This window comes from Cetorhinus maximus, chromosome 9 (genome assembly GCF_964194155.1).
Source record: "Cetorhinus maximus chromosome 9, sCetMax3.hap1.1, whole genome shotgun sequence".
Taxonomy (NCBI): domain Eukaryota; kingdom Metazoa; phylum Chordata; class Chondrichthyes; order Lamniformes; family Cetorhinidae; genus Cetorhinus; species Cetorhinus maximus.
The window spans coordinates 114,034,365-114,611,080 of NC_135887.1; the positions used below are offsets into that span (position 1 = coordinate 114,034,365).

General features: G+C 44.3%; 1 protein-coding gene and 2 pseudogenes across 1 annotated transcript; 1 reads left to right on the forward strand and 2 right to left on the reverse strand.

Annotated features, from left to right (window-relative positions):
- Window positions 1-68,130: 68,130 nt before the first annotated feature.
- On the reverse strand, window positions 68,131-449,503 carry spon1b (spondin 1b). The gene is made up of 16 exons (XM_078549401.1): window positions 449,124-449,503; window positions 448,720-448,826; window positions 444,936-445,069; window positions 440,766-440,839; window positions 434,872-434,994; window positions 424,421-424,569; window positions 198,113-198,177; window positions 158,010-158,211; window positions 128,651-128,791; window positions 126,597-126,678; window positions 124,977-125,159; window positions 95,894-96,064; window positions 85,799-85,966; window positions 83,803-83,967; window positions 76,530-76,793; window positions 68,131-69,063 (listed from the first exon to the last, which is right to left on the reverse strand). Exons 1-16 carry the CDS (start codon window positions 449,323-449,325, stop codon window positions 68,900-68,902), a joined length of 2,394 nt encoding a protein of 797 aa, XP_078405527.1. The 5' UTR covers window positions 449,326-449,503; the 3' UTR covers window positions 68,131-68,899.
- On the forward strand, window positions 77,796-77,914 carry LOC144685136 (5S ribosomal RNA; annotated as a pseudogene).
- LOC144684277 (histone chaperone ASF1 pseudogene) lies at window positions 298,942-299,585 on the reverse strand (annotated as a pseudogene).
- Window positions 449,504-576,716: the final 127,213 nt, after the last annotated feature.

A 576,716-nucleotide genomic window follows, 5' to 3' on the forward strand; every position in this document is an offset into this window, starting at 1 on the left:
ATAACATTGCACTAGGGCAGGCAAAGGCACCTGCAAGGTAGACAATAAAGGAATGCACAAGGGGAACTAATTCAGATTTGGTTGTATTACTGGCTCTGTTGTTAGATAAACATGTTATAGAAAAGTTTTTGTTGGTTTCTTTTATTGGAATATTTTGGCTAAGAGGATATTGCGTTGAGATCTCGCAGTTGGATGGGAAGGTGGGGAATTGTGGAGCTGTGGTGGTGAGGGAATGATGTCTTGAGGGAGCCAGAGACTGAATAGGTACGCACAGACAGCCTGCCCAGGGCTAATGGGTCCTGGATGCCTTGTCCCTGCCTCCTCCTCTTCCTCTTCCTCCTCCTCATCCTGAGATGATCTCCGAAGGCCTGGTGGCAAGAGCTATGCTTTCAGAGTAGCAAGGTTCTGGAAGATGTAGGAGACCATTATGAACTTGGAGGCATACTCCAATGAGTATTGTAGGGAAACTCCCGGGCAGTCCAGGAAGCAGAACTGTTGCTTGAGAATGCTGATGGTCTGCCTCATGATGTTCTTGAGGGGCTGTTGGCTCTCATTGTAGAGCTGTTGACTTTGTGTGGTTGGGTGTTGGAGGGGAGTTGTCAGCCATGCGTAGAGGGGGTATCCCTTGTTTTGAAGCAGCCTGACTTTGATTCTTAGTGGTAGCCAAAAGACAGCAGGAATGGCTGCCTGCCTCAGGATGAAGTAGTAGTAGCTGCTGGATGGTTATCAGACATTCACTAACATGATGGTCTGAGTATGGTCACTCAACAACTGCACGTTAATAGAGTGGAACGCTTTGTAGTTTCTGAACCTCTGCCCATTAAGGTGTGGGACTCCCAGAGCTATGTGTATGCAGTCAATGGCTCCCTCACATTACATATCCTGCTATCCTGATAAAGTCACTTGTTCACTCATCCTGCTTCTCTCGGAGAGAAGATGATGAACACCTCTACTCGGATATAGGTCCTCCGAGACTCCTTGGATGCAGGGACAGATGGTGTCTTGGGATATACTTGTAATCTTGCTTCCTCTGACCTGGAAGGTGCCGGCCCTGTAGGAATTTAGAGTGATGGAACCTTTGATGGCTACTGGCAGCACTGGCTGTGCCCTGCAGTGAGAGGCTGTGGGTCCCATTGAAGGAGATTGACAGTTTGGTGACCACCTCCTTGGTGAATCATAGATGCCTTAGATATTGCTTGTGGATGAGATGGAGAAGTGTTCCCTGTAAAACCCTTGGTGGCTGGGGCTTTGTGTGGAGAGCCCTCCTCCTCCCCTATTCCTCCCTCGGTGTGCACTCTTTGCAGCCTCTGCTTCATCTCCCTGTAATGCTGAAGTCCCAAACGCACTGCAGCTACAGTCCCCATAACTGCTGCAGACTTTGTGCAGACAGGTCAAAAAAAAAAGTACTCCGCCCTCCATGTACGTATGTGGCAACGTTCTGTGCCAAATCCAGCAACTCATCACCGCTCCTCCAAGAACATACCAATGCACTGCCTGAGAGTGTGGTGGAGGCAGATTCAATCAATGCCTTCAAACGGGAATTGGATAATTATCTGAAGAGAAATTAAATTGCAGGGTATGGGGAAATGGCAGGGGAGTGGAACTAACTGACTTGCAGAGAGCCAGCAGAGACGAGACAGGCCAAATGGCCTCCTTCCATGCTGTAACCATTCTATGATTCAGTACTTCCACAAACTTTGTCAGAGCAGAAGTAAGTCAAAAACATCTCACCTGAAAGTTGGATGACTGACTCTTTCAATAGCACTAGTGGGGAGGGAACATCCCTTGTACAGCTGAATGCTTGTTCAGATAAGAATAGTTGGCACAACCGTTTACTGGAACTTGGCATTCTGAGTTTCATCATCATCAACTGAATTATGAAAACAGACAGGTTTCAGATCCAGCAACTTTTGTTCAACATTTTAAAATGTATAAGCCGGCAACTCAGAGATTTCCAGTCCCCAACCTGAGGCAAGCATCGCAGCAGTCTGCATCCAACACATGTAAATGCCCCAAAGCTCAAAAAATAGATTGGAGTCAGGGGTGGCAGAAAATAAAGATTTGCACTTTGATGACCACCGGCCATCTCAAAGAACAATGAAGTACTTTTGAAGTGTTGTCACTGTTGTAATATAGGCTATGTAGCAGCCAATTTGTGCAGAGCAAGCTCCCACAAACAGCAATGTGATAATGAACAGATAACCTGTTATTGTGAATTCGGTTGAGGGATAAATATTGAACAGGGCGCCGGGGAGAACTCCCCTGCTCTTCTTCAAAATAACAGCAATGGGATCTTTTGCGTCCACATCAGAGGGCAGGAGGAGCATTGTTTACTATCTCATCCAAAAAATAGCACCTCCAACGGTGCAGCACTCTTTCAATGCTATGCTGGAGTGTCAGCCTTAATTATTAAACCTGAGTCCAGGAGTGGGACTTGAAGCCTCAAAAGAGGCAAGAGCTAAGACAATTTAAGGCAAAGGCCTGGCTAGAAGAGGCGCTTTGTGAGGATATTCAAGGAGTCAAGTACAGCACTGTGCCCTTTCTAGCAGACTGCAAGAACACACGCATGCACCATAACCAATGCTCCGAATTGGCAGCTGCTGCAAGGCTATGGCCATTACGAGATACGGAACTCAATCAATGGCCTCATAGTAGTTTTCGCTTCTCTGAGTCAGGTGAAAGCTTCAAGCCGCAAACCAGAAAGACCCATTCTGCTGAGACTTTTAGCTCTGATGACTGGGCTGAGACCTAGCGATGGGCACATTATAAAGGGTAGGTGCGACTATTTAGCCTCAGTTGAAACCCACTTAGGCGAAGTTATTCCAAAAGACAAAAGATGTGATTAAGACAATGGGAAACTACCTCAGCTGTTCTTCACTAGTAAGTGGTTCAAGAATCTCATGTGTGAGATTGGAATTGGGACCTAACCTACAGGCAGAACACAATGTCTGGATGCACCAGAAACATACAATGTAAGACTCTCTTAAGCTGCTCTTAAACAAGCACTTATGTAGACTCATAAATAAGATGTTCCAGGATTCTGCTGACAGGATAAGGAAGTGGACATGCAAGAAATCAACGCAAAGATGTTGCTTACCCATATTTCACCCCTCTCCTATTTTTACTCAGTTCTGTTGAAGGGTCATGAGGACTCGAAACGTCAACTCTTTTCTTCTCCGTCGATGCTGCCAGACCTGCTGAGTTTTTCCAGGTAATTCTGTTTTTGTTTTGGATTTCCAGCATCCGCAGTAGTTTTTTGTTTTTATCCAAACAAATCCTGTTCACCCATCACCCAGTTTGCTAGCTGAGCTACATTGCCTCCCATAGAAACATAGAAAATAGGAGCAAGAGCAGGTCATTTGGCCCTTTGAGCCTGCTCCGCTATTCAATGTGATCATGGCTGATCCTCCAACTCAACCCTATACTCCCACTCACTCCCCATACCCCTTGATGCCTTTAGACTCTAGAAATCTATCAATTTCCTTCTTAAATATATTGAGTGACTTGGCCTCCACAGCCTTCTGTGGTAGAGACTTCCACAGGCTCACCACCCTCTGAGTGAAGAAGTTTCTCCTCATCTCAGTCTTAAGTGGCCTACTCCATACCCTGAGACTGTGACCACTTGTTCTAGACTGCCCCAGCCAGAGAAAACATCATTCCTGCATCCAGTCTTTCCAGCCTTGTCAGAGTTTTATACGTTTCAATGAGATCCCCTCTCATTCATCTAAGCTCCAGCAAATACAGGCCTAGTTGATCCAATGTCTTCTCATATGACAATCCTGCCATCCCAGGAATCAGTGTGGTCAACCTCTATGGCAAGTATATCTTTTCTTAGGTAAGGAGACCAAAACTGCACACAATATTCTTACCAAGGCCCTGTACGGCTGCAGTAAGACATCCTTGCTCCTGTACTCAAGTCCTCTCGCAATGAAGGCCAGTGTACCATTTGCCCTCTTAACTGCTTGCTGCACCTGCATGCTTGCTCTCAGTGATTGGTGTACAAGGACACTCAGATCCCTTTGTACATCAACATTTTCCAATCTATCGCAATTTAAATAACACTCTGCCATTCTGTCTTTCCTACCGAAGTGGATAACTTCACACCTATCCACATTTTACTGCATCTGCCACGTATTTGCACACTCACTCAACCTGTCTAAATCATCTTGAAGCCTCTTAACATCCTCTTCACCACTTACACTCCCACCAAGTTCCATGTCATTAGCAAACTTGGAAATATTACATTTGGTCCCCTCGTCCAAATCAATGATATATATTGTGAATAGCTGAGGCCCAAGCACTGATCCTTAGTGGGTATCCCACTGGTCACCACCTGCCACTCCAAAAAAGACCCATTTATTCCTACTCTGTTTCCTCTATAATTCTCAATCCATGCCAATATATTACACCCAATTTAATGTGCTTTAATTTTTCACACTAACCTCTTATGTGGGACTTTGTAAAAAGCTTTCTGAAAATCCAAATACACCACGTCCACTGGTTCTCCCTTATATTCTGCTTGTTATGTCCTCAAAAAACTCCAGTAGGTTTGTCAAACATGATTTCCAAGTTCAGCAATGCCTAGAATTTAAAATTCAATTAAATGCAATCCATGGCCACATACCTCCCTCTCTCTGTAACCTGCTGCACCATATAATCCTCCAATTTTTGAGCAGCACCAATTTTCATTGCTCCACCATTGGCAGTCATGCGTTCAGATGTGTGCCTGGGCTCCATGTGTTCAGTTCCCTCCCTAAGCCTCTCTGCCTCTCTGCCTCTCTGTCCCTCTCTCCTCATTGAAACCTAAATCTTTGACCAAGCTTGATGAATGTCCTACATTTCAATATCACCCGGGACTTCAGCTGCATGTGAATAAAAGTAACAAGTTGAAAAAGTTGCCGTGATTTTGTGAAGAGCCAGCCTGTGTTTAACACACGAAACCCACCAAACTGAACCCACAAGGAACTGGCATGTCAACACTCTCAGCGCAATTAAATGTTAATTTTCTGCAATCAACAGCAGTTAATAAAGTGTACAAGAGAGTGGGTGATAACTGAAGTACAGTCACTAGTGCCATTTAAATTTATTCAGCATTTATGTCAGCCTGGTTTGTAATTTTCTGATCAAAATTTTACAGGACAAATGAACCACCATCTGAAGTTGCAATGTTGAGGTGTAAATTAAACACAATATTCTGGTGGGGTTTTTTTTGGTGTAATCTCCCACTGGTGAGAATAATTGCATGAGATTTCTCTGGTACCCACTTGCTCACTGAAGGATTGCTACATCAGGTGAGAGTAAGCAACCGCCTCCACAATGTTACACGACTCGCATGCTACAATGCAAAACCAGCGCAGAGCCCTAACCAGATCCTAAAAGGGTTAAATTATGACATAAGGTTACATTGGGTGATCTAATTGAGGTGTTTTGAATGATTAAAGGATTTGACAGGGCAGATGAAGAGAAACCATTTCCTCAGGCGGGTGAATCCAGGGGATATAACCTTAAAAGTAGAACTAGGCCTTTCGGCGAGATGTCAGGAAGCACTCCTTCACTCAAAGGGTAATGGAAGTCTGGAACTCTCTACCCAAAGAGCTCTGAGCTACAGGGTCAATTAAAATCTCAAAACTGTGCTTGATAGATTTTTGTTGGGTAAGGATATGAAGGGTTACGGAATCAGGATGCATAGATGCAGTTAAGATACAGATCTGCCATGATCTAATTGAACAGTCTCAGGGGCTGAATGATTTCCTGTTTCTATGTTCCAATGACAGGCAGAATCTCCATTTGAGCAGTTAAGCAGTGATGATCCACGTTGAGGTAACAGACAATGTTAAGCTGAAAGAAAAAGCCCATGGATACAAGGATATTGGAAATTCGATAAAAAAGCAATAGAGATTACAAAGAAAGATTACCAACTGAATATTTTAAACATCCATGGTTTTATGATATCAAAGGCAGCTTTCACAGAAGGAAAAAATTGCTGGCCATGGAGAAAGGGCAGGCGAGTAGGATTAATTGGATGGCTCTTTCTAAGAGCCAGCATAGACACAATAGGCTGAATGGCCTCATTCTGTGCTGTAAGATTCCATGAACCATGACCAAGCAAAACCTAACAGGTCAGGAGAGGAGGAATGAAACTGATCAGACTATAGAAAAATAGACTAAATCAAATAGCATTAAATGTCATTTTCCATGCTTTGATATCACTGCATCACCAGAAGCAACCATAGCAACAAAAATGCCTCCTATGCATTTGGGTCTTGCTGGTCACGTATTTGTGTCTTGTGTCAACCGTCACAGACTTTTAATTAAAGTCACCTTGGGTTATGTAATACTCCTGAGTTTGCTTGCATTGGACAGGGAAACAACAGCATGAGACTCACTGGGATAATGACAAAACATTGTGAAAGAAAAAGAAAGATACAAAGAGAGAGAGAGAGAGAGAGAGAGAGGCAAAAAAGGAAGAGAAACAAGACAGAGTAAAGAAACAAATAGAAGGCAAGGGAATGAAGGGAATGACAAGGGAGGGAAGAGAACAAAGGGAGGCAGAATAGGAGAGAGGAAAAGGAAAGGTACAGAGGAAGGGAAGGAAGGATGGAAGGGGAGAGGGAGGGAAGAAAGAGGAGGGAGAGTAGGAAGAAGGGAAAGGAAAGGAAAAGGAAAGGTACAGAGGAAGGGAAGGAAGGATGGAAGGGGAGAGGGAGGGAAGAAAGAGGAGGGAGAGTAGGAAGAAGGGAAAGGAAGAGGAGGGAGGGAGGGAAAGGATAGGCAAAGAAGAAAGGGGAGAAGGGTAGGTGAAAAGGAATAGAAAAGGACAGATGGAGAGAAGGAAGGGAGCAGGGAGGGAAGGATTGAAGGGAAAGAATGAAGGGATGAATCTGCCAGGGTGCATTAGTCCACACAATCCATTTAATTCTTCCCCAATGTATGGGGGACACATATTTCTCAATTTACATTTATTAACTCAGGAATGCAAGGGAACTCAAGACCACAAAGCATTCTGCAGGCCATCTGACCGGTCACAAAAAATTAGTACCTAATCACTGACTGGCTATCCAATCTCACCCTCATTGCTTAGTTTTTTATTTATTCTTTCGTGGGACGTGGGCCTCGTTGGCTAGGCCAGCATTTGTTGCTCATCCCTAATTGCACTTGAGGAAGTGGCGGTGAGCTGCCTTCTTGAAGCACTGCATTCCATGTGGCGTAGGTACACCCACAGTGCTGTTAGGGAGGGAGTTCCAGGATTTTGAATGAGCTGCAGTGAAGGAATGGTGATATAGTTCCAAGTGAGGATGGTGTGTGGCTTGGAGGGGAACTTGCAGATGGTGGTGTTCCCATGCATCTGCTTCCCTTGCCCTTCTAGGTGTAGAGGTGACAGGTTTGGAAGGTGCTATTGAGGGAGCGTTGGTGAGTTTACTGTTTATTAGTATATGTTGTATAAAGTTGAATAGATGAAATTTTTGCGACAACACAACGTTCCTGAGAGCCAAAGAAAATGCCTGGATGGTCGGTTAGCCATGTAAATCCACAAGGTGAGAATGTGGTGAAACATAGTCAATCTGGCGGCTGTAGGTTTTATCTCTGGTCTGTGAGCAAATCACAACTATTTAGGATTTAACCCGCTTCAGAGAAAGCAAAGGCAGACAGCCACGATCAAAAGCACCAACTTGCATTTATATGGTGCCACGCCTTGTAAATTATCCCAAGTTGCTTTACCAGAGTAATTGTCAAACAAAGGCTGACTTGAGCCATTTAAGGAGGTATTAGGGCAGGTGATCAAAGGCCTGGTCAAACAGGTAGGTGTTAAGGAGCATCTTAAAGGAGGAAAGGGGGTGGAAGTGCTGAGAGGATTAGGAAGGGAAATTCAGAGCTTAGGACCCAGGGAGCTGAATGTAAGTGGATGCCAATGGTGGATTGATAAAGTTAGTGCCAAAAAGATATAATAATTCTCATAACGTTATTGGAATTTATTGTAAAATATAGTAATAGTGGGATATGTCAATATTTCTATGTGCGTCTGTGTGTGTGAGAGAGATTTAATTGAATTAGAGGCAGCTAGTCTGGGTGCTTTGATCTAAGAAGAGAGGCTAGGTTTGAAATGTTACTTAGATAAACATGGGGAAGTTTAGAAACATAGGTGTCAAGGGAACATTTGTATTTTGAAATAAACCAGGCTAGATTGTTTTCAAAGGAGGGGTGAAATGTGTCACCTAGCCAGGTGAAGTTTAGAAACATGTGTTTATTTTTCCCGAAGATTACTGGTAAAACTTAGTGCTACAAGAGGATTTTATTATCAGGCAGATAAAGTCCAAAGACATAGTGAAACAATGCGTATTTGCATTCAAGGAGGAAGATATGTATAAAGAAGGAGCAAGGGCTGTGTGTAAGGGAAGGCATTTTTAAGATCTTACAAATGTGTGAAAAAGCCTTCAGCATTTATGCCTCAAGCTGCTGTTTTCAAAGGACTGAAGTTAAGAAAATTTATTTGGAAGTCCACTTGTTCAGGGTATCATGTTCCTTTGCCTGGATCTTATAAAATCTGTGTCCTACTGTTGCCTTAACAAAAGTGTACCCGACAGTTAAATTGAGTAGGAGATTTAGAAATTATATTAGTAATTTGTAGATCCATGTATGTATTTAAAAATCATTTCTCTAATTAATAAATGTTTAATTTAGTTTTGTAAAAACCTATAAGCCTTGGTGGTCTTATTACTACTGAATTCAAGGCACGCATCTTGGAATTTATACAAACTGCAAAACAAGTTGTGACAGTTGTTTCAAGTTTCCCTCTGGAATTTGAATAGCTCGGCATTTACCATCTGCTGTGTCATAACAGTTAGGTTTGTGCAAGAGGCCAGAATTGGAGGAGTGCAGAGATCTCGGAGGGTTGTTAATCCACATTAACAAGATGCATGCAGGTTGATTTTGCTGGACCTCCAAAGTGCCCACGGATTAAGGCCTCATCTTCATATGGGAATCAGGCCCTATGAAGTTATGTTAATCAGGAGCTCCCAAAAATGATCTTGCCCATCACCGCGTCAGTGCTTCTGCACCCTCATCATTGCGACTTACCTCCCTGATCTCCAGCCAGACCCAGTTTCCAGTGCTGTAAGTGGCCCACACTGTCGAGATGGTAGATGGTCTACCTAACATCCTGTAACTCACCTGATGAATGTAAGTGGATGGCTTGAGAGCACCTTGGAACTTTTTATTACATAAACGGCACTATATAAATACAAGTTGTTGTTATTGTTTTAAGACAACTGACCCCATCTTTATCGCCCTTACTGCTCCACTAGCACCAGCTGAAGGGAGGGACAATTGGATCTGGGTATTCTCTAAGATATGGATATCTTTTTTGACCTTGTAAGGTCAGACCAAATGTGACAGTCTTGCTGCAGGAAATCGAAGCTTCCATTTAGATAGTGTCTTTCATGTCCTTGGAACATCCAAAGTCATTTTATAGCCAATTAATTACATCTGAACTGTAGTCACTGCTGTTAGGTAGATAAACATAGCACAAATGTGCTGACAAGTAACTCCCACTAATTGCGAATGAATGATCAAACATTTATACCCAACAAGGTATAACAGTGCTACCCATTGACTTGTGCACAGCAAGGTACCACAGAGGCACTCATGAATCAATATCCAGTATGTATATTAATGAGACACCCATTGACATATATGCAGCAAAGTAATAGAGGGTATGAGAGTGAAACTATTTAGCAGCCGGATGTTTATTAGGGAGCCCTCTGCTCATTCTTAAAGTCTCAGCAATATTAACAAGCCACAGATGCTGCCAGCAAAAGACAGGTCTCTTGAGCAGAAACCTTTTGAAATTGCCTTGTCGGCGTTGTAAACCTGACCGCAGTTACAAGATTTAAAATGGCATTAACGATGAGAAGCAGAAATATCAACAATGACATAGTGAATGAAGGTAAGCTGGGAAAGCATTTAAACAAACCTGTTAGTGAATAATTTAATAATTCCTTAGCACTGCTGATAATCTGCGTTGCTGGTGTCTAGCTAAAGTGTGTGTCACGTGTAGTAATGGGAAACAGTGGAGAAGATATTGAGGGCAACAAAGTGCGTCAAGGTAGCTTTGCCATAGCGACTCAAATTTCATTTCATTACTCTTCCAGTCATTCATTCCTCTCACGTTGATGGAGGTTAAACGCTACATGTGAGAAACTGTCTGGGAGTCAAGCTGTTCTCAGGGAAATCAAGATTCTAATGCTTTCTGTAAAGAAGATTCGTTCCTATCATTCCCTATTGAGATCACATTTTAAAATGACTGTGAATTAAGTCTAACATTGCAGCATGCTGTTCTTGACTTTCAGCAATTTACTGAGTGACAAGATCTTCCTTGCTTCCCAATAGTTTGCTGGATATTTAATACAGCTATAGAATTTATTTTATCATTCTCAGTATTTGGGCATCACTTGTAAGTCTGGCATTTATGACCTATCCCTAGTTGCCTCTTGAGAAGATGGTGCAGTGCCTTCTTAAACCACTGCAGTCTGTGTGGCGAAGGTGCTCCCACAGTGCTGTTTAATGCCTCATCCAGGATTTTGACCCAACAACAATGAAGGAATGGCCAAAGTCAGGATGGTGTGTAAGTTGAAACGGAACTTGGTGGCAATGGTGTTTCCATGCACTTGCTGCCCTTGTCTTTTGGGTGGCAGAGGTTATGGGTTTGAAAGGAGCTTTTGAAGTGCATCCTGTAGATGGTACATACTGCAGCCAAGATGCTCCGGTGGTGGAGGGGATGAATAGTTTGAGACAGGTTATTGAGCTATTTTTAACATGTAAGGGGAGAATTAATAGATGTGGTCAAAATCATGAAATGTTTTGATAAAGCAAATAGGGACAAATTGTTTCAACTGGCAGGAAGTTCAGTGCCCTGCGATTACAGATTTAAGTAATTGGCAAAAGAACCAGAGGGGAGATGAGGAGAAATTGTTTTACGCATTGTTTTAAGCTGTTAGGATGTGGAATGCATGGCTTGAAAGGCTGGTGGAAGCAGATTTAATTGTAACTTAAAAAAGGAAATACTTGAAAGTGATAAATTTGCAGGACTATGGGGAAAGAGCAAGCGCGTGGGACTAATTGAGTAGCCCTTTCAAAGAGCCGGTACAGCATGATGGAGGTTCTGTGAAATTATTTCACTCACTGAGGGGAGTTAGCCACTCTACTCATATTATTGGTTAAAAAAAAACCCTCAAGAGAGTTTGAGAATCTTTCTCAATATCAGACTATTTCCTGCACAGGCTTCTACAAATTTTGATGATTTAATTACCTCAAATCCTTGAAGGTTTCAGCTCTGCAGCGAGAACAGTGGCAACCAATTTCTTGTTGTAATCGAATGACTTATTAAAACAATGAATCACAAACATTAAACCATCATTCAAGGAACTGGTACAAAAAAATGGTGAAAAGCCATTCTGTTCCAAGTTTAATGTCACACTAGTCAACCAGAAGCCCATTGAAAGAACCAGCTTCTGAACTGAAAAACTGTGAAAGCCAATATAAAATTTCAGTGCTTGTTTTGTTACAATAATGATAGTAACAGCATCCCAGTGATAGAAAAATGGCGTCAATTCTTCATTTGTCTGGTAGCAAGCTTTATCAGGAAGGCCTGTGCTGAGTTAGCTCAAAATATATGGAGGTACTTAGAAATTACAACACAGAGACAGGTCTTTTGGCCCAATTAGCCCGCACTGACATTTATTCCCCACACAAGCAAATAGCTTGGATCACATTTGTCCTCTGTTCGAAGTCCGTTATACCTAATCTTGAATATACAGCCCCATATTCTTGACTGAGCAACTATTAGAAACTGCTTCTAACTGTAGTAAGAGGGGTTAATTCTAACATTATAATATGCTAACGAGACACAGTATACATCATCACAGGAAGTGATGTAACATTTCATGATCTTGCTTTCTGTTGTAGGATTAGGCCACTGAGAGATGTTTCTCAATAAAGTGAAAGTTTGCTTACCTCAACAGACTCTGTAAATATTCTGTGTTAGCACAACAAGACCAAGAATATTATATGGTGGCAGCGAGTAAGAGAACAAATATGGAAAAGTCTCTGCCATTATTGGAAAGCTTTGACCAGGTCGCAGGCCCCAATCAAGCAGAAACAAGGCTGAATTGGTATGGAAGACCTGCCAGATATCACACTCATTGAGCTTTGCTTTGAAGCAGAGCAGTGAGCAGGTCTATTATACTATTATATTATACAAAATGGGTGGTTATGCAGATGATACACTAATCAGGCAAGGGATCGACGAAGAAAAAGCTATGTATGGTGAAGTAATAAAAGCACTTTTTGCCTCCTTCATCCTGAGAAAGAATACCATTGTCAAGTGGGCTAAATTTAACAAGTGTACCCAACAACAAAGGGAAAACTTTGATGCTTTATTAACAATCTGTATAGCCTTGTGGAGAACTGTGAATATAGTAGCTTAAAAGATGAACTAATCAGGGGAAGAATTGTTGTTGTAGTCTTGGATGAAGCATTATCTGACCACTTGCAATTGAGAGATGATTTAACCTTAACAAAGGCAATTCAACTGAGCAGACAAGCTGAGGTCGGGAAGCAAAATGATTTGAGGTGATTCGGGGCGACAGGGAGAGCCACATCCCAAAAACGACTGACTCAGTGGATATGTTCAATTTAAAAGCAGAGAGGTGGCCATACAAAAGCAGGGGAAACAGGAAGAGCATCCATCAACCACCCCAGCTTACTGTAATTGATGTAATAAGGAAAAACACAGGCACGAGAATTGTCCCACCGAATACCATTTTTACAGAGAGAAATATCACTTCCAGGCTGTATGCTGCAGCAAGAAGCCTGTATAGAATAAGCAAAAAGAAAAGCCTTCGAAAGGTGGCAAGATCCATGAAGTAGAAGGTATCAATGATATGGCAATGTCTTTTCTTGGAGAGACCCAGAACCAAGCAGAAGCTACTGGGGTGCTGATACCCTAGTAGAAGGAAACGAGACAGCTTTAAGTTAGACACAGATACAGAAGCTTTGTTTCTTTCTGAACAAACTTCCTGAAAGGGTGGTGGAGGCAGGTTCGATTGAGGTATTCAAAAGTGAATTGGATTGCTACCTGAAAAGAGAGAATATGCAAGGTTACGGGTATAAGGCAGGGGAGTGGGACTAGGTGGAATGCTCTTTCAGAGAGCCGGCGTAGACTCGATGGGCTGAATGGCCCCCTTCTGCACTGTGAAGATATTGTGATACTGAACCGTGGTTAGAAAAAAGTTCTCTTCAGCTTTCATGCAAAAAACTGCATGGGTCAGAAGGTATAGAACTCAAGGTTAGAGGACAACTGAATGCAGCTCTTCAATATAGAGAGAAAAATCACTGAAATCTTACATGTGAAACCTTATACCCTGAACCACTCTAAAGCAGGAAAGTTTGCATCAACTTATATCTGATTTGGTGTAGAAGAACTGGAAAGCCAAGAAGATCAGCTTAAAAACTTCAGAGCTGAATTTCCACAGCTATTCACAGAACTAGGAAAGCCAAAGACAGTGTAACACATCACTCCACATCCTGAAATGAAGCCAGTGTGTCTATTTCCACACAGAAAAGTTCCTCACCCACTCTTGCCAAAGGTAAAAAAGGAAATTGACTTGATGTTGAAACAAGGGGTTATTTCAAGTGTGACAGAACCAACAAGCTGGTGCTTGAGGCTGGCCCCAGTGCCAAGACCCAACAGATCTATCAAAATTTGTGTACATCTTACATAGCTGAACAAAGCAGTTGAACACAAAGTTCATCCTATGATGTCCATGGAACAGAGCTTAGCAAAATTGGGAAAGAGTTCAACCTTCATGGTGCTAGATGCAAATAATGTTTTTTGGCAGCTGGAGACACTTCCCATACACGTGCTGGCCCCGGGCACTGGAAATGTTCCCGGCTTCCCACATAGAGCAGGAGGAGCACACCGCTGCTTGAGCTCTCCAGCCATGACTTACCACTTTAAATTGAATTAAACCTTTTGGAAGATACTTAATATCAAATAATATCAATTACTCTAGGGCCCTTCTTCCCTGCTCCTCATTGTTACAGAATATAGCCCTTACAAATGATGAACCACAAAATAAGACCTTAAAAACTATAAGCGATAAAAGTAGTAATTACTTACCCGACCGCACTCATGGTACTCAAAGTATCACCTTGTTCCCTCCTCACAGACTCCCTCAGTCACCAAACCCCAACTAAGCACTCTACTGCAGCCCAAAGCAGCGCTCCAGTGCAGACAAAGTCAGCACTGTAAGATGGATTGTTTTTATACTCTCTGAATCTAGCCTCTGAAAACCTGTTTAAGCCAGTTATATAATTAACTAGTTGTAGCTACAAGCTGCGCCTGTATAAATCCTGTTTTAAAGCTGGCCTAAAACTCACCTTCTTCCACCCCAAACAGCAACTTTTAGTTAATTATTAATTTAAAGAAAGACTAGACTTTAGATAGAAATTAGCCCTTAAATTCCCTCAGTGACCAAACTCCAACATAAGCACTCTACTGCAGCCCAAAGCAGCACTCCACTCCTAGGGGTTACCATTGAACAGAAACTGCATTGGACCAGCCATATAAATACTGTGGCTACCAGGGCAGGTCAGAGTTTGTGAATTCTATGGTGAGTACCTCACCTCTTGACTCCCCAAAGCTTGTCACCATCTACAAGGCACAAGTCAGGAGTATGATGGAATACTCTCCACTTCTCTGGATGAGTGTAGCTCCAACAACACTCAAGAAGCTTGACACCATCCAGGACAAAGCAGCCCACATGGTTGGCACCCCATCCACCACCTTAAACGTTCGCTCCCTCCATCACTGTTGCACAGTGGCAGCAGTGTGTACTATCCACAAGATCCACTGCAGCAACTCATCAAGGCTCCTTTGACAGCACCTTTCAAACTCGTGACATCTAGCACCAACAAGGACAAGGCTGGTCACCAACAACCTGCAAGTTCCCCTCCAAATCGCACACCATTCTGACTTGGAAATATATCACCATTCCTTCACTGTTGCGGGGTCAAAATCCTAGAACTCCCTTCCTAACAGCACTGTGGATGTATCTACACCATTTAGACTGCAAGAAGGCAGCGCACCACCACCTCCTCAAGGACATTTAGGGATGGGAAATATAAGCTGTCCTAGCCAGTTACACCCACATCACATAAGCGAATAAAAATAATGTGAATTCTCACCGCCGACTGTTAAGTTCCTTGGGCATATTGTGGATGCATTCGATTTCAGAGTTGATCCATGGAAGACAAAAGCAACCAAGGAGTTTCCACCTCCTCAGAACGTGTCTGAGCTCCAGAGGTTCATGAGTATGGTAAACCAAGTCGGAAAGTTCCTGCTGAACCTAGCTGTTGTCAATGAGCCACTACGCCAGCTGTTACGACAAGACAATTCATGGTGCTGGGTGGAAGCAGAGCAGAGGTCTTTTGAGACAATCAAAGATGTTGATATCGCCTAATATTTTAGCTCACTAAAACTCAGAACTACCCACTATCATTGCTGCAGATGCATCTTCTACAGGATTGAGAACTGTACTCTTTCAGATACAGATAGATGGAAGGTGTAGACCAGTTTACTATGCATCCCGTTCACTGACAGAGATTGAACAGCGATATACGTTTCATAAAAGCAAAAAACTGCGGATGCTGGAAATCCAAAAAAAACCAAAAATACCTGCTTATATTTCACCTCTTTTCTATTTTTCTTTAGTTCTGATGAAGAGTCATACGGACTTGAAACGTTAACTGTATTCCTCTCCACAGATGCTGTCAGACCTGCTGAGTTTTTCCAGATATATGTTTCATCTTGGGTTCGGGTCTTGGATGGGGTTTCTTTAGGGTTTGTTTGTTACCCTAGGAATACTACCATGGGCTGTTATTTGTATAAGCCATTCTTGTTTATTTACTGTTCTGTGTACATCTCAGTGCTCTACGCTAGGTTGTACTGCTGTTTCCCACCAGATTTCAGTTACTTAATCATGAGTCATTACATCATAGTTACATCAGTGGTTAAATCAGTACATGGTGTTTCTGGTGTTAACTTTTTACTTTACAATGTGCAGTGATAGAGAAAGAAGCATCAGCTACTACATGGGCTTGTGAAAACTTTGAAGTTTATATTCTTGGTCCAAGGAGCTGGTGGTGTTCCCATCCATGTACTGCCTTGTGTTTGTGGGTGTTAGACGTCACGAGTTTGAAAGCTGCTGTCAAAGAAGCCTTGATGAGTTGCTGCAGTGGATCTTGTGGATAGCACACACTGCTGCCACTGTGCAACAGTGATGGAGGGAGTGAATGCTTAAGGTGGTGGATGAGATGCCAACCAAGTGGGCTGTTTTGTCCTGGATGGTGTCAAGCTTCTTGAATTTTGTTGAAGCTGTAGCCATCCAGGCAAGTGGGGAGTACTCCATCACACTCCTGATTTGTGCCTTATAGATGGTGGACAGGCTTTGGGGAGTCAAGAGGTGAGGTATTCTCCACAGAATTCACAAACTCTGACCTGCTCTGGTAGCCACAGTATCTTAAGATAGAGACAGATCCCATCCCTCTTAAACCCTGAGTAGCTAGTGCAAATGCCTCCAGAGTACAACGATTAAGACTGAGAATGATGAGGTTTGTTGCAAGGACTGAGCATGTTCCAAGAAAACAGCAGTATACAGCAGATGCTTTATCCTGTATCCCAGTGGCAAGGCCCGAGCAAGGTGACGTAACCCTTGTCAAAGAGGCAGAAACCATTGCATCAACAGCAACCAAAACTCTACCAGCAACAACTCAGTGACTAAATGTAATCAGAGATGCGCAGAAATCTGAAGAAGAATGTGCCCAGGTCAAAGATCAAAGGATAGTCAGCATACAACCCCATCCTCAGGCAGTACTGTGAACTTCAGGACACCCCAGCACAGTTGATAATTTACTCATCTATCACAAGAGAGTGGTCTTTCTGAGAGTCCTGAGAATTGGCATTCTGCAATGATTGCACTAAGGACATTTGGGCATCGCAAAATGTCAAACCAGAGCATGATTTTCTGTTTGATGGCTAGATCTCTCAAAGCCATTGGAAGGGATGATATCAAACTGTATTACTTGTGCTATTCATCATCAGGAGAAAAGAGAACTGTTGATCTCATCCTCCTTCCCATCACAACCACGAGAACATCTTGGGATGGACCTCTTTGAACACGGAGGTAAAATGTTCTTGATCATTGTAGACTACTACTCCAGATGGATAGAAGTCAAGCAATTTTAGGATCATGCTTCTCAAGCAGTGCTGATATAATTGAAGGAGAAATTTGCAACACATGGAATCCTAGACCTTGTCAGACAGTAGATTGCAGTTTGCCAATGAATACTTTAAAGAGTTCATGGTATTGTGTTGATTTATCCATACTACCAGCTCACAAAGTACCTTCAAGCCAATGATGAAGTGGAAAAAAGAACGCGTACAGTGAAAGCATTGCTGAGGAAGAACGATGACATCCAATTTGCGCTTCTGATCTAGCATTCAATTCCACTCCCAAATGGTGTAACACCATGTGAACGCCTCATGGGAAGAAGACTGAGAACTCAACTTCCTACTTTCCCACACACACTCATGCCACATATACAAGCTGATGACTTGGACAAGGTGAGGGAGAAAGAGGATGAGTATTGTTCCAGCCAGATGTGGAACTATGAAGAATGTCACAAAGCACGCAACCTGCCAGACCTCCAAGCAGAAGAGCCAGTTTGGATCCAAGACCAAGCTCATAATGGACAAGTGGTCGAACAGACATCACATCCATGGTCCTACCTCATCCAAGCAAATAATGGTATGGTGAGACTGAATGGATGTGTACTAATTGCCATACAGAAACAACTTTCCACACTGTCAAAGCAGTCATCTATCAAACTGGGAAGACCAGAGATACTACATTCATCTACCAATCCAGATGACTACAAGACCAGTCAGCCTGATTCATCTATTGATTCTGCTTCTGCTCAGTAGAATCTATGAGATCACCCACAGGACTCAAGTCCCCAATCTCCTCAAAAAAAGTTGAGAACCCATTTTGGTGGCCTACTGAAAGCGCCACAGCAGTTGTACCTATGCAAAAGAAATGGAAGTCAGAGATTTGGGGGGGATGTGGTATAATGGGGAGATTCAAAGACTTGGGGGAGGTGTAGTATCAGGGGTTAATTCTAATTCTGATATGCTAATGAGATACAGTATTCATCATCAAGGGAAGTGATGCAACACTTCATGATGTTGCTCTCTCTTGTAGACCTCATGGCAAGATGAAGCCACTGTAAGATGTTTCTCAATAAAGTTGGAGTTTTCCTTACCCCAGCAGACTCGGTAAATATTCTGTGTTTATATTATCTGCCCAGTCCCATCTATTCATAATTTTAAATACTTCTATCACATAGATACAGTGTAGGGTCCCACTTAACATGTTATACATTTATCATTCATACTTGAGATTTATGAGAAGTTACAAAGGATACAGAAGTTCCATCTATAAGGCTTTATTGTATCTTCAAGACAGATTCAAAACCACAAAATCAAAGATAAAAGCAAAATACTGTGGATGATGGGAATCTAAACTTAGTTGTAAAAACAAAACACTACAATGTGAGCAGTGCGCTAATAATGTTACAATAGATAACCACCAACGGATGATCAGTCCTTGCTGATTGCCAGTCGGAGATGACAGGCCAAGTGACCTCCTTCTGACTGTTTAAAAATCACTTTTTACACATTTTTGTCAATAGCAGACAGGATGTTACACTGGCAGGCTCTCACTGTCCAGTCAAAGCCTTTTGTATTGTAAATTATCCGAGCATCAAGTTCTTTGTTTGAACCATGGAGCCCTGACATGGTCCATCTTCCACGAGCTTCTAGAGCTTTCATATACACCATGTTCAGTCAAACATTTTGACATCATCTTCCCCTTATCTTATTCTAGGCTGTTTTCCACAACTGTCTCGAAACATCTTGTCTCCGATTTGTAAACTAACTTTCAAAGTTTCCTTGTTCGTATCTGCCTGTTACAGGTCACTAATGCTCAGCGCTGTTCATCATGGTTAACCAGCCCCAAATGTTCACTCATCTTAAAACCATACTAAGGTTCTGCACACAAATTAACCTTATGTTCCAGCAAGGATAGTTACTTAACACAGTTTTAAAGAATGGTTGTCTGTTGTGTTTAGTTCTCTTTTATGACTGGGCCTGGTAAGTGTTGTTTCAAGTCACAGTCCAGTAGCTTTTGTTTATCTGTGAAGAAACAGACTGCAGCTTTTAGCAAATTCCTTTACTTTGAAAAGTATCTTTTGGCCTTGCAAAGATGGTTACATTTAGTTAATTTTTAAGTTTTTGGTCCAATTACAGCAAACCTGTATTCTTAAAACGTTCATGCCATGGTTACATTACTGAATTATCCAGCCTTTCCTCTTAGCTAAAATCACCCATTCATGGCAACATCCTCTTAAATCTCCTCTGTAGCCTCTTTAATGCAATTGTATGTATCTTGTAATGTGGTGAGCAGAAGTGTATGCATTAGCTGTGGCCGAACTACTGTTTTATACAGTTCTAGTATAACCTCCCTACTCTTATACTCTATGCCTTAGCTAATAAAGGAAAGTTGATTTATTGACAGGGAGGATTCATCATAATGAAAACATAGGTTTAACAGGCCTGTAAGGGAATGCTGGTGGATGATATAATTATCAAGATATTGGTTGATTAATTATTTTCCTCCTGTTACTAGATTCCAAGATCTAGCATATTACTCATCATATTATTGCTATTTTCAAATGTTGTTTCCCAGGACAATGTTCATTTGCCAACTTATGAGAATGTTCTGTGCCTTCTCTGACAGAAAATATTCATATGAAGGATGGCAAACCACTCAGTGCCAAGAAACATCACTTTATTTCTGATGAACTCTGTCAAAGTAAGCCAAATGATTTCACTGTTGAAAGCACTAAAATTAAACAAACTCTTTCTTTACAATATTTTGATGTCCTGCTAGTTCCTGTGTGAAGTTTTTACTTCTACTCTAATTGATTGATTGAACAAAAAAGAAGGAAAAACCACAGTGAACCCAGTGGGTGTTGGATTAAGGTCACTGTAGAGCCAAAGTTTATTTTTTCAAGATTACTTCAGACCTGTAACAAAGTGTGATGACTGGAGTGTGGTGAATATATAATGGATGTAAGACTTATACACATCAATAATATATATATAGAAATATATAGATACATAGGCTGACAGAAATTTATATAACATTTTTTGTGACCACAGGACATCAGAAAGCACTTTACAAGTCAATGAAGTACTTTCGAAGTGTAGTCACTGTTATAATGCAGGATACACATATATTCACGGACATGCCAACACAGGTGAATTTCTCACGACATTACATATACAGGTTCAAGAGCAAGTGCAGTTTTTGGGTGAAGTGGGGTTAGAGGGTGTGGGAATAATTAGACCGAGGTTCACTGAAGCATTTCAGTCCCCATTTTAAAGTCAAACCTTGATCTATTCTTATTTTCATATTTCCACTAAAAATATTTATATCCACATTTTTGACAGAATTGCCTTTATAATCTTTTCACACTGTAATTACGCTGTTCCGTCAATGGTGGCATTGCAGTGCCTCAAGCGGGGAAAATATGTAATTACAGCAGCTTTAATTTTAAATGTTGCTATGTCAATGAGGAATCTGCAGGCAGATGTGAATTAAAATCTTGAGCAGCTCCTACCCACAAATTCTGCTTCTTGATACCATATTTTTTTAAATTTTCCTTTCCTGTCTTGCATTTCCCATTCTAAATTGCTATGCCAACATTTGTCTTTCAATTTTGCCACACTTTCCCAGCCCTTGGAGGCAGGACTAGATGTGAGGAGAGAGTAAAATAGCAGGTAATTGAATTAGGACAGCTCCCCGACGCATTCCTGCCACTGGGAATGTTTCCCTGGATGAATTGGGACGCAGGTCAGCTGCCCACTGCAGGAAGGCAGGCAATCAATTTAAATGCTTAAGGCCGCAATTAGGGGTGCTTTTTTGGGCTGCAACGGGATTTTTCATCTCTGTGCATTCCTGTCAAAACCAAAAGATGTAGGATAACAGATTATGCCTACATAATGCCTTTGACGCATTTAAAACAATTAAAATACTTCACAGAGAGGAAAATAATCAGACTCTGAACAGCAGTGTGCAGAAATGTGAAGGTTGCACGGAGAGTATATGGCGCAAAAAGAGGCCATTCAGCCCAGCTAGTCTGTACTGGTGTTTCTACTCTACATGAGCCTCCTCCTATTCTATCTCTCTCATCTCAGCCTTTCAACGTATATTTCTATCCTTTTTTTCTCTAATATGCTCACCTAGTTTCCATTTTAAAAGCATCATGGGCTGGGATTTTCCAGTCCTGCTTGCAGCAGGAATCGTCGTGGGCTGGATAGAAAATTTGATGGACCAGCCAAAAGTCCATTGACTTCGGACAGGAATTTCTGCAGTGAGCAGATCCAGAAAATCCCGGCCAATGTTATTTGTCTCAACCATTTCCTCCAGCAGCAAGTTCCGCGTTCTAACCATAACTTGAGTAAAGAAGTTTCCTATTAGATTTATTAGTAACTACCATGTATTTGTGGCCCCTAGCTTTGTGTTCTCCCACAAATGGAAACATTCTCATTACATCTCCCTGCCCAACGCAGGTTAAGCTCTTTCAAATGTTGGTGACTGAAGAGATAGTTTAAATAGAGGAAGTTTTGAACAGAGGGATGAAGGACAACAAAGAAAGAGATAAGTGATCCAGAGTTTGAGGCTGAGGTGGCTCAACATTCTAACAAAGCTCATCCAGGCCTTTGTTGACAAGAATATTATGTGGATTTTGCTTTCATGAATATTCAATGGCCCCCTGGTACTCATCAATAGAAGTGGCAGCAAAGTATTTAATGAAAATTCTGTTTGTGTCTTGATAAAATATTTAAAGAAGGTCTTAGTTATCCAGTTGACTGAACAATGACTCAGTACAGAGTTGCAGATTGTGCTCCAAAGGCAAATTTTCCTGTGTGATTAGAAATAGCTAAAGACATAACTCTATCGATATTTATACATTCTTTTCTTTTGCCAAAAGACATGTTGCTTTAGATTTTCATCTTGCACTGGTCAGGACAAATGCAAGAATGCCAAATTTCAAATGAACACAACAACTTATACTAAAGGAGGAAAAAGGTGCTGATTAGTTGGCAAGTCAACTCTGATTGGCCAAGGAGCTGCCATGGAGAAAGCAATGGGAAACTACAGGCTCCCAGGTAATTCAAAAAAGGTGCAGGATCAAACAAATTCATTTTGTTTGCAGAGAATGAGTCCATGCATATCAATGTATGTCACTTCTAGCAAGTGTAAATGAGTTACAGTATGAGCTCAACTGAGTATCTTAAAGCGGTTGTTAGTGTAGTAATTAGCACACTCAGGATTATTCAACAAGTGCTGGCCAATTGTGGAATCACATCTAACAGTAGAAATATAGAAACTAGGAGCAGAAGTAGGCCCTTCAGCCCTTCGAGCCTTCAGTGCCATTCAATATGATCATGGCTGATCCTCTATCTCAACACCATATTCCCGCTTTCTCCCCATACCCCTTGATGCCCCTAATATCAAAAAAGTTATCAATTTCTTTCTTGAATATACTCGGTGACCCAGTCTCCACAGCCTTCTGTGGTAGAGAATTCCACAGGTTGACCACCCTCGGAGTGAAGAAATTTTTCCTTATCTCAGTCCTAAATGGCCTGCCCCATACCCTGAGACTGTGGCCCCTGGTTCTAGGCTTCCAACCAGGGGAAACATCCTCCCTGCATCCAGTCTGTCTAGCCCTGTTAGAATTGTATATGTTTCAATTAGATCCCCTCTCAGTTTCTAAATTCTAGTGAATACAGGCCCAGTCTAACCAATCTCTCCTCATACGACAGTCTTGCTATCCCCATTATCAGCCTAGCGAACTTTCGCTGCACTCCCTCTATGGCAAATATATCCTTTCTTAGGTAGGGAGACCAAACTGCACGTCATATTCCAGGTGTGGTCCCACCAAGGCCCTGTATAACTGCAGTAAGACATCCCTACTTCGGAACTCAAATCCTCTTGCAATGAAGGTCAACATACCATTTTCCTTCCGAATTGCTTGCTGCATCTGCCTATTTACTTTCATTGACTGGTGTACAAGGACACCCATATCCCTTTGTACATCCACATTTCCCAATATATCACCTTTGAAATAATACTCTGCCTTTCTGTTTTTCACACTGAAGCATATAACTTCACATTTATCCACATTATACTGCATCTGCCATAGGTTTGCACACACACAAAACTTGTCTGAATTGCCCTGAAGCCTCCTTGCATCCTCCTCACAACTCACAACCCCGCCCCGTTTTGTGTCATCACCAAACTTGGAAATATTGCATTTGGTTCTCTCATCCAAGTCATTTATATATATCTTGAATAGCTGGAGCACAAGCACTTATCCCTGCGGTACACCACTAGCCTGCCACCCAGAAAAAACCCCATTTATTCTCACTCTATTTCTGATCTGTCAACTAATTCTCAATCCATGCCAGTATATTACCCCAAACTCCATGTGCTTTAATTTTGCCCACTAGCCTCTTATGTGGAACCTTATCAAAAGCCTTCTTGAAATCCAAATACACCACATCCATTGGTTCTCCCTTATCTATTTTACTAGCTACATGCTCAAAAAACTCTTGTAGATTAGTTAAGCATGACTTCCCTTTCATAAACCCATGCTGACTTTGTTTAATCCCTTTAATGCTTTCCAAGTGTTCTGTTACCATGTCTTTTATAATAGACTCTAGTATTTTCCCCACCATCGATGTTAGGCTAACTGGTCTGTAATTCTCTGTTTTTTCTCTCCCTCCTTTTTTAAATAGTGGGGTTATATTTGCCACCCTCCAATCTGTAGGAGCTGCCCCAGAGTCTATAGAATTTTGGAAGATGACCACCAATGCATTGCTTTTGGTTTTGTAACTGCAGGCTGGTTGAGCACAGTCTGTATTCTGTCTATTATGAACAGTTAAGGAACATGTCATTTGATTTGATCAGCCAATCGTTGGGACATGCCTGGCATCAGCCGGCACTGAAATTCATACACGACATTTCTCAATTGTGTGGTAAGCAGATCGTCTTTCTGGACTGATGGCAGCATCCTATAAGTGGAAAGTACAAGAAATAATTCTCCCATTGCTTTCTGTATGGCAATGTCTCAGCCAATCAGAGTCAATTGCCAAACAATCAGCACCCATTTCCTCCTTTAGTATAAATTATTTTAAACATTTGAAATTTGCTTTCTTCTACTTGAGAGTGCAAGACAAAAAGCATTGGCAACATGCCTCTCTTTTCAGGAATATTCAAATTCTTTTTTATCCTGCTATTAAGCCTCATTGCAATTCATAATGTTGCAGCTCAGAGTGACACCACTAGTTGCTCCAGAGTCACCTGTCACCCAAGCCCTGTACAATTGTAGCAAGACTTATTTTTTCTTGTCCTCCAATCCCTTTGCAATAAAGGTTATTTGCCTTCTTAATTTATTGCTTACCTGCATGCTAACTTTCTGTGTTCCTTGTACGAGTACTTCCAAATCTCTCTGAACATTTACAAGTTTCATGTCTTTTAAAAAATATTCTGCTTTTCTGTTCTTGCAACCAAAGTGAACAACCTCACACTTTGCCACATTATACCCTATCTGCCTGCCACCTTGTTGCCCACACATATAGCCTGTTTTTATCTCTTTGCAGCATCTTTGTGTCCTCCTCACAGCTTGCATTCCCACCGAGCTTTGCATCATCAGCAAACTTAGATATATATACTCTCTGGCGCTTCATCTAAGTCATTAATATAGAATGTAAATAGCTTGAGGTCCTAGCGCTGATCCTTGCAATCTCCACTAGTCATAGCCTGCCAACTTAAAAATGCCTCATTCATCCCTACTCTTTGCTTCCTTTCCACGAACAAATTCTCTATCCATGCTAATATATTATCTCTAATTCCATGAGCCCTTATCTCGCCTGTTAACCTTTTGTGTGGCACCTTATCAATGCCTTTTGGAAATCCATCTACTGGGTCGTGTTTATCCACCCTATTAGTTATATCTTCAAAAAACTCTAATAAATTTGTCAAACACTATTTCCCTTTCATAAAACCATGTTGGCTTTGTCTGATCATATTATAATTTTCTAAGTGCATGGTTAAGACTTCTAATAATAATAGATTTCAGAATATTCCCAACTGATGTCAGGATAACTAGCCTATAGTTCCCATTCCTTGAATATCAGTTTTACATTTGCTAACTTCCAATCTGCTGGGACTATTCTAGAATCTAAAGTATCCTAGATGATGAGGTGAGCAAGCTCTGACATGGGGAAGGTCCATATTTATGGGCAGCAGTTTGATACAATAGGAGGGCAGGTCCAACCTGAGGTACAGATAATTGAAGATCTCAGAGGGCAAGCCAGGGGATTGTAAGGACACATCATGGATGACAGGGAGGAGGGTCTAAGGTCAGAGGAGAAATGTTGATAGTGAATGAGGTAGGGTCAAGGAGGAGAGATGGCACGCCCACGCTCACTGCCACAGGGTCAAGGCTGATGGTGGGATATTCGAGGGTGACAGAGGCAAGGCGCACAATGATGTTTGGAGGGTCAAGCGTGATGGGCACAAATTCAAAGGTGATAGAGGGAGGGTGGATGGTCATAGGTTCCAAGTGGAGGGTGAGTCTGATTGTGTTGCTGGCCATTTCTGCCAACTTACGTTCAACTGGCAGGGGTCCAAGTCCAAGTAAGAGAAGGCCACTGTGAGGTGGAAAGAGTCTTAGGTGTGTCTCATGGGAGGATGAAATCTCAATTACTCAGCTTCTGTATGGATGAAAGCCATGTACACGGAAGAGCTCATACCATTGCCTGCCTTCTTTTCACAGTTCACTTGGTGGATTCACTAAGGCTCCTCAGGAGCAGGAGGAGAAGATGCACCAAAGGAAGGCTCTTGCTGGCTAACAACAGAGACTGTAAGACCAGCAGCAGGCAGCACCAGAGGGGGAAGCTGCTGAAATGACTGAAATGATGATGTAGCTGATCAATTTTTAGCTGCATATCATGACTACAATTATGCCTGCTATGCTATGGGAATGTACATATGGCATGATATGTTAAGTTGAATAGGCCACTGTTAAATTTGCGAGCTTGATCTTTGTGGAAATACAAGGTCTAAAGTGTTGAAATGTTAAGGGAAACCCGGGCAATTCACTTGCGCAAGAAAGCCCTTATGTGGGTGAAATTTCCTTGTGTCCTGTGTGCTGCATTCCTAAAACAGGATATAGGCAATAAAATGACCAAAAACCTGTAATTATAAGAAAGCAGGCATGGGTCCTGTTCTTATTGCAAACATTCCGTTGGTGCAAATACCTATGATTATCAAAACACTGGCAGGATGAATCTCATTAGGGGAATCTTGAAACTTCTTCTGGTACCAGAGTCATCATTACAGACAGGGGAGCAAGGAACCCTGGACGAGTGTGAAGGAAGACGTTCCAAAAACACATGGGACGCTAGGCCTCTTTGAGCATTTTGTAACAGTCAAGAAGAGCATTTTGAAAGAGTTCATAGGGATGCTGCCCATGAGGGGGCGACATCACCCTTGAATACTCACAGAGCTGACCATGCAGGAAGTAGCCAACCCCTGATCACCACAGGTTCTGAACAGAGGTGTACAGAGGGGAATAAGAAAAGTGTGCTTTCCTTTGTTCCTCACTGTACAGCCCGACATTGGCCAATGTGTCAGAAGTTGCACCTTTCCCTCTGGGTGTCTGACCAGCACTCCAGGTGTGAACAGAGACTAGAGGGGACCAGCTGGGCCGGGTAAGGGAAAAGCTTGTGAGTGTCGTTTAGGGAACGTCTAACACTTTAGTCTCCTGGTTGGGTTAAAGCAGAGAGCTGGAGGGGAAGTACCAGTTTTTCTGTGGTTGACTTCAAGACAGAATGCAGAGTAGAAGAGACTAGTCAAAGAGAGTAAAAGAGATTAGTTTTTCTGTGGCTTAAAGTAAAGAGATCGAAGGGCAAGGCTGGGACTGTGTGGAACTTTCAGCTTCATGGGTATAACTGGATATGCAATCCTTTGATCTCATAGCTTAAAGTTAGACAGGCCTGTTATCCTGTGGATCAGGAGGATTCAGCTTCCATGGGGTATTTATAAAATGAGGACATAACTGAATAGAAAGAGGTCAGTTTGTAAGTATTGTTTTTCATTGTTAGGTTCTGCAAGATGTTATTCACCCTATTCATCAGCTATCAATGTGCTATTCATTTCCTTGTGTTTCTGAAGCATAGTTCAATAAAGTTAATTTGCGAATTTTGAAATCCTACACCTTTGCTAGTGTCACTATTTATTATATTTGAGTCTAAATCCTCATAAAAGTTCACACATTGCACTGGTCAGAAGCAGCCATCCAGAGAAGGCTCTTCAGCATGTTTGCAGGACATGAACAAACTACCTGCAAATGCTGGAGAGCCAATACCAGAGTTGATTGTTCCGGGAAGGGTGTCATAGAGGGATCCTGCAGCAAGACCTGCAGCTGGGATTTGATGGAAACCCAATGCCAATGGCCCTCAAGGTGACTGTGGCACCCAATTTTCTTGCTAGTAGCTGTTTCTAAGGTGACATGTGTGACATTTCTCAGGCTGCCAAACAAAGGTGCAAAAATGAGGTGACCAATGCTCTCTTCCGTTATGCAAATTCATTAAATTCTCCACAAATAAGGACAGCCGGGTGGCAAGGGTGTTGGGCTTCGGGGCCATTGCTCATTTCCCTAGAGAGCAATGGGCCATTGACTGCACTTATGTGACAATTAGGGCCCTCTGGGACCAGCCAGCAGCATATGTGAGCTGCAAGGGCTTTCACTCTTTGAATGTGCAATTGGTCTGTGACCACAGGCAAAGAATCATGCATGTCTGTGCTCATTTCCCAGAGAGCTCCCACAACTCCTACATTTTGCACCACTCACAAATCCCAGGGCTTTCTGAGGCCCAAGCCCAGGTTGATGGCTGGATCTTGGGTGACAAAGGTTAGCCCCTCTGGAACTGGTTGCTGACACCAGTGCAGCATCTCCACAGAGCAGTGGAAAAGGGGTACAATGTAGCTCATACCTCCAACAGGTCCATCATCGAGTAGGCCATTGGCTTGCTGAAAATGTGTTTTTGCTGCCTCGATCTGTCTGCAGGAGGCACCACAGAGCACCACAGTAGGTATTACAAATAGCCCTGATCTGCTGTGTATTGCACAACATGGTCATGCAACATGGAGAACCGTTGCAACAGGATGACAGGGAGGAGCAGCACCTCAGGTGAGGATGAATTGGATGAGCCTGAGGAAGAGGCCATGAATATGTATGAGCCTTTACTGGATGCAAGGGCCATAGAGAGACATGCCAGGGATGCCGAGGACAACCTAATATACACTCGATTCATCCAAGATTAAGGCACCTACATGACCACGGTCCAATCACTGGAACTCCATCGCCTTCTTGGGTTGTCTACCAACCACTGCCACCCTCCCTCCTGGAGCTACCTTCAAGCCTGTGTCCTCTATGGCCTAGAAGAGGAAGGGGAGTGTACCTTCATCACACACACTGACTAGTGAATATTGTTCCTGTGGACATATGTTTTGCACTTGGTTATACACTGATCAGCTTACCATGAATTCAGATCCTGCACGATAGTTACAGGATTTTGAGTGCAGCTCCAACATTTCAATTGTCCCTATTAAAAGTAATCTCAGACAATCTCCATGGCGTGCATGTAAGGGAGGCCCAACTGAGCCTGCATGCTCAGCCATATCCCACAGGCTGGTGAGTACAAAACTGGACACACACATGAACATTCAATGAAGACTGAATGCAGAAACGCAACATTGTTTTCTCCACAATAAAGGAAATGATCAAACTCCCCTGTAACCCTCAATGTGTACCAGCCACGAGGTGTGCCAGTACAGTTAGCTCTCTGACTAAGCTAGTCCCAACAAATGACAATGATGGACACATGAATAAAGTGAAACCAATATAGTGTGTAATATTTACATGTGATAAAGTGAACATTTTTAAAATGCCCATGCCATCTTCCTGCTCTCATAAATTCTTAAATATTACTTTGGGCCACTACACCTTGGTGAGACCTTATTATAAGCAGCTGAGGTGGAGGCGGTCTGCTCAGTGCACTGCTCTGTTGTCTATGATGACTGTGATGGGTGTCCTCTGGAGTTCTGATCGAGGCTTTGAGGGCTCTGGGCTACTGGAGGCCTCCTGCACACGTGCAGGGACATCCTCCTCAGCCTCACTTACTGGAGGCAATGGGGTCAATGGCAGAGGAATTGAGGAGAGGCTGCTCACCCTGGGGTTACAATGAGAGGGAGCCCCCATGGCAGCTGGCACATGCCTCTGCCACCCCTGAGCAAAATGGCATCTCTCTGTCTCGCTGAGGAGAAGGGACACCTGGAAGGAGGTCCAGGTGCCTTGCCCCTTCTCACCTAGCCATGGCTGTATGGAGCCCATGGCTAGAGTGACAGAATGCAAGTCAGAGCACATATATATTGTACGTTGGACCTTGCTTTCCATGCTCGCCAGCCTCTCCAGGGATGAAGCCATGCACTCACATGCCTGAGACATGGCAGAACTCATAGTTTGCATGGACTCTTCAATCAGGTATGCATAGCTGTGCATAACCTCTGGCATCTCCGCCATATGTTCCTCTACCTTTTGCTGCATGTCCAGCTGGCTTCTTGTGGCCGTGACCAGAGGCCCATCATCAGTGTGGGGTTCAGCAGGGGTCCTGGTCCCCAGGAGTCCTCTGAGTGTCAGGGGCTCGGCTGTCACAGTCTCCCTCAACTGAGGGGATGGGCAGGATCGGCCCAGGTTTACACTAAGCGCTGCAGCAGGTGGGAAAACGACATTTTAACCACTGGTCGCAATGGTGGCTTTTCACACCGTATCTTCCCAATCCTGCTTCATTAATTATACATTCCCAGGAAACATTTCAATGGCGGGTGGGCTCTCATTCACCTGTCACGCCATTGCCTCGCCGCTTCATGACGCCAGACGCCATATTTAAAGTGCAGCCGTGTGCACACCTCTCAGTGTTTACAGACCAGGACTGCTGCAAAGAAGACATGGCTCCAAAAGGCAAGAGCACTGCAGCACCCCCTGGTTTAATGATGTGTCCCTTGAGCGCTTTTGGACGCAGTGGAGGCTCGCCGTGATGGCCTCTACCGCCACCCTGGCCGCAGGATGGGCAGAAGCATCACTAATCCAGCATGGCAGGCACTGGCAGCGGTGGTCAGCACTAGTGCCTTGCAAACGATGACAGCCACCCAGTGCTACAACAGGACGAATGGTCTCATCCATTCCGCCAGGCTAAGTCATTCTTCTCATCACTCTCAACTCACACACTCACAAACCCATCACACATCCACAGGGTCTGACAACTCAAGGGAAAACACCACTAACTCTCACACACACCCTCACATCTCTGTCAGGCTCATATCCTCTTGAACTCGCATCCTCACCCCATCCATGTCACTGCTCACCACACAAACATTCCACTCGGTGCCATGTGTCCTGCTCACACTCTCTCCGTCTGTATTCATGCAAGACAAGCTGGCTCACAACAGCAGGGAGAGATCCCAGGCCAGGGGTGGAGTGGCCCACATTAGGCCCCTTACTCACTTTGAGGAGCGTGACATTGTACTGTCTGGTGAGGATGTGGACTGTGCCTGTGGCGATGGTGAGGTCGTTGGTGAACACCCACATCATCCTCTCTCAACGCAACTGTGAGTGCTCTTTCTCCTGTTTTTGACTCTGCTGCCATGCACTAATTATCTCTGCTTTGGTTAACAGAGAGCTCTGCCAAGCTACTGATGCCCTCAGCCAGCCAGACCCTCAGCTCCATCCACGTTCTCACCTCCGGCTAAGAGGGCACCTCCTCCATTGAAAAGCTGGGAATGCTCAGCCTGCAAGACCCATCACAGTGCTTACCCACACTCTCCACTAGTACAGAGACACACACCTCAGTGAGACTTAGATCTTGAGCAGGCTCGGGTGCGTAATTTGGTGGTCACAGCAAGGACACACATTCACAGCAGGAGGAGGCAGGTTCAGCCAAGCTTCCAAGCACTCAGGACACTGCTGGGGAAGAGGTATCTGTGAAGTCCAAGTCAGGTGACGGGCCTCTGGATTTGGCCTTCCAACTCATCCAGGAGAGTCAGCAGAAGGAAGGGGTACGTCACACAGAGTTGTTGGAAGCCCTCAACAGAGTGGCATGCAAGTTGGAGGGGTCCGTACGCCTGCTCTCTGATGAAGTGGTGCCTACATGTGCATGCATGGAGGATGGAGGTCTCCATGGGGAGGATGGCGGATGGCATGGAGACCCTGATCTAGCAGAACGCGGAGATGTGCACAGACCTGCACTCCATCGTGGTAGCCCATGGGTGAGTTCCTGAAGTGGCAATGCAAGGGGGAAATGGGGCACCTCGACCATCCTAGGTGCTTCTTTCCCTCTCCGGACTCCTTCTTTCCCCCAGACTGCTTCCCCTGTCCGGACTCCTTCTCTCTTTAGACTCCTTCCTCTCTGTGGACTTCTTCCCCCCTCTGAACCCCTTCCCTTACACCTTCCTCTCCCCTTAAACCTACCTCCCCAGTTGCTGTCTTCACCCTTGATAGCCCCCCTTCCCCCCAACCTCATCGACTCCTTGATCACCCTCAACCTCATGCCCCACGACAGCTTTGGTCCCCCTCTGAACCTCACCCTACCGACACCTTCACAGCCCCCCCTAACCTCAAACCCACCCCCCCACATCGACACATCTTCCCCTCTCAGTCGACCCTAGACCCTCCCCTCCTGGTACATCTTCCTCTCCCAAACACAGCTGGACTGTCCTCTCCACCCCATTGACCATAACTTGTTGTGAGCAGCCCCTTAACAGTGACTTTCCACCTCTCGTGAGCTGCTTCGCGGCAGAGCCATATCCATGAGAATCCACCCAACATGCAATTGGCGTTCCTCCAGGGTCCCGTTGCTGTCGGGCTCCAGCATCTTCTGCTCCTCAGATGTCTGCAATGTGAGCAAGACCCTGAAGGTAAGACCTGATTTCTGCACGTCACACTTGTCAAAATGAGTTCTGCACCAGTGTGTTTTCCCGCCGATGTGGGCGGATGATCCAGCATAGGGGGATGATTCCAGTGGGATGGGCTTATAATGATACGCTGATGTATTACAATGAGATTCCCAAAGTCCAATGGTGGGAAACGCGGTCCGCCACTGACGGGCAGAGTGGATGATTGCAAACTGGTTTCACGACGTTGCAAAACCTATTTTTGGCCTTCTCGCCATATTGTCCGCTCACAGCGCCGAACGCGCCCAATGCCAGTGGCCATGGAAAATTCTGCCCGGTGTGTCTGTAATGTGTTCACCAGATTGCGTTCCTGATTCTAAATGTGAATTGCAATCTGTGTAGGTGCCATTGTGCTGTTGGAACATGTGGAAGAGATAGGTGGAGGTGGAGTCTTCAGTCTCCTGCTGTGGCCTGGGCTTGGGATTGCGAGGATGTGTAATGGAAAACTCATTAAGACTCAGCACAAGTGTGGATCAGGCTTTTGGCAGCACTGAGGGAGTGCTATGAATGTGGAAGGAAATTTTCTTAACAAAGGACCAATGGAGAGGGCTCATGTGGAGACTAAACACTGGCATAAACAAGTAGGGCTTGTTTCTGAGCTGTAAATTCTATGTAATTCTCAGTAATTCTTTGGCATTTTAATTAGAGCATCTGTTTCAATTTGTAAAGGAGTATTCGTTTGTTTTTATTTTTGCCCAGAATGGAAAAAACAAATTGGTAGGCGATGACTAATTAGCCTTATTGTTTGCAACATCTGTCATTTTTTTTATAACTTGTCAACTTGCTTAACTTTTCTTTCATAATTTAGGTTGAATTAGCCATTATTTATGGCTGCAGTTACAGTACAATTGCCATGTTAGAGTAAGGAAGATATTGTTTTGTATTGATGCCAAAGGTACAAAGGATAATTTTCCCATTTAGTACCCTTGCAGGAAATCACGCCCTCTGGGGCAAAATTCAGACATGTCGGTGTTTTCTATGGTTGGAAAGAATGGTATGATGGAGTAAAACTTATAGTTCAAAGAGCATAGCAACAGGGAGAGGCCATTAGGCTCTCGAGCCTGTTCTGCCTTCAGTTAAATCACACCCGATCTGTACCCCAACTCCCTTTGCTCCATTTCCCTTGATACCCTTACCCAATGAAAATGAACTAATCACAATTGGAAATTTTAATTGATCCCCGGCAGCCACAGCCTTTTGGGTAAACAGTTTAGGATTCCACTACCCTTTGCATGAAAAAGTGCTTCCTGATTTCACTCCCCAACGGCCCAGCTCAGTATCAACTCTAACAATCAGACTCAGGGATAAGCTTACTCATTGAGAATGGAAGGGTTTCTTTTTTTGACTGAAAGGGAGGCTCAGGTAAGAAGACTGAGGCGTGACTTAATAGAGTTCCTTATTAACCTTATGAAAGGATGTCACTTGGTAATGGTGGATAATGGGGCATCTGATGATGGTTTTCAAAATGATGGAAAACAATGATTGTCCTTTCTGTGAATCCTTTTACTTTGAGTTATATTGAGATTATAGCACAGAAACAGGCCCTTTTGCCTCACTAGACTATGCGTTACACAAACGTCTTCCCGCTCTACTTCATCTTACTCTCTCAAGCATACCTTTCTTATCCTTTCTCCCTCGTGTGTTTATTTTGCTTCCTCTTAAATGCATCTACGCTATTCACCTCAAATACTTGCTGTAATGAGTTCTACACTCTCACCACTTTCCAGGTAAAGAGGTTTTTTTCCCAGAATTCCCTATTGCTTTTATTAGTGACCCTTATATTTATGACCTGTAGTTTTGGCTCTTCCACAAGTGGAGACATTTTCTTGATACCTACCCTATCAAATAGACAGATCTAAGCGATCCACAACCAATGGATCAGATCAAAGCTCTGCAGTCCTGCTGCATCCAGTCATGAATAGTGGTGGGCAAATAAACAACTAACCGGAGAAGGAGGCTCCACAAATATCCCGATCCTAAATTATGGGAGAGTCCGGCACATTAGTGCAAAAGACAAAGCTGTGGTATTTGCCACCACCTTCACCCAGAAGTGCCAAGCAGATTATCCATTTCGGCCTCTTCTTAAGATCCTCAGCATCTTATATTCCAGTCTTCAGCCAAATCACTCCACAGAAAATCAAGAAATGGCTGATGGTACTGGAGAAAGCAAAGGATATGTGCCCTGACAACATCCCGGTTGTACTGAAGACTTGTGCTCCAGAACTAGCTGCGCCCCTAGCCAAGCTGTTCCAGTACAGCTACAACACTGGCATCTACCTGACAATGTGGAAAATGTGGTGTTGGGGGAGGGTGTGGGAACAAATGCTGGCCTTGTCAGCAATACCCGCATCCCATGAAAGAGTCTGTTTTCTGTTCCATTCTTCTGGAAATGAAACTAATTGTTTGAATTTGTTATATGAACATAGCAGCAGGAGTAGGCCATTCAGCCCCTTGAGCCTTCTCCACCATTCAACTAGATCATGTCCGATCACCTACCTCAATGCCATTTTCCTGCGCTATCCCCTTAACCCTTGATGTCATTAGTACCTAGACATCTATCGATCTCGGTCTTGAACATACTCAATGATTGAGCTTTCATAGCCCTCTGGAGTAGAATTCTAAAGATTTGCCACCCCCTGGGTGAAGAAATTCTTCCTCATTTCATTTCTAAATGGCTTAACCCTTATTCTGAGACTGTGTCACCTGGCTCTAGATCCCCCAGCCAGGAGAAACATCCTTTCCACATCCACCTTATCTAATTTTGTAGCTTTTAATGAGATCACCTCTCATTCTTCTAAACTCCAGAGAATGCAGGCCCAGTATCTTCAATCTCTCTCGACAGGACAGTCCTGTTTTCCCAGGAATTAGTCTGGTGAACCTGTGCTGCACTCCCTTGTTATAAGAGCATACGAAACAGGAGCAGGAGTAGGCCATTCAGCCCTTCGAGCCCACTTCACCATTCAATGAGACCATGGCTGATCTTCCACTTCAACACCATTTTCCTGCCCTATCCCTGTATCGATCTCAGTCTTCATCATCCTCAATGACTGACCCTCCACAGCCCTCTGGGACAGAGAGTTCCAAAGATTCGCCATCCTCTGAATGAAGAAATTCCTCCTCATCTCGGTCCTAGATGGCCTGCCCCTTAATCTGAGACTGTGTCCCCTGGTTCTAGACACCCCAGCCAGGGGAATCATCCTTTCTTCATCTATCCTCTCGAGCCCTGTAAGACTTTTGTATGTTTGAATGAGATCACCTCTCAGTCCTCTAAACTCCAGAGAATAAAGGCCCAGTCTATTTAATCGTACCTCATAGAACAATCCATCCATCCTAGGAATTAATTTAGTGAACATTTGGTGCATTCCCTCAATGACAAGTATATCTTTCCTTAGGTAAGGAGGCCAAAACTGCACACAACACTCGTGGTGCAGTCGCACCAAGACTCTATATAATTGCAATAAGACATCTTTACTCCTATACACAAATCCTCTCGCAATAAAGGCCAACATACTATTTGCCTTCTTAATTGCTTATCGTCTTCTTAACCTGCATTGTTATTTTTAATAATTTGTGGATCAGAACCATTAGATCCCATTGCTCCTCTGCCCCATTTAGAATAATTTTTTCCAAGGAATTTGTGCCCTCCTTATTCCTCCTCCCAAAAAAGCACCAGCTCAGACTTGTCTATGTTGGAATTTATTCTGTAAATGCCAAATCATTTCAGGGAAAATTAAAATGCAGGGACTTGGGTAGTCAGAGGGCAGGATTTTTCCCTCGTTGGGCGGGCTCTGCGGGGGCGGGCGGAAGCGAGCGGGAAGCTGACCACTGCCCGCAATCAGGCCATAACCGTGATTTCACCCTGCCAGGCCAATTAAGGCCTGCCCAGCGTGAAACGTGTGCTGCAGCACTCAGCGCTACCTGTGTGTGTGTGTGTGTGTGTGGGGGGGGTGGGGGGTGGGGGGGTTAGGGTGAGTGGGTAACTTTGCGCATGTGCGCAGGTGCGCGCAGGAAAGCTCCCTGAGGCACAGAGCAGCCTCAGGGAGTTGAAGATATGAAAATTAAAAATAAAGAATTTTAGGATGTTAAAAAAACATGTCCCCTCTGTCACATGAGCAGGGACATATTAGAAATTAGTATGAAAATTTAAAAAAATGTTAATGAAGAATCGAAACTTCATCCCGCCCGTGGATGAGGTTTCGCAAAAAATGCAAAGGCCGCTTGGCCTTTTCACCTGCCCACCATCCGTAAGGTTGGATGGGCAGTGAAAAATTGAATTCAATTAGATTGTTAACGGTCTTAATAGACCTGTTAATTGTCAGCGGATGCACTGCCAACTCTCGCTTGGGCCCGCAGACATAAATATTGCTCGAGTGTGCGATGATGTCGGGACACTCGCCCGACGTCATCACGTGTCATTTTATGCTCATTCAAGATGGGCAAACGCCCGCTTGACGAGCAGAAAATTCTGTCCAGAATTGCTTTAAAGTGCTGAAGTTCATCAGGGTAGTGTCCGAGACCCAACCACCTTCAGCTGCTTCATCAATGACCTCTTTCCATCATAAGGTCAGAAGTGGGGATGTTCGCTGATGATTGCACAATGTTCAGCATCATTCATGACTCCTCAGATACTGAAGCAGTCCATGTCCAAATGTAGCAACACCTGGACAATATCCAGGCTTGGGCTGACAAATGGCAAGTAACATTTGTGCCACACAAGTGCCAGGCAATGACCATCTCAAACAAGAGAGAATCTAACCATCGTCCCTTAACATTCAATAGCGTTATCATCGCTGAATCCCCCACTATCAACATCCTGGGAGTTAGTTACCGTTGACCAGAAACTGAACAGGACTAGCCATATAAATCCTGTGGCTACAAGAGCAGGTCAGAGTCTAGGAATCATGCGGTGAATAACTCACCTCCTGACTCCCCAAAGTCTGTCCACCATCTATAAGGCACAAGTCAGAAGTGTGATGGAATACTCTCCACTTACCTGGATGAGTGCAGCTCCCACAACACTCGAGAAGCTTGACATCACTCAGGACAAAGCAGATAGCTTAATTGGCACTCCGTCTACAAACATTCACTCCCTCCACCACCAACACACAGTGGCAGCAGTGTACACCATCTACAAGATGCACTGCAGGAACTCACCAAGTCTTCTTAGTCAGCACCTTCCAAACCCATGACTGCTACCATCTAGAAGGTCAAGGGCAGCAGACACGTGGGAACACCACCACCTAGAAGTTCCCCTCCAAACCACTCACCATCCTGACTTGGAAATATATTGCTGTTTCTTCACTGTCACGGGGTCAAAATCCTGGAACTCCCTTCCTAACAGTGCTATGGAACCAACGACACCACTTGGACTGCAGCAGTTTAAGAAGGTAGCTCAGCACCACCTTCTCAAGGGCAATTAGGGATGGGAAATAAATACTGGCCTAGCCAGCGATGCGCCACTCCCATGAATGAATAAAAAAAAAAATTTGGTGGCATTGGGAGTCAAATCCAATATAGTTTTCAGGAGAAATTATGTTTGAAGATGCTGAGATTTTTGGAAAGAATAAACTACTTACATTTATATATAGCACCTTTCAAAACCTCAGGGCATCCGAAAGAGCTACACAGTCAATGAAGCACTTGGTTGTGCAATCTTTTTGTTTTTGTAAAGGAATGTGGTAGCTAGTATGTGCACAGTAAGATCCCACAGATAGCAGCTGGATTAAGATTTGAATGCGAGAAGTCCTCTGCTCTTCATCCACATAGTAGCAAACAAATCTTTTACATTCACCTGAGGGGGCAGACGGGGCTTCAACTTGATGAACTTGGTTCAAAAGACAACTCCTCTGTCGGTGCATCTATGACTGTAGAAAACTTGCCTCTTGAGTCAAAATGTTGTGGGTTCAAGACCTACTCCAGGACCTGAGGACAACACTGAAACTCCAGTGCAGTACTAAGGGAGCGCTGCTGTAGCAGAGGTGCCTTCCTTCAGATGAGACATTAAACCAAGGCCTTGTTTGCTCCCTGTCAGGTGAATGTAAAAGATGCCATGGCATTATTTCAAAGAAGAACAGGGGAGTTACCTCCCAGTGTCCTGATCAGTATTTATCCCTCAATCAACATCACATAAAAACAGATTATCTGATCATTATCATATTGTTGTTTATGTGAGCTTGCTATGTGTAAATTAGCTGTTGTGTTTCCTATATTACAACAGTAGCTATACTTCAAAAGCACTAATTGACCATAAAGCGCTTTGGGAAGTCCAATGGTGCAAATCTTTCTTTTTCCGCAGCATTTCCTCAGTACTGCACTAAAGTGTCAGCCAAGTTCTGTTCAACCAGGTGGGCCATCACCACCTTCTCAAGAGCAGCTGGGGGATGGGGAATAAATACTGGGCTTGCCAGCAACAGCTGCATCCCATTAATAAATGATAAAAATAAATTCCTGGCTTGGGGCTTAAACGTATAACCTATCTGACTGAATGCACTATCTCATGCTTGAAAGAGGTTTTGAAGTGCTCGAAATGTATCCCCAGGGTAAGGTAGAGAACAACATTTGTATTTACTGTGAATGGGTGGCGGAAAAGATAATTGAAAATCTGACATCAATTAGCTTAGTTTTGGAAATAGGGCTGAATAAACAATTTGGGTAAATGACTAAAATGGTATAGTAGAGGGAAGGGCATTTAAATATCAGGAAATAACATACTGTCCCTATTCATAGTTAAACCAAATCTTCTTCAAATGATTTTGGAAGAATGTCTAAACAATTAACAAACTATGTCCTCATTAATTGCCATGAAGCCCTTATACATTCATGGGATGGGGGTGGCACTGGCTAGGTTGGCATTTATTGCCCATCTCTAATTGCCCTTGAGAAGGTGGTGGTGGGCAGCCTTCTTGAACCATTACAGTTCACTGGGTGTAGGTAGATCCACAGTGTTGTTAGGGAGCGAATTCTATGATTTTGACCCAGGGATAATGAAAGAACAGCAATATAGTTACACGTCAGGATGGTGTGTAACTTGGAGGGTAGAGTGAGGGCGGTGGTGTTCCCATCTGTTTCCCAATTAATCTGCCAGGGTCTTAATATTAGCAAAAACAATACAAGGCATTATTGATAGCAAAGCTACTGAACCTGGAAGCATCTAGGCAGATAGAGTGAGAACCAGCGAACCACAGAAACGTTATGGTGCAGAAAGAAGCCATTCAGTCCATTGTGTCTGCGCCGGCCAACAAAGAGAGAGAAGAAAATAAACTATCTGCTCATTTTAATTTAACTTTCCGGCACTTGGTCCGTAGCCTTGCAGGTTACAGCATTTCAGGTGCAGATCCAGGTACATTTTTAATGAGTTGAGCATTTCAGCCTCCACCGCCAAGTCAGGCTATGAATTCCAAATGCCCACCACCTTCTGGGTGAAATGATTTTTCCTCATGTCTCCTCTAACCCTTCTACCAATCACCTTAAATCCATGCCCCCTGGTAATTGACCCCTCAGCTAGTGGAAACAGATCTTTTCTGTCTATCCTATCTAAGGCCCCTCATAATTTTGTACACCTCAATTAGGTCACCCCTCAGCCTCCTCTGTTCTAAGGAAAACAACCCTGGCCTATCCAATCTCTCCTCGTAGTTGCAATTATCAAGTCCTGGCAACATTCTTGTAAATCTTCTCTATAGCGTCTCCAGAGCAATTATGTCCTTCCTGTGATGTGGTGACCAGAACTGTACACAAAACTCCAGCTGTGGCCTAACCAGCATTTTATACAGTTCCAGCATTACATCCCTGCTTTTATATTCAATACCTGGTCCAATAAAGGGAAGCATTCCATATGTTTTCTTTACCACCTTATCCACCTGTCCAGTCACCTTCAGGGACCTGTGGACATGTACTCCAACATCTCTCGCTTCATCTACCCTTCTCAATTCCCCTTCTGTTTATTTAGTATTTCCTATTTCCTTGCTTTGTTTGTGCCCCCCACCCACCACCACCACCGAATGCTTATCCGGATTGAATTCCATTTGCCACTTTTCCACCCATTCAACCAAATCATTGATATAATTCTGGAAACAACAGTTACCCTCTTCACTATCAGCTACACGGCCAATTTTGGTGTCATCTGCAAATTTCCTGATCATGGCCCCTACATTTAAGTCCAAATCATTAATATATACAACAAACAACAAGGGCCCCAACACTGAGCCCTGTGGAAACTGTTTTCATTCACAAAAACATCCATCAACCATTGTTTCCTGTCATTGAGCCAATTTTGGATCCAACTCGCCACATTCCCCTGTATCCCATGGGATCTCACTTTTCTGACCAGTCTGCCATCTGGGGCCTTGTAAAATGCTTTATTAAAATTCATGTAGACAACATCCACTGCACTACCCTCATCAATCCTCCTTGTTGTTTCCTCAAAAAATTTGATTAAGTTAATAAGACATGATCTTCCCCTAATAAAAGCATGCTGACTATCCTTGATCAATCTGTGCTTTACTAAGTGATAGATTATCATGTCTCTCAGAATTGATTCCAATAATTTGCCCACAACCAAAGTCAGACTGACCGGCCAATAATTTTCTGGCCTATCCCTCACACCCTTTTTGACTAATGGTACAATGTTTGCAGACCTCCAATCCTCTGGTACCTCACCTGTGCCTAGTGAGAATTGTAAAATGATCCTCAGAGCATCCGTTATTTCCTCCCCAGCCTCCGTTAACAGCCTGGGATACAATCCATCCTGCCCTGGTGATATATCCACCTTCAAGGATGTCAGTCCCTCCAGTACTTCCTCTCTCATTCTGTTTATTGTATCTAATGTTTCACAATCCTCTTAACTAGAATGTCTGCATCATCCCTTTCCTTAGTGGAGACAGAGACAAAGTACTCATTGAGAACCCTGCCCACATCTTCAGCATCAACACATAAGTTGCCATGTACGTCTCTGATAGGCCCTACCCTTTCCTTACTTATTCCATTGCTCTTAAAGTACCGGTAAACATCTTTGGATTTTCTTTGATTTTACCGGCCAATATTTTCCGTATCATCTCTTTGCTTTCCTAATTTCCTTTTTTACTTCACTCCTGTACTTTCTATACTTCTTTAGCTTTCTACAGTATTAAACTTTTTGTGACTGTCACAAGCTTCCTTTTCTGCTTTATGTTTACCCTGTATGTTTCTGGATAACTTGGGGTCTCTAGATTTGGTAATACCACCCTTTTTCTTTGTGGGGACGTGTCTACAATGTGCCTCTCGCTTTTGATTGCCTCCCACTGATTTGACTTGTTTTCCCTTCTAATAGCTGTTCACTTCCACCAGTTCACTTCTCAGCTTTGTAAAATATGTCTTCCCCCAAATTAGAACTTTTACTCCTGTTCTATCTTTGTCCTTAATCCATAACGATCCTAATCTAATTGTATTATAGTCACTATCTCCAAATTGGTCCTCCCACTGCTACTTCATCCACTTGCCCATCTTCATTTACTAAGACTAAATCTCATTGTGCTTGTTATGTGCTGGCTAAAAAAGTTCTCTTGAATGCAGTTCAAGAATTTTATGCCATCTATGCCCTTCACATTGTTCATATTCTAATTGATAATAGGGTAGTTGAAGTCTCCAACTATTACTACCCTATTGTTTTTGCACTCAGCAATCTGCCTACAGGGTCCTTTGAGGAGTGTAATGATGACAGAAATGCAGTGGACATTGTGTATATGGACTTTCATAAAGCACTTGATCAGGTGCCAGATAAGAGGCTGGTTGGTGAGATTAAGGTACATGGTCTTAAAGAGAATGTGACATTTTCTTCTTCACTCTCAGGATGTGGGCATCGCTGGCAAGTGTTTATCCCTAGATTCCTGAGAAAATGGTGATCATGGGCCTTCTTCCTTGAACGAATGTGGTTTGATGCAACTGTAATGAGGCTTTAGCTTGTTCTGTGCCAGTTTAACTGAAATGGTTGAATTTTTCCATTGTTGGTCATGTTACTGGCTCTGCAGTCAAAAAATTCTCCATTAGTAGTGGAGCGCTCTCTGTTTGCTAGCCATGGTGTGGTGGTTATGTCATCCAGACAATGTGAGTTCAGATCCCACTGTGGCAGTTTAAGAATTTAGGATGTTATTTAATAGAGGCAGTGGGGTCTCACCTGCACTGCCTCTTTTAGGGAAGGCCTGCCACATTAAGTGCTACTCAGGATCAAGGACCACTTGTCAAGAGCTGTTGGCTAATCAGAGGCTGGAAGCTCTATTGAACAGCAGCGCCACTGGGGAGGTGGTAGCTACTGCTGTACAACACCCACCTGGGGCCTAGGATTACCAATGGATACCTGGCCACAGGTGAGTGATGGCAGCAGGGGTGTTGTGGGATCACGGGGTGGGGGCCGCAGGGAAGTGGGGAGAGGATGGAGGGGGTTCAGCAGTAAGGGCAGGAGGGTAGCCCTCAGCGGCCCACTTCCTGACGTCAGGTCCCTCAAACAGGCACTGAATGTCTTTCAATGAGTGCCCCTCACCTCCCGGGAGCTCGCAGGCAACCCTTACATGGGTTTGCTTGTTGTGCCCTTTCCATGATGAGCCCACTGCCTGCTGCTGAGTTAATGGTACTCATTCCCTAATTAAGGGTTTCATTTGGCAGCAGGACACCCACGGCCTGGTAAGTTATCTGCTCTGTTATGTTACCTTCCAGGTAGTGAGGTTGTAAACTATTCTCAGTGTGTTCTGTGAGTCGAGGCAGTTGAAGGCATGGATGCCAATGGCGAATCGATAAAAATTGGGATTTGCAAGAAGCCAGAATTGGAGAAGTGCAGATTTCACACAGGGTTGTTGGCTGAGGCAAGTTATAGAAACAGGGAGGAAATCAGGCCATGATGGGATTTGAAAACAAGGATGAGAATCTTAAAATCGAGTTGTTGCCCCACGAGGAGCCAATGTAGGTCATTGAGCAAAGTGACGATGGGGGATGGGTGAACTGGATTTGCTGCTACTTTGAAGACAGGTAGAAAAGTTTTGGATAAGCTCAAGTTCGAGGGTAGAATGTGGGAAGCCAGCCAGGATTACAATAGAATAGGAACAAAAACAAAAATACCTGGAAAAACTCAGCAGGTCTGGCAGCATCTGCGGAGAGGAACACAGTTAACGTTTCGAGTCCAAATGACCCTTCAACAGAACTAAGTAAAAATAGAAGAGAGGTGAAATATAAGCTTGTTTAAGGGGGGGTGGGACAAGTAGAGCTGGATAGAGGGCCAGTGGAGATAACCAAAAGATGTCGCAGACAAAAGGAAAAAAAGGTGTTGAAGGTGGTGATATTATCTTAGGAATGTGCTAATTAAGGGTAGAAAGCAGGACAAGCAAGGTACAGATAGCCCTAGTGGGGGTGGGTTGAGGTGAAGGAATCGAAAAAAGCTAAAAGGTGGAGATAAAACAATGGATGGAAATACATTTAAAATTAATAGAAATAGCTGGGAAAAGAAAAATCTATATACATTATTGGGAAAAAAAGGGGGGGGATCGGAAAGGGGGTGGGGATGGAGGAGAGAGTTCATGATCTAAAATTGTTGAACTCAATATTCAGTCCGGAAGGCTGTAAAGTGAATAGTCGGAAGATGAGGTGCTGTTCCTCCAGTTTGCATTGAGCTTCACTGGAACAATGCAGCAGGCCCAGGGTGGACATGTGGGCATGAGAGCAGGGTGGAGTGTTGAAATGGCAAGCGACAGGGAGGTCTGGGTATTGCTTGCGGACAGACCGAAGGTGTTCTGCAAAGCGGTCACCCAGTCTACGTTTGGTCTCTCCAATGTAGGGGAAACTGCATTGGGAGCAATGAATGCAGTAGACTAAATTGAGGGAAGTGCAAGTGAAATGCTGCTTCACTTGAAAGGGGTGTTTGGGCTCTTGGACGGTGAGGAGAGGGGAAGTAAAGGGGCAGGTGTTGCACCTTCTGCGGTTGCATGGGAAGGTGCTGTGAGATGGGGTTGAGGTGTATGGGGTGATGGAGGAGTGGACCAGGGTGTCCCGGAGGGAACGATCCCTGCGGAATGCTGCCGGGGGGGTGAAGGGAAGATGTGTTTGGTGGTGGCATCATGCTGGAGTTGGCTGAAATGGTGGAGGATGATCCTTTGAATGTGGAGGCTGGTGGGGTGATAAGTGAGGACAAGGGGGACCCTATCATGTTTCTGGGAGGGAGAGGAAGGTGTGAGGGCGGATGCGTGGGAGATGGGCCGGACACAGTTGAGGGCCCTGTCAACCACCGTGGGTGGAAAACCTCGGTTAAGGAAGAAGGAAGACATGTCAGAGGAACTTTTTTTGAAAGTGGCATTATCAGAATAGATGCGACGGAGGCGCACCCTACTTCCTGTAAGGATTCCATCCCATTCTCTCAGTTCCTTCGCCTCCATCGCATCTGTTCTGATGATGCCACTTTCAAAAATAATTCCTCTGACATGTCTTCCTTCTTCCTTAATTGAGGTTTTCCACCCACAGTGGTTGACAGGACCCTCAACTGTGTCCGGCCCATCTCCCACGCATCCGCCCTCACACCTTCCTCTCCCTCCCAGAAACATGATAGGGTCCCCCTTGTCCTCACTTATCACCCCACCAGCCTCCACATGCAAAGGATCATCCTCCACCATTTCCGCCAACTCCAGCATGATGCCACCACCAAACACATCTTCCCTTCACCCCCCCGGCAGCATTCCGCAGGGATCGTTCCCTCCGGGACATCCTGGTCCACTCCTCCATCACCCCATACACCTCAACCCCCTCTCATGGCAACTTCCCATGCAAACGCAGAAGGTGCAACACCTGCCCTTTTACTTCCCCCCTCCTCACCGTCCAAGGGCCCAAACACCCCTTTCAAGTGAAGCAGCATTTCACTTGCATTCCCTTCAATTTAGTCTACTGCATTTGTTGCTCCCAATGCGGTTTCCTCTACATTGGATAGACCAAACGCAGACTGGGTGACCGCTTTGCAGAACACCTTCGGTGTGTCTGCAAGCATTACCCAGACCTCCCTGTCGCTTGCCATTTCAACACTCCACCCTGCTCTCATGCCCACATGTCCGTCCTTGGCTTGCTGCATTGTTCCAGTGAAGCTCAACACAAACTGGAGGAACAGCACCTCATCTTCTGACAAGGCACTTTACAGCCTTCCGGACTGAATATTGAGTTCAACAATTTTAGATCATGAACTCTCTCCCCCACCCCCACCCCCTTTCCGATCCCCCCCTTTTTTTTCCCAATAATTTATATAGATTTTTCTTTTCCCAGCTATTTCTATTAATTTTAAATGTATTTCCATCCATTGTTTTATCTCCACCTTTTAGCTTTTTTCGATTCCTTCACCTCAACCCACCCCCACTAGGGCTATCTGTACCTTGCTTGTCCTGCTTTCTACCCTTAATTAGCACATTCCTTAGATAATATCATCACCTTCAACACCTTTTTTTCCTTTTGTTTGTGACATCTTTTGGTTATCTCCACCTATCACTGGCCCTCTATCCATCTCTACTTGTCCCCCGGCCCCCACCCCACCCTCCCCACCCCCCCCCCCCACCTCCCTTAAACCAGCTTATATTTCACCTCTCTTCTATCTTTACTTAGTTCTGTTGAAGGGTCATTTGGACTTGAAACGTTAACTGTGCTCCTCTCCGCAGATGCTGCCAGACCTGCTGAGTTTTTCCAGGTATTTTTGTTTTTGTTTTGGACTTCCAGCATCTGCAGTTTTTTGCTTTTATATTACAATAGAATAGTCTAGCCTAGGGGTATGAGGGCTATTGCAGCAGCTGAGCTGAGGCAGGGCAGAGATGCACAATGATTCAGAGTTGTAAGTAGGCAATACAAAATGACAAAGACATATTTATTGATGTGGAAGTGTCTTCTATTTTGATAATTAGCTCAGGTTCATAAACTCTCTCCATGTCCCTCTGGAAACAAAGGGGGTACAATTCTATCTTTACAACCTGATGAACTGGCAAAAGATGACAATCCCTTGTGACGATCTTCACCCAATAATTTGTTCCCAACCTAATGGCAATGTAGCTTAGGCAGCTGCTTTTAAGAAATAAAGAACTTGCATTTCTATCGCGCTCTTCACCATCTCAGGAGGTCCTAGAGCATTTAATAGCCAATTAACTGGTTTTGAAGTGTTGGTCACAGTTGCAATGAAGGAAATGCAGCAGCCCGTTTGCACACAACAAACTCCCAAGAAACAGCATATCCAGATATTTTGTGTTACTGATGTTGGTTGAGGGATAAATGTTGATTCAGGACACCTGAAGGAACTCCCCTGCTCTTCTTTGAAAATAAGAGGCTTCCCCTTGACTGTAGATGCTTCACATGGGCTCTGCTGGTGGTTCCCTACTAAAAGCTCAGACTAGTTGACTAGAGACTACCAGTCCTTCTTTGTTCCTTCCCTCTGGAGTATCAGGAATGTCACTTCATTCAGGATTGCAGTCCTCTGTTCCAGAACCAAGATTAAATGCAAAAAGAAGATTTACCCTTAAAAATTGTGTGTTACTTTGGAAAAAGAGTGGCCTGGTGTCCTTACCAACAAGCATCACTGAATCAAACCAAATGAACTGTTCATTCCTCTCATTACTGTTTATATGATCTCAGTCATGAGAAAACTGCTGGACCAATGCCTCACTTGCATGAAGCAGTTAGAGACATTTTGCAAAGATGCCAGGAAGTGCAATAAGGTAGAAGTCAAGCTTTCAGCTAAACAAAACTCTGGTTAGACCATCCGTGGAGTTCTTTGAGCAGTTCTGGGCACCACAGTTATGAGGAAAGATTGGAGAGATTGGATAGACTGGGGTTATTTTCCCTGGAGCAGAGGAGATTGAGGGGGGACATGATTGAGGTGTATAAAATTATGAGGGGCACAGGTAGGATAGACAGGAAGGGACCTTTCTCCTTGGTAGAGGGATCAATAACCAGGGGGCATAGATTTAAGGTAAGGGGCAGGAGGTTTAGAGGGGATGTGAGGAAGAATTTTTTCACCCAGAGGGTGGTGGGAATCTGGAACTCACTGCCTGAAAGGGTGGTAGAGGCAGAAACCCTCATAACATTTAAGAAGTATTTGGATGTGCACTTGTGATGCCATGGCATACAAGGCTATGGGCCTAGTGCTGGAAAATGGGATTAGAATAGTTAGGTACTTGTTTGACCGGTGCAGACTCGATGGGCCGAAGGGCCTTTTTCTGTGCTGTACACCTCTATGACCCTATGACTCTGTGATAGACCTTAGAAAGGATCTATTGGCCTTGGAGGGAGTGCAGCATAGATTTACCAGAATGTTACCTGGAAACCAAAGATTAGAAGGAGAAATTTCACCACCTAATGCTGTATTTCTTGGAATTTAAATGTTAGATGTTAATGAGTGATTTGGTCAAAGTTTTCAAGATATTAAGGAGAACATGCAGCGTGGATTGGGAGAAATTATTTCCACTGGTTGGAGTGTACGGGACTCAGGGGCAGAGTCTAAAAGTCAGAGCCAGACTTTTCAATGAAACACTTCTACACACAAAGGGTGGTAGAAGTTTGGATCTTGTTTCCACAAGTGACAATTGATTCTAAATCAATTGTTAATTTTGAAACTGATTGGATTTTGTTAACCAAAGGTATTGAAGGATATAAGGTGAAGGTGGGCATATGGAGTTAGGTCACAAATCATCCATGGCCTCATTGAATTTTGGAACATGCTCAAGGGGCTAAATGGCCTCCTCCTGTTCCAATGTACTTATGCATAATAAATATAGACAGGAATAACTGGGCATGAAGACTGAGCACTGATTACTGAGCCGCAGTTGCATAATTATTCAGTCAGTGTATGAGGAGATTTTCATTTGTTCTGTGCCTGTTTAACCACAATGGATAAGTCCTTCCATTGCTCTTAAAGTAAAAGGAACCTTGTTACCCTTAGATTAGAAAATAAATACTAGACAACTTTTTCTTTCTGGTCTGGTTCTCTCTTCATGGCACTCACCTTCAAATCTGCCTTCATTATCCCACTCCTTAAAAATCCACCCTTGATCCACTCTGTCCTTACAAACTATTGCCCATCTTCAACCACTCATTCCTTTCCAAACACCTTGAACACATTGTGACCTCCAAATCTGTACCTATCTTTCCCTCAAATTCATCTTTGCATCTTTCCAATCTCATTTCTTCCCTGCTACAATTCCAAAATGGCCCTAATCAAAGACACAAATTGAAGTCACTGTATCCCTATTGAACTAGCCCTTCTCATCCCTTTTGGCCTGCCTGCAGCCTTTGACATGACTCTCCACTTTTGCCCAGCTTGGTGGAACTGCACTCGCCTGGTTCCATTAATTTCAAGCCAGTTGTAGCCAGTGAATCTCCTGTGGTGTTTTCTCTTCCTGTTCCCACACTGTTATGGCAGGAATCCCACAAGAATCTATCCCATTTTACACCTATATGCTGCCCCTTGGTAACACCACCCAACAATCAGTCAGCTTTCGCATTGATGCTGATGACACCCAGCTTTAACTCACCACCCATTTTTCGGCCCCTCCAAAGTCTCTGATTTGTTTTCTGCTTGTCAGACATCCAGTATTGGATGCACAGAAGATTCCTGCAATTAAATATTTGGAAGACAAAACCTGCCAGAAACTCCATTCCCTTGCTACCTACTCGCCCTTCTCTCTGACATCTGTCAGAAGCTGAACAAGATTATACGCAATCTTGGCACACTATTTGACCACACCCCACTGCCCCCCCTCCCCACCACCACCGTCACCACCACCGCTGTGAGAAGAACTTCCAACTCCATATCCTCTCCATCACCAAGTGCACCAACTTCCACCTCAGTAATATCGCCCATTCTGTCCCTGCCTCATTTCATCTGCTGCTGAATCCCTCATCCATGTCTTCATTACATGTAGTCTTGACTATTCCAATGATCTCCTGACCGGTCTCCCAACTTCCACTCTCCATAAAATTCAGGTCATCCGAAACTCTGCTGCCCATGTCCGAACTTGCACCAAGTCCTGTTCACCTATCAGTCTTGTACTGACTGACCTATGCTGGCTCCTGGTCTGGCAACACTTTGATTTTAAAATTTTAAGGCTCCTTAAACCCTATCCTCTGCATTTGGGCACCTGTCCAAAGATCTTGTTACACAGCTCAATGTCAGCTTTTGTTGGATAATGTCTCTGCGAAGCACCTTGGGCATTTTGCTATGTTAAAGCTGCTATATAAATGCAAGTTATTCTTGTTATTCAGATTTTCATATTTGATGGATACATATGCTTCAGAGAAATACAGCAACTTGTGAAGTCTTTCCCTAGCAAACAGTTACATTTCATTTCAACTGAGCAGAAAATAAAATTGATCATGTTGTGCAATAATTACCTAAGTATTTAACTGTTTTTAATATCCTTTCTTTGTCCTCTTCGTACTGAGATGATTGAGGAAAATGTTGGAAATTTAATTATATTATTATTCTCTGACACATTGCAAATACCTTTTTCTATATTCAACACCACTATTAGCAATTATGACAATATTCAGTGCAGGATGTAGCTTTCCTCTTCATACTGTATCGACATTGCCCCCTATGGGTATAGCTGTGCATGTTTCTGTTTAACAGTGAGTGCTGTTGGTTGTGAAATGAATACACTCTTTGGGCTGAACTTTCCCCCCATTGGGGGCAAAGTTGAAAGGTGGGCGCACACAGGCCCGCTTCTGATTGGTGCCCCCGATCATGGCCGTGGCGCCATTTTACGTGGGCGGGCCAATTAAGGCCCGCCCAGTGTGACGTCCTCACGGAAGCGCTATGCGATTCCTGTGCGGGCGGGTGGGGGTGGGGGGGTGGGGGGAGGATTCCCTGAACTGAGAGTGCGCTCCTTCACGCGTGCGCACGAATGAGCGCACTCATCTTCCTGAGGCTAAGTGCATTTTTTAAAAAAATTTAATTTTTTAAAAATTAACATTTTTTAAAAGCTACATGAAACCACATCCCGCTCGTGGATGAGGTTTTATGCTTTTTCTAGTTCGTGCCGGGGCTCCTGGCCTGCCCAACAACCTTAAGGTTGGACAGGCAGGTCCCTTCATTACTTAGTTGACTCTGTCAATGGCCTCAATTGGCCATTGACAGGTCGGCAGGCGTGCAGCTGATTTCGCTGCACCCCGGCCTGCCTGAAATTTTAAATGGGGCGGGGTGACGTTGGGAGTTCCCCCCGATGTCACCGCGCGTCATTTTATGCGTCGGCAAGCGGGCCCCGTCCCCGCTTACCGATGCGTAAAGTCCTGCCCTTTGTGTTTTGTATCCAGTTCCACCATCCATATCTGGAGCAGCACTTATTAGTGTTTGACTACACCTCCTTCTACATTGCCTGATCAGTTGAATCCATAAGACTAGAAGTTACTGTTGGTGATATTACTGACAAATGCTTATTGCATTTGACTGTTCCAGTGCCCTCCTGGCTGGCCTCTCACCTACCGCCCTCGATAAAATTGTTTGTCCCAAACTCCACTGCCCATATCATAACTCATGCCAAGTCCCATTCATCCATCACCCACTGTGTTCGCTGACCTACATTGGTTTCTGGTGCAGGGGTGTCCGATTTTAACATTCTCATCCTTGCATTCAAATGAACTCCCCCCCCCTTTGCTATCTCTGTAAACTCCTCCAGCCCTACAACTCTCAAAGAACTCTGTGCTCATCCAATTCTGGCCTCTTGTACACTCCTAACTTCCTTCTCTCCACCATTGCTGGCCACGCTTTCGGTTGCCTGGGCCCTAATCTCTGGCATTCTCTCCAAAATCATTTCTGTCTCTCTACCTCCCTTTCCTCCTTTAAATCATTCTTTCAAACCTACCGGTTTGACCAAGTTTTTGGTCATCTGTCCTAATATCTCTTCATGTGGCTCAGTGCCAAGTTTTGCCTTATAATGCCCCTGTAAAGAGCCTTTGGTATGTTTTGCTCTATTAAAAGCATTACATGAATTCAGATCGTTATTATTGCATTCATATAATATGTTGTGCTTTGTCCTCCGTTATTCCCCATCAAGCACTCCTAGACCAGAAAGAGAATGATGCTTCCCTTTTGCACTGTTCCAACAAGTACTTCCAGATTATGTACAGTTTGGGTTAGATCAGAGCAAAGCGGCCTTTGCATCCTTGTGTACAGTGCTGACTGCAAATTGGCTCCTGCCTGTGAGAGCACAGTGACTGCCTTTCAAGAAGTTACTGATTAGATGCATAGTGTTTGGGATGTCCTGAGGACATGGCAGATGTATGTTCTTATTATTTTTATTGGGTAGCAGGCCTTCATAAACCTTCATCCACGATCTGCAGTCTTATAAAATTTACTTGTTGCTACAGAGGTTCGTCTGCACAGTCACTTGTGCCTCAGGGTCGGCACGAACAAGAAACTGACTCCGTAACTTATATACCAACGTTTCTGGCATTCATTTTTTTTTGCAAGAATATTTGAGCTGAAAGCTCACCAATCACAATATCAGACAAGTGAGCCTTGGGGTGCCTGGAGGACAACGAACGTTTGCTGAAACTGTAAACCCAAGAATTTTAATCAACTACAAACTACAAGTGGTGCTGAGAAATACATAAAATGAATAAGGGCGGATGATGTCCTGCTGACAGCTCTCTCCTCCAGGCCCCAAACTGATGGTGCCTTCATTTCAAACTTTTTATAGGCCTACAATCAGCACTTTGATCTTCACTGAATAATTCCACTTAGACCGCGCTGGATTTTTCAGCATGCTTTCCACAAACATTTCACTGGCTTACTAACTGTTCTTCTGTTTGCAGTATTCCCTGTTTTAATAAATAGGCAACAACATCAGCTCCAAGTTGTGCCAACCATGTTATTGGAGACAGGAGTACAGGACTTCTTTCTTTAAATTCTGGGGACCTAAGCATCTCTAGCAAGGATGGCATTAATTGCTCATCCTTAGATGCGTTGAGGCTCTGTAGGAACTTCTGCTCGAACTGCTGCTGCAATGGCTTAGCTACAACAGAGTGCCTTGCTCAGCCACTTCAGAGAGCAATTAAGAATCAACAACAAAAACTTATATTTATATAGCACCTTTAATATACAGTAAAGTCCCGCCGTGTTACGTTCCCGTGAAACCTTGCAAACGGCAAAAGCACGAACAATGAGCATGTTTTTCAATGGGACTCAATTAGATTGACTCCAGCAAAGTGTGGTTCAGTACCTGTATATGACAGATGGGGGAGCCTCTGAGCAATACAGTACATCAGTGAAAATTGTTCGGGCTGCACTTCAGCTCCCATAATAATAATCATTTGACCGAATAAAATGCCTCGATTGGCACTTCCTTTATTAAAAAAATGGGCACAGGCAAGGTGACGAGCTGCTGTGTCGCCTCCGTGTCGGTTAGCTTCTTCCCGCCTGGATCAACATACTAAAACCCAGCACTGGCCAAAAGCCCTGGGGAAAGAGGAAAGAGGGAGAATAGATGCAGATGAGTGAATATTGCTCACGCAATGGGTGATGCAGCGTACAGAGTGCAAAGCCTGGATAAGTGAAAACACAATCAAGGAAGTCGCGAAAGGCGGAAGTTAGCTGTCATAAAACGTCCCAAAGCGCTTCACAGGAGCATTATACAAGAAAATATGACACCGAACCACTTAAGGAGATGTTAGGTGACCAAAAGCTTTGTTGGGGAGGTAGGTTTTGAGGAGTATCTTAAAGGAGGAAAGTGAGGTAGAGAGTTGGAGAGGTTTAGGGAGAGGGCTTGGGGCCTGTGTAACTGAAGGCACTGCCACCGATGGTTGGGAAAATAAAATAGGGGATGCACAAAATGCCAGAATTTGAGGAATTATAGGTATCTTGGAGTGCTGTGGGGCTGGAGGAGATTAAAGTGATAAGGAGGGTGAGGTCATGGAAGGATTTGAAAACAAAGATGGGAATTTTAAAATCAAGAAGTTGCTTGACTAGGAGCCAATGATAGATCAGGGATGATAGTGGAATGTGACTTGTTTACAGAGGATAGAATGTGGGAGGAGTGCATTGGAACAGTCAAGTCTAGAGATAACAAAGGCAAGGATGAGGGTCAACAACACTGGTGCGGGAGTTGATTCGCATGTAGGCCAGGCCATGAGGGGGGCAGGTTTTCTTCCCTAAAGGAACAGTAGTAGTACCAATTGGGTTTTTGTGCCAATCTGGCAACTCCATGAACACTTATACTGAGACCACCCTATTATTCCCGGTTTCCTTTTTCAACTGAATTCAAATTCTCAAACTGCCCACAGTAGGATTTGAACTCACATTGACTGGATTCCTGATCCAAGCCTCTTGATCATCATTCCATTAACAAAGCCATCATGCTCCCACCAGTTGACAACCGTTTTGGATACCCAGGCTGCCAAAACTCAAAAAGGCCAAGAGCCGCTGACGGTGGTGAGTGAACCTCTGGATTAAGTGCACTTCAGTTGTGCTTAGAATGCAGGAATTTAGATACAATATTATTCATTGTTACATAGGCCCAGAGCTTCCAGTCAGCAGTGATGCCAGGGTGGTTGTCGCTGACTGCGATTAAACGCATGGCCTCACCTTTCCTCACTGTTGCAGCTAGGACTTCTTGTTAGGTGAGGTAGCTGGACAGGTGGCGGGGGACTGGGCGGTGAGCATTGTCAGAGTGTGGGAGGGGTGCGCAGCATTGGGAGGGTGGGTGATGGAGTGAGCGTTGTTGAGGGTTGCAGTTGGTTAGCATTGTTTAGGTGGGGTGCAGGGGAGGTGAATATTGTCAAGGAGTTTGGGGGATTGAGGAGTTTGGGGGATGGGGAGGTGGAGTGGCGGGGTTGTTTTTTAGGCCTTCCTGATACAGCTCCTGCTGTTAATCACTGTCCTATGCCTGAGATTAGCAGCGAGAGAATCCTAGGGTAACTATCTGGGTAGGGCATTAGATCAAGTCTTGGACACTAAGGTCAGTGTTGGGACTTCCTCCGGGTCCCAACACACCACGTTGGTGAATGTCTCTGAGGTGAAAGTTGAGATATTTGCCGCTGTTGCCACCAGAAGACACGGGCCATAGTGTTTACAGCACATAAATAGGCCTTTCAACTCTACATCTCGGTGGTATTTATGCTCCACATGAGCCTGCTCCCACCACTGTTCATCTAGCAGCTCCATCAACATATCTTTCATTCTTTTCTTCCTCCTGTGTTCATCAAGCTTCCACTTAAATGTACTTACACTAATTGCCTTTACTACTTGTGGTGGCAAATCCCACATTCTACATAGAAACATAGAAAATTTACAGCACAGAAGGAGGCCATTCGGCTCATTATGTCTTTGTTTGCTGAAAAAGAGTTATTCAGTCTCATCCCACTCTCCCGCTCTTGGTCTACAGCACCTCAAGTGCATATCCAAGTATTTTTAAAATGTGTTGAGGATTTCTGCATTGTGGGAGCTTGCTGTGCACAAATTGGCTCTGCGTTTCCTTCTGAGGTTGTGAAAGGGACAGTGAGTTCCAGATCCCCACCACCCTCAGGGTGACAGGGTCACAGGGTGACTCTTCAACTCCCCTCTAATCCTTTTGTCAATTACTTAAAATCTATGGCCTCTAGTTATTGGCCTCACTGTTAAGGGAAATAGGTCCTTCCTATCCAATCTATCTAGGCTGCTCATAATTTTAAACACCTCAATTAAATCTCCCTTAGCCTCCACTGAAGGAGAGGCAGAGAGGTAGAGAGAGCTTAGGGCCCGGGCAGCTGAAGGCACGGCCACTAGTGATGGAGTGAAGGAAATCGGGGATGTGCAGGAAGCTCGAATTAGAGGAGCTCAGAGGGTTGTGGGGCTGGAGGAGGTTACAGAGATAGAGGAGAATGATGCCATGCAGGGAAGAGAATTTTAAAATCAATGGTTTGCCTGAGCAGGAACGAATGTATGTCAGTGTGCAGAGGGGTGATGAGGGGCCTTGTATGAGTTAAGAAACAGGCAGCAGCATTTTGGATGAGCTCAAATTTACAGAGTGGAAGGTGGGAGTCCGGCCAGGAGAGCGTCGGAATAGTTCCGCCTAAAGTACCAAAGGCATGGATGATGGTTTAGGTGGGCACGGGACAAGCCAAGGTCTGGATTTCATACACAGGACGAGTGTGACAGGGATCCAAGAGAACCAGGCACCACCCCTTACATGCACAGCATGTCAGCTGTGGTGCAATGAGTAGCACACTTGCTTCTGAGGTAGGAAGTAGTGGATTCAAGCCCTCCAGCAGACACTTGAGATTATAATCCAGACTGACACTGCCCGTGCAGTACTGAGGGATTGTTGCACTGTCAGGGATGCCATATTTGTGATAAAAAATTTAATTGTGCCTCCACCTGCCCTGTCAAATAGATGTAAAAGATCCTGTGGCACTATTTCGAAGAAGCGGGGAGGTCTCTCCTGTGTCCTCAGCCAATATTTATTCCCTAACCAGCATCACTGATGCAGATGATCTGTTCATTATCACATTGCTGATTACGGGAACTTCCTGTGCACAAATTGGCTCTGCATTTCCTACATTACAACAGTGACTACACTTCAAAAGTGCCTCATTGGCTGTAAAGCACTTGGGGAGCTTCTAATGTTGTGACAGGGTCTATTTAAATGTAAGTCTTTCTTTGGCCAGAATTTTATGGCCCCCATTGGCATCGGGCATCATGGCGGGCGGGTGGGCGGGGGGTGGAGGGGTTGCTGTAGTGATTGTAGGTATAATCGCTCCTACTGCCTTTAGGGGTCACGTGATTATATTGACGAATGAGCCCTAAGCGCAGGTAATCCCGGGGGCGGAGCTTTCTAGTCAAGGACCTGGTTGAAATATGTGGCTTCTAAATGAGCTCTGTAATAAAGTTATCTGTTTCGAGTAAGAAACCTGTCCAGTACATCAAGTTCATTACAATTGGCGAAGAGGATAAATAGCTCTGACGCTGCACCTCGCCTTGTGAATGTGAGTACATCAGTTTTTAAGGAAACAAAGAAAAGTAAACTCATCAGTCATGCCACTCTTTGGCAGAATCGACCCTTATGACTTGTCCATGGAAGACTGAAGCCTGTACATAGAGCCCCTAGGTTTTTATTTTATGGCGAATGAAATAACAGTGGAGGAGAAGCAGAAAGAAATTCTTTTAAGTGTCTGTGGTAGCAAGACATATAACCTCATCGTAACCTGACAGACCTGAATGTGCCCAATTTTAATGAATTGGTAGACCTCGTGAAGACACATTTTCATCCGAAGCCATCCACCGTTGAAAAGCTACCCCTGCTTTATGGCTGGTCTGGTAAGTAGAGAACTGCCCGTGAGTCCACCTAAAAGTGATGTGGTGCTGTCTGTGAAGCCTGGCGCTGATGACTGTGAGTGCTGCCTGAAGCAAGGTAGGCAAACAAACCTCAAAGTCCCGATTGAAGTGCAGGTATTTATGCAAAGATTTAAGTTTAACACCACTGTAAGGGCCCCGGGAGAGTCCATTGCAACTTACATAGCAAAGTTGAAGCAGTTGACTGAGCACTGCGACTTCGGAGATACACTGAATGACATGTTGTGGGACTGGTTGGTTTGTGGCGTTAATGACGATGCCATTCAGCACCATTTACTTGCAGAAGTTAACATAGATTTGAAGTGCGCCATGGAAATAGCGCTGGCAATGGAGAGTGCTGAGAGGGACTCGCAGGCTTTACAGAGTGTGCAACATGGCGCCTTTCTTCAGTTCAAGCGGGAACCTACCTATTATAGGGATAATATGAGGAGAAGGCCAAAAATCAGTTTCAGGCCATCGTGGAAGCAGTTAGCAATTACCCGCTCCACCCATCAATGATGGGCCGCACTTCCCACCACCACACATCAGGGACCTCATTTCAATACTTTAGCATCTCATTACAAGCCCTGTTCACCGGAATTATCCCCCCCACGCTGAATCTTCCGACTCACCTCATGCCGACTTGTTTCACGACTGTACATAAGTGACATGCACCTGGTGACCTGCACTTCAGTCAGGACTTCGAGGTTTGTTTACCTACCTTGCTTCGGGCAGCATTCATGGTCATCAGAGCCAGGCTTCGCAGGCAGCACCACATCCCTTTTAGGGGGGCTCACGGGCAGGTCTCTGCCCACCAGACCAGCCGTAAAGCGGGGTTGGCGTTTCAACAGCGGAACCTTATCTATCCACGGAGGTGGCTTTGGAAGGAAGGGCAATAGCGAAAGTTGTGCATTGGGGTGAGTCTCCCAGTGCATTTATGCCTTTTTCCAGAGGCGTGCTCAAAATGACAGAATTTACTCTAACCCCCCACCCCCCCAACACCGTCCAGTGGTGGCAGTAGCCAATTAAGCCAATTCAAGCCCCATTTAGCGGTAAGTTTCAGATGCCGACAGTTTTTCCTGGTGTTGGACCAGCATCCCCTGAAGTCAGCAACAACTTAGAAGCGGCCTCCCAGCAGCAGGCTCTGTCATGTTCTTGGAATGATGCAAAGGCATCAATCACTCATAAAGGATTAGGTAAACACATTGTGGGTTCCTTTATTTAAACCCGTCCCATGAGAACATACATACATGGGTAGAAAACTTGGAGACATCAACAGAAGGGCTGCTGGACCCCATTCTGTTCACAGGCCAAAGTGAAACAGAGACTGGATCACATGACACGCTTCCCCTCTAGTGACAGCATGCTGCTATCCCTACAAGGCATATTACAACTCAAACCATTTGGCAATCGGCGCAAATTTTCCTGGCCCAGTGAATGAGCCGCAGGAGTGAAAAGGCTGTAACCTCGGACCTAATCATTCCTGTGGGACGGACTCCCCCCTAAGCTGATGACCCCAAAAGCCGTGGGTCTTGCTTATTTTTAAAATTTATAGTCCGCCCCCACGTTGAGGCTCCCTTGACATCACCAAACTCTCCCATTGGTCCTGTCAGAGTTCAATGCCGTGGGCTCCCCTATGGGCCACCCACCTCGGGAGCCTGTCAGCCATCCTTAATTGGATGGAGAGTGTGGAGGTTGTTAATTGGGAGCCTCTGATAAGGTTGTGACACCAGCAGGGGTCAGGACACTGAAATGTTCCCGACTCTCGATTATTTTCTATCCCAGAAAGATTCCTTCCGTTCTGCTCTGGCAGTACAATCCTCTCCAGGCAGTCAATTCCTTTAACTGCTGGTTCATTAGGAGCACACTGGAAGTTTAATCTTATCAAACAGCACCACAATGTGGCTGAACAGTATTATAACACAATATAACACAATTCAGGTGCATTTCCAGTTCTATACTGCATTATTTTGGATGCTAATGTATTGGACTTTAGATAAAAAATGTCAAATTATAAATACATGCATATGTTTGTAAAGATAAAACTAAGCTTGAAGTGGATATAAGGAGGATGCTTCCAGCAATATGAATTGATTTGACCTTAGATGACCTCCCAACTGCATGTCATCTCCACAACCTACCACCTTCCACCTCCCTAATGTCACCTGACTTGGCCCTGGCCTCAGCTCATCCATTGTTGAAACCTCATCCATACCTTTCTTACCCCTAGACTCCACTTTTCCAATACTCCCTTGGCTGACCTCCAAACTTGCACCCTCTGTAAAATTGAGCTTGTCTAAAACTCAGCTGCCTGGTGTATTCTGACTCATGCCATGTCCCAACTTCTCTATCCTCCCTGACCGACGTTGAGGACCCAGGGGGACCGAGGACCAGTCTGGCCACACCTTTTAACCTTGTTTTCAAATCACTCCATGGCCTCACCATTTCCTTTTCTCTTTATTAATTTTTTGGGATTTGTGTCACTGGCAAAGCCAGCATTTATTGCCCATTCCTAATTCCCCTTGCAAAGGTGGTGGCGAGCCATCTTATTGAGCCGCTGTAGTTCATGCGGTGTAGGTGCACTCACAGTGCTTTTTGTCCTATAGCAGTCTGATACAACTGAGTGGCTTACTAGGCCATTTCAGAAGGTAGTTAAAAGTCATGCACATTGCTGTAGTCCATGTAAACCAGACCATGTAAGGCAGCAGATTTATTCCCCTGAAGGGCATTAGTAAACCAAATAGTTTTTTTATTTAATGACAATCTGGTAGTTTCATGATCATCTTTAACGAGACTAACATTTCTTTCCAGATTTATTAATTAATTGAATTTAAATTCCGCCAGTTCCCATGGCAGGGTTTGAACTCATGACTTGTGAACATTATCACAGGCTTTTGGATTACTCATGCAATAACATTATCACCATTCTACAGTCCCCATAGATGCATTTAAGAGGAAGCCAAATTAGAACATGAGGGAGAAAGAAATAGAACGAGATGTGGGCAGCTATGCCTTCAACTGCTTAGGTCCTAAGATCTGGTGTTCTATCTATAAATTTGATCCTCTCTCTCTCTCTCTCTTAAAGCCCACTCCTTAAAACCTACCACTTTCGGTCACCAGTCCTAATGTCCTTTTAGGTGACTCATACCAGAGTTTGTTTGATAATCACTACTGTGAAGCAGCTTGGAATGTTTTACTATGTTAAAATTATATAAATGCAAGTAGTTGTTATTGGTATTAAAGTTTTGATTTAGTTTGGTCTTTTTAATCGCAGTCTATCTGCATTGATAGAGAAGTCAAAAATATGAGAACATAAGAAATGGAAGCTGGAGTCGACCATTTGGCCCTTAAGCCTGCTTCGCCGTTCAACAAATCATGGCTAATCTTCTACCTCAACTCCACTTTACAGCCCTATCCCCATATCACTTGATTCCAAAGATCAGCCTAGATTTTGCATCCAAGTGTCTGACATGGGACTTGAAGATATGATTTTCCAAATCAGAGAGTGCTGCACACTGAGTCACAGCTAATACTGTTGCAACATGAAGTGTATTTCTCACAACGCTCGCTGCAGAGATTCTGATTAAGGACTAATATCAGGAAGACTTCTTCAAACCAAGAGTAATCAATGACTAAAATGAGGCAAACATTCTGGAGTCATTTTGGAGTTATAGGCTGTGATGGAGGAGAGGCTTGATGCTTGCTCTAGAGAGATGAGATGATAGGTAAGTGGCCTCTTCCATCTGTATATACTTCTGTAGTCTTAACATTAAGATGTTCCTCTTGTATATGTATGTGATCATGATTTATATTTCCACAGCAGATGTTGTTTGTTCATTGTAGATGTTTTACTGTAAACAGTATTATGAGCTTTATCCCTTCACTATCTTGTAACCTTCTCTAGCCCTATAACCCTTTGATAACTCTGCATTCCTCCAACTCTGGTCTCTCATGTATACTCTACTTATTTTGTCCAACCAGCAATGGTTGTGCCTTCAGTTGCCTGGGCATTAAGCTCTGGAATTCCCTCTATAAACCTCTCCACCTCACTCTCCTACACAAGACAGCCTTTAAAACCTATCTCTTTGATCATGCATTTGGTCATCTGTTCTAATGTCTTCGCCTTTGGCTTATTGTCAATTGTTATAAAAGTGAGAAAATTGCACCCATAAAGTACCTTGGTGTGTTTATTTGTGTTAAAGGTTCTTGTTGCTGGTCACAAACCATTCTGGAGCCAATAGCCTAATGGCATGTTAAAAGCAAAATATCGCGGATGCTGGAAACCTGAAAGAAAAACAGAAATGCTCCAAAAACTCAGTAGGTCTAAAAGCACCTGTGGAGAGAAAAAAAACAGAGTTAACATTTCAAGTCCTTATGACTCTTCTTCAGAGCTCTGAAGAAGAGTCATAAGGACTCGAAACGTTAACTCTGTTTTTTTTCCTCTTCACAAATGCTGTTAGACCTGCTAAGTTTTTCCAGCATTTTCTACCTAGTGGTATGTGCCTGATGCCTGACAAGAAATCTGTGTTCCTGCATCATTGGGCAGGGAGGTCTGAGGCTTGCAATGCAGGTGCATGTTAATATGTCAATGAGGGTGAAGCATTGCTGGGAGGCTACACGCAGACTGAATACAAAGCCTAGATAAGAGTTGCATTAGCCTGCCTTGTGGTCCAGCTGCATGGAGTCCATTTAGAAAACACCATGTGCCTTGCTTTGCCACCTTTGCCATCTTGGTTCTCATGTGGCCATTGTCCTATAGCACCATGCTGGACAACCCTAACCCTGCCCATCTTGTCCTCTATAATCCAGAGACAATAAATATCTAGTAGCCAAATGATATGTTAGCCTTTATTACAAGGGGTTTGGAGTATAAAAGTGAGAACATATTACTGCAATTATATAGGGCTTTGGTGAGACCATCCCTGGACTACTGTGTGTGGTTTTGTTACCCTGACCTAAGGAAGGATATACTTTCCTTAGAAGGGGCTTTACAGGATTGATTTCTGGGATGAAAGCGTTGCCCGCCAAGGAGAAATTGTGTCAAACGGCCTAAATTCTCAACACCAGAGAATCTCACTGAAGTGTAAAAACTTCTTAGAGGGCTTCACAAGATAGATGCTGAAAGACTGTTTCCCGTGGATGGAGAGTCATATCCTTATGATAAAGGGTCTGCCATAGGACTGAGATGAGGGGAGGGTTATGAATCTTTGGAATTCTCCACCCCACTATGGTTGCTCAGCTGACGAGTGCCATCAAGACTAAAATTGCTAGGTTTCTGGACATTAAGGGACATGGGGATTGAGTGGTAAAGTGGAGTGCGTGTAGAAGTTAAGCCATCATTTTATTAAATGCCAGTGCAAGCTGGAAGAGCCCAATGGTGCACTCCTGCTCTTGTTGGAGTTATACCGAGCACAAAGAAAGATGGCCATGGTTATTTGAGGCCAAACATCTCAGTCCCAGGGCATCGCTGAAGAAGCCCCTAGGATAGTGTCCTCAGCCCAACTATCTTCATCTGATTCATCAATGAACTTGCTTCTGTCATAAGATCAGAAGTAAAAATGTTCACTGATGGTTGCACAATGTTCTGTAGCATTTGCAACTCCTCAGATGCTGAAGCAGTCCATGTCAACACGCAGCAAGGCCTGATCACATTCGGGCTTGGACTGGCTTCAGGAAGGTGATGGCGTAGTGGTATTGTTGCTGGACTAGTAATCCAGAGGCCCAGGGTAATGCTCAGGGGACCTGGGTTCGAATCTCACCACAGTAGATGGTGGAATTTGAATTCAATAAGTGTCTGGAATTAAAAGTCTAATGATGACCATGAAACCATTGCTGATAGTTGTAAAAACCCATCTCGTTTACTAATGCCCTTTAAGGATATCTGGCCTACATGTGACACCGACCCTGCAGGAATGTGGCTTAAATGCCCTCTGAACTAGGCACAACTAAGGGTGGGTAATAAATGCTGACCTGGCCAGTGGTGCCCATACCCCATGAATGAAAAAAAAAAGTGGTAAATAACATTCACACCAGATTGTCAGGCAATAACCACCCCCTACAGATCTCCCACTAGTAACACCCTTAGGGGTTACCATTGACCAAAAGTTGAAGGGATCAGCTATCTAAATACTGTGCCTTCAAGAGGAGGAGGTCAGGGGCTGGGAATTCTGAGGCAAATAATTCACCTCCTGACTCCTCAAAACCTGCCCACCAACTACAAGGCAAATTTCAGGAGTATGATGGAATACTCTCCACTTGCCTGGATGTGTGCAGCTCCAACAACACTCAAGCAATTCAATATGTCCAGGACAAAGAAGCCCACTTGACTGGCACCTCATCCACCAACTTAAGAATTCACTCCCTGAATACAACAGAAGTGTGTACTAAATACAAGATGCACAGTAACAACTCATCAAAGCTCCTCTACCACCTAGTGGCAAGGGCAGCAGATGCATGTGAACACCACCACCTGCAAGTACTTTTCCAAGCCAAACACTATCCTGACTTGGAACTATATTACCATTCCTTTGCTGTCGTGGGTGCAGTGATTCAAGATGGTGGCTCATCACCACCTTCTCAAGGGCAATTAGGGATACACAACAAATACTACCCCTGTCAGCGATGCTCAAATCCTATGAAAGTATAAAATATTCTTATGCACTTTTAAACCACTTGTGCCCAAAACCTCTGGCTATTTATAAGCAATGTGTTTGGACAGGAGAAAGTGGAATGACTTTGCATTATTGGACCAAGTCAGCACATGCCTCCTCAGTAGTCTAGAGTAGCTGAACAAGTCTGGTATCCAATGGAGGAGGGAGCCAACATATTGAGTGCCTCCCTCTCACCAAAAGTTACAAACAATTAACCAGGTTTCAAATTATGACAAACATATGATACCATGAAGTGAACACTTGGAATATAAGAGTAGAGGAGGAATTCTTACACATCAACCTTTACTTTGGTGTTGCAAATTTAAAAAAACTTGCATTTCTATAGCACCTCCCATGGCCTCAGGACATCCCAAAGCATCTTATGATGGGACCAACAGCTTATCTTCTTTACCAATGAGATTTAAGGATTAAGAAACAGGGTAAAGGCAGTGAAAAGAATCATGTGATTTAGAGTCAAATCAGGGACAGAAAGATTGGAATAGGAGAGAGAGAAAGAACAGATAGGAAAAATAGGCAAACCAATGAAAAATATAACCTTTTCATTGCTAAAAAGAAGTTATTGCCTTTGGAATGAGACCAAATCGTTTAAATAGTTCCCTTTCTGATCCCGAAATGTGTTAGTATTTATTATCAATTATCATATCACTAAAAGGGTACTTACCTCAGGGCCGGAGAGGAACTGGGGGAGGATCCAGTTGCTATGGTCCACATCGGAACCAATGACATTGGTAGGACTAAGAAGGAGGTTTTGCTGAGACAGGAGCACAATTAAAAAGCAGAATCACAAAGGCAATAATCTCTGGATTACTACCTGAACCATGAGCAAATTTGTATAGGATAAATAAGATAAAAGAGTTGAATGTGTGACTTAAAGACTGATGTGGGAAAAATGGGTTCCGATTCATGGGGCACCAGTGTCAGTACTGGGGAAAGTGGAAGCTGTACTGTTGAAACAGCCTTCACCTGAACCATGCTAGGACCAGTGTCCTGGCGAACCGCATGATGAGGGTTGTAGAGAGGGCTTTAAATTGAACTAAATTGTGGGCGGGGTGGGTCCGTGTGAGGGAAGATTTGGGAGGTTAAAGAGAAAGGTCCATGGCAGTAGTACAGGTGTAGTGATACAGGTAATGGCAACCAGAGTGTGACAGGAAGGGACAGAGCATACGAGGTAAAAGTGCACCAGCAAGTAAAATCAGAGTAGGGAAAATGGTAAAAAGTCAGAATTAAAGGCTCTTTATCTGAAAGAATGTAGCATTCATAACAAAATGGATGAGTTGATAGCACCAATAGAAATAAATGAGTCTGATATGATAGCCATTACAGACATGTAAAAAAGTGTAAAGTGACCATGGCTGGGACCTGAATATTCAAGGGTATTTGACATTTCAGAAGGACAGGAAAAAAAGGAAATAAAAGGTGAATGTTAATGAAGGATGAGATCAGTACAGTAGTGAAAAATAATTTTCGTTCTGAGGATCAAAATGTAGAATCAGCCTGGGTGGAGATAAGAAATAGCACAGGAGAGTCACTGTTGGGAGAGGTTTATAGATCCCCTGACAGTTGTTGCACTGTAGCATGGAGTATAAATGAAGCAAAAACGTGGGCTTGTAAGAAAGATGCTGTAATCATTGTGGGGGATTTTAATCTTCATATAGATTGAATGAATCAAATTAGAAAAAGTAGCCTGGAAGATACGTTCATAGAATGTATTCGAGACCATTCTTAGAACAATATGTTCTGGAACCAACCAGGGCTCAGGCTAATTTAGACAGGATTAATTAATGACTTCATAGCAAAGAATGGGGCCATTTGGCTAAATTGGCTAGAATGTGGTTCAGAATAAGGCCAACAGTGTGGGTTCAATTCATGTTCTGGCTGAGGTAGACTTGGGACCTGCCTTCTCACCCTGAGAATGGAAGAAAATAGCAAACCCCCACTGACAAAAACTACCAAGAAAAATGGCTCAGCATGAAGTATTTGCATACAATGAGCCAAAAACCTGCCTTCAGGCAGAGCACTCATGGAATAGTAGAGAATCAGCTAGATTCTATTGGTCATAACAGGATAGGATTTCACATTCAGTCTGAGGGTGAGGATAAAGGGAAGACAGCGGCATAGCGGTAAGGTTACTGGATCAGTGATCCAGGGGCCCAGGCTAATGCCCTGGGGACATGGGTTCAAATCCCACTACTGCAATGGTGGGATTTAAATGCAATTAATAAAAATCTGGAAGAGTAGTGGTGATTATGAAACCATTGTTGACTGTCTAATGCCCTTTAGGGAAGGAAATCTGCCTTTCTTACCTGGTCTGGCCTAAAGTGACTCCAGACCCACAATGGCCTAGCAAGCCACTCAGTTTATGAGCAATTAGGAATAGACAACAAATACTGGCCTTTCCAGTGATGCCCAAATCCCATGAAAGAACATTTGCTGATGATGTAAAGATTGGTAGGGAAAGCAAGTTTTGAGGATTGCTGAAAATCTACCCCAAGCAGATCATTGCTAGCTGTGTATTGCCCAAACTCACGAATGGGCCTAAGGCTGCCACTTTCGGTCCTGAAAAGTGCCCAGTCTACCTCAAATTACCCTGTAGGGGTAAAGTATCTCAAAAATTTGAACAACATAGCTGCACGAGGAGGATACAAAGAGTCTGCAAGGAGATATGATAGGCTATGTGAGTAGGCAACAAAAATGACAGGTGGAGTATAATGAGGGAAAATGTGACATTCTCAACTTTGGCAGGAAGAATAGAAAGGCAGAATATTATTTAAATGGAGAGACTGAAGAATGCTGCAGTATGGATGGATCTGGGTGCCCTTGTTCATGAATCAAAAAAGGTTAGCATGCAGGTACAGCAAGTAATTAGGAAGGCAGATGGAATGTTAACCTTTATTGCAAGCAGGATGGAGTATAAAAGTAGAGAAATGGTGATACAACTGTGCAGAACATTGGGAGGCCATACCTGGAATATTGTGTACAGTTTTGGTCTCTTTACTTAGGAAGGGATATACTTGCATTGGAAATAGTTCAGAGAAGTTTCACTAGGCTGATTCCTGTGATGAAGGGGTTGTCTTATGAAGGAAGATTGAGCAGATTGGGATTTTCCTCATTGTAATTTAGAAGCGCGGTGATCTTATTGAAACGTATAAGGTCCTGAGGGGGCTTGACAGGGTAGATGCTGAGAGGATTTTGCTGTTGTGGAGGAATCTAGAGCTAGACGGCACACTTTAAAAAGAAAGGGTCTCCCATTAAAGTCCAAGATGAGGAGGAATTTTTCTCAGACAGTCATTAGTCTTTGAAATTCTCTTCCACAGTGAGCAGTGGAGGTTGGGCCATTGAATATATTCAAGGCAGAGTTAGATTTTTGATCAAGAGAGTGAAGGATTATGGGAGACAGGCAGGAAAGTGAAGTTAATGCCACAATCAGATCAACCATGATCATATCGAATGGCAAAGCAGGTTCAATGGCCTACTCCTGTTTCTATTTATTATGCTTTAACTTTCTGTAGGACAGTGTCAGCCGTGGGACTGTGTCCACTGTGGCTCAGTGGGTAGTACTCTGTCTTTGATATCAGGAGTTTATGGGTTCAAGTTTCGCTCCAGAGCCTTGAGCATGAACATTTAGATTGACACTCCTAATACAGTAATGATGAAGTGCTGCCTTGTCGGGGGTGCTGTCATTCAGCTGAGATCTTAAAGCAAGGTTCCGTGCCTATCCTCTCAGGTCAATGTGAAAGATCCCATCACACAATTCTGATGAAGAGCAGGGGGGGTTCTCCCTGTTGCCTGGCCAGTGGTTTATCCCTCAGTCAACATTATTAAAAACAGATGGGGCAGAATTTTATGGACCTCCGCCAGTGGGTCTACAGGGGCCCATAAAATTCCCCAGGTGGCCCACCCACTAGCCCGGACCTGTCCACAATTTCATTGTGCAATATGGGGCAGACAAAGTCTAGGACAGCTCGCCCACACACCCTCACCCCAATTGGACCCCTTAAAAGGTGGGAGATGTCCAGGGGCTGGGATGAAGCCTGGTAGGTCACCCTGCTCGTAACGTGAGTGGTAGTGGGTGGGGTTGCCTCCCTTAAGGGCCCCCTTTTCACATCGGACATCCCTCCCCACCCCTCCATCGTCCCGGTGGGTCCCTCCCCCTTGGCTTCTCCATCTCCATCAAAGCCCCCCCAGCCCACTCTTTCCAGCTCTCTGGACCACCCCCCACTCCCCTCCACTGCCCTGCATTTATATGGTCCTGGACTCTGGGACTTGGAATCTGGGACAGCTTGTACTCCCAGTCTTGGCCACTGTTGCTACTGGTGCTGCTGGTCCAATCTGATTGGCCGACAATTTTCTGAGGTCGGACTTCCAACCAAGTGATGGGCGGAAGTCTTGTCTCTAGCCAATTAACATTCATTGGAGTGTTTAATGGTTGTGGAGCTGCTGTGATCGTCAGGGATGCATTCCAGCTGTCCGAAAAATCCTGCCCATGATCTGTTTATTACTGCACTGCAGTTTGCAGGAGCTTGCTGTGTGAAAATTGGCTGCCACACCTTCTCCATTACAGTGGCTACACTTCAAAAGTACTTCATTGGCTTTAAAGTGCTTTGGGGTGTCCTGAGGTCATGGAAGGTGCTATAGAAATGCAAGTTCTTTATTTTGTGATGAGTTTAATGGGCAATCAATATGTAAATGCAGCAAGTTCTTAAAAATTACAGGTGAGATGTAGTTGTGTGAGCAGCGGAGAGGTGTAGATCAACCGACAGGTTCTGGACATTCATAACTGGCGTTGTATCTCTTCATATCCTGACTCGCTAGCCAATTTCTATATTAATAAAAACATGTGTGTTTCACACACTGTTACACCCCCAGCAAGATCCAGCCCATAGTTTCCTCCTATGAAATTGAAAACAAAAATCCAAATATATTATTGCCATTTTATTTTATTGTCAAACATGGTAACCGGACAAGTTAATACATCATCAAAATTATATATTTTTCTTTTTTTTTTCCTTATTTTTTTTTACAAACGGTAAAATAGGCTGAGCGTGCCTTGTACTATTTGACCTCGTTCACACTCACACTCGCTCTCACACTCAGTGTACCGATTAATATTTCAACAAAGAAAAAAATAACAACACCGAAGAACTTCTGAAAATTCGCACAAAGACTTTGGTCGAATACACGTTTGTGACACTGTCACCTAGGGCAGCAGTAAAGATACCACAAAATGTGACAATAGACAAAATAAAACCTTTTTTTTTAGTGTTAAGTTTCATTAAGTTTCTTTTTATACTTCTCCTTACCACTAAAGAGCAAACAGCAAATGTTCCTTTGATAAGGCATCTAAATTTCATATAATAAATGGACTTTTTTCAATTTTTAAAAAAAACATTTCTCACAACCAAAAGCTACGACAGCAAAGATTTTAAAATTCAGGAAGAAAAAAGAAACACTGCACACCAGTGCATAAAAAATTTAAAAAGAAAACGTAACCACAGGTTAAACAATTCAAATTGCTTTTTAATCGCCTTGCGTGCTAGTGTGTAGGTACAGGTGTGTGTACAGTGATATTGTAACATTTATAAATGTTAGGGATACAGAAAGGTTCTGTGTCAGAAAGAGCAAAAGAGTTTCTCCGTCACTTTAAAAAAGCAGTGCACCTATTTGTGAGCGAAGTCAGTCTGCCGCACTTCCTAACATGGGTGAACGCTGCACGCGCGGATTTCTTTCATGTCCTTGCAGCTGGTGATCTGGGAGGTACGATATTTTCTCTTGACAACCATGAAACGCTCCTGAATGCCTCCCCCGCAGAACTTGCTACACTCAGTCCACGCTGTCCACGGCCTCATCTTGCACCCTAAACAAACGGGAAGCGGTTAGTGTCACTGAAGGGAGGCCGAAATTGCATCAGATTCACAGCATAGGAACGGGCCATGTTTGGACAACTGGCTTGTGCTGCTACTTACGTTCTACATGAGCTTGCCCCACATCCTCCTCCATCTCATGTCATCAACATATCCTCCTATTTTTTTCTCCCTCGTGTGTTTATTTAGCTTGCCCTTAAATGCATTTACCCTACCCGCCTCGACTGCTCCTTGTGGTAATGAATTCCACATTCTCATTACTACCTGGATGAAGAAGTTTCTCCTGAATTCCCTATCGAATTTATTAATGATTATCTTAAATAAAGGACCCTTAGTGTTTGACTCACCCTCCAGTGGAAAGATCTCAACTTCTACCCCATCAAAATCCCTTCTTAATCTTAAAGACCTCTATCAGGTCAGCCTTATCTTTTCTGGGGAAACAGCCCAGAAAGAAAGAGCCCAGTATCTGCTGATACTTGAGTCCTTGTAAAAAACAATGGGGTCAATTTATTGTTTCGGGAGAGGTGGGGGGCTTCCTCACCTCATGTCTTGATCTGTTGTCTAAACTCATTGATAGAGATTGATGGCTGTGATTAGCCAACAACTCCATTATCATTGTATCAAGTGGCTACCAGGATGGTAGAAAGTGAATTAGATGGACATTGGACAGCAATTTCAATTCCCTCATATTCCTTTTCATTGGGATAATTGTGAACTCATTGTAGATTCATTTCATTCAAATCAGGAGGATGAAAATATGATGAGTTTTACGATGGACAATCTGATCTGCTAGATTACCTACCAGGAACCCAGAAGGTGATCATTAAAATTCATCCCAATGAAAAGAAATATGAAAAAACATAGAAATTACAAGATCAAGAATAAAAAGCACAAAGTCCAGTTAATTCACACTCTACCATGCTAATAGTCACATGATCTAATGATAATGGAGTTATTGACTAATTATAATAATCAATCTCTATCAATGAGTCTACAACAGACCCAGACATGAGGCTCCTTCAAGAGCACCTTTCAAACCCACGACCACTACCATCCAGAAGAGCAAGGGCAGCAGATACATGGGAACACCACCACCTGGAAGTTCCCCTCCAAGTCACTCACCATCCTTCACTGTTGCTGGGTCAAAATCCTGGTACCCCCTTCCTAAGAGCACTGTAGGTGTACCTACACCACATGGACTGCAGCAGTTCAAGAAGGCAGCTCACCACCACCTTCTCAAGGGCCACTAGCGTTGGACAATAAATTCTGGCCCAGCCAGCGAAGTCCACATCCCGTGAATGAATATATATTAAAAAAAACAGTGGTGGAGAGCTTTGGGAATCATAGGTCCAAAGCCGCCTGTTCGCCCCAAACATGTTATACTCACCACATATCCTGTGTCAAATTATTCATAGACTGCAGCCCAAAATGCTTAGGAACATAGCATCAGGAGGAGGCCATTCAGCCCCTTGAATCAATTCCCCTATTCTATGTGCTGACTGATAATATCATTGTTAGTCCTACTAAGGGTAATTTCTACTCAAAGGTCAAAAATGCTTTTAAGCAAACTGGAGTCAACTAGAAGACAATAAAAAAATCATACCAGGATGGTATGTTGCCTCCCTGTTGTCAGGGTCAAGGATGTCACAGAGCGACTGCAGGACATTCTTTTGGGGAAAGGTGAACAGCCAGAGGTCGTGGTCCACATTGGGACCAATGACATATGGAGGAAAAGGGATGAGGTCCTGAAAGCAAGAGTTAGGGAAGGGAATTAGAAAGCAGGACCTCAAGTGCAGTAATCTCAGGATTACTCCCAGTGCCACATGCTAGTGAGCATAAGAATAGGGAGGTTGAGCAGTTCAACACGTGGCTGGAGAAATGGAGTAAGAGGGAGGGCTTTAGATTTCTGAGGCATTGTGACCAGTTCTGGGGCAGGTGGGACCTGTACAAGAAGGTCAGGTTACATTTTAACAGGACTAGGGCTAACGTCCACGAGGGGAGGTTTGCTAGTGCTGTTGGGGAGTGTTTAAACTAGATTGGCAGGGGGATGGGAACCTGAGGAGAAATTCAGAATGGAAAGGAGGAAAACTAGCAGTGGAAAGTAGAGAAGTATTAACTGATAAAGAGGATACATCAGAGAGCAGTATCACAGTAAATAGAATACTTGGAGAGTTTGATAGAATTAGAGTAGATAATAGTAAGTCATTAGAAGGGGTCAGAGTGAAAAAGCCTAAATCAGACTTAATGTGCATGTATGTGAATGCACAGAGTGTGGTTAGTAAGATTAATGAACTACAGGCACAGGTTGACAAATGGAATCATAATATTCTTGCTAAAACAGAGACCTGGTTCAAAGAAGGGCAGGACTACGTGTTGAATATTCCTGGGTACAAGGTGTTTAGGAGATTCAGGAAAGGAAGGAAAGTTGGGGGAGTGGAAATATTGATTAAATATGGCATTACAATACTGGAGAGAGAAGATATTTCAGAGGGGTCAAGGACAGAATCTCCCTGGTTAGAGTTAAGGAATGAAAAAGGTGCAATAACATTAATCGGTGTAGTATATAGACCATCAACCAGTGGAAGGGATGTAGAGAAACAAATTTGCAAATAAATTATAGAGAGGTGCAACAATTATAGAGTAATTATAGTGGGGGACTTCAATTATCCAAATATAGACTGGGATAGGAATAGTGCAAAGGGACAAAAAGGGTGAGAGTTCCTGGAATGTGTTCAAGATAATTTTCTACAGCAGTATGTTTCCAGTCCAATGAGTGGGCAGACTTTTTAGCTATCAGCAGTAGCAGCAGTGTGGACCAACCACAAGGTGCACTGCAGAAACTGACCAAGACTCCTTAGGCTGCACCCTCCAAATCCATGACCACTACCATCTAGAAGGACAAGGGCAGCAGATCCATGGGAACACCGCTACCTGGAAATTCTCCTCCAGGAGGTTATTACCTATGAGGAGAGGTTGGAGAAACTCGGATTGTTCTCACTAGAGCGACGGAGATTGAGGGGCGACTTGATAGAAGTTTACAAAATTATGAGTGGCATGGACAGGGTAGATAGTCAGAAGCTTTTTCCCAGGATGGAAGAGTTAATTACTAGGGAACATAGATTTAAGGTGAGAGGAGAAAACTTTAGAGGAGATGTGCGGGGCAAGTTTTTTACGCAGAGGGTAGTGAGTGTCTGGAATTCGCTGCCAGAGGAGGTGGTGGATGCAGGTACGATAGTGGTGTTTAAGAGGCAGCTTGACAAATACATGAATAGGATGGGAATAGAGGGATACGGATCCCGGAAGTGCAAAATGTTTTAGTTGATGGGCAATATGATCGGTGCAGGCTTGGAGGGCTGAAGGGCATGTTCCTGTGCTGTACTTTTCTTTGTTCTTTTGTTCTTATTAAATGAGCACTTTTCATCCATCTTTACAAAGGAAGAAGTTGTTACCCAGGATGTGGTGAGAGAAGAGGTAACTGGCAAATTCAAAGAATTTACAATTGGGAATGAGGAAATATAAGACAAGCTATCTTTGATTAAATTAGATAAGGTACCAGGACCAGATGAGATGCATCCAAAGGTACTGAGGGAAGTGAGAGTGGAAAGTGCAGAGGCACTAGTGATAATCTTGAGGCACAGGGGTGATACCAGAGGACTAGAGAATTGCAAATGTTACACCCTTGTTCAAAAAGGGGTGCAAGGATAAAGCTGGCAACTACAGCCTAGTCAGTTTGACTTGTTAAAAATTAATTTATGGGATGTGGGCTTTGCTGGCTGGGACAGCATTTATTGCCCATCCCTAGCTGCCTTTGAGAAGATGGTGGTGAGCTGCCTTCTTGAACCGCTGCAGTCTATGTGGTGTAGGTACACCCACACCCACAGTGCTGTTAGGGAGGGAGCTCCAGGATTTTGACCCAGCGACAGTGAAGGAACAGCGATATATTTCCAAGTCAAGATGGTGAGTGGCTTGGAGGGGAACTTCCAGGTGACGGTGTTCCCATGGATCTGCTGCCCTTGTCCTTCTAGTTGGTAGTGGTCATGGGTTTGGAGGGTGCAGCCTAAGGAGCCTTGGTTAGTTTCTGCAGTGCACCTTGTGGTTGGTACACACTGCTGCTACTGCTCATCGGTGATGGGAGTGAATGTTTGTGGAAGGGGTACCAATCAAGTGGGCTGCTTTGTTCTGGATGATGTCGAGCTTCTTGAGTATTCTTGGAGCTGCACTCATCCAGGCAAATGTAGCGTATTCCACCACACTCCTGACTCGTGCTTTGTAGTTGGTGGACAGGCTTTGGGGAATCAGGAGGTGAGTTACTCACTATAGGATTCCTAGCCTCTGACCTGCTCTAATAGCCACAGCATTTATATGGCTAGTCCAGCTCAGTTTCTGATCAATGGTAACCCTCCAGGATGTTGTTAGTGGAGGGTTTAATGACAGTAATGCTATTGAATGTCAAGGGGTGATGGTTGGATTCTCTCTTGTTGGAGATGGTCATTGCCTGGAACTTGTGTGGCGCGAATGTTAGTTGCCACTTTTCAGCCCAAGCCTGGATATTGTCCAGGTCTTGCTATATTTGGACATGGACTGCTTCAGTATCTGAGGAGTCGCGAATGGTGCTGAACATTGTGCAATCATCAGCAAACATCCCCACTTCTGACCTTATCATGGGAAGAAGGTCCATTGATGAAGCAGCTGAGGATGGTTGAGCCGAGGACACTACCCTGAGGAACTACTGAAATTATGTCTTGGAGCTGAGATGATTGACCTCCAACAACCCCAACCATCTTCCTCTATGTGAGGTATGGCTCCAACCAATGGAGAGTTTTCTTTCTGATTCCCATTGGCTCCAGTTTTGCTAGGGCTCCTTGATACCACGTTCAGTCAAATGGTACCTTGATGTCAAGGGCAGTCACTCTCACCTCACCTTGGGAGTTCATCTCCTTTTCCCATGTTTTAACCAAGACTGTAATGAGGTCAGAAGCTGAGTGACCCTGGCAGAACCCAAACTGGGCGTCAGTGATCAGGTTATTGGTAAGCAACTGTTGCTTGATAGCACTGTTGATGGCCCCTTCCATCACTTTACTAATGATGGAGAGTAGAGCGGTGTGGCGGTAATTGGCCAGATTGGATTTGTCCTGCTTTTTGTGTACAGGACATACTTGGGCAATTTTCCATATAGCCAGGTAGATGCCAGCATTATAGCTGTACTAAAACAGCTTGGCTAGGGGCGCGGCAAGTTCTGGAGTACATGTAGTGAAACGTCTGGAAAGCACAGGTCAGGACAGAATCAATAATCACTTAGACAAGTGCAGGATAACTAAGGAAAGCCAGCACAGATTCATCAAGGGAAAATCATGTTTCACTAACTTGCTGGAGTCTTTTGAAAAGGTAACAGAAGGTTGAAAAGGGCATCGCTGCTGATGTGGTATGCATGGATTTTCAAAAGGCATTTGATACAGTGCCACACAACAGACTTGAGAGCAAAATTCTAGGCCATGGAATAAAAGGGAAAGTAGGCACTTGGATAAGAAATTGGCTGAGTGACAGGAAACAGAGAGTATGATAAATGATTGTTTTTCAGATTGGAGGAAGGTTCGTAGTGGAGCTCCCCAGGGGTCAGTATTGAGACCCTTGCTCTTCCTGATATATATATTAATGACCTAGGCTATGGTGTTCAGGGCATGATTTCAAAATTTGCAAATGAAACTAAAATTGGAATCGTTGTCAACTATGACGAGGGTAGCCTTGAAATTCAAAAGGACATAAACATGTTGGTGGATTGGGCAGACAAGTGGCAGATGAAGTTCAATGCAGAGGAGTGTGAGGTGATTCATTTCGGCAGGAAGAATATGGAGAGACAGTATAAAATAAAGGGAGAAACTTTAAATGAGGTGCAGGAACAGAGGGACATCGGTGTATATATATATATGTAAGTCACTGAAGATGGCAGGGCATGTTGGGAGAGCAGTTAATTAAGCATATAGTATCTTAGGCTTTATTAATAGGGGAATTGAGTACAAGAGTAAGGAGGTCATATTGAACTTGTATAAGACACTAGTTAGGCCTCATCTGGAGTACTGCATCCAGTCAGGGCGCCATACTTGAGGGAGGATGTGAAGGCATTAGAGAGAATACAGAGAAGATTCACAAAGATGATTCCAAGGATGAAGAACTGTAGCTATGAGGATAGGTTGGAGAGGTTGGGACTGTTTTCCTTGGAGAAAGGAAGGCTGAGAGGAGACTTGATAGAGGTATTTAAAATCCTAAGTGGTATGGCCAGGTAAATAGTGAGAAATTGTTCCTAATCAACAGAACATTAAGAACTAGAGGGCACAGATTCAAAATAATTGGCAAAAGAAGCAAAATTGATGTGAGGAAAAGTCTTTTCACCCAGAGGGTGGTTGGAGTCTGGAACAAACTTCTCCTAAGAGGATGGTAGAGGCAGGTTCAATCGAGGTATTCAGAAGGAAATTGGATTGCTACCTGAAAAGAGAGAATGTGGAGGGTTACAGGCATAAGGCAGGGGATTGTGACTAGGTAGAATGCTCTTTCAGAGAGCCAGTGCAGACTCGATGGGCCAAATGGCCTCCTTCTGCACTATAAAGATTCTGTGATTTCTGTAATGATGCTGCTGAGCTAAACTGAATATATGTTTAGTAGAATACAGGTGAAGTAGAATAGTGATAAAGTCACGTTTCTCCCAAGCATAATATAGAGGATTGGCCTGATCTTATTGAATGATGGAAAAAGGTCGGTGGGGCATTATGGCTTACCCCTGCTCCTATTTCTTTATTTCTTATGTTCATAGGCGCCAACGGTATCTTGAAAAGAGCCAAGAGTTGCAGCAGCATTAAAGGAAAAATTATTTCCTGTTCCCCACACTTGTTTCTCACTGTTCTTCCTCAATTTGAAATGGTTCTGAACATATGATTCATAAAATTCTGCACGGGATAATTTTTCAACCTGCCAAAAATCTATGTGACCTAAAATTTGATTCTTCAGCTTTTTTGTGGAGACAGGGTAGACTAATCTGATTGTGTCCATGGTTAGTTGCAGGACCATGGCAATTCCATGGATCTCCAATTAACCATGGTATTGTCCTTTATCTGTACAAAACCTGTCTAGAAAATTGACGGCACAGGAGACAATACAAATAGCTGTGTCGGTGCGGGACCTCACTCCGACCCTTTTGTTAAAAAATCACGCTGGATCAGACATTCCTGAAAAAGAACAAGGATAAAGGAACTATATAAATGAAAGTTGTCAAAGTGCCAGATTAGGTTATGCCTGTATTCTCAATTCTCAGAATTTTGTCTTGAACTCATTGCGTTCTGACTTAACATAGAGTGCTCTACCATGCATGATGCTAGGAAAACAGCATCAGTTTACATAAGAAATGACAATATCTGAACTTTGGGTTCATTGAGTAACGTGTCTGATGCCTCATTAGGAACTCAGGTACCTGTATGTTCTGGAATGTCAGGGTCTCCCCTCATCTGTTTATTCCTTTGCCTTTCTGGAGCTTCCTTGCGACGTCTCTTTTCATCGCTCAGCCTCCTCGAACACCTGCGCACTTTGCACTTCTTGCGTTGGACAGTCTCAGGGCATTGAGCCCCACCAAACTGCGGCTCCAGCTTGATCATCCTGGTCCTGATCACATGTCCCTTCCCGCAAGACTTATTGCACTCTGACCATTCTGACCATTCGGAGACCATGCAATCAGTGGCTGCAATTGAAAGAAAAGGATGAGCTTAAATGCCTCCGACATCATAAAGAAGCCCAAACTTCAATGAGTGATGATTATTGTTGATTCAGAGTGAATAACGTGCTAGTTTTTGCTGGGTGAATCAATCAATCTAAAAACATAAACATTTACAGAGAGTAACACACCCCCTTCAGTTGAAACAGGGAGATTTAGTCGAGATGTTCAAAATTATGAGGTCTTTTGATAGAGTAGATAAGGAGGAACTGTTTCTAGTGACAGAAGGGTCTGTAACCAAAGTATTTAAGATAACTGGGGGTGGGGGAGGTGGAAAAAGTTTGGAGGTCAAATTTTCTTTTGGGTCCTGAGCTCTGAAATGCACTGCCAAAATGTGCGAAGGGAGCAGATTTCAAAGGGGCATTGGATAAATACTTGAAAAGGAGAAATTTACAGGGCTCTGGGGGAAAGGGCAAGGGGAGATGGACAGAATGCAGTTCAAAGAACTGCAGACACACAGGCCTAAATAATTCTGTGTAAGAACATGGATTTATGCCTTACAGTTCCCAACAATGAATGATTACGAATAGAAACTTGTGCAATGAGTTTCATAGATTCATAGAATGATAATGATTGTTGCCTCCTACCTCTAACTCTATCTATATTCCAAGTCTGTCCGTGACATGACATTGGTTCCCCTTCTCTGGGATTTGTCTTAACACCCCTTTTACATTTCTGAACTGAGTAGAAGATAAGATTGTTGATCCAGGAAATTATTTTCTTATCTCAAGTCCTTAGTTTCTCATATTCTCCATCAGTCTCCTTTCTTCCATTGCCATTAGGGCGTTCGCTCTCCTGAATTATCCTCTTCCATTTTCTCTCAGCTTCAGATTTCTCTCCCACATACTCTTTCTTGTCAATGTCTCATTCGTTGCATTGTTAAGGTTTAATGGGAATCATCTTGTTAAGACTTATTGGCAATTACATTGCTAACTAGGGGCTGGGTATTTATACACATATAAATATCCAACCTACGGCCATACTAGAATGAAAACGCCTGATCTTGTCTAATCTCGGAAGCTAAGCAGACTCAGGCCTGAGTAGTACTTGGATGGGAGACTGCCTGGTAATACCAGGTGCAATAGGCTTTGCTAACTTAGGTTGGTCTAGGTCGAGTGGAATGCCTGAGGTGGCGGCTGCGGCTAAGGGCGAAGCAGTCACTGACAGAAGTCGCCCAAGAAGCAGAGGAAATCTCGCAAGCAGAGCTATTCCGCTTACGTGTACAAGGTGCTGACCCAGGTCCACCCTTCCACCAGGATCTCGTCCAAAGCCATGAGTGTCATGAACTCCTTCGTTGTCAACATTTTCGAGAGATTTTGAAAGATTATAAATATCCACTTAGCTCAGTCAGTACAGCATGAGACACTTGATCGCAGGATTGTGGGCTCGAGCCCTGCAGTGGGTGCTGTTAGCTGATTTGAGTTGGTCCAAGTTGAGTGGACTGCCTGAGGTGGCAGCAGTGGCTAAAGGCGGAGCGTCCCGCAAGGCATCGAAGCAGTCGCTGACTAAAGTCACCAAGAAGCCGCCCAAGGAGCAGAGGAAATCTCGCAAGCAGAGCCATTCCACTTACGTGCTTATTCCACAGGGTGCTGACCCAGGTCCACACTTCCACCAGGATCTCGTGTGTTGAGTGTTGGCCATGAGTGTTATGAATTCCTTCGCTGTTGATATTTTCGAGCTCATCGCCTCCAAGGCTTCGCATCCCATTCACTACAACAAGCGCCACGTCATCTCGGCCAGAGAGATCCAGAGTGCTAACCGCCTCATGCTGCCAGGGGAACTGGGCAAACATGCCGTCTCCAAAGGCACCAAAGCGGTCACCAAATTCACCATTTCTGTTTAGATCGATCATTCTAAAGATTATAAATGAGGATAGCAGGGTAGCTGGGACACTGGTATTGTTGTCTTTGTATTCAGTCAATAAACTCTCTCCAGCAAAGAAAGCTGCTATGTTTTCGTTTTAACTTCACCAACTGGCATAGATCCAGTTAACATCTCTAGCCTTCAGATTATTTGTTGGGATCAAAGGGCTGACACAGGCAAGATGGGCTGAATGGTCCTTTCTGTGTTTTATCATTCTATTTATCCATGAAACTCATTGCACAAGTTTCTATTCTTAATCATTCAGTGTTGGGAACTGGTAAAGGCACAAATCCGTGTTCTTTCACAGAATCATTTAGCCCAGTGTGCCCATGTCAGTTCTTTGAAAGAATTATCCATTCAGTCCCTCTCCCCTTGCTCTCTCCCCCATAGCTCTTTAAATTTTTTCCATTTCAAGCATTTAAACAATTCCCGTTTGAAATCTGCTTCTATCACACATTTAGGCAGTGCATTTCAGGACTCACTATGCAAAAGAACATCTGACCTCCAAACTGTTTTCTTCTACCGCCTCCTCAACCATCCCCCGCCTCAATTATCACAAATCCTTTGATTACTGACGCTCCTGACACTGGAAACAATTTCTCCTTATCTACATTATCAAAAGGGCTCATGATTTTGAACACCTCAATTAAGTCTCTCCTTAACCTTCTCTGATGGAGAATAACCCCACCTTCTTCAGTCTCTCCACATAACCGAAGTCCCTCATACCTGGTACCAGTACAGTAAATCTCATCTGCATCCTTTCCAAATCCTTCCCATTGTCATTTCCATGTCCTAATATGCCAACTTTCAAATTCCAGGTTCAGTATGACGAAATCATGATCCCTTGATTTGCTGTTAAACCAAGGCCCTGCCACCCTCTCAGGTGGACATGACACTAGCTCAAAAAAGAGCAGGGGAGTTCTCCTGGTGCTCAGGCCAATAACTATCCCTGAACTAATGTCAATAAAACAGATTATCTAGTCATTTATCACAATGCTGTTTGTGGCCGCATTCTGTGTGCAAATTGACTGCCATGTTTCCTACATTAGAGCAGCGATTATGCTTAAGTATTCCATTGCTTGTAAAACTCTTTTGAACATCTTAAGGTCATGAAAGGCACTTTATAAATGCAATTTATTTTTACCCTTAGGACTTGCAACCTGATTACCTAAGCTTTTAGCAAAAGCAGCACGGACCCTGATATTCCAGGATCCCGGCATCAGTGCCGAACTGGCAGGATCATTGAGAGGGCAACTATCAACTAGAGCCAATGGGCATCTCTGTCACCCACTTGCTTCGAGCTTCCAGGGATGAAGTTCTCTGTTGCCAGATCTTGCCTGGATGAGTGCAGCTCCCACAGCACTCAAGAAGCTTGACACGGTCCAGGACAAAGCAGCCCGCCTGATTGGCACCACATCCACAAACATTCATTCCCTCCACCACCGACGCACAATAGCAGCAGTGTGTACCATCTACAAGATGCACTGCAGGAATTCACCAAGGCTCCTTAGACAGCACCTTCCAAACCCACTACCATTACCATGTAGAAGGACAAGGGCAGCAGATAGATGGGAACATCACCACCTGGAAGTCACTCATCATCCTGACTTGGAAATATATCGCCGTTCCTTCAATGTCGCTGGGCCAAATTCCTAGAACTCTCTTCCTAACAGCAATGTGAGTGTATGTACACCACATGGACTGCAGCAGTTCAAGAAGGCAACTCAACCCGACCTTCTCAAGGGCAACTAGGGATGGGCATTAAATGCTGGCCCAGCCAGCGAAGCCCACATCCCGTGAAGGAATATAAAAAAAAATCTGGAGAGCTGGTACCATAGCTCCCAGAAACTGGTTCCAGTTGGCAACCACCTGCCCCTCACCCACTTCACTTTGCAAAGCAGCCCCATTAACCAGGAGTTGACATTTTAAATCTCCACAGCCCAGGTGGCGGACCTGATCTGGATTCTCATGGTAGTCCCCACTGGTGTGCTCAGAGAGGCCAGTGTGGCATTGCAGTGGGTCCCAGCAAAGCCAAGAACAAAGGAATGCTCAAGGGATAGACTTCCCACACCCTCTGGCATAATCACCTCTATAATCTTGCAGCATCTATCCCTTCTGAGACCCAAAAGCAGCATGGGTACACTGGGGTTGTGTGCATCTGGTCATGTTTTCTGATCCTTCTGATGCAGTCTGGCCAGAGACGTAGCAGGATGGAACCTCCTAGAAGGGTGGTAGAATTTCAACACCCCCATTCTCCTTAAGACATAGCAGATGGTGCAGCTTATGCCGTGATCCACAACAATGAGTCTTTAAGATTTCACAACATTAATCCCAGTAAGCCTGCCTCATTAAAAGAGGAAGATGTGCATTTATATAGCACCTTTCACAATGACCCAAGTGCTTTTTAGCCAATGAAACGCATTTAAAAGATAATTTCTGCCATAATGTAGGAAACGGACCAGTTAATCAATGCACAGCAAGCTCTCACAGACAACAGTGTGATCATGATGGATGTTGATTGAGGGATAAAGGTTGGCTGAGGACACTCCCCTGCTCTTCTATGAAATAGCAGCCTTTTGTGTCCACTTGAGGGCAGACAGGGCCTTGCTTGGTTTAACAACTCATCCGCAAGACAGCACTGCGGCCAAGTGGAGTGTCATTCTTAATTTTGTACACAACCCTCAAGGGACTCCAGCTTGCGACTCAGAGGCAAGGATGCTACCAGCTGCCATCTCTCAGCGACTTGATCTTTCCACTTCACTCCACTGCTACAAAGGAGGTTCTGAGAAGATTATCTGGCACTCTGTGCTAATAAGCAGCTGATTTTAACTGGTTAAATTCCAACAGCAGCACCATGCACTCTTGAGGTCTCTAACCCCCGGGCTCCTCCAAATACCTAATACCTCTGGGAGCAGAGAGAAACTCCACATTTGTGGAGACTTAAAATGTCAACTTCTGGTTTTTGGGGTTGCTTTGCAAATTGGTTTGGAGATTATAACACACAGTGTCAGGGTTCTGTTTAAAACAGTCACCATGAAAATATACATTTTTAACAGCTTTCAAGATAATTTGTTGTAACATATAATGTTACAAATAATGACAATTAAAAGGAGTAATATAGATAGATTGGAGAAGCTGGGTTTATTCTCCTTAGAGAAGAGAAAGTTGAGTGACTTGATAAATGTGTCCAAAACCATGAAGGGTCTGACAGAGAAGATAAAAAGAAACTGCAGAAGGGTCAGGAACCACAGGCAACATACTTAAGGTGTTTGCCAAAAGGAGCAACGGTGACACAAGGAAAAACTTTTTAATGCAGCAAATGGTTAGGGTCTGGGATGCACAGCCTGAGAGCGTGGTGGACGCAGTTTCAATCATGGCTTTCAAAAGAGAATTGGACAAGCATCTGAAGGGGAAAGGTTTGTGGCGAGATAAATTGTTTTTGAAGTGAGTTAGCACAGACTTGACAGGCCAAATGGCCTCCCCCTGTACTGTGACCATTCTATGATTTATTCTAAGCGTTATAACACATCCCTGATAGAATTACCTAGACTTACTGATGGAAACAGGCCTTTCAGTCCAATTAGACTGTACTAGTGTTTCTGCTCCACCTGAGCCTCCTCCCATACTTCTTTATCCAAAGCTTTCAGCATAATCTCCTATTCTTTTCCCTCTCACGTGTTTATCTAATATCCATTTAAAGGAGGTTGTTGAAGAATATTCCAGATTATTTTGTTTCCCAAATTAGCTTGTGTTTCTGTGCTTTGCCTCTCCCAAGAGATCTCATAGTTGTTGGGTGGGGTGGGGCGAGAAGTCTATGGGCAGAATATTGCGCACGTCGGGCGGGCGCATGCCCAACCCAAACGAGCGCAAAATGATGCGCGATGACGTCAACCGAGCGTCCCGATGTCATCGCGCACTCACGTGATATGTTGGTCGGCAGGCACGTGCAGGAGTTGGCAGCGCGCCCGCCAACAATTAACAGGCCTATTAATTAATAGTATTAATTAAATGAAATTTTTTGCTACCCGTCCAACCGTACGGGTTGGCAGAGTCACATGAGGGGACATGTTATTAACATTTTTAAATTCTTTATTTGTTATGTTCAAAAAGCTTCAGCTCCCTGAGGCAGCTCTGTGCCCCAGGGAGCTTTTGCTGCACGCGTCCAGGCGCATGCGCGAACTTCCACGCTCATCCTCCTCCGAACCCCTACACAGACAGCGCTAAGTGTTGCAGCACGCGATTTACGCCGGCGGGCTGTTAATTGGCCAGCCAGCGTGAAATGGCGGTCGCAGCCCGATTGCGGGCGGCAGTCCGATTCGCGGCCGCGCCCGCTCGTCTCAGCCGAGCCCGGCCGACGACCGGAAAATCCTGGCCTATATATTGTGAGGTACAAGCCGTTACCGTTATGTGGGAAAGGCTGGAAGGATCAATTGGGTAATGTCGTGTTTGTTCATTTGTGTTCAATGTTGTCTGATATAAGTTGATGGGAGTAGCGGTGGAGGGGCCCCAATAGTAAATGAAAATTGTTACCTATTTGAGTGAATAACAGTCCAAATTTCCCATAATCATCGGCAAATATCAGGCAGAGTTACAACAGATACAGGCTGATAAATGTCTTCAAGCTCAATGGCCGAAAACATTATGAAGAAGTTCGATCAGGAAAGACTGAACAGGCTGAGGCTCTTTCCTCTAGAAAAGAGAAGGATGAAGGGTGATCTGATGGATATCTTTAAAAATGATCAAGGAGGTCGATAGGGTAGATACAGAGATGTTGTCTCCGCTTGTAGGGTTCATAAATATAACAGTAACTAGTAAATCTAATTAAACAATTCAGGGAAAACTTCTTTATTCGGAGAGTAGTTGGAATGCAGAACTTGCTATATAAGGAGTAGTTGAGGTGAATATTATTGATGTCTTTAAAAAAAGATATATTTAATAAACAGATGAGGAAGAAAGGAATAAAAGGTTCTGCTGACAGGGTTAGATGAAGAGTAGTGGGAGAAAGCTCGAGTAGAGCATAAATACCGATTGGGCTCAATGGTCTATTTCTGCAACGGCACCTTCAATGTAATTCCATGGGTGTAAAGTTCACCATTGTGGAACTTGTACTTACGACATTCTGGCAACATGCATTTCTCCACCTGCTCCAACTCCTCGTTGCATTCCCCCACCTCGGTTGGGGTTTTCAGCATCCTCCACCGCGATCTCATGCCGATCCCACAAGTGACGCTGCAGTCACTCCAGTCTGACCAGAGAGTCAGCATACAGGGAATGGTCTCTGATACGGAATACAGAGCAGTCGTTAGAAAGTCAAAATCTACTCTGCCGAATCGCAACATTAATGCAGATCAATGCTTCCCAGGTCAACGCTTTAGCACAAACATTCCTCATTAACCCTTAGTAAGTTCAGGCGACCCAACCATCTCAATTTTTTGATTGGCTGATGGAGCTAGATTTTGGAGATCATAAGGAACCAAAGAAAACTGCTTGAAATTTCATGAACAGTTCCCCCATTGATCTCCCTGGGATTTTAGTTTCTGCTCTCCTCACCATGCTTCCATTTCCAAAATGGATGGTGGGATGCCAACAGACAGGGGGAAACTAACAAGTGAAGTGACTTGAAATTAGTTCTTGCATGAGTGGGATGATTAACTGCATATTTTTTGAGTTAAAAGGACAGGCTAATTGACACTGGGGACAATTGTTACATAGTACTGGAGGAGCAGCAACCCCCCCATTTCCCAACCTTTAGAAACAATTACTAAAGCTTTCACAATTCTCTCACCTACTCCTTTTACTAACCTCAGGTGGTGGACCATTAGGCCCTGGAAAGTTATCTTTCTTAAGTCCCATTATTTTCTCTATTACTATTTTGTCAGTGATATCAATTCCAATAAAATTTTGCCTTTATTTATTTGCTAATACCCTTTTGTTACTGGTATTTTATCCTCTTCCTCTACTGTAAAAACAGATACAAAGTATTTATTTAACAACTTGGTTTTTTTAATTACATTTCAGGAAGGCTTCCAATGAAGCTGATGGGAATCGGATGGGATGTAAAATGAGCTTCTGATCTGCTAGCACTTGGCCATAAAACTAAAATTTGGCCCTTAAAGTTTAAACCCACGTTCCCATTCATTTGTTAAACTAAGAAATCTTGGTCTTTCTGATTTAGGATTCATTCACCAATGAGGGAACAATGCTAAGGACAGCACCTTTCCTGAACCTCCAGCCCAAAAAGAATTAAGGGAGGACAAACCAATGAATAAGGAAAAAGAAGCACAAATAGAATTGAGCTGCTTGAGTTTGCTGCACTGGATTGTGAGGTGCTGTGGGGAGTTTGGTTTGGACACTTCTACTTTAGAAGCTGTGCAGTGAAATGCATCAGCAGCGATTGCACAATTTGGGCCTCTGGAACTGACAGCCCCTTTGACACTGTGCCCGATTTTCTTTTCTACTTACTAGCCAATGGGGTAAAACGAGGCTGCTGATTCACCAGGAGTCCCTTTCACCTTCTTGGGTTGACCAGTTTCACCACCTGGTAGCTCTTGTTATTTATTACAGGCCAGCAGTTAACAAACAGGAAGTGGGGTCAATGTTGGGCCTGGTGGGAACGCCTGGGAGGTTGTGCTGATTGATCCCCCCCGAAGTTAGGCCACTTTCAAAATGACATCAGCTGCATTACTAATGATCCCATTTCAAAGCCGTTACTGACCAGTTAACCCCAGGGGAAGAGGTTGACAATTGATCCCAAAGATTAGATAGATTAACAAATATGCTTTTCAATGTTCATCCATGTTAACCCCATAGGTAGCTGTCCATCAAACAAATTACACCTGGTCAGGTGGAACAGCCTGGAAGAACTTCTTGTACTTGACTCTAGCGATAAAGTGATAACAATATTGATTGAAAAACCAGAGAATAAACATTAATTTTCAGTTTAAAACTATATCAGTTTGTTATAATTCTGTTTAATAAATTATCTTGTTCTAGAATTGAAGAAGAGTGATGTTTAAAGGACTGTTATTGGTGACATTTGGAATTTGACAGATACTTTGAGAGTTAGCATAGGATTCCCAACCTCGGCTCCTGGGTGTCCTTATACTTACGACAGTCTGGCATCCCACATTTCTCCATTTGTACTGTTTCCACTTTGCACATGGATCCATCTGATGGATGCATCTTGACCATTCTCTGCCTCTTCTTGGTGCCCATCCCACAGCTCGCACTGCACTCCTCCCACTCTCCCCACTCCGTCACAAAGCAGGTATTCGATGCTAAGGTTAGGGGACAAAGAGAAGGTTCATGAGGAATACAGCAGAAAGTTTGCAAACAGTCATGTATTTGTTTGCAACCTCGGTGCACTCTTTGGCCAAGTTGAACTCCTAGTCCTAGTCCCTCATCCTCTCCATCACCAAGATTTCCTACTTTCACATTCATAAAATGCCACTCAATTCCGTTCCTGTCTCAGCCCATCTCTTTCTGGAACCTCATCAATACCAATGCTCTCCTGGCTGGCCACCCATCTACCAACCTCTGAAAACTTAAGCTCATCCAAAACTCTGCTGCCCATATCCTAACCTGCATTTTCCCACCACTTCTGTGCTTGCTGACATACAGTGGCTCCTGGTCTCGCAACACCTTGATTTTTAAATTATCATCCTTGCTTTCAAACCCATCCATGCCCTTAGTGACCTTGTCATAGTCATAGAGTCATGGAGGTCTACAGCCCAGAAAAAGGTCCTTTGGCCCATCAAGTCTGCACCTGTCAAACAAGTACCTAACTATTCTAATCCCATTTTTCAGCACTAGGCCCATAGCCTTGAATGCCATGGTATCGCAAGTGCACATCCAAATACTTACCTCAATCATGTCCCCGCTCAATCTCCTCTGCTCCAGGGAAAATAACCCCAGTCTATCCAATCTGTCCTCATAACTAAAACTCTCCAGCCCAGGCAACATCCTGGTAAATCACCTCTGCACTCTCTCTAGTGCAATCACATCCCTACAACCCTCTGTGAGCTCTGTGCTCCTCCAATTTTGGCCTCTTGGGCATTCTCGATTTTAATTGCTCCACCACCGGTGATCATGTCTTCAGCTGCCTAAGGCTTTGAAATTCTTTCCCTTAACCTCTCCACCCCTCTACTTCTCTACCTCATTACTTCTCTTTCCTCCTTTAAGGGACTTCTTAAAACATACCTCTTTGATCAAGCTTTTGGTTATCTTTCCTAAGAGCTTCTTTTATAGCTCAGTCTTAAATTTCATCTGCTTAAACTCCTAGGAAGTGCTTTGAGATATTTTACCATATTAAAGGCACTATATAAATTCAAGTTGTTCTTGTTATCTGGGATTATCTCACTTTGATATGGCTCAGCTATTGCCACCGAGAAAAATCCTCAGGCCCATCAAATCTTTCCTGCCTGTTAAGGGAGTGTAGCCCTAAACTCTGCCTGTCCTGCCCCCATTAAAGTCCCCACATTTTGCAGCGGGTGCATTGGTGTTTGCGCGATTTATGTATTGGATGGTTTAAAGGGGAAAGCTAATGCAAGTGATGCATTAACCTAGAGGGTGAGTATTTGAATGTGGGGGAGCTCCCAGTGTTCTCATCTGGGGTGCATACATCTGATCTTTAGAATGGGAGTATGGTACAGTGACCTCATGATGCCTGCCAACTGAGATCCCAGCTGCCGTGAGTTCAGAAGTGGCATGGGAGTTTGGGCAACAGGGAAGAACTAGCAGGGCATCTGGGAGATCATGGCCTTGGAGAGGGTGCAGTACAGGGTCACTAGAATGATAAATTGTTTCATTGAAATCTGGAACTCTCTGTTGAGGCTGGGGGCCAATTGAAAATTCCAAAACTCAAATTGATAGATTTTTGTTGGATAAGGAGGGTATTAAGGGATACGGAGTCAAGGTAGGCAAATAGAGTCAAGACACAGATCAGCCATGATGTAGTTGAATTGCAGAACAGGCTCAAGAGGCTGAATGGCCTCCTCCTGTTTGTAAGTTCTTATAAGGAGTGAAGTCAAAGGAAAAGAGGCCACACCTTTCTGGGAGAGTAGGGGTGATTGAACCTATCGATGAGGATTCAGAGCCAGGGACAAGGAAAAGAGAGCTGAGAGGTGAGAAACTGAACAATTATATAGGATCATGTGGAATACACAGAACAGAAACTGGCCATTCAGCCCAACCAGTCAATGCCAGCATTTATACTCTAACCTTCCTCCTATCCTTCATACTCTCACCTTATCAGCATTGCCCTCTATTCCTTTTTTCCTCATATGCTTTTCAGCTCCCCTTTAAATGCATCTTAAAATACACTATTTGCCTCACCCACTCTCTGTATTAGCAAGTCCCACATTCTCACCATGAAAGAAGTTTCTTCTGAATTCCCTATTTGGTTTCTTGATGACTAGCTTATAGTGCAGGCCTCTAATTTTGCTCTTCGCCACAAACATTCTCTCTGTGTCTACCTCATCAAACTTTTCATCATTTTAAAGAACTCTATTAGAACTCTCTCATACTGTAGCAACAGCAGTTGCTGCCTGAAATACAGCAAGTGTTTAACACTCTGCGAGAGATAATTTTGAAACTGACTGTAATGTAAGTGGATTGGAGTTCCTGGTTATTGGCTGATTCAAGCAAAGGTCCAATTTAACGGTGGACGTCTGAAGTGTTCAGAACAGTGCCAGTGATGCAGACTAAAATTCTTGAGTCAAATTTTATTTAAAACCTTGTAAAAGCCTCCATCCTGGAGAAATCAAGCAAGTTCGAGAAGACCATGGTTACCCCATGATGCATCATGAGACATGGTTAAACAAACCCAGAACTGTCCTGTTACCTCTCAACGCCCCTAGAAACACATGACAATAGGACCTGAAATTTCATATTCCAGTAACTAGACCTTTATCTTCACCCTTTTCCATTGTTGATCTAACCACTGCTGATCCTACAGTACAAGAGTGACTACACTACAAATGTACTTCATTGGCTGTAAAGCATTTTCGGAAGTCCAGAGGATGTGAAAGGTGCTATATGAATGAAATACTTTATTTTTTTTTCTGTTCTTGAGTTGATTCCTAGGAATAAGCATTGTGGCCAATTTTAGTGAAACACACTCTGCAATACACAGGCCCCAAACTTTATAAAAAGGCATTGTGTCGAGAAGCCAGGAAAAATCGCTAAACAAATATATAATGCTCGCTCAGTCCCAGTTGGAGTATTAGGCAGTGTAGGAAGGATATGATGGTTTTGGAGAGGATGCAAAAGAGATTTACTAGAGTGGTTTCAGGGACTGCAATTTTATTTTAAAAAATTCTTTCATGGGTTGTGGGTATCGCTGAGTAGGCCAGCATTTGTTGCCCATTTCTAATTGCCCTTGAGAAGGTGGTGGTGAGTCACCTTCTTGGACCGCTGCAGTCTATGTGGTGTAGGTACACCCGCAGTGCTGTTGGGGATAAATTGGAGAAGACCCTTAAGGCAGTGAAGGATAAGAGGAGATTTGATGGAATTGCTTATAATCATGAAAGGATAAGATAGAGAGAAACTGTTTCCAATGTCAGTAATAAGAGGACAAAGATTTAAAGTGACTAGCAAAAGAACAAGGGATGATATGAAGAAAAAACTTTTTTATGAAATGAGCGGCTAAGATTTGGAACGTGTGGCCTGATAGGAAACAGATTCAAAGGTAGCTAAAAATAAATAATTAAAGGAGAAAAATTGCTGGGATATCGGTAAAGGATGGTGAGAATAACAGGATTTCCTTTCAAAGAGACGGTGAAGACACAATGGGCCGAATGGCCTCCTCTTGTGCTGTACTATGCTATGATTCTAACTGATTTATATTTTCTGTAGTCTAATAGAGGAGGAAAGGAGCAAGAGTCCAAGTCCTCTACAATTGTAGAATTTTACAGCACAGAAGGCAGCCATTTATCCTCTGTTGGCACTTTGAATAAGTTGACTTTTGTGCCATTTCCCAATTTGTTCCCCCTCATCCTTCAAATTTGGCAGACAGGTCGGTTTAACATCTCATATGGAAGACACCACCTCCAACAGTGCAGTGTTAAGGTTCTGCTATCTTTTCCTCCCAGCAAGGTAAATTTATTCAGTCAAACTTATTGTCAGGCTTAATCCTCAACTGAGAGAAATTTCAAATCATTATGAGAGCTTAGTCAGCTATGCTAGCTATAGACTTGGTGTTAAAATAAAGTGCCAGGGGCATTTAGACTAAACAAAGATATCTCAGAATAAAATATGCACTGTATATTATAGCAAAATTATCTCTCATGGACTCATAGACTCAGATGTTTACAGCACAGAAGGAGGCCTTTCGGCCCATCATGTCCGCACCGGTCAACAAAGATCTGACTACACTAATCCCATTTTCCAGCGCTTGGCCCATAGTCCTGGAGGCTATGGCAATGCAAGTGAATATCTAAATACTTCTTAAATGTTACAAGAGTTTCTGACTCAACCACCCTTTCAGGCAGTGAGTTCAAGGCTCCCAGCACCCTCTGAGTGAAAAAATTTCTCCTCAACTCCCCTCTTAGCCTTCTGCCTCTTATCTTAAATCTATGCTACCTGGTTATTGGCCCCTTACTAATGGAAAAAGTGCCTTCCCATGCTCCCTAACTATGCCCTCATAATCTTACACACCACTATCAGGTCCCCTCTCAACCTTCGCTGCTCCAAGGAAAACAACCCCAGCCTATCCAATCTTTCCTCATAGCTCAGACCCTCCAACCCAGGCAGCATCCTGGTAAACCTCCTCTGCACCCTCTCCAGTGCAATCACATCCTTCCTATAGTGTGGTGACCAGAACTGCACACAGTATTCTAGTTGTGGCCTAACCAACGCTTTATACAGTTCCAGCATAACCTCCCTGTTCTTGTATTCTACGCCTTGGCTAATAAAGGCCATAAGACCATAAGATGTAACAGCAGAAGTAGGCCATTCAGCCCATAGAGTCTGCTCCGCCATTCAATGAGATCATGGCTGATCTGATAATCCTCAACTCGACCTCCCTGCCTTTTCCCCATAACTCTTGATTCCCTTGCTGTTTAAAAATCTGTCTATCTCAGCTTTGAATATACCTAACGACCCAGCTTCTACAGCCCTCTGTGATAAAGAATTCCCCAGATTGAGACTACCCTCTGAGAGAAGAAATTCCTCCTCATCTCTGTTTTAAATGGGCACCCCTTTACTTTGAGATTATGCCCTCTGGTCCTAGACTCTCCCACAAGGGGAAACAACCTCTCAGCATCCAATCTGTCAAGCCCCCAAAGAATCTTATATGTTTCAATAAGGTCGTCTCTCATTCTTCGAAACTCCAATGAATACAGGCCCAACCAACTCAACCTCTCCTCATAAGAAAATCCCTCCATACCCGGGATCAACCTAGTGAACCTTCTCTGGACTGCCTCCAATGTCAATATTTCTTTCCTTAAATAAGGGGACCAAAACTGTTCACAGTATTCTAGGTGTGGTTTAACTAGTGCCTTGTATAGTTTCAGTAAGACTTACCTATTTTTATACTCCATTCCCTTTGAAATAAAGGCCAACACTCCATTTGCCTTCCCTATTACCTGCTGACCTTGTATCCCATATGCCTTCTTAACCAACTTATCTACCTGCCCTGCTACCTTCAGGGATCAAGGTCCCTCTGATCTTCAGTACTTTCCAGGATCCTACCATTCATAATGTAATCCCTTGCCTTGTTAGCCCCACCCCAAGTGCATTACCTCACGTTTTTCCGGGTTGAATTCCATTTGCCACTGCTCTGCCCACCTGACCAGTCCATTGATATCCTCCTGCAGTTTATGGCTATCCTCCTCACTGTTTCCCACCCTACCAATTTTCGTGTCATCTGCGAACTTCTTGATCATACCCCCTACATTTAAGTCCAAACCATTTATGTACACCACAAACAGCAAGGGCTCTAGCTCCAAGCCCTGTGGAACCCCATTGGAAACAGGCTTCCAGTCACAGAAACACTCCTCTACCATCACCCTCTGCTTCCTGCCTCTCAGCCAATTTTGGATCCAACGTGTCACTTTGCCTTGGATCCTATGGGCTCTTACTTTCTTCACCAGTCTACCATGAGGGACCTTGCTAAAATCCATGTAGACTACATGAAATGCATTGCCCTCATCAACACCCCTGGTTACCTCCTCGAAAGATTCGATCAAATTTGTCAAGCACGACCTTTCTTCAACAAATCCATGCTGACTATCCCTGATTAATCTGTGTCTCTCCAAGTACAGATATATTCTGCCCCTCAGAATTCTTTCCAGTAACTTACCCATCACCGAGGTTAGACTGATTAGCCTGTAATTTCCTGGTCTATCCCTTCCTCCTTTTTTTAATAATGGGACAACATTAGCAGTCTTCCAGTCCTCTGGCACCTCACCTGTGGCCAGAGAGGATTTGAAAATTCCTGCTGGGGCCCCTGTTAGCTCTTCACTTGCCTCCCTCGACAGCCTGGGATACATCTCATCTTGGCCTGCAGATTCATCTATTTTTAAGGCTGCTAAACCCATTAGTCCCTCCTCTCTCTCTCTCTGTTAATTTCCTCTAATATTTCACAGTCCTCCACCCTGATGTCTATACCTGCATTGTCCTTTTCCATTGTAAAGATTGACGCAAAGTATTCATTGAGGACTGTACTCATGTCTTCCGGACCCACACACAGATTACCTCCATGCTCCATAATTGGCCCTACTCTTTCCCTCTCTTGCTCTTTATATATTTAAAGAACCCCTTTGGGTTTTCCTTTATTCTACCCACCAACGGTTTCTCAAGCACTCTCTTAGCTTTCCTAATTTCCTTTTTAAGTTCACCCCTGCACTTTTTATACTCCTCTAGGGGCTCTGCCGTATTGAGCCCTCGGTATCTGCCATGAATTTCTTTTGTTTTTAATCTTAACCTTTATGCCCCTTGACATCCAGGGTTCTCTGGACTTGGTCCCCCGCTTAGTCTTTTCAGGAACATATTTGCCCTATATTTTTGCTATTTCCTCCTTGAATGCCTCCCACTGCTCTGACACAGTTTTATCTGCAAGTAGCTGCTCCCAGACCACATTGGCCAAATTATGTCTCATCTTAGTAAAATTAGCCTTTCCCCAGTTTAGAACTTGTATTCCTGCCCCAACTTATCCTTCCATAACTATCCTAAATGTAACTGAGTTATGGTCACTATCTCTAAAATGCTCCCTACTGATATGTCTTCCACCTGGCTAGGCTCATTTCCGAATATTAGGTCTAGAATTGCCCCCTCCCTTATTGGGCTTTCTACGTACTGGCTAAAAAAGTTCTCCTGGATGCAGCTTAAGAATTTTTCTCTCTCCCTACCTTGCACACTAAAACTATCCCAGTTAATATTTGGGTCGTTAAAATCCCCTACTATTACTGCCTTATTATTCTTACACTTCTCTGAAATTTGATTACATTTTTGATCCTCTATCTCTCCCTGACTATTTGGAGGCCTATAGTACACACCCAACAGCGTGTTTGCCCCTTTTCTGATTTTTACTTATACCTATATGGCCTCATTTGATGATCCTTCCAAGATATCATCCTTCCTCATTGCTATAATTGATTCCTTAATCAATATTGCGATCCCTCCTCCTCTTCTATCCCCCTCTCTATCTCATCTGAATACCCTATAACCAGGAATGCTCAGCTGCCAATCCTTCCCTTCTTTGAGCCGAATCTCGGTCATAGCTATGATATCATACTCCCACATGCCTATCTGTGCCCTCAGCTCATCTGTCTTATTCCTCAGGCTCCTTGTATTAAAATATATTCCATTTAGCCTTCCTAAACTCACTTCTTTCTTATCTAGCCTATGTTTCCTCTGCCTTTCAGACTCACACACTTACTAGCGTTTTAAATTCTAATTCCATCTCAGCTTCTCTCCCCTCTGAACTACTTTTCAGGATCCCATCTCCCTGCCAATTTAGATTAAATCCATCCCAACAGCATTAACAAACCTCCCCACGAGGATGTTCCTGTTCTGATGTAACCCGTCCAACTTGTACAGGTCCCACCTCCCCCATAAACGGTCCCAATGTCCCAGGAATCTAAAGCACTCCCTCCTGCACCATCTCTCCAGCCACACATTCATATGCTGTATCCTTCTGTTCCCACACTCAGTACTGCATGGCGCCGGGAGTAATCCGGAGATTACTGCCTTTGAAGCCCTGCTTTTCATTTTCCTACTTAACTCCCTAAAGTCTGCTTGCAGGACCTCATTTCTCTTTCTTCCTATGTCATTGGTCCCAACATGGACCACAACCTCTGGATGTTTACCCTCCCCCTTCAGAATACCCTACAGCCGTTCTGTGACACCCTTGACCCTGGCACCCGGGAGGCACATACCATCCTGGAGTCACGTCTACGGTCACAGAAGCACCTGTCTACTCCTCTCACTAATGAATCCCCCACCACTATTGCCCTTCCACACTTCTTCCTCCCCCACTGAGCAGCTGGACCACCCAGAGTGCCATGGCCTTGGCTCTGGTTGGCCCCCACAGAGGAACCGTCACTCTCACAATTTTCCAAAGCCAAGAAACGGTTTGTGAGTGAGATGCACTCAGGGCATTCCCTCACTTCCCGCCTGGTCCCTTTCTTCTGTCTGGCGTTCACCCATTCCCTCTCTGCTTGCACTTCCTTAAGCTGCAGGGTGATCCTGTCCTGAAACGTGTTATCCACGAACCTCTCAGTCTCCTGAATACACCGTAGTGCCCTCAGCTGCCGCTCAAGCTCCAAAGCCCGGAGCTTGAGTTGCTCCAGTCGGAGGCACCTCCTGCACACATGGTCATCCAGAGCCCCAGGAGCGTCTAGGATTTCCCACATAGTGCAGGATGTGCAAATCATGGGACTGAGTTCCCAGACATATCTTAACTGAATAGAATATGGACCCTTTCTTTTATTTTACCCTTACTCCTACTTGAGTCTCGCTGTTTTAGCCTCTCTCTCCCGAAGTCTCACTGTTTTAACCCCTCTGTCCCGAAGTCTTTCTGTTTTAACCTCTTTCTCCTGCAGCCTCTCTGTGTTAACCTCTCTGTCCCGAAGTCTCGCTGTTTGACCTCTTTGTCCCTAAATCTCGCTGTTTTATCTCTGTTAAAGAGTTAACTTCTTTCAGGACATAGAACACTTCAATGAAGAATTCTGGAGAATTTAGGGTCCTAAGGCTTTACGAAGTGAGACTACAACTTTTTTATAATGGTTACTTAATAGTATTTTATTATAAACTTAAATTTGGATTACATTGCAATAATGGTTACAATATTACAAAGTGACACATAAACTAATCTTCCTAAAAGTAAATATATAGGAAATTCAAATCCACTAAAACTAAATGTAGGATATTCAAACAAACATAAAACTAGTTTATACTTACAATCAAAAGTATAAAGTGCAGTTTTCTGTTGTCATGTCTCAGTTCTGAGTAAAGCTATCTAAGGTCTCAACTCACTGATGTTCGAGCCAATCTGACACCGATGTTTACCTAACAGTCTATATTAAAGAAAATCTTGCTTTTGGAATAACATGGCTATTGTCTGTTATATTTCTGAGGTTCTTTGTCTGAGAGAATTATTGATGGTTAAAACATGTTTTTATCTGAAAAAGTAGGTGTAGCACTAGCAAGGCCTGTCCCCTGTCTGGAAAAGCCTTTTCTCAAGGCCTTTGTGTCTGTGAATGTGTGTGAAATTAATGTGTGTGTGTTTGTGATGTCTCGGTTTTTTGCAAAGGATTTTTAGCTGAGCTTTTAGCTGAATTAAGTTTTAACCCTTTCATTAACAGGTTCAATTGGGTTAAATCCTGAACAGCAGCACTCCCTCAGTACTGTACTTGAGTGTCAACCTGGATTATGTAGTCATCTGGAACCTACAACCTCCTGGCTCAGAAGTGAGATAGCACTAGCAACTGAGTCATGACTGACACTGCAGGCTCATTAGCCTTTCCTGCATGATAACAATGATTACAATTCAAAAAGAACGTCATTGGTTTTGCACTTTGAGACTTCCTGAGGTCATGAAGGGTGCTCTAGAAGTGCAAGTTCTTTCCTGCTTTTTCCAGACCTTGCAAAGTGTTTATGCTCAAAACATGATCCAATCTTTTTCTATAGCCCCTTCAGAAGTTGATTGACCTGCAGTGCAATTCCAGTACTTTTTTCTCTTATCCGCATTTTAATATACTTACCGCATTCCTCATTGACAATGCATTTTTCAGTCTCCTCAGTGGGCAGTGTGCAGAGGGAGCCATCTTCAGGGTATTGCTTTATGTATCTTTCCCGTGATCTCATTCCCATTCCGCAGGAGAGGCTGCAAGGGGACCAGCTGATCCACTCTGACATCATGCAAGTCGAGGCATCTGTAAATTGTAAGTGATATATTACTGAATAGAGAAAAAACCTTGTGGACATGCAAAATTGATGTGCAGGAAAAGACCAGCTCGCTGCATCAAGCCTGCCACAAGCTGACGATGGCCAGAATATCGTTGACTAAACTCTTCCCACCAACCAGCCCGCACGTGCCCCCGCAGCCCTGTAATCGCTTGGGGGAAGCGGCAAGGACCAGAGAAAAATCTAATGAGGTGAAAAAATACTCTGGAAAAATTCCTCTTCAAACCCCTCAGAGATTGAAGCCAGTTCAGGAGATCACACTGACCACTGAGTACCTTAGCTGTTAATCCACTTACCTTCTTAATGAGGCAAATACTGCCCAATCAGGAACCCGTCTAACTCCCTCAGCACCCATCACAACAGCCAGCAAAATATTGCAAATGTTTACTACTCCCTAGGAAAAGGGGAACAGACCAACATCCAGTCTATTTTTATTCCTCTATAGTTTAAACTCTTGTCCTTCCCAATCTTTAAAACTTGAATAATCCTTCAGTAGGGATGCCACTTAGCCTTTTGATTATTTTATGGACCGATACCAGGTTGCCTCTAAGCCTATCCTACTCTAAAGTAACCAGGCCGAGGTCCTCAAGCCTATCTGAATAACTAAGATTCTTTAGGTCAGAATCATTTGCTTGGCTCTCCTCAGGACCTGAGCGTAATACTCTGGAAGTGGTCTAACCAGTGACTTGTACAGTTTCAACAAAGTTTCCTTCCAAACCTCCCCTTTTTAACCACTTGATTAAGTGCTTCAGTTTGCACCCCCAGGGAAAGAGCAGAAGTTTTATTGTAAAAAAATTCTTGCCTCAAAATTACAGATTGTGCTAAGCAACTGACAGGGCACTGCCTGCCAGTGATGTGGAGGATGAATGCTTAAAGTGTTTGCACAACATTTCATTTCATTAGCACCTGTCATTTTTTTTTTGTGACATTGCTCATGGAAAGCTGGATCTTTACTTTGTGCAATAGTGTAAGACGGGTGAGGGCAGTAATTTCCCTGCAGGCTTCAAATTCTCCCAATTTACTTGGCATCAATACAGAGCTGGTTGATCGCCCTTCTTCACCTCCTCGTGTCAGTCCCCCATTCTTCTTCCAGTCACACTGTGTTTAAATCTCTCACCACCACATCTTTCCATCAGGTCTTGGGCCTTCCACTTCTTCTCCCTGCCAGTTCCACCTCCACCTCTCGCCTCACCACCTTTCCTCTCTCTGTAACAGATGACCTTATCATTTCAATCTCTTCTTGGCTACTTTCTTCAATGCTCCAACCATCTTCACTAACCCCCCCTAATGCACTGGTTCCTGATTTTGTCCTTTCTCCTTACTCCACACATCCATCTCAGCATCCACGATGTTGCCCAAGTTTCTGCACTATACAACAATTTTTATCTGCAATTGAAAAATGTAAAACAGGAACTGACCTGCTTTCACTATCTTACATGAGCTTGCAAAGTCAAGAATTATAACCCAGGAGGTCAAAACCAAGTACAGTCTTCAGATGTAATTGAGTTAGAGGGGTAGAGGCTAATAGGACTAGGGTCTGAAGATTTAAGATGTCCTAAGTCAATTATAAAGTTTCACACGTGCAAACTGTCTGTATTTTAAGCAGACAGCCAGAATTTTTACTCAATGGCTGCTTTTGTCGATGCTGCAGCTTTGAAATCATGTGAACTTCATTCCAGTGTGTCCTCTTATAAACTTCTGCTTCCTATTTTCGGTACTATGTACTAGCCATGTAAGGCAAAGCATGGTGGGATGTGGTTTGGAAGGTCAGAGAGGGAAGACCTGGGTCAGCCTCAGCACACTCCCCATGCTAAAACAGTCCAACTGTGGAATTAACGGTGTAGAAAAACGTCAGCAATGCATGGCATAGAAGCTGAGTAGGATGAATCACAGCATAAAATGGAAGGACCTTCAATGAAAGGGCCAGGTACAAAAGCTTTAATCTCTCATGAATGTAAGATCTTGCTTTATCACATCCTAAAGAAAGCCTCCAAACCACTTCACATGAGGTACACACTTGGTGCATATATTAAAGCTCAGGCATTTTGTTTTTGCACTCAACAGATCACACAATCACTGGTGAGGTGAAAAAAACATTTCATTTATTCTATAGCTGAAGGGAAAATACTGGCTAGGGACATTCAGAGAGTTCACTATACCCCCCAATACTGCCACAGGGTCTTTAATGTCTATCTAAACAGGCAGCCAAGGCCTCAGTTTTGCATCTGATTTGAAGGAAGGGGCCTTCAACAATTTGCTCCCATGTTAGCTTAGAGTGGACCTTCAGCCTACAATCACTTGACTTTGAGTGCTGCCAATTGAGCCAAGCTGTTACTCTCACGAGTAGCTTGAAACTACAGTGCCGCTAGCAAATGGTTTGATGTTGTTGCAGCTAGAGATGAAGTGAATGAGAAATGGAGGAAATGCGAGAATTTTATTCAAAACCTGTCGTGCTGCAAACTTCAGTTGAATAAGATCTTACTTTTGAAGTAGATGCAGGAATTTGTATTCTGAGAGTAAAGCAGAGAATCAGATTTCCTTAATGTAGTTCCTGCTGTGGTTGAGATCCCTGCAATAAAGTATTAACTTTTATTGAAGCTTCTTCTCCGGCTGGAAAGCACATACAGCTTTTGTACTGTCACAAGAATAACAAAACCCAGGAATGGCTAATTTAATTCATTTTTCTTTTGATGTAACAGTGTTGATAGTTGAAGAGCTCAGCATTCAGAATGCATACCTTATCTCTTCACCTTAAGGGCATGCATTACATCATCTGTGTCCTCACCATGCTTCACTAACTTCTGTGCCCCAGACAGCAAACCACAAGATTATTATCTTTCACATATCCTCACAGCCTCGCCTCTCCCATGTTCTGCTATTCCCAGCCCTATGTCCCTCCGGTCCTCCAACACTTTACCATTGACGACCATTTTAATTTACCTTGCATTCTGAACCATCACCACATCACCCACCCCCATTCCACTAACCACATCATCTGGAATTCTTTGCCAACTCCCTCCCAAATAACTCCATAAGATCTAAATTGTATTAACAAGCCTGACCAAGTATGAATTCTGAACATCCATATAAGCTGCACCTACCATATTTCCTTTAATGATCCAATCAATCAGTCACCCCTTCAACAGCAACAAACATTTTGCTAAATTTTCAATTCTGATGAAAGGTGACTAACCCAAAACATTGGGGGGAATATTACAGCCCCTGCCGGGGTATGAAGGCAGGGGGACATGTAAACTAAAACAGATAGCCAGCCCACTGACTTACCGCCCACGCTTGAGCTGTCCCCCTTTTTATGGTGGGTGGGTAAGGAGTCAACCAGCCCGCCCACCCTTAGGCCCAGTGAGGCCCTTAGGTTGCCAATTAAAAGCCGCTTAAGGGCCTCTTTCCACCTCCTCTGCCATAATATGGTGGGCAAGGGAAGGCAGAAGAAAAGTGGCCAGCCCACTACTTCCCAACTCAGGGTACAAGGTAGGTGTGAGGGATTGGGGGGGGGGGAGGTGGGGGGTCCCCTGCACCCATTGAGGGCACCACCCTCAAGATGGCACTCCACTGTGTGCCTCACTATCCAACCTGGCCTCTTGAACTTGACCCCTTTCCCCGCACCCCCCCACCCCCCAACCTCACTACGGTCCTCAATATCCCTCACCGATCAAAAACCCCAGGTTTGCTTTAAAGTTCGGTATCCACAATCTTCTTCTTGGGATTCCCTTGGAGTCCCAGCAGTGACCACTACTGCATTTCGGCGCTGCTGGGATTACTCAGTTGCCGGCCAATCTGATTGGCCGGCAGTTCCTGCAGGCGGGACTTTCTGTCCCTGAGGAGCAGAAGTTCTACTCTCACCTTACTAAGGCTTCCCCCAGCACATTATCGTTATGGGGCAGCCCTTCTTAAAGTCAGCAAGCTGCCAACTGACTTTTCTGTTGGGCTGGGGCATGTGGGGAGGTGGGGGGTGGTGGTTGAGCAATACAGCACCTCAACCCCATAAACTTCACCCATTAACTCTGCTTTTCTCTCCACAGGTGCTGCTGGATATTTCCGGCATTTTCTGTTTTTATTTCAGATTTCCAGAATCGGCAGTATTTTGCTTTTGCATTCTACTCAATTTACCAGGCGCGATTTGCTTTTTGAAAAGCAGGAGGTCTGGTCAATTTTGAAACAAGACACGAGTGATATAAGTGAGAATTTTAACTCCAAGGAAGCATAATAATGAGTAAGTGAATCCAGAAACCATGTTTCTTCATGTGCTATTAAAGTAAAAGTACAGTCAAGAATTGAATGAGAAACCAATAAATTGAGAAAATAATATCTAAACCGAAGGCATGGACCGATACCTGATTGTAATAAAGAGGCAGTATGAAGTAAATAATATGTAAAGATCAACAACAATTTGCATTTATATAGTACCTTTAATGTCGTAAAATGTCCCAAGGTGCTTCACAGAAGCATTATTAAACAAATAAGAACAGAAAATGTTGGAAGGTTTGACCTTTCATCAGGATATACCTGAAACGTTGACTGTTCTTCTTTCCCCAGATGCTGCCTGACCCGATGAATATTTCCAGAATTTTCTGTTTTTGTTTCAGATTTCCAGCATCTACAGTATTTAGCTTTTGTTTTTGTCAATAAATACAATATGACACCAAGCTACATAAGAAGGTATTATAGGGCAGGCGACCAAAATGCTTGGACAAAGGGATGAATTTTTAGGAGCATCCTAAGTGAGGAGAGAGGGGTAGAGAGGTCAAATGCTTTCGGGAGGGAATTCCAGAGCTTAGGGCCTTGGCAGTTGAAGGCACGGCACCATAAATGGGATGAAGGAAATAAGGGATGCATAAGAGGATGGAAGAGCGCTGACATCTCAGAGGGCTGGAAGTGGTTGAATCAAATTGTTTGGAATAACTAAACAGAATTTGATGGTATAAGCCTTGGCATTTATTGTTTAAAGGATACTTTGCTGAGTTTCTGACTAAACATATTTGGTAATAAAAATGTTTGTAAAAATCAAGGTAGAAGTCATCTCATTTCTTGATTAGAATGCAGTTTGCCAGTTCTGTTGGGACCATGGAATGCTCGAGCACAGAATCCGATCATTCTGCCCATCAATTCTGTACTGATGTACTTCCCTACATGAGCCAGCTAGTGTAATCCCATTTCCCTGCATGTTGATCATATTTTCAATATGCATCTTCCTCAAGCAACTACCTAATTAGAGAATTTATGGACTCTGCTTTGGGAATGTTTTTGGGCCAAGCAATCGCACACTAATAAACTTCCACGTGAATTTGGTTCTCTTCTTTGCTCCCATTGTGATGATCAGAAACTTGCATTACCATTTTACTGACCAGTCAACACAAGCTATCACCATTAGCCTCATCATAACCCTTCATAATCTTGAAGATCATCACTCCATAAACTGTTTCTCTTAAAGCTGAGTGTGGGAGTGCATTTTACATATGCAAATTTGTCAACATGATATGCATTTAGGGATGATGCGATTTACGCTTTTCACAAGTAAATTACTTTGTCAGCAATTATGAATGCACGGCCTCTAAACCATCATTAATGCTTGAGGATGGGAGTGAGAAGACTGGCAGAAACAGGAATTAACAGCAATTAATTAACATTTGGTTGACATGCATTCAGGGGAAAGGGATTTTGTCTCCTGTACATCCTATTTAATTGTGTATCCCACCTGTCTCGTGCATGGCATAATGTTTTGTGTCTAAATGGTTGCTGTTTCTATAATGACTATAAGACCTATTGCATAAAATCCCAACATCTGTTACATTCCCAATTGCTGGAAAAATGCCCAAACTTAAATGTCAAAAATCTACTATTTTTATGAATATAAGCTTCATGTGTCTACCAGAGAATCTTTCAGAGTAAGGAGGTGAACCACTCACCACAGAATATCCAGTCTTTTTTATGCATTCATTGAATGTGGGCATTGCTGGCAAGGCCAGTATTTAATGCACATCCCTCATTTCCCTCAAGAAGGTGATGGTGAGCTGCCTTCTTGAACTGCTGCAGTCTGTGTAGTGGATAGGGGGGAATGGCAGGATTCTGACCCAGTGGCGATCAACTAAGTCAGGATGGTGTATGATTTGGAGGGGAAATAGAGGCGGCGGTCTCCCCATGTGCCTGCTCCCCTTGTTCTTCTAGTTTATTAGTGAGTCAATGTTCCTTGATAGCACTATTGATGACACCTTCCATCACTTTGCTGATGATTGAGAATACACTGAAGGAATGATAATTGGCCGGATTGGATTTGCCCTGCTTTTTGTGAGCAAGACATACCTGGTCATTTTTTCACTTGTGATGCCAGTGTTGTAGCTGTACTGGAACAGCTTGGCTAGAGACACAATTAATCCTGGAGCACAGTCTTCATCACTGCAGCTGAGATTTTGTTACCATACGCTTCATCACTTGCCGTCACTTGGCTGGCAGGTTTAGCAAACCAACAGCGTTCACACAATCTATTCAGGTCAATTACACTTGGAAACAGGCAAGTAATTTAAAGGACTGCTAACATTTCCCCTTGGGCAATCAACAGCTGCTGCTTCAACACATAAGTAAAATGAAGCCATTCAAAATGATAATTTTAGAAGTAATACAGTATACAGCATACTGTGTTCAGTATGCAACACTCGCACCCTTTAGTCAGAATATTGTTGGTTCAAGTTCCACTTCAGAGACTTGAGCACATAATCCAGACTATCACTCCCAGTGCACCACTGAAGGAGTGCTGCACTGTCAGAGTTACCGTCTTTCTGATAAGATGTTAAACTAAGGCCCGGCCTATCCTCTCAGATAATTGCAAGTCATCCCCTCAAGGTCAGGGAGAGAAATCAAGGACCCTGGTGCTTCTCCTCTTTCTGGGCCCCTTATCTCCACCACCCCCACCCTCTTTAACCCTCCCCTCCCACCCCACATCCTTTGGGAGCCCAGAATTGGGAGCCATAGTCACAGTGGGGTCCAACTGTTTCATATAGCTTTAGAAAAACTTTTGGCTTTTGTACTCTGTGCATCTATTTATAAAGCCCATCGAAAGCTAAGGCTTCAGTATGATACACTTTACAACCACGGCTTTGTCAGACAATTGTACACAACTTGGTCATTCGTATTATGCAGCCAGCTCCGCTTCCTTGAACCTGGCCCTATGCAATATCAGGTCAACAACATTCAAAAGACTTGGGCCTGAATCTTTCCCTCGTCGGGAGTATGCAATCGCCGGGCCCGGGAGCCATTGGGAAACGGGCCCCTGACCGCGATTGCCCCCCCCACCCAACACACTTTCATGCTGGCTAGTCAATTAATGGCCAGCCAGCGTGAAATGCGCGCTGAAAAGCTCAGCGCTGCCGAGGTGGGGGCAGGAAGAGAGCGGGCGACGACGTCACCACGGGTGCGGGTGAACGTTACCACTGAACTGACTGGAGGCAGACAGCTGCCTCAGGGAGCTGCAGACCTCCGAATAATTAAATAAAGCACAAAAAGGCTGCAGAAAATGTCCATGCATCACAATCAAGCACCTGAAAGCATGCCTCACAAAAATGCTGTCCCCAGATATTTATTTTTATTTTATGTCCTAACGGAGATTTCATCCCACCCTTGGATGAAGTTTCATCAAAAATATAAAGGCCGCCTGGCTGATTGGCCCATCTGCCAACCGTAAGGTTGGACAGGCCACGAGAAACGCTGACAATTGCGCTATTAGTGGGCTTAATTGCCTGCTTCATTGTCGGAGGGTGTTCTTCTGACTGCCTTGCGCGCCCGCCATGCGGAATATCGCGTGAATGCGCGATGACATCAGGACACTTGCCCGACGTCATCTCACACGATTTTTCACCCGTTCGGGTCGGGTGTGCGTCTGGCCCCAGAAAGTAAAATTCTGCCCTTGAACTTCACTAGCACCTCAAACAGCAGTCCCATGTACATTCGATTGGCACATGACTCCTGGTTTCACTTCCAAGTTTAAAAATAGCAAAAACTTCCAGTAAATTAGCACCAACCAAATTGCAACCAAATGCAATAGTGTGCAATTTCTAGCCACACAAGTGGGCTTAGTTAACAGAAAAAATACATTGCATTAAGCGATAAATATTTTCTCATTTTAAATTGAAACTAACCACGCTTACAAATGCCCAGCATGGAGCATATAATAGGAGAGCAAAGTACTGCAGGTGCTGGAAATCTGCAATATAAACAGAAAATGCTGGAAACACTCAGCAGGACAGACAGCATCCATGGAGAGAGAAACCGAGTCAACGCTTCAGGTTCACAATCTGCGCTAGTTCTTACAAAGGGTCACTGACCTCTATTTTTCTCAGCACAGATCCACCAGAGGTGTTGAGCATTTCCAACACTTCCTGTTTCTATGGAGCAAACATAACCAATTTTGCCAGCCCTCCAAAAAGCAATTAGGCTTCTTGTGAGTCTCTCATTCCCCTCAGCAAGAAACCCAGCAACAACATTAAAACATGAATTTCAAGAAAAAACCTTGAGGTCAGGAGGTCAAGGGACTTGAGCCACATTGATAGTGTTGAGGGGCTGGACTGGGGGAGGGCTTCAGGACTCAGAGAAGACGTCAGGAAGGAAGGGCCTTCAGGGGAAAGGTAACGTAAACATAGAGGCACTTACCTTGTGTCCCAGCAGCCTCCAGGTTCCAGCAAGGGAAGAAAGCAGCAGACAAATGCGACAACAACAAACAGAAATGCACGAGAAGGTAGGCAAGAACAGGGAGGGTGTGGTAATCTGAGGTGTAATATGCCTTTAAGAGAATGTGAGCAGATTGACGACGTGACTGTATTACCCAATTGCTGTGTAGCACGGGCTACAATGTTAATCAGTAGTTTAGAATAGGGTCTGGTTGGGGAAGCAATCATTGTGTTAGCGCTCTGTTGCTTGTGCAAATAAACAGCATGTGCTTCATCTTATATCGGTCTCTGCATCTGCAGTATTTTGCCTGCCAACTTGCTCACCGGTAAATAGGCGTGCAACCCTGTTCGCAAGCAAAGCGACCTGACAGGAGGAACATAACAACTGGCAACGAGGCAAAACATGACCAGTCGACGACACCAAGGAAAGCTGCGAAAACTCAACTGAAGTGAATGAGCCGTGCCCTGCAGGCAGATTGTAAGTACAGCCCTCACCATAGTCATCGAAGTTATCTCCCTCCAGTATGCCACAATTTGGCCATATTGAACCGTTTGATCAGACCACCGATGACTGCTCAAATTATATTGAATGCCTCATGTTCTTCTTTTTGGCCAACAACATATCGGGGGAGGAGAATAGGCAAGCAATCCTCTTATTGACATGTGGCGGTAAAACACACGGCCTAATTCGTAGTCTAGCGGCACCCAACGCCCCAGATTGCAAGAGCTTTGAGGGGTTGGTGAAACTTGTGTAAAGCCACTTTCAGCCGAAATCCTCGGTAACAACTCAGTGTTTTAAATTTAATTTGAGGTGTCACGCCCCTGGGGAGACAGTCACTTGCTATGTAGCAGCCTTAAAACAACTGACAGAGCGCTGTGAGTTCGGGACGTCGATTCATGACATATCAAGAGACCATTTGGTATGTGGGATTAATAAAGACGCCATTCAAAAAAGGTTGTTGTCAGAAATGAATTTAGACTTCAGCAAAGTGCTGGAGTCGGCGCTCGCAATGGAGATGCAGTCAGGGATTCAGAAGCAATCGAGGAAGCACAAAACGGCGCCGCCCTTCAGGTCGGGAGGGAAGCACCGGTTAGAAATGGCGGGGAAGCACAGGGCTCCGCCACTATTAACAGACCAGCAAAAAGCAATGATTTAACAGAGAAAACCCGCATCAGTGACGGCAGAAATGGAACCAGACAGCCTGCAATTGAATTTAAAAGACAATTTAAAAGAACTGAGTATTTCTACTGTCATTGTAATGGGCACATTATGCGATATTGTAAAGACAGATTGAAATAAAATTTTAAACAAAAAGGCAGAAATCGTGAAATATACATAATAGAGGAACCAGAAGAAACAGAGTCAGATGCACAACTTAAAAATGGGTAAAGCAGAGCCAATCTACGTGATAGTGGAAGTCAATGGAAAACCCATCCGAATGGAAGTGGATACAGGGGCATCCACAACAGTTATAGAGCAAGATACATTCAAATATCTGAATGGAGGAGGCCACTCACTAAATCTGGAAAATTCAGATGCTAAATTAAAGACGTATACTGGTGAAGACATATGAGTAGGAGTTGATGCAAGGTTCCGGTACAGTATGGAAACCAATCTGTTAATTTACCCCTGATAGTGGTAGCAGGGGAGGGTCCAAGTCTACTCAGTCAGAACTGGCTTAAGGAAATAAAGTTGGGGCGGACCAAGATTTTTCAACTCAGAATGAAAGATCTGCAAGAATTATTACAGAAATATGCCTCTGTGTTCAGGGAAAATTCAGGGGCTGCAAGCTAAAATCCACATGGATCCTGGAGCAACCCCCAGATATTTGAAGGCAAGGCCAATCCTCTATGCATTAAGAGGGAAAGTTGATGTTGAATTTGACAGGCCGGAAAGGTTGGAAGTCTTACAACCTATAACAATTTTTCAAATGGGCAGCGCCCATAGTTCCAGTACTAAAGCCTGACCAGAGTGTGCGAATATGCAGGGACTACAAGTTGACCATTAACAAAGTAGCCAGACTTGACAGGCACCTATTGTGAAAATTGATGAATTGCACTCCAAGCTGGCAGGCGGAACCGTATATATGAAACTCGACATGAGCCACACTTACCAGCAAGTTGAGCTAGAAAAGGCCTCTCGGGATTTTGTGACTATCAACACACATAGGGGTTATACCAGTATACCAGGTTAGCCTTCGGAGTCTCATCGGCTTGTGCCATTTTCCAATGGACTATGGAAAATTTACTCCAAGGTCTACCCCATGTGGTGGTTTATCTCGATGATGTCCTAGTAACAGCACTAACTGATGAAGAACACCTGGCTAACTTGGAAGAGGTATTGAAGCATTTCTCACAAGCTGGAGCACATCTGAAAAGAGAGAAATGTATCTTCCAAGCAAAAGAAGTGGTTTACCTGGGTCATAGGGTCTACTCGCAGGGGCCTTCACCCAGTAGAAGACAAGGTGAGAGCTATTCGTGAGGCGCCAGCACCGACAAACACCATAGAACTCAAGTCCTTCTTGGGAATGGTTAACTACAATGGCTATTTTCTCCCAAATTTGTCAACAGTACTGGCTCCATTATATGGGTTACTTAAGAAAAACCACAGGTGGACTTGGCAAGCTTCACAACAACAAGCTTTTACAACAGTAAAGCAATTGCTACATTTATCAGCCCTATTGGTACACTTCAACCCAAAGAAATAATTAATTTCAACCTGCGACGCATCCCTTTACAGAGTAGGGGCAGTACTCTCCCACCAGGTGGCAGATGGCTCCGAATGACCCATTGTGGCAGAACACTCAGCGTGGCAGAATGAAGATACCCACAAATAGAGAAAAGAGGCTTATCCATTGTATTTGGCATTAAGAAGTTATATCAATACATCCATGGTCGCTTCTTCACCATTGTATCCGATCACAAGCAACTAATAGGCTTGTTTGGGGAAGATAAGGCAATACCCCCATTTACCTTGGCATGCATCCAAAGGTGGGCACTGGTTCTAGCTGCTTACAAATACACTTTTATCCGCCCGCTGGAAAGCCAGATTGCAAATGCCAACGCACTGAGCCGATTACCCCTCAAAGACAGATATGTGAATGGCCCCATTCCTAAAGAACTTGTCTTGTTATTACACTTTCTGGATTCGTCACTAGTGAATGCCAAACAAATAAGAGAATGGACAGACCACGATCCAGTTTTGTCTCACATCAGGGAACAAGTCTTGCAGTGATGGTCTAACGAGCCAAAGTCAGATGAAATGAAGCCCTATTTTTAACAGGAGATATGAGCTCACCTGCCAGGCTCACAACTTGCTGTGGGGAGCGAGAGTCATTGTGCCTCCAAGAAGAAGACAACCATTATTGCATAGCACTCACCCCGGCATCTCTAGAATGCAAATTTTGGCGCGCAGCTAACTATGGTGGCTAGGGATGGACACAGAAATCAAAAACATGTCAAGAGCTGCATGCAGTGCCAACATGTGCAGAAATTGCCTCCTTCTACTCCACTGCGTCCCTGGGAATGGCCAGGAAGGCCATGGGTTCGCCTCCATGTTGACTACATGGGGCCTTTTTTGGGCACAATGTTCCTCTTGATTATAGATGCTCACTCCAAGTGTATGGATGTATATGAGGTGAGATCACCCACATCTGCCGCCACTATAGACTGATTGCGTCAGAGTTTTGTGATACATGGGTTACCAGACATAATAGTGTCTGATAATGGAACGGCATTCACCAGCGGGGAATTCTAAAGATTTACAAGTCTCAATGGCATAACAAATGTTAAGACCTCGCCGTGCCACCCTGCATCCAATGGTTTGGCTGAGAGGGCAGTCCAGACCTTCAATTCCAGGATGAAAAAAACTGGATGGAGACTCTATTGCAACTAGATTATCACATTTCCTACTCAGCTGTAGGATTACACCATACATGACCACTGGTATAACCTGCAGAGTTATTAATGAAGAGACGTCTGAGGACATTTGAGTCTCATAAGACCAAATTTCGGGGGGAGGGTAGAGAGAAGTCAGGAGGCCCAGAAAAATGGACACGGTTACCACAGTCGTGAAAGAAACTTCACTGTTGGAGACACAGTTTTTGCAATGAACTTTGGAGATGGGCCCAAATGGCTATCAGGTGAAGTTAGTGCTGTGATAGGACCCCTTTTCTATCACATATCAGTCGAAGGTCAGATAATTAGGAGACATGTAGATCACCTCAGGAAAAGGGAAACGGATCTACAAGAAAGGATGTGCCAACCATTCCTGTTGGAGTCTACACCACATGTAGAAGGAACTCCCCATGGTTTGGAAGTACCTGTAGGATTTGTTGAGCCTGAGAGAGTTGAAGAGACAAACTTACAGGTTCCTACTTGAGAGCCTAGTGGACAGACAACCCCTGACAGGGAGGCCTTGGATAAATCATCCAAAGTCGTAGAACTACGACGTTCGACGCATTTGAAGAAGCCTCCAGAGAGACTGAATTTGTAAATAGTTTATTTATGTAAATAGTTGATATATTATAAAGATTGTAAATCGTACTTTTGAGTAAAGGGGAGGGATGTGGTAATCTGAGGTGCAAGACAAGAGAATGTGAGCAGATTGACCATGTGACTGTATTACCCAATTACTGTGTAACACGGGCTACAATGTTAATCAGTAGTTTAGCATAGGGTCTGGTTGAAGAAGCACACATTGTGTTAGTGCTCTGTTACTTGTGTAAATAAACAGCATGTGCTTCATCTCACATTGGTCTCTGCGTCTGCAGTATTCTGTTTCCCAACTCAACCATCGGTAGATAGGCGTACATTCGTGTTCATGAGCAAAGCAACCCTACAGAGGGAACATAACAAAGGGCTGGGGAAACTGGTGCGCCCAACTGGGCCAATGTTGGCTAACTTTCAGAACAATGGCAATCATTGGCCGAATAGCCTGTCAATCATGATGATCTGCATGCCAGATTGGCTGCTTTGGACACTAATCATCCAAAATGAAAGGCTAATAAGTCCGGCCTCCCCTAGATCAGCCCCTGTGATTAGCACATGTACTCCCCCTCTCTCCTGGGCCCTGCATCTTATGACACTATTTCAAAGAAGAACAGGGGAGTTGGTTGACGGTTATTTATCTCTCAACCAACATCACTAAATAGCAGTTTGGTCATTATCTCATTGTCGTTTGTGGAAGCTTGCATTACACCAGTGACTACACTTTGAAGGTACTTCATTGGCTGTAAAGTGCTTTGGAACGCCTGAGGTCTTTGAAAAAGTAAGTTCTTTCTTTACTTTATTCAGATCCCTATTAAGGGAAAAGAATTCCCCAACTCATTGCACAAACCATTTCCTAACAATTCTAGTTAAGCTTCTTTTTAATGTAACAACTCTGCTACCACTGAGTTTGTATCACCATCTGCTCTTTGAAGTAAGATAATTAGACATGCCAGGATTGACAGGCCTGCTAAGTGGTTAATCAGTTTGCTGATTTGCAACATGTTTGCAACATGTTTAGAGTCTTCAGGACCAACTTCAAATAAAAGAATTTGCATTTCTATAGCATATTTCATGATCTCAGGACATCTCAAAGTGCATTACAGCCAATGAAGTATTTTTGAAATCTAGTCACTCTTGTGACGTAGGAAACAGAACAGCCAATTTGTGCAAAGCAAGGTCCTACAAACAGCAAAGTGGTTAGCACCAGATAATTGCACAGTGTTCGCTATCATTCACAACTCCTCAGATAATGAAGCAGTCTGTGCCCACATGCAGCAAGATCTGGACAGGTTTGAACTGATAAGTGTCAAGTAACATTCATGTGCCAGGTGATGACCATCTCCAACAAGGAAAAATCTAATAATCTCCCCTTAACATTAAACAGCATTGTTATCATTAAATCTCCCACCATCAACATTGAGGCATCACCATTGACCAGAAACTTAACTGGCCCAGCCATATAAAGATACTGTGGTTATAAGAGCAGGTCAAAGGCTGGGTGTTTTGTGGCAAGTAATTTACCTCTTGACTCCCAAAGCCTGTCCACCATCTAAAAGTCAAAAGTCAGGATTGTGATGGAACTGTCTCCACCTGCCTGGATGAGTGCAGCTCCAACAACACTCAAAAAGCTCAATACCATTCAGGACAAAACAGCCTGCTTGATTGGCATCCAATTCGCAACTTTAAATATTCAGTCCCTCCACCATCAGCACACCAGTGGCGGCAGTGTGTACCATCTATAAGATGCACTGCAGCAACTCGCCAAGTCTCCTTCTACAGCACCTTTCAGCGACCTCTATCATCTAGAAGGACAAGTTCCACTCCAAGCCACACACTGTCCTGACTTGGAAATATATCGCCAGTCCATCATTTTTGCTGGGTCAAAATCCTGGATCTCCCTCCCTAACAACACTGTGGGTGTACCTACCCCAGATGAACTGCAGAGGTTCAAGAAAGGCAGTTCACCACCACCTTCTCCAGAGTAAATAGGGATGGGCAATGCCAGCTCACATCCCAGGAACAAATTCAAAAAAAACTGTTTATTTTAGTGATGTTGGATGAAGGACACATATTTAGCCAGGACACTGCAGAGGACCCCACTCTTCTTAGAAATAGTGCACAGCAAGCTCCCACAATGTGATGATGTCCAAATGGTCTGTTTTTCTTTGGTAATGTTGATTGAAGGATACATTTTGGCCGAGATAAAAGGGATAACTCCCCTGCACTTCTTCAGTTTATACTCAGGGGATCTTTTATATCCACCTGAGAGGGCAGAAGGGGTCTCAACTTAATGACTCATCTGAAAGACAGCACGTTCAAAGGTGCAGGACTCCTTCAGTATTGCACAGGAGCCAAAGCTTGGATTATGTAGTGAGTTCTGACACCATGGGCCAGATTTTGTGGTTTCCCCATTCCAGCTCTGGTTATTTGCAGTGGGGTGGGAAAGGGGTCAGAATGGAAAACCCAGACATTACACTTCAGAAGTTGCTGGAACCATTCTGGAAGTGGGCATGGCAGAACTTCTGCAATTTTCATTGAGGTGGCCATGTCTTGGAAGCCTTTCTAAATCACACCTGGTGAGTGGAGGTGTGAACCATGGATTGGAGGAGGGAAAAGCCTAAAAAGTTAGTGAAAATTGAGTTTCCCCATTACAGTTCATCATGAAACTCTGTAGCCGGAGTTATATCTATGTTTACTGAACTGAGTGATGACAGTGCTGTGATTGAAAAAGTGACCAAAAAGTAATGTGATTGCCAGGTTGTTACTTCTGACAACTGGCAAACTCTCAGGTGAAAGAAAATCATTTTAAAAGCGGAGAAGTCTTTGGATGCATTAGAATAGATTATCCTAAGTGCTATTCTGCATTGCACAACATGGAAAGAATTGCCTATTGTGAGATCAAAATCTAAAATTTTCTCATGGCTTTCATTCATTATTTACAGAATAGCCCAGCCATCTATTTGGCTGTTTGAAAGATTTGACAGATGTCCGAGCTTTTGGGTATCTTCAAAGGCACTAAGGATTCTGTACTGCAGGGTTTATTTACAAAGATATGCTGCAAAATGTCAGTATGATGGCTCTGCAGCCTTCCAAACCACTGCATGGTTTGTTTACACAGTTGTCCTGGGAAATGTGAGCTTGTTTAGTAAGTTGATAGGTTTGTGAGCTTCTAAGATTAGTTTTTAAGTACCTATTCAAGTGATGCTTGTTTATTTTGACAGATTCATGAGCATTTCAAAGACTTCCAAATGTTATCATAGGGCTCATGAGTTTTGTTTATGAAGTGGATACTGGATGACTGGGGTTGGGGGTAGGGGAATGAAGGGGTGAAGGGGGTTGGAGGTGAGAGGTGTGGAGGGGGATGAGGGGATGAATGGGTTGGGGGCAAAGGGGGTGCTGATCTTGAGGAAGTGATGGGGTGAAAGGGGGTGAGGGTCATTAAGGGAGTGAAGAGGGTATGAAGGAGTAAGGCAGGTGAAAGGGGGTGAGGAGAGTAGGGCTAAAGAGGGTAAGGGATGAAGAGAATGAGAGTGTTAGGGGAAGGGAGTTGATGGTGAGGGGGTCTTTGTACCCTGATCTGCAAAACTGGGCCAATATCTCTACGAATGGAGGTGAGCCTTTTAACCAGACCATTTTGGAATCAGCCCATTTCTTTCTCCACCTGAAAGCTGCCCTCAAAGTCCCAACCTAGCTGGGGTGAAAATGCCACCAGCTGGCCCTGCTAGGATGGAGGCATGATAACAACATTGGGAATGATTGCCTGCATGATGAAAATCCAGTCCTATTAGTCTTCATTGTAATCTTCATTGACTAAAAGGATGTTCTCTACAGAGAGGAAATCTTTCATACACGATGTTATGAATATGTAATTTCATGATTCATATGCTTTAGTCTGGGAATTGAAATTTTTAAATGTAATGGAAACATTTGGTTTGAGAAGCTGGTAAACAGACCTAAAGTAATTGCAATTTAAAAGGTGGCCTAAGTTTGTTTAATAAAATCATAGTTGGAAGCATGAAAACATTAAACAATTGTGACCCTACTCTAGGGGCAGAATTTTGCCCTTGGCCGGTGGGAGTGGGCGGGGGTGGCTGGGAAGCTGACCGCCGCCGGCGATCGGCACCACGCCGCGATTTCACGATGGCGGACCAATCAAGGCCCACCCAGCGTGAAACGTGAGTGGCAGCGATGAGGGCTCCCTGTGGGGGGGAGAGGGGAGAGGGCGAGAGGGCCGAGTGCGAACTTCACGCATGCACGTGAGTGAGCGCTGCATTATCTCCATGAGGCACAGGGCTGCCTCAGGGAGATGAAGAGATAAAACAAAAAATAATAAAGAAAATAAAAATGTAATGAAACATGTCCCCTAATATGACTGTCACATGAGCAGGGACACGTTATTAATGAAAAATTAAAATTTTTATTTTATTTTTATTTGCTTTTGGAAACCTCATCCCATAAGGTTTCCAAAAAAATGCAAAGGCCGCTTGGCCTTTTCGCCTGCCTGCTAACTGTTAGGTTGGATGGGCAGCGAAAAGTTTACATTAATTGATAACGTAATGGCCTTAACAGGCCTTTTAATTGTTGGTGGGTGCACTGCCGACTCCGGCAGTGTGCCCGCCAACTGAACTACCGCGCGACTGCGTGTTGATATCAGCATACTCGGCCAATGTCAATGCGCGTCATTTCCCTCTCAAGCGGGTTGGGTGTGCGTCTGCCCGCTGAGCAAAATTTTCTGCCCTAGGTTTTGTTATAGAGATGGGATGTCAACAGTTGCCTTAATTAGGGGCTTAGGCTTACATTGTTCATGTAATCTTCCCAGGCGAAAGAAGAATTTGAAAGCAACTGGTAAACAAGAGGTCTTAAAATATCCATATACTTTTCAGATCAAAGGACAGGTTTAAAGTTGGAGATAATTAGCTTAAACTTCTACCTGGCACATCCTAGGGATGCCACATTGCTGTGGGGATAAATTGCAGGGAGGTATTTTTTTAATTGGGTTTTATCTGTGTGATTTCTCACAGAAAAAGGCAGTTGAAGTCAGCCTGGAAGTAGCTTTGAAATAGGCAGAGAGAGAATCTTCCCAGAAATATGGACCAATAGCAGGGAGGGTTATCGGAAACTAGGGGCGTTTCTGATTTGGAGGCACTAAGCAAAAATGTCGTAAGGCCCATGCTTGAGCTGGGGGTGTCCACACTCAAAGTGTTTAAGGAGTGTTGGAGGGTTAGACTAGCCAGATGCTGGTTGAAGGATCCCAAGAAAATTCATACCTGGAAGAGTAGCGGGAACACTAAGGAGAATCAAAGTGAATTTCTGAGAGCTGTGGCACACCTTGGTTTGGTCCCATGAGAAATGAACGAACCCTCAAAATTCTGTAAAGTATGGGTAACTCTCGGGTGGAAATAAAGGTAGAATAAGGACTGTGTTGTTGAGGTTTTCACCCTTATAGCATCAGTGTTTATGAAATATAGTTAAGTTAGTAATATTTGTTTTTTTTTTGTTTCTTGTACAGTAAAGGCTTTTGTTTAAATGTGGAATCTTGTGATGCAATTTGTTCAGTTAATAACTGAGAGTTGGAATTTCTTTTTTAAAAGTTATGGGTTTCTAATGAGATCATAACAATAAATGATGACCCTTCAGTACATTTACTATTTATTATTAACTAATTTTTTTGCAGTAGTTTGACATAGGAGGTATGGTAGTACAGTACCACAGTCTTGTCTCTGCCTCTGAGCCAGAAACTCTGGGTTCAAGTCCCACTCCAGGATTTGATGGCCAGGGGATATGTGTTCATAATGCAGTCAAACAGGTTGGGATCAGCTTGTAATTCCTTTCAACATATCTCACTGGCAGGCGGTAGGAGTGGGAAAGATTCAGCCATGTGATGGAAAGGAAATTGCAGCCTCTACCATCACTATTCATAGATGTGGACTGCAACATGCATGTAAAGGTGTATGCTGCCAGAGCAACTTAAACTCCCTGGGGGCCCAGTTAGCTGGATGGCCAATGTGGATCAGATTGGTACCAGCAACACTGGGTTCTCTAGTAAGTTAAACCATTTCTTGCTGTTATGGGGATCATGTGACTGTACAGACGACTCAGCCCTAAGTACGAGGAATCTTAGGGGTGGAGCTTGCTAGCTTTGGTCTTGGTACAAGCATGTAGCCTCATCTGGAGTCTGTAAATAAAGTTTACGGTTTCTTACAAGAAACCCACCCTGCACTCCAAGTTTATTACAATTGGTTACGAGCACCGAAGCAGCACCTCGCCTCACAACTGTATTTTGATTTTTAAGGGAAGAAAAGAAGTATAATCACCAGCAATGCCTCTGTCTGGCAGAATTGACCCGTACGACTCTTCCATCAAGGACTGGAGCCAATACACTGAGCAATTAGATTTCCACTTTGTAGCTAATGAAATAATGGCAGAGGAGAAAAAGAAGGCAATTCTCTTGTGTCTGCAGGAGCAAAACGAATAACCTAATCTGTAATTTGATGGCTCCAAAAGCACCAAATTCCAGGTCCTTCGCCAAGCTCTTAGACCTCACGAAAAGACATTTTCAGTCTAATCCCTAGGTGATCATGCAAAAATTCAAGTTTAACTCTTGAGTGAGGGCCCCCTGTGAGTCAATCACAAGGTGCATCACGAAGTTAACACAGTTAACGGAGCACTGTGACTTCGGTAAAACTTTAAACAACATGTTGCAAGATCATTTCTTTGTGGCATAAACGACAACACCATTCAGCACCGTTTGCTTGCAGAAGTTGATATAGACCTGAAGCGCGCCATGGAGATAGTGCTAGCAATGGAGAATGCTGAGAGGGACTCACAGGCTTTGCAGAGTGTGCAACATGGTGCCGTTCTGCAGCTAGGGTGGGAATCTGATGCCGAGCATGGTGCGAAGATCAGGGAGGCTACCGCGAAGCGGGACACGGTCCCTACTGCTAGAAAAGCAAAAAGAAATGCTTGAAGCAGCTCACCAGTAACCCAGAAGTTAAAATGTTACTGTTGTGGGGGGAAATCATGCACCCGAAGTCTGTAGATTTAAAGAGGCAGAATGCCATTACTGTCACAAAAATGGACATGTGTTAAACAGTAGAGGACTAGATCAAGGCAGCCATTCGAACAGCAGGTCAAGTTAAATGAAGTGCACAATATAGATGAGCCAGAAGTTACTGAGGCTGATATTTATTCTCTACGCAATCTGAAGGCCAGGAAAACTGAACCAATCATTGTTACTGTGGAAATTATGGTTTTATCTAATGCGTAGTATACCTTTAAGAAGAATGTTATAAAGGAAGATCACATGATCTTGTGTAGCCAATAGTGGAGTAGCGTGGGCTAACTCTGTAGTTAATTAGCAGTTAGTTGGAAGTCAGTAGTACCCAAGTGAGCAGCAGAAGTATGTAGACAAAATTTGGTGTAGAAACACAGGTGTAGCTGCTGAGTATCTTGTAAATAAACAGAATGTGCCCCACCTAAGAAGTGTCTGCAGAACTACTCTATCTGAAGTACCAACACGGTCACCCTGCAACAAGCGTGCGAGTGTGACTAACAAGCCACCATGAACTGGTGACGAGGATAAAACGAGGTTAAAACGGAGACCCAACAAACTTGCGATAAGGATGCAACAAAGCTGCAACAAGGAGAAAGAAGGAAAAAGCGAGGATAGAAGAAAGATACACCGAACTAGCGTCGAGAGTAAAATCATGAAGGAAATCAAAAGAAGCTAAATTGGGCTGTACATCGCACGGTAATGGTAAGTAGAATTTCCAAATCGTCAAAGTAATTCCCTCACAGAATGCGCAATTCAGAACAATTGATCCTTTCGATCATGGACGATCGGTCTCATTATATTACTATTAATGGAGTCTCCGTTCTATTTCCAAGTGAAAGACATTGCGAGGGGAAAGAAGAGGTGGGCAACATTGGGAATAAAGCCTATGGCTTAATTCGAAGTTTGATGGCACCCAGTGCCCCAAATTCAAAACATTTTGATGAATTGGTAGGCCTCGTGAAGAGTCATTACCAGCCAAAGCCCTCAGTAACGATGCAATGTTTCAAGTTTAATTCTCGGAATAGAGTCCCCAGGGAAACAGTTGCTTGTTATGCGGCAAGTTTGAAACAGTTAACAGAACATTGCGAGTTTGGTACATCTTTAAACGATAAGCTCAGAGATAGTTTAGTGTGCGGTGTGAATGAGGACACCATTCAGAAGAGATTACTGTCTGAAACAAATTTGGATTTTAAGAAGGCGCTAGAGATAGCACTGACCATGGAAGGCGCAGTAAGGGATTCAAAAGGCATACAGGGAGTTCAAAATCACGCCGTCCTCTACTTTGGGTGGGAAGCCCCAGCCAAAAAGGGAATGAAAACGCAAGGCTCTGATGAGAAGCGGGAAACAGCCACCACTAGCAGAAAAATAAAAAGAATTGACTCAGCAGCGAAATTAAGGACTAATGGCGACAGACGTGGAAACAAGCAGACCAGTAATGATTGGCAGTTTAAAAAAATTGAATGTTTTTATTGTCATTGAAATGGACACATAATGAGACAGTGCAAGGAAAGAATCAGGCAGACTTTCAAACAAAAGAGAAAACCCCATGAGATTTACAGAGTAGAAGAGCCTGAAGCAACAAATTCAGATCTTTATTCATTATTTAATTTGAAGGTAGGGAAAACAGAACCAATTTATGTAACAGTAAAACTGAATGGCAGACCTATTCAGATGGAAGTAGACACAGGAGCTTCCACTACAGTAATTGTTGAACACACTTTTGAATACCTGAATTGTGGTGAACATAAATTAAATTTGGAAGAAACTGGTGCCAAATTAAAAACATGCACGGGAGAAGACATCCAAATCAAAGGCATAAGTAGAGTTACTGTCCATTACAGAAGCCAATCAGCAAAGCTACATTAGATGATGGTAGAAGGTGAAGGGCCAAGTCTCCTGGGCCAAAACTGGCTACAGGAGATTAAGTTAAAATGGGCTGAAATTTTCCAGCTAAGAGCAAGTGGGTTACCAGAGCTACTACAAAAATATACCTCAGCCTTCAAGGGTGAACTTGGGAAGATCCAGGGGCTGCAAACAAAAACTCGTGTGGATCCAGAGGCAACCCCGCGATTCATGAAGGTAAGACCAGTACCTTATACACTGCAGGAAAAGATGGACACCGAACTGCACAGATTAGAGAAACTGGGCGTGATACAACCTGTGCAGTTCTCAGAGCGGGCAGCGCCAATTGTCCCCGTTCAAAGCTTCCGAGTTTGTGGAGGCAAAAATTTACAGTAAACAAAGTGGCTAAGCTAGACAGACACCCCTTGCCAAAAACCGAAGACCTGTATGCCAAGCTGGCAGGTGGAATCGCCTACACGAAGCTTGATATGAGTCATGCTCATTGGCAATTAGAGCTAGAGAAGGCCTCCCAGGAATTTGTCACAATTAATACCCACAAGGGGTTGCCCCAAAATACATGATTACCTTTCGGCATCACCTCAGATTGCGCCACATTCCAGAGAACAATGGAAAGTTTACCGCAGGGACTGCTCCACATTGTACTTTATTTAGATGATGTTCTGGTGACAGGATTCACTGAAAAGGAGCATTTGGCGAACTTAGAAGAAGTCTTAAAATGTTTCTTGCAGGTTGGAGTGAATTTAAAAAAGGATAAGTGCATGTTCCAAGCGAGGGAAGTAACCTATTTGGGTCACCGGGTAGATTCACAGGGCCTCCACCCGGTTGAGGAAAAAGTGAGAGCCATAAGAGAGGCACCTACGCCAAAGAATGCCTCAGAGCTCAAATCATTCTAGGGAATGATCAATTATTATAAGTGGTTCTTCCCCAATTTGTCCACAGAACTGGCACTTCTGCATTCTCTACTTAAGAAGTTGGTCTTGGGAGGCACCCCAGAAAGAAGCTTTCACTAGGGTGAAGCAATTGTTGCACTCGTCCAACCTATTAGTACATTTTGACCAGAGGAAAGAAGTGGTGTTGACATGTGATGCATCCCATGACGGAGTGGGAGCAGTGATCTCCCATCAAGTGGACGATGGCACGGAAAGGCCTATAGAATATGTGTCAAGAACGCTCACCACAGCAGAAAAGGGATACTCACAGATAGAAAAAGGTCTGTCAATCATCTTTGGTGTCAAGAAATTTCACCAGTACGTACACGGCCGTCATTTTACTGTTGTTTCTGACAACAAATCATTGCTAGAATTATTCAGTGAGTACAAGGCTAAACCACCCAGAGCCTCAGCAAGAATACAACATTTTGCCCTTATCCTGGCAACATTTAATTATGCTTTTGTACATGGCCCTGGAAATCAAATTGCAAACACCGATGCACTGAGTCATTTGCCTTTTCCAGGAAAATGCACCGGTTCCACAAGAACTCATGTTGTTGTTAAATTTCTTCGATTCATCACTGGTATGTACTAGACAAATCAGAGACTGGACGAGCAGGGACACAGTCTTATCCAAAGTATGAGAACAAGTGCTTCATGGTTGTTTATAAGACCCTGCGTCTGACAAAATGAAACCGTACTTTAACAGAAGACATGAAATAACCAGCCAGGATGGTATCTCATTGTGGGGAGCATGAGTGATAGTTCCTCCAAATGGAAGAAAGCCATTGTTAATTGAACGACATAGTGCACATCCAGGAATATTCCGAATGAAGACCATAGCACGCATCTATCTACGGTGGCTTGGAATGGATGGAGAAATAGAGAGCTTAGAGTCATAGAGGTCTACAGCATAGAAAAAAGCCCTTCGGCCCATCGAATCTGCGCTGGTCAAACAAGTACCTAACTATTCTAATCCCATTTTCCAGCGCTAGGCCCATAGCCTTGTATGCCATGGCATCGCAAGTGCATATCCAAATACTTCTTAAATGTTATTAGGGTATCTGCCTCTACCACCCTTTCAGGCAATGAGTTCCAGATTCCCACCACCCTCTGGGTGAAAAAATTCTTCCTCACATCCCCTCTAAGCCTCCTGCCCCTTACCTTAAATCTATGCCCCCTGGTTATTGATCCCTCCATCAAGGGGAAACGTTTCTTCCTGTCTACCTTATCCATGCCCCTCATAATTTTATACACCTCAATCATGTCCCTCCTCAATCTCCTCTGCTCCAGGGAAAATAACCCCAGTCTATCCAATCTGTCCTCATAACTAAAACTCTCCAGCCCAGGCAACATCCTGGTAAATCTCCTCTGCACTCTCTCTAGTGCAATCACATCCTTCCTATAATGCGGATTCCAGAACTGCACGCAATACTCTAGCTGTTGCCTAACCAGCGTTTTATACAGTTTCAGCATAACCTCCCTGCTCTTATATTCTATACCTTGGCTAATAAAGGCAAGTATCCCATATGCCTTCTTAACCACATTATCTACCTGTCCCGCTACCTTAAGGGACCGGTGGACATGCATACCAAGGTCCTTCTGATCCTCGGTACTTCCCAGGGTCCTACCATTCATCGTGTATTCCCTTGCCTTGTTTGTCCTGCCTAAGTGCATCACCTCATACTTAACCGGATTAAATTCCATTGGCCACTGATCAGCCCATCTGACCAGCCCATCTATATCCTCCTGTAATCTAAGGCTAGCCTCCTCACTATTTACCACCCCACCAATTTTCGTGTCAACCGCGAACTCACTGATCAACCCTCCTACATTCAAGCCTAAATCATTTATATATACCACAAACAGCAAGGGACCCAACACCGATCCCTGTGGAACCCCACTGGACACAGGCATCCAGTCACAAAAACACCCCTCGACCATCACCCTCTGCTTAGTGTAGAGAGCTTAGTGAAGAATTGTGTGCAGTGTCAGCAATTGCAAACGTTACATTCAACAACTCCGTTAGACCCTTGGGAGTGGCCAGGAAGACCATGGGTGCGATGTGGGACCTTTCATAGGAAGAATGTTTCTGCTCATTGTAGATGCCCACTCAAAATGGATGGACATATATGAGGTGAAGTCACCAATGTCTTCTGCTTCAATTGAGAAGCTACGTCAAAGTTTTGCAATTAATGGAAGTGGTCATATCTGGTAATGGGACAGCATTTACCAGTGCTGAGTTTCTTTGGTTTATCAGCCTCAATGGTATAACTCTTGTGAAAACTTCACTCTACCATCCTTCTTCAAACAGACTGGCTGAAAGAGCAGTTCAAACGTTCAAGACTGGCATGACAAAGTTAACTGGAGATTCTTTAGCAACCAAGCTAGCATACTTTTTTTTTCATTGCAGGACCACCCCTCACATGACAACAGGTTTCACATATGTGGAATTTTTAATGAAACGTCGTCTCAGGACGAGATTGAGCTTAATAATAGCAAACTTAGGGGCGAAGGTGGAAAGGAGTCAAGGAAGTCAGAAAACTGGAGACAACTGGCATAGTCGTGAGAGGAAATTTACCGTGGGAGAGTCGCTATATGTGAAGAACTTTGGAGAAGGACCAAAGTGGTTACCAGGTGAAATAAGTGCAGTGACTGGATCTCTATCTTACCACGTGAGGGTGAAAGGCCGAGTCATACTGAGACATGTGGATCATTTGAGGAAGAGAGAGACAAATCATCAAGAAAGGATTCCACCAGTGTTCATGACCGAGTCAACGTTTCCTATTGAGAACTCAGCCTAGTACAGATGTGTCTGAAGTGCCTGTTGTACCTACAAGAGTTGAGGAAACATCTGCAGGTACCCACCAAAGAACCTGATGTTCAGATAACTCCTGAAAATGAGTTTCCTAACAAAGCATCTGAAGTTGTAGAGCTGAGATGTTCTACGCGCCAAAGGAAACCCTCAGAAATACTGAATTTGTAAATTACTTATCAGTGTAAATAATTTGCTATTTTGAAAAGATTGTAATTGCAAATGTAAAAATGTTTTTCTGAGTAAAGGGGGAGGGATGTGTTGATTATGGTTTTATTTGATGTGTAGTATATCTTTAAGAAGAATGTTATCAAGGAAGATCACATGATCTTGTGTAACCAATAGTGGGGTAGAGCGGGCTAACTCCGTAATTAGTTAGTAGTTAGTTGGAAGTCAGTAGTTTGCAAGAAGCAGCAGAAGTATGTAGATAGAGTTTGATGTAGAAACACACATGTGTATCTGCTGAGCATCTTGTAAATAAACAGAATGTGTTCCACCTAAGAAGTGTCTACAGAAATACTCTATCTAACGTACCAACGCAGTTACCCCGCAACAAGCATGTAAGTGTGATTCACAAGTCACAACAGTTACACTTCAAGTAAAAGGAAAGCCTCGGCTCATGGAGGTGAAGGAATTGACACAGAGCATCGACCACAGTGGTGGGAGAACACACCTTTAAATACCTCAGAGAAGGTATCCAGCCATTGAGTTTGGAGAAAACCGCTGCTCAGTTAAAAATGTATACAGGAGAAGCAACAGGTGAAAGGCATCACCTCTGTACCTGTATCATACAGACTACAGACAGCTCAGCTGTCAATAATTGCTGTAACAGAAGGAGGGCCTCACCTTCTGGGCCATGATTGGTTGAAGGAAATCAAACTAAACTGGTCAGAAATTTTTCAGGTCAGGACAGGAAGAATCCCAGAGTTGCTGAAAAAGCATGACAGAATATTCCAAGATGAGTTGGAGAAAATCAAAGATCTACGAGCTAAAATATATGTGGACTATTAAGCAACACCCCGATATTTTAAGGCAAGACTTATGCCTTATCCTGTAAAAGAAAAGATAGATACAGAATGATGTCATTTGGAGAAGTTAGGAATAATACAGCCACTCCAATTTTCAGAATGGGCAGCACCCATAGTCCATGTGCTAAAACCAATAGCCTCTGCTGGAATTCAAAGATGGACTTTAATTTTGTTGGCATATGAGTATACTTTTATGCATCGTCCAGGTGTGCATATAGCAAATGCAGACGCCGTCATCTCCCTTTGCCAGATAGTATTACACACGTAAAAGTACCTCAAGAGGTAGTACTTGCATTGAATTTCCTGGGCTCCTCACCAGTCTGCACGAAACAGATTAAAGGAGGAGGAATATAGCAATTGAAAGTTAAACCATTTCTTTCTGTTATGGGGATCATGTAACTATACGACGAATCAGCGCAGGGAATCTTAGGGGCGGAGTTTCTTAGCTTTGGTCTTGGAACAAACATGTAGCCTTATCTGGATTCAGTAAATAAAGTTTACTGTGTCTTACAAGAAACCTGTCCTGCAGTCCAAGTTTATTACAGTTTGATCCCTGTTCCAGCTGGGGTAGATTTCAAGACCTTACTCCTTGCCCTACCGGTAGTGGAGGTCAGGCCTGCCTTTGGACAGAGAGCTCAAGAATGAGTTTGACATGGTTTGAAGAACAAGAAACATGGGAAAAAAGTTCTCTTGCTGTCTTGGTCAACATTCAGCACTCAACCCAAGAAGTCTTCTCAAGTAACTTCTGTGTTTTTTTCTCTCTCGGTTGCTAGCAAAGCTCTCGGAGCCTCACAAAATTACCCCTCACAGCTCTCTTGATCTTCCCAGTGCATTAGGAGCTGATCTATTGCTGGGAAATGTTCCACAGCTGCAAGTTCACTATCAAAGGAAATAACTGTTCCCGTATGTGGAGGAGCATTGATTCATAATTTTTTCTGCTTTGAATGATTTGGAATAGAAGTATTTCTGCAGCCTTATTTACTGTGCCAGCTAATTATGAGGCCCACCCTTTCAAGCATAGTAACATGAAGGTGGGAACCTGAATGATATCATCTCCATCCCCTGTTTGAGTAGATAGGATGTTCTGCGTGTATTACAAAATTTTTGTTTTCCAAAATGAATGAATGATGTTCCCAAGAGGTAAACTGGACCTACGATTCTAAAATTGGTTAAAGGAATAGAATCGGAAAAATTCTGTTCTGTTCCATGATTTAATTCATTTTTGAATATTTAAACCTCATGCTGTGTGAGTTGTAAATGGTTCAGAATGGAATACTTCTCTGCACTTGGCTCCCATTATTAGCTCTGACCACTCATGGGGACAAGGGGAAGTGATGTGTCTTCTCCAGGCTCGAATGAAAGTTGTCCGATGCCTCAGTATCGTCCAGCTGAGACATTAAATCGATACCCCCTCTTCCCTTTCTGGTGGATCTAAAAGATCTCATGGCATTATTTTGAGGAAGAGCAGGAGAGTTCTTTGCAGTGACTTGGGCCAATATTTCTCATCCAACACCATTAAACAGACTATTGATGTTGGTGGATGCTTGATGATTGGCTACCACATTCCCTTACACAACAACAGTGATTACACTTCATAAGTAATTCATTGACTATAAAGTGTCTTAGGATGTGCTGAGGTTGTGAAAGAGGCTATTTAAGTGTAGGTTCGTTATTTTTTTAGTAGGTGAATTTTCGATTTGCCATGTGCCTTTTCTCCCTGAAAATGTCCATATAGTGCCAATAGCTTGCAGTCTTCTATTGCAGACCTATGAACAGGGTTGAGGCTACACAGATTCATTCAAATTGATGTCTAACAACAGCCAAGGAGAAAATGTTCCAGCTGAATTTGAAATGTGGCCCCAGAGGTCAAAGGAAAGTAGTTCCTCCACTTCCTGGCTTACATTAACTCTCAATATACCCGGACAAGCTTTGGTTCCTCATCACGCCACCATCATAAGTAGCCCCTTTCATTCACCACCCATACTCTCTTTATCTGCTCATCACATTATGCACAGGGCTTGCTTACCATCGTCACGACATCCCGGCCCCATACAAGGCTCAAAATCTTGAGTGTGTGGGCAAGGCACACTTAGGTCCAATTGTGCTTTGAGCATCCTTTGCCTCATCCGTTTCCCTTTCTCACAGGTGGAGGAGCTGCAGGCTGACCATTGAGACCAATTCGAGTAGATGCAAGTTTCTGGAGTATCATCTGCAGCCGAAAGGTTAAACATGGACAATTACACAATTACCTTGGCTAGTACCTTGCACACCTCATCATGATCAAGTATAACCCGACTATTCCAACTCATGCCTGATCATTCTGCCGTGTTCTAGCCTCCATAACTTTGAAGTCATTGTCAGGAAGGTATAATAATTTCCATAATGTTATTGGAATTTATTGTAAAATAGAGTAATAGTGGGATGTGTCTATTTGTCTGTGTGTGAGAAAGAGAGACTTTATTGGATTAAAGGCAGCTGGTCTGAAGGTTTTGATGTAAACATGGGGGAAGTTTAGAATGAAAGGTAAAAGGACATTTGCATTTTTGAATAAACCAGACTATATTGTTTCCAAAGGCGGGGTGAAATGTATCACTGAGCCAGGTGAAGTTCAGAAACAGCGTGTTATTTTCCCCAAAGATTACTGGTAAAACTTAGTGCAATAAGAGGTTTTTATTTTCAGGAAGATAAAGCCCAAAGAAATAGGCCAGGATTTTCCGGCCCCCTCGCCGGCGGGACCCGATGCAGGCGAGGCGGTGCCCCAGACAGAAGTCCATTGACTTGCGGCAGGACCGGAAGATCGCGGCGGTGGGCAGGTGCAGAAAATCCCGCCCATAGTGAAACAATGGGAATTTGCATTCAAAGGGGAAAATATGAATAAAGGAGTAAAGGCTGTATGTAAAGGTAGGCATTTTAAGACCTTACAAGTGTGAAAATCCTTCAGCATCTATGTCTCATGCTGCTGTTTTCAAAGAACTGAAGTTAAGAAAACTCACTTTGAATTCGACTGGTTCAGTGTATCATATTTGTTTGCCTGGGTCTTTTAAAATCTATGTGTCTTACTGTTGCCTTAATAAAAGTGTAACTGGGAGTCAGATTAAGTAGGGTATTTAGAAATTTTCATAGTAGTAATTTGTATATCTATGCATGTATTTAAAATCATATATTAATAAATGTTTAATCTAGTTTTGTAAAAACCTATAAGACTTGGTGGTCTTATTATAACTGAATTCAAGGCACGCATCTCAAAAATCGCAAAACAAGTTGTGGCAGTTGTTTCAAGTTTCCCGTTGGGATTTCAACAACTCAGCATTTACCATCGGCTGTGCCATAACAGTCATCAAATTCCCTTTTGAAAGTTAGTATTGAATCTGTTTCCTCCACCCAGTTAGGCAGCATCACAACAACTCATCATGTAAAAACACATTTTGCTCATCTTCGTGACCCTTGAAGCAAATCTCTATACCAAGACTCAAATTCGTACCATCTCTAATACTTTTGGAAGCAACAAACTAAAGTTAAATACATGAGAAAAAAATTGAATTTGCAAGACGTGTTTTTCTTAAATAAGCTTGTTTACAGTAGGAATGTGCTTATTCAGTCCGAATAGACACCACAACCTTGAATTAATTAATTGTAACATAATTACCTTCATCCTTTTCTTTCTCCTCTTGGTTAAGATCTGCCACGATATCATCGACATTATCAGGCTGAATATTACACTGTTCCCCCTGTGAAGACATTATTAAAAATCGTGAAAGGAACGGTCCAATTTAGACAGGGATAAAGCACATCAAAAATAAAGGTCATTTAAAACAGGCTCTGGTAAATGCAATTCAGTGGCATTTTGAAAAAGATGTTACATCAGTGATTATGTTGCAAAAATACACCTTTCTGATTAACCCTCTCCAATTCTCAGAATGAACGTGACGTGTAATCTTACAAAATGGTTCACTATTTCAATGGCCTTGCTGCATTGGCATTCAAGAGGATGTTTCTTCAAACTGGAGACTGCGGTCTTTAGATGTTCTTGCACTCATGTAGCCGCAAGATTGCAGTTTCAAAACTCCGTCCCGCTGAATTTACTATTATTTTGTAAATCACAGCAGCACTGAAATCCAACTCTCCCATTCTTGGTAGAAAAAAAATCACCTGCATTGTGACATCTGTGAGCTGCCAAGCAAGGGAGTGCGGCTTCCACTTGCTGACTCGCACTAGTCAAAGGCATTCAACTAACTGAGCTCTGTTTTTTGTCATTTTTACTATACTGTTTTGATACAAATACTCCTCATGATGCTTGCTACACAAAGCTAGGTATTGTGCCGGAAAGTATAAAGTTACAAAAACATTGGCAGCCTAAATAGGGGTACAGTAGCATAGCTAAGTAGGGGTGTAATAGCAAAGTGGTTATGATACTGGGCTAGCAATGCTGAGGTAAAAACAGAAAATGCTGGAAAATCTCAGCAGGTCAGGCAGCATCCGTGGAGAGAAAAACAGAGCAAGCATTTCAGGTCTGTGGCCTTTCATTAGATTTCCAGCATCTGCAAAATTTAGCTTTTACAGTAATAATGAGGCCTGGATTAATGTTTCAGAGATGTGAGTTCAAATCCCACCATGCCAAATGAGAAATTTAAATGCAATTGATTAAATAAATCTGGAATGAAAAGCTAGTCTCAATGGTGACCATGTAACTACTGAATTGTCATAAAAATCCCGTCTGGTTCACACATGTCTTTTAAGGAAGGAAGCCTCTATCTGATTTCAGATCCACAGCAATGTGGTTGACTCTTAATTGCCCTCTGGGACAGTCTGGCAAGCCATTCAGTTACATTCAAGAAGGTAGCTCAACACCGCCTGAACAAGGACAATTAAGGATGGGCAATAAATGTTGGCTTTGCCAGTGACAACCACACAAGAATGAATAAGTAAAATATTCTGACGATGGTTACGGGGGGTGGGGGGCAGTAAATCACAGCAATTCTCTGGATTATGGGTGGGGTGAAGAAGTGGGTTCTGCCAGAATCCGGCCCAACCAGCACCTCAATGAGAAATTCGGCGGTATTAGTGGATCTCAAGTCCACTACTTCCTCCTCCCAAGCCCCCGTGTTGTGGGATTGTGTGTCTGAGAGTGCCAAAGCATCCCAACATCAATTTTCAGCAGCTGACAGCTAGCTTCAGCCCACTGAGGACTTTTGAAAGGGCGCACAGAAGAACGTGATCAATCCTGGCCTTTCATTTGGTCCAAAGGTTCTACCAAAGACCTTCTCCCTCTCGTGCCTTTGGATGGGGATGGGCCTTGGGAGCCCCCTGCAGCAGAAGAACCATGGCCCATTCCAGCTTAGAAGGGAGAGTGGTAGGGGGAATTGCGACAGGCATCAATGAAGGGCCCTGGAAGGAGTCGCATGCCCAAATATGCTAACGACCCTAATTGCCCCATTAGTTTGCGTTGTCAATTTTCAGTGGATGCATTGGTTGTTACAGAGTCGGGTAAGGGAGTCAGAGTTTCAAGGCACTATTGTCTTAATGGAAACATTTCCCAAATACATTAAGCAAGCGAGTTTTGTGATAAACTTGCCACACGAATAAGCCGAAGTTCCATAGGTTGCAATCGCTTCATGCTTCAATCTGCTGATCACAAATTACCAGTATCAGCTGAATGTCGGCCGTGATTTGTTTCTGAATAGCCTGAGAAATTCACGTTACCTTTCTTGCAATTCTTTCAATCACAACTCTGGCCACAGGAATGATAGGGCCCCCCTCAGGATCATAGAAGGGACTTTTAGGATGATCCAGGCTAGTTAGTGGTCTAATTCTTTCTTGAGGCTCTGCCCGTTGGTTAGGGGCCTGAGGAAACAGGAAATATTAGAAAATGGTGGTTAACAAATATATACAGTAACTGTTATGATTCAAGCCAAAATAGAAAAAGTCCTTCAGCAACTACTTGCATCTTCATTTCAGCCATCGTTCACTGTGTAACACTCTTACCTTTGAGTGATGAGGTTGTAGGTTCTAAAGACTTGAGCTCAAAAATCCAAGCTGACTCTCTCAGTGCAGTACTGAGCGTGTGCTACACTGCCGGAGGTGCCGTCTTTCAGTTGAAATCCAAGGCACCATCTGTCCTCTGAAGTGGATGTAAAGGATCCCAGGGCACTGTTTCACAGAAAAGCAGGGGAGCTCTCCCTGGTGTCCTGGCCAATATTTATTGCTCAATTAACATCATTAAGGGGAGAATTTTCTCCCCATTCGGGGGGGTTTGGGCGGGAATGGGTGCGTGCTGCCATTTTGCGTGGGCGGGCCAATTAAGGCCCGCCCATCGTGACGAGCACCTGGAAGTACTGAGTGTTCCCTGTGCGCATGAAAGAGCGCAGAAATCTCCCTGAGGCATAGAGCTGCCTCAGGGAGATTAGTTTGAATTTTAGAAATTTTAATAAAGGCAAAAAAAATTTTAAGACATGTCCCCTCATATGACAGTGTCACATGAGCTGGGACATGTCAATGAATTTTAATTAAAAAATTTCTTTAATTTATAAACCCTTCATGAAACCTCATCTTGCCCGTGGATGAGGTTTCATGAAAAATGCGAAGGCCGCTTGGGCTCTTGGCCTGCCCGCCAACCTTAAGGTTGGATGGGCAGCTCAGTTAATGATCTTAATTGGAATCTAAATGGCCTTAATAGGCCTTCGACAGTTCGGTGAGCCCACAGCTGACTCCTCTGCGTGCCCGCCGAACTGAGGATCTGAATGACCCACGGTGATGTCGGGACGCACACCCAACGTCACCATGCGTCACTTTACACGTCGGCGAGCGGGGGGGAACAGAAGGTTCTGGCCTAAAAAGAGATTAATTGGTCATTATCACATTGCTGTTTGGGGGAGGTTGCTTGGTGCAGATTGGTTGCTGTGTTTCCCACATTACAGCAGTGACATCACTTTGAAAGTACTTCATTGGCTGTAAAGCACTTTGGAACATCATGAGGTTATGAAAGGTGTTATAGAAGTTCATGTGTTTTATATATCATCTTGCAAGGAAATGTCCCAAAAATAGCATAGGCAAGCAAGTGGGAAATGGAAAGCTCTAGCATATGGATAAGTGTGAGACAAATTTGGAGAGGTTTTTGAAAGCAAACAGACAAGTGACAGCAGAACCCAGCACAACATCTCAATAAGGACAAGAGTGAGGTGAATTTATGAGCAGCTACCATTAGTATAGCAGAGGGTAAAGACAAACATAGCGGGTGGAATCGTCCCAGATTTGCACAAAGTACAGTAGCAGGTGGGAAAAAGGATGTTTTACCCACCAACTGCAATGGCGGGCTTTCGCGCCGTATTGTCCCTATCCCGCCTCATTAATTATGCAGCCACAGGAAACATGCCGTCTCGCTGGCGGGCAGCCTCAGATTTGCCTGCCATGCTGTTACCTCACCGCTTCATCACGCAGGGTGCCATATTTAAACTTCAGCCGCGGGCACTTCTCAATGCTTGTGGGCCCAGGGCTGCTCCGGTGAAGACATGGCCCCAGCAGCCAAGAAGAGTGCAGCCCCCTGACTCAGCGACGCATCCCTGGGGTGCCTTCTAGATATCCTGGAGGCCCATCGCGATGTCCTCCACCCCGCTCTGGTCACAAGAGGCCTATCAGTCTCACCACTCCAGCTTGGGAGGCAGTGCCAGAGGTGTTCAGTGCCAATGCTGCACACAAGACGTTGGCCATCCAGTGCAGAAAATGGATGAATGATCTCATCCATGCTGTCAGGGTAAGGCAACAATCTCATCACTCTAAACTCACACACTCACAAGACCATCACACATTCACTGGCATCTCACTCACTGCCAGCTCAAGGGACATTACCACTCACTCTCTCACACACACACACCCGCATACCTCCATCTGGCCTCATCTCCTCTGGAGACTGCCTCTTCAGCCCACACCATCTAGGGGCCACTTGCACAGATGAACATGTGAGTCCACACACACCCTGGGATACCTCACTTCCCCAGTACAGTCCTCATCCTGCAGCCTCTTCCTTTGCCTGAGGCCACTTCCTCCCCTTCCCCAAGCAAGGCCTAACCCTGCAGCCATTGAAAAGCTACCCCTGCCTTACGGCTGGTCTGTTAATTAGAGACCTGCCCGTGAGCCCCCCTAAAAGTGATGTGGTGCTGTTTTCAAAGCCCGGCACTGATGACCGCAAGTGCTGTCCAAAGCAAGGTCGGCAAACAAACCTCAAAGTCCCGAGCGAAGTTCAGCTCGCCAGGTGCACATTGCTCATGTACAGTTGTGAAATGCCAATGTGCCTGGATAATGCAGTGTGGGAGAATAAGATGCTAAAGTATTGAAATTAGGTTCCTGACATATGGCGGTGGGAATCGTGGCCTGCCATTGACAGATGGAGCGGACAATCGCAAACTGGTTTCACAACAGCATGAAATTAACTTTTGGCCTTCTCGCCATATTGTCCCCTTCCCCCCCTCCCCCCTTCCCCCCCTCCCCCGCCCCCTCCCCCCCTCCCCCCTCCCCTCCCCCCCTCCCTCCCCCTCCACCCCTTCCCCCCCTCTCCCCCCCTTCCCCCCCTCTCCCCCCCCTCTCCCCCCCTTCCCCCCCTCTCCCCCCCCTCCCCCCTCTCCCCCCCTCCCCTTCCCCCCCCCCCTCCCCTTTCCCCCCCCTCCCTCCCCCTTCCCCCCCTCCCTCCCCCTTCCCCTTCCCCCCCTCCCTCCCTCCCCCTTCCCCCCTTCCCTCCCCCTTCCCCCCTCTTCCCTTCCCCCTTCCCCCCTCTTCCCTTCCCCCCTTCCCCCCCTCTCCCCTTCCCCCCTCTTCCCTTCCCCCCTTCCCCCCTTCCCCCCTCTTCCCTCCCCCCCTTCCCCCCTCTTCCCTTCCCCCCTTCCCCCCTCTTCCCTTCCCCCCTCTTCCCTTCCCCCCTTCCCCCCTCTTCCCTTCCCCCCTTCCCCCCTCTTCCCTTCCCCTCCCCCTCTCCCCCCTTCCCCCCCTCTACCCCCTTCCCCCCTTCCCCTCCCCCCCTCCCCCCGCTTCCCCCCCTCTACCCCCTTCCCCTCCCCCCCTCTCCCCCCTTCCCCCCTTCCCCTCCCCCCTCCTTCCCCCCCTTCCCCTCCCCCCTCCCCTCCCCCCCTCTCCCCCCTTCCCCCCTTCCCCTCCCCCCTCCTTCCCCCCCTTCCCCTCCCCCCTCCCCTCCCCCCCTCTCCCCCCTTCCCCCCTTCCCCTCCCCCCTCCTTCCCCCCCTTCCCCTCCCCCCTCCCCTCCCCCCCTCTCCCCCCTTCCCTCCCTTCCCCTCCCCCCGCTTCCCCCCTCTCCCCCCTTCCCCCCCTTCCCCTCCCCCCCCTTCCCCCCCTTCCCCCCCTTCCCCTCCCCCCCCCCTCCTCCCTCCCCCCGCTTCCCCCCTCCCCCCCTTCCTGGCCTGTGTTTTAAGAATGGAATATACATAGAGGGAGATTAAATGTCCTGAATGAACAGTAGAAGGAATTGAAAGAGAAGATAAAATGCTTGAAGTCAACCTGCCGGGAAAGTGGTGGAGCTTTATACTGGACAGCAGTAATGGGAAGATGACACTGCCCATTTAGTTGTGGAAATGAGTGGTGATGATTTGAGTGAGTTGTAATTTGTTAAGAGGTGGAGTCAGGGAGGCTAGCTAGAAATGTGCTAAAGAAATCAAGCCTAAAGTTGCTGACAGCAAAGTCAGTTCATGGCGTGATCCTGCTTTGAGGAAGTGACATCCAAAATGGACTGTAGAAATCCCTGCAAATATCCTATTCCTATACTCCAACCAACATACGATCCAGCACTGGATAAGCAGACATTTCCTCCAATTGAGTATTGGGAAGTCCAAAGCTACAAGCTGTTCCCTAGCTGGCTCCATCCCTATCCCTAGCAACTGTCTAAGGCTGAACCAGACTATTCACAAACTTGGTATCATGTTTGACCCTGAGATAAGCTTCTGACCACATATCCATGCGTTTACCAAGAGTGCCTAATTTCAATTCTGTAACATTGCCCAATTTCACCCCTACCTCAGCTCATCTGTTGCTGAAACCCTCATCACTGCCTTTGTTACCTCTAAACTTTAACTTGCACCAAGTCCCATTCACCCTTCATCCTTGTGCTCACTGACCTACATTGCAGCACATTCTGGAACCAAACAGAGAGCAGGTTATATTAGTTAGGGTGGGAACCTGCCACCGGGTGTGGCATGAAGACCAGGAGGTAACCATGAAGTGGGACACGGTCCCTACTACAAGAAAAACAAAAAGAAATACTGGAAGCAGATCACCAGTAATTCAGAAATTAAAATGTTACTGACGTGGGCTAATCATGTACCGGAAACCTTCAGATTTAAAGAGGCAGAGTGCCACTACTGTCACAAAAAAGGACATGCCATAAAGCAATGAAGGGTGAGATCAAGATAGCCATTTAGACAGCAGGCCATGTCGAATAAAATGCACAATATAGAAGAACCAGAAGCAGCTGATACTGATATCCATTCCCAAGACAATCTTAAGGCCAGGAAAACTGGACCAATCACCATTACTCTTCAAGTAAATGGAAAACTTCTAGTCATAGAGGTTGACACAGGAGCATTGACCACACCTTGGGAGAACACACCTTTAAATACCTCAGAGAAGGTACCCAGCCATTGAGTTTGGAGCAAACCACAGCTCAGCTAAAAACATATACTGAAGAGGTAATACAGTTGAAAGGCATCACCTCTGTACCTGTATCCTACAGGCGACAGACAGCCCAGCTGCCAGTAATTGTTGTAACAGGTGAAGGACCTAGCCTTCTGGGCTGTGATTGGTTGAAAGAAATTAAACTCAGCTGGTCAGAAAATTTTCAAGTCAGAACAGGAGGAATTCCTGAATTGTTAAAAAAGCATGACAAAGTATTCCGAGATGGGTTGGGAAAAATAAAAGGTCTACAAGCTAAAATATACGTGGATTCTGAAGCAAGACCTGGGTTTTTTAAGGCAAGATCTATGCCTTATGCCCTGAAGGAGAAGGTAGATGCAGGACTGTGCCATTTGGAGAAGTTAGGAATAATCCAGCCAGTCCAATTTTCAGAATGGGCAGCACCCATAGTCCCTGTGATGAAACCAGATCAAAGCATTTGCATCTGCGGGGATTACAAATTAACTGTAAACAAGGCTGCTAAATTAGACAAATACCCAATCCCAAGGATTGAAGATCTGTACGCTAAACTTTCAGGAGGAAGATCCTACACTAAACTGGACATGAGCCATGCATACCAACAGCGAGAGCTGAACAACACATCAAGAGGATATGTCATCATAAACACGCACAAGGGCCTGTACTAATATACAAGCCTACCCATTGGTGTGTCTATGCTTGTGCTATTTTCCAAAGAGCCATGGAAAGCCTACGACAAGGACTTCCTGAGTTATAGTGTTACTGGACGATGTCTTCTGGTCACAGGATCAACAGAAGAAAAACAGTTGGCCAAGGTAGAAGAGGTTCTGAAGAGATTTTTGGAGGTTGACGTACGTTTGAAAAAAGAGAAGTGCACTTTCCAAGCAACTGAAGTCATGTATCTGGGTCATCGAGTGGATGCCCAAGGGTTGCACCCATTAGAGGAGCAAGTCAGGACAATCAAGGAAGTGCCCTGTCCTACCAACGTCACTGGGCTCAAGTCTTTTTTGGGCATGGTAAATTATTACAGTTGCTTCTTGTCTAATCTATTTGCAGTGTTATCCCCTTATACTTATTATTGAAGAAGAACCACAGATAGTCCTGGAAGGCATAGCAAGAGGAAGCTCTCATAACAGTCAAGAAGCTTTTACACTCGTCTGCTAGTACACTATGACCCGTCTAAGGAATTAATACTCACTTGTGATGCATGTCCCTATGGAGTGGGAGCAGTATTGTCACACAAGATGGAAGATGGATCTGAAAGACCACTAGGATATATCTCCAGAACCCTCTCTGCAGCTGAGAAGGGTTACTCACAAATTGAAAAAGAAGGCTTATCTGTCATATTTGGAGTAAAGATGTTCCATCAATATTTGCATGGTCAACACTTCACCATAGTGTCAGATCACAAGCCACTGTTGGGTTTGTTTAGTGAAGATAGCCTCTGCTAGAATTCAAAGATGGGCTTTAATTTTGTCAACATATGAATACACTTCTATGCACCGTCCAGATGTGCATATAGCAAATGCAGATGCCCTCAGTCGTTTTCCTTTCCCAGATCGCGTTACACATGCTCCAGTGCCTCAAGAAGTTGTACCTGTGTTGAATTCCTGGACTCCTCACTGGCCTGTGTGAAACACATAAAGAATTGGACAAACCAGGATCCAATTTTATGAAGCGTCCGTGAATGGGTATTGCAAAGATGGTCAAATGCCCAAGTCCCTGAAGAATTAAAACCATTCTATGCCTGTAAATCTGAACTGAGTTGTCAAGATGGTATCTTGTTATGGGGAGCAAAAGTTGTTATCCCTGTGCAAGGAAGAGAACCACTATTGACAGAGCTTCATGGTGCGCATCCTGGTATTTCGAAACTGAAGATGGCTTGCACAAAGTTATATCTGGTGGCCAGGTATAGACAGCGATATAGAAAAAATGGTTAAATGCTGTCTCCAGTGTCAGCAGCAGCAGAAGTTGCCCATTTCAGCTCCACTGCGTCCGTGGGAGTGGCCTGATTGACCCTGGGTTAGAATACATATAGACAGAAAAGCACCGTATCATCCCTCGTCCAATGCGTTAGCAGAAAGAGCAGTACAAACCTTTAAAACAGGCATGAAGAAACTAACCGAAGGAATGTTACAAACATGAATTTCAAGGTTTCTTTTCAACTATAGCACAGCTCCTCAAGACGCCACGGGTTTAACATTGTCGGAATTGCTAACGAAATGCCGCCTCCATACAATATTGAGTCTAGTGTTCCCTAAATTAGAGGGGAAGGTGGAGAAAAACCAGAGCAGTCAGAAAGTGAATCATGATGTTCACATTAAAGGCTGAAAATTTACTGTGGGAGAGAAGCTTTTGCGTGAAATTTTGCAGCTGGGCCGAGATGGACTCCTGGTACAATCGTCTCTGAAACAGGACCTTTGTCATGTCAAGTGGAAGTGGAAAACAGGATTGTTAGGAAACACATGAATCATCTCAGAAATAGAAAGACACTCCAACAACCAGTTACTCCACCTGAAATTGAAGTCAAACCTTTGATCCCTGAGGTGCCAGATCGACATAGAATAGACATACCCGATGTCTCTGTTGAAGTAAATAATTCAAAACTGCCATTGTCTAAGGATATCCCTGATGCTGCAGTTCCTGGTCAAGTCGATCCAATGGAAGAATCGCAAGTCGTAGAGTTGCGTCACTCTACCCAACTCAGAAAACCACCTCAAAGACTAAATATATAATTGCATGAACTGTATATATCCGTGTATGATATGGGTTAAGATATTTTTGTAAATAAGAGAGGTAAAACAAAATTAAAGGGGGGAAATGTAATAATTGTAAGTTGAACCTTTTATACTGTTATGGGGATCATGTGACTGTACAGACTAAGCGCAGGTAATCTTAGGGGTGGAGCTTGCTGGCCTTGGTTTTGATTAAAGCATGTAGGTTCATCAGCGGCTACTGTTTCCTGCAAGAAAACTACCTGGTACTCCAAGTTTATTACACTTTAGATCACCTCTCCCAACATGTTCTTATGTAGCTCGGTGTCTTTGTTTGATAATGATCCTGTAACGTGCCTTGGAATGTTTTACTACATTAAAAGTGTTTTATAAATGCAAGTTGTTATTGTTTGGTTCCACACTAAAGGCCGCTGGTTTTGCTCAAAGCTATGAGAATTGAAGGTAATTCTTGGAAAATCATAAGAAATTGACTGAGGGGAAAAACGGGATGGTTATTTTTTTAAGGAGATAGGCCAAGCTGAGAAGTACTAAATGATGTGCCCCAGGATATGATGCTGGGACAGCAACAACTTGCATTTATATGGTGCCTTCAACATAGAAAAACATCACAAGATGCTTTACAGAAACATAAATTAGACAAAAATGGACAGCTGGACAAGGAATCAGCTATTAGGATGGCTGACCAAAAGCACAGTCAAAGTAGTAGGTTTTAAAGTGCGTCTTAAAGGAGGAGAAAGATGGGGAGAGGTTGGGAGAGGGCATTCCCGTGTGTATAACCGAGTCAATTAATAATGCAGTTGTCAGTGGTGGGGGTTGTGTAAGAGGCCAGAGTTGTAAGTTCTCAAAGGGTTATACCAATGGAGGAAGCTACTAAGATAGTGAAGGTTGAGGCCATGAAAGTGAGAATTTAGAATTGGAGTTGTTGGCAGAGAAGGGCTGGGACTTTTCGGCCCTGTCGAGGGTGGGACCCACCTTGGGCGAGGCGGCGCCCCAGCCAGAAGTCCATTAACTTGCGGCGGGACCGAAAGATGGCAGTAGTGGGCGGGTCCGGAAAATCCCGCCCAATGAGACATGTAGCCAAGCGTGTGCAGAGGTGATGGTTGCAAGTTACTTAGTATGGCAAGGGCTGGATAGCCGAATTTTGGGTGAGTTGACGTTTATGGAAGACGGGAGCCTGGCCAGGCGGGCATTGACATAATTAACACAAAAGCAAAATATTGCAGATGCTGCAAGTCAGAAATAAAAACAGAAAAAGCTGGAAAAGCTCAGCAGGTCGGGCAGCATCTGTGGAGAGAGAAACAAAGTTAATGGTTTGATAATCTTTTGTAAGAACTGGCATAGGTGAGAGATGTAATAGATTTTAAACAAGTTTAGAGGCAGAGAAAGAGGGAGGGGTGGAAAGAATAAAGGGAAGGTCTGTGATAGGACGGAAGGCAGGAGAGATTAAATTATTATTAGAATAGTTGAGTCTGGAAGTGACATAGGCATAGATGGGAAACAATAATAAATTTTAATTTACACCTAGCTTCTGAAACATGCAGAGGTCAAATTTGCAGCTGAAGTGAAACCTGGAAGGATAGTAGACTAAGAAAAGGCAGCTTGGAGATTACAAATTGAACTGGACAACATGTCTTTGGATGGTGATACCCAATGAACCATGGTTGAGACATGGGTATCAGTGATTAGAAATCTGCAGGGTGAAATATAATAAAACTGCAGACAACCTGAACCGTACAGTCTGGGTTTCTCAGTTTGCCAATGTCAGGCTGACACAATCTGATCAAGGATGTATCTGCAGGCAGCAGAAAATGGGGGAGGTAAACATGTGGTCAGGATACAGTTTGCAAGTTGAGGACAATAATTGGGAACTGAATGCAAATTAAAGAATTAAACCAAAAGAATTTAGGGACAAGACTGCATAATAATTGTGCTTATGTAAGCCATCTTGCCAAACTGAAGGTGTTCAAAAAGCTGACAGTACCATCTGCCTCATCGTTTAATCACCCAGCCCATCATTACCACGTACCAATACACAACCTGTAATCTTATGATAGCTCGCGCATAGTTTTTGGCAATAAACTGGTCAAATAATTCAGAATTTATCGCCCCAGTAATGACTTCAATACAATACTCTCTGCAGATTATTAAACCACATCCGAATTGCCATAAAATCTGGAAAGAGCCCATAAAACATTACAGCTGATGACTATTAAATTGCAGATGTTGAAGTTTCCACAATCATTTTCTGAATGACTTGAGTTTGATCCAAGCATTTCTGGAAACCTTCTCATGGTAATCTGCTCTGCACACACTTTTAATCTCAGAATGCTGGATCCTGCACTTATCACCAAAGTCCAATATGTCTTTCAAACAAAGGGAAACTGAAGGCAACAAGAACTGCCTGTCATTTGTTGCAGAAATGATCAGTGATAACCGTACACCTCCCCCCCACTATCCTTACAACAAAATACATTGGTATCAAGGGCACTTTATATTCCAGGTGCTTTGGTATTTTGCCTCACATATCTGGGGGGAAAAATTCAATCCATTAGGGAATCCAGGAGAAAATTCTTTACCTAGAGACTGTTGAGAATGTGGAACTCACTACCACATAAGAACATAAGAAACAGGAGCAGGGGTAGGCCATTCAGCCTTTTGATCCTACACCATTCAATAAGACCCTGGCTAAACTTTTACCTCAGCTTTGGCTTTCTGCACTGTCCCCATTTCCCTCCATTCCCTTCGTATCTAAAAGTCTATTGATCCCTGACATAAAAACGTTTAAGGACCAAGCAACTACTGCTCCATGGGGTAGAGAATTCCAAAAGTTCACAACACTCTAACTGAATTAATTTCTCCTCATTTCAGACCAAAATGGCAGCCCTCTTATTTTGACACAGTGACCCCATGTTCTAGACTCTGCAGTCAGGAGAAACAGCTTCCCAGCATCTATCCTGCCAAGCTCCTTAAGAATTTACAGACAGGTTAAGGTGAATAGTGTGGTAAAGTGGAGTACCATGTGCCTTTAAGAGAATGCAAGTGGGCTAACCATGTGACAGGACTGACCAATTACTGTACAGCACGGGCTACTGGTTAACTGTATGTCTAGAGCTGGAGGTGGTTTTGGGAGCACACAAGGATTTAGCGCTCTGCCTTTTGTTGCAATAAACAATCACATTTTGTTCTTATGTCGGTCTCTCTCCATCATTGATAGCGAGCGTCAACTAACAAGTGTATGAAGGCGTGCAATTCGAGTTTACTTGACTAGTGAACTCATAGACCCAAAACATAAAACTGGCAACGAGGATGAAAATAGCAAAATTGTAAGACCCCTGAGTAAGAATCCACAAGACGGATGAGCAAAGCATTAGAAAGAGAATTTGTACTTAAGTTGTAAACTGGGTGGCAATCAGAACGGAAAGCAGTGCTGCAGTTTTAAACTTGGAAAAAAAAAGAGGAATGGAAAAAAATCCTGCAGAATCACAATTGCGGGATCCCGCCAAAACCTGAAAAGAACACAAAATCCAGCACAGAAAAGCCGACAGCTGCAGAGACGGAATGAAAAAAGAGGTGCCTGCTCTTAAAGCAGCAATACACTTAAAGTGGTACGTACAAGAAGAAGGGCTATGGAGACAAAATTATAAGCGACCCCAGAGAGGGGGCAATTCTGCGGAAGGCAAAACACGAGTCGATCGACGGCACTCAAGAAAGCCACAGTAAGCCAAACACTTGAATTCGCCATTAACTGGGAAGCCCATCAGAAGTGCAGTCCCCTTGCAGCCATTCATAATGCTGCAGATCGGGCGTGTCGATCCATTTGGCCCCATTTCAAATGACTGGTCTCAGTATGTCGAATGCCTAGCGTTCTTTTTTACCGCTAATGACATCGCGGGGGAGGAAAAGAAGAGGGCGATTCTTTTGTCCACATGCGGGAGCAAAACGTACAGGCTGATCCACAGCCTCACATCACCTAACACCCCTGACTCGAAGACTTTCAACGAGTTAATAAAAATTGTACAAAACCACCAGAGACAAACTCCATCAGTTACTATGCAGCGCTTCAAGTTCAACTCAAGGAATAGGCTTCCAGAGGAGACGACAGCTGACTATGTGGCCGTTTTAAAGGCATTAACTAAACATTGTGAGTTCGGAACGCCCATTAGTGATATGTTGAGAGACTGATTGATATGCGGGATTGGAGATGATATTATTCAAAGGCGTTTGCTAGCCGAAGCTAATCTAGACTTCAATAAGGCATTAGAATTAGCTGCAGCCATGGAGAGCGCTGTTAGAAATTTGGAAGCTAGAAGAGATACACAAGATGGTGCCGTCTATCTGGTAGGGTGGGACTGACCAGCAACAAAAGGCGTGAAAACATCAGATCCCTCAGAAAGACGGGAAATGCCCCCTATGTCCAGATCAGTAAAAAAACAGCGTACTACAGTGAAAAGCCACAAACTGAAAACGAGAAATGCAGACAGACATCCAGTGGGCCATTGACAATTCAAACAAGTCCAATGCTTTTTCTGCCAGCGCTATGGTCACACAATGTGGCACTGCAGAGATAGGCTGAGACATCATTTTAAAGACAAAGGGAGAAATTGTGAAATATGTCTCACGGAAGAACCAGAAGAAATAGAATCAGACATCCACTCATTATATAACCTGAAAGTGGGTAGAACCGAGCCAATCCAAATAGTCATTATAATCAATGGACAACCCATTAAGGTGGAAGTCGATTTCCATCATTGGAGAACATACATTCAGATATTTGAATAAAGGAACCCATCCTTTAAGATTGGAAGTTTTGGACACTAAACTAAAAACATACACAGGTGAAGAAATAAGACTGAAAGGGTTATGTCAAGTCAAGGTGCAGTCTGCAAAATCACACCTATTTGTAATGTCAGGCAGGGGACCAGGTCTCCTCGGAAGGAAGTGGCTGGGAGAGATAAACCTTGAGAGCCCGCTAAGTTCCCAATTGGAAACCAGAAGTGTTACTGCAGAAAAAAATGAGTGTGCGAAGACCCAATGGGAGAAGCCCGTAGAAGTGTCACACTGGGGCAGATCTCACGCTGAAGTCAGCATCCTTCAGAAAGAAAAGGAAAACCTATTGAAAGACTTTCATGTACTACAAAATTCAATCAGCTTCCAATTTGTGCCACTGAAAAGATATGAAGAAGAAAAGGAAGAGTCAAACCTGTCTCTGGCCGAGTTAAGGAACAAATTAGCTGAGAAGTGGCAATGATATGAGATTCCCCAGGAAACTATTAAGGAGAATAGGAAAGTGTTGAAAGAGCTGAAGCAGCAGCTGTGTAAAAGTCCTGAAGTTTAAAGCTAGAAGGCCCTGAGTTCTCGGAAGAGCTGTCACAAACTACTGAGCTCACTCACATTTGGCTCGCGCCTGAGTCTAGTCCAGCCAATAGCAAAATTAAAGAGACCTAGATATGGATCAGCGCTACCAAGGAAAGGACATGAAGGAAGAAAAAGGGGCATTATTGACAATCCTCAAAAAGACAAACTCTTTTTTTTCCCTTTTCCTCTTTCTCCTCCCTTCACACCTCATGCAGCTGACTGCTGTGTTGCTTTGTGCTTGCTGCCTTTATCTGTTTCAGCTTGGAGGGGAGGGGCAGCAGGAGTGAACATGACTGCACCCGGAAGATGGTGAAATCATCCACTGAGGCACCCTTCCTCTCACCCTATCAGCATATTCTTTTCCTTTCTCCCTCAGGGCCTGAATTTTTCCCGCCTCGGGCAGGCTTGGCGGGAGCGGTCGCAGAGCCAACCACGATCGGCTCTGTAATGCCATTTTGCGCACGTGGGCCAATTAAGGCCCGTACAGCATAATACGTGAGCGGTAACGCTGAGCGCTACCTGTGCGGGCGGGGGGAGGAGGGAGAGTCAGGTCCAGCGCTCTTTCACGCATGCGTGCTTCCCTCTCCCTGACACTCCAAGTGCAATACTGAGGGAGTGCTGCACTGTTAGAGTTGTCATCTTTTCGGTGAATATTAATCTGGGGCCCCTTCTGTTGGTTCAAATGGGCATTAAGGATTCAACGGCATTAGTTGAAGAGGAGGATGGCTTGGTCAATATTCCCTCATCATGCAACACCACTGAAACAGATTAGTTGGTCTTTCACCTTAGTGCTGTGAAATGTACAAAAATAGCTCAAAGTCTTTGACAAGTGGTTAGAAGTTATAGTCAGCAATATTAGAATCAAAGGCTCACTTCTCCACTTCAAAAATTTTGAGCATCGGGTCCCTTTCTGTGTTAATAATGCCCCCTGTAGTGCAATTTAATGGGAGGCAGCCAATTAACAGGCAACTTCTGCATTCACCGTCCTTAACGGGCCAATGAAGCGGGAGGACCAATCAGGAGGCGACCGGCAGTCATCACTGTGGCTGCCTTGGGCCACTGCAGCTGCACTGACTAGGAGCACCACAAAGAGGTCAGGAATGAAGGGCTGCAATCATTCCTGGCTGGTTGACAGTCTGCTGCAACGTCAGGCCCCTGCATACCCTTGAAAGCAGCCTCCCGAATTCACAAGATCATTCCCAGTTCTCATCTTATGCGCAAGCCTCCTCTGATCTGGCGAGTCAGGTGCATTTCGAGTTTCGCGGTCGGATCCAGGGAGATAAGAATGCTGTGGGAAAATCTGGCTTAATCACCTAATCAACCCCCTTAATTAGCTTTGTACTACCACCAGGCACGGGTTGCTGTCAGCGCCTGATGGCACTCCCAGCAAAATGGTGCGGAGGCAGGAAAAAGTTCGGGAGCCATCCTGGTGTGCTTCTTTCTCATTTTGTACCACACCATTCACCACAACCACCCATCCCCCAACACTCCCCCCCACCCCCCCAACCAGCCCCCTCACCTGCAAGAATTCTGGCCATAGAATTATGGAATGGTTATGGCATAGAAGGAGACCATTTGGCCGATCGAGCTTGCACTGGTTCTCTGCAAAGCAATTGAGCTTGTTCAGCCCTGTTCTGTCACCATATTAACAACCCCATGTAGCTGAAATCCCTCATCTCTGCAACCATTCTAGTAAATCTCTTCTGCACCCTCTCTAAGAACAAACACTTACAGATTTCTACTGTTTCTCTCGCTTTTGATACAATAGAGTATTACATTTGTCTTTTTAAACACTTCCAGTTAAATAAAAGCACAGGTTGGTTATCACCGAACCACAGGAGGCCATTCAGCGCATCGACTCTGTGCAGGCTCTTTTGAAGAGCGATTTTACTTTAGTCTCACTCCCATGCTCTTTCCCCATATCCCTGCAATTATTTTCTCCTTCAATTCCCTTTTGAAGGCTCCTATTCAATTTGTATCCGTCACTCCATTCGGCAATACATTCCGAATTCTAACCACTTGCCGAAAAAAGTTTTTCCTCATGTCACCCATGATCCTTTTGTCAATTACTTTAAATCTGTGCCTTCTTGTTATCAAGACATCAACCACTGGAAACAGTTTCTCTCTACTTGCTCTGTTGAAAACCTTCACGGTTTCAAATCTCTTCTCTAGTCTATTGACATGATTGTAGTCCCTTATACCTGAAGCTATTCTAGTAAATCTCTTCTGCACCCTCTTAGAAGCTTTCAAGTCTTTCCTAAAATGTGGTCCCTAGATTGGACACAGTCCTGCAGCTGGGGCCAAACTAGGGCTTCACGTAGGTTTAGCAAATTTTCCTGGCTTCTGTAATCTATGGGCTGGATTTTTGAGGAGTAGGCGGGAAGGTCGAGTAAGGAAACTTCCCAACCAGGCAAACTCATTTCCTTTCAATGGGTCTCCGACTGCCATAGTTTTGTTCCAGGAAGATGGTGTTGGGCAGGGGCGGGGGAGGGGGCTGGATGGAGTCAACAGGGGACAGTAATGTAGGTGACAACAGAGTCTGGCAGGTGGCCAGGCCGGCAAACTGGAACGCCTGCACTGTTTACAGGGACATCAGACCGGTTTTAATGATGAACCCTAAAATCCTCACCCCTTACCTCCCACCCCATCCCACATGCCCCCCCCATACCCCCATGCCTCTCCCATATCCCCATACACTTCATGCCCCCTCCATGCCCCATAACCTCATTCCCCCTCCATGTGACCCATGTATCCTCCATAGCCACTTATCCAGTATCCACTATTTGGAGACCTCAGGATATCTTTGAAATGGACATTTAAAAAAAATCTAACAATCTAACAGAACTGTCATATTCAAAGACACTTCATACTGAAAAAACTCTCAATCATAAAATCCATTCAAAAAATGTAAACCTCCTCAAACACTTATTCACTTACAACATCAAAGACGTATAATCCTTTAATAACCTTTTAAGCTGTCAATCAAAATATGAACATGGCTTCCCCATGTACCCCCCCACCCACCCCACTGCTGAGATAAGTGGATTTGGACCTATTGAAATGCAGCCAAGCATTCATAGTAGTCCCAGCTATTAAAACAAATCCTGGGAAACGCCACCAGAGGAGTCCATTGAAACTGAAATACCACATGCCTTTTTTTAAACACCTGCAGTTACTGTTTCACTTCCATTTCAAAGCAGATTGCCTGTCAATCAATGGAGCACAGCAGGTATTTAGATTAATTTAACATTCAACAGCAGGGCCATCCTTTTCACAGTTAAAATTGCTGGACATTTAAATCTCCAAAACATAACAGGACTGTTTCCCAGCATATCTTTCTGTAGTTTTGAATGCATTATGGTATTTCCCCATTGGGAGAAGTACTGTAATGCATGTCAGCACTTACACAATGGTGGTCAATGTAATAGTCAACTAACCTTTGCAGGATGGATAATCAGGATAATTAATCACTATAGTAGAAATACATCTAACTTACAATATACAATGGTAAACTGATAGAACTTTTTTTTTGGTGTATTTCAAAGCCTGTCAATAAAAGAATTCCAGGAATATGTGACTTTTTTTTGGTTTCCTACTTGGGGCTGGGATTCCCACATGGTTTACCACTCCTCTGAGGTACCATATCTCCTATCAGAATGGGCCTGACTCCATGGTCTGAAATGCCCACCCCCATAATGGAGTAGGCAAGGGCAGGATTGCCGAGTGTGGATTCGCTACCTGCACTCTCATCGCAAGGCCATAAAGATCCCATACGATGGGAATGGGGGTGACCTTTAATTAAGTACCATCTCCCATTTTAAAATTCCTCGCCTCCGCTCAACCACAGAAAGAGGTATAAAAATCCTGGCTCAGGCTTCTATGTATAAAGCCTAGAGCCTCATATACTTTATTACTGGTTTTGTTAACCTGTCCTAGAATCTTCAAAGATTAGTGCACAACACCTGGTCTCTCTGTTCTTCCACCTCCTTTAAAATTAGACCATCTAGCTTATCATGTGTCTCCTCATTCATCCTAGAAAAATGTATCATCTCACATTTTTCTGAGTTGAATTTCATCTGACATATTCCACCATCCTGAACACAACAAAGCTAAACTCTAACCTTCAATGGGGAAACACCAAGTTATCACCAGCTTAAATTCAAAGGAAACTGAGACAACAGGTAGCACTCTCATCTTCTGAGTCAGAAGGCTGTGGATTCTAGACCCATTCCAGATACTTGATCATCCAATGTAGGCTGCCTCTCCCATGCTGCACTGTCAGAGATGCAGTTGTTCAGATCAGACATTATGTTACGTCACTGTCTGCCCTCTCAGTAAAAGGTCCCATGGAATTATTTGAAGAAGAGCAAGGGAGTTTTCCCTGATGTCCAAGGCCAGTATTTATCCCTTAACCAACATCACTATAAAAAAAGAACAGGTCATTCTCATATTGCTGTTTGTGGGAGCTTGCTGTGTGTAAATTGGCTGCTATGTTTCCTACATTAAAACAGTGACCACACTTCAAAAAGTAGCTGTAAAGCATCTTGGAGCATCCTGAGGTTGTGAACTGTGCTATATAAATGTAATGGGGGTCAGTTAGCTCCACAGTTAGTGGCTGGCTAGTTTATGAGGTAGAGTGATGCCAACAATGTGGGTTCAATTCCCCTAACAGTTGAGGTCGCCAAGAAGAACTTGCCCCTTGCTTGACTGTAGTGACCCTCAGGTCAAACTCACCACCAGTTATCTCTCTCTAATGAGAGAGCAGCCTATGATGACTTTTGATTTTCATAAATCTAACATTTTTCTTTCTTTAAGTTGCACTGAAATGAAAAAAGACTTATGAGAATGGTAAATAGGCATGGACATGATGGGCTGAATGAACATTGGAACATAAGAAGTAGGAGCAGGAGCAGACCATACAGCTGATCGAGCCTGCTCCACCATTCAAAATGATTGTGCCTGACCTTGGGCTTTGAGTACACTTTCTTGCCTGCTCCCCATATCTTTTGAATCCATGAGACCAAAAATCTATCTCAGCCTTAAATATATTCAGTGATGGTGCATTCATAATTCTCTGGGGTAGAGAATTCCAAAGATTCATAACCCATTGAATGAAGAGGTTTCTCCTCATCTCAGTCTTAAATGATCGGCCCCTTATCCTGAAACTGTGTCTGCTTGTTCTACATTCCGCAGCTAGGGGAAACAACTTCTCAGTGTCTACCCTGTCAAGCCCCTTCATAACGTTAAATGTTTCAATGAGATCACCTCTCACTCTTATAAACTCCAGAGATCATAGACCCAGTTTGCACTACCTCTCATCATATGACAAACCCTCTCAACCCAGTACAGCCTCCAAGGCAAGTACATTCTTTCTTAAATATGGAGACCAAAATTGCACACAGTATTCCAGGCGTGATCTTAATAAAGTCCTGTATAATTGTAGCAAGACTTCGTTATTCTTGCACTCCAATCCTTCTTGCAATAAAGGCTAATGTGCCATTTGTCTTCCTAATTGCTTGCTGTTCCTGCATGCTAACATTTTGTATTCCTTGTATGAGTACATCTGAACAACGACATTTGCAAGTTTGATGCCTTTTAAAAAATATTCTGCTTTTCTATTCTTATGACTGAAATGAACAATCTCACACTTCCCCACATTATACTCCATCTGCCACCTTGTTGCCCAGGCATGTATCCTGTTTATATCTCTTTGCAGCCTCTTTGTGTCTTCCTCTCAGCTTGCATTCCCATCAAATGTATCATCAGCAATTTAGACACATTACTCTCTGTCTCTTTGGCTGGGATTTTCTGGTCCCGTCAGTGGCGGGCATTGTTATGGTGGGACGGGAAAATTTGGAGAGTGGCTAATTTTCCTGTAGCGCCCACAATGATACCCGCCACTGGCGGCACCAGAAAAACCCGCCCTTTGTCTAGGTCATTAATATAGATTGTAAATAGCTGAGGCCCCAGCACTGATCCTTGCAGAACTCCATTAGTCACAGTCTGCCAACTTTAAAATGCCCCATTTATCCTTACTCTCTGCCTCCTGTCTGTTTCCAATCCTCTATCCATGCTAAATATCATCACCAACTCCATGAGCCCTTCTTATCTTGTGTATTAACCTTTTCTCTCTCCTGCTTTTGACTCCGCTGCCATGCACTAAGCATCTCTACTTTGGTTCACAGGGAGCTCTGCCAAGCGACCGACACCCTTAGCCGCCAGTCCCTTAGCTCAATCCACACCCTCACCTCCAACCAAGAGGACACCTCCTCCATTGAAGAGCTGGAAATAAGCAGCCTGGAAGACCCATCATAGCACTTAACCACACCCTCCACCAGCATAGAGACACACGCCTTGGTGGGATCTAGATCTAGAACTGGCTCGGGTTCACAATCAGGCACTCGGAGGGCTTCTGGGGAAGAGGCATCTGTGAGGTCTGAGTCAGATGACAAGCATCTGGGTTCGGCCTTCCAACTTATCGTGGAGAGTCAGCAGAAGGCAGGGGAACATCGCGCAGAACTTTTGGAAGCCCTTAACATAGTGCCATGCGAATCAGAGGAATGTGTCCATCTGCTCTCTGATGAAGTGGTGCCCAGATGTGTGCATACAGTGGTCTCCAAGAGAAGGCTGGTAGACGCCATGGAGACCTGGTCCAGCAGAAGGTGGGGATGTGCGCAGACCTGCCCTCCGTCGTGGTAGCCATAGGTGAGCTCCTGCAGTGGCAACGCAAGAGGGAAACGGGGCACCTCAACATCCCTCCAGGTGCTCCTTCCACTAAAGGAGTCAGGCTGGGGTCCTCAGGCACCTGAAGGGAAGAGGAGCAGCAGCTGGACACCTCTGGGTCATCCACTCAGGAATCTCAGAGGCTGTCCGCTCCCTCCAAGTCCCCTTTGCCTGTGACACCCTCAACTTCATCCTCTATCACTGCAGAGGGAGCAGCTGGCTCACAGGAGGACAGCCAAAGCAAGTCAGGGCCTTCGAAGCCTCAGTACTCCAGAGGACCCATGCCAAAGTCATCAGAGGCAACAATACCAACCATTACACAGGCTGTCTCCACCCCTGCTGTGGATGTCAGGGCAGCACCTAAATGAAGTGATAGGCCTAGAAAAGTTAAGAAATTCTGATCACAAGTGGTTGCACGGGTGAACACATTTTGTCACTTTATAATCTGCAAATATATTCACTTTCACTAAATAATGTGTAATGGTGTCTTTCAGCTTCATTCTCAGGCTTTGCAAGTCCTTCTACTGCATCCCCTCCATTAGCAGTTCAACTGCACGCAGCTGGACCATGGGAGATTCTGGGGGAAGAATTGTGCATGTGGCCTTTCGGAGCCTCGTGCAAGCACTCTCCAACGCACGAGGAACTTCCATCCATCACATTCACCTTACTGTCCCGAGCATTTTCAATGCTGCCTGCCGGGGTTCGCTTTCAGTTGTCCATCGGAGCTGACCTGCATCTCCGCCCACCCAATGATCACACTCCCATGCAGCACCTGTTCCCATCCAACATGAGGCTCTGCTCACTTTCGATTTGAAACCCTGGTCATAATGTAGTTTTTGATCAGCTTCCCTGTCCTTTCCCCTTCCCCAGTCACCCATGTCCTTTCCCTCATCACTGTGGACCCACCCCCACCCCCCTCCCCACTCCTGGCATCGCCTTCACCCTCCCCAATGTTACCTCCCAACCCGAACCCTTGTCATTCTAGGTTGTCCAGGTGAACATGCACATTCCCTACTTTCCTGAAAATCCCACCCCCATGCATTGACATCCCTGACCTCCTCCTTCTCAACACAAGGTCTGTGTCTTCATCCGAATCCCCACCAACCACCCTCCATGTCCTTTCTACTGTTACCAATGCACCCACACCCTCCCACCCTTCCAGCTCCCTCTGCCCCCTCTCACATCCGCCATTCCCTCCTACCATGCCCACCCTCAGTTCAGTCTCCAGAAGGCAGTCATTGACTCCACAGACCCCTTCCTTGCACGTTCACCTGGACGTCGGCCCCCCCTTACACCCTCCTCCACCCTTACTCCGTCCTCCCCCCGGACACCTTCCCCCCTCTGAACTCCCTCCCTTACACCTCCCCACTTGCAGTATTCTCCCCCACTAAACCTCCGTCCTCCCCACTCCATACTCTATCCTCCCCCTGGATACCCTCCTTTCTCCCGCCAACCTCAGCCCCCCAACACCTTCTTGCCCCCCTCCCAACCTCACCCCACTAGGTACACTTTCCTCTTCCACTCACAGCTAGGCCTTCCTCTCCCACACTCCTGTGTACACCTTCCTCCCCCACTCACAGCTGAGCCGTCCTCTTCCCCCACTTCACCGACCATCCGTAGCAGCCCATAGACATGACCATGATGTTCTGAAGCAGACCCAAAGCATCAACAGAAGCCTTCCACCTTTCGAGACTGTTTCGCGGTGGAGCCGTGTCCATGAGAATCCACCTAGCATGAGATGTATGTGTTCCTCCAGGGTCCGGTAGCTGTAGCATCCTCTTCTCCTCCGGTGTCCACAATCTGAGCAAGGCCCTAATGGTAAGTCCCCGATTTCCACACATTACTCTTGTCCAGCCTTGGCCTGGGGCCGGTGTGTTTTCCTGCCAGCGTAATGGTAACTCGGGCATGGGGTGAGGGGGCAATTCCGGTCAGACATCCCAGGGATGCAAATCAGGTTAACTCCGGCATCCGGAGGGATTCACATTCAGCCATGGCAGACACCATCAGATGATCCTGTTGTGAATTCACGCTTGCATGAAACTTCTGCCCCTCACGGCGAATTGCTTCCCCCCCTCCACCCCAGCTGCCATGACACCCACTGCCAATGGGACCGGACGATTCAGCCCCGAGGATGTAGGCCATCAGGTCCTGAGAATTTGTTAGATTTTAGCTCCTTGAATGTCTCCAGTACTTTTTCTCTGCTGGTATTAATTACCTTAATTTCCTCACTCTTATTAGCCCCCTAGGTTACCCTGCATTTCTGGTGGGTAACTTGTATCATCTACTGTAAAGACAGACACAAAATATTTATTTAATTTCTCTGCCATTTCCTCATTCCACATGATCATTTCTCCTGTCTCTGCTTCTAAGGAACCAACTTTTATTTTAGCTACTCACTTCCTTTTTATATACTTGTAAAAGCTCTTTACAATCTATTTTATATTTCCGGCTGGTATATTCTCAAGTTCTATTTTTTTTCCATTTTATCAACTTTTTGTTGGCCCTTTGCTGGTTTCTAAAACAATCCCAATCCTCAGATTTACTACTATTCTTTGCAACATTATAAGCGTCTTCTTTTAATCCTAGCCTCCTTTATAAGCCACAATGGATCTTTCTCGCTGAGTTTTTGCTTTTCAATGCAGTGTATTTTTGTTGAATATTTTGAACTGTTTCTTTAAATGTTTCCCACTGCTTATTTGCCTCCATTCCTTTTTGTCTATTGCTCCAATCAGCCTTAAACTCTCCCATCATATCTATGCAATTGGCTTTGTTTAATTCTGAGATTCTTGTTTGTGATTGGAGTGTGTTGTTTTCAAACTTAATGTGGAATTCAACTGTATTATGGTCACTCTTTCCCAGCGGATCTTTTACTATGACATTACTAATTAACCCAGCCTCACTGCACAATATCAGATCTAGAATGGCTTCATATCTAGTTAGTTCCAAACATCTTGCTCCTGGAAACTTTCACAAATGCATTCTACAAAGTCATCTTCCAGGCCACCTTTCCAATTTGATTGGTCCAGTCTATATGAAGATTAATGTCCCCACAGCTATTATATCGCCTTTGGAGGCCTATAAACTACTCCCACCAGCATTTTCTGACTCTTGCTAATCCTAATCTCCACCCATACTAATTTGATTTCCTGATTTTCTGAGCCAAGATCCTTTCTCACTAATTTCCTCATGTTATCCTTTGTTATCAGGGCTACCCCTTCTCCTTTCTGCCAGTCTTTTCAAAATGTTGTGTACCTGGAATATTTATTTCCTAACCTTGGTCACCTTGTAACCATATCTCTGCAATGGCGATTAGACCTGAACCAGTTATCTCGATTTGCACCGCTGGTTAATGTATGTTGTTGTGGATGCTCTGCGCATTCAGATAATGTGACTTCAATTTTATTTTTTTTACTACTATTCTCTGCATGGACCTTAATCTCTGATGCACTATTACTATTAAAATCATCAGTCCCTTCTTGTCCCACTCAGCTTGTCTTTACCCACATCAATGTACTTTTCTATTGTCTCAGCTTTTATCTTTGGATTTCTAAATCCTCCTTCACCCAAACTCTCCTCCCTCTCTGTTAGTTTAAAGCCATTTTTACCTACTTAGACCACACATGGTCTATTGTGTGCAGTTTGGGTCTCCTCACCTAAGAAGGATATACTTGCCAGAGAGGGAGTGCAACAAAGGTTCACCAGACTGATCGCTGAGATGGTGGAATTGTCCTATGAGGAGTGATCGAGGAGACTGGACCTGTATTCTCTAGAGTTTAGAAGGGGAGGTGACCTCATTGAGACATCCAAAATTCTTATACGGCTTAATAAATTAGATGCAGGAAGGATGTTTCCTCTAGCTGGAGGAGTGATCGAGGAGACATAGTCTCAGAATAAGAGGTAGGCCATTTAGGACCAAGATGAGGAGGAATTTCTTCACTCAGAGGGGATTATTCTTTGGAATTCTCTACCCCAGAGGACTGCGGAGGTTCGGTCACTATGTTCAAGACAGAGATGGATAGATTTCTAAATATTAAATATATCCAGGGATTATGGGGATAGTGTGGGAAAATGGCATTGAGGTAGAAGATCAGACATGATCTAATTGAATGGGGGAGCAGGCTCGAGGGATCAAATGGCCTCCTGCTGCTCCTATAGCTGTATTCCAACTTGTTTTCTCTACAACGCAAGTGGATGAGCTCACATTCCTCCTACTTTGATTTCCATCTACCACAGTTTTACCCATTCAAATTTAATCTGTCTACGCCCCTTTGAAATTTCCTACTCCCAAATGCACAATTACAAGGACTGCAGTGGTTCAAGGAGAAGATCCAAACACCACTTTCTCAGAGCAAGCAGGGATAGGCAGACAATCCAACCTTGTCAGTGTCAACCCGCATCCCTGAGCACGAATAAAATAAAACTCAGTGTCTCCCGCTGATGCTCAGTGAAGAAATTCAATCTATTTATTCACCAGACTATGCTCGGCTAAGTGAAATCTTTTCTCGTAAATTGGACTGATTTAATAGCCTCCAGCAAACCTCAGTGATGACATTGGAAGTGGTGATCACCAGCCTCTTGAAATACAGCTAGTTTTGTTTAGTCAGGAATTTCTGCTTTTTGTAGCTGAAATCCCGACAACAGAGAAACCAATGAAAGTTCACACGGAAGCAGAGAAAAACGCTCCAAATGAAGAAAGAGTTTAATTAATTATTTTGATGAAGCTGCATTATAATGGCAGCAGTGAACAGAAATTTGTGCCTTTCTGGAAAACCATTAAAGATGGCTTCAAGTTCTTCAGTAGCTCAACTTGTTTTGGATTCATGTTATAGGCCTTTAGGATCATTTCTTTCCATTGGATGTGTTTCATCCAGTCCATCTCTAACTATTATGTGACATTCCATCAGCGGGCATGGAAAGTGGTGGAAGGCACTGGGCATTAAATTGGGCAGTGTAGCACCCATTTTCCGGCACTATGTGGCCTCCTAAGGCCCCAGGCCGGTGGCCAAGAAGCACGCAGGCATGTCCAACTGGAATATTGGGTAGGAACAAATAAGAGGCATCCTCTGCCCCAAAGTGATGCAGCATTAGGGGAATTGCAGATGCAACAAAAAAGGCCCAAGTTTCCTTCAGCTCGCTGCGGCAATGTTTTTTTGCCTCTGGGACATTCTTCATGACAACAAAGCCCAAGGCCCAATATCATGAACTTCTTGGGCATCATCAGATGTGCACAGGGGGCGAACGGTCTGGAAAAGGAGGGGGTGGGGGCCAAAAGTGGCAGTTCTGAAATGAACCCCATTGTGTGCTCATCCCAGTGAAGTTGTTCACTGATTACAAAACAACAAAAGCTACATCAAAGCCTACAAAGTGGAATTGGGTAGATAATAAAGATTGGCACAGAAGGGGGCCATCTGCCCCACCTTGAAAGACTCTTTGAAAAAGCGATCCAATCAGTCCCAGGCACCACCTGAGCCTGCAGGAAGTTGCACGTGATTAAAGTTTCCACCTTTATTTCCAGTATTATTAATTTTGAAAGTTACTATTGAATCTGCTTCCTCCTGGCAGTGCATTTCAGATTACAACAACTTGCAGAGTAAAAACATATTAAAAAAATCCTCCTCATCTCCCCTCTAGTTCATTCACCAATTATCTTAAATCTGTGCCCTCTGGTTACCAGCTCTTCAGCCAGTGGAGCAGTTTCTCCTTATTTACTTTATCAAAACCCTTCATAATTCTGAATGCCTTAATTTAATCTCCCCCTTAACCTTCTCTACTCTAAAGAGAACACTCTAGCCTCTTTAGTTTCTCCCTATGGCTGAAGCTTGTTATCTCTGGTACCAATCTGGTAATCTCCTTCTTCACCCTCTCCATTCAAGACGTTGACATCCTTCCTAAAGTGCGGTATCCAGAATTGCACACAATACTCCTGCTGAGGCTTCATGATAAAGGTTTAGTCAGAGTGTGGAGAACAGGATTTATGATGAAAAAGGATTGAGGAACAGGACTAAGTGCACATTACTTCAGAAAGCCATAAAACGTATGATGGTCTCCTTCATGAATTAAGAGCTGCCTCCCTTTCCTGTTGACTGAAGTAAGTTGTCCAGAGATTAGTAGCATTTGGGAGAGGGGAAAAAATGAGGAGGGAAATCGTTCATAAAGAAGAAGAAAATTAAACAAATTGGATTATATGTCAACAAACTGTGCTGAAAGATGAGACTCATTTTCTCAGGATGTGGTTTAAAGGGCTCATGTCAGCTTCTGCTCGCACCATCATGTAGCATATGGTACAGAGCAACAGTAATGACTTTCCTGAGATAATAATGAATCCAGCCCAGCTCAGCCTCATTTTCCCAACTACTTTTCAACCGTGCACAGCAGGATATCGCAATAAAACCTTCATATAAGCAAAGATTAAAGCACAGCAATGATCGTACTTCAATGTACCACAATCGTCTCCTGACGGTTCGCATTTAACCTTTTCAGTTGCAACAACATGAAGCTCTGGTTGGAACCTCTCTGCAGTAAGTGTGTTCGGTTCTGGGCACTACACCTTAGGAATGATACTTGGTAAAGGGATGCAGCACAATTTCATCAGAATGACATCGAGGCCAAAAAGGTTCAATTATGCAGGCAGGCCGCATAGACAAGGCTTGTATTCCCTTGTGTGTAGATGATTAAGGGGTTATCTAATTGAGATGTTTAAGACGATTAGAAGAATTGAAGAATAGATAGGGTAGATAGAGAGAATCATCTCCTCAGGTGGAGGGAGCCCAGAACAAAGGGGTATATATACCCTTAAAATTAGAGTTAGGAGGTTCAAAGGTGATGTTAGGAAGCACTTCATACAAAGGGTAGTGACGATCTGGAAGTCCCTCCCCCAAAGAGCTGTTGAGGTTGGTTGGGGCGGGGTGGAGTAAATTGAAAATTTCAAATTGATAGATTTTTGTTATGTAAGGGTACTCAGGGTTAGGGAATAAAGGACATTGGATAACTATTTGAAAAGGAAAGTTTTGGAGGGCTATGGGGAAAGAACAGGGAGAATGGGGTCAATTGGATTGTTACTCCAAAGAGTCTTTCAAGATGGACGAAATGACCCCTTATTGTGCTAGAAGATTCTTTGAATTTATGATTTACTCAGTTCTGCTTCATAGGCTTTGATGTGGCTTTTGTTGTCTTGTGATCAGTTAACAGCTTCACTAGGATGAGCACACAATGGGGTTAAATTCAGGGCTGCGCACTTTTGGCCCCCTCCCCCTCCTTTTCTAGCCACATTTTAGCGCCATGTGCTAAATGTCCAAGAAGACCCTGATATTGGGTTTCGGACCTCATTGTCATGAAGAATGTTTCGGAGGCAAAAGAATGTTGCAGCAGCAAGCCGAAGGAGTATATGAAGTTAAGTTACAGATCAGCCACTATCAGCCAGGATGGTGGAACAGACCTGTGGGGCTGAATGGCCCCCTGTTTTTCCTATGTTCCTGCATCCTTACTGGTTAAAACATTCACAGCAGATCCTCCCCTGTCTAGAAGTGCTAATCTCGAACCTGACTGCCAGTGACACAGGTGGTTAAAAGTTTCACACTTCCCTACAATGCTTTACCTGCTCTTTAGCAAAAAAGGTTTAGTAAACAAATAAATGCCTCTGTTGCAATGTTGGATAGAAAAATGTTGCATAAATAAATTGGCCTAGAATTTTGATCATGCTGCAATTGCTTTTGGATGCGAACCAAAAAAACAGGGCATTGAATTAATATCACTAATAGAACGTTGTATGTTTACTTGTTTTTGAGTGACCCTTAGGCTCTCTGAGATCCATAAAACCCTTCAGAATTTTAGTTCTTTTCTGAAGACAAAAATATAACAGAGTGGTTCATAGATTAATAAAACAACTGGTAAGTTTCCTGATTAAGAACGAAAGAGCTGGCATTTCCATAGCCACTTATCACATCCTTGTTAAAGTGCAATCACTATTGTTATGTAGACAAGCTCGGCAGCCAATTTAATTTCCACACCGCAAGGTTCGACAATTGGTAAGCGTACTGGAGGACCAGTTAATCGTTTTTTTGGTGTTGTTGATTGAGGGAGGAATGTTGGTCAAGGCGCAAGAGAACTCCTTTTTCCTCAAAATGTGTCACAGGATCTTTGATATCCACTCGAGGAGGCAGACGGGACTTTGGTTAACATCTAACCTTGCAGAATGCATCCCTGACAATGCAGTATTCTCTCAGTGTTGTGCACTGGAGTGTCAACCTAGATTTTGTGCTGAAGTCCTAGAGTGAAGATTGTACCCACAAGTGGGGTGAGAGGGTAAGAAATACATTTTTATCTTTTTTTATGCTCCTTTTGTTGCTATGGTGACGGACTGGATATGGCTGTGCATCCATGTTTCCTAACTGGTCTAAAGAAACTTGTGCATTGTCTACTAGCACTGAGCTGAGATCGCACCCTTCAGATGATGTTAAGCTGAGGCCCCACCTGTCTATTCAGATGGATGGTAACTAAACAGAAAGAAGTAGGGTGTGCTGGCTAGCATTCATCCCTCAATCTGCTCTGCCTCTCTACTTTCTTTGAAACGCAAGCTCCGGATTTATTTTATTCATCCCTCAACCAAAGCATCAGAAACTCACTAGTTGGTCACTCACCTTATTGGTGTTTGCCACTCCCCTATCTCAGTAGTTTCCTCCAGCCCTACAGCCCTCCAACATCTCTGTGCTTGACCATAACACTATGGGATTGTCATAAAATAACATCTGATTCTCTAACATCCTTTAGGGAAGGAAATTGGTCATTCTTATCCAGCCTGGTCTCTATGTGACTCCAGACCCATGCATAGCAAATGTGGCTGTCTCGTAACTGCCCTCTGAAATGGTCGAGTGAGCCACTCAGTTGTAATCAAGCAGGCAGCTCACTGCCACCTTCCCAAGGGCAATTAGGAATGATAAGTGCTGGCCTTGCCAGTGACACCCACATTGCATAAATGAATTTTTTAAACATCTGGCCTCTTGGGTGTCCCTGATTTCCATCACTTCGCCACTAGTGGCCATGCCACCAGCTGCCTGGGCTCTAAACTCTGGAATTCCCTTCTTAAATCTTTCTGCATCTCTACCTCTCTCTACTCTTATAACATGCTCCTTATTATCTACCTCTTTGACCAAGCTTTTGGTTATCTGTGCTAATATTTCCTGATGTAGTTCAGTGCCAAATCTTTGTTTAATAATGTTCCTCTGAAGTGCCTGGGACATTTATATGCAAGTTGATGTTTTCTGGCTATGATATAATGACAACATTTAAATGAGAAGAGTTTGTATCATCGTATCAACATTGGAAGGCCCTGGTGGCAGATATATGTTTAAAATGAAAGTAGCTATGCAGGAAGAAAAAGCTGAAAAGCTGACAGATGGGGAAATCTGGTCATATACCATTCACTGAATGACTTTGGGGTAAATCAGCATTCCATAATGCATAATGTGGTATGAGAGACACACTAGTTAAAGAAAAGCTTTATTCCCATTTTCCTGTCAAAATGAACAGGCTTGAGAGAAGTTTCTGAGATTCCAGTTACTCTCTGAGTTCTAAGCAAAGCCACTGAGAAATTAGTCTATAGCTTACCAGATACGTCACTCCGCTGTCAGTCCCAGCGTCCCAGGGAATCAGATCCTGAATAACCTTCTGCACCCAACCGCAATCCTTGGTGCAGAGATCCTCTGCTGATAGTCCCACGTTCCAATCTGGGCTGGGACCCAACATCGTCAGGAAGGACATCAGGTGCCGTGTATGGTCAACGGAGAACTCTGCAGACGGAGCCGCCCGGCTGCACAAAACATTTTTTAAAAAAGCAGAGGAAAGGAAACAAAAAATAAAGTCTCAAGCACTGTATATTGGAACAGTACAATGACAATATCGTTGAAGTGCCATTTAACAAGTGTTCGTGAATTGAGCTGTATTTTCAAGTGTCACTTAGCTCCAAATGCTACTTCCTGCATTGATGTTTAATAATTTAGGCACATGACAAACATTTTGACCTGCAACTGAATGCGGCGCCAATTAGTTTGACAATTTCCCTACCATTTGATGTTGAGATATATTGAGAGGGGACAGTCCTGGTATTTGTACAGATTGGTTAGTCAATTAAGATTTAACTTCATCGCAAACACACAGGTGGTCTGAGTGTGGAAGGCTCTGAAGTTACTCATTAGTAAAGTTCGTCTCATTCATTACTCTGTGATGTATTTTTCTTTCCTAAGTCCTTATTTCTTTTAAAGACACAACATTTAAGATCCATATTCATGAGTTCCATATCTATAAAGTTGTCTCACTGGTTGGTGTGTTGCATTTATAGTCATAGAGTCATAGTCATAAAGGTCTATAGCACAGAAAAAGGCCCTTCAGCCCATCGAGTCTGCACTGGTCAAACAAGAGCCTAACAATTCTAATCCCATTTTCCAGCATTTGGCCCATAGCCTTGTATGCCATGGCATCACAACTGCACATCCAAATACTTCTTAAATGTTATGAGGGTTTCTGCCTCTACTACCCTTTCAGGCAGTGAGTTACAGATTCTCACCACCCTCTGGGTGAAAAAATTCTTCCTCACATCCCTCCTAAACCTCCTGCCCCTTACCTTAAATCTATGCTCCATGATTATTGATCCCTCCAACAAGGGGAAAAGTTCCTTCCTGTCTACCCTATCTATGCCACTCATAATTTTTTTATTTTTGATATTTCACCAATGCGATAATCTTTTGCCCTTTCACTTTTCTTTCAATATTGCTTCCTTAAAAACACAAGAGTGTGTGTTTTGACATGATGGGGGAATTTGATGATTTGGCTCTTCCTGTGTTGAGAGTTGCAGAATGAGAATTTCAATACAGAGGTCAGTATGTTCCAAGCAAAGTCTATATTCCTGTCATATCAATCTCCACACTGATAACAGTCTATTCCATAAAGGGTATTTCATGGAATCTATTTAATGTTTTACTCCGTGGCAATATTTTGCACCATAAATTCTGCATTTATAATGGCAGCTTCCATGCAAAATTTGTCAGGCTGCAGTACCACCAATGGTAGAGGGTGCCATTACAGCGTGACAAGTTTACATAGAGCTGTTTTTCATTATAGGTGTGGATATCTGAAGTCATTATAGGAATGTAAGACTAGAATTTTTTAAAACTGGGACAGGATTATCTTTGTGTGCAATGGCCCAATTTAATCTTCACCTTCTATCTCCACTTGATCTGAAAACTTAATTTGGTCTTGACTCCTTTGTTCAATCCCCTTGTAGGATTAACTAATGATAAGATCATTATGATTGCTTCAACCAACAAAACAGGAGACTAGAAACAGCATTTAGGAGCCTTTTCCATAGATTCATAGCATCATACAGCACAAGAGGTCATTTGGCCCTTTGTGTCTATGTCAGCTCTTTGAAACAGCTATCTAATGAGTTCCACATCCCCTGCTCTTTCCCCATAGCCCTGCAAACTCTTACCCTTAAAGTACTTATATTCAGTTCCCTATTGAATCTGCTTCCACCACTCTTTCAGGCAGTGCATCTCAGATTACAACAACTCACAGCATAAAAAATCTCAGGCACTTTTGCCATGTTATCTTAAATCTGTTTCCTCTGGTCACTCAGTCTCCTGCTATTGAGAAACAGGATCTCCTTTATTTACTCTAGCAAAACTCTTCATAATTTCACACATCTTTATTAAGTTCCCTCCTTAAACTTCTCTGCTCAGAGGAGAACAATCCCAGCTTCTCCAGTCTCTCCACACAATTGAAGTCCCTCATCCTTGGCACCATTCTAGTTACCCTCTTCTGCAATCCCTCCAAAGGTCTTGGCATCCTTCCTGAAGTGTGGCGCCCTGACACAGTTCTCCATCCAAGGTATATAAATTTTAACATAATTTTGTTGCTTTTTGGTTGAGCTGTAGTTTATGGATGGTGAAAGGTAGGAGGTTGGCCAGGTCAGCATTGGAGGGGTTGAGTCATCTGGAGGCAACAAAAACATGAGTTTGATGAAACTCTTTGATAATGTATCAGAGGGGGTTGATGAGGGCAGTGTGGTTGATGTTGTGTATACAGGCTTTCAAAAGGCATAATAGATATGTGTCCAAAAATTGAAGCCCATGGGATTAAGGGGACAATGGCTTTAATGATACAAAATTGTACAAGAGGCAGAAGACAGAGGATAGTGGTGAATCACTGTTTTTCAGATTGGAGGGAAATGTACAGTGGTGTACCGCAGGGATAGTGTTGGGAACCCCACTCTTTTTTTTATAAATATTTTATGACCTGGACTTGTGTACTCAGGGCATCATTTCAAAGTTTGCTGATGGCCCAAGACTTAGACATGTAGTAAAGAATAAGGAAGATAGCAACAAACTTCAGGAGCACATAGACAGACTGGTGAGATAGACAGATATATGGCAGATGAAAATGAACATAGAGAAGTGTGAAATGATTCATTTTGACAGAGAGAATGAGGAGAGGCAATATAAACTAAATGGTATAATTTTAAAGGGAGTGCAAGGGGAGGTAGAGAGAGCTGGGATGTGCACACACAAATCTTTGAAGGTGGCAGGAGAAGTTAAGAAGGCTGTTCAAAAGACATAGGGGATCTTTGACGTTATCAATAGCAGAATAGAGCGCAAAAGCAAAGATGTTATGTGAAACCTTTATATAAAGAACAGGTTAGACTCCAGCTGGAGTATTATGTCCAATTCTCGGCAGCACACTTCAAGAATGATGTCAAGGCCTTCGAGAGGGTGTGGAGGAGATTTACACCGAGGGTGCGAACAGTCTCATTCAACCAGTGCCAGGAGTGGGGATGCTAGTATGCTAGGGAACAGTGTTTGTGGTGGGGGCTGAAGACAATGGTTTTGGTCTTCTTAAAGATACGGATGGAGAAAGATGCAGGAAAACAAAGCCAATAATCCATTTTAAGTATTCTTAAAGAGACATTGATGGGTTCATAACCTTATTAAAATAACAATGGGATGACACACAATTGTGCTAAATTTGAATTCCCAGCAGTAATTTCTAGGCTATTAACACACCACTGAATGCTCTTGACCTCAAAGTTGTATGTACTTGAAATAGGCAATGGCCAATGTCCCACTGTTGTGGTGCAAGTTTAATGCTACAAACACTTTCACCTGTATCTATCCTTGGAATAAAGTCTTCAACTGAAAATATTAATAATACTTTATTACCGTAATGGAAATCTTGTTTTTGAGTATCTGTTAAGATGCCAACTTAATCAAATGAAGTGTCATTTCATAAGCTTTTAATCATTTCAAGTGTGTCTTGAAGTTTATCTTTAATTTTTGCTTTTTCTGGTTTCCACGACAACCATATCTACTCACTATGGTTTAGGTGCATGATTCTTCTGATGGTGTGCAATCTATAATCTATTCAAGTAGGGCTATATTATCACCTAATTATTTTAACACCAAAACAGATTTCTACTCTTTTAATCGGCAATTAGGATGACTGAGGATGACATTGAAAACCAATTTCACTGAAGTATCCCCTTTTTAAAGAGGTACGACTGACCGACATTAAGGGCTCTATCTTCCAGTCAGCGAGCGGGGGCGGGGCCCGCTCGCCGACGGGTAAAATGACGTGGGGTGATGCCAGGCGCGCGTCCTGACGTCATGGCACATCATTCAGACTTTCAGTTCGGCGGGCGTGCACCCGAGTCGGCTGCATTCCCACCGACCTATCAACAGCCTATTAAGGCCATTAACAAAGTAGTTGAAGTCATTAATGGACCTGCCCGTCCAACCTTGAGGTTGGTGGGCAGGCCAGGAGCCCTAGCGGGCTTCTGAAAAAACATGAAACTTCATCCACAGGCGGGATGAGGTTTCATGAGGATTTAAAATACTCACAACATTTTAAAATAAAAGTTATGGACATGGCAGGGAAATTTTTTTCTCAGCTTTATTTAAAGTTTAAAATGTGAGCCGACCTGCCTCAGGGAGATCTGTGCGCTGTTCAGCACGCATGCGCGAAAGAGCGCACTCCCGTTTGAGGGAATCCCCCCCCGGCCCGCACAGCATGCGCATAGCGCTTCCTGGTGGACGTCACGCTGGGCGGACCTTAATTGGCCTGCCCACATAAAATGGCGGCATGCCACCGACCGGGGGGTGCCGATCGGAAACCCGCCCGCCTGCACCCACTCCTGCGCTTTCCCCCCGACGGGGGGAAAATGTTGCCCTAAATGAATAATCTGAAATTGTTAAACTCAGTGATGAATCCAGAAGGCTGCAAAGTGCCTAACTGAAAGGCAATGCGCTGTTCCTCAAGCTAACGCTGAGCTTCACAAGAGGATCCACGACAGAAAAGTCAGAGTAGGAATGTGACAGAGAATTAAAGTTCGCCCTTGTTATTGACTACAAAACTAACTTGTGAAAGTAATTTATTTTGCTCATCCCACCATAAATATGTTAACATTAGAGGAACAAAAGAACAGGAGAAGCTATTCATCCCTACAAGTCTGCTTTGACATGCACTTAGATCATAGCTGCTCTGTATCTTAACTCCATTTACCAGCCTTGGTTCTGCAACCCTTAATATCCTTGTCTAACAAAAATCTATCAGTCTCAGATCTGAAATTTTCAATCAACTCCCTTCAGCCTCAACAGGCTTTTGGATGAAAGAGTTCCAGATTTTGGCTAGCCTTTGCGTGAAGAGGAAATGATGAATTATCAAACTTGTATATGGTGATGGTGGAGATGCAAAGGGGATTGGAGAGGAATGGGAAGAGGGAAGCCAAAATCCTGCAAGTGCCAGTGCTCTGTATGTGATCACCAATGTGTACGTACCCTTGGACTTTACACAGAATCACAAGCACCAATTTTAACCTAACGGGATTTGTGATGGGTGAAAGGGGGCGTTCATGTTGGACAAGCATTCAAAGCCATCTCCACTCCCTGCACCCACACCCACGATTTGGCACTCCATTGATTTCAGGCAGATTTACAAAATAGGTGCCCAATTTGAACACAAATCCCTTTCATGTTCCACCCCCTACATTACCCACATCCCCAATGGTAAAATCAGGACTGCAGAATTTTACAACACATAAGGAGACAATTTGGCCCATGAGGCAGATAGGTTTTATTTCTGCAATCTCTTTGTTCTTTAACTCTATCCAAACTTGCCCAGGAACATATTGTGATGTTTTAAGAGTCTCTGAACCAACTTATACCTTGGAATTTCTATCTGCCAGAGAGGGCACTGTCTCATGCAAGCACAGGAATGTGGCACATTCACAGCACAGAAGAGGAAATTCAGTGTCTATGACAGCCTAAAAAGAGCTATCCAGCCTAATCCCACCTTCTACCTTTTGATCCGTACCCTGTATGTTACAGCATTTCAAGTGCCTAGTCAAGTTTTTTTTTTAATCTGATGAGGGTTTCCAGATGATCATCCTTTCAGTTACTGAGTTCCAGACTCCCACCATCCCACTGGATGAAAATTTTTCTCCTCAACTTCTTCTGTCAATTAATTTAAATCGATGTTCCTGCTTATTGCCATCTCTAAGAAGGGAAATAGGTCCCTCCTATCCACTTAATTCCCACATGATCTTATAGACCTCAATTAAATCTCCCTTCAGCTTCCTCTGTTCTGAAGAAAATAGCCCCAGACTATTCAATTTTCCCACAACAGCTAAAATTCTCCATTCCTGGCAACATCCCTGTAAATCTCTTATGTATCCTCTCTAGAGTAATCAGAACCTTTCTGTAATGCAGTGACCAGAAGTGTACGTAGTACTCCAGCTGTAGCCTAACTAGTGTTTGTACAATTCTAACATAACCTCCCTGCTCTTATACTCTATGCCTTGGCTAATTAAAAAAAAGTATCCCGTATGCCTTCTTAACAGTAGTATAAGGTTCTGGCACATAAAAGATTAATGTGGGACTGAGCACAGCACCACTCACACAGAGAACATATGACACATTCCTAGGGATCAATGTAGTGTTGGACAGAGCCGTGTGTAGAAGCAAGCATGGAGACAGCTCCTAGCTTGGACCTTTACTGTACCTATGCATATAGCTTCTAGTAGTTAATAAATGCTTACTGTTGAACTACCTAAGACCATGAATACCTTAATAAAACCTATAAAACCACGCCAAAACCTTACAACGATAACCACCTGATCTACCTACTTCAGGGATCTGTAACATAAGAACATAAGAACTAGGAGCAGGAGCAGGCAATTCAGCCCCTCGAGCCTGCCCCACCATTCAATACGATCATGGCTGATCTCATTTTGGCCTCAACTCCAATTTCCCGCCCTCTCCCCATAACCTTTCAACCCATTACTAATTAAAAATCTGTCTATCTCCTCCTTAAATTTATTCAGCGTCCCGGCATCCACTGCACTCTGAGGTAGTGAATTCCACAGATTCACGACCCTTTGAGAAAAGTAATTCCTCCTCATCCCTGATTTAAATCTACCACCCCTTAGCCTAAAACTATGGCCTCTCATTCTAGAATGCCCCACAAGGGGGAACATCCATTCCACGTCTACTTTGTCTATCCCCTTTAGCATCTTGTATACCTCAATTAGATCTCCTCTCATCCTTTTAACTCTAACGAGTATAGGCCTAAACTGCTCAATCTCTCCTCATAAGACAAGCCCCACGGGCAGAATTTTCTGGCTTACGTGCAGGTAGCGGAGCCCACACATCAGCGTTTAAAATGTTGCGCGCTGATGTCGCGCAAGCGTCCCGACGTCAGTGCGTGGCATCGCAATATATAGGTCGGCGGGTGCGCTCAGCAGCGCGACATACGCCCGCCATTAATTAAAGACCTTGTTAAGGCCCTTAACTTGCCAATCGATGAGGATTTTGAGGGGCCCGTGCGAACTTCGGCTCGGCGCACGGGCCCAACGGGCAGGCGGGTAGGTGATTTTTTATCAAAACTCATGCATTGGCGGGATATGTGGCCTCAGAGGGGTTGTTCATGTTCTTGAGGAGGAAGGGAAGGATAGAATAAGGAGGAGGCCAAGAGTGCACAATCAGCCTCCAGGAGAGCCACCTTTGGGAGGCCAGGCACAGGCACAAGGGCGCAGGGCCAAGAGGTTGTCCATGCTGGAAGGGTCCACAGAAGATGCCACTATCCTGCTGCCAGGGTAAACAGGCGGCAAAGCAGCTACCTCAATATGACTGAGGTGCAGTGCCGAAGGAGGCTCCATCTCTCAAGGGGGACAGTCAACTATATCTGTCAGATGATTGGCCCTGAGATCGCCCCTAACTGTGTGGGTGGACACCCCATTCCAGCGGCTCTGAAGGTCACAGTTGCCCTCCACTTCTATGCCTCTGGCTCCTTCCAGGGTTCGGTGGGTGATCTTTGAGGTATCTCCCAATCAGCTGTCCACACTTGTGTCAAGCAGGTTACAGACACTCTGTTCAGACGTGCATTGACCTTCATCCATTTCCGCTGCAACCAGGCAAGCCAGACACAGTGAGCCAGAGGCTTCGCAGCCATTGCTGGCTTCCCCCGTGTCCAGGGTGCAATAGACTGTACACATGTGGCCATCAAGGTACCAGCAGGTGGGCCCGGTGCCTTCGTCAACAGGAAGGGCTTCCACTCCATGGACGTGCAGATAGTGTGTGATCACAGGATGCAGATTCTACAAGTTTGTGCAAGGTACCCAGGCAACTCCCACGACGCCTACATCCTCAGACACTCCCAGGTGCCAGGGCTCTTCAGTGTTCCGGCTCGGCTGGATGGTTGGCTGCTGGGTGATAAGGTCTATCCCCTCAGAAGGTGGCACATGACACCTCTCCGCCATCCAAGAACAGAAGCTGAGGAGCGCTACAATAGGAGCCACACCTCCACAAAGACTGTGGTGGAGAGAGCCATTGGTCTTCTCAAGATGCGCTTCTGTTGCCTGGACCGCTCAGGAGGCGCACTCCAGTACCCCCTAGATCGCGTCTCGGTGATAGTGGTAGCATGCTGCGCTCTGCACAATCTTGCGCTGGAAAGGGGGGATGCAGTTGACGATGAAGACCTTGACGCAGTGGATGAGGCTGCACATGATGAATCCAGCAGTGGCTCAGAGGATGAGGAAGCACAGGGCGATGATGAGGGGCAGCACGCCGACCCGCTACTACACCAAGGAGGCAGGGACACCCGGGACAATTTAATCCAGCGAACCTTCAGCTAGCCCCACACACATGGATCTGAAAGGACCAGCATTGCCTGGTGCTTCCACACGTGGCACTTAGTGCTACATCTTCCACCTCATCAGCTGCAACTAAGGGCTTAATACAGAAACATCAATGACCACTCAAACACTCATGAGATGTCTGTGGAACATAGAAATGCAGCACAAAGGAAACACCCTCAGCCATGGTCAGAAAACTGGACTTCGTTCAGTCCAACATCAAACACAAATGTCTCTCTTACAAACATAACTATTTGTTCTCTATTCTAAGGCCAACATAAAGTCACCAGTGACAAACCCGTGGAGTGCCTAACGTGCCTTATGCTTACGTTTGCGGGTGCTATGTCGAGGTGTCGCCCCATCGCTCGGAGTGGCTTGTGAGACAGCCTGCTGACTCTGCTGTCCTGTTGGTGTCGATGACCTTGGCGGCCGTCCTCTAGCCCGTGGAGCCTGTGCTGGACCCGCCTGGGAGGGAGCTGCCAGGTCCAGAACTGGCCCCTCCCCAGTTGTCGCAGCCTCAACGGATGCAACAGTCACTGGCAGAGGGGCAGAGGAGCTGCTGCCCCCATCCGGAACGCTCTGAGAGGAGCTCGCAGTGATGACAGGCAGCTGCTGCGCCAGCGTGAGGTCACATTGGACCTCCCTGCTTGCCGCAGATGGATGGGTACCGAGTTGGGACATTTGGTGCCCAGAACATCTCCCATATTGCGAATGACCACCTGTGGCCATTAGCGCTGTGAGGACTTGCAGGTCAGAGCGTAACCCAATCAGAAGATTCTCAATCCGATTGAAGCCCCTCTCCATGAGAGTCGCCAATCTCTCAATGGAGGAAGCCTGAAGCTCTGTCCCGAGGTTCATGCCGTCACTGACACTCTGCCTGGACTCCACCACAGAGACCAACTGAAGCACACCCTCATGCAACCCTGTCAGATGCTCCAGCACATCCTGCCGCTTGTCCTGCAGCTGCTGCATTGGTGACATCTCCAGAGGCACATCATCACTGCCCGACTCAGCATTTGCCTGGTCCCCTGCAGTCCTCCGGCTGCTGGCGCCATCGGCACTCTCTGTCCCTGCCATCTCCTCCAGCGATTGTGAAGTGCCCTCTCCACTGTGACCCGGGACACTAGCCGACGTTAAATTCCCCACCGAAGTGATTGTGTCTGCGCTGGTGCCTGGCTGGCTGAAATGGCAAGTTGCACGTTTTCGCCCTCAGGTGTGGTGGTGGGGGGGCTCCGGACTTGTTGGTCATGGCCATGTGGTGGTGATGCTGAAATTCAGTTAGCGTTCAGTCAGTAACACCTTTCATTCCTTTCCCCCCCAGCTTCATAAGTCGCTCACCCTTCAAGACCCTAAGGAGACGAACATTGGTGGGGTGGTATATAGTCAAGAGGAGGCCCAAACATTACACGCGCATACAGACAGGCTGGTCAGATGGCCTAAGGAATGCCACATGGAATGTTATGTGGCATTGGAGTGGGGAGAGTGCAGAGGTTTCTGACCTGGATGCATGCTGGCCTGGAGAGTTGGAGTGATGAAGAAACATTGCACACACTTGCGACATTTGCCGTAGAGCACAGGAGATTGACAGGTCACATTATTGACCTTCATACCGTTATGAGGGGCATAGAACGGGTGGACAGAAGGCAACATTTCCCCTTGGCGCAGGGATGAGTAACGTGATGGCATTTATTTAAGTTGAGTGCCATGAGGTTGTCAGATGAGGTGCTGAGGACCTTTTGGACAGTGTAATGTGGGACACACTGGCAGAAAGGGTGGTGGAGGTACAAACCCTCCTAAGACGCAATAAGTCTTTGGATGTGCAGCAGCGGTGCCATGGCATGTTAGGCCATGGGGATAGTGGTCACAAATGGGATAAGGTGAGTTTGGAAGGTGCTGGAGACGTGCATCCTCAAGGGGCTGAGGGACCTTTGTGTATGACCCACACGTCTGACTGTATCAGACTGTGAATGAGCAGTGTTGCTGCATTAACAAATGCAGCAACCATCAGTGGTTTGTATGGTGAGGAGACAGAGTGGATCGGACTGTGGCCCTCGAATACCTGGCCGCTGGACCCCAGCCTCGCCAACACCTGCCGACCTGGCCACCTGCCTCCTCCCCAGCTCCATGGCCTGCTCCTCGTAGGTGGTGAGGCGCTGGAGCAGGGGGTGCCCACCACCGGTCCTCTGGCGCTCCCTGAGATTGTGTTCGGTTTTTGCCTGCAGAACAGAGAAGAGCATTTATTGGGGCTGATCGCTCATGTACTCTGCACGTGCACGCCGCACCCCAACCACATCTGAGGCCTCCAGCGGCTCCTGTCCACACTACTGGTGATCAGTTCCCAGAAGCTGATATGGCTGAACCCAACCCCTTCCCCAACAGCCACCTTGGACACATTTGGCGTCCATCACTTTGAATAACACACGGGTCTTAGTGCCCATGGCAAGGAGGCGCAACTAGGTGCGGCGCCGAGGCCAGCTGATGGCTCTTGGCCACGACACCTTGAGCCTCCCCTTCCACCATCTCATGATCATCAATAAGACATGTGTTGGAGTTCTGAGTATGTGTCTAGCTGCCTCCCCTGCAGGTTGCCCCCAGACTACTCAAATGCGACAAACACCAACATACGCTGCGGGGAGAACCCATCTTCTCCACAACCACTAAGGCTGATGTAAGCATGGTCACTATCTGTTTGCCCACCAAGCATGCGCCAAATGCCCAATGTAGTAACGACACTAAGACGTGGGCGGGGAGGGGCTCAAAGGCTAAGGCTACCTGCTAGGTCAAATGGCCATGGCCGAGATGGTACTCACCCTTCCAGAGCACAGCAAATCATTGAATCATTTGCGGCGCTGGGTTCCTGTGCGCCACACACCATCATGGGCGCTTACTGCCTCCGCCACCTCCTGCCATGCCTGCCTGGTGACGTGGGGGCCCTCCTCCTCCCATCCTCTGGATGCAAAATATCCCAATGGTTGGACACCTCTTCGAGGGGGGCAGCAAGGCAGGCATCGGAGAACCGAGGGGCACAGTGCCGCCCCCCCCCCCACCCCCCACCCCGCTGGCCTATCCTGCAGTCTGCCCCCCTCCTCCTCCTCCTGTGCCCTGAAAGCAGCATGTCACTCTCTGTGAGAGGCCATGGTACACTGCCTCAACCAGGCTGCCTGGCCACTCTTTATACAGACTGCCAATTCCCCATTGGAACCGGCGGTCTGAACACGCCCGCCGCTGCAACGATTTTCCCGTTCTACACGGGAGTTGCTTACCCGCCGGGTGGGCCTTAATTGGCCTGCCCGCGCAAAATGGCGGCGCGGCCCGTTTTGGCGGCGGCAATCAGCTGCCTGCCCACCGCCGAGTCAAGGGCAAAATTCTGCCCCACATCTCTGGAATCTATCTAGTGAAACCTCTGAACTGCCTCCAATGCAATTACATCCTTCCTCAAGTAAGGGAACCAAAACTGTGCACAGTTCTGCCGAAGGGCCATGAAGGCTCGAAACGTTAACTGATTTCTTCTCCAGGTGCGGTCTCACCAATGCCTTGCACAGTTGCAACAACACTTTTCTATTTTTATACTCTATTCCTTTAGCAATAAATGCCAAAATTCCATTTGCCTTCCTTATTACCTGCTGTACCTACATACTAGCTTTCAGCGATTCATGCACGAGGACACTCAGATCCCTCTGTACTGAAGCATCCTGAAGTTTCTCTCCATTTAAATAATACATCGCCTTTTTATTCTTCCGACCAAAATGGATAACCTCACACTTATCCACGTTAAACTCCTTCTGCCAAATTTTGGCCCATTCACCTAATCTGTCCATATCCATTTGTAAATTTCTTATTTCTTCATTGCAACTTACTTTCTCACCTATTTTGGTGTCATCTGCAAATTTAGCTATAATACCTTCTATCCCTGAATCCAAGTCATTAATATAGATTGTCAATAGTTGGGGCCCAAGGACCGAACCCTGTGGCACCCCACTAGTTACAGCTTGCCATCCAGAAAAAGACCCATTTATCCCGACTATCTGCTTTCTGTTGGTTAGTCAATCCTCTATCCAAGCTAATCTATTACCCCTAACTCCGTGCGATCTTATCTTGTGTATTAATCTTTTGTGCGGCACCATATCAAAGGCTTTCTGGAAGTTCAATTATATTACATCCACAGGATACCCATTATCCACTTTGCTTGTCACATCTTCAAAGAACTCTAGCAAATTAGTCAAACATGATTTAATCTTCGTAAAACCATGCTGACTCTAATGGATTACATTTTAACTTTCCAAATGCCCTATTACTACTTCCTTAATAATGGATTCCAACAACTTCCCAATGACAGACGTTAAACTAACTGGTCTATAGTTTCCTACTTTCTGCCTCCCCCACTTTTTGAATAAGCATTATATTAGCACTTTTCCAATTCACTGGAACCTTTCAATCCAGGGAATTTTGGAATATTATAGAGAATGCATCCAGTGTCTCCGCTGTCACTTCCTTTAAGACCCTGGGTTCCAGGTCATCAGGTCCTGGGGACTTGTCACCCTTTAATCCCAAGTTTACTCAGTACTTTTTCTCTCGTGATGGTGATTGTTCTAAGTTTCTCCTTCTCTATACCCTCTGCACTATCTGTTACTATTGGGGTGGTACTAGCGTCCTCCACTGTGAAAACTGAGGCAAAATATTGATTAAGCGTCTCTGCCATTTCTGCGTTCCCCACTATTAACTCCCCAGTATCATCCTCCAAGGGACCAACATTCACTTTAGCTACTCTCTTTCCTTTTTATACTTGTAGAAGCTTTTGCTATCAGTTTTTACATTTTGCATTAGTTTTCTTTCATAATTTACCTTTGCTCTTTTTATTATTTTTTTCATAACCCTTTGTTGATTTTTAAAAGTTTCCCAATCTTCCAGCCTGCCACTGACCTTTGCAATTTGCTATGCCTTAGTTTTTGCCTTTATGTTAGCTTTAACTTCCTTGCTTAGCCATGGATGCTTTTTCCCCCCTCTTACCATCTTTCTTCCTCTTTACAATATATTTTACTTGGGAGGAATTGAATATCTCCTTAAATATCTGCTACTGTTCATCAACTGTCCTACCTTGTAGTCTTCCTGCACAGTCCACTAGTGCCAAATCTGCCCTCATGCCTACGTAGTTACCTTTGTTTAACTCCAGAACACTAGTGTGGGACTCAAGTTTCTCGCTCTAAAACTGAACTTGAAATTCTAGCATGCTATGATCACTTTTCCCTAGAGGATCCCTTCCCATGAGATCATTAATTAATCCCATCTCATTACGCAAAACCAAATCCAGAATAGCCTGCTCCCTGGTTGATCCACAACATATTGCTCCAAGAAACAATCTCTGATACACTCCATGAACTCTCCCTTGAAGCTACCCTTGCCAATTTGATTAGTCCAGTCTAAATGCATATTAAAATCACCCATGATTATTGCCACGCGTTTCTTACATGCTCCCAGTATTTCCTGCTTTACTGTACCCAATGCTGAACTACTCTTTAGGGACCTATAGATTACTCCCACCAGGGACTTCTTTCCTTTGCTATTTCTTATTTCTGCCCAGACTGACTCTATATCTTGCTCTCCATTGCCTATATCTTAATTCACTATAGCACTGATCTCTTCCTTTACTAACAAAGCTACACCATCTCCTTTTCCTTCCTGCCTATCCTTCCGAAACACTGAGTACCCTTGGATATTCAACCCCTGTTCTCCCTGTAACCACATCTCAGTAATCACCACCAAATCATACCTATTTATCTCTATTTGTGCTGTTAATTCATTAATTTTATTCTGAATGCTACGCGTATTCAGATACAAAGCCTTTAAGTTTGCCCTATTGTCAATTTTCCCTACTCTTATATGATTCTTTGGTGCAATATGGCGTTCACACACTCTGTCCCTTCCTTTCACTTTTTGGCAACAATCAGCCTCGTCACTAACCTGCACTCTTAGCCTCTCCTTAAACTTTGATTTTTTTATATTTCCATGCAACTGAACCCTCCCCCCCACTATTTAGTTTAAAGCTGTATCTACAATCCTAGTTATGTGATTTGCCAGGACACTGGTCCCAGCATGATTCAAGTGAAGCCCTTCCGAATGGAATAGCTCCCTCTTTCCCCAGTACTGGTGCCAATGTCCCATGAATTCGAATCCATTTCTCCCACATCAATCTCTGAGCCACGCATTTATCTCTTTAATTTTATTCACCCTGTGCCAATTAGTTCGTGGCTCAGGTATTAATCCAGAGATTATTACCTTTTTGGTTCTGCTTTTTAATTTAGCCTCTAGCTGCTCATATTCCCTCAGCAGAAGCTCTTTCCTCGTTCTACCTATATCATTGGTATCTACATGGACCACGACAACTGGATCTTTCCCCTCCCACTCCAAGTTCCTCTGCAGTCCAGGTGAGATATCCTTAACCCTGGCACCAGGTAGGCAACACAGCCTTCGGGACTCTCGATCCTGGCTACAGTCAACAGTATCTATTCCACTAACTATGCTATCCCCGATTACAACTACATTTCTCTTTTCTCTCCCCACTAGAATGGCTCCCTGTACCATGGTGCTATGGTCAGTTTGCTCATCCTCTCTACAGTCCCCGCTCTTGTCCACACAGGGAGCAAGAATCTCAAACCTGTTGGATAAGGGCAGGGGCTGAGGCTCCTGCAGTGCTACTTCCTGGATCCCTCTACCTGCCTCACTCATGGTCACACCTTCCTGTTCCTGACCACAGGCCGAATTTAGGGTAGTTAATCTAAGGGCTGTGACTGTCTCCTGAAACACAGCATCCAGGTAACTCTCCCCCTCCCTGATGTGTCGCAGTGTCTGAAGCTCAAACTCCAGCTCATCAACTCTGAGCCGGAGTTCCTCAAGTAACCAACATTTGCTACAGATGTGGTCACTAGGAACCACAATGGGGTCCACCAGCCCCCACATCATGCAGCTACAACACATCGCCCAGCCCTGCATCTCTATCTTATTTAATTAGTTTTTTAAATTTGTTTTTAAATTTCCTACTGGTCTTTAGTTTATCAATCTGTAAAATATTTCTCCTATTTAACTTTAATCTGAAAGCAAGTTAGAATAGAGATTCAAAATACACTTTTTAAAATCAACTGGAACTCGCTGTCTCTGCTGAGTTGAAGCTGAAGTGTTAGGCCTCTGATCCTGGGCCCCAGTAGTCACCTTTAATCTGAAATCAACTTAAGAATAGGTAGTTCAAACTAGCAGTTACTTACCAACCAATGAACTTACGGTTTTCCTGGGATGTCACTCTATGTTTTTTTCACACACGGGATTGTCCTGGGACTCTTCATGCTGTGAATTCCCAATCTTTGCTTTTCTGTCTGTAAAGCTTTCTGAGACAACGTGGCTCTTTTTCAACTGTGCTCCAGACGGGCTCTGAGACAATTGGAGAGGAACCATGAACTGGGGCCTAGGGCCTGGGGCCTGCAGTCTGGCGCCAAAGCCCAGCGTGGGCTCCTCCACCCACTCGATGCCACAAACTCCTCCTCCACGCGTGCGCATTGCTGATTGCTGATTGCCTATTGCTGATCGCAATAACTCCAAAGTCCCTCCCTCTGACACATCCCAGTGCCGAATTTTCTGTACCCGTTGGCATCGGATATGTTCAGTGGCGTGAACGGATAATATGGCGCGGTCGGTTTCATGACGGCGTGAAACCAGTTTGCGATTGTCCGCTCATCTCGCCAATGGTGGGCCGCATTTCCCACCATCAGACGTCAGGAACTCCACTGTAATACATCAGCCTATCATTATTAGGTCAGCCTGCCAGAATCACCCCCCCCACCCACTAGATCGTCCATCCACGTCAGCGGGAAAGCACGCCAACGTGTTCCACAACTGCACATAAAAGGTGTGCACTTTGAGGGGGACTGAGAGGTGAGTACACAGTAATGTTGTACAGCACTCACCAGGGTCACCTGTTGGACTTCAAGCTTGAGAGGTGTTGGGGGGTCGGGGTTAAGAGCAGCCCTGCCATTGAGGTGACTCGTGGGGGTGGTGGTCGGGGTTAAGGGCAACTCAGCCGTTGAGGTGACCTGTTTAGGGTGGGGGGGTTGGGGGGCTGCAAGGGCTGGGGGGTAGGGTAGGTGAGGGAAGTGGCCACACATTAGGGAAACCTGTATAAAGTGACCATTCCTCTGCAGCTGAGCTAGTTCAGGCGCAGCCACGTTGATATGATTGGAGTCGGGCTTCTAGCTTATCTGCCCACTCAAGCAATGCAGAGGCATCAAAGTGCCACCAAGTGCCCCAAAGCTTTTCACCACCCTCTCCCCACCACACATCCCCGCTGGCACAGGCTGCAAAATCATGAGCATTTTAGCAGACTGCAGAACAGTTGGACGACTGCACAGGTTGTACAATCTCCTTGCTAAAGCTGGCCATGAGGCAGTCACTGATGGAAGCACTCACAGCCCCTTGCAATGTTAACATCCCAATTCGGACCAGTCTCTCAGATGGTTCAAGCTAACAGAGCATCCTTGCAGTGTGGGTTAGGAGAATGCCTGCGCCTCAACTGAGAGCACAGCATGGAGTCCAGTGGACAATGCTGCCGCCAATCGGTTGGGCGGAGTGGGGCTGAGGTGGGTGGGGTTTTGGGCAGCCATGCAGCGCACTAAACTCTGGCCATCCAACGGGTGGCCAGCACTCTCCGGGAAGCATTAAGGGGCCTTCATACTTAATCAGGACAGGTCCTTAGTACACCCATGCTAACCACCTGTCTCTCTCTTCCATGCTGCAGGATGAGTACATCAGGATCATGGAGCCTGGTGAACTAGCTATATGCCAGATGGCCCATAGAGACAACGGAGGAGGGAGCGACTGAGGCTCTTGGCTGTGCAGAGGCAGGAGCAACAACCTCAGGAAGAAGGGGTGGCTGGGGCTCCCTCTCAAGCCACCGAAGAACCACAGCGAGCCATTACTGGTTGGCGCCTAGTGACACCCAGTGTCTATAGGTACCGCCTGTCATTCCTGCAAATGACCGAGAGCCAGTGTCTCTGAAGACTGCGCATGTCTAGGGAACTGGTCGGTCACATCTGCCAGGTACTGCAGGATTTGGTGCCACGGGATCATGGAGGGCATCCACTGCTGGTGGCTGTGAAAGTGACAGCGACGCTCAATTTCTATGCCAGTGGCTCCTTTCAGGGCTCCACAGATGACCTCTGTGGGGTCTCATAAGCCTCCACCCACAAATGCATCCATGAGGTCATGGATGCCATCTTTGCGAGGGCACACAACTTTGTGCATTTTGCCCAGGACCAGGACAGCTAGGACGCAAGAGCGATTGGATTCACCCAGGGGTTCCACTCACTGAACGTGCAGCTGGTGTGCGACCACCAGAAACGCACCCTGCAGGTGTGTGCATGATGCCTACATCTTCAGTCGGCCACAGATCCCTGAAGTCTTCCAGGGTCCACAGAAGTTGCAGGGCTGGCTCCTCGGGGACAAGGGCTACTCACAGGGGCCTTCATGGCTGATGACACCCGTGCAGCGGCAGCAGAGCGACGCTATAATGAGGCTCATGCAGCAGCTCACAACTTGGTGGAGCAGACCATCGGGATGCTGGAGGTGAGGTTCTGGTGCCTGGACTGGTCAGGTGGAGCCCTACAATACAGTCCACAGATGGTGTCGTGCACCTTCGTCGTCTGCTGCGCCCTTTACAACCTGGCGCTGCGACAGGGAGACGAGCTGGCTGAGGAGGAGGTAGAGGAACTGGTGGTCTCCACCGATGAGGAAACGCCGACGAGGATGAGGATGAGGAGGTGACGATGATGGGGATGAGGCCCTTGCACTGGCTAGACGAGGCAGGCATGCTCGGGAGGCCCTCATAGCTGCCAGATTTGTGGAGGATGATGATGACATGCAGTGAGGCGTCCTCATAGATCCTCAAATCGCACCTGTGAATGTTTGACTCCAGTCGGGCTTACGGCAGCGCAAATACCCTCTGTGAGAATGCTCCTGTCATGGAGATGCAGTGGAGGCCCTAATAGTCACTCAATCGCAGGAGGATAATGACGACATGCAGTGAGGGCTCTCCATAGATCTTCACATGGCCTCTGAGAATGTCTGACTCCTGTCTGGCCAAGGGGTGCTCACTTGCGCTCTGTGATCAGGGTCATATCACAGAAATGCAGCCATGAAACTTTAGAAGCATCTGATCCTTTGTCCACCTTCAGCACCTGACCCCTTCAGGAGCAGAGCTTCAGTGGTCACAGATGCTGAAGAGATGGGGGCCAGCTCCATCTTAACGGTCTGACAGCACCTGTGGAGGGAAAGACAGAGTCTTTCTGAAGAAGAGTCATACAGACTCGAAATGTTAACTCTGTCTGTCTCTCCACAGATTTTTTTTTTTTTTTTTTGTAAAAATATACTTTATTCATAAAATATCTTCAATCACATTCCAAACCATTTCAAAAACAACATTACAAGGGTACAATCCAGGTTAAACTTTTACAAAATGTATCACCAGGTGCATCAGTACAAACAATATTACAATCATTTACAGCCTTTCATTTTGATCTGTACAGCCCGAGGGGCTCTAAACAGTTCCCAGTCTCTCGGTGCGCTGTGGTAGAAAGGTCTTAGACAGCGACCCTTCCCCATTGCGCCTTTGCGGCAGCTGCCCCAAGCTTTAGTGCGTCCCTCAGCACGTAGTCCTGGACTTTGGATTGTGCCAGTCCGCAACAATCGGTCGGGGACAACTCTTTGTGCTGGAAGACCAACAAGTTTCGGGCAGACCAAAGCGCGTCTTTCACCGAGTTGATGATCCTCCAGCTGCAGTCGATGTTTGTCTCGGTGTGTGTCCCTGGGAACAGCCCGTAGAGCACAGAGTCCTGTGTCACAGAACTGCTCGGGATGAACCTCGACAGCAACCACTGCATCTCTCTCCAGACTTTCTTTGCAAAGGCACAATCCACAAGGAGGTGAACAACGGTCTCTTCCCCACCACAGCCACCTCGAGGGCAACGTGCAGAGGGGGTGAGCCTCCTGGCGTGTAGGAAGGATCTGACGGGGAGGGCCTTTCTCACCACCAGCCAAGCTACGTCTTGGTGCTTGTTGGAAAGTTCTGGCGATGAGGCATTCTGCCAAATGACTTTGACAGTCTGCTCGGGGAACCATCCCACAGGGTCCACCCTCTCCTTATCCCTCAGGGCCTCTAGGACGTTACGTGCTGACCACTGCCTGATGGACTTGTGGTCAAAGGTGTTTTTCTGCATAAATTTTTCCACCAGGGACAGGTGGTACGGCACGGTCCAACTACTTGGAGCGTTCCGTGGCAGCGTGGCCAGACCCATCCTTCGCAACACCGGGGACAGGTAGAACCTCAGCACGTAGTGACACTTGGTGTTTGCGTACTGAGGGTCTACGCACCGCTTGATGCAGCCACACACAAAGGTGGCCATCAGTATGAGGGCGATGTTGGGCACGTTTTTTCCCCCTTTATCTAGAGGCTTGTACATCGCGTCCCTGTGGACACGATCCATTTTCGACCTCCAGATAAAGCGGAAGATGGCTCGAGTGATCGCCATCGCGCAGGAGTCTGGAATGGGCCAGACCTGCGCCACGTACAGCAACAGCGAGAGTACCTCACACCTGATGACCAGGTTCTTTCCCGCAATGGAGAGGGAGCGTCGCTCGCACATGCCCAGTTTCCTTTTCACCATAGCCACTCGCTCCTTCCAGTTTCTAACGCATGCCCCGGTCCCTCCGAACCATATCCCCAGCACCTTCAGGCCGTCAGCCCTGACAGTGAAGGGGACAAAGGATCGGTCAGCCCAGTTCCCAAAGAACATGGCCTCGCTCTTCCCACGATTTACCTTGGCTCCCGAGGCCAGTTCGAACTGGTCGCAGATGTGCATCAGTCTGCGCACCGACAGCGGATCCGAGCAGAAGACGGCGACGTCGTCCATGTACAGGGAGGCTTTTACCTGAGTGCCTCCACTGCCTGGGATCGTCACTCCTCTTATGCCCGGATCCTTCCTGATGGACTCGGCAAAGGGTTCTATGCAACACACGAAAAGGACAGGCGAGAGAGGACAGCCCTGCCTGACTCCAGATTTAATCGGAAAGCTATCTGTTTCCCACCCATTGATTGAGACTGCGCTACTGATGTTAGTGTAGAGCAGTTGGATCCAATTACGAATTCCCTCCCCAAACCCCATTTTGGAGAGCACATCCCCCATGTAGGTGTGCGATATTCTGTCAAAGGCCTTCTCCTGATCCAAGCTGATGAGGCAGGTATCCACACCCCTGTCCTGTACATAGGCAATCGTATCCCTGAGCAGCGCCAGGCTGTCAGAGATCTTCCTGCCTGGCACAGAGCAGGTCTGGTCAGGGTGAATCACCAATTCCAGAGCGGATTTGACCCGATTGGCGATGACCTTGGACAGAATCTTATAGTCCACATTCAACAGTGAAATGGGTCGCCAATTTCTAATTTCCTCCCTTTCCCCCTTGTGCTTGTAGATGAGGGTGATGATGCCTTTCCTCATGGATTCTGACATACTACCGGCCAGGAGCATACTCTCGTACACTCCTAGCAGGTCTGGGCCGATCAAGTCCCACAGAGCCGAATACAACTCCGCCGGCAAGCCGTCGCTTCCGGGAGTTTTACTCTTCTCCAAGGACTCAAGGGCCTTAGTCAGTTCATCAGGAGTTAGCGGTTTGTCCAGGCTCTCCCGCGTACTGTGGTCTAAGACCTCCGTGATAGAGGACAGGAAGGACTGGGAGGCCGTGCTGTCCGTGGGCTTCACGTCATACAATCCGGCATAAAAGGATTTGCTGATCCTCAGAATGTCGGACCGTGATGACTTTACTGAGCCGTCTTCTTCCTTCAGGCTGCTGATCACAGAGCGCTCTCTGTGTACCTTTTGGAAGAAGAAACGTGAGCACGTCTCATCCTGCTCCACGGAGCGGACTCTGGAACGGAAGATGATCTTGGAGGCCTCCGAGGCAAAGTGCGAGGCTTGCTGGCCCTTCACCTCTTGGAGCTCCTCCTTGACATCGACCCCCATCGACTGCAGCCGGAGCAGATTCTGCATCTTTTTCTGGAGTCGGGACATTTCCCTCTGTTCCTTTCTAGCTTTCTGGGTGCCTTTGAGGATGAAAAACCTCTTGATGCTTCCCTTGATCGCTTCCCACCAGTGTGTCAGGGACTCAAAGAGGGGTTTCACGGTTCTCCAACCTTTGTAATCCCTCTTGAGCTCCTCAATGTTCTCTGGGGTCAGCAGTTGCACATTTAGCTTCCATGCCCCCCTGCCCACCCTCAGGTCCTTCTCCAAGTGGCAGTCCGCCAGTAGGAGGCAGTGGTCAGAGAAGAACACCGGCTTGACCTCGGTGGATCTGACTGTGAATGCACGGGACACAAACAGGAAGTCTATCCTGGAACGAATGGACCCGTCTGGCCGCGACCAGGTGTATCTACGCTGCGCTCCGTCTGCAGGGTTGCTGAAGACGTCGTGCAGCTTGGCATCCTTAACTGTTTCCATCAGGGATCTGGACGTAGCGTCCAATCTGCTGCCGGCCCTGCCGGATCGTCCAGCCGCATCGATGATGCAGTTGAAGTCACCGCCCAGAATGACCGGCCTGGAGGTCGCCAGCAGCAGTGGGAGCTGCTGAAAAACCTCCAGCCGCTCAGCCCCTTGTGCCGGGCCATACACGTTAATTAACCGGAGTGGAGCGTTCTTGTACATTACGTCTGCTACGAGGAGTCGCCCGCCCACCACCTCCTTAACCTCGGAGACGGTGAAGTTGCCTCCCCACAGCAGAATACCCAGGCCGGAGGAACGAGAGTCGTTTCCGCCCGACCAGATCGATGGCCCATGGGACCACCATCGTGACCATTGCCTGTAGGAGCTGAGGTGCGGTATCGCACACTCCTGCAGAAACAACAGGTCAGCTTTGACCTTGGCTAGGTAGTCCAAGGTCGCAACACATCGCGTAGTAGATTTAATGCTACGCACATTTATGGATACAATCTTTAAACCCATTTTAAAGCATTTATTCTCCTACCAAACCCACTGTCTCTGAGAGTCCCAGACCTTTAGTCTGCTCCTTCATACCCGTAGTGAGCTCAAATTCCTTCACTTTGGATGGGCTGAGGTAGATCTCCTTGGCCGTGTTCTGCTCCGGTGGCATCTGGAGGTTCACGTAGAGAGTGGGTTTTGAGATGACCTTTGCTGGAGAAGCTTCTCCAAAACTCACCCCCACTGGGGTGTTGCTGTTCCCGGCTTCCTGGAGCTGGGGTGCGATGATTGCCTCACTGCTCCCAGATTCCAGGGGCTGTGGTGCACTGGCCTCCTCAGGTTGCAGGCAAAGTTGGGGTGCGCTGGTCTCCTTGTTGTCTCCAATTTTCTGGAGCTCGGGTGTCTCGTCCTCCAACGCCCTGGAGCTTTGCCGCCTCTTCTGTCGGTGCCGCCCTGGCACTTCATCATCCGAAGAGCTGCTGCCCTTGTCATCCGTGTCGGATGGGAGACGCCTCTTGCCGCTTCTCTGGGAAACGCCTTTGCTTCTTCTTCGCTCCCTCTTACTTTTCTTGTTCTTCACCGTCCGCCACTCCCCCTGCTGCTTTTCCACTGCTGCCTCCTCTCTGTCTCTCCACAGATACCATCAGGCCTGCTGAGTTTTTCCAGCATTTTTTGTTTTTCTTTCAGATTTCCAGCATCCGCAGTATTTTGCTTTTATCCACCTTAAAGATGTTGAGACCACACCGAGGGAATGAGAGAACTCTGTGGCGCCTGCCCACTATATTCTGGCAGCAATGGCCAGGTGCAGGCATCAGTAACGTTTCCAAGGGGTGTGAGGCTGGACCATCACTTTGTTATAAAGGCTGCACAGAGCACAGGGAAGAGGCCCTGGACTGAGACACCTGCCTTTATCTTGTGCAGAAAGATTTCACTTCTGAGTGACACGAACACTGCTCATCAGAGCATGGAGCCATTGACAGGGAGACATTCTTGGGAGTTTATTGACAATAGTGAACATTTTGTACAAGTGATTTTAACACCTGTGCAACTAATTCTCCTTAACTTTCCTAACCCTGCCACTACAGGTCATCCACAGCCAAGGTGGAGGCAGCCTGCTGTCTGTGATGACTTTGGCAGGCAGCCTCGGGAGGGCCAAGGCTTGGAGGGCCCCAGCCTGCTTTCAGGGTCCTGCTATTTGGCAGTGGCACCCTCCTCTTCCTGTGCAGCTTCTGAGGTCACAAGAAGCAGGGATTCAGATGGGCCAGGCACTCCCTCCCAGAGTCACTTGTGTATTTTTTTATTAATTGGATGACTAGGCCAGCATTTATTACCCATCCCTAATTGTCGTTTTTCAGACGGCACTTAAGAGCCAACCACATTGCTGTGGGTCTGGAGTCAAATGTAGATTTCCTTCCCTAAAGGGCATTAGTGAACCAGATGGGTTTTTATGACAATTGACAGACTTATAATTCCAGGTTTTTATTAAATTCAAATTCCAACATCTGCCGTGGTGGGATTTGAACCCGGGTCCCCAGAGCAATACCCTGGGTCTCTGAATTACTAGTCCAGCGACAATACCTCTCCTAGCGTGGATAACCCTGGAGTGTGCACCTGCTAACCCTCCTCCCTATATGTGCCCAAGGGCCCCAGGATGACTCCTTGAGGAGAAGGGGTAGCTGGAGTGAGATCGAGTTGCTCGGCACCCCTCTTGTATACACACTGTTGGAGGCTAACTATGGCATCAGCGATGGAGTTGAGCCCGAGCAGCAGTGCAAGAGTGATGTCCTGGACCAAGGCCTCCATGGTGGCCGCCATCCTACCAATGTTCACATCGGTGCGTTGGCATGCTGGCGCTATCACCTCAGCCTGAAGGCGGACAGACTCCTCCATTCTGCCTTGCAGTCTGAGGAGTGCAACGGACATTCCTTCTTGATGTTCCCGAGCTTGATTTCAGGCTTTCCTCCACTGGTCCGAGACCTCTCCCTGTTGTTGTGTGCCAGCTTGTCCTGCATGAATAGAGATGGAAAAGTGTAAGCAGAACACCTGCCAGGCCAGTTGGTGAGTATGCTGGGCCTGTGTGGGTGGTGAGTGGTCCCATGGATGGGATGAGGACAATGAAGTGTGAGCGAGTGAATGGTGATGTTCCTTGAACTGGCAGTGAATGAGGGCCCTGTGGATGTGTGATGGGTTTGTGAGTGTGTGAGTTGAGAGTGGTGAGAAGAGTGACTTACCCTGACGGAATGGAGGAGGTCATTCATCCTCTTATGGCACTGGGCGGCTGTCCCCTTTTGAAGGGTGTTGGTGCTGACCACTACTGCCACCGCCTCCCAAGCCAGGTTAGTAAGGTTGCTGCCCATTCTGCAGCCAGAGTGGGGGTACAGGACATCCCGAAGGGACTCCATGGCTTCCAAAAGATGTTCCAGTGACGCATCGCTGAACTGGGGGGGCTGCAGTCCTTTTGCCTTTCAGGGCCATGTCTTCCGTGCAGCAGTCGTGGTCTGGAAGCACTGAGATGTATGTGCGCGGCTGGACTTTTAATATTGTGCCCGGCATGATGAAGCGGCGAGGTGATGGCAGGCGGGAGAATGGGAGCCCGCTCACCATGGAAATGGCATGTTTCCTGGGAATGAATAAATAATGCGGCAGGTTGGGATGATCTGGCATGAAAACCCGCAATCACAGCCGGAGGGTAAAACATCAATTTACCCGCCCGCTACCGCACTTAATGCAAATCTGGGATGATTCCGCCCTCAGTGTCCTACCATTTATTATGTATTCCCTTGCCTTGTTGGCCCTTCCCAAACATGTTACCTCATGCTACTCCAGATTGAATTCTATTTGCTATTTTTCTTCCCACCTGAGCCGTCCATTGAGATAATCCTGCAACCACACAACAAATTATTGCATCTTCGGCAAACTTCTTAATCATGTACCCTAAATTTAATGCTAAACCATTGATCATATACCACAAAAAGCAAGGAGCCCTGAGACTCCTTCCTTAGACAGAGCCCATTTCCCAAATCCAGGAAGTTTAGGTGATAGAAGATTGGAAGCAAAGTATAAGGACTCCCCTGCTAAGTATGCACTGATAAAATTTAATCATCTCATACTAATATAGTTGTCAAAACAGAATGCTAGCACAGTCACTCTTTACTCAGCCAGGACCACAATACCTATTAGGGGCAGGGTTATTTGGAGTTGAAGGGGAATAATTCTTCTCTCTAGTGGCATCCCTGTACTCTTTTTTTCAACACTTTTCCTTCTACCCTTTAAATCATGCATTCGGCCTTGAAGTTGTGCAGATTAACTCTTTGCTATCAGGATTGGCCACTCTCTAAGCATTATTAGGTTTGAGATGAAAGTTGAAAGACTAGATTATAATTAAGGAGACACAACAGTCGTATTGTGTCAGCTAGTAAGCCTGATGTAAGAAGTTCAGGCCATTCAGCCCATCTAGTATATTTCTTTCTTGCCCACATATTCCTACCATTAGTCTTCTCCTGGCCTCCCTGTATCATTTTACCAATTCCCATTATTTAGGACTTGACCTAGCTCTCATTTAGGATAATCTTAACTTAAGTGCAATGACAGAACTGAATGAACCCCTATTATACATCCTGCCCAATTTCATCTTTCTTTGATTTCGATGAAGAAAAATATTGAGCATAGTGTATATTACACTGTTTATTCAATAACATTCATTTCAATTCATCAGAACAAAATTAAAATAATCACCAATATCACAGTCTTGGCCTTGATCTGAACCTCCTCAATCTCCAATTCAAAAACCTGTCCTGTTACTTGTCCAATGACTTGACGTTAGCAATTTATTCTATGTATTAATAGTCTTTGTGGGGGTGGGGGGAATAATTTTTCCAAGGTCTTTGCTCTTTCAGGAGTTTTCTAATTACAGAACTCCACCCCATTTTGTACTAAGTGCTGGACCCAATAAAAATAAGCCCAGTTCTTTCTATTTGGCATACTCAGTTTGTTTCTTTTAATACCGCAGTCATGCCTTTGCACCATGATCAGCTCTCAGCTCTTTGAATCTATCTTTGTCCAGTTTCCAGAAATCAACCTCTTCCCCATGACCACTGACCCCCTTTACATCCCGTTTATATTATGGAATCACTTTTCTTATTTTACTAATCATTAATTCTCAAGATGTGAGCATTGCTGGCATTTATTGCCCTTCCCTTGACTGCCCTGAGGAGGTGGTGATGGGTTTTCTTCTAGAACCCCTTGCCGTAGTTGGCTACAATTAAGTGCTTTGTTAATCGTCTTCGTGGGGCATCTGAGAGGCAATTACGTTGGTGTGGGACTGGAGTCACAAGAAGCAATTGGATTTTTTAATGACAATCCAACAACTGCTCCATGGTCACTTCTACTGATGCAGGACTCTTTTTTCACAGCTGATTTCAAATTCTCAAACTTCCACACTAAGATTGTGAACCCATGTTCGCTGAGTTACTAGTTCAGTAGCATGAGCACTACACTACCGTACACACTTACACTGCTAACAGGTTCTGCAATATGATGAGGCTATCTGTGTACTGAAATCAACAGGCAGACATCAGCAGTGGCAGCAGAACATTTTATGAGCCATTGGCACTAGTGTTGGGACAGAAAGGAACTTTACCGCTGGGACAGGCTCCAGCTGAACCGGAGTGGAATGAAATCTTAGCAGAAAAGGAAAATGGGGCTGTCGAAAGGATTTTAAACTCGTAACATGGAGGTGGGAAGGCTGCTGAAAATAGCACAAGCCTGAATGCAAAAGGAATCGAAGATGAGAGTAAGGTCAGACCAAGGTGAAGAAGAAGTACAATATAATTGGTCAGGGAACAAACACCATTACAAAACAGAAAAATAAATAGACTTAAAAATCAAGTAAAAAGAACAACCACTAATGAGGAATTGAACTGCGTGTACAGCAATGTGCACAGAGTCAAAAGAAAACTGGGAATTTGGGGATAATAATCCACAGAAAGGAGCCAGATATAGCAGGAATAACTGCTACATGGACTGCATAAAGAACAGGACTGGCAGCTAAACATTGCAGGTTATAACTGAAGCAGAAAGGGAAGGAAAGGGATAAAGGGGGAAGGGTGAGTGTACTAATTAGAGATAACATAATGGCTGTAGAATAAAGGTACATAACTAGCAGAAGGCTAGAAACAGAGAAGTACATGGATTAAAATAAAAGACAAGAAGGGACTGATCATGCTAATAGGAATACACTAGAAACCACCTAATACTTGGAAGGAGGTGGAAGATGAAAAATGCAATAAAATATGTGGAATGAGTAAAGGATATAGAATAATAATCAACAATAAATAATTAACAACCCCCCAAATTAGCTGGCAATTAGAAGTAGTAGAAGGGGCACAGGGAATGGTGTTTTTGCAATGTGTGCAGGACTCCTTTCTTATCCAGTATGCAAAGAGCCAAATACAAGAAGGAGCACTTCTGCATCTAGTAACAGGAAAAGAACCAGAGCAGCTAAGAGAAATAAGTGGTGTGGGATATTTAGGCCGCTGTTAGGATTGTGACCCAATCAGCAAAATTCAGGCCAGAGGCGCTACTGAACTTAATGCTTGCCACAAACCATTGAGGTGAATTTTCAGTTTACAACAGGAATGTAAAATTAGGCGCTCATTTCAACACGCACCCGGCCTTCATTTAGAATTGATGGAACGGAATATTGGGCAATTTTTATATTGAGCAGTCGATCCACGATTTAGGTCATCTGCAGCAACAGATGGCTAGTTGGCATTCCCCAAAGCATCAGGAAAAGTCCTGGATTCATATTAATAAAACTGAAATCACATCCACTCTCTTGACCACCGCCAGTGCAACATGGCTGTAGTATGTACTATCTACAGGATAAATTGCAGCAATGCACCAAGGCTTCTTGGAGAGAACCTCCCATCCTTTGATTTCCATCACATTAAAAGGACAAGGGCAGCATGTGTCCTTTTGTTATACTGATATAAACACCAATCGCTCATAAGGGACTGTGTAAACACGTTGTGGGTTCATTTATTTAGAATAGGCATGTAAGAGCATTTATACAGAGGTAGAAAGCTTGCATACATCAGCAGCAGAGCTGTGTATGTGTATGCTCTGCTCAAAAGCAAACGTGAAACTGTGAGGAACCCATTTTTGGAAAATTTGAAGGACATTGAATTTTGGGCATTCGCCCTCCTGAGTTATTTTTAAAAGTCTGCAAGATTAATTAATTGTGAATATGCCATTCTTCAAGAAACCATGGGTCAAGACAGATGTCCAGTGGGGAACACCTGGAGAGGGAAGAGTTACTTTGTTTATCTAAGTTGAATACTTTGTTTATCTAAGTTAACAAAGAACTGCTGTTGCCAGGCTAAAGACTCCTACAGATTGGTTAAAAACATTTGGCCTGAGGGAAGTATTCTCTGAACATATTATTCTTTGAAACTCGCAGTCATAGAGTGTGCATTGCCTTAGAAACAGGCTGCATGAAGAAGCCTCTCTCTTTCTCTATCTCTGTCCCACCTTTGAGTTACATGTAGTCTAGAGTGAGTTAAACTTTCATCAGAAATGTCTTATCTGAATAAATCACCTGTTTTTTTTTTAAAGTCTGCAAAGTTGAGATAGGTAAGAGTCATCAAGGGCAGTTTCACCAAAAATCAGTCTGAAAGAACTTTCAGATCTACTGTGACCAGATTTCTGTTAGATCAACAGTGTCAAGATCGTTTTGAATTTTCTTTTTTGAAAAGAAATGTTCCCATACTCCAGGGGACTGTGTTTGCTTTATTCTGTTTTGTGCTTGTTTGTGAGTGCTTGGGGGTTCGAATATCTGTTTTTTTTAAAAGGCGAAAATTATTACACTTCTAAACTACAACTTATATGTTAACCAGTTTCATAACTTGTTTTAAAAAAGATGTGTTTTTTTAATAAATCAATTTTTTTACTGAAATAAGCCTGGTTAGAGTCTTTCTATGCTGGGAATAACAGTATCAAAGGTAAACAATTGGCCAGTTTTGTGGGTGAGTTAGACATTTAAACTGTTGTTATGACTTGTGGAGAAGTGGGGCTAGAATTGACTGCACAATCTCCTATCATGGCCCATAACAAAACAAAGACTGGATCGCATGACACACTTCCCTTCTAATGATGTCATGCTGCTATCCCTTAAAGACATATTACAACATCCCTCTTTCTTGTTAAAGATACTTTCCTCCCTTCCAAAGAATTATAACTATTTATAATACATTTTCATGTTTAATTACCATTACTGAAGTGGAAAGAACTGATGAATCTATGAGTCTGTAAGCCATAGGGGTAATCTGCTGGGACACCCAGCCCTTGTATTGGTAACCTTGTCTGGAGGTTCTTTAATTGCTCACAGTGATCTATAGGATTGCCATTCTTGGATGTTCTTCCTGATTGCATTTGGGACCTAGTCCTAGATGCAATAGGACTGTCTGGTGGTTGAGGAGTGGAATGGATCTGATTTGTCCTCGGTTACACCTCACTGCTGCGTCTTTGTGTATAATGACTTCATAGGGCCATGGTTCCAAACAAATCCTCGCCACCTCAGCTGGCTTCTGTGCGATCCTGGATGTGAACTTGTTATTCCAATTGTTAACAAACTTGGCAATTCTGTAGCCACATTTTTGTCATGCACACTGGTCATCTCTTGCAGTTTGAAAAGTTGCTCTCCAGTTTCTGAGAGAGTAGAATGCGTAAGAGTAGGTAAATTGGTACGCTCTGGTCTGCCAAACATGAGCTCTGACGGTGATGGAATAGTTGCGCTTAAAGATGCTGCTCTCAGATGTAACATTACAATGTGCAGACTTTGCTTGATCTATCTATCTTTGAGAATTCGGGATTTCACCATGCGAAGGATATTGCAGACGGATATAGATAAGTTGACTGTGGTCAAAAATTTGGCAGATGGAGTATAATGTGGGAAGGTATGAAGTTGTTCACTTTGGCAGGAAGAATAAAAAAGCAGAGTATTACTTAAACAGAGAACGACTACAGAATTCCAAAGAACAGAGGGGTCTAGGTGCTCTCGTGCATGTAATCAAGAAGACTAATGGAATGCTAACCTTTATTACAAGAGGAATTGAACATAAAAGTAAGGATGTTATGCTTCAGTTACACAGGGCATTGGTGGCACCGCATCTCAAATACTTTGTGCAGCTTTGGCCTCTTTATTTAAGGAAGGATGCAAATGCCTTGGGGGCTATTCAGAGGAGGTTTACGAGATCGATACATGGAATGAGTGGGTTATCTTATGAGGATAGGTTGGACAGGCTGGACTTGTTTCCACTGTAGTTTAGAAGAGTGAGGGGTGACTTGACTGAAGTATATAAGATCCTAAATGGTCTTGACAAGGTGGACATGGAAAGGATGTTTCCTCTTGTGGCTGAGTCCAGAATGAGGGAGCACTGTTTTAAAATTAGGACAGAGATAAGGAGAATTTTTTTCTCTCAGAGGGTTGCGTGACTTTGGAACTCTCTGCCTGAGATGGTGGTGGAGGTGGGGGTCACTGAATATTTTTAAGGCAGAGGTAAATAGATTCTTGTTAGGCAAGGGAATCAAAGGTTATTGGGGTAGATGGGAATGTGGAATTCGAAACACAACGATCAGCCATGAGCTTATTGTATGGCAGAGCAGGCTTGAGGGGCCAAATGGCCTACTCCTGTTCCTATTTCATATGTTTGCATGAATCATTCATTCAGCTAGGCCATTAGACCTGAGGTAATGAGGAGATGAAGTATTGTGATTGATAGTACAGTTTTCACACAAATCCCGAAATGGCTTACTAATAAATTGTGGACCGTTATCCATAATGATCTTTCTTGATACATAAAATGAACAGAAAATAGCACTTAGAGTGTGCTTGACAGTTGTGCTTGACATATTGTGCAATTGTTGAAAAATGGGGTACTTGATAAAGTAGTTGATGATGATGATGAAGTCAGTGCCATGGACATGAAAGAGATTGGATGCGATTTTGGACCAAGGACAGGTAGGAACTTAGTGTAGAATCAGTGGTTCTTTGTGCTAAGTTGGCATATGCTCTTGACATGACTCACACTTCTTGATGGTGACTTCAATGTCACTGTTCATACCAGCCAATAGACTCTCTCTCCTGCGAGTCTTCTCATCAAACCTGTGCCCAGTTGTGAGTGATGAAGTAGTTGAAGAATATCAGGTCACAAAGATTCCAGCATGATGACCTGCCTGCCTTTTAAAATAACTCCCTGGGAGATGCCTAGCCTGCCCTGTTAAGGCCAAAATGGTCTCAAGTGCTCGTGGACATGCTGAATTGAATCAGGCCATCCTTCATTGATGGTTTTCCATAGTTTCTGTCATGTAGAATCTTTTGCTATTTCTCCTTGTAGCTGCTGGCATTCATGAATGTGTCATATCAGTTGATGAACTCGAATTCTCTTGTAAGGGTAAAGTTGCAACTCCCTTGAAAATGCAAATTTGTTGAAGAATTCTGGATATTTCGATATTTGGTTGTGAACTGAGGTGATGGGAGTAGTTTCTGAGATTGATCTGCTGTACGAGGTCTGACTGATTCCATGGATTGTGACTAGAGTGAGGTCACGGCATGCCAGTAGACCTACAATCGCTGGGCCTTTAGTGTCCACAATGTAGAACATCCGTGACACCCAGGAGGATTGATTGTACTCGCACTCCAGGACTATGAATCCTGCACATGGAATTAGTGAACTGTTATACGCTGAAAGTTGTGCAGTAGTAGGTTTAGCCATGGCCTTTCAAATCTGCAGAGGCAGTATGTTGGCATTTGCCCCTCTGTCATGCTTTGCCAATAATGAATAGTTGCCAACTTTCTTAGTACAAATAATTTGAATCTTGGCAAACACTTTGGATGGTGTGTGTGATGGTGTCTATGCTTTCCATGAGATTGACGGTATGAAACACGTTCACTGCTCTTTGTGTCATCGTGCACATCATCATCATTTTCTGGTTTGTCAGTCACCTCATGTATATGTTTCTGAATGGATACCGGATGGTCATTTCTATTGCTTGAAGGTACCTGTTGTGTACGTTCTGGATCAATGCAAAGCTCTTTGTAGCTGCATCAGCCTTTGGTCAAGTGCACTGCCGAAGGCCCTTTCTGCCACATGCCTTGCAGAATTGCTAGAAAGTTGGGCATTTCCTTGGCACATGCAGGAGTCCACACCTTCCACATGTCTTGCTAGGTTTGGGTGTTCTAGTAAGTGCGTCAACAACTGAAGTGGTATGCAGGACCTGTAAACCTCATTGACCTGCGAGTATCACTTCATGCTTACGTCCACCCTTGCGTAGCTCTTGATGCTGTAAGTTTTGGGCTTGTCTAGGAGATCTTGCTGGGATGCTTCAAGAGGAATGGATGAGATCACCAACTCAACAATTCTGTCTGCTAGGTCTGCATTTGAAAAGTCACAGTACGTACCCTTTTCTCTGCATCTGCTGACAAAGTGGTCTATGGATTCTGCAGGTTGTTGTTGAAATGATATGAACTCTAATCGATGAATATGGAAGTTTAACCTGATACTGAAGTGGTCTTCCAATGTCGTCCATACCTTTTGGGGATCCTTTAGCTCTTCTGCCCTTAATCCTGATGTGTTCAGCCTGTGTAGACATTCATTCCTAATTGCTAGGTGAATTTTTATGGCTTACTTGTCTATTTCATACACACCTGAATCAAGAACCATAGATCTTATGCTGTTTGCACATTTTGAATTCAGATAGTTGGTCAGTTGCATCCTAATTCAGACTAGGGAATTTTGTGGTCATTTAGACAATATCCTTTTGACCTTCCTTCTCCGATAGTGCCTGAGATGAATGTCGCTGTAGTCGCTTTCGCACACTTATCCGATGTTCTGCCCATTATAATTGCAACCTTCTCTGGCCCGATTTCTCTGAAGGTTCTTTTTTGTTTGATTCTCCCTCGCTGGCTATCAATCCAGCCCACATCCTGGTCACTCACCTTTCCCTGCTGAGCTAGCCTGATGCTAGTCCTCTTGATGCACTGTTCCACTCATGGAACTGACAGGCTACGCACTGTAATCTCACCACAAGGGATCTGTCTGCTTTCCAGCTCTTTACTTGAGCACTATCCTGGCACTGTGTTTTCAAAGCTTTTCTGTGCAGTCACCACATTGCGATTTCAACACTCTCTGATGCTACGACTCTGTTGCGGTCTGACCAGAATGTTGAGGGCCATCTAATGTCATGTAGCGTGATCTATGGCTGTTCAGCATGTCGTCCCTGAACTTAATCTTGCTGCCAGGCTGGTTGACCACTGTTGAACACCATGTCATGTCATTATACTGATATAAATACCAATTGCTCATCAGGGATTCTGTAAACATGTTGTTGGTTCATTTATTTAGAATAGGCACATGGGAACATTTAGCATAGGTAGAAAACTTGAGGACATCAGTAGCAGAGCTGTGTGTGTGTGTGTGCTCTGCTCAAAAGCAAAAGTGAAACTAAGACTGGATCGCATGACACATGTCCCTTCTAGTGATGTCATGCTGCTATCACTTAATGGCACATTACAACTCAGGTGCATGAAAACACGTTGCCTCCATGGTTCCCTTCCACCCTGACTTGGAAATATATCTGTCGTTCCTTCATTGCCGCTGGGCCAAAACCCTGGAACTCCCTCCTCAACTGTTCTGCAACCTACACCACATGGACTGCAGTGATTCAAGAAGGTGGCTGATCACCTTCTCAAGCATTGGGCAATAAATGCCAGCCTTGCCAATGATGCCACATTGCGCAAATGAACAAATACCATCGATATGACATTCTGGCCTCTATTTCTGGCAGACCAATTTATTTAACGGTTCTGTTGAAAATGCATGCAGAGAAATGCCAAATTTTAAGCTTTTCCTTTGGACTAAAATTAAAGTTTGAGTTTAGAAATAACAAAGCAGAGGAAGGCAATTAAAAACCAGAAACTAAACCAAATAGTAAAAGACTCTTTACATATAAATGTCAGAGTTTGCTCCTGATTTTCCCTCACTCGCTGAAGAATAGCAATGAGCTCCATAGCTTAGAAGTAAAGAAAAGTTTAATTAGCAACAGCAGGTCAATAGATGGCCCTGATTAGATTTCAGCAGTGCCTTCTATATTGTACTTATTCATGAGGTGCTATTATAATCCTGTTATACTTCAAATAAAATATCTTCTCTTGTGCAAGCTTTCACTTAGAATGAGCCTTCAAAATTCATTTGCTTGAAAAACTGATACAACTTTTCTCTATTCAAGCCTCCAAAGTTAAGGGTGTAAATTCTGAGGGAGATAATTTAATGGAACAGAGTCCACATGATTAGTGTGGAAGTAAAACCATGCCAAAATAGATAATTAAATAAAGGAAAAAAAGAAGGCCACAAAGAAAGTATTAATGATGCAAAGAGCGGTAATCTCCATTCATGGAACATCTTTGAGACCATAAATCCAATTCCGTCTACTGCCTATTGTATTCCAAAACTCTTTGAATGTATATTTCTGCCGAGTTAATAGGCCTGCACTCAAGACACCCCAGAGGAAATCAGATATGTGTTTTTAAGGCCATTCCATTAATGGGGATTGTCACTTATAAAGATCCTGCTCCTTCCTTGCTGATCTCCCTTCCTAAAATGATTGAATATCCTTCCTGTTTTTCCAGTGGAAACCTGGATTTAATTCTTCAAGAAGAGAACTACAATAATCTGAAACACTAAAAGGTTAGAATTAATTCAGCAGTATCTAATTCATTACCAGCCTGTTCTGTACAAAGTCTATGCAAGGTAAAAATAGTTTTAATAATGCCGCTGTTTAGGTATTCATGGGATTGACTTTGGCTGACAGAATTAACGCTCTGCCAAACTTTTTTGCTGTAATTTTGAAGCTGACCCTTTAAATGCTGTTGGAAAATTGCTTTATTCAGCCAGCGTGAGGAGAATATTAATCAATAGCCACTTCCCTGAGAAAATAATGTCATACATCTCCAATTCTCTAATGTTAAAATGATCAAAGAAAAAGCAAGTAAGAAGAGGTTAGAAGAGGTAGGATTGAGAAAGATTGGCATTTATATAGGACCTTTCATAACCTCAGGACATCCCAAAGCATTTGAAACTTTAGCCAATGAAGTACTTTTGAAGTGTAGCCACTGTTGGAATATAGGGAACGTAGCAGCCAATGTCTGCACAGCAAGATTCCACAATAGTCAATGTGATAATGACCAGATCATCTGTTTTACTGATGCTGGTTGAGGGATAATTATTGGGCAGTACAGTAGGGAGAACTCTCAAACTCTTCTTCGAAATAGTGCCTGCAATAATCTGCCAAACAACCTCTCTGACACTGAAAATTAACTTTTGAAAGTGTGGAGTCTCATTCTTTCAGATTTTAATTGGAGATTTTAAGTAAACATTTCAATTTTTTTCATTATGTTTTGTTTCTTTGGCCAGAAGTTTCTAGCCCCACTGGTGATGGGATGGGGCACAATTTGGCGAGAAGGCCAAATATCATGTCATGAAACCAGCTTGCAATCGTCCACTCCATCCATCAATGGCGGGCCACGTTTCCTGCAGCCGCATATCAGGAACATGATTCTAATGCACTTGCGTCGAATGAGCAGCCTGCTCACCGGAATCACTCCACCATGTCAAATTTACCGCCCATGTTGACATGACTTCAGAACGGTGTGCTTCACGGCTGCCTTTAAAAGGTGTGCACCTGGCAACCTGAACTTCATGGGGAGTGCTTTTACTACAGCCCTTTAAAAGTGTCAATCATCCAGACCCTTTAAATTTTCAGTAGCAGAAACTACAAGTACTTTAAATCTCTTTATCTTGTGTAAATAAACATTGTGCAATTGACAGAATAGATCAGAGAACCAGAGCTGTCAATCAAGCAATGTTGTCCCTTGAACGCAGCTGTTTCAATAGAGTAATGGATGTCTGGGCTCTCAGCCAAGCCTCATTAAGCAGTCTTGGCTTTCAAACAGCCCACCTCAGCACCTGAAGCCCCTGTGGCTGCCTTTGAATGCTTTCCAGGGGCAGTGAGTCCACCCTCCCCACCCTCCATCACCTCCAGAAAAAAATCCCAACTTTGCAGGCACTTTCTCCCAAGGTGCACTCACCAGGCAGGGAAATTTCCAAACTCACTACCTGCCTTGAAGTTGAAAACCCATTGCATTAGGAGGGGTGGCCAAATGGTTGGCCAAAGAGCCATAGAACTATTGAAAAGTTACAGCACAGAAGGAGGCCATTCGGCCCATCTTGTCCATGCCGGCCCGAGGACACCCAGGTGCCCTTTCTAATCCCACCTTCCTGCACCCGGCCCATAGCCCTGCAGCTTACAGCACTTTAGGTGCAGATCCAGGTACTTTTAAAAAGAGTTTAGAGTTTCTGCCTCTACCACCAACTTGGGCAGCGAATTCCGGACACCCACTGCCCTCTGGGTAAAAAAGTTCTTCCTCATGTTCCCCCTACACCTTCTGCCACTTATCTTGAATCTGTGTCCCCTGGTTCTAGAATTCTCCATCAAGGGAATTTTAAGGAGGGTCTTAAAGGAGTTGGAGACATTCCTTCAAACCATCTATCTGGCTAAACCTTTGGTCAACTCTCCCAACTTGGAGTGCAATTGTTTTCCATTTATATTTCTGAGAAACATTTTGAGATGTTCTTTTCTTTGTTAAAGGTGGTATATTAGCACAAAATTGAATTTGAGTGTTCCTAACAAATAAATGTCTGAACTCAAACACTGAAGAATACTCATACAAAAGCAAAGTACTGTGAATGCTGGAAAACTGAAATAAAAACAGAAAATGATGGAAATACTTAGCAGGCCAGGTAGTATCTGCGGAGAGAGAAACAGAGTTAACATTTCGAGCCAATGCCCTTGCATCCAATGTCAGTGTTCACCCCAGCTCAGTGGATAGCACTCTCGCCTCTGAGTCAAAAGTTGTGGGTCCATGTACCACTCCGGAGTACAACGAAGCTGACATTCCATTGCAGCATCGAGGGCGTGCTACATTGCTGGAGGTACCATCTTTTGGATGAGATATTGGCCAGGATCTTCCAGCCCCATCATGATGGGCTCTGCCGTGGGAGGTTCAGTGGCTCAGCAAAAAGACCATTGATGTTTAGCGGGGCCAGGCGATTCCGGCAGCAGGTGGGGCAGGAAAATCCCACCCATTAAACCGAAGCCTTCTCTGCTGTCTCAAATGGACTTAAAAGACCCATCCCATGGCACTATTTTGAACAAGAGTGGGGGAGTTCTCCCTGGTGCCTTGGCCAATATTTATCCCTCAGCAACATCAAGTGAAAACATATCAACTGGTCATTTTCATATTGCTGTTTGTGGCAGCTTGCTGTGAACAAATTGTCTGGCACGTTTCCTACACTTCAAAAAGGTCTTCAATGGCTGTAAAGTGCCTTGAGACATTTGGTGGTCATGAAAGGTGCTTATAAATGTAAGTTCTTTTTCATCCTCATGTCCCTGTCCAACTCCCTTTTAAAATTATTTCCCACCATCTTTTCAAATGCAGCATTCCAAATCCCGACAATTCTCTCAGTGAAGAAAAAATTCTCATTTTACCTCTAGATCTTTTACCAATGATTTTAAATCCATGACCTTTGGTTATTGACCCACTTACCAGAAGGATTAGTTTTCTCTATCTACTCTATCAAAAACACTTATCATCTTGAAATCCTCCAACAGACCATCTCTTAACTCCTTCTCTGTCAAGGAGATCAGCCCTAAATTTTTCACCCTCTCCTCATAAGTGAAGTACCTCATCCCCACTAACATTAGATAAATCTCCTTTCTACTCAAATACTTAACATTTTTTGCCTGAAATTCAACTCTTTTACCGGAGGTATTAATCAATTGATTAAAATAATGAATGGAAAAAATGTCAAAATATTTGTTCAGCTGTGTCCAACAAGGCAATTTAAATCAAAATAGCTGGAAAAACTCAGCAGGTCTGACAGCATCTGCGGAGAGGAATACAGTTAACGTTTCGAGTCCGTATAACTCTTCATCAGAACGAACTTGTCATACGGACTCGAAATGTTAACTGTATTCCTCTCCGCAGATGCTGTCAGACCTGCTGAGTTTTTCCAGCTTGATTTATTTGTGTTTCAGATTTCCAGCATCCGCAGTATTTTGCTTTTATCTAAGACAATTTAAATGCCAAGTTTACTTATCACAAATAGAAGTTATTGTATCATATAAAAGCAAAACATTAAATATTTTTAAAATAATGTGGTGGAAATAACTTCCTGGATTCAAACATCAAAGCCCTAAACATTGTTATTTTTCCTGATAACTTATTTACTGTAATGTTGTTGACATTTCATTGCAAGAGCTAAAATTTACAAAATCAGTCAATCATAGTAAAGAAAAATATGCCTAGAACCGGAGAGGTCATTCCCTTCTTCATGTATATGCTGGCACTTCCTGAAGCAATTTTGGACAAATACCACTCCTTCGCTCTCTTCCCATGCTGCCCTCTGTATCTTCTTCTGATGTAGACAATAATCCATTTTTTTCCTTAAAAAATGCAAAGATCATCGCCTCAAACATTTCCTTTAGCAAAGTATTCCATGATCCAACAACTCTGTGTATAAAAAAAGTTTTCCCAACCTCTGTCCTCGTGAAAAGATTTTAGATTAATGACCCCCCCTTGCCACAGACTCCAACCTTAGCCAAAGATGTTGGATTTTCCCTATTCATTCTGACACAACCATTATAATAAAAAAACTATTAAACCTGTTTGTGGTCTTCCCAACTGTAGCAGAAAGAGCCCCAGTATCCTAGGCCTCTCCCTATAACTATAGCTCCTCGTCCCCTAGCCTGTCAGTATTGTAAGGGTTAAGAATTACCATAATTATTCTCTATGAAGTTTGTTACAATGAGTATTATGAAGTGAAATTAAAAAAGCACACACACACATAACTATCTTCCATGCTGAAGATAAAAATCTTGCATTATTCTTACTTTTCTTCTATTATATTCATAGGAACAAAGGAACGGGAGGAGGCCATTCAGCCCCTCAAGCCTGTTCCACCATTCAATGAGATCATGGCTGATCTGTGACCTAACTCCATATGCCCACCTTTGCCTCATATCGCTTAATATCTCTGGTTAAAAAAGACCTATTAATCTCAGATTTAAAATTAACAATTGATTATTTGCGGAAGAGAGTTCCAAACTTCTACCACACATTGTGTGTAGAAGCGTTTCCTAACTTCACTTCTGAAAGGTCTGGCTCTAATTTTTTGACTATTCACCACAACTCTCAAATGATTTGACAGAATATCTATTGTGAGACAGCTAACTGCGCATTATTCACACACAAAGAGCCCAAAATGATTTTTTTCTCCAAATGTACAGCATTGCAAGATCTGCAGGGAAAGATTTATTCTTAGGCGTAAATTTTTAGTGTCAAGAACGAAGCTAATATTATGCTGCAAAAAATATATATTTTCAAAACAGCAGAGGACAGAATGCCAACTTACACATTCAGGGGTTGCCAAGCAGGCCACTGAGCCTTTGCCTTGATAACAGTCAAAACACTCTCACCCTGAAAAAGCAAAGAAGAAAACAAAATGTCAATGCTATATACATATATCATTAGGATTGCAGCAAACCTGTAAGAGAAAATGAGGCAGAGATCAAAAAGACTTCAGAGTAGGAGGTGGTCATTTGTCCCACTGTACTGCTGCCAGCTCTACTCTGGTACCACCTATTAAGTAAAATTACATTGAGTTTAAGGCACAGAAACAGGCTACCTGGCCCATCAGGTCTTTGCCCCACACAAGCCTCTGCCCACCTTACTTCATATTATCCTATCAGGATATCCTACTTTCTTTCTCCCACATTTATTTATCCACTTTCCCCTTAAATGCATCTAAAGTAGTCACATAACTACTCCCCGTGATGGCACGTTCTTTCTTCTCTGTAAAAGGTTTCTCCTGAATTTCTAATTGGCATCACTAGCAACAATCCTACATTGATGACCCCTAGTTTTGGATTCTCCACAAGTGGAAACACCTTCTGTACATCTACCTTGTCATATTCCTTCATAGCTATAATGACCTCTATATCAGGTCACTCAGGTCTTCTCCTCTCTGCTCTTTCCCCATACCCATTGATGCTTATTAAAATCTGGTTTCAAAGACATTGGTTGACACAATTTTGCTAGTCACTCGTGTGAAGCATCCCATATTCTAATAGCCCTCTAGGCCAAGCCAATTCTTTTTCAACTCTTGCTTTTTTTGCTATTTGAGCTGCCACAAGGATTTGCATTTGTATAGCACCTTGGAACATAAGATTCCAAGGCGCTTTGCAGAAATCTTAGAAGGAAAACAGACACCAAGCCAAAGGAGGATAGATTAAGAGGGGAAACCAGAAGCTGATGGGTTTCAAGGAGCCTTGAAGGAAGAAAGGGTGGAGGAAGAGATGGAAGGGTTGAGGGGGGGGGATTTCCGGAGAGTGGGATTCTAAGCAGCTGAGGGCACAGCTGCTAATGTAGAGATGGGTGTACAGGAGGCTGGAGCCAGAGAAAACAAGAAATTAGGGATGAGGGGTACTGTAAGACTGTAGAAAGCTACAAAAAAAAAAGGAATCCTAAATTTATCGGCCTTTTTGTCACAGAGTTGCTGACCGGAAAATTTCTCACTTTACACCTTTGCAACAATTATTTTTATTTTAACTGACCAGCACTGCAGCTAAAACAATGGTTAGAGGAATAAGATACACGTGCATTAATGGTTCATTCACTTTTTCGGAAATAATAATTTCTAGGTATAATTGCCAAAAAGATTAAAACAGAGTGATTATCATTGCCGATAAAAACTAAAATCAATTCTCCCAAGAATTATATCTAGCTCCAATAAAATAATTTTCCAAATTAAGTAATGATCTTTTTTCTGTCTTTTGGATTAGATGTTAATTTGAGGCCCCATCCATCCTGTCTTGTGTACACAAAGGATCCCACGGCTACTATTCGAAGGAGAGCAGTAGTTTCCCACCTCGGTATCAGTCATCATGAGCAGGACTGCCGGTTGTGTTTTCTTCCCTTCTTGTGGGACAGTCTTTGGCAGACTGAAGTGCCTCCGCACTTTCTCAGGTAATAACAGCTGGCAAACCTAGGATGGGAGCTGGAACTTATCTGGCACGTACGGCTCAGTAAGATGTTACAGGGCGCAGTTACCCAGTGTGTCCTAGGGGGGGATTCTAACACCACTGAGCAAGCAACGAGAGAGTGTGAAAATGCACCCTTCATTATTCTATATCACCTTTGTGGGAATCGAATTTCAACAGGAAATTGTGGAATTTTCTTAAAGCTTCAGTGCTTTCCAAAGATTGTTTCAAATTGAGAAATACAGGTGACAGCCTAATTCTTATAGTATAAGATATGACCAAGTTTGAAAAGAGTCAGGGAGAAGACATATAGTGAAGCAGTGATTCCCAAATTACACTTTAAATGCCTGCAGGATAGTCAGAGGTAGGAAAGGTTGAGGGGGGCCCTGGGAATGAACCAGTTTGAGATATAAAAACATAAGAAACAGGACCACAACCCTGCTTCACTATTCAATACGATCATAGCTGATCTTCTATCTCAACTCGACTCCCCTGCTCTCTTCCCATATACTGAGATTCTCTTGGAGATCAAAAATCTATCGATTTCAGTCTCGAGTATACTTAATGATGGAGCATCCACAACCTTCTGGGGTAGACAACTCTAAAGATTCACAACCCTTTTGAGTGGAGAAATTTCTCTTCATCTCAGTTCGACACGATCAACCTCTTATCCTGAGACTGTGCCCTCATGTTTTAGATTCCCCAGCCAGGGAAAATTCGAGCCCCTTCAGAATCTGCTATGTTTCAATGAGATGACTTGCATTTATATAGTGCTATTCACAACCTCAGGGCATCCAAAAATGCTTTACAGCCAATGAAGTACTTCTGAAGTGTAGTCACTGTTGTAATGTAGGGAATGGGGCAGCCAATTTGTTCACAGCAAGCTCCCACAAACAGCGCTGTGATAATGATCTGTTTCGTGATGTTAAGATAAACATTGGCCCGGACACCAGGCAAAACTCCTTTGTTCTTCTTTAAATAGTGCCGTGGGTTCTTTTACACCCTCCTGAGGGAGCAGGCTTGACCTTAAATTTCCATCTCAGCCAAAAGACAGCACCTCCAACAGTGTTGCACTTCCTCAGTACTGGACTAAAGTGCCAAACCAGCTGTTGTGGTCAAACCCGCGACCTTTTGACTGAGAGGGTAGAATACTCCCCGCTGAGCCACGGTTGACCCTGATTGGTCTTAATTTCAACCACGAAGGATGCATGGAGGAGGATGAGAGTGCCAGGACATTAGATTTTGAGATTTCGTTATAAGGTGATAGCTGAACAGCACAATGCTAGGTAGGAATTATGGGGTTTATATCACATCTCTATTCTGGTAGAAACAAAACAGATCTCAAAACCAGCAGAATTGCCTTCATTCTGGCAACAAAGTTTGTTTTCCAAACAGCTTTTATCACGCTGTGCAGGTGAAATTAAAAATAATAAAAATGCAAACGACTCAGCATCCACCGGAGTAAGTGGGAACAATACTTAATAAAAGTGTGATCACGCCGCAGGAGTTACTGCAATTTGGATCTACAAGGCACGTCATCATTCCCATTTGACAAGCATCTGGTAGACTTTAAACGGAATCAGTTTATCCTGAGAGACGTTTCCTTCCATTTACAGTGACGCGTCTCATATATTAGTCACTGGCAATGTAGCTCGATTAATACGCTTGGGTGAAATCTAATGACAGGCTGTATTAGACAGAATGGGCTGCAAGGATCAAAGTTGCCTTTTTGCTCCTTCCAAAAATTTTACATTAGATCATAGCAATTAACCGTCTGACTTGGGAGTAATATTATTTCAGTGCCATTGTACCACTGAATCGCACAAGTTAGCTCTTCCATGGAGAAATTAAATTCAGAGACTGTACACACTTGTATTGGCAAACTAGAATCTCAGAGATGCTCCAAACTTCAGCAGCAGAAAGGTGAAATGCCCGCCAAATTTCTGGGCCGGTTGGAATACACCCTAGGAAACCTCAAGCGATTAGAGGAGGAAATTGGTGATGTGTTGGTAGAATTTTTTTTTTAAGAGCTCCAATTGCCCTGAGGGTGGGAACTGTTAATCCAACACCAAAACGAGGAATAGGAGTCTTGGGATGTGGCCAACATTGCTGAGGAGGTATTTGTTGGCCTTTGCTGCCCTAGGGGTGCTACGCTTCAGTCACTTTGTGTGGCACTAGAAAAGCATGCAGGCAAGGCTAGGTAGGGAATGGCTCCTTTCTCCTTTTCATGAAGGGCACTCGTGTAGCAGTTGGGTCTCTACAGCATTCCAACAGCTTTCCTGCTTATAAAAGAAGAGGAAGAACGAACGTGCATTTATATAGCACCTTTCATGCCTCATGGGATGGTTGTAATTGTTCAACAAGTGAGGCTACCAAGGTCAACTCACTGGCCGTGGCCTCGATTTAACATCTCATCTGAAATATTCCACCTCTAACAATGTAGCACTGCCTCATCGCTGAACTGAAGTGTCAGCCACAATTATGTACTCTTTCATTCTGATTTTATTTCATCCTTATTAAACCAAGGCTAATAGTTGCCTGGATTGGCACTGTGATTTTTTTTGCAGTCCTGAGGCTATTCGCCAGGTTTATCTATCCATCTTAAGCTAATTTAAAAATTTAAAACTGGAAGCAGATTAATTGCTTTAAGTCAAGACTTCCATCCCTTTCTTGGGAGTAAGTCTCACCTAAGAGAGCTGCTGGCCATCCGATTGGCTGGCAGCTCTGTATTCCCAGCAGCACCAGCCGGGAGCACAGGCCACCACTGGGATTACAGGCAGTCCCACCACACCTAGGAGCCCAGGTAAGTCTGGGGTTGGGGTCTCAGCAAAGGAGTATGATGGGGATGGGGTGAGGGTTAAGGGGGATGACCTTGTGGGGGATGCCTCCAATGATTCCAGGGGGTTCGCAAAGAAGGTCCCCTCCCACCGCACCTTGCCCGGCACCAGCTCATGCAGTTAAAGCTGCTGGGCATCATGCATGATGTGGGTCTCCCCCACCACAGGTAAAGTACTGGCGGCAGCAGAATGAGGCATTGCCACTTGCTGAACAACCCTGAGTGTGCTAATTGCTGCACAAAAAACAAATTTAAGACAAATTAATAAAATTAATCCAAAAAACAAATTTAATCATTCAAGCTTGTAATGTGGCTCATTTACACTTGGTAGAAGCAACATACATTCATACACAGGGACCCATTCTCTGCAAACAAAAGGAATATGTTCAACCCTTGCACATTTTTTGAATTACCTGGGAGCTTGGGAAAACTATGGTTCCCCTTTGTTTTCTCCATGGCAACACCTCCACCAATCAGAGCCAACTTGCCAACCAGTCAGCACCCTTTTCTCCTGTAGTATTATTTGTTGTGAGCATTTGAAATTTGGCATTCTTGCCTTTGTCCTGATAAGTGTAAGATAAAAAGCTTTGGCAACACGTCTCTCTGTTCCGCAATATTCAAGTCCTGTACTATCAAGCGAAAAATGTTTTTCCACATGCCACCTTTGATTCTTTTGACAATCACTCCAATCTATCCATGTAACTGAAATCCTTCATCCCTGGAACCATTCTCGTAAATCTTTTCAGCACCATATCTAAAGCTTTCACTGCCTTCCTGAAGTTTTATTTTTAATTTTCCCATCCTACTTGGCAATGGTTAAAAATCCTGCTGAAAGATACAGGTATAGTTGATGAGGACGATACAAGGTTACGAGAAGTGATAGGTGACAATTGTGAAATCTGTCAAAAGGATCAAAGGACACTGCCACATCCTATTGTAAACCTTTCAGTGGAGCTTGACTTTAATGATGTAGTTGCCATGGATCTAAAAGTATGGGACAAAGACAGAAATGTTTTTATTCTACATTTTATAGATTTGACTAACAGAGTTAGCATTCCTTACTAATGTATAGCAAGAGGAAGAAAGTTATTATGGACAAAAACATGGAAACTTGGGTAGGGATAGCACTTGGGACACCAACAAAGTTTTGACCGATAATGGAGGTGAATTTGCCGACATCGGAAATATGCGTAAGAATGTGAATATTATTGTCATGAGTTGAGAATCCTTTTAGCAATGGTCTATGCGAAAGGAATCATGCTATGATTGATGAAATAGTGTGTAAAATGCACTCTGGTGTACATTATCAACCACCCTAGCATGGGCAGTTCATGCAAGGAATTCTCTTCAGATGCTTGGAGGGTTTGGTCCTTACCAGTCAGTCTATGGGTGAAATTCTAAATTATCTTCTGTTCTTTGTGATAACCTTCCAGCTTTAGAGGGTATTACAATTTTTCTGAGAATTCAAATGTTTTGCATGCAGCAGGTCCTGGAGGAGGGTCATCTCACAATGTAAAGTTTTGCAGAGTATGAGTCTATAACACTTTTTGCAATTTTGGTTGTCCATATAAATTCTTTTTATTAATTTTATTTAAAGAGAGAAAGGCATTTTTTAATTGTACATTAGTTGAGTGTTCATTTATTCAGTGTGTGGGGGCGGGAGGGCGGGAGGTTTTAATTGGGCATTCACCTGTGCTCATATATAGAGGAGCAGGCAAAGTACTGACTGTACCCAGCTAACCCGTGCTTGCAAAACTCAAAACACAGTATCCAACATTAGATGTGATTCCGCAATTGGACAACATTTGCTAAACAATCTTGGCTGTGGTAAGAATTACACTGACAGCCAATTTAAGATTATGGCCAGGGTTTTATGACCCCTCCCGCCTGGTGGGATATTACATTCCCACTGAACTGAATGGAGATTTAAATGGCTCGCTGCGTCCGCCAGGGGGAGACACACGGCGGGGCTGTAAAATCCTGGCTTATCAGTCAGACTCGCAGTGTGGCTCACTTACACGTACTAGAAGCTATATATATATTCACACATATCATCCTGTCCTTTGCAGACAGAAGGAACATATTGTGCCTTTTTCAACTAAACAAAATAGGTGGCAGCCATTCTCTAGTTCATTACAAAGGTCGATGCCTTGACCAATCAGAGTCAACCTACCTAGCTTGAATTTAAACAAAGTTTGGCAGTTAACTGGCAGTTACCAGCTAATTGGTGCAATATCCATAGCTACGCCTCTACCAATCAGGTTCCATTTACCAACCAATCAGCACTCTCTTCTCATGTGGTATAAATTGTTGTTCCCTTTACAATTTGGTATTCTGGTGAATTGTCTTGACGAATGCAAGACAAAAAGCTTCAACAGTATAAATAAAATCCTGTAAGTGAGTGAACACCTGGATCCAGTATTTTATTCTTCAACAACTGGTTATCTGAATTTTGACATTTTTCACAATTATAATATCCCATTTAACCTCTTTAAGCGCCCAAGTTCTCTTCCTTCCTTATTCCTGCAGACTTTGTACAGATAGATTTTTTTTTTAAAAATTCAATTTTGGAGAATGCTCCCTTTTCTTACACTTTTCATGGTCAAGTGCTTACTTTTGCATTCTTGGCTTAAAATATCACCTTGGGCTGGATTTAGTCCTACTGTCGCGGTACCAGCTGGTTGCTTAGTTGACTCACAACTGGTTTGATGGCTTCCTGGTAGAACTCAGCCTGCTGAACAGCATCTACTGTTTTTAAAAGCAAACAGAAATTATGGCTGTCTCATCCTGTGACCTTCTTTCAAGTCCCTTATTCTTTTCCAAATAATGTGGGTGGTTAGATCGATTATGCATCCTGTATTGTGGCTTTCACATCTTGTGAGTTTGAGACAGCCAGTGTCTTTGTATCTCAAAGACCCATTCAATTTGAAATTACCCTTTCGAATTAGTTTCAGGAAAAGGCAAATCAAACCCAATCAAGGCAAATCCATGTTAGGTGCTGCTCCTGAGAATTGCATTTGACCCAAAAACGCAAAATCCAGCTCATGAAGTTAGTGGGGAGACAACTTAGCAAGCACGATGAAAATAAAGCTACAAGGACTGCAGACTCCACCAGTCTTCCTGGATTTGATTAACGTCAAATAAATGTGTCTTGAGAAAGTACCTGCATGAGCATCCAGCTACCATTGTTCTGGGTTTCAGGTGCAATGCTCTGCAAGGATAACTAACCTGTCAACATGCAATCTCACAGGAAGGCCATGCGGGGGGTGGTTCAAACACCTGCTGACATCCAGTGCAATGTCATCAGCAAGAGGATGCAGCTTTGAAAGAGGGAGATTTTTTGATAAACAGTTCTTTCATCATCAGTTCAACTATGTTTAGTTTGTAGCATTCTCACCTTGAATCAGAGAGTCGCAGGTTCAAGTTTCATTCCAGGAACTGGTATGCATAATCTACGCTGACACTCCAAGTGCAGTACTGAGAGAATGCTACACTTTTCAAGGTCTTTCGGATGAGGCATTAAACCGAGACCCTGTCTGCCCTCGCAGCTGAATGTAAGAGCTTTCATGGCACTATTTTGAAAAGAAGCACACGAGTTCTCTCCAGTGTCCTGGCCAATATTTATCCTTTAACCAACTTCACTAAAACAGATTACCTGGTCATTTATTGCTTTGTTGTTTGTGGGAGCTTGCTGTGCACAATTTTGCTGTCATGTTTCCTACATTGCAACAATGACTGTCCTTCAAAAGTACTTCATTGACTGCAAAGTGCTTTGGGCCATCCTGGGGCCTTACTATTGTGATTTAGAGGAACTGTGTTATCCTGCATAACAACCTAACAAAATAGTTCACAGGGCTCATTCAGACCTACCCAACGTAAGGACACGGTATACTACACTGCTATTATGAACAGGAGCATCTATGGAATTTAACATTATAGTGGTTATGGCTCCCACCTAAAAAAAAACAGTGGTTTTGAGTTTCAATACCACACAGAAGAGTTGTTGAATGTGTAATCAGTAAATGTGGGCTGATTAAAAACAGAATTTCTATTCATGTCCTTCAGGAAAAAGACCCTGCCCCATGTTACATGATGTGGTTATCAAATCACCTCTTAAGCGGCCTTATGGCTGCAAAGAAGGGATAAGTAATAAACGTGGCCTAGCCAGCGTTTCTCTCAACCAGTCACCAATTAACAAAATGACATTTAGATCTATTCTAGAGGATCAAAAAACATGTTTGAAAGAAAGTTAAGAGATTTAATTGCGGTTTTTAAAATTGAGGAGTTTGGAGAGACTAAATAAAAAGAAACTGTTTTCACTGGCAAGAAGACAAAGATTTAAAGGTCAGTGGCAAAACAACCAGAGGAGAGATGAGGAGAAGTTACACAATTGTTATGATCTGGAACACACTTCCTGAAAGGGAGATGGAAGCAATGTCTTTCAAAGGGAATTAAATAAAATCTTGAAAAGGAGAAAATTTGCAGGGCTATGGGGAAAGAGCAGGGCAGTGGGGCAATTTAGATGTTTTTTCAAAAATCCAAATGGCCTTGACAGTGCTGTATGATTCTGATATTCTCGGAAAAGTCTGCTGGTGTCACCTTCAAAAGATTGGAGACACGCTGACTTTGTGCTTATTCACCCATAAGACAACAGTGGCATTACAACTACTGGCCTCCATAGCAGCAGATAATCTTACAACATGAATCTATTTGTGATCCTCTGATTGCATTGCAGCCACTGTCTTCCATCATCAGCCATTCTTTTGCAAGTAAAATAATTATTGATGAATTACAAAAAAAATTAGGCTGCCAAAAATATAAACAGCTTCACCTTCAGCAGTGCTTGTGGTAACTGGGTTAAGTTTTCCTTACTAATCAAATGACTGACAAACTGGAACAGATGATGGCTGTGAATTTTTTTTATTCATACACGGGGGTATGGGCATTGCTGGCTGGGCCAGTATTTATTGCCCATCCGTAATTGCCCCTGGTCAGAGGGCATTTAAAAGTCAACGGCATTGCTGTGGGTCTGGGGTCACATGTAGGCCAGACCAGGTAAGGACAGCAGATTTTCTTCCCTAAAGAGCAGTATTGAACCAGGTGGATTTTTATGACAATCATTTCATGGACAACATTTAATTCCAGATTTTTATTGAATTCAAATTTCACCATCTGCCTGGGTCCCCAGACCATTACCCTTGGTCTCTGGAATACTGGTCCAGTGACAATACCTCCATACCACTGCCACCCCAACCAAAAACTGTAGTAATTATGGTTTTGTTTAGTGCGTAATGTGCCTTTAAGAATAATACTTGTTAGGAAAGGTCACATGATCTGTAGTAACCAATAGGGGAGTAGCATGGGCTACCTCAGCACAGAGTGTAGAGATAGAGTTGGAGTTGAAAGCACACGTGTGGTTGCTGCAGTATATTCTAAATAAATTTAATGTTTCCACTTAAGAAGTATCTGCAGTTAAAGTCTATTACTAATAGTACAACTCGGCCACCCTACAACAAACTGGCGATGAGGATAAAACAGGATTGAACAGAAGAAATCAAGTTAAGAAGAAATTGGCACTGTACCTCGCCCAGTGATTGTAAGTAGCAAGCTGTGTTAGAATTAAATAAGTTGTCGTCTCTTAAAATGCCGCAATTTGGGAGAATTGATCCCACCACAGATGATTGGCCTGAATACACAGAACGCCTGACGTTCTTTTTCCAAGCGGATGAGATTATGGGGGAAGAGAAGAGGTGGACGATCCTCTTGAGTACTTGTGGGAGCAAAACCTATGGGTTGATTCAAAGTTCGACAGCACCCAGTGCCCTAGATTCGAAGAATTGTGATGAATTGGTAGACCTCGTGAAGAGTCACTTTCAACTCAATCCCTCAGTCACGATGCAGAGGTTCAGGTTTAATTTGTGAAATAGAGGCCCAGGTGAGACAATTGCATGCTATGTGGCAAATTTGAAGCAGCTAATGGAACATTGTGAGTTTGGTACAACCCTGAAAGACATGCTCAGAGATCGTTTAGTGTATGGTGTGAAAGAGGACACTATTCAGAAAAGATTATTGTCCGAAGTGAATCTGGATTTCAAGAAGGTGCTAGAGATAGTGTTAACCATGGGAAGCGCTCTAAGAGATTCACGAGCAATCCAGGGTGCGCAGAATGGTACTATCCTCCACATCGGGCGAGAAACCTCAAGCGAAGATGGCACGAGAAAGCAAGACTCTGCCGAGAAGCGGGAAGCAGTCCCTGCTAGCCGAAGAATAAAGAAAAAAAACTTAGCTGCGAGATCGAAGAATAATTTTAATAGAGGTGGAAACAATCAGTCTTTTAACAATTGGCAATTTAAAAAAATCGAATGTTACTATCATCACAGAAATGGGTATATAACGGTATCACTCGTGTAAAAATTGCACCGTACCACACTTCCTCAAACGGACTGGCCGGAAGGCCGGTTTAAACGTTCAAGGAAAGGCATGAGAAAGCTAACTGGTGATTCCTTGGCAACCAAGCTGGCACGCTTTCTTTTTCATTACAGGACTAGCCCTCACTCAACAACAGGTGTCACACCTGCAGAGTTATTGTTGAAACACTGTCTCAGGACAAGATTGAGCTTAATAATGCCGAATTTAGAGGGGAAGGTGGAAAGGTGTCAGGGAAGCCAGAAAATTAGACACAACGGGCTTTGTTGCGAGAGGAAATTTGCCATGGTATATGTGAAAAAAGGGTTTTTCAAAGTGGTTAATGGGTGAACTAAGTTCGGTGACTGGACCACTATCTTACCGCATGGAAGTGGAAGGCCGGATCATCCATAAACATGTGGACCATTTAAGGAAGATAGAGACAAATCATCAAGATTTGGTTCCACCAGTGATCATGAGCGGGTCTGCGTTCCCTGTTGAGGATACTCAACCCAGGGCAGACATGTCTGATGTTCTTGTAAGAGTTGAGGATACAGAACTGCAAGTGCTCACCGAGGCACCTGATGTTCAGGCAACTCCAAAAAAGGAGGTTCCAGACAAGGATTCTGAAGTTGTGGAGCTGCAATGTTCCACTTGAAAGACTGAACCTGTAAATTCCTTACCCAGTGTAAATATTATGTTGTCTTGAAAAATGTGTACTTGTAAATATAATATGTATAGCGCAAGTTAAAGGGGAGGAATGTAGTAATTATGGTTTTAGTTAATGTGTAATGTACCTTTAAGAGTACTTGTTAGGAAAGATCACATGATCTTTAGTAACCAATAGGAGAGTAGCACGGGCTACCTCAGCAGAGGGTGTAGCGATAGAGTTGAAGTTGATTGAAGTTGTACAAAATTATGAGGGGAATAGATAGAGTGGACAGGATAAAATTGTTTCCCTTGGTCGAGAATTCTAGAACCAGGGGACATAGATTCAAGGTAAGTGGCAAAAGATGTAGGGGGGACATGAGGAAGAACTTTTTTACGCAGAGGGTAGTGGGTGTCTGGAATTAGCTGCCCAAGTTGATGGTAGAGACAGAAACTCTAAACTCTTTTAAAAAGTACCTGGATCTGCACCTTAACTGCTGTAAGCTGCAGGGCTATGGGCCGGCTGCAGGAAGGTGGGATTAGAAAGGGCACCTAGGTGTCCTCGGGCTGGCATGGACAAGATGGGCCGAATGGCCTCCTTCTGTGCTGTAACTTTTCTATGGTTCTATGGAAAGCACATGCGTAGTTGATGTAAATAAACTTAATGTTTCCACTTCAGGAGTGTCTGCAGATCAACTCTATTACTAATAGTACAACTCAGCCACCCTACGACACAAACCATAATGGCTGTGCCTTGCATAATATAACCAGGCTGCAATATGGCAGTTGAGTCAATAGGTTGTGGGTTCAAGCCCCACTCCAGACACTTAAGCACAGAATTTAAACTAACACTCCCAGTGCAAGTAGTGAGGGAGCACCAAGTTGTTGGAGGTGCCATGTTTCAGATGAGATGTTAACCTGAGGCCCCGGTCTGCCCATTCAGGTGGATGTAAGAGACCCTGTGGCACTATTTCACTGAAAAGCAAGGGGCTTCTCCGTATCCTGATCAACATTTATCCCTCAACCAACATCACAAAAATAGTTACCTGGTCATTATCACATTGCTGCTTTGGGGAGCTTGCTGTGCACAGATTGCCTGCTGCTTTTCTCAATGTTACAACAGTGATTACATTTCAAACGTATTTCAACTACACCTTGCATATATATATATATATATATATATATATAGTGTCTGTAACGCAGGGGGAGGCGGTGCATAGTGCTAATGTCACCCAACTAGTAATCCAGAGGTCCAGGCTACCGCTCTGAGGTCATGGGCTTGAATCTTACCAGAGCAGCTGGTGGAATTTAAATTCAGTTAGTAAATCTGGAATTAAAAAAAAAAACTAGTCTTCGTAATAGTGACCATGAAGCCATTGTTGATTGTTGTAAAAATCCATCTGGTTCACTATTGTCCTTTGGGGAAGGAAATCTGCCGTCTTTACCTGGCCTGGTTTACATGTGACTCCAGGCCCTCAGCAATGTTGTTGACTCTGAGATGGCCGAGCAAGTCAGTCAGTTATATCAAACTGCTACCAAGTTCACAAAAAGGAATGAAACCAGACAGATCACCTGGCATTGACCTAGGCACCAGAAACAACATTGGCAAACCCAGCCCTGTCGACCCTGCAAAGTCCCCCCTACCAACATCTGGGGGCTTGTACCAAAATTGGGAAAACTGTCCTACAGACTAGTCAAGCAATAGCTTGACATCGTCAGGCTAATGGAATCATGCCTTACAATGTCCCAGATACCATCAGCACCAACCCTGGGTCTGTCCTGTTGGTAGGACCAGAGGTAGTGGCACAGTAGTATACAGCCGGAAAGGAGTTGCACTCGTAGTTCTCAACATCAATTCTGGAACCTTGAAGTCTCATAGCATCAAAACAACCACAGGCAAGGAAACCTCCTGCCGATTACCATCTACCCCAGCCCGCCACTCTGGCCTCCGCTGATCAATCAGTATTCCTCCATGTTGAACACCAGTTGAAGGAAATGCTGAGGATTGCAAGGACACAGAATGTACTCTGGATGGGGGACTTCAATGCCCATCACCCAGAGTGACTCGGCAACAGCACTGCTGACTGAGCTGGCCAAGTCCTGAAAGACATAACTGCTGGACTGGGTCTGCGGCAGGTGGTAGGGGAGCACACAAGAGGGAAGAACTTACTTGACCTCATCCTCACCAATCTACCCACTGCAGATGCATCTGTCTATGACAGTATTGGTAGGAGTGACCACCATACAGTGCTTGAGGAGACCAAGTCCCATCTTCACATTGAGGATACCTTCCATCGTGTTGTGTGGCACCACCACCATGCCAAATGGGATAGATTTCAAACAGATCTAGCAACTCAAGACTAGGCATCCATGTGACACAGTGGCCATCAGCAGCAGCAGAATTACATACATAATCTGTAACCTCGTGGCCCACATTTCCCCCACTTTACCATTACCATCAAGCCAGGGAATCAACCGTGGTTCAATGAAAAGTGCAGCAGGGCATGCCAGGAGCAACGCCAGGCATCTGAAAATGAGTTTTCAACTTGGTGAAGCTATAACACAGGATTGCTTGCGTGCCAAACAGCGAAAACAGCAAGAGATAGACAGAGCTAAACGATTCCACAACCAATGGATCAGATCTAAGCTCTGCAGTCCTGCCACATCGAGTTGCGAATGGTGATGGACAATTAAAACAACTCACTGGAGGAGGAGGCTTCATAAATATCCCCATCCTCAATTACAGGGGAGCCCAGCACATCAGTGCAAAAGATAAGGATGAAGCATTTGCAACAATTTTCATCCAGAACTGCCCAGTGGACAATCCATCTCAGCCTCCTCCGGAGGTCCCCAGTATCACAGACGCCAGTTTCCAGTCAATTAGATTCACTCCACATGACACCAAGAAATGGCTGAAGGCACTGGATACTGCAAAGGCTAAGGGCCCTGACAATATTCCGGCTATAGCACTGAAGACTTGTGCTCTAGAACCAGCTGCACCCCTAGCCAAGCTGTTCCAGTGCAGCAACAACACAGGCATCTACCCGGCAATGTGGGAAATTGCCCAGGTATGTCCTGTACACAAAAGCAGGACAAATCCAACCCGGCCAATTACCACCTCATCAGTCTACTTGCCATCATCAGTAAAGTACTGGAAGGGGTCAAAGACAGTGCTAACAAACTTACTGAGCAATAACCTGCTCACTGATGCCCAGTTTGGGTTCTGCCAGGGCCGCTCAGCTCCTGGCCTTAGTTCAAACATGGACAAAAGAGCTGAACTCAAGAGTTGAGGTGAGAGTGACTGTCCTTGGTATCAAGGCCATATTTGACTGAGTGTGACAGCAAGGAGCCCCAGCAAAACTGGAGTCAATGGGAATCAGGGGGAAAACTCTCCACTGATTAGAGTCATACCTAGCACAAAGGAAGATGGTTGTGGTTGTTGGAGGTCAGTGATCTCAGTTCTAGGACACCACTGCAGGAGTTCCTCAGGGCAGTGTCCTAGGCCCAATCACCTTCAGCTGTTTTATCAATGACTTTCCTTCCAATATAACATCAGAAGTGTGAATGTTCACTAATGATTGCACAATGTTCGGCACCATTCATGACTCCTCAGATACTGAAGCAATCTATGCCCATCTGCAGCAAGACCTGGACAACTTTCAGACTTGGGCTGATAAGTGGCAAGTAACATTCGTGCCACACAAATGCCAGGCAATGACCAACTCCAATAAGAGAGAATCTAACCATCTCCCTTTGGCATTCAACAGCATTATCATCACAGAATCCCCACTATCAACATCCTACGGGTTACCATTGACCAGAAATTGAGCTGGACCGGCCATATAAATGCTGTGGCTACAAGAGGCTGGGAATTCTGCAGAGAGTAACTCACCTCCTGACTACCCAAAGCCTGTTCACCATCTACAAGGCACAAGTCAGGAGTGTGATGGAACGGTCTCCACTTGCCTGGATGAGTGTAGGTCCAACAACACTCAAGAAACTTGACATCATCAAGGACAAAGCAGCCTGCTTCATTGGCACCCCATTCATCACCTTCAACATCCACTCCCTCCACCACCAACACCACCAACACACAGTAGCAGCAGTGTGTATCATCTACAAGATGCACTGCACTAATTCACCAAGGCTCCTTTGACAGCACCTTCCAAACCCATGACCTCTACCATCTCGATGGACAAGGGCAGCAGATTCATGTGAACACCATCACCTGTAAGTTCCCCTCCAAGCCACTCACCATACTGACTTGCAAATATATTGCCGTTCCTTCACTGTCACTGGGTCAAAATCCTGGAACTCCCTCCCTAATAGCACTGTGGGTGTACCTACACCACATGGACTGCAGTGGTTCAAGAAGGCAGCTCAGCACCACCTTCTCAAGGGCAGTTAGGGATGGGCAATAAATGCTGGCCTACCTAGCCAGCGACACCCACATCCCAAGAAAGAATAAAAAAAAAGATCGCAAGGCCCTTCACAGGGCATTATAAAACAAAATTTGACACCAAGCCACTTAAGGAGATATTAGGGCAGATAGCCAAAAGCTTGGTCAAAGAGTAGGTTTTAAGATGTGCCTTAAAGGGGGAAAATAAGGTAGAGAGGTAAAGATAGTTTAGATGGGAAATTCCAGAGCCTCAGGACCAGGAATCTGAAGGCATGGCCACCAATAGTTTGGCAATTAATCAGGGATGTTCAAGAGGCCAGAATTAGAGGAGTGCAGAGACCTTGGAGGGCTGTGGCTCTAGAGTTTATTACATTGATAGGGAGGGGTGAGGCCAAAGAGGGATTTAGAAACAGGACTGAGAATTTTCTAATCAAAGCATCACTTAACCACGCACCCGAGTAGACAAGTGAGCCCAGGGATGATGGATGAAAGGGACTTGATACAAGTGAGGACACAACCAGCAGAGTTTTGGATCACCTCAAATTTACGAAGAGGAGAAAGTGGGTGTCTGGCCAGGGGTATATTTGAATAGTCACAACTCGAGGGGGCAAAGGAATGGATGAGGGTTTCAGCAGCAGAGAAGCTGATTTGCTGTCAATTGTCCTGAGAAGTCCTGAGGTTGTGGAAGACATGACGTAGGTTCAAATCTTTCTTTTCTTCCCTTTGTTCTCCTCAGAGTTTGGCAACGCTTTTCCACAAGCCTAAAATTGAAGAAGTTTTGATTTCCCAAAGACAGCTGGGGCACATTAAGCAGAGCGGTGTGCAACAGCCTGCCTGTGATCGTTTGATTGACTTCTTTGGCCGGGGCTTTGGTGGCACTGCGCACTTTCATTAAGCAAAACCTGCAAAGGTGTTCCCACCAAACAGCCAGAGAGCAGTCACAGAGCTGTGTGCAGCAGTTTTGCTTGAACAGATTTCACTGCATCAGCAAATTATGGCCCCACAGCTGGTAACAAGAATTGTGTGAGCATATGCCACATGATTTTAACATTGCATTTGTTCAACCCCCATCGATCTACTTCTTGCAAAGGCAAGTTAATTTCTCCCAGAAGATAGTTTGACAGATGTGACTATTTGCAAGAGTACAAAAATCCTCAGTGTATTAGCATAGCCACAATCAGAAATACTAGATTTTGTTTTCAATCTACTCCCTACAAAATGGCATCATAAATTGTTGATAATCTGACAGTTCACAACATGTTGTCTTTTTTCAGCTAACAGTTTCTGTTTGCTGTTCACCATTAAATACTTCTGATACCATGTGCAGTCTTTAACGCAGAGATCTATGCTAAGCATTCACAGAATAATGTATCAACTCGCCAATTACTGAATAAATCTATTTCCAATAACCATTTAGGTGTTTAATTGGATCTCTCACAGCCAGTTAGTTAGTGTCAGCCTTGGCTGAATGGGTACAGCTCTCACCTCTGATTCAGTAGGTTTTCTGTTTAAACATCACTCCAGAGGCACCCTAGGCACGCTCACTGCGGTACTGAGTGAGCACCGCACTGTCAGTGATGCCATCTCTCTCAAAGGAGGTGTGAAACTGAAGCCCCAACTGCCCGCCAAGGTGGGCATAAAAGAATCCATGGTACTCTTCAAAGAAGAGGCAGGAGGAGGCCATTTGGTCCTTTGCATATGCAACATTAATTCAACTAGTCCTACATCCCTGACCTTTTCCTGTACCGCTATGCATTTTTAATCTATAGGTGCTTATCCAATTCTCTTTTGAGAGCCACAATTGAATCTATCTCTGCCACACTCTCAGGCAGCAAATTCTGGATCCTAACTACTAACTGGGTAAAAAAATGTTTTCCCTCATGTTCCCTTTGCTTCTTTTGACAATCACCTCAAATCTGTGTCACCTGGTTCTTGACTCTTCCTCCCAACAGCTTCTCCCTAACTACTCTGTCTAGACCCCTCTTGATAAGTGAACGCCTCTATCACGTCTCCTCTCATCCTTCTCTCCTCTCTATCCCAACTTCGCCTATCTATCCTCATAACTGAAGCCCCTTTTTCATGGCACCATTCTCCTAAACTTTTTGCTGCACCCTCTCTAACATTCTGTTGCGTCCACTGTGGATACCTACATAGGAACATAGGAACAGGAGGAGGCCATTTGCCCTTTGAGCCTGTTAATCCACTCAGTTAGCTCAGTGCTGATTTGTACCTGAACTCAATTTATCTGCCTTGATTCCACAACCCTGAATACACTTTCCCAACAAAAATCTATCAACCTCAGGTTTGAAATTTTTAACTGACCCCCAGCCTCAACAGCTTTTTTCAGGAGAGAGTTCCAGAATTGCACTATCCTCTGTGTGAATGTAAGCTTCCTGACATCTTCCCTGAGCATCCTAGTTCTAATTTTAAGGTTATAACCACTTGGCCTGGACTCCAAACTCCCACCAAAGGAAATAGCTTCTCCCGACCAAATCCTTTAATCACATTCAATATCTCAATTAGATCACAGCTTAATCTTCCATACTCGCGGGAATACAACCTGTCTTAATAATTTAACTGTTTTAGCCTTGGAATTTGCACTGCACCTCCTTCATTATACCGACCCTGTCGATACTCACTACCTAGGCACAGATCTCGAATGGGCACCTGGTGCCAACTGGGTGCGGAAGACAATGAAGCAGAATCTGGACAAGAGTTAGGATAGAAATCTCTGTGTGGGGGCATTAAATCCACTCAGGCAAAACCAGGTAAGATGGGAAAGCATAGAATTCCCAGCAACTCCTTGTGATCCAAGTGTTAAGAAGATCGTGAAGCAGAAATAAAACTGAGAGAGATTATAGGCTGGTGGTCTGATTGGAGGGGTTAGTTGACAACATAAAACCAGTGAAAAGAAGCTTAAGTGATTTATAACTGTAATGTGAAACATGAGATGGGATTATAAACCAAAAGTTCACTCAAGGTTAGACCGTCAGGAATAATACAGCGTGAGATGTGATTAGAGAGAGGTGGTGGGGAGTGGGTCCTCTTTTTACTGACAGTGAGCTGGTGTATTGTGTATTGATTAACACGGAGATTGTAACACAGTCACTCCCAGTGTGTCATTTGTGATTCATTATCATTACGCAAGGCATACAAACTCTCAACAGATGTATGGCAATGGTGCTTCTCAGTAATCTAATGTAGATACAGGTTCCCAAGCCTCCAGGGTTGTCCCAGAGTCCCCAGGAACTAAAGATTAATCTCAAGGATATTGCTGCCAGCAAATTCCGGGGAAAAATGTTTCACTGAGGCATTAAAACCAACTGTTTATTTTCCACTTTTTAGTTGAAAACTTTAATTATAGCAATATGGACATGGGATGACAGGCAGTCAAGAACTGGGTAACAAACAACCTATTGGCTTTCCAATTGGCCATGCAAAGGCGGGATCCTGTCAGGATGGGTGTGATGGGCAACTAACGGAGGAGGCTGTGGGGGGTGGGGCAGTTGGAAGTCATGTGATGAAGCCTCCAGGAATATGCAGAGTCCATTCAACTTGAGACTCTTGATGCAATTTTCTTGGAATCACTTTAAAGATTGTAACCCTCCCACCCTCACTAGTCCAAAATAATTTTGGCATAGGCGTATACATTTCACCTCCCTTGATCCATATCCTCAACTTGATGTGATATACACCAGGGTGTAAATTAACATTGCCAACCCTCCAGATGTTAAGAGGTAAATCTCCTGCATGGCAGATGCGGTATAATGTGGATAAATGTGAGGTTATCCACTTTGGTAGCAAAAAACAGGAAGGCAGATTATTATCTGAATGGCTATAAATTGAGAGAGGGGAATGTGCAACGAGACCTGGGTGTCCTTGTACACCAGTCGCTGAAGGTAAGCATGCAGGTGCAGCTGGTGGTAAAGAAGGCAAGTGGTATGTTGGCCTTCACAGCGAGAGGATTCAAGTACAGAAGCAGGGATGTCTTGCTGCAATTATACAGGGCCTTGGTGAGACCACACCTGGAATATTGTGTGCAGTTTTTGTCTCCTTATCTGAGGAAGGATGTTCTTGCTTTAGAGGGAGTGCAGCAAAGGTTTACCAGACTGATTCCTGGGATGGTGGGACTGACATATGAGGAGAGATTGAGTCGGTTAGGATTATATTCGCTGAAGTTCAGAAGAATGAGGGGGGATCTCATAGAAACCTATAAAATTCTAACAGGACTAGACAGGGTGGATGCAGGAAGGATGTTCCTGATGGTGGGGGAGTCCAGAACCAGGGGTCACAGTCTGAGGATACGGGGTAGACCATTTAGGACTGAGATGAGGAGAAATTTCTTCACTTAGAGAGTGGTGAGCTTGTGGAATTCACTACCACAGAAAGTAGTTGAGCCCAAAACATTGTATGTTTTCAAGAAGGAGTAAGATATAGCTCTTGGGGTGAAAGGGATTGAAGGATATGGGGAGAAAGCGGGAGCAGGCTACTGAGTTGGATGAGCAGCCATGATCATGATGAATGGCGGAGCAGGTTCGAAGGGCTGAATGGCCTACTCCTCCTAGTTTCTATGTTTCCATGTTAATTGGCCTCTTAACTGTCGGCGGGCACGCTTCTGACTTTTGCGCATGCCCGCCGACTGAAATATCGCACGAGCACGGGATGATGTCAGGATGCTCGCTTGACGTCATCTCGCGTGATTTCACGCCAGATCGAGTTGGGCGCACGCCCGCCCAGCTAAAAATTCTGCCGCCGATTACCCATTGTTATTAAAATTCTCATTGTTGTTTTCAAACCCCTTCATAGCCTCCTCCCTCCCTATCCCTGTAATCTCCTCCAGCCCTACAACTCTCCAAAGTCTCTGGACTTTTCCAAACCCGGCTTCTTGTGCATCACCGATTTTCGTCACTCCTCCTAAACTCTGGAATTCTCTCCCTCAGCCTCTTCACCTGTCCTTCTTCCTTGTGTGTTACAGTTCACTCAGGGAGTCCACGTTGCTGTGGCAACATGAACATTTTTCAAAATTCTTTCATGGGATGTGGGTATCTTTGTTGCCCATCCCTAATTGCCCCTAAACTGAGTGGCTTTCTCAGCCATTTCAGAGTCAACCACATTGCTGTCATGTAGGCCAGCATTAGTAAATCAGATGGGTTTTTAATGACAATTGACAATGGTTTCACAGTCATCATTACAGAGACTAGCTTATTTTTTTAAATTCCAGAATTATTCATTGAATTTAATTAATCCCACAGCTGCCATGGTGGGATTTGAACCCCTGTTCCCAGAGCATTAGCCTTGCTGTCTGGATTACTAGTCCGATGACATTAACCGCTATACTACTATCTCCTCCTATTTACACACATGCTGCAGTCTGGAGCTATGGATAGTGATGGTGGAGACTCTAGCTTGCTTCCCATCCCATGGCTGATCTCTCCTGCTCTCACTGCCTGCTATTGGCATGTTGGAAGGATTTGTGGTTCATACCCAACCTTTTTGAACACACCTTCCTTGGCCTTCAAGGCCTGGGGTGGGATTCAATCCTAGAGCTTCTGGCTCAGAGGCAGGGATGCTACCCATTGCATCACAGGTCCTTCCCTTTCCTCCTTAGAGGCCATCAATGTAAGATCCCTCATACAAAGGCACTCAGTGCCTGACTGAGGGCCCCAGCATCATGAATGTAGACATACTTCTGCCCCTGGGGTCCTTGATCCCAGGGAAAGGCACGCTGCTTGCCTGCCAAGTGCTTGAGTGGTACATGAGGCAGCAGGCCTTCCCGAGAAGAGGCAATGCAAGGCTCTTGCCAGCAGCCAAGATCCCTATCGCCTGCTCAAGATTCTGGCCCAAGCCTCTGGAGTCGGACTTGAACCTACAACGTCCTGAAGCAGAAGCACTAGTGCTGCTCACAGTTGACTTTGAAATAACAGATAGAGGAGACAGAGGAGTGTAAATAACAGACAGAGGAGTGGCATAAGAATATGATAAGCCTATGCTTGCTAATATCACCAACATTAATGTCTAGGCTAGAGCTCCTTACCTAATCGCAGTCAAGGTAATTGGAGATTAATAATACGTTGTTTGGGAGATAATGCAGGTAACTATGGCAACAAATCCCCCCCTTTTTCCCCAAAGCGTCTACAACAAAAAATGATAATGATTATAAGTAATTTGCAGTTTCCTTTCATGTCTGTGCAGAGATATCCCAGGATTAAGAACACCCCAGGCACTTAGTCTCACCTTCACTTTAAATCAATAAGATGATTTCAAACCAAAAACCAATATATGAATTTCCAACCACCTCATATATCACGCATCAAAATGTTTCCTAATTATAAATTGGGTAGTCTCTGGATGACAGTGTGAAACGTGACCTTACAATGATCACAATTGCATTGCTGAAGGGTCTCTAACTTTAAATCATCCTTTGTCTTAAATGCTGTGTCCCCTGCTAAGGGCGTACAAGCATTGTCTGTTTTAATTCACTTGAGCAGTTTTCTGTGCAGACCATTGATAAGAAGTGTACTTTCACCTCCACATTATCGCCTACATCCATCTTTGCAGTGTGAAAATTGGCTGCTGCGCTTCCTGTATTATATTCCTACAGGAGAAAGAAATTGCAGGTCTCTGCGGGAAAGAGCAGGCAAAGAACAGTGGAGTTGCTTGTCGAAAGAGCCAGCACAGACTGGATGGGCCAAATAGCCTCCATCTATTCTGAATTATTCTATGATTCTATGATTTACAACAGTGACCACACTTCAAAATTACTTAATTGGCTGTAATATATTTAGCGAGGTTGTGAAAGTTGCTGTTATAAATGTTTTCTTTCTTTATTACCCCTCTGAATACAAAACCCTTGTTCATGACCTTTCCACAAAGCTTCAACCTACGCCAATTCCAGATCCAAAACACTCCTGCCTACACACTTCCCTACAAGAAACTCTCCTTGTGCATCACTCCTATCCTTGCAGATCTCCATGACTTCAGTTCCACAGCATATAGAATTCCAAGTTCTCTTCTTCCTTTGTGGGGTTTCATCTCATCCACCTTACAACCTGTCTCTTAGGAGTCTGACATTCTCCCCCTGTTGCTTGACCACTTCGTCTGTCCCAGCTTAGCTCTCTAGACGTCCTCCCAGCTCTCTCTCTTCCAGAAAAACAACCTAACCAACCTCCCTTTCTGGCCAGCATAGTTTCCCTCCTACGAAGCCTCACAATGTTAACAACAACTTGCATTTATATAGCACCTTTCATGCTGGTAAACGTTTCAAGGTTCTTCATAGGAGCATAACTAGGCAAAGTTTGGCACCAAGGCCAGAATATAACACTCGTCGGGGGGGTGGGGGGGTGGTGGGGGGGGGGAATGCCCCACCCGGCCGAGCATAAAATAACGTGCGATGATGTCGGGCAAGCATCCCGACGTCATCGCGCACTCGTGCGATATTTCGGTCGGCGGGAGCGCGTGGGAGTTGGCAGCGCACCCGCTGAGAATTAGAAGGCCTATGAAGGCCATTGAAATTATAATTGAAAGAAATTTTGCACTGCCCGTCCAACCTTATGGGCGGGCAGGTGAAAAGGCCAATTTTTTAGGAAACCTCATCCACGGGTGGGAGGAGGTTTCCAACAGCAAATAAAAAGTTTAACATTTCGTTAATAACATACCCCTGCTCATGTGACAGAGTCGCATGAGGGGACATGTTTTATAACATTTTAGAAGTCCTTATTTTTAATTTCCTAAGCTCTTCATCTCCCTGAGGCAGCTCTGTGCCCTCAGGGAGCTCTTCCAGCGCGCACCTGCGTGCATGCGCAAACTTGCGCGCTCGCCCTCCTCCCCCCTCACACAGGCAGCGTTTCACGCTGGGCAGGCCTTAACTGGCCCACCAGCATGAAACCGGGGTCTGGCCCCAAACATGGGCGGCCACGTTCCCGATCGCCCCCACCCGCCCCAGCTGAGCCCGCCCAACAAAGGAAAAATCCTCCCTTAAGTTATATATGGAGATATTACAGCAGAACTTTCAAAGAGGGAGGCTTTAAAGAGTGTTTTAAAGGAGGAAAGGTAGAGTGACAAGAGTGATTTAGGGAGGGAATTCCAGGGCTGAAGGCCCAAGCAAATGAAGGCACAGTCCCCAATGGTACAGCAATTAAAATCAGGGATCTGTGAGAGTCCAGAATTGGAGGAACATAGAGGCCTGAGGGTGAAAGGTCCTGTACAATGATAAATGATTCTTAGTTTCTTATTTTGATAAAAGTGTTAACAGATTTATATTGATAGAATGAAGAATTATGCACTAATATACAATATACTATATAGTATACAATACCATATACAAGATACTATACACAGTAATTTCTTGGATTTTACATTAAACAGTTAGATTTAATAAAGGTGTTCAAAATGATAAGGGATTTTGATGGAGTAGATAGGACAGAATTGTTTCCAGCGGCAATATGATCTGTAAACAGAGGACACAGGTTTAAGGTAATTGGCAAAAGAACCAGGATGGAGATGAAGGGAATTTTGTTTAAGTAGCAGGTTGTGGTGGAAACAGATTTAAATGTAACTTTCAAAAGGGAATTGGATAAATTCTTTAAGAGGAGCAGCTTGCGAAGCTATGGGGCAGGAACAGGAGAATGGAATTAATTTGTTGGCTCTTTCGAAGAGGCAGCACAAACACTATGAGGTGTAAGGCAGAAGGAGGTTTCAGAGAGGGGTGTGACAGGGGGGAGATTAAAAAGTTACAAAAAGTTAAGAAAAATCATAATAGGAAGGAGGAGCATAGGAATAGGAGGAGGTTATTTAACTTGTCGAGCCTGTCCCACCATTCAGTTAGATTAGCACAGATCTATGTCTCAACTCCATCTTGATTTCCTAGCCAACGGGTGTTTGAAGAAGTGTTTCCTGACACCAGCTCTGAATGGCCTAACTCTAATATTAAAATTATGCCCGCCTTGTTCTAGCTGGACTTCCTCACCAGTGCAAAAAGTTATTCTCCATCTAACCTATCAAATCCTGTAATCACCTTCAACGGCTCAATTAGATTACCCTTAACCTTCTGTACTTGAGGGAAGCCTCGTCTAGGTGACCTGTCCTTATGCATTAACTCTTTTCACAAAGTATCATTTAGTTGATGCTCTGACATTGAGGAGATTGGTAATACTGGCCATTTTTTTGAAGTGGGCGGTTGAGTGTGACAAAAGCAACGGCAATAGCATGAATATATATAGTGCTTTTAACATAGTTAAACATCCTAATAATAGCATTATCAAATGAAATTTGACACTGAGCCACATATTGAGATAATAGGAAAGATGGCCAAAAGATTGGTTAAAGAAGCAGGTTTTAAGGAGTGCCTAAATTAAAGGTGGAAAGGGAAGTAGAGAGGTTGAGAGAGTGAATTCCAGAGCTTAGGGGCTGGAAGCTGAAGGCATGGCCAGCAATGGTAGAGCAAAGAAAATCAGGGAAGTGTAGGAGGCCAGAATTAGAGCAGCAAAGAGATTTGAGGGTTGTGGAGCTGGAGGGGGTACAGAGAGAGGAAGAGTTGAGGCCTTGGGAGGATTTGAAAACATGGATGAATTTTAAAACTGAAGTGTTGCCAGACCAGAAGCTAGGGCAGGTCAGCAAGCACAGGGGTGATAGATGAATGCGACGTGGTGCAAGTTAGGACATGGACAGCAGAGTTTTAGATGAGCTCTAGTTTACTGTTGGGCACCAGGGAGTTTGCAATCCAAGCAGATATTTTTGTTTCTGCTGCGAACAGTGCCCGGTATAGGCTTCCTAATGCTTTTGCTCATTTAAGCTGCTCTTATTTATCCATGATATAAGCAGTTGGAAAGGGAGGAAGAACTTGCAATTGTCCAACAACTTTCTTGGCCTAGGGATAGCCCAAATTGATTAATGGATTATAAAATATTTTAAAATGCAGTGCCTGTTGCTACATGGGTTAATGCCGCACAGCAAGGTTCTACTAACAGTAATGGATGCGTGCCAGTTAATATGATTCGTGCTCGTATTTGTTCAGGGATAAATATTGGCCAGTAAAGCAGGAAGAATTTCCCTGGCCCCTTTGGAATAGTGGCCGTGGGATCTTTTGCATCCAACTGAGAGGGCAGATGAGGGCTTGATTTAATGTCTCATCTGAAAGATAGCAAACTAGCTTTAAAAGGGAAAAAACAGTGCTATCTGATACAAATTGAATGACTGAAGTGATGAAGAGAAGAATTCAAAACAGCCTGATGGTTGATGAGTCTTGAGTTGACTTTGTTGCTGCAAGTTCTGAAAGAACCACCTGGCATTATCCCGAGACCCAGGTACTGGAGCAGAATGCCAATGGGTATCTTTAATGGGAAAATAATCACACAAGCTTCTAATCTGAAACACTCATTTTAAAAAAATATAGATCTCATGGACAAAGAGTATCAGGCCTAAATGCAAAATATCTCATTGTAATATATTACCAGGTCATTATCCCTCAGTCTTTGCCACACAAGGCCTATATGCTTTCAATTTAAATGAGTAAATTTACATATGGGAAATTTTCCCAAATCCGAAGAAGCAATTTAACAGGCAATAGGTTGTCAAGGAAAAGACTTCTCCAGGAAACATTATGTCCAGATTCACATTCACTTGCAATTGGTTAACAGTTTACAGCATTATTCCCCCAACCCCCAGTACTGATGCATCTTTGCCATTTACTTTCAGCGCCAGTGCTGGGAACTTGATAGCTGGCTGCAAGCACAAAGGGTTTCTGTCATGCACACAGCGCTTCACAAGTGCCTGGATACTATAAGATAAGATCCAACTAACCCCAGTTGAGATAATAACTTCTTGTTACATGCTGCTGGGCGGGAGCGGTTTATACCCCAGAGGGTGGAAACGGATGGAAAATTGCTAACAGCTGCTGGAGAACAATTTTCTGAGAAGCTTTTTTTCTTCTCTAAATCACCATTGCCTGCACATTTGGTCAAATCATCTTCCTATGACCGGCCTAATAATAGCCAGCAGCCAAAGAGTGCACCTAATCTCTGCTTTATCCCCTCAATCTCCGCTTTATTATTGCTCTGAGAAGAAGCAAGTGTTAAGAAGCATCCTTCGTGAAATAATCTTTCTCACTTGCTTTGTTTTTGTTGATGCTGTTTTGTCTTAATTTGAGGCATCTTCACCACAGCTGTTGCTTGACCTTGTGCAATGACCTTGTAAGAAATCCCAGAATTCCCTGTGCTTGCCCACCTCCCTCCCTTGCCCTCCCACTCACCACCCACCCCCCCCCACCCCCCCAACACCCTGTACCCTTGTTATGATTCTGCTGGTTTTTGATGTGGAAGCTTGTTGAGAATTGATAGAAGTCACAATGTTTTTGAAATTTCAAAGTGGCACACGCAAATCACTTCCGTTGTAAAATCGCAAGTAGATTGAGGCTTTTGGTATTTAGCAAGCATCTGTGGCATGAGGTAATGATTTTTCATCTGATTATTTAACCACTGTTCAGTCAGAATTAAGAACAAATCTGAACGCTCTGACAATATATCAACGACAGTAGGGAATAGCAAATAAAAAAGATAATTGGATCAATTATTGTTGAAGCAAACCATTTATCAAATTACAAGTACATGAATTACACAGAATTTAAGTAGAGAAACAGGCTATTCAGCCCGGCTGAACTTTGTCAGTGTTTATGTTCCATTTGAGTCTCCTCCAACCATAATTCATCTAATCTGATCAATATATCATTGTATTCCTTTCTCCTGTATGTACTTATCTAGTTTTCCTTCAATGCATCTGTGCTATTCACCTCAACTACTCCCTGTGGTAGTGAGTTTCACATTCTCACCGCTCGCTGGATAAAGAAGTTTCTCCTGAACTCCCCATTGCATTTATTAGTGATTATCTTACATTTATGATTCCTAGTTCTGGTCTCCCCAACGTCTTCTCTACATCCATTCTATTGAACCCTTTCAAAATTTTAAAGACCTCTATCAGGTCATCCCTCAGCCTTCTCTTTACCAGAGTGAAAAGCCCCAGTCTGTTCAGTCCTTCCTGATAGTTGTGGGTATCATCTAGAATGAATTTTGCAGCTTATCACCGGGATGGACTAAATGAACAACAAAAAAGAAACCAAACAAATGCTTCTAATAATATAAGGGTTTTACACTTATGTACATAATATACTGACTCTCTCAGTAAATACTACGCTACTGAAGAGTAGGTTCTGCTTTGGAGCAGGTTTAGTCCACTTATGGATTTTCTTACTGTCTTTTTATGTTTATGGCACCAATTTTCAGTTCTGAGTGGACTGCTCTCCTCATAAACCAAGTTGCGCTTTCAGCTGTACCATTCTGCCGTGATTCAGGAGTGACCTTGTGCTCTATTGTCCTCTATGCCACTCCATTAATCACCAATTAATGACCCCTAGTCATGTAACAGAAAGAAGTGCGACGTGTTAAATTTAAGAGCTCATTCCCAGAGGTGGGAACAAACTCATTTGTCAGTTCACTTCAGTCAGTTAACATGATATGCTGGGTGTCTCATTTCTTCACTCCTCCTGCCCCTGGCCTCACTTGTAGCAGGAAGGTATTTACAAGCAAAGGCAGGCCATTCAGCCCATCTTAATTCATCCACCCGTCATTGCTGCATCTTAATATTTCTCAAATAATTCAAGGATTATTGCCTCTGTGAGCCCATTCCACCATGATGATCAATCTCTGTGTGATCAAGAATTATGTAGAATTACATAGAATTTGCAGCACAGAAACAGGACATTCTGTCCAACTGGTCCTTGCCGGTGTTTATTCTTGACATAAGCTTCCCTGCCACCCTCCTTCATCTCAGCTTCATCAGCATAATCTTCTATTCCTTTCACCCTCATGTGTTTACCTAGCTTCCCCTTAAATGCATCTATGCTACCCACCTCAAGTACTTCGTGTGGTAGCAAGTTCCACATTCACACCACTCACTAGATTAAGAAGTTTCTCCTGAAATCCTTTTTGGATTTATGAGTGATCAGATCATGGGCTGCATATTACGGGAGACGCACGGTTCACGTCTCACCACCGCTTCCCCCCCCCCCCAGCGAAGCAAAGTCTGTATGAAGACAACTTGCTCCACGCCAGCCCGTCCCTTAGCTACAACACGCTGTGGGTGGGCTTAATAGCCTGACAGCGGGGCTTCTACCCCTCTCTGGGTCCCACAGCTCCAGCAGTTCCAGCAGCGGCAAGAGTACAATAGCTGGTGCTGCTGGGACTGCAAGCTGTCCCTAGGTGAAGGCCCAATGGATCCCGGAGCAAGGTAAGTCTGGGATATCGGTGGGGGAGGGTTTGGACAGTTTAGGAAGGGGGACAAGGGGTTGGGGGTGGTAATTTTTGGCAAGCAGGCGGGTAGGAAGAAACACGGTGGGGGTGCACTATCTTAGGGGGGCTGCCCCCCACAATGTGCAAATGACACCCCTGAAGATAGTATCTCCCATTTCCTTCCTGTCCTTTTCAAAGGATGGCCTGCCCACTCCCACCCAACTGCCCACGCCAGCCATATTATGGCATGGGCAGCATATTATTGGGGTCAATTGGCTTGTTAACAAGCTCAATTGACCCTTGATTATTTCATTAAATATGGCGGGCAGGCAGCCGATTTTGGTACCTGCCCGCCCACAGTGTTATGAGGGTCAGCTTGGCGGTGGGCGGAGAGGTGGTGGGGTTGGTGCCTCCCCTATCTTACATGCCCCCTCCTCCCCCCCAACTCGAAAAGCATGCCTGGCAGGGTCACGTAAAATCCAGCACCATATTTCTAAGAACTTCCTGAAATTACTCCTAATTTCCCCTTTACTAATTTGGAATTCAGTTAGAAATAAAGTAGAAAGAATGTGCATCTCTATAGTGCTTTACACAATCTCAGGATACTCCACAGCTGTTTATAGCCAATGAAGTGCTGTGCAATACCTGTTGTAATGTAGAGAAAGGGTAACCAATTGCACACAGCAAGATCCCGCAACCATCAATGAAATAAATGAGCAGATCGTCTTTTTTTAAAATAGTGTTTTTCGGGGGATAAATAGTGTCCGGGGCAGTAGGCACAGCTCCCTGCTCTTCTTCAAAATAGTGCCATGGAATCTTTCATGCCCGCCTGGAAGAACAGACGGAATTTCCCTTCGCTGAATGGCCAATCCAAAACCTTACATACAAACATACGAATTGGGAGCAGGAGTAGACCACTCGGCCCCTCGAGCCTGCTTCACTATTCATTAAGATCATGGCTGATCTGAATGTAACCTCAACCCCACATTCCTGCCTACCCCCGAAAACCTTTCACCCCCTTGTTAATCAAGAATCTATCTATCTCCACTTTAAAAATATTCAAAGACTCTGCTCCCATCGCCTTCTGAGGGAGAGAATTCCAAAGACTCACAACCCTCAGAGAAAACATTTCTCCTCATCTCTGTCTTAAATGAGCGACCCCTTATTTTTAAACAGTGATCCCTAGTTTTAGATTCTCCCACAAGAGGAAACATCCTCTCCACATCTACCCTGTTAAGACTCCTCAGGACCTTAAAGGTTTCAATTAAGTTGCCTCTTACTCTTCTAAATTCCAGTGGATACAAGCCTAGCCTGTCCCGCCTTTCCTCATAAGACAATCCACCCATTCCCGGTATTAGTCTAGTAAACCTTCTCTGAACTACTTCTAATGCATTTACATCTATCTTAAACTACGGAGACCAGTACTGTACACAATACTCCCGATGTGGTCTCACCAATGCCCTTTACAACCGAAACTTTACCTCCCTACTTTTGTAATCAATTCCCCTCACAATAAATGATAACATTCTATTAGCTTTCCTAATTACCTGCTGTACCTGCAAACTAACCTTTTGTGATGCATGCGCTAGGACACCCAGATCCCTCTGAGTCGCAGAGTTCTACAAACTCTCACCATTTAGATAATAAGCTTCTTTCTTATTTTTCCTGCCAAAATGAACGATTTCACATTTGCCCACATTATGCTCATTTGCCAGATCTTTGCCCACTCACTTAACCTATCTATGTCACTTTATAGCCTCCTTACGTCCTCTTCACAATTTACTTTCCCACCTATCTTTGTGCCGTCAGCAAATTTAGCCACCATTCCTTCAGACTCTTCATCCAAGTCATTTATATAAATTGTTAAAACTTGAGGCCTGTTATGTTCCTTCTGTCCGGTCGCTTTGCTCAGCGAAAACAGTTGCACATCTATCTACTGGTGAATGAGTTGGTAAACAACATATTTCCGATGCAGAGACCGATATAAGATGAAGCACATGCTGTTTATTAAGACAAGTAACAGAGCACTAACACAATGTGTGCTTCTCAAACCAGACCCTATTCTAAACTACTGATTAACATTGTAGCCTGCACTACACAGCAATTGGGTAATACAATCACGTGGTCAATCTTCTCACATTCTCTTAAAGGTGTATTGCACTTCAGATTACCGCAAAACCCCAGCACTGACTCAATTATGCCAACTCTCTGCTTCCTGTTAGTCAGACAATCTTCTATCCATGCCAATATGTTACCCCCTACACCATGAGCTTTTATTTTCCACAATAACCTTTGATGTGGCACTTTATCAAATGCTTTCTGGAAATCTAAGTACATTACATCCACAGGTTCTCCTTTACGCACAGCACATGTGGCTCCTTCAAAGAACTCCAATCAATTAGTTACACATTATTTCCCTTTTACAAAGCCATGTTGACTCTGCCTAATGGCCTTGAATTTTTCTTGATGTGATGGAAGGTTATTGACCTGAAATGTTAATGCCATTTTACCCTCCACAATGCTGTAGCACGTTGGTAATGTTACTGAACTAGGAATCCAGACGTCTAGCCTAATGCTCTAGGGACATGAGTTCAAATTCCACTATGGCAGCTGGGGGAATTTAAATTCAATTAATAAATACAATGCTAGTCTCATTAATAACAATTATGAAACTATTGATTGTTGTAAAAGCCCATTTGTTTCACTAATGTCCTCTAGGGATTAAATCTGCCATTGTCATCTGGTCTGGCCGACAAATGACTCCAGAACCACAGCAATGTAGTTGACTCTTTGCTTCATTATGAAATGGCCTAGCAAGCCATTCACTTATATCAAACTGCTCCAGTAAAGAGCACAGGGACTGCAGCAATTCAAGGAGGTGGCTCACCACCACCTTCTCAAGGGAAATGAGACGTTGGCAATACATCCTGGCCTAGTCAGTGACGCACACATTCCAAGAACAATTTTTTCTAAAAAAGAGAAGATGCAGCCTTCTACTTCAGACTACTTTAACAGAAGTGTAGAGCTGAACTGAGCTTCGTTAGCTCAGTTGGCTAGATAGCTCGAGAATGGTGCAAAATAATGCCAACAGTGTTGGTTCAATCGCTGTACCAGCTAGGTAATTCTTGGGATCTGCCTCCTTGCCTTTCCCCCACAGTGCTATCATGGCATAAACCATGAATAGCAACCCTGGGCAATGAGGATGGTACATAGAGAGAGAAGACCCGAAGTTGTGGACTGTATGTCAAGCAACTTAGTCTCCACTTTCAGCTGTCCTTGAATATGTCAGTGCAGGTAATGCTCTGCATGTTGGGTCTCCCTTAGTTCTTCCAAGTGTCCTCTAGAGTCTCAGCTGTGGCTCAGTAGATACCCCACTCACTTCAGAAGGCTGTGGCTTCAAGTCCTACTCCAGAGACTTAAGTACAAAATCTAGGCTGACACATCAGAGCAGTACTGAGGGAGTGTAGCAGTGAGAGATGCTGTCTTTTGGATGATACATTAAACTGTGGCCACATCTGTCCTCTCATATAGGTCTAAAGGATCCCCTGGGACAATTTTGAAGAAGACAATGGGACTTTACTCTGGTATAGATTCTTGATAAGAAAAGGGGTGAAAGGTTATCAGGGGTAGGCAGGAATGTGGAGCTGAGGTTACAATTAGATCAGCCATGGTGGTGGAGTGGTGGACAGTCGGGCCTAGTAATGGGGGGGTCGGGTCAGGCCTTGAGGGCGGCGGGTGGGGGGGGGGGGGTGGCTATGTTCAAGCCAGACCTTGGTGGGTGTGGGGGGAGGGGGTTCAGATCTGGTGGTCCTTTGGGGGGAATGTTGGGTCGGGTCAGGCCTTGGGTTGGGATTGAGTTGGGTCAGGCCTCGAGGTGGGGTTGGGTAGGTTTGGGCCTTGATGGGGGAGGGGGTCGGGTCGGGTTGGGCCTCAACGTTGGGGAGTCTTTGTGGGGATGGGGAGCCCCATGTGGTGTGGGGGGTGATAGTTGAGGGTTGGTGTGAGTCCTGTGGGGGTTTGGGATTGTGGGGGGAGTCGACTGGGACATAGTTTGCGATTTAATTCACATTTTCAGATGGTTCCCAGTGCAGGGCAATTGCCCAAGAGAAGTTTACACTTCCCAGGCAATTGCCTTGCAAACCTTACCTGGGAACTTCCGGGGTGTGGGGGTGGGGGGTAGCGTTCCACAGCGCACCTTTGGGGTACCCCTCAGTTACAGTGCCCTGGAGCTCAGAAGTTATGGCTCAATATCACAAAAGAGAAACAAATCATTTGGACATCATCACATAGTGGGAGCTTGCTGTGCACAAATTGACCGCTGTGTTTCCTATAATACAACAGTAACTACGGGCGGAATTTTACAGTAGTGGGATTTTACGTTCCCGCCAAAGTCAGTGGAGGGGAGGATTTTCCCCTTATCGGGTGGGCACTGCGGGTGGGCACTGCGGGCGGGCCTGGGAGCAGCCGCACAAGAGTCCGCCGCCCGGGATCGGGCCTTGACCGTGATTTCACGTTGGCTGGCCAATTAATGGCCAGCCAGTGTGAATCGCGCACTGAAACGCTCAGCACTGCCTGGGTGGGGAGGGGGAGGAGGGGGAGCGAGGAAGTCAGCACATGCACGCGGGTGCACTCAGTGAAAGCTCCCTGAAGGCACAGAGCTGCCTCAGGGAGCTAAAAATTTTTAACATGACAAATAAAGAATGGACAAATAAGGGAAACATGTCCCCTCATGTGACCCTTTAAAAGTTTTAAAAGTTCTAATATGTTTTAAATCACTGGTTGAAACCTCATCCTCCCGCCCGTGGTTGAGGTTTCATAAAAAATGCAAAGGCCTCTTGGTATATTCGTCTGCCCGCCAACTGAACAGTTGGAAGGGCAGCAAAAAATTCCATATAATTAATTGATTAAGGGCCTTAATAGGCCTCTTGATTGTCGGCAGGCGCGCTGCCACCTTTTGCGTGTGCCTACCAAACAAAATATCGCGAGAGTGTGCGACGACATTGGGACACACGCCAGATGTCACTACGCACTATTTTACTTCCGTTCGGGTCGGGTCCGTGCCCGCTAGACAAGGGAGAGATTCTGCCCGGAGTTTAGAACGGCTCGCCACATTTTACGGCCTTGTCCCCGTCGCGATGGGGCTGTAAAATCCCGGCCTATATTTCAAAAGTATTTAATTGTCATACAGTGCTTTAGTAGTCCTGAGGTATGAAAAGGTGTTACAGAAATGCAAGTCTTTCTATCATAGGTAAGATCCGGTCACACGGATTCTGCAGGCAGAGTTCTAAGTCCTCTTTCTGAAATATATTACTGCTAATTACAATCCCAATTTAGCAAAACTGAAAGAATATACAGAGCCTGAATAGATATTTAAGGGAGTTAATGAGCTGTGATCTGCACTCTGCCCACATCCAAGTTGCAATCCTACTAATCCGATGCTTTATCAATGCAGAGACTCACTTTCCGAAAATGTGATCGTACTTATTACAATGCGACAGAGAATTGTTCTTTATTCTTTCATGGTACGTGGGTACGGCTGGCAAGACCAGGATCTGTTGCCCATTCTTAGTTGCCCTTGAGCTGAGTGGTTTGCTAGGCCATTTCAGGGGGCAGTTAGGAGTCAACCACATTGCTGCGGGTGTAGGCCTGACCAGGTAAGGAAAGCGTGTGTGAACCTGATGGGTTTTTATGACAATCGGCATTTGGTCTCATGGTCACTGTTACTGAGACTAGATTTAAATTCCACATTTATTCATTGTATCTAAATTCCACCAGCTGCCATGGTGGGATTTTAACCCATGTCCCCCGCAGTATTAGTCTGGGCCTCTGGACTACTAGTCCAATGGCCATTACCACTGCTCCACTGTCTCCCCTTAAGTTCTCATCAGTTCATTTATAACAAGATGCTAACGGCTTAAGACATAGGAGCAGGAGTAAGCCAATATGGACCATCTAGCCTGCTTCACCATTCAATAAGAATATGGCTGATCTACAGCTTCAGCTCCACTTTCCCCCTGCTCCCCATAACCTCACACAGACCAAAAAAATCTGTCTGTCTCAACCTTGATTATGTTCAACAAGAAGGTAACAGAAAGAGGGAGAGGCGAGGCCATGGAGAGATTTGAAAACAAGGTTGAAAGTATTAAAATCAAGGAGTTGCTAGACAGGAAGCCATTGTAGGTCAGTGGGTGCAGGGGTTTTAGGTGAGCAAGACTTAGGGTTTTAGTAGCAGCATTTTCAAGTTTATGGCAGGTGCAAGGTGGGAGGCTGGCCAGGAGAGCATTAGAGTAGTCAAGTCTAGAAGTAACAGGGGTGTGTGTGAGGGTTTCAACAGCAGACGAACTAGGACTGGGGCACAGACAAAATTAGTTTAACGGTTTTTACTTCAGCTCGTGGCTGCTTGTGGGAAGTTGCTGATGATGGGCAGTTATTGTGTTTGCCATGACAGCCACAGCTTTGTATTCAAAGGAAGAATTCACAAGCTTGATATAAGCTACAGCTTAAAACGGCAGCAGATTAACCTGTGTTACTCTTTTTGCTTTGGAGAAATTCACCAAATGTGAAAAATAACTCTCATCTTAGTTTGAGTTCCATGCTAACAAGCTAAGCAAATGCAGGAGTGGAGGGATTTGTGGAGCCAACATTGTTCCCTTTCCTCACTATTATGAGCAGGTTTTCTAAAAGGAACAGACAGATCTAGCAGGGTACAACTGTGTCCATGGCAACACCCTGGATTCCTCCATTCATCCCACTTCAATTTAGGCACCATTGTGGGCGCTAATGTGTGCACAATTTACTGGCTAATATCTGCCAGACGGATGTTCTCTATTCTATTCCAGAACATTTGCTGATGACTTTCCCACCATGTTGCAATGCAGTTTGTAAGAACTTTCATTAGGAACAGGTCAGGAAAGGCTCCCATACGGATATTAGAAAAAACACACATACACAGCCACTGCAGAATGGGCACTGGGTCAAACTCTCCACACAAAGTAGAGGAATGGAACCTCACAAGCTTAGGCACTCCAGGAATACAAATAAATTCAGTATTCAAATCTTCATCTAAATACGTCCTGGTCAATAAGAGCTCTATCCCATCGCGCAGGAAATTCTTGACGTACACTTGTAACCGTTCACAAAGGCGCAGCAAGGAAGAGAAGGACATGACAGATATTTTTGGCACCTGTACATGAAGCTATATCCCGACCGCTCCACGCAAGCACACAATTCATTGCGTTAGGCCCCTGAGCAGTATGCTCAAATTTGAGGGCGATGTTTTCAAATTGCCAAACGAAGGTTAGACATTAAAAGAGAAAGTACTTGCATTTAACCAAAGGCCGGGATTTTCCAGCCCCGCTGTGGGCGGGACTCGCCGTGGGCGAGGCGGCGCCCCAGCCAGAAGTCCATTGACTTGCGGCAGAATGGGAAGATCCCGGCGGTGGGCGGGTGCGGAAAATCCCGCCGAATGTCTTTCACGACCCCAAAAAGTCCAAAAGCACTTTACTGCCAATGGAGTTTTTAAAAAAAATATATAATCACCGTTATAATGTAGGAAACGGGCAATTTGCACAAAGTAAGCTCCCATAAACTGCAATGTGACCTTGACCTGATAATCTGCTTTGTGATGTAGTTTGAAGGATAAATATTAGCCAGGTCACCTGGGCAAACACCCCTGTTCTTTTTTGAAATAGCATCATGGGAACTTTGCCATTCACTTGAGAAGGCACACTGCCCCTTGGTGACACATCTGCCGTGCAGTGCTCCTTCAGTACTGCATTGGAAGCATTAGTCTGGATACTGTAGTCCAATCCCTGGAGTGGGACTTGAACCCATGATCTACTCACTCAGACATGAGAGCGCTACCCACTGAGCCACAGCTTACACTTAATTTAAATAACAAAAAAAATCCAACATATATTTACCTACGGTCATGTAGTAGTTATGTTACAAGATTAGTAATCCTTGAAACCTGCACATTAAACTGGAACGTGAGTTCATATCCCACCATGGTACTTTGAGAATTTGAACTCAATTTGAAAAAGCTGATATTAGTAAAAATGGCCGCGAAGCTGTCAGATTTGCAAAACCTGTTTGGTTCACTACTGTCCTTTAAGGGAAGGAAACCTGCCATCCTTACCCAGTTGGGCCTAAGCTTGACTCCAGTCCCACAACAACGTGGTTGTCTCTTAATTGCTCAAAGTGCATCACGCTTGCATCAATAGCATTGCTTAGCAGTTCAAGAAGAAGGCACATCGACAATGTCTGAAAAAACAACTCTCACTGACATTGACTGCCTTCATAGCAGTAAAAAAAAAGGTCCAAAGGTGCTTCATAGGTGCAACCATCAAACAAAATCTGATTCTAAGCCACAAAAGGAAATAGGACAAGTGACCAAAAGCTTGGTCAAAGAGGTAGGTTTTAAGGAGCGTCTTAAAGGAGCAGAGAGGTAGTGAGGTGGAGTGGTTTATGAAGAGAATTCCAGAGCTTGGGGCCTAAACGGCTGAAGGAACGACCACCAACGGTGGAGCAGAGGAAATCAGGGATGCGCAAGAGACCAGAATTGGAGGTACACAGAGATCTCGGAGGACTGCAGGGCTGGAAGAGATTACAGAGATAGGGAAGGGTAAGCCCACGGAGGGACTTGAACACAAATATGAGAATTTTAAAATTGGTGTGTTGCGGAACCAAGAGCGCAGCAAGCACACTGGGTTGTGTGAGTGGGGCTTGGTGCAAGTTAAGGTACAGGCAACAGAGTTTCTCAAGGCCACTAGAGTTGGAATATCCCACATAGTCATCACAATGGGTTAAAACTTGGTACATCAGGGTTTAAAAGCCAGTTGCTACCCTGTATCCTGTTTTATTAAATACAGCCAACAGAAGTGACAAATGCTTTAAAATGCTTCCAGGACTATTTTGTTTGCTGTTATCCAACTGAACACATCTGGGAGAAGGAGGGGAAAGTTTATCTTAGACTCCCTTTGAGATGATTTCATTTTTATTTTATCTAATTTCCACAACCAATCAGCTTTGTGAGAAAGCTCTTATTTAGATATGTGGCTTTGCTGACGTCCCAAAGGACCATCAATCTTGATAGGGCTCATAAAACCTTGAGTGTTCTCCTATAACATACACATTCCAGGGTTTAAAATATCAATCCCTTTCATTGCACAGAGAAAGCTAAGGGAACTAATATCAGTTTATACATCAGAACCATTACAAAATGAACCAGAGATATTCACTATTGTCAAAATCATTCCTACAGTGAGGCAAAGCATTGAAATATTTACTTCTCATTCCAATGGGAACAGTTTAGCTCCAAAAATGCTAAAAGCTACAGCTGACTTGGGCACTTGAGCAAATAGTCAGTGCACCGATTAGCAGAAAGATAATTATTAATAAAATTTGACCAAGAGCTATTGTATGTTCTGCATATATAAAAACGAATCATATTTCTGTCCAAATGATAAAGCTGATTGTAAAGAAGCACACTCCCTGACAGAAAAAACAAATAACAAGAACTTATGCAATCGGTGCTATGTGAAACATTTCTCCAGTCAAGTGACTGAACAACAACAGAGATGTTTTAGTGGTTTAATTAGTCAAATTAACCAATTGCTGGCAGCTGCAGGAGAGACTCTCTGAAAGCCTCTTGTCACTTGTGTCTGTACCAGTGAGAGGCGTGGGGAAAATGTTAGGTTTGTGCAGGACATGAGTCATGCCATGGGCCCAGTTTGCTACATGCTGATTTTTTCTGATTTAAAAGCCAATGTCAAGAGCCAAATGAAGGAATCCTGAATCTGATCCCAATAAGCAAATACTGTATGATTTCCCACCCTCCTCACTCTAGAGCCAAGGTCATTTTAGTTCACAGACGAGAAAAGCACTGACTGGTTCTCCACAGAGCCACGGTTCCCTTTCTTCAATGAGTGAGAATGCACTGCTGCGCTCGTGCTAGCGTTTTTATTCATTTGTCCTTGGTATAGCAAGATTTCAGTGAGTGGGTGGCCAAACTATGGAACTAGATCCCTAGGGAAAAGGCGGAGTTAACATCAATTCAATCAAATGCAAATGAGCTAGATTTGTTTCAGAAAGTAACATTTTCTGAGATAGCCCCTGCATAATTTGAAACATCATCCAGAGGTTTACAGTCCCCAAACAGCAGGTTCGAAGGTGGGGGTGGGGTGGGGGGGGAGGCTGGGTGTCATGTGTCATAAAATGTAATGTGTGGCTTGCACTCTAGGATTGCCAACTGTGATTATTTGTATTCCTGGGGGTTTCTTCACATGACTTGTCCTTTGCACTTTCTATTAGTGAGCCAACATGTCCATCCTTGTACTGCCTTCTTATGCCAATTGGAAAGCAAAAAGACTCATCACCCAATTAGATAATGCTTAATTGTCAGCCAGACAGTCTTTTTCCCCCCATTGTCAATATTTTTACATCTGGTAAAGAGAAATGTTCAAAGAACATGACAAAAAAAAAATCACTGTTTTTTAATGCCCTGATGATTTTGCTCCAGGGTTGTACATCGCAGCGTCCTGGAGGTTCCAGGCCAATCTTGGAAGATTGGCAACTCTACCGCCTCCCCATGGGTCTTTGAGGTCCTTTGAGACCCGTAAGTGGCCAATTAATGGCCACTTAAGTGCTCCATCCTGCCATCGCCACTATTTTACCTGCAGCGGGGGAGGCCCATGTCAAACGGGTAGCCCGGCAGATTTAGCTGTGCAGGCTTGCGTCAGGCAAGGGTGGGGTGTACCTCCTTTGGGGGTCCCCAATGCCCACCGGAGACACACCACCAACCCCACACCACTGTCATACCACCCTTTTAACTCTCCCCACCCTGGCCTGTCAAACCTCGGCCCCTTGCCCCCAAAAATCCCTCACTCCCTGTGTTGGGTCATTCCAGCCAAGTCACCTCAGTACCCAAGACTTAACTTCAGTCTGGCCTCCATTAGTCCCTCTTCTTCTTGGACTCACATGGTCCCAGCAGCGGCCACCGTGCAAACTTGGTGTTGCTGGAACTACAGAGCTGCCGGTCTTCCGATTGGCCAGCAACTCACTAAGGCGAGACTTCATCCCCAGGTGGGAGCAGAGGTCTCGCCTTTAGCCAATTAACACCCGGCCGAATGTTAAATGGCTGTGGGGCAGTTGGTGTTGGTGGGGATGAGTTCCCCGGAGCCTCTTCAGGTGGCCGAGAAGGAAACTCCGCCATCTGAAAAATCCTGCCCATGGTGATTGGTGAGTGTAGTGTGCTTAGGAGAAACAAGTGACCTTGGACCGCAAAGGGTTTTCCTCACCTCATGTCTGGGTCTGTTGTAGATTGATCTCTGTAATTAATCAAAACTCCATTATCATTACAGGGAGGTGGTGGCCTCGTGGTATTGTCACTGGACTGGTATTCCAGAGATGTAGGGTAATGCTCTGGGGACCCAGGTTTGAATCCCACCATGGCAGATGGGTGAAATCTGAATTCAATTAAAACCTGGAACTGGAAGTCTGATGATGACCATAAAACCATTGTCAATTGTCGTAAAAACCCACCTGGTTCATTAATGGTCTTTAGGAATCTGCTGTCCTTACCTGGTCCGGCCTACATGTGACTCCAGACCCACAGCAAAGTGGTTAACTCTTAAATACCCTCTGAACAAGGGCAATTAGGGATGGGCAGTAAATTCTGGCCTAGCCAATGATGCCCACATCCCATGAACAAATAAAAAAAAATGTGATGACATGGATGGTAGAAGGTGAATTATATGAAACTTGGAATTTTTTCGCTTAATAACTCCTACGGGCTGAATTTTGTCATTAATGGTGAAGTCCCACTGGTGGGGCCAAATACATGAGGCAGCCCTGCTTCTGCAGGTGGCAGGACCCAGGGTGGCATATTGCAGGTGCGGCCAATTAAGAGACCCCTGGAGCTGCCAGCCCAATCAGAGGGTGGGCAATCCAGCAGTGGCAAGTGCTGAGGCTGCAAAGAGGGCATCTCAATGGTGGGGCACCCTCAAAGAGAGGCCAGGTAGGTTGGGGATTGCCAATGTTAAGCAGGTAGCCACCGGCTAACGGCGTAGGAGCGGATCACTCAGCGCCATTGTCATGAGGGCAATTTTTGCCACCGAGGGGCTCCTCTGTGGGCCATAGCATGCTGACAAAAGAGGGCCCCTGGTTCCCGCTGGGAGGCCACCAGGTTTCACCAGCAGTCTCCCTACTTAGTGGCGGGCCCTCCTGACACAGGCAAAATGCCATTGTCAGATTTGTACTTACGATTACTGAGCTGCTAGGCCAGTATTTAAACCACTTAGGAATGTGTCAGCCAATTTATGCACAGGAAAATCCCGCAAACAGCAAGGTCAAAATGACATATCATCTGATCTAGTGATGTTGGTTGAAGGCTGAATATTGGCCAGGTCACTGGGGAGAACGCCCCTTGAATACTGCTGTGCGATCTCTTACATCCAGCCAAGACGCGAGATGGGTTCTCAGTTTGTCATCTCCTCCTCGCTGCACTGGAGAATCAGCCTAGATTTTGTGCTCAAGTCAGGAGGGCAGGACTTGAACCCACAACCCTCTAACTTAGAGGTGACACCTTTATGCCATTCTCAGGGTTCAGCAAGAATTTCCCAACAAACACCACTCATGGCTCCCTAGGCTCTTTGACAATACAGCAGGAGATTTTCAGACAAGTGTCTTCATGGATACATCTCGAAACATGTACTTACTAGTAAATCAACTAACAGGATTACTTAATGGCTTAATTCTGATGTAATCACTAGGATATTGACTACAACAATCATTTGTGGTTTCCTAAAACATTTCCCTTGCAATTAAGGTGGAAACGGTTGGGTTTACTGCTTATCTATTCATCTCTGAAGTCAAAAGGATATGAAGGGGAGTGGTTGAGACTGTATCAACCTATTTTCCAATAACCTCATCACCAGATGCAACATCGTGTGCAGGAACATGTTCCTGAACCTTTAGATTTGGCGACTTGATTAACATATTTTACAATATGCAGCTTAGAATTTAAGAACATAAGAAATAGGAGCAGGAGTAGGCCTCCCAGTTTAGCAATTTATAGTTAATTGGAGCATTATGTAACATCAGTCTATTGTTCTGAGGGAAAGTCAGCCTGAAACACAGTGAAGGAACTGTTCAGAGAAGTCCTGGGATTGACAAATACTGCAATTTTATAGTTGCACAGATAAAATGCCAAAGTCAAAATAAAATTTACAACAGACTTTAAATGATAACAACTTGTATTTAGGTAGGATCTTATCTTCTCTCTCTAAAGAAAGTTGTCCCAAAGCACTTCACCTACAATCAATTAACCTAAAGTACTGTCACTGTGTGAAAACACAATTTGTGCAAAGCAAGATCCCAAAACAGCAATTTTGGGGGTTAACTAGGCAAGAGATGTTGAAACACAATACCCAATTCTTCTTAAAACTGTGCCAGGAGATCTTCACAGTCACTTGAAGAGAACTTGATTTTAACATCTCACCCGAAGTGCGGCACCTTCAGCCACTCAGCCCATTGTTAAATCTTGTATTGGAGGGTCAACCTAGGTTATGTGCTCAAATTCTAGAGTAGGGCTTGAAATCACAAACTTCTGATACAGTCATGTATGCTACCAGCTGAGCAAAGCTGACATATGCCTATGTGGGGTTGGGCATGGTGTATGAACAGAAAATTCCAAAGAAATTCAAGAGAATGACTATTCCAGAGTACTGAGAAAAATGCTTATAGATATTCATATCCCAATTATATTTGCAATGTCAAAGCAGTATAAACGATTGAAGTAATACTTATAATGCTGCCGATATTTCTTTGGTTATTGAGGGGCAAAATGAAGCAATTGTAAATGCCGTTATTCCGATGGTTAAAATAAACTGGTTAGCCGATGGCAAGCTTGGGCTTCTAAAACGTTAAGATTGTAGGAAGATTAGAGACTGTGGAAGGTAAGGAATTCCACGGGAGAAGTCGTGGGGGCTGTGTCTGTTAGATTAGAAGATGGTGCAATGATTCCTTATTTTCACACAGAAAGGTTATGGGTGGACAGGGAAGGGAGTGGCTTTAAATATAGTGTGTTTGGAATATTGGAGGAATGAGAAACGAAATAATGACTGACGTCATGACTAAACTTGCCTATAAGACATGACTTGGAGATAGGGCCAGGGTAGCATCTCGTTAGGATAAATACAACTACTAGATTGATTTCTGTGAGGAGAGGGTTGTTCTATGAGAGATGGTTGAGTAGAATGGGCCTATATTCTCTGGAGTTTAGAAGAATAAGAGGTGCTCTCACTGAAAGGTATAAGATTCTGAGAGGGCTTGTGAGGGTAGATGCTGAGAAAACATTTCCCTAGCTGGATAGCTTAGACGAAGTAGACATAGGGCAGAATTTCACCCTTGGCATGTGGGATCGGCGGGAGCGGGCAGGGGTGGTCAGGAAGCTGCCCGCCACCCGCAATCGACAACGCACCGTGGTTTCATGCTGGTGGGCCAATTAAGGCCCACCCAGTGATACGCGAGCAGCAGCGCTGAGCACTGTCTGTGCGGGCGGAGGGAAGAGGGCGAGCAGGCCTAGCGCGAACTTCACGCATGCGCGTGAGAGAGCACTGAATAATCTCTCTGGGACATGGAGCTGCCTCAGGAAGATGAAGAAGATATTGAAAAAAATTAATAAAGCAATAGAAAAAAATTAATGAAAATGTCCCCTCCTGTGACTCTTGTCACATGAGCAGGGACATGTTTTTAATTAAAAAATAAAGCTTTTATTTCATTTGTATTTACTTTTGGAAACCTCATTCTGCTTGTGGATGAGGTTTCCAATGCTTGGCCTTTTTGCCTGGCTGCCAACCTTTAGGTTGCACGACAGTGAAAAATTAATGACAATTGATAACTGGGTGGCCTTAACAGGCCTTTTACTTGTCGATGGGCACGCTACCAGCTCTGGCGCGTGCCCGCCAACCGAACTATCGTGCGGCTCGCGATGACGTTGGCTGACATCAATGCGCATCATTTCACGCTGGGTCAGGTTGGGCACGCGCCCGCCCGCTGAGCTAAACATTCTGGCCATAGTCTCAGGATAAGGTGTCAGCCATTTAGGACTGAGATGAGGAGAAATTCCTTCACCCAGATGTTAGGAACTAGGGTTAGTTTTAAGTAAGTTATGTTTGTATTGATGGGTGTTAGGAATAAGCTATAGCTTTAAGTTTAAGTTTTAGCTTTAAGTTTAATTTATGTTTTATTTGTGGGTTAAAAGGGTGAAACCTGGGTCCAGTTCCATTAAGAATTTTTCTCTGTGAGGTGGAGTCAGCAAGTCTGAAGCTTTGTTTGTAGACCTGCATTTTAATGATGTTTTATGATCCTTGGAGTGGAGAATTGTGTTCCAAGGTAGGTCAGTGGTTTAGGGAAGATAAAACAAAGTAGGAAAAACTGTGCTGTTGCTGACCTACAGTGAGACAGACGAAACAGAAAAGCAGTTTGAGTTCAGTTGGTCTGTGGATACTGCAGGGTGAGGGAGCTGGACAGAAGAGAGAATTGCAGAGGGCAGATTTCCCAAAAGAACAAATGTCCCAGAGACCAGGGAGTGGGGACAAATGAAAGTCCCAGGAACATAATTAAGTCAAGGAACAAGGAATCGGAAACAGGTCCTGTTCAGTGAAGTCAAAATAAGGAGCAAAGGAAAAGGCTCCGAATTAAAGAGAGAAAGCTGCAGGGAGCAGAATTAAGGCAGGGTAGGCTTGCGAGGAGCCAGAAGATCTGAGGAGATAAAGATTGGTGTCTCCTTTCTACGGGCCTATGAAGCAATGGTGTTCTGTTGGCATGGCTGAGTATTCAGAGAGAGTGTGTGGAAGTTGAAGCTTGACTGCATACGGCGATCCAGGGGAAAGGAACATCAGAAGGAGAGGCTGAAGCCCTGGAGGTGGATCCTTGTGGAAGATGACCAAGTGAAAGCGTTGTTTGGGAGAAGATTCCAAAGCAAGTTCTTCGAGCATTGAGACTGGAAACCCTAGGGAGAAGGCAGAGTTCCGTGAGACCTATTATGACACGCAACTGGGGGGAGTCGATGAGAGATCCATAGCATCTATTTGGGGTGGCTTCTGTCACTTGGTTTCAGACTGTGGTGTGTCTGACCGCAGGTCACCTGTTGGTTTACGTGGACTGCGTACTTACTGTGAACATTAGAGTATAAGATAGATTTTTTGTAACTTGTGTCATTCTTACAAATCTGTATCTATCTGTAAAGGTATGTTGTGGGTGAAGGAGTAGTGTAATATAGTTAATCTTTTTCTTGTTTAATAAATGTTTTATTCTTTTGTTGGAAGTACATTAGCAGACTCTGTGACCCTGTTCAGTAGCCACCCTCCACGTTTCTAAACAAAAAATAAAAGTTAGGATCTATCGAGCCAGGATCCACCCAGTGATTTGACTTATCCAGTAGTAACACCAGCTGGGATCATAACACAGAGGGTTGTGATCTCTACACCAGAAGGGTGTGGAAGTTCAGTCTTTGGGTGTATTCAAGACTTGAGATCATTCATTTTTGGGCTCTTAAATAAATCAAGGGATTTAGGGCCACAATGGGAAAGTGGGGTTGATGTCAGAGATCAGCCATGATCTTGTTGAGTGCCAGAGCAGGCTATAGGGGCAGTTCAGCTTTCTCCTGCTCCGAGTTCTTATGCTCATTGATCTTTTTTTCTATTTCTCTAAATTCTATTCTCCAAAGTTGCTACAAAATACCTGACAGCTATTTTCAACTCAGGTACTTTGAAGAAAGCATTTGAAATTAGCTGTGTAAATGCTGTCATGCCATTGGCTCAGTGAATAGATGCACTGTATGATGTGTTACTGGTTCATACACAGTAAGGAGATCTAAGACTGAACAGGCCTTGATCAATGCTGAATCAGCTCACTTCAGCTGAGACTGTAGACAATCCGGGGTTGAAAATATGAATATGAACATGGATGAGAAAGGGCTATGGGGAAAGAGGGTAGATTAGTTTGGGTCTACTTTAACAGAGAGCCAACATAAACCAACATAAGATCACTAGCCTCCTTCTGTACTGTCAACTTTTATGGTTCTATATTCCCATAATCTCAATTTTCTTCAGTGTACTGAAGCAGTCAATACTCATACATTTAGCATGTGTTTCAAAACTGGCTGATGATTGCGGGCTAATGATCAGTCGAAGGAAGATAGAGATACCACTAACCACCGTCAAATTCTGACTATACCCCACCTACTGTAACTATCACTGACACAGCCTTGAAGGCTGTGGGCAGCTTTATTCATCTCAGAAGCACATTCTCCAGAAATGTCTGCATTGACAGTGAGGTGACAAATAGAATTGCCAGAGCAAGCACAGCATTTGCCCATTTACGCAAGAGACTGGAGGAAATGAGGTATCAACCTTATAACAAAACTTGCTGTGCATAAAACTGTTGTAACACTTACCCTTCCATATGCCTGTGAGACATGGAGTACCTACTCCAGACATATTAAGCAGTTGATCAGATTCCACATGAGATGCATTTGGAATGGGCATCAAGTGGCAGGATAAAGTGCCCAACACTGAGGTACTTCAAAGAGCAGAAATGCCTGTAATTGAAGCACTCATCATCAGAGCTCAGCTCAGATGGAGTGGGGACATAGAGTATGTATGACTGATGAAATAATCCCTGAGGTGGTCATGTGTTCACAACTTAAATTTGGACACCTCCTGTGAGATAGGCTGAGATTAAGGCTTGAAGACTCCTTGAAGGTGAACCTCAGGGAATGTGGCGTGTTCACCACAGACTGGGAGGAAAATGCACAAGAAAGAACTACCTGGGGGGGGGGGAATCTCAAGTAGTAGCGTTGTTTCCTTTGAACAAAGAATACAGGCGGCTAAGGAGAAAAGGCAAGTTAAAAAGACCAGGCAACCCAAGCAAAATCAAGACGATTCATCCTTGCCTGCGCTGAGGAAAGCCATGCAGGCTTGCAATCAGGCTCCATAGCCACATTAGAATGCAGAACAGGTGACTCTCCACATGCCGATAATGGCCACCTTCGATAACAAGGGGAAATGGACGATCATGTATTTAAAGGAAGACAATTGGAACTGGGAGATTTTACTATGTATGTGCAAGTTTTGCGTTCTAAGTTGAAAAGTGTGAGCTCTTGTTGTAAAACTGGAATGGAAAAAGAAACAGGTCAAAATGAAACATGCAGGGCTTGAACTTCTGTGGAGTGGTACTTGGGGTCGGATTGTCACTCTGCTCCTACTTTCTCACCCGAAATTTTTTCGATCCTATCTCACCTGACCTTCCGACTCCGGCCAGGCGAGATCCGGACAGTGCAGTGCATCCCCGGGGCCTAGCTGCCATAAACCAGGTAAATTAAAGGTCCAGCCAAGTTTAAAGGTCCTTGACAGGCCAGGCAGAAGGTGAGTGTATAATTGGGTAGGATTTGGGGGGGTCGGGTTGTGTTGTGCCTCGGTTGGTCAGGGGTTGGTCAGGCCTTGGGGAGGGGGGTGGTTAGGTTGGCCCTTGAGGGGTGAGGTCAGGTTGGGCCATGGAGGGGGGTAGGGGTAGCGGGTGGGTGGGTTGGCCTCGTGCGGGGTGCAGGGGGGCAGTGAAATTCGGGAGTCAGGCCTTGTGGGGGGGAGTCCCGATTTGGTGGTAGTGGGATAGTGGGATGATTCCTGGGTGGGGAGTGGGGGAGAGTCCTAAGGGTTGTGGGGGGTGGGGGGGGTAGTCCTGTAGGAAGGGGAGTTCTGGTGGGGTGCGAGGAATCCCTTGGTAGGGGGGGAAATCCTGTTGGGTGGGAGTAGTTGGGGGTGGGGTGAGTCCCTTGGGTGTTCAGGGGTCGGGGCAGTCCCGTGGGGTGTCAGTGTGGGTCTGTACGATAGTTACCCAGAAGTTAGTAGTAGTTTAAATCCTTCTAATCTTTTCTGGGTAACTATTGATGTAACACAGTCAGAACCATCCAAAGTTTGCAATTTAAATCACATTTTCGGATTGTTCCCAGCGCAGGGCAATTGCCCAAGGGAAGCAGAAAATTGCAGTGCAAACCTCACCCAGGAACTTCTGGTGGGGGCTTCACCATGTTTGGGATACCACCCGGTTACACTGCCCTGGAGCTCAGTAGTTACGGCCCAATGTAAATATGCCATTTCCAATGCTGGTCCTCTATGGCCGCAGGAAGTAGGGCTTGTATGTTACTTGTGGGAGCTTGCTGTAAGCAAATTGGCCGTTGCATTCACTACACTGCAACAGTGACTACGTTTCAAAAGTACTTAATTGGCTGAAAAGCACTTTGGAACATCATGGGGTTGTGAAAACTGTCTCTCACTGGGTTACAGTTACTGAAGGCACTGTCTCTCACTGGGTTACAGTTACTGAAGTCACTGTCTCTACTGAGTTACAGTTACTGAAGGCACTGTCTCTCACTGGGTTACAGTTACTGAAGTCACTGTCTCTCACTGAGTTACAGTTACGAAAGGCACTGTCTCTCACTGGGTTACCGTTATAGGAGGCACTGTCTCTCACTGGGTTACAGTTACTGAAGTCACTGTCTCTCACTGAGTTACAGTTACGAAAGGCACTGTCTCTCACTGGGTTACAGTTACTGAAGTCACTGTCTCTCACTGAGTTACAGTTATGAAAGGCACTGTCTCTCACTGGGTTACAGTTACTGAAGTCACTGTCTCTCACTGAGTTACAGTTATGAAAGGCACTGTCTCTCACTGGGTTACAGTTACTGAATTCACTGTCTCTCACTGAGTTACAGTTACGAAAGGCACTGTCTCTCACTGGGTTACCGTTACTGAAGGCACTGTCTCTCACTGGGTTACAGTTACTGAAGGCACTGTCTCTCACTGGGTTACAGTTACTGAAGGCACTGTCTCTCACTGGGTTACAGTTACTGAAGGCACTGTCTCTCACTGGGTTACAGTTACTGAAGGCACTGTCTCTCACTGGGTTACAGTTACTGAAGGCACTGTCTCTCACTGGGTTACAGTTACTGAAGGCACTGTCTCTCACTGGGTTACAGTTACTGAAGGCACTGTCTCTCACTGGGTTACAGTTACAGATACAGAAGGCACTATCACTCACTGGGTTGCAGTTACTGAAGGCACTGTCTCTCACTGGGTTTCAGTTACTGAAGTCACTGTCTCTCACTGGGTTGCAGTTACTGAAGTCACTGTCCCTCACTGGGCAACAGTTACTGAAGGCACTGTCTCTCACTGGGTTACAGTTACTGAAGGCACTGTCCCTCACTGGGCAACAGTTACTGAAGGCACTGTCTCTCACTGGGTTACAGTTACTGAAGGCACTGTCTCTCACTGGGTTACAGTTACTGAAGGCACTGTCTCTCACTGGGTTACAGTTACTGAAGGCACTGTCTCTCACTGGGTTACAGTTACTGAAGGCACTGTCTCTCACTGGGTTACAGTTACTGAAGGCACTGTCTCTCACTGGGTTACAGTTACTGAAGGCACTGTCTCTCACTGGGTTACAGTTACTGAAGGCACTGTCTCTCACTGGGTTACAGTTACTGAAGGCACTGTCTCTCACTGGGTTACAGTTACTGAAGGCACTGTCTCTCACTGGGTTACAGTTACTGAAGGCACTGTCTCTCACTGGGTTGCAATTACTGAAGGCACTGTCTCTCACTGGGTTACAGTTACTGAAGGCACTGTCTCTCACTGGGTTGCAATTACTGAAGGCACTGTCTCTCACTGGGTTACCGTTACTGAAGGCACTGTCTCTCACTGGGCGACAGTTACTGAAGGCTCGGTCTCTCACTGGGAGACAGTCACCTCCACCACTAAGAAGGACAGGAGCAGCAATGTGTGGGAACACCATCACCTCCAAGATCCTCTGCACATTCCATCCTGTCTTGGACATTTACAGAATAACCATTTCTTCACTGTGGCTCTTGTCAACATTAATGAATTCCCAAGCCTCCAGAATCGTGTGAGAATCATCATCATCAGGGCTGCAGTGGTTCAAGGAGAAAGCCCAATGCCACAGTTAGGGTGACGAAGGATGAAGCAATAATCAAGGCCTTGCCAACCCCGTTTGCTTCTTGAGAACAGACTAAAATAAATCTCACACCCAAGTAGGTAATGGGCACAGGCTAAGTGCCTCAGGCATTGCTGTGTCTGCACTTGTTGACTCATGAACTCAATTTCCTCAACTAATTTATGCAGCGTTTTCAGAATTTCTGAAGGAATTCCTATCCATGTCACTGTTATATGGTGCCAGGTAAATGACAGATGATACCAAGGATAATGAGATGAAACGCTAATGGGGGAGAAACACACAATAACGCTAAAACGATGGATTTACCAGTTTCATATCTGACACAAAAATACAAAATACAACAATAAGTTGCTTTCAATAGCACCTTTAACAGAGTAGAATCTCTCAAGGAGCTTCACGGGAGTGTCACTGGAGAAAAAGTGGCATTGAGCCAAAGGAGGAGACGTTCAGACAGGTGACCAAATGTTTGGTCAAAGAGATAGGTTTTAAGCAACATTTTAAAGGAGGACAGAGAGACAGATGGAGAGAAGTGCAGAGGCATGGGGAATGTATTCCAGAGTTTGAGGCCTAGGCAGGTGAATGCATGGCTGCCAATGGTGATTCAAAGGAATTGGAATGGTGAGGATGGGGGCATGCAAGCACAGAGATCTCTGAGCAATGTAGGGTCGGACTTGGTTACAGAGGCAGGGGGAAGATAGGCCTTGGGGGGATTTGAAAACGAAGATAATGGCCTGTAACTTCCACACCCCCCAGTGTCAGATTGGGGTGGTACCCCAAAAATGTGCTGGGGGATCCCTCTGGCAATTTCCCAGGCAAGGATTTGCACGGCAATTACCCAGGAGTGCACACTTCCTCTGGACAATTGCGCTGCGCTAGGAACCATCCGAAAATGCGATTTAAATCGCAAACTTCGGATGCTTCTGCCAGGTTTATACCAATAGTTACCAAGAACAAGATAGAAGAATTAAAACCTCTTCTAACTTCTGGGTAATGGTTGTAAAAACCCAGACCAACCCCATGGGACTTCCCCCAACCACCCCCCCACCCCCAATCCCTGGACACCCCCAACACCCCACCCCCCGACCTCTGGACACCCCCCAACCTCCAGACCCCAACACCCCACCGCAAGGAACCCCCCAACACCTCCCCCAAACAGCTCCCCCTACGGCCACTGGACACCCCCCCTAGGTCCTCCCCGACCTCCGGGCACCCTCAAACCACAACACCCCCCCCCGCTGACCTCTGGACGACCCCAACCCTCAACGTCCCCCTTGACCTCCGGGCACCCAACCTCCCAACCCACCCCCTTCTCCCAAACATCCCCAACCCCCAAATCCTATCCACTTACCTTAGACACTTCCCTTCCCCTGAGCTGTTAATTGCCCTGGCCCTTTAAACTTACCTGTTTCACAGTAGTAAGTGCTGTAAAAAAGGAGGCGTAGCCTCCCTGAATACGCTGGAGCTAGACTTCATCAGGGTCTGTGAGGAGTCTTTCAATCCAAGCCTCAAGCAGCTCTGGTGAATGGGAGTGGCAACGCAATTTTCAAGACTAGGTAAGTGTGCATTTATTTCTTCTAATTTCTGCAGGCCAGCACTTTCCAACACTAGTCAGAAGTTATGGCCCATTGTAAAACAATGGGCTAGATTTTCAACTTGCCACTGGGCATAAAAATGGCACTCTGGATCGGCACTCATTATAGAAGCTCTCTGAATTTTGGAAACTGATGGATTCAGTGAATTAATCCTCACTATCAGTTTGAACTTCCCCTGAGGCAGCGAGTCGAAAACCTAGCCCAAAAGACAACATCCATCAATCAAAACTACTATCTCCCTTCAACAAAGCTTCTGAGGCAGCTAACGGCCTGGGACAGCAACAACAACTTATCTGGGCGGGATTGGGTTGGAAAGGTCAGGAGATGAGTTAGTACTGGGGACCGTGTGCGGACAGAGCTTGGGGTCCTGCCCAAATCAGGACAGTGGGCCCACACGGGAGGCGTCGACCCCTTTCCAGCCCGAGGCCCAAGCAGGGTAAACTGCTGGGGTTCCCTGTCACTGACCTCCTCCCGCCGTCTTCATATTGCAACTGGGTAGGAAACAGCCCTTAAGCCTCAGCTGCAGCAAGGCTGGGTGGGGTACCCTTAGCCTCACCCGCCCCCCGTAAAATTTCAGACAGGTCAGGGGCAGGTGCATAGGCGGCTGGGAATTTTAAGGGCACCTCAACCCTGCCTGCTAACCTGCCAGCTTTAAAACTCTGTCCCATATATTTTTCTTTCTCTTCAGACATATTGATACGTCACATCTGCATGTTAATGTGCTACAAAGAACAGTGCGAGATTCAAAGTTTAAAGGAAATTTATCTTCCTTGCGCTCCTTCCATTTTGAGTAAGTTCAATGTTACAGGGAGAAAGGGCAGTGATAGCAGGTAGGTGGGGATTCATGTTAATTGACTCCCCCGTGCTTGCGAACCATTATATAGAGTTAGCACCATAAAGAAAGACTTGGGGCCCGATTTTCATTGCGAGGTGGAGTGGAACCAGAGGTGGGCAGGCCCAGGGTTTCCTGCCTCCAGTCTTTGTGCTGGTGTACCAGCATGGTTTGCCCCTGAGCCATTTTCAAAAAGGCTGGGCCAGGGGCAGAATGGCTTCCTGCCTACCAGCAGTGGGTAGCCAATAAAGATAATTAAGGTCTATTGTCCCAAAGTGCTTTACAGCCAACGAAAGATTTCTTGAAGTATAGTCACTGTTGCAGCATAGGGAAACACAGCAGCCAATTTGCACACAGCAAGATCCCACGAACAGCATTGCCGAGATAATCTGTGATGTTGATTGAAGGATACTGGGAGAATTCTTCTGCTCCTCTTCAGTGCTGCCAACAGAATCACTGAGAGGGCAGCCAGGACCTTGGCTTAAAGTCTCATCCAAAAGGCAGCACCTTTGCTAGTACAGCACTCCTGCAGGGGAATGGTAGTGGCACTGGACTAGTAATCCAGAGGCCCAGGCTAATACTATGGGGTCAAATCCCACCATGGTAGCTAGTGGAATTTAAATTCAGCTAATAAAATCTGGAATTGAAAGCTAGTCTCAGCAATAGTGGCCACAAAACTATCATTACTTCTCATAAATCTGCCCCCACCCAGCGCTGCTGATTTACTAACATCCACGAGGGAAGGAAGTTTGTTGTCCTGGTCTGGCCTTAGCAGGCCTACAACAATGTGGCTGTCTCTTAACTTCCCTCTGAAATGGCCTGGCCAGCTATTCAGTTCAAGGGCAATTTGGGACAGGCAACAAATACTGACCTTTCCTGACTCCCATGTAGGAATTTTTAAAAATAGTATCAGCTTTGATTTTGTGCTTAGTGGTACTTGAACCTATAACCTTCTGCCATTGAGTGTGAATGTTGCAACTGAGACAGAGTTATCATAAGGCACAGGAGCAGAAGTAGGCCATTCGGCCCATTGAGTCTGCTCTGCCATTCAATGAGATCATGGCTGATCTGACAATCCTCAGCTCCACTTTCCTGCCTTTTCCCCATAACCCTTGATTCCCTTACTGATTAAAAATCTGTCTACCTCAGCCTTGAATATGCTTAAGGACCCAACCTCTACAGCCCTCTGTGGTTAAGAATTCTACAGATTAACTACCCCCTGAGAGCAGGAATTCCTCCTCATTTCTGTTTTAAAAGGGTGACCCCTTACTCTGAGATTATGCCCTCTGGGCCTAGACTCTCCCACAAGGGGAAACAACCTCTCAGCATCTACTCTGTCAAGGCCCCTAAGAATCTTATGTGTTTCAATAAGGTACCTCTCATTCTTCTAAACTCCAATGAATACAGGCCCAACCTTCTCAACCTCTCCTCATTAGAAAATCCCTCCATATCCGGGATCAACCTAGTGAACCTTCTCTGGACTGCCTCCAATGCCAGTATATATTTCTTTAGATAAGAGGACCAAAACTGTTCACAGTATTCTAGGTGTGGTCTAACTAGTGCCTTGTATAGTTTCTGCAAGACTTCCCTATTTTTATATTCCATTCCCTTTGAAATAATGACCAACATTCCATTTGCCTTCCCTATTACCTGCTGAACTTGTGTGCTAGCTTTTTGGGATTCATGCACGAGGTTCCCCAAATCCCTCTGTGCTGCAGCTTTCTTCAGTCTTGCTCCATTTAAGTAATATTCAGCTCCTCTAACGTTCTTGCCAAAGTGCATATCCTCACACTTTCCCACATTATATTGACACAGGGGATTAAATAAAATCAAATGAAGATAGTAATGGGTAATGATAAAGATAAATAACAAAGCAGTAAATCTAATAGCTGTTATTAGGGTACTAAGAAATCTCCTGCAACATTCCCAGTGTGTTTCCCTTTAAGGGTGTTGAATGTAATAGTTCTGTGTTCCTGAATTGAACGGTGGGGTCAGTTACTGGTCAGATTGCAGATACAAACTCTGACTTTGCTTGACTGACAGATCAATTAAAGTTTGTGAAACCGGTATGTTCAAGGAGAGAGAAGAGAGAAAAACACAACAATTTCAGATAATTTCACCTTGCAAAGCTGGAGTGTCAGTCGTGGCTCTATAGAACACTCTCACCTGTGAGTCAGAAGGGTGTGGATTCAAGTCTGGCTCGAGGGTTTTAAGCCAGACCCTTCTGATTCATGGGCGACAGTGTTCAACTGAGTCACGGCTGACACTTCATCTTGCGAGCTGAAATAATCTGAAAATGTTTGAATACATAATCCAGGTTACACTCTAGTGCCAGTACTGGGGGAATGCTACACTATGGTCTTCATTGAGATGTTAGACCGAGGTCCCACCTGCCCTCTTAGGTGGACATGAAACATCCCAGAAGACTATTGAGGAGGTGGAGAGTTCTTCCTAGAGTCCTGGGCCAATCTTTATCCCTCAACCAATATCACAGATTATTTGATTATTTATTTTCTTGTTGTTAACCCAGGCAGCTGAAGGCAGAGCTGTCAATAGCAGAGCAACAAAAATTGGGGATATGCAAGAGGTCAGAATTGGAGGAGTGCAGGACCCTGAGAGAGTTTCAAGCCTCGGGAAACTTATTGAGTAGGGAGAGGTGAGGTCATGGAGGGATTTAAACATGAGGATGAGAAACTTAGGTTGACACCTGACACAAGGCAAGTAGATCCTTGTTTTAATGCATTTACATACAAAATGGCAGCTTTACTCCTTCATTAGTTGTAAAGCAATTTGAGATGTCTAAGGTGTTCTACCAACTTTCTGTTATTCAAAAATAGAGCGGAGCAGGGTTCCTCAAATGGCAATAAGTGTTGGAAATACTCAGCAGGTCAGGTAGCATCTGTGGAGAGAGAAAGAGAGCTGATGTTTCAGGCCTGTGATCTTTCACCAGAACCCGATGGGCAGCAGAGGATCAGAGATCTGAAAACGTTAACTCTGATTCTCTCCACAGATACTGGCAAGCCTGCTGAGTATTTCCAGCATTTATGTTTTTATTTCAAATTTCCAGCATCTGCAGTACTTTGCTTTATTCTCCCTCAAATGCCAGACTCTGGCCCAGCTTCCAAAACTAGGAATCATTTTACAATGGCTTTAAAGGCAGCCAGGCCTCAGATAAATAACTTTTATTTTGTTTCAGTAAACTCTTTGCTTCTATCCAGTAACAGAGGAAGTGATCAATGGTTGGCTATTTAAAATCAAGTGAAGATCGACGAGTTAAATGCAGAAGAATTCCATGGTCAGGACTAAAACTCACAATCACTGAAATATTATTTACAGCTCACTCTCACACAGCTAAGTTAGTGGCAGCTCTGGTTCACTCATATCCCTTAGGGAAGGAAATCTGCTGTGCTTCCCTGATCTGGCCTACACATGATTCCAGATCCACAGTAATGTGGCTGACTCTTAACTGCCCCTTGAAATGGCCAAGTAAGTCACTCGGTTCAGGGGCAATTAGGGATGGGCACCAAAAGCTGGTGTTGCCAGCAATGAAATAAATAAAAACAAAGTGCCCCGACTAGAATCGATTTTTATGGGCTGATCAACATTTTACCCCAGGCAGAGTAGCCCTCCTGCCATCTGTGGAGGCCACCAGTGATAGGCCCAGGGACCATCGGAACCAGAGGCCCCATCCAAAAAGAGGGAGCCGCAGGCAGGAGAGGACGCACCCTTAGACCAAATACATCTACCCAAGGGGTTCCCCCTCAACTCTGAGAGGCCCAATTGCTTTGCGCCTCATAGTTTTTATTTTAGATTAACACCTCAGGTATAAAACACTAAATGCGTAGAACTGTTTCCAAAACTAAATTAGATTGATGTCTGAGTTAAGTGTATCTCGGCTGAATGTAATTGAAGACCCTTGGGACAGAGTGTTGACCTTAATCATTACAACTAGTTTATAAATCATGTTGGATTAAATGAATGAAATTAAAAACAAACAGCGAATTATTTGCTGATTTCATGGGTTAATAGAAACAAATCATCCCTTTGACCTGTCCTGAAAGTAGAGACAGTGTCTGATGTGCTCACGGAAGCCTCTCCCAGAATATGGAATGTAAGAGGTGTGAGACAGCTATTTTTCGATGTTCATTGTTTCACGGCAAGTTGGTGTTTGTAATTATAAGCATTCCTTCTTTTCTTTCCATATTCCCTATTCTAACCTGTCCTTTTTTAAAATTCATTCCTGGGATGTGAGCATCTCTGGCTAGCCCAGCATTTACTGCCCATCCCTAATTGCCCTTGACAAGGTGGTGGTGAGCTGCCTTCTTGAACCACTGCAGTCCATGTGGTGTAGGTACACCTAAAGTGCTGTTAGGGAGGAAGTTCCAGGATTTTGACTGAGAGACAGTGAAGGAACGGCGGTATATTTCCAAGTCAAGATGGTGAGTGACTTGGAGGGAACTTGCAGGTGGCAGTGTTCCCATGTATCTGCTGCCCTTGTTCTTTTAGAGGTCAGGGGTTGGGCAGTGCTTGCAAAGGAAGCTTGACCAGTTGCTGCAGTGCATCTTGTGGATGATACATACTGCTGCCACTGTGCGTCTGTGGTAGAAGGAGTGAATGTTTAAGGAGATTGTTGGGGTGCCAAGTATTCCATCAGACTTGTGTCTTGTAGATGGTGGACAAGCTTTGGGGAGGTGAGTTACACATTTCAGAATTCCCAGTCTTTGAGCTCTTGTAGCCACAGTATTTGTATTGCTGGTCCAATTAAGTTTCTGGTCAATGGTAACTCCTAGAATGTTGATAGTGAGGGATTCAGCGAAGTTAATGCTGTTGAATGCCAAGAGGAGATGGTTAGATTCTCTCTTGTTGGAGATGGTCACTGTCCCGAATGTTATCCATCCAAAACTGAATGCTGTGTGCAGGCACAGTTATCTGAGGACTTGTGAGTCATACTGATCACTGTGCAATCATCAGCAAACATCCCGACTTTTGATCTTATGATGGAGGGAAGGTCATTTAAGCAGCTGAAGATGGTCGGGCCTAGGGTTCCCTGAGGAACTTCTGCAGTGCTGTCCTAAGGCTGAGATGATTGGCCTCCAACAACCACAGCTGTCTTTAATTTATGCATCTGTTCAATGCGCTTGTGCCTTTGAGTGTGTGCGAAGTGCATATGAAATGCTTGTGAAGTGTGTGTACGCATTCTGCAGACTCAGTAGCCCCACCAGAAGAGGTTGGTGTTTCTGAGGCATGTTGAGAAGTGTGAAAAGTAGTTTGAAGGGCAGCGGTTAGCTGATCGACCTGCACCTTGCTGTTCACAATGACCAGTTTTCTTTGCATTTTTATATGCTCGTGGTGGAATTTCATGTTCAGAGAGTGGTGGTCATACACAAACGCACAAGTTTTTATTTCATGGTAGAAATAGGATCGCCGATTCTCCACGATTTCCGTGGAGTATTCATGAATTAAAGGTTAAAATCTCCAGGACACTGCTGTAATCAGAGGGACATTAAAAATTGAGACTTTTTACGATTTTCTTAGAACACTTTTGATTACTAGTTCTAAAAATATTGGACATGGAGGGAGGACAACGTGTGGCTGCACGATTCTTGACTGTCACTCAATAAGGTGAGGAACAGTTAGTTCATTTTCCAGTTGGTATTGGAACAGAATGACATAAGAACTAAGAGCTGGAGTAGACCCTCTGGCCTCTCAATCTTTCTCCACCATTCAAAATCATCGTGGCTGATCTTCAACTCCTTCCCACCCTATCCCCATATGTCTTGATTCCTGTAATGTTCACAAAACTATCAATCTCTTTCTTGAACATACTCAGTGGCTGAATATCCACAGCTCTCTGGATAGAGAATTTCAAAGAAGGCAAGGAACTGCGAGTATGGACATGTTAGATGATCAATGACAGGTTTTCGGGGGCGGGGCAGGATGTAGGTAGGAGATCATGTGGTAACACCTCCAGGTATTTATCCAATCAGAGTTGCAATCCCAGGGAAAACCTGGGTAGCACTCCTTCTGTGGATGCAAATGGCTGTTGGGGAAATAAATTTCAGACGGTGCCTGATTCCACCCCCTCACCTCCCCACCCTGGAAGTGCATGGGCATCTACTTAACTCTCAATATTGTCATGAGGATGTGCTTTTTGAAGATATGATTTCTGATTTTTGTCGCTGGCTGGGTTTTAAACTGGAATTCTATACAGGCCGACAAGTCTTTTTTTAAAAAAAAGCAACAGCCCAGACAGGCTGAGCTGCTATAAAACACAATTTTGCATTCTATAAAGATGAAATGAAGACAGGCAGTCAACTCCCGAGGAGCGTGAAAGACCCCATCTCTTGACTATTCACACCACATTGAGGCTTTGCAAATGCTTCTGAGATGAGGCATCAAAATTCAACTACCAGTTCTGAAACAATAACTGCAGCAGACATTAACTAATCAAGCCCTCTGGAATCCACAACCGCAAGGTATTTCAAGGGAACCATTGTTATGCAGGAGTGAGGAAGAAATGAAAAGGACAATGCTATATTGAAACAGGCTGTTGGAGCGGTGTGCCTTCTCTCTCTCTCTCTCTGTGCCCGGTTTGTAAAGTAACCCTGAGATGAAAACAACTGCAAACTGAAATCTTTCAAAACATGGAAATCTGCTCCGTACGACTGCATCCAGGAGAACAGCTAAGCCAAACAGCTGTAACATTGAATTACCGCGTCGAGACCAATCAAGAAACAGCTAACTGTATACTCCATTTTTTTTCCTTGAACTGCAAAATCCTTATAAGCCTATCCTCTTACTCTGCCATCTGTATTTGAGTGTGAGTGGGCCCTGACACATGCATGTGACTGTATGAATGGTGTCATGTTCTTTTTTTTTAGCTCAGGAGTAGTTTCAATAAGCTTGCCTCATTCTTTATTTAACATAAGAAAACCTGTCTGAGTAATTCTCTACAACCTTGACGCGTAAATAGTGGGACACTTACAGAATTGACAACGCATATCCGCTTTAAATTCTTAAAATAAAACCCTGTTAAGGTCAAACGAGGAAATGGGAGAATCGGGGAAGAGTAGAAGAATCCTCACCTGGTTATACAGTATATTTAATCTATTAAAAATGGTACACAAATGTCAACTTCAGGTGTTATGCTGATGTCTCACACACACTAAACAGTCTAATGTTGCAGAACAACTGAACTCTGAATGGCCTCACCATGTGCATACTTAATGACAATTATGTCTTGTCACCTTACAGGAACATACTCTACATCAGCAAAATAATAAGATATGCACTCCAGGGTACAACAATCCCTAAATTATTAAATAATGTATCAACCACCTTATGGCTACAAGACTCCACTTTTAATAACGAGATGAAATAAAATGCAGTTACCACACGAACGCTATAAACAAAACAATGGGGGTGTTTTTCTTCTGTTTGCTAATGACAGCTAAAGTTCAGCATGGGTGGAAAGGCAAATGAAGAAAAATATAAGCCGAAAAATTGATTTTCTCTTTAGCATATCTGATGGCTCATAGGTTTTATGGCTTGTTTACTATTTCCAGGTTAAATTACAAAGATGAAAATGTTAGTGGGCGGCTTGCTTCAAAAATATGCATTTCATATAGGCAAAGCCATTGCTCAGTGATATTACACTCATTTTGGACGGTTGTGGGATCAAATCCCACTCCAGAGACTTGAGCACATAATCTTGACTGACACTGTTGATGCAGTGCTCAGAGAGTGTCATGCTGTTAGAGGTGAATCTTTTAGATCAGACATTAAGCCGAGGTCTCATTTTCCCTCTCAGGTGGATGTAAAAGCTTCCATACCATTATTTTCAAGAAGAAATGGGGAGTTTTCACCAGATTCCTGGACAATATTTATCCCTTAGGCTAATCTGGTCATTGCTTTGCAGCCTGTGGAAGCTCGCTGTCCGCAAATTGCCTGCCGTGTTTCTAACATAACAACAGTGACTACAATTCAGAAGTAGTTAATTGTGTGGCCAATGCATTGCTGCTGGGACTCTAGGAGTACCAATACACACGTAACTAACAAGCTACACTCGCCCCTTTTTACCAATTAGGACTTGAACCCACAACCTTCGAGCTAAGATGTGGAAGTGTTACCCACTGAGCCTCAGCTGATGTTAACCACTCCATGTTCTTCCGACTAGGCACTTTACAGCCTTCCGGGCTGAATATTGAATTCAACGACTTTAGATCTTAAACTCCCCCTCCCCCCATCCCCACCCCGTTTCTCCACCACCCCCCACCCCCCCGCTTTTTTTTCAATAATTTATACAGATTCTTCTTTCCCCACCTATTTCCATTATTTTTAAATCTAAAACTAAAACCTCGTTAGTCTTTCCATCCCACCCCCACTAGAGCTGTACTTTGAATATCCTGTCTTCCATTCTTAATTAGCACTTTTCTTAGACAAATATCACCACCTTCAACACCTCTTTGACCCTTTTGTCTGTGACATCTTTTGATTATCTGCTCATCTCCACAATCACCACACCCTCAATGTCTCTCTCTCCCCCCCCCCCCACCCCCCCCACCCCCACCCACCTTAAACCAGTTATATTTCTCCCTTCTTCTAACTATGCTTCAGTTCTGCCGAAGGGCCATGAAGGCTCGAAACGTTAACTGATTTCTTCTCCGCCGATGCTGCCAGACCTGCTGAGTTTTTCCAGGTAATTCTGTTTTTGTTTTGGATTTCCAGCATCCGCAGTAGCTTTTAGCTTTTTGTTTTTATCCATGTTGAACTGCACCTATTCCCAGCAGACACAGGTCCCACTAGTGCACATGTGAGGCTGAATTTTACACTCACCCGCTGGTGGGTTTGAAGGCTTTTTAATTCCAGTGGATAGCCTATCCATCCACCCCTGCCCCCACTACAATTATACTAGTGGTGAATTGAGGACCTTAACTGGACAATTAAGGAAGATTAAAAAAGTAGTATATTATCTAAATGGGGAGAGATTGCAGAACTCTGAGGTACAGTGGATCTGGGTGTCCTGGTACATGAATCAAAAAAGTTAGTTTGCAGGTACAATAAGTGATTAGGAAGGCAAATGGAATGTTGTCATGTATTGCTTGGGAAATGTAATATAAAAGTAGGGATGTTTTGCTACAGTTGTAAAGGGCATTGGTGAGACCACATCTAGAGTACTGTGTACAGTTTTGGTGTTATTCAAGATAGGACAAAATTGCATTAGAAGCAGTTCAGAGAAGGTTCACCCAACTGATTACTGGGATGAGGAGGTTATCCTATCAGGAAAGGTTAGACAGGTTGGGCATGACCGACTCCAATTACGCATTGGAGTTTTGAAGAATGAGAGATGATTGTTTTCGTGCTGGAGAAAGGTTTGTAGTGGAGTTTCCCAGGGTCAATGTTGGGACCCTTGCTTTTCCTGATATATATTAATGACCTAGACCTTGGTGTACCGGGCACAATTTCAAAGTTTGTGGATGATACAAAACTTGTAAGCATTGTGAACTCTGAGGAGGATAGTGTAGAACTTCAAAAGGACATAGACAAGTTGGTGGAATGGGCGGAAGGTGGCAGATAAAGTTAAATGCAGAGAAATGTGAAGTGATTCATTTTGGGGGGAAGAATATGGAGAGACAATATTAAATAAAGGCTACAACTATAAAGTGGATGCAGGAGCAGAGGGACCTGGGTATATCTGTGCATAAGTCATTGAAGATAGCAAGACAGTTTCCTGGGCTTTATTAATAGGGGCATAGAGTACAAGAGCAAGGAGGTTATGTTGAATTTGTATAAGTCATTAGTTTGGCCTCAGCTTGAATATTGCGCCCAGTTCTAGGTGCCACACTTTAGGAAGGATCTGAAGGCATTAGAGAGAGTGCAGAAAAGATTGATGAGAATGATTCCAGGGATGAGGAACTTCAGTTATGAAGATAAATTGTAGAAGTTAGGACTATTTTCCTTAGAGAAGAGAAGGTTGAGGGGAGATTTGATAAAGGTATCCAAAGTCATGAGGGGTCTAGACAGAGTAGACAGGGAGAAATTGTTTTACCACCCCCACCCCCATTGCCCTTCCCCAGTTGGCCCAAACTCAGCCCCATGCCCTCGACCCCCCCCCCCACCCCCACCCACCCTCCCTCCACCATACACAGCCCTGAAGGGCCTGCCAGCTAAACACCCGGCGAGACCCCATACATTTACTCGAATCCCGATCCAACGTCGCTCTCCCAAAGGGATGTTGGCCTCTGATTGGCCAGGAATTCTGGGGTGGAATTTCTTGTTTCTGACGGGGGAAATCTGGCCTCCAGCATGGCTGTGGGGCAGCTGGTGTTCTCATCTATGCCACCACTACCCCCACCCCGACCTTCCAGCTGGGAGGGTGAGAAATCTGGTGCCTCATATAATTCAGCCCCTGGAGTGAGTTGGGTGGGATTCCTGAGATACCCTGGGACCAATTTTTAGGCACATCCCCAACATTCCATTATGATGTGTTGGAGGGATGAGAGTGGGTGATCCTGAGAAGCATCCATCATCTCTGGAGTGGGATTTTCTGGGAATATTGAGAGTTACAAACTCAGGTTAGGAATATAGAAGCAGGAGGAAGCCACTCAGCCTCTCAATCCTGCTTGGCCATTCAGTTAGATCAATGCTGATCTACAACTCAACTCAATTTATCAACCGTAGCCCCATATGCCTTGATTCCACTTAAATTGAGTTTGACCAATCAGAAAAATCTTACTGTCATTTCGCCTCTATCCCCCCGCCCCCCCCACCCTCCCAACACTGGGAGGTCCTGAATTTCTACTCTATGAGGTCAGAGAGCAAATTTCTGGTTCCTTTGCAAGGGCTAGTGCTGGGATTTCCCTGTCTTTCCCGTGGCCAGGATATTCCGGTACCACTGAGGTCAATGGACTTCTGGTTGGCCCTTCAGATTTTCTGTTCCCACCCACAACAGTGGGACCAGAAAATCCCGGCCTGAATGCCTATCTCTAATTTTTTCATATAAAAAGGTGTTTTACGGACAAGTCTCACAGTCAGGCAGATTATGAAAGTGAAGGCAATAGTCAGCTGATAAAAGGCTGATATTACTCTTTTAAGAGATGCAGCTATGGATTTAGCAGAACATGCTTCATCCTCTGAAATATTTCTTTGCTTCTACTTTGCAACATTCAGCACTGTCTGCACCTTGTTGGATTCAGCACTCCAAGGATTAAGTGATACAGTTTACATTTTCACAAGTACTGGATGTGTAACTTCATCGGAAACATGTGAAGGCACATCTGACCCATGCAGGTTAGAATGGATATAATCCTTGAGCCTCTTTTAAGTAAAACAGGGTTATTCCATCTCCAAACATTTGTACCAGTGTCACAAAGCCCACAGGTTTTTAATTACTGCAGAAAGAACACAATAATAGGCATGGTTAATCTCTGAATGTAAAGAGGGGCTAACGAGCAATGAGTTTGCTAAGTCTTTTGATTCCTCATTTCTGGCCAGAACACCCAGTAGTTAAACAGGATATCACCAAATGCAGTTTACAAAAGGGCAACTCTCTCATCACAGGCTCAGGACTCATTCCATGCTTGAGCCCATAATCTTTTCTGGCACATCAGTGCCATAGTGAAGGAACACTACATTGTTAAAGGTATCTGTCTTTTAGGTTAAGATGTTAAACCAAGGCCTCTTGTGCCAGAAAGGATGAACATAAACAATCCTTTCGTACTATTCACCAATAATTCTCCCTGGTGTCCTGGCCAACAGTTATCCCACAATGAACGTCACCAAAGCAGATTGCCTGGTCACATCTCATTTACTGTTAATGGAAACTTGTGTGCAAAATGGCTGCAGCATTTGCCAATTAACACAACACTTCAAAAATGAAACCAATCCACTGAGTGTGAAGCATGTGGTAATGGTCAGTAAGAAACCGGTAGAGATGTTGTGGTAAATACGAATAAAGCTTTATATTCTGTCTCAGCTGGTAGGGCTTCCACCTCTGAGTCAGGAGGGTTCAAGCCCTACTCAGAGACTTGAGTACATAATCTAGGCTGATGCTTACAGAGCAGTACTGAGAGTGTGCAACACCTTTGGATGTTGTGTCTTTTGGATGAGGGTTGAACTGAGGGTTCCCTCTGCCCTCTCAGGTGGTTGTAAAAGACCCCATTCCACAATTTGAAGACAAGCAGGGGAGTTCTCCATGGTGTCCTGGCCAATATTTATATCTAACAAGCAACCATGGAAATAGATGGGCATTAGCTTATTTCTGTTAGCAGGATCTTGCTGTGTGCAAATTGGCTGCCACATTTCCTACGTTACAGCTATGACTATACTTCAAAAATACTTCATTGATTGCAACGTGCTTTGGGGTGTCCTGAGGTTGTGAAAGAGGCTGTATAGGTTCAAGCTTTTTCTTCCTTTTGCAATGGCAGAAGCAGTGCACTAGTCATCATTACAAGTAACTCATTCACTGCATGTATTACTCAGGTTTTAATACAGCTAAGGCCATTTAGCAACAGGAATTAAATTGGAGCTGATCCCTTGTTAATTTGTTCAGTCTGCCATAATTGCAACTAACCAAAATAGGGTGGGTTTATTTAATCAATTATATGACAATTCTGCAAAATATAAAATGACCACCAATATCAATATATTTTATTCAATAAACATCATGTTTAATTGCTTCTATTTTAGTACCAATATGATTCTAAATTATTACAATCATACTTTGACCTACAGATGCTGCTGTTCTAAAACAGAGAATTAATTTCACAACTGCAATCTTATCTGATCTAAATACAAATGCATAAACCTCTTAGGCTGCAATTTTTATTCATTGTAATTAGTGAGATGTTAATGAAGGCAAATCATGCTGCAGTTACTTTGCATTCTCTAGGTATTCAGAGGAGCATTACTGTGCTCGGCTCAGTTACGCCCGCACCTCGAGTCAAAAGATATGCCGGACTCAACAACAAAACTTACATTTATCATATCATACAACAGCATAAAAGGTCATCCGGCTCATTATGCCTGGGTTGGCTCTTAGAAAGAACTATCCAATTAATCCCATTACCTAATCCATAGCCCTATATATTCTTTTGCTTTTCAAATGTGTATCCAATTCCCATTTGAAGCTACTATTGAATGTGTTTTGACTACCCTGTCACGTAGGGCATTCCAGATCACAGCAACTCACTGCTTAAAAGAATTTTCCTCATCTCCCCCTCTGCTTCTTTTATCGTTTACAATAAAACTGCGTTCTCTGGTTACTGACCCTCCTGTCAGCGGTAGATTTTCTCCCTTTACTACTCTATCAAAGCCCCTCTTAGTTTTGAACACTTCTATTAAATATCCCCATAACCCTTCCTGCTCTAAGGAGAACAATCCCAGCTTCTCTAGTTTCTCTACCTAACTGAACCCTGGTGCCATTCTAATAAATCTCCTCTGCAGTAATGACTTTAACATTACAAAAACAAAATCAAAATACATATTACAGAGGCATGATCAGAACAGAATGGACTCCAAGCCAAAGAAGGAGACACCAGGAGAGGCGACTAAAAGCTTGGACTAAGAGGAGGTTTGATAAGGAGATATTTGGAGGAGAGGAAGATAGTCATTATGGGTGCAGAAGGGGGCATTCAGCCTATTGAGTCCCCGCCAGCTCAGTGTAGAGCAATGCAGTCCCCATTCTCCCGCTTCATCCCCGTGGTCCTGCAAGTTTATTTCCCTCAAGTGCCTATCCAAGTTCCTTTCAAAATCATTCACTGTCTCTGCTTCCACCACTCTCACAGGCTGCGAGTTGCAGGTCATTAGCACTTGCTGCATAAAAAAATTTATCCTAGCACCTTCCCTGCATCTCTTGCCCAAAGCCTTAAATCTGTGTCCCCTAGCCCTTGTACAATCAACTAATGGGAACAGCTTCTCTTTGTCTACCTTATCTACAGTTGTCATAATTTTGTATACCTACATTTAATCTCCCCTCAATGATCTTTGCTCCAAGGGGAACAACTCCAGCTTCTCCAACCTAACCTTGTAGCTAAAATCTCTAATCCATGGAACCGTTCCTCTGCACCATCTCAAAGACCCTCACATCCTTCCTGAAGTATAGTGACCAGAACTAGATACAATACTCTAGTTATGGCCTAACCAGGGCTTTATAATGGTTCTGCATAATTACCCTGTTTTTGTACTCAATACCTCAATTTATAATGTCCAATATCCCATTTACTTTTCTAATTCCTCTTGATATGTTCTTCCACCTCAAAGATTTGTGCACTCTTTAGAACTCTGCTATTAAGTCTACATTGCCTCTCCCTGTCCCTTTTGCCAAAAAAACATCACCTCACACTTATTTCAACTGGCACTCTTCTGGCCATTCTGCTGACCTATGTCCTGTCGCAATCAATTGATATTATCCTCACTGTCAGCCATACCTCCAAGTTCAGTACTATTGCCATTGGCAGTCATTTCAAAAAAGCAGTGGTCCCACCTCTGGCCCTTGGGAAACACCACAGTCTACCATCCTCTAGCCTGAAAAACAACCATTTACCACAATTCCCATTTTATTTTGGCCATTTTATTTGCCTAGCTAACACTGACTCCAATTCCATGTGTCTCAATTTTGTTAACAGCCTTTTGTGTGGTAAAAACACTTTCTTAAGATCCATGCAGACAACATCTATTGCATTCCCTTTATCAACCTTACCTGCTACTTCATCTAAAAAATTCAATTTGGATAATCAAATCTGTCTGTTACAAACCCGTGCTGGCTCTCCTTAATTAATTCAAACCTCTCCAAGTGCCTGTTGATGTTTTTCCCTGATTATTGTTTCTAAGACCTCACCCTAAATTTAAGTTAAATTGACTGGCTTGTAGGAATGTTCTTACACCCTTCTTGAGTAAGGGTGTCATATTTGCTACTCTTCAATCCTCTGGCACCTCCCTCATACTTAGGGAAGGTTTACTTAAGCCCCTCTGCTACCTCCAGCCGACTTCCTTTAGCAACCTGGGATGCAAGCCATGCAGACCAGGCGACTTATCCACTCTAAGCATAGGCAGCCGTTCCTGTGCATTCTGTCTATCAATTTGCTCCTCATCCATTACCTCTGCCATTTCCACTTCTACCGATACTTTGTAAGCATTCTTCTTCTAAGTTAGCACTAATACAAAGTCCTCATTAAGTGTTCTAGCCTTGTCTGCACCTCTAAGCGTACATCACCATCGAAGGGGTTTAGGAAGGGAATATCAGGGCATGGGGCCTAGGTTGCTGAAGAGAAAGGATACTTGCAAACTTACAATACTGCCAAATGTAGTAAATGGAAAACAAAATGTCTTTCAGGAATCATGATCCATCAAGGACATAATATATTTGCATTTTAGCTACTTATCGAGCCTGTCCTTTTCACATCAGTGCTCAAGCTAGGCTTCCCTGTGGGAAAGTTGCATCACTGTGGTCACAAAAGGTTAATTATTGTCGTTGGCAGTTCCTCTCCATTGGCAGCTGCTTTCCTCATTATCTCAACAGCTCCTACAGGTTATCTCAGGATCAAGACAATCAGCAGGAAATAAGGGTTTCTTACTCTTTTTGTATGTACTATTTTTAACACTGTTCAGCTGTGACTAGGTTGAGCAGCCTTGTTTTATTCATTCACAGGTTGTCAGTATTGTTGGCAAGCCCAACATTTGTTACCCATGCAAGTTGCCTTTGGTGGTGAGCCACCTTCTTGAGCCACTGCAGTCCATCTGGTGAAGGTACCCCAGCGCTGTTCGGAGGAGGGTTCCAGGATTTTGACCCAGCAACAGTGAATGAACAGTGATATATTTCCAAGTCAGGATGGTGTGTAACTTGGCAGAGAGCTTGCAGATGGTGGTGTTTCCCAAACACCTGCAGCCCCTGTCCTCCTATGTGGTAAAAGTCATGGGGTTTGGAAGGTTCTGTTGAAGGATCCCTAGCAAGATGCTGCAGTGAATCTTGCGCATCTTGTAGATGGTAATCAATGACTCATGGTGTGACTCTGAGTCAGCCAATGAATTAAAGATGTATCTTTTAATGTACAAGATGGTGACACAGTTACAGCCAAACCACATGGACATATGTAATGAATTGTGTGACTACAATTCTTACTCAATAAGAGCCAAATATTTATTAGACTGGCCTTTATTTGATAATCATTCTCTCAGCTGTTAGCTGTGAATTCATGAATAACACTCTTGCCTCTGAGTCAGTTGATGCAGGCCCCATGTCAAGTACTCCAGCACATCATCTAGACTGACCCTCCCAGTACAGTACTTTCCAATGGGACATTAAAAGGTATAGACTTATGAAGGGTATAGACTTATGAAGAAGTGCAGGGCAGTATTCCTTGGTGTCCTGGCCAATATACATCCCTCAATCAACATCAGTAAAAACAAATGATCAAGTTATTTATTCCATTGCCGTTTGTGGGACCTTGCTATGCACAAATTAGTTGCCACATTTCTTACAATAGGGACTATACTTCAAAAGCACTTCACTGATTGTGAAGAGCTTTGGAATGTCCTACTGTTATAAAAGTTGCTATATAAATGCAGTTATTTCTTGTGACACCTATAACCCACAAATTAATAAACAACTTATGTCCCAAGATGTTTCACAGGATCACTGTAAAACAAAACATGACACCAAATCATTTAAGGAGATATTAGGTCAGGTGACCAAAAGCTTGGCCAAAAGGGGTAGGTTTTAAAGAATGTCTTAAAGGAAGAAAGTGAGGTGGAGAGGTGTAGGGAGGGAATTTCAGAGCTTAGAGCCTAGACAACTGAAAACACAGCCACCAAAGGTGGAGTAATTAAAATCAGGGTTGCACAAGAGACCAGGATTAAATGAGCGCAGAGATCTTGGAGGGTTGTTAGTTTATACATCAAAACTGACCAAGAAAATAACATTTAAAGTTCTCTTAGTTCCAGTACACCTTTGATAACCTTCAGGTGCCTCGATCCTTTCTTCTTTTGCATTTTATGTCAATTAGCTCTGTTTTCACCATCCTCCATCTATACTGTTCTGATTTCTGTGGGGGACAAGACTGCAGCCCTGGTGCAGTTTTCTCATAAACCAACAATCTGGGTCACTGGGCAATGCCTTTACAGGAAAGAGCCTGCCGCACACTTGGCATCTCAATCATATGACTTGGTCAAGATCAAGGCTCCAACAACAGTATGTTGTTACATTCTTCTCTTCAACATAAATGTACCAATCACATGATAAGGATTGATGAAACAATAACATGGGTTTTTCCTTTGAAGATAGGGCCATATACATTTAATGTTAACTAGGGGCTATGCATAGTACCTCTGGCCTTGGTCACTGCTGCTTGTAGACTGAATACACATCATGAGATTATTACATCACATCTTGTCAAGGTGATAGTGATTGACAGCAGTTTAAGGTATTCTCCCTTCAAGGTACATGTACCTCATATCACAAGGGTCACTGGGCCATGTCTTTAGAGGGAAGAGCCTGCCACACATTTGGCATCTCAATCATATGACATGGCCAAGATCAAGGCTCCATTGTACGTGCAATCAGGGAGACAATGTCACTTCATGGCATGAGTGGTTGGCACAAGAAAGGGTTGGCAAACTCAGGATGAACAAGGGTACATGGAAGAATTTATGCACAATTTGGCACATTGTCATGTAGTGAGTGGAAGGAACAGAGTTCCTCTCTTTATGTCTGGGTCTGTTGTAGGCTAATTGTAGAGATTAATTGTTGTGATTAATGAACAACTCCATTATTGTTGTGTCATTCAATCAAAGAAGGTAAACAAGATGGACCTTGGTCTTTCTCTCCAAAATCCTCCAAGATCTCTACACTTCTCCATTTCTGGCTTCTTAAGCAACCCCGATTTTAATCATTTCACCACTGGCAGCCTCGTGTTCAGCCGCCTGGACTCTAGGCTTCAACTCCACCTTCCCACCCATTCCCCATGTCTCTTTATTCCCTGAGAGACCAAAATTCTGTCTGTCTCAGCCTTAAAGATATTCAACAATGGAGCAATCACAACTCTCTGGGGGAAAGAATTCCAAAGATTCACAACTTTTTGGGCAGAATTTTACGGCTCTGTTTCGGCAGGGGCGGGGCTGTAAAAGGCGGCGAGCCGTTCAAAAGTCCGTTGTCTTTGGCGGGACCATAAAATCCTGCTGGCATAAAATTCCGCCCTTTGAGTGGAGAAATTTCACATCTAAGTCCTAAACGATCGGCCCCTTAACCTGAGACTGTGCATCCTTTGTTCTTGTTTCCCCAGCCAAGGGAAGAAAATCCCACCTTAAACCTCTCTACCTCTCATTTCCCCTTTAATATGCTCTGTAAATCTACCTTCTTGACCAAATTTTTGGTCACCTGCCCCCATATCTCATTATGTGGCACATTGTTACTACAATTGTACAGGGCTTTCAAAGAAAAGTACAGCACAGGAACAGGCCTTCGGCCCTCCAAGTCTGTGCCGATCATATTGCCCATCGACTAAAACATTTTGCACTTCCGGGGTCCGTATCCCTCTATTCCCATCCTATTCATGTATTTGTCAAGCTGCCTCTTAAACACCACTATCGTACCTGCTTCCACCACCTCCTCTGGCAGCGAATTCCAGACACTCACTACCCTCTGCATAAAAAAACTTGCCCCCGCACATCTCCTCTATAGTTTTCTCCTCTCACCTTAAATCTATGTCCCCTAGTAATTGACTCTTCCACCCTGAGACTACGTCTGGAATATTTTGTGCAGTTTTGGGTCTCCATATTTAAGGAAGGATATAAGATTCACTAGATTGGTAGCTGGGATGAGAGATTTGTCCTTTCATGAGAAACTAAGTAAATTAGGCTTATATTCCGTGGGGTATGGAAGAATGAGAGGCGATCTCATTGAAACATGCAAGATTCTGAAGGGGCTTGATAGGGTAGACAGTGAGAGGTTATTTCCCCCGACTCTGGAATCTAGAATGAGTCACAGTCTCAGGATAAGGGGTTGATCATTTAGGACTGAGGTGAGGAGAAATTTCTTCACTCAAAGGGTTGTGAGCCTTTGGAATTCTTTACCCCAGAGGGCTATGGATGCTCCATCATTGAATATATTTAAAGCCTGAGACAGGCAGAATTTTGGTCTCCCAGGGAATCAAGGAGCATGGGGAGTGGGCAGGGAGGTGGAGTTGAAGTTGAAGATCAGCCACGATCTTATTGAATGTCAGAGCAGGTTCGACAGGCAAAATGATCCACACATGCTTCTAGTTCTTACGTTCTTATGTTGTCAAATTTTATTTTTATTAGAAGTTATAACCTCAGGACATCCCAAAGCGCTTTACAGTCAATGAAGTACTTTGGAACTGTAATCACTGCTGTAATGTTGGAAACATGAAATTGCTGTTGCTTTGTAATTTCCTCACTGAACTGCCCTATGGCGGTGCTGAATACCTCAGTTTTGGAAAATGTAGCACAGAATTGTTGGAAAATTACTGTGTATAATTTTGGTCTCCGTATCTAAGGAATGATATACTTGCCTCAGATAGCCTGCAACAAAGATTCACTTGATTGATTCTTGGGATAAGGCGGCTGTCCTATGAGGAGAGATTGAGTAGAATGGGCCCACATTCTCTGGAGATTAAAAAGAATAAGAAGTGGGGCAGAATATTTTGCTCGTCGGGTGGGCATGCACCCAGCCCGAACGAGTGTAAAATGACACAGAATGACGTTGGGCGAGCGGCCTGATGTCAGCGCGCACTTGCGCGATATTTCGGTCAGCGGGCACGCGCGTGAGTCAGCAGCGCGCCCGCCGACAATTAAACAGCCTATTAAAGCACTTAATGAATTAATTGATTGAAATTTCTTGCTGTAGGTCAGAGGCTGGGAATTCTGTGGTGAGTAACTCACCTCCTGACTCCCCACAGCCTGTCCCACCATCTACAAGGCACAAGTCAGGAGTGTGATGGAATACTCCCCACCTGCCTGGATGAGTGCAGCTCCCACAACACTCAAGAAGCTGGACACCGTCCAGGAAAAGCAGCCCACTTGATTGGCACCACATCCACAAAGATTCACTCCCTCTACCACCCACACACAGTAGCAGCAGCGTGTACCATCTACAAGTTGCACTGCAGGAATTCACCAAGGCTCCTTAGACAGCACCTTCCAAACCCACAACCACTACCATCTAGAAGGACAAAGGCAGCAGACAGATGGGAACCACCTGTAAGTTCTCCTCCAAGTCACTTACCATCCTGACTTGGAAATATATCGCCGTTCCTTCACTGTCACTGGTTCAAAATCCTGGAACTCCCTCCCTAACAGCACTGTGGGTGCACCTACATCACACGGACTGCAGCGGTTTAAAAAGGCAGCTCACCACCACCTTCTCAAGCGCAAATAGAGATGTGCAATAAATGCTGGCCCAGCCAGCAAAGCCCACATCCCGTGAGTGAATTAAAAAAAACAAATGCGGAGACTGCCTCTGTGCCCTGGCACTGTGTTCAAATAAAAAAACAACAAATAAAAACAGCCCTCCAGCCCTCACCCCTCATCCCTCACTCCTGCCACACACTTCCTATGCCCCATCCATGCCAATCTATGCCAACCCATGCCCCTTAACCCACCCCCCCCATGACCCCTCATACCCCCACGTCACTTTAGTGCCAATTCATGCCAACCCATGTCCCCCTTTTGGTCTGTTAGTTTTAACAGTAGTAATGTCAAAATCAAGTAGGCTAAAGATTAGAGAAAATTCACAAAGTGAATTCAAAAAAAATCTGTTCTGTCCCACATTTAATGGCTTGTATTCAATAATACCTTGCCTTATATATAATATAGAAATATTTATAATATATACAGAGAGAAAGAGTCTTCAGCGTAAAGATGTTGAGTTAGCAAATTCAACCTGAAAACTGCATTAAGTCAAATTTTGGTCTCATTACCATGTGCACAGATGATAAATCAATCGAGTGGATTAATATGTTTGTAAGGCAGAAATAAATCAATTTGCTAGTTTTATTAATGTCATTAGAACAAGCAAGTCTATATCCAAACACAAGTCTAAGTCTATACCATCCCTAGGCTGTGAGTTACTACATTTCTAAAAACACTTCCTTGGCTACGCTGCACTTTGGAAGATACTGAGGCCATGAAAGGCACTAAAGAAACAAAAGGGCAGAATTTTATGGCCCCAGTGCACGGGGCCTTTTTCCCTTACCTCCTGCATGCCAACTCACTCCTTCAACACTTCCTGGGCAACTTTGACATTTCCTGGGCAGCTTTGACAGTTCCAGGCCGCAGCAGAGGGGTTCGGGTGAGCAGGCCAGGCTGGAGGGTAGGGCAGTGGGGGGCCGATGCGCCCTCGTTTTTCTGATGACTGCCTTGCTGCCCTCCTCGAGGAGGTGGCAGCACAGCGGGAGGTGTTGGTCCCCCAGGATGGGAGGAGGAGGCTCCCCCACACGAAGAAACGTGCCTGGGAAGAGGTGGCGGAGATGGTGAGCTCCCGCGACGTGGTGCGGTGCACCTGGATCCAGTGCCATAAGCGCTTCAACGATTTGTTGCGCTCTGGAAGGGTGAGTACCATGTTGGCATTGGGCATTTAACCCAGCAGGGAGCCTTACCCTCTGCCACCTCCCCCCCTCCCCCCACCCAAGTCTCAGTGTCGTGACTGCTTTGAATCATTGAGGGCATTTTTCCTTTGCTGGGTGGGTAAGCAGATCGTGCCCATGCTGAGGTTAGTCTGAGTGGCTCATGAGGAGATGAGCTTTCCCCCGCAGCATGTGTTGATCTGAGTTCCACATGACTGGTTTGGGGGCAACCTGGAGGAGACGGACATAGGCGCAGACTCAGAACTGTCCAAGTCAGGGTAATGAGATGCTGGGAGGGGAGCTTCAAGGTGGTGTGGCAACGAACCATCTGCTGCCCTCTACACTGCACATGCTTGCACCTCCTTGCTATGGGAGGAAATACCATGTGTTCCTAATGTAATGTAGTCAGCATGTGTCCAAGGGGGTGGTGGTGGGGTGGGGAGCAGGCCTAGCATCTTTGTCTGAGTGATCAGCAGCAGTGGGGTGAGGAGGCATTGGAGGCCTGATACGTCCCACTCTGGTTGGGGTTTGCCACGCGCGAGCAGAGTCCATGTGCAATTTGCCCTAATCAATGATCTTCTATCTTTTTCAGGAGAAGAATGGTCATAACGCGGCCAAGCGTGTGAGGACTGGAGGTGGCCAGGCGCAGCTCTTCATATTAGGCCGCTTTGAGCAGGAAGCCCTCAAGGAGAGGCGCCATGCACCCAGGTTTACTGGTGTCGGTGAGGCTGGAGTGCCACTGCCAGGTATTTAAGGGCAACAGTGAGGTCAGCATTGTCTTCCCAACAACCATAGTACTGATGATTGTTAAATTAGTTATTGTTGCAACGTTGCTGGACCATTGGTTCCGGAAGGTTGAGCGCATAATGAGCTGGGGGAAGAGGGATAAACTTTGTCATTGTCTGCACGCTAACTGGTCCACTGTCCTTGTTCTTCCTTTCGGCACCATCGGAGCAGGGCCGGGAGGAGGAGCAGCAGAGGCCCCCTCTCACACCTGAGGGGTCTGAAGTCTCACCAGTGTCACACCATTTCTGCGAGGCAGGCACCAGCGCAGATACTAGCAGCTCGGTGGGAATTAGAACAAGGGCTAGTGTCCCGGGGCACAGTGGTGATGGCACTTCACACTCGCTGGAGGAGCTGGCAGAGACAGAGAGTGCCCATGGCGCCAGCAGTCGGAGGACTGCAGGGGACCAGGCACATGCTCAGTCGGTGCCTGGTGATGTGCTTCTGGAGTCGTCCACGACGCAGCAGGTGCAGGAAATGCAGCCGGGTGTGCGGTAGCATCTGGGGGAGATACATGAGGCTATGCTTGGAATGGTGTCTGTGGTGGAGGAGTCCATGCGAACGCTCACTGAAGCAATGAGCCACATGTCCGAGCGTCAAGCATCCTCCAAGGAGAGAGTGGCGACTCTCGTGGAGAGCCTCCTCCAGGAGACCTGCCAGGGTCCATCCACGGTGAGCAGGGAGGTCCGAAGCGACCTCACATCGGCGCAGCAGCTGCCTGTCATCTCTGTGGGCTCATCTCAGGGTGCTCCAGATGAGGTCGGCAGCTGTTCCGCCCCTCTCTCAGTGACCATATCATCCGGTGAGGCTGTGACAACTGGGGAGATGCCAACTGTGGAACAGGTAGCTCCCTCCCACTGCGTCCCCCCTTTCCAGCGCAAGAGTGTAGAGAGCACAGCATGCAACCACTATCACAGAGACGCGATCTGGGGGGTACTGGAGTGCACCTCCTGAACGTTCCAGGCATCGGAAGTGCATCTTGAGAAGACCGATGACTCTCTCCACCACAGCCCTTGTGGTGCCGTGGCTCCTATTGTACCGCTGCTCAGCTTCTGTTCTTGGATGGTGGAGAGGCGTCATGAGACACCTTCTGAGGGGATAACCGTTATCACCCAGCAGCCAACAATCCAGCCGAGCTGGAGCACTGAAGAGCCCCGGCACCTGGGAGTGTTTGAGGATGTAGGTGTCGTGGGATCTGCCTGGGTACCTTGCACAGACTTGTAGAATCAGCATCCTGTGGTCACACACTATCTGCACGTTCATGGAGTGGAAGCCCTTCCTGTTGACGAAGGCACCGGGCTCACCTGCTGGCGCCTTGATGGCCACACGTGTACAGTCTATAGCACCCTGGACGTGGGAGAAGCCAGCAATGGCCGCAAAGCCTCTGGCTCGCTGTGTCTGGCTTGCCTGGTGCCAGCGGAAATGGATGAAGGCCAATGCACGTCTGAACAGAGCGTCAGTAACCTGCTTGACACAAGTGTGCACAGCTGATTGGGAGACGCCGCAAAGATCACCCACCGAGCCCTGGGAGGAGCCAGAGGCATAGAAGTTGAGGGCAACTGTGACCTTCAGAGCCGCTGGCATGGGGTATCCGCCCACACAGTTAGGGGAGATCTCAGGGCCAATCATCTGACAGATATAGTTGACTGTCTCCCTTGAGAGCCGGAGCCTCCTTCAGCACTGCACCTCAGACATGTTGAGGTAGCTGTTTCACCGCCTGTATACCCTGGCAGCAGGATAGTGGCATCTTCTGCATCCCCTTCCACCTTAGACCATCTCTTGACCCTGTGCCCCTTATGCCTGCGCCTGTCCTCCCAAAGATGGTTCCCCTGAAGGCTGAATGTGCACTCCTGGCCTCCTCTCCCTTTAGCCCTCCCTTCCTCCTCAGAGGAGCTGCCTCCAATGGACAGATTAGCTCCCATTCCCAGGCTAAGGGAAGGATTCCTGAAACCTTCAGGCCTGGAATAGATTCCTCACTGCAGAGTGCTGACCTGAAGGTTGTGAGTCTAGAAAAAGTAGCTGGGATGCGTTCTGAAGTACTGCAGGTCACACAGGCAAGTTTAAAAAATTTTCACCAATAAATACCTGACACTGCAGATTCATGACCCCACTGAGCCCTCTTATCCCGCCCGTGGATGAGGTTAACACAAATGTCTCCTACTTGCCTGCCTGTTGCGCCCGTGCGCCGACCCGAAGATCACACAGGCGCCGAAAAATCAGTGTCGATTGAACACTAAGGGGCCTTAAGAGGCCCTTTAATTAATGGCGGGCGCGCGTCAAACTTCATCACGATGCTCGCCCGACGTCTTCGTGCACCATTTTACGTGCGGACGTGTGGGGGCCCTCCCCCTGCATGTCAGACAGGAAATTCTGCCCACGGCCTCAGTACTTTCCAAAGCGCACCTCAGACAAGGAAGGGTTTTTTGAAATGTAGCAACTGTTGCAGCATAGGAATTGTATAGACTTAGACTTGTATATAGATATAGACTTGCTTGTTCTAACGATATTAATAAAACCAGCAAATCGATTTATTTCTGCCTTTCAAACATATTAATCCACTTGATTGATTTATCATCTGTGCACATGGTAACGAGACCAAAATTTGACTGATGCAGTTTTCAGATTGAATTTGTTAACCCAACATTTTTATGCTGATGACTCTCTCTCTATATTATAAATATATATATATTATATATAAGGCAAGGTATTATTGAATACAAGCCATTAAAAGTGAGACAGAACAGATGTTTTTTAGCCTATCTGATTTGACGCTACTACTGTTAAGACCAACAGGCCATCTTACACCAAGACACCATGGGCCTGAATGTCCTCAGAGTGGCAACCAGCATCAGAGCAGTTCCCAATTTTTTACCTGAATTTTTTTCGATCTTATCTTGCCCGATCTTCTGACTCAGGCCGGGCGAGACCCAGGCGCTGCAGCAAGTCGCCGTGGTCTAGTGTCAAAGTTCAACTGAGTCGAAGGGAAGGAGGTCAAGCCCTCATTTTTACAACACTAGCTGCCGCACACCAGATAAGTTAAAGTCCCATTCAAGTTTAAAGGTCCTTGACAGGCCAGGGAGAAGGTAAGTGTCTAAGGTAAGTGGATAGAATTTGGGGCTGGTGGGGGGGTATGGAGGTCGGTGGGGAGATCGGAGGCCAGAGATAGGGGTGGGGGTCAGAGGTGGGCGGGTGGTTGGAGGTCAGGGGGATTAAAGGTCGGAGGGTGGTCGAAGGTCGGGGGTCAGAAGTCGGAGGTGGGGTCAGAGATTGGGGTCAGAGGTTGGTGGGTCAGAGGTGCAGGTGGTTGGAGGTCAGGGTTTGGAGATCGGGAAGTTGGAGGAAGGCAGTATAGTTGGGGGGGTGGCGATGGTTGTGGATGGTCGGTGTTTGGAGGTGGAGGGTGGTCAGAAGAGAGGGCTCAGGAGGGTTGAAGGTCAGGGGTTCAGAGGTCGTAAGGGGGCTCACACCTCAGGTCGGACCAGGCCTCGGGGGCAGGAGGGCAGTGTCGGTTGGGTCAGGTTGGACCTGAATGCTGGTTGGAGGTCGTTGGAGATTGGAGATCTGGAGTGGGTGGGTGTCGAGGGCGGATGAAGGTCGGGTTGGGCCAGGCCTTGGGGGAGTGATGGGGTGAGAGTCTGGCCTAGCCGGGGGTCGGAGTAGAAGGGTCCCGTGGTAGTGGGTGAATCCCGTGAGTGAATCCCGTGGGTTGGGGAATTGCTGCCAGGGTTGTTGCCCCTTGGGGCTTGGGGTAGTTCCGTGAGGGAGGGTGGAGGGAGACACCTGGTGGGGTGGGGGGGTGTCCTTTGGGGAGTTGGAGGGGTTGGGGGTAGTCAGGTGTGTGGGGGGTGTCCCTGGGCCTGTACAATAGTTACCCAGGAGTTAGAAGTGATTTTAATCCTTCTTTTTCTGGATAACTATTGATATAACCCAGTCGGAACCATCCGATGTTTGTGTTTTAAATCACATTTACCCAGTGCAGGGCAATTGCACATGGGAAGTTTACACTTCTGGGCAATTGCCGTGTAAACCTTACCTGGGAACTTCCAAAGGAGCCTTGGTGAATTCCTGCAGTGCATCTTGTAGATGGTACACACTGCTGCTACTGTGGGTCAACGGTGGAGGGAGTAAATGTTTGTGGATGTGGTGCCAATCAAGTGGGCTGCGTTATCCTGGACGGTGTCAAACTTCTTGAGTGTTGTGGGAGCTGCACTCATCCAGGCAAGTGGGGAGTATTCCATCACACTCCTGACTTGTCCCTTGAGGCACGACTTTGAGTGTGGATTCCTCAGCGCATCTTTGGGGTACCCCCCTCCCCGCAGCCCCCCCCCCCCACCCCCCTCCCCCGCACCCCCCCTCCCCCCCTCCCCCCGCACCCTCCCCCGCACCCTCCCCCCGACCCCCCCTACCCCGCACCCCCAGCGACCCCTGACCCAATACAACACTGTGGAGCTCGTTTTGGCCCCATATATCCAGAATATCCAGTCACCAATGAGAGGACACAGGCTGAAAACAATTGACAAAATAAGCAGAAGTGAGGAAGTGAGACAAGATTTTTTTTCATGCATTTGAGTTGTGATCTGGAATGCACTGCCTGAATGTGTGAAGGCAGATTCAATAATTACTTTCAAAGGGAATTGGTTAGTTATTTGAAAAGGAAAGATTTGCAGAGCTATGGAGGAAAGAGTAGGGTGAGGGTTGGGGTGGGACTAATTGAATAGCTCTTTGCTCTATGCTCTATGTAAACTAAACACTAAGAGGCACTGAGCATTCCCTGTGCTTAATGCTCGCTTTGACTTTGTATGCAACCTGTTGGAAATGTTGCTGCTTTACCTAGCACCTCACACTCAAAGTGTCAGGAGTGTGATGGAATACTCCCCACTTGCCTTGGTGAGTGCAGCTCCCACAATACTCAAGAAGCTTGACACCGTCCAGGACAAAGCAGCCCGCTTGATTGGCACCACATCAACAAATATTCACTCCCTCCACCACTGACCCACAGTAGCAGCAGCGTGCACTGTCTGCAAGATGCACTGCAGGATTTCACCAAGGTTCCTTTGACGGCACCTTCCAAACCCATGACCACTACCATCTAGAAGGACAAGGCAGCAGATACATGGGAATACCACCACCTGCAAGTTCCCCTCCAAGTCGCTTATCATCCTGACTTGGTAATGTAGCACCATTCCTTCACTGTTACTGGGTCAAAATCCTGGAACTCCTTTCCTAACAGCACTGTGGGTGTTCCTACACCACATGGAATGTAACAGTTCAAGAAGGCAGCTCACCACTACCTTCTCATGGGCAATTATGGATGGGCAATAAATGCTGGCCCAGCCAGCGATGCCCACATCCCGTGAATGAATAAAATAAAAATTGGCATCTGATCCATTTATCTCTGCTTCTTTGGCTTGAACATTATTGCTGCAATGTCCAGCGCCTCTTCATTTCTACAAAATCAAACGCATTTTAGTAATTTTCGATTTATCAGGTTTGGGTTTTCCTCTCTTTTGATGGTAAAAGCCCAAAAATGGTAAGTTGCTAATTATCAGAACGCTTGAGATTAATCCATGTCTGTTGCTCACCACATATTTGCTGAATCCACTATTGGGGCATTTAAAGTAAAATAGGGGTTACCATTGATCAGAAACTGAACCGCACCGGTCATATAAATACTGTGGCTATAAGAGCAGGTCAGAGGTTGGGAATTCTGAGGTGAGTAACTCACTTCCCGACTCCTTAAAACCTGTCCACCATTTACAAGGCACTAGTCAGCAGTTTGACGGAATGATCTCTTGCCTGGATGGGCGCAGCTCCAACAACACTCAAGATGCTCAACATCATCAAAGCAGCCCATTTGATCAGCACCTCATCCATCACCTTAAACATTCACTGATGCACAGTGGCATCGGTGTGTCCCAGCGGCAGGGTACACTGCAGCAACTTGGCAAGGCTTCTTCAACAGCATCTTCCAAACCCAGGGCTTCGACCACCTAGAATGACAAGGGCAGCAGCTGCATGGGGACATTATCATTTGCAATTCCCCTCCAAGTCACACATCATCCACACTTAGAATTCCTTCACTGTTGCTGGATTGAAAATCAAAATCCTGGAACTCTCTCCCTCAAAGCACTCTTTCCCACCAGCACCACATGGATTGCAGATGTTCAAGAAGGCAGCTCACCAATGCCTTCTCAACAACATTTAGGAATGGGCAATAAATGCTGGCCTTGCCAACAATGCTCACATCCCAAGGACAAATAGAAAAAAATAAATGACATTATCATCCAGCCCAGATTGCAAAGGGATGCCATTGTTATGTCCTTGGGTTATACTATGGGAGAAGTAGACATGGGGAATATAAGTCATCTCTCACACTCGGACGATTTAAAGAGGCAACTAATATCATTGGTCCTCAGAGCATATCTATAGAAACCTTAAATACAAACATATGAACATATGAAATAGGAGCAGAGGTGGGCCATTTGGCCCCTCGAGCCTGCTCCTCCATTCAATAAGATCATGGCTGATCTGTTTGTGTTTCAAATTTGACATTCCCATCCACCCACGATAATCTTTGATTCCCTTGCCTAACAGGAATCTATCTACCTCTGCCTTAAAAATATTCACTGATCCTGCCTCCACCACCTTCTGAGGCAGAGTTCCAAGGTTGCACAACCCTCTGAGAGAAAAAAAAATTCTCCTCATCTCTGTCGTAAAAGGGTGACTCCTAATTTTAAAACAGTGCCTCCTAATTCTGGACTCAACCTTAAGGAGAAACATCCTTTCCACGTCCACCTTGTCGAGACCGTTCAGAATCTTATATACTTCAATCAAGTCACTCTTCTAAACTGCAGTGGAAACAAGCCCAGCTTGTTCAACGTTTCCTCATAAGACAAGCCACTCATTCCAGGTATTGATCCAGTAAACCTCCTCTGAACTACTGCCAATGAATTTACATCCGTCCTTAAATAAGGAGACCAAAAACTGCACACAATATTCGAGATGTGGTCTCACCAATGCCCTGTATAACTGAAGTATAACATCCTTACTTTAATGTTCAATTTGTCTTGTAATAAAGGATAACATTCCATTGACCTTCTTAATTACTTGCTGTACCTGCATACTAATTTTTTGTAACACATGCACTGGAACACTTAGATCCCTCTGCACCTCGGAATTCTGTAGTCATTCTCCATTTAAGTAATACTTTGCTTTTTTATTCTACTCGCCAAAGTGAACGACTTCACTTTTTCCCACATTCTACTCCATCTGCCAGATTTTTACCCACTCACTCAACCTATCTATATCTGTCTGCAATCTCCTTATGTCCTCTTCACAACATGCTTTCCTACCTATTTTTGTGTCATCTGCAAATTTAGCTACCATGCCTTCACTCCCCTCATCCAAGTCATTGATATGAATTGTAAAATGTTGAAGTCCCAGCACAGACCCCTGCATGACTACAGTCATCACATCCCGCCAATCAGAAAAAGACCCATTAATGCATACTCTCTGGTTTCTGCCAGCCAGCCAATCTTCTATCCATGCTAATATGTTACCCACTACACCATGCGCTTTTATTTTCTGCAATAACCTTTGATGTGCCACCATAATCAAATACCTTGTGGAAATCCAAGTACAGTACATCTACAGGCTTCACTTTATCCACTACACAAGCTATTCCTTCAAAATAACTCCAATAAATTGGATAAACATGATTTCCCTTTCACAAAACCATGCTGACTCTCCCCGATCGCCTTGAGTTTTTCTAAGTGCCCAGCTATAACCTACTTAATGATCAATTCTATCATCTTCCCCATGACAGACGTCAAGCTAACTAGCTTAGTTTCTTGTTTTCTGCTTCCCTCCCTTCTTGAATAGAGGGGTTATAATTGGTACTTTCCAGTCTGATGGAACCTTTCCAGAATCGACTGAATTTTGGAAAATTAACACCATTTCATCTACTACCTCTTTAGCCACCTCTTTTAAGATCCTAAGATGAAGTCCATCAGGACCCGAAGACTTGCCAGCCCGCAGCTCCATCAGTTTGCTCAGTACTGCTTCCCTCGTGATTGTAATTTCACTAAGTTCCTCTCTCCCTTCCACCTCCTGATTTACAGCTAGTACTGGAATGATTATATAGTGAAGACAGAAGCAAAGTATTTGTTCATTTCATCCATCATTCCATTATTATCCACTATTAACTCCCCATTGTCACTCACTAACGGACCAACACTCACCTTTCTTGCTCTTTTCCTTTTTAAATACTCTTGCTATCCGTTCTTGCATTTCTAGTTAGCTTTCTCTCATACTCTAATTTCTTTCTCCTGATTAACCTTTTAGTCATTCCCTGCCGTTCTTTATATTCTGACCAATCATCTGACCTGTCTGCCATCTTTGCACAGTTATATGCCTTTTCCTTGAGTTGGATGCTTTCTTTAACTTCTTTAGTTAACCACGGATGGTGGATCCTCCCCTTAGAATTTTTCTTTATAGTAGGAATATACTTATTCTGTGTATTCTGAAATATCACCTTAAATGTCTGCCACTGCTCCTCTATTGGTATATCCTCTAGCCTAGTATCCCAGTTCACTTCGGAACTCTCTTTTCCCAAAATGCTGTGGATACTGGGGGCCAATCAAAATTTTCAAGGTTGAGATTGCTCCATTTTGTTAGGAAGGGTATCAAGGGTTATGGAGCAATGGCGGGTGAATTGCATACAGCTCTAAATGAATGGTGGAACATGTTTGAGGTGTTAAATAGCCTCCTGCTGTTCCTATGAATTTGTAAAAAGCTGGTTTATTGATAAAAGGTGCTAATATTTTGGTGAAGAATTGAATCCAAAAAAACCCATGGGCCACTGCAACATACTGGGCTGGCACTATGGCTGGATTCATCATTACGTTAAGTATAAAATCTTAAGATTGTAAGAAATATGTACAACAGTGGGTCATTTGACCCATCAAACCTGTTCCACCATTCAATAAGTTTATGGCTGATCTGATTGTGGCCTTAATCCCACTTTCTTGATGTCCCCCAATCCGTGGTGCCCTTGTCAATCAACAACCTGTCTAATTCAGCATTGAATATATTCAATGACCCAGCCTCCACAGCATTCTGTGGAAAAGAATTCCAGAGATTTACAAATTGTATGGGAGTAAATCTAATGGCAGTAAACAGTACGCGAAACTGGGGCTGCAACATGACATGATCTGAAGAAGCAATTGTCTACAGTTCAAGAATTCCTTAAATAGAATGAAAGTTGATTAAAGATGTGTCTTTTGATGCTGTTTTCTAGCAGTGCATTCAAGGGTTAAAATTCTGCAGTGCGACATTTAAAATAACAGTACTGTAACATGACATCACACAATTTCGTCCAATTCACTGTGTACATAGTGCAGGATCAAGACAGGCAATGAGTTGAACTCCAAGCCATCTGTGATGCCAAGTGCAGGCAGGAATTTTAAACGTTCCTAATCTGCACTGTGACTGGCATAATGCCGGCACTAAAACAAAACTGTGGGATAGTCACGGCACCCGTGTGTGTCTGAAATTCCTTAGCTCCACTATTTTAGTTAAGGCACTGACCCATTTAAAGCAAAGAGAGAATCCATGGTGGGTAACTTTTTCATCTGATTTGTGCATTTTTCTTTTAGTTATCTGTCAACTTGAGTTTGACCCACTTGTATTGAAATAATGCTTCAAGCTTCTCCTATGGGGAATAGAACTTAGCTGAAAATTCAGTGTAGAAATACAAAACAAAAAGTGCCTGCGCTGCATCAATCCCACATTGGGTACAATGCATAGAAGCTGATTTATATAGTTTCTGTACTAACGTGAGGCGGTAACCCTTCTAGAACCAGAATTCTCCTCACTCCTTTCTGTTTAGCCAACAATACCAAGTCGAGATTTTGGGGTTACAAGCTCCGAGGCAGCAATGGCTGACGTTGAGCTTGGACTGAGTGCATACAGCTGTGAGCCCCCTTTAAATCCTCACATTTTTTTTATATTGGTAGGTGTGGCCCAACAGACAGATCTTTGAGGTGGACTGCTGCAACTAAAAAGGTTGAAAAAGTTGTTATTTGTTTCAGATCAGCAGCTGAAGCTACCCCCACCCCACCCCCGGTCAGGACCAAAACCCCTCCCCCTCTCCCCATCCACTCAAACCGCCCCCCTCACTCTCCCCCTCCCCCTTGCTCAGGAGTTAATGTACCCCTCCCACCCCAAGCTGAAGCTACCTCACCCCCACCTCCACACTCAACCCCAGCTCACATGAAGTCTGAGGCATTAAAATAGGGTCACACCAGCAAAAGGTTTTGGAAGCACTGGATGGCGGGGGGGAGGGGCGGTGGGGGGGGGTCCAGAATAAGGGGGTGTCACCTTAAAATTAGGCCATTCAGGGGTGATGTCTTCACACAAATGGTAGTGAAAATCTGGAACTTCCCCCAAAAGCTGTTGAGACTGGGTGTCATTTGAAAATTTCAAAACTAAAATTGGTAGATTTTTGTTAGTTAAGGGTATTGAGGGTTATGGAACTAAGTAGAGTGAAGATACAGTTTAGCCATGATCTCATTGAAGGGAAACAGGCTCAATGGCCTCCTCGTGTTCCTATGCTCATTGTTTGCAGTGAGATACCGGAAACCAACTAGCCAATTGGCAATGAGCAGAAATAAACATCCACTTATTAAAAGATTATAAAGCAGTTCTATTTTATATTAGACAGTTCTGGATTAAGGGCACAGGGGTTTAAAAGATCTATTTTTTTAGGGCCAAAATAAACTTCAGGGGTAAGGAAAGCAAAGAGCAAACAGGGGAAATAAAGAGGAAGCTGCCTTGTCTTGTGCACTCCAAGGGGTCATTAATTCCTGTTTTATTTGTGCTCACCGCCCAGTGATAGGTTACACTCAATGCTCAACAAAGCCTTGCTGCAGCCATCCATACCTATGACAGGGAGCAATAACGGCACATCATTCCCATTGGGTTTTGTAAACACAAGGCAGCGTGCTGAGAAATGGTGCCTTTTATGTGATATATGGAAGCAGGATAGCAGGTTCCCTCACTGATGCAGAGACCTGACATAAGTGATGGATGACCATGTAAATAGCAGCCACTGGGAGAAGCCGATTTACTGAATTGATGAGGGGAATAAGGGCAATCCCTGCAGGCCTGGGAGTTGGGGGATTGGCTTTTATTCGCTTTTATTCTTGAATCAGGAGCTTGCTTTTTGCCTATCTGTCGCAATCCCTCATTAAAGCTTTAGTCTGCCCGATCACGGAACCTACTGATCCCAGGATAAGTTGTCCTCTCTGCAAAGATGCATGTCCTTAACAATGCAGAACAAATGGATTCAAGTCGTAGTATGGAATCCATGCCACTGATGTGGTTTCCCAACTGTTCCGTCTGTACAGAGCTACCCCTAGTCATAACAAACTGTCAGTTACCCTGGTTATCAGAATAGATGTAACATGGACTGGACATGCAAAAGGGTGGAATGAAAGAAAAGAAAGGACTTATGTTTCTGTAGTGCTGTTTATAACCTCACAATGTCTTAAAGCACTTTGCAACCAATGAAGTACTTTTTCAAAGAGTAGTCACTTGTGGCGTGGGACGTAATATTTGTGTACAGCAAGCTCCTACAAATGTGATAATGGCTAGGTAAGATGTTTACTGAGTTATGCTGATTGAGGGATAAATATTGACCAACATATCATGGTGAACTCCCCTGTTCTTTTAAATACTTTCAATTGGATCTTTCAGGGCTTGGTCTTAACCTCTCATCCAAAATACAGCACTTCCGACACTATGGCACACCCTCAGTACTGTGCTGTAGAGCCAAAGTAGGATGTGTACTCAAGTCTCTAAAGTGGGGCTTGAAGCCACGACTTTCTGGGTCAGAGGCGATAGTGATACCTCCTGAGCCACAGCAGACCCCAGTGCAGTGCTGATGGAGTGTAGCAGTATCTGAGGTCCCACTCTCTATTTGACATGTTGAAATGTAAACCCTGTAACACAAGGAGTTTTCCCACTGTGAAAGCCAATGATCTTCACGAAAAACATCTGAAGGCCACTCGTAACATAGAATTTACAGCACAACTGGTCAATGCCTTTTATACTTCACAGGAGATCCCTCCCAGCCTACTTCATCTCTATCAGTATACAGTATTCATCTATTCTTTTCTATCTCATCCGCTTGAGGTGTTGAGGTGAAAAACATAGGTGCATTTAAGGGGAAGCTAGATAAACACAAGAGGGAGAAAGGAATGGAAGGTCATGTCGATCGGGTGAGATAAAGATGGGTAGGATGAGGCTCGTGGTGCATAAACACCAGCATGGACCAGTTGGACTGAATGGCCATTCTGTGCTGCGTATTCTTTGTATTGTCTAGCTTCTTGAATTCTCTCATTGATCTTTAAAATCATAGAATGTCTGCAGCACTGAAAAAGGCCATTTAGCTCATTGAGTCAGTGCCAGCTCTCTGCATGAGCCATTTAACTTGTCCCACTCTCCCACCCTTTCCCCGAGCCCTGCATTTTTTTTTCCCTTCAGGTACTTATCCAATTCACTTTTATAAGCCACAATTGAATCTGCCTAAATGACCAAAACAATTGTTGCATGAAAATGATTTTCCTTATGTCATTTTTGGTTCTTTTGCCAACCACTAAATCTGCATCCTTTGCTTCCCATTAATGCGAACAGTTTATCTCTATCTACGCAGTCTAGGCAACTCATGATTTTGAAGACCTCTATTAAATCTCTTCTAAGCCTTCTCTTCTCTAAGCAGAACAATCCCAGTTTTTGCAGCCTATCCATTGTTGCTGTTGGACTTTGTTGCATGCTGAAAGTTCCCTATGTTCATAACAACGATTGCATTTCAGGGTAATTACTTGAACGTGAAAGTCCTTTGGAACATTTGTAAGATGTGGTGAGTGCTACATATCAATGCAAGTTCTTTCCTTTAGTGGCAGAGTCCTATCATTCCTCACCATCAGCATGATATCACCTGTGTCCCAATTGCAGTCTTGTCGCACTCTTTGATTAGAGATTGATATATCGCTTCCTCTTACATATTCGTGACAGCTTTTGACAATCACAGGTTTGCCAATCTTTCTCATCTCAGTTTAGGCAGTCTGAGAGTACCATTACCAGCCTATCAATGACACAATTATAGTCTGACCCTGGATTTTCAATAAGATGACTTCCCTGTCCTGTCTTCAATCACACCGCCATGTACACACCACCCCCAAGGCACTTCACAGGATGACATTCAGTCTGTCCCAGCACAAGTGTACAAGCTCATTATAAATGTCAAATGTCGGAGAAAAAAATGCACTGATGCACGAAATCTCCACAGCAGACCACATCACATTGATTTTAATTAGTTCCGAAAGTGCATACTTTGTATTCGTTATGATTGGTTTCTTTGGGAGGATGTTGGGAAAAATCGTACCAAGCATAATGAGCACAATAGCAAACAACCTGTCAAGTAGTGTAACAGGAAAGTGAACAGAGCAGCTGAAGCACTGGGCATATAGTCTTGCAAAAACAAAGTCCTGTATTTTCTATTGGTACTTTTGAACACATGCAAAACGCTAAAATTCCCATCCGTTCTCAAGGAACATTACTGCTTTCAGACTTCCTCAGTGCAACATGATATATGGTTGGGGAAAACACCGCACTGATATGCAAAGCTTGCAGGTTGGGTGCTGAATAACATGCCCTTAAGGGAAGTTTCATATCTTGGAGTGGAGACAGCAGAAAAGCTGGGCTGTTCTCCTTTGAGCAGAGAGGATTAATGGGAGATATAATAGAGGAAATCAGGAAGGTAGAGAGAAGCTGTTTCCAGTGGCAGGAGAGTTAGTAACCAGTGGACTCAGGTTTAAGGTAACTGCCAAAATTCCAGAGGGGGGGATGAAGAGGATTTTTTTTTAAATTCCATGTGTAGCTGTGATCTGGAACACACTGGCTGAAAGGATGATGGAAGCAAATTCAATAATAACTTGGCACCGGACCACACAGCAATATTAGGATGGGTGGGGAGTGGAACAAAGGTTCACTCGACTGATTCCTGGGATGAGAGGATTTGTCTTGTGAAGAGAGATTGAGTAGACTGGGCATGTCTTCCCCAGAGTTTAGAAGAACTAATGGTGATCTCATTGTAACATAGAAAATGCTTCAAGGGCTTGACAAGGTAAATGCTAGAAGGGTGTCTCCCCTGACTAGTGAATCTGAACACAGGACCACAGTCTCAGAATAAAAGGTCTGACTCTCACAACTGAGGTGAGAAGAGATTTCTTCCCTCAAAGGGTTGTAAATCTTGGAATCCTTTACCCCAGAGTATTGTAGATGCTCAGTCATCGAGTATATTCAAAACTGAGATCAAAACATTTTTGGCTGCTAAGGGAATAATGGGATATTGGGATAATGTGGGAAGGTGGAATTGAGGCAGAAGCTCAGACTTGATCATATTGAATAACGCAGTAGGTTTGAGGGGCTGGATGTCCTTTACATATTTCTTATATTCTCATGTAGCATAAAATAACAATAGCAACGAGAAGGCACGGACGCAACGGGCCAAATGGCTTCCTGCTCTGAGGTACACTGCATTAGGGTAGACCTTCAACTTCTGAATTGCCTTCCCTTTACAGAACTAGCCCAATCTTCGGCCAGAATTTTCTAGCCCTGTCCACCGGCGGGATCTTCCAGTCCTACCAAAGTCAATGGACTTTTGGCTGGTGGTGGGGCCGAAAAATTCTGCCCTCTATTTCTGTTGCAATGATAATCGGGTGGTTTCTATAATAGGCTGTTGATCTGCAATGCCAGTTTTACAGCTGGTCAACAAATTGAAAATCTACCCCCAGATGTCTATAATAAAAAGCTCAAGATGAATTCACTATTGTTTTTGGCCAAATGAGCATATAAAATGACTATCGGCCACATACTACATATACTTCAAGTGCCCGGATCGAATCCCTCTCTTCCAATAATAGAGGTATTGATCATTTAGAACTGCAAGAACTTTGACACCGCCCTGTTAAATGTTTGGACAATCACTGCACTCTGCGTAGTCCTGAGTTTTCCTTGAGTTCTCATAGAGATGGCTTTTAATTTCATATGTCTATATGAGCAGTTTTGGAAACCAATGCTGATCGCTGCACAAACTTGTGTGCACAGGCGTGCAAACACATATTCCGAGAGGGTTCATCACATAACCTATGGCCTCACTTTGCCCCGCTCCCACAATTCCATCACTGGCTGTTTGACAAGGCCAGCATCCTGGCATCCCACCTATTGCTGAACAAACAGACTTTTCTTGACTCAGTTGGATGATTCTTGACTGTCCAACTGCTTTTATTCCCAACTCCAATATTTTAACATAAACTAAGCAAAATTGTTCAAAAAAAAAAAAGACCTTATGATTTTTCTCCTTTCTGTTGCTTACAACAGTGTCCTGGAGATTAGTCTTCCCTCCAGAACATTCCCAGGCGGTTGGGGACCATTGCATCCACTTGTGCGTCCACAACTAAACATGGGTATGTACACACACCCCCAAACAAAGGCAAAAGCACTTCTAAAAATGCTACATAAGATTGCATAGGATATAGAGCACTGAAACAGGCTATTCAGCCCAACCAATCTATGCTAGTGATTATGCCCCCTCAAGTCTCCTCCCATCTTTCCTTATAAAACTCTATCAGCAAAACCCTCATGTGTGTACCTAGCCTTCTCTTAAATGCATTTTATACCATTCACTTCAATTATTCCCTGTGGTAGTGAGTTCCAATTTATCACCATTCTCTGGATAAAGAAGTTTTTCCCAAATTCCTTGTTGGATTCTTTTGGTGACTATTAAATAATGATGGCCTTAGTTTTGCTCTTCCCCACAAGTGGAGACATCCTTTGTGTATCTATTCTATCAAAAGTTTTCATAATTTTATAAAACTTTATCAGGTCATCCCTCAGACATCTCTTCTCAAGAGAAAAGAGACCTAGCCTGTTCATCATCTCCTGATATGTATATCCACAAATTCCTGGTACCATCCTTGTAAATCTTTTTTCATCCTCTCCAGTGACCAGAATTAAATGCCATCTTCCAGATATCACCCAACCAAAGTTTAGCGTAACTTCTTTACTATTCAATTCTATCCCTCTAGAATTAAAGTCAAATGCTTGGCTTGTTTTTTTAAAAACCTTGTTGACCTGTGTGGCTACTTTTAGTGATTTATGTACTTGTACTCCCATATCCCTTTGTTCTTCCATCCATTCAGATTTTTAATTTTTAAGTAATGTGCAACTCCTTTTTTTTCTTGCCAAAATATAATACCTCACACTTAACTATGTTGAAGTTCATTTGCCAATTATATGCCCAGGTTCAGGCCTTTGGAAATATCTAACTGAGTGGAAGAATCAGAAGTTCTTTGCATATGAACATTTTTGATAGTGTGCTTTTTCTCAAGTCTGTAACATTTTCATATTTATGGTTATTGTTTTAGCATTGAACTTATTTTTAAAGTATTAAAGCAAAAAAAAAGTAACACCTTCTACAAATTATTCAACATTAAAAACAGGATTACACCAAATGAAAACATCTGGTGCAGAAGCTGCGCCTCTTACTAAATGGCACATTACAGAACTATTATGCTAATTGCATGTTAATTATTATGCTAATATGTTCATTAGCAAATTTTAGTATGTAAATGAGTAAATTAATTATTTATTCTACCCATTAAACAGCAGAGTGTGATTTGCTAGCATATGTTTAATGGGCTGTCTAAATGGTTAAATAAAGATTTTTCTCTGGCCTGTCCTTATAGTCAGCCTCTATTCAATGCAGGAATCATATCTGACTGAATTCAAATGATACAAGTTGAATGACAACCCAAGAGAACAGTAAATGGGATTGGAAGTCAACGGAATTTCAAGTAGGTTTGACACATCAAGATTTATCAGCCTAGCAGATGCCAGCTGACAGCATTTTATTGGACAAAAATTGCAATATTGCACATTTAGTGATTAAAAATGAAGCATGCCAACAGGAAAAGAAAACAACATGCAAATTATTATGCAAATAATTCCTAAACATAGTTCAGCCAACAGAAGTTAAAGAGTGACTATGATTCACTTCACATACTTTGAACTAAATTTGATCTGAGGTATCTTAACAAGAGCTGGTTACTGGCTATTTATTTTCTCATGAGTTGGCACATCTGAAAACAGGCTTAATGGATAATGAGGTAGGCTTGATGGATCATTGGGACAGGCTTGATAGATAATGGGATAGGCTTGATGGATAATGGGGCAAGCTTGATGGATAATGGGGCAAGCTTGATGGATAATGGGGCAAGCTTGATGGATAATGTGACAAACTTGATGGATAATGGGACAGGCATGGTGGATAATGGGGCAGGCTTGAGGGATAATGGGGCAGGCTTGATGGATAATGGACATACGATGGATAATGGACAGGCTTGATGGGTAGTGGAACAAAACAAAAAATGCTGGAAAACTCAGCAGGTCTAACGGCATCTGTGGAGAGAAAAACAGAGTTATGTTTCGAGTCTGTATGGCTCTTCTTCAGGGCTACAGAGAAGTAGAAATGTGGTGAAATTTATACTGCTTAAAGGAGGTGGGGCAGGTGAAGCTGCATAGAAGGCCAGCTATAGGTGGGGGCAAAGGAGAGATTGAAAAATATGTCGTGAACAAAAGGACAAATGGGATGTTAATGGTAGTGGTGAGGGCTAAAGGAAGTGCGGATAGTGGTATTAAGGTAAGAAAGCAGAATGTGATAATAGCAGGACAAAGGTAAGCACTGTAAAAAGAACAACATGAACAAGTGACAAATGGCCCTTATGGAGGTAGGGTGGGGATGGTGGTGGGGAATAAAGATCGAAAATAGGATAAAAAGTATGGATAATACAATGAATAAATGAATAAAAATGAAAATAATTAAAAACAAAAATAAGCAGATACAAATTTAAAAATAAAAATGAATATTGAAAAAAAGGATTGACAAAGGGGTGAAGATAGAGGGGAGAGGTCATGATCTGAAGCTGTTGAATTCAATGTTAAGTCCAGAAGGTTGTAAAGTGCCTAATCGGAAGATGAGGTGCTGTTCCTCCAGTTTGCGTTGGGCTTCACTGGGACATTGCAGCAGGCCAAGGATGGACATGCGGGCATGAGAGCAGGATGATGTGTTAAATGTCTAGCGACAGGAAGGTCTGGGTCATGCTTGTGGACAAACCGAAGTTGTTCCACAAAGCAGGCACCCAGTCTGCGTTTGGTCTCTCCAATGTAGAGGAGACCGCATTGGGAGCAGTGGATGCAGTAGACTAAATTTAAGAAGGTGCAAGTGAAGCACTGCTTCACCAAAAAGGAGTGTTTGGGCCCTTTGGACGGTGCGGAAGGGGGAAGTAAAGGGGAAGATGTTGCATCTTCTGCGATTGCATGGGAAGGTGCTGTGGGATGGGTATGAGCTGTTGGGGGTGATGGAGGAGTGGACCAGGGTGTCCAGGAGGGAATGGTCCTTATGGAATGCCAACGGGGTGAGGGGAAGATGTGTTTGGTGGTGGTATCATGCTGGAGATGGCAGAGGATGATCCTTTGAATGCGGAGGTTGGTGGAGTTAAAAGTGAGGACAAAGGGCACCCTATCATGGTTTTGGGAGGGAGAGGAAGGTGTGAGGGCAGAGTTGCGGGAGGTGGGTCGGACAAGGTTGAGGGCCTGTCAACCACAGTAGGTGGGAAACCTTGGTTAAGGAAGAAGGAAGGCATGTCAGAAGTGCTGTTTTGGAAAGTGGCATCATCGGAATAGCTGCAACAGAGGCGAAGGAATTGAGGGAATGGGATGGAATCCTTACAGGAAGCAGGGCGTGAGGAGCTGTAGTCGAGGTAGCTGTCGAGTCAATGGGCTTGTAATGAATATTGGTGGACAGTCTATCGGCAGAAATTGAAACAGAGAGGTCAAGGAAGGGAAGGGAAGTGTCGGAGATGGACCATGTGAAGATAATGGAGGGGTGGAAATTGGAAGCAAAATTGATTAATTTTTCCGGGTCCAGGCGAGAGCATGAAGTGGCACTGAAACAATCATCGATGTATCGAAGAAAGAGTTTTGGGAGGGGGCCTGAGTAGGACTGGAACAAGGAATTTTCCATGTACCCCATAAACAGACATGCATTACTGGGGCCCAAGCGGAAAGCCAGTTATTTGTAGGAAGTGAGACAAGTTTAAGGAGAAATTGTTCAGTGAGAGAAAACGTTCAGCCAGACGTAGGAGAATGGTGGTGGATGGGGATTGTTCGGGCCTCTGTTCAAGGAAGAAGTGGAGAGCCCTCAGACTATCCTGGTGGGGGATGGAGGTGTAGAGGGATTGGACGTCCATGATGAAGACAAGGCTAACCGCCGGGGAACTGGAAATTGTTGATATGACTTAGGGCATCAGAAGAATCGTGTATGTAGGTGCGAAGAGACTGGACAAGGAGAGAGAGAACGGAGTGTCAAGCTAGGAAGAAATGGGCTCCGTGGGGCAGGAACAGGCTGACACAATTAGTCTACCGGGGCAGTCCTGTTTGTGGATTATGGGGAGGAGTGGAGGGAAGATCTGCAGAGGAGATGAGGTCAGTGACAGTCCTGGAAACAATGGCTTGATTTTCGGTGGTGGGGTCATGGTCCGGGTGGGGGGTGGGAGAAAGTGTCTGAGAGTTGGAGCTCAGCCTCTGCGAGGTCAAGGTCAGTACACCAGACAACAACAGCACCACCCTTGTTGGCAGGCTTGATAACAAAGAAGGGTTGGACCTAAGAGAACTGAGTGCAGCAAGTTCAGAAGGAGACAGGTTAGAGTGGGTGAGAGGAGCAGAGAAATTGAGATGGCCGATGTCACACCGACAGTTCTCAATGAAAAGATCAAGAGCAGGTAAGAGGCCGGAGGGGGTCCAGGTGGAGGGCAAATACTGGAGGCAGGTGAAAGGGTCCATTGAATGGGGGGAGGACACCTGCTCAAAGAAGTGAGCACGGAGACGAAGGCGACGGAAGAAGATTTCAGCATCGTGCCAAGCCCAGATGAGACGAAGATTAAAATGAAACTGGGGACAAGGACAGCTTTGAGAGCTGGTGAGATGGTGCAGCTGGAGGGAGAGGTTGAAGGTGTTCATATGGCGGTGCAAGATGCGGTGAGAACAACAGCCTGAGGAACGTTCTATGTCCCGGAGATACCTGTAATCCAGGGCGGATTCAAAATATGAGGGATGGAACTTCAGTTGGAATCCACGTAGGGTAAGTTGGAGACGGAGACAGTCACTGAGGAAGTAAATATGGGAGTGAAAGCGAGTTTTGGTAAACGCCTTGTCAAACACCAGTAGGGAATTGAAAAGCAATGAAGGTGAACAGGGCCTCTCCCTCCAGCAGCATCGGCTCACCCTTCTCAAAGCTGTCCTTGTCCCCAGTTTCATTTTATTCGTCTTCTCATCTGATGCCTTAACAAGAAACTTTGTCTGTTCCTTTCAGTTGCGAAGGAACACAAGCTCCAACAACTTATTGATACCAACACCCACCCAGGACTCTCCACCCCTTCCCATCCCTCTGACCCCATCCCATCTTCTAATCCCAGCCCTTGCCGTGAATTCACCATACCCCCTGGCCTTCCCCTCTCTGATGCTGAACGTTCAGTGCTCAGCGAAGGACTCCTTTTCATACCCTTACGCCCTCACCTCAATGAATTTCGGGCTCTTCTTCCACCGCCTTCATCTCAGTGCTCACATTTTTGGGCAGGAGTTCTCCACCCACCTCCAGTATTGTCCCTCCACTTGGACCCCTCCCTATGGCCTCTTACCTACTTTTGACTTCTTCAGTGAGAACAGTTGGCATGACATCGGGCATCTCAGTTTCTCTGCTCCTCTCACCCACTCTAACCTGTCTCCTTCTGAACTTGCCGCACTCTTAGGTCCAACCCTGACTTTGTTATCAAATCTGCCAACAAGGGTGGTACTGCTGTTGTCTAGTGTACTGACCTTTACCTCTCAGAGGCTGAGCCCCAACTCTCAGATACTTCCTCCTACCTCCCCCTGGATCATGACCACACCACCGAACATCAAGCCATTGTTTGCAGGACTGTGACTGACCTCATCTCCTCTGGAGAACTTCCCTCCACAGCTTCCAACCTCATAGTCTCCCAACCTCGGACAGCCTGCTTCTACCTCCTCCCCAAAACCCACAAACAGGACTGTCCCGGTAGACCGATCGTGCCAGCCTGTTCCTGCTCCACCGAACACATTTCTTCCTATCTTGACTCCGTTCTCTCTCCCCTTGCCCAGTCTCTTCCCATGCAGTTTAAGAACATAAAAACATAAGAAATAAGAGCAGGAAATAAGTGAGCCATTCAGTCCTTCAAACCTATTCTGTCACTCAACAAGCATTCAATAACCCCTTTCCACATTCCCAACTATTCCCTTATCCCTTAGTTCCCTTAGTATCCAAAAATCTATCAACCTATATCTTGAATATCCTCAACAACTGAGCATACACAGCTTTCCAGAGTAGAGAATTCCAAAGGTTCACAGCCCTCTGGGTGAAGAAATTTCTCTTTATCTCAGTCCAACCCTTCATTCTGAGACTGTAACCTCTAGTTCGAGACTCTCGAGTCAGAGAAAACATTCTCTCAGCATTTACTCTATCGAGCCCCTGAAGACATTTTTTTTTATGTTTCAATGAAATCACCTCTCATTCTTGTAAACTGTAGAATATATTGGCTTTAATTGTCTAGGCAATCTCTCCTCACAATCCCCTCTTCCCTTCTTTCCAGGATTCAGTCCAGCGAACCTTTGTTGCAAACTCTGTAAGAAAAGTTTATCCTTTCTTAGGAGACCAAAGCTGTGCATATACGCCACCCAGTGTGGTCTCACCAAGGGCCTATATAATTGTAATAAGACTTACTTACTCTTATAATTCAGTCCCTTTCTAATACAGGTTAACATACCATTTGCTTTAATTGCTTGCTGTACTTCCATGCTAACTTTCTGTGATTTGTGTACAATTACACTCAGGTCCCTCTGAATACCAATCTTTCCCAATCTTTCATCATTTAAAAATATTCTGCTTTTCTATTTTTCTTTCCAAAGTTGATAACTTCACATTTCCCCTAACCCCCACCCCCTCCCTCCCCAGCCCCGCTATTGCATTCCATAAGCCATGTTCTTTGAGTCATAGAGTCATAGAGGTCTACAGAATGGAAACAGGCCCTTCGGCCCATCGAGTCTGCGCTGGTCAAACAAGTACCGAACTATTCTAATCCCATTTTCCAGCACTAGGCCCATAGCCTTGTATGCCATGGCATTGCAAATGCACATCCAAATACTTCTTAAATGTCACGAGGGTTTCTGCCTCTACCACCCTTTCAAGCAGTGAGTTCCAGATTCCCCCCACCCTCCGGGTGAGAAAATTCTTCCTCACATCCCTTCTAAACCTCCTGGCCCTTACCTTAAATCTATGCCCCCTGGTTATTGATCCCTCCATCAAGGGGAAAAGTTCCTTCCTGTCTACCCTATCTATGCCCCTCATAATTTTATACACCTCAATCATGTTCCCCCTCAATCTCCTCTGCTCCAGGGAAAATAACCCCAGTCTATCCAGTCTCTCCTCATAACTAAAACTCTCCAGCCCAGGCAACATCCTGGTAAATCACCTCTGCACTCTCTCTAGTGCAATCACATCCTTCCTATAATGTGGATTCCAGAACTGCACGCAATACTCTAGCTGTGGCCTAACCAGCGTTTTATACAGTTCCAGCACAACCTCCCTGCTCTTATATCCTATGCCTCTTTTAATAAAGGCAAGTATCCCATATGCCTTCTTAACCACCTTATCTACCTATCCCACTACCTTAAGGGACTGGTAGACATGCACACCAAGGTCCCTCTGATCCTCAGTACTTCCCAGGGTCCTACCATTCATTGTGTATTGCCGTGCCTTGTTTGTCCTGCCCAAGTGCATCACCTCACACTTATCCGGGTTAAATTCCATTTGCCACTTGTCATCCCATCTGACCAGCCCGTCTATATCCTCCTCACTATTTACCACCCCATCAACTTTCGTGTCATCCATGAACTTACAGATCAACCCTCCTACGTTCAAGTCTAAATCGTTTGTATATACCACAAATGGCAAGGGACCCAATACCGATCCCTGTGGAACCCCACTGGACACAGGCATCCAGTCACAAGAACACCCCTCGACCATCACCCTCTACTTCCTGCCACTCAGCCAATTCTGGATCCAATTTGCCAAATTTCCTTGGACCCCATGGGCTCTTACCTTCGTTATCAGTCTCTCATGCGGGATCTTATCAAAAACGTTGCTGAAGTCCAAGTAGACTACGTCAAATGCATTGCCCTCACCTACACACCTGGTCACCTCTTTGAAAAATTCAATCAAATTGGTCAGACATGACCTCCGTTTAACAAAATCATGCTGACTGCCCTTGATTAATCCCTGCCTCTCCAAGTGTAGATTAATTCTGTCCCTCAGAATTGCTTCCCCACCACTGAGGTTAGACTGATTGAATTTTTGTTTATTCACTGAACCTGTGTATAGCCTCTTTGAGTCATCCTCACAACTTACATTCCCACCTACTTTGTGTCATCAGCAAACATGGATACATTATACTTGCTCCCTCCGCACCCCCATCTAAGCCATTGATACAGATTGAACATAACAGAGACCCAAGCACTCATCCTTTCAGTACCTGCTAGTTACAGTTTATCAACCTGAAAACGTTCTGTTTATTCCTACTCTGTTTTCTGTTCAATAAGCAATCCTCAATCCATGCTAATATATTACTCTCTGTCCCATGAGTCCTAATTTGATGTAACAACCTCTTGTGGCACTTTATCAAATATTTTATGAAAATCCAAATACACTATTTTCCCTTTATCCACCCTATCAGCTGCATCCTCTAAAAACTCTAATAGATTTGTCAACACACAATTTCCCTTTCATAAATCTGTACTGATTGCCTAATCATGCTAGGATTTTCTAAATGCCCTGTTAACACATTTCTAGTTATAAATCCTAGCATTTTTCCTACTACTGATGCCAGGTAACTGGCCTTCCCTGTTTTCTCTCTTCCTCCTTTCTTAAATAGCGGGATTATGTTTGTTACCTTCCGAACCATGAGGTATGTTCTAGAATCCTGTGAATTCTGGAAGATTGAAGATTCTCTGCAGCTGCTACTTTTACATCAGGTCCATGGGATTTCAGCCATTAATTTCTCCAGTACTATTTCTTTACTAATAATAATACCCATAATATTTTCATTCTCACTAGACCCTTGGTTCCCCATTATTTCTGGATTTTTTTGTGTCTTCTACTGTGAAGACAGAAAGAAAGGGATGGATTTTTAAAAGGTGGGGCTGGAGGCCAATAGACCCACAATTTTCAGCCACTGGCCAACATCTTGGCTTGCTGGCATGTTCCCGCCCCCAGGCCTTTGTAGAGCTTGAAAGTTCATGAGAGAAATGGCTACCCACCCAAAAGCAGCAAGTAACCACTTAGACATCATTAAGGCCTATTAATGCCATTCTACTGATGCTGAGTGGAATTTTCCAGCCTCTTGTTGGCCTTCTAGCCCTAGGAGCCCACCTATTGTCCTTAATTGAATGGTAAGTGAGCTTCCTGGCCACTAATTGGCAGCTTGTTAGAAAAAAAACCACATCAGGCACCGATGCGATGCAGGTTTGGGACCTGGAAATGTGCCCGATGTTCGTATCCCAACCGCAGAACTAAAATCCAGACCAAAATATTTGTTTAATGTCTTTGAAAATTCTTTATTCCCTGTTATAATTTCTCCTGTCTCCAAGGAACCCATGTTCACTTTCATTTCTTCTTTACATACCTATATAAACTTTTACAATCTGTTTTTTGTCTCTTGCTCATTGACTTTTAAACTCTTTACCAATTTCTTGGCCATCCTTTGCTGAATTCTAAGATCCTCCCAATCCTCAGGCTTACCACTCTTTGGTAACACTATACACCTTTTCCTTCAGTCTAATACTATCGTTAACTTCTCTTGTTAACCATAGTTAGACCATTGTTCCCAATGGGATTTTTATTTTTAAAAGGAATATATACTTGTTACAAATTATGTATTTAATTTTTTTAATATGTCTGCCATTGCTTATCTACTGTCAGAACATTCAATGTAGTTTCCCAATCTACCTTAGCTAACTCAACCCTCATACATACATAGTTTGCTTTATTTAGATTTAAGTCCCTAGTTTTGGTTCTAACTAAATCACTCAACATAAAATTCTATAATATTATGATTACTGATCCCTGAAGGCTTATTCATGACAAAGTTATTAATGAACCCTTTCTCGTTGCACAATACAAGATATAAAATAGCCTGTTCCCTAGATAGTATCATGACATACTGATCCAACAAACTATCTTGTAATCATAGAACCAAACTATTATTGCAAATTTGGTTTGCCCAGTTGAGATGAAGTCCCCCATGATTACCTTATTCCTGATTTTGCATGCACCTTTAATTTACTGATTTATATTTTACCTGACACTACACCTTACCCAGCGGGGTGTCTATAAACTACTCCAACAATAGTTTCTGTCCCTGGTTGTATCTTACCTCCACCCAAAATAATGTTGCATCTTGATTTTCAAGCTAAGATCAATTCTCTCTACCGTTATTCCATCCTTTAGTTTCCGAGCTACCATCTGCATCTCTTCTAAAATTCAAGTGTCCTGAAATATTTAGTTCCTAACCTTAGTGACTCTGCGACCACAGTTTATAATGGCTATTAGAACAAACCTATTAATTTCTATCTATGCTATTAATTTATCTATTTTGTTGTGAAAACTTCGCGCATTCAGATATGGTGCCTTTAGCATGAACATGTTTCCATTTTTCCCTGATGTCGCTTTGAAGCCTCTTGAAGCTGAAGGTGAGGTACTTGAGGAAAGCACGGATTATACATGAGGAGTTATATATTCAGAATCATCTATTTTTCCACTACTCTAATCTCAGTTGATATGGAACCTTGTAACTTGTGGATTCGAAGCCAAATTATTTCGCTGAAGCTTAAAGAAAGAAACCGGCTTTCACAGAAGGATTTTCATGTAGCTTTAGATTGTTGTATTCATAATTTACATAATACCCAACCTTGATAAATTCTTGACCTCGGTAAGTGCAGGTTATTTAACTGCATTCACTTCGGGGATAAAGGAAGGATTTGCTGCATCAGCCTGAGAACAAACGCATGTCTTCCAGCAAAAACAGGTCCCAGAGGTACAGAGCCCATGGCTTTGTCATATTCTTCACTCTCTGTTGAACCTACGTAAATTATTTTCCACTTCAAATCCTTGGACAGATCTTTGATGCGTTCAAAAGTGATCTCGGAATGAAAAAGGTTGAGAAATAGCAATGGGTTGTCCAGCATCATCACACTATTCACCTACATCTTCGTCATGGCTTCTATATGCTTTTATTTTAACCTCACCCCAGGCCCACCTGTGCAAATCTAAAACAGAGACTGAGGCCATGGATTGGCTTGGCAGAGAGTGATGGAACCCCAAGTTCTGGTTTTCCTGCTCAGCTTCCTATTGATTATTCAGTATTGCAACCCTGTTGATGGCTCAGGTTTTTTTTTCAGGTTTAGTGAGTAAATAATCTTAATTGGTCAAAAGCTGAAAAATGTTGGTTTCTGAGGCCTGCTAACTGGTGAAGCAGTCATTGTTTCTGCTTCCATTTTGCTTTAGCCTCACCTTGGCCCTACTCTGTAGATTGATGGTAACCTGGTTACTCTGAGTCACTTGCTGGCTTGGTTTGATTTGGTTTGACAAACATTTGTTTGTTGTGGCAGGTACCTGGTAACTCTCATGCAATCCTTAACTTATTCTCACCCGAGATCCCAAGGAAGTGTCTGCTTTGACATAAGATGGGTACAATGTTCCAAACTGACACCAGGTTAATAGTCATCATTCCAGAATAAAATCTCTCCAAATCAGAGCAAAGAGCCACAAGCATAATCCCCAGATTTCAATTGGAATGTGACTCAGACTTGAACCTTTCTTTCATCAGAATAGCTTTCTTATTGTTAATAGATTCAGCAATATTGATATGTGTTATATTCACAAAAAATACATTTGGATATGTGATTACCGCTTCTGCCTGGGATGGAGATCATCCTGTACAACAGGTAGGTCCTACACCGAATTACCAGGACCATGGTGAATCTCTCCAACTAGTTTTGATTGGCTGCAGGAGGAGTGGGGATATCAGAGAGGAATTTGCCAATTATTCCAACCACGCACCCCACCCCACCCCACCCATGCACCCCACTCCCCAAATTGGCCTGGGTTTTAATCTGGTTTTTTACCTTTCTGAGGCGACCAAATGCTTTTGGTTGAGTTGGGGGAAGATTGTGATGCATAAAGTATCGCAACGCTATGGGGAGGATGGATGGCCAGAGGGTCCTTTCCTCTACGGCTTTGCTTGCATGTTCATAAGACTTCACTGTCATCTTTAGGAGCAGACTGGATGTTGGACAGCGCCTCTTTTCCCAGAGAGCTGCAAGCAACTGGAATGTGATAGCATCATGGAGAAGTGAATTTACAGTTAATGTACACGTGGTCATTATGACCTCCTGGAATGGTTTTTATTGCCTTCGGAGAGGAATTTTTCCAGAGTTTATTTTCCTTAATAGGCCTCGAATTTTTATATTTTTTATGATGGGGCTACATGGCTGCTGAAGGGGGAGTGGGATATAGTCAGGGAGTGGAAGAGCAAGTATCTAGTCATGATGCTCCCCCATTGGTGTGGGGCAAACTTAATTGATCGGCTGATCTTTTATTGCCCATCAATTCTCATGCATCTATGTTTTCGTACCTTGTTCAGTGCATTTCTCAGTTTCATAACTTTCTGGTAAACTGTTGAGGGCAAACTGATTGATTGGATTTGTGAGGACTTTTCCTCTTCAATGCCCAACAAGGTCATCCTTCCATTCAACCGTTGCATTTTCATCATCTCTCTTAAAGCTTAAAAGTTTGAACTGTCAGCCTTGGATGAATAGGGCATCATATTGAAAGAACAATTCAAACAGGAGAAAGACTCACCAGCTGACTGTGGAGGGTTTAAACTGTGAAAGCAGCTGGGGAAAAAAAAGTGCGAGAATTGGGGATCGATGAGAAAATCTAGCATATCACTCACAATTCAATAGTCCATCGTGTCCACAATGGGAATAATCTATTCATGCATCTACTTTCTTTGAGGGAAAAATTCAACGTTAGCGAGGACTTAAAACAGTGATCATGAATTGGGTGTCTGTTATACACCCTCATCGATTCCTCAGTTCATTCGTCCTTCATCTTTCCTTGGATGCTTCCTGCCTCGATGCCTCCTGCCTTCATCCTTCCTCCATTCCTTTACTCTTTCTTTCCTCAATTCCTTCATCCTTATTTGATTCCTCCATCCTCCTCTTCATTCTTTCCTCAATTCCTTCATTTCCTGATTCTTTCCCTCTGTAATGAACTTGGTGTACCAAATATGTTTCCTACTTCAAATATATAACTTTATTACAGAGCTCGCATAGAAGCTACATGCTTGAATCAGGTCCATGACTAGAAAGGTCTGCCCCTACCCATGCTTATAGCTCATTCGTCAGTACAATCATGTGACCCCTAAAGGCAGTAGGAAAGATTATACCTACAATCACTACATTTCCTTTCCCTTTAGATTTTTACATTTCTTATTTACAAAGAATACTTTACTCCACAACATATACATACATACACAGGTCATGTGATTAAAGATTAAGACTGCGAGGTGGTTTTCTAATTCAGTTACAACGGCGTAGCTCTACCACTTGATATTCTCCCACTGGATTGACATGATGATGAACTGCAGCATCAGGACACACTTAGACAGTGGCAGTTCAGTATTAAGTAATTCAGCAGAGACATCAGGTATGTCTATTCAAAGTCAGTCTGGCACCTCAGGGATTAAAGTTTTGACAGCAATTACAGGCGGAATAGTTAGCTGTTGGAATGTCTCTCTACTCCTTAGATGATCCATATCTTTTCGAACAATCCGGTCTTCCACTTCCACTAGGAATGACAAAGGTCCAGTTTCAGAGACAATTATACCAGGAATCCAATTAGGTCCATTGCTAAAATTTCACATGAAACTGTCTCTCCCAGAGTAAATCTTCAAGCTTTGCTATGAATATCACGATTCACTTTCTGACTACTCTAGTTCTTCTCTACCTTCCCCTCTAAGTTTGGAGACACCAGACTTAACCTTGGATGAAGGCAGCGTTTCATCAGTAATTCAGACGTTGTTGAACCCATAGCTATATGAGGAGTCATCTGATGATTGAGAAGAAAACGTGAAATTCGCGTTTATAACGTTCCTTCAGATAACTTCTTCATTCCTGATTTGAAAGTTTACACTGCTCTTTCAGCTAACCCATTTGATGAGGGATGATATGATGCTGTTTTAATATATTTAATTCCATATAAACTCATGAATCTCTGAAATTCTGTACTAGTGGAGACACTACCGTTATCCGAAACAATGACTTCTGATAGGCCATGTATACTAAAACATTGGCGCAGCTTTTTAATAATTGCACTCAATGTCAGTGATCTAACTTCCTACACATCCATCCACTTAGAATGCACATTGATGATCAATAAAAACATGGTGCCTAAAAATGGACCTACATAATCTATATATAGTCTAACCCAGGTCGACCAGGCCACTCCACAGATGCAATGGAGCTGAAACAGGCAAATTCTGATGTTGGTGACACTGGAATTAGTGCTTGACCATGCTTTCAATGTCACTGTCAATGCCTGGCCACCAGACATAGCGTCGCGCAAGCATCTTCATCTTCTATATGCCTGGATGCGCACTGTGAATCTCTGTCAAGAGTGCTTCTCTTCCTTGCTCTTGATGCCCACAAGGTTCCATCTTGATAACTTAACTCTGTTTTACGGGCATGGAATGGTCTTATCTCTTCAGACGCTGGTGAATTCGACCACCCTTGTAATACCTGGTCTCGGACTTTTGACAAAATTGGATCCCTGTTTGTCCAATTCTTTATTTGCTTCACACAGATCGGTGAAGAGTCCATGAAAGTCAACATAAGCACAACGTCTTGTAGCACTGGAGTATGTACAATGCTATCTGGTAATGGAAGACGACTGAGTGCGTCTGCATTTACAATATGCACGCCAGGACGGTGCATAAAGATATACTCATATGTTGATAAAATCAAAGCCGAATGTTGAATTCTTGCTGAGGCTATTGGCGGAATGGCTTTATCCTCACTAAATAAACCCATTAGTGGTTAATGGTCCGACACTATGTGAAATGTCGTCCATGCAGATACTGATGGAATTTCTTCAGGCTAAATATTACTGACAGACCTTCCTTTTCAAGTTGTGAATAACCCTTCTCAGCTGCAGAGAGGGTTCTGCAGATATAGCCAATTGGCCTTTTGGAACATTTCTCCATCTTGTGTGATAACACAGCTCCCATCCTTTAGGGAGATGTGTCACAGGTTAATATTAATTCTTTTCATGGGTCATAGTGTACTAGTAGACATGGTAAGTGCAATAGCTTCTTGACTTTTACAAAGGCTTCTTCTTGTTGAGCCTTCCATGACCAATGCTGGTTCTTTTTCAATAATAAGTGTAAAGGGGCTAACACTGCTGACAAGTTTGGCAAGAAGTGACTGTAATAATTAATCATACCTAAAAAAGATTTGAGTTTAGTGACATTGGTCTTGGACTGCCCTGACTTTCTCCTTTACTGGATGCAACCCTTTGGCATCCACTCGGTGACTAAAGTAAGTGACTTCTGTCGCTTGGAATGTACATTTCTTTTTCTTCAATCGTACCCCAGCGTCCAAAAATCTTCTTGAAACCTCTCCCAGGTTGGCCAAATGTTCAGCTTCCGTTGGCCCTGTGATCAGGACGTCATCCAGGTACACTACCATTTGGGGAAGCCCTTGCAATAGGCTTTCCATGGTCCTTTGGAAAATTGCACAGGCAGATGATATACCAAAGGGTGGGCATGTATATTGGTACAGGCACTTGTGCGTGTTGATGGTTACATATCCTCTGGATGTGCTGTCCAGCTCTAGCTGTCGGTATGCATGGCTCCTGTCCAATTTGTTGTTGGATTTCCCTCCAGCTGGCTTAGCATAAAACCTTCTATCCTCGGGGGATATTTATCTAATTTAGCAGCCTTCTACACAGTTAATTTGTAGTCTCCGCAGATATGAATAGTTTGATCTGGTTTCATCACAGGGGCTATGGGTGCTGCCCATTCTGAAAATTGGACTGGCTGGGTGATGCCTAGCTTCTCTAAGTGGCACAATTCTGCATCTACCTTCTCATTTAGGGCACAAGGCACAGGTCTGGCCTTAAAGAGGTGTTGCTTCTGAATCCACATATATTTTTGCTTTTATCTTTCCCAATTCCTCATGATATGCACTGTCATACTTCCTTAACAGCTCAGGAATTCCTCCTGACCTCACTTGAAATATTTCTGACCAGTTGAGCTTAATTTTTTTTAACCTATGGCCCAGAAGAATAGATCCTTCACCTGGTACAATGATCAATGGAAGCTAGGCTGCCTGTTGCCTATAGCACACTGGTACAGTGGAGATGGCTTTTACTTGTATTGACTCTCCAATGTATGACTTCGTCCGAGCCGTGGTTTGCTCCAGATTCAGTGGTTGGGTACCTTCAATTAGGTATTTAAATATTTGTTCTCCCACCACTGTGATCAATGCTCACCTCCATGACTGCAGGCTTCCTATTTACTTGAAGTGTGACAGTAATTGGTTCAGTTTTTACTGCTTTGACATTGTATCGGGAATAGATATCAGTATTGGCAGCTTCTGGTTCAGTTATATTGTGCACTTCAGCCATCTTGGTCTGCTGTCTGATTGGCTGTCTCGATTTCACCCTACATTGCTTTATTACACACCCTTTTTTGTGACAGCAGTGCCTTCTGCCTCCTTAAATCTGCAGATTTCCGGTACATGGTTACGCCAACATTGGTAACAAATTAGTTTCTGAATCGCTGGTGAGATGCTTCCTGTATGCCTTTTCGGTTTTTGAGCAGCAGAGACTGTCTCCCACTCCACGGCTGTCTCTCTGGTTTTCATGCCATGCCCAGCGGTAGGTTCCCTCCCCAACTGAAAAATGGAGCCATGTTGCACAGTCTGTAAAGCCTGCGAGTCCCTCTCAGCACTCTCCATTGCCAGCGCTATTTCCATGGAGCGCTTCAAATCAATATTAACTTTTGCAAGTAAACGGCGCTGAATGACATCGTCATTAACACCACAAACCACCTGGTCCGGCAACATGCCATTAAGAGTACCTCCAAAGTCACAGCGCTCAGACAACTGTTTCAACTTCGCAATATGAGTTGTGATGGACTCTCCCGGGGCCCTTACTCTGGAGTTAAGCTTAAATCTCTGCATAATTACCGATGCCTTTGGCTGAAAATGCATCTTCACGAGATTTACCAATCTGTTAAAAGATTTAGAATTGGGTGCGTTCAGGGCCACCAGATTAAGGATGAGGTTATATGCCTTGCTACCACAGACACTTAAAAGAATTGCTTTCCGCTTCTCCTCCGCTGTTATTTCATTCGCCACAAAATAAAAACCTAGGTGCCCTATGTACTGGCTTCAGTCTTCCATGGGCAAGTCATAAGGGTTGATTCTAATGAAAAGTGGTATGACTGGTGAATATACTTCTCTTTATTTCCTTAAGAACTGATGTACTCACATTCACAAGGCGAGGTGCAGTGTCGGAGCTATTTATCCTCTTTGCCAGTTGTAATGAACTTGATGTACCGGACAGGTTTCTTACTTGAAACATAACTTTATTACAGGGTTCATTTAGAAACTACATGCTTGAATCAGGTCCATGACCAGAAAGCTCCGCCCCTAAGACTACCTGCGCTTAGGGCCAATTCATCAATACAATCGCGTGACCCCTAAAGGCAGTAGGAAAGGTTATACCTTCACTCACTACACCTTCTTATTATTTCAAAGCACTGACTTGTTTCAAATAAGCTGGGTCAGATGAATGCATCCACCACTCATACATTAGTATCTCAAGAGCACAATTTCAAAGGCGTTGATTTTGATTAAACCTATGCTCTATGAGGTTGGAAATTTATATTGGGTAACTTAATGTGGAGCTGACTTTTTCCCCCTGTTTTCTGACAGAACAGGGCAACTTGAAGCACAGGAATTACTGCCTGATTCCGCCAATGTCTGTGTCCTTAATATAGGTGGCTCAGGTAGATACCGAAAATAGGCAGGCTCCTCATTAGCTCAGGAAAATCAGGCTCTTATGACACAGAGAAGACCCTGACGTGATTTCCAGGTACCAATGGGCAGAGTATGCACCCTCCCCATTCCTACTGGTGTTGAACAGTCTAACACTTAAAGGGCCTACTGCAGTCTATTCATCCACAAGCCAGTTGGACATTGAAACGGTTTCTAATGGATTCAAGGGGAGGAATACTATTCCATCTGAACGCCACAAAAAACCTTCCCCTCCGCCCCAGTTCATACAAACATACAAACTTGATAAGTCGGGAAAGACAAGTCTTCCTCACACCAGGATATCAGTGTTATGACTATACACTTCTCCCCTTACCCACTAGGTTACCCTACCCACTATGAAGTTTAATAGTTGAAGATTGATTGCAGTACTGGATTCACTGCCTTCTTCTGAAATGAAACTTGATTTGCAAATTTTTTAATCAAGTCAGTTAAATTTGGCAACACCCAGCCACTATAGAGAATGAACAATGCAGAACAAATGGTGAAAATCTAATCAAAGCAAAGCCGCTCTCTCGCTAATAAGAAGACAAACTTTAATGAGTTGCATTTTCTTTGATCCCACTGCACAAAGAAGAGATGGGATTTACTGAAAAGGCTATTGACAAACCAATGATGACTACGTCAACAGTTAATTATCGTGAATAAAGTTAAAGGAACACATTATTAAGCCCTTTCTTTCATATCTCAGGCTGCACAAGTTTTGTTAATTATTTTTTTTTCCGTGATTGCTCTGTTGTCTCAAACGTATTTTGCAATTAAAAATAATAAAGTGAGAAAATCAAATTAGCAGAGGGGTGTGTAAGTTTGTGTAATTACGCTCTAGTCAATATTAAAGAAAGAATTGCAATTATATAACACCTTTCACGACTTCAGTGCATCACAAAGCACTTTATAAGATTGAGGTATTTTTGAAGTGTAGTCACTGTTGTAGTAATGTGGAAAGGGGGAGGTGATGGTGTAGTGGTATTGTGGCTGGACTAATAACCCAAGGTAATGGTCTGGGGATCTGGGTTCGAATTTCACCTTGACAGATGGAAGAATTTAAATTCAAAAGTCTAATGATGACCATGAAAACATCGTAGATTGTTGTAAAAACCCATCTAATCTGGACTAATGCCCCTGTCTGGGAAATCTACTAGACCCCCACAGCAATATGGTTGACTCTTAAATGCCCTCTGAAATGGCCTAGTTATGTCAAAGCCTCAAAAAAGGAATGAAACCTGGCATTGACTTAGGCACACTTAGCCCTGTTGACCCTACAAAGTCTTTCTTACTAACAACTGGCTCACAAACTAGTCAAGCAACAGCCTGGCATAGTCATTCTTACAGTATCATATCTGACAGATAATGTCCCAGACACCACCATCACCATTCCTGGTCTCACCAGCAGGACAGACGTGGCAGCACAGTGGTATACAGTGGGGAGGGAGTTGCCCTGGAGTCCTCAACATTGACTCTGGACCCCATGAAGTTCTGTGGCATCAGGCCAAACATGGGCAAGGAAACCTCCTGCTGATTACCATGTACCGCCCTCCATCAGCTGATGAATCAGTGCTCCTTCATGTTGAATACCACTTCAAGGAAGCACAGAGGGTGGCAAGGACGCAGGATGTACTCTGGGTGGGGGATTTCAATGACCAAGAATGGCTCAGCAACACCACTAATGACCGAGCTGGCTGAGTCCTAAAGGACATACCTGCTAGACTGGATCACTGTTGTAGTAATGTGGAAAGGGGGAGGTGATGGTATTGTGGCTGGACTAATAACCCAAGGTAATGGTCTGGGGACCTAGTTTCGAATCTCAGATGGTGAGGGAACCAACAAGAGGGAAAAACATACTTGACCTCATCCTCACCAACCTGCGTGCCGCAGAAGCATCTGTCCATGACAGTATCGGTCGGAGTGACCACCACACAGACCTTGTGGAGACGAAGTCCCATCTTCACATTGAGGATACTCTCCATCATGTTGTGTGGCACTACCACCATGCTAAATGGGATAGATTTCAAACAGATCTAGCAACTCAAGACTGGGCATCCATGAAGCACCGTGGGCCGTCAGCAGCAGCAAAATTATACTCAAACACAGTCTGTAACCTCATGGCCCGGCATATCCCTCAGTCTACCATTACCATCAAGCGAGCGTAACAAACTTGGTTTAATGAAGAGGGCATACCAGAAGCAACACCAAGCTTACCTAGTGAAGCTATGACACAGGACTACTTGCGGGCAAAACAGTATAAGCAGAAAGTGATAGACAGAGTAAGTGACCCCATAACCAACGGATCAGATCTAAGCTCTGCAGTCCTGTCACATCCAGTCATGAATGGCAGTGGACAATTAAACAACTCACTGGAGGAAGAGGCTCCACAAATAGCCCCATCTTCAATGATTGAGGAGCCCAGCATATCAGTGCAAAAGATAAGGCTGAAGCATTTGCTACAATCTTCAGCCAGAAGTGCTGAGTGGATGACCCAACTCGGCCTCCTCTGGAGGTCCTCAGCCTCACAGGTGCCAGTCTTCAGCCAATTCGATTCACTCCACGTGTTATCAAGAAATGGCTGAAGGCACTGGATACTGCAAAGGCTATGAGCCCTGACAATATTCTGGCAATAGTACTGAAGACTTGTGCTCCAGAACTTGCTGCGTTCCTAGCCAAGCTGTTCCAGTACAGCTACAACACTGGCATCTACCCAGCCATGTAGAAAATTGCCCAGGTATGTCCTGTACACAAAAAGCAGGACAAATCCAACCCGGCTAATTACCGCCCCATCAGTCTACTCTCCATGATCAGTAAAGTAATGTAAGGGGTCATCAACATTGCTATCAAGCGGCATTTGCTTAGTAATAACCTGCTCACTGATGCCCAATTTGGGTTCCGCCACGGCCACTCAGCTCCTGACCTCATTACAGCCTTGGTTCAAACATGGACAAAAGAGCTAAACTCCTGAGGTGAGGTGAGAGTGACTGCCCTTGACATCAATGCCACATTTGACTGAATGTGGCATCAAGGAGCCCTAGCAAAACTGGAGTCAATGGGAATCAGGAGGAAAACTCTCCACTGGCTGGAGTTATTTCTAGCACAAAGGAAGATCGCTGTGGTTCATGGGAGTCAGTCATCTCAGCTCCAGGACATCACTGCAGGAGTTCCTCAGGGTAATGTCCTCGGCCCAACCATCGTCAGCTGCTTCATCAATGACATTCATTGGTCAGAAGTAGGGATGTTTTCTGATGATTGCACAATGTTCAGCACTATTTGCGACTTCTCAGATACTGAAGCAGGCCCTGTCCACATGCAGCAAGACCTGGACAATATCCAGGCTTGGGCTAACAATTGGCAAGTAACATTCACGCCACATAGGTGCCTAGTAATGGCCATCTCCAACAAGAGAGAATCTAACCATCGTCCCTTGATGTTCAATAGCATTACCATCACTGAATCTCCTACTATCAACATCCTGGGGGTTACCATTGACCAGAAACTGAACTGGACTAGCCATATAAATACTGTAGCTACAAGAGCAGGTCAGAGGCTAGGAATCGTGTGACAAGTAACTCACCTCCTGACTCCCCAAAGCCTGTCCACCATCTACGTGGCACAAGTCAGGAGTGTGATGGAATACTCCCCAATTGCCTGGATGAGTGCAGCTTCCACAATACTCAAGAAGCTTGACATCATCCAGGACAAGGCAGCCCACTTTATTGGCATCACATCCACAAACATTCACTCCCTCCACCACCTACACACAGTAGCAGCAGTGTGTACCATCTACAAGATGCACTGCAGAAATTCACCAAGCCTCCTTAGACACCACCTCCCAAACCCACGATCGGTACCATCTAGAAGGACAAGGGCAGCAGATAGATGGGAACACCACCACCTGGAGGTTCCTCTCCAAGTCACTCACCATCCTGACTTGGAAATATATCGCCGTTCCTTCACTGTCGCTGGGTCAAAATTCTGAAACTCCCTTCTTAACAGCACTGTGGGTGTACCTAAACCACATGGACTGCAGCAGTTCAAGAAGGCAGCTCACCACCACCTTCTCAAGGGCAACTAGGGATGGGCAATAAATGCTGGCCTAGTCAGTGAAGCCCACGAATGAATAAAAAAAAAGAAAATGCAGCGGCCAGTTTGTGCGCATTCAGCTCAAACAAAAAGCTTTGCGATAATGACTGGATAATTTGTTTTTGTGATGCTGGTTGAAGGATAAATATTGGTCAGGGTACTGAGGATAACTCCCCGGCTATTCATAAAAATAGTGGCTGTGGGATCTTTTATATCACCCTGTCAGGACCTTGGTTTTAATAGCTGATCCAAACTATGCTACCTAAGGCAGCATAGCATTCACTGAGCACTATATTGGTGTACTCAAGCCTCTGGAGTGGGATTTAAACCCATAGCCTTCCAATTGAAAGGGCAAACATACTATCAACTGAGCTAAATCTGAAACCCTTCTAATGGTCTTATTAATAGCCCCAATAGATCAGAGCATTGCCAACCTGTCAGGATTGTCCTAGCGTTCTCCAGAAATTATAGAATGAACAACAGGACTCTGCTGTGAGCAAATTCCAAGAGAAGAGTTCATAGGAGCATTGAAATTATTTTTTTGTTTTCAATATTTGAACACATTTGTTTAATACTTAAAAAGAATGGTGGCTTTAGCACTCTTCCCTATGATTTAGAGGGTATAGGACAAAGCCCCCAGTGATGGGCTTAAGCCTCTTTTCAACAAGAGGAAGTCCAATCACCTCCCTTAGACATAAGAACATAAGAAATAGGAACAGGAGTAGACCATTCGGCCCCTCGAGTCTGCTCCTCCATTCAATAAGGCCATGGCTGATCTTCTTCTGTTTCAATTTCCACATTCCCATCTAACCCCAATAACCTTTGATTCCCTTGCCTAACAAGAATCTATCTACCTCTGCCTTAAAAATATTCAATGACCCCGCCTACACCAACTTCTGAGGCAGAGACTTCCAAAGTCGCAAAACCCTCTGAGAGAAAAAAATCCTCCTCATCTTTGCCCTAAAAGGGCAATCCCTAATTTTAAAACAGTGCACCCTAGTTCTGGACTCACCCACAAGAGGAAACACCCTTTAAAAGTACACCTTGTCAAGGCCATTCAGGATCTTGTGTATTTCAATCAAATCGCCCCTCCTTCTTTTAAACTGCAGTGGAAACAAGCCCAGTCTGTCCAACCTTTCCTCATACGACAGCCCACTCATTCCAGGTATCAATCTAGTAAACCTCCTTTGAACCGCCTCCAATGCATTTACATCTTTCCTTGAATAAGGAGACCAAAACTGCGCACAGTATTCAAGATGCGGTCTTACCAATGCCCTGTATAACTGAAACATAACATCATTACTTTTATGTTCAATCCCTCTCATAATAAAGGATAGCATTCCATTAGCCTTCTTAGTTGCTTGCTATACCTGCATACTAACTTTTTGTGACTCATGTACTAGAAAACCTAGATCACTCTGCACCTCAGAATTATGTAGCCGTTCTCCATTTAAGTAATACTCTGCTTTTTTGTTCTTCCTGTCAAAGTGAACAACTTCACATTTTCCCACATTAAACTCCATTTGCCAGATCTTTGCCCACTCACTCAACCTAGCCATATCCATCTGCAACCTCCCCATGTCCTCTACACGACATATTTTCCTACCTATCTTTGTGTCATCTGCAAATTTAGCTACTAGATCTTCACTCCCCTCATCTAAGTCATTGATGTAAATCGTAAAATGTTGAGGCCCCAGTACAGACCCCTGTAGGATGCCACTCATCACATCCTGCCAATCAGAAAAAGACCCATTTATATATACTCTCTGCTTTCTGTCAGCCAGCCAATCTTCTATCCATGCTAATATGTTACCCACTACACCATGCGCTTTAATTTTCTATAACCTTTGATGTGGCACCTTATCAAATGCCTTCTGGAAATCCAAGTACAGTACGTCTACAGGCTCCCCTTTATCCACTGCACATGTTACTCCTTCAAAAAACTCCAATAAATTGTTAACCATGATTTTCCTTTCACAAAACAATGCTGACTCTTCCTAATTGCCTTGAGCTCTTCTAAGTGCCCAGCTATAACCTCCTTAATGATCAATTCTTATAACTTCCCCACGACAGACGTAAAGCTAACTGGCCTATAGTTTCCTCTTTTCTGTCTCTCTCCCTTCTTGAATAGAGGGGTTATATTTGCTACTTTCCAATCTGATGGAACCTTTCCAGAACCTAGCGAATTTTGGAAAATTAACCAGCGCATTAACTACCTCATTAGCCACCTCTTTAAAGACCCTAGGATGTAGTCCATCGGGACCTGGAGACTTGCCAGCCTGCAGCTCCATCAGTTTGTTCAGTACCTTTCCCTAATGATTTCAATTTCACCAAGTTCCTTTCTCCCATTGACCTCCTGATTTGCAGCTATTACTGGAATGTTTTTTGTATCCTCTATAGTGAACACAGAAGCAAAATATTTGTTCATTTCTTCCGCCATTTCCTTATTACCTATGATTAACTCCCCACTGTCACTCTCTAGAGGACCAAAACTCACTTTACTTACTCTTTTTCTTTTTTTAAATACCCATAGAACTCTTGTTATCTGTTTTTACATTTCTAGCTAGCTTCCCCTCATGCTCTAATTTCTTTCTCCTGATTAACCTTTTAGCCATTCTCTGCCATTCTTTATATTCTGTCCAATTATCTGTCCTGCCACTCATCTTTGCGGAGTTGTATGCTTTTTCCTTAAGTTTGATGCTTTCCTTAACATCTCTAGTTAACCACGGATAGTGGGTCCTCCCCTCAGAATTTTTCTTTATAGTAGGAATGTACTTATTCTGAATGCTCTGAAATATCCCCTTAAATGCCTGCCACTGCTGCTCTATTGATCTATCCTCTAGCCTAGTTTCCCAGCTCACTTCAGCTAGCTCAGCTTTCATCCCCACATAGTTGCCCTTATTTAAGTTTAAGATACTAGTCTTAGACCCATTCTTCTCCCTTTCAAACTGGATGTAAAATTCAATCATATTGTGGTGGCTGCTGCCTAGGGGTGCCTTTACTCTGAGGTTATTAATTAATCCTGTCACATTACACAATACCAAATCTAATACTACCTGCTCTCTGGTTGGTTCCAGAACATGCTGCTCTAAGAAACTATCTTGAAAGCATTCTAAGAACTCTTCAACCAGGCTACTACTGCCAATCTGATTTTTTCAGTTTATATGTAGATTAAAATCACCCATGATTATTGCCTTCCCTTTATCACAAGCACACAATATTTTCTCTTGAATACTTTGTCCTACACTGTGACTATTGTTCGGGGGACTGTAGACCACTCCCACTAATTACTTTTTGCCCCTGCTATTCCTCATCTGCCCCAAACCGATTCTACATCCTGATCTCCTGAATCAAGGTCATCTCTAACTATTGCACCAATGCCCTCTTTGATTAACAGTGCCACCCCTCCACCTTTACCTAGCTTCCTGTTCTTCTTGAATGTCATGTACCCTTCAATATTAAGGACCCAATCTTTGTCATCCGGCAGCCACGTCTCCGTAATTACTATCAGATCATATTTATTTACTTCAATGTGGGCCATCAATTCATTTACTTTGTTATGAATGCTACATGCATTCAGATAGAGAGCCTTCAGTTTTGTCTTTATGTCACCCTTGTAACATCTAGTCTTGACTGTTGACGTATTCTTAGGTTTTTTCTCTCTGTCCCTTCCTGCCATTCTCTGACTCTCATTTCTCATGTTACTATTTTGCTCTCCTGTCTTGACTCTACACCTTGAATTGCTACCTCTACCCAAGCTTGATCCCTCACCCCTCTTGCTTAGTTTAAAGCCCTCTCTACTTCCCTAGTTATGCGATTTGCAAGGACACTCGTCCCAGCATAGTTCAGGTGTAAACCGTCCCAATGATACAGCCCCCACTTTCCCCAGTACTGATGCCAGTGTCCCACAAACCGGAACCGACTTCCCCCACACCAGTCTTTGAGCCACATATTTATCTTTCTAATCTTATTTGCCCTATGCCAATTTGCACATGGCTCAGGTAATAATCCAGAGATTATTACCTTTGAGGTTCTGCTTCTTAATTTGATACCTAGCTCCTCATTATGACAATGCCATTGAATAGACATTCAACAGCACTACCATTGCTGAATTTGCCACCAACATCCCAGGAGTTACCTCTGACCCGAAACTGAACTGGACCAGCTGTGTAAATACTGTGGCTGCAAGAGCTGGTCAGAAGCTGGGAATTCTGTGGCAAGTAGCTCATCTCCTGACTCCTCAAAGCCTGTTGTCATGGAGATATTAATGTGTATAATGTTATTGGAAATTATCTTTTAAAATAGAATTCTAGTGGGGGTCTGTGTCGAGGCGTGTGTCTTAATTGGATTAAAACCAGCTAGTCTGAGTGCTTTGATGTATAGTTGTTTTCAGATGTTAATTGGGTGAATAGTAAGGAGAACAGTAAAGTGAATTGTTCATTTGCATCTGTTGAATAAACCTTTCAAGGCAGTGGGTGAAATTTTGCACCTAGCTAGAAGAAGCCAAACAATGCGTTTATTTTTTCTCACCTTACTAATAAAATTGGTGCTATGAAAGGGGTTTTATTGTTAGAAGAGCTGACGTTCAAAAGACCAGGTGATACAATGGAAAATTTACATTCAAAGGGAAGGCTAGGTATATAAAGACAGGAGTTTGTGTGTGTGTGTAAGTTAGAGGCATTTAAGACCCATCCAGCCTGTATGCCTCCAACCAACTTGTAAAGGTGCCTCATTTGAAATTTGTAAGGTCAAATGTGCTTTGCCTGGTGTCTATTTAAAGTCTATGGGTTACTGTTGCCTTAGTGGAGATTTACCTGGGGGTGATTATTTTGGGGATTTGTTAAAAAGTTATTATAGTAGTAATTTGCATCCATGTATATGTGTTTAATTTGTTGTTAAATTAATAAATGTTTAATTTAGTTTTATATAAAAACCACAAGACTCAATGATCGTATTCATATTGAATTCAAAGTCTGCATCTCGAAATTACAAATTGAAAAAATGGGTTATGACAGTTGTTTCAAGTTTCTCTCTGGGATTTGAACAACTCAGCCTTTACCATCGGCTGTGTCATAACACTGTCCACCGCCTTCAATCAGAAGTGTGATGGAATACTCTACACTTGACTGGACGAAGCTTGACACAATCCAAGACAAAGCAACCCATTTGATCAGGATCCCATTCTCCACCTTAAAAAATTCACTCCCTTCACCACCGATGCACAGTGGCAGCAGTGTATACCTGCAAGATGCACTGCAGGAACTCACCAAGGCTCCTTCAACAGCACCTTCCAAACCCACAACTTTGGCCACCTAGAAGAATAAGGCCAGCAGGTGTATGGAAATATCACCACTTGCAGGTGCCCGTTCTAATCACACACCATCCTGACTTGGACCTATTTCGGCATTCCTTCACTGTCACTGGCTCAAGATCCTGGAACTCTCTCTCTAACAGCACTGTGGGTATACCTACACCAGATATACCACAGCAGTTTAAGAGGTAGCTCACCATCACTTTCTCAAGGGCAATTAAGGATCTATAAATGCTAGCCAGAGCCAGCGATATGAACATTCTGAATGAATAGGAAAAAGTAGGATGATGCTTCAGTGCGACATTTTGAGTATTGTAACTATGTGGCTGTGACAAAGGTAATCTATTCCTCCTCATCCTTCTCAACCTCTCTTTATCTTTTGACACAGTTGACCACACCATCCCCTCCAATGCCTCTCCACTGTCATCCAATTGGGTGCGACTGCACTTACCTGGTTCCATTCTTATCTGTCTAATCATAAGCAGAGAATCACCTGCAATGGCTTTTCCTCCTGTTCCTGAACCTATGGTGACCCCCAAAGATCTATCCTTGGCCCCTCATATTTCTCATCTTCATGCTACCCCTTGGCAACATGTCAATTTCCACATGTACACTGACAACAGCCAGCTCTACCTTACCATCATCTCTCTGAGCCCCACCACTGTCTCTAAATTATCAGGCTACTTGACAAACATGCAGTGCTGGATGAGCAGGAATTTCTTCCAACACACTATGAAGCCACAAAATTCATTCCTAGCCAAACTCCGTCCCTCTCCCTGGTGAAATCTGAGACTAAACCAATATGTTCACAACCTTTGTGTCATGTTTGACACCAAGATGAGCTTTCGAATTCATAAACACACCATCACCAACTCATGTCTATTTCCACATCTATAACATCACCTGACTTTACCCCATCTTGCCTTCTGCTACTGAAACCCTCATCCATGCATTTGTTACCTTTAATTTTGACTATTCCAACACTCTCCTGGCTTGTCTTCCACATTCTACCCTCTGTAAACTTGATATAATTCAAAACTTTGCTGCTACGTGCTAACTTGCACCAAGTCCCATCACCCCTACATCAGATCTTGGTTAAGCAATGGCTCAATTTTAAAACTTCATGTTTACTTTCAAATCCCTCTCTGGCCTGGCTTCTCCTTTTCTATGTAACATCCGCCAGCCCCACAATCCTCAGAGATACCTGTGCTCATCTAATTCTAACTTCTTGAGCATTCCCAATTTTAACTGCTCCACCATTGGTGGCCTTGTCTTTAGCTGCCTGGGCTTCTGCCTCTTCCCTCCTTAAAACTTTTGGTCATCTGATTAAATATCTACCAATGTGGTGCGGTGTCAATTTTTTAATATAATGCTGCTGTGATGCAGCTTGAAATAAATTATTATGTTAATGGTGCTAAATAAACAAAGGTGAGTGAGTCTACAAAGCCTGTCCACAGTGCACTCCTCTACTGTAGTGAGACCTGAACAACATTTGCTAGGCAGGGGAAAAGTTTGAACAATTTCCACCATCACTGTCTCCGATATATCCTCAGCAACTCAGAGGTCCGGGAGCGTTCTAATTCCATCAGCATAAACTCATTGCTAAGCCAACAACGCCTCCGCTGGCTCGGCCAAGTTTATCAGATTAGATGACAGCCATATGCCCAAAGACCTTCTGTATGGTGAACTGGCCACTGGGTCACGACCTCCTGGACATCCATAACTTTGCTACAAGGACTTGTGCAAGTGAGATATGAAGATGACAGACATTGACACTGACAATTTGGAGACAGTCTCTGACAGCCATGACCTCTGGAGGCCGACTATTTATAAGGGCATTGGAAGAGGCCAGCAGAAGTGAAAAGCTCAGCTGGCCAAGGAGAGAACCCAGAGAAAACAGCGAATCCTGCACCTTCTCAGCCCACTGTCTCCTTCTGCAGCAAATGCGGCAGAGAGTGTCATGTCAGAGTGGGGAGGTCCTGAGCCACACCAGGTGTTGCTTAACACAGAGCTGACCCCCACAGTGAAAACCATCGTCTTACGAGATAGAAGGCTGCCACATAAACACAGGTTGTTGTTGCTGTTGTTTGGATATTAAGCTTAACATTTTTATTGAGGTGTTTTAAATGTTAAAACCATTTAATTGGATAAATGCGAAGAAACTATTTCTTCCTGTAGAGAAATTAAGAACGAGGGAACTCAATCTTAAAATTAGAGGCCGGGCATTCAGGGGTGATGTCAGGAAGCACTTCTTCACACAAAGGGTAGTGGATAACTGGACCTTTCATCCCTGAAAAAAGCTGTTGATGCTGTGGGTCAATTGAAAATTTCAAAATTGACATTTATTTCAGGCAAGGCTATTAAAGGATATGGAAACAAGGCGGGTAGATGGAGTTAAGATACAGATCAGCCATGATCTAACTGAATGACGGGATAGGCTCGAGGGCCTGAATGACATATAGAACTTGTTTATTCCTGCAGCTCTGTGTGCCTGTTCAGGTGAACAGCAATGATCACATAACACTGTCTGAGGAAAGGAGTGTCATCCTGGCCTTTATATCTCTCCTTCAACCATCAGCACACTTTAGGAAAGATGGTCATTTTTTTCTCCACGTACCTTCAGTTGTGTGGAGAGACTGGAGAAGCTGGGGTTGTTCTCCTCAGAGCAGGGAAGGATAAAAGGGTATTTAATAGAGGTGTCTGTGTGGAGTTTGCCCGTTCTCCCCATGTCTGCGTGGGTTTCCGTCAGGTGCTCTGGTTTCCTCCTACCATCCAACAACGTGCTGGTTAGGTAGATTGGCTGTGGTAAATTGTCCCCCAGTGTGTGTGTCTATGGTGTGTGCATGTGAGTGTGTGCCCTGTAATGGACTGATGTCCCATCTTGGGTGTACCCTGCCTAGTGCCCATTGCCTGTAGGAATAGGCCCCGATTCCTCGTAACCCTGAATTGGATAAAGCGGTTCTGGAAAAGTGAGCGAGTGAAGCAATAGAGAGCCAGAATTTTATGTCCCGTGGGTGGGCGTGCCCGACCCATCCGTCTGCAAAAAGGCATGAGATTCCATTGGGCGTGCGTCCTGAGGTCATTGCACACTCACGCAATGCCTCGCTCAGCGGGTGCACACGGCAGTCAGAAGCATGCCCGCCGACAATTAAACGGGCAATTAAGCCCATTAAGGAGGCAATTGAAGGTGCTTTCTCGTGGCCCGTCCACTTTTATGGTTGGCGGACGGGCCAATCGGCCAGGCGGCCTTCAATTTTTGCTAAAACCTCGATCTAGGGTGGGATGAAATCTTCATGGGGGAAATAAAATAAAGAGAGATATCTGGGGACTGATTTTTTATGAGATATGCTTCCTGGTGCTTGACTGTGTTGCATGGCCATATGCTGCAGCATTTTTGTTGTTTTGTTTATTCTGTGGGGGTCTGCAGCTCCCTGAGGCAGCTGTCTGTCTTCAGGGAGCACACTGGGAGCGCTCACCAGCACCCGCGGTGACGTCAGCGCCCGCCCTCTCCCCGCCCCCCCCACCGGCAGTGCTGAGCCTTTCTCAGTGCACGTTTCCAGCCAGCGTGAAATAGCGGTCCAGGGGCTCATCGTGGCTGGGGGACCATTTCCCATCCGCTCCAGGGCCCGCCGATCGCACACGCCCAACAAGCGGAAAATTCAGGCTGAAGCGTTTGAGATCACAAGGTTTTGCTGGAGTAAATAAGGAGAAAGTATTTCCATTGTGTTATGATTCCTGTAGAGGGACTGATAACTTTTGAAAAGGTATTTGAATTCCACTAAACAACTGAAAAAAATCACATTAGATTTCAGGTTTTGAGACATTTACTGTAATAAAGAAACTAAAAGCAACTTTGTCTAAGCACTATTCAATAGACAACTTATAGTCTAAACTACAGAAAAGATCCCCCATTTAACTTTTGAAAATGATTAAAAGCCCCCCTCCATGGTTATACTTTGCTCTGTCCTTAAGTGAACATTTCATTCTCCAGGAACCAGTCCAACGCTTATTTCAGCTCTTGATGGCATGGTTCCTTTCTCCTTTTCCAGCCAGATAACCTTTAATTCCGGGACTGACCTTCATGGTGAGGGTTACCCTGGAGATCTTTCCCTCTAGCCAAAGCTAGGGGAATCTTCCGGCCTTGTTTAAATCCTCACAAACTTGGTCTCTTCAATCTGAAAGTGAGCTCCCAGCCACATTCTGACTGTGAATAATCGAGACTGGCTGCCCCTATCTCTCTGCTCTCTCTATCCAGATTCTTGCAGGCTGACCTGTCTGTGAGGTTCAGGGATACCTTAAGAAAAACCCTGTGACCCAATCCTACAATGGCTTGCTATGGTTTCTTCCCCTCTCAAAACCCACCTCTACGGCAATGCAAATCTCATGGGCCTTGTATCCACGTAGAAATGCTAATTAGTTATCCTTTAGACCCCGAACTGCATTTTATCTTGGAATTAAATAGACAGTTTAAAATATAGCCATTTACAAAACCTGACATTCCTAATATCTTCATATGAAATCTGGAGACTAACAGTCTACCCAAAGTCAGCAGAAATGCTCAGACCATTATCTACAGGTGCAAATATCTCATACCTTCTTCCCAGTAAAGCTACCAAGGTCTCCCTTAATTTTTAACAACTAACCCTACGAGGATTGTTGTCAGGTAGAATTCAGAACAGGTCACATGACCCCTTTGTTCCTCTATTTTACCCTAAATTAAAGGGGCAGTCCCAAAACATAACAATCTTATAAACGTTCATATTTGTAACAACTGGCAAGAGGGTCAGTAACCAGAGGACAAGATTTAAGGTAATTGGCAAAGGAATCAAAGAGGGGAGATGAGAACCAAGACTCCATTTGCACTCCCAGCTATACGTAAAAGGTCCCAGGCAACTATTTTGAAGAAGGACAGTGCAATTCTCCCCAGTGTCTTGTGCCAAAATTTATCCCTCGACTAATACCAATAAAACAAAACAGATTATCTGTTCATTTATTCCACTGCTGTTAGTGGGAGCCTGCTGTGTGCTAATTGCCAGGTTTCTTACATTACAACATGACCTATACTTCAAAAGCAGTTCACTGCTCGTAAAGCACTTTGGGACATTCTGAGGTCGTGAAAGACACTATGGGCAGAATTTTCTGCTCAGCATGTGGGCACGTGCTGTTAATATGACAATCATCTTGTTAAAACCAATTGTTAGTTAAACAGGTGATGGGCATTAATTATCCCATCTAAATAGAATAAAAAGGTACAGCTGGAACACCATGTGTGGAAGCTATGAGGAAGTTCGTAGCACTGAGGAGTTGTCTTGGAAATAAACCAGCTTTAGCCAAGAGACCATCCTGGATTAATTCTTCCACCGCAACCTCTTATTGTGAATAACACGCGCCTGATACGTTCGAGCGCGCAATTGTGGGCGATGACATCGGGTGAGCGTCAGCAGCATCCGACAATTAAGAGGCCTATTAAGGCCATTAATTAATTAATTAACAGAGATTTTTCACTGCCCGTCCAATGTTACGGTTGGCAGGTGGGCAAATCGGCCAGGTGGCCTTTGCATTTTTGAGGAAACCTCATCCACGGGTGGGTCATAGTCTCCGACATTAATTTTTAAAAATGTTTTGATGTAAATGCTTTTACGTATATATACACGTGAGTGAGTCCCATGTGGGGACATTTCTTTCGCACGTTCCACATCTTTATTTTTGATTTTAAAATTCTTCAGCTCCCTGAGGCAGGTCTGTGCCTTCGGGGAGCTTTCATTGCGCGCTCCCATGTGCTTGCGCAGACTTCAGCGCTCGCCCTCCTCCCGCCCCCACCCCAGCAGCGCTGAGCCTTTCAGCGTGCCTGTCACACTGGCTAGCGGTTAATTGGCCAGCGTGAAATCGCGGCCGGGGCCTGATGTCAGGCGGCGGCCTATTCCCCAGCCACTCCTGGGTCCGCCCACCCAACAACCTGAAAATCCTGCCCTATATAAATGTAGGTTCCTCTTACAGCTCCAGTACAGTCGATTGTATAATGCATTCATCATCTTCTATAACCAAGCACAGCAGATGAATCAACTGCTGTTAATACCAGCAGCACTTTCGCAGCAAAGGGGAGTGCTAAGGTGACAGAGAGCAACTGCTTGGATCACTGTTAGAATTCAGAGCAAGTTGGTAATGGCAGATAATAATCCTCCAGAAATCCTCAACTACACGATACATCAATGCTGGAGTTTCCAAAGGCATTCTCCTTGGTCTCTATTAACAATCCAGTTATAGATCGATCTCTGCGCAGATGTTAGCACTCAGCTGAGGCATTCTGTTGGGATTATAAAGTTATTATGAAGTCCATTGGCTTCAGCGCAGCTCAGATAAATATACATCACCCACAGTTATGCATTACACAGACAAAGTGTACACTCTGTTGAATAAAACTGCTTGACATTTAAAAAAAAACCTTAAATAGTACCTTTCATGGCCTCAAGGCATCCCATAACACATTTTTAAAGTGCAGTCACTGTTGTAATATAGGAAACGTGACCGCCAATTTGAGCAAAGTTCCACAATGTGACAAATGACCAGGCAAACTGTTTATCTTTAAAATGACATTGGGTGAGAGACAAATATTAACCAGGACACTGGGGAGAACTTCCCAGTCTCCTTTGAACACAGCCAAGGATCATTTGCAACCCCCCAAAGGTCAGACGGGGCCTTGGTTTAGCGTCTCACCTGAAAGATGACACCTCTGCCAGTGCCTCGCTGGTATTTTCAGCCTAGATTTTGTGCTAAGGTCTCTGGAGCAGAACTAAAACCTGACCAGTTCTGACTTGGAGGAGAGAGTGCTGCCCACTGTGCCATGGTGAATACATTGAGGCTTTTTTCTATTCATTTATGGAATCTGGACATTGCTGGCAAGACCGTTATTTATTGCCCATACCTAATTACCCTTGAGAAGGTGGTGGTGAGCCACCTTCTTGAATACAACTGAGTGCCTAGCCAGGGCATTTCACAGGGCAGTTAAGAGTCAACCATATTTCAGTGGGACTTGTTTTTTATTCATTCATGGGATGCGGGTGTTGCTGGCTAGGGTGACAATGACCTCCCAGTCTGACCCATCTCCGACTCTTTGATTTCTACCCCAGGGGACTAAACGTCGGCTGCAGACACCACTATTCCCAGCCAGAATGGAGGTGCTTAGGTAATTCCGCTACTCCCATCTCTGTGAATCACTGCACCAAGTGACTGGAGTTGATTTCACCTTTGTGTCATATAACCATTCTCCACTCACTGAACCCTTCATAAATCACGGGATTGGCCTCAGGTGGAGTACTGCCCCCAATTCTGGGCACCACAATATCAGAAAGCTGTCAAGGCCTTGAACAGGGTGCAGATGAGATTTACTTGAATGGTGTCAGGAATGGAGGACTTCAATTTTGTGAATAGACTGGAGAAACTGGGATTGTCCTCCTAAACAGAGAATGTTAAAAAGGAGATTTAATTGAGCTATTTAAAATGAGCAAGGATTTTGATAAAGTAACAAGGGGACAACATATTTAAGGTAATTGGCTAAAGAACCAGAGGGAAGGTGAGGAGATTTTTTTCTGCAGCAAGTTCTCACCCGGAAAGCACTGCCTGAAAGGGTGGTAGCAGTTCATTCAACAGTAACTTTGGGATTTAGGTAAATACGTGAAGGGGGAGAGTTTTCAGGGCTATGGGGAAAGAACAAAGGGGAGAGGGACTCATTGAATAGCTCTTTCAAAGAGCCAGCACAGCACAATGGGCCAAAAGCCCTCCTTCTATGCTGTAAGATTACATGATTGATCATTTTATAGCTGTTGTCATAACCTAGCACACTTTAAAAGTGAATCCACTACATGATTTGTGTGGAAAAGTGTTCATAATATTGTTAAAGGCTATTATAGCTCTCTCAATTGTTAAACCCTCCAGCTGCCTTGTAATTGTTTCAGAAGAGATCAAGGTGGTACTAAGCCATTAGGCCACAAATCAATACTTTGGCAAAAAGCCGAGCAAATTAAAGCAAGTACACTTGAGAAGGAGGCCTGCAAAGACATGTGCATAATCACTTTTGGAAATATGCATTGAAGTAACAAAAAAGAATGACTGAATAACAAAAAGAAAGGCCACTTGCTTTTTACTCCAGTGTTGACTAGTCGGTTGTAGGCTGGTACTCTGAACATTTACAGCCGCACTTTGAAAGGTGCCAGCAGCAAGGTGAGATACCTTCATCTGGAGCAGTTAAAAAGTCCTTAACTCAATGGGTAGCACTCTCCGCCTCTGAGTGAGAAGGTTTGTGAGCACCTAATCCAGGCTGAGTCTCCAGCATAGTACTGAGGGCGTGCTGCACTGTCAGAGGTACTGTTTTTCAAAGCATAGACTTGTATTTGTACAGCACCATTCATGACCAAAAGACATCCCAAAGCACTCCATAGCCAAGGAAGTGTAAAGTGTCACCATTGTTGTAATGTAGGAAACACAACAGCCAACTCGTACACAGAAAGCTCCCTCAAACAACGCTTTGATAATGACCAGATAATCTATTTTTGTGTTGTGCAGTGTGCCCTCAGTCCTGCACTGAAGTGGCAACTGGGACATCTGTGCTTGAGTGGGACTTGAACCCGCAGCCTCCTGACTCCAGTGTGAGAGTGCTATCAACTGAGCCACAGTTTGCACTGTAAGGATATGAAATTGAGACCCAAGCCGTACTCGCAGGTGGATCCCATGGCACTATTTCGAAGAAAAGCAGGGGAGTTCCCCCCAGTATGCTGGCCAATTCAACAAATATCAATTTTAAAAAATTGTCTGGACATTATCACATTACTGTTTGTGGAAGCTTGCTGTGTACAAGTGGCTGCTATATTTCCTGAATTATAATAGTGACTACACTTCAAAAGTACACCATTGGCTGCTGGCAGATCCTGAGAACTTGAAAGGTGCTATACAAGGCTTTTATTTTACTGATAGCTTTGGCAGAGTTCGGCTACATACATCAAGATGAGAACTACTTACGAAGCTGACAAAACACTCTTGTTGTAATAGGGATGTGCTCAGAGCTAAAAGTGAAGTTTATTTTCAATTCAAATTTTGAAGAAAAAAATTGTTCAATTTGAGTTTATCTGGGCCCTCCCTTTAAGAGAAGTCATACTGCAAATAAGCAATTTGATAGTCCGTGTATAACTCTACAGCTACAGTAAATCAGAAGTGTGAACATGTTGATGATTTTCTGACTTCTGGTCTCAGCTGTTGGGTGGAAGCACTTAAAAATCAAATTGCATAAATATTGGAGAGTATAACATTTTCAGTTTTCAATTTTATTTTCTGTCACTCTCCTCATGTGTTCCATTCAATCTGTGTGGTGCATCAAGTGCCTAAGAACAGAAAAGCAAGATACCGCAGATGCTGTAAATCTGAAATAAAGACAGAAAATGCTGGAAATACTCAGCATTTGTGGAGAGAATCGGCAATAACGGGCTGAAAAAAATGGGAACTGAAGTTATGAATTGTTGAACTCAGTGTTGAACCTGGAAATGCCTAATCCAAGGCAACGATGTTGAGCTTCATTGGAAAAGCAGAGGAGGCTGCGAACTGCTCCTCCACAACTACCTTCATGGTGTTTTACTGGACTGTACTTCCCATACGAATCTGAAATGGTTTATTATTTGTTATATGTGACTTTCAAATGGGAATTGGACAAATAATTGAAAAGGAAACATTTGCAGGGCGATGGGAAGAAAGCAGGGAGACTGGGGCTTATTAAATAGCTCTTTCAGAGAGCCAACACAGGCACGATGGGCCGAATGACCTCTTCATGTGCTGTAAGGTTCTATAATCCCTGACATCAGCCCTAAATTTGCCCATTACTAATTACTGTTACTAGTCATGTTATTTTTCTCTGAATCCCTGAGTCTCAGGGGGTGGAATCTTCTGCCCCCCCCCCCACCCCGCCACCATAATTTGACGGTCCTGCCGAAGTCAATGGACTTCAGAATGGGTCGCCGCATTTTACAGCCCCGCCCCTGCCATGACAGGACGGCAAAATTCTGCCCATCATCTCAACTGGAAAGATACTTCATATACATGGGTATCTGGATCAATTTAAGGATGTTAATTGAAGTAAATTGGTGTTCCAGAGAAAATTGTGCAGACTTAAACCTAGAAATTGTCTTGCTAATATTAATGGAGAAATACTTCACATATTGCATAGTGTTTACAATAAAGGTATTTGGCCCAACTGGTCTATACCAATGTTTATGCTCCATATGAGCCTCCTCCAACTCTATTTCTTCACACCCTATCAGAATATTCTTCTGTTTCTTTCCCCCTCATGCGCTTATCTAACTTCCTTTTAAACTCCGCTATGCTATTTATCTCAATTATTCCATGGGGTAGCGAGTTCCATGTTCTCACTGCTCTTTGGGTAAAAGAAACTTCTCCTGTATTATCTGTTGGATTTATGAGTCACTCTCTCATATATAAGGCCCCAACATTGGATCTTGACCCGCTTCTGGGAAACAAAGACACTCACTCAAGCAGATATTAATGGGCTTCCAGGATCCCCTTGCAAATACCACTGACCCCCAGTTCCTAAATGGCTCCCCTGATCCTCCACTCATAGCCCATAAGCCAGCCAGGCCTCCTGATACCACGAAGGGCAAGTATCTCAAGGATGCTCAGGGGCCCTCTTTTTCCACCTATTGTTCTCAGGTCAAATGGTTTCATGGCATCCTCAAAATGGACTGGGGCCCTCCACAGTGGAACTATCAGATGCATGTGCTCTGTGGGGTGAAATCTTTATCAGGGGCTGAAGGGGAGATCTCAACCCCAATAGGGCCACTCACAGAACAGCAAATTTTATAGTGCATAAAATAGTGAACTAGATGGCCCAGCCAGTAGAGAACTGGAGAATGTCATGGTCTGAGCATACCTTCGCTACTGTGTCTAGATCTGGCCATTGAGACACAAGATGCACGGTCAAGCGCTGGAGGGAGTAAAGAGCCACTAGAGTGATCCCCACCAATCGCTGGGATTGAAATTGGAGAAATGTCGGTGTTACAAGCCTTAAAACAAAGAATAACTGAGAGGTGACAGAGGTTTACAAGATAGCAAATGTTATGGACAAATGGTGAATCCAGAAGATCACTTCCAACTGAAGTACAAGTGTAGAAAAAATGGCCACAGGTTCAAACCAGCAACAGGTAAATTTAGGTCTGATATCAGGAATCACAGAATCTTGCATGGCACGAAAGGGGGCTATCCAATTAGTCAACACTTTCCCTATAACCGTGCAAATGTTTCCGTTCCAAGTAGTTATCCAATTCCCTTTTGAAAGTTAATAGTAGCTGTTTTCACCCACCCTTTCAAGCAGTACATTCTTAATCACAACAACTCATTGCGTAAAGAAATTCTCCTCAGGCACCCTTCTGGTTCTTTTTGTTAATTATCTGAAAGAACATTTTTCATTGCACAGAATGTACTTTTAGATAAAAATGCTGCAATTATTCAAGAAACGAATGGACTTTGGTGATAAGACGCCTGTAGGATCTTACTCGATGGTAATTAAGATGGGCCGAGTGCCCTCCTCCATCTGTATCAGTCTGGTGATATCATTTAAACAGACTTAATAAATGAGGGAAATTCAAACAAAGCTTTAGTTGCTTTTAACAAATTACTCCCAAAGCACTTACATTTTAAATAAATATTTGCAACAGGAAAGGGCTATGGACAGAAGATAGTGGGATTAGTTTGGATTGATGCAGGGCTATGAAGAGGGAGTGGGACATTGGAATTAGTTTAGATTGATACATGACTATGGGGAGAGAGTGAGACATTGGGATTAGTTTGGATTGATACATGACTATGTGGAGAGAGTGAGACATTGGGATTAGTTTGGATTGATGCAGGGCTATGGGTCGACAGTGGGACATTGGGATTAGTTTAGATTGATACATGACTATGGGGAGAGAGTGAGACATTGGGATTAGTTTGGATTGATACATGACTATGGGGAGAGAGTGAGACATTGGGATTAGTTTGGATTGATGCAGGGCTATGGGTCAACAGTGAGACATTGGGATTAGTTTGGATTGATGCAGGGCTATGGGTCGACAGTGGGACATTGGAATTAGTTTGGACTGATGCAGGGCTATGGGTCGACAGTGGGACATTGGGATTAGTTTGGATTGATGCAGGGCTATGGGTCGACAGTGAGACATTGGGATTAGTTTGGATTGATGCAGGGCTATGGGTCGACAGTGGGACATTGGGATTAGTTTGGACTGATGCAGGGCTATGGGTCGCCAGTGAGACATTGGGATTAGTTTGGATTGATTTGGGGCTATGGGGAGAGAATGGGACAGTGCGGTTTGGATTAATGCGGAGCTATGGGAAATTGGCATTTTAAAATAAATAATTAAGGATCAATTGAGCTTGTTAACAAGCTTGGGGTACATCCTTTAAGGGGGGGTGGGGCTCCCCTGTGTGCATCGGGGGCACTCCCTCCCAAAATTTTAACCCCTTTGTTCTCTCTTGCCTAGCTACCAAAACAAGGCCCACCTCACCCCCTCAACACCCTCCCCCACCTTAGGCTGCCCGATCTCTCCCCACCCAAGAGGCGTGACTCACCAGACTCCGGCATCCATTTTCTCTTCTCCCTGGACCTGCTTGCTGTCCGGGCAACACCCACTACTGAAATCTGGCACTGCTGGCGCGGCCGGCCAATCCGATTGGCCTAGAGATTTCGAGGGCACAGCTTCCTCCCACGGAGGGGTGGAAGTCCCACTATATCACCTTGTTTAGCCCACCCACAGTGCGTAATGGCTGCAGGGTGGGCTTCTTTCAAGTGCGTCAGCTGCTGGCCGACTCTCCTTTTGCCGAGTGACCCACCCCAACCCCCACCCACAAAATCCAACCCCAACACACTCTTACACAATACTGTTGGATACTGCAACTCATTAAAGATGACTGGTGATGCAATCTCAAAAAGGGATGAAATCAGTGGAAAAAAAATAAAAGTTTTTCTTCTTACTACTTCAGAAAGTATGAGATAAATGAAACATTTTTCAGATAAAAACATTCTTTCTCAAAACCGCAGACACTGGCAGGGACAGAATACCAAACCACACTTAAAACACAGCTCAATCTGCTCAATTTGAAGTATTAACAGAATAGGCAGATGGTTCTGAGGAGAACTGAGTCACACTTGGCTGTACCCCTCTTTACTCATCAACCAGTTGCACAACACACGAAGGAAAGTATTTATCGAATTGCCTTTGAAAGTTACCATTAAATCTACTTTCACCACCCTTTTAGGCAGCACAATCCAGATCATAACAACTCACTGGAGAAAATCAAAAAAATCTCCTAATTTTCCCTCTGGTTCTTTTGCTGATTTTTGTGAACCTGCGTTCTGTGGCTATCAACTCTCCTGTCAGCGGAAACAGTATCTCCCTAATTGTCTTTCAAAACCCCTCATAATTTTGAGCACCTCTGTTAAACCTCACGTTTCTTCTCGGCTCCAAGTACAACAACTCCTGCTTCTCCACTCTCTCCACCAAACTGAAGCTCCTCATCTCTGGTGTCATTCTAGTAAATCCCCTCTGCAGCCCTGCCAAGCTTCCCGGAATCAGTGCTTTATAAATGTTCACTAGAATTTCCTTGTGTTTGTACTCTATTCCTCTATCAATAAGGCTAAGGATTCCACATGCACTTTTAACAGCCTTATAATCTTGAAGAAGAATTTTGAACACTGTGATACAATAAATGAGCTGGACACATTCCATCTATACTGAATGTGGTGCAATGCCAAACAGCAACATGCACACCTAGCAACAATATTATGTTAACCTGCTACCGGGAAATTTTCATAAACCAGTATATCTAACTCAGCAAAATTATTCCCTGTATCAATTCATAATATGAACCATGTGTGTTTAGAATTTCTGAACTCACATTGTCTTTTAGATAGTTAATAAACATTTTGTCTATATAGAGTTAGGGACGCTTAACTAAATATTTATTAAATATGTTCAATGAAATCAGCAATTGCTTGGGAACGTAGACATTTTGTGTTCCTTTAATTTTGGCTGAAATAGGATTTCTCCGGAATATTACTTGGATTCATAAATCTGCATATTGGCTTAATAGAAAGTCTCATGTTGGCAAAGAATTGAAACTCTTATCTGCATAACTCGCTCAGATTAATTTATATTATTCTAAACTGATGTGTTTGCCTCTACGCTGAGCCTGAGAGATTTGCCACTGTGACAGGATAGGATCTAGCAAGATTCAGAACATGCCCAATATCTTGACCGTGAGTTCAGTACACCTAGCTTAAGTCTTTCAACCACTTTCTTTGGTTTTCCATTATCAATAAGTCAACAAAACAGCTTGCATTTATATGGCACCTTTTAAGTTAGTAAAATGTTGCACGATGCTTCACAGGAGCATTAACAGACAAAATTTGACATCAAACGACATAAAGGGCAGAATTCTCCCTTCGGCAAGCGGGGCCTGCCCACTGACGCGAAAAATGAGGCGCGGTGACGTTGGGCGGGCGTCCCGATGTCACCGCGCGTCATTTAGATTTTCAGTTCAGCGGGTGCACAGCCGACTTGACTAAGTGCCCGCCGAACTGTCAACGGCCTATTGAAAAGTAATTAAAATGATTAATGGACCTGCCCGTCCAACCTTAAGGTTGGTGGGCAGGCGAAGAGCCCGGGCGGCCTTCAGAAAAAACACGAAACCTCATCCACGGGCGGGATGAGGTTTCATGAGGGATTTAAAATTTGTGTTACATTTTTAATAAAAATAATTGACATGTCCCAGCTCATGTGACAGTGTCACATGAGGGGACATGTCAATAAAATTTTTCTCATCGTTAATTATTTTTTAAAAAAGTAACACTGATCTCCCTGAGGCAGCACTTTGCCTCAGGAGATCTGTGCACTCTCTCACGCGCATGTGCGAAAGAGCGCACTCCCGGCTCAGGGAATTCCACCCACCGCCCGCACAGGGAGTGCACAGTGCTTCCTGGCGCACATCACGCTGTGCAGGTCTTAATTGGCCCGCCCAGGTAAAATGGAAGCACGCCCCCGACTGGGGGTGCCGATCGGGAACTCACCCGCTCGCTCCCACTCCCGCACAACCCCCCCGACGGGGGGAAAATGCTGCCCAAAGAGATAGTAGGACAAATGACAAAAAGCTTGGTCATAAAGGTAGGCTTAAGGATTGCCTCAAAGGAAGAGAGACAGGTTTTGGGAGGAAATGACAGATCTTAGGCCCCAGGCAACTGAAGGCACAGCCGCCAGTGGTTGGGGGATGGTTCAGAGGCCAGAATTGGAAGAATGCAGATATCTCAAAGGGTTATGAGGCTAGAGAAGATTACAGAGATAGGGAGAGATGAGGGCAAGAAGGGAGTTGAAAATAAGGATGTGAATTTTACATCTGAGGTGCTGTAGAAACAGGAGCCAATGTGGGTCAGAGCACAATTGGCAGAACAGGACTTTGTGAGCTAGCATGTGGGCAGTAGCATTTTTGATGAGTTCAAGTTTATGGTGGGAGGCCAAACAGAAGAGTGTGTGACTTGTTAACAGTAGTCTTGTATCCAATAGGCTAGAAAGCTGGGATATTAGAATTCCTTAATACTCTTTTTGAAGAATCTGTCCACAGCAAGTGGAATCTGTGTACTGCAACTGTTTGAGAATGGAGGATTATTCATTTGGGAAAAAAAATTAGTGCTTCTTTGTGAGCTCAGAACTCACCTTGTGTTCTTCCCACATGTGGTGTGCTGTGGATCCCCTGTTTGATTCAGGAGAAAAACATAGAAACATAACAAAACATAGCACAAAAGGAGGTCATTAGGCCCATCATAACAGTACCAGTTCTTTTAAAGAGCTATCCAATTAATTCCACTCTGCTGCTCTTTTTCCATGACCAAGGAAATATTTCCCCTTCAAATTTCTAAAGAATTTCCTTATAAAAGTTATTATTGCTTCTGCTATCTATCAGGAATTGCATTAAAGATGTAACAATTCTCTGCATAAAAGTGTTTTCCTTACATCACCTCTGGTTCTTTTGCCAATTACCTCAAATCTGCATCCACTTGTTACCAACACTTTTGTCACTGGAAACAGTTTCTCCACATTTACCCTCTGAAAACCCTTCCATAATTTTGAATTCCTCTATCAAATTTGCTCTTAGCCTTCTCTGCTCAAAGGAGAACAACCCCAGCTGCTCTCAGCTCTCCGTGCAATTGAACTCTTTCAGTCCTGGTGCTATTCTGATAAATCTCCTTTATAGACTCTGTTCAGTCTTGACAGCCTTGCTATAACGAACCACGCTTATTCAGTCAGTGGTTCCACTTTAATTGAAGTGCAAGGTGATGTGAAAACGAAGAGGCTTCAAATGAGTCTTCCCCACCATTAACCTTGTATCTGTGCGGCACTCTCTCTGACATACTCTTTCTCCAGTATCGTGTGCTTTCATATCCTCGACATCCTAGAGTGCAACATGCCAATTAGTCAATAATGGCATCTATAATAACCACAATCTTTGGCATGGATGAAACCACTATATCCGTCACATGGTTTTCTTTAATGGACTAATGGCAGAGAGTGGAGGTTGGGCAGTTGGAGGTGCTCATGTAATCATGTTTGACAAATTTGCTAGAGTTCTTTGAGGATATTACAAGCAGAGTGGATAAAGCGGAACCAGTAGATGTAGTGTATTTGGATTTCCAGAAAGCATTCGATAAAGTGCCACATAAAAGGTTATTGCACAAGACAGGAGCTCAAGGTGTTGGGGGTAATGTATTAGGATGGATTGGGGATTGGTTAAGACTCAGAAGACAGAGAGTCGGGATTAATGGGTCTTTTTCAGGTTGGAAAGACGGAACTAGTGGAGACTCGATAGTAAGGGGGACAGACAGGCGTTTCTGCAGCTGTAGATGTGACTTCAGGATGGTATGTTGCCTCCCTGGTGCCAGGGTCAAGGATGTCACTGAACGGCTGCAGGGCAAGCTAAAATGGGAGGGCAAAAATACAGAGATCGTCGTTCATATTGTACCAACAACATAGGTAGAAAGAAGGATGAGGTCCTGCAAGCAGAATTTGGGAAACTAGGAAACAGGTTACAAAATAGGACCTCAAAGGTAGTAATCTCTGGATTACTTCCGGTGCCACACGCTAGTGAGTATAGAAATAGGAGGTTAGTTCAGATGAATGCGTGGCTGGAGAGATGGTGCAGGAGGGAGGGCTGTAGATTTCTGGGACATTGGGACCGTTTCTGGGGGTGGTGGGACCTGCACAAGGCAGATGGGTTGCACCTGAGCCAGAATGGGACCAACATCCTTGCAGGGAGGTTTGCTAGTGTTGTTGGGGGGGGTTTAAACTAACTTGGCTGGGGGATGGGATCCTGAGAGGAGGTTCAGCAGAGGGAGATACACAGTCAAAATTAGAAGAGAGAGCAAGTGAGTCTGGAAGGCATGAGCATTTAGTTATGAGGAGAGATTGGATAGACTGGGGTTATTTTCCCTGGAGCAGAGGAGATTGAGGGGGGACATGATTGAGGTGTCTAAAATTATGAGAGGCATAGATAAGGTAGACAGGAAGGAACTTTTCCCCTTGGTGGAGGGATCAATAACCGGGGGGCATAGATTTAAGGTAAGGGGCAGGAGGTTTAGAGGGGATGTGAGGAAGAATTTTTTCACCCAGAGGGTGGTGGGATCTGGAACTCACTGCCTGAAAGGGTGGTAGAGGCAGAAACCCTCATAACATTTAAGAAGTATTTGGATGTGCACTTGCGATGCCATGGCACACAAGGCTATGGGCCTAGTGCTGGAAAATGGGATTAGAATAGTTAGGTACTTGTTTGACCAGCGCAGACTCGATGGCCCGAAGGGCCTTTTTCTGTGCTGTAGACCTCTATGACTCTATGACTCTATGATCAGTCTTAGGGCCTCAATTATTTACTATCTATATTAATGACTTGGAGGAGGGGGAAGAGTGTAATGTATCCAAACTTGCTGACGATACAAAAGTAGGTGGCAGGGCATGTTGTGATGAGGACATAAGGAATCTGCAAGGGGATATAGATAGGTTGAGTGAGTGGGCAAAAACTTGGCGAATGGAGTTTAATGTAGGAAACTGAGGTCATGCACTTTGGTAGGAAAAATCAAAAGGCAGACAATTATTTAAATGGAGAGAGACTCCAGAAAAGTGCAGCACAGAGGGATCTGGGTGTTCATGTGCATGAAACACAAAAAGCTAGCATGCAGGTGCAGCAAGTAATTAAGAAGACAAATGGAATTTTGACCTATATTGCTAGGGGGTTGGAGTTTAAAAATAGGGAAGTCTTGTTACAAATGTGCATTGTGTTAGTGAGGCCATACCTGGAGTACTGTGTACAGTTTTGGTCCCCGTATTGAAGAAAGAATATACTGGCATTGGAGGCAGTTCAAAAGAGATTCATTAGGCTGATTCCTGGGCTGAAGGGGTTGACTTATCAAGAATGGCTTAACAGGTTAGGCCTTTGTTCATTAGAGTTTAGAAGAAGGAGGGGTCATCTTACTGAAACGTACAAGATTCTGAGAGGGCTTGACAGAGTAGATGTTGAGAAGATATTTCTACTAGTGGGGGAACCTCAAGCCAGGGGACATAGTTACAGAATAAGGGTACACCGATTTAAAACTGAAATGCAAAGGAATCTCTTCTCTCAGAGGGTAGTGAATTACTGGAATTATCTAACCCATAGAGTTGTGGAGGCTAGATCGCTGGAAGTATTTACAGAGGAGGTAGGTAGATTTTTGGAACATCGGGTAGCTGAGGGTTATGAGGAGCTGGCACAAAAGAGGAGTTGAGGCTTGGGGCAGATCAGCCTTGATCTTATTGAATGGCGGGGCAGGCTTGAGGGGCTGAATGGCCTACTCCTGCTCCTATTTCTTATGTTCTTATGAACCACCCAGAACCTGGTCCAATCAAAGTTGGCAACCCTGCTTGTTAATTGGGAGGGTGGCAAAATTGATGGGGCAGCTGATCTTGATGAATCTGTAGCAACAACTTACGAAGGGTAAGCTGAAGGATCAAAGGAACAGATGTAGACCATTCAGCCCTTCAAACTTGTTCCACTACTTCAAGAGAGTCTGGCTGATATGCATCAGTGTTGGCGTAGTAGATTTAATGGGAACTTTCAAAAGGAAATTGGACCATTATTTGAAGGGGAAATAACCACAGGGCTATAGGGAAGGAGACAGACCAATTAGATAGTTCTTTCAAAGACCCAGTGCAGGAATATTGGCCAAATAGGCTCATCCTGTGCTGTATCATTCTATGATTTGACACACTAACTCAAAGGGTACTCTGAATGCACATCTATATTCTGTTCTCTTAAATACACAGCCATAACCATTGTTTGTGTACTAATGTCAAGAAGCTATTTGATTTACAGGGAAAAATATTGAAGGACTCCTTTGCAGTGTTTACTTTCCTTTCACCTCCTGCAGAGATAGAGGAGCCAAATTAAATGACGCTGAGTTTGGAACCTTTCCTGCTTTTGTATTTGTCTTCAATTATCTTGCACTACATTTCAAGTACATCCCAGTGTCTCTCGAGCTAAGAAATTATTTTCTTTTTATAAGCCAGCAAACTGAGCCTGTAGCCAATGAAACGTTACAACTGCTAGATTGGAAATTGGTCAGAAGCAAGGAAGGGAGCCCTTTCTATTTACAAATCCAGCTGGGATATTAGCAGATCATATTAGCTTGAGAACATTCTTACATTCATTGGAAACATGTTGAAACTTTAAATGTGTGTCTAGTATAATGTGTGCTGACACCAATAATTGCACCAGCACTCCCAATAAATTTTGCATTACATCTTTAGCTGAACGCTAAATCTTCTGAGCTTGAAGTGACAGCCCCTGGTTCTTTTGTCCTATCTGTTTATTATGCAGCAATAACTACTTTGATTAGGACTGATCCCTCCTTTCCGCCTCCCCGGTACCCCCCATTGCTAGCATAATAGTGCATCAATGAAATTAAGTTCTTGCTTGAGGGAGCTAAAGTCTGACTATTTTACTATTCATTAACTCAGCCAATACAAATTTCTCAGTAGCATGTAATTATTATTCTTTTTTTTTAAATCGGCCTACTCTGAGAAGCATTTTCTTTTTAAACCAGCTTGATCATAAAATGCATCACACCCAGACCCTCATTCAGAATGTCATTCAAGTCAGCTAAGATGTGCAATGCCTGTGTCAGCTTACTAGCACGCAACCTATGCGAACGCATCTGCATTCTGGTCTCGCAATTTTGTGTGGTGCATTGTGCCACCAAGGGAAGGCACCTTGATGTCTTGGTTCAATTGGTGGCACTCCCACCTCCGAATCAGACACTTGTGGAATCAGTGGGCAGAATTTTCTGCCTGCTGGGCGGGCAGGCCTGACCCAATCTCCGGCGGGCGTGGAATCGATCCCCGCCAGCGAAGCGGGCCGCACCGCCATTTTACGTGGGCGGGCCAATTAAGGCCCGCCCAGCGTGACGCCTGGCGGGAAGTGCTATGCGTTTCTTGTGCGGGCGGGGGGGGGGATTCCCTAAAAGTGAGAATGCGATCTTTCGCGCATGCGCACGAAAGAGCGCACATCTCCCTGAGGCTAAGTGTAGCCTCAGGGAGATCGCTTCCACTTTGAAAAATATTAAAAATAGAAAAAAAAAGTTCCCTAACATGTCCCTCTCATGTGGCAATGTCACATGAGATGGGACATGTTCATAATTTACAGATTAACTTTATTAAAATTTTTAACACCCTGCATGAAACCTCATCCCGCCAGTGGATGAGGTTTCATGTTTTCTCTATTTGCCGCCCGGCCTCCTGGCCTGTCCGCCAACCTTAAGGTTGGATGGGTAGTTCCTTTAATTGTTTAAATGATCCTGTCAATGGCCTCAATTGACCATTGACAGGTCGGCGGGCCCGCAGCTGATTTTGCTGAGCCCCCGCCTTCCTGAAAATTTAAATGGGGCGGGATGATGTCGGGAGTTCCGCCTGACATCATCCCGCGTCATTTTACGTGCCAGCGAGCGGGCCCCGCACCCTGCTCGCCAACGGCAAAATTCTGCCCAGTGGATCTGAGCACATAATCTAAGAGTTCAGTGTAGAAATGAAGGAGTGCTGCATTGTTGGTGGCAAGTGAGATGTTAAATTAATGTCCCATTTGCCCTCTCAAGTGGAAGGAAAATACATTATTTGAAGAACAGCATAGGAGTCCTCCCTCTGCCCTGGCCAACTAATTTCCCTCAGACAACCCTACCAATAGCAGATTAACTGCTTGTTCATTTTTTTGTGGGATTTTGATGTGCACAAATTGGCAGCCACATTTTCCTACATAACAATGTCATTTCTCACATTAAATGGTGCAAAAGTATCTCGTTGGCCATTTTGGAAGAGCCAATGGCAACCTCGCCATGGCCATTCTGGGCCCTTCCGACCCAATGGTTGACTACATTGTCCTCAGCATCTTCAGGGTGGATATCCTGCTGCCAAGAACCTCCAATCAGACGCTGATAGATCTCCATTACTGGCAGCACCACTGAGAGCGGTGGTCGCTGCCGCTACTGCTATAGGCCCAAGCAGTTCATCACTGAAGACCTGGAGGAACAGTAGGCGAGGCAGGATTGCCAGGGCCAGTCAGGGCAGACCCAGCGAGGGGGGAATGGGGAGCCGGGTGGCTTAAAGGTCAGGCAGGGGTCTTCACAGGTGAGCGGCCCTTGCTCCTAGTGGGTTTCTCCATTGGTCATGGGTTGCCATAGAAGGAAGGGTCAACCCCTGCTGCCCTTCACCAACCAGGCTACTGCCATTCCCGTCAGGATTTACCTAGCGGTTTGCCCACATGGCATCATGGTCCTTGCCACAGCAGTGGGATATGGCCCTTAAGTAGCCACTTAAAGGCCTCAATTGGCCTCTGAGTGGGAAGGTTACGGACTTAATCGGGGGGGGAATTAGGAAGGTGATGGGGTCTCCACCTCCACCTACCTGACTTATTATACAGCCCTTGCCTCCCGCCCCACCTTGAGCATTGAATTCCACCCTGAGGTTGTGAAAGGCACTATATAAATACAAGTCTTGCTTCCTTTTATGTATTTGAGGGAGAAAGGAATAGAAGGATACGTTGCTAGGCAGAAATAAAGTAAGGAGAAAGGGGGCTTATGTAGAGCATGAACACTGCAATAGAGCTGTTGGGCCAAATGGCCCTGTTTCTGTGCTGTAAAATTCAACACATGTAATTAATATGAACAAGTGTAGGCTAGTGAAACCGAAGAAGGGAAATAAACACTACGATAAAAGCAAAATATTGCGGATGCTGGAAATCTGAAATAAAAACAGAAAATGCTGGAAAAACTCAGCAAGTCTAACAACAACAACCACGACAGCTCTGAAGAAGGGTCACACGGACTCGAAACGTTAACTGTTTTTCTCTCCACAGATGATGTCAGGCCCGCTGAGTTTTTCCAGCATTTTCTGTTTTTTATTTTACATAAGGGAAATAAACATTGGGAATAGAAACTAAATGGCTCTATGCTAGACGAGCAACACAGTAGAGGGATCTGGGGGTAATTATTGGATAGCTCATTAATTTGAGAGGCAGCAGAAAAGAAAATCAGCAAACTCCAAAGGCAGCTTTTAAGTCAAATTTATTGCCTCCTGGATACAAACACATAATGGCCCAAACCTTACTGGAAAAATAACGAGTTCACTATGCAAACTGTTACTAATGTGTTTAATGGTCAGCATGTTCAGACGAGGAAGAGCTATGGCTATGAGTTGTGAAACTCATTTAAGCTAGTAGGGTAAAATTCCTGCAGGGAACAAATTCTTTTTAGAGATTTACAACAATTTTATTTCTTTTCGTACATTTCCTTTCTGTCTCTTTTCTTTCTCTCACTCCTATACTGACCCTTCTTTCTCTTTCTGTACCTGGTTTGACTCTAGGTAAGCCGATCTCCTTCCCTGTCATTCCTGTCTCTTCCTGAATCCTTATATCTCATTGGTGAAGGAGATGGACTCTTGGCCCCATCATTTAGTGAGGTCCCAGATGTCCCCTTCCCCTTGTTGCACTGTTATGACCTCCCACGTCCAGCAAGTTACAGTGCAAAGGAAGTTTGAGCTGGAGGATGAGAGAAAAGTCTTAACTAATAGAGCATGGTGCAAGTTTTTTTTCCTTTCAGCCAGCGTAGACACGATGGTCTGAATGGCCTCTTTCTGTACCACAGCTTTGCTATGGTTCTATGCTTCACTCCAGCACGATATGGGCTAATTAATCAGCCCCATTTTAGAGCAAACAACCTGATCCATTTCAACTCAATGGAGAAACTCTACTATTTAGCACTCCAGACCAAGAAATTATGTGCAACAGGAATACGCTTCACATATCCATACACAGCGGCTCCCCATTCTGCAAAACGCTCCAAGCCAACAAGTGGTAGATTGAGAAAAGGAGAAGGGAAATGGCAATGAATGATTAGCTCTTTACAGAGAGTGGGAGATGGGGATAGTGGTTTGAGGAGCCTCCTTCTGTGTTTTATAGCTCTGTGTTCATTCTGACCTAGGGAAGATTTTATAACCTATATTGTTATCGACTGTAACTTTACCTAAAACTTTTTTGGCAGAATCGGCAGTTTTCCGCACAAAAAAAATCCTGCAAAAGTGAATTTGCAAAGGTCTGGTATTTTTTCAAATCATGTAGGAAGATAACTTATTGGGCTGTGGAATCTTTGATGAATCTTGTCTTTACCATCCACTTGGGAATGCACCCCCACAGATTAGCATGCATATAGAATCGCTACAGCTCCACAGACCAGCAAAATGGAATTAGTCCATAATCAAATTATAAGAGCCTCCACCTCCTGCCAATTATCTGTGAACATTCTGAAACCGCAGAGCCCTGTAACACTAATTAAATTTATGACGATACCTGATGCAGATAAGTCTACAAAGGGCTGGGGCATTTTTCCTGAGAGACAACAGGAGCAATCTTAACTTTAAGCTTTGCCACCAGAATTGATGAAAAGAATTAAGAGCTAAGATAGTGGCTGGGTGATGATAAGCATCGATCTTAACAAGGTTGTTGGAGAAGAAAAAGAAAAATTGAAGAAGGAAAGGCTTAGGGAAGTTGCATTGTGCTATTAATAAACTATCTGAATCATGGATAGAGCTTACTGTTCTGGTTAACAAATCAGGTAGAGTTGCATCTTTCTAATCACAGAATCATAACATGATAAAGCAGTGAAGGAGGCAATTCGGCCCATTGTGCCTTTACTGGCTCTTTGAAAGAGCTATGCAATTAATTCCTCAAGCGTCCCCTAGCCCTGCAAAGATTTCTCCTTCAGGTATTTTCCACCATTCTTTCAAGCAGTGTATTCCAGATCGTAATAACTCAATGGGGGAAAAATGTTTTCCTCACGCTGTCTCTGGTTCCTTTGCCAATCGCCTTAATGAGTCCACTGGGGAAAAGAAATGACCTGGCTTCATTTGGTCATGTGTGTGCCCAGGATCTCCCAAAAGGCTTCAGAGCTAAAGAAGCCCCTCAGAAGTGCAGTCAGTGCCTAACAGCCAATTTGTGCACAAGGTCACAAAAATAGCAAATGAGATGAGTGCTAAAGGGAGAAAATGTTGGCCTGAACAACAGGAGAAGCTGCTACTCTTTTACAAATAGCGTCATACAATCTTTTCCTGTTACAGCTCAGCTGGTAGAGGGAATGACTGGAGTGGAAAGCAAAGCCAAGTCATCTTTACTGCAGAGTTTAGGACTAAGGGTTACCGTCTCAGGCCAGCCACTTAGGGCTGGGATGAGGGGAAATTCCTTCGCTCAAAGGGTTGTGAACCTTTGGAATCTTCTCACCCAGAGAGCTGTGGCTGCTCAGTCATTGAGTACATTCAAGGCTGAGATTGATAGATTTTCGGGCACTAGAGGATCAAGAGATGTGGGAAAAAGGCAGGAAAGGCATGTGAGGTGGAAGATCAGCCATGAGGGCTTTTATCATTTATTTTTCAGTCATGTTTGGTTAAGGGAGAAATATTAGTTAAGACTTTGGGGAGAACTTCCCTGCTCTCCTTTGGAAAGTGCCTTGGGATCTTTTACATCCACCCAAGAGGGCTAACAGGGCCTCGGGTTAACATCTCATCCAAAAGATGGATCCGGAAGTTAAATCTACGTGAATGGAAAAGTGACGTAACCAGGGAGCCCAGTTAAGTAGATAGATCCAAGTTAAGTGGCAGAGGGATGATGATTTTGTGCAATTAATATATCTTATTTATCCGCAATCAGTTTAAACACAGCAAGTCCACCATTTTGCTAAGTATTTCTTTGCTGAAATGAAGTCTTGATGAAATGAAGTAACAAAGGATGTGCAAGAAACATTTAAACAAAAACAACGTGGAGATTTGAAGTCCCTTTATGTTCTTTTGTCGATGAAAAGATATGTTGCTGAATGTGGAAAACCAAATGAATTTTTACAGGGATTAAAGCTATTGAGATCACCAGTTTCAAATCATCCAAATGGAGTTACCTTGGATGATTCCAGGGAACCATTGCTCTTTAGGGGCCTATTATATTTTTCAACAATGTCCTTGGTATAGATCCAACCAAATTATTATGGCTTGCAGTGAGAAATTGAGGAAATAATGATACAGAAAATGCTGGAAACAGGCAACCTCTGTGGCGAGAGAAACATGTTTTCCTTTCAGATTGGTGGCCTTTCATCAGGCCTAGATAAATACCAACAGATTTTAAGCAGACAGACAGAGGGAAAGGGGAGAAGGGAGGGTAGAACAGACAAAAGGTAACGTTCGTGATAGGGTGGAAGGCAAGAGTGGCTAAATGTCAAGAAGGGTGAGGATGTAAACCAAAGGGAGATGGGAATGGGACAGGTAAAGAAACAAAATATGGGCCTAGAAGAGGTGTAAATGACAGCAACAGATTAATCTCAATACCAGAAACAAAAACAAAACATTGCGCATGATTAGCATTCGCAGCATTTCTTTAGATTTCCAGCATCTGAACTTTGTTTTTGTATCAGATTCCCAGCATACGCAGTATTTTGCTTTCATCTGAACTATGTTGCCTTTGATTTAATGACGCATCTTGACATCAGGAAGTGTAGCACTCATTTCAGACTTGGCATTCCTTGCAGCCTCGGGGCAGCCCATAGAGGAGGCTTTGGAGGCGGGAATGTGGCTGTGGAAATTTGGAATGCCGGGTGTCGGGTCAGCTCCCCCACCTGCTTCCGGTTCCAGGAGACCTCTCAGAGGCAATGGCTGCCAGCCCAGTAACAGCGGGTTTCCAATCAAGGCACTTTAAAGAGCAATTAACCCCTATTTATGCACACAGCTGGGTTTGCAGGCAGTGCATGGGATCCTGTTTTGAGGGTCCCCTGTTGTGTGGAAGCCCCACTGTGCTGACTCCCCAGCCTCACAGTGGGAGATTTAGAGCTTCGTTACTTTCGAGGCTGTTGAAGAGCTCACTGACAACAAATGAGAAGGCTATTGTCTGCCCATGTTGCAGCCTTGCTATTGAGTGACAACATCGTACTGAAGAATGTCTCCTATGGCCATATGCACCCTCTCCACAGAGGTTAATGACAGCTGCAGTGTCTGCCTGCCGATCCATCAGTCCGGCCCTCAGCAGCACTCCCACTGTTCTCACAGTGGTCCTGAGCACCCACCTTGGGAACCCACCTGCTCTCTTTAACTGGATGGCGAATGCAAAGGCAGCCTTTAATTGCCCACCCCCCAGAAGATTCCTCCCTCTAGTGCATTCCTGAACCATGTGAGGAAATGCCACTGGGGAAATGGTCCTGATGCCTGAATAATTTTAAAGAGGAGACAATTCTGCCCTTTACACTGAAGGAGGCGGAAGTAGTTGCTCTTTAGATCTCTGGAAATGTCTTGCTGCTGTTGGTTGAAGTTATGTTTATCTCGCCTCACTCCAGAGACTGACTTGGGTGCAGTACTGATGGTGTGCTGCACTGTTGGAGGAGACAAAAATCGAGGTCATTTATGCCTTCTCAGATTGAAGTTAAGAGCATGGGCAGGATTTTTGGGTCATTGGGCAGGTGTGAGAGAAGGCGCTGAGAAGCTCAGTGCTGCCGGGCTGGGGGCGGGAGGGGTGCAAGTCCAAAAGTCAGCGCATGTGCGGGGGAGTGCGCACTGAAAGCTCCCTGAAGGCAGGGGGCTTCCTCAGGGAACTGAAGAATTGTAAAATCATGAATAAAGATTTTGAGACTCACTCACATGAACAAGGATATAGTAAAAATGTTGTCAAAACATTTTTTAAAATTAATGTTGGAAAGCTCATCCCGCCTGGCCAATTCGCCCGCCCGCCAACTGTAAGGGCAGACAGGCAGCGAAAAAAAGCTTTTAATTAATTGATTAATGGCTTTAATAGGCCTTTTAATTGTCGGTGGGCGCGCACAAGAGTCAGCAGTGCTTGATGACGTCGGGACGCTCGCTTGACGTCAGCACACACTATTTTACGCCCGATTGGGTCGGGCACGCGCCCACCCACGGGATGCAAAATCCTGCCCATGAAAACGTAAGAGATAGGGGCAGGAATCGGTCATTCGGCCCCTCGATCCTGCTCCACCATTCAGCAGAATCATCTTCTATCTCAACTCCACCTTCTCACCATCTCCATATCTCTTAATTCCATTACTATCCAAAAATTTATCACCCTCTGTCTTGAATATACTCAATGTCTGAGCATCCACAGCTCCCTGGAGTAGAGAATTCCAAACACTTATAATCCTTTGAGTGAATAGATTTCTCCTCATCTCAGTCCCAAATGGCCAACCCATAATTCTGAGGCTATGACCCCGTCTCTAGATTCCCCAGCCAAGGAAAACATTTTCTCAGCATCTACTCTGTCAAGCCCCATAAGAATTTCATGGGCAGGGTTTTGAGTTCGGCATGTGGGCTCGGTCAGAGGGCTCGAGTGCAGCTGGGAAACAGGCTCTGCTCATGAACGGCTGCCGACCACAATTTCACGCTGGCTGGCCGTTAATTGGCCGTGAAAGGCACGCTGAAATGCTCAGTGCTGCCGGGGTGGAGGCGGGAGGAGGGTGAGTGCTGAAGTCATTGCAGGCGAGGGGGAGAGCTCACAGAAAGCTCCCTGAAGGTAGAGAGCTGAAGGGAGCCGAAGAATCCAAAAGCCATATATAAAGATTTTAATATGCCGAAAAAAATGTGCATGCATCAGAATGAGTCATCTAAACATATGGATGCTGACAATTCTGTCCAAACATTTTTATCTTTTTTTAAATTAATCTCGGAAGCCTCATCCCGCCCTTGGATGAGGTTTCCTCAAAAAGGCAAAGGCCGCCTGGCCAACCATAACTTTGGGCGGGCAATGAAAAATCCCTGGTAATTGCAACGTTAATGGCCTTAATAGGCCCCTTAATTGTTGGCGGACATGCTGCCGACTCTAGCATGCTCCCGCCGACTGAAATATCACGTGAGTGCACAATGACGCTCGCCCGACAACATCACACGCTATTTCACGCTCGAGCGTGTCGGGCACACGCCCACACACTGAGCAAAAAACTCTGCCCTGTATGTTTCAGTTCGATCACCTTTATTCTTCTAAACTGCAAAATAATCTGGCCATTTGTCACACTGTTCTTTGTGTGTGTAAATTGGTTGCCATATTTCCTAGATCACAACAGTGAAGACATTTCAAAAGTACTTCATTGGTTGTAAAGCGCTTTGGAACTTCCGTGGGTCACCTAAAGTACAATGGAAATGAAAGTGTTTCTTTCTTTAATCAATATCAGTAGCTGGTTAATTGTGAAAGAACAATGGAATTTACATAAATGTTAGTTTCAGAATGCAACAAAGGTTATTAACATTTGAGTTGAGGGAAAGAAAGACTTGTATTTATATAGTGCTTCTCACAATCACTGGTATCTTAAAGCACTTTGGATTCCATAGAGTTAAGGTTGTGTCCAATACTTGAGCACATAAAGTGCATAACTTTATGGGAGTGCTACATGGCTGACTGTACTGACTTTCAGATCAGGCCTCAAGCTGATATCCTGTTGCCAAAGATCCCACAGCACTGGATCTTTCTTGCTGTCTGGACTTAGCTTTCTTTCTTCAGCCAATACCTCCAACAAAAGAAAAACAGCATTTGTATTGCACCTTTCATGAATTCAGGATGGCCCAAAGTGCTTTACAGCCAATGAAGTACTTTGTGAAACATAAACATGATTGTAATGTTTTTCGTCATCTTGTTCCCATAGCATCAAAACCAGTGGTGATAAATAGCTGAATTCTTCAGCCATAGTTGTCCGAAATCTTCTTACGTTAAGAATACAGATACTTAAGGCAGTGCAAAAACAATGAAAGCTAGAAAGCAGCCGAGCTATTTTATTCGAAGTTTCCTGCTTGGTTTTCATCACTCATTGAAGGTAAAAAAAAAATCCAGTTGACTAAATTATTTTGCAGTCTGGCTTTGTTACACATCTATCATTTTGAACACTCTTAAAGACACTGTGAAAGTTATGGCTGTCTCAGCGGCAACCAATTTCCACACAGCAAGTCCCCATAAACAGCAATGTGACAATGACCAGATAATCTGGGTTGTTATAGAATGGTTGGTTGAGGAATAAACATTGGCAAGGACATGTAGAGAAGACACAGACTGCAATTCAAAAGTGTATTGCATCTTAAAGTGCCTTGGGACATTTCTGAGAGATGTCATGCTTTTTACTTCTTTAGTATGGGGGTGGAAACAGATAATTTAGTTAAACACCAAAGTCGTTCACCTGCTATTCAATCAGATACTGGTGCATAAATGGAGCTGATTATCTCTCAACCAGCTTGTCTTGTTTGTTTCTTGTCTACATGTCCTACTTTGTTCTAAGTGGATTCTGAGGGTTGTATTTAATACAGAAGGTAGATATTTTTTCCATGCCTTTCCATGACAGAGTTCTCAGGTCGCACACGTACAGAGTTAGCACAAAGCAGTTACACTTCATGCTGATCCTGTAACATCGATGCCAAGGACCAGACCCTGGAAGGTCGCTGAAGTAAGGAAAACAAAAACAGAAATACCTGGAAAAACTCAGCAGGTCTGGCAGCATCGGCGGAGAAGAACAAAGTTGACGTTTTGAGTCCTCATGACCCTTCAACAGAACTAAGTAAAAATAGGAGAGGGGTGAAATATAAGCTGGTTTAAGGTGGGGGGGTGGGGGGAGAAGTGGAGGAGGGGGGGTTGTTGGGACAAGCAAGCAGTGATAGGAGCAGATAATCAAAATATGTCACAGACAAATGAACAAAAAGGTGTTGAAGGTGGTGATATTATCTAAAAAAAATGTGCTAATTAAGAATGGATAGCAGGACACGCAAGGTACAGATAGCTCTAGTGGGGGTGGGGTGAAATAAGACTAAAAGGGCATAAAAGGTATAGATTTAAAAATAATGGAAATAGGTGGGAAAAGAAAAATCTATATAAATTATTGGAAAAAACAAAAGGTGGCTTGCTGCATTGTTCTAGTGAAGCTCAACGCAAACTGGAGGAACAGCACCTCATCTTCCGACTAGGCACTTTACAGCCTTCCGGACTGAATATTGAGTTCAACAACTTTAGATCTTGAACTCCCTCCTCCATCCCCATCCCCTTTCCATTTCTTCCCCCTCCCTTTTGTTTTTTCCAATAATTTATATAGATTTTTCTTTTCCCACCTATTTCCATTATTTTTAAATCTATACCTTTTATGCCCTTTTAGTCTTATTCACCCCACCCCCACTAGAGCTATCTGTACCTTGCGTGTCCTGCTATCCATTCTTAATTAGCACATTCTTTTAGATATCACCACCTTCAACTCCTCTTTGTTCTTTTGTCTGTGACATCTTTTGATTATCTGCTCCTATCACTGCTTGCTTGTCCCTACAACCACCACCCCCCCCCCAACTTCTCCCCCCTCAACCTTAAACCAGCTTATATTTCACCCCTCTCCTATTTTTACTTAGTTCTGTTGAAGGGTCACGAGGACTCAAAACATCAACTTTGTTCTGCTCCACCGATGCTGCCAGACCTGCTGAGTTTTTCCCAGTACTTCTGTTTTTGTTTTGGATTTCCAGCATCCGCAGTTTTTTGTTTTTATCGCTGAAGTAAGGAACTCGCCCCTCTGCTTTTATTCCACTCTGGAATCAGGTCGAATCTTGAGTCTGGATTTAAATTACAGTTTGTTTAGTCTCAGTGCAAAGAGAAATCAATTCATGCTGACACCAAAGGAAATGAAGTGCAAAATCTGGCTCTGAGTCTCGTGAAAATGTATTTCAGCCAACACAATCCCAGGGTTTGGTAATTCTACCAATTGTCCCGTCATCAGGGACTCAGTGGGTAGCACCCCTATCTCCAACATAGAAGGTTGCTGATTCAAGCCCCACTCCAGAGATTAGGGTGTAAAATCTAGGCTGATACTCCAGAGAAGTGCTGCATGGTTGGAGGTGCCATCTTTCAGATGAGACATCTCATGGGTGTAAACCATTCCATGACATTCTTTTGAAGAAAATCTGGAGAGTTTTCCATGGTGCTCTGGCCAATATTTATTCCTCAGCCAACATCACTAAAAACAGATTAACTGGCCATTATTTCATTGTTGTTTGAGGATCTTACTGTGCACAAATTGGCTGCTGCACTTCCTACATTACAATGATGACTGCACTTCGGAAAGTACTTCGTTGGCTGTAATGTTTGGTACCCTGAGGTCATGAAAGATGTCATATAAATGTATGCCTTTCTTTTTTTAAGTCCACTGGGCATCACACAATTAATATTTATTTCTGAGTCCTCTTTATACAAGGTAATCCTTCAAATGGCTTTTTATTATTATTTCGTGGATGAGGAGCTCACTTACTGTGTCAGTCCATTCAGCTAAAGTTCATTACCTTCTTTGTCTGTTAATATGACAATTCTCTGCAAACCCAACACACTCTATCCTTTCCAGTGGCTTTTTGTACCTGCACCAATACCACAAGACATAAATGCTCTTCTTCAGTGTGACTGGGCTGAATTTTTACCTCGCCGGGCAGGCACGGTGGGTGGGCCTGGGAGCGGCTGCAAAGCTGACCACTGCCCGCGATCGGGCCCCGACCGCGATTTCACGCTGGCTGGCCAATTACAACAATGACTATAATTCAAAACACTTTATTGAATGGAATATGTTGGGCTATCCCGAGATCATGAAAGGCGCTATATAAATGCAAGTCTTTGTCCTTTTTTCAGATGTTTGAAAGAAACAGTGTTGAAGGGATACATGGGAACAGAATTGACAAATGTGATTAGGACATGGGGCGGCTCCCGCTCACCGATGTGTAAAATGACCCGCAGTGAAATCGGGTGTGCGCCCCAAAGTCACCGCGCGTCATTCCGATCTTTAGTTCGGCGGGTGCGCACCGGTGTCGGCTGCGTGCCCGCCGAACTGTCAAAGGCCTGTTAAGGCCATTAATAAACTAACTGAAGTAATTGTCAGGGCTGCCCGTCCAACCTTAAGGTTGGCGGGCAGGCAAAGTGCCCAGGCGGCCTTCTCATTTTTCATGAAACCTCATCCCCCGGGCAGGATGTTTCATGAAGGACTTATTAATGAATTAAAATTTTTTTAATCAAAATTCGTAAACATGTCCCAGCTCATGTGACACTGTCACATGAGGGGACATGTCTGAACATTTTTTTTTTCTTTCCTTCAAAGTTTCATAATGAAATTAATCTCACTGAGGCAGCTCCGTGCCTCAGGGAGCTTTCTGCGCTCTTTTGTGCACGTGAGGCTATAGGCCCTGCGCCCGCCTGCGCCCGGTCCCAACCGAGAGAAAATTCTCCCCACGGAGTTTAAATGCAAATATCAGCTGGATGGCCCGAATGGCCTCTCCATATGTAGTAACAGCCCTTTATTTCTATGTACAAAAACATGTTATGCAAGAAGATTCTTTGGGTCTATCAGTGTAGAATATTGAAATAATCCTCATTTATCAGTCCATACACGCAACATGCAGTCAGCAACCAGATTAATGGTCCAAATTCCTTAAGCTGTCCTAAACACCCTATTATATTGAAGAATAAAGCAGCACGCCTCTAAATAAATTACTTTGTTTACTACGGGAGGAAGAGTAATCTCATTCGAGTTGTATGCTTTAACAATCTATAACCACTTAAGGAGTGGATAAATGACAGTCCTACTGCTATCAACACAGTGCCACCGTTATTCAGCATCTGAACAGGTAATTAGAAAATTCAACAAACTCTAACAACTAGAGTCTAGCCAACGTTACCTTGGGACCAAAAGAGATTTCAAGTTTTGTGTGAATTATATTACATATACATTGATGCTTTTTTTTATCCTTTGGAGCCTAAAAATTACTGTTGGTTACTTCAGCCGACCAGTATTTAATATTTTCCTAGAGTTATGCAAATTTAACATATGCACTAGTACTACAACGAGCAGAATGAATTATTCAGGACTGCGGAGATTTCCTCCCCATGCCACATCTGGCCAAGCCATTACAGCTTAGTTAAACTTGCTATGCCTCAGTAGGTAGCATTCTTACCTCTGAATCAGAAGATTGTGGGTTCAATTCCCATCCATAGAATTAAACACAAAATCCAGGATGATACTCCTGGCAGCACTGAGGGAATACTGCACTGTTGGTGGTGCTGTCTTTCAGATGAGATGTTAAACTGAGGCCCTGTCTGCCCTCTCAGGTGGATGTAAAAGATCCCATGACATTAGTTGAAGAGGAGCAAGGACTAGTCTCCATTATTTAGCCCACACATTACATCTTTAAAACAGGTGATCTGGGAATTATCTCATGGTTGTTTGTGGGATCTTGCGTACTCAATTTGGCTGCTGCTTTTACTTGACAAAGGCTTCAAAAATGACTTCATTTTATTTTTAAACATTTTGTGATGTTGTGAAAGGTGCTTTATAAATGAAAATTATTTTCTAAAAGAATCAAACATTTCTTTATTAATATCAAATTGAAGAAACTTTCTGGCACTACAATGTTGAGGCACCAAAATACTTCACTGATGATGACCATTTCTGTGTTTGACACAATTTTAAAGGTATAGATCAAAATTGTTAATGTTAAATTTGGCTTTCAGTGGGTGGAATTTAACGAGGGCTGTAGAGGTCCCAAGGTCCACCACCAAAATTGCCAGCACCCCCAAAAACCTGATCTCCGGGTGCCCTGAGAAAATTAAGTCCCTAATTGACAGTAGGATCTCTGTCTCTAGGTGCTCCTGGCTGAAAAGAGGACATTTAATTGCTGCACATCCCCCATTAGGGCAGAAATCCAGCCCTTGGGAGCTGCTGTCCAATCTGAAGCGGACAGCGCTCCATTACCTGCAGCATTGCCAGGAGTGCCTGCTGCTAGTCATACGCTTTTGGGCTTTCACTGGAGATCATCATGGGATACCTGAAGAAAGGTAAATAAAGGCAGGAGTCGCGGGGAGGGCACTGCTATTGAGGGGTCAGAGGAAATTGCAGGGGTTAGCTCTCAGTGGGCCACCATCACCCATCCCCCACTTCCAATGCTGGGTCCCTCGATCAGGCACTAGGTGCTTTTGAATACGGGACTACCCCACCTACCCCACAACTAAGCTGCAACTAAACACACCAGGGTCCTTTTGTCGATCTGCCAGCATGGTAAGTCCTCTGCCTGTTGCTGGTTAAACAGCAGCAGTGGTGGGACAAAGCCCTTAAGGGGGCATGAGTTTGCCACTTAAGGCTGTCTATTGACATCCATGTAGGAAGGCAGCCCGTAAGCCTCCTCGCCCTGGACTTAATTGTGGGGAGGCAGGGTGGTGGTGGAGTCTCTACCCTGCACCTGCCCATCCGAACACCACTGGCCAATCCCCCACCTCCATATTCACCTCTGGGGGGGCATTAAATTCTGCCGAGCCAGTCAAGACTGCTCATATTGTAACTCACATCATTCCATCGCCTCCTGTTTTCACTAACTCACATTGGCTCCCAGTCTAGCAATGTCTCAAATTTAAAATTTTCATTCGCCATGACCTCACCCCTACAACCCTCTGAAATACCTGGACTCCTCCAAATCAAAGGACTGGGGAATGTACTTCTAAAAGGGGGAAATAAAAATCAAAAACACCTTTCTGTTTATGGATAGGTAGTGAGTGAAGAAATCAGGGCTGTTCTAAATTAAACCCCCTCCTATCTGTATCACACAAGAGGCTAGAATTAAAAGAGACCAGATACCTCAAAGAGTTGTGGGACTGGGGGGAATTAAAGAGATTAGGTGGGGGAGTTGGGGAAGACCATGGAGGGATTTGAAATCAAGGACGAGAATTTAAAAATAAAGCGTTGTTTGACCGGAAGCCAACGTGGGCCACAGAGCACAGGGATGATAGGGGAATGGGACTTACTATGAATTAAGACATGGGCATTAGAGTTTTGGATGACCTCAAGTTTACATAGGATAGAATGTGGGAGACCAGCTAGAAGTGTGTTGGAATAATCGAGTCTAGAGGTAACAAAGGCACAAGTGAGGGATTCAGCAGCAGATGGACTAAGACAGAGATGAAGTCAGGCGATGCATCGTATTCCTGCCTATAGGCAGTCTTAGTAGTCGCAGAAACATGATGCCAGAAGTGCATCTTGGGATTAAATGCAACCCAAAGATTGCAATCAAGATTGGTTTGATCACAGACTGTTGCCCGGAGCGGGATGGAGTTGGTAGCTTAAGGTATGGAGTTCGGAGCAAGGACATTAAAAACAAATGGCTTCAGGCTTCCCAGTATTTAATTGGAAGAAATTTCTGCTCATCCAGTACTAGATGTCAGATAATTAGCCTAATAATTTAGCAACAGTGGAGGAGTCGAGGGAGGTGGTGGTGAGGTAGAGCTGGCGTGTCCTCAGTGTACATGTGATGCGCTTTTGGATGATGTCGTCAAGGGACAGCATGTAGATGAGAAACAGGAGGAGGCCAAGGATAGCTGTGCCAATGGTGGGCGTGCCTTTCACTGCTTAGGCCCAAAGCTCTGACGTTTCCTCCTTAAACCTTCCTGCCTTTCTGCCGCTCTCTCTCCTCCTTTAAGTTGCTCTTTGAAACCTATCTAGTGGCCAAACTGTGGTTGTCTACCCTATTTGTTCCTAAGGTGGCACACTATAACATTTTGTTTGATAATGCTCCTATGAAGGACCTTGGGACATTTTACTATGTTGAAGGCATAAATAAGGTGACGGGCAGCATGAATGATAATGATGAAGTGTGAGGCAAGCAATTCAAAGCTTTGTTAAAAACAAAGATTGGACTGGTTAAATGTTGACATAGTTCAGAAAGGGTAAAATTAAAAGTCAATAAAAATGTGTAAAGATATTACGAACAGCCATGCAAGCACAGGTTAAATGTTTACTTTTTAATATTATGTAAAATTAGATTCTACATGTTTAATGTTGTAGTTAGAGGTTAATATTACAGTAATAGAACTTGAATCATTTTAATATTGTAATATTAATATTTATTTCTGTGCAATAGTACATGAGTTGAAAGCAAATAAATTCAAGTCAGCCCAGGGAGACAATATAGTCTCAAACCCTATTTGTATTAATCTAATTTCCTTAGCTGCTAAATCTGCTTCATTTATACTACGGGCAGATCAGAGAATGAAGGCTAACCACTGCATCTGTGAGATTCAAACATACATATTTGCTTCAATTTCATAAATGCTGCTTAAGAAGCAAGTGTAGTGGATATGTTATTGGTATCGTAATCATTAATAAATCCACTAGCAATTTCGGATGAAACTTCTATACCTAGGGAGTAGTGAGAATGTGGAATGTGGAGTAACTGAGCTGAACAGCATAGATGCATTTAAAGGGAAGCTTCATAAACACGAGGAAGTAAAGAATCGAAGGGTATGCAGTTAGGTTGAGATGAAGTGGGGTGGGGGGAAGCTCGTGTGGAGCATAAATTCCAGAACAGACCAACTGGGTCGAATGACCTGTTTCTGTGTTGTACATTCGATGTGATGCTACTGGGCTAGTAATTAAGAGAACAGGGCCTGAATCTTATGTTCGTTGGGGGGTGTGCAATTGGCGGGCCCGGAAGCGGACGCAAAATGAGCTTCCGCCCGTGATCGGGAATGCAGTTTCACGCCGGCTGGCCAATTAGCGGCCAGCAAGTGTAAAACATGCGCCAAGAAAGCCTCAGCGCTGCTGGGGAGTGCAGGAAGAGGGCCGGCACCGACAAAAGTGAGGGTGCTCTAGCGAGCTCCCTGAAGGCAGACAGCTGCTGCGGAGCTGCTTCAGGGAGCTGCAGACCCAGATAGATTAAACGGCAAGAAAAAAATGCACCAAACTGTGCCTATGCAGCACATTCAAGCACCTGACAGCAGAACTCAAAAAAACAGTCCCCTGATGTCTTTTTTTATTATATTTTACCCCCGACATTTCATCCCGCACTGGATCGAGGTGTTAGCGAATACTTAAAGGCCACCTGGCTGATTTGGCCCATCCGCCAACCTTAGAAGTGGACGGGCCACGTAAAATCGATTTCAATTCCTTCCTTAGGGCTTAATTGCCCGCTTAATTGTTGGCTGGTGCACTTCCGACTGCCGTGCACGCCCGCCGGGCGAAATATTGCATGAGTGCGCGATGATGTCAGGACGCGCACCTGGCGTCTTCTCGTGCGATTCCACATGCCGTCGGGTCGGGCGTGGGCCCACACAACCAGCATAAAATTCTGGCCCAGAATTCTGGCTGCTGGAGAATTTGATTTTAGTTTAAAGAATTCTGGAGGTCAAAGTGGCCATGAAGCGTTGGGATTGTTAAAAAACCCAACTGGTTCATTAATATCCCTTTAGGAAAGGAAATCTGCTGTCCTTATCCAGCCTGGGCCTATATGTGACTCTCCCGCACCAACGACGTTGACTCTTAAATGCCCTCTGACATGTATCAAAGCTACAACAAATAACAGCACACAGGAAATACCTTCACCCCAGGGGCTGCAATGTTTCAAGAAGGTGGCCCACCACAATCCTCTCAAGGGCAAACTAGGAATGGGCAACAGATACTGAACTTGGCAGCAATGCCCACATCTCGAGAATAAATATGAAAATGTATAATTCACACATATTAGATCGAGTATGTTTGTGACTCTTCTGGACAGGACAGGTCCCTCCCCTATTGCTGGGGGAATGCCCACACAATGCAACGATGCCAAAACTGACACAAAAATGACCTTTCTGTCGCCATCGCAAATGGATCCTTTTTTTTTGAAGGATTTAATTAAATCATAACCTGAAATAAAATTGTCCGTTGTTTGGATGTGAAACATAGTAAACTGGTGTTCTTCCTCTTTATGTTTTGCACAAAAAAGCTAAGCATCTCAGGAGCTGTCGGTGTGCAATAAGGCAATGCTGATCTGAGGAGCCAGCGATCAGAGGCTTTTTATCTTTCGGACCACTTAGCTGAAAACTGCAGAGGTCGGCAGCCTCATATAAACAATACAAACACCCACCAACCATCACTGTCACATTAAAAACACATTTTGTGTCATTAAATTCACATAAAAGCACCACCCCAAGCTAAATTACAGATAAATTTGGCAAATGATACACCAACGAGGTTTTCTTATTGAGAGCTGACTTTCTCTGAACTGTCAGAAATTCAAAGAAGCAAATCTAAGAAAAATAGGAATAGGAGGAGGTCATTCAGCCCCTCGAGCTTGTTCTACCATTCAATTAAACTATGGCTGACCTACGCCATAAATTCATCTTAGGTGTCGGTACCCCTTTTATATCCTTGCCTAATAAAAATCTATCAATTTCAGTGATTTAGTGATTTCCATACTTGAACCCCTAAATCTCTCTGCTCCTCCACAGTTCCTAGCTTCTCTGAACTATCTTTCTTAGGTACTAAGTGGATGGCCTCACACTTCTATACATTGAACCTCACCTGCCACAGCTTTGCCCCATAAATAGATGAGCAAATGGAAACCATTTCAACTTGGGCTTAAGGGCCAGCTAACTTGGACCAGGACTCCCATTCTAAACCAACAGAAACCTGGCTTACAGATTTCACCCCACCACCTGGTCTTACAGATTTCACCCCACCACCTGGTCTACATGCTAAGCGATTGCCTGCATCCATTATGGCATCATGCATCCCAAGTGCCAAGTGTGGAAGATGACAAGGAGTTGATACTGTAAACACAATTATCATTTTTGTTTGGAACTACTGCCTGGGACTGGTCTTTGATAATACACAAAGCCAGAAAGATAAATCAATATATATCTCAACTTGCAAATTCATGAATAAAATATATGAAAAAAACATCATGCTTTAGTAACGTTTGAGTTTCTGTCCATAAAACCCTTTCTCTAACTGGAATAAGACATTTTTTTGTCTGTTGTGTCATTGTTAAAAATAAAGCCTTGCCTGACATCCCAAAGTGCTTTACAGCCATTTTCCTGTAATCACTGTTGTAATTTAGGAAACATGGCAACCAATTTGCACACAGCAAGCTCCCACAAACAGCAATGTAACATTACCAGATAATCTGCTTTCATGATGTAGGTTGAGGGGTAAATATTGATTAGTAGGCCATGAGGCTTTACTTCTGAAACTATAGTTTTTCAGCTTTCAACTGACTGGAAATTTTGCAATTTGAACTGAGAAAGAGCAAACTGCTTAAAATGCAAGGTCACATTCCGAGGCGAAGGTGAGAAACAAACAAATCACCCTCTGAAGAGAGAGACATTTCCTATAATCCAGAGATCCTTCAAAACTCAGAAATGTCTAAGGAAAAGACATTAAAAATGCAAAGTGCTGGAATTAAAACAATATCTGCCACAGACACACCCAAACCCTTTTTGAAAATACACAATGGGTGAAGTATTTCAAGTCAAGGCTGCCCAGCCACCTGAAAGAGATTGCAAGTGACACAAGCGGTATCAAGAAAGTCTTCTGCAGAGGAAACAGGCTGAGGGCTATTCTCGCTGCCCCACTTTCTTTTGGAATAAGTATATCGCTTGGTTTGAGAAGCCAACTCTTCCAGAAATCTACCAGCGAGCCGAGATCTCATAATAATTGCAATATCTTCTATATCTGACTGCATCCAATAAACCAGCTAACCTAAATCGGCTGCAGTGTTTAAAATCTATGCCTCAAAGACAATAAAGGACACTTAACCGTAAATTGTTTTACCTTTTTTATTGGACTCTAACTCCCCTTATTTTTGATACTCATGTGTGTACGGGCCTGAATGACCACTTGAGGTCCAAATGCTTGATATCACATTCTAAATTTTTTTTTTTACAAATTTAGTGGTTAATAAATCTGCTCTTTCTTTGCCTCAAGAAAACCTTGTTTGATTGGCTTCTTATTGCACACAGCTTAAATAGTTAAATACATTCTGATTTGGAAAAGGCATATCCTCGTGAAAAGGAAACTTAAACCTTTGTTGTGACCAGCTGAGGAGGCTGAATAGAGGGGAGCCAGTTCACCCCTTCTCACCGCATCATAACAAGTATGCCGGCGAGAACTCCCCTGCTCTTCTTCAAAAGAGTGCCACGGAATCTTTTAATCCACTTGAGAGAACAGACAGAGCTTTGGATTAACATCACATCCCAAGACACAACACCTCTGGCAGTTCAGCGCTCCTTCCACACTTGTAGTGTCAGCCTTAGTTTTATATTCAAATTTCTGGAGCGGGACTTAAACTCATGATGTTCCCACTCGGAGATGAGAGTGCTGTAGTATAAGGGTCTGGCACATACAGGGTTAATGTGGTACTGAGTACAGTACCACCCACACAGTGATGTAAGAAGGCACATGACCCAGACCCAGGGGTCAGTAGGGTGTTAAGCAGAGATGTGTAAAGACCTAACCATGCAGATAGCTCCTAGCCTGTACCCTTTACTGTACATATGTAAGTAGTTCTAGCAGTTAGTAAAGACTTACAGATAACCTAGTAAAGGCTACAAAGACTTCTTTAAGACATACCATTCTGCAACCAACATCCTCGCAACAAGGGCTGTGCCCTGGGCCACAGCTGACTCAGGCTTTTACTCTCCTCAGAATCACCTGCTGCATCATTCCACAACAGCCTTTAAGCTGTTATTTAACCTCCCAAACCCATGACTTCCAATACCTGAAAGAAAAGGAGTAGCAAGTTGCCTGGTGCATTACCTCCCAAGTTCCCCCCAAGTCAGACACACCATCTCAACTTGGACTTATGTTAGCTATAAGTTCATCATCGCTGGTTCAAAATCCTGGAACCCATGGGGCAGAATTTTACAACCCCGTTTCGGCGAGCCGTTATAAATCCCAATGACTTCAGCGGGAAGGTAAAATCCCGCTGTCGTAAAATCCTGCCCATGATCTGAATGACATTGTGGGAGTACCTTCACCACATGGACTCCTGCTGTTCAAGAAGGCGATTCCATCACTACTGTCTCAAAGGGAGTTAGCAACAGGCAGTAAATGCTGGCCCTGCCAACAATGCCCACACCCTGAGAACATGTTTTTTTTTAATTACTAGTTTGTCCGACAATACCTTACATTCACATTTTATCAGAAAGAAATATTCCAATGCACTTCCCAGGGAGCTGTAGAAATGGTTGACAAAACAGGTGAGAGATCAGGAGGGCTGACCCAAAGTTTGAATAGAGAGATGGGTTTATTTTGTGTCTTTTCATATTTGTGACCATATTTTCAAATATTCATTTCAGTTTCCTTTTAAATTCCCTCGATTGTGTAATTCATTCTCAATTACACTCGGGCCTTCAAATTACATCTTGGGATATTAGTGGACAATTGATTAATGCAGTCACCTGAAATTCCTGACTCTACCCTGCTCCTTTCAAGTCTATAAGCTTAATCTTAGATTTTTTTGTTGTTGTTCAAATTGCCTTTATCTCTCTTCCATAATAATCAGCTCCACATAACTTTCTATGAATTGCTGCCTCAGAGAATCTATTGTCATTGATACTTGTGGTGTTATGTTTGGGGGAATCTGATAAATTAGATTGGCTTCATTCATAAGGTCTCATTTATTTTTATTCATTAACTTTTTATTAAAAATTATTGTTTTGCTACTTCATTTTAGACACAGCTGGATTTATGGATATTCTTCCCCATTATTCTCGCCTCTCTTTCTTCCTTCCTCTCCCTCCGAGGCATAAACATCCTCATGGGAGCACAATGAAGGTCAGGTTCAGTTTTACTGATAGCCTCTGCTGTGGATTAAAGGAAAGGTTTCTCCTCTAAGTCCTCAGCAGCTTCACACTTTCTCTCTGCCTCAGTCTTCAGTTTCTCCTCAATCTGCTCCCTGGAATTGCACTCCATTGGCCCTGTGCACACTAATTAACTTCACCTTTACTGCCTGAATTGCAGCCTTGGATTATCACAGGACGTAATCTGGTAATCTAAATGGACACTTTTAGCTGTTAAACCACACTAGAGATGAGGAGGAATTTCTTCTCTCAGAGGGTTGTTAATCTGTAGAATTCTTGACTGCAGAGGGCTGTAGGTTGGGTCGTACAGCATATTCAAGGCTGAGATAGATTTTTAATCGGTAAGGGAATCAAGGGTTATGGGGAAAAGACAGGAAAGTGGAGTTGAGGATTATTAGATCAGCCATGATCTCATTGAATGGCAGAGCAGACTTGATGGGCTGAATGGCCTACTTCTGCTCCTATATCTTATGGTCTTACTATAATTCTTGTTGTTCGTTTTCAGCTACGCAAAAGAGAATGATTGACACTTAATCTGAGTAACACGGAAACAGGAATTGCCCAATTAACACTTGAGTCTGTCCAGTCACTTCATTATAATCATGGTTGATTTGTACTCAGCTCCATTTACCCGCTTTTGCCCCACATCCCTCTACCCATACCCGTAAAAAATCTATTGAGTTCATTGTGAAAATTTCACATGACCCACAATCCAGAATCTTTTGCGGGAGAGTGTCCCAGATATTCCTTATCCTTTGCTTGGAAAAGTGCTTCCTGATTTTACTCCCAAATAGCCTTCACTCTAATTTTGAGATGGTGTCCCCTTGTTCTGGATTCTCCCACCAGAGCTTCACAATTTCATTTCCCTATCAAACCATATCTACCCTATCAAACCCCTTTATCATTTTAAACACCTCAAGTAAATCCCCGCTCAACCTTTTAAACCCAAGGAAATATAAGCCCAGTTTATACAACCTGCCCTCATAATTTAATCCATTAAGCCCTGATACCATTCTAGTGAATCTGTACTGCACCTCCTACAAGGCAATATATGCTTCCTGAGGTGTGATGCCCAGAACTGAACACAGTTACTCCAGGTGAGTTCTAACCAAGGCTTTGTACAACTGAAACATCAAGATAGAAACCAACAAACTTTAACGTATAGGGTATGTAACCGTATATACGCAGTTTAGATAGTGATAGGAAATTAACACAACGGAAGTAATTTTCACCTTCATCAGTTGGACAGAGATGTGATGAATCCGATTGCTCAGCCAATATATAACTCACCGAGTCTTCATCCAATTGATTTCAATAGGATGAAAATTTGTCAGGTCTATAAGGTGAAGAACTTACATTTCAACCTGAAGATGTCCCAAAAACGTTTCACAATCAATTAAGTACTTTTTGAAGTGCAGTGTGTAATGTTGTGAACGTGGCAACCAATTTGTTTTTTTTTATTCATTCATGGGATGTGGGTATCACTGGCTAGACTAGCATTTATTGCCCATCCCTGTGCAGAGGGCATTTTAAGAGTCAACTACATTGCTGTGGGTCTGGAGTCACATGTTGGCCAGACCAGGTAAGAATGGCAGATTTCCTTCCCTAAGAGACATTAGTGAACCATATGGGTTTTTATGGCAATTGACAATAGATTCACGGTCACTAACAGAATTTTAATTCCAGATTTTTTATTGGATTCAAACTTCACCATCTGCCATGGTGGAATTCAAACCTGAGTTGCCAGAGTATTACCCTGGGTCTCTGGAATACCAATCTAGTGATAATACCACTATGCCACTGCCTCCCTGCACAGCAGGCTCCCACATACAGCACTGTGATATAATGACTAGGCAATCTGGTTTTTCACAATATTGATTGAGGAATAAACATTGGTCAGGATACCGGGAAGATCTCCCCTGCTCTTCAGAGTTTCATGGGGTCCATTAAATCTCCCCCTTTCCCTTTTTATTTTAAAAATTACTTCTTTCTTTAAAAAAATCCCTACTTTGTCCATCTTTGTTTCGAACTCCAGGTCTAAATCTCATTGCCCTTCTGTTCCTTTGTTCCTTTCCTTTGTGTGTTCCCATTTCCTCTTTTGTTAGTGATTCACCAGTAAAGCAAATGGACTGTCCTTCACTTGATTATTTAAAGAGTGTACATTCTGTTGTTTAAATAATCGTGGACTATCCTGATAATTATGACTTGGGTTGCCACAATTGACCCATTTTACATCAGTCGCCATATTCCACAAGCTGGCTCGTCTAGCTTCAATGCATGTTTTCAATTCCAGCAACCTGTAGTTTCTTTTTGAAAACAAATGTAAACATTCACTTTGCTTTAAAACACAACTTAATCACAATTCATTCAGGAAAATCTTTCAGCAGGATAAAGAAATCAAAATCATATTTTGTTACAGGTACAAAACAAGTGTGGAGGTAAAAGTGTCAGCAAAGTGCTAGATAAATATGAAAAGGATATTTTCCAGAAATATTCACAAGAGGGGATAATAGTAAATTGCCATTAATTTCCTGTATTACACTCCTGGTGGATTTTGAAGCCAGTGTTTGACAATCTAAGGGGGGATTAAGGCAATAGGGTGTATATACCATAATTAGACAAGAGGATATTTCTGAGGCTCTGCTTATTGGCAGAGACATTGATAAGCCTGACAAAATTCCTCAGGACTGGAAGCAACCAGGTGTATTCAAAAACAATGGCAAAGCAAATCTAAGCAACCACAGTCTGCAGTCTAAGATCAATAAAATATGAATAATGCAAACTATCTGAAGGGGGAGGCTAGAGGATTGCATTGTAATGCAAATAATTTAGTAAGAAAAAGCAAGTATGCATTAAAAAGAGGAATATGCTGCTGTGATAATGCTCCTTGTCTTTTTTAAGAATGCTACCCATACTGCACATAGTTTATATAGACTTTCAAAAAACTTTTGAAAAGTTCCAAATGTAAGACTTCTATATGCTAAAAAAGCGCAGGAACTTCGGGTAAATCATTTGATGCAAAAAGAAATTGGCATGAAAACTTAGGCGACTCCTGAAAGTGTCAGATGGGGAATGGGAGAGGGGTCAGAAGTCACAAAGAGCAGGGCATCCATTCCAACTACTCCTAACTGACATAAATGGCCAAGAAAGCCCAATTCATCTGTAAACTGGTCAAAGTTGCTGGTAACACAAAATCAGAGAAGGCAGTCAGGGCAGAGGCTGTAGACAATGATTTGTGAAAAGGATTTTAAGACCTTACAAGGCAAGTTAAATTTGACACTCACCAAGGTATTGTATTGCTGGTATCCTTGTCATCATAGATAACATTGTCACAACTGAATCAGAAAATGCTGGATCCAAGTCCCTATTCCAAGAGATTGTGCACAAAATCTAGGCTGACACTTGGGTGCAGTGCTGTTGTCTTTCAGATGAAATCTTAAACCAATGCCACATCTGCCCTCTCAGGTGGATGCAAAAGATCTAACGGCACTACTCTGAAAAAGAGCAGGGGAATTCCATCCAGTGACCTGACCAACATTCAACCCTCAACCAACAACTAAACAGATCATTCAGTCAATCCCTCATTGGATCTAGGCTCTAGGATTTCCTCCCTAAGCCTCCCTGCATTACTCTCCTCCTTTAAATGCTCCTTCACTTGCCTGGATGAGTGAAGCGCCAGCAACACTCAAGAAGCTTATTACCATCCAGGACGAGCCATCCACCACCTTAAACACTCAGTCCCTCCACCTCAGGCACACCATGGCTGCAATGTGTACCATCTACAAGGTGCACTGCATCAACTCGCCAAGTCTCCTTCGACAGGACCTTCCAAACCCACAACCTTTACCACACAGAAGAACAAGGGCACCAGTTGCAAGTTCCCCTCCAAGTTGCACACCATCCTGACTTGGAAATATATCGGCCGTTCCTTCACCGTCACTGGAAGTCGCTTCCTAACAGCAGTGTGGGTGTACCCACACAAGACTGACTACAGCGGTTAGGCTCATAGGCCAGAATTTTTCCCTCGTCGGGTGGGCTCGGTGGGGGCAGGCGGGGGCGGTTGGGGAGCCAACCACCGCCCGTGATTGGCTCCACTCCACGATTTCACGCAGGTGGGCCAATTAAGACCCCCCCTGCATGGATCACGAGTGGCAACACTCAGCACCACCTGTGCAGGCGGGGGGGTGGAGGGAGAGCGGGTCTGGTACGCAGTTCGCGTATGTGCGCAAAAGAGCGCTTCAACCTCCCTGTAGCATGAAGCTGCCTCAGGGATAGTGAAGCGATTTTTAAAAAATTATTAAAGACAGTAAAAATTTTTAAAAACCATGTCCCCTCATGTGGCTCTGTCACATGAACTGGGACATGTTTTTAATTCAAAAATAAAGTTTTCAGTTAATGCTTATTTGCTTTAGGAAACCTCATCCCGCTCGTGGATGAGGTTTCCTAAAAAATGTAAAGGCCGCTTGGCCTTTTCACTTGCCCGCCAACCATAAGGTTGGACGGGCAGCATTAATTTGATTTTAATTGGCTTGTTCATGGCCTTAATAGGCCTTTCCATTATCGTCAGGTGCGCAGCCGACTCCACTGCTCACCTGCCGAACGAAATATCGCATGAATGCGCGATGACATCAGGACGCAAGCCCACCGCTATCATGCGTCATATTACGCTCGGGCGTGTTGGGTGCGCGCTCGCATGCCGAACGTAAAATTCTGGCCATAGACTCATGGTTGTTTACAGCACAGAAGGAGCCCATTCAGTCCATCGTGCCAACACTGGTCAACAAAGATCTGACTACACTAATCCCATTTTCCAGCACTTGGCCCATAGCCCTGGAAGCTATGGCAACGCAAGTGAATATCTAAATACTTCTTTAATGTTGCAAGAGTTTGTGACTCAACCACCCTTTCAGGCAGTGAGTTCCAGGCGTCCACCACCCTCTGCATGAGAAAATTTCCCCTCAACTCCCCTCTTAGCCTTCTACCTCTTACATTAAATTTATGCCCCCTGTTATTGACCCCTCTACTAATGGAAAAAGTGCCTTCCTATCCATCCTATCGATGCCCTTCATAATCTTATACACCGCTGACAGGTCCCCTCTCAACCTTCGCTGTTCTAAGGAAAACAACCCCAGCCTATCCAATCTTTCATTATAGCTCAGACCTTCCAGCCCAGGCAGCATCCTGGTAAATCTCCTCTGCACACTCTCCAGTGCAATCTCATCCTTCCTATAATGTGGTGACCAGAACTGCACGCAATACTCCAGTTGTGGCCGAACCAGCGTCTTATACAGTTCCAGCATAACCTCCCTGCTCTTGTATTCTATGCCTCGGCTAATAAAGGCAAGTGTCCCATATGCCTTCTTAACCACCTTATCTACCTGCCCTGCTACCTTCAAGGATCTGTGAATATGCACACCAAGGTCCCTCTGATCTTCAGCACTTTCTGGGTTCCTACTCCTCCCCAAGTGCATTACCTCACACTTTTCCGGTTTGAACTCCATTTGCCACTGCTCTGCCCACCTGACCAGTCCATTGATATCCTCCTGCAGTTTATGGCTATCCTCCCCTCTATTCACCACCCTACCAATTTACATGTCATCCATGAACTTCTTGATCACACCCCCACTTGAAGAAGACAGCTCACCACCACCTTCTCAAGAAGCAGCTTGGCATGGGCAACAAATGCAGGCCTTGCCAACGTCACCCCCGTTCTGTGAATGAATAGAATAAAAACATCCATCAAAAGAACTGACAGTTGGTTCTCTGCTTGGATCAAGAGAGAGGAAACAGACCCAATTTTAACATTTTACTCCTCCAAGCAGCGAACTGGTGTCAACATAACAGAACATTACTTCCTCAACCTGAAAATTCCTTCCCTAATCAACAACAAAAATGATCAGTTGGAACTAACATGATAACCTGTCAAAGGCATAGGCATGATGGGAAGAGCAGCCTCCTCCTGCGCTATAAGATTCTATGATTCAACAGGAATTTTCACAATACAGAAGCAACTCCATATTGATTCTATACTACAGCCATCAACTTGAAGTTCAGGTCTGTATCTTTAACTTAATCCAGCGAGGCAGGTATAATTATGAAATCTTATCCATTTCCTTCCTGATATATCATCCCACAACAGGTACTCCTAACACCTGTTGACATAAGACTGTTAATGAGCAGATTAAAAGTGTTACAAGGATGTACATGCCTTTTAAACACAATAAGTTATTCATGAGTATCAAATACTTACCTCCAATTTATTTTTTTCTCCCCTCACAGATTGGGGTGAGTATTATGCACACAGCGTCTTGTTCCATGTTAAATGCAGCCCACGTAGGGCAGGCAGAACTGTGTTAATCCATGTCTTAATCTTATCATGAAGACAATGTAAATATTATTTTAGTGTCTCCACTGTTAAGAACTAGAGATGATGTATTTTTTTGACATTAGTTACTGTGTATTGGTCAGCTTTTTAATCTACTTCTAACCTCACCATGTTTAGGGTTCGAATGCTAAAGCAAACTTCCTTCCAGTATAGCAGTATTTGAATTAAAGAAAAGGAAAACTGTAACATACCTGCGCTTGATTAATGAATGAATATGGATCAGTCATATAAAATTAATGTGTCCTCCAGTTAAAACTATTAACAACATCAGATTGCATAGTGATGGCTCGTTAATCAGTGCCCACATCACTTTGGAAGACAACCATCTTATGTTAATGAGATCAATAGGACTAGGGAACATTAATTCTACTGGCACAAAAGCTTTCATCCACCAGCGGTATAATCTTTACAGATCATTGGCATTCAAACAAATGCAGCCAGAGCACAGCAGAAGTGCTCCAGGAAAACATGTATCGCATGCAATCAAGGATAACATGGCAGAGAAGGAGGCCATTCAAAACATTGTGCCTGTGCTGGCTCTTTGAATGGGCTATTCACTTAGTACACTCTCCCATTGTCCTTCCCCTATAGCCCTGCAAATGAGTTCCCTTCAAGTATTCATCCAATTCCTGGTTCCACTACCATTTCAGGCCATGCATTCCAGATCGCAACAACTCAGGCAGAAAAAAACAATTTGCCTGATCTCTGATCTAGTCCTTTTGTGAATTACCTTATTCTGTGTCCCCTGTTTACTTATCTTTCTGCCACTGGAAACAGTTTCTCCTTATTTACTCTATGAAAATCCTTCATGACTTGAGCACCTCTCTTTATTTGCCTCTTAACTTTCTTCTGCTCTAAGAGAAACAACCCCAGCTTTTCTAGTCTCACCACATAACTGAAGTCCAACTTCCTTGGTATCATTCCAGTAGATTCTCTCTGCACCTTCTTCAATTCCAATTCTTTCTAAACTACACACATAAACCCAAAGTAGAAACTATATGACGAATCTTAATAGAGAAAATAGTGAGGAGCTGGAGGTGAGGAAAAGCTTTCTCTACACAGTGATTCTTTGTGATCTGCCTGTAGGCTGCTGGAGAGGAATTCAATAGTAATTTTTGAAAAGAGGATTGGAAAAAAGGGAAAAATGGTGCTGCAAGGCTACATTAGGAACAGGAGGAGGCCATTCAGCCCCTCGAGCCTGTTCCATCATTCAATGAAATCATTGTTGATTTGAAACCCAACTTCACATATTCACCATTGTCCATTTCCCTGAATACATTTGGTTAACCAGTTTCAGTTTTAAGATGAATAATTATTTGTGGGAAAGAGTTCCAAACTTCTACCATCTTTTGTGTGTAGGAGTCTTTCCTAATTTCACTCTTGAAAGGTGTGGCACGAATTTTTAGACTATATCCCCTGGACCTAGGCTTCCCAACCAGCAGAAATAGTTTCCCACCTACCCTATCAAGTTCCTCTTAACATTATGAAAACTTCAATCAAATCACCCCTTAACCTTCTATATTCCAGAGACGCTAACCCTAATTTGTATACTCTCACCTCATAATGTAACCCTTGGAGTCCAGATATCATGCTGGTAAATCTACAGTGCACTCCCTCCAAGGCCAATATGTCTTTTCTAAGGTGTGGTTTCATGGCACTGCTCACAGTACTCTGGGTAAGGTCTAACCAGGGCTTTTTTTGGCAAACTTGGATATTCTATCCCATCATTTAAGTCATTAATAAATATGGTGAATAGTTCAGGTCCAACACAGATACTTGTGGGACATCACTAGTCAATCCCGCCCATAGAGAACCTTAAAGTAGATAGGTTTAAAGGTCCCAGCCACTTTGAGAAGCCAAGGAGAAGGTAGGTGGGTAGGATGGGTTGGGGTTGTCAGGTAGTCAGTTGGTGGGGTGGGGGGGAAATGGTAGGATGGGTCGGGGAGTTGCGTGGCCAGTCAGAGGCGGTGGGGGGGGAGGGTGGGGTGGGGGGGGGTAGTCAAGGGGTTGGAGGGTAGTCAGGGAGTGGGGGGATCAAGGGTCAGGTAGTGGGGATCAGGGGGGTACTCTGGGGGTGGGGTGAGGGGGATCAAGTAGAGTCAGGCGGTCAGTCAGCGGAGGTCAGGGGATCCGTCGTGGGGTGTAGGATGGGTGAGGGTGGGTCGGGTGGTCAGTTAGGGATGGTTAGGGATGTAGTTGAGGGTGATGGTGTAGTTGGGCTCAGGAATGTAGTCGGGGGTGTGGACAGGGGGCGGGGGAAGGGTGGTCAGTTGGCAGTGGGGCATAGTCAGGAGTGAGGGGGGTAGTCAGAGGGGTGGGGATTAGTCAGGGCATCGGGGCAGGGGAGGAGGGGTAGTCGGTGGTTGGGGAGTGTTTAGTAATATAGTTACCCAGAAATTAGAAGTAGTTTTAGTCCTTCTAACTTTTCCTGGGTAACTTCTATGCTGAGAGTCAGAACTATCCAAAGTCTCAGGTTTAAATCCCAGTTTCGGATGGTTCCTGGTACAGAGTAATTGCCCATTGGAAGTTTCAACTTCCTGGACAATTCCCATGCAGTCCTTGTGTGGGGTGAGGGGGAGAGGGGTTCCCAAGCACATGTGCTGGGGTGCCTCCTAGGTATGATCACCCACCCCCACCACCACTGACCCTGGGGAATGGAAATTCTGTGCCCTTATTTCTCTTTCCTGATTTAATACTTTAAATCCTTTAGTTTTCCATTAACCTGTCAGGCCTAAAGCACATTTTCTGACTGTCACTTTACTCCCTTCCCTTTCGCTTGTATCCAACTACTATCTATTCTACCTTTTCCACCTGAGCACTCCCCCAATTTAGCTGTTTAAAGTCTTTGTGAAAGCCTTATTTATCCTTTCTGCTCGGACCCTGTTCCAAGCCCAGCACTACCCCAAGACTAGTGCCAGACTGTCACAAAGTGGAAACCCTCTTTCCTACACCACTCCACCAGTCATCAGCCTCCCTAATTTGCTTACTCCAATACCAACTTGCATATTGCTTGGACAATAATACAGAGGTACCAAACCATGCTGTCCCATGCTTTAATTTAATTCCTAGTTCCTGGTACCATCCAAATAGAGCCTCTTGCCCACTATTGTCTATGTTGTTTGTTCCAATATGGATCACAATAACTGACTCCTCCTGCTCCTTCTCCAATATCCTTTCAAGGCAGTTGAGATGCCCCTCACCAGGCAACCAAAATGGCAACATGCCATGAGGGAATCTTAATCCTGCTTATAAAAGATACAATCTGTCCACCAATTGTCACCCCTCCCATAAATGTTCACACCCTCCACCACCGAAGAACAGTGGCAGCAGAGTGTACATCTACAAGATGCAGTGCAAGAAGTCACCAAGGCTCCTTAGACTTCCAAACCCATGATCACTCCATCCAGAAGGACAAGGGCAACAGATACATGGTAACACCACCAACTGGAAGTTCTCCTCCAAGTAACTCATCCATCCTGACTTGGAAATATATCGTGGTTACTTCACTGTTGCTGGGTCAAAATCCTGGAACTCCCTCCCTAACAGCACTGTGGGTGTACCTACACCGCATGGACTGCAGCTTACCACCACCTTCTCAAGGGCAACTAGGGATGGGCAATAAATGCTGGCCTAGCCAGTGACGCCTACATCCCGCAAAAATGAATAAACAAAAATTATTTAATTTCTTACAGTTACCGCTTTATGTTTCCCCTCCTCCTCCCGCCTTTGGGAATCCTACTCCAAGGTACCATGGTCAGCATTCTGGCCGTCCTTCTGACTGCCTTTACCCTTATCCTCACAGGTGGCAAGCACATTGTACCTTTTGGATAGGATTCACTTCTGCAGATCCTCGTTCCCTGTCTCGGCTGAATTTTCCTTACTCTCTGCACTATCAGTCATAGCACCCTCCCTATGAGGTATGACCGAGGTCTGGAGTGAACTGTCCAGAATTGGTCTCCAACCTTGATGTGTCAGAGTGTCTCCAACTCACACTCCAGCTCAATGACTCCGAGCCAGAGAAAATTGAGATGGAAACATCTCCTGCAGATGTGTTCAATCAGGATGGTCTCACTGTTCACAAACCCTGAATTAAAGGTGCAGTCCAGGCAATCAACCGGCCCTCCATAAAGTAGTCTACTCTAGACTATTTATATTGGCTTTTTAATTTGTTATGTTTCTTCCTTTCCTACACAATAACTCACGTTAAGCACCAATAAGCAAGAAAAAAATATTTAAACTCGCTTCTTAAAGTTTACATGAATCATCACAAATATTGGAGGCAAAGAAAAAGACAGCATACCCTCTGCCTCTGCAAGTAAGGCTTGCGCCTCTCCTCACACAGGTCGCTCCCCTGGAAGCTGCATTGGGACACCTGGTCTCCTCTCCTTTTGCCCCTCTCTTCCTCCTCAGAGGAGCAGCAACCAGTGGAGAGCACAATCCCCATTATCAGAGTAACTGAAACCTGTCTGGTGCCTGGAAGCGTCCACTCAGTCAAAATCCTCTGGGGCCTTGGAAACATCAATGAAACCTGAAGTGAAGCCTGGAAATGCTAAGACTGAAGCTCAGATGAAGCTGTCAAGTTCAAATCAGCAACCAGCAGCAAACTACCTCCTAAACTCCTCACTACTCACAATGGCAATACTGCTGACCCTTTTTATCCCGCCCTTGGATGAGGTTTCATTAAAAGTGGGCTGCCTGCCTGCCTGTTTTGCCTGTGTAATGAGCTCGAAATTGCATGGGCAATGTAAAATAGGGAACGATTGCCTTTTTAATGGCCTTAAGTGGCCCTTTAATTGTCAGCAGGCGCAGCTTTGACACCCGTGCGTGCCCGCCAGCCTGAAGATTGCGCACGTATGGGATGACATTAGGACACTCGCCCAATGTCATTTTGCATCATTTCACATCTGTTCTGGTCGTGCGTGCGCCCGCCCATGAGATGTAAGTCTTTGGCCATAATTCCAAAATTGTGAGTTAAGACACTGTCGTCGTGAATTATTTAATAGTTGCATTGAAGAACCCATGAGATTTTGCCAGTAACCTGGGTATCTGCAGAGTGGGACACATGTAACAAAGAGCATTCCACAGGTTAATACTTTTTGAGTCAAGACTACTCTGAAGTTGGTGATCCACCCTGACCAGACCTGCACTGTATCCAGCAGGAAGATCTCGGAGATCCTTCCGCTACTGAGGGATGCAATTGTCTATATGTGGGACAGGATACCTGTCTCATCAGCTTGGACAAAGAGAAGGCCTTTGTCAGAATATCCCACACCGACATGATGGCTGTTCTCTCCAAAATGGGGTTTGGGGAGGGAATCGGTAATTGGATCCAACAGCTCTACACAAACATCAGTAGCGCAATTTCAATCAAAGGGTGGGAATTGGAAAGCTTTCCGATCAAATCTGCAGTCAGGCAGGGCTAGCCTCTCTCCTCTGTCTTGTTTGTGTGCCATATCAAACCTTTTGCCGAGCACATCAGGAAGGATGCGGGCATAAGAGGGGTGACAATCCCAGGTAGTGGGGGCACTCAGGTGGAAGGTTCCCTGTACATGGATGACATCATCATTGTCTGCTCGGATCCACTTTCAGTGCACAGGCTGATGAGCATCTGCGACCAGTTCAAATCAGCCTTGGAAGCCTAAATAAACCATAGGAAGAACAAGGTCATGTTCTTTGAGAACTGGGCTGACCAATCCTTTGTCCCCTTCACTCTCAGGTCAGAGAACCTGAAGGTGCTTGGGATATGGTTCGGAGGAGTCTGGGCATGCACTAACAACTGGAAGGAGCGGGTAGCAATAGTGAAGCAAAAACTAGGCATGTGGGATGTGGGAGAGACTCTTCCTCTGCATTGCGAGTAAGAACCTATTCATCAGGCACACAGCAATATCAATGTTACTGTACATGGCACAGTGCTTTTATAAATTTTATAAATAAAGCACATTTTTGAAAAAAATATTCAGGAAGCTCTTTTATTCTGATCAGTCAAATATGTTAAAAGTACTATTTTTATTTTGTTTTCAGTCACTCTCTTTGAGGCTGTTTTTTTATTTTTTCCTGAAATTATTTCACTAAATCTTCAATCAACTCTTTTCAACAGTAAAATTTAGGCAGCAGTGAGTCTTGATCAGGCCCCAATATAATTATACCACAGTAGAATATGTAGTGTCCTTACAGCACCATTGCATGGCTGCGTTCCAGGGTGTTGTCAGCTTCCAGCTGTCTCCTCACAGCCTCAGAAAAGGTCCCCACTGCCAGACTAAGATGTTCGTGTGTAAGTCACTTTGGCTTCGCATGCCATGAACTTTTGAGAGCTTTCTCCCATAAAACTTTCAATTTCTCAGAAATTAAATTCTCTGCAATGTAGCCTGTGAGATAATATTTTTAACTCACCCGATAGCCTCATCCCTCCCGATCTCTGTAACTTCCTCCAGACCTACAACCCCCTGAAATCCCAACACTCCCCCAATTCTGGCCTCTTGTTCATCCCTAAATTCAATCGCTCCACTTTTGGCAGCTCTGCTTTCAGGTGCTGAGGGCCTAAACTTCAGAATTCCCTCCCTAATCCCCTTTGCCTCTGTACCTCATGCTTCTCCTTTCAATCTTAAAACCAACTTGGTCATCTGCCATAATACCTCCTCATGTGGGTCAGTGTCATATTTGGTTTGTGAAGGGACTTGGGATGTTTTACTATGTTAAAGGTGCAATATAAATGCAGGCTGTTGCTATTGTTCAATATGTTCTAAGGCAGCTTTATTCAACCATAATCTGTAACCTTATGGACTGGCATATCCCTCACTCTACTATTATCATCAAGCTGGGGGATCAACCCTGGTTCATTGAACAGTGCAGGAGGGCATGCCAGGAGCAGCACCAGGCATACCTAAAAATGAGGTATCAACCTGGTGAAGCTACAACTACTTGCGTGCCAAACAGCGGAAGCAGCATGCAATGGACATAGTTAGGCAATCCCACAATCAACGGATTAGATCTAAACTCTGCAGTCCTGCCACATCCAGTTGTGAATAGTGGCTCTCCAAACATCCCCATCCTCAATGATGGTAGAGTCCAGCATATCAGTGATAAAGATAAGGCTGAAGCATTTGCAACCATTTTCAGCCAGAAGTGCTGAGTGGATGATTCATCTTAGCCTCTTTCTGAGGTCTCCAGCAACACATGCTAGTCTTCAGTCAATTCGATTCACTCCACGCAATATCAAGAAACTGCTGAAGGTACTGAATATTGCAAAGACTGTGGGCTGTGACAACACTCCAGCAATAGTATTGAAGAGTGGTGCTCCAGAAGTAGCTGGACCCCTAGCCAAGCTGTTCCAGTACAGCTACAGCACTGGTACCTACCCAATGTGGAAAATTGTCCAGGTTATGTCCTGTCCACAAAAAGCAGGACTAGTCCAACCTGGCTAATTAAAGCCCCACTGGTATACTCTAGATTACCAGCAAAGTGAGGAAGGTGTCAGCGACTGTGCTATCAAGTGGCACTTACACAGTAATAACCCGCTCACTGATTTTCAGTTCATGTTCTGCCAGGGTCACTTGACTCCTGATTTTATTACAGCCTAGGTTCAAACATGGACAAAAGAGCTCAACTCCTGAGGTGAGGTGAGAGTGACAGCCCTTAATATCATTGCAGCATTTGACAGTGTGTGGAATCAAGGTGCCCTAGCAAGACTGGACTCAATGGGAATCAGGGGGGAAACTCTCCACTGTCATACCTAACATAAAGGAAGATGGTTGTGGTTGTTGGAGGTCATCCATCTCAGTTCCAGGACATCACTGCAGGAGTTCCTCAGGGCAGGGTCCTAGGCCTGGCCATCTTTAGTAGCTTCACCATTGACCATCCTTCCTTCCATCTTAAGGTCAGATGTGGGTATATTTGTTGATTATCACACAATATTGAGTTCCATTCGCAACTCCTCAGATAAAACAGTCCATGCCGATATGCAACAGGACCTGGGCAACATTCAGGCTTGGACTGATAAGGAGCAAATAACATTTGTGCCTTACAAATGCCAAGCAATGAGTATCTCTAGCCAAAGGGAATCAATCATTTCCTCTTGACACTCAATAGCATTACTGAATCCCACACTATCAACATCCTGGGGGTTACTATTGACCAGAAACTGAACTGGACTAGCCATATAAATACTGTGGCTACAAGAGCAGGTCCCAGGTGCTGGGAATTATGTGGCAAGTAACTGTCCTCCTGACTCCCCAAAGCATGTCCACTAACTTAAGGCAGAAGTCAGGAATGTGATGAAAACTCCCCACTTGCCTGGATGAGTGCAGCTCCAACAACACTCAAGAGGGTCGACATCATCTAGGACAAAGCAGCCCACTTGATCAAAATCCCATTCAGCAATGCACAATGGTAGCACTGTGTAGTATATACTAGCTGCACAGCAGCACCTAGAGGAGAGTGCAAAGGAGGATCCTGGGATAGGCAGTTAGCAGCACCTAGAGGAGAGTGCGAGGGGAGGACCCTGGGGCAGGCAGTCAACAGCACCTAGAGGAGGGTGTGAGAGGAGGACCCTGGGATTGGCAGTCAACAGCACGTAGAGGAGAGTGCAAGAGGAGGACCCTGGGACAGGCAGTCAACAGCACCTAGAGGATCTAGTCTATGTATAGGGTCTAGCATCTAATCTTTACTCGAGTAAAAGCAAGGGTCCATATTCTATTTAGTTAAGCTATGTCTGGGGAGCTCAGTACCGTGATTTACACATCCTGTGCTATGTGGGAAACCCTAGACACTCCTGGTGGTCTGGATGACCATGTGTGCAGGAGGTGCCTCTGACTGGAGCAACTCAAGCTCCGGGCTTTGGAGCTTGAGCAGCAGATAGAGGCACAACAGCATTCAGGAGACTGAGAGGATCGTGGATCGCACGTTTCAGGATGTGGTCACCCCGCACCTTAAGGGAGTGCAAGCAGAAAGGGAATGGGTGACCATCAGACAGAAAAAGGAGACCAGGTAGGTAGTGAGAGAATGCATCTCACTCGCAAACTGTTTTTCAGCCTTGGAAAATGGTGAGAGTGACGGTTCCTCTGTGGAGGCCAACCAGAGCCAAGGCCATGGCACTGTGGGTGGTCCAGCTGCTAAGGTGGGGGGGGTGGGTGGAGAAGTGTGGAAGGGCAATAGTGATAGGGGGTTCGTTAGTGAGGGGAATAGACAGGCTCTTCTACGGCCGTACATGTGACTTCAGGATGGTAGGCTGCCTTCCGGGTGCCAGGGTCAAGGGTGTCATGGAACGGCTGTAGGGTATTCTGAAGGGGGAGGGTGAACAGCCAGAGGTCGTGGTCTATGTTGGGGCCAATAACATAGGAAGAAAGAGAAAAGAGGTCCTGCAAGCAGACTTTAGGGAGTTAGGGAGGAAATTGAAAAGCAGGACTTCAAAGGTAGTAATCTCCAGATTACTCCCGGCGCCACGCAGTACTGAGTGTGGGAACAGAAGGATACAGCAGATGAATGCGTGGCTGGAGAGATGGTGCAGGAGGGATTGCCTTAGAGTCCTGGGGCATTGGGACCGTTTCTGGGGGAGGTGGGACCTGTACAAGTTGGATGGGTTACATCTGAACAGGAACAGGACCAATATCCTTGCAGGGAGGATGGCTAATGCTGTTGGGATGGGTTTAATCTAAATTGGCAGGGGGCTGGGATCCTGAAAAGCAGTTCAGAGGGGAGAGAAGCTGTGATGGAATTAGAAGTTAAAACGCTAGTGAGTCTGGAAGGTAGAGGAAACATAGGCTTGATAAGAAAGAAGAGAGTTAAGCAAGGCTAAATGGAATATATTTTAATGCAAGAAGATTGAGGAATAAGACAGACAAGCTGAGATAGGCATGTGGGAGTATGATATCATAGCTATGACCGAGACTTGGCTAAAAAAAGTCAGGATTGGCAGCTCAACATTCTTGGTTATAGAGTATTCAGACGAGATAGAGAGGGGGATAGAAGAGGAGGGGGCGCCGCAATATTAATCAAGGAATCAATTATAGCAGTAAGGAGGGATGATATCTTGGAAGAATCATCAAATGAGGCCATATGGGTATAAGTAAAAAACACAAAAGGAGCAAACATGCTGTTGGGCGTGTACTACAGGCCCCCATATAGTCAGGGAGAGATAAAGGGTCAAATATGTAATCAACTTTCAGAGAAGTGTAAGAACAATAAGGGAGTAATAGTTGGGGATTTTAACTACCCAAATATTAACTGGGATAGTTTTAGTGTGCAAGGTAGGGAGGGAGCAAAATTCTTAAGTTGCATCAGAAGTTTTTTAGACAGTACGTAGAAAGCCCAACAACGGAGGGAGTAGTTCTCGGAAATGAGCCCAGGCAGGTGAAAGGCATATCAGTAGCGGAGCATTATGGAGATAGTGACCATAACTCAGTTAGATTTAGGAGATCTATGAAAAAGGATAAGGTTGGGTCGGGAATAAAAGTTCTAAACTGGGGAAAGGCGAATTTTACTAAAATGAGATACGATTTAGTCCAAGTGGACTGGGAGCAGCTACTTGCAGATAAAACTGTGCCAGAGCAGTGGGAGGCATTCAAGGAGGAAATAACGAGAGTACAGGGCAAATATGTTCCCGAAAAGACAAAGGAGGGGACCAAGTCCAGAGAATCCTGGATATCAAAGGGCATAAAGGTTAGGATTAAGAGAAAAAATGAAGTTTATGGCAGATACCGAGGGCTCAGTAAGGCAGAGTCCTTAGGGGAGTACAAAAAGTGCAGTGGGGAACTTAAAAAGGGAATAAGGAAAGCTAAGAGAGTGCATGAGAAAGCATTGGTGGGTAAAATAAAGGAAAACCCAAAGGGGTTCTTTAAATATATAAAGAGCAAGAGAATAACTAGGGAAAGAGTAGGGCCAATTAGAGGCCAGAGAGGTAATGTGTGTGTGGGCCCGGAAGACTTGGGTACAGTTCTCAATGAATACTTTGCGTCGGTCTTCACAATGGAAAAGGATGACACAGGTATAGATATCAGAGTGGAGGACTGTGAAGTATTAGAGGAAATTAACATAGAGAGAGAGGTGGCATGAGCGGGTTTAGCGGCCTTAAAAGTGGATAAATCTGCAGGCCCAGAAGATATGTGTCCCAGGCTGTTGAGGGAGGCAAGGGAAGGGATATCAGGGCCCCTGGCAGTAATTTTCAAATCCTTTCTGGCCACAGGTAAGGTGCCAGAGGATTGGAGGGCTGCTAATGTCCCATTATTACAAAGGGAGCAAGGGATAGACCAGGAAATTACAGGCCAGTCAGTCTAACCTCAGTGGTGGGGAGTTACTAGGAAGAATTCTGAGGGACAGAATATACCTGCACTTGGAGAGACACAGATTAACCAGGGATAGTCAGCATGGATTTATCAAGGGAAGGTCGTGTTTGGCAAATTTGATTGAATTTTTTGAAGAGGTTACCAGGTGTGTTGATGAGGGTAATGCATTTGATGTGGTCTACATAGATTTTAGTAAGGCTTCTGACAAGGTATCTCATGGCAGACTGGTCAAGAGAGTAAGAACCCATGGGGTCCAAGGAAAAGAGGCACATTAGCTCCAAAATAGGCTGCGAGGCAGGAAGCAGAGGGTGATGTAGAGGGATGTTTCTGTGACTGGAAGTCTGTGGGGTTCCGCAGGGCTCGGTGCTGGGGCCTTTGCAGTTTGTGGTGTACATGAATGATTTGAACTTAAATGTAGGGGGTATGATCAAGAAGTTCATGGAGGACACGAAAATTCGTAAGGTGGTAAATAGTGAGGAGGGTATCCGTAAACTGCAGGAGGATATCAATGGACTGGTCAGGTGGACAGAGCAGTGGCAAATAGAGTTCAACCCAGAAAAGTGGGAGGTAATGCACTTGGAGAGGGCTAACAAGGCAAGGGATTACACTATAAGTGGTAGGACCCTGGAACGTACTGAAGATCAGAGGGACCTTGGTGTGCATATCCACAGATCCTTGAAGGTAGCAAGGCAGATAGATAAGGTGGTTAAAAAGGCATATGGGATAATTGCCTTTATTAGCTGAGGCACAGAATACAACAGCAGGGAGGTTATGCTGGAATTGTATAAAACGCTGGTTCAGCTACAACTGGAGTACTGCGTGCAGTTCTGGTCATCACTGGATTGCACTGGAGAAGGTGCAGAGGAGATTTACCAGGGTGCTGCCTGGACTGGAGGGACTGAGCTATGAGGAAAGATTGGATAGGCTGGGGTTGTTTTCCTTACAGCAGCGAAGGTTGAGAGGGGACATGATAGAGGTGTATAAGATTATGTGGGGCATAGATAGGGTGGATGGGAAGGCACTTTTTCCATTAGTAGAGGGAGCAATAACCAGGGGGCATAAATTTAAGGTAAGAGGTAGAAGGCTAAGAGGGGAGTTGAGGGGAAATTTTTTCATGCAGAGGGTGGTGGGAGCCTGGAACTCACTGCCTGAAGGGGTGGTTGAGTCAGAAACTCTCGTAACATTTAAGAAGTATTTAGATATTCACTTTTTTGCCACAGCCTCTAGGGCTATCGGCCAAGCGCTGGAAAATGGGATTAGTGTAGTCAGATCTTTGTTGACCGGAGAGGACATGATGGGCCGAATGGCCCCCTTCTGTGCTGCAAACATCTATGAGCCTATAACTTACCAAGGCTCCTTCAACAACACCTTCCAAGCTGAAAACATCCACCACCTAGAAGGACAAGGGCAGCAGACGCATGGGAACACCACCACTTTCATTTCCCCTCCATGCCACACACCATTCTGATTTGGAACTGCATCATCATTCCTTCACTGTCACGGGATCAAAATCCTGGAACTCCCTCCCTAACAACACTGTGGGTGTTCTTGCACTAGACGGACTTCTTCACTTCAGGAAGGTGGCTCACCATCACCTATCAAGGGCAATTAGGGAATGGGCAACAAATGCTCGCCTAGCCAGCAACTCCCATATCCCAAGAAAGAGTAAAAAATTCTTTCCACTAATGTTGGTCAGTAAACTGCAATGTTTAATAATGTTATCATCATGTTCTGTGATGGCAATGAACAACAGCAACTACGTGTGTTTCTATAGTGCCTTTGATGTAGTAAAACGTCCCAAGGTGTTTCACAGAAAGGACTATGAGACAAAATTTGACACTGAGACACATAAGGAGATGTTAGGTCAGGTGACTAAGAGCTCGGTCAAAAAGGTACATTTTAAGGAGTGTCTGAAGGAAGAAAGTGAAGTGGAGAGGCAGAATGATGTCGGGGAGGGAATTCCAGATCTCAGAGCGCAGGATGCTGAAGGCACAACCTCCAAAGGCGATGGGAAGAAAATCGGTCTCGTTTTACAAAATTCAGCACTCTCATATTGGAAATACCAGGCAACAGATGAAGTAATGAGTATACATGCCGGTGAGGAAAAAATCAACAACGGACCTAAACTCAATCTCAGGGAGCGATCCTAGTCATCTTCCCTCCCATTAGCTCCCAGCTATCATCACTTACAGTTCTAATGCTGTCCATCTTTCTACATCTCTGAAGATGTTCAATGGCTGCTAATTCCTTGCATGCTTGATTGAACCTGGCCTAATTTCGCAACTCAGTGAAATTCCCAAAGAATGGAGGCTTTTGCTTCAAAACCGGCAACTGAAAAGTGAGAGTTATGGATGTGGGAACAGGTCACTTGGCAGCTTTAACATTTTAATCCCTTTTCTATAAGCCTTAGTTAGCAGCCTTGCTTCGCCAGTAAATATTGTGAGCTCTACCAAACAGCTGACACAGGCCAGATGGGCTGAATAACCTCCTTCTGTGCTGTATCATTCTGAGCATCTATCTTGTTTTTAAACACCTCAACTGATTTTCCATTTATAGACTTCCGTGACAGTGAATTTCACATGCTCATAACCTTTTGTTTGTGTGGAGAGATTTTGCCTGCAGATACCTTGGAGAGTTATAGGGCTGGAGGAGATTACAGAGATAGAGAGGGCGAGGCCATGGAATGATTTGCAACAAGAAGTACACTTATTAGCTAAGCCACTGTGGTGCTCCCAATTGAATCTTAAACATAAAGGTCTAAACGTTCAGTTCACAACACTTCACAGCAAGAGTAAATCCTACTCCAATTTTATTTTATATTTTTCAATGAACAACAAATGCTTCTACCTAATCTCACGAGCCATTTCAGGCCAGCAATGTAAAGCCACAATCTTTTGTGCATTTCCAGATGTATTTCTCATGCAATTGCATGTTCCATGTGGGATCTGGCACATGCACACACCCTCATATACTTCCAACCGAATACCAATGAAACCCTTCACTGTTTAACTGGCAATTATGACAGAAGCTTGGGTCAGGCAAAGCAGTTAACTGCCAAATGATGCCAAGCTCCACAGTCTGTTCTGTTAGAGGAATAGAAATCTGAAGCTGCTGCACTTTAAAGTGTTAGGATTATCTTTTCTATCATATTTTTGTGCCTCCCACAAGTGATGTCAGCACTGGGGTTTGTAATTCTGTATCCCCTCCTAGTGCCCTGTGCTGGTCTATATTCTGGCCTCCTGCCCAACACGAGGAGAACTCCCCTGTTCTGCTTCAGAATACTGCTGTGGGATCTTTTACACCATCTGAGAGTGGAGACAGGGGCAGTGGGGGGTGCTTGGTTTAAAGTCTCATCCAAAAGAGAGTCTGCCTGGATTGGATCCTCAAGTCTCTGGAGTGGGACTTGAAATCAAAGCTTTACATCTTAGCAGGAAGAGTGCTACCCACTGAGCCACTGCATGGCTCAACTGGGGAAACAAGATGTTGTGCCAGGGAAAACAAATTCTAACTGTAGATAAGGATTCAGCTTGGAGGGGCTGCCATTAAATCTCCGTATTCATGATACTAACCCATTAATCTTCACCTCTGCAGTGACAACATTGAATCAGGTTTACAGAACTTATCCTTCTTTTTTTTCCTGTGTGTGAAATGCTTTCATTGCAAGTGACGTTCAGCACTTCCGTGTCCTAGCAGAGATTTATTCAATTCCTGTAAATTTTTCCCAGTTCAATGTATCCTTAACCATGGGGTATACAGTCAGAACTGAGTGGTGGTTTCAGGTCATGGGTTTACTCAAGAGTCTCATGAACTTGCCAATACTCATTATTCCCTTGAGTTTAAGAGGTTGAGGGGTGATCTGATTGAGGCGTTTAAAAGGTTCAAAGGGTTCAATAGGGTAGATAGAGAGTAATGATTTCCTCTGATGGGGGAATCAAGAATAAGAGGATGCAATTTTAAATCAGAGCTGGACCACCTAGGAGGGAAATCAGGAAGCATTCTTTCCACATAAAAGATACCGGAAATCTGAAACTCTCGTATGTGAAAGGCTGTAGATGCTAGGGGTCAATTCAAGCTTTCGAGACTGAGATCAATAGATTTTCCTTGGTTATGAGTATCAAGGTGGCTAAATGGAGTCAGCAAATAGTTTAGCCATGATCTAATTGAATAGCAAACATGGCTCTAAAGGCAGTATAACCTTATCTTATTTTGCTCTGAGAGTCCCAGAATATTAAGATGCTTAGATATTTAGTTGAAGTCCATTGAATATTGAAGGAAAAGCTGACGGTGCAATGTTGAGAAATCAAAGTGAAGGCATAACCACATATATACACAATTGGCAAAGATGTTGACACAATTTAAGATTTAGTGGTGGGATAATGGAGAAAGAGGGGAAATCTAGAAATACCAAGAAAATCAGGGGCTGTATGTTAATCTCCTTCTATCTCCTATGCACCAACTGCCCTGGCATGTGTCCCATAACCAACATCTTATGGCAAGAGAGAGTTGTTGAGAAAAGTAATTGCCAATTCTGCATTGGAGGAAACAAAACTTGTATATCAGCAAACACCCCAGACGATATGGTCACAAATATCTCCACTTGACCCACTGGAACTGTAGAGTGGTGAAGCTAGCTGTTTCACGCTGTAACTGTGCAGTTGCAACACGAGTGGTGTTCACCACAAATAGGATGCTGCCATCAAGCCAAAAAGACATTCTGTCTATCACACAAATGAATAATGTGGTATATGAATTTCAGTGCTGGTGTGATGCTAGGTATGTAGGCCGTATGTCCCAACGGCTGGTGGGTTGCATCAAACAGCATGTCCCCGCCACTGTTCGCAATGGGCAAGGTGCAGACCATATCCAACCAGCCCGTGCTTTCAAAACTCAAAACACAGTGTCCAACATTAGATGTGATTCCGCAATTCGACAATGTTTGTTAAATAATCCCCAATGTGTTAAGAATTACGCTGACAACGAATTTAAGATTGTCAATCGGGCTCGCAGTGTCGCACGTTTGTGTGTACTGGAAGCTACATATATTAATACACAGGGCCCTGTTCTTTGCAGACAGAAAGGACATGTACACACATTGTGCCTGTTTCAGCTAAACAAAATAAGTGACAGCCATTCGCTGACTCATTCCTCAGGGCAATGCCTTGACCGAGCATGGTCAAGCTGCCTGGTTTAAATTTCAAACAAAGCTTAGCAGTTAACTGTCAGCCACCATCAGTGATGCATTCTCCATGGCAACTCCTCTACCAATCAAAATCCACTTGCCAACCAATCAGCACTCTGTTCACATACATATAAATTGTTGCCTTCCCCCTATACCGGTATTCTTGCAAGTATCCTGAAGAGTGCAAAACAAAAAATTTTGACATATCTTTTTTCTCAGCAATACAAAAGCTTAAGTCTTTAGTTACATGTGTTTCATAATTACAAAAGAAAATTATTCTTTTTTTGATTGTTCTCAAGGAAAAGCCTTCATTGGAAAGATTTGAAGACTTAATATTTAACAAGGAATCACTCAGCGAAGGTCATGGTCATCAAGCTTGGAAAGAGATCATTTCATTGACCTGGACATTCCCTCTCATCACAATACATGGTGGGCGGGGTGCGGGGGGGTGGGGCGGATTGGGGGAGGGGAAGAGAAACTATCACGGTCAGATATACAAGAGCACCTGGCTATTTCGAAAGAAAGGGTTCTTGTCTACTTCCTAATTTCCTGTGCTTCTGCCGAGTGGACAATGTTCAGCCACAGTCGACACCTTAGGTGTTGCAATCAAGTAGCTCAACAGTGACTAGTTCACAGTCTGTCTGGGGATAACAGTCCAATCTCCTGTGATCATTTTATGAGTGTTTTTTGCAGTTATCTGTGGTATTGGTTTCAGAGACCTCCCAGTTAATAAAGGATATGTAAAACAGTAACACAAAAATAAGTCTATGCAAGCCCCCAGCCTATTAATTGGAGATGTTGTTGTGTAAACTAGGAGTGTATTCCTTCAAGTCTAGAAGATTAAAGGCATGATCTAATTGTTTAACATCAAAGGATTTGATAGGGTAAATAGAGAGAAACTATTTCCTTTGATAGGGGTGTCCAGAACTAAGTGGCATAACTGGCTAGACTAGGTGATGTCAGAAAGCACTTCTCACAAAAAAGGGTAGCAGGAATCCAGAACTCTCTCCCTCAGAAGGCTGTTAAGGCTTGGAGACAATTGAAAATTTTAAAACTAAGGTTTATAGATTTTGGTAAGGCAAGGGTATTAAAGGGTAAGGAGTCAAGGCAGGTAGATGGAGTTAAGATACAGATCAGCCATGATCTTATTGAATGGTGGAAAAGGCACAAGGAGCTGTTAAGGTTGTCTCTATATTCCTAAATTAATAACAGAGGCTTATAAACCCATTAAGGATGCAATAATTAAAGTGTAACTCTGATTCAATGGTCAGGATTTCCCGGTCGGGGCCTGCTCGCCGATGCATAAAATGACACGGAATGACGTCGGGCAGAACTCCCAACATCACCCCGCCCCATTTCAATTTTCAGGTCAGTGGGGACTCAGCCGAATCAGCTGTGCGCCCGCCGACCTGTCAATGGCCAATTGAGGCCATTGACAAAGTAATTAATATAATTAGTGGACCTGCCCGTCCAACCTTAAGGTTGGCGGGCAGGCCGGGAGTCCTAGCGGGCATTGGAAAAAGCATAAAACCTCATCCACAGGAGCGATGAGGTTTCATGCATGTTTATAAATTTTTAATAGAAGTGAAACTGAAAGTGATGGACATGTCCCAACTCATGTGACAGTGTCACATGAGGGGACATGTCAGGGAAATTTTTTTTTTCTGTTTTTAATATTGTTAATGTGTAGCCGATCTCCCTGAGGCAGCACTTAGTCTCAGGGAGATGAGTGCACTCTTTTGCGTGCATACACGCACTCTGGGCTCAGGGAACCCCCCCGCGCCCGCACAGGGAACGCACGGCGCTCCCTTACCAACGTCATGCTGGGCGGGCCTTAATTGGCCTGCCCACCTAAAATGGCGGCGTGCCCCCAATCGGGGGCACCAATCGGAGGCGCACCTCCATGCACCCGCTCTTGAAATTCCCCCGCCAACGGGGGAACAATTCTGCCCTATCTTCAGTCTCACAATATGGATCTCAGTTTCCCATTTTTAAAAACAGTTTTCAACAATTATGTAGAGAAACCAAGTTTAGCTTCCTGTCTCAGTAATAGCTAGACAACCTGGGTGGCCAGGAAATATTGATGGTGATATTAAGGAACCAACACTTCATATCCAAATGATTTTCTTCGGGCCTTATTCCATTCAGATACAAGCTGAAATCCCCAAAGAATGTGAGTTGAAAATACTGATATTTTTTTGCTTTCCAATATCACTAGCAGTAATTTCTAGCTTCTGGCTATTTTAGGCCATTGGAATTGGAAAGCTGGGAATAAAGTTGTTCATTGAAATTACAATGCCTTTTGGCAGAATGGATTTGTATTTGGACAGTCAATCTCACTAGATGGGATCTCAAATTCAAGGAGAGTTGATCCTCTCTGCCTTGCTTTCATTCTTTAAGATACTTTTTAAAACCTACCTCTTTGACCAGGTTGGGGCAGAGATGGGGAAACCAGTGGAAAAAGTAATGCCTATGAGTAGTTTGTAAAAGCTTGGAGTGAAGAACAAAACACAGATCTACATGCAGTTAGGAAGCAGACAAGCACTCAAATCTATGAAGGATCGCTGAACTACAAACACCCTAGATATGACAATGAGGCAAAAACTACAATCTTAAAAGTAATTTGGAATAGCGATGATGTGTTTCTCAATTGTCCAAATGGTTTTAAGTATGGGCAGGACCGCTTCCAAATTGTTGCTCATTTCCCGGCTGGGTTCTTGAATGGAAATGTTCAAACAGGGCAGCAGAGCTTTACTCTATTTAGCAGGAATGTGTTTTGAGCTGCATCCACTGGGGACTGTGAGAATTTATTCCCCCTGGTCTCAATGTCTGCACGAAACAATAAGGACGGCCAGTCAACAAGACCATTTATTACACACAGAAAAAAGGATCTGAAAGGAAAACCCATCCAGCCACCCCCACAGCTTGAGCAAACATGAGAGAAAGAAAAGAGCTTCATAAATCTCTGATGGCGGTGAGAGCGATGCTAAAACATACATTAGCAGTGAGTGAAAACAGTGCATTTCAACTTCAATCCACCATGTCTGAGTGAGAGATTATGTTTATCTGAGGTAAACATATTGCAGGAGGAGATCTCCAATTTTATGAGCATTTTTTCAGCATCTAAGACCTCCAGGTATGCAGTCAATGCAGCTTTATCTCAAACCAATCTGATGATTCCATCCCATTTAATACTTTAGAATTACTCTTTCTCTGTGCAGCCAAGTGTTCCCAGATTACTAGTCAGCCTCTCTAAAAATAAACACAGGGGCTTAGAATTCCAACTTTCCCTGCCGAGCATGCTCCCTGCTTCATGAAGACAGCGAGCAGCTCTGGGGAAAAGAGTGACAATCGTCTGATGGAGGGGGAAGTTCACTTCATGGGTCAACACCTCATGTCACCATGAGCCCATTTACGGGTGAATTCCCTGGACACACACAAATGATGAGATTCGAGTCTGAGGTAAGTGGTTGGTGGCTGCAGGGGTAAAGTGAGTCTTTAGGAGGGGGAAGTGGCTGGCAAACGTGGAGACACAATCAACGGTTGGGGGGTGAGAAGGGAGGTGGGAGGTCAGGGAACATGGAGGTCGGCGATGGGATGATTTGCAGGTAAGTAGTAGGTGGACCTTAGGGTTGCGTTCCGTGGGTGCAGCCCATGCTGGTGCTTGCCACCTCAAGACAAACCAATGTTGCAGCAAGCACTAGGCCCCGCCATCCCCACCATTCCCATCAATAGCAAAGAATGCCTCTCGTTTGACCTTACCCAATATGGTGGACAGTGCCCTTCCAAAAAGAGACTTAACATGGTTTGTAGCCCCTGGAAACCTACCCCTAACACACCCAGTTTTGAGACCAAAGTGAGGGATCAAATGCACATTAAAAAAAAAATGGTGCTTAGATTAATTCAGATTAATTCATCAAGGCTAAAATGTGATTATACTTTGCCTCTATTTTTAACATCTTTGAACATGGAATAATCTTGAGGTAATTCTCTACTTCCATAAGACTGATGACCTACTTACAAATTTAAATTATACTGAACACATTCATATAGTATACACTGTAGTTAATTATCAAAATATTCATTATCAAAGATAACTTTAATACTGGAAGTCCTGTCTTATAAAAGTGACTTAATATTCATAAAAATAATGTTGTTCAAATATTGTCATATCCAAGTCATTTAAAACCTTTGACTGGAGCACTCTCCTGCAATAAAGAGAGTGATATCTAGTACCTTGCATTGTGAGGGAATTGCTGAACTGTTTTAATTCTGCAAATGAAATGCTTCCTACTTTGTAACAGTGGTAACACTTCAAAGAAAAGTGCCATAATTGGCTGCAAAATGCTTTGATATGCCCTGAGGTCATGAAAGGCATTATACAGGGGTCATAAATGCAAGGTAGTTATTCATAAATCTAATAGGGAAATAGGAAGAAACTTCTTCACTCAGATAGTTGTTAGAATGTGGAGCTGGCTACCCAGGAAGTAGTTGAGGCCAAGAGCTTTAATGCTTTCAAAAGAAGCTAGATGAGTACATGAGAGAAAAAGGGATATAAAGACATGCTGAAAGGCTGAGAGAAGGAAATGGAATGGGAGGGAACTCACATGGAATGCAAACAGCATTGATTTAACATCTCAACTGAAAGGTGGCATCTCCAAGAGTGTAGTGCACCCTCAGTACTGCACTGAAGTGTGACTCTAGATCTGTAGTGAGACTTGAACCTGCAGCCTTCTGACTCAAGGTGAGAGTCTTATCCACTGAGTCACAGTTGTTGCAAGTCACACGATTATCAACTCTGAGTTGCAGAACAGGAATATCTGTGGATTTGCTATTTACATGCAGGCATTTGCTGTTTTCTTTCTTTGAGCAATGAGCGAGCTGCTGATAGTGTGACCATGGACCTCTTGCTTTCTACCTCATCCTCCTTCCCTTACCTTAACCCTTCCCTTCTGAGTTCCTGATTTCAGATACCCAAGAACTGCTACCTGCCCAGTCCCAAGAGGAAGAGGGAGAGCACAGTGCTGATGAAGAGGCACCGCTACTTGATCTGACACTGGAAGCCACCAGCTTGGACTCTGACATTGCACGTGCCTTGAGTTGGAATCATACCTGTTGCAGTCTTTGTGTGCACAGGTGACCCACTCCTCTGCTATCCCTGTGAGGATATGCAGCAGCAGTACCTGAAAAATCCACCAAAACACTTCCAAAAACACTCCACTATACTTTCAAACGCTTCTTAATAGAAAAAGTTCCATAAATTTTACTTACCTGCAAGCTGGGGGCCTAGTCCTTTAAATAACATTACTTCAGGGCCCATCCTATTGGTTCATGCTTCATTTTTCATTACTGAACACTGGTTCACCTGGGAGGTGTCACCAGGACGTAATGCCCAATTTTGGTATCCTTGTGCCATGTTGTTTGGTTGGGCTGTGTGAGATCAGGATAGCTTCATTTCCACATGTTTGGGCATGTGCAGGGAACACAGCTGCACCCGCCCATTTCAATAATGGGTGCTTCCCAGGCTATACAGATGACACCCCTCAGCGCTGCCCACCCCTGAAGAATGGCAGCAAGTCTGCTTGGTGCCGCTAGAAGCTACACCTTCGAATTTCTCACCCTATGTGTCAAAATGGCAAAGGTCGCAGATAAAAATGTGCCCGGCTCTGAACTGGCAAACCAACCTTGCCTGGATTGAGTTTAGAGCTACTGTAAGCATGTAACTGCGCACAAATGAATTCGAGTTCTTTGTCATACAGAATTCTTTTGAAAAGCATAATTTATTATTCTCTAGACTTTACCTATTAACAGTTTGCATTTTTCCTGATTTGTTTCCACCTTTAATTGCCTCAGTTTTCGACTCTGGTTTTCCTACCTCCCACAGGACATCCATGGCTTTCAGGTGGGAGTGAGGGGAATGTCTGCGTGGTCATTCACGGGGTATCTCAGCTTTATGGGTCAGGCTGGATGGATGGCCCCCTGGATCTTTTCCTGTCAGTATGATCTGAACAAATTTTCTTTACCAGTACAAGGTGCTCAGCTTTGTCTAAGAGCATATCATCTCATCCCTGATTTAATCTGATTTGTGCTGAAGCAAAAACAATTGGGTTTCATTATTAAAACCATATATTAAACTTCCTGCTGTGGTCAACTGTTGACTGTGTGTTCACTCTTAAAAGAGCAGGTTTAGTACAGAGCAGTAGATTTATCCAAACTATTTAAAATTGAATGTCACTGTGGATCTTTTTACAGTTGGGTTGGATTTTGTTCTGGCACATGGGAGTAAAGCAGGAACAGATGTTTGGCGTATTACCTTCTGAACATCTGCTTGCACAAAAAAAAACAAACCAATGGTTTATTAGATAGGCCAATGTAAATTAAACCCCCCTCCAACTTGGAAGCAAAATGGTTGGTCTACAACCTCAATTTTTTTTTTAAGTTCAGGAAGGAACAGAGAGTTTCTGAAGATCCATTCATGCAAGAGGTCATTCCCAACTGTACAGGGACAGGGAAGAGAGAACTGTTAACCACAAATGGAAAATCTGCTCTCCCATTTGATACTTCTTGTGTTCTATTATCTTTCCCCTTTCAAGTTCTGAGGGAGTGCTGCACTGTCAGAGGTGCCATCTTTCAGATGAGATGTCAAACCAAGGCCATACTGGCGAAGATGAAAGATCCAACCTCACTAATTTGAAGAGGAGGATAGGCGTTCTCCCAGGTGCCCCGGTCAATATTTATCTGTCAACAAATACCACTGAACAAACAGATTATCTGATCATTATCGCCCGCCATTGGTTGAATACCAGTAGTAGTTGAATGCCAATGGTTGAATATCACCCTTAGTGGTGCTCAAGTGGCTGCTCAAGGGCCTCAATTAGCCTCCAGACAGGAAGGTCGTCATCAGGAGCGTCAGATGTGCAGAGCGTTTCTTAAATGGCAAGAGATTAGAAAGTGTAGATGTACAAAGGGACATGGGTGTCCCCGTCAATAATCACTGAAAGTAATTAGGAAGGCTAATGGTGTGCTAGCCTTTATCGCAAGAGGATTCAAGTATATGAGTGGTGAAGTCTGGCTTCAAATGTATCAAACATTTGGTTAGACCGCACCTGGAGTACTGTGTGCAGTTTTAGTCCCCTTACCTTAGGAATTATTGCCATAGAGGGAGTGCATTGAAGGTTCACCAGGCTTGTCCCTGGGATGGTAGGATTGTCCAGTGAAGAGAGGTTGGGGAAACTGGGCCTGTATTCTCTAGAGTTTTAAAGAATTAGAGGTGATCTGATTGAAACCTACAAAACGCTTAAAGGGATTGACAGGGTAGATGAAATTAAGATGTTTCCCCTGGTTGGGGAGTATAGGACCAGGGGACACAATTTCAAAATAAGGGGAAAGTAAATTCGGACTGAGATGAGGAGATTTTTTTTAACTCAGAGGGTTGTGAATCTTTGGAATTCTCTAGCCCAGGGGCTGTGGAAGCTCAATCATTGGGTATGTTTAAAGCAGAGATTGTCAGGTTTCTAAATACGAATGACATGAAGGGATTGGGGATACCGTGGGAAAGAGGCATTGAAATGGATGATCAGCCACTATCATATTGAATGACGGAGTAGGCTCAATGGGCTGAATGGCTTACTCCTGCTCCTATGTTCCTTTGTTCCTATTATCACACTGCTGTTTATGGGACTTGTTCTGCACAATTGACTGACAAATTTTCTACATTATAAAGTGTTTTGGGGTAACCTGAGGTGCTATAGAAATGCACATCTTTCGTTCCTAATGCTGTGTGTCCTTTCCCACTTAAAGTACACTGTGAGTGTCTCTGTGGGCTGTTTAGGTGGATACAATATAATCTCACGGGCCATGTGTAAATGTTTGCTCCATGTTCCATTCATATTCAGATATCTTAAGCTGTTGAAACTAACAGATCTTGGTGCTAGAAATTTTCCACCAATGAAGCAACATTGTCAAAGACAGCACATTATCTGAAAACTCCAGCACCCATTAAATCCAAGCAGAACAAACTAACTGGTTAGATATATGAAGAACTAAGTTGGCTGATTAAAGAGCTGAAAGCCAGAAATAAGCCAAGTGCCAGCGCATTGCATTGATGACACTCTTGCATTCGAGTCTGGAGGTCGTGGGCTCAAGCAGATTTGGGTAGAAAATCTAGTCTGACATTGGATTGCAGTAATGGGATTCACTGCAGTATCAGTAATGCCATTTTTTTTGAAAGGGATGTTAAAATTGTGGCCCTGGTTTGCCAAGTTCAGGAGATCCAGGCACCATTCAAAGATGAACAAGGAGTTCTCCCAGCATCCTAGCCAACATTCATTCCTTAATCATTCGCACTAAACAAGATGATCTGGGCATTCACCCATCGTGAACTGCAGGATCTTGTCTACATACTGCTGTTGCATTTGCCTACCTACACCTGAAAAGTGGCTGTGAAGTGTTCTGAGGAATCCTGAGGACATAAAGGGTGGTTGAAACAAACAAACTGGCACTAATATTGCATTTTTCACAACCTCAGGCCAATATTTAGCCTTCAATCACCATCCCTAAAACAGATTATCTAGTCACAATCGCATCGCTGTTTGTGGGAGCTTGCTGCGCACAAATTAGCTGCCACATTCCCTACATTACAACAGTGACACAACTTCAAAATTACGGCATTGGCTGTGCAGTGTTTTGAGACATCCTGAGGTCATAACCGGCCTTAATAAATGCAAGTTCTTTCCAATAGCGAGTTCTTGCTGCAGGCAAAGTGCATAAAAATCATTTTTAAAAGCTGTCATGTCGGGCTCCAACATGATAACATAGAAGACAAATCACAGTCACAAAGAATGAAGAGTTTAATTGGAAATCAGAGTAATCTTTAAATAGGTAAATAAATATCTTGCCCGAGCGTTTCTTGGAATTCTCCTGGTGCTTCTTAACCTTTCGAAGAGTCAGACTGGCAAACTGCTACAAGGTTATCAAAGGTTTACACCCCACTCACCTATCATCACCATTCTTGCATCCACTTCCCAACATTTCAAATTTCTGAACTACATTTTCAAATTCTACCATGGTCTTACTCCACGTTTCCCAAATCCTTTAACCCCAGATATCAGCCTGCAGCTTCCACCCGTGGGAGTCTGATCGACTTTGTACCTTATCCCACCCCCGCTAAATGTGTATGGTAGTGGTTTGTTACTGGACCCAGAAACTTGACCTAATATTCCAGAAAATGTGACTCCAAATCCTACCATGGGCAATTGAGAATTTGTAATTAGATTCTCAAAATTTGGCATGAAAATGTAACCATGAACATCAGAAAGGAGCAGGAGTAAGCCATTTGGCCCTTTGAGTCTGCTCCGCCATTCAAAAAGATCATGGCTGAACTTGTACTTCAACTCCACCTTCTCATACTAACCTCCTATCCCTTAATTCCCTTAGCACCCAAAAATCTATCAACGTCTGCCTTGAATATACTCCCGCTCTCTGGGGTAAATAATTCCAAAGATTCACAACTTGTTTTCATGAAGAAATTTCTCTCTGCATCAATCCTAAGTGGCGATGCCTTATTCTGAGACTGTCACCCCATGTTCCAGGTTCACCAGCCAGGGCAAATATTTTTTCAACAAGTACCCTGTCAAGGCCCTTAAGAACTTTATTTACTTCAATTGCTTCATCTCCCATAAAGCTGTTGGATTTTCATTAAAAAACCCATTGGTTCATTAATATCTTTTAAGGAAGGAAACCTTGTGTCCTTACCCTTTCTTAATCTGGGCCTATATGGGAGCCCAGTCACCCACCAACATGTTTGACTCTTAAATCTCCACTGAAGCAGCCTTGAAAGCTATCAACTTGTGCTAAATTCCACAGACTGAAGCAATTCAAGAAAAAGGAAGAAGACCTACCACCACCTTTACAGGGCAGTTAGAGGTGGGCAATTAATGTGAGACGTACCAGCGATGTCCACATTCTGAAAATAAATGTGAGCGGTGGAAGAGCCTTTAGGTACCTTGACTTTTCCCATAACCATCCGAGATATCTGTGCTCATCTGATTCTAGCCTTCTGCACATTCCTGATTTTAAGTGTTCCAAACTTTATAGCTGTGCCTTCAGTTGCCTAGGCCCTAAGCACTTTCCTGGGGTCAGACAGGAAAATGGAGTTAAGGCCACAATCAGAGTGGCCATAATCTCACTGAATGGATTTGTCCTGCTTTTTGTGTACAGGACATACCTGGGCAATTTTCCACATTGCCGGGTAGATGCCAATGTTGTAGCTGTACTGGAACAGCTTGGCTAGGGGCGCAGCAAGTTCTGGAGCACAAGTCTTCAGTACTATTGCTGATATATTGTCAGGGCCCATAGCTTTTGCAGTATCCAGTGCCTTCAGCTGTTTCTTGATATCATGTGGAGTGAATTGAATTGTCTGAAGATTGGCATCTGTGATGCTGGGGACCTCCGGAGGAGGCCGAGATAGATCATCCACTCAGCACTTCTGGCTGAAGATTGTTGCGAATGCTTCAGCCTTGTCTTTTGCACTGATGTGCTAAGCTCCTCCCTAATTGCGGATGGGGATATTTGTGAAGCCTCTTCCTCCAGTGAGTTGTTTAATTGTCGACCGCCATTCACGACTGGATGTGGCAGGACTGCAGATCTTAGATCTTATCCGTTGGTTGTGGGATCGCTTAGCTCTGTCTATCACTTGCTGCTTATGCTGTTTGGCACGCAAATAGTCCTGTGTTATAGATTCACCAGGTTGACACCTCATTGTTTGGTATGTATGCCTGATGCTGCTCCTAGCATGCCCTCCTGCACTCTTCATTGAACCAGGGTTGATCCCCTGGCTTGATGGCAATGGTAAAGTGGGGGATATGCTGGGCCATAAGGTTAAAGATTGTGTTTGAGTACAATTCTGCTGCTGCTGATGGCCCACAATGCCTCATGAATGCTCAGTCTTGAGTTGCTAGATCTGTTCGAAATCTATCCCATTTAGCAAGATGGTAGTGCCACACAACACGGTGGAGGGTATCCTCAATGTGAAGGAGGGACTTCGACTCCACAATGACTGTGCAGTGATCACTCCTACCGATACTGTCATGGACAGATGCATCTATGGTAGGCAGCTTGGTGAGGATGAGGTCAAGTATGTTCTTCACTCTTGTTGGTTCCCTCACCACCTGCTACAGACCCAGTCTAGCAGCAATGTCATTTAGGACTCAGCCAGCTAGGTCAGTAGTGGTGCTACGAGCTACTCTTGGTGATGGACATTGAAGCCCCCCACAGCCCAGAGTTCATTCTGCGCCCTTGCCACCCTCAGTGCTTCTTCCAAGTGGTGTTCAACATGGAGGAGCACTGATTCATCAGCTGAGGGAGGGCGGTATGTGGTAATCAGCAGGAGGTTTCCTTGCCCATGTTTGACCTGATGCCATGAGACTTCATGGGGTCCAGAGTCAATGTTGGAGACTCCCAGGGCAACTCCCCCCTGACTATATACCACTGTGCTGCCACCTCTGCTGGGTCTGTACTGCCAGTGGGACAGGACATACCCAGGGATGGTTGTGGTGGAGTCTGGGACATTATCTGTAAGGTATGATTCCATGAGGATGACTATCTCAGGCTGTTGCTTGACTAGTCTGTGAGGCAGCTCTCCCAATTTTAGCACTAGCCCCCAGATGTTAGTAAGGAGGACTTTGCAGGGCTGCGATTGCCATTGTCATTTCCAGTTCCTAGGCCAATGCTGGGCAGTCCGTCTGGTTTCATTATTTATGGTGACTTTGCAGCGGTTTGTTACAACTCACTGGCTTGCTTGGCCATTCCAGAGTCAACCACATTGCACTGATGCACTGATAACATTAACTGCATTAAAAAGGAGGTTGAAACATTGTGGAAACTGATTACGAATCATCGCTGTAAATAATATGCATAATTCTTTAATGTTTCTTGAAGAAGTGAATATGCAAGGTATGGCATTAAGTCATGCAATGTAGGCTGTGCAATAAAGCAGACAATGCTGAAACCTTCATCACAGTGCTGCACAACAGGGCTCCTCCACATACAGCGGAAAATCATTTCGGTGAGAACGTATTCAGACCCCAATGTGCTCCTCTGATGCAATGCCTTACAGAAGAGTAAGATTTCTCATTAGCTAACTGCATCACTGCTGTCAAGTGTGATGGGCTACCTGCAGTTCGAACAAGAGCTGACTTGCTGCTTGGCTGACTCAAGACTACAGAACCCAATTTTCTCCAAGTGCAATCCACTGCTATCCGACATAATCGAGGGCTTACCTCATTTGTTTTTTTCAGTTAAACCATTGAGCCATAAACGGCTTTTCTCTTTTCCTATTATTGAGATTCAGTTCTTCAATTGCAGGCACCACCAGGCAGGCCAATATCCTCTCCAAACATTGTCAACTGGACTCACTGAAGAATGGCAACATTTGTCTCCCAGTTAAATTCTGGCAGATAACATTAAATTGGCCATTCCCTGCTGACTGAAGAGAGAACTATGTTTTTGCAACACCGAATATGTAAAACACAAGCAACTACTCTCTCGCAGGTAATTCTGATGGGCTCTCCCTTTGTTTCTACTGCTCAGTTGACAAGGTCATGCCACCCAGTTTCTATTTTAAATAAAGAGCATGAAGTGCAAATGCAGTGTGGCAGACACAGAAAACTGCAAAAATCTCAATGAATCTGATCAGCCACCGAATCCAGATAAACATCAAGCACCCAAGCATATCGCTGTAGAAAAATTCAATTAAAACCCTCCCTATTGCTCAAAACCGCTTAGCAACTTGAAACATTAGAGAACAGAGGGTTATCAGGAGAAAATGAACAGACTGGGGCTCTTTTCTCTTGAAAAAGAAAGGCTTAGGGGCAACCTAATAGAGACCTTCAAGATTATAATAAGGTTTAATAGGGTAGGTGTAGTGAATATGTTACTACTTCCAGAATTAAGGATCATAAAAATAAAACTGTCACTAATAAATCCCATAGGAAATTCTGGAGAATCTTCTTTACCCAGAGAGTGGTGAGAATGTGGAATTTGCTACCACAAGGAGTCATTGAAGTGAATAGGAATGTAGGAACAGTAATAGGCCATTTGGCCCCTCGAGTCTATTTGCCCGGAGAGCTTTAGAGCCAATGAAGTACTTTTGAAATGTAGTTACTGCTGTAACATTGGAAAGTATTGGGATCAGTAACGTAGTGGTTATATTACGGTTCTAGCAATCCTGAGACCCGGGCTAATGATCCGCAGACAAGAGTTCAAATCCCCCATGGCAGCTGGGAAAGTTAAACTCAGTTAGTAAATAAATCGGGAATAAAAAAATTAATCTCTATAACAGTGACCACTAAATTACCAGATTGTCAGAAAAGTCCATCTGGTTTACTAAACTGCTTTAGGGAATGAAATCTGCTGTCCTTACAAGGTCTAGCCTGTATGTGGCTCCAGACCAATTGAACTGTGGCTGCTTCTTAACTACCCTCTGAAATGGCCACTCAGTTGTCCCCATTACCTTCTCAAGGGAAATTAGTGATGGACACTAAATGGCTTTGCCAGCAGCACCCACATCCTGTGAATGAATAAAATGAAAGATGTGTGTAGTTTGGTGTGCAGCAAGGTTCCACAAACAGTAATGTGATAATGACTAGATTATCTGCCTTTTGAAGGCTAAATATTGGGCCAGGACATGGGGAAAACTCCCCTGCTCACCTTTGAAAGCGAACCTTGGGAACTTTTATGTCCACTTGAGAGAACTGACTTGGTTTAAAGTCTCATATCCTGAAAGACAGCACCTCTGACGGTGCAGCACTCCCTCAGTACGACATTGGGAGCATCAGCCTAGATTGTGTACGCTAGTCTCTGGATTGGAGCTTGAAACAACATCCTTTAACTAAGTTAAAGGTTCTATGCCCAATAAATATTCACAAAGCCAGGGGCTACATGAAGAATATTAGCATAGGACCAGCCTGCAAATCACAGTGAAATAAATGTATTGGTTCAGAAATCACTAAAACTGTAAAGTGTCTACTTATTTGTTGTTTTGACATTTTTTCCTTTGTTCTGTCAGATTACAAGCAATTATTTTCTCCTCACTTGATCAGTTACATTTTATTAAGTTTAATGTGACAAGCCAGAAAGAGCCTTCAAATGAGATAGTTGACAGGAAGAAAGAGATGAAAGCCATTCTTGTGGTCAATGTTACTAAAGTAAACCTTTGGAATGGGAAAAAAATTCCTTTCTGCACATTCCTTGAAAATTCCAGATTTAAGGCCGCCTGATCAGACCTACCAACCTCGACTCATTGTAAGTTTACTCTGCGGTCCTCTAACTCAGCAGCTGTGAATGCCTTCACCTCACTAGCTTCCAGCAAGCCTCAATAATTCATTTGGATAGTTAGACATTAGGATGATGAATCTACATTGGCACATTGGGACTGCCTGAGTCTCTCACTTTCCAAAAGCTGTCTTTTCCTGTTTTTTTTTTCTGATCTTCCCGGCTGTAATTCACAGCCGGGGTTGCTAAAAGCAAGATAATTTGGAACAACTCGATCTTAAGATAGATACAAGGTTGGGTGAGGCATGCCATTTCCAAAGTAGGTGAAGGAGGAATAAATCATTCACCCTGCATAGAATGTTGTTGACACAAGTTGAGATAATAAGGAATGTAGATATCTGCATACTCCGACCAACACCCGTCCTTTACATTCCTACTCGAGGACATTTAAGTTCAACGGTGCTTTGAAATGTTGCAAGCATATATATGAAAATCAGACTCTTGAAACCAAGCGACCACTGATTCCAGCATGCACCCAAGTCCATAACCTTCAGCATCTAGAAGGACAAGAGCAGCAGGTGCATGGAATCCCCAACATCTCCAAGTTTCCCTCCAAGCCACACACATTTCAAATTGAACAAATTCCAGCCATTCCTTCACTGTCGCTGGGTCAAAATCCATGAACTCCCTTCCTAACAGCACTGTGGTTGCACCTACACCACATGGGCTGCAGTGGTTCAAGAAGGTGGTTCAGCATCACCTACTCAGGAGCAAATAGTGACTGCCAATAAATGCTGGCCTTGCCAGTAATGCTCACTAATCCTGAGAATGAATTTTAAGAAAGTTATGGGGGTGGCACATTGCAATGGCAAGTAGTCCCACATATAGGACAGAATCATCCCAGATTTGTACTAAGGGCAGTAGTGGGCAGGGAAAACGACATTTTATCTGCTGGCCGCAATGGCAGCTTCTCATGCAGTATTGTCCCAAACCTGCCACATTAGTTATGCAGTCCTGGGAAACATGCTGTTTTGATGGTGGGCAGGCTCTCATGCGCCCGCCACTCCATCACCTCGCCACTTCATCATGCCGTGCGCCATATTTAAAGTCCAGCCACGCGCTCACCTCTCAGTGCTCCCAGCTCACAACTGCTTCACAGGAGGTAGGATGGCCCTGAAAGGCAAAAAGATAGCAGCCGCCCCCAGTTTAGTGATGTGTCCTGTGAATGCTTTGTGGGATGCAGAGGAGGCCCCGCCATGATGTCCTCTGCCCCTACTCTGGCCACAGGAGGGGCAGCAGCATCACCAAGCCAGCATGGGGGACAGTGGGAACAATAGCCAGTGCCAATACCCTGCAAAAGAGGACAGCCATCCAGTGCCACTACATGATGAATGGTCTCATTTATTCCGCCAGGGTAAGTCACTTCTCATCACTCTCAACTCACACGCTCAGAAACCCATCACACATTCACAGGGATCTCACACCTCAAGGGGCAACACCACTAACTCTCACAAAGTCTGACATCTCCACCAGGTTCATATCTTCTGGAGTTTGCGTCCTCATCCGCCCATCACTCCACTCACCACATAAACATTCCACGCAGTGCCAAGTGTCCTGCTCACACTCTCGCCATCTGTTTCCAGGCAGGGGAAGCTGGCTCACAACAGCAGGGAGAGGTCCCAGGCTGTGGATGAAGTGGTCCACATTAGGCCCCTCACTCACTTTGAGGAGTGTGCCATCTCACTGACTGGTGAGGACGTGGACCGTGCCTGCGGTGACGGTGAGGTTGGCGGTGAACACTCACTTGAGGATCCTACACCACATCGTCCCTCTCTCAATGCAACTGTGAGTACTCTCTCTCCTCTTTTTGACTCTGCTGTCATGCACTAATTACCTCTACTTTGGTTCACAGGAAGCTCTGCCAAGCCACCGACACCATCAGCCAGCCAGTCCCTCAACTCCATCCAGGTCCTCATCTCCAGCCAAGAGAACACCTCACCATTGAAGAGCTGGAAATAAGCAGCCTGGAAGACCCATCACAGAGCTTACCCACACCATCCACCAGTGCAAAGACACACACCTTGGTGGGACCTAGATCCAGAGCAGGTTCAGGTTCACAATCTGGGGGTCACTGCAAGGACATGTGTCTGCAACAGGAGGAGGCAGGGGCTCAGCCGAGCTCCCTGACACTTGGGGGACTGCTGGGGAAGAGGCATCTGTGAGGCCCAAGTCAGATGATGAACCTCTGGATTTGGCCTTCCAACTCATTGTGGAGAGTCAGCAGAAAGTGTGGGAACATCACGCAGAGCTGTTGGAAACCCTGAACAAAGTAACTCGTAAGGCGGAGTGCGTCCGCCTGCTCTCTGATGAAGTGGTGCCCACATGTGCATGTATGGAGGTCTCCATGGGCATGGCGGACGCCGTGGAGACCCTGGTCCAGCAGAACACTGAGATATGTGCAGACCTGCACTCCATCGTGGGAGCCATGGGTGAGTTCCTGTAGTGGCAACGCGAGAGAGAAACGGGGCACCTCAACATCCCTCCAGGTGCTCCCTCCCTTCAAGGAGGCAGGCCAGGGCCCCTGGGCACCCGAATGGAAGAGCAGTGGCAGCCGGACGTCCCTGGGTTATCCACTCAGGAATCTCAGAGGCTGTCCTCTCCCTCCGAGCCCCTCAGCCTCGTCCTCTGTCATCGCAGAGGGAGCAGCTGGCCCACGGTTGATTCTGGAGGGAGGTGCGTGTGTGTGTGTGTGTGGCAGGGCCTTTCAGAGCCTCATGCAAGCACTCTCCCACGCACGCGGATCCTTCACATATCACACAATTACCTCAATGTCCTGAGCATTTTCAATGCTGCCTGCTGGGGTTCGCTTTCAGTTGTCCATCTGAGCTGACCTGTATCTCCACCTACCCAATGATCACACTCCCATGCAGCACCTGATCTCACCCACCACAACTCTTGTTTCACTTTCGATTTAGACAGCGTGGTGGTGATTCAGTTTTTCATTCGCTCCCCCTTCCTTTGCCCTCCCCCAGCCACCCACTTTCTTTCCCCCATCACTGTTGATCCCCTGGCATCGCCTTCCACCTCCCCTCTGTGACCTACCAGCCACAAAGCTTTTCCTTTGGGGACGTCCAGGTGAACACGCACATTCCCTTCCTTCCTGAAACTCCCACCCCCATCCATACCAACCTCCCTGACCTCCTCGTTCCCACACCCAGGGTCCGTATCTGCCTCCAAGTCCTCACCAACCACCCTCACCATCCCTTCTACCACCACCGTCGAACCTTCATCCTCCCACCCTACCGCCTCATTCTGCCCTCAGTCATTCTCATCCTTCCCTCATACAACGCCCACCCTCAGTTCGCTCCCAGGAGGCAGTCATGGACTCATCCTCCCTTTCACGTTCACATAGACATTCCCCACCCCTCCCTCAGGACCCCCCTCCCCCCTTAGAGCCCCTTTCCCCCTTGGAACATCTTCCCCACCCCGGAGTCCCTCCACTTAGTCCTCCCCGCCACGAACTCCATGCCTCCATGCTTAGGCCTTCCCCCCTTCCTGACTCCTTCAGACACCTTTACTTCTTCCTCCAGCCTTACTTCTTTCCCCTTCCCGACTCCTTCCTCCACCTTTACTCCAACCCCTCTCTGCATTCCTTCCTCCCCCAAGGTTCCCTCTCCTCTTCGCACTCTTTCCTCCCCATGGACCCCCCTCCCCTCACTGCACACCTTCCCCCCTCCAAACTCCTTCCTTTACAACTTTCACCTCCTTACACCTACCTCCCCAGTTGCTGTCTTCTCCCCCATTACCCCTCCCTCCCTCCCCCCCTTCCAACCACCACCTGCCCGACACCTTCATTCTCCCATCCCAACCTCACCCCACGCAACACCTCTTCCTCTCCCAGTCAATCCTAGACCTTCCTCTCCCGCCACCCCCTGGTACATCTTCCTCTCGTGTTTCTGGTGAACCAGGCTTATACTGATATGCAGATGTGTTACAATGACGTTCCCGATGTCCAAAGACGGGAAACGTGGCCCACCATCGACGGGCTAAGCGGACGATCGCAAACTGGTTTCACAACGTTGTGAAACCAATTTTTGGCCTTCTCGCCGTATTGTCCACTCACGCCACTGAGAACGCCCGACGCCAGCGGGCACGGAAAATTCTGCCCATAATTTGGGGAATAAAAAAATACCAAGTATAACTTTTGGTAAACATTTCTGTTAACCTAGAAACGTTGATTAATCACAATGACCCACTAACCATTATGACATCTGTTACCTGTGCAACTGGGCTCAGTAGGAGTTCGAGGCAGTGGAGAAGGTGCAAAAATGATTTGCAGTGACGATACCAGAATGTGAAGTATATCTATCGGGAAAGGCTGAACAGGCTGAGGTTCTTTTCTCTCAAAAAAGAGAAAGATGAGGGGTGAGCTAAAAGTGGTGTTTAAACACAGTAGATTTGATAGTTTTGGTATAGGGAACATGCTTCCACTTTTGGGGGTGAGTCCAATACTACGGGCATTAAATATAAGATAGTCACTAATAAATCCAATAAATATTTCAAGGGAATCTTCTTTACTCAGTGATTGGTTAGGGCGGGGAGCTTACTCCTATATGAGGAGTTAAGGAAAGTAGCATAAATGCTTTTAAGGGGAAGTTAGATGAGTACATGTTGGGGAAAGGTATAGAAAGAAATGGTGATAGGTTAGATGAAGTAGGATAAGAGGAGATTCATGTGGAGCATAAATACCAGTAGAAACCAATTGGGTTGAAGAGACTATTTCTGTGCTGTAACTTCTTGGCAATTCTCTAGCTCTTGAACCTAAAGTGCTGAATATCCAGGAATCTGCGATTGAGGGATGAATCAAGATTAAATTTTCTATGTTCATAGAAAACGTTTTAATTGAGCATTAATTCCACTGTTGCAATTAGATGAATTTCTCATATATCTTCCCCTCAGCCAATGCAGAGCTGGGGGGCGGAGGTTGGATATCAGAGACGGGGAGTAAATGCTAATTTGCTCTTGGGCAGTTTTGGAGCAACCATGAGTCCAGTCCTGGAGACATTAAATTTTAATGCCTTCCCCTGTGACAAGTTTGATGGCAGAGGGGCATTTCATCAGGCAGGAGAGTGGTGGGTGGGGATCCCGCCACCTTCCTGTCTCTACCCGGTTAAATCCGTGGCAGGAAGTGGATGGCCTTCCCGTCCCACCACCAATTATTGTCCGCTTAAGCACTTTATCCCACCGCTGCTGGTATTCACCAGGAGGTCACGCGGGAAGCCCAAGAAGCAAACCCTGTCAGGGGTGCTTGTGAGCTTCCGGGGGTGGGGGTGAGGGTGGGGGTTGGGGAGGGGATCACTCGTTCAAAGGTACTAAGTGCCTGACCAAAGGAACCAGCATCGGGAAGTGGGCGGGGTGGGGGGGGCAAGGGCCCGCTAAGAACTACCCCTTGCCCTTTGTGCCAAACACCCCTTTCCCACAACTCCCACCCGACTAACCCCCTCCCGCCATCACTTACCTGTGCCTTGGTCAACCACCTCCCCAGTGGATTTTCCAAGCAATGAAGAGCTGCTGGCTGATTGGCTGGCAGCACTCAGAGGGTGGGGTTTCTGCCCCCCTCCCTCCCCCCTGAGGGCCCATGCCCTAGGGAACGCCCTCCAGCTGACAATCAAGATGCCCATCACCTACCTTAAATGACACCCATTAACTGTGCTTTTCTCTCTCTCTCTCTCTCTCTCCGCAGACGCTGTCAGACCGGCTGAGTATTTCTAGCATTTTCTGGTTTTTACACCATGTGGGCAGGTGAGCACCCGATGCCAGCGTGTGATATTTCGCTTGGCGTGGGTGCTCATAAAAGTTGGAAGCGTGCCTACCGACAGTTAGGAGGGCAATTAAACCCGTTAGCGGCGCAACTGTCCACAATTTCTCATGGCCTGTCCAACCTTACAGTTGGCGGACAGGCGATTTGGCCAGGCGGCTTTTACATTTTTCATCAAACCTCATCCAAGGGCGGGATGAAATCCCCGTTAAGAAATAAAATAAAAATAATTATCTGGGGACAGCATTTTTATAAGGTGTGCTTTCAGGCGCTTGATTGTGATGCATGGAGATTTTCTTTTGCAGCTTTTTAACACCTTTATTTGATTATTTGCAGGTCTGCAGCTCCCTGCAGCTGTCTGCCTTCAGGGAGTTCTCTCGACACGCTCACCCGCGCCCGCGGTGATATCATCGCCCACCCTCTCCCTGCCCCCACCCCGGCAGCGCTGAGCTTTACAGTGCGCGTTTCACACTGGCTGGCCGTTAATTGGCCAGTCAGCGTGAAATTGTGGTCGGGGCTGATCCCGGTTGGCGGTCCGTTTCTCGGCTGCTCCCGGGCCCGCCGATTGTGCGCGCCCGCCAAGGGTAAAATTTAGACCTATGAGAAGATAGGAGAAATAATTAGTTACTTGGCCCCTCTGCTCCTCATCTGATAGAGGCAGAAAGTACGATGCACAGTCACATTATGATTTCAACAGTCACAATATGGAAAATTAGAAACAAGTCTATTAAAGTCTTCAAAGGGAATCCTTCTGTTTTTCTGATGGGGTCAATCAACCCTAATGGGCCAAGATCTTAATTAAAATGACAGATAAAGGAGTTTAATCCAAACGTCATAATTTGTTACTAAAATGGCACAGCAGGTTTTCAGCCCGGTGGTCCGATTCCACTCATAAAAGAAACTGACTGTCAGCTTCACTTAGCTGGTTCTTCTCTTGATTTTCAGTCTGAAGGTTATCAGCTCAAGCCTCAATCCAAGAGCTTGATTACAAAATAGGTTCACAAGCAATGAAGCCAAGAAATATCATCATCGATACCAACAGATACACACTTATCACGCCCGTGTGATGTTCCTCTGTAGATCTTAGTGCTTGTGTTCACCTGTATTTTAAATCCTGCTTTTCATTGCTCCACCATTGACAGACATTGTTGCCTCGGTGTCCCTAAGCCGCTCGCTTTTTGTCCTCCTTTAAAATGCTCTTTAAAACCTACCTGTCTGACTAAGCTTTTGGTCACCTGTCCTATTGTCTCCTTATATAGCTTAGTGTCAAACTTTGTTTGATAATTGCTCCTTTGAAGCACCTTGGGACATTTGACTACATTAAAGGCAGCACCTAAATGAAAGTTGTTTAAAAATAGCTAACAATGGAATGTTGCATTATACATTCATCCATGGATATCCTAAAAATGATACTGAGGCATGAATGCTCTCCTGATGCATAACGCCAGAGACAGAACTGACAACACATTATCAAAAATTTTGTAGCATGAAATAGCCAGACATCACTTTCTAAAATGTTGTGATAGTAGCATTTATTATCAATTCGTGCCTACCTTTCACAGTGCACTAATTGAATAGTGTTGTCACTGTTCAACAAAACTGAATAAAACAGTGTACACGTAACACTAACATGGTTAAATCCCTAACCTCCCAATTTTCCTGGGCTAAATGCCCATTGTGGACAAGGGCAATAGTCTATTCCCAGGACTGGACTTATGGCTGCCCCAAAATGGCCCAAGAGCAAGTTAGCATCTACTCTCCATCCCTGTTATCCCCTTTCCCCACTCTGCAATGGCTGAAGGGAAGATATATGAGAAATTCATTTAATTGCAACTGTGGAATTCTCCCATGCTTAAAATGGCTACCACAATTCTGCAAATGACAACAGTAACTGTGCATCAAAGTAATTCGTTGTGTATAAAGAGAAAATGGAGTTGCCATTTTATAACTCCTTTCATTATCTCAGGATATCCCAAAGCGCTTTACAACCAATGAAGTACTTTCCGAAGTGCAGTCACTATTGTAGTGTGAAAGACGGGGCAGCTAAGTCACGCACAGAAAGCTCCCAGAAGCAGCAATGTGACAAAGACTAGGTCATTTGTTTTTTAATGACGTTGGTTGAGAGATAAATATTATGCAGGACATCAGGGACAACTCCCCTCTCTTCAGAATAGTGCTGTGAGAGCTATTACATCCATCTGAGAGAGTACATGGATCCTCAATTTATCACCTCATCTGAAGGAAGGCACCTTTCTACAGTGCAACCATCCCTCTGTACTGCACTGGGAGGGTCAGCCTAGATTTTGCGCTTAAGTCTCTGAACGCACAACCTTCTGACTCAGAGGCGAGAGTTCTGCCAACTGAGCCATGGCTCAGCCCCTTCACACAAGGAGTCAGTCTTGTTGCTAAGATACAAAGTTCCCTGTAAGCTGCACAGCCACAACCAAAGGTTTGCACAAGTTGGCCCCCTTAAATCACCATGCAGGCACGGCTGCTCAAAAATTAATTTAAAGGGCCATGCACGCCAACAAATCACTCACGTAATCCAAAAATCAGAAATAGAGGGTATGTTTCTCGCTTTTGTGTCCTTTCTCAAGTGTATACTTCCTTTGTGATCTGGCAATTGGGACTTGCAAAAGATTGAGCTAATTGAGCTAATTTCTAAAAGAAGTAGCCAGCTGAATGCTAAATGGTGAAATCCCTGGCAATATCCAATTGCTCAAAAGATACATTTGTATTTGTATGGTTGCCAAATAATAATTTCTTTTGTAGGTGAAATCCCTGACAATATCCAATTGCTCAAAAGATACATTTGTCTTTGTATGGTTGCCAAATAATAATTTCTTTTGTTTCCCCACCACCCCCCCTCCTCCCCAAGAAAAACTTAGGTGCAGGGGCAAAGCCCATAGGAAAACGCAAGAGTAAAAGAATGAAGGTGACAGACATTGAAACACTGGAGAGAAACAGAGCTTGCATTTATGTAATACCTTTCATGGTCTCAGAGGTCCAAAAGCACTTCACAGCCAGTGCTGTATATTTGACCTATAGTCAGCCTTTGCTAGTTTTCAGGCTCCAGAACTACCAAGCAAATTTTAGAATCAGAAACATTTTGAATTTGGACACCAGAATCAGCTTAAGAAAACGTAGCTATTATGCAATAAACTAGTTGATATGCAAATTAAGCAGATTAATAATTCCTGCTTAGTTGTTTGGATGCAATCAGAACCTTTCAGCCAAATTCATTTGTCCTACAGAGCATATCCAATTCCTTCAAATCATGGACTCCATCCAATACATTCATCACATCTCCTGTTGGCCATGAACCAATGGGCATCATCTCCAAATTAGAAGATTCACACCCCATTCCAAGAGCTTGAGCACACAATCTAGGCTATCACTACCGACGTAGTACTGAGGGAGTGCTGCACTGTCAGAGGTGCTGTCTTTTGGATAAGACATTAAAATTGTGGCCCCATTGCTGTATATTTTATGTATCTCAGAGCAATGCAGAGATGACACTAGTTTCTAACTGTGCAACAGGTTTATTTACAAGAGTTTTAAAATATTTCTGCAATCACAAAATATCTGCACTCATGCTAACTGCTCAGCTTCTAGTAGCTTCTGTGGTGTAGTGTTGCCCAAAATCCACACCCAGACTTAATCAATCAAGCACAGTGAGTATAGATTAGTTACCAGATTCACATAATGAAACACAGAACAATTGAACAATCAAACACTACACCCATCTTCCCTCTCAGGTGAATATAACAGATCCCAAGGCACTATTTCAAAGAAGAGTTGGGGAGTTATCCCCAGTGTCCTGACCAATATTTGCTCCTCAATCAGCATCACTAAAACAGATTGTCTGGCAATTATTGCACTGATGTTGGTGGGAGCTTTCTGTGCACAAATTGGCTACTGTGTTTTCTACATCACTACAGTGATTACACTGCAAAAAGTACTTGAATGACTGTAAAGTATTTTGGGATGTCCTAAGGACATGACAGGTGCTATATACATGCAGCTACTCATTCCTTCCATCTTCTTAGCATCTGGAAGATGAACCGATAAACACTGATGAGACAAGTCACATCGTAAACCAAGATTGCTGTTTAATTTTAGGTGCAAGGAATAAACAAACAGAAGGCAGTTTCCAATTCATTTCCTATCAGTCCTTTTGACTTGAAGATAATATACTACTCTAATTCTGTGAATGGACTAATCTCACTAATTAGTCAGTGTGTGGTAAACTGATTAGCAATAAATTTAGACTGGAAGCCAAGAACTTAAACTCTGACCCCTTCCTCAGCTCTCTACTTTAAGGATTGGCTCATTGCACTGCCAATTAAACTGTTACTGCCACTGCTTCCCCTTCCAATAGTGTGAAGGAGGTGTCAGCTGTGGCTCAGCTCATAGCACCCTTGCCTTTGAATCAGAGGGTTGTGGGTTCATGTCCCATTCCCGGAAACCAAGAACTGTGATTGTACTTGAAAGAGTTGCAATCTGTGACTGTTGATAACTGGAAAGAGTTTCCAATAGTGTGAAGGAGGTGTCAGCTGTGGCTCAGTTCATAGCACCCTCGCCTTTGAATCAGAGGGTTGTGGGTTCTTGTCCCACTCCTGGAAACCAAGAACTGTGATTGTACTCGAAAGAGTTGCAATCTGTGACTGTTGATAACTCGAAAGAGTTTCCAATAGTGTGAAGGAGGTGTCACCTGTGGCTCAGTTCATAGCACCCTCACCTTTGAATCAGAGGGCTGTGGGTTCATGTCCCACTCCTGGAAACCAAGAACTGTGATTGTACTCGAAAGAGTTGCAATCTGTGACTGTTGATAACTCGAAAGAGTTCCAATAGTGTGAAGGAGGTGTCAACTGTGGCTCAGTTCATAGCACCCTCACCTTTGAATCAGAGGGTTGTGGGTTCATGTCCCACTCCCGGAAAACCAAGAACTGTGATTGTACTCGAAAGAGTTGCAATCTGTGACTGTTGATAACTCGAAAGAGTTTCCAATAGTGTGAAGATCATAAGATCACATGGCCAGCTAAGTTCAATAAACTTTTAGAACCAGAGATGTTCACAGCACAGAAGTGGACCATTTGGCCCACTGTGTCTGTGCTGGCTCTTTGTTAGGGAAATCCAATGTTCCAGAATTGATTTCCTAACCAGAGGAAGTAGACTTTCCCTATTTGCTATCAAAAATCTTCAACAGCTTTTAAAGCCTTTATTGTACCTCTTCTTAGCTTTCTGTGTTCAAGTGGAAGTAGCCTCAATAACTCAAATGTCTTCCAGTTACTTGCTTGCAAACTTTGTTGGAGTTAGTGATGATAGGCACGGGCAGGCACAACACAACAATTAGACCAGAAAACAGCGTCACTGATTTTAATGGTCAATGTCTCTAAAATCCACCAACTCTGAGATCTCTGTGCTCCTCAATTTTGGTCTCATAAACATCCCCAATTTCATTGCTCCACCACCGGCGGCCGTGTCTTCAGCTACCTGGTCCCTAAGCTCTTCCTTGAATCTTCCCACCTCCCCCCTCTCTCCCCTTGTTTACAACTTACCTCTTTGACTGGACTTATGGTCACCTGTCCTAATGTCTCCTGCTACGTACGGCTCAATGTCAAATGTTGTTTGTTAACACCCCCGTGCAGTGCTTAGGGATGATTTACTATGTTAATAGCACGATCAAAATGCAAGTTGTTGTTGATAAGAAAACCCCACAGCCTCAAATTGCTAAGGGCTGTGAGAGACTCCAATCCAACATCTACATCGCCTGGCCCCAGTTAGAATTCATATCCCATACAGATATGAATTATCGATGGGGTGAATTTAAATTACTAACAAACAACATCATTTCAATTAATCCAGTATTCGCACTGTTTTAGTGAGGAAGAGAATTCCACATTTCTGTTATCCTTTGTGTTAAAAGGATATTCACTCCTGAAAGGGTGAGCTCCAACACTAAAGTTGTATTCCATTTGTTCTGGATTTGGCACCAGAGGAAATAGCTTTACTCTGTCTACTCTGTCCAATCCTTTTATCTTGTTAAACATATCAAATAGATTGCGCCCCCAACCTCAGTTTAAAAACCCATTACACCCAATTTTCGCTCCAGGGAGGCAGGTGCGGGATAGAGTCGGACACGCCAACTCCAGAAACTTTGCCTCACTTCAATCCTCTTAATCCGTATAAACATTCAGATATTGATGAAAGAGACCAAAGAAAGTATAACCTATTACGACTTTATAAGATGTCAACCAATCAAAATAAACACACCACTTCAGGTTGTCAAAACCGATCCCTGCTGAGCAAATGCATTTCTGAGTCTTGGAGCTCAGCCAAACATTCATTATGAGTCCAGGTGGCAAAATGTACCAGCAGAAACAGATGGCCTGACATCTGTTTCTCTACCTGGACTCATTTATAAATGCTTGGAATCCCAAAGTCAGGTGCCGTCCACCATTTTTAATTCCCTCTGCCTCTCTTCTGACACAAATGGAGGCATGAAAATCAGGTCCAAATTGTAAGGGAAAGCCATTTAAGAAAAGAACCTTTAAAAGGAAATACAGAAAAGGTTTCTAAGTGGAACCAAAGGGGATCTGTTCAGCACTAATCGTTATGAATCAACTCTCACATTGAGTGTATGTGTATGAAAATAGATGGTAATTTCATTATAGAATGCACAGTGTTCCCTAGTAACTGAATTGGATTAATGGATTTTCAATTATAAATGGAGGCGATGGTGGGTTAGAATTCATTGCAATCAGGTTCTGTTTTCTTAGCAGGTTGTTAAGTTTTATGAGTTGATCACATTATTTTTTTCACAAGAGCGACAGTTCGCATCTTGGCAACACAATGCCAAATCAGCAAAATTATGTTAATAATATCCAATTCCAGCCAAAGACTGAGATAATTTACCATAAGTATCTGCTGAGTCACAAAGGGATGGGGAACACAGAAATAAATGCAATTCTGGAATTACAACAGTGATTACACTTCAAAACTACCTCTTTGACCGAAAGGCGCTTCGAGATGTCCTGAGGTCATGAAAGGCACCATAAAGATACAGATTGTATCTTTTTCTTCCATTAATCCGCAGGTTTTTCAGCCATTCACGGAGAATGTGACCGTACAAGCTTGGAAATGTAAAAATTTATAAGTTTAATTTCCACTCACCTATAGTGGAGATTTTATATATAGTGCGGAATTTTCCATGCCCGCTGGTGGCGGGCGTGATAGGTGGCGTGAGCGGACAATAAGGCACAATCGGTTTCATGACCGCGGGAAGGCAGATTGCGATTGTCCGCTCAGCCTCCCGACGGTGGGCCATGTTTCCCGCCACCAGTTGTCAGGAACCTTATTGTAATACATCAGCCTATCATTATCAGGCCATCCCGCCAGGCTCTTGGACCCTCGCTGGATCGTCCATCCACGTCGGTGGGAAAGCACGCTGACGATTTTCACAACAGCTCAGAGGCAATGTGCACTTGGCGGCCTGCACTTTGGGTGAACTGGAGGTGAGCACACAGTAACGCTCTGCAGAGCTCGCCAGGCTCACCTGTTGCTTTGCAGGTTTCAGGGGCGTCAGTGGGGGGGGGGGGTGTTAGGGTTAAGTGCCACCCTACCTCAGAGGCAACCTTTGAGAGCGAGGGGGAGTGGGGGTGCAGGTGCAGCTTTGCCTCGGAGGTGACTTTTGAGGGTAAGGGGGAGGAGTGGGGCAAGTGCAGCCTTGCCATTGAGGTGACTGGTGGTGGTTGGAGGGTGGGGTTGGCGGTTAAGGGCCGTCCTGCCTCTGAGGCGACTAGTGGCTGGGGGGGGTTGCAGGAGGGGGGCAGCCCTGCCGTTGGATATAATGCACAAGCACAAGGTGGTGTTAGGGTGGGCGAGGGAAGTGGCCACACTCTCGGGGAAGTGTAGGAAGTGACCACTCCTCTGCAACTGAGACAGTTCAGGTGCAGCCACATTGATATGAGTGGGGTCAGGCTTCTAGCTTATCTGCCCACTCAAGCAATGCGGAAGCATCAAAGTGTCACCAAGTTCTCCAGAACTCCGTGATCAGGGTCATATCATAGAGGCTCAGCCATGAACCTTTAAAGGCATCTGATGCTTTGTCCGCCTTCAGGACCGGAGCCCTTCAGGAGCTGGAGCACAGCATCATTGGTTGCAGATGCTGAAGGGATGGGGCCCAGCCCCTTCTTAAAGATGCTGAGAGCACACAGAACGAATAAGAGAACTCTGTGTTGCCTGCCCACTACATTCTGGCAGCAATGACAAGCACCACCGAGGTGAAGGCATCAGTAATATTTCCAGGGAGTGTGAGGCAGGACCATCACTTTGGTCTGAAGGTGACACAAAGCACAGGGAAGAGACCCTGGACTGAAGCACCTACCTTTATCTTGAGCAGAAAGGTTTCACATCTGAAAGACATGGACACTGCTCATAAGAACAAGGAACCACAGGCAGGGAGACATTCTTGGGAGTTTATTGGCAATAGTGAACAGTATGTACAAGTGATTAACACCCATGCCCAGGCTGTGCAACTAATTCTCCTTAACTGTCCTAACCCTGCTGCTAAGTCTTGGCGCTCCCCGGACATCCACAGCAGAGGTGGAGGCAGCCTACTGTCTGTGACGCCCTGTCTGTGATGACTTTGGCGGGCGTCCTCTGGAGGGCCAAGACCTGAAGGGCCCCGGCCTGTTTTCGGGGTCCTGCTGTGTGGCAGTGGCACCCTCCTCGGCTTGTGAAGCTGGAGCTGCTGGGATCACAGGAAGAGGGGAGTCGGATGGGCTGGACACTCTCGGAGTTACCTGGGTGGATGGCCTGGAGTGTGCACCTGTGGATCCTCCTCCCTATGGGCGCCCAGGGGCCCCAGGCTGACTCCTTGAGGAGCAGGGGTAGCTGGAGTGATATCGAGCTGCCCGGCACCCCTCTCGCATACACACTGTTGGAGGCCAACTATGGCATCAGCGATGGAGTTGAACCCGTGCAGCAGTGCAGGAGCGAAGTACTGAACCAAGGTCCCCGTGGCGGCCGCCATCCTACCAGTGTTGACCTCGGTGCATTGCAATGCTGGCGCTATCACCTCAGACTGAAGGCGGATGGACTCCTCCATCATGCCTTGCAATCTGAGGAGTGCAGCAGACATCCCTTCCTGATGTTCCCGAGCTTGCCTTTGCAGCTCCAGCAACTGTGACATGACCGAATCCAGAGGCTTGTCATCTGTCTCAGACTCAGCAATGTTCTGGCCTCCAGCAGTCCTCTTGAATGCCGGACTCCTGGGAAGTCCCTGCCTCCAGCTGCTGCGGATCAGACAATGTGATGTGCTCACCAGATTGTGATCCCAATGCTACTCTAAAGCTAGGTCCCACTGAGTTGCATGTCTCTGCGCTGATGCAGGGTGTGGGTGAGCGCTGTGACGGGACTTCAGGGAGGGTGCCTTCTTATTCCTCTTCAGAGGTTTCTTCAGAGCTTGATTGGAGGCCCTGGATCTGGACTCTGTCGGCTGTTTGACAGATGTGCCTGCGAAGAGATAATTAGTATATGGCAGTGGCCTGTGAATGAGGACACATCACTCACAGCATGGTTGTCTGATGAATGTTGCACTGCTGGATCCTCACTTGGTAGAGCAGCACCGACCTCACCATCGGTACTGGACCAGTCCAGATCCTTGCAGGGCAGTTGGATGGCTCTATTTTCAAAGCCCAAGAGGACCTTGATTTTGAGCATTCCGCCACCAGTCCGTGACCTCTTTCTCTTGTTGTGTGCCAGCTTGGCCTGCATGGATAGAGATGGAGAGAGTGTAAGCAGGATGCTTGCCAGGCCAGATGATAAATGTGCCTGGCCTGTGTGGGTGTTAAGTGGTCGCATGGACAGGATGAGGACAATGATGGTGAGTGTGAGGGAGTGAATGGTGATGTCCCTTGAACCGGCAGTGAGTGTGGACCCTTTGGATGTGTGCTGGGTTTGTGAGTGTGTGAGTTTAGAATGATGAAAAGAGTGACTTACCCTGGCAGAGTGGAAGAGATCATTCATCCTCTTGCAACGCTGTCATCTTCTGAAGGGCATTGGTGTTGGCCACCGCTGGCCACTGCCTCCCAAGCCGGATTGGTCACGTTGCAGCCCGTCCTGCAGCCAGAGTGGGGGTACAGGACATCCTGGCAGGCCTCCACAGCATCCAAAAGTTGCTCGAGAGATCCAGCATTAAAGCTACAGTATTCTTCAGTTTCAGGGCCCTGTACAGCGGTGGTGAGCTCGGAGCACTGAGACGTGGACTTGCGGATAGCCTTGTTACGAGGCAGCCTTTCGGTAAAGCTGCGTTATTTAAAAATCTCAGAGGGAATCTTTAAACAACTGTCATAACCTATATTTTAAGTGGTATGTTTGAGATGCAACTCTAAATTCAGGAATAAGACCATCAGTTCTCAAGAAGTTTTTATCTTAAACTGAATGAAACATGTTATTACGTTACAACACATTAAACACATACACATAGCTACAAATTACTACTATCATAACTTTTAACAAATTCCCAGACTAATCTCTCCATTAAGGCAACAGCAACCCATAGAATTTCAGCAGACACCAGGCAAAGCATTTCCACTGTACAAATTCAAAATGGGGTTCCTTTCACTTTAGTTCCTGTGGAGACGGTAGGTTTACAACTACTTTGATCTTATATTGCCTCTGCTCCGCACACACAAAATTGCTATCCTTATACCTAGCACAGCTCATTGTATCACCAGCCTCTTCTAACAATAAAACCCCTTTCATAGTACCAATTTTATTAGCAATGTAAATATATTGCTTGTCTCTGCTAGCTAGGTGACAGGTTTCACTCGCCTTCAGGAATGCTCTGATCAAAAAATGCAAATGCACTCTACCTCTCTTACATATGAAAACTAGTACACATCAAAGCACCCAGACTAGCTGGCTTTAATCCAGTTGAGACACACCCACAGACTAAACCTCTATTTTAAAAGAAAAAATATTTCCCAATGATATTCTATGACAGGCCTTTAAACATTGGGCCGACGTGATGCAGTGGCGTGGTGATGGTGGGTGGGCAAATGACAGCCTGCCTGCTATGGATACAGCATGTTTCCCGGGACTACATAAGTAACGAGACGGATTTGGGACGATATGGCATGAAAACCCGCCATCGCGGCCGGCAGGTAAAACCTTGTTTTACCTGCCCGTTACCGCACTTATTGCAAATTTGGGAAAATTCCGCCCATAGTTGCATCAGTGCTTCCAGGTGATGACTATACAGTAAAAGGGAATATGGGACAGTAGCAGGGTTTGCTGCAGACAAAGGCACCAAAGGTGGAGGTGAGGGAATGGTTGAGTGGATTGACAAATACCCTGAAAATTGGAGAGCCAAAAGTTAGGAAGCCGGTAGGTTGAAAATGCAATTATTAGTGACTTGGGGTAGAGTCAGGATAGGGTTGCAGAAGGTAATGGAACAGATTTGTGAAGGATACAAGGAAATGGTCAAAGGTAGCTGTAGTATTCAATTGCTTCACTGTTCTATGTTTGCTTTTGTGAGTCTGTAAACTATTAATGCTTACTGTGCTTGATTAATTATCCTGGGTGTGGACTCTCAGAAAAGTAGAAGTTGTTGGAAGCTAGAGCCGCAAGCATGGAGCAGACATTTTAAAGCACTGTTAATAAAACCTGTTAAACGCATATAAGCTGGTGGGTCATCTCTGCATAGCTCCAAGATATAAAATACACAACAGTAACACTGTCTGCAATCAAATGGCTATTGGCGATGGTAAGGTTGAGAAAATGACTGTGAATATCAGGTGGAGAGTTTTTATATGGAGGACAGTGACATCAGAGGAGGAAGGGCAAGGTGAGTGAAGATAAAGACTGAAATCACCATTTGTGAGTTGTTGATCAGTGCAGAGGTTGAGGGTGTAAACAGCAACTTATATAGTGCTTTTACATGAATAAAATGTTGCAAAGCATTTCACAGGAGCGCTATAATGCAAAATTACACGCTGAGCCACATAAGGTGATATTAGGGCAGATGCCCTAAAGCTTGGTCAAAGAGAGGTTTTAAGAAGTATCTTAAAAGAAGAAAGAGAGATGGAAAGGTTTATGGAGGAAATTCTGAGCTAAGCACCCAGGCAGCTGGAGATATGGCCACTAATTATGAAGTAACTGAATTCAGGGATACTCAAGAGGCCAGGGTTACCTCAGAGTGTTGTGAGGCTGGAGGAGATTACAGAAATAGGGAGGAGTGTAGGGATGGAGGGCTTTGAAAAGAAAGATGAGAATTTTAAAATCAAGGTGTTGCCTGACTTGGAACAAATATAGATCAACGGGAAGAGGGTTGCTAGATGAATGGGACTTGGTGCGAGTGGGGATGGTCGATATTTCAGTGAGAAATTCAGGCCAGGGCTTGGGTGGGTACAGCAGGATACAAGAAGGTTAAATGGGCGCCAGAAGGGGTGAAACAAAGATGAGATACCACCTTCTCAGGGCAACAGTAACTGCAGCCTTGGCAGCACCACCCACTTCCCAAAAACTAATTTAAATAAAAAATTACCAATTATTAAGAACAGGCATTAAGAGATCATTTTATTTATATCCATGATGTTTGCAAATTATGTAAAACCGCATAGAACATTCCTCCTGCTTGTGGAAGCAAAACACTGCTGGAAAATAAGTCATCAATCTAGCAAAAGTTTAATGAAGCAATTGGAATTCATGCAGAGTAGTTCATTAACTACGTAACTTTGATTTGAGAAAATATTTTTTTCATTCCTGGAAAACAATGTAATAAGTTTGATTTAACTGACAAATTACCCTGAAGCAAAGGGCCCTAAGAAAACATTAATGAGAAACTTACTGAGTTAGGATAAGAAAATTCTCATAAAAAGACATTCTCAGGGCTGTGATGAAAGTGCAGGGGCATAGGAATATTTAGGCAGCTGCTTCAAACAGTGGGTATGTCACGATGGGCCGAATAGCCATTTGCTGTGCTACACAATTCTATGATCCTAAGCACAGCAGGGAAAGAATTCCATAGACTTATTGATGCAGCCATCTATTCCAATCCAATGAAACAAAGCTGGCTTTATAAATTATGTTTTTTTTTGTGTGCTCTTCAAAGTGAAAGATGTCATTGCTGACAAATGGAACACTTCCCATTTCAAGACATCCATTGACGGCATCAAGTTTTCCTATAGCCAGATGTAAAGTTCCCTTGACTTTGCTCGAACATTAAGCCTCAGGAGAGTGTCCAGTACCTGCAGCAAGTGTAACCTGTTTCCATTTCCCACAACAGCTACTCTGCATGAGATTTCTAATTAGGGCCAAACCGGGGACAGTTTTCTGCAGATGGTGCATACCCATTAAGAATTGGATTGACTGCCCAAATTAATTTCACACAAGACACTTGCAACCATCGGAAACAAAGCAGACTGAGGCTCCGGAAGGGAAAGGACAATGTCAAACCACCCACTTCCTCTTTAATTCAATTTCTCTTCCAACTCTAACCTTGAAGACTTTGGTAAAGGCCATCCCTTCATTGCCGCATATTCTGTTCTACTATTATCGACTCACGTTAACTTTTACCCCAGTTTGATCTGCTAGTTCTATGCTTTCTGGACTTGAACAAGACATCTGGTTGTATTGGTTTCTTTTTATTACTGCTCTGACACAGAGGTAAGTTCTGAGGCACATGCCATCCCTTCAATCTCTCTTACTCCAAATCATAGAATCACACTCTGAGGTGGAGGTCATTTGGCCCGTTATTCCTGTACTGGCTCTTTGAAAGCGCTGTCCAATAAATCTCGCTCCTTCCCCATAGCCAGCAAATCCTTCCCCTTCAAGTACTTATCCAACTCCCTTTTGAAAGTTACTATTGAGTCTGTTACTACCAGCCTTTCAGGCAGTGCATTCCAGATCATAACAACTCTCTGCATAAAAAAAAAGCTGGTGTTGTTGTTGTTCTGCACCAACTGAGACCCTTTCAAATGTGCGGTGCACAGAATTGGACACATTACTCCAACTAAGGCCTAACCAGTGATGAATAATATTTAGCATAATTTCTTTGTTTTTCTATGTCATAAATGACTCTATGATTCCATGGCTCTAGGGACAGAATTTTGTGGAGACAACAGGCTGGAGAGCCAATGGGACTCTCGCATCACCTCTTTTCGAGAAGGCCTGCCGCATCTTGTGCCACTCAGGCGCTTAACAGGACAACAACGGGCCTTCTCCCAAGATCAAAGACCTTGTGGACAGAAGTCCCACCCACTGAGAACAGCTGGCCAATCAGAGACTGGCACCTCTTCTGCACTCAGCAGTGGCAGTGGGGAGTTGGAGGACCAGTGCTATACCCTTCATGGCCCCAGATCAGGAAGGAACCCAGGCACAGGTGAGTGATGGCTGGGGGGTAGGGAGGGGATTGTGGGGAGGGAGCCTCGTTGTTTTGGGGGGGGGGGGGGGGTGGTGGTAGTGAGGAGGATTGGCAGCAAGGGCAGGGAGGTGGTTCTCAGAGGCACCGCCCACCAGCCCCCCCACCCCATATCTGATGCCTGGCCCTTGATCAGGCACTGGGAGCCTTTGACCAAGCAAACACATGAGGGTTTGCTTGTCATGCTCCCTACATGGCGAGCTCCCTGCCTGCCACTGGATTAATACCAGCGGCGACAGGATGAAGCCTTTAAGAGGGCAATTGGGCCTCAATTGGAAGCAGGGCAGGCAGGCTCTCCACAGGTCTTCCCAGCATGGACTTAATCAGGATGGTGGTGGGTCCCCACCTGCCACCTTCCCGCCTGAGTAAATGACCCCCCCCCGCCACCAAATTCACCACAGAGGAGGACACAAGATTGCTCCCAATGACTCCTCTATTAATAAAACCAAGGATCCCGTATAAGACTTCTCAACCTGTCCTGCATCTTCAAAGATAGATGGGATGTTAGGAACATTATACATGAGACTGAGCCAGTAGATCTCACTCCAATTATCTGAAGAACTCTGAAGTTTTGATTGATGGGATATTAAGGACATGGGTTCGTCACTAGACTTTTAGTTGATATAGATTTTTTTGATGAAGTTCACACAGTTTTGCAAATGTTTCACTCAGATCAATATCAGCTAAACAACAATCAAGGGTTGAGTTTAATGCATGAAGTAGTTCTGCAAACCTATGCAATCTTTTATTTAGCCATCAACAGTATTAAATGAACAGTCAATGTGTGAACGGGTAAATCAAACCCTGAAGGAGCTTTCTACAGAAATGAAACAATGTCAAAATCCAACAGCCCCTCCAGCCTGCTCCGTCATTCAATACAATCATGCCGGCTCTCCACTAATTTTCTAACCTATCCCCATATCCCTCGATACCCTCAGTGCCCAAAAATCCTTCAATCTCAGTCTAGAATATTTTCATGGACTGAGGATCCACAGCTCTCTGGGATAAAGAATTCTGAAGATTCGCAACCCTTTGAGTGAGGAAATTTCTCCTCATCATAGTCCTAAATGATCAACCCTCATCCTGAGAGTAGGCCCTGGTTCTAGACTTTCCAACCAAGGAAGACAGCCTCTCAGCACCTACCTTGTCAAGAACTTCTAAGAACTTTGTACATTTCCAAAAATACTCTCTAATCTTAATATTAAATCCTCGTTCACTGTAAAAATAACATTTCTTTTGATGTCTGTTCATGGAGTGTGGGCTTGATTGGCTAGGTCAGTATTTACTGCCCATCCCTAACTGCCCTTGAGAAGGTGAATGAGCTGCTTTATGGAACCTCTGCCACAACTGCCATTTTGAACTAGTCAGTAAGTTCAGAGAACTTGAAATCGTGATTGTATCTACTGGATCAGTCTCATGTATTAATCCATTTCCATCAATTTTAACCAATATTCATTGATCATCAGGCATCTCTGTTCAGTTAATTGTTGGTCATGCTGAAAATGGGTTGAAACTAACTTCTAGGCCTACATGTTTAAAGTTGAGGAATGGGATTCCTCTTGGATATGATGCCAGTTGATAAATTCCCCATTGGAGTAGTTGCACCGAGTTCAGACGTTTCCTAGGCTACTGGGCTTTCCAAGAAAGCACTGTATTATTGCCAGCAATTGAGTCAATTGTTGCAATTCCAGGTCCCACTCTTCCTGTACTATGCTTGACTAGGAGCTGAAGATCTCTGCTTTCCTTCAGTTTTGATCTCTTGACCATATCCCTTACTTCCTTTTCCCCATCATTTGTGGCCATACACTCAGTCATCCAGGCCTCACCACCTCTTTATCTTTCTCTACACCTTTAAGCTGCTCCTTAAAACCTCCATCTCTGACCAAGCTTTTGGTCCCCAGTCCCAACATCTCCTGGCTCACTGTCAGATTTTGTATAATAACATTCCCAGGAAGTATCTTGTAAAAAGTGCCCTATAAATATCATTTGTTGTTGTTGAAAAGGTGAGGGTAGCAGTCCAGCTTGCCACCATTTTACATGGGTGGGCCAATTAAGGCCCACCCATTGTAACATCCGCCAGGAAGTGCTATGCGCTGCCTGTGCAGACGGGGTGAGGGATTCCCTCAGCCGGGAAAGTGCTCTTTCACGCATGCGCGCGAAAGAGCACACTCATCTCCCTGAGGCTAAGTGCTGCCTCAGGGAGATCGGCGCCAAATTTAAAAATGGTCAATGCACAAAATAAAAATTTCCCTAACATGTCCCCTCATGTGACAGTGTCACATGAGTTGGGACATGTCCATCACTTTCATTCAAACTTTTATTAAATTTTTAAAAACCTACATGAAACCTTATCCCGCCCGCGGATGAGGTTTCATGCTTTTTCTGAGGTCCGCCAGGGCTCCCGATCTGCCTGTCCAACCTTAAGGACGTAAGTTAATGGACGGGCAGGTCCATTAACTAGCTCAATTACTTTGTAAATGGCCTCAATTGGCCGTTGACAGGTTGGCGGGCGCACAGCTGATTCGGCTGCGCCCCCGCCGACCTGAAAATTGAAATGATGCAGGGTGACATCGGGAGTTCCGTCCGACGTCATCCCGCGTCATTTTACGCGTCGGTGAGCGTGCCATGCCCCCTGCTCACCGACCTCAATATCCTGGCCATAGAGTAGTCTGGGAGAGTGGAAGATGGCTTGTGAGTCCAAGACCACAGACTAGGTCAGGGGCTAGTTAGTAAATTGAGTATTTCAATCTAAAATTCAATCATGCTATAGAGACCAAGCGCAGGTCAAATGGTTAACATATCCAGACTTTTAACATATCAAAATCAGCAGCAAAGCTTCTAAATTACTCAAGGCACAAAGCTGTCCCAGAATGCCAAGCTCAATGAAAGCACTATCCAAGTGACAAAAGATAACAGGGTTTTAGACAATGCACTCTGGTTACACTGAAGTCCAGGCCCATTCTACCACTCTCCTCAGTCCTACAAGTTCAAACAGCCAAAGTTCTCAAAAAACACAGGTACAAAAGCCCACTGTTTTAATACCAGATCAACTTCACTCGAGTCCCAAGCAAGAAAGCCTCTGTGTCGTTGTGGCTCAATTTAATCAAGTATAGGAGGATTAGCTGGGATTTCAGAGTAGAATTATCCTTAATTCTAAGGACTTCAATTGCAAAATTACTCAGATTGAAGATGCCGACTTTCATTAACCATAGGATTTCAATTCAGTGTATAGGGAATAAATGCCAGAAAGTCTGCCATAAATTGTTTTCTCTTGAAGGTCGATTTGGGATTTCTTAGCCACTGGATGTATGGGTTACTCAGGTTCCTCTAACTTCCATTTTAGGTTTTGAACATTTGAATTAATTAAAGAGATAAGTTACCAATCTGTTCCAAGCTCCACAGTTAACCCAGAGTTCCCTTTTACTTGATGCAACACAGTACATGAAATGCTTAAACAAGCAGAATCTCTTTGGGTTGACCTAGAAAGAGACTTTCATTTAGAGCATCTTTAACATCCTCAGGACGTCCCAAAATGCTTCAGTCAATGAGAATCATTCACTCATAGAAATGGTACAGCACAGATGGAGGCCATTCAGCCCATTGTGTCTGTGCTTTGAAGGAGCAATTCAATTAATCCCACTCCCCTGCTTTTTCCTTATAGTCCTACAAATTTTGCCTCTTCATATTTAACCAATACCCTTTTGAAAGCTATGATTGAATCTGTTTCCACCACACCAATTTTGTAAGAAAACAGTTATTAACTAAAATCAATATGACTTGTAGACTGAATCTACATCAGTATAGTAACTGTGGGTATAGCCTCTCTTGCTGTCTATCTGGGGTCACACGATGTTCAGGGAGGCTCCAACCAAAGAATCCTGAACTCGCCCTGAACTCGCCCAATTCTAAGTCCCATAATGAATTGGTGGACCTCGTGAAAATGCACTTTCAGCTGAAGCCATCCATCATAATGCAGCATTTTAAGTTTAATCCCAGGTTTGGGGCCCCGAGGGAGCCCATCATAACCTATGTAACAAACCTAAAGCAGTTGACAGAACACAGACTTCAGCGACACATTAAATGATTTGCTGTGGGACTGATTAGTTTGTGGAGTTCAGGATGATGCCATACAGCACTGTTTACTCGCCGAGGTCGACATCGACTTTAAGCATGCGAGAGACTCACAGGCTTTGCAACACATACAACATAGCGCTATTTTTCATGTGGGGCGGGAACCTACCGCCGGGTGTGGCGTGAAAACCAGACCCACAGCACTGAAGTGAGATGCAATATCCGCTGTTAGAAACATGAAAAGGCCAAGTAGAAACACTTCTGCAGCGCCTCCAAGGTTAATTTGTTATAGATGTGGGGGTGACCACGGACTGGGTACCTGTAAATTCAAGGAGGCAGAATGTCGTTACTGCCATAAGAAAGGTCACGTAGTCAGGCAATGCCGGGCAAAATCTAAACAGCCCATAAAGCAGCAAACCAACATGATTAAATTGAAAAATACAGCAGAACCTGAAGCTGCCGACACTGACATTTATTCCCTGTACAACGTCACAGCTGTAAAAACTGAACCTATTGCTGTCACATCCAAGTTAATGAGAAGCGACTAACAATGGAGGTGGATACGGGTGCCTCAACTACAGTGGTTGGAGAGCACACCTTTAAATACCTTAATGAAGGTAGAAAGCCAGTAAACTTGGAGTGGACAACTGTTAAATTAAAGACATACGCTGGAGAATCTATTCAGGGGGTAAAGCGCATGGTCACAGTACCAGTATCTTACAGGCAACAGACAGCCCAGCTGCATGTGATGATAGCGAAAGGAGAAGGACCCAGTCTTTTAGGGTGAGACTGGCTATAGAAGGTCAAGCTGGACTGGTTTGAGATATTTCACCTGAAAACAGGAGGAGTTCCTGAACTGCTAAGCAAATACGACAGAGTATTTCAGGATGAATTATGGGGGTTAAAACATGTGCAGGCCAAGATATACGTGGATTCTCAGGCGACACCCCATTTCTTTAAGGCCAGACCTGTGCCTTATGCATTGAAGGAGAAAGTGGGTGCAGAACTGTGCCAGATAGAAAAACTGGGCATCATCCAACCTGTCCAATTCTCGGAATGGGCAGCACCCGTAGTTCCAGTGGTTAAGCCTGATCAAATTATACGCATTTGTAGGGACTATAAATTGACCATAAACAAGGCAGCAAAACTAGACAAGTACCCTATTCCAAGGATAGACGACTTATGTGCAAAGCTGGCTGGAGGCAAGTCCTATACAAAATTGGATATGAGCCATGCCTACCAACAATTAGAATTGGATAGCACGTTAAGAGAATATGTGACTATTAACGCCCACAAGGGTCATTATGTGTACACTCGCCCTACCCTTTGGAGTATTGTCTGCATGCGCTATCTTCCAAAGGACAATGGAGAGTCTTTTGCAAGGACTTCCCTGAGTGGTATTATTCCTAGATGATGTTCTGATCACAGGGTCAACCAAGACGGAACACTTGGACCACCTGGAGGAGATGCTAAGAAGGTTCATGGAAGCCGGCGTACAGTTAAAGAAGGAAAAATGTACATTTCAAGCGCCAGAAGTTACTTACCTGGGTCACGGGGTGGACGCTGTGGGTTTTCATCCAGTAGAAGAGAAAGTTCAGGCAATAAAAGATGTACCCTTGCCATCCAAGGTAACCAAACTTAAGTCTTTCCTGGGTATGATCAACTATTATAGCCACCTCTTGCCTAACATATCAATTGCATTAGCACCATTACACTAGTTAAAAAAGAATCACCGTTGGTTGTGGAATTCACAACAGGAAGAAGCCTTCGTGAAAGTAAAGAAACTGTTGCATTCGTCATGTTTATTGGTACACTATGACCCATCGAAAGAGTTGGTATTAACATGTGATGCCTCTCCTTATGGCGTAAGAGCAATGTTATCACATCGAATGGAAAATGGATCAGAAAGGCCCATTGGCTATGTCTCAAGAACTCTCTCCACAGCTGAGAAGGGTTATTCCCAGCTAGAAAAAGGTTTATCAGTGGTATTCAGAGTGAAGAAATTCCACCAGTGCCTACATGGATGACATTTCACCATTGTGTCGGACCATAAACTATTAATGGGTTTATTCAGCGAGGACAAAGCCATACGGCCAATAGCATCAGCAAGAATACAACGTCAGGCTATAATATTATCTGCATATGCGTATACTTCTATGTACTGTCCTGGCTTACATATTGCAAAGCGGATGAACTCAGTCATCTCCCATTACCAGACAGCATTGTACATGCTCCTGTTCCATACGAAGTTGTGTAATTACTGAATTTCCTGGATTACTTGTTTGTGTGCGCAAAGCAAATTAGAAATTGGACAATCAGAGGTCCAATATTGTCGTAATTCAGAGACTTTGTTTTGCAAGGATGGTCAAATTCACCTGTATCTGAAGACCTGAGACCATTCCATGCCAGGAAAACAGAGTTAAGCTGTCAAGATGGAATTCTGTTGTGGGGATCAAGAGTTGTCATCCCATCACAAGGAAGAGATCCACTTTGGTCAGAGCTTCACAGTGCACATCCAGGCATATCAAAGATATGTCTGGTGGCCAGGCATTGACAGTGACACTGAAAGAATGGTCAAGCACTATCTCCATTGTCAGCAACAACAGAAGTTGCCTGTTTCAGCTCCCCTACATTCATGGGAGTGGCCTGGTCGACCTGGGTTAGACTACATATTGATTATGTAGGACCATTCTTAGGTATCATGTTTTTGTTGATCATGGATGCACATTCTAAATGGATGGATGTGCGTGAAGTCAAATCACCAACATCGAGCACAGCTATTGAGAAGCTGCGTCACTGTTTTAGCATACATGGCCTACCTGAAATCATCGTTTCTGGTAATGATACAGCCTTTACCAGCACAGAGTTTCAGAAATTCATGAATCCGAATGGATCAGACATATTAAAATAGCCCCCTACCATCCCTCATCGAATGGTTTAGCCGACAGAGCTGTACAAACTTTCAAGTCTGGTATGAGAAGGCTATCAGAAGATACTCTAGAAACTCAACTTTCCCACTTTCTTCTCAGTTATTGTACAACACCACATTCAACTACGGGTTCAAAAATCACCACCTTAATTATCGATGAAATGTTGCCCACATACTCGATTAAGTCTGGTGTTTCCAAATTTAGAGGGGAAGGTAGAGCAGAATCAGAGTAATCAAAAATTGATATGCGATATGCACAGCAAAGCTCACACGTTCAGTGTAGGTGACACGGCATTTGTGTGAAATTTCGGAACTGGACCTTGTTGGGTTCCTGTAACCATTGTCTCAGAGGCTGGTTCATTATCTTTCCAAGTACAAGTGGAAGATAGAATCATTCGTAAGCACATAGATCATATTCGTGTTAGAGAGACATTCCAAAAACCAACTATTCCGTCTGTGATTAACGTCGAACTGTCAATTCCTGAGGTGATAGATCGACCTAGAATAGACATGCTCAATGCCTCTGTAGTGTTGCCAGATCAAGAGCTGCCACTTCCTAATGACGTGTCTCATGCTGCAGTTCTAGGACCATGCTGTCGTTCCTGCTGAGGAACCTCAAGTGGTAGAGGTGCGTTGCTCTAGACATATTAGGAGAGCACCTCGGAGACCTGATCTTTAATCACATGAAGTTGTATACTTGCATGTGTTGCTGGATATTCAATGTTTCCCTATAAATAGAAATTGTTGAAAAAAAACTAAAGGGGGAGGAAATGTAGAAACTGGGGGTATAGCCTCTTCTGCTGTCTATCAGCAGTCATGTGATGTTCTGAGTGGCTCTGACCAATCAGCCCTGAGTGCAGGCAACCTGGTGGGGTGGGGCTTCCTGATGAGAGTCCTGATCGAGCATGTAGCACCTGAAAAGCTCTCTGTAATAAAGTTATCTGTTTCTTGTTAAAATCTGTCCGCTCCATCAAGTCATTACAATCAGGAAACCTGTGACTAGTTTTACATAGAGGTAAACGGCTTGACAAAAGCTATTTTGAAGAGAATTTTCCATTCCACCACAGGGATACAACAGCGAATCCAAGGCCTGGAAATGATTACGGGTGACCTTTGTGATATCTTCAGTTATCTGTTCACAGTTGTAATGCTAACAATAATGTCACTGCACTCAAAGCAAACAGACACAGGACAAAGTCATCCAATGTACATCTATTAATATTTGTCAAAGGTGGTTTTCTAGGCTCTGCTTTTTGAAGTGTCCTATGTAGCAGCTGAATTACTGTAAAGCAACAAGTGACGTAGGAAATGTCACATTTCCAACTCTGCTCAAAATACAATTTTTGTGCTGATGCAACAAAGTCTCCATTCCTGCATTTCACTAAAACTATGGCGATTAAAACATTTTGCATTCCCTCTCCTAAATGACTGGCATTAAATTACCTCACCTCATTGTCCCTCCCCACCATGAATGAACAGCGACGGTTGAATGGTAATACTATTAGCTGTATGGAAATAGAGGCAAAACTAAAGTTTGATCTTCACATGTTTCTAATTCACAAAGGTGGAGTGATAAGCCTTCAGGTAAAGCCACTCACTATGGCTGATAAACATTTAAACTGGTGTGGTCATGTAAAGGCTGCTTTTACTTCAGACCCCCGGAAACTTTTGCTCTAGATAAAACAGAAGTACCAAAGACAACCCTGGGGAGCAAAAGCTATACAACATGTTTATTCCCAGAAGGGGATCCCTCTAGTATTCAATTTTTCCAAGTGCAAGTACATTACACATCAAGGTTGAAGCTACCGAGTAGGTGCACTAATAAAACCAGCTGCTCAAACATTTGTGACTGCATCAAAAGTTCTTTTTACTACCATCTGAGCAATCCAGGTGGACTTACAATTAGAGTCTTGAGCATATTGTAAGCCTCGCCCCAGTTTTGCTTACCTTCTGCCGGATTTCTTCTTCCATTTTCACAGGGGAGCCCCATTCAGCGACTTGTTTCACTCCATCGCTGGCAAATCCTCCATACTCCCATAGCCTATAAGACTTGGAGTGAGATGCTCCGATGATGGCAGACCAGTGCGTTGCAAATTCTTGTTGTGTTACCAATAAAAAAGGAAAGAGGATATTCAATGTTTCAGAAGAGTGGTTAGAAAACATTCCCGCATGCGAGCTTTAAGCTCCAGCACTTTCACAGATACTGCACTCCACAACAATCTTCTCAAGTCAGGAAAAACAAACGAGCGAGAGGGATTAATGACTCTCTATCACTCAGTTACCAATGGTTCCATATTACGAAAAGCATGTCGAGGCACTGGAGAAAGTGCAGCAAGGATGACTTGGGTTTGGAACCCTACTCTGGGTCCCACATTCCTATTTGCTTTTCATCCTTTCCCAGGAGATCGCATTGCTTTAGGTGGAGTAGGGAGTGTACACATTGCGATGAACAGGCTATTACCATTGTGTGAGGCAGGCTGGATGGACCAGAGGATCTTTTTCTGTCTGTCACTGTGCGTAGGTTCATGCCAGAACAGTGCAGTTTTCCCTACAAGAAAGACTGAACAGGCTGGGGCTTTTTTCTCTAGAAAAGGGGCAGATGAGGCATGACCCAACAATAATCTTTAAGGTTATGAAAGAATTTGATAAGGTGGACATGGAGAAGATTCCTCTACTTGTGGAACTCAGGAGAGACGTCTTTACAGAGAATGGTCGCTAACTCCATAAGAGGCGAATAGTATAGATACATTTAAGCAGAAGTTAAATAAGCACATGAGGGGAAAAGGAGTCGAAGGATATATGGGTGAGATGAAGTAAGGTGGGAGGAGCATAAACACCAGCAAAGACTAGTTGGGCTGAATGGCCCGTTGCTGTGCTGCAAATTCTTTTTTAGTCTACATAATGAGCCACAACCTTAAGTAGCAGGGACAGAGCTCCATTTTTCTTTCTAATCAAACAACCCCTCAAGCAGCCCGGTACAAAAGCACCAGGCATATAATTAACACCAAGAGTATAAATGATTATGCTTCAACCTCTGGATAGAACAATGAGAAACAGATGTGCTGCTACAGGACGCTTACTTCTAATCCTTTATAAAATGTTTTTTTTTATGCACTTTTGTTTTGCTCAGTGTGAGAATTTGTCTGCAGTGGATTAGTGTCCACCAGAGATGCGGCTGAAATAATCCAAGTCCGGTTGGTGTTTTTGTGCCAAGTTTAAAGGCAACATAGAAAGATGCCATTCATCTAACCTGCCCACCAATCACATAATTGATTTTACAGATCATTCAAATCTGAGAAGTGTGTATTCGTGAAATGTCATAAAGATATAAGAACAAAGTAAATAGGAGCAGGAGTCGACCATTTCTGCTTTCAAACATGGTTGATTTTCTACCTCAACTCCACCTTCCTGCACTATCTCCAAATCCCTTGATTTCCTTAGAACTGAAAAATCTATCGACTCCTATCTTAAATGTGCTCAACGACTTGAGTATCCACAGCCCTCTTGGGAAGAAAATTCCAAAGCTTCACAGCCATTTGAGTGAAGATGTTTCTCTTCATCTCAATCTTAAATGGACGATTCTTTATTCTGAGACTGTGACTCCATGTTCTAGATTTCCCAACCAGGAGAAATATGATCTCAGCATCTAACTTTCAAGCCCCTTAAAAATTTTACATGTTTCAATGAGACCATCTCTCATTTTGCTGAACTCAAGGCAACATAGACCTCGTCGACTCAGCCTCTCCTCATAGGTACCTTTTGCATAACCTAGGAGCATGTGGGAGCTACTGTGAAACAAAATCAGTTTGAATTAATTATCACTGCTTTTGAATTTAAACATTCACTTATTCTACCTCTTACAGATTCCAGGTAAGACTCCCATTTATTCTGGTTCCTTGCAACACCAAGGCTAGCCAAACTAATGTCCACAGTAAGTCACCTTGGCAATCCAGCCTATAAAGAAAGATGTTCGGAGACTTCACCTTCACTGTTTAGAAGGCACCAATTTAGGGTAAATGGCAAAAGAACAAATGGCGACATAAGAAAAAACTTCTTTTGCAGTAAATGGTTAGAATTTGATGCACTAACTGAGGATGTATTGGAAGCTGTTCAATTGGGGTTTTCATAAGGGACTTGGATATGTATCCGAAGAGGAAAAAAATTGCAAGGTTACAGGGCAAAGGTAACGGAGTTAGACTAAATAAATTGCTCTTGCAGAAAGCCAGCACTGAATGATGGGCAGAATGGCCTCCTTCTGCGCTGTAACAATTCTTTGATTCTATTGACTCCTGCAAATGTAATGCCCCTATTCAAGAAAGGAGGGAAACAGAAAGCAGGAGACTATAGGCCATTAATCTTAGCATCTGTCATTGGAAAAATGCTGGAATCCATCATTAAGGAAATAGTAGCAGGACATTTAGAAAATCATAATGCAAGCAAGCAAGCAGCATGGTTTTATGAAAGGGAAATTGTGTTTGACAAATTTATTAAAGTTACTTGAAGATGTAACAAGCAGGGTGGATAAAAGGGAACTAGTAGATGTAGTATATTTGGATTTCCAAAATGCATTTGATAAAGTGTCACATAAAAGGTAATTACACAAGATAAGACCTAATGGTTTTGGGAGGGGTGGGGTAATATATTAGCATGAATAGAGGACTGGCTAGCTAACAGGTAACAGAGTGTCAGGATAATTGAGGTTGGCAATCTGTAACTAGTGGGCTGCCACAGGGATCAGTGCTGAGACCTCAACTACTTACAATCTCTATTAATGACTTGGACAAAGAGACAGGCTGTATTGTAGCCAGATTTGGTGACAATACAATAATAGATGGGAAAGTATGTTGTGAGGGGGATACAAAGAGTCTTCAAAGGTATACAGATAGGTGAATTAATCAGGCAAAAAAATTGGTGAAGTATAAGTAGGAAAATGTGACTTTGGTAGGAAGAACAGAAAAGCAGAATTTTATTTAAATGGAGGGATACTACAGAATGCTGTGATGCTGGGTGTCCTACAAGAATCACAATAAGTTAGCATGCAGGTAGGTACAACAAGTAATTAGTAAGGCAAATGGAATGTTGACCTTAATTGCAAGGGGGATGGAGTATTGAAGTAGCGAAGTCTTATTATGACTGTGCAGGGCATTGTGAGAGCACACCTGGAGTACTGCATACTGTTTCGATCTCCCTATTTAATGAGGAATGTGTTTGCATTGGAAGCAGTTGAGAGAAGGTTCACTTGTTTGATTCCTGGCTTAAAGGAATTGTCTTATGAGGAAAGGTTGAACAGGTTGGGTCTATATTCATTGGAGTTTAAAAGAATGAGAGATGATCTTATTGAAGCATATAAGATACAGAGGGGGCTCGACAGGGTGGAACGCTGAAAGGATGTTTCCCTTTGTGGGGGAATCTAGAGCTAGGGAGCACAGTTTTAGAATAGGGATCTCCCATTTAAGATGGAGGTGAGGGGTAATTTCTTTTCTCAGAGGGTCATTAATCTTTGTAATTCCCCCAGCGAACAGTGGAGGCTGGATCATTGAATATATCCGACAGGATTTCCGCCTGTCTCTTCTGCCTTGTTCACCTTCATTGCTTTCCATTTCTCTCCTGGTGTTTGACAAGGTGTTTACTAAAACCCGCTTTCTTAGATAATATCACTACCTTCAACACCTCTTTGATCCTTTTGTCTGTGACATATTTTGATTATCTGCTCCTATCACTGCTTGCTTGTCCCTACAACCACCCCACCCTCAACTTCTCTCCCCCCGCCCCCCACCTTAAACCAGCTTATATTTCATCCCTCTGCTAACTACACTCAGTTCTGTTGAAGGGTCATGTGGACTCGAAACGTCAACTCTTTTCTTCTCCACCGGTGCTGCCAGACCTGCTGAGTTTTTCCAGGTAATTCTGTTTTTGTTTTGGATTTCCAGCATCCGCAGTAGTTTTTTGTTTTTATCTCTGTGTTTAATTGACTGCCACTTCTCTTCAAGAAATGCCTTCCTTGAAGAAGTATTGCTCTGTTCTCCGACAGGATTTCCGCCTGTCTCTTCTGCCTTGTTCACCTTCATTGCTTTCCATTTCTCTCCTGGTGTTTGACAAGGTGTTTACTAAAACCCGCTTTCTTAGATAATATCACCACCTTCAACACCTCTTTGATCCTTTTGGCTGTGACATCTTTTGATTATCTGCTCCTATCACTGCTTGCTTGTCCCTACAACCACCCCACCCTCAACTTCTCTCCCCCCGACCCCACCTTAAGCCAGCTTATATTTCACCCCTCTCCTAACTACACTCAGTTCTGTTGAAGGTCATGTGGACTCGAAACGTCAACTCTTTTCTTCTCCACCGATGCTGCCAGACCTGCTGAGTTTTTCCAGGTAATTCTGTTTTTGTTTTATATTCAAGGCTAAGTTAGACAGATTTTTGACTTACAAGGGAGTCAAGGCTTATAGGCGACAGGCAAGAAAGTAGAGTTGAGGCCACAATCAGATCAGCCATGCTTTTATTGAATGGTAGAGAAGGCTTGAGAGGCCAAATGGTCTACTCCTGCTCCTAATTATTTTGTTCTGCACGCTAGCAAAGTTAACCAGTTATGCATTTAATGACAACCTGGCAGCTTCATGATCACATTTACCAACAACACCTTTTTATTTCCAGATATTTATTTGTGTGTTTATTTATTTAATTATTGAACTTAAATTCTCAAACTCCTACAATGGGATTTGAACACACTTTCTTCTGGATTAGTAGTCCATGCATCTGGATTCTGAGACCAGTAACAAAACTAGACTACAGAAGAGATAATGGAAATGCCTGTCAGGTATATTGGTGCCTGAATGAAAAATGTAGGTTAAAGTTGAAAGTTCTGATACAGGGTCCTCTCTGAATTGTTGAGCGTAGTGTGTCAGATGTTGTGGGTTTACAGGATCTTCCATTTTTTATCTCTGATTTTGCATATTTGCTTTTCTATTTCTCAGACGGTAATTAGTTAAACTGTTAATTGGCTTGTGTGTGATAAAAGCAATGATCTCAAAGCACCTGGGACTCATTCCTGGTCAACGCAGACAGGTAGTCTATTACTATCTGTGAAATGTCAGAGAAGCACATTCACTGTATCATGCTCAAATATCAACAGCCATACAGGTAATTTCATAGAGTCCTGGATGACATTCCCAGTGCAGTGCTGAGGGGGTGCTGCATAGTTGGCGTGCAGATGCAGACTGCCTTTCAGGTGGATGTAAACAGCTCTATTCAAAGATGAGCAGGGCAGTTCTCCCCGGTGCCTTGGGCCAATAGTTAAGAAAAACTGATGATTTGGTCATCTTCTTGTTGCTTTATTGTGGGAGCTTGCTGTGTGCAAATTGGCTGCTGCGTTTCTTACATTACATCAGTGACAACACTTCAAAACTGTAAAGTACTTTTGGACATGAGTTCATGAAAGGTGATGCATAAATTCAAGTTCTTTCTATGGATCTTCTTTATCTATTTCTTAGTTTCAAAGGTAAAATCAAAATATTTTGCAAATACTGATTTTGGGCCTTCCAGTCCAATAATAATCCGGTTATTTTTCATGGTAATTAAACAGGCATTGATCCAATCACCGCGCAAGCACCCTGGCCTCATTGATGGATTTTGATTATTTGGTGTTATGTCATTTCTTAGATTGATGTTAAGTTTAACCATATAGTACCAATAATCCTGGTAAGTGAAATGTAGTGCAGAGAAATGTTAAATTATACATTTTGGTAAGGGAGACAATATAAAATAAATTCTAAAAACGTGCAGAAACAGAGAGATCTAGGGGTGGACGTACACACGTTATTGCAGGTTGCTGAGTAGGTTGAGAAACTGGTTAAAAAGGTAAAGGGGATCCTGGCCTTTATTAATAGGGGCATAGAGTATAAAAGTAAGGAAGTTATGATGAGTCCTTATAAAACACTGGTTCGGGCTCAAATGCGGTACTGTGACCAATCCTGAGCACCTCACTACATGAGGAATGTGAAGTCACTGGAGATGGTGCAGAAAAGATTTATGGAAATGTCTCAGGGGATGAGAGACTTCACTTTACCGGGGCAGGTTGGAGAAGCTGGGGTTGTTCTCCTTCGAGAAGGTTGAGGGAAGACTTTATAGAGTTGTTCAAAATCATGAGGGGCTGTACAGAGTAGGTAGGGAGAAACTGTTCCATTGGTTGTAGGGGTCAGAAACCAGTGATGTGATGATCTTTCTAGGAACACATCCAACCAAGGTTGGCAACCCCTAACCTCCAATAATTTGGGGAGCCAGTGTTTGATATATTTTAGGTAAGTGGTGTCTATATCCTGCCCAGGTGTGTCACTCAAACAAGATATCAAAGGGTCATTTGGGGATTTGACCAAGAATTGCATAGAGAGAAGTGATGGAGAATCAAAGAGAAGAACAAAAGCAACAGCAAAAAATTGTTTTCTCAGCAGTTGTTGGGCATATTTCTGTCATTTGAAAGTCAAATAGGTACTGCTTGTCAGTCTGCTTTAGCACAGTGCTGTGCATGTATTGGATATAAAAACACCATAAATTATATTTTATAAAAATGATGGAAAGTAAACACTCAAATTTGGACAATAATCCATCTTACAAAAAGATAATATGTTAAGCAACCCACAGAACGGAAACTAATTACTCTCGAACTTTTGCTGCATCTTTAGTTCAAATTTGTATAATTTATCGAATTTCATTTCACATTTACTTCCTGGCTTCTGATATTCCTGACACTTACTGCTTGCAAAAACTAGCTTGCTGCATGTTATTCTCAGTGTGTGCACTGTGTACATTGCATATGTTCTCAGAGTGTATGCTGTGCAGCACATGGACAAATATGGAAAGGAGTGATGTAAAAGGATAAGAGGAAAAGGGCAGGGAAATGGGATTCTCTCAGCGACCTCCAGCCAGAGTGAACATCAACACTGACCGTGACAACTACTGTTGATTCTGTGTGGCCATGCAGCGTGATTCTGTTTTAAATCAGTGTCATTATTCTGTATGAAAAGAAAATACTTGGATTAAATGGACAGGGCATTGTGGATCGATGTTGCTCTGTGGTATGATCAATGAAGATACATATCTATAAGACAACTTACACAACAAGCAATTTCTCAAGGGTATTTGTGTGACAACCGATGTCTATGGGGTATTTTCACAACAGCCAATGTCCGGAATTTTATGCAGGGGTAGTGGTCCCAGCCCCCAGCTGAAAAGTCAGGGTGAGCCCACCTCTGCGTGGTCAGAAAGCCCTAAGCTGATTTTACAGTCAACAGATCTCCAGCCCCAGCAGCACCACTGGGAGCAGCAGCCAGCCCCCAAAGAAGGGCATCGCTGGAGCCTGATGACAAGGTTTCACTGTGGTCAGTCTGGCAGGACCTGGCAAGGGGTTTGGGTGGGGGGTAAACATCAGGAGGTTGTGGGAGCAAACAAGCAGGGACGGGGAGTACTGTGGATGTGGGGGAGGGTTGCGGGGGGGCTTCCAGTTGGCACAGGGAGCCAGACAGGAGGGGACCCACCAGCCCAACAACAAGCAATGTTACATGAGCGCCGCCCCTACCCCCACCACCCTCCCACCATGTCACCTGATTTTACACCTCCCTGCCCACTCCAGGAGGGGGCATAAAATTTGGGCTAATGTATATATGGTAATCACAGAACAACCCAAGGCTGTTCGGGCATTTACACAATAACTGATGGCTATGGAGCATTCGGAATAAACAGAACATGGCTATTGAACTAGTGGGAAAGAGAACATCATAATCGAGCTACTAAACATTAATTTGCTACTTCCTCAGGCTGGTGAAACTGAATATGTTGAAACTGTGTTGTTGGAACTAGTCAAAACCTCAGCACTTTCCATTAACTAAAAACAGAGTATCTGTACTTTGTAGCAGATTCCTTTTGCACTGATGAATGCATATTCCATAATTCTGCCTGCCATTTTTCCAAACAATAAGTCACATAAAACGTCATATATAATGTGATTATGCAGGATGCTGTCAGAGTCTTGCCAATTGGCGTTGATGGATGGAAAATGGTTTTCCATTATTGCTGGTGGGTACAAGGCTCCAGGTCTTTAAGTGAATCGCCTCATTATCAGGGGCTTCTGCATCTCCCTGGAACCCACTCTCTGTTGACCCTAATGTGGTGCGCCATGTTGGTCTGGATCCAGATGTTCCTCATGGAATCATCATAGGATTCCTCATTTGAGGAGGCTTGATGATGGATGATGTCCTCATCTGCCAGGTCTTCTCCGCTCTGCAGAGTCAAGTTGTGCAGCACACAGCAAACAACAATGATCAAGGAAACCCAAGCTGGCACATACTGCAGGGCACCAGCAGATCAGTCCATGCATCGGAATCTCATTTTTAGACAACCAACGCTCGTCTCACTAGTCACCCTGGTGGGAGCGTGGCTCATGTTGTATCGTTCCTCTACCTCAGAATGCAGATGCTGGATTGGCATAATGGGTCACCTCTTTAATAGATAGTCCTAGTCTCCAAATAGCCAACCATCCAGTTGTGCTGGACACAAAGAGATGTGGCACTTGGGAGTTCCTGAGGATATAAGTGTCGTGGTTACTCCCAGGGTATCATGCATGCAACCGCAGTATCCATTGGCGGCAGTCGCAGATGATCTTCACATTAAGAGAGTGAAACCCCTTTCAGTTGACGAATGTCCCATGGCTGGCCAGCGGGTGCTTTGATGAACACATGCATGCAGTCGACTGCCTCTTGCTCTTCAGGGAATTCCACTCTCCTGGTCTGGCTGTCCTCATTAGTGCTGAACTTGATGAAGTTGTCCACCCTCCTGAACAATGCATCAGTAATGAGCCTGATACAATGCTGGACTGTTGATTGCTGTGTGCCACAGAGATCTCCTGCTAATCCTTACAAGGATCCTGAGGCAAAGAAGTCCAATGTGACCTTCAATGCCACAGGCATCAGATGGCCACTCACACAATTTGAGCATATTTCCCCTGCAAACATGTCACATTTAAATGTGACTGCCTCCCTGGAGGAATGCAGTCACCTAAGACACTTGCACTCAGACATCTGGAGGTAATTTGAGCTCTGCCAGTGCTCCCTTCCTTCAGGCCAAGCTCTTCTGCATGGATCTGGCTGTCCATTGTCCCTCCTGTGTCTTTCTGGCTGTTCAGCATCGCCATGCCATGCGAATGACCAGAGAGCAGGTTGCTGGTACCCCTGGCTAATTGCCCTCCTCTCCCTTCTGCTCCTTCTCTCCTTTTTACTTGAGAAGTTTCTGCCAGAGTGGACTAACACTATGGCCCCTACTCCCTGTGACTCCTACCCGCCAGCCTGCTCTGTAAGGGTCCCTCCATGGCTGCAGCCCTTCTTCCAAATCGTTCCCTCCCAGATGAACCCTTCAGTGGTTCCCCTTCAGAAGTGTGCACAAGGTGACCTGAGACCAATTCCCCCATCCCTTGTGCAGTTTCAACTGCAGCTCTTATTGTCCTCTTCTCATCAGACTTTATATCCCACCTTTGTGCTACTGAATCGACCCTGCCATGATTCACTTCCCTGCCATAGAGCCTTTGCAACCAATGCAAAATGTCACAGGCAGTGAAAATCAGGGTCAATTGAGTTCTTAAGACTCAAAAACTCTTTAACTGGCCTTTATCAGAAGGCAGGCAGGATTCAGGCTTTGTATCTCCTTCACTTTCCATACTATTCCAGGCTGGTGTGATGGGGTCAGGGACCTGAACCAATGTCATGATTTCTAATTTTATGCCAGAGCGAGAGGGACAGCCATCAGAATGGCAAGTGTAAAATTCTGCCCTATAAATATAAGATAAAGGAACAATAAGTAGCTCAGGAGAAACATCTTTATACAGAGAGTGATGAAAATGAGGAAGTTGCTTCCTCATGGAGTAGCTGGGGCAAATGGCGGTCGATGTACTTAAATGGAAGCTAGATACCTACATGAAGGAGAAAGGAACGGAAGGATATGTTGATGGGGTTAGATGAAACCGGAGGAGGCTTATGGAATGATATATACAGTTAAGCTGAATGACCTGTTTCTGTTTTATATATTCAATGTAATACTTTGCTTGAAAACTCATATACATTGGTACTTTCTCTATTATTCCCTCCTAATTCAAACACAAGGGTTGACTAAAGCTTTGGTTCAAAATTAGTGTCTTCTCTCGGGTTTCATTTTAATTCTTTCTGTGTTTGCTTCCCCCACGCCTCTCACAATAAACTTAAGAAGCTGTCAGATTTAGTTGCATGTGGGCAGGCTCCTCTTAAATTGATGAAAGTGTAATCCTTAAGACTAATTTGCAGCCTATTAAAGCTTGTGATTCGTAGGATATTCAATATATGAAAAAAAAGCTTATTGATGAAAGGCCCATATCTTACTTGGATAATCTTTCGGATGTGTCTTCTCTGACCAATTTCCGTAAAATGTCAACCTGTATTTTGCTGTTCCACAGGCACAACAGTCCTGGATGGGTTTTTCTGTGGCATATTCTTCACCCAGCACTGAAAAGGAAAGGGCAAGAACTGAAAGGAGAAATGTATACTTATTCAGAGCTAACTACATTTTGGATCAGGAATGAATTAAGATCCTCACAGGGTCAGAAATGGAATCTTACACATTTAAAGTCCCCATAGACCCAAAGATGAACTGGGTCTAAATATTCCTGCTGAGGGGAAAATAAAATACGAACACTTCTCAAGAAATGTTGCAATTGTTTCAGGGTTCCCAGAATTTAAGATGCAAGAAAGAAATCAACAGGTAAATCTTTGTTGTCTAGATATTACTGTTGATTGAATTATCCGTTGGCTTAATGATAATATTCCCGCCACTGATTTGCTGACCTGTGATGCTGCTTTTAATGACTAGCCCACCTGGAACCCTTCTGTCTTCTACCCATTCAGTTTCTCATTTTCTAAAGTGTTGGAGATGTTTCTGTTTTTCCAACCAAAGTGCATCACCTCATGCTCATCTAAGCTGAAGTTTGTTTGCCACTGAATTGCCCAGTCTACAGCTCGTTCTAATGTCTTCTTGTATTATGTTGCATTCTTCCCCACTGTCTGCTATAGAGTTCCATAGTGTCAGCACTGATCCTATTGGAACACTGCTTTCTATCGTCCAATCTGAAAAACTCTGTTCCAATCTCTGCTTTCTATTTGTTTGCTATCCATTCAGCTATTTCCTCTAATTGTACCTGCCCTAACCTCTGTCAAGCCCTTACCAAAGACCTTTTGAAAATCCAAGTATATGACATCCACTGCATTACCGTTATTCATTCTATTACCTCGTCAAAGAATTCTATACGGTTAGATAAGCTAACAGGTCATCTATAATAGAGGACAAGGAAATTTACATGAATGTGTTAAAAGTACATTCACAAATGACACCAATAGTTATTTTGTATCTAAATAGTATTCTACTATTAGATTCACACAAAAATATCATAGTATCACACTGCAGGGAAGAGGTATTTTGGCCCATTGTGCCAGTGTCGCTTCTTTGGAAGAGCTATCGATTTAGCCCCACTCGTGCCTCTTTCCCCATGAAATCATAAAGTATTAGCCAAAACCAATTTGCACAAGTGTTTAGACAGAGGATGAAATATTGACTACATTTAAGGTACTATAAAGCAAAAGCCTGATAACTGAAAAACATTTCACTCAATGCTGGATTTGAATTAGGAATGTTGGGTAATGGGAGCAAGCAGACACACATTCACTAGATTGGTTCCTGGGATGAGAGGGTTATCCTATGATGAGAGGCTGAATAAATTGGGTGAATATTCTGTGGATTTAGAAGAATGAGAGTTAATCTCAATGAAACATCAAGGTTCTTAAGGAGATGACAGGATATACACAGAGATTGTTTCCCCTAGCTGGGGTATCTAGAACACAGAGGCACTGTCTCAGGATAAAGGGTCAATATTGGTACCAATGACATAGGTAGAAAGAGGGATGAGCTCCTGCAAGCAGATTTTAGAGAGCTAGGAAACAGATTAAAAAACAGGACCTCAAAGGTAGTAATCTCTGGATTACTTCCAGTGCCACGTGCTAGTGAGTATAGAAATAGCAGATTAGTCCAGATGAATGCGTGGGTGGAGAGATGGTGCAGGAGGGAGGGCTGTAGATTTCTGGGACATTGGGACCTTTTCTGGGGGCGGTGGGACCTGTACAAGGTGGATGGGTTGCACCTGAACTGGAATGGGGCCAACATCCTTGCGGGGAGGTTTGCTGGTGCTGTTGGGGAGGGTTTAAACTAACTTGGCAGGGGGATGGGATCCTGAGAGGAGGTTCAGCAGGGGGAGATGCACAGCCAAAATTAGAAGAGAGAGCAAGTGAGTATGGAGGGCATAGAAATTATAGGCCAGTTAAGGCAAAAGGGAGTTTGGCAAGGTTGGCAAGGTTTGGTGGTATTCTGACAAATAAGGGAGATGAGTTGAGGGCACAAATTAACACACAGAAGTATGATGTCATTGCTGTCACAGGGACATGGTTGAGAGAGGGGCAGGATTGGCAGCTCAATATTCCAGGATATAGGGTCTTCAGGCGAGACAGGGAAGGAGGTAAAAGATGAGGGGGTATCGCAATATTGATCAAGGACTCAATTACAGCAGTAAGGAGGGATGGCATCTTAGAAAGCTCCTCAAATGAAGCCATATGGGTAGAGCTTAAAAAAAAAGGAACAATCACATTGCTGGGAGTGTACTACAGGCCCTCAAACAGTCAAAGAGAAATGGAAGAGCAGATATGTAGGCAAATTTCAGAGAAGTGTAAAAATAATAGGGTAGTAATAGTGGAGGATTTCAACTTCCCCAACATTAACTGTGTTAGTCATAGTGTGATAGGTTTAGAAGGAACAGAATTCTTAAAGTGCATCTTGGAGAGCTTTTTAAGCCAGCACATAGAAGGTCCTACAAGAGAGGAGGTGATCCTGGATTTAATTTTAAAAAATGAAGCCGGGTAAGTGGTAGAGGTATCAGTGGGGGAGCATTTTGCAGATAGAGATCATAACTCCGTTAGATTCAAGGTTGTTATGGAAAAAGACAAGAATGGGCCAGAAATCAGAGTTCTAAATTGGAGGAAGGCCGATTTTAATAAGATCAGATATGATTTGGCCAGAGTGGACTGGGAGCAGCTACTCTTAGATAAATCTGCGTCGGAGCAGTGGGACTCATTCAAGAAGGAAATAGGGAGAGTATAGGGCCAACATATTCCAGTATAGATAAAGGGTAGGACCAACAAATCCAGGGAACCTGAATGTCGAGGGATATACAGGATTGGATAAAGAGAAAAAGGGAGACTTATGGCAGATACTGAGGGCTCAAAACAGCGGAAACCCTAGAGGAGTATAGAATGTGTAGGGGGGAACTTAAAAAGTAAATTAGGAGAGCAAAAAGGGGGCATAAACATTGTCAGGTAAAATAAAGGAAAATCCAAAGTTATATTACAAGTATATTAAGAGAAAGAGGATAACTAGGGAAAGAGTTGGGCCCATTAAGGACCACAGTGGTAATTTGTGTGTGGAGCCGGAAGACGTAGGTAGGGTTCTGAATGAATACTTTTTGTCAGTGTTCACAAGTGAGAGGGATGACGTGGGTATGGAAATTAGGCAGAAGGACTGGTATAATTAAAGAAAATAGCATAGAAAGGGAGGAGGTTCTAAGTGGTGTGACAGACTTAAAAGTAGATAAATCTCCAGGCCCGGATGAAATATATCCCAGGCTGTTGAGTGAGGTAAGAGAGGAGATAGCAGGGGCGCTGGCAATAATTTTCAATACCTCTCTGGGCACAGGAGAGGTGCCAGAGGACTGGAGGACAGCCAATGTTTTACTGTTATTCAAGAAGGGAGGAAGGGATAAACCACGGAACTACAGGCCAGTCAGTCTAACTGCAGTGGTGGGGAAACTATTGGGAGCAATTCTGAGGGACAGAATTAACCTACACTTGGAGGGGTGGAGATTAATCATGGACAGTCAGCATGGTTTTGTTAAGGAAAGGTCATGTCTGACCAATTTGATTGAATTTTTCAAAGAGGTGACCAGGTGTGTAGAAGATGGCAATGCTTTTGATGTAGTCTACTTGGACTTCAGCAGGGCTTTTGATAAGGTCCTGCATGGGAGATTGATAATGAAGGTAAGAGTCCAGGAGCTCCAAGGCAATTTGGCAAATTGGGTCCAGAATTGGCTGAGTGGCAGGAAGCAAAGGGTGATGATTGAGGGGTGTTTTTGTGACTGGATGCCTGTGTCCAGTGGGGTTCCACAGGGATCGGTGTTGGGACCCTTTCTGTTTGTGGTATATATAAACGATTTAGACTTGAATGTAGGACAGTTGATCAGTAAGTTCGCGGATGACACGAAAATTGGTGGGGTGGTAAATAGTGAACAGGATAGCCTTAGATTACAGAAGGATATAGATGGGCTGCTCAGGTGGGTTGATCAGTGGCAAATGGAATTTAATCCAGGTAAGTGTGAGGTAATGCACTTGGACAGGGCAAACAAGGCACGGGAATACACGATGAATGGTAGGACCCTGGGAAGTACTGAGGATCAGAGGGACCTTGGTATGCATGTCCACCAGTCCCTTAAGGTAGTGGGACAGGTAGATAAGGTGGTTAAGAAGGCATATGGGATACTTGCCTTATTAGCTGAGGCATTGAATATAAGAGCAGGGAGGTTATGCTGGAACTGTATAAAACGCTGGTTAGGCCACAGCTAGAGTATTGCGCGCAGTTCTGGAATCCGCATTATAGGAAGGATGTGACTGTACTAGAGAGAGTGCAGAGCAGATTTACCAGGATGTTGCCTGGGCTGGAGAGTTTTATTTAAGAGGAGAATTGGATAGACTGGGGTTATTTTCCCTGGAGCAGAGGAGATTGAGGGGGGACATGATTGAGGTGTATAAAATTATGAGGGGCATAGATAGGGTAGACAGGGAGGAACTTTTCCCCTTGGTGGGGGGATCAGTAACCAGGGGGCATAGGTTTAAGGTAAGAGGCAGGAGCTTTAGAGGGGATGTGAGGAGGAATCTTTGCACCCAGAGGGTGGTGGGAATCTGGAACTCACTGCCCGATAAAGTGGTAGAGGCAGAAACCCTCATAACGTTTTAGAAGTCCTTGGATGTGCACTTGCATTGCCATGGCATACATGGTTATGGGCCTAGTGCTGGAAAATGGGATTAGAATAGTTAGGTACTTGTTTGACCGGTGCAGATTCGATGGGCCGAAGGGCCTTTTTCTGTGCTGTAGACCTCTATGACTCTATGACCCTACTTGAATCAAATATTCTTGCACACACATTATAGCAGATTTTTTACTCAAAGTGCTAAAAGATGCAGAAAAGTAGATGTGAAGGTGCAGTTTTGACATCAAGGGGCTCGATTGTAACTCTGTGTAAGTGAGTGTGTTTTGAGTGAGTTAAAATTTCAGCCCCCAGTGTCAGCATCAAGGACCAGTAGTCAGGTTTAACAATGACAAGTACAGCTCTCGTCATTGCTCTCAGTGATGCGCATTGACCCCAACTTTAGACAAGAACTTCCTCATGTACCTATTCCTATTACCATAACAGGCATGCTTGAGCTTTCTCTGAGCAAGGCCGGCAATGAATGTCAATTCTTGTCAAATTAAGGAAAGGTTTGACCTTCGGACTTTAACTAGGAATAACCAGGTTTAAGACTTCCAAAATTCTTGCCACTTTAGGACCCTTAAGGCTGGTGTAAAGAGAATAGATTTTTTGTCAATCGCGCCTGACTAGATTGAACCCCAGATCACAAAGATGAAAGAAGGTCACATGCAGATCCTTGGCTGAATATCCATTAAACAGATACTTTGAATTACTATGGCACAATCAAGTGGCTGAATTACAGCTTTGGCCCTAATTCACATTATAATTAAAGCTGGCTTAGATCATGATTTTGTGCAATAGGGTAAATCGAGTGATTGTAAGTCGACTACCCCCTTACGTCACTCCGCTAGTTTAAATTTCCAATTAAGTCAACATAAAATAAAAATGGGGAGAGGTGGAAGGATTGCCAGCTTGTTGTCACTTGCATTACAGTACTGCACAAAGTCAAAATTTCCCCACACTGATTTGGAGCTATAACGGCTACCCAAAGCAAGCTGTCTTTAAGCTAACGCAATGCCCAAAACAGGCTTCATTACATTAAGGCAAATAAAAACAGTGCCAGAACTAAATCAGACAACCACACTAAAAGACAGTTGCACATCGCTAGCAAAATGTCTAGCAGGGATGTCAGATAGCTGAGCGGGATCTTGCACTTACCTTTCTCACACAGTTTCTTTGTAAGTGCCCCATCATCCTGGAACCAGATTATCCGCTTCTGCACAATGCTGGCTCTATAAGGTAAAATGGCTAATGAGTTTCTATACCTTGAGAGTTGTAGGGACAACAATGGAATGCGAGACAGAGGCAAAGAGACTAGGTTCTTTGCTTGGATGTGGTTTGATTCCATAATTAAGAACTGTTGGTCAGGTGTAATATAGCATGGGATACGAAATTGAAACCTTATAAATTGAAGAAAGAACATACTTGGATTTATATAAGAGTTTTTACTGCTCTCAGGGATGTCCCAAAAGCAATTCAGAGCCAATCACACACTTTGGAAATGCAGTCACTGTGCAATATAGGTAAACATGGATGTGAGTTTGCCAATTCCAAACAAACGCCGATGAAACAAATGGTCATATTTCATGCAGTCTGAGATTAAGCCAGTCTGTTCGCAACCTTGGTGTCACTTTTGATCCTGAGATAAGCTTGTGACCTTGTGCCATCTCAAGCCTACATCCACCTCCGTAACATTGCGATGTCACCCATCTCAACTCATCTGCTGCTGAAACCCTCATCCAAGCCTTTGTTACCTCTCGACTCAACTGTTCCAATGCACTCCTGGCAGGTCTCCCACATTCTACCCTCCGTAAACTTAAGGTCATCTAAAACTCCGCTGCCAATGACTTAACTTACAGCATGTCCTGTTTCTCTAACATTCCTGTGCTCACTGACCTATGTTGGTTCCTGGTCAAGCAACATCTTGATTTTTTTAAAACTCTCATCCTTGCTTTCAAATTCCTCTATGGCCTTACCCCTCCCTATCTTTGTAATCCCCTCCAACCCCACACCCTCCAAGATATCTGCGCTCCACTAATTCTGGCCCCTTGAGCATTCCTAATCATAATTGCTCCACCACTGGTGGCCTTGCCTTCAAATGCCTGGGCCCAATCTCTTGAATTCTTTCCTTACACCTCTCTGTCTCTCTCTACCTCGCTTGCCTCCTTTAAAAAGCTTCTCAAAACCTAACTCTTTGACTAAGCTTTCAGTCGTCTGACATAATGGGCCAAATTTTCTGCTCTCTGGATTATCAAAGACTGGATGTACGACTGAGATGTACGTAGGGACCTTGGGGAAGTCCTGACACATGTACCTACGTGGGAATTGCCCAGGAAGTTTCAACTTCTGATGGGCAATTCTCCTGCACCTCGGGACCCTCCTCAAATGCCTCCAACTCCCAGCTGGAGTCGGAGAGTTCAGACAGTTCCGCGATGCTTACCTGAATAGTCACCCAGGAAATGTTAGATAGATTAAAACCTAATCTAACATCTGGGCAACTAAACAACTGACACCCAATCACTCACACTGAACCCTCAACTAACGCCCTTACCTGACCCGACTACGCCCTGACCACCCGACTATCCCCACCTACCCACAATCCAACCCGACTACTCCCCCGACTTGTTGGTGAGATGGTGTACACAAAGATGCGAATAAAATATTGACAATTGGAAACCAGCAAAAGGAATTGGCAAAGCAGGAAACATGCTAATAAGACTGGACAGTGCACATAGCTAATCTGGCAGTGCGGATTGATTGACAGGCAAAATAAAATCCAAGTGAATACAATTGCTTGATGTAAAGACATGCCATCAGCTACAACAATTACCTGCTTCTACATGCCACCTTCAACATAGAAAAATGCTCCAAGGCACTTGACAGGAGTGTTACAAAACAAAATTTACCCACTGGAGCCACATAAGGGGGTATTATGATAGGTGAAAGGTCATTTTCAAGAAATTTCTCAAAAAGAGACAGAGAGGTGGAGAGGTATTGAGCGGGAATTCCAATCTTAGGACCTTGGCATCTTGTAAGAATTATGCTCTTTCTTTGTTTGTGTATTAATATAATCTGTAGGAGTTAAAATCTGTAGAAATAATACCATGTTTTAAAAGCCAGCTTGTACTAGTTTAGAACTGTGAGATAGTGGAACTGCAGAAATTGTAAGCACAAAAGAATGTGTTCGGTGCCATGCACAGATGAATGGTGTTCACATGAACACACCTAAGATTGGACAAGAGCCACATGATTGTGTATGTACATGGACAGTTCTAATTGGTGGCCTCAGGGGAGCCTGTTGGGGAGGGATTGCCAGCATAAGAACAATCCTCTCAAGGGGTTTGATGCGGTGGAGAAAGAACAAAGACAAAGTAGTAAGAAAGAAGCAAGAAATCTGGAATCTATGCAAAAAAACCAAAAGCAAAAAAAAAAAGAAGAGTACCAGCCAGATACAGCACGGGAATTATATAGCTCGCATTGCTCCGCAAATTGCTGCCTGAACTTTACCTTTAGTGTATAAGTCTATCTTGCCCTTCTCTTAATAAAGCTGCTCCATAATTGAATTTTATTGTCACGTTTGATCCTGTTGTAAGGGGGTTAAATCCCTACAAGCTGAAGACATGGCCACTAATGGTTGGGCGAAGAAAATCTGGAATGTGGAAGAGGTGGGAAGTGGAGGAGCACGGAGATCTCAGAGGGCTGTGGAGCTGATGGGCGTTACAGAGATGGCAAGGGGCGAGGCCATGACAGATTTGAAATTGAGGCTGAGAATTTTGAAGTCGAGTCATTTTTGGACCAGGAGCCAATGAAGGTCAGCGAGCACAGAGATGATGAGTGAATGTGATTTGTTGCAAATTTGGATACAGGAGCTGATGATTCAGCATGAGCTCAAATTTACAGAGGCTGTCTGGTAGGAGGCTGGCCAGGAGAGCATTGGGATAGTCAAGTATGATGGTAACTAAAGCATCAATGAGGATGTCAGCAAAAGGTGAGCAGAGCTGGATGGGAGACGTGCAATATTACGGAGATGGAAGTAGGCGCTCTTGATGATGGAGAGGAACATAGTTTGAAAGGTCTAAAAAGCAGTCTATATTCAGAGTGAAAGTTTGACAAGAGACCAAACCAAATGTGACAACCATGGATGAAGAAATTGTTCCTTTATAAAAAACTACATTGAAACCAAGAGACACTAAAACTAATTTAATCTTATTTACTCCCATATTTGTACTCTTTTCAATGCAGTGTAAACTACTTCCATTTCTGAGTCAATCATCCCAGACTGTTGGCTTTTGCTGTAAAAATTTACATCATTTAAGATTCCTGCGGATCAGCCATTAAAAAAATAATCATATGGTCATGAATCTCAATGGTTTATCATTGCATTCCAAAGACACACACGAACCAAATATTTGAGCTCATTTTAATTTTGCACCCTCTCTGTGCACTGCAGTAAGTTTATCTAGCTCATCTTGTTCAATCGAACCACAGGCTTACCTAGTCCAAATGGTACAACAATGCACTTGTCTAATATATAATGCCCAGAGTTACAATGGGTAAGGAAACAGAATTGCACAGCATGCTCTGTTCGACCAAAAGGGATAATAAAATTACAAGCATCTTATTCAATGAGCGAAAATCTCTATGAACAAGTGTGAGCCATCGCTCATTGGGTTCAAGTTCCACTCCAGAGACTTCAGCATATAATCTATGCTACTGCTGCCAGTGCCAGTGCTGGTGGAGTATTGCACTGTCAGAGGTACTAACTTTTGGATGAGGTATTAAACCAAAGGCTCTCTCAGATGGATATAAAAGATCCCATGGCACTAATTTGAAGAGGAGCAGGAGTGTTGTCCTCAGTTTATCTCTCAACCAACACTACTGAAAGAGATTACTTGGTACTTGCTGTCTGTGGGAGCTTGCTGTGCACAAATTGGCTGCTGTGTTTCCTACATTAAAATAGTGGCTATACTTCAAAAGTACTTCATTGGTTGAGGCATTTGAGGTTATGAAATATGCTATATGTATGCAAATTGTTCTTTAGACACATCTGGGTCTGTTGGAAGCTATAAGAGAATTATTGTAATGGTTAGTCAGTAACTTGTTAATGCATAATGCTAATGTAACATTAGTTATGGTAACAGAAATGTTCAGCTTGCTCTGTGACTGCCAAGATGGAAGAAGTCAAAGTTGATGGACTTTGGTGGCTTTTGTCTGCCTCCTTATCCCTATGTAAATACATCAACGACTAGTTACCTTCCAGCGTCTCAAGCTTGGGTTCTCACCCCTTTAGATATCCCTAGTCCTTTCCTGGAGTGCAACGGAACTTACTTCAATATAACGCAGCCTGAACCAGCAGGGGGTGCTGTCCAAAAGACCTGGATGCGTGTTCGTCTCCGGGGCGTGCTCTCTGTGACAGCGTATGGGCAGTTTGTCATAAACTGCGAGTCCTCGTGATCAATTATCTAGAGATTGAGCAAGGGTAAGAGAGGCATTTGTTAATAGTATTAATGATCATTTTTTAAAAATTGCTATTCATCCAACATGTTTCATGATACCAGGGTATCCCAATGTGTTTTGCAGCCAATGCAGTTCTTTTGCAGTGTTGCCCCTGTGCCCCTGCTCTAATGTAGGAAACACAGCAGCCAATTTGCACACAACAAACTCTCACAAACATCATTGTGATTCCGCTGGCTGAGCGATAAAAACTGTCCCAGGTCAATGGGAACTTCAAAACGGTGCTACGGGGTCTTTGCATCGATCTGAGAAGGCAGACAGAACCTTAACTTAACATCTTAACTGAAGGACCACATTTCTGACAGTGCAGTGCTCCCTTGTTACTGGCACCAGAAATGTCAGCCTGGATTATGTGTTCAAGTCTCCGCAGTGAGACTTAAACCCATGACTTTCAAAAATGTTGATCACTGAGCCACAACTGTCACTAGATAATAGCTTTTGTTAGGTATTAACTTACTTCAGAAACAGCTACATAATATCCATGCAGGAACCAATATACGATGAAGTAAGTTGATTAGATTTTCTCAAGTGTTACACAAGATAAACGAATCAATGAGTCAATTTTGAAGAAGTGTAATCATTCATATTTCTGGTAATATTAAATGATTGATAGATTTGACATTGAAATCTATCAACAATTAAGATGGAATAAAGCCAGAAAAATATCATTGATGCATAATTATATCTTTAAGAGTAGACTTAGAGCACAGCGTAAATCATGTAACATTGACTAGTTGTTCTGTTATCATATAGACTTCATAATGTATATGATCACTCTGAAGTACTGGGCCTCTTTGACAGCAGCTTTCAAATTTCATCTGGTTCGGTGTCATGTTTTAGTTTATAATACTCCTGTGAAGCACATAAGAGTGTTTTATTGCATTAAAGATGTAAATCTCTGGGAGTACAAGGGCAGCAGGTGCATGAGCAAGCCATCACTTCCCAGTTCCCCTCCGAGTCACGCACCATCGCGACCTCAAAATATATCGGCCATTCCTTCATTGTTGCTGGGTCTGAATATTGTAACTCCCTCCCTAATAGCACTATGGGTATGCCTACACCACATGGACTGCAGCAGTTCAAGAAGGCAGCTCACTGCCACCTTCTCAAGGGCAATTAGGGATTTGAATAAATGCTGGCTTTGCCAGCAATGGCCACATCCCATGAATGATTTTAGAAAAGAATTGTAGACAGCATACTAGCACAATCACAGGATCATCTGCAATTTTTGCAGAGGTGTTAACACATCTTAAGTTAATCAGGTAGTGCTTCTGCTGATGCAGTGAATATAGACAGAATGCTTTCAACATCTATACGTTAACATCCCACAGCATAACTTCAGGGCTAAATGCATACCATGCAAATACTGTACATATGATAACAGTATTCGCACGGTTAAAGTTATAAGATCCAGGCCTAAGCATATATTTCATCATATAGGAAAACAGGAAGAGATGTAGGCTTTCAACTCCTGAAACTTATTTCACCATTCAATTCGATCATGGCTGATTTGTACCTTAACTCTCCTTAGCCATCAATGCTCTGTAATTCTTAATAACCCTACCTAAAAATTTATTAATCTCAGTTTCGAAATTTTCAATTGACCCTTAGTCTCGGCAACGTTTTGACAGGAGAAAAGGTCAGATTTCCGCCATGTTTTGTGTGAAGAAATGTTCCCTAAATCATCCAGCTCTAATTTTAAGGTTATCCTCCCTTATTTTGGGACTCGAGAGTTCCACTCTATCTACCTATCAAATCCTTCAATCATCTTAACTACCTCAATAATTTCATCCCTCTATATGCAAGACAATACAAGCCTAGTCTATGTAACCTGCCCTCATAATTCATCTACTCTTGGTATCATTCTGGTGAATCAGCACCACATCCTCTCCAAGACTATTATATCCTTCCTTAGATGTGGTTTCAGAACTGAAGCAGTACCCCAGGCGGGAGTCCAACCAGAGCTTTATACACTGTAACTTTGATTGCAATCCTGCTGTTTCATTGAACACGGATGTGTCAAAAACAACACATAATGGTGCCTTTAACAGAATGAAATGTCCCAAGCCACTTCACAGGAACATTATAAAATGTAATGAGATATTAGGTCAGATGAGCAAAGGCTTGGTCAAAGAGCTAGGCTTTAAGGAGCATCTTAAAGGAAGAAAGCAAGGTAGAGAGGATGAGGGGCTCAGGGGGAGTATTCCAGAACTTAGGGCCTAAGGTGCATTGCAACCTTACAATACTTTCCAAGCTGTACAAAGGTCGTAAACCTTTATTCTGATTTGAAATAAATCAGAATAAATCATCACTGTATACATAAAATGGAATGAAAGAACAAAACACACAGAAGTCTGACAAGGTCTCAATCCATTTAAAAATTCTAATCATTCAAAGCAATTTTTTTGCTTTAAAATGTTTTTTTGAATTATTCAATCATTAGAATTAAAATAAATAACACAGAAAAGAGGGAATGTAATCCTTTAAAAAATGAATCACCAGATAATTTGAATAGAAGATTAGGTGAGTACGGTTTACAAGATAACACAGAACAGATTTACAGTGTTGTTAATTGTATGATGTTTGAGAAATGACAATTGAGAAAAGCATAAACAACACTTCTCTTTCTTTTTTATGTTTGTTCAACAGTAACCCAATTCTGAAGTTATTTCATCTCTCCCAATAAAGGCTCCATAAAGCAGACATTTTCCCGATTCAGGAAAGTGAATCTGCAGTTAAATTGTGTACCTGGATTATATCCTGGTTGGCTCCTGTTCAGAATAATTTAGAAATGATTTTGATTACAGGATTTATGCTTTCAGCCCTACCCACACTCTCATACATGCACACTGACATACAGAAATATACATACTGACATGCTGATACTCAACGCTCACATATACACACATGCATGTGTATATATAATATATACATACACACACATATGTAAACACACTGACATACAAACTAACACACATACACACCCAGTCACACACACACACCCATACACACACAAACATTCTCATATATACACTCTCACTCACACACACACATACACACACAGTTGTCATGCATATGCATGGAAAATGACAACTGAGGAAAAACAAAAGACATTGTTTCTCTTCTTTTCTGTATTTGTTCAAAGGTAACCCAATTCTTAAAATATTTAACCTCTCCCAATAATAACTCCGTAAAGCAGACATTTTCCTGCACATTAATTGTGCACATATACACGCACATTGGCACACATCTACTTTCAGACATCAAACATTTCTATCAGAATTAATTCGCAAGACATTGTGAGTGCACCCCCACACATAATTCACTGCGAGCAGGAGACTGATGGTTCTCTGTGCCCTAATAGGCAGTGATGTTTGTGTTCAAATGTCACACACTCTCCCTGCCTCGCAAACAAATGTTCACCTCGATCCGAAAGGTGGGACTGAAAGCTTTAGCCCTTTCCGAGTTTACCTTTGCCATTAAGGGATGTGCTGTGGTCTGGGGTAAAGGATGGAGTGAGGTGAAGGATGGGGGGGAGGGTTGTGGGGGGGAGGTTAGGGTGGAGGGGGAGGGGATGGTGTGATGTGAGTTGTCCTACCTGAAAGTTGCCAGCATATTCCTCTTCCCTGTCGCCGTCCTCCCCATCCCTGACAGCGATGAGTGTGAATCCACGGAAATAGGAGGGAACTGTGGCCGAGAGGGTGACTAGAAAGAGGAAGAGAGGGGGGGGGGGAAATAAATCAGGAAGCAGAGAAAAACATACTAGATGCGATATCTGTAAAGTTAGCACACAGATTTCAAATTCCCGACAGAGTTAGGAGGGAGCACTGAATATTAAAAAAAAACACATATTTTCATAAAAACTTAACAGGATGGGATTTATGTTTATGAAGTCTACAAACAGTCATCAAACACCCGAAACAAGTCCTGGAAGAGAAAAAGAGAGAGAGGGAGCAGTCTCGTTCATGCTGGAGGCGCCTGGACTGTAGTCGATTTGCTTACCCCGATACGTGCTGCCTGGGGTGTAGAATTCGGGATTCCCTTCGATCTGGAGGCTGAATCCGGTGTTACCGTCCCTCCGGCTGCCCTGAGAACGAACGATCCGGTTGCAGTATCCGTCGGTGACCGGACTCTCGTCGTTAAAGGAGCCGGCCACCGCAGGAAGGGCGAGGAGGAGAGCGAGGAAGCGCAGAGTGAAGTCCATCGTGAGTGTGAGAGTGAGTGTGTGTGTGTGTGTGGTTCCCGTACTCTCTTGACTTGTCTCTCACGCTGGTGCCTTGCTTCTGATCTGCAGCTGAAATAGACACACACACACACACGGAATGTTCCAGTTCGCGTGAAATTGACCAGAGCCGTCAGTTTCACAGCTGCTGCTTTTAAAGTCGGGTTTCACGTGTTAACTGTGTAACACCACCCCAAGCGCACACACACACACACAAAAGCTCCCTCGCTCAATACTGATGGAACAGCGCATACAGTGTAGAACTGCGTGGTGGCTGTGTTAACCTCCCGCAGTTGACTGGACAGACTGATGATTCACACAGGGGAGGGATGGCTTGGATGGGAGGGGGTATTTCTGGGTTGTTTTTTTTTGGAGGGGGTGGGGGGGTGGGTGCATGTGGGCTGGAGGTAATTGAGAAGAATACCGAGAGAACACACTGACAAACGCTTAGCTCCTACAGGTCTCCCTCGTCTCCAAGGCACTGGTTAAAGATCCGAACTGCATGTCCCTGAGATACAGACAAAACTTTTCAGCAAACTGGAACGCTGAGAGACAAAAACGTCGATAGTTACATTTAAGACACAGGAAAATAAAGGAAACAGGGCTAGCGCTGCAGACAAGGAGTGTGGGGTTGTGAGAGAATCACCTTTCTCGTAAAACAAAACAAAAAAGTTACTTGCAAATTTTGGGGGGAAGAATTCCTTTCGGCTTCTCGCAAATTGTCGACAAAGCGATCGGGAGGGCGAAACACACTTTAGCGCAGAATGTCAGACAAAGTAGGAATTATCAAGCAAAGAAACCGGAATATTTGTTTTACACCGCGAGCCCAGATCTGGAATTCGCTGCCCGAAAGGGCGGTGGAAGCAGATTCAACTTTAAGGGAATCGGATAAACGTTTTAACATATATATATATATATTAAAAAAAACGTGCGACTGTTGCGAAAGAGTAGGGGAGTGGGTTAGCGCTTTTGAAGAACCGGAACGGGCGCGACGGGCCAAATGGCCTCCTGCTGATGATTCTATCATTCTAACATTGTACACCTGAGTTAACCCACAAACACATTCTAATAAAATGCTGGGAAACAAAAAAAAAAAAAAAAAATTGCCCTATTTAGTCCGGAGATATTGGCACCTAGTCCTGCACTTGGGGAGGGAAAGTTGTGTGACTTTAAATTGGGAATGAGACTTTGGGGCCAGACAGGTGCAGGGCCCTTCGTGGGTCAGGTGGACAGATACACTTTAGATTTCCCGTCAAATTTTGACGGTGTGAATTCCCAAGTGCTGCTTCGGGGTCGGATCCTGCACAGAACACATTAGAGAGACAGGGAATCCATGCCCCGTTTATGGTTTTTTTTGGTGGGGGGGTGGAGGTAAAACAAACGTTTCGTTGTGCATTTCAACACGACTTGATCCCTCAACCACACCTTCCTGTCCCTGGCCAATTCTGGCCACTTGTGTTACAGCTGCCCAGACACTGTGCAGATCACGGGCGTTCCCAGTGAGAGGACAAGGGATTCGTTTTTGCCTCACGCTTAATGACAGTGAATAAAGTAAAATCATGTCATCAATTATTTATTTTAGAGATTGCTTGATGTTTACAGCCCAAATAAAGACATATTCAATCGTCAATAAAGGTTGCCAATTATATCCCAGAACCTGTCACTGCAGTTTGTCTCAATCCACTTCACTGCTCCGGCTCCACATTTATTTTGTATTGCAGAGATCTGGCGCCGCTGTAAACACTGCAAAGACAGGAATTCATTTCACTTTAAATTTGGGATGTGTATTGATAAACCTATCCCCCTCTCTCTATCTCTGTCCATATACGTCCATCCGCCCATCCGTGACCCTATTTCCCAAGTGTTAGGTGTCAGAATAACTTGACACAGAAATGTATCATAAATTTACATAGAAACATTGCACCCGGAGAAATAACTTCGATTTATTTAACACCTTTCACAAGCTCAGGGTGTCAATGAAGTGCTTTGGAAGTGTAGTCATTGTTCTAATAGAGAGAACGCTGCCAATTTGCACACATTGAGATTCCATAAACAGCAATGTGATAATGACCTGATAATCTCCTTTTTTGTGATATTAGTTGAGAGATAAATATTGGGGCAGGACCCTGCTCTTCTTCAGATAGTTCCACGGGATCTTTTACACCCACCTGAGAGGACAGATAGGGCCCTGGTTTAATGCCTCATCTGAAAGAGGGCACCTCCAACAATGTTGCACGCCTTCAGTACTGCACTGGAGGTCCCATGAGCAATGGTCATAATCCTATGTGCTCACATTGTTCTCAAATCCCTTCATTCCCCTTCATCTACCCATCAAACCTAGATTTACAGCCTCTGCTGCATTTTCACAAATAACACACAAGATGCCAGTCTTGGCATGTTGCATGCTCTTACCTCTCAGGAAGAATGTTATAGGTTCAAGTCTGACTGCAGAGACTAGAAAACAACCATCTAGGCTGACACTCCCAGTGCAGTACTGAGGGGGTGCTACACTGTTGGAGGTCCTGTCTTTCAGATGAGATGTTAAACACATGCCCTCTCAGGTGCATGTAAAAGATCCCATGGCACGATGTAAAGAAGAACAGGGGAGCCTCCCCGGTGTTCTAGCCAATGATTTATCCCTCAGTCAACGTTACTAAAAAGAGATGATCTGGTCATTATCACATTGCTGCTTGTGGGAGTTTGCTGGGTGCAAATTGGCTGTCACACTTCCTATGTTACAACATTGACTGCACTTCCAAAGCGCTTCACTGGCTGTAAAATGCTTTGAGACATCCTGTGGTTATGAAAGATGCTGTAGGAATACACGTTTTTCTTTCTAACAAATCTCTCAGTAGGGGGCACCCCTGTCAGGGGGTGTGCTGCATGAGATAACAGCAGGATAGATCTTCACATGATGCTGAAAAAGAACTCAGAAGCTACGCACTGGGGATTTTTCCAATGCACCCTCTGCAGGTGCCACTCTGGGACCACAGTATTGGCACTAACATTATCAGAACCTTGGCATTGCACTGAAAACCAGAGACAGGCTGGCACTAGTGAATGGAGAGCTCTATTTCACAATGGGTTACACTTGCATTGATTTCAATCAGGGTATAAAGTGCACTACTGATTCCCTATCACTCACTCCACTCTACTGTCAGTTCAATCTCACTCCTCCCAACAGGTCTGATCCTGATTTTAATTACATGGTATTCTGAGATTCTTAATATCAGTATTTATGACATTAAACAAAAACAGAATTACCTGGAAAAACTCAGCAGGTCTGGCAGCATCGGCAGAGAAGAAAAGAGTTGACGTTTCGTGGGTCATGAGGACTCGAAACGTCAACCCTTTTCTTCTCCGCCGATGCTGCCAAACCTGCTGAGTTTTTCCAGGTAATTCTGTTTTTGTTTTGGATTTCCAGCATCCGCAGTTTTTTTTGTTTTTATCTTTATGACATTAAACCCTGTTGTGTGAAAGTTACAATCAAAGGTCTTGGTTGTTCATAAATTATTATTTAATGCAAGGATTTTATTTTTAATTCTATTTTATTTGTTGGCCACATAGCAAGATAGCATTCTTGATTTATTTTTGTTCGTTAAGGGATGCAGAGCAAAGGTGAGTAAATGGAATTGAGGTACGGGTCAGTTGTAATCCAGTTGAATGCTGAGCAAACTCGAGGGGCTGAATGACCTCCATTTCCTATAATATACTGGATTAAGGGTCAGCATGCAGAATTAATGAGTAGCACAGGAATGGGAGGGATTTTTGGGGTTCTGGACTTTGGTAGCACTGAAATGGGAATTCTAGTCCTGACTTGCAGCTGAGAGGCAGTACTGCATAGGTTTTCAGCATGGCGAGGGTTATCATGCTTTGGTTGCTCTGTGGAGGAGGGCAGGATCATGAGGCGGGTATGGGGCAGGGAATGAAAGTAGGGCTTGCCTCACTCTTTGACCCTGATGGGCTCTGTCAGAAGTCGGGCAGAGAAGGAGAGCACTGGCTTGTACATGACCTCACCCCTCCCTATTTTTGTAACTTCCTCCAACCTTATAACCCTTCAAGATCTTTGTGTCCCTCCAATTCTGGCCTCCTTTAAGATGTTCCTTAAAACCTATCCCTTTGACCAAGCTTTTGGTCACCTGATCTCTTTATGTGGTTCAGTGTCAGATATTGTTTGATTACATCCCTGTGAAATGCCGTGGAACGTTTTATCGTGTTAAAAGTGCTATATAAATATAAATTTTTGTTGTAGCAGTAGCAATATCTGACCTGACACCTCTGTTTCTAATAGAATTCTGCAAGCATTGAATACATTGTTTTTTAATTGGTTCCTTGAGAGACAGGGTTTAGTGGATGTAAATAAATAGCAAAACTGCATAAATATACATATTTCACTCTTTTTGCCTCGCTAGAATATGGATTAACACATGGCTGTGTTACTAAGATTTCATTTTTAACCTGGTCAGTCAGTCACTTTTTGGGGGTGAGTTGGTACTTTGGGTGCAATCTGCAAATCAACACTTGCAGAAATTATCTCAAACACATGATTTTATCTGAGATGCACCCAAAATGCTTATATTTTTTAATAAAACATGAGAATCACAAAATGGCTTGTATCGTTATTGAGTTAATTTTAAAGAAAATGATCTCACTCAGCTTCTGATGCTTCCACTCACCAAACGTTTAGAATTTCGTCCATCTACGACAGAAATATTAACAAAACTTATGCAAATCAAAAGATCATACCCACCACCGCTCTTATTCATTCAAGCAGCATGTACTGGTAATGAGTCTGCTGTTTCCACTTGCACCTCATCTAGACACATCTTTTATTTCTTTATTTGTTCCATTACCATCTTCCTTTTGCCTTGCACCATCATCCCTTTTGTCACTTAATCTCTCCTGCTTTACATTTTATCACATACTTTCATTCTTTCTCCCACCCACCACTTACCCTGCCCCTGTGCTTGATTAAGACCTGTTACACCTCTAACCACTTCTAGCTCTGACAACAGGTCACCAACCTGAAACATTAGCTCTTTCTCTCTCCACAGTTCCTGCCTGACCTGTCGAGTATTTCCAGCATCCACAGTGTTTTGCTTTCGATGTGTACATTAGGCTTAGATGTAAATGGTTTATCTCAGTCATTTTTCTTATTCAACCACGGGGTGTGGATATCACAAGCAATGCCAACATTCATTGTCTATTCCTACTAGCCCTTGAGAAAATGGTGGTGAAGCTATTTAAGAATCAACCCCATTGCTGTGGACCTGGAGGCACATATAGGCCAGATCAGTTAAGGACAGTAGATTCCCCTCCATTAAGGACACTAGTGAAGCTGATGGTAACTACATCAAAAGTCTATTCATTTAAGCAGCATGGTCATCATTACTGATGCATTTTTTTTAAAAGCCAGATTTGTTCAATTAGCTGAATTTAAACTTGTTAGCTGCTATAGTAGGATTTGAACACATGTCTCCAGATATTTATTCCAGGAACCAAGATTACTAGTCCAGTAACATAACCACTATTTCACATCAATATTTGCCATCCACCCACTCACCATCTGTAATCTACCTCTTTCAACTTGACATGATTTCTAAATAAATAAAACTTATTAACTTACTATTGAAGTATTTAATTATGAACAATTTGCACTCAAAAATGTTTCAAAAATAAACACAAACTGAAACATTTCTATGCACAGAAAGGAAATTTCTCACATTTCCCCACTAAGATAAACAGTCACCTAGAACATTTACAGAGCAGGAACAGGCCCAACAGGTCCATGCCAGCATTTATGCTCCATATGAGACTCTTCCCATCCCTACTTCATTTCACCCTATCAACATATCCTTTTATTCCATTCTCTCTCATGCAGTTGCATAACTGACCCTTAAAAGCATCTATGCTATTCCTCACAAATATTCCCTTTGGTAGCAAGTTCCACATTCTAACCACTTTCTCAGGAAAGAAGATTGTCCTGAATTCTTGATTGGACTTATTTATTAGTGATTGTCTTTTATTTATAACCCCTGGTTTTGGAATGCCACACAAGTGGGAACATTTTTGAATGTAAACAAAAGCTACAGTGAGCTTACAGTCACTAAAATCTGTCATATTAAGGACACAAGAAGACAAGAAATAGGAACAGGAGTAGACTACATGGCCAGTTGAGCCTGCTCCACCTTTCAATATGATCGTGGCTGAACTTGGACTTCAACTCCATTTTCTATTCCGCTCCCCATATCCCTTAATTCCCTGAGAGACCAAAAATCTGTCTATCCCAGCCTTAAATGCATTCAATGTTGGAGCATCCAAAACCCTCTTGGGTAGAGAATTCCAAAGATTAACGACACTTTGAGTGAAGTAATTTCTCTTCATCTCAGTCCTAAGCGATTGGCCCCTTATCCTGAGGCTGTGCCCCCCCCAACCCGCCCCCACCCCCCCCACCCCCCGAGTTTTAAAATCCCCAATCGGCGGAAACAATCTCTCAGCATCTAGCCAGTCAGCATCTACCCCTCAGAATTTTGTAGGCTTCAATGAGATCACCTATCTTTCTTCTAAACTCCACAGAATACAAGCCAAATTTACTTGGCCTCTCATCATAGGACAACCCCTTCGTTCCAGGGACCAATCTAGTGAACCGCCACTGTACTGCCTCCAAAGCAAGGACTTCCTTTCTTAACTATGGAGACCAAAACAGCATTCGGTATTCCAGATGTGACCTCACCAAAACCCCGTACAACTATAGCAAGACTTATTTATTCTTGCACTCCAATCTCTTGCAATAAAGGCCAACATTTGCCTAAAATGAAAGCAAAATACTGCAGATCCTGGAAATCTGAAATAAAAACGGAAAATGCCGGAAAAACTCAGCAGGTCTGGCAGCATCTGTGGAGAAATAAACAGAGTTAATGTTTCGAGTCCATATGAATAACTCTGAAGAAAACTTACTCTGAAGAAGAGTCATGCGGACTTGAAACGTTAACTGTTTCTCTCTCCAGAGATGCTGCCAGACCTGTTGAGTTTCTCCAGCATTTTCTGTTTTTATGCCATTTGCCTTCTTAATTGCTTGCTGCACCCATATGCTAACTTTCTGTGTTCCTTGTACAAGCACACCCAAGTCTCTCTGAACATCAAAATATACAAGTTTCAAACCTTTTAAAAAAACATTTAGCTTTTCTATGCTTACGACCAAAATGAATAACTTTACAGTTCCATACATCTACCATGTTGTTGCCCACTTACTTAACCTGTCTATATCTCTTTGCAGCCTCCCTGTCCTCCTCACAGCTTACTTTCCCACCTAGCTTGGTATCATCAGCAAACTTCGATACACTGCCCTCTGTCTCTTCACCTAAGTCATTAACATAGTTGTAGATCTATTCCTCACACAGGAAACATTTTGCCAATAACGCTGACTAAACGCTACTAACGCAACCTGGAAAACTCCAACTCATATACATCCATAAACTGTGAAGTATACCTTCAAGTATCAGAGACACAGCTCTGGGCAAAATACAAAATCAAGATAGATATTATTAGGAAAATGTTGACACTTTAAATTAAAAAAGATAAAAATATTCAAAGATACATCAGCGGGTAATTGTAATCAACTTATGTGATATATGTAATTTTTGATGACTTTATTTTGTTTAAGCACTTTTTCTGGAGAATGAAAAATTTTAGTTACTGGGAAAAACGGCCAATGATTTATCTCCCTTAAAAAAAAACCTCTTCTGGGTAATTTGATTGGTTCACCATGTTTTCCTCTATGATATTCTGAAATAGTTGTACTCATTAATCTTCTGCAATTTTGTATTGGCTGTTTTCTAACTTCCTTCCTAGCCTTTGTTTTGTTTGTTCACTGCTCTTTAACTCTGATTTACGGTGGCTGTGTTTCTGCTAATTAGCAGTTTGACTGCAAAAGTGTGATGGAAAAACCATGATTGTCATAGAAATAAAACCTGACAGTGACATTAAATGTCACAGAATAAGAAGTACATGTGGATGCAAAATTTTAAATGTATGAAATATATGTGCACACTGGCTGATCTTGTACCGCCTGCAAGAAAATGGGATAAATGTGGTGTCAACCATGGCTTGGTGGTAGTATTCTTGCCTCTAAATCAGAATTTTGTACGTTTAAGTCTCACTCCAGAAATTTGGGCATAAAAGCTATGCTGGCACTCCACTGCAGTAGTGAAGGAGTGTTGCAGTGTCAAAGGTGCTGCCTTTTGGATGAGATTCTGAACCTGCTTTTTCAGGTTAACATAAATGATCCCACAGCATTATTTAAAGAAGAGCAGGGGAGTTATCCACGGTGACCTGGGCAATATTTATCCCTCTGCCAGGCTCACTAAAACTGGTTATGTGATTGCTGTTTGTAGGATCTTCCTAAGGGAAAACTGTTGTGACACACTTCAAAAATATTTCATTGGCTGTAAGGCACTTTGGGATAAAAAAGCAAAATTCTGCAGATGCTGGAAATCTGAAATGAAAACAGGAAATGCTGGAAATACTCAGCAAATCTGGGAAACAGAAACAGAGTTAATGGGTGGTATTTAATGTAGGTGATGGGGCCTCACTCACTGACTAGAGAGCCAGCAAAACCCCCGCGTTGGTTCCTTTGGGGAAGGCCCGCTGAATTAAGTGGATAGCGACAGCCTGGGGGTGGAAGCCTCATCCTTCAGGAGCTGCTGCTGGCCAGACACCGGCAACTATGCATGGCAGGCAGCAGCAGCAGGAACGGTGGCAGCTGTCAGCAATGCACCCAGCAGGAGGCCCACGATTGACGAGGATCCCAGGCCAAGGTGAATGAAGTTAGGATGGGGGTTGCGAGGTGAGGGTCGTGAGAGAGGGGAGGCAGGTGAGTCGGCAGCAAGGGCAGCGGGGTGGTTCTCAGTGGGCCTCCCTTCATGACGTCGGCTCCCTCGCTCAAGTCCTGAGTGCCTTTGAATGAAGGACAGCTCCCCTACCACAAGCCTGGAGCAACTTTCTCTTTTCACAAGGGTACCTGTGGAAACCAGTGGATGTGATACCATGAGATGTGATTGGCCAATGTGCAAGACTTGACAAGTTGTGTGCACCTCACAACATTCACTCTGAGATTTCAGTATGAGCAGAGGAGGACCACAGATACTAAATAATAATTCTGAAAATTGCTATTCTTTCAAGGATAAAGGAAGCCTGGATTAATTTTGAATTGCTGCAATTAAGGTAACAATCATCAAGTGCTGGAAAACACAAAAAGGGAAACAAAATCACCGGTTACCTTTTTGACTGGAGACTCTCTGTTAGAGATGAGCAAGTATGAAATAAATGGAATGAAAATCAGATTGCTTCTGTAATGGACCAGCAACCCGCTTAATTAAAAACTTGTCCAGGTTGTGAAGTGAAAGCTTACTCCCTCTGTATTATGAAGTAACTTTTAGAATCTTACGGTACTAAAAGAGGCCATTTAGCCCATCATGCCTGTGCTTGCTATTTGAAAGAACTACACAATTAGTTCCACTCGACTTGCTCTTTCCCCACAGCCTGCAAGTATTTCCTCTCCAAGGATAGATTCAATTCTCTTTTGCAAGTTACTACTGAATCTGCTTCCACCACCCTGTCAACCAGTGCATTCCAGATCACAACAACACACTAAATTTTTAAAAATCCTCATCCTTCCTTTATTTGGTTTGCCAATTATCTAAGGTCTGTGTCCTTTTATTACTGACCCTTCTGTCTGTGAAAACCCTTTCTCCCTATTTATTGATATTGAGCACCTCCAGTAAATCTTACCTTAACCTTAATCCCAGTTTCTCTAGTCTCTCCACATAACTGGAGTCCCCCATCCATGGTGTTGTTCCAGTAACTCTCCATTACACCCCCTCCTTCACATCCTTCCTAAAGGATGTTGTCCAGAATTGGACACAATACTCCAGTTGAGGCCTAACAGTGTAGATATTTAGTATAATTTTCTTCCCTTTGTACACTATGGGTGGAATCATCCCAGGTTTGTACTAAGTGTGGTAGCAAGTGGGAAAAAAGATGTATTACCCGCTGGCCGCAGTGGTAGATTTTCACTCCATATTTTCCCATTCCCGCCTCATTCATTATGTGTTCCTGGGAAACACGCCAGGTCACTGGTCCTCTGATTTGTCCCCTGATTCGCCCGCCCCGCCGTCACCTCAGGCCTTCGGTAAACCGGGTGCCATATTTAAAGGCCGTCCCTGCACAGAGCTAGCACTCTTTAAGGGATAGGAAGCTGCTGGGAACTAATGGCTCAAAGGGAGGAAACATGCTACCCCCAGATTTAGTTACACCTTCCACGAGCGCCTACTGGATGCGGTGTAGGCCCGCTGCAATGTCCTCTACCCCTACCCTGGGCGAAGACCAGCAAACAAGGTCACCAATCCAGCATGGGAGGCGGTGGCAGCAGTGGTCAGCACCAATGCCCTGCAAAAGAGGACAGTTTAGGAAGACGATGAATGGTTTCATTTGTTTTGCCAGGGTAAGTCACTCATCTCATCATTCTCAACTCAAACACCCACAAACCCATCACATACCCACAAGGATCTCACACTTCAAGGGACTCTCACACACACCCTCACATCTCCATCAGGCTCATATCCTCTGGAGCTGGTGTCCTCATCCTGTCCTTGTCTCCGCTCACCATACAAACATTCCACGCAGTGCCATGTGTCCTGCTCTCACTCTCTTCATCTGTTTTCATGCAGGAGATGCTGGCTTACATCAGCAAGGAGAGATCCCAGATCAGGGGTGGAATTGCCCACATTAAGCCCCTCACTCACTTTGAGGAACGTGCCATCACGTTGACAGGTGAGGACATGGATCGTGCCTGCGGTGACGGTGAGGTCGGCAGTGAACACCCACATGAGGATCCTGCACCACATCAGCCCTCTCTCAACGCAAATGTGAGTGCTCTCTCTCCTGCTTTTGACTCTGCTGCCATGCACTAATTATCTCTACTTTGGTTCACAGGGAGATCTGCTAAGCGACCAAAGCCCTCAGCCAGCCAGTCCCTCAACTCCATCCAGGTCCGCACCTCTAGCCAAGAGGACACCCCCTCCATTGAAGAGCTGGAAATAAGCAGCCTGGAAGATCCCTCATAACGCTTACCCACACCCTCCACCAGTCCAGGGGCACACACCTTGGTGGAACCTAGACCTAGAGCGGGCTCGGATCCACAATCTGGTGGTCACCACACGGACACAGGTGGAGGAGGCAGGTTCAGCCGAGCTCCACGGAAATCGGAGGACTGCTGGGGAAGAGGCACCTGTGAGGTTCGAGTCAGATGGCAAGCCTCTGAATTTGGTCTTCCAACTCGTCGTGGAGAATCAGCAGAAGGTGTGGGAACATCAGGCAGAGCTATTGGAAGCCCTCCGCGAGTTCGAAGGAGTGCGTCCGACCACCCTCCGATGAAGAGTTGCCCACATGTGCGTGTATGGAGGTGTCCATTGGGATGGTGAATGCTATGGAGACCCTGGTCCAGCAGAACACGGGGATGCATGCAGGCCTGCACTCCATCGCAGCAGCCATGGGTGAGTTCCTGCAGTGGCAACGCGAGAGGGAAATGGGGCACCTTGAAGTCACTCCAGGTCCTCCTTCCCCACAAGGAGTCAGGCTGGGACCCTCAGGCACCCAAAGGGAGGAGGAGCAGCAGCTGGACATCCCTCAGGGATCTCAGAGGCTGTCTTTTCCCTCTGAGTTCCCTTTGTCTGTGAACTGCAGAAGCAACTCAGCTAGTCACACTCCCACTCTTTCTCAGTGGCTCTAATTTTTTTCTATTCAGATAATTATCCAATTCCCTTTTGAAGATCACAATTCAATCTGGCTCAATCACACTTTTAGGCAATGCATTCTAGATCCTAACCACTTGCTGTGTAAAAAGATTTCTCCTCATGTCACCTTTGGTTCTCCTGCCATTCATTTAAATTGGTGCCCTCGAGTTCTCAGCTCTTCTGCCAATGGGGTACTTTCTCTCTCTCTATTCTGTCCAGACCCCTCATTTTGATCTTACCTGCAAAGTCACTGTAATTAGAGTGAGGTGATATGTTTCACCGTTGAATTTGACCTGAAATTAATTGGAAGATTCATTGAAGTTTATTACCATGACCTTCTTCTGGGACCAAATAGAAAAGGTGTATCTTGGGCACTTTTCCAAGCTCAGCTATGACTGCAGGAAGAGGTGACATAGCTACAGAAACTGAGAGAAAATAAGTTCAGGACTGGAGCCAGGAAGTTCTTCTTCAAGTACAGCATGACTAATATTTGATTGGTAGTTAATGAAGGATCGTATGTGTGAAGTAGAAAGAGCTGGATGGACCAATGACCTCCTTTCTACTGTAACAGTTTACACCTCCACTGGACTCAATCTAAAATGTTGCTTCTGCTCCTCTCTCCACAGATGCTGCCTTACCTGCTGAGTGGTTCCAGTGTGTTCTGCTTTCTTTCTGAGTCCTCAGTTTTTTTGCTTTGTTCTTTCATTTGTCGCTGTCTATGGAATTACTGTGCATTTAACACATATTAACAAATATAGCTTATAGTTATAGAGGATTGCATTGTGACATATTTGCTCTTATAGCACTTGCAAATGTTTATAATAATGTTCTTTGGAATCTGAGTTGGGGTCTATCTCTGTAACCACATCCAGAACTATACCCCTCCAAGATCTCTGCACTCCTTCACTTCTGGTTTCTTCCCTGTCCCTGATTGTCATTGCTCCATTTTTTATCACTGCCTGGGCTCTAAACTTATTAATTCCCCTTTGAACCTCTGCCTCTCTACCCTTCTCTCTTTCTTTAAGATGCTCCTTAAAATATAGCTCTTTGACCAAACTATTGGTCACCTGTCCAGCTGTCTCCTTATTTTCTCGGTGTTAAATTTTGTCCAGTAACATTCCTGTGAAGCGTCTTGTGATGCTATATAAAGGTGTTATATAAATGCAAGTTGCTGCTGGCCCCCTGTGAGAATTCTTGAATGACAATGCTACTCTATGGAAGGATTGGTTCTGTAGTCAATATGTTACACACACCTTAATGCGCTCCATTCTGTGCTCAAATTCACCTTTGAAATGGAGCAGTCTAGTGAGCCCTTTCCTCGACATGCTGGTTGAGAAATCTGCTAACGGGTTCTATACTACTGTCAATTGCAAGTCTGCCTTCACTGGTCAATATACGTGTTGGAATTCCTACAGCTCCATGCACTATAAGGTTGGCCTTATCAGGAGACTTGTAAATAGGGCTCAAGCCATTTGCTCGCCGTGCAAGCCTGATGCTGAAATAGGCCACATCAAAGCTATCCTTCCAGATAATGGCTACCCTGGTCAGATCATTGTTCACCTCAGTGAAAACTCATGAGTGGTCTAAAGCTGCCACTTACGGTCCTGAAAAGTACCCAGTCTACCTCAAATTATCTTGGAAAGGTAAGGAATCTCAAAAGCTTGAGCAACAGATGAAGCTAGCCATTTCACGTTGCTACTATGCAGTAGCAACACAAGTGATATTCACCACTAACAGGATGCTGCTGTCAAGCCAAAAAGATGTTCTGCCTACCACAGAAATGAGTAATGTGTTAAATGAATTTCAGTGCCAGTGCGATGCCAGGTATGTAGGCCATATGTTCCAACAAATGTCCCTTCAGCTGTTTGCAACAGGCAGAGCACTGATCATACTCAACCAGCCTTTGCTTGCAAAACTCAAGTCATAATGTCGAAGGTTAGATGTGATTCCGCAATTGGACAGCATTTGCTAAACAATCCCGAGTGTGTTACGAATTACAGAATTGCAAAAACAACCAATTTGTTGGCTTCTCCCTTGACAGCACCTTCCAAACATGCAATCTTTACTACCCAGAAGGGCAAGAGCAGCAGTTGCATGGGAACACTACCACCTGCTAGTTCCCTTCCAAGCCACACATGATCCTGACTAAATTATATCTTTGTCCATTCATTGTCACTGAGTCAAAATCCTGGAACTCCCTTCCTAACAGCACTGTGGATGATCCTTCACCACATGGCCTGCAACGGTTCAAGAAGGCAGCTCACCAACACCTTCTCAAGTGAGCTGCTTTGTCCTGGATGGTTCTTATGTGTTGTTGGAGCTGCACTCATCCAGGCCAGTGGAGAATATTCCATTACCGTCCTGACTCGTGCCTTGTAGATCATGGACAGGCTTTGGGAGTCAGGAGGTGTTACTCACTGCAAACCTCCTGACCTCTGACCTGCTCTTGTAGCCACGGTATTTATATGGTAGGTCCAGTTCCGTTTCTGGTCGATGGTAACCCCATGTTGATAGTGGGGGACGCAGTGATGGTAATGCCATTGAATGTCAAGGGGAGATGGTTAGATTCTCTCTCATTGGAGATGGTCTTTGCTTGGCATTTTTGTGGCTCAAGCAACTTGCTACTTATCAGCCCAAGTCTGAATGTTGCCCACGATTTGCTGCAGATGGACATGGACTACTTCAGTATCTGAGGAGTCACGAATGGTGCTGAACATTGTGCAATCATCAGTGAAAATCCCCACTTCTGACCTTATGTTGGAGGGAAGATCATTGATGAAGCAGCTGAAAAAGGCTGGGCCTGGATCACTAACCTGGGGAACAGTGATGCCCTGGAACTGAGATGATTGACCTTCAAGAACTACAACCATCTTCCTTCAGGCTAAGTACGACTCCAAACAGTGGAGAGTTTTCCCTGGCTCCCGATAAATAGGACTCTTTGGTGCCACACTCAGTTAAGTGCTGCCTTGTTGTCAAGGGCAGTCATTCTCACCTCAGCTCTTGAGTTCAGCCCTTTTGTCCATATTTGGACCAAGGTTGTAATTAAGTCAGGAGCTGAGTGGAACCCTGGTGGAACCCAAACTGAGTGTCAATGAACTGGCTATTGCTGAGTAAGTGTCGCTTGATAGCACAATGCCTTCCATCAGTTGTAGCTGTACTGGAACAGCTTGGCTAGGAGCATAGCAAGTTCTGGAGCACAAGTCTTCAGTACTATTGCTGGAATCTTGTCAGGGCCCATAGCCTTTGCAGTATCCAGTGCCTTCAATCATTTCTTGATATCACATGGAGTGAATCAAATTGGCTGAAGACTGGCATCTGTGATGCTGGGAAGTTCAGGAGGAGGCTGAGATGGAACATCCAGTCGGTACTTCAGGCTAAAGATTGTTGCAAATGCTTCAGTCTTGGCCTTTGCACTGATGTGCAAGATAGGGATATTTTTGAAGCCTCCTCCTCTGGTTGGTACACTGTCAGCACAAAGTGAGTATTGCTTCACGCCGATGCCAACTTGAGGTCTCCATCTGGCGTCTACGTTTTCAATTGGGCATAGGAAATTCCATGGCACTGTTTAAAGGAGAGCTGGGAGTTCTCCCAGTGTCCCAGCCAATGTTTTTCTCTCAAACCAACACCATTAAAAATAGATTAATTAGTCACTCATTCACTAGCTACTTGTGGGATTTTGCTGTGGTCAGGTTGACTGTCAGGTTGAAACATTGCAAAAATGACTGCCCTTCAAACACAATGCATAGGTTAAAGGGAGCCTTGGGACACACTTCAGTACATTACCAATGACATGTTGCACTGCCAGAGCAGCCGTCTTTTGGGTGAGGCACTGCTTTCTCAGATGGCCGTAAAAATGGCCATGACACTGTTTTGAAGGAGAACAGGGGAGTTCTCCCTATTGTCCTTGGGTGAATATTTGTCCATCGATAAACACCACTAAAACAGATTGTCTAGTCTTTCCCACATTTCTGTGCATAAAGGTGCTTTATTGGTTGTAAAACAATTTGCGATGTCCCGAGGTTGTGAAAGACACGATAGAAATGCAACTTTTTCTCCTTCCTATAAAAATAAATTGAAATCACGACTCTTGAATTTTAATCTTGTGCACAGTATCTCAAACTCTTTAGAGACACTTAATTCTATTCACTTTTGTTCACGTCCTGGACATTATTATCACTGTATTTTACTGTAATTACTTAACTAAAATCTTACTAAATTAGGTGCTTAAAACAATAACAGAAATTAAGTCAGCCGTAACTAATTGAAGTCATGTTGTGATCAGAGATGTTCCAACAACATATCAACATTTATCTGAGTCACAGACAGCCTATCAGCAGAAAAAGATTACAATACACTTATCATGTGTCATCTCCTACACTAATTGAAGCTGTGACAGGGTAATGGTGTAATCTGGTTGGAAATCACCTAAAGTACTTGGGGTGGGTGGTTCGAGGATGTCTAATTTGCCAACATCGAAAGAATGCCCATTGTTACGGCAAACTGACAATATCTTGATGCATGTGGCAAAGCCGAGGTTTGCCTTTAACTTGTTACATGGCTATTGAGGTGAGAGAGAATCCATTTAGTATGACTTTGGATTCGAACAGTTCAGTCGTGTCACTCAGTGAATAGAATCGATCATGTCATTCAGTGAGTGTAATGCCTCAATTATATGCCAGAGATGAATAGAGTTGGAACATGAAGCGTCTGAGGTAGTTCACCTATTTTACAATCTGTGCTTTAAACAAATAGGAACAATCATCCATATCTGGATGAGAGGGAGGTTTTGGTGCAGTGACAGAATTTTCTTCTCCCAGGACGATCCCAATGGTGGAACCAGAACTGCGCGACACTTCAGCTCCGATTCGGAATGGCTGGCCATGCACAACCACGTGGCAGCCAGCCAATGAACTGCAGAGATGAGGGCCGGGGATGGCAGGAAGTAGCCGGTCCCGCCATATTTAAACGGCACCCAGACAGGTGTCCATTCCCTACCATCCAACGTCATCAGTCTGGTTGTTTGTAAGGAGTTTATAATCACTCCAAGAGCTGCGGCCGCCTCCTTCTAATCCGTCACCCCACCTCCTGGATTCCTGGAACTGCTGCCACCCCCCCAGTTGTTGGCTGTGATCATCTGCTGTGTCCCAGCGCAGACAGTAAGTGGCCCCACAGTTTAGACATGCATTCCTGCAAGCTCTCCTCCAGGTCGTCTGGGAACACCGGGAGGTCCTGTTTCCCAATGATAGCAGCAGGAGGCCCTCCCTCCTGACCAAGGAGGCCTGGAGAGAGATGGCAGTGAGGTTAGCAGCCATGTGGTCCTCAGGAGGCATGAGTCCAATGCTGCTAAAGGGGTGAACTACCTCCTGCACTCTACAAGGGTAAGTGGCGATGTGTAGTTGCTGCAAAGTGGCGCTATTAACATGCAATGTAAATGTGCGAGTGGAGAGGGATACCAGACAGGAGTTTTGGCCCCAAGCCTCAGCATCAGATGTGGGCTGAACGTGTGGGAGCCGTTTCAAGCTGTGGACGCTGCACCCATTGCAGGAGTGCAACACTTACTCCGGAGGGCACAGGAGCTGTTGTAGGCATTCATGCTCATTAAGGAGTTAGGTCCTCACTGAAATGATACTCAATCCTTCTGTCTACCTGCAAATGTCAAAGAGGCAATGTCAGAGACGGCTGAGGATGTCACGTTCAGGCTTCAATCACTCGCCTATGTCGGTTCCTTCAGGAAAGACCTATGTTCTTGTGGACTGGGAGGCAACCTAACACCAATAGTTTTAAAAGTCACCACAGCATTGAATTTCTGCACCAGTGGGTCTTTCCAGGGGTCTACAGGGGACAGGGGTGGCATCTTGCAGTCAGCCACTCAAACATATCAGAGAGGCCACCAATGCCTTGTTCAGAAGAGTCAATGATTTTGTGCAATTTACCACAGATCCACAGAACCAGGAAGCCAGGGCTATGGAAGTCGGTGCCTTTGCTGGATTTCCACAGGTACAAGGGGCAAGTGATTGCACACATATGGCACTGAGAGCTCCCTGGAGTCATCCAGTGGCCTTCCTAAACTGAAAGGGCTTTCGCCCTCTCAATGTGCAGGTGGTCTGTAATAGCCAGAAACAAACCCTGCTGGTGTGTGCTAACTTCGTAGGGAGCTCTCATGACTCTTACATCCTCACTCACTCTCAGGTGCCTCAACTGTTCGGTCTTCCTCAGCAACCTCAGGGATGGCTCCTGGGTGGCAGGGGATACCCACAGAAGACCAGACTCATGACACCTATGCGGAACCCTCAAAGACCAGCAGAGGGGAGGTACAGTGCCGCCTGTACCTCAACAAGGGCAACAATAGAACAGACCATCGGACTGCTGCAGATGAGATTCTGCTGCCTGGACCATGCAGGTGGAGCGCTACAGGACTCACCACTGAGAGTCTCCAGGATCAATGTGGCCTCCTGTGGCCTATTCAACCTAGCGCAGCAAAGTGGTGAGGAATTTGCAGGCGGGGAGATGGAGGAGCCGTATGCCTCCTTGGACGAGGAAGAAGGGGAAGAAGCTTACATTCATGAGCAGGAGGATGGTGCGCATCCAGCTGCAGATGCCAGGGCGATGGAGTGACACACCATACAGACCCATGACACCCTCGTTACATCTAGATTCCAGCCAGAGTGAGACCCCTGCAAGATCTCTTGTATCACAACGAAATGTTGATGTGTAAGTGCCAGCAGATCCAGCACAATCCTTCCATGTCAACCAACAGGTCTGTGATCTCTGTCACCTAGAAGGAAAAATGCTCCAGGCCCTAGGCATGAGCAAGCCAATTTGCATGGTTTTGTCAAAACCACACAATTGCAAAGAGGTCACCCATGACTCAATGGCACATGTTCTAAATCTTGGCAAGGCCTTGCTAAGAACTCTGTGCTTTCGCTGAACTTTTACATGATGTGTATATGTTTTATATTTTCAAAACAAAATGGTTTGGTAAATTTTGTATTGGTCAAAGCTAGGGAATATATAATAAATGGGAGGATATTGGGTGGGGGGTAGAGCAAGTGCATGTCCACAGGTCCCTGAAGGTAGCAGGTCAGGTGGATAAGGTGGAAAAGAAAGCATATGGAATGCATTCCTTTTTTGGACGAGATATAGAATACAAAAGCAGGGATGTAACCATGGAACTGTATAAAATGCTGGTTAGGCCACAGCTGGAATTTTGTGTACAGTTCTGGTCACCACATTACAGGAAGGACATATTTGCTCTGGAGAGAGTGCAGAGGAGATTTACAAGAATGTTGCCAGGACTTGAAAATTGCAGCTAAGAGGAAAGACTGGATAGGCTGGGTTATTTTCCTTGGAGCTGAGGAGGCTGAGGGATGACCTAATTGAGGTGTACAAGATTATGAGGGGCCTGGATAGAGTAGACAGGGCTGCCTGTTTCCCTTGGCAGAGAGGTCAGTTGCCAGGGGGTGCAGATTTAAGGTGATTGGTAGGAGGATTAGAGGAGATATGAGGAAAAACTGGAATTCGCTGCCTGGTTTGGTGGTGGAGGCAGAAGCCCTCAGCCCATTTAAAAGGTACCTGGATCTGCACCTAAAGTGCTGTAACCTGCAAGGCTACAGACCAGGAGCTGGAAGGCGGGATTAGAATGGGCAGCTAGTTTTTTTCTTTTTTCTTTTTCAGCCTGCACAGATGCGATTGCCTCTTTCTGTGCCATGACTTAAATGGATATATATTCATAGATACATGGATACATAGATATAAATATCCATGGATACATGGGATTCCTGCTGCTTCTCCATAACCTCCTCCAGTTCTGCCCAACCCCCTCCTGTTATAGTCCACCTTGTTCTTCATGCGAGAGGAAAGAATGTCAGTCATTGTGTTGTAATGTGTTTGCATCATGTTCCTGCCATGCCTGAAGTGCTGGACAGATGTAGAAGCAGCAAGAGGTGGGTGTGAGGTTGACAGGATTGGAAGATGTGTGAGGGTGTGGTGGAGCACCTGAATGTGAGGCATGAGTCCTGATTGCCGATGGGTGACCGATGGGGGCTGTGGTTTATTGTTCAGCATGTTGGTAATACAGCGTGTATGGGGTATGCTTTACAGATGCATTCACTGATCTTGGCCACTTGTGTGAGATCCCTGAGCCTCTTCCAGCACTGCTGTCAGATCCTCAGGGCCAGACTCCAGGCTTTGATTTCTCTGGCCGCCTGCTTCCATTCCCTTCTCGGGGCCCTGAGAATCCCCTGGCTCCTTTCAGAAACATTGCTCCTCTCCTTCTTTCCACTTCCTATACCAATGCCTCCAGTGCCAAATCAGAAAACCCGGAAGACCTTCTCTTGCTTGATATTCCATTTGGGTTGCTTCTCCTTGCAGCCAATTCCTCCACAGCAGGTAGTCTGTAGCAGCTTTTGTACAATGCATGCAGCTCCTCTTTAAGAGAGACAGACTGCCTTTAAGAGGTGCAGACTACCTGAAACATGTGCTAGCCGTGCACACTGCTGAACTTTTGAACGCACTGCCAGTCAGCAGTATGTTCTGGACTGGGCTGCTCGCTGAATTCATTGAAATGAATCATCTCAATGCTTGATTGTCACCTGCCTCAATGGGACCGGGGGCACTGAATTCATGTATCATGAACACTGTGCCTGAAAACAGGCTCAATCCTAATTCTCCCTGCTATAGTCAATGGGAAGTGGTGTCAGATGTTGTGTAAAACAGATCTGATAAAATTGATCTGATCCCATTGATTTCCAAATTAGCAGATTAGGTTAAAGCAGAAATAAACAAATGCTGGGAATATTCAGCAGGTCAGGCAGCATCTGTGAAGAGAGAAACAGAATTAGCGTTTCAGGTTGAGATGACCTTATATCAGAACGGAAGAAAGATAGAAATGTAAGAGATTTTAAGCCAATTGAAGGGGAGGGGGGAGGAGACAGGAAGAACAAAGCTGAAGGTCTGTGATAGGATGGAGGGCAGGGGCTTCTTTTGATCTTCCACACCTTCTCTTTTGTTCTTCTTGCCCCCTCCCCACTGCCACTGGCTGAAGAACTCTTACATTTCTATCTTTCTTCTGTTCTGATGAAAGGTCATCTTGACCTGAAACGTTAACCCTGTTTCTCTCCACAGGCGCTGCCTGACCTGCTGGATGTTTACAGCATTCTTTGTTTTTATTTCAGATTTCCAGCAGCTGCAGTATTTTGGATTAGGATAAAAGTTTGGGTCACCTCTGCTTTTTGCATCATGGATGAATCTCAATGTCGTAATTATTTTTTTTTAAAAGCATAGCTTAAGATAACACTGACAACTGATAGCTCTCCAGCTCTTTACTCAGTGAGGCATCCTTCATGTGTGAGGTGAGCCATCATTGTCAGCAGACTCACCACAATTGAAGACAGTGTGGCCAAGGTTGAACTTCACCACAGCTAACGTCCAGACATATTCATTTCTTGTCTCACCACGGGATGGCTATCAGGTTTGGAAACCTTTGCCGATTTTTCGCTTCTCTATCCTGAGCATGCTGAGCCCAGTGGCCCATTTCCTGAGGCCACTAGATCCAATATGGACAAAGGGATGGACCTGGGATCTATGTGGATCAATAGCCTACTGGGCAGTGTGTTTCTACACTGGGCGACACGAGAGGCTGCTCATTTCGCTTGATGTCTCTGGTCGAAACATCTGTCTTGGTTATCTTAAATAATTACAGTAACTACTAAAATAATCCCTGTTAAAAGGAAAACAATTATCAGCTCAGCTAACTGTAACACTGAATCACAAAGAGATTGACGCATAGGGAGCAGTACGCAGGAAATAGAAAATTTAGCAAGGGACCAATAGTTATTTTTGCAGAATAAAATGATCCCAGCTGTTTTCAAAAAAAACCATCAAGAAATGTCAGTTTAGTGGAAGCTAGGCAGCAGGAATATTTCAAAGCTGAACTGAGCAATCTTATTCAACACTATGCTTGGTTCGACCACACTTGGAGTTCTGTGCACAGCTCTTGCCTCTATATTACAAAAGGATATTGAAGCACTGGAGGAGCTCTAAAGAACATTTGCATGCATGATTTATCAGGATTGAAACAGTATAGTTACAGTAAGTGCTCACTTAAAGTTGTAGTTGAGTTCCTGAAAATCGGGAGTTCAAGTGAAACAACTTTATGTGAATCTTGGGTCCCCATAGGAATCAATGTTAAAACTGGGGTTAGTTTCCTTTGGCCATTTCTTGCCCAGATAAACCAATGTACAAGTTGAAATACTGTACCACACATGTGAAGTACTTTGCATTCCTAGCTGAAATAACTTGCAAAATAAAATAAATCACTAAATTTTAAAAATATACGATGTAAATTCAAATCAGATGGCACTCACCAGTCTATCTTTCTCCTTAGGCAGGCCCATGGGTTCAGGGATGACTTGCTTCCACTCCAGCTCGATGGGTTCTAAAATAGCTGATAAGCCCAATGAATGATCTGCAGACTCTGCCACCTGTGGAGCAGGTGTTGGTTGGAGGGTCAGTTAGGTTAGGTTTGGAGCTTTTTACACTCTCCCCGCCACCCCTTGACTTCACCCCTGCATGTTCCCAACGAAGTCTCTCTGTGTTCAGTGCCTTCCCAAATGAACCATCTCCCATTTTGGTCAGTCACCATGGGTCAGTCGAGGTGCTTGGTCTCTTCAGGATGCTTTGAGGCATCTCTAAAATGTTTCAGCGGAAGTGGCTTTGAGTGATTTGCACCTTGATGCTGGGCTTTTGCACTTGTTTTAAAATGGCCTCTCTGCCTCAGCTCCCGCAGAGTTGAACAAGGGCCAGACTTGTGGCTCCAAAATTATTCAGAAGATTGCAGGGTCGGCCTCCTGAAGGGTAAGTAACTTCACCCTGTATTTTTCATCAAACAAGCCCTGAGAAAATGAAAGCAATTTTACCTGTGTACAGTGGCAAATGCCTCCCTCTCACAGATTTTAATTGACCTTTCTGCCTCACACGCTATAAAGCTCCACATCAGGTACAGCTGGGGCTACAAAATTAAATCAGCTCGCAGAGTCAAGGAATGGGCCCTTTTTTTAAGCTATTCTTTCATGGGAAGTGGGCGTCGCTGGCTGGTCCAGCATTTATTGCCCATTCCTGTTTGCCCTTGAGAAGGTGGAGATGATCCACTTTCTTGAACTGCTGCAGTCCATGTGGTGTAGGTACACCCACAGTTCTGTTAGGGAGGGAGTTCCAGGACTTTGACCCAGTGACAGTGAAGGAATGGCGATATATTTTCAAGTCAGGATGGTGTGTGGCTTGGAGGGAAACTTGCAGGTTTGGTGTTCCCATGCATCTGCTGCCCTTGTCCTTTTAAATGACAGAGGTCACAGGTTTAGAAAGCACTATTGAACAGACCTTGGTGAGTTGCTGCAGTGAATCTTGTAGATGGTATATTCTGCTGTCAATGTGCATCGTTGGTGGAGGGAGTGAATGTTTGTGGATATGGGTGCCAATCAAGCTGTCTGCTTTGTCCTGGATGATGTCAAGTTTCTTAAGTACTGTTTGAGCTGCACTCATTCAGGCAATTGGAGAGCATTCCATCACACTCCTGACTTGTGCATTGTAGATGGTGGACAGACTTTGGGGAGTCAGGAGGCGAGTTACATACCACAGTATTCCAAACCTCTGACCTTCTCTTGTAGCCACAGTATTTATATGGCTGGTCTAATTCAATTTCTGGTCAATGGTACCCAGAATGTTAATAGTAGGGGATTCAGTGATGGTTAAGCCATTGAATGTCCAGGGGAAATGGTTAGATTCTCTCTTGTTGGAGATGGTCATTGTATGGCACTTATGTGGCACAGAAATGAACAGCCCAGGATTCAACTTCTTCCTTGAAAAAAAAACTGTTGGTTTGGATATTCTTTCTTCAGAACTTTGCTTCAGAGTTTTCTAATAAAATCGCAGTTCCCTCAAGTGCTGACAAACACCTCAAATCACACTTGCTTCAGAATGGTGCCGATTGGGTCACGGGATCTGATGTCACATCGGTGTGAAACAATGTGAAACAATGCAACAACAACACACAACAATGCAGTGTCATTTAATCAAAAATGACAATGCAACTGGGCAATACTGGCCCTAAAGACTGCACAACCTTAAAGTGAAACAATATTAAGCAGGGCGACTTAAAGCAAGAACTTAGTGTATCAGAAAAGGCTGAACAGAGACACATTTCATTAGAAAAGAGAAGACTGTTAGAGACCTTTAAAATCAAGAAGGGTTTGATAGTGTAGACATTGAGAACATGTTTCTGTTGTGTGGGAAAATAAAAACTAGAGACCATAAATATAAGATAGTCACTAATAAATCCAAGAAAGAATTCAGTAGAAACTTCTTTATCCAGAGTTATGAAAATGCAGAACTTGCTAGCAAAGGGATTAGTTGAGGTGAGTCACATTGATGTGTTTGAGGGGAAGCTAGATAAGTACATATAAGGGAGAAAGGAACAGAAGGGTTTGCTGATAAGATGAGATGAAGTAGTGTGGGAGAGTTTTGCGTGGAACATGAATACTAGCTTGGATAAGTTAGGCTGAATGGTCTGTTTCTGTGCTGTAAATTGTACATCATTCTATGTAGCGAGAGTTGAGATTTCCACTGTAGCCTTTTCCCTCCAAATGCTATTTCTTGTTTCAAATCAAGAATCAACCCATTTGCTGAGATCAAAAGTTCTTTGTACACTTGGCTATCGGGATTTTAGGGGTAGAAATTTGCGCTGAGCGGACGGGCGGCGCCTGACCCGTTTGAGCATAAAATGACGTGCAGTGACATCGGGCGAGCGTCCTGACATCATCACGCACTCCCGCGATATTTCGGTGGGCGGGCGCGCACGGGAGTCAGCGGCGCGATCGCTGACGATTAACAGGCCTATTAAGGCCATTGAAGTTCTAATTGAATGAAAAGTTTTGCTGCCCGTCCAACATTACGGTTGGCGGGCAGGCAAAAAGGCCAAGCGGCCTTTGGATTTTTTTTAGGAATCCTCATCCACAGGCGGGATGAGGTTTCCGGCAGCAACTAAAAATTAAACAAAATTTTAAAAAATTAATTCATAACCTGTCCCTGCTCATCTGACAAAGTCACATGAGGGGACATGTTTTTAACATTGCTAACTTTTTCATTTTTACTGTTATAAATGTTCAGCTCCCTGAGGCAGCTCTGTGCCTCGGAGAGCTTTCATTGCACATACCCATGCGCAAACCTCCGTGCTCGACCTCCTCCCGCCCCCACCCCGGCAGCGCTGCAGTGCGCGTTTCACGCTGCTTGGCCGTTAGTTGGCCAGCCAGCGTGAAATCGATGTCAGGGCCCAGTCGCGGGCAGCGGTTGACTTCGTGACCACTCCCGGGCCTGACCACTCCCGGGCCCGCCCACCCGATGAGGTAAAAATCCTGGCCAAGGCTCAGAAGTTAGTGAGAAATCCCTTGTTAGTAAAATTATTGCCAGATAAGAGAAGAGGACATTTTTGCACGTGGTTTTTAATGTCATACAATGATCAAACATCATCAAACTTTATGGATGTTACCGGTCTGCGGTGCCAAGTTCCACAAGGGAAAACAATTTTTACAAATTATTCTCTCCTATTCTCAACAATTAGATAGGTAACCTGAGTTGGGATTTTTCACACAAAGGGTAGTGGAAATCTTAAACTCGCTCCCCCAAAAAGCTGTTGAGGCTGGAGGGCAATTGACAATTTAAAAGCTGAGATCGATAGACTTTGGTTAGGCAAAGATATTAAAAGTTATGGAACCAGTGTGGTGGGGTAGGTGCGGGTGTTGACTGAGTTCAGAGATAGATCAGCCATGTTCTAACTGAATGGTGCAATAGCTCAGCAAATATCTTAAGACTAGGGGCAATTCCAATAATTTTTCCTCTTGGCCAAGTTGTCCCATTGGAACGGTTGTCCAGAAGTCAAGTGGAAGGCCCTCTTCTCAGATAAAGTGTAAACTCAATGTGGCCACACCTCTGTCATCCTTTTGTGTCTGTGCCTTGGTTGGATTGAATCTTAAATGAGCATTTTTATTTTGGTCAATGTGTTCTTTTGGCTGAAAATAAAGGAAAATTGTAATTAAAGTAAAAAAGTGGGGAAAGGTAATAGAGTTGAGGAGTGAAAACAGGCAAGCAGATGGATCTTAAATTTGTACTCAGCAAGTATTGGCAAGCAAATGCTTGGTTCATATGAAATTCTTTGTCAGTAATTGTAACAGAAGAATGAGCTAATTTCAAGTAATAGGAACAGAAGAATGAGCTAATTTCAAGTAATAGGAACATGAGTAGGCCATTCAGTCGCGCAACCCTGTGCAGCCTTTCAGCTAGATGATGGCCGATATGTACTCAACTTCACTTACCCGCCTTTCCCCACTTACCTTGTTACACTACACCTAACTAACAAAAAAATCTGTCCGTTTCAGTCATGAACGCTCCAATTGTCCTCCAGCATTGACATCCTTTTGGAGGAGAGAGTTCCAGCTTTCCACTGCTCTGTGTGAAAAATACTTCCTGATATCACTTCCTCATGGCCTAACTCTATTTTTAAGGTTATATCACTCTTCCGGATTTTTCCCACCAGAGGATAAAATTTCTCATATCTACCCTATCGAATCCCTTTAGCATTTTCAAGACAACAGCATGCCAACCGTCAAAGCTGAAGTGAATACAAACCAAATTTAGACAGACGGCCTTGTTTCCCTAGAGTGAGACCCACATTGGTTGGATAAAGTGGTGTCAAAGAAAGAGGAATCTCGCATTCGTATCACACTTTCCTTCTCTTCACAATATCCTAGAATGCTTTATGGAGATTTTTCTAGAAAAATAACGGACCAATTAATGGTGCTCGTTATTATTAATGTATAAATAGATCATCCAGCAATTTGTGGCAGGGAAGAGGTACACTGTGAATTATGAATTCTTAGGCTGTTTACACCATTCTGGGCATTAACCTCTGAAAACGACAGCTCACCCTCAATCTCCCCGTGAGGTTCAAGAAATTGCTGCATTTGCACATTAATTACTGACTGAACTCACTGTAAAAAGTTACAGCTGGTACTTAACAGCATAAGGACACTTTCAATGACAAAATCTCTGGGCGGAATTTTACAGTCACCTTGTAGCGGGGGCGGGGCCGCAAAATGCAGCTCAGACGTCCATTGACTTCACCGGGACCCTAAGGTCCCGCTTGCATAAAACTCCGCCCTGTGGGCAGAATTTTCTGCTTGTCGTGCGGGCGCAGGCCCGACCCACTCAAGTGTAAAATGACGCATGATGATGTCGGGCAAGCGTCCTGACATCATCGCGCGCTCGCGTGATACTTCGCTCGGTGGGCGTGTGTGGGAGTCAGAGCCGCGCCTGCCATTAATTAACAGGCCATTTAAGGCCCTTGACAACCCAATTGACATCAGTTTAATGTAGCCCATGCAATTTTTCACTTGCCGCACGGGCAAAACAGGCAGGCGGGCAGGCCACAATTTGCAAAATCTTATCCACAGGAGGGATAAGAAGGGTCAGCAGCATTGTCAATGTGAGTAGTGAGGAGTTTTAGGGATAACTTGTTGCTGGTGGTTTATTGAGACTTGGCAGCTTAATCTCTGCTTGGGGCTTCATTCTTATCATTTCCAGGCTTCATTTCTGGATTCATTGGTGCTTTCCAGGCCCCCTGAGGATTCAGATCATGTGGACCCTTCCAAGCATCAGACAGCCTTCCTTCAGCTTGGTAATGGGGATTGTAATTGCCACTGGAGGCAGCTCCTCTGAGGAGGGAGAGAGGGGCAGAAGGGAGTGGAGGCCATGTGTCCCAGTGTAGCTTCCAGGGGAGCGACCTGTGGGAGGAGAGGCGCAGGCACAAGGGGTGCAAGGCCAGCAGGAAGTCCAAGGTGGAAGGGGCTGCAGAGGTCGCCACTATCCTGCTGCCAGGGTTTACAAGCAGCCTTTCAGCTAACTGAATATGTCTGAGGTGCGATGCTGAAGGAGGCTCCGCCTCTTAAGGGAGACTGTGACCTCCATTTGCTAGATGATCGGGTCGGAGATGGCGGCACAGTGGTACACAATCAGGAGGGAGTTGCGTGTGAGTCCTCAACATCGACTCCGGACCCCATGAAGTCTCATGGCATCAGGTCAAACATGGGCAAGGAAACCTCCTGCTGATTACCATGTACCACCCTCCCTCAGCTGATGAATCAGTGCTTTTTCAATGTTGCACATCAGTTGGAGGAAGCACTGAGGATGGCAAGGGCACAGAATGTACTCTGGGTGGGGGACTTCAATGTACATCACCAAGAGTATCACCACTACTGACCGAGCTGATCAAGTCCTAAATTACATAACTGCTAGACTGGGTCTGCGGCAGGTAGTGAAGGAACCAACAAGAGGGAAAAACATAGTTGACATCATCCTCACCAACCTGCCTGCTGCAGATGCATCTGTCCATGACAGTATCGGTAGGAGTGACCACCGCAGTTGTTTGAAGACAAAGTCCCGCCTTCCATCGTGTTGTGTGGCACTACCACCGTGCTAAATGGGATAGATTTCGAACAGATCTAGCAACTCAAGACTGGGCATCCATGAGGCACTGTGGGCCATCAGCTGCAGCAAAATTGTACTCGAACACAACCTGTAACCTCATGGCCCAGCATATCCCTCACTCTACCATTACCACCAAGCCAGGCTTGACTGCCTGGTTCAATGAAGAGTACAGGAGGGCATGCCAGGAGCAGCACCAGGCATGCCTAAAAATGAGGTGTCAACCTGGTGAAGCTATAACACAGGACTACTTGCATGCCAAACAGCATAAGCAGCAAACGATAGACAGAACTAAATGATCCCACAACCAACGGATCAGATCTAAGTTCTGCAGTTCTGCCACATCCAGTCGTGAATGGTGGTGGACAATTAAGCAACTCACTGGAGGAGGAGGCTCCACAGATATCCCCATCCTCAATGATGGAGGAGCCCAGCACATCAGTGCAAAAGATAAGGCTGAAGCATTTGCTACAATCTTCAGCCAGAAGTGTCGAGTGGATGATCTATTTCGGCCTCCTCCGAGGTCCCCAGCATCACAGATGCCAGTCTATAGACAATTCGATTCACTCCAGGTGATATCAAGAAACGGCTGAAGGCACTGGATATTGTAAAGGCTATGGGCCCTGACAATATTCCGGCAATAGTACTGAAGACTTGTGCTCCAGAACTAGCCAAGCCCTTAGCCAATCTGTTCGAGTACAGCTACAACACTTTCATCTATTCGGCTATGTGGAAAATTGCCCAGGTATGTCCTGTACCTAAAAAGCAGGACAAATCCAAACCGGCCATTTATCAACCCATCAGCCTACTCTCCATCATCAGTAAAGTAATGGAAGGGGTCATCAACAGTGCTATCAAGCGGCACTTGCTTAGCAATAACCTTCTCACTGATGCCCAGTTTGGGTTCCACCAGGGCCACTCAGCTCCTGGCCTCATTACAGTCTTGGTTCAAACATAGACATACGAGCTGAACTCCCGAGGTGAGGTGAGAGTGACTGCCCTTGACATTAAGACAGCATTTGACCGAGTGTGTCATCAAGGAGCCCTAGCAAAACTGGAATCAATGGGAATCAGGGGGAAAACTCTTGGCTGGTTGGAGCCATTCCTAGCACAAAGAAAAATGGTTGTGGTTGTTGGAGGTCAGTCCTCTCAGCTCCAGGACATCACTGCAGGAGTTCCTCAGGGTAGTGTCTTCAGCCCAACTATCTTCAGCTGCTTCATCAATGACCTTCCTTCCATCATAAGGTCAGAAGTGGGAATGTTCACTCATGATTGCACAATGTTGAGCACCACTCGCAACTCCTCAGACACTGAAGCAGTCCATGTCCGAATGCAGCAAGACCTGGACAATATCCAGGCTTGGGCTGACAAGTGGCAAGTAACATTCGTGCCACACAAGTGTCAGGCAATGACAATCTCCAACAAGAGAGAATCCAACCATCGCCCCTTGATGTTCAATGGCATTACCATCATTGAATCCCCCACTATCAACATCCTGGGTGTTAGCATTGACCAGAAACTGAACTGGGCTAGTCATATAAATACTGTGGCTACAAGAGAAGGTCAGAGGCTAGGAATCGTGCAATGAGTAACCCACCTCCTGACTCCCCAAAGCCTGTCCACCATCTACAAGGCACAAGTCAGGAGTGTGATAGAATACTCTCCACTTGCCTGGATGAGTGCAGCTCCCAGAACACTCAAGAAGCTTGACACCATCCAGGACAAAGCAGTCCGCTTGATTGGCACCACATCCACAAACATTCACTCCCTCCACCCCTGATGCACAGTAGCAGCAGTGTGTACCATCTACAAGATGCACTGCAGGAATTCACCAAAGCTCCTTCGACAGCACCTTCCAAACCCATGACAACTACCAGCTGGAAGGACAAGGGCAGCAGATAGATGGGAAGATAACAACCTGGAAGTTCCCCTCCAAGTCACTCACCATCCTGACTTGGAAATATATTGCCGTACCTTCATTGTCGCTATGTCAAAATCCTGGAACTCCCTTCCTAACAGCACTGTGGGTGTACCTACACCACATGGGCTGCAACGGTTCATGAAGGCAGCTCATCACCACCTTCTCAAGGGCAACTAGAGATGGGCAATAAATTCCGGCCTAGCTAGCGAAGACCACATCCTGTGAATGAACAAGAAGCCAGAGGCCCGACTCCACACACGTCAATGTGGCAGCGTCTGAACTGTTTTAGCTGCAGAGGAATAATCACTTCATAAAAGGTTTCGCCAATACGTGGCCACTTCCCTCCCCACTCCACCCCACAGATGCTTGTGCCCTACCTTCGACCCCAGGGCAGCTCGTGCCCCCCGCCCCCAACATGGCTCAACCACAGGGCAGCCCTTGCCCCTACACTTCAGCCACCTCATCAGCAGGGCAGCCCTTGCCCCCCCACCCCTCCCCGCCAATGTGTCCCAACCTTGAAGCCCAACAGGCAACCTGGGCGAGCGCTGCACAACGTTACTGTGCGCTCACCTCCCAGTTTCTCTCAAAGTGCAGCCCCCCAAGTGCAAGCCTTATATATGCTGTTGTAATCCACCATGGGAGGATGATTCCAGTAGGCTGGCCTTATAAGGATATGCAGATGTATTACAATGAGGTTCCCGACGTCCGATGGTGGGGAACGCGGCCCGCCATTGATGGGCCGAGCGGCCGATTGCAAACTGGCTTCACAACGTCGTGAAAGCGATTTCTGGCCTCCTCGCCATATTGCCTGCTCACGTTGCCGAGCACGCCCGAACACCAGGCCGGAAAATTCCGCCCAAAGTTTGGCACAACATTAAACTGAATTTCAAACAAAAAAGTGGTATTAAGAAAAGAAATAAAGTTAAAAGAAGAGTAATTAATAAAAATGACCAGAGTGTGAGAGGGTCAGAGTATGTGTGCCAGGCTCACTCCCAGTCTCAGAGACCTCACTCACTCACCCTCACCCCCTGTGTGAGTGGCTTTGAGCATGTGTTGGTGTCTGGTGATGAGCATGAGAAACCTGAGACTGGGAGTAAAGCAGACACACAGTCACTCTCTCACGCACACACACACACATTTTCACTCACACACACGCACACTCCAACTCTCTTTTGCACACATGGACACCCACTCTCTCACTCACACACACACACTGTCACTCCCGTGTACACACACACACTTTCTCACTCCCACGCATACACACACTCACTCCCACAATCACTCTCTCCCACACACATACTCACTTACTATCTCATTCCCAAGCACTCATCCACTCACTCACTCTCACTCCCATATATACACACTCACTCGCTCACTCCCACACATACACACACACTCACTTCCACATACACGCACACTCTCTCATTCCCACACATACAGTCACTGTCATTCCAACACACACACACACTCACTTTCTCACTCCCACACACATGCACTCACTCACTCCCAAACACACACTCACTCTCACTCCCACACACACTCTCTCACACACACACACTCTCCCTCTCACTCACACACACACTCTCACTCACACACACACTCTCCCTCTCACTCACACACACACACACACACACACTCTCCCTCTCACTCACACACACACACACTCTCCCTCTCACTCACACACACACTCTCCCTCTCACTCACACACACACACTCTCCCTCTCACTCACACACACACACACACACTCTCACTCACACACACACACTCTCCCTCTCACTCACACACACACACTCTCCCTCTCACTCACACACACACTCTCCCTCTCACTCACACACACACTCTCCCTCTCTCACACACACACACACACCCTCTCTCACACACACACACACCCCCTCTCACTCACACACACACACACACTCTCCCTCTCACTCACACACACACACTGTCCCTCTCACTCACACACACACTCTCCCTCTCACTCACACACACACACATACACACTCTCCCTCTCACTCACACACACACACACACTCTCCCTCTCACTCACACACACACTCTCCCTCTCACACACACAAACACACACACACACACAAACTCTCCCTCTCACTCACACACACACACTCTCCCTCTCACTCACACACACACACTCTCCCTCTCACTCACACACTCACACATACTCTCTCTCTCACTCACACACACACACACACACACTCCCTCTCCCTCTCACTCACACACACACACACACACACTCCCTCTCACTCACACACACACACTCCCTCTCACTCACACACACACACACACACACTCCCTCTCACTCACACACACACACACACACAGACACACACACACACACTCTCCATCTCACTCACGCACTCATACACACACGCTCTCAATCTTTCACATGCACTGGCCAGCCTCTTCCCTATACCCCTCCCATTCTCTGGCCCCAGGATCAGCATCTCAATTCTGGGCCCTGCAGCCAGCCTCTCCTTCCCAGGGCCCCAACACTCTCACCCCACCTTTGTCACTCATGACACTCTCTCTCTCCCCATCCTCGCACTCCTCCTCTCCCCCACTCACCACCTACCCACCCCTCACCTCCCCCTCCCTTTCCCCTACCCCTCGCCTCTCGCTGCCCCCTTCCTCTCCGCCTCCCCCTCCCTCTCACTTTCCATCCTCTGCCCCCCACTCCCTTTCAACTCACCCCTTCCCCCTCCCCCTCCTCATCCCTCCCTCCCCTCCTTTCCCTCCCCTCCCCTCACTCCCCTCCTCTCTCCCTAATCTCCCCCTCCCTCCTCTCTCTCTCTCCCCCTCTCTCACCCCAACCCCCCCTTCTCCTTATCCCTCCTTGTCCCTCCCCTCTCCCTTCCTTGCTTCCCTCCCTCTCCCCATCCTCATTCCATCCTTGTCCTCTCTCCCTAATCTCCCCTCCCCCTCCCTCTGCTCCTTCATTCTCCCTATTCCTCCCCCTTCCACCTTCCCTCTCCTATCTCTCCCTCCACCTCACCCCCTCATCCCTCCCCACCTCCCCTCCGTCCCCCCCTTCCTTTTCCCGTCCCCACTCCCCCTCCCCCCACACAAAAGTGGCTACAGTGACACTCATCTCAGATACTATAGCGGAAGGAAGGTCAAAGGGGTATTGTCATATTGTCCACAAAATTTCCCAGTTTGAATTGGGATGCAGCTGACCTGTTATCTGAATTCAAAATGTTTAAACAGTAAGTATAGCTCTGGTTTCCTGATTCAGGTGTGTTTGAACGTGACAAGCAAGCTGTAAACATTTGCCTAGCAGTTGGGATGAAGGTCTACACAGGCTGAACACATCAGAATTATCAGAAGAAGAGCTAAAGGATCCCCAAAAGATATGGACTTCATTGGAAGACCAATTCAGAATCAGGTTAAACTTCCACTGGGGATGGCGATGGCTGAGTGGTATTGTCACTGGGTTAGTAATCTCGGGACCCAGGGTAACACTCTGAGGACCTGGGTTCAAATCCCACCATGTCAGATGTTGGAATTTGAATTCAATAGAAAACCTGGAATTAAAAGTCTAATGATAACCATGAAGTCATTGTCAATTGTTATCAAAACAAACCCATCTGCTTCACTAATGCCCTTTAGGGAAGGAAATCTGTCTTCTAGCCTGGCCTACATATGACTCCAGACCCATGGAAATTTGGTTGACTCTTAAAATGCCCCTGAGCGAGGGCAACTAGTGATGGGCAATAAATGCTGGCCCAGCTGTGAAGCCCATGTCCTGTACCAGAGTTCATGTCATTTCGACAACAGCCTACAGAATCCAGAGACCACTTTGTCAGCAGGTCAAACACAGAGCTAGCAAACAGAATTGAGTTGGTGATCTTATCCCTTGGAAGCATTCCAGAAAGATCAGCTCGACAAACTCAAAACATCTCGCGTTCAAGGGCTACTCCAGGATGGACACATGTAGGAAGTGATCCCTCCTGGTCAATGAAGGTCCTAAGCACAATCCCAATTGTTGATGCACTCACTAGAACACGGAAACCAAGCAAGACATGTGGAAGGTGTGGCCTCCTGCAAGGATCAAGGAAATGTCCAACTTTTCATCAATACTGCAAGGCATGTGTCAGAAAGGGCCATTGGCAGTGGCAGTGCACTAGAACAAAGTTGATCCAAACGGACTATACACAATGGGTAACTTCAAGCAATAAGAATGACCATCCGGTATCGTGTCAGAAATATATACATAAGATGATTGGCAAACCAGAAAATATCGACGATGTGTGTGACAGGACAAAGAGTGGTGAACGCATGTTTCACATCATTGATCTTGCGGAAAACATAGATGCCATCACACTGTCTGAAATGTTTGCCAAGATTCCAATGATCTCTCCTAAGAAGTTTGCCAAGATTGACATAGAGGCAAGTGCCAACATACTACGTCTGAATTCTAAAAGACATGTATCTACAGACATGGTAGGCCATGGCACAATCTACTGCTGTGAAACTTTCAGCGTACAACGGTTCACTAATTCCATGTTCAGGATCCATAGTCCTGGAGCACAAGTACAATCAATCCTCTGGGTGTCAAAGATGTTCTACATCATGGAAACAAAAGGCCCAGCAATTGCAGATTGACCAGCATGTTATGACCTCACACTAGTAACAACCCATGGAATCAGTCAGACATCACAAGACAAATCGACCTCAGAAACTACTCCCATCACCTCAGTTCATCACCTAACATCGAAATATCCAGAATATTTTGACAAAATTGGCAAGGGAGCTGCAATATTACAATTGCAGGAGAATGCATGTCCATCAGCTGATCCACCATGTAAGTCAAGCATCCACATACAAGACAAATTGAAGCTCGAACTAGACAAAATGGAGAAAGATAGAATCATTAGAAGAGTACAAGAGCACACAGGTTGATGTAGCTCAATCATATATGTCATAAAGAAGGATGGATGATTGAGAGTATGTCTCTATCCACAACATTTAAATGCAGCTTTAAAAAATTGTCCTTGCAAGATACCCACATTAAGAGTTAAATCCGAGATTTTCAGATACAAAATTCTTATTGAAGCTTGATGCCAAGTGGTCAGTACATCTCGTGGCGAAGTCCCAAGAGCTTGCTATATTTTGTATCCCATTCAGGCGAGGCTGTTTTCAATGACTTCCTTTTGGGCTCCCTGTTAGCCAGGATCTCTTTCAAGCTCACATGAACCACATTATATTCACTGTGCCAGGATGCATCTGTATCGCAGATGATATAGCTGTTGTGGGAAGAACAAAGCAAGAACATGGCCATAATCCGCATTTATTGACGTAAGTGCCACGTAATGAAGGATTGATGTTCAACTGTCTGAAATGCGACATCAACGTCCAGCAGAACAATTTCTTTGGTCCTATTTATTCCAGTGCTGACATATATCCCGAACCAAGTAAAATGGAGCATATTAAGGCCATGCCAATTCCTCAAGATAAGGATGAAGATGCCCACGTCTCTTTAATTCCTTGTCTCCATACATTCCCAAGTTAGCTCAAATGTCTTAATCACTAAGGCATTCGTTGAGAAAGGATGTGCCTTTCCTTTTGCAAGAAGATCACCAATACCTCTTTGAAGCACTGAAACAATTATCATCAGAAGCATCGACATTGCAATTTTGTAATCTTAAGGAGGCAACTTCGCTGGAGATAGATGCCTCACAGAAGCATCCATACTACGAAATGGCAAACTGATTGCATTTGCTTCAAAATCTCTGTCTGAAATGCATTCCAACTGCTCCAACACTGAGCAAGAAACATTAACTTTCATGTTTGGAATCGTGCATTTTCATACTTACTTATTTGACAAAAGATTTGTGGTAGAGTCGGACCACAAGCCACTGGAGATGATTTAGCAAAAACCATTGACCAGTGCACTACCAAGATTTCAACGTCTCTTGATAAAGATTCAAGTTTATGACTGTGAAATTAGATGCATGCGAGGTAACTTGTTGATGACAATGGGTACAGTGATTGCCTAACCCAGCGAAACTGCAAGATATATCCTAGATCTACACATTGACTTCATTAACTTCAAACCTGAAGATGTTCTCCAAATTGATCTGGTACATTTTGCACAATGCAAATGGCAACAGCTACAAGAAGAAATGGCAAAAGATTCTACACTACTGGAACTGTGGAAAACCATCATCGAAGGCTGGCCTGCTTCAATTCAGCACGTCTATGAACGTACAGGAGGCAATGGCACAGTGATATTGGCGCTGGACTAGTAATCCAGAGATCCAGGGTAGTGCCCTGAGGACCCAGGTTGGAATCCCAACATAGCAAATGGTAGAATGTGAGTTCAGTAAAAAAGCTGGAATTAAAAGTCTAATGAAACGATTGTCGATTGTTGTAAAAACGCATCTGGTTCACTAATAAGGGAAGGAAATCAGCTGAGCTTACCTGGTCTGGCCTACGTGTGACTCCAGACCCACAGCAATGTGGTTGACTCTTAAATGCCCTCTGAACATGGGCAATAAATGCTGGTTAGCCAGTGATGTCCACATTCCACAAATGGAAAAAAAAAACAAAAACATTTTGGCTTTACCAGGACAAGCTAGGCACGCCCGGGAAGTCATTTTTGGAGGCAGGCAGATCATTGTACTGGAATCTTTGTGATTCATCAACAACTTCATCACTCACACATGGGCATAGATCAGATCGCTGTGAGAAATTAAAGAAACCTCCAGACAAGGTTACCATCATAAGATCTGGACGTAGCAGTAGATTACCGATGCGCTTTAGAGATTCATAGATTCATCAGTTCTATATACTTATGTAATGGTAATTAAACGTGAACATGTATTGTAAATAGTTATACTTCTTTGGGAGGAGGGAAATATCTTTAAAAAGAAAGGGCAATGTTGTAATACGCCTTTAAAGGAGATCAGCATGACATCACTAGAAGGGAAATGTGTCATGTGATCCAGTCTTAGTTTCTTATTGCTTTGAGCAGAACACACACACACAGCTCTGATATATTCAAGCTTTATACCTATGTATAACTGTTCTCATTTGCCTAGTCTTAATAAATGAACCAATAACTTTTTTATCCAATCCCTTATGAGCAATTGGTGCCTTGTGTCTTGTACAGTAAATAAGCCCAAGGTATTATACCATTATAATAATATGATAGAAATCTGCCCAGAAAGTCAGGAGAGCTTCTTTGTCTTTAAATAGTGATGTGGGATCTTAGACATCCAACTGAACAGGAAGTTAGGATCTCAGCTTAATCTCTCAACTGAGGGATGGTACCTCTGACAATGCAGCATTGACTTACTACTGCACAGAAGCATCAAGGTGTTTTATGAGCTCAAATCCCTTGCTATAACCCTATCTTCTAATCTAGGGATGAGAGCCTTAGAAAATAAGCTGAAAGATATACTGTAATTACATTAATAACATTTGCCTTGACACCTGAGACATGTCAATGGACAGTTAATGAAAAAATAAGAAAAGCTCACAAAGCAGCAATAACTGCATTTGCCAAAATCTTGTAATAAAATACTTAAAATAGATAATAATCTTGTAATGTTACTGTATTTTAAAGGCTTAAATCTTGGTTATCCAAAACTTCGCTGTGTCATTCCTTGGCTCAGTGGATGGCACTTTCACTGGTCCCACTCAAGTCCCATATAATTCTGGTTGACATTTTCAGCGCAGTACTGCAGGAGTACTACACTGTTGGAGGTGATATTTTTTGGATGAGACATTACACTGTGGGTCCATCTGCCCTCTCAAGTGGATGGAAAAGATCCCAAGGTACTATTTTGAATAACAGCAGGGGAGTTCTCCAAAATTTGTCCCTCCACCAACATCACTAAAAAATAGATTATCTATTCATTATTTCATTGCTGTGCACAGAATGGCTGCCATATTTCCGACATTATAACAGTGACTACACTTCAAAAAGTACCTAAGTGGCTGTGAGACATCCTGACATCATGAAAGGTGTTATATAAATGCAAGCACTTCTTGTCTTTCCATAGACCATAGTGTCTGGACCCTGATGCGCAATATGGTTTTGACTCAACCAGAAATAAAGAAACGCAGACCACAACCTTTGCCAAACAGATGTTTGCGTGGTTTCCAAGTACAGATGTTTCAGTCCATTCCACAACATGTATTTCCATTGAAGAAAAATCAGAAAAAAAATACATGAAAGGAATGCATGAGGAGAATGGCTCATGCACTCAATACTCATTTTGTTCCTTATAATAATTAATTGAATCATTAACGCTTTTCTTGTTACAACCTTTTCTTCCAGGCTTAATGCCATGCACACATCTTTTTCAACAGAGATTGACTATTAATAGCTTCCTGAACTTTCATATGGAAATCTAACCTTCCAAATATAGCAACGCTACCCAGTTCAGGCATTTCCCAACCTCGTACATGAATCTTTCACAACTAACTACCCAATAGTCTCATTAATAATCTATACAGAAACAATCTCAGTCATCGTTCTCCATTGGGCTTTCCTCTGCTTTTTTCTTTATTTAAGGCTTTGGATATTTAATTTAATCCGGCAGACTTGTTTCATTACACTACGTAGAAGTGCAGCACCGAAACAGGCCATTCAGCCTAACTAGTCTATGCCAGTGTTTACGCTCCACATGAGCCTTCTCACTCCCTACATCAACTAATACTATAAGCATAACCTTCTGTTGCTTTTATACTATGAGATTTCTATTGATTTACAGCAAAAGAAAGACTTGTAATCCTCCAACATCTTTCACAATCTCAGGACATGCCACAATACTTTACAGCCCAATAAGTACTTTTGAGGTGTAGTCACCATTGTAATGTAGTAAACACAGCAGCCAATCTGTATACAGCAAGCCCCCTGAAACAGCAATATGATAATCATATTTTTTTAGTGATTTTGCTTGAGGGATAAATATTGGCAAGGACAAACTTCCCTGTCTTTCTTCAAACTAGTGTCATGGGATATTTCATATCTGCTTGAGAAGGCAGATAGGGCCTCACTTGAAAGATGGCATATTTGACAGAATAGCACTCCCTCAGTACTGCATTGGGCTGTCAATTTAGATTCTGGGTTCAAACCTCTGAAAGTGGGATTTGAACTGAAGCCCTTCCAACTCATGGGTGAGAGTGCTAGCAACTGAGCCACAGCTGCCACTCCAGCAGCGGAATTTAGTGCAACCTGCCAAAGCAGGTTTCGTGGTGTGACCATAGAATCGGGTGGGTGGGGGCAGGTAGGAGTCCTGATGGCATTTTCTGACAGCCGAACTAAACGACAAGTCAGAAGGCAGCGAACCCGCATCCACACGGCAGGAAGCCAATTTAGATAGTTAAGAAGGCTGTTATCACCTGGAAGTTGCTGAACAGTATTACATACATCTTTTGGGATCAAGCGCGTGGTGAGCATGTATCATGGGTCATCAGGTCCCTGACTAGTGAAAGCTGGCAGCATTGAAGCTATTCGCCTTTCACAGGAGAATGGAAGGAGTTCACAATGGATCAGTCTGAGGGACACAGGTTAGAAGTAGAGGGCCTGATGGAACAGTCTGAAGGAACGTCAAATCCAGGGGCAGCAGCCAGAGATGGTTTTTGTCAACTTAACCTCAATACAGCACGGCTTCTTTGACAGTGGAGCCTGGGTTCTGAGAAATATATGATACCACAAAAATGATACAAGAGCAGCACAACTTTACATTATAGAATATAATCGCCTGCCATTTTTTTCAACTGAGTAACTTTACAGCACCCTGGTATGGAACAAGACTGCGAATAGTATAACTTGCCCTTCATTATTTTTTAATGCGGATCACAATGTTGGATGCGTTAGTGGAGCAGTGCCGAGGCAGATGTCTGCAGGCACCAGAGGATCATTATGAGTGAGAACAGCAAAAGGACCTGTCCCCGCCATATAATTGGATGGGCCCCATCTGTCACTTATCCTAATTGGTTGGCCCTTGTGTGATCACAGACAAATGGCCTCTTCCCGCCTGCTCAGGAAACCCGTCAACTTCTAGGTCTGCCGGCGAGAACTCCATCTCCTGGATTAAATTCCACCCTTCATCTTTCTGAATTTGGTGACTTTCCGTCAGCTATTTGCTGTAGTGATAACCCTGCTTTCCTTCTGGTCACTGATAAGGGTCCATCGCAATCTAGGACAGATGGAGCATATCGATATCTGAGCATGGGTCTGCAGGATTGGGTAATCTTTGCAAGGGGAGGTCATGTACATGAAGAAGTTTGCTAGATCTGAAGGTTCGATCGGAAGTTGCTTTCAGTTTTCTTATTGTGTGCAAACCTTCTTTAATGAATAAGTGCAATGTGAATGGCAGAAAAGTGATGGAAGCTTAAGTGCATTTCCAAGGTTGTGTTTATGAATCACAATGCAGTACAACATTTTATGAGCAGGCATCAGTGTAATAGGTTGTTTATCGGAGTATAATGGAACTGCAGATATTTATAGTGCAGAGAAAGGCCAATCAGTTCATTCTGTTAGCACTGGCTCCTAACTAGAGCAATTCAGAATTAATCGCACTACCCTGCTCTCTTTCCCATCGCCCAGTTTCTTCCTGTACTTCGAATATTTGTCCACTCTTGTCCTACTCAATTAAAGACACAGAGGACACGGACTGCCCTTTAATTCGAAACTAATCCACAGAAACAATGTTGAGCCCAGTTTCAATTCTGTGAATGGGTTTCAGTGAGCTACTGGTCAAACTCACTAGTGAATGGTGCAAGCAGTTAGTATTGATTCATTCAAATGCAATTTAGGTTGATTTCTATCAGAAATAATGTTTTGAGACATAACATGTTGAGTATAACATGCTTGGGACAAACAGGTGACTTTGGACTTTTTGGCTGTTTTTAATTCATTCATGGGATGTGGGAGTCACTGGTTAGGTCAGCATTTATTACTTGTCATTTATTGCTCAGAGAGCATTTAAGAGTTTGAAGTACATGTAGGCTAAAGGGCATTAGTAAACCAGATGGGTTTTTAATGAAAATCAGCAATGGTTTCAGTCTTTTAATTCCAGATTTTTATTGAATTCAAATTCCATCATCTGCCATGGTGCGATTCAAACCCAGGTCCCCGGAACATTAGCCTGGATCTCTGGATTACCAGTCCAGTGATAATACCATTACGCCACCAATTCCCCTTCCTAAAGCTTGCCACCATTGGGGGTTTTCCTCACCTTATGTCTGGGTCGGCTGTAGACTCATGCACAGAGATTGATGCCTGTGATTAGTCAGCAACTCCACTGGATCATCAGGCAGTCAGGATGGTAGAGGGTGAACTAGATAGACTTGGATTAATAAAAGCAAGATATTGCGGATGCAGGAAATCTGAAATAAAAACAGAAAATGCTTGATAAACACAGCAGGTCTGGCAGCATCTGTGGAGAGAAGCAGACTTAATGGGTGGAATCATGTGGAGGCGACGGGGATCTTGGCTGACGGTGGGCGACCTGGCGAGACCCCCGCATCGCCTCCTTTAAGGGATCTTGTTCCACTCAGGGACTTGAATTGCCAGCGACGGGCCTTCCCCTGGAATCAAGGACCCCGGGCCAGAAGTTCTGCCTGCTTAGAGCTGCCAGCCAATCAGAGGCCGGCAACTCTATTGAACAGCAGTGCCACCACAGGGGTGGTGGCTGCTGCTGGTATGACACCCACCTGAGGTCTGGAATCGCCACGAGATCCCAGGGCAGAGGTGAGTGATGGCAGGGGTGAGGGGGGGAGCCAGTCGGGAGTGGGGTTGGGGAGTTGAGGAAGGAAATTGAGGGGGTGCCGGCAGCAAGTGCAGGCGGTGGTTCTCATTGGGCCCACTCCCTTCCCAATGCCGGCTCTCTTGATCAGTCACTGTGAGCCTTTGGATGAGGGATCCCCTGTGGGAGCCCGCAAGCAATGGCGCATGGGTTGGCTTATTGTACTCCCCACATGACACTCCCCACACTGCTCAATGAAACCCGCCTACTGGGTTAACACCAGGAGCAGTGGGATGAGACCCTTAATTGTGCATTGATTGCCCTCTTAAGGGCTTCAATTGGGATGGGAAGGTCATCCACAGGTCTTTCCTCCACAGACTTAATCGGGGTGGAGATGGTAAGGTGGTGGGGTTGCCACACGCCACCCTACTGCCTGATAAATACCATCCACCTCTAAACTCACCATGAGGGAGGGCACAAGATTCCACCCAGCATTTCAGTCGATGACCTTTCATCAGGATTTTCACAGACTCTGCCTGACCTGCTGACTATTTCCAGCATTTTCTGTTTTTATTGCAGATTTCCAGCATCCGTTGTATTTTGCTTTTATATTAATAACAGGATGTAAGCTGTTTCAGTGATGTTGGTTGAAAGGTAACTGCTGGCCCAGGACACCACCCTGTCCTCTGGATCACTCTACGGCTGAAACATAATGCTGACAAACCATACGGCTGAGGCTTAAAGAACATAAACGTTATTTATTGCTAACAAGGAAAGTTACTGAGAAGCAAAAAAGAGCTAAATTCGCAAATGAAAATAATAATACATTATTTCATTTCTCATTAGTGCTTTCAAAAGTACCCTGTCTCCTGTGGAACAACCTGGTGTTTGCCATGAGGCTGCTTAAACTAAAGACAATGTGAAATAATTATATTTATGTTCAAGTTCTGACTACAAAGTTGTCAATAAAAGATGAAAGAAGGAAATTGCTTTCATATAGTCTCCTTAATACAGCCCAACATGTGTCAAAATGAATGAATTACTTTTCAAATGCAGCCGCTGTTGTTAGCACATGAAAGGCAGCAGTCAGTTAGCGCACAGCAAGGTCCCAGAAACAGCATTGAGACCAGAATTAATCTTTTTAGTCGGTGGTGTTGGTTTTGGGGAAACATCTCAGAGGTCCAAATGAAGCAATTCACACTTCTCCAGGACAAAGGAAAACTGCAAAAGTCTTTTTATGTCGCCAGACTCCCTGCTGAAGGAACCATTACAGATAATGGCTTAGGATGTTTCCAATCAGCAGCCATCAATGTGAGGCCGCAGGAGCTTTGTATTTAACTTTTCAACAGCCTGGAACTATTGTGAATGCCACAGGCTGTAAAAGTGGGTGGTTGGCAATCCACTGGTCTACGCTATTTGCTTCCATCAAGTGGATTGTGTTGCATCTTTAAATATATGCTGAGCAGTAATTCTTGTCCTGAGTAACTATAACCATCAGTTACGAAACTGAAAATTGACCCACCCATCGAAGTATAGAGCATTCATAGCTTAATCATCACATTTTGACAATTACTCACATCACCCAAAGATTTTGCAGCCAGGAACAATCTTGAGTGCAAACTAACATTGTGTTGCATTGTAATAGAGCGGGAAGATTTTCTCTTAAGGAAGACTATTCAGCCCCATCTATCCTGTTCTCTATCTTTACTCCATCTACCTGCATTTATTCCATATCACTTAGTATTCTTGCCGAACAAAAGTCTCCCAATCTCAGATTTTAGATTTTTAATTGACCCCCTGCCAAGCTGCAACAGCTTTTTGGGAGAGAGAATTCCAGATTTCCATTACCCTTTGTGTGAATAAGTGTTTCTTGACATCACCCCCAAACAGTGTTGCTCTAATTTTGTGATTGTGCCTCCTTGTTCTGGACTCCCCACAGGATAAAGATTCTCTCTCTCTCTGCCCTATCATAGAGTATGGGATTGTTACAGCCATTCAGCCCATCTTGCATATCTTTTAGTTAGCCTAAATCGCAACCCTTAATGTGTTACACTCAAGAAATGTGGGAGTTGCCTCAGAAAATTAGCACTTAATGCCCATCCCTACTGCCCTTTGAGAAGGTGATTGTGGACTTGCTTCTTCAATTGTTGCAGCCTGTGTGATGAAGGAGCTTATACAGTGCTGTTAGGTAGAGAGTTCCAGGGTTAGGACCCAGTGACACTGAAGGATCGACTCTACCTTTTGAAGTTAGGATGGTGTGTGAATATAAAATTCTCATCTTTGTTTCCAAATCTCTCCATTGTGTCACCTTCCCTATCTCTGTAATCTCATCTAGTTGGGCAACCCCCTGAGATCTCTGTGCTCCTCAACTACTGACATCTTGCACTCTTCTACCCATGTGCTTACTCCTGTTCACCCATTTACCTTGGCATTGGCATCTGGTTAAAATTCTCATCCTTGCTTCCACATCCCACCATAGCCTCGCCCCAAATGCCCCTCCCTAACTCTGTAATCTCTTCCAGTCCCACAAGGCTGCATTTCTTTGATTTTGACCTCTTGAGCATTCTAGATTTTAATCGCTCCACCACTGACAGCCGTGTCTTCAACTGCCTGGGCTCTAAGTGCTGGAATTTCTTCCCTAAACATCTCAACCAATCTACTTTTCTCTCCTCCTTTGAAACACTCATTAAAACTTATCTCTTTGCCCAAACTTATGGACACCGGTCCGAATATCCCTTTATGTGGGTCAGTGTCAAATCTTGTTTCATTATATCTTCTGTAAGGTCCCCCGAGCATTCTACTAGAATAAAGACACTATATAAATACAAGTTGCTGACGCTTTGACTTGGAGAGGAACTTGGAAGGTGATATATTTCCATGCACCAGCTACCCTTGACCTTCTAGGTGCATGTTTGACAGGTACTGTTGAGGAACCCTTGGGAAGTTGCTGCAGTGTATCCTACAGAGAAAAGAAGCTGGGGAAAACCCTTTCAGTTACCAATTGACAGAAACCAAGGACTGACCAATATGCTGGGGTGCCGAGAGCGGGTTCCACACCCGGAAGTCGGTGGCCTTTTGACTTACGGGCCTGCCTTCGAATTGCACTCGATAACACGTCAACTGGGGCTTATTAATTTCCAGGGCGGGTTTGAGGCCTTCACCCCACCCAATCAGTATTGGAGTGTGGGAAGTCCAGCCTCCAAGGTCGTTGGGTCACGGCCATTATGTTAAAGGGTCCTCTGGCATGGGACAGTGTTAGGGGACCCAGTAAATGCAGGATCACTTCAAAGCTCAGAGAATAATTTTGCAGGCTTCTAAGGTGAGTGCATTTTATTTTGAGTTCTGCTATCTCGAAACCTTGGCACTGATCCGGGGTGGCATTCTCTTCTAACCTGAGCAAGTTCACCACTTCTGTGCATGGAGGCGTTGTCTAGCTGTTGCATGTTTCCCTCCAGAGATGTCACACCATTGGAGCATGGGGAGAGGCAGGAGAGAAGGGCCAAATTAGCCCCTAGACTCAAAGAGGACTCCCTGAGAGCCCTCCTACATGTTGTCTTCAACCGACGTGAGTAGCTGCTGCCTACCCCTGGGAAGAGAAGGAAGCCGAGCCAGACACGTGCAGCCTGGGAGGGGGTGGCCGAGGAGGTCAGCAGTGTTGGGCTTGTCCGGAGGACATGCTCCCAATGCCAGAAAAGGCTCAATGACCTCATGAGGGTGGCCAGGTTGAGTACGTATGAACATAATGAATTAGGAGCAGGAGTAGGCCACTCAGCCCCTCGAGCTTGCTCTGCCATGCAATAGGATCATGGCTGATCTGATTTTAGCCTCAACTCCACATTCCCGCCTACCCCTGATAACCTTTCACCCCTTTGTTTACCAAGAATCTATCTACCTCTGCCTTAAAAATATTCAAAGACACTGCTTCCACTGCCTTTTGAGGATGAGAATTCCAAAGACTCACAACCCTGTGAGAGAAAAAAATTCTCCTCATCTCTGTCTTAAATGGGTGACCCCTTATTTTTAAACAGTGACCCCTAGCTCTATATTGTCTAACAAGAGGAAACATCCTTTCCACATCCACCTTGTCAAAACCCTTAGGATCTTATATGTTTCAATCAAGTCACCTCGGACTCTTCTAAACTCTAGCGGATACAAGTCTAGCTTGCCAACCTTTTCTCATAAGGCAATCTTCCCATTCCAGGTATTAGTCTAGTAAACCTTCTTTGAACTGCTTCCAACACATTTTCATCCTTCCCTAAATAAGGAGACCAATACTGTACACAGTACTCCAGATGTGGTCTCACCAATGCCTTGCATAACCTCCCTACTTTTGTATTCAATTCCCCTTGCAATAAAGGATAACATTCTATTAGATTTCCTAATTACTTGCTGTACCTGCACACTAACTTTCTGTGACTCATGCACTAGGACAGCTAGATCCCTCTGTATCTCAGAGTTCTGCAATCTCTCACCTTTTAGATAATATGCTTCTTTTTTAATTCTTCCTGCCAAAATGGACAATTTCACATTTTTCCACATTTGGAGAATTTATGGTTTTATTTAGTGTGTAATGTACCTTTAAGAATAATGCTTGTTAAGGAAGATCACATGATCAGTAGTAACCAATAGGAGAGTAGCACGGGCTACCTCAGGAGTCTGTAGTGTAGAGATAGAGTTAGAGTTGAAAGCACGTGTAGTTGCTGCTGAGTAAATTTTAAATAAACTTAATGTTTCCACCCAAGAAGTGTCTGCAGATCAACTCTATCAATAGTACCAACTCAGCCTCCCTACAACAAACTGGCGACGAGGTTAAAGTAGGATTGAAGAGAAGAAATCAAGTTAGAAAGAAATCGGCACTGTACCTCACCCAGTGATTATAAGTAGGAAGTTTTGTTGGAAAATGAAGAACATATCCTCTCTCAAAATGCCGCAATTGAGGAGAATTGATCCTTTTGAACCAGCCGCAGATGATTGGTCTCATTACATAGAACGTGTCATGTTCTTTCTTCAAGCAAAGGAGATTACAGGGGAAGAGAAGAGGCAAGCAATCCTTAAGTACATGTAGGAATGAAACCTTGATGTGATTCGAAGTTTGATGGCACCCAGCGCCCCAGATTCAAAAAAATTCAATGAATTGGTGGACGTCGTGATGGGTCATTTTCAACTAAAGCCCTCAGTAATGATGCAGAGGTTCAAGTTTAATTCGTGAAACAGAGCCCCAGGTGAGACAATTGCATGCTACGTGGCAAATTTGAAGCAGCTAACAAAATATTGTGAGTTCGGTACGTCCCTAAACAACATGCTCAGAGATCGTTTCGGGTGTGGTGTGAATGAGGACACAATTCAGAACAGATCATTGTCCAAAGTTAATTTGGATTTCGAGAAGGCACTAGAGATAGTGCTGGCCAAGGAAAGCACAGTAAGAGATTCAAAAGCAATATAAGATGCGCAAAATGGTGCAGTCCTCCACATCAGGCGGGAAACTTCAACCGAAAAAGATGCAAAAATGCAAGACTCTGCCGAGAAGTGGGAAACAGCCCCCGCTAGCCAAAGAGTAAAGAAAAATAACTTGGCAACGAAATCTAAGAATAATTTTAGTAGAGATGGAAACAAGCAGTCTTTTAGCGATTGGCAGTTTAAAAAAATCAAATGCTACTATTGTCACAGAAATGGACAGATAATGAGGCAGTGCATGGAAAGCTACCAGTGTTGGCATTGAGAGGCAGAGGGCCAAGCCTTCTAGGGTGAAATTGGCTAAGGGAAATCAACCTTGAGTGGCCACTGAGATTCCAAAAGGAAGGTGGAATCATTCCTGTTTTGAAAAAGGAGTGTGTAAGGATTCAACAACCTGAAGAAATGCAGGCTGTCTTAAGCCAAACTACGGAAGAACAGCAGAAGAAACTTGAAGAGACCCTGCTTGTTGACAGAGTTCAAGATGAAGTGAGCAACCTTCGAAGGGAAAAAGAAAATCTGTTAAAAGGCCTTCACACAATACATAATTCTCTCAGGTCAAAGTTTGTACCTCTGGAAAAGTATGAAGAGAAACAGAAAGAATTCAGCACTTCTCTGAATGAACTGAAGAATGAGTTGGCAGAGAAGACACAACAATGCTCTATTTTCCAGGAGGCAGCAAACAAATACAAAAAAGAGGTGGAGGAGCTGAAGAATCAGCTAAATGAAGCCAAAGAGACTTTGGATGCAAAAGTTGCAGAATTTCCCGAGAAGCAGACAGATAATAAAATTTTGGGAGACTCAGCCACTGAGCTTGCATCTGAGAGAAGTCTGGCCAATAGTGAAGTAAAAAAGAAGACCAAGATTAAAGTCTGTGCTAGAAAAAAGAAAACACATAGAAAGAAGATACAGAAATACAAATAGGGCTTTTATTCTGGCAGCATATAAACACACTTTCGTACATAGGCCTGGCAATCAAATCGCAAACCCCGATGCCCTTTGCCATTTGCCTTTACAAGAAAATGATGAGCATGTCCCAGTTCCACAGGAACTTGTTTTACTGTTAAATTTCTCAGATTCCTCGCTGGAATGTGCTCAACAGATCAGAGACTGGTCAAGTCAGGACCCAGTCCTATCTCAGGTACGAGAACAAGTGCTACATGGTTGGTCACAGGAGACCGTATCTGATGAAATAAAACCGTACGTCAACAGAAGACATGAAATAACCAGCCAGGATGGCATCTTATTGTGGGGAGCACGAGTGTTAGTTCCTCCAAAGGGAAGGGAGCCACTTTTAATTGTACTACACAGCGCACATCCAGGAATTTCCTGAATGAAGACCATAGCACACAGCTATCTATGGTGGCCTGGGATGGATGGTGAAATAAAGAGTTTAGTAAAGCATTGTGTGCAATGTCAGCAACTGCAAAAGTTGCCAACAACAGCTCCGTTACACACTTGGGAGTGGCCAGGTAGACCCTGGGTGCGGTTACACATTGACTACATTGGACCTGGGAGCAGTGTTTCTGCTCATTGTTGATGCCCATTCAAAATGGTTGGACATATATGAGGTGAAGTCACCAATGTCGGCTGCTACAATTGTGATACTACGTCAAAGTTTTGCCATTCACGGACTACCAGAAGTAGTCATTTCCGATAACGGCACAGCATTTACGAGTGTTCAGTTTCAACAGTTTATCAGCCCCAATGGTATCATGTAAAAACTGCACCCTACCACCCTTCCTCAAACGGACTGGCCGAAAGTGTGGTTCAAACCTTCAAGGCAGGCATGATAAAGCTAACTGGTGATTTCTTAGTAGCCAAGCTAGCACGCTTTCTTTCTCATTGCAGGACCACCCCTCACACAACAACAGGTGCCATATCTGTGGAGTTATTGTTGAAACGCCGTCTCAGGACGAGGTTGAGCTTAATAATGCCGAATTTAGAGGGAAAGGTGGAAAGGAGTCGGGGAGCCAGAAAACTAGACACGACTGGCATAGTCGCAAGAGGAAATTTATTGTGGGAGATACAATATATGAGAAGAACTTAGGGGAAGAACCAAAGTGGTTACCAGGTGAAATAAGTGCGGTGACTGGATCTCTATCTTACCACATAGAGGTGAAAGGCCTCCTTATCCGTAAACATGTGGACCACTTAAGGAAAATAGAGACAAATCACCAATATTTGGTTCCACCAGTGATCATGACTGGGTCTGCATTTTCTGTTGAGGATACTCAGCCCAGGACTGACGTGTCTGATGTTCCTGTAAGAGTTGAGGATACAGAACTGCAAGTGCCCACCGAAGCACCTGATGTTCAGGCAACTCTGGAAAAAGAGGTTCCTGACAAAGCATCTGAAGTTGTGGAGCTGAGATGTTCTACACGTATCAGGAAACCACCTGAAAGACTGAACTTGTAAATTCTTTACCCAGTGTAAATATTATGCTATCTTGAAAAAAAATGTACTTGTAAATACAATATGTATAGCCGAGTTAAAGGGGGAGGAATGTAATAATTATGGTTTTATTTAGTGTGTAATGTACCTTTAAGAATAATGATTGTTAAGGAAGATCACATGATCTGTAGTAACCAATAGGTTAGTAGCGCAGGCTACTCAGGAGTCTGTGGTGTAGAGATAGAGTTAGAGTTGAAAGCACACACGTAGTTGCTGCTGAGTATATTGTAAATAAGCTTAATGTGTCCACCCAAGAAGGTCTGCAGATCAACTCTATCAATAGTACCAACTTGACCACCACTCACAACAACATTGTACTCCATTTGTCAGATCTTTGCCCACTCTCTTAACCTATCTATGTCATTTTGTAGCCTCCTTATATCCTCTTCACAACTTACTTTCCTACCCATCTTTGTGTCATCAGCAAATTTGGCAACCATACCTTTGGTCCCTTCATCCAAGTCATTTATATAAATTGTAAAAAATTCAAGCTCAGCACTGCTCCCTGTGGCACACCACTTGTTACATCCTGCCATCCAGAAAATGACCCATTTATGTCTACTTTCTGTTTCCTGTTAGCTAGCCAATCTTTTATTTAGGCCAATATGTTACTCCCTACACCTTTTATTTTCTGCAATAACCTTTGATGTGGCACTTCATTAAATGCCTTCTGGAAATCTAAGTGAGTACATCCACCGGTGCCCATCTACGGCACATGTCGCTTCTTCAACGAACTCCAATAAGTTGGTTAAACATGATTCCTCTTTCACAAAACCATGTTGACTCTGCCTGATTACCTTAAATTTTTCTCAGTGTCCTGCTATTATGTCTGAGGCCTCAGTATGTTCAATCTTGTGCCAGTCTGTTACCAGGCATGCTCACGCAGGCAGGATGAAAATGAATTTGGCTGGACCTCAAAGGCAGCATGATGTAACAAGGTCACACCTGTCTTTGACAATGTCATTGTGCTTTTAAAGCTTTGGTCCAGTGGTAGGGTGGGTGGTTGGCAGAATGTGTGTATGATGAATGAGCACAGTCTCCAAGACAGCATGCACTTTGCTCACAAAGAGTAGGCGGCATGCCATTTAATAATTAGACATTGTTAATGAGTGCACTCTTACATGTCTTTTCAGGAGAAGCTAGTTCACAATACCCACAAGTGAGCCCATATGGGTGAGGTAGCTCCACATAGGTCGTGCTGTGTCCTTTTGAAAAGGAGGTACTTGACGCTCACACAGAATCCTCCAGGACTATCGGTAGAGGCAAAATTGGAGGAAGGCCTGGGTCTGGTGAGATGGTAAAAGGCTCAATCAGATAGAAAAGGGAACAGGGCTAGTGGAAGGTTAATGGTGGGTCGGCATGATTCAATGAATCTTGTTAACATAGTTCAGACATTGAAACCCTGACAAGCCATCATTTGAAGGTTCAGATTATCGCTCAAGTGTGCATTGTGTCTGCATAGACTCATCTCTCAAGTTGGACAAGAGTAAGGTTGCTGAGGATATTGTCATAATGCTGATGTGGCAAGATCTGCGATGCCCACTAACCCCTTTACTCATGTCTCTTTGTCACAGGTGAACCCTCTTTCGTTGACACTCCTTGAGATGCTGTGCAGCCACTTCCCTCTGACGAGGAGGAAGAATCCTTGGAGGATGCAGCGTCACATCCCCTCTCTGCACCAAGCACCAATTCAGAAACTGACACATTGGCAGGGACTATCGATGGGACAGGGGATATGAACACATTGGTGAGGGCATTTCCCATTCACATGTGCAGCTGTTGGAAAGTGTGGTGGAGCAGGCTTCGGGCAGTCGGCGGAGTGTCCTGGGTGATCCAGAGGCTGATTCCGAGTCAGAAGATGAGCTTCTGGAGCCATCCGTGAAGCGGCAGATGCTGGATGGTCAAGCATGAGGTCCGTGAAAATTTAGCAGGTATACCAAAGGGCTTGCATGCTCTGGCCTGGACTGAAGAGGTGTCCATTCAGGCCATATGCATTGCAATCACCCATTCTTTGGAGCACCAAAGCGTCCTCCATGAACAGACTGGCGACTGTCCTGGAGGGTTAACCAAGCACATTGCAGATGCAATCATTGGTATGTGCTCCAACCTGGACACCTGGCTGCGAGCTCAGGGGTACAGAGCCAGGGTGGCAGGGGAACTGGGAACTTGGGCGCAGATCCAAATCCTGGAACCTCACCAGTTGGCAGGGAGGGCAAGATGGTCCTCGTGGGAGAGGGTGAACAGCAGCTGCCGCCAACTGGAAGCACCTCTCGGGGCACTTCTGGTGAGGGCAGCATTTCCTCCTTCCATCCACTGTTGCCACAGTCCTGGTGCAGTGCCGCCTTGACTGAAGGTTCTCCTGCCTCTCAGCAGGGGCCTTTAAATGGCGGGCCGCTCAAGGCCGCAGCCCCACAGAGGACGCCCACTGAGGTCAAGGGAGGTGTCAGATCAGCAGCCTCTCCACAATGCAGCAGCAGGCGAGGGGGGAACATTGTGCTGGGGCACCCAGAAACACATTAAAAAAACTCCAGAGTAGTCACCGAGAGGGACACGTAGGTGAGTTGCTTATTGTTGTTTGTTAATGTTCCTTTCGCTTTTGTAAATAAACCTATATCTGACAGGCCCTCATGCTGATGTTTTAATACTGTGCTGGGACAGTGTTACTTGTATCTGGAGGTAGAGGAAAGCTTGATAATATTGATGCAGGACAGCAGGACTCGTGTTTATGTTGGGAAATGGACAGTGTGTTGACATGATAGTGACAGGACTCGCTCAACGCACCTGGGCAAAGGTTTGTACACATTGTGACCACACATCTCTGATGCAAAGACATCTGAGACAATGGAAACTTCTGCCGTATTAAGGCATCTCTGGTGTCACGGCCATCCATTAGATCACAGCCAGGGCCTTCAGTCTGAACATCGCTGTGCTCCCTCACCCGGTCCTCTCCCTTATCCTCTGAGGATTGGCCTCTATCTGCCATGCCCTTATCCTCCAGAGAATCTCGTCTTTGGATAGCAAGGTTATGGAGGGCGCAGCAAACCACATCGAGGACACACTTGAGGGTGAATACTGCAGTGCCCCTCCAGACCTGTCCAGGTATCTGAATCTCAGACCGATGGTCTGCTTGACGATGGCTCTGGTGCTTGCGTGACTCTCACTGTACCTCTTTCCCACCTCAGTTCTGGGCACCCCCATCGGCATCATTAGCCATCTCTTCAATGGATACCCCTTGTCCCCTATGAATCATCCACCCAAGGAACCAGGGCTGCTGAATAGGTCTGGCACTTGTGCTTTGCGAAGGATGAAGGAATCATGACTGTTGCCCGTATACCTGCCGCACACTTTCATGATCGACCGATGATCACAGACCAGCTGGAAGTTCAACGAGCGGAAGCCCTTCCTCTTGATGAAGGTGCAGGGCTTTCCTGCAGGAGCCTTGATGGCGATATGAGTACAATCAATGGCTCCCTGCACCCTGAGGAAACCTGCAATCGCCAAGAAACCTCAGGCCCTTTCCAGTTGACTTTGGATGTCCACTGTGAAGGAGATGTAATTCCCTGCCCTTTGGAACATTGCATCAGATAACACCTTGATGCAGTGGTGTGCAGCAGGCAGTGTGATGCCACTGAGGTCTCCACAGGCTGCCTGAAAGGAGCCTGTCACAAAGAAGTTGAGCATAACGGTAACCTTCAGAGCTACAGGTATCAGGTGCCCACTGAAAAACCTGGAGGAGATGGCCCCTGCGAGCATGTCACAGGGTGATGTGACTGTGGCTCTTGATAGCCTGAGCCTTTTCTTGCACTGAGTCTCTGACTGTATAGTCGAGGGGCTGCATAAGACCTTCTGTGCCTCCGTTGAGGACCTCTTGACCCTCATGGTCATGCAGCTTCGGCACCTTCATGCATCACCAGTGCGTCCTGGACCTCCAGCTCTGCCCTTCTTCCTCTCACTCTCCTCCTCCTCTTCCTCTCCTCCTCACTGGAGGCTGTGTGTCCCACCGAGACCACAATGCCCATCTCTCTCAGATACTTTATAGCCCCGGGAGATGGCTGGGAATAAAATTTAGCACTCAACAGAGCACTCAGCAGCTGAGAAAAGCCCATTAACTCATATGATCGAAGGTAGTGGATGGGGTGCCAATCAAGTGCTCCGCTTTGTCCTGGATGGTGTCAAGCTTCTTGAGCGTTGTTGGAGCTGCACTCATCCAGGCAAGTGGAGAGTATTCCATCACACTCCTGACTTGTGCTTTGTAGATGGTGGACAAGCTTTGGGGAGTCAGGAGGTGAGTTACTCATCCCAGAATTCCCAGCCTCTGACCTGCTCGTGTAGCCACTGTATTTATATGGCTGGTCCAATTCAGTTTCCGGTCATTGGTAATGCCCAAGATGTTGATAGTGGGGGATTCACCAATGGTAATGCCATTGAACGTCAAGGAAAGATGGTTTGATTCTCTCTTTGTGAGATGGTCAATGCCTGGCAATTGTGTTGCACAAATATAATTTGCCACTTATCAGCCCAAGCCTGAATGTTGTCCAATTCTTCTGCATATGGCCATGGACTCAGTATATGAGGAGTGACGAATGTTGCTGAACATTGTGCAATCATAAATGAAAAGAATTGGTATTCCCAATCCCTGCTCTTTCCTCATTTCCCTACATTTTTTCTCCTCAAAGATTTATTCAATTCCATTTTGAAAGCTTCTATTAGATCTGCTTCTACCGCCCCACTGGGCAGTACATTCTTGATGACAGAATAATAAGGTTTTTCCTCATGTCGCCTTGAGCTCTTTTGTCAATCACCTTAAATCAGTGCCCACTGATTTATTGCCATTGAAAACTGTTACTCTTTATTTGCTCTATCTAAACCCTTCATGATTTTAAACACTTTCTTCTGCTTCTGCTTTAGTTGTGTCGGTATCACAGACTAATATCCATATTCCGCCAACATTTATATGGGTAGCACTAGCTAAACCAGGCTTGACCTGGGGGAACGGTGGTCTTGTTCATGAAAACCTTTAAATGGAAATAATCTGAAGATGGGTCTTGAAGATTTCAAGTAATGGGGCTGTGACTATTTCCTTTGACAGCTTGTTCCATTGTGGGATTGGCCTTGGGAAGAAAAATTGTTGATACCTGTCTTGGAATCAAAGTTTTTTTTATTCATTCATGGGATGTGGGCTTCACTGGCTGGGCCAGCAATTATTGCCCATTCCTAGTTGCCCTTGAGAAGGTGGTGGTGAGCTGCCTTCTTGAACCACTGCAACCCCTGTGGTGTAGGTACACCCACAGTGCTGTTAGGGAGGGAGATCCAGGATTTTGACCCAGTGACAGTGAAGGGACGACGTTACATTTCCAAGTCAGGATGGTGAGTGACTTGGAGGGAAACTACCAGGTTGTGGTGTTCCCATCTACCTGCTGCCCTTGTCTTTCTAAATGGTAGCGGTGGTGGGTTTGGAATGTGCTTCCTCAGGAGCCTTGGTGAGTTTTCCGCAGTGCATCTTGTGGATGGTACACACTGCTGCTACTGTGCTTTGGTCTTTGTTGTTTGTGTGGATGACTACCTTGTGTGTTGCCATTGCCGGAGGGTACAAGGCACTTCAAATCTCCTGTTCACCCTCTCTGATCGAATGGGATTTTAGAATCATTGAACTAGAGAATGGCTACAGCATGGCGGAAAGCCATTTGGCCCAGCAACAATGTGATGACTCCTCGCAAGTGCAATTAAACTAGTTCTGCTCTCCATTCCTTTCCTTCTAGTCCTGCAAATTTTTTTCGTTCAGGGGCTTACGCAGTTTCCTTTTGGAAGTTATGATTGAATCTGCCTCCATCACACTCTGTCATTGCATTCCAGATCGTAACCACTCACTGCCTTAAAAAAGATTTTCCTCTTGTCACTTTTCAGTTGTTTTACCAACCGCCATAAATCTGTGTCCTCCAGTTCTTGACCCTCCCTCCAATGGGAATAGTTTCTCTCTATCTACTCTGTCTAGACCCCGCACGATTTGAGCACTGCTAGTAAATCGCCTCTCAATCGGCTCTTCCCTGGAACCATTCTCATAAATCTTTTATGCACCCTCTCTAATGCCATCATATCCTTTCTAAAGCGCGATCCCCAGAATTAGACACAATGTGTCACAGAGCCATAGAGTCATCGAGGTCTACAGCACAGAAAAAGGCCCTTTGGCCCATCGCTCCTGCGCCAGTCAAACAAGTACCTAACTATTCTAATCCCATTTTCCAGCGCTAGGCCCATAGCCTTGTATGCCATGGCATCGCAAGTGCATATCCAAATACTTCTTAAATGCCATGAGGGTTTCTGCCTCTACCACCCTTTCAGGCAGTGAGTTCCAGATCCCACCACCCTCTGGGTGAAAAAATTCTTCCTCACAACCCCTCTAAACCTCCTGCCCCTTACCTTAAATCTATGCCCCCTGGTTATTGAGCCCTCCACCAAGGAGAGAAGTTCCTTCCTGTCTACCCTATCTATGCCCCTCATAATTTTATACGCTGGGCTGAGCTTTATGCTGGGGGTGGTGTCCCTGCTCCCCTACCCTGAGTAAATGTCATGGACGAGCCAGCCCCACTTGGCCAGCTTGCCCCGCAGCCATTTAATGGCTCTCAGGTTATTAATTTACTTGAGGCATGACTTCCCCACCCCCACCACCCCTCCCTCCACCACCCCCGACCCCTTTTTGGGGAGGATGTCCTATCTCCGAGAGTGGCCAGCCAATCAAATGGCCACCAGCTTTCTGGCCACAGCAACACAAGTGGGAGCGGTGGCCATAGCTGGGGCTGCAATGGAGCCAGGACCTCACTGGGGCCAGGTTGGAAGGTCCCAGAGAAGGGGCTGAGGGGCCTGAGGGGCCAGGGCCTTGGCGGGGACAGGGTGAGGTGGAGTGGAAAAGCAGGGGGAAGACCTTAGGGAGAAGTCCTGATTGGCATGGGGGCTCAAAATGGAGGCAAAACCCCTTGCCCAATCACCAGTCCTCCATGGGTAGACTGGACAGTTGGCACTAGCCTCCCCCGCTGCAGTTAAAATCCCAGCAGTGGCAGGAAGAAGCCCTTAAGCAGTCACTAGTTGGCCACTTAAGGGCCTCAATTGGCCCACGGGCAAGTAGGCCTCCTGATGCCTCCTGTGCTACTGGTAAAATTGCATCAGGGTCAGGTGGATGGGCACCATGAACAATGCCACCCTCCCCCCAGCCTCAACCTGCCAACCCACACTCGGGGTGGGGATTGGCGTAAAATTCAGCCCAATATCAAGCCAGTGTTTTATAAAGGTTCATCATAATTTCCTTGCTTTTGTACTCTATGCTTCTATATATATGGCCCAGGGTCTCGTATACCTTTTTAACTGCATAATGAGAACAATCCCAGCTTCTCCAGTCTACCCACGTAACTGTAACCATTCATTCACGGAACCATCCTAGTAAACCTCTTCTCTGCCATCTCCAAAGCCTTCATATCCTTCAACATAATTGGGGTGGTTCTGAGAGACATAAGGAGCTGTGTAAATTGAAGCTTTCCTTACACTAACATTAAAATAGCCTAATTTTAAAGCATTGAGACCTTGAAGCAATTTTAGTCACCTCCCTCACTATATTCTTCATTCCAAAGTTATTTATGGCAGTAACCTTTCTTCCCACGTCTATGAGCTAGGCTTTTCTTATTCATAGTGTTAAGAAGTACATTTACCTGGCTATGCTGAGCAGCGATAGTACCCATTGTATGGGATTCAGCGATGAACAGAAGATTGTGAGGAATATTTAGAAGGAGACCAATGCTTTGCTCAGTCATCCAAGACAGCCTCTCCATGATATCTGAAATAAAAAGAGAAAATGTTGGAAAAACTCAGCGGGTTTGGCAGCATCTTTGGGGAGAGAAACAGAATTAACATTTTGAGTCTAATGTGACTCTTCATAAGAACTGGAGAGAGGTAGAAGTGTGATAGGTTTTGTGCTGTTGAAAAGGGGGGGAGGAGCAGGTGGAGCAAAATAGAAGGTCAGGGATAGGTTGGAGGTCAGGAGAGTTTGAATGATATCTCCATGATATCTGTTCATTATAGGGTAATTTTAGGGCATTGGCAGAAGATGTGATCAAGGTCTGTAAAATTATGATGGGCCTAGATAGATTGGATCGGAGGGACATATTTCCATTATCAGTGAGGTCAACAGCCAGGGGACATAGATTTAAAGTAATTGGCACAAGTATTAGAGGGGAGTTGAAGAGTGGCAAAGTGGTATTGTCACTTGGCAGAGACCCAGGGTCATGCTCTGGGGACCTGGGTTTGAATCCTACCACAGCAAATGGCGACATTTGAATACAATAAAAACCTGGAATTAAAAGTATGATAATGACCACAAAACCATTGCCGATTGTTGTAAAATTCCATCTAGTTCACTAATGTCCTTTAGAGGAGGAAATCTGTTGCCCTTACCTAGTCTGGCCTACACTTGATCCCAGACCCCACAGCAATGAGTTTGACCCTTAAATGCCCTTTTGAACAAGGGCAATTAGGGATGGACAAAAAATGCTGGTCTAGCCAGTGACGCCCACATCCCATGAACAAATTTTAAAAAGCCCAGAGGGTGAATGGGGATCTGGAACTCACTGCCTGAAAGGGTGGTGGAGGCAATAGCCCTCATTGCATTTTTTTAAAAAAACACTTGTCTATGCACTAGAGGGAACTGACAGGGCTCCAGGCCAAGAGCTGGATATTGTGATTAGACTGGGTAACTCTTTTCTGGCCAGCATGGGCATGATGGGGCTGAATGGTCCCCTTCTGCGGCATAAATCTTTTTCTATTTTTATCTTTCGATGTGGAATGGGGCAGCTCTGTCCCTGTTTATTTTGATGAGGTGTCATTTTGGAGGATGACCATTTTCCATTAAAGGTGAATTTCCATCTGTTTCTGACATTTTCTGACTCTAAACTAAGATTTCATTCCTTGGAATTTAGAAGGTTCAGGGGAGCTTTGAACAAACATTTCAAGATTGTAATGGAAACTGATAGCTTGTATTGAGGGAAACTAGTTCAACCGGTTGGGAAGTCTAAGACTAGGGGACATAGTCTAAAAATTAGAGCCAGGCATTTCAGAGTGAAATTAGGAAACACATAAATGGTGGCAGAAATTTAGAACTCTCTTGCACAAAAGGCAAGCAACGCTAGATCAGCTGTTAACTTCAAATTTGGGATTAGATAGATTTTGGTAAACCACAGATATTAAGGGATATGGAGCAAAGGCGGCTATATGGAGTTAGCGTGCAGATGTGTCATGATCTCATTGAATGGCAAAACAGGTTTGAGGGGTCTGAAATGCTTCTGCCTGTTCCTATCTTCCTATGAATGTCCTTGAAACTGGAACCCTGATTGCCGGTTTCCAGGGTTCTCTATAGAGCTGCAATCCCAAGGATCCGGTAACAGGAGTGAAGCAGCAACAGCAGATCAAATTCCCAAGCACATTTTGTCTTCTATTGAAACCGCACCCCCCTTTGCTCTACTGCTCCCCTCGTATATTTTGCACAGAGACAGGGCCCCATGACCTGAATGGCTTTGGATAAGAATTTGAAATTATTTTTTCGATACAGGCTGCCGCTCTCCTCCTGCAAGCTTTAGCACAAAGCATGACAGACAAGGGCAAACAAACTCAGTGTTATTGCAGCCATCCCACAAAGACATTGCAAGGAGTCCCAGCTCTTTGATGAATGAAATGGCCCACAGCAATATCCCCTTTTGCTTTCAGATTAAATGTTTGAACAAAGTGGGAGCAAACACAAAGAATTCAATGCATGAGCTACTAAATGGAGAAGAGCGCAATGATAGTCATCACACCGGGGGAAGGGAACATTATGAACTATTCCCAGTTTCGTTAATTAAAAGGCAACCCATGGACTAGTGGAAATGAATGGCCTGAAATAAACCCAAGTACTTGAAATTGACAACTAAGTAGCTCCACAAAAGTTCACGTGCAGCTATTTTGTATTTCCCATCCTTTAATTACAGCATACCTCTAAGATTACCAACTAGATTGATTTCTGTGACGACTCCCATGAGGAAAGATTGGCTGGAATGGGTTTATAGGCCTGGATTTTCATCCCCAAGGCGGGTTCCGGGAGTCGGGAAAATTCCGAGCTTAGTCCACCTGCCTCGGAAGAAAGTGTCCTCAAGAACAGGATTTTCATTGTGAGGGCTTGATTGTCAATCAACCAATGTTCTCTCTGGGGCTCAGGTATTGCAGTACTCTAATGAATGTCAGGGCTCTCAGCCAAGAATACATAGTACAGGCTGGGGTCGGACCAGCTGATCCAGGAAAAAGTTTCGGAGGCAGCTGCGGGGGTTGCCGGGTGCCAAGATAGGTTGTTTAAAAGGTCTGCCTCAGTGCTGTGGGGCGTCATTTCAGTCAAGATAAAACCAGGAAGGCCCTCCAATCCTCACCCCCTCCCACCATCACCCCCCACACATTCCGAATGTGCCATGCATGCCACCTCATGACCCCGCCCAACCCCTATGATCCCCCATGCCCCCATGTCAAGGTATGCCACCAAACAACCCAATGACACCTCTTGTCCCATGCCTAGGTATGCCCCCAAACAACCCCTGTGACCCCTCATGTTGTCATGCCAAAGTATGGCCTTCAAACAACCCCTAAGGCCCCTCATGCTCCCCATGCCAAGCTATGGCATTCCATTCCCATTCACCCACTGAACACCGATTGGGAGCAAAGAAACCTATAGTGACTGTAGGATGTGTACTAACAGCTTTAAAATAAAAGTGTTTAAAGTCTTTAAAAACTGTCATTCATTGATAACTTTCTACTTTCATAAAAAATCTTCTTTTTATGACAGCCCAATAAAAGTTCCAATCATCCTGACCTTTAAAGTTTCAGTGGCTGAAAGTGCAAGCACTTGAAACCTTTATCTTATGTAAATAAACATTGTGAAATTAACAGCAAAGATCAGAGACCCAGAGCTGTCAATCAAGCAATGTTCTTTCTGGGCTCAGGTGTTGTAGTACTCCAATGAATGTCTGGGCTCTCAGCCAAGAATACATAGTGAGAGCCCAGAAATCCATTATCCTGTTGAAACACCTAAGTCCCAGAGAAAATGTTGCTTGATTGACAGCTCTGGCTTGCTGATCGCTGCTGTCAATTGCACAATATTCATTTACACAAGATTAAGAGGCTTCAAGTGCTTGCAGTTTCTGCTTTTGGTACTTTAAAGGGTCTGGATGATTGGCACTTTTATTGCTCTGTGGTAAAAGGACTTTTTTTTAAAACGGAATTTTTTAAAAATTCATTCATGTGATGTGGGCTCCGCTGGCCTGGCCAGCATTTATAGCCCATCCCTAATTGCCCTTGAGAAGGTGGTGGTGGTAAGCTACCTTCTTGAACCCCTGCAGTCCATGTGGTGTAGGTACAGCCACAGTGCTGTTAGGAAGGAGTTTCAGGATTTTGACCCAGCGACTGTAAAGGATGGCGATATATTTCCAAGTCAGGATGGTGAGTGACTTGGAGGGGAACTTTCAGGTAGTGGTGTTCCCATCTATCTGCTGCCCTTGTCCTTCTAGATTGTAGTGATCGTGGGATCGGAAGGTGCTGTCAAAGGAGCCTTGGTGAATTCCTGCAGTGCATCTTGTAGATGGTGCACACTGCTGCTACTGTGCATTGGTGGTGGAGGGGGTGAATGTTTGAATGTTATGAATGAATGACTTTTAAAAAACATTCTTCGTTTACACTTCCTATTGTTCATCCCAAGAATTTTATACATTTCAATCCAATGGTGTTAAGTTCTTCTAAACTCCAGAGTTTATGCCCTGGATTTTCACCGAGTCAGGATGACTCGGAACCCCTTTAAAAATGGCAGCCGGGACCTGATTCCAGGACTCCTGATCCCATTCCCAGGCTTACCAATTTTCAGGAGTGCCTTTTAAGAGTGTGGGCTGGTTTGGGTCAAAAGCCTGCGCACTGCATTCCCAATCTGGCCAGCTCCATTTTGGAGACAGGCATGTCCTGGTCCTCTGCAATTTCCGTGAAGTCAGGCAGTTTTTCAAATGGGACTCATTGGTTCTATACAAGGTATAGTGGGTAAATGGGCCAGGAAGTGCCACAGCTTGGTATAGGGGGCATGAGGGGCCATAGGGGTTGGGTGGAGGGGCATAGTTTGGCATGAGGGTCCAGAAAGGTTGTTTTGGAGGACATACATTGGCATGGGGGCACGAGGAGGATCTTTGGAACCTACCTTTTAAAATATTCCCTCATGCAGACTGTGGTTCAGACACCTCTGAGGTGCTGCAAACTATGACCATGTGAAAAGCTGGCCCGACTCCAGGAAAATTGCAGAGGACTAGGACATGCCTATCCCCACAATGGAGCCAGCCAGTTCGGGAGTGCAGGGTGCAGGCTTTTGACCTGAATAAACCTGCATCCTTAAAAGGCACTCCCGAAAATTTAGAATGGGGTCAGGGAGCCCCAAATTGGATCCTGGCCGCCATTTTTAATGGGCTCCTGAGTTACCCTGACTCAGTGAAAATCCAGGCCATAATCTCTGGTGTTTAGGAGAATGAGAGACCATTGGATTGAAATGTATAAAATTCTTAAGAGGGCTAAACAGCAGAAATGCTGAGAGGATATTTCTCCTGCTTGAGGAATCCAGAACATAGGGTCATAACCTCAGGATAGGAGTTGGTCATTTAGGTCTGAGGTGAAGAGAAACTTCTTCAATCAAATGGCTGTGAATCTTTGGAATTCTGTACCCCAGGGAGCTGTGCATGCTCAGTCACTGAGTATATTTAAGATCGAGATTTTTGGACACTGAAGGATGTGGGGAGCAGGTGGGAAAGTGGAGTTTAGGTAGAAGATCAGTTTTATGATCTTCATGGTCTTATGGAAGAATGGCCTACTCCTGCTGTTTCTCATGTTCTTAACAAGACAGTGAATAGTGAATGGAAACCACACAACAGGGAGGAAAAGAAATGAGAGATCCAGGATGCTTCAAAATATAATCCATGAGAAAGATCTTTGAGAAGTTTTGGAAAATGAGTTAAGAAGTGATTGTGCAGAGATGCTGAGGGACGCAGTGGCTGTTGGAGTGGCAACAGCAAGTAGGCCACTAGTGCAGACATAGAGTGCAAACAAAAAAACATATAGAGAGTGCACAGGTAGAGAACAGCAGGATTTGGCTGTGAGGGCAAGGATCCTATAAGGGTAACTCGTAGCAAGCACATAAAGGCCCACAACTTTGTCAGTATCATCCCATGAACTTGCCAAGGATGAGGGTGCAAAGGTGACAATGTGGCCTTCAAAACAATTTCATTGTAAAGCACTTTGGGATGTTGTGAAAGGCTCTATATAAATGTAAGTTCTTTCCTCCTAGTCAACAGATTGAACATGACATCTTTCCTTTTCAATGTAACTTCCAATTGAGAGTTAGAAATAAGATTAAATTGCTGCAAGTTACGATAAAACCAGATTTATTTTGAGATGCATGAAGAACGGGCTCTTGCTCAGAGATTTGTTGTTTAGTGTATTGTCTTTACCAGATAGAGAATAATGACTTTTTAAAAATAAATTAGAAGATAAAGCAAAACTCATAATCTACCAAAATAAAAGCAAAATACCGCAGATGCTGGAAACGTGAAAGGAAAACAGAAAATGCTAGTACATCTCAGCAGGTCTGACAGCATCTGTAGGTAGAAAAACAGAGATGACGTCTCAAGTCCATATGACCCTTCTTCAGAGCTACAGAGAACTAGGAATTTGATGAAATTTATACTGTTTAAGGTGCGCAGAGCAGGTGAAGCTGGATAGAAGGCCAGCGATAGGTGGGAGCAAAGGAGAGATTGACAATGATGTCATGAACAAAAGGACAAAGGGAGTGTTAATGGTAGTGGTGAGGCTGAAGAAGGTGCTGATAGTGGCATTAAGGTAAGAAAGCAGAATGTGATAGTAGCAGGAGAAAGGTAAGCACCCTGAAAAGAACAACATGAACAAGCGACAGATGGCCCTTGTGGGGCGAAAAAAACGATCAAAAATGGGATAAGGGGGGTATAAAAAAGGGGGTAAAACAATGAATAAATGAATGAAAATAAAAATGAATAAAAATAAAAATAAGTGGATAAAAAATAAAAATGAATTTTGAAAAAAGGGATTAAAAAAGGGGTGTAGATAGAGAAGAGAGTTCATGGTCTGAAGATGTTAAACTCAATGGTAAGTCCGGAAGGCTGTAAAGTGCCTAGTCGGAAGATGAGGTGCTGTTCCTCCAGTTTGCGTTGAGCTTCACTGGAACATTGCAGCAGGCCAAGGACGGACATGTGGGCAAGAGAGCAGGGTGGTGTGTTGAAATGGCAAGCGACAGAAAGGTCTGGGTCATGCTTGCGGACAGACATCACATTTTCATCACCTTTCTACTTATCCGTTGCTCTGAAGAAAGGTCATACCAAAGGTCGAAATGTCAACTCTATCTCTGTCTCCACAGATGCTGTCAGACCTGCTGAGTTTTTCCAGCATTTCCTGTTTTTCTTTCATACCAATATCTAATGATGCTTTTTCTTAGCCTAATACAAATATGTTGCACTTTCTATTTATTCCATAGAACCACTACCATTTTGGCATCTTATTAATAATTCATAAGCCACGCTTGCTCTGTCCAAACTATAAAGGGCATGTAAATAGTTACTCAGATTCACAGAAATAATTTAGTTAGACCGATTAAGCAAAAATTGATTCTAGCCTGAAACCTCTTCAAATTTGCTCTAATTCCATACGTATAGAACTGAACATAGTGACTAATCTCTTTCTCCTTCGCTCTCTGCTTCTGACGCTCTCTACCTCTCTCTCGTTCCCTTGTTCTGCCTCCTCTTTCGCTCTCTCTCTACCTCTCTTACTCTCCTCTCCTAATCCCTCACTCCCTCTCTTCTTCAAGCTGTCTTTCTCATCCATTTTCCCTCTCTCTGGCTCTCTTCCCTTTTGGAAATCCCTCCCTTCATCTCTCTCCATCTCCCTCCGACATTCCCATCTCTTGTTCTCCCTCCATCTCTCTCACTTTTTCCTCCCCTTTGCTTGCCCTCTGACCCCATTCTCGCTCCCCCTGTTTCCCTTCCTCATCCTCTCTCACACTTTCTCAATCTCTGTCCCTCCCTCTCAGTCCTTCTCCCTTTCTCTCAAAAGGACATTGACACATTGGTGGAGTGGGAAGATAGGTGGCAGATGAAGTTCAATGCAGAGAAGTGATACACTTTGGTACAAAGAACATGGAAAGACAGTATAAAACAAAAACTACTATTCTAAAGGGTGTGCAGGAGCAGAGAGGCCTGGGTGTATATGTACATAAGTCATTAAAGGTGGCAGGACAGGTAGAGAGAGCTGTCTATAAAACATACAGTATTCTAGGCTTCATTAATAGGGGCATAGAGTGCAAGAGCAGGGAGGTTTTGATGAACTTATATAAGACACTGGTTAGACCTCAGCTGGAGTATTGTGTACAGTTCTGGGTGCCACACTATAGGAAGGATGTGAACGCATTGGAGAGAGTACAGAAGAGGTTTACGAGAATGCTTCAAGGGATAAGACACTTCAGTTATGAGGAAAGCTTGGAGAAATTAGGGCTGTTTTCCTTGGAGAGGAGGAGGCTAAGAGGAGACTTGATAGAGGTTTTCAAAATCATGAGCAGCCTGGACAGAGTAGATAGGGAGAAACTGTTCCCACTCGTAAATGGATTGAGAACCAGAGGGCACAGTTTTAGAGCGTTTTGCAAAAGAAGCAAATGCAAGGTGAAAAAAAACTGTTTCACACAGTGAGTAGTTAGAGTTTGGAATGCACTGCCTGGGAGTGTGGTGGAGGCAGGTTCAATTGAGGCATTCAAAAGGGCATTGGATGATTATCGAAATAGGAACAATGTGCAGGGTTACGGGGGAAAAGACACGAGATTGGCACTAAGTTAAAATGCTCAGAGAGGCGGTGCAGACATGATGGGCTGAATGGCCTCCTTCTACACCGTAACAATTCTGTGATTCTACCCTCTTTCTCCCTCCTACTCTCCCTTTCTTTCTTGATTCCTTACTCTCTCTGTCTTCACTCTGCTCATTAAGTTTTATGACCATTCTGTCCATTCCCATTGAAATTTCTCAATTTTTGAGACAAATAAAAAGCTCTCTTTAAGCAATCACAAGAAACATATGTTTATGTGTAAAATTTGCCATGCCATGTGACCCTGCACATGGAGCTATTAAGCAAATTAACAGCAGTACCCCTTTAATGCTTAACCAAAGTGAAGGAAAGATCATGCGTTTATATAGCGCCATTCCTGACAATATGGCTGCACAGCGGTTCTCTTCTTTTGACACTGGCTTTGGGTAGGCAGTGGAGGCACTCATCCAACTTCACAAATATCCCGCGCCACATCATTCAGATGTAGTGCAAGACATTTTATGTAAATTTGTCCTCAGAATGTCAGCAACAGCAGCGTTGCAGGGATCTTTCTGGGTGGACTTGCTGCTGGAGGAATTACAGATTAATTGTTTGGGCTGTTTCCAATCAGCAGCCATCAGTGTGAGGCCGCAGGAGTGCTTGTATTTAATTTTTCAGAGACCTGGAACTATCATGAACGCCGCGGGCTGTAAAGTTGGGCGGTTGGCAATCCACTGATCTATGTTAATTGCTTCCAACAACTGGGTTGCGTTTCACCTTCAAACGCTTGTTGAATGCCTTGTGTGGAAGATTTTGCTCAGCTCGGATTCGGAAGGTGGTGGGTTCAAGTCCCACTACAGCTATCTGAGCATAGAAAGCTAGGCTAACATCCAGTTCAGTGCTGAGAGAGAGCTGTACTGTTGTAGGTGCTGGCCTTTGCAGAAGAATGTTAAACTGAGGCCCCGTCTGCTTTCAAAGATGCAGATGAATGATCGCATGCCACTATTTTGAAGAAGAGCAGGGGAGTTAGCCCAAATGCCCTGACCAATATTTATCCCTTATTCAACATTGCAGAAATGAAGTCTCATAATTCCACTTTTGAAGTGGCCTCGGAGCATTTGCATTTCACCACAGATCATAAAAAGTGTGATAATTACATAATTCCTTATCACAAAAAAGCTTCAGCTCTTGGCCATTCTCATCGTTGGTTTAAGGGGGAAGCTGGATAAACGCAAGAGGGAGTGAGGAATAGAATGAGATGTTGATAGGGTGAGATGAAGAGGGGTGGGAGGTGGCTCATGTGGAGCATAAACACCAGAATGGACCTGATGGGAAAATGGCCTGTTTTTCTGCTGTAAATTCTAATGTAATTCTAGTGTAATGTAAATAGATGGCCATTATCGCAATGATGATTTTGGGGGCTTACTGTGTGCAAATTGGCTATAAAGCACTTTGGAAGGTCCTAAAGCTGTGAAATGTGCTATAGAAATGCAAGTATTCCTTTTTTTCTTTCGATATCTCTTGTCCTAATTGACCACAGCCTAACTGACAAGGTAGGAAACTGAAAACTCACCCATTCTTTAAAATATAAATCGGAATTTCTATTGTGTCGAGGCATCAGAACATCCCAAAGTGCTTTCAAGGCAATGATTATAGTGTGGGACTGGAGTCACAAGTCAGCCAAGCATGGCAGGGTTGCCAAGTTCCTCCCTCTGACTAGTGACCCAGCTAACTTTTTAACAACAGCACAGCAACCCTCAGGCTCATTTTTTAAGCTGTTGCCAGCCTACAAATGTACCGAATTTACTAAATTCAATTCCTCAACTTGCTCTGCTGGAATTTAAACTCTCAACCTCTTGCCCAGTAACCATGACCAGCGATTTCCTGTCAGCTGGTGACTGCTCAGCACTCGGCTGAGTTCGTTGTGTGTTTATTTTTAAGAACGTGGAAACAATGAAGTGAAGTTTGTGTCAGAAGGCCCTCCATTATCAAGCCAACTCTGCCACCCATTCACCTCAAAGCAAGAGTAGAAGAAAACTTTATGGAATTGGTCAGTAATCAAATCCTATTGCTTGCATTTTCCCAGCAGTCATTAGCCTGTCTCTTTGTGACAACAGCATCTTGCATTTATAACAGTGTAGTTAATGTTATAACCATGTACCAAAGCACTACATAAAAGTTTAGCAGACAAAATTTAACATCAAGCTACATAAGGCGATAGTAGGACTGCAACCAAAAGCTTGGTCAAGAAGTAGGCTTTAGAAAGTATTTTTAAAAAGAGAGAGGTAGAAAGGCGGAGAATATTTAGGAAGGAATTCAGATCTTGGAACTCAGGCAGCTGAAGGCACGGCCGCCAATGATGGAGCGATTAAATCAGTGATGCGTAAGATACCAGCATTGCATCCTTCAATATTTTTATGAGTCAGGATTCTCAGTGGTATTTGGACTCAAGTTTCCATACACAGCATGACTTAAAGCCAAGAATGGCACTATTCTTTATCTTTCTCTCAGCCACTCAGTGAATTCTATGTTTCTACCTACTTTCTCCCTCCTACTCTCCCTTTCTTTCTTGGCTCCTTGCTCTCTCTTTGAGAATATAAAAGTGGCACTCAGCTAAAAGTCCCCATTGACGGCAGTATATGGAATGACTTATCTGTCATACATCACTGTGTTTCTCTGACATATCCCAAACCACTTCATATGCAACAAAGTGGAAATGTGGTCACCATGATTAATGCAACATGCCAGATTTTGCACAGCAATATTCCATAAGAGTAAAGGAGATGTATAATCAGTTATTCCCTTCTGATGGCGTTGCTTGAGGGAGGACATTGGGAGGATTCACTGCTCTTCTTCAAAAAATGCAAAGGGTCTTTAACATCCACTTAAAGCCAGTTGAGGACTTTGGTTTAATATCTTATCCAAGGGTAACTATCTCAGATGATATAGCAGTAGCCTCACTATAGTGCTGAACGGTAATCTCGGTCTTGATTATGTGCTATTATGATCCTTGGCCAGCTCCCAGGACATGGGGGCGCAGAGATCCAGCTAGGGGCCAGTAACTTGTTGTCTAAAGTAGTTAAAGGTTGAGATTAAAGACACCTGCTTTTGGAATGAAGCCACAAGACTCCACGAGTTTTGAAAAAACACAATAAACTTTACAAGGTTAGAAAAGTGAAACAATCTACAATATATACATTTAGAATTGACGTGAGACAAACTATGGTTGAACACCCCACGGTGCACATCAAATGACAGATGTGGTCAAGACAGATCTCATAGATTTCTGAGCAACCCAGTCAGATGTCAGGGGCACTAAGTCACCAAATCTCATTAAAACTTTGTCTCCTTCACAACTCTGCACTTTTGAAGATCTAGCCTTGGAACTCCCTCAGAGCCGCTCTGATTTGGACTGATCACACCTCTTTTCCTGACACCGCATCCCCCGGTGGTCCTGGAGACTGCTCGCAGGCGCCTAGTTACCGCCACAATTTCAGTTTTTTACCAAGCAGCTAGCTTCACTGAGCTGGTGCTGCCCCTGAATTTCCCTGAGCTCTAATCTTTCTCAGCTGCACCAAGTAAATGCTGCTTCTGGGCTTCCTTGACCCCATTCTCAGCTGCACTGAACTATCAGTGGTTCCCAGGGTTTCTTTTAGCCCTAACCTTTTCCACAGCACGGAGCCACCAAACAGTTCTTGGGCCTTCTCCTGAGTCCCAACTGCACAGCCAGCTCTCACCACTGTTGCTGTCTGGGAGCTTTTCTCTGACTGACTCCTGAACTGCTCTTCACTGACCCTTGAACTGATCTCAGGGGACCAATCAAAATACTCCCAGCAGGTCCCACCCCTGTTACTAGGTGGGAACCAATGTAACAGCTATAGAACATGCTGTACCTTCAAATGTTATAATCTCCACAGGGACATACAGATCAATGGATTTTGTAGTAATTAGGGTTTTGTTAAAAGTTGGACTGTACCTTTAAGAATAGTCCTGTGATGTAAGATCACATGATCTGTGTAAACCAATGTGTTAGCAGTATGGGCTACCTCCACAGTCACTGTAGAGATAGAGATGGAGTTGAATACACATGTGTAGTTGCTGCTGAACGTATTGTAAATAAACCCAATGTTTCCACTTAGAAAGTTGTCTGCAGATCAACTCAAGTAAAAATAGGCAACAAGGCCACACTACAACAAACCGACAATGAGGACAAATCAAGATAAATTGGAATTGATACTATACCTCGCCCAGTGATTGTGAGTATCAACGTCCGTTTGAAATAACAGAAGATCTACTCACCTAAAGTGCCACAGTTTGGTACAATCTATCCCTTTGAGCTAGCCACAGATGATTGGTCTCAGTATATAGAACACCTTGCGTTCTTCTTTCAAGCAAACAAAATTACAGGGGAAGAGAAGAGGCGAGCAATCCTCATGAGTACTTGTAGGAGCAAAACCTACAGCTTGATTCGAAGTTTAAAGGCCCCCAGTACCCCAGATTTGAACAATTTTGGAGAATTGGTGCACCTTGTGAAGGGACATTTTCAACCCAAGCCCTCAGTCACGATGTAAAGATTCCAGTTCAATTCGCAAAATAGAGCCCTGGGTGAGACAATTGCTAGCTACGTGGTGAATTTGAAGCAATTATTAGCACATTGTGAGTTCCGTGAAACTTTGAACAACACGCTCAGAGATTGTTTCATGTGTGGTGTGAAAGAAAACACTCTTCAGAGGAGAATGCTGGCTGAAGTGAATCTGGATTTTAAGAAGGCATTAGAAATAGCGCTAGCCCTGGAAAGTGCTGTATGAGATTCAAAAGCAATGCAAAGGGCGCAAAATGGCGCCAAACTACAAATCGGGTGGGAACAGTCAGCTGCAAGTGGCACAAAAAAATGAGACTCTGCCGCAAAGTGGGAAACAGCCGCTGCTAACTGAAAAATAAGAAGAAATAATATAGCAGCTAAATCGAAGATCAACTTCAATTAACGTGGAAACAATCAGCCTTTTAGCGATTGACAATTTAAAAAAGTAGAACGTTACTTTTGTCACAGAAGTGGACGTTTAATGAGACAGTGCAAAAAGAGATTTAAACAGGGTTTCAAATAACAGAAGTAGCCCAATGAAATCTACAGTGTCGAAGAGCCTGAAACAACAAATTCTGACATCTATTCATGGTTTAACATGAAAGTTGGGAAGACAGAGCCACTAGTTGTTACAATACAAGTGAATGGCAAACCATTAAAAATGGAAGTAGACATGGGAGTTTCCATTACTGTAATTGGAGAACATACTTTCAGATATTTGAATAATGGTGAACATCAATTAAATTTGGAACAAACATCTGCCAAGTTGAAAACGTACACAGGTGAAGAAATCCAAGTAAAATGTGTCAGCAGAGTAACTGTCCATTATAGAAACCATTCAGCACAGCTATCCATGATGGTATTAAGAGGCAGGGGACCAAACCTTCAAGGGCGAAACTGTTTAAGGGAAATCAACCTTGATTGGCCAGTGAGGTTCCAAAAGGAAGCTGGAAGAGTTCATATTTTGAAAAAGGAACAAGGCAAAGTACGGCAGAAACAGCTTGGAGAGCCCAAGGGTTGCAACAGGATGAAAAAGGAATGTGTAAGGACTCAACAGCCTGAAGAAGTGCAGGTTATCTCAAACAAAACATTGAAGAACAGCAGAAGAAGCTCAAGGGGAATCTGCTGAATGACAGAGTTCAAGACGAAGTGAGTAACCTTCAAGAGGAAAAAGAAGACCCGTTGAAAGACCTTCGCACCTTACAGGATTCCATCAGGTCAAAGTTTGTGCCTCTGGAAAAGTATGAAGAGAAATAGAAAGAATTCAGCACCTCTCTGAACAAACTGAAGAACCAGTTGGCAGAGAAGACACATCGATGTTAAAGTTTCCAGGAGGCAGCCAACAAATACAAAAAAGAGACAGAAGAGCTGAAGAATCAGCTAAATGAAGCCAAAGAGGCTTTGAAAGCAAAAGCAAGAGCTTTCAAAGAGGCGAGCAGATGATGAAGTTTTGGGAGACTCAGCTATTGAACTAAGACAAGTTGAGATTTCACCTGAGAGAAGTCTGGTTGACATTGAAGTCAAAATGAAGGACGAGACTAAACTCTGTGGCAGAAAGAAGAAGACAAAGAGGTAGAAGTTTCCGAAAAGACAATAAAATGATGGCTGGTAGCACCTATAAACACTCGAAGGAGGCAAAAAACAAATTATCGAACTGTACCTACTTTGATATTATTCCAGTCCCTCACAGTGTTTTGCTGGATAATGCTGCTGAAGATAAAATCAAAGAGGTACAAGTTACTTCCGAGGCCTTCTCTGGAAAGAATTCGAGATGCTGTAGACAAATGTGAAGAATTTAACAGGGGATTCATTGGAGACCTAGCTTTCATGCTTCCGTTTTCACTACAGAATGACCCCCCCACACGACGACAGGAACAACACCTGCAGAATTGTTGATGAGACGCCATCTTAGGAACAAGACTGAACCTAATATTTTCAAATTTGGAGGGGAAGATGAGAAGAGTCAAAAAAAGTCAAGAGAAACCAAAAAGCTACACATGACTTGCATAGCTGTGAGAGATAATTTTACCATTGGAGAAGCAGTTTATGTAAAGAATTTCAGAAGAAGACCGAAGTGGTTACCTGGTAAAGTAAGTTCAGTGACCAGACCATTATCATATCACATGGAAGTGGAAGGCCGGATCACCCTTAAGCATGTGGACCTTTCAAGATAAAGAGAGGCACCACAACAAGATACGGTACCACTTGTAACCATTACTGAACCATTATTTCCTGTTGAAGATGCTCAACCAAGGACCGACATGTCTATCAGAGTGGAAGACACTGAACTGCAAATTACCACTGAGGTACCTGATGTTCATGCAGTTCCAGAGAATGTGGTTCCTGAAAGTCTGAATTTGTGGAGCTGCGACTTTCCACACGAACCAGGAAACCACCTGAGAGACTGATGACATGAAGCTATTAATGTATATAATATTATTTGAAAATATTTTTCTTTTAATATAGAGGTTTAGTCTGTGGGTGTGTCTTAATTCAATTATTCAATTATTCTTAATTCAACTATTCTGGGTGCTTTGATGTGCACTAGTTTTGATATGTAAGAGAGATAGAGTGTAGTTGCATTTTTTGAATAGATCATTCAAGGAGTGGGGTGAAAACTGACACCTATCAAGCAGATACCAAACAATATGTTTATATTACTAATAAAATTGGTGCTATGAAAGGGGTTTTATTGTTAGAGAGGTTTAGTTCAGAGGTTGATGATACAATGAGAATTTACATTCAATGGGTTGTGCTAGGTATAATGTCAGCAGTGTTGTGTGTGCAAGTTAGAGGCAATGTGAGATCAAAAGGCAGCTATAAGCCTCCAACTGTCTCCACAGGAACCAAAGTGAAAAGAACCTTATTTTGAATTCATAAGGTGAAAACACTTCGCCTGGAGTCTGGTTAAGTCTATGGGTTGCTGATGCCTTAATGGAAATTAGTTTGAGAATTTGTTAAAAGTTATGAAAGTATAATTTGTAACCATATGTATATATATTTTAACCTGTGTACATTAATGAAATGTTTCATTTAGTTTAATGTAAAACCTCAAGAATTGATGGTCTGCATAACACTTAAAATTATAGGTTATGACAGTTGTTTAAAGTTTCCCTTGGGGTTTTTAAATAACTCCGCTGTACCAACTGCATCGGTCATAACAATTGGGGGCTCGTCTGGGATAAATTATATTTCTAATTCCTTGTTTGATTAGGAATTGGTGAATCTTAAAGTTATGAGTACGAGAGGCACTTTGAATTCAGGAATCGGTGAGGTATTTTACAAGTGGTGAGACTGCAAGATGGCTTTGGCAATTTCCAAGACTTGTCTTGGAGTAGATGAAATAACTCTGATTGGGTTAGAGAAAATAGCCAAAAGAAAGTTAACAAAGTTGGAAGTTAAATTAAAAGTGGGGTTACCTGAGGGCACTAGGAAATCAGATATAATTAAAAGTATAGCATAGCATCTACATTTGGAAGTGATACCTGACACTAATGAGTCACAGCTGGAGGTAGTGAGACTTCAGTTACAAGTGAAGATGCTTGAATTTGAAAAAGCAAAGGAACAGAAAAAGCTTGAATTTGAAGCAAAGGACAGAGAAATGGCTTTTGAAAGGGAATCAGAAATTGTGAAGATCGAGAAGGAGGAAAGAGAAAGAGAGAGAGAGAGAGAGTTCCAACTGCAAATGTTGTATGTTAGAAAAGAGATGCCAGTAGGTGAGGAAGGGTTTATCTCTAGAGTAGAACTCAGTGGGAATGTGTTTAAATTTGTAAAAGCCCTTCCAAAGTTTGAGGAAAATTGAATCATTCTTTATTTCACTTGAGAAGCTATTTAAACAGATGAAATAGTCACAGGAAAACTGGACATTAGTATTACGGTCTAAGTTGTTAGGTAGGGCACATGAGCTATATGCGTTGCTTTCAGAAGAAATGGCAGTGAATTATGAGGTGATGAAAAAAGCTATTTTGGGTGCATATGAGTTGGTTGGTGAAGCATACAGGCAGAAATTTAGGAATATGAGAAAACAGCCTGGGCAAACTTATACTAAGTTTGAAAGAGTAAAACAAAGTAATTTTGACTGGTGGAAATGGGCATTAAAATAGAGACAACCTATGCAGCTCTTAGGGAAGTAATTCTTTTGGAAGAATTTAAAGATTCAATCCCTTCCTCATGTAGAGGAACAGAGGGTTGATCCTGTAAGAGAAGCAGCAGAGATAGCTGATGATTATGAGTTAGTTCATAGAGCTAAACCTTTTTTCCATCACGCTTTCAAATTGGAAAAGGATAAAAAGTGGGAAGGTGAAAGGAAGGTAGGTAGTCAGGGAAGAGAAGGATAGCTGGAAGTTCCCAGGAAGTTTTCTGTCTGAATAAAAATGAAAGTGCTGAAGGTAGAAGTGACATTTGAAAATTGAGGTGTTTTCATTGTAACAAAGTGGGGTACACGAAGTCAGTGCGTTTGAGGTTGCAGAAAAAATCTGTAGGAATTGTAGGGATACAGAAAAGTTCTGGAAGTAACAGCACCATGGGTGCTGAGGTTCAGGCACAGGAGAAACTTGTGGTTTGTGTACAGGTGAAACAGAGGGAATCAGTAAAGGGTAAAGATGTGGGATTGTGTTCACAGTTTACTCAAGAGAATTCTGAGGAGCAGGTGACAGAAATGTTTAAATACTTTGTATGTGAAGGGAAAGTCTTTCCATGTGCACTGAGTGGAATAGGTAAAGATGTTAAAATTTTAAGAGACACAGGGGTTAGTCAGTCCTTAATGTTGTGGGATAGTGGTATTTGTTATTCAAAGGGACTATTGCAGGAGAAGGTAATAATAAGTGGGGTTCATGGAGATGCTAAATCTATTCCATTGTGGAAAATAAATTTAAAGAGCAAATGGAAGACTGATGAAGTTATAGTTGGAGTGGTGGAAAAATTGCCCATTGCAGGGGTTCAATTTATTCTGGGTGATGATATAGCTGTATTGCAAATGTGGGGTGATGCCTATGGTAGTTGAACAGACTGTGGAAGTGTTTTCAACAGAAGTGCTACAGAAGGAACATCCTGGATTGTTTCCTGATTGTGTTATAATGAGATCAAAGGCTCATAGGGAAGAACAAGATAAATAAGATAAACGGACAGTTCAAAGGCAAGAAGAATGTGTCAAAATCCTATTCACTGAAACTGTATTGATAACATTAGAACCATAGAACCATAGAACACTATAGCACAGAAAACAGGCCATTCGGCCCTTCTAGTCTGTGCCGAAATATTATTCCGCTAGTCCCATTGACCTGCACCTAGTCCATAACCTTCCAGACCTCTCCCATCCATGTATCTATCTAATTTATTCTTAAAACTTAAGAGTGAGCCGGCATTTACCACGTCAGATGGTAGCTCGTTCCACACTCTCACCACTCTCTGAGTGAAGAAGTTCCCCCTAATGTTCCCCCTAAACCTTTCCACTTTCACCCTAAAGCCCTGTCCTCTCGTGTTTATTTCTCCTAATCTAAGTGGAAAGAGCCTACTCGCATTTACTCTGTCTATACCCCTCACAATTTTGTAAACTTCTATCAAATCTCCCCTCATTCTTCTACGCTCCAAGGAATAAAGTCCTAACCTGTTTAATCTTTCCCTGTAACTCAACTCCTTAAGACCCGGCAACATCCTAGTAAATCTTCTCTGCACTCTCTCAATCTTACTGATATCCTTCCTGTAGTTAGGCGACCAGAACTGCACACAATACTCCAAAGTTGGCCTCACCAATGTCTTATACAACCTCACCATAACATCCCAACTCCTATACTCAATACTTTGATTTATGAAGGCCAGTATGCCAAAAGCTTTCTTTACAATCTTGTCTACCTGTGACACCACTTTCAGGGAATTATGTATCTGAACTCCCAGATCCCTTTGTTCCTCCGCACCCCTAAGTGCCCTACATTGTTCAGGAGGAAGGAATGCAGGACAGTTCAGTTGAAGTGTTTAACTCAAAGAGGTTAGTGGAGTTACAGAAAAATGATTTGCAATTAAAACAGTTATATCAGAAAGCTTATTCAGAAACAGAATCAAAATGTATACCAGTATGTTATTATCTTTGAAGGAATATTTTAATGAGAAAATGGTGGTCAGATCATTTCTCAGCAAATCAAAGTTGGAGGGTGGTGCATCAGATTGTTATCCTATTAGGTTATAGAAATTAGATTCTAGACATTGCTCATGAAATTCCAATGGGGGAACATTTACAAATTAGGAAAACACAGGAAAAAACACAGTAGTTTTTTTTTGGCCAGGATTACATGGGGATCTAAAACATGTTATACATGTCAATTAACAGGAAAACCACAAGCAGTAATTAAGCTGGCTCCTTTAATCCCAATACCAGCATTTACCAGGGTTATGACTGATTTTTTAGGACCCCCTCCTAAGATTAAAAGTGGAAATCAGTATTTATTGACAATAATGAATGTGTCTACCAGGTTTCCTGAAGTAATACCTTTAAGAAATATTACAGCTAAGAAGATTGTGGAGGAGTTAATTAATTTTATTTTTACAAGATATGGTTTACCTAAAGAAATACATTCAAATTTCATGTCATTGCTGTTTAAGGAAGTGGTGAAAAGTTTGGGGATAAAACAGCTGAAGTCAACAGCTTACATCCGTAGTCACAAGGAGCTTTGGAAAGGTAGCATCAAACTTTAAAAACTATGATAAGAGCATACTGTCATGATTATGCACAGGATTGGGATACAGAAATTCCATTTTTGTTATTTCCTATCAGAGACGCTCCAAATGCATCAACTGGTTTTAGCCTTTTTGAACTAGTTTATGGTCATGAGGTAAGGGGACCACTGAAATTGATTCATGAGAAATTGGTGGGTCAAAACTCAGAAACTATTCTCCTGGATTACATCTCAAATTTCAGGGAGAATGTGAGCTGGCCAGGGAACATTTAAAGATAACACAGCAAGTGATGAAAGTGAAAACAGATAAGAAGGCTAAAATTCACAGTTTTGTTTCTGGGGAGAACCCCCCCCCCCCGCCGGCCCTGTGTGACCGCCCCTTACTGCTTCCCGGAGAGAGCTGTTCACCCCTCAGATGGCCAGAGTTGAGTGCGCTGCATGGCTGTTTTGTCAACCTGCGACATGGGGGAGACTGGTCCAAACCAGGATGCTGAGATTGCAAGGGGCTGTGAGCGCCCCCAGCAGTGACTGCTACATGGCCAGCATTGACAAGGAAAATGTACAACATGTGCAGTCCAACAGTCTCCACAGGAACCAAAGTGAAAAGAACCTTATTTCAAATTCATAAGGTGAAAACGCTTTGCCTGGTGTCTGGTTAAGTCTATGGGTTGCTGTTGCATTAATGGGGATTAGTTTGGGAATTTGTTGAAAATTATGATAGTAGTAACTGACGCCATGTGTATATATATTTTAACCTGTGTACATTAATAAAATGTTTCATTTAGTTTAATGTGAAACCTCGAGAACTGATTGTCTGATTCCTGAATTTAGAGTCGCATCTCAAACATAACAATTAAAAATATAGGTTATGACAGTTGTTTAAAGTTTCCCTCTGGGATTTTTAAATAACTCAGCTGTACCAATTGCATCAGTCATAACACTGAACTTGTAAATTTCATGATCTGTATAAATATTATAAGGTCATTAGATAAATATATTTGTAAATACAACATGTACAGCAAAGTTAAAGGGGGAGGCATGTAGTAATTATGGTTTTGTTAAATGTTGGACTGTACCTATAAGAATAGTCCTGTGATGTAAGATCACATGACCTGTGTAAACCAATGTGTTAGCAGCGTGGGCTACCTCCACAGTCAGTGCAGAGATTGAGATGGAGTTGAATACACACGTGTAGTTGCTGTTGGCTGTATTGTAAATAAATCCAGGGCAGGATTTTGCCCTTGGCGGGGGTGCTCGGCGGGAGTGGTCAGGAAGCCGATTGCCACCTGTGATCAGCACAGCATCCCAATTTTACGCGGGCAGGCCAATTAAGGCCCGCCCAGCATGGAATGCGAGCAGTAGCGCTCAGCGCTGCCTGTACTAGGATGGGGGGAGGCGGGCGAGCACAGAGATGCCTCGGGGAGATGGAGTGGTCTTTGAAAAAACTTAATGTACAAAATAAAAATGTAAAAAAACATGACCCCTCGTGTGACTCTGTCACAGGATCTGGGACATGTTTTTAATTCAAGTGTGAAACTTTTATTTTATTTTTATTTGCTTTAGGAAACCTTATCCTGCCCGTGGATGAGGTTTCCTAAAAGGTGCAAAGGCCGCTTGGCGTTTTCGCCTGCCCATCAACCATTAGGTTGGACAGACAGTATAAATTTGACATTAATTACCTTTCTAATGGCCTTAATGGCATTTTAAATGTCGGCGGGCACGTTGCCAACTCCGGCGCGGGCCCACTGAATGAAATATCGTAGGGCTACACAATGACGTCGGGCTGTTCGTCCAACATCATCGGGCGCCATTTTACGTTGGCCAGGTCAGACGCGCATCCACCCACCGAGCTCAGTATTCTGCCACTAATGTTTCCACTTAGAAAGTTGTCTGCAGATCAACTCTATTACAAATAGGCCACAAGGCCACACTATAACAGATTTCCTAACAGTGCTCATGTCCTTACCTGAACCTTGCAAACTTCATCTTTAATAACGTGGTGTCTGATTGCCTTGGAAGGCGCTGCACATTTTACTTTGTCACGTAATGTTTCTACTTTGTTATGAGCCTTTTCTTCAGTGGATGTTGAGCACTCCTAACACTTCCATTTAAACTAGAGGTGGCTGAGACTCCAGGATTGCACAGGAATCTCCAGTAATTAAATGTTAATCATCAAAACACTGCTTTGAGTAAAAGCTTGGAGAAAAATCGTAGGTTTATTAAAATTATCATGTGTTTTTTAAAAAATTCTTTTGATCACTTTGTTTACGAGTTATTAAACAACAAGGTACATTTAAAAAACTGCTTGACTGAGAGTCAAAAAATTCACCCAATCAAGTAATTTGCTTTCTGATTGCCTGTGGGAGGGCAACTCGCACAAGTATGGCTGTGATGGGCAACCAATGGTGGCAGCTTGGGGGCAGGACACCTCCAGAAGCAGGTGCGACATCATCTAATATTATGAACTTGTTGGCAACCCTAATTTAGCCGCGGGAACACACAATCTCACCATCTTGGCTTTGCTGCCATGGGTCCTTTCTCATTTCTCTCACAATCAAAAGGCACTGATCCTCAGCTCCACATCTGCTATCCTTTGCAATATTATTAACTAACAGCAAAAGTTAAGGAGATAAAACAATGAGAGTTCAGGGGATAAAATAGCGAGAGTTCTGGGGATAAAATAGCGAGAGTTCAGGGGATAAAACAGCGAGAGTTCAGGGGATAAAATAGCGAGAGTTCAGGGGATAAAACAGCGAGAGTTCCAGGGGTAAAACAGTGAGAGTTCAGGGGATAAAACAGCGAGAGTTCAGGGGATAAAACAGCGAGAGTTCCGGGGGTAAAACAGCGAGAGTTCAGGGGATAAAACAGCGAGAGTTCCGGGGGTAAAACAGTGAGAGTTCAGGGGATAAAATAGCGAGAGTTCAGGGGATAAAACAGCAAGAGTTCAGGGGATAAAATAGCGAGAGTTCAGGGGATAAAACAGCCAGAGTTCAGGGGATAAAACAGCGAGAGTTCCGGGGGTAAAACAGCGAGAGTTCCGGGGGTAAAACAGCGAGAGTTCCGGGGGTAAAACAGTGTGAGTTCGGGAGATAAAACAGTGAGAGTTGAGGAGGTAAAACAGTGAGAATTCAGTGGATAAAACAATGGGAGTTTGGAAGATAAAACAGCCGAGTGGAGAGACAGTTGGGATTTGAAAATAGCGCGAGCACAGAAATGATCATTTCTAAACAAGCATACGGAAAGTACAAATTCATAGGCACAGGAGAGGAGCTGATTTTTGAGTAAGGGCAAAGAATTTCTACTTTCTACTAATCTCCAGTTTGTAGTTAATAGTACAAGAGCAAAGTTAAAGTAAGTAAAAGTAACTAATGTTTTAGCAAAAAGTGATTTAAAATTTAAAGTTTAAGGCATGGCAGGACAGCTCAGCCAAGCGGAATGCCCGCCCTGTGGCATGTGGGGAGTCGTGGACATTTCTAGTGACCCAGACGAGCCCATGTGCAGGAAGTGTCACCGGCTGCACAGGCTTGAGTTCCACATTTCAGAGCTTGAGCAGCGGCTGGAGTCACTGAGGTGCATCCGTGAGGCAAAAAACTACGTGGATAGCACGTTCAGAGATGTGGTCACACCGCAAGTTAGGGGCAGGCCGGCAGAGAGGGAATGGATGACCATCAGGCAATCCAAGAGAAACAGGCAGGTAGTGCAGGAGCCCCCAGAGACCCCACTCACTAACCGGTTTTCCATTCTGGATATCGGTGAGGGTGATGGATCTTTGGAGGAGTGCAGCAAGAGCCAAGCCCATGGCACCCCGGCAGCCCAGCTGTACAGGAGGGGGGGAAGAAGAGCAGAAGAGCAGTACTGATAGCGGATTCTTTAGTTAGGGGAGCAGACAGGCGTTTCTGCAGCATCAACGTGACTCCACGATGGCTTGTTGCCTCCCTGCTGCTAGGGTCAAGGATGTCACAGAACAGCTGCAGGTTATTCTTATGGAAGAGGGCGAAAGCCAGAGGTCATGGTCCACATTGGTACTAACGACATCGGTATGAAGCAGGTTGTTGCCCTGCAATCGGAATTTAGGGAGCTTGGTAGAAAATTAGCAAGCAGGTCCCCTAAAGCAGTAATCTCCGGATTACTCCCAGTGCCATGTGCAAGTGAGTACAGAAATAGGAAGATGAGACAGATGAATGCGTGGCAGGAGGGAGGGCTTTAGATTCCTGGGACACTGGGGCTAGCTCTGGGGGAGGTGGCACCTGTACAAGCTGGGTGAGTTGCATCTGAACAGAGCTGGGACTGAGTTCCTTGTGAGTCATTTTGCTAGTGCTGTTGGGGAGGGTTTAAACTAACTCAGCAGGGGTGTGGGAATCAGGAGAGAACATGAGAAAATAATACCAGGGTGCACGGAATGTTGGGAGAGGCAGATAGCACTAAAATAGAGAATAGTAAGTTAATAGATGGGGTTGGAGTAAAGGAGCACGTAATGAAGTCTCAATCATACACTGTATGTATGTGAATGCACAGAGTATAATTAATAAAGGCACAGGTTGCCTTGTGGGATTATGATGTTGTGGTGATAGCGGAGACCAGGCTTAAGGAAGAGCAGATCTGGATGTTAAATATTCCACATTACAAAGTGTTCAGAAAAGATAAGAAAGGGAAAATAGGAGGAGGGGTGGCATTTTTGGTTAAGAAGAGTATTGCAGTACTGGAGAAAGAGGATGTGTCAGAGGGTTCAAGGACAGAATCGATAAGAAGGGTGCAATTACATTGCTCAGTGTAATATATAGACCACCAGCCAGTGGGAAGGATATAGAGGAACAAATCTGCAAGGAAATTACAGAGAGGTGTAAACATCACAGAGTAGTTATAATGGGGGACTTTAATTACCCGTATATAGACTGGGATAGTGGTAGTGTAAGGGGCAGTGAGGGACAAGCGTTCCTAGATTGTGTTCAGAATTTCCTACAGCAGTATGTGTCCAGTCCAACAAGAAAGGAGGCACTGCTAAACCTAGTTCCTGGGAATAAGGTGGGCTAAGTAGATCAAGTGTCAGTGGGGGAACATTTAGGGGACAGTGATCATTGCATCACAAGGTTTAGGATGACAGTGGAAAATTATATTGCTCAATCCAGAGTAAGAATAATCAACTGGCAGACAGCGGACTTCAATGGGGCAAGAACGGAACTGGACCAGATAGACTGGAACCAAATGTTGGCGAGATAAACAGTAGCTGAACAATGGGCTACCTTCAAAGAGGAGATGGTTTGAGCACAGCCAAGGTAGGTTCCCTCAAAAAGGAAGGGTAGGACAAACAAATCCGAAACTCCCTGGATGACAAAGGAGATAGAAATTAAGTTGAAGAAGAAAAAGTGTGCTTACAAAAGGTGTCAGGTACCAAATACAATTGAGAACCAAGCTGAATACAGAAGGTTCAGAAGGGATGTGAAAAAGCAAATACGAGAAGCAAAAAGGGATTATGAAAAAAGACTGGCAGCTAACATAAAAGGAAATCCTAAAATATTTGATTAGCATATCAATAGTACAGGTGAGGTAAAAGGGGGAGTAGGGCCCATAAGGGACCAAAAAGGGGATTTACACATAGAGGCAAGAGGTGTTAAATGAATACTTTGGCTCTGTCTTTACCTACGAAGTAGACGCTGCCCAGGCCATGGTGAAAGGGGGGGAAACTCAGTGGGTTTAAAATTGATACGGGGGAGGTATTGGATAAGCTGTTGGTACTTAAAAGTTGATAAGGCACCGGGAGCGGATGAGACGCATCCAAGAATATTGAAGGAAGTGAGAGTGGAAATTGCAGAGGCACTGGCAATAATCTTTCAATGTTCCCTGGATTCAGGGGAGGGGCCGGAGGACTGGAGAATTGCAAACATTATGCTCTTGTTCAAAAAGGTTGTAAAGATCTGCCTTCACAATTACAGACCAGTCAGTTTAACTTCGGTGGCAGGGAAACTTCTACAAACAATTATTCGGGATAGAATTCTATCCCGAATCAATCAATGTGGATTGATTCATAAGAATCAGCATGGATTTGTTAAAGGAAAATTGTGTCTAACTAACTTGTTGGAGTATTTTGAAAAGGTAGCAGAGATGGTTGATGAGGACAAGGCCGTTGATGTGGTTTATATGGACTTCCAAAAGGCGTTCGATACAGTGCCACACAATTTGTGTGATTTGTGAGAAAGTTATATGTCCTGGAATAAAAGGGACAGTAACAAAGTGGATACAAAATTGGTTGAGGGATAGGAAACAGAGTAATGGTTAACGGGTATTTTTCGGGCTGGAAGAAGGTTTGTAGTGGTGATCTTCAGGGTCAATATTGGGACCTTTGCATTTCCTGATATATATAAATGATGTAGATCTTGGTGTGTAGGAGATAATTTCAAAGTTTGCGGATTACACAAAACTTGGGACAATTGTAAACTGTGAGGACAGTGTAGAACTTCAAAATGACATTGACACATTCGTGGAGTGGACAGATGAAGTTCATTATGGAGAAGTGTGAGGTGATACACTTTGGCACAAAGAACATGGAGAGACAGTATAAAATAAAGGATACTATTCTAAAGGGTGTGCAGGGGCAGAGAGACCTAGGTTAAATGTACATAAGTCATTCGAGGTGGTAGGACAGTTAGAGAGGGCTGTTTCTAAAGCATACAGTATTCTAGGCTTCATTAACAGGGGCATAGAGTACAAGAGCAGGGAGGTTTTGATGAACTTATATAAGACACTGGTTAGGCCTCAGCTGGAGTATTGTGTACAGTTCTGGGCGACACACTATAGGAAGGATGTGAACACATTGAAGAGAGTACAGAAGGGGTTATCAGGAATGGTTCGAGGGATAAGACACTTCAGTTATGAGGAAAGCTTGGAGAAATTAGAACTATTTTCCTTGGAGAGGAGAAGGCTAAGAGGAGACTTGATAGAAGTTTTCAAAATCATGAGGGGCCTGGACAGAGTAGATAGGGAGAAACTGTTCCCGCTCGTAACTGGATCAGGAAACCAGAGGGCACAGTTTTAAAGTGTTTTGTAAAAGAAGCAAATGCGAGGTGAGAAAAAACTATTTCACACAGTGAGTAGTTAGGGTTTGGAATGCACTGCCTGGAAGTGTGGTGGAGGCAGGTTCAATTGAGGCATTCAAGAGGGCATTGGATGATTATTTAAATCGAAACAATGAGCAGGGTTATGGGGAAAGGGCAGGAGATTGACACTAAGTTAAAATGCTCAGAGAGGCGGTGCAGACACGACGGGCCGAATGGCCTCCTTCTGCATCGTAACAATTCTGTGATTCTGCGAACACTTTCACTTATCATACTCCAGCAAACACTTCTTAAAAGACCAGAGCAAAATTGCAAAATTTAATAGACTTTCTGAAGATCCATGTGAATTATAGACTCCAATCCCTTGCAGATTTTAACAAAGGCAGCTCTTCCAGTGCAGGGCACTGCATTTGAAACAATGTAAACATCATCTTTTATAACAATGGGCATTGAGAATAGAGATTCCAAGAATGTTTGATTTGCTTGTCAAATATTAAATTATAAAGATGACTTATTACCTGGAGCATGTCCTGACATTTTAATTTCTGTTAATAATGCATTCCCATTAAATAACGAAGAAAGGAGCGTTGGAACTCTATTGATGACTAAAATTCTGTTCTAAATATATACCCAGTAATCTAATTAATATTTGCACTTAGACAGACATTAGAGAATGTGACTCAGGATTGTAAGTGTTTATCCTCACACTACGGTAATTGGATTGGCAAAATGCTTCATCTTAGCATAACATATGCTGCCAATAAGTTTGTGCTTTTATAATTTTCAGTTTATGAGACTGCTTAGTTTGAGCTGTATCGGAAAATGTGAAGGAGTGGTGGGGGGTGGGTGGATGGTAGGAAATATATTGGCTGAATTCCAAGCTTTGCATCAATGTGAATTATTTTTTTCCTTTGGGAGCTAGTCATTTGTTCAGCAAAGTTATCATTAAAGGTAAAGGCCAAAAACTTCAATAGGGCCGAAAATGGGTGCAGAGAGTACAATGTGCGATTAGGCCCCCCTGTAACTTCCAATGCAGGCAGCATGCAAAGCTTCATGCTGCCTACTTATTTACAATTACAGCATGCAGCCAATGCTAAGCACATTGTTGAGTGGTTGCACAGAGAGGGTGGCAAAATCATGACAGGCTAGCACGAGTTCAAGATAGCCTGCGCTACCAAACGCCAACCTGCATCACTTAAACAGGAGATGCATTTTGACTGGGTCAGATGCTAGAGGTAATTTTAGCAGGAAGTTTTCCCTGAGAAAGGAGTAGGAATGGAACATCATGGCAGGGCTTCAAGGTTCTGTGTCATAAGATTGGAGGCCTTAATGCAGGAGGTGAACAGGAGCAGAGAGGTCCTCTATCCAACGGGGTAACAGGAGGCTCTGATTACAAACACTGACAAGGCACTGGGCCCAGATAACAGATGGTATTAACCAACAAACAAGCCGCAAAGATCAGATTGCAATACTGCATAAGGCTCAATGACCTCATGTGACTGGCCAAGGTAAGTGAATGCATCTTCTAATGCCTTACAACTGTACGACCAGCCTCACACAAAGCTCAATGCACCACCCCTCTTCAACTTAGCTATCAACAACCTCTAGCAGCCACAGCTTATATATCACATTCATAGCTTCACCTCAACCTCACACACTTAGCATTGCTGTAAGCCTCATCTCACAACTTGCACATACTGCCAGCTGTTCAACCTGACAGGCACATCACCCAATCACATTACACCACACTCACTGACGCACTCACCTCTCTCTTGCAGACAAAGTGGCAGCAACACATAACCAGCGAGAGACAAGCATGGCTGCATTCCCTCATCCTGATGGGGGGGACTGTTCTTACCATCACTGGAGTGACCATAACTAAGGTCAGTGCCAGAGGCCAGGCTGGAACAATAGAAGAACCATTGAATGACATGCTCACAATTAATTTTCCTTCTCACATCCCACTTACTCCCCATGCCCAACCTCTACAAGCTGCAGATGGTGTAAGGATACACCTCTTGGTTTCCTCCATTCCATCACCACAACCCTACCCTTGTACCTTCAGATACCCATGAACTGCAACCTGGCCAGGCAGTAATGTAGGAGCAAGATGTGGAAAAGGAAAAAGAGATTGAAGAAACAAAGCCACTCGCTCTCATGCCCACAGTCACCAGCTCACATACCGATACTGTGCATACTTTAGAGGTTTGGTTAGAGGCAGGATCTGTGGCCTGTAATTTACCAAACAGGATAATTGGCAACAGTGGCTTTCAGGCAGGGTAGCGGACAAGGGTGGCACCGATGAAGGTCAAGGTCACACATGAGTTCTGCTCCAGAAGACTCAGATGAAGACTTGATGGGCCTGCATACAGGAAAAGCCTGATGAATATGCACATAGAAATGCATGGTGCATTGGCAGGCCTGCCAGAAAGACTGCAGTCACTATCAAGTAGCATGGAGGGGCCTGGAACCAAGCTTGCATATGGTTTTGTGCCGAGCTTGGAAGCTATCCTTTCCAGTGCGCAATTGGTGACCAATACCATGACACCAGTTCTAGATCCAACCATGATGCAGTGCCTAGTGGCTGATGCCTTAGCTTCCACTGTTGCATAAGCAGAAGCCATCCAGTGCCTGAGTGCTGCAGGTAGAAATTTATACTGTGTCATGCAACTGGCTGCCATGAATGCTCAGGGTCCTGATCCTAGTGCTCAAAGAGGCTTGCAGTGCCTTGCAGCACTCCAGTAAGCTGTTGTCCAACAGATTACTAGGATTGCTGAGGCGTTGCCCCATTAGTGTGGCAATGGGTCCATGGACCACAAACTTGCTATTCTCTCTCAGAATGTAACATTCTACCTCTCTGCCAGTGCCCTTGCTGTTCCCTGTCAGCCAGTCACCCCTTGCCACTGCCACCCATGCTGAGATGATGCAGTCCAAAGCCTGGTCTTCCAGAGCCACAGCTGCTTGAGGTCATCCTACAAGGCCATCTGCAGTCTCCTCCAGTGTGAGTTAGCTGCCTTCCACTGCAGTTATTGTGGTAGCACTGCGTAGGAACACAAGGAAGCAAAAAGGCACACAGAAGATACATACTAAGGGCTAGAGTTGACTTTTATTGGAATATCGATAAAGTTAATACTGATAAAGTTGGTTTGTTTTGTTTTATGGTAGTTTTTAATTTGGAACTGTGGCCAAGAAGACACCATGATGTCAGTGACAGATAGACGTTAAGGTGGATTGTTGGTGAATAGGGAATTAGAGCTGCATTCATTGGAACAACAGTTGGATGAACTGATCATAGATAGCCTAGCTATCTATCAGAAGAGTGAGAGGGGATCTCATTGAAATGTATAAAATTCTGAGAGGGTTGGACAGGCTGGATGCAGAGATGATGTTTTCCCTGGTTAGGGGGTTCTAGAATGAAGGATCACAGTCTCAGGATACAGGGTAGGCCATTTAGGACTAAGATAAGGAGAAATTTCTTCACTCAGAGGGTGGTCAACCTGTGGACCTCTATTACAGAGGGCTGTGGAGGCCAAGTCACTGAACATATTTAAGAAGAAAATAGATAGATTTCTAGACTACAAAGACATCAAGGGGTATGGGGATAGAGCAGGAGTATGGTATTGAGATAGAGGATCAGCCATGATCATATTGAATGGCAGAGCAGGCTCGAAGGGCAGAATGACCTACCCCTGCTCCTATGTTTCTATGTTTCTAAAAGGGGCTTGTGTTGGTTGCCTTCTCCTCTCAACTTGAACCCATAACCTACTGACTGAGAGGCAAGTGTCTTACCCATTGAAACGAGGCTGACACTAGAATACTTGAGCTTCAGTGGAAGCTGCAGTAGGCCGAGGGCAGAAGTATGAGCGTGGGAGAAAGGCAATGAATTAAAATGGCAAACAACATGACCAGGGCTATGCATGGGATTGAGTGGTGATTTTCCGCAAAGCAGCCACCCAATCTGCACTTGGTCTCCCCAGTGGGGAGGAGGCTGCATGGTGGATAGCGAATAGGAATAAGAGATTGGAGAAACAAAGTCACCCATTTTCATGCCCACAGTCACCAGCTCGCATACCAACACTGTGCATGCTTTAGAGGTTAGTGCGATTGGGGAGGGTTAAACTAGAATGGCAGGGGGTTGGGAACCTGAGCAGGGAGGCAGAGGAGGGGGAAACAAGGATAGAAACAAAAGGCAGAAAATTAAGAAGCAAAAGTGGAAGGCAGAAAAAGCAAAGGTGAAAAACAAATGGGGTCATAGTGCAAAATAAAGCTAAGGTGGCTAACAAGGTTAAAAAGACAAGCCCAAAGGCATTGTATCTTAACACGTGGAGCATTCGCAATAAAGTAGATAAATTAACAGCGCAAATAGATATAAACGGTTATGATATAGTTGCAATTACGGAGACATGGCTGCAGGCTGACCAAGGATGGGAACTGAACATCCAGGGATATTCAATATTTAGGAAGAACAGACAAATAGGGAAAGGAGGTGGGGTAGCATTGTTAGTAAAGGAGGAAATCAATGCAATAATGAGGAAGGATTGACGCAGAATATCATGGGCCAGTATTTTAACCCCGTTGGGGGGGAAGTTGAAGTGCGGGCGCCTGGAGACGCACCTCCAATGGGCACCCCCGATTGGGGGCGCGCTGCCATTTTACGTAGGCAGGCAAATTAAGGCCCGCCCAGCGTGACGCCTGCACTGAAGCGCTGTGCGCTCCCTGTGCGGCCGAGGTGAATCCCTAAACCCGAGAGTGTGCTCTTTCACACATGCGCACGAAAGAGCATACTCATCTCCTTTCGGCTAAGTGCTGCCTCAGGGAGATTGGCTCTACAGTAAAAAATCTTAAAAATAAGAAAAAAAAAATTCCCTGATATGTCCCTTCATGTGACACTGTCACGTGAGTTGGGACATGTCCATAACTTTTCAAAAAAATGTAATTAAATTTTTAAAAACCTACATGAAACATCATCCATGAAACCATGGATGAGGTTTCATGCTTTTTATAATGCGCGCCAGGGTCCTGGCCTGCCTACCAACCTTAAGGTTGGACGGGCAGGTCCATTAATTACTTCAATGACTCTGTCAATGGCGTCAATTGGCCATTGACAGGTCGGTGGGCACAGAGCTGATTTTGCTGAGCCCCTGCCTACCTGAAAATTTAAATGGGGCACGGTGATGTCAGGAGTTCTGCCCGACATCACCGTGCGTCATTTTACATGTCGGTGAGTGGGCCCCGCTTGCTGACGGGAAAACCCTGCCCATGATGGGGAATGTGTTTGGGTGACGATAAGAAACACCAAGGGGCAGAAAATGTTGGTGGGGGTTGACTATAGGCCCCCAAACACTAATGGACATGTGAAGGAAGGCGTTAAGCAAGAAATTGGAGACGCATGCAATAAGGATATAACTGTAATGATGGGTAACTTTAATCTATATATAGATTGGGCAAACCAATCTAGCAATAACGCTGTGGAGGAGGATTTCCTGGAGTGTGTCTGTGGTGGTTTTTTAGACCAATGCATTGAGGAACCAACTAGAGAGCAGGTTATCCTAGACTGGGTATTGTGCAATGAGAAATGATTAATTAACAATCTTGTTAATCTTCCCCTTGGAGAAGAGCTACCATAAAAGGATAGAACTGTTCATTAGGATGGAGAGTGAGGAAGTTGAATCCAAAACTAGGGTCCTGAATCTAAATAAAGGGAACTACGAGGGTATGAGGCACGAGTTGGCAATGATGGATAGGGGAACCTCACTAAAAGGGTTGACAGTAGATAGGCAATGGCTAATATTTAAGGAACATATGCATGAATTACAACAATTATTCATTCCTGTCTGGTATAAAAACAAAACAGAAAAGGTGGCTCAACCATGGCTTACAAAAGAAATTAGGGATAGAATTAGATCTAAACAGGAGACATAAAATTGCCAGAAGAAGCAGCAAGCCTGAGGATTGGGAACAGTTTAGAACTGAGCAAAAGTGGACAAAAAGATTGATTAAGAAGGGGAAAGTGAAATATGAGATTATGAGAGGAACAGAAAAACTGACTGTAAAAGCTTCTATAAATATGTGAAGAGAAAAAGATTAGCGAAGACCAACGTAGGTCCCTTACAGTCAGAAACAGGGGAAATTATAATGGGGAACAAAAAAATGGCAGAAGAATTGAACACATATTTTGGTTCTGTCTTTACAAAAGAGGACACAAATAATTTGCCAGAAATGTTAGGGAACCAAAGGTCTAGCGAGAGGAAGGAATTGAAGAAAATCAGTATTAGTAAAAAAATGGTGCTAGAGAAATTAATGGAGTTAAAGGCTGAAAAATCCCCAAAGCCTGATAATCTACATCCCAGAGTACTAAAGAAAGTGGCCCTGGAAATATTGGATGCATTGGTGGTCATCTTCCAAAATTCTATAGACTCTGGAGCAGTTCCTACAGATTGGAGGCTGGAAATGTAACCCCACTATTTAAGAAAGGAGGGAGAGAAAAAACAGAGAATTACAGACCAGTTAGCCTAACATCAGTAGTGGGGAAAATGCTAGAGTCTATTATAAAAGATATGGTAACAGAACACTTGGAAAGCATTAACGGGATTAGACAAAGTCAGCATCAGTTTATGAAAGGGAAATCATGCTTAACTAATCTACTGGAATTTTTTGAGGATGTAGCTACTAGAAGAGATAAGGGAGAGCCAGTGGATGTGGTGTATTTGGATTTCAAGAAGGCTTTTGATAAGGTCCCGCATAATAGGCTAGTGGAAAAAATGAAAGCACATGGGATTGGGGGTAATATACTGGCATGGATTGAGAATTGGTTGACAGACCGGAAACAGAGAGGTGGAGTAAATGGGTCTTTTTCCAGGTGGCAGGCAGTGACTAGTGTTGTACCGCAGGGATCAGTGCTTGGGCCCTAGCTATTCAAGATATATATATAAATGACTTGGATCAGGGAACCAAATGCAATATTTCCAATTTTGCTGATGACACAAAACTGGGTGGGGTTGTGAGTTGTGAGGAGGATGCAAGGAGGCTTCAGGGCGACTTAGACAATTTGTGTGTGTGGGCAAACGCATGGCCGATGCAGTATAACGTGGATAAATGTGAAGTTATACACTTCGGTGTGAAAAACAGAAAGGCAGAGTATTATTTAAATGTTGATATATTGGGAAATGTGGATGTACAAAGGGATATGGGTGTCCTTGTACACCAGTCAATGAAAGTAAATAGGCAGGTGCAGCAAGCAATTAGGAAGGCAAATGGTATGTTGGCCTTCATTGCAAGAGGATTTGAGTTCAGAAGTAGGGATGTCTTACTGCAGTTATACAAGGCCTTGATGAGACCACACCTGGAGTATTGCGTGCAGTTTTGGTCTCCCTACCTAAGAAAGGATATACTTGCCATAGATGGAGTGCAGCGAAGGTTTACTAGGCTGATACCGGGGATGGCAGGACTGTCATATGAGGAGAGGTAGGTTCGGCTGGGCCTGCATTCACTAGAGCTTAGAAGAATGAGAGGGGATCTAATTGAAACATATAAAATTCTAACAGGGCGAGACAGACTAGATGCAGGGAGGATGTTTCCCCTGGTTGGGTAGTCTAGAACCAGGGGCCACAGGCTCAGGATACGGGGCAGGCCATTTAGGGCTGAGATGAGGAAACATTTCTTCACTCAGAGGGTGGTCAACCTGTGGAATTCTCTGCCACAGAAGGCTGTGGAGGCCAGGTCACTGAGTATATTCAAGAAAGAAATTGATAAATTTTTAGATATTAGGGACATCAAGGGGTATGGAGAGAAAGCGGGAATATGGCATTGAGATAGAGGATCAGCCATGATCATATTGAATGGCACAGCAGGCTCGAAGGGCCGAATGGCCTACTCCTGCTCCTAGTTTCTATGTTTCTATGTTAAAAGAAGCACAAGTAAATCATTGCTTCACCCGCTGGAAGGATTGTTTGGGGCCTAGGACTGATGGGAGAAAAGTGGTTAAAGGGCAGGTGGGTAGGAAGTCTTGTTGTGCAGCGTATAGCATCCCTTCCTCTAAGCCAGAAGCTCTGGGATTGAGGCCCACCCCACGGCTTGAGGACCACAGAAGGTGAGTTCGTCGCATGGCCAAACACATTGATTGTCAGTCAGTAAATACTTCTACTGTGCCTTTGGCAAGCGATAAGAGCAGGAGAGTTTCCCAGTCAGCCAGAACCATGTCCCCACTTTAAGAGACTCCACACGCAAGCTCTAGCCACAGGCTCCATGGCAGGCATCTTCCTTTTGAGGGACTGCTGGAGAGGGAGTAAAGGGCAGGTGTTACACCCCCTGTGATTGTGTAGGAAGAGTTGGAGTGTTGGGTGTGATTGAGGAGTGGACCAGGCCCCTGGGAGGGAACCGTCCCTTTGGGATATGTTGACAGAGTACAATGGAGTTGGGTGGGAGGATGCTGGTGTAGAGCCTAAATACTGTCAAAGACCTGTTGGAACAAATGGCCTGTCTCTGTGTTGAACAAACTATGTAGTCTTATGAAATTATTCAGCCTGGGAGAAGAGTCAAGTCAGAAATACCCACAGATTAATGAACCTATGGAAGGGTTGCTGCTGATGCACTGATGATTTCGGTGTTCGGTTTATTTATGGGTGTGGGCATCACTGGCAATGCCAACAGTTATTGCTCATCCCTAATTGCCCTTGTGAAGGTGAACCTTGGCATTGATAGCACTGTCAATGTCACTTCCCATGACTTAGCTGATGATTAAGAGTAGATTGATTTGGATAGTAATTGGTAGGATTGATTTTGTACTGCTTTTTGTTGACAGGACATACCAGGGCAATTTTCCATTTTCTTGGGAATATTGTGGCCAACCATTTGCCATGTGATCATGGCAAAATCCAAGTTTGTTCCTGCTTATCCAACCAGGACCAGCCTATCCATAGGATATTGACTTTCAAGATTACCTGGAGGATCTCAGCCTTTACTGTCATGTCTATCCCTTCAGCTTCCATTATTAGTCTACGCTAAATAACTAGTGTTCTGGAGTACTGCAGACTTGCTAGGTGAGTTGTAGTAAAACTTAGAGATGACTGCTACTGGCCAGACTGGTCTTGTATATCTGAACATGGAACTCCAGTAGCACTAGTTTTTGACAATTTTGAACTGTTTTTTCCCTTCTGGAACTGTTCCAAAGAGCTTGTGCCAAGCCCTTCCACTTTACTCTAAGAAGGACAATAGGTGATAATGAGACCTTCATTGACAATGGAGCAACATACATTGGGAGTCTGGTTTACAAACTTCAAATTTATTCAGCTGTGAAGGAAGCTCATTCATTCCCCCAAGGCACTAGCAAAACAGGTAAAAATTAAATAAAAGACTGAAGGGTAATTACATTTTTAAAATTATGAAGGGGTTCAGTGGGATAGACATAAGGAAGATGTGGGAAAGTTGAAAACTAGGGGCAATATATATAAGATAGACACTAATAAAACCAATAATGAATTCAGGAGAACCTACTTTACTAGAGATCAGTGAGAATATGGAACTCACTACTGCAGGGAGTGTTTGAGGCCAGTCAGTCAGGAACAAACAATCAAAGCAATGTCAATGACCTTGTGCACCCTAATGCCGAGAAATGGGTGGATAGGAGTCAAAAATGTCCCCTACTTTTATGCTTAACTGTTGGTTCATTGTGTAACATTTTCACCTCTGAGTCATAAAGTTGTGAAGTTCCACCTCAGGGCTCTCAGTAAATAATCTACTCGGACAGTCTGGCTGCCCTGCCATTTTTCGCATGAAGGTTTAATGAATGCCCTGTTTGCCCTCTCGGGTGGACATAACTGACTGATGCCATGGTGCTATTTCACAGAAATGCAGGGCAGTTCTCCTTTCTGCCTATACACTGATGTAATGCCTTTAACTTAGTAAAATATCCCTAGGTTTTTCACAGGAGCATTATTGGAACAATTTGCCATCAAGCCACAGAATGAGACAGGTGACTAAAAGCTTGGAAAAAGAAGTAAGGTTTTAAGAGGTGCCTTAGAAAAAGGACAGAGAAAGATAGAGTGGTTTAGGGAGAGTATTCCAGAACTTAGGGCCTATAGGCAGCTGAAGGCACAGCTACCAGTGGTGGAATGCTGAAAATTGGGGGTGCACAAGAGGCCAGAATTGAAGGAACCCAGAGATCTTGGAGGTCTTATGGGCTAGAGGAAGTTAAGGTAGAGAGGGATGATGCCACAGAATTTATAGGAAACAAATATGGAAAGATCTTAATAAAAAAGCTGCTTACGTACTGTAATTTTATTGCAGTTAACAAAATATATTACTCATGTGGGAAGATCTAAATACTGGTGATAATTGAAGTATTTTGGCAAATTACTTCCTAAGTGTTGTTATTAGAAGTAGCAGTATTGAGTTTAGGAGAGGATCTGACAGTAATCAAATGAGATAAGTTAACCTCTGTTGAATAAAGGCTTAGCATGTGGGTGTAAACCTATACTAGCCGTAGCTAGAGGTTTATAATTGGGGATAGTTATACAGCACTAGATTAAAAGAGAAATAAAAGCCATGTGGAATAATGATCAGATAAAAAACGCACATTGAACACTGGTACTTGCAGTCAAATGGGCTCTGCAAAGCTTATACAAAAGATTATGAATACAGTTAGTGGTCATCCATTGGTTTAGGAACAGAGAAACAGGAGCAGGCCCTTCAGCCCCTTCAGCCTGTTCTACCATTCAATTAAATCGTGATTGATCTCTATGTTAATTCCATCTTGGATCCATACCGCTAATGCTCTTGCATCGTCTTTCCCTCCTCTGAACAGCCAGTGCCTGTAGTAGGAGACAATTTGCACACAGCAAACTCCCACAAATAGCAATGTGATAATAACCAGATTATTTGGCCATGCCAAACGTGTGGGTGCACGCTAGACCCAGAATCGTGTGAAATCGTGCAAGAAGATGTCGGGCGCATTTCCTGACGTCATCGCCCTCACACGCAACCTTATGGTTGGCAGGCACGCACAGGGGTCCAAAGCACGCTGTCGATAATTAAAGGCAATTAAGCCCATTTAAGAGCCACGTACTTGTCAGTGTTTTTACGCGGCCCATTCACTTTTGTCGTTGGCAGACAGGCCAATCGGCCAGGTGGCCTTCATGTTTTCACTACAAGCTCCATCCAGGGTGGGATAAAATGTCCGGGGTTAAATTAAATGAAAGAAGACGTTTGTGGGATGTGGTGTTGTGTGGTCTGCTGTCAGGTGCTTGAACTTGCAGCATTGACACAATTTGCAGCATTTTACTGAGCTCATTTCATTTTTACTGTACTACGGGCCCCTGACACAGCTCTACAGCAGCTGGCAGCCTTCAGGGATAAAAACAAAAAACTACTGCGGATGCTGGAAATCCAAAACAAAAACAGTTAGTTCTGTTGAAGGGTCATGAGGACTCGAAACGTCAACTCTTTTCTTCTCCGCCGATGCTGCCAGACCTGCTGAGTTTTTCCAGGTAATTCTGTTTTTGCCTTCAGGGAGTGCCTGCCCACACCTTCAATTCTTCAGCACCCGCCCCCTTCCTGCCACCCCCCCCCCCCCCGCCCCCCCCCACCCCCCCCCCACCCCCCCCCCCACCCCCCCCAGCAGAGCTGAGCCTTTCTCAGTGTGCGTTTCATGCTGGCTGCCAGTTAGTTGGCAACCCAGTGTGAAATCGGGGTTGGGGGCCGATCTCGGCCTGAAGCGCATATCGGGTCCACTTCTAAGTGCCAATCACGCACCCCCGACAAGCGCAAGATTCAGGCTTTGTTTCAGCAATGTTGGTTGAGAGATCATTTAAATCCACCTAGGAGGACAGGTGAGGCATTTAACTTTCCATGAGAGAGATAGCATCTCCCTCCAACAATGCAGCATCCTTCAGTATTGCACCAGAAGTGTCAGTCTAGCTTTTTTTTGCCCTAGTTAATTGAGCTGACTTGAACCCATGATCCCCTGACTCAAGAGACAAGAGTGTACCCATTGAGCCGCTTAAATGATTTTAACTACCTTTTGGCTCTTAGCAAGATAAAATTGGTGACTCCAGTGAGTTGGATTATATTTGAACGTACAATTTGATGCAAACTTTGTAAATTGCTTCAGCTGATGTATGGAAAACTCACAACAAATGTACAGTGAGACTGCAATTGCCATTAGGAACCTTTGCATACAAAGCAGCCAAGCGTTAACTGGATTTCCCTGGAAGTTGTTGATACAGCATTCCAGAATGTAATTCATAAGTAAACTTCTGCTGGAGCCAAGATTTGCTTGACCTGAAAACTTAGTTGCACAATTGCCACAGTCGAATATAACGGCAAATGTGAACTAATAGCGCATTTTAAAAAAATGCTGCTTGCAAAAGCTTAATACTATTAAATTAACTTAAAAATTAACCATTTTGGGATTACACGAGTTGAGTCTGAAGCAACCCCAATAAATCTGTGTTTAAACTGCATTATTCCTATAACAACAATTTCTATTTATATAGAGCCTTTAAAGGAATGAAACATCAATGCGCTTCACTGGAGTGTTATAAAGCAAAATTTGGCAAAGCCGCATCTGATGATAATAGGGCAGATGGTCAAAAACTTGGTCAAAGAGGTAGAAGTGGAAGATGCTCAAGAGGTCAGAATTAGATGAGCGCAAACATCTTGGAGGGCAATTGATATGGAGGAGATCACTGAGGTAGGAAAATGGGAGGCATGGAAGGATTTGAAAACAAGGATGAGAATTTTAAAATAGGTGTTGTTTAACTGGGAGCCAATGTAGGACAGTGAGCACAGAGGTAAGGGTTGAGTGGCACTTGTTGCTAAGAAGGATATGGGTGGCAGAATTTTGGATGACCTCAAATTTGCAGAGGGCAAACATATCTTGGAATAGTCATGTCCAGAGGTTACTAAGAAATGTATGAGGGTTTCAACAGCAGGTGAGGTGAGGCAGGGGTGATGTTACAAAGTGGAAATAGGTGGTCTTTGTATGGTACAGATATGCGGTTGGAAGCCCATCTCAGGGTCAAAATAACACAAGGTTGTGAACAGTCTAGTTTGGACTCAGACAGTTATCAGGGAGAGAGATGGAGGTGGTAAATGGATTATTTAGTGAACACTGAAAACACATGCAGACCCTTTTTTGTTAAAAGAAATATAGGTCTCCATTTCCATTGATATTTGACAATATTTTAGATGTAAAGAACAACAGGGAAAGATTTTCCAGATAAGCCAGGTCTACTGGTTCCTTATCTCTGATTTATTCTCATGGTCCTCTCTTCCTCTGAAGCAGGAAATTGATGTGACAACCATTGAGGACCCCCTGATTTTGTATTCATTACACTTTGTGGAAATTCATTCATGCTAAAACCCATGACATTGAATCTGAAGATAGACCTTGGGTCCTTCTCGGAATAATCATGGTAACTACTTCTTAGGGGTGATGTTTTCATTCTCCATTTCATGTATTTCCCTGAAGAAAATTGATCATCACAGCAATAGCAACAACTTGCATTTATACAGTGCCTTTAAGAAAGTAAAACATCCCAAGACAGTTCAAAGGAGTGGTATCAGGCAATATTCTGGCATTTCCAAGATAAAATTGCTGTCTTGAGCGAGCTGGACTATTTTCTAATGACCAGGTTAATGCAAGCTTTGAGAGTTCTTTCACTTGGTGATAGCACATCATCAGTATTCATACCAGGAGTATCACCCCAGATGATGCGCTTAGATCCCTGGAGTGGGACTTTGACCCTGTGCGGTCTTGATAGGCTTGTGGGGAGGAGGTTTCCTCTACTCAGGGCCATTGTTTAAAAATAATGGGTTGCCCGTTTAAGACAAAGATGCAGAGAAACTTTCCTCTCAGAGAGTTGTGAGTCTTTGGAACTCTGTTCCTCAAAAGGCAGTGGAAGCAGAGCAACCTTCTTCCTCAATGGCAAGTGTGTTACCCACTGAGCCACAGAAGACACCTGAACAGGGTTAGCTGCCTTTTGGTTCTTCCAAGGTAAGATTGGTGTCTATAGAGAGTGCTCAACTCTGTTTTAATGTACTGTTTGATGCAAGGTTTGTGAGTTGTTTCAGCTGGTGTATGGAAAATATCAACAAATGTTTAATAAAGCACTTTAATTGCCATTAGAAAATTCTGTACTGCATACAAGACAGGAAAGTGTTAACTGGATTTCCCTCGAAGCTGTTGTGCTGTAGGATACAGCACTCCAGAATGTAATGTGTAAGTAAACTGCTGCTGGATTTGCTTGACCTGAAAACCTTGTTGCACAATTGCTACTGGTTAATATCATAACAGTGACTGTGAACTAATGGTACACCCTTGAAAAATGCAGCTTTCAAAGCCTTAATACTATTAAATTAACTTTGAAAGTTAATAATTTTGGGATTACAGGATTAGATTTTGAGGAAACCCTGAGTACTTGAACTCCATTATTTCACAAGCAAAGTCACTTTTTAAAAAAAAATCCTAGATTTCGCTTTCATGAACATTTGACAAAACATTAGCTGTGAAGAAAAATGGGGAAAGGTTTTGCAGAAAAAGACTGATCTACCAGTTTCCTACCTCTGATTTATTTTCACATATCTCTCTTCCCTTATATGGCACCAATTGAGGATTTTGCATTCATCACACTTAGTGTAAATTCATTCATGTCAAAAACTCCATGGCGTTGAATGTGAAGATAGACCTTGTGTCCTTCTTTGCAGCATCACGTTGGGTACTTTTTAAGATCATTCCCATTCTCCATCACCTACACTTTGAGAAGAGAAATCAGCCGGACAACAGCAACTTGCATTTATATGTCTTAAATGTAATAAAACATCCCGAGAGTGTTACCAAACAAAATTTGATACTGAGCTGCAAGAGGAGACATTAGGAGAGGTGGCCAAAAGCTTCGTCAAAGGCTAGGCTTTAAAAAGTGTCTTAAAGGAGAAGTGCAAGGATCTTGATCAAGTAGAAAGGCCTGAGCACAAAACGAGAGAACTCATTCAACTGGATCAGTGCAGCTCTAACAACAGTTCAACACAATCCAGAACAAAGAATGATTGGCATGCCATCTCCTACCTTAACCATTCATTCCCTCCATACTTATTGATCCTGTGGGGTCTTGATAGGGTTGTGGCGGGGATGATTCCTCTTGTGGAAGAATCTACTACTAGAAGCCATTGTTTAAAAATAAGGGGTTGCCCATTTAGGACAGAGATGCAGAGAAATTCTTCTCTCAGAGAGTTGTGGGTCTTTGAAACTCTCTTCTTCAAAAGGCAGTGGAGGCAGAGTCTTTGAATATTTTTAAGACAGCGGTAGGTAGATTCTTGATAAGCAAGGGGGTGAAAGGTTATCGCGGGTAGGTGGGCATGTGGAGTTGTGGTTACAATCAGATCAGCTATGATCTTATTGAATGGTGGGGCAGGCTCGAGAGGCTGTCTAAGTCTGCTCCTAATTCGTATGTTCGTATGTATGTATGTATGTATGTATGTTCGTATCACCAGTGCACTATAGCAGCAGTCTGTACCATTTACAAGATGCACCGCAGCAACTCACCAAGGCCCTTTAACAGCACCTTCCAAAACCGCATCCACCATCTAGAAGAGCAAGAGTAGCAGATACATGGTAACACCATCACCTGCAAGTTCTGCTCCAAGTTGCACATCATCCTGACTCGGAAATATATTGCCATTCCTTCACTGTTGCTGGATCAAAAGCCTGGAAATCCTTACCTAACAGCTCTGAAGTTGTACTTGTACCACAAGGACTGCAGTAGTTCAAGAATGCAGCTCCCACCTTCTCAAGGGAAATTCGAGACATGCAAAAAGTGCTGGTGTTGCAATCAACACCCACATCCTGGGAATGAATAAGAAAAAGCAAATTCTCCACAGCATGCACTCTGATTTGTAACTCATAATGTGTGACTGTCAAAGATAGAATTACACCTAAAGTCTTTCAAGGTTACATTGATAGCATTACACATAATGGACTAAGATATCTGCATATTGGCTCCACCTAGCAGGTCTTAATCTTGTACTGCAGCTGAAAATAAATACAGCATGGAGCTGAGCAAAATTTTTGTTTTTAACTTTTGGCTTTTTCATGGAAACTTGCTACTGAGTAAAAGAGTGTCATGTTAAGAATACATTGCATCAAGATGTTAAATCATACAAAGAGTTGCATGTACAGATTACACAAGTGGAATTGCCTAGACACAGAAACAGGCCATTTCAACCAACTGGTTCATTCTGGGGTTTATGCCTGACATGATCTGCCTCCCAGTCTGATTTCATCGAGCCCACTTTTCCTGAAGTTGCCAGTGCCAGCCCTGGAACCAGCCAACCACTTTGGATCATCAAGCTTGTAGTCATAAAGAATAAGAATCTTCACTGATGAATCAATCGGAGAAATAGAAGGAACTAAGATTTGCTAAATGGTCTTGCAGCTCCTTGGTGATAAAAGCTTCTCTTTCTGATTCTCATTCACTACCCGGTTCCTGCAGTTCTTACCGAATACATGACCCTCCACACAATGGGTAACTGCTCATCCAAAAGACAAGCTTCAACCAAGCTCTGTTCTGTTGCGAATATTCAGCTCCTTGGCTTGGCATTCACATCCAAGTGCCGTTGAAACAAACAAATCCTGAAAATGGATGCAGAGAGGACCTCCCTTTTGAGGCTCTATCCAATGTAATCCAGAACGCTGCAGAACCATGAGGATGACCTACAGTCTTTGGAGAGAGCATACTTGACAATACAGGCCATTATGGATATCTTCCAGTCATCTACACCATCTGATGAAAGTACTGACATCAAAGGAGTGGCTAATATTTCAGGAAAATCTTTATGTTTATGCCAGGGACTTTCCAGCTCCATCAACATTCTGGGGTTGTGCTTGGCCTATGAGACCAGTGTGGAATTAACATACAATAAGGTGTCAGGAAGCAAAGTGCGATGGATGCTGGAAATCTGAAATAAAACAGAAAGTGATGGAAATAGTCTGTTGGTTAAGCAACATTCGTGGAGAGTGAAACACGGTTCAAGGCCTGGATTTTCACTGTGGCAGGATGACTCGGGCGCCCTTTAAAAATGGCGGGTGGGTCCCAGTTTCAGGAATCCCGACCCCTTCCTGGGCTGTTTGATTCTTGGGGGTGCCTTTAAAGGGTAAGGGCTGGTTCCTGTCACAAGCCTGCGTCTGGCACCCCGGACCTGGCTGGCTCCATTGTGGAGATGGGTATCTCCTACTCCTCCGCAATTTTCATGGAGTTGGGCTAGGTTTTTAAAGACTCGTGGTTTGTGGCTCTTTAGGGAAGTCATGAACCCTAGTCTACATGAGGGTATCTTTTAAAAGATAAGTTCTAATGGTCCTTCTCATGCTCCCTATGGCAAGTTCTGCCCTTCCACCCACCCCCTATGGCCCCTCATGTCCCTTTTACTAAGCTCGGGCACTTCCATGCCCATTGACCAATATACATTATATACAACCAATAAATCCTACAGTGACAGCGGGGTGTGTTAAAAAAAAAGCTTTAAAAAAGGTAACTAATTCATAACTTTCTACAATGTTAGAAGAAGTCATTACATTTAGAAGGCAATAAAGTGTCATTCATCCAGAACCATTAAAGTATCAATAATAAAAACCACAAACCCTTGATGCAAACAGACATTGTGAAATTGACAGCGGAGATCAGAGAGCCTGAGCTGTCAATCAAACAATGTTTTCTCTGGAGAGCAGGTGCTTCAACTAGCCTACTGGTTTTCTGGCTTCTCAGCCAAGCATACTTAGTGAGGCTTGACTGAGAGTTCAGACAACACCTGTGGCCCAGAGAAAACATTGCTTGATTGACAGCTCAGGCTCTCTGATCTCTGCTGTCAATTTCACAATGTTTGTTTACAAAACTTCAAGTGGTTTCAAGGGTTTGTGATTTCTGTTATTGATACTTCAAAGTGCCTGGACGGTTGACGCTTTATTGTCTTCAATGTGAAATGGCTTTTTTCACATAGTAGAAAACTATAAATGAATTATTATTTGAAACATTCTACACAACCTACTGTTAACATAGGGGTCATTGGTTCTGTAGAGTGGGTCAATGGGCAATGAATTGCCAAAGCCTTGCATAGGGGGCACTGGGGACTATGGGGGGTGGTGGAAGGGCAGAACTTGGCAAAGGGGCGTGAGGGGTCAGAGGGGCTGGGTGGGGGGGCATGAGGTGTCATGGATGGGACATGGGTAGTGTTTGGAGGGTGAAGAGGTGTGAGGGGTGAGGGCTCGAGGGCCTTCTTATTTTTATTTTAACTGGGGCCACGACCTATGGCACTGAGGCAGGCCTTTTAAACAGCCCGCCTCCACATCTGGCAGCCCTTGTGGCTGCCTTCAAACTTTTTCCCGGATCGGCTGGCCTGACTCCAGCCCACACCTGCCCCTGGCAATGAAGGTCATGTCATTGCGGGCACTTTCTCCCGAGGCGGGGGCAGACAGAGCCGGGAATTTATCCCTCTCTGCCCACCTCTAGGTGAAAATCCCATCCAGGTGTTTCAGGCCCACGACCTTTCATCAGAACTGGGAAATGTTAGATGCAATAGGCTTTAACCAAGTAAAGGAGGGAGGATATGGGGTTCCCCATTATCATCCCATCACCAACTCTCTACCATAATAATTATTTACTCTTTCATGGGCTGTGGGCATCTGTGACAAGGCCAGCATTTGTTGCCCGTTCTTGGGAAGGTGCTGATGAGCCACCTTCTTGAAGGGCTGCAGTCCACGTGGTGTAGGTACACCCAGAGTGCTGTTAAGGCAGTGAGTTCCAGGATTTTGACCCAGCAACATTGAATGAACGGCAATATATTTCCAAGTCAGGATGATGTGTGGCTTGGAAGGATATTTGCAGATGGTGGTGTTCCCATGTGTCTGCTGCTCTTGTTCTTCTAGATGGTAGGTAGATGTCACAGGTTTGGAAAGTGCTTTTGAAGAACCTGCAATATATGGGCCGGGATAGTGCCACCCTGACTGAAGTTGTGACGTTGGGGCCCGATGCGGATCCCAAGCCCACACAGGAGGGCAGTGTGACCACAAAGGCAGTTTTACAGGCAGTGGTTAATTAAGGATGGCGGCCTTCCTCGTTAAGCTGCTGGCCCAATCATTGGGCCACCAGCTCTGCAGCCTTGGCAGTGCCACTAATGGAGTTGGCTGCTGCTGAAGTTGCAAGAGGAAAGGGAAGACATTTCTATATTTAGGTGCCCTCGCAGGCAAGCACTACATTTATTTTCTGTAGCCAGGCTAGGCAGGTAGGGCCCGGCAATTAGAAGGGTGCCTCCTCCAGCGGCAGCATCCGGGCTGCAGGGCTGACCATTGCTCCCTTTTCAGGGCATGGAGCCTCACGAAACCAATGCCGCCCCCCCTCCCAGGAAACCATGGGGAGGCTGCTTCAATGTAGCTGACTTCCCACGCAGTGGGGGGAGGAATGGGCGGGGTGCATTCTGACACTGGCAAAATGCCAACAAAGTAGCCATCAATTGGCCACCAGTCTCTGGTAGCGAACAGTCAAGCCGATGCTATTCCTGCCACTGGAAATATCCCCTGGTGGCGGGAACACACCGGGTTACCCTGCTTCCGCCGCCTTTTTAGCATCCCTCCCGCCATCCAACTCTTTTCCAAAGGCCTGAGAAAATCCCAGCAATGTTCTCTGAATGCAGAAATTCAAATGCTCATCTAAACAATGTCAAAATTTATAGTTGAGATATCAGAAGCAGAGCAGCTAAACAAGAGGTTGCAAGAAAACAGAGCTGGTTCTGCCTCTCCGCACAGTATACTCAATGGCTGACATGAACGTCAGATAGGTCTTTAGCAAGGCTGTACAAATTCCTGTTCACCCATCCCTCTTGTGCTTGCAGTTATTTTGGCTCCTGGCCAAACATAATCCGATTTTAAAATTGCCATCCTTGTTTTCATAGCCTAGCCCCTCTGTATCTCTGTAACTTCCTCAAGCCCCACAGTCCTCTAAGAGATCATTGCGCCTGCAATTCTGGTGCATCCCCAATTATAATCATTCCACCAATGGTGGCTGTGCCTTGAGCTGCTGAAGCCATGCATTAAATTCCCTCCCTAAACCTCACCATCTCTCTACCTCTCTCTCTTCCTTTAAGACATTCCTTAAAACCTACCTCTTTGGCTCAGCTTTTGGTCACCTGCCATAGTCTCAGTTTATACGGCCCAGAGTCAAATTTTATTTGATAACACTCTTGCGAAGTGCCTTGGGATGTTTTACCACTTTAATGCTGCTATATAAATACAAGCTGTTGTTATAATCTTATAGTAATTGAAGGTATTACCTTTCCTACTGCCTTTAGGGGTCTACAAATACATTATGACCCATCAAAAGAATTAATATTAACCTGTGATGCATCCCCTTACGGGGTGGGAGCGGCATTGTCACACAGGATGGAAGATGGTTCCAAAAGGCCAATTGGCTATATCTCCAGAACCCTCTCTGTAGCCGAGAAGGGTTATTCACAACTTGAAAAGGAAGGTTGATCAGTAATATTTGGAGTGAAGAAATTCCATCAGTATCTGCATGGGTAACATTTCACCATAGTGTCGGACCATAAACCTCAAATGGCGTCATTTAGTGTGGATAAAGCCATTCCGCCAATGGCCTCAGCAAGAATTCAGCGTTGGGCTTTGATATTATCGGCATATGAGTATACCTTTATGCACCATCCTGCTGTGCATATTGCAAATGCACTCAGTTGCCTCCCATTACCAGATAACATTGTACATGCTCCAGTGCCACAAGAAATTGTGCTTGTGCTGAATTTCTTGAATTCTTTGCCTGTATGGGCAAAGCAAATAAGGAATTGAACAAATAGAGATCCAATTTTCTCAATATTCCGAGACCAGGTATTACAAGGATGGTCGAATTCACCAGTGTCTGAAGAGATAAGACCATCCCATGCTCATAAAACAAGGTTAAGTTGTCAAGATGGAATCTTGTTATGGGGATCAAGAGTCATTGTCCCTTTGCAAGGAAGAGAACCACTCTTGACAGAGCTTCACAATGCGTGTCCAGGCGTATCGAAGGTGAAGATGCTTGCGCGAAGCTATGTCTGATGGCCATGCATTGACAGTGACATTGAAAGCATGGTCAAGCACTGTCTCCAGTGTCAGCAACAACAGGAGTTGCCTGTTTCAGCTCCACAGCCTCCGTGGGAGTGGCCTGGTTGACCCTGGGTTAGACTACATATTGATTATGTAGGTCCATTTTTAGGTACCATGTTTTTATTGATCATTGATGCACATTCTAAGTGGATTGATGTGTATGATGTTAGATCACCAACATTGTGTGTAACTATTGAAAAGCTGCACCAATGTTTCAGTGTACTTGGCCTTGGGTGTGATCGGTGGCGCGAGCGGACAATATGTGACGATCGGTTTTACAATGGTGTGAAACCAGTTCGCGATCGTCTGCTCAGCCCACTGATGGCAGGCTGCGTTTCCAGCTATCAGACATTGGGAACGTCATTATAATACATCAGTATATCATTATCAGGCCAGCCCACCAGGATCGTCCCCTCGCTGGAGTGTCCGGCCACATTGGTGGGAAAGCACGCCGACATGTTTCACAACAGCACTTAAAAGACGCGCGCTTGTGGCTGCTGACGTTGTGCAGCACTCACCAGGGTCACCTGTTGGGCTTCAAGATTCAGGGGTGTCGGGGTTTGGGAGGGGCGGGGGTGGGGGGGGGGTAGGCGGGGGTGGCGTAGTGGGGGGTGGGTTCGGGGTTAAGGGCAGTCCTGCCGTTGAGACAACTGGTGGCGGGGGGCGGGTGGCAAGGGCAGCCCTGCCATTGAATAAAGCGAACAAGCATCTGAGGTGAGGGTTAGGGTGGGCTAGGGAACTGACCACGCATTAGGGACACCTTATATAAAGTGACCGTTCCTCTGAAAGTGAGACAGTTCAGGTGCAGCCACATTGATATGATTGGGCTCGGGCATCTAGCTTACCTGACCACTCAAGCAACACAGAGGCATCAAGGTGCCACCAAGAGCTTCCCCACCACAGCCTTCGCCTCCAGCACAAGCTGCAAATTCATGAGCATTTTAGTGGAAGGCAGAACAGTTGGACGATTGCACATGTTGTACAGTCTCCTCGCTAAAGCTGGCCATGGAGCAGTCACTGCTGGAGGTGCTCACAGCCCCTTGCAATGTCATCATCCTGGTTTGGACCAGTCTCCCCCACTGTTCAAGCTAATAGGGCAGCCATGCAGTGCAGTAATCTCTGGCCATCCAAGTGGTGGCCAGCACTCTCCAGGAATCGTTAAGGGGCCTTCACACTTAACCAGGACAGGTTTTTAGTACACCCATGCCAACCACGTGTCTCTCTCTTTCATCCTGCAGGAGGAGTACAGCAGGATCATGGAGCCTGGTGAACTAGCCGTGTGCCTGATGGCCTACAGAATGCGAAGATAACAGAGGAGCGAGTGACTGAGGCTTCTGGCTGTGCAGAGGCAGAAGCAGCAACCTCAGGAAGAAGAGGCGGCTGGGGCTCCCCCACACGCCACCCAAGAGCCACAGCGAGCCGTTTCAGGCTGCTGCCGAGCGACACCCAGGTGTATAGACGCCGCCTTTCATTCCTGCAGGTGACTGATAACCTGTGTCGCCGAAGACTGTGCATGTCTAGGGAACTGGTCACTCATATCTGCCATTTACTGCAGGATTTGGTGCCACGGGGACATGGAGGGCATCCACTGCCAGTGGCTGTGACAGTGACGGTGGCGCTCAATTTCTAAACAGTGGCTCCTTTCAGGGCTCCACAGGTGACTTCTGTGGGATCTCATGAGCATCCATCCACAAATATATCCATGAGGTCACGGATGCCATGTTTGTGAGGGCACACAACTTTGTGCATTTCGCCCGGGACCGACAGCCAGGTTGCAAGAGCGATTGGATTCACCCAGACCTCGGCTTTCCCACAGGTGCACGGTGCGATCGACTGCACTCACATGGTGCTCAGGTCTCCATCACAATACACGGTGAACTATATCAAGCACAAGGGCTTCCATTCGCTGAATGTGCAGCTGGTGTGTGACCACCAGAAATGCATCCTGCAGGTGTGTGTACGGTTTCCAGGGAGTGTGCACGATGACTACATCTTCAGTCAGCCACAGATCCCTGAAGTCTTCCAGGGTCCACAGAAGCTGCAGGGATGGCTTCTCGGGGTCAAGGGCTACCCACAGAGGCCGTGGCTGATGATACCCGTGTGGCGGCCTCAGACTGCAGCAGAGCGAGGGTATAATGAGGGTCATGATGCAGATCGTACCTTGGTGGAGCAGACCATCGGGATGATGAAGATGAGTTTCGGGTGCTTGGATCAGCCTGGTGGAGCCCTGCAATACAGTCCACAGAGGGTGTCACGCATTGTTGTAGTCTGCTGCGCCCTTTACAACCTGGCACTCCAACAGGGAGACGAGGTAGCTGAGGAGGAGATGGAGGAGCTGCACGTCTCCTCCGATGAAGATGATGCCGATGGGGATGAGGGTGAGGTGGTCCTCGGAGGCAACAATGATGCTTTAGCCTTCATACTGGCTAAACGAGGCCGGCACACTCAGGGGGCCCTCATAGCTGCTAGATTTGTGGAGGATGATGACCACATGCAGTGAAGTGACCCCATGGATCCTCACATCATGCCTGTGAATGTTTGACTCCAGTGCAGCTTATGGCTGCACAAATATCCTCTGTGAGAATGTTCCTGTCATGGAGATGCAGTGGAGGCCCTATTAGTCGCTCAATTGCAGGAGGATGATGAAGACATGCAGAGAGGGCACTCCATACATCTTCACATAGCCTCTGAGAATGTCTGACTCCTATCTGGTCGAGGGCAGCTCGCTTGCATTTTGTGATCAGGGTCATGTCATAGAGACACAGACATGAAACATCAGAAGCATCTGATACTTTGTCTGCCTTCATTACCTCGAGCTCTTCAGGAGCTGGAGCACAGCATCAGTGATCACAGATGCTGAAGGGATGGGGGCCAGCCCCTCCTTAAAGGTGCTGAGAGCACATCGAGAGAATGAGAGAAATCTGTGGTGCCTGCCCACGACATTCTGGCAGCAATGACCAGCACTGCCGAGGTGCAGACATCAGTAATGTGTCCAGGGAGTGTGAGGCTGGACCATCACTTTGGTCTGAAGGCTGCACAGAGCACAGGGAAGAGGCCCTGGACTGGGACACCTGCCTTTATCTTATGCAGCAAGGTTTCACATCTGGGTGACAAGAACACTGCTCATCAGAACAAGGAGCCATAGGCAGGGAGACCTTCTTGGGAGTTGATTTGACAACAGTGAGCATTATGTACAAGTGATTAACACCCATGCCCAGGCTGTGCAGCTAATTCTCCTTAACTGTCCTAACCCTGCCACTATGTCTTGGTGCTTCCTGGACATCCACAGTGGAGGTGGAGGCAGCCTGCTGGCTGCTACCCCCTGTCTATGATGATCTTGGCGGGTGTCCTCTGGAGGGCAGAGACTTGGAGGGCCCTGGCCTGCTTTTGGGGTCCTGCTGCGTGGCAGTGGCACCCGCCTCGGCCTGTGGAGCTGGAGCTGCTGAGGTCACAGGAAGAAGGGAGTCGGATGAGCTTTTGCAGTCACCTGTACGGATAGGTCCGGAGTGTGCACTTGTGGATCCCCCTCCCTATGGGTGCCCAGGGGCCCCAGGCTGACTCCTTGAGGAGCAGGGGTAGCTGGAGTGAGATAGAGCTGCCTGGCACCCCTCTCACGTACAAACTGTTGAAGGTCAACTATGGCATCAGCGATGGAGTTGAGCCCAAGCAGCAGTGCAGGAGCAAAGACCTAGACCAAGGTCTCCATGGCAGATGTCACCCTACCAGTGTTGACCTTGGTGCATTGGCATGCTGGCACTATTGCCTCAGACTGAAGGCGGGTGGACTCCTCCATCGTGCCTTGCAATCTGAGGAGTGCAGCAGACATCCTTTCCTGATGTTCCCGAGCTTGCCTTTGCATCTCCAGCAACTGTGACATGAACGAGTCCAGAGGCTCCTCACCTGAGTCGGACTCAGCTGGCCTCCAGCAGTCCTCCGAGTGCCAGGCACCTGGGAAGACCCTGCCTCCACCTCCTGTGCATCGGACGGTGCAATGTGCTCACCAGATTGTGATCCTGGGGCTATGCTAAAGTTTTGTCTCACTGAGGTGTATGTCTCTGCACTGGTGGAAGGTGTGGATGAGCGCTGTGACGGGACATTAGGGAGGGTGCCTTCAGGTTCCTCTTCAGAGGTTTCTTCGGGGTTTGATTGGAGGCCCTGGGTCTGGACTCTATCGGCTGTTTGGCAGATGTGCCTGCGAAAGCAAGGGGAGGTAATTAGTGCATGGCAGTGGCCTGTGAAACAGTACACATCGCTCACATCATGATTGTCTGATGGATGTTGCACTACTGAATCCTCACTTGGTAGAGCAGCGCCAACCTCACCGTCAGCACAGGACTGGTCCAGATCCTCGACGGCCAGCTGGATGGCTCTGTTTTCAAAGTCCATGAGGACCTTGATTTCAGGCAGTCGGCAACCTCTCCCTCTCGTTATGTGCCAGCTTGTCCTGCATGAATAGAGATGGAGAAAGTGTAAGCAGGATGCCTGCTAGGCCAGATGATAAGTATGCCTGGCTTGTGTGTGTGGGGAGTGGTGCCATGGATGGATGAAGGTCAATGAAGGTGAGTGTGAGAGAGTGAATGGCGATGTCCCTTGAACCGGCAGTAAGTGAGGGCCCTGTGGATGTGTGATGGGTTTGTGAGTGTGTGAGTTTATAGTGATGAGAAGAGTAACTTACCCTGGTGGAACGGAGGAGTCATTCATCCTCTTGTGGCACTGGGTGGCTGTCCTCTTTTGAAGGGCCTAGCCACTGACCTTCACTGCCACCGCCTCCCAAGCTGGGTTAGTGCTGTTGCTGCCCATCCTGCACCCAGAGCGGAAGTAGAGGACATCCCGGCGGGCCTCCACGGCATCCAAAAGGTGCTAGAGGAACAGGTCGCTGAATCTGGGGGCTGCAATCCTCTTCAGCTTCAGGGTCATGTCTTCCGTGCAGCAGTGGTGGCCTGGAAGCACTGAGATGTGTGCTGGCAGCTGGATTTATAATATGGCGCCCGCCATAGAAAGGGCGTGTTTCCCAGGATTGCATAAATAATGTGGCGGGTTTGGGATGATACAGTGTGAAAACCTGCTATCGCGGCTGGTGGGTAAAACTGCGTTTTACCCGCCCACTACCACACTTAATGCAAATCTGGGACGATTCCGTCCATTTTTTCCGATAATGGCGCTGTCTTTACTAGTACAGAATTTCAGAGGTTCATGAGTTTAAATGGAATTAACCATATTAAAACAGCCATATCATCCATCAAATGGATTAGCTGAAAGAGCAGTGCAAATTTTCAAGTCAGGAATGAAGGAATTATCCAAAGGTACTTTAGAAACTCGACTTTCATGTTTGCTTCTCAATTATCGGATGACTCCTTATGCAACTCCGGGTTCAACACCATCTGAATTAGTGATGAAACGCTGCCTTCGTACAAGGTTAAGTCTAGTCTTTCCAAACTTAAAGGGGAAGGTAGAGAAGAATCAGAGTAGTCAAAATTGAATCACGATATCCATAGCAAAGCTCAAAGATTTACTGTGGGAAGTATAGTTTTTGTGCGGAATTTTGGAAGTAGGCCTAGTAGGATTCCTGGTATAATTATCCCTGAAACTGGACCTTTGTCATTCCAAATGGAAGTGGAAGACCGGATTATTCGAAAACATGTGGATCATCTAAGGAGTAGAGAGACAGTCCAACAGCCAGCTATTCCACCTGTAATTGCTGCCGAACCTTTAATCCCTGAGGTGACAGATCAACCTAGAATCGACATTCCTGATGTCTCTGTTAAATTACCTAATCGTGAATTGCCACTTTCTAAGGATGTCCCTGATGCTGCAGTTCCTGATATCGATCCAGTGGGAGAATCTCAAGTTGTGGAGCTACGCTGCTCTAACCGAATTAGAAAACCACCTCAGGGACTTAATCTCTAATCACATGACCTGTGTGTATATGTATATGTTGTGGATTAAGATATTCTTTGTAAATAGGAAATGTTAAAAAAATTAAAGGGAAAGGAAATGTAGTGATTGAAGGTATAACCTTTCCTACCTCATTTAGAGGTCACGTGATTGTTCTGGCGAATGAGCCCTAAGCGCGGGTAATCCTGGGGGTGGAGCTTTCTAGTCATAGACCTGGTTCAAGCATGTAGCTTCTAAATTAGCTCTGTAATAAAGTTATCTGTTTCAAGTAAGAAACCTGTCCAGTACATCAAGTTCATCACAAATCTTCATCTGGGTCATTTATTGAAAGAATTCTTCAAAGGTCTTTGTCTCCCCAGCTGCCTTGCCCCTTCTTTAAGACCCTCTGTAAAACTTTCAATTTTGATCAAGATTTTGTTCACCTTTCCCAGCTCAACATCCATTCTTTTCTTGAACTTTTGTGAAGTGACTTGCACCATTTATAAATAGATGGTGAGATTGATAGAGAGATAAAGAGATATAGAGAGAGAGAGATAGAAAGGCAGAGAGAGGGAGAAAGAGAGTTAGGGAAAGATAGAGAGGAACCGAGATAGAGATACAGAAATGGATAGAATGAAACATAGAAACACAGAAAATGCAAAATGATTTTGGCTGTTCCTCTATCTCAATGTCATGCTCCTGCTCTCTCCCCATACCCCTTGATGCCTTTAGAGTCTAGAAATCTATCTATTTCCTTCTTAAATATATTGCATGACTTGACCTCCACAGCCTTCTGTGGTAGGGGATTCCACAGGTTCATCAATCTCTGAGTGAAAAAGTTTCTCCTCATCTCAGTCCCAAATGGCCTACCCCGTATCCTGGGACTGTGACCCCTTGTTTTAGATTCCCCACCCAGAGGAAAAATCACCCCCGAATCCAGCCTGTCCATCCCTTTAAGAATTTTATACGTTTCAATGAGATCCCCTCTCATACTTCTAAACTCCATTAAATACAGGCCTAGTTGGCCCAATCTCTCCTCATACCACAACCCTGCCATCCCAGGAATCAGTCTGCTGAACCTTCACTGCACTCCCTCTATGGCAAGTATACCCTTTCTTAGGTAACTAGACCAAAACACTACAAACTTAGAAAATAGGAATAGGAGATTGAGAAGGATAGAGAGATAGAGATGAGAGAGATAGAGATAGACTGGGATAGAGTGAGAGACAGAGAGAGAGCGAGAGAGAGAGAGAGAGAGATAAAGCATTCTATGAATGAAGTTTAAGCTGATGTACTTTGCAAGACATTAATAAATTAAAAGTCTGCTGGAGATGATGCAATGGAAATTAGAGGCCCTCGGAGTGGGTCATGCCCAGTGCTGGGGAGGGTGCTCATGCGTGCAACAGAATTCTCTAAACTTCTGTCACAATGTCACTCAGCCCTAATGTCTGATTTGGCCTTCTATTTAGAAACCTGGACCACCCCGGCCCATACAATGTACTCACTTGTCACTCACCATAAACGTTCATTCAGTTGCAAAAGGGACCCAGCACTGACAATAGTTAAAGGGCTGGACTCCCCACCTGCAGGTAAGATAATTTAGAATAACCTCTGCTATTGCAAAAACTTTGGAAGTACTCTGGAGTATTTTTGTGATGGGTTGCTGGATTTGGCAGGGAGTGTTTAGTTGCATCCTTACAGGGAAGGCAGAGCATTTGGTGACCACCACACAAAGGCTCCAACCACGGCTGCAGTGTCAGTGCCTCGGGATATGCGGCATGATAGGGAGATGGAGCAGAGGCTGCAGAGAGGGCAAGCTCTATATGATGCCCTGTTCCACGTTGGATCCAAACTCCTCCATGTTCCTTGATGGTTGTTGGAGACTGCCAGGCCAGCCAATGCACCAAAATTTTGGTTTGCATGCCCATCAATGTCCTGCTGTATGCTCCCCCATTCAGGTCCCCATCTGAGTCCCCTGTGACCCCTGTGCTCAAAAAGCAGCGCAGACCAATTTCAAGCATGGCATATGTGGAAAAAGATAAAGGAAATTTAATGGGAATTTGCACTCATGGACAAAAATACCTAAGCAAGAGATGTTGGACTAGAAACAAAAAATAGATAAAATTGTTCATTTGCACAGGTTCCTGACTGCTCTATTTCAATGAAACATGACTTGCTTTGCAATGCCACAGTTAGTGAAATATTGACCTCTGAAATCAAATCACAAGGCTATCAAGAAAGGGAAGCCTCAAGAATGAACAGACAATCTTTTGAATTGTGAGGCCTGAGAATCTCCAGATATTGCATCTCAAGCCCCGTTTCAATAGTGAAGTATGAAGAGTCCATCGGTGAATAGGAGTTCAAGTCGACAGGTATCTGGCGTTAAGAGGCAGGCCAGGCATGATATAATTGAAAGGTGGAGGGGCTGGATGGTCTACTTCTATTCCTATTTTCTAAGTTGGTCCCATTGCTAGTGTTCAGTGGCCCTCAGTTAACTGTTGTCAGGAATGGGGTCCTCGGTCTGGGCGGGGATTGGTGTTGGAAAATGTTCCAAGAAGCTTGACAGGAGCATAATCAGCCAACGAAGGAGATCTCAGGTTGGAGAGGTAGGTTTTAAGGAGTGTCCTAAAGGAGGAGAGAGAGGCAGAGAGATGGAAAAGTTTATTAAAGAAATCCAAATACATAAGGGCTTTAGGCAACTAAAGGCACAAATACTAATCGTGGTACATAGGAAGGGGCCAGAGTTAGAGGAATGCAGATTTTTTTGGGGGGTTGTGGTGCTGGAGAAGGTTATAGAGATAGGAAGGGGTGAGGCCGTGGAGAGGTTTGAACATGACTATCAGAATGTTATAAATTGAGGCGTTATTGGAGTGGGATCCAATGTTAAGTCAATGAACAAAGGGGTGATAAGCGAGCAGGGTTTATTGAGGTTAGGATAACAACAGCTTACCTTTACATAACACTTTTTAGCATCATGAAGTGTCCCAAAATGCTTCATAGGAGTGAGTGTCAAAGAAAGTTTGACACTGGACATCATAAGAAGATACTAGGACAGGTAACAAAAAGTTTGGTCAAAGATGTAGGTCTTAAGGACTATCTGAAAGGAGGAGAGAGAGGTGGAGGGGTGTCAGGAGGAATTTCCAAAGCTTAGGGGCCAGGCAGCTGAAGGCATGGCTGTCAATGATGGAATGATCAATAGAAGAAAACATGGAATAAAAGCAAAAGTAGATAATCAACAATCATCAGCACTGATGGCCTAGAGAGTCTTTGAAGCAATTTTTAGGATATCACATTGACTCAATTAAACAACTCAGTACCGCAGACAATTAATTTGTTCAATGAATAAATTGAAATTTATGACAATGAACACACTCAATGCCTTGCTTGCTGCTGCTGTACCCTTATGTAATACCATTTGCCTGCTTATGTGAACTGGTGATGTCTCAACTCATTTCCACAGAACCTTGAGCCAATCTTCCTAGCTCCCAGTCATTTTACCACCTGCTACTTGTTGGTTTGAAGGTTGGAGATCCAGAGGGTTACCTTGAGCCATGCAGAACTTGAAAAATTGGTGCTGTCCAGACCAATTTAACCCCTTGGATCTCCTAAGGCTCTATAATGGGATAGGGGTGGTGGTGGTGGCGTGGTGGCAGGACATGAGTCCCTGCTGTACGTGGGAGGACTCCTTGCAAATCCTAGTAAAAGCAGTGTGGTGTATACGCTACTAGAGTAATAATCCAGATGTCTAAACTAATGATACCGAGGCATGAGTTGAAATCCCAGCATGGCAGTTGGGGCATTTAAATTCAGTTTATTAGATAAACCTGGAATAACATTGAACTAGAAATTACTGGATTGTTACAAAAACTCATTTGGTTCACTAATGTCCTGTAGGGGAGGAAATCTGCTGTCCTTACCCAGTCTGGCCTATATGTGGTTCCAGATGCAGCAATGTGGTTGTGCAAATTGGCAGCCATGTTTCCAACATAACAACAGTGAGTAACTTTCAAAAGCTGTGAAGCACGTAGCAATGTCTTGAGATGGTATATAAAAGCAAGCATTTCTTCTTTATTCAAGGGGCTATAACCTCTATGATAGCAGCCAGCACTATATGTCATCAGGGAGAGATGTCATTTATTAACTGTACAATTGTTCTGTAACCACAGGCATAAGGTATTGCAATCAATTGTGAGATGTAGTTTCCTGTACCGCCTCTTTCTTTTGTGCAAATGAGAGGCAAATGTCTCGGTAGTTTCTGAGGGATAAGGGAAATCTTCCACCAATCATAGCTCATGATCCCAGTCAGGATTTCTCACAGTAATGTTGAGAAGAGATATGATGAGGCCCACTCGCCCATCAGTGACCCCATAGAGTAGGCTGTTGGAATGCTAAAAGCCTGATTGGATTGAGTAGACAGGGCAGGTGGTTCTTCGTTCAATATTTTGCCGACTGTATCCTGCAATGGATTGGATCCAGGAGAAGGGGAGGAAGATCTGGATCAGGGTTTAATTATGAGGTCACATTGCATAAGTTTGGCTTTTATTCCCTCGAGTATAGAAGATCGAGGGGCTATGTGTTCAAGGTATTTAAAATGATAAAAGGGTTCAGTAGGGTAAATAGAGAGAAACTATTTCCACTGGTGTGAGCCTAGAACAAAGGGGCACATTCTTAAAATCAGAGCCAGGATGTTCAGGTACAAAATCAGCAAGCAACTTTTCACACAAAAGGCCGTAGATGCCGTGGTTCACTGGAGATTTCAAGACTGAGATCAATAGATTTTTGCTAGGTAAGACTATCAAGGGACATTGGGAGTTCCAATTTACAAAGGCAAGAAATTAGAATTGAGAGGCAGGTCAGCCATGATCTAATTGAATGGAGGAGCAGGTTAGAGGGGCAGAATGATCTGCTCTTGTTCCTATGGCCCAATGGATAGGGATCATGATCACCAGGTGACTGAAGATGACCAAATGGCCATTCTGTGTCTGGTGTAGGAAATGTTAAAAATTCTCGAATAAGGGACAAATTCTCTTCAGACAGGAGGAGACTTTTCAGCTCCTCAAACCAGTTCTGCTATTCAATATGATCTTGGCTGATCTGTAACTTAATTTTCCCATATTGATTCCATGACCCTTAATACAGTCAGCCAAAAAAAAAATCTGTCAATCTCAGCTTTGAAATTTTCAATAAACACCCAGCCTCAACAGCTTTTCAGCAGGAGAGTTCCAGATTTCCTCTACTTTTTGTGTGAAGAAATCTTCCTGATATCATCCTTGAATGGCCTAATTTTAAGGTTATACTGTACCACATTCTGGATTCTCCCACCAGAGAAAATAGTTTCTCTCTCTCTGCTATCAACTCTTTTAATCATCGGAAACAGCTCAATCTTTATCTTCAATTCAAGCTTAGTCAATCACTAAACTCACATAAACTCCCAAGTCCCTATATACCTGATCTCCATCAACTTCTCACAATATCATAATCTCATATTTATTGCTTTTTGGGAGTTCCAATTAATAGATAAAGGTTTAACATTTACCATTCTCCAGTGCCTCTCTAATGCTGACAGAATAAAAAATGAAAAATAGTTGTGGACTATATCTATTGCTTGACATTAAACATAAGCTACGTGTGATTATCGATCATCACTTACCAGGGAAAATACCTGGCCAGAGAGATATACAGAGCATGAGATCAAAAAGAGGGGTCGCAAGAGGAGAAGATCAAGGGAGAAAGAGACTGAGCGAGGTAATCGAGAGACAAAGCCAGTTAAAGCAGAGGTAAGTTAGAACGAGAGCAGCAGAGAGATAGAGCATGAGTGCAAGTGACAGAGAAGGGATGGGAGAAGGATTGAGAGATGGAGTAGAGACAGAAAACAAGAGAGACAAGCGATAGAAAGGTTGTGGGATAGAGAAACAGAGAGTCAGAGCACAAGCACAAGTAATCATAAGATCATAAGAAATAGGAGCAAGAGTAGGTTACTTGGCCCTCAAGACTGCTCCATCATTCAATAAGAGCATGGCTGATCTGACTGTGGTCTTAACTTCACTATCCTGCCAGCCCCCCTAACCCTTGACCCCCTCATATATCAAACATCTGACTAACTCAGCCTTGAATATATTCAATGACCCACCCTCCACTACTCTCTGGATAAGAGAACTCAAATAACTAACGACACTCTGAGCAAAGAAATTCCTCTTCATCTCTGTCTTAAATAGGAGACCCTTATTTTTAAGCGGTGTCCCCCTGTTCTAGATTCTCCCACAAAGGGAAACATCCTCTCAGCATCTACCCTGTGAAGCCCCCTCAGAATCTTATGTTTTAAATAATATCACTTCTCATTCTTCTAAACTCCAGTGAGCGTATCTCAATCTGCTCAACCTTTCCTCATAAAACAACCCCTTCAACCCAGAAATCAGCTTCAAGAGCCTTCTCTGAACTGCTTCCAATGCAAGCATATAGGCAGACCAAAACTGTCCATTCTGTAGTTGTGGCCTCACCTATGCACTGTACAATTGTAGCAAGACTTTCTTACTTTTATAAAAGCAAAATACTACAGATGCTGGAAATCTGAAACAAAAACAAAAAATGCTGGAAAAATTCAGCAGGTCTAACAGCATCTGTGGAGGGGAAGACAGAGTTGACATTTTGAGTCCATATGACTCTGAAGAAGTCCCGAAGAAGAGTCATATGGACTCATAATGTTAACTCTGTCTTTCTCTCCACAGATGCTGTCAGACCTTCTGAGTTTTTCCAGCATTTTCTGCTTTTGTTTCAGATTTCCAGTATCCACAGTATTTTGCTTTGATCTTAGTGTTTAATTCACTGCCACTTCTCTTCCAGGAATGCCTACCTTGAAGAAGTACTGCTCTTCTCTCCAACAGGATTTCCGTTTGTGTCTTTTGCCCAATTCACCTTCATTGCTTTCCATTTCCCTCCTGGTATTTGACAAGATGTTTACCAAAACTCGCATTCACAGCCATATTTCCTTCCTCATTGACTGTCTCCGTCTCCGACTTACCCCACGTGGATTCCAACTGAAATTCCATCCCTCAAGTTTCAAATCCACCCAGGATCTCCGGGACAGACAACGTCCCTTGGATTTCTGTTCTCATCACATCCTGAGATCCACGCTCAGTGCCATGTGCCGCTGTATGAACATACTTGACCCCTCCCTCCAGCAACACTGACTCACCCTATCTCAAAGATGTTCTTATCCCCAGTTTCATTTTATTCTTTGTCTCATCTGACGCCTTAACAAGAAACTTTGTCTCTTTCTTTCAGGTTCTAAGGAACGCAAGCTCCAACAACTCATTGATGCCAACGCCCATCCAGGACCCACCACCCCTTCCCATTCCTCTGACCCCATCCCGTCTTCTAATCCCAGCCCCAGCCGTGTATTCATCATACCCCTGACCATTCCCTCTCTGATGCTGAACATTCAGTGCTCAGCAAAGGACTCAGTTTCATACCCTTACGCCCTCATCTCAATGAATTCCAGACTTGGCACGATGCTGAACTCTTCTTCTGCTGCCTTTGTCTCTGTGCTCACTTCTTTGGGCAGGACTCCTCCCCCCATTCAATGGACCCTTTCACCCACCTCCAGTATTCTCCCTCCATCTGGACCCCTCCCCCTGGCCTCTTACCTGCTCTTGATCTTTTCATTGAGAACTGTCGGTATGACATCAGCCATCTTAGTTTCTCTGCTCCTCTCACCAACTCTAACCTGTCTCGTTCTGAACTTGCCACACTCAATTCTCTCAGGTCCAACCCTGACTTTGTTATCAAACCTGCCAGCAAGGGTGGTGCTGTTGTTGTCTGGCGTACTGATCTCTACCTCGCAGAGGCTGAGCGTCAACTCTCAGACACTTCCTCCTACCTCCCTCTGGACCATGACCCCACTACTGAACATCACGCCATTGTTTCTAGGACTGTCACTGATCTCATCTCCTCTGGAGATCTACCCTCCACAGCTTCCAACCTCATAGTCTCCCAACCCCAGACAGCCCACTTCTAACTCCTCCCCAAAATCCACAAACAGGGCTGTTCTGGTAGACCAATCATGTCAGCCTGTTCCTGCTCCACAGAATTCCTGTCTTGTCTCTGTTCTCTCTCCCCTTGTCCAGTCTCTTCCCACCTATGTCCGTGATTCCTCTGATGCCCTATGTCATATCAGCAATTTCCAGTTCCCTGGCCCTAACCACCTCCTCTTCACCATGGATGCCCAATCCCTCTACATCTCCATCCCCACCAGGATGGCCTGAGGGCTCTCTGCTTCTTCCTTGAACAGAGGCCCAAACAATCTCCATCCACCACCACTCTCCTCCATCTGGCTTAACTCATTCTCTCTCTGAACAATTTCTCCTTAAACTTGTCTCACTTCCTCCAAATAAATGGTGTGGCTATGGGTACCCGCATGGGCCCCAATTATGCCTGTCTCTTTATGGGGTATTTGGAATATTCCTTGTTCCAGTCCCACTCAGGCCTCCTCCCACAACTCTTTTTTCGGTACATCGATCACTGTTTCGGTGCTGCTTCATGTTCTCGTCCGGACCTGCAAAAATGTATCAATTTTGCTTCCAATTTCTACCCTTCCATCACCTTTACATGGTCCATCTCTGACACATCCCTTCCCTTCTTTGACCTCTCTGCCTCAATTTCTGGTGATAGACTGTCCACCAATATTCATTACAAACCCACCATCTCCCACAGCTACCTCAACTACAGCCCCTCACACCCCGCTTCCTGTAAGGACTCCATCCCATTCTCTCAGTTCCTTCGCCTCCGTCGCATCTATTCCAATGATGCCACTTTCCAAAATGGCGCTTCTGACATGTTTTCCTTCTTCCTTAACCGAGGTTTCCCACCCATTGTGGTTGACAGGGCCCTCAACCGTGTCCGGTCCATCTCCCGCACCTCTGCTCTCACACCTCCTCTCCCTCCCAGGAGCATGAGATGGTTCCCCTTGTCCTCACTTTTCACACACCAGCCTCCGCATTCAAAGGATCATCCTCCACCATTTCCGCCAACTCCAGCATGATGCCACCACCAAACACATCTTCCCTTCATCCCCCCGGCGGCATTCCGCAGGGATCGTTCCCGCCGGTACACCCTGGTCCACTCCTCCATCACCCCCTACACCTCATACCCATCCCACGGCACCTTCCCATGCAATCGCAGAAGGTGCAACACCTGCCCCTTTACCTCCTCCCTCCTCACCGTCCAAGGGCCCAAACACTCCTTTCGGGTAAAGCAGCATTTCACTTGCACCTCCTTCAATTTAGTTTACTGCATTTGTTGCTCCCAATGCGGTTTCCTCTACATTGGAGAGATCAAACGCAGACTGGGTGACCGCTTTGCGGAAAACCTTTGGTCTGTCCGCAAACATGACCCAGGCCTCCCTGTCATTTGCCATTCCAAGACACCACCCTGCTCTCATGCCCACATGTCTGTCCTTGGCCTGCTGCAATGTTCCAGTGAAGCTCAACGCAAACTGGAGGAACAGCACCTCATCTTCCGATTAGGCACTTTACAGACTTCTGGACTTAACATTGAGTTCAACAACTTCAGACCATGAGCTTTCTCCTCCATCCTCACCCCTTTTATATCCCCTTTTTTCAATATTCATTTTTATTTTTTATCCACTTATTTTTATTTACTTTCATTTTTATTCATTGTTTTATCCTCACCTTTTATTCTATTTTCGACCTTTTTTTCCACCACCGTCCCCTCCCCCCACTCCACCCCCACTAGGGCCATCTGTCACTTGTTCACGTTGCTCTTTCCTAGCCCTGCTATCACCACACTCTGCTTCCTGACCTTAATGCTACCATCAGCACCCCCTTTAGCCAGTACCACTGTGTTTCTTACATTACACCTGTGATTACACTTCACAAGTACTTGATTGATTGTAAAAAAAAATTGGAGTATCATAAGTTCATGAAAGGTGCTATATAAATGCAAGTGTCTCTTCCTATTTTTCGAATATTCCATACATTTTGAGGGATCCCTTTCTTATCACTGTGGTGAGAGCACAAGCACCATTGTCTTCCTTCTACTTTAGTAATTTTGTTCCAGGTTCCATTAACAACCTTTTGTCCTTTTGTTCATGACACTTTGTCAATCTCTCCTTTGCCTCCACCTATCACTGGCTTTCTATCCAGCTTCATCTGCTCCACTCCCCTTAAACAGTATAAATGTCATCATATTTTTACTTCTCTTTAGCTCTGAAGAAGAGTCATACGGACTCGAAACGTTAGCTCTGTCTTTCTCTCCACAGATACTGTCAGACCTGCTGAGTTTTTCCAGCATTTTCTGTTTTTGTTTCTGGCTTTTATGTTCCATTCTCCTTACAATAAAGGCCAACATTCCATTTGCCTTCCTGATCACTTGCTGTACCTGCATGCTAACTTTTTGTGATTCATGTACAAGCACACCCAAATCCCTCTGTACCACAGGATTCTGCAACCCTCTCTATTTAAATAATATTCTGCTTTTCTATTCTTCCTGCCAAAGTGGGCAGCCTCACATTTTCCTACATTATACTCTATCCGTCAAATGTTTGCCCACTTCCTTAACTTATCTATATCCCTTTGCAGACTTTTTGTATCCTCTCACAACTTGCTTTCCTATCTACCTTTTTATCATCAGCACATTGGGCTACAGTGCAGTCAGTTACTTCGACCAAGTCATGAGATAAATCGTAAATAGTTGAGGCGCCAGGGCTGATCCCTGTGGCAGCCCATTAGTTAGAGTTTATCCTGACTAGTGACAGAAGGAAACAAGGTAAGAGACAAAGCCAGAGAGATGGAGAGAGAAAGAGACGGAGGAAAAACAGAAGCAGGGAGAAAGAGACAGATAGAAAAATGGGGACAGAGACGCACAGAGAGAGAAACACAGAGAAAGAGGAAAACAAAGAAAGGAAGTCAGAGAGAGAAAGGCAGAGGGATGGAATATAGAGAGAGAGAGAGGGAAACAGAATGACAGAGAGAGAGGCAGAGAGTGACGGAGAGAGACACAGAGACAAAGCAAGAGATACAGAGTGAGAGAGAAAAGTGATAGAGAAGACAGTGAGGAAGAATGAGAGATAGTGAGAAGTGGGAGAGCAAGAAAGTGACAATGAGAAAACAGCAGAGAATCAGACTGAAAGAGACAGTGAGTGAGAGAGCTTTTGGAATAGATTCCTTAACTGAGCAAAAAATCCATTTTAATTTAAATAATAATAAAACACCCAGTGCCAGTACTGTTATAATGGAAAATCTGGATAAATGTCTACTTTGGCTAATAGTATGCTGGAAAAACCAACAAACTACATCAGCTATTAGCTTTGATTCCACTCAACTTAGGCACAAAGGTGGCCTTTAAACATAAACAGCTGTGCCTCAGAAGCCAATCTGTGTGAGATGAGCCAAGCCACACACTGGTAATCTCCAATTTAACTCAAAGTAGTGCACTGATACCATGCTCATCCTATAACACTTTTACCAACTCAGCAATAACTTGGGACAGTGTCAAACGGCAGTGAGCTTCATTAAGCTTCACTTGCAGCTGCTAGAAAATTAAAGGAAATAATGATTTTGTTTACTGCAAGAACATGGGGTTTGAACCATGGTCAAATGCAGCTCTCAAAGCAAATTCAAGACGCCCCTCCCCCTTCCCTCCTTAGAGACAACACAACCAATCTCAGCATCTTTCTAAACAGGACACTGAGCACAGCAATAAGTAAGGGCAAGAGCAGCAGAAGTCATCTGAGACAAATTATATCTTCTGTTGTCCTGAATTGTGATTTATGATGCATCACTTAATGAGCTGGGATCATTATTGGCATCCATGAGGAATACCGTTGAGGTTCCAAGTGAATTGTTTTGCAGGAATGGCAAATCCTTGACTGTCTTTCCATTCTCGCATCTGCTTAATTTCTGCTTCGCGTCACTCCGCACCGAGGTGTTTGTAAATGCAGACTTGACAATGTTCTTGAAGTCGTCTAATTATTTTCCTTGAACTTCATACCCGAAAAAAAAAGTTGTTTCATCTGAAAGCGGCATGCTTGGGGTAGTTTTCTGGCTTTGTAAGGCAGGTGGGAAAGGGTTGGTCAATCATGGACAAATTTAAATCATATGCTCCCAATGGGTGAAGCTCCCGGCCAGGGGTTTGCAGTCAAAAATCATCTTATCATGTCCTAAACTATTAAAAATAGGAATATAAGGACATAAGCACAGGAAGAGCCCATTCAGCCCCTTGAATCCACCATTCAATTAGATGATGACTGATCTATCTTATTTCCATTTATCCACCATGGTTCCATAACCCTTAACTTTTGTAATGACTTGACAGAGCGGACAGGTTTCAACAAGAAACAGATAAGCTTTATTGTAGAAAGCTTTTCAGGTGTTACATGCTCGATCAGGACTCTCGTCAGGAAGCCCCATCACCCCCACCACCCTCCACCTCCCCAGATTGCTCACGCTTAGGCCTCATTGGTCGGAGCCTCCTGGAACATCACGTGACCCCTGATGGACACCAGGAGAGGCTATACCCACAATTACTTCACAGCTCCTTGAATCCACCATTCAATTAGGTCATGACTGATCTATGTCTTATTTCCATTTATCCATATTGGTTCCATAACCCTTAACTGCCCTTGTCAAATAACAATGTATTAATCTCAGTTTCCAAATTTTCAATTGCTCCTCAACCTCCACAGCTTTTTGGGGATAGAGTTCCAGCTTTCCATTGCCCCTTGTGTGAAGGAGTGCTTCCTGTAATCACTCCTAAACAGCCCAGCTCTAATTTCACAGTTATGCCATCCATCCTGGTCTCCCCCGCTATCCCCCCTCCCTACCAGAGGAAGTTTGAAAGATTCAAGAGAATGATTCAACAATGAGACATTTGATGTGATTACTTCTTAAGCTGACTGACAATCAAGCACTAGCGGAGCTATATTTCAGTTCCTCAATCCATCACAGGGCAGACGTAAAACTTATTTGTTAGACTTTTAATTAAATCATTGTGGGGAGACATGTTCCTGTAAGACTGTAAGAAATACATATTCAGAAGCACCAAGGTAAGTGAGCACTAATCACAAACCACCTGTAATAGCCATCTCCCTTTGCATCTGAGGGATTTAAAGCCCACTTACAAATGACTGAGCAGCCAGTTTCAATGAGAAGGTCCTCCAAATCAACACAGGAATGGAGAAATGGGGAAAATAAGGTCTTGCACTCACATGGGATATTTCGCCCTCTCAGGATGTTCCAAAGTGCTACAAAACTAAATAATTGGTTTTGAAGCGCAACATTATTGTTATGTTAGTGCTGTAGCAGCCAGTTTATGCTCAGTAAGGTCCCAAAAATAACACTGATGAATTAAAAAAGAGAAAATGCTCAGCAGGTCAGGCAACATCTGTGGAGGGTGAAACAGAAAAGAAAAGGAGTTCATGGGCAGAATTTTCCATGCCCGCTAGTGTTGGGCATGATCGGTGGTGTGAACAGACAATATGGCGCGATCGGTTTTACGATTCTGGGAAACCAGTTCGCAATCACCCGCTCAGCCCATCAACAGTGGGCTGTGTTTCCCGCCATCGGACGTCAGCAACCTCATTGTAATACATCAGCATATCATTATCAGGCCAGCCCACTGGAATTATCCACACCCTCCCCCTGCTGGATCGTCCGTCCAAGTCGGTGGGAAAGCACATCGACGTGTTTCACAACAGCGCATAAAAGGCACGCGCTTGGCGGCCTGCACTTTGAGGGGAGATTGGAGGTGAGTACACAGCAACATTGTGCAGTGCTGGCCAGGGTCACCTGTTAGATTTCAAGCTTCAGGGGCGTCGGGGGTGGGGGGGTGGTGTTGGGTTTAAGGGCTTCCCTTCTGTTGAGGTGACTGGTGGCGGGCGGGGGTGGGGGGCGGTGGGTGGAGTGGGCAAGGGCAATCCTGCCATTGAATATAGCACACAAGCTTTCGGGGTGGGAGTTAGGATGGGTGAGGGAAGCGGCCATGCATTAGGGGAACTGTATAAAGAAACCATTCCTCTGCAACTGATACAGTTCAGGTGCAGTCACATTGCTATGATTGGGCTTGGGCTCCTAGGTTATCTGCCCACTCATGCAATGCAGAGGCATCAAGAGCCACCAAGTGCTCCAGAGCTCCCCATCCAAGTGGTGGCCAGCACTGTCCAGGAAGCGTTAAGGGGCTGTTACACTTAACCAGGACAGGTCCTTAGTACACCCATGCTAACCACGTGTCTCTCTCTTTCATCCTGCAGGAGGAGTACAGCAGGATCATGGAGCCTGGTGAGCTAGCTGTATGCCTGATGGCCTGCAGAGCACGAAAAAGACAGAGGAGCGAGTGACTGAGGCTTCTGGCTGCGCAGAGGCTGGAGCAGCAACCTCAGGAAGAAGAGGCGACTGGGGCTCCCACACATGCCGCCCAAGAGCCACAGCGAGCAGGCAGGGACCTAGTGACATCCAGGGACTATAGATGCCGCCTTTCATTTCTGTCACCGAGGACTGTGCATGTCTAGGGAACTGGCCACTCACATCTGCCATTTAATGCAGGATTTGGTGCCACGGGGACATGGAGGGCATTCACTGCCAGTGGCTGAGAAAGTGACCATGGTGCTCAATTTCTACACCAGTGGCTCATTTCAGGGCTCCACAGGTGACCCCTGTGGGATCTCTCAAGCCTCCACTCACAAATGCATCCATGAGGTCACAGTTGCCATCTTCATGAGGACACACAACTTTGTACATTTTGCCTGGGACTAGGACAGCCAGGATGCAAGAGCAATTAGATTTACTCAGATCTCAGGTTTCCCATTGGTGCAGGGTGTGATTGGCTGCTCTCATGTGGCTCTCCGATCCCTGTTGCAACACAAGGTGAACTATAACAACCACAAGGGGTTCCATTCGCTGAATGTGCAGCTGGTGTGCGACCACCAGAAACGCAACCTGCAGGTGTGCGCACGGTTTCCAGGGAGTGTGCACGACACCTACATCTTCAGTCAGCCACAGATCCCTGCAGTCTTCCAGGGTCCACAGAAGCTGCAGGGTTGGCTCCTCGGGGACAAGGGCTAACCACAGAGGCCGTGGCTGATGACACCCGTGTGGTGGCCTCAGACTGCAGCAGAGCGACGCTATAATGAGGCTCATGCTGCAGATCGCAGCTCAGTGGAGCAGAGTATTGGGATGCTGAAGATGAAGTTCCGGTGCGTGGACTGGTCTGGTGGAGCCCTGCAATACAGTCCACAGGGGATGTCACACATTGTCGCCAATTGCCGCGCCCATTACAACCTGACGCTCCAACGGGCAGACAAGCTGGCTGGGGAGGAGATGGAGGAGCTGCACATCTCCTCCAATGAGGAGGACAATGACTAGGATGAGGCCCCCTCACTGGCTAGACAAGGCAGGTGTGCTTGGGAGGCCCTCATAGCTGCTAGATTTGTGGAGAATGATGACGACATGCAGTGAGGTGAACACATAGATCCTCACATCGCAAACCAGACCGTCACTTCAGGCCTGAAGGCTGCACAGAGCACAGGGAAAAGGCCCTGGACTGAGACACTTGCCTTTATCTTATGCAGGAATGTTTCACATCTGTGTAACAAGAACACTGCTCATCAGAACAAGGAGCCATAGGCAGGGAGACATTCTTGGGAGTTTATTGACAATAGTGAACAATATGTACAAGTGATTAACACCCAGGAAATGTAGTCAATTCTTCTTCATTTTCCTAACCCTGCCACTACGTCTTGGTGCTCCCCGGACTTCCACAGCAGAGGTGGAGGCAGCCTGTCTGAGATGACCTTGGCTGGCGTCCCCTGGAGGGCCAAGACTTGGATGGCCCCAGCCTGCCTTTGGGGTCCTGCTGTGTGGCAGTGGCACTCTCCTCAGCCTGTGGAGCTGGAGCGGTTGAGGCCACAGGAAGAGGGAGTTGGATGGGCTGGGCACTTTTGAAGTCAGCTGGATGGATGGACCCAGAATATGCACCTGTAGACGCTCCTCCCCATGGGTGCCCGGGGGCCCCAGGCTGACCTCTTGAGGACCAGGGGTAGCTGGAGTGAAATCGAGCTGCCCAGCACCCCTCTTGCATGCACACTGTTGGAGTCCAACTATGGCATTAATGATGGAGTTGAGCCCGCGCAGCAGTGCAGGAGCTAAGTCCTGGACCCAGGTCTCAATGACGGCTGCCATCCTATCAGTGTTGACCTCGGTGCAATGGCATTCCGGCGCTATCACCTCGGAGTGAAGGCGGACGGACTCCTCCATTGTGCTTTGCAATCTGAGGAGTGCAGCGGA

Coding starts and splice junctions, on each gene's coding strand:
- spon1b (XM_078549401.1), bottom strand. CDS start 449,325: ATGGACTTCACTCTGCGCTTCCTCGCTCTCCTCCTCGCCCTTCCTGCG. Junction 434,995..440,765: donor AAAGAAACTGTGTGAGAAAG/GTAAGTGCAAGA, acceptor TTTCCTTTTCAG/TGCTGGGTGAAGAATATGCC. Junction 126,679..128,650: donor TTGAAAGAATTGCAAGAAAG/GTAACGTGAATT, acceptor ATGTCTTCACAG/GGGGAACAGTGTAATATTCA.